The 432,927-nt window shown below is 46.6% G+C and overlaps 2 protein-coding genes across 2 annotated transcripts; one reads left to right on the top strand and one right to left on the bottom strand.

Annotated features, from left to right (window-relative positions):
- Nucleotides 1-61,125: 61,125 nt before the first annotated feature.
- On the bottom strand, nucleotides 61,126-330,879 carry TRAF2 (TNF receptor associated factor 2). The gene is given in 12 exon segments (XM_030206936.1): nucleotides 61,126-62,567; nucleotides 73,966-74,114; nucleotides 74,836-75,013; nucleotides 97,703-98,047; nucleotides 126,503-126,577; nucleotides 133,602-133,615; nucleotides 133,618-133,675; nucleotides 180,970-181,131; nucleotides 221,988-222,086; nucleotides 232,004-232,082; nucleotides 250,590-250,791; nucleotides 330,657-330,879. Coding segments are annotated over 12 exon segments (1,782 nt in total). The 5' UTR covers nucleotides 330,859-330,879; the 3' UTR covers nucleotides 61,126-62,348.
- Nucleotides 330,814-410,626, top strand: TMEM141 (transmembrane protein 141). Its single transcript, XM_030206937.1, has 5 exons — nucleotides 330,814-330,910; nucleotides 345,767-345,833; nucleotides 346,750-346,836; nucleotides 388,555-388,662; nucleotides 409,824-410,626. Exons 1-5 carry the CDS (start codon nucleotides 330,857-330,859, stop codon nucleotides 409,901-409,903), a joined length of 396 nt encoding a protein of 131 aa, XP_030062797.1. The 5' UTR covers nucleotides 330,814-330,856; the 3' UTR covers nucleotides 409,904-410,626.
- Nucleotides 410,627-432,927: the final 22,301 nt, after the last annotated feature.

Genomic DNA, 432,927 nt, shown 5'->3' on the forward strand with positions numbered 1-432,927 from the left:
AAGTAATTCTTCTCCAATTCAATATATCGGTAACATTCGCTGTGGTTGACCATACATTGCTACTTAAATGCCTGGACCAGATAGGAATAACAAGGACTGTGATCAAATGAATTCTTTTCAAATTTGAAGCTATTCTGTCAAGCAAAACAACCAACTTTCCAGCTACTGGTCTCAGGATCGCCCCTCTCACCTATCCGTTCAATCTCTTTTTGTCATCCCTTGCCTCAATACACCTGGATCTCTTTATGTCATTCCTTGCCTCAATACACCTGGATCTTAATGAACTACTACTATCCTACACGGATGACATCTTGCTTCTCTTACCAGTAACAGCATCAAACAAAGATACAACTCAGTCTGTAGCAAATGGCATGACTGCTATTAGCACCTGGGTTCTAACCAATAAAGTGAAATTGAATGCACCATTAAACAAGGTCCTGTGATTCCGAAATCAGGGAGTTGAGGTCCCATCATCAGTATCTTTGTCCAATGGTCAAAGCTTTACAGTTGAGTCTGAAAGCAGAGTACTAGGGGTCTTGCTTAATTCTTCACTCACCTTCTCTTCCCATATTAACCAGCTATGGAAGAAAACACTATTCAAAATGAAACATCTACATCTAGTCAGATCATTCTTCAACCAGTCCAAATGTTAGTCCTACCTCACTTGGATTACTGTAACACTATATTTCTTGGTATTGTGTCAATATTTATTTATGGCATTTATATCCCACATTATTCCCACCCACGGGCAGGCTCAATGTGGCGTACAATAGTCTATTAAATAACAATATTACAAAATACAGTAATTAGAGTCATAATAGGGAAAGAGGAACAGCCGTGGTTCAGAAGGATGAGGCACCAGGAGGGCTCATGGCATATGCTCTACAGAAAAAAAACTGCAAATCATACAGAATACAGCTGCTAGACTAATATACAGATTGAATAGATATATCTAATATAATAAAAGGCACCCTCAACGTTCTGAGGACAACGTTCTGAAGTCACTCAGACTCCCAGAATGGTTCGTAAGTTCGTGGTGGTGAAGCCACTGAACGACTTGCTGCCCCGCCCTCGCGTCATGACGTCGAGGGCGGAAAACCAACAGAAAAATGAAAGCAGGGACCGCATCAAGGAAGGGGGAGGAGTAGGGAAACACACGGAGCGTGTTTCCCTACTCCTCCCCCTGCCAAGGAAACGCTGGCTACCAACCGCGCCGCGCGCTCCTCAGGTAACCCCGCCCCGACCGTCCGAGCACCACTCTCCCTCCCTCCCAAGTTCAGCAACACGCGACGGCGACGTGGTGGGGGCGCTCCGCCCCAGATGTCAGCAGGTGGGGGGGTGCTCCGAGTCCTCTCCCAGCAACGCGCGACGGCGACGTGGTGGAGGCGCTCCGCCCCAGATGTCAGCGGGTGGGGGGTGCTGCGAGTCCGCTCCCGGCGCTGTCCTGCCTTTAAAACCCAATTTGAAGCGCTGGAGTAACAGGCAGCAGCGCCTCGCGTCTGCCCTTCTACTAAAAATCTCTTCGACGACGTCATTGGGCCTTCCCACATTGAGTCCCGCCCTCCTCTCAGGTAACTTCCAATTACCGCGAGGGCGGGTGGGACTCAATGTGGGAAAGCCCAATGACGTCGTGGAAGAGATTTTTAGTAGAAGGGCAGACGCGAGGCGCTGCTGCCTGTTACTCCAGTGCTTCAAATTGGGTTTTTTTTTTTTAAGGCAGTGAGGGTGGTGGGCCTGGGCGGCAGGAGAATGGAGCTGGTAGGTGGGGAGGGACTCAGATGGGAGAAGGGTGTGGGGCTCTCAGGTGGGGGGGAGGGGGTTCTCAAATGGGAAGGAGACTGAGGTGGGAGGGGTTCATGGATGGGAGAAGCAGAAGGGGGTGGGGAGGGGGTTCTTGGATAGTTGAAGGGGACGGGTGGGGAGGGGACTGGGGTTCTTGGATTGGAGAGACTGGGGAGGGGGTTCTCGGATGGGAGAAGGGGACGGATGGGGAGAGGACTGGGATTCTTGAATGGGAGAAGGGGACTGAGGTGGGGAGGGGGTTCTTGGATACTTGAAGAGGACGAGTGGGGAGGGGACTGGGGTTTTTGGATGGGAGAGACTGGGGAGGGGGTTCTTGAATGGGAGAAGGAGACTGAGGTGGGGAGGGGGTTCTTGGATGCTTGAAGGGGACGGGTGGGAAGGGCACTGGGGTTTTTGGATGGGAGAGACTGGGGAGGGGGTTCTCGGATTGGAGAAGGGGACGGGTGGGGAGGGGACTGGGGTTTTTGGATGGGAGAGACTGGGGAGGGGGTTCTTGAATGAGAGAAGGGGACTGAGGTGGGGAGGGGGTTCAAGGATGGGAGCGCTTCATGAAACCCCATACACACACACTCACTCTCTCATCTGGCAGCGCTTCCTGTACCCCCTGCCCCCCCCCCCCACACACACACACTCCCTCACTCTGTCATCTGCCATTGCTTCCTGAACCCCCCCCCCCCCCCCCCCCCCCCCACACACACACATACTCACTTACTTTCATCTGGCAGCGCATCCAGAATCCCCCACACCCCTCTTCTTCCAAGCTGAACCCCTCCAACACATCCCCCCCACCCCACACACACACTCTCTCTCTTCCTCTCCTCCAGCACACCAATTGCTTAGGTGCAGTGGCAGCAATCTCAGACACCAGAGAAAGAGGGGGGCCTGACACCATAGAGAGAGAGGGAGGGAGGGAGGTATCTCTGTCACACACACATACACTCTCTCTCTCACAGACAATGTGTTTCTGTCTCTCACTCTCATTCACTCTATGTCTCACATTGTATCACATTCACTCTCTATGTGTCACACAGTCACTTACATACTCGCTTGGTCTCATACACTCAGTCTCACAGACAATCTGTGCCTCACACACAATCTCATTCACGCACACACTATCTGTGTGAAACACACTCTCTCTCTCTCTCTATCACACTGTGTCTCCCATACGCAATTGCACACACTCTCATTCTCACACACACACTCTCTCACAGACACGCTCACACCCAGACTCACTCACTCTCTCACACACACACTCACACTCTCTCTATCACACACAGTCACTCTCACATACACTCTCCAAAACATACACATTATGAGGAAAACCTTGCTAGCGCCCGTTTCATATGTGTCAGAAACGGGCCTTTTTTACTAGTATACTAATGTTTCAACTCATCTTAAATTGCACTGGCTTCCCATAGCAGACAGGCTCAGGATCAAAGTTGCTTGTTTAGTTTTTCAAATCTTACAGGGTTTCACCTCTGAACTGCTGATGAAGACCACTTTGCTACATTTGGTCCAGTCTAACAGATTGAAAGAACCACTGATGCTAGTGTCACCGTTTCAAAAGACAATTCAAAATCAGAAGATTTTCAGCTCTCTATTCCCAGTACTTGGAGTTAAAATATGGAACTCTCTACCTATTGTCATCAGAACAGAAAACAGCTACCTTAGCTTCAGGAAGAGGCTAAAAACCTTTCTGTTCCCAAAGACTGCTTCATAATCAATCTATTGACTTCTACCTCCTAGTATCAATCGTTATCCTTTCCTATGATGTTTTTGGTCTCATGCGTTACACCAGTGGTCTCTAATTGGAGGAGGAGTGGAGGAGTAGCCTGGTGGTTAGTGCAGCAGACTCTGATCCTGGGGAACTGGGTTCAATTCCCACTGCAGCTCCCTGTGCCCCTGAGCAAGTCACTTAACCCTTCATTGTCCCAGGTACAAACAAGTACCTGTATATAATATGTAAACCACTTTGAATGTAGTTGGAAAAACCACAGAAATGCAGTATAAAGTCCCATTCCCTTTCTCATACCTCACACTAGCATTAGCTGCTTTTGTCTCACCTGGAATGTAAACTACATTGAACCCTGGAAATGGGATATTAGCGGTATATAAGATTTGATTTGATCTCATGAAATCAAAATGGATCATTTTGAAGTACATAATGTCAGGTTCATTATTAGAAGTCACCACCCAGGACATTGCCTACAGGTTAGAGCAATGGACTTTGAACCAGACAAGCCAGAGTTCAATTCCTGATTCCACCACAGACACTCTTTGAGAGCTTCTGAAAGTCATTTTATATCTTATTGCTCGATTACCCACTTATACTTTGAGCTCTTTGAGGCAGGGGCAAATTGTACCACAATACAGCGCTGTGTATATCCAATAGCACTATAAAAAATGTAAAGTATGAATCTTGGAATACTGACAGAACCTGTGCCTGTTGGGAGCAAATCTGTACCTGTAAATATTTACCTGCTGGGAAAATGTCTTAAAACTTGTGGGGGGGGGGGGGGGGGGAGGAGATTTGAGTTAAACCATTAAAGGCTAAATGTATTTAAAATTCTATTTTCATTTATTAAAGCCAGCTCTGGCACAGCTTAGCTGCAAAATCTTTCTATTCAGTGTTTGACCCCCCCCCCCCCCCCCCCCAACTTATTCTTTGGCTATTAAGTTAATTAAAAGAACAGGAGGGAAATGTTTCACTGAAAGACAAATTAGGTATATTTATCAGCAAGTCAGTAGTCTTTAGGAATAAATTAAGTGCTAAGTCCTTATAGTTCATATTGGGAAGCAAACAAAATAAATAGCATACAGTATACTATATGCAAGATCCAAAAGGCAGGCAGAGCTCAAGGCATGGAGTAAAGGTGGCTGGTTCAAATCCCACCGCTGCGCCTTATGATCTTGGGCAAGTCACTTAACCCCCCATTGCCTCAGGTACAGACTTAGATTGTGAGCCCTTCAGGGACATACGCAGTGCACCTCAGTGTTACTCGAGCTACTACTGAAAAGGTGTAAGCAAAATCTAAATAAAATAGCTAATGAAAGCTTTAAGGGACTTTACATTAGTTTAATTATCCATACTCACTTAGCATAAAGAAACAGAGAAATATAGAAAATGACAGATAAAGACCCTATAGCCTGTCAACCCTGCTTATCCATACCAAATGCTAACCTCTACTATCCTATCCCTGTTAAATATCCTTTTTGTTTGCCCCATGCTTTCTTGAAGTCATATAAAAAATCTTTAAATAACTCACTAAGATGCAGACAACAGTCCAGCAGTGAGGTGGGAGCTGTCCTGTGTTTAACAGTGAGCTCCACAAGTATGGTTTTCTTCCAATTGGTGAGAAGTTGTATGCACTCAGCACAAATAGTTCCTAGCTCTCAGGGATCAAATCTGATCTCTAGAGGCCACAGTAGCAGACTTGGAAGAAATGAGGCAGACACCTTCAGCAACAAGATAGAGAAGTCTGAAGTCCTACCTCCAATCAGTCAGCCTCTGTGCTGCCATACAGGAAGAAGGTCAACAGAATGGAGAGTATCACTATGTTGTAGCCAGGACCTGTCTCCAAGGGCATGTGCCCAGGAGGGAAAAGTTAGGACAACCATTGTAATTGGCGATTCAATCATTAGGCATGTAGGTGACTGTGGTGGTGGAGATTGCTTGGTTACTATCTGATCCATCTCCTCCTCAGGAGAGGCAGAAATCTCCACCAGAGGTGCTCTCTTTCACCAGTTTTGTGAGGGATATGGCAGCAGCCATCCCGTTTAAGTTGGAGATGGAGTCCTCCTAAACACCCCAGCCCGTCAGGTTTTCAGGATATCCACAATGAATATTCATGAGAGAGATCTTATTGCCTTCTTCCACTTCATGCAAACCTATCTCATGAATGTTCATTGTGAATGTCCTGAGGACCTGACTTGCTGGGGTGCCTTCAGGATCAGGTTTGGGAACCACAGAGTCAAAGAAAAGTTCAGGATGCTTTCCCTGGGTAACCTTCTTCCTCTAATTCAGGAAAATGACTGGCTATGCTCTCTAGACTTGAAGGATGCCTATACCCACATTTTGATACTTCCAAGTCACAAGAAGTATCTCAGATTTCGAGTGGGGAACCGCCACTAACAGTATCGCATTCTGCCTTTTGGCCTGACATCTGCACCCAGAGTTTTCACTAAGTGACTGGCAGTAGTCACAGCATCCATGGAAGCTGGGAGTGTATGTGTTTTCCTACCTAGACAACTGGCTGGTCAAGAGCACATCTCAGGAAGGAGCCAAGGAGTAAATGTAGATGACTATTCAGGTGTTGGAGCTACTGGGGTTGGTCATTGATTACCCTGTTCCACCTACACCCAGTTCATCAATTGGAGTACATAGGAGCCCTGCTAGATAGTGCAGGCTCTGGCCTTCCTTCCTCAAGTGAGAGTGGATACCTTAGTAACGCTTGCCTCACAGGTCTGCAGCAGCCAGTAGGTTTCAGCTCAGCAAATGTTGAGACTGATGGGGCCACATGGCCTCCACGTGCATGTCACTTCCGTGACACGACTCCACTTGAGAGCAGCCCAGTGGACCTTAGCTTCCCCCTGGTCTCAAGCAACAGAGAACCTAACAGATGTCATTCGCATACCACCAGAACTGACCCACGTTCTTCTCTGGTGGACAATTCACTCCAATTTAACTCTGGGACTTCCATTCTAAATTCCACCACCTCGGAAGTTGTTGACAATGGATGCATGCAACCTGGGTTGGGGAGCTCATATAGATGGGCTTCACGCAAGGCTGGTGGTCTGCTCAAGAGGTTATGTTCCACATCAATCTCCTCAAGCTCTGGGCTATTTGGAACGCTAGAAAGGCTTTCAGAGATCAGTTCCAGAACCAAATTCTCATTCAAACAGACAACCAGGTTGCGATGTTCTATGTCAACAAGCAGAGGGGTATGGGATCGTACCCCTTGTGTCAGGAAGTGGTGAGCATGTTGCAGTAAACCCTACTTCACGGGACGGGCCTCCATGCCACTTACCTACCCGGTAAGAACAACTACCTAACAGACAGATTGAGCAAGATACTGCAACCACACAAGTGATCTCTAAACATGGGTATAGCCCAGAAGATCTTCTGAGAGTGGGGCACCACCTTGGCGGATTTTTTCACCACTCATCTCAACAACAAAGTTCCTCATTTCTGCTCCAGGCTCAGGTCACACAGCAGACTAGCATTGGATACCTTTATCCTACATTGGAGCGGGGGGAGGGCCTTCTGTATGCATATTCTCCCATACCTCTCATAGAGAAGACTTTGCTGAAACTCAGGCAAGATCAGGGCACCATGATTCTGATCACTCTTTACTGGCCGCAGCATATCTGGCTCCCTCTTCTGGAGTTGTCCTCTGAAGATCCATGGAGATTGGACTGTTTTCCGACCCTTATACAGATCGAGGGTTCCCTTTTCCATCCCAATCTCCAATCCCTGGCCCTCATGGCTTGGATGTTGAGAGTGTAGAACTCAAACCTCTGCCCAACAGTGCCACCCGTACCTTGCTGGCTTCCAGAAAAGATTCCACGAAGGTGCTACTCTTTTAAATGGAAAAGATTTGCCGTCTGGTGTGAGAGCAAGGCCTTAGATCCCTTCTCTTGCCCTACACAAAAACTGCTTGAGTACCTCCTACACCTCTCTGAGTCTGGTTTGAAAACCAACTCTGTATGGGTTCATCTCAATGCAATTGGCGCTTATCACCATGTAGGAGGCGAGTCCATTGCTGTTCAGCCTTTTGTTGTTCGCTTCATGAGAGGTTTGTTGCTGACAAAGCTCCCCACCAAACCTCCCACTGTGTCATAGGATCTCAACATAGTCTTCACCCAGCTGATGAAAGCTTCTTTTGAGCTTCTGAATTCCTGCCATCTGAAGTTTATGACCTGGAAAGTTATGTTTCTGGTGGCGGACATTTCAGCTCGCAGAGTCAGTCATCTCCAGGCCCTAGTAGCTCATCCACCATATACTAAATTTTATCTCAACTGAGTGGTTCTTCACACACACCCTAAGTTCCTTCCTAAGGTAGTGTCAGAGTTCCAACTTAACCAGTCAATTGTTCTAACATTTTTCCCAAAACCTCATGCCCATCCTGGCAAAAGTGTACTGCATACTTTAAACTGCAAGTGAGCCTTAGCCTTCTATCTGGAATGGACTCAAGCTCACAAACAGTACTCCCAGATTTTCCTTTTTTTTACCCCCAACAAATTGGGTTGAACATCAGCAAACACACACTTTCAAACTGGATAGCAGATTTCATCGCCTTTGCTTATGCTCAGGTTGGGCTGACTTTTGAGGGTCATGTCATGGCTCATATTGTCAGAGCCATGGCTGCATCGGTAGCCCATTTGAGATCAGCCTCCATAGAGGAGATTTGCAAGGCTGCAATGTGGTCTTCAGTCCACACATTCACATCCCACTACTGTTTGGATCAGGACACCTGACATGACAGTTTGGACAGGCAGTTCTGCAGAAGTTGTTTGGTGTCCAGTATCCAGTTCCACCCTCCTAGGCCCTGTTTTATTCTGTTCCAGGCCTCACCTACACAGCTAGTACGTATATGAGCCTGGTAGCTAGGGATTCCCAAATGTGAGAATATGAAGGCCTACTTGTCCTCGGAGAAAGCAAAGATATTTACCTGTAAATGGTGTTCTCCGAGCACTGCAGGCCGATTATTTTCACATACCCTCCCACCTCCCCTAGGAGTTCTTTTTAGTTATAGGCTTTTCACTTTTTCACCTGCCTGGAGGTCCCACGCTCAAGCTTCAGGCAGAAAGGCACCAGAGCATACGTGGTTGGATACTGCTAGCACTGCATGCTGAGACTTGTAGTACTGGTTGATTTCTCTTTATATATTAAAAATAATAATAATAATAAAAGACAATGAAATCTACAGGTCCTTATGCAAAGGAGGAAAAGAACCGAAGTGGTGAACTGGATTAGGAACTGGTTGACGGACAGACGACAGAGGGTGGTGGTAAATGGAGTTCGCTCGGAGGAGGGAAAGGTGAGTAGTGGAGTGCCTCAGGGATCGGTGCTGGGCCCGATTCTGTTCAATATATTTGTGAGTGACGTTGCCGAAGGGTTAGAAGGTAAAGTTTGCCAATTTGCGGATGATACTAAGATTTGCAACAGAGTGGACTGCACCACCTCTATATCCTCCCTCCTCCCCCCTCTAGAAATTAAATTATCTCTCCTCTTCTTTAATGCCATCCCTAGCCGGGTTACCTCCCGTCCCTCCCGTCTCGCCTGACGTATGAAAAAGACCTTCGTGCGCCGTTTCATTTCCTCCCACCAATCCCCTGGAGATGAAAAAATACCCTGTAAAGGCAATTGATCTATCAGAAACTCCAAAAATTCCCTCTGTACCAGCCCCTCCCTTAGCCATTTTAAATTTAGTCTGCACATACCCCTTCCTGACCTGTGAATTCCCGCACCCCCTAACTTAATTAACACCAACTTGTGATCTGAAAAATCCACCTCCACCAGTCTAGGCCCCTGCCCACATGCCCCTCCCCGAACCAAAAACCTATCTATCCTACTTCTACAACTACCCCTGGAAAACGTAAAACCCTCCCTTCCTGCAAAATGTTCCAAAAACACGTCCACCAACCCTGCTCCCTTCATGATCCCTGCCAACCTCACCCCATCATGACCTACCCCCACTATCTTCTTTCCTCAGGATTGTATTAAAATCCCCTCCCCACACCAACTGACGGGACGTATACAGATATGGCCTGATTTTCCCGAACAACAGTGACCTCCCCCTCTTACTCTGGGGCCCATAGATATTAATAATTCTTAAAGCCACCCCGTGCAATAACACATCCACCACCAAACACCTCCCTACCCCTAACTCCACCACCCGTTGAATTACCACCTTATGTGTCTTGAACAAAATACCTACCCCCCCATACCTTTCCCCTGCCAGCCCCCAAACTGAAGGACCCCATCTCCATGCCTGTTTCACCCGCCTGACAGCATCCAATGTCTGCAATCTCGTCTCCTGAATCAAGAAACAATCTGCCTGTATAGCAGAGAGGCCATCGAAGGCCACACATCTCGCCCTCTGGGAGAAGACACTGGCCACATTAAGCGTGGCAAAGAAAAACAGCACTCCCGCCATCACCTCTATCTAGAGAAACGCCTCCCCTGCACAGACTTCTCCTTCCTTCTGCTCTAACCCGCCACCTAAATCCTGTACCTTACCATCCCCCACATCTTCCTCCTCCGCCCAGTCCCTCACTCCAAATTCAAAAATCCCCTCTTTCCTTCCCCCCTCCCCCCTTACTTTCTTCCTCCCCTTCTTCTTCTCCTCACCTACAACCCCTCCTCCCCCTGAGGCACAACCATCTCCCCGCTCCCCCTCCTCCCCACCCTCCTCCCCCTCTCTCTCGTCCTCCGACCCCCTTATCTACTGCTTGAAAAACACTATTTCTTCCAGATTTCCTCTTCCCCCCTTCCTATACCCCCTTCCCCCCTCCACACTCTCAACTTCCATATCCCCCCCTCTTCCAAGCAACCCTCCTCCATCCTAACCTTTCCCCGCTTCTTCCTACCCCTCACCTTTCCCCCTCCCTCCCTCCTGCCTGCTTCCTTCCCCCTCCTGCCATCCTCTATTATCTCCTCCTCCCTTCCTTCTACTTCCAAACCCCTAAATTTATTCCCAACCTCTATCCCTTGCTCTAACCCCCTCCCAGCAGCTACCCGCATCCCCACCCCCCTCCCCTTTCCTCCCTTTTGTTTCTTTGAGACCCGTAACCATCCTTCATCCTCACCCTCCTGCCTCTGAGCTCCCCCCGTTTCTCCCCCCCCCCCTGACTTGTCAACTCTTCCTCCACACCATCCGTACCCTGGACCCCCGTCCCTCCTCTCCCCTCCCCCCCTGCATTTGACTATCTCTTCCCGTGCCATCCTCTCCCCCATTATGAGAAGCCTGCGGACAATCTCTAAATGCGTGCCCCAGACCCCCACAAAGATTGCATCTATTGGAGGTACAATCCTCCGTGGAATGCTCCTTGGCCCCACATTTTGCACACTGCATTACTGGGCAGGACATGCTAAAGTGCCGAAAGGACCCACACTTAAAACACTGCCTCGGCTGTCCTTTATAGAAGCACAAAATTCTGTCCCTCCCTATGAACGCCGCTGAGGGAATGTGCTGTATCACCTGGCCCACTTGATTTAATTTAACCAAAGCCCCCCATCCACCCGCCCATACCCTACTGGGGTCCGGGAGTTTAGTCAATGGAGTTCTCAACTCTGCATACCTCTGTAACCAGAAAGCCATGTCTGCCCCTGAAATGGACTCGTTCCGCACCAACAGAGTCACCTGCACCAGGTCAGGTCTGCTGATCGGGACCACTTTATAATTTTTCCACTCCCCTCTCCCCCTTACCCCTTCATACCTCTCCCAGAAGACCTCCATTCCTCTCTGTGTCAAGAAACTGACATCGTACTCCGGGATGTTCACCGGATGTATGCATGCATAAAGGTCCTCTGGGATAAACCCTAGCCCCAAAACCAACCTCAATACTGTGTCCCTGGAAGGCATCCCCCCTCCCCCACCCATCTAACTTGTACCACATTCCGCCTCCTGGGTACTTGCCCACGACCTCTCCCCTCTTCCCCAAAACCTGCCCCTGCCCTACCACCCCATGGAAACCCTCCCCCCTCTCTTCTCCCCCCCACTACCTACTACAGCAGCAAAGGACTTAGCCCCCTGCCCCCACCGCCCTCTCCCACCTTTCCCTGAACTCAGTGCATCCTGCCCATCTCGTACCGTCCCCCCTCCGATTGCCCCCCTGCTATCCCTTCACTTGCCTCACCCTCCCCCCCTGCCGTGCCGTGCCCCCTCCCCCTTGATCCCCACCTCCCTTTTCCCCAACAGACAAATGTATCAATTCAGAAAATTCCCCTTCACCCCCCTCCCCCCTCTTATCAATACACATATTTATCACATCAGATATGCCCCCCTCCTTCAAACATTCTCTATCCATAGCAACCCTCCCCCCCCAAGTCCAAACTCAATCCCTCTATAGAGCTGTCCTTATCCTGCAGCAATACCCCACAGTTCAAAACCCCACAGGCCTGGGCTGGTATTTAGTTCTGTCTGCAGAGCATCTTCTGATCCCTGCTGGCTGTCTGTATGCTGTCCTCTCCACACAGGCAGGTCTTGCAGGAGACTGGTAGTTGGTTTCACCTCAGGCTTTCCCCCTTCTCCCTCCTGATTGGATGGGAACTCCTGTCCATCCAACCCTCTGGGGCGTAGCTTCTCAGAACCTGGCTGCACAGCAAGCTGAACTCCTGAATGAGAAAAATCGGTTGCTGCAATCAGAGAGTCAACTGGCTGCACCTGAGCCAGCCTTCCAGAGTACTGCAGTCCTCCTGCCATCTCTGCACAAGCTGTATCCACCCCTTTAACATGTAAACTGCTTTCCTCCTCACTGGATGTTTCTACTAACACCTGCTTGGAAAGCAGACTGCCTCCCAAGTCTCCTTTCTCAGTTTCTACAATGTGCAACAGTTTAGGAATCTTTCTTGTTTCAGATTCTTGTCCTTTAGGTGGTATTGAGGCAGCCTGGGCAAAGAAATCATATTAATTTGGTGTTTAACTTTTCAGTCCTGTAAAGTGGAGGAATGCCATCTGGGTTTAATTTGCTCAGAAGTCTAGCTTTTGCTAGACTAGAGGTTAGAAAGGTCAGAGAGAAATTAAACTTTCTTTGTCCCTTTTTGAGTGATGGATTGTTCATAGGTATTATTTACCACATCTGGAGACCATTATAAGCAAGGCATACTGGACAGTTTCGCAGGCAGATTAAAGGATTAGATTGAATGCTGGTTAGAAGAAGATAGTTTAGATATAGATAATTCTAGATGAGTTAGATTTTGTCTTATAAGGAATTCTGATTTCTGCTTATTTTAGAATATGTTTTATTCTGTGTAATTAATAAGTTCTATTTCTATGTAGAATATCTTTTCAATTCAGTGTTACATCAGTGTCTGACTTTTCAAGTGAGATTGTCTGCAGTTTAAGAGGTCATCATCTGGTTTGAATTATCCACAGTCCTAGCTAGTTCTGTGTAGGAAGCTAGGTGAAAGAGGTCAGGAAAAGTCTTCTCCTTGATTAATTATAGCTAAATGAAGGACTGGTATCCTGAAAGTAATAACAAATCATGTATGTGTGCCATTAAGCAAGATTGGCCCCTTGACCCCTTAATGAATGCCAGAACCCAGTTAGTATGAAGTTGATTGGGAATCTGATTATGAGAAATAATAAAATACAAGCGATAGGTGCCACATTGTCTAGTTTGAGAGGCCCCAGGTCATAGGTCAGTTTAGGAAATATCTCAAACCTATGTAACTGATATTTTGGAGTAAATGTATAGAGATAATTAGTTCAAGACAGGGTAATCAATCTATTCTTTACCATCTGGTGAGAAAGGGGGGCTAGAGAGGTGTAGGACCCTATATAACTGGGAGCAGAAGCAGCTTACATTAGAAGAAGAGAAGGAGCTGAGACGAGAGAGGACAGACAGGAGACGCAGGATCCAGAGAGCTGAGAAAGAGAAGAAGAGACCTAGTGCTGATGTCATACTTTGTTTGCTGGCAAATAAAGAAGACTTCTCTCTCATTCTGGTGTGTGGTGTTTGACTCCTGAAGTACCACAGATTCTGCTAACAATAGTGGTAATTCCTGCAACAGTATCACAGGTTCTGAAAAGACACCAGAACCAAGTCCAACCACCTCCTGTCTGGAGCCTTCTTCCACAGTGAGTACATCTGGCTGGCTTGCCAAAACCTTCATAAAAGTTAAAGTAGCTTGATTATCAGACCCTGACAAGTCCTCTGTTACAGGCTGACGTTTAAACATACAAGCTGAGCCAGACTCTGCCTTTTCTCCTGCTTTCATAGACACTGTAGCCTCTTTCTGGCACACTTCTCTCTCTGGACACAAATGTTCAGAAGCAGAGGCCATTCTTTCCTGATTCAAATAAAGCTCCCTCAAGGGATTATCACTGCCCTTTTTTAAGGAGCCCAACAGCTTCTCTTTCTGCTGTAGCTGTTTTATCAGTCGGACTTCCTCCTTCTTGTAAGCCTTCCTGTGTTCAGCTGGGGCTAACTTGCTCAAAGCCTTAGCCATTTTTTGCTTCTTCCCCAGCTCTGCACACTCCTTTTCCAGGGCCTTGATTTTCCTGACCCTCTCTACCACGCCTTTAGCCGTGTCTTCTGGATCACAGCTTTCTAACTGGACCTCCTCTTCTTCCTCCTCCTCTGACCAGCCATCCTCGCTCTCTACCTGATCAGGAACAGGCAGAGGCTCCTGGGTCACCTCCATTCCCTCCTCTCCAACCATCCCCTTAGAGAGTTCTTCAGGGGTCTTTACCAACTTCCTCCCCTCTCCACATTCTTCACGCTCACCTTCCATGAACAGCTGAGTCGTGGAGGGGGTAACGATCCGGCTTCCACCCCTGGACTTCTGGACTTCTGCACTCTGCGGTCCACAGGACTCCTCTCCCTCCTCTCTGGGGCTAATCCAGAAAGAGAGCTACTCCTCCGGGCCTTCTGGTCCCTGGCTCCAGTAGGCCCCATGGCCTGGGACCTTGCTGAGGACTTCTCCCCAGGGACCCTCCTCATTGCTGGGGAAGGAGCTAGGCCCCGCTCCCCTCCCTCCTGGTACTGGCAGAGCCTCCGGCAGCACTTCCTCCTCTGTCAAGGACTAGCCAACAACTGAGCTGGAATGCCCTCCCGCAGGAGGTGGTGGAGATGAAAACGGTAACGGAATTCAAACATGCGTGGGATATGCATAAAGGAATCCTGTGCAGTAGGAATGGATCCTCAGAAGCTTAACCAAAATTGGGTGGCAGAGCAGGTGGGGGAAGAGAGGTTGGTGGTTGGGAGGCGAGGATAGTGGAGGGAAGACTTATACGGTCTGTGCCAGAGCCGGTGATGGGAGGCGGGACTGGTGGTTGGGAGGCAGGAAATACCGCTGGGCAGACTTGTACGGTCTGTGCCCTGAATAAGGCAGGTACAAATCAAGGTAAGGTATACACATATGAGTTTATCTTGTTGGGCAGACTGGATGGACCATGCAGGTCTTTTTCTGCCCTCATCTACTATGTTACTATGTAACTTGCCTGCTTCAGGTGACAGTGGAAGACTTCATATGTTATATAAATATTGTAGTGCTAGAGAGAATCTGTCTATTTTGGTATAGGTGGAAAGAGTGGGAGGGACGTTCTGGAAGTCAAATTTAGGCTTTAAGGAATAAAATTGGAAATCTAGAATATCCAGGATAGCTTTATCAGAAATGCTCCCCATCCATGTGCAAGACCCAAGAGGCAGGCAGCTCAAGGCTTTGAAGAAATGATGGTGCAGGTACTACACACAAATTTGATAGGAACTGGGGAACAAAAGATATTCCAAAAGGATGGGCTTGAAGCCTAGAAACAGGATTGGAGAGTTAGAATATATAATATTGAATGAACATGTAGATTCAGGCATCTCAGAGACTGGGTGAGAGGAGAATAACCAATGTAACCGATACCAGTTACCCTTCACCCATGTAAAAAAGTGCCCTCTAAACTTAATAACTGGATGTACCACCTTTAGCATCAATAATTGCAAGCAAATGCTTCCTGTAATTTGATATGTCTTCCACATCACTGTTGAGGAATCTTAGCCTATTCTGTGCAAAAGTATTTTAATTCAGACATTTGTAGGTTTTCCAGATCCTGAGGCAGCAAAGCATGGAAATGGACCTTGTGGACCTGGGAAAACCCCCAAGTCTCCCACTCCCAAGAACCCTATACATTCACCCTTGTGGAGAATTACCAATATTATATACTATACCAAAAGTACACTCCAATGGCACAAAATTAAGTTCTCTCTTCTTTATTCAGCACAAGAAACAGCAAGCCAGTGTAAAAGCAATTTCTCCGAGGACAAGCAGGCTGCTTGTTCTCACTGATGGGTGACGTCAACAGCAGCCCCTCCAATCAGAAAACTTCACTAGCAAAGGCCTTTGCTAGTCCTCGCGCGCCGATGCGCACCGCGCATGCGCGGCCGTCTTCCCGCCCGAACCGGCTCGTGTTCGTCAGTCTTCTTTTGTCCGCGCTCGGGACGGTCGTGTTTGCACCGTTTCGCGCCCCTCAAGTTGACCCTCGCGCGTCTTCGTGTTTTTGCTGGAGAAAAAAAAAAAGAATTGGAAGATGACCTTTACGGTCTTTTCCCCTTTCCCCATGTTTCCAGTTTTTGCCCCGCTAAGTTTTCTTTCGTTTTCAGGGTAGGCCTTTTTGAGGCATCGGTTCGGGTTTTTCTCTCCCTATTTTTGGTGCCTTTACCGCCATTACGAGTTTTGATTTCGCCGGCGTGATTTTTCCGCCCATGTCATCGAAGTCTTCCAGCGGCTTCAAGAAGTGCACCCAGTGTGCCCGGGTAATCTCGCTCACAGGCACGCGTCGTGTCTTCAGTGTCTGGGGGCTGGGCACCGCCCGCAGGCCTGTAGTCTTTGCGCCTTTTTACAAAAAAGGACTCAGGTAGCGAGATTGGCCCAGTGGAACGTGTTGTTCTCGGGCTCTTCATCGGCAACAGCACCGAGTGCATCGACGTCGACAGCTTCAAGACCTTCGACCGAGTGCATCGACTACATCGACTGCATCGAGGCATCGACCCTCTGCATCGTCGGTACCGAGACATCGAAAGGCTGCGTCGGCGTCGGTGGTACCGGGACCTCCACTAGTGCTGATGTCGTCGGACGGTGGTGCTTCGACTGGAGTGCAGGTGAGGGCTGTCCATTCCCCTGCTGGTGGCGGTGAGCCTTCGGGTGGGTCTCCCCCTACCCTGAGGGCTCCTGTGGTACAGCCCCCCCGAGATCGGCCTCGGCCCCGAGGAAGCGACGGCTGGATTCTACGTCCTCGTCGGTACCAGGAAGTTCCGGTGACATGCTTCGTTTGAAAAAGTCAAAGAAGCATCGACACCGGTCTCCTTCCCGCATCAGTACCGAGAGCTCTGGGTCGCCGAGGGAGTCGGCACCGGCACCGGGAGGACCGCTCACCCTCTGTTCAGGAGGTGTCGATGCGCTCCGCCTTGGACAGCCTGGAACAGCCTCCACGCCCGGAACAGACTCTGACTTCGACGCCTGCATCGGCTTCCATGTCTTTCTCCACAGCCGCTCTGCACGAGAGTCTCCGGGCCGTTCTCCCAGAGATCCTGGGAGAGCTGTTGCGCCCTTCCCCTCTGGTACCGGGGGTGCTTGCGCCACTGGTACCGTCGAGTGAGGCGCCGGCTGGCCCTTTGCCCGGGGTGAGGTCTCCGACATCGGTGCCACTTGCGGTACCGACTGCGGTCACCTCCCAGGAAGGCTCCCCGACGACGTCGGCGGAGGGAGCTTCGCCGGTGCGGGCGAGGGAGTCTACCTCTCGACGCTCCCACCGTGGCCGTGTTTCCATGGAGTCGAGTCGGGCACGGCTTCAGACACAGGTTCATGAACTTGTGTCTGATACCGATGGTGAGGCCTTTTGGGAGGAGGAGGAGGACATCAGATATTTCTCTGATGAGGAGTCTGATGGCCTTCCTTCCGATTCCACTCCCTCCCCTGAAAGGCAGCTTTCTCCTCCCGAGAGTCTGTCTTTTGCGGCCTTTGTCCGGGAGATGTCTACGGCCATCCCCTTCCCGGTGGTTGTGGAGGACGAGCCCAGGGCTGAAATGTTTGAGCTCCTGGACTATCCTTCTCCACCTAAGGAAGCGTCCACAGTACCCATGCATCATGTCCTAAAAAAGACATTGCTGGCGAACTGGACCAAGCCTCTAACTAATCCCCACATTCCCAAGAAGATCGAGTCCCAGTACCGGATCCATGGGGACCCAGAGCTGATGCGCACTCAGTTGCCTCACGACTCTGGTGTGGTGGATCTGGCCCTAAAGAAGGCTAAGAGTTCTAGGGAGCATGCTTCGGTGCCCCCGGGCAAGGACTCTAGAACCTTAGACTCCTTTGGAAGGCCTACCATTCTTCTATGCTCGTGGCCAAAATCCAGTCTTACCAGCTCTACACGAGCATACATATGCGGAACAATGTGCGGCAGTTGGCGGGCTTGGTGGACAAGCTCCCTCCTGAGCAAGCCAAGCCATTTCAGGAGGTGGTCAGGCAGCTGAAGGCGTGCAGAAAATTCCTGGCCAGAGGGGTATATGATACCTTTGATGTCACGTCCAGGGCCGCTGCTCAAGGTGTGGTGATGTGCAGACTCTCATGGCTGCGTGCCTCCGACCTGGAGAATAGGATCCAGCAGCGGATTGTGGACTCCCCTTGCCGAGCGGACAATATTTTTGGAGAAAAAGTCGAACAGGTGGTAAGCGTAGGTACAATCCTCCTTCTCGACAGCCTGTGGCCCAGGCTAAGCCCCAGCACGCTCGCTCTCGTCAGCAGCGTGCGCCTCAGCAAGGCCCCTCGGCTCCCCAGCAAAAGCAAGGGGCGAGCTTTTGACTGGCTCCAGCAGAGCATAGCCGACATCAACGTGTCAGTGCCAGTGCCGGTCAATCTGCCGGTCGGGGGGAGGTTGAAAGTTTTTCACCAAAGGTGGCCTCTCATAACCTCCGACCGTTGGGTTCTCAAATACTCCGGCAAGGATACACCCTCAATTTGGCCTCCAAACCTCCAAATTGCCCACTGGGAGCTCAATCCTACAGCTTCCAGCACAAGCAGGTACTTGCAGAGGAACTCTCCGCCCTTCTCAGCGCCAATGCGGTCGAGCCCGTGCCATCCGGGCAAGAAGGGCTGGGATTCTATTCCAGGTACTTCCTTGTGGAAAAGAAAACAGGGGGGATGCATCCCATCCTAGACCTAAGGGCCCTGAACAAATATCTGGTCAAGGAAAAGTTCAGGATGCTTTCCCTGGGCACCCTTCTTCCCATGATTCAGGAAAACGACTGGCTATGCTCTCTGGACTTGAAAGACGTCTACACGCACATCCCGATACTGCCAGCTCACAGGCAGTATCTGCGATTTCAGCTGGGCACACGTCACTTCCAGTACTGTGTGCTACCCTTTGGGCTTGCCTCTGCGCCCAGAGTGTTCACGAAGTGCTTGGCTGTAGTAGCAGCGGCGCTTCGCAGGCTGGGAGTGCACGTGTTCCCCTATCTCGACGATTGGCTGGTGAAGAACACATCCAAGGCTGGAGCTCTACAGTCCATGCAGATGACTATTCGCCTCCTGGAGCTACTGGGGTTTGTGATAAATTATCCAAAGTCCCATCTTCTCCCAGTATAGAGACTCGAATTCATAGGAGCTCTGCTGGATTCTCGGACGGCTCGTGCCTATCTCCCGGAGACGAGAGCCAACAACTTGTTATCCCTCGTCTCGTGGGTGCGAGCGTCCCAGCAGATCACAGCTCGGCAGATGTTGAGATTGCTGGGCCACATGGCCTCCACAGTTCATGTGACTCCCATGGCCCGCCTTCACATGCGATCTGCTCAATGGACCCTAGCTTCCCAGTGGTTCCAAGCTGCTGGGGATCTAGAAGACGTGATCCACCTGTCCACGAGTTTTCTCAAATCCCTGTATTGGTGGACGATTTGGTCCAATTTGACTCTGGGACGCCCCTTCCAAATTCCTCAGCCACAAAAAGTGCTGACTACGGATGCGTCTCTCCTGGGGTGGGGAGCTCATGTCGATGGGCTTCACACCCAGGGAAGCTGGTCCCTCCAGGAACGCGATCTGCAGATCAATCTCCTGGAGTTACGAGCGGTCTGGAACGCTCTGAAGGCTTTCAGAGATCAGCTGTCCCACCAAATTATCCAAATTCAGACGGACAACCAGGTTGCCATGTATTACATCAACAAGCAGGGGGGCACCGGATCTCGCCCCCTGTGTCAGGAAGCCGTCAGCATGTGGCTCTGGGCTCGCCGTCACGGCATGGTACTCCAAGCCACATATCTGGCAGGCGTAAACAACAGTCTGGCCGACCGACTGAGCAGGATTATGCAACCTCACGAGTGGTCGCTCAACTCCCGAGTAGTGCGCCAGATTTTCTAGGTGTGGGGCACCCCCTTGGTAGATCTCTTTGCATCTCGAGCCAACCACGTCCCTCAGTTCTGTCCCAGACTTCAGGCCCCCGGCAGACTGGCATCGGATGCCTTCCTCCTGGACTGGGGGGAAGGTCTGCTGTATGCTTATCCTCCCATACCTCTGGTGGGGAAGACTTTGTTGAAACTCAAGCAAGACCGAGGTACCATGATTCTGATTGCTCCGTTTTGGCCGCGTCAGATCTGGTTCCCTCTTCTTCTGGAGTTGTCCTCCGAAGAACCGTGGAGATTGGAGTGTTTTCCGACCCTCATCACACAGGACGAAGGGGCGCTTCTGCATCCCAACCTCCAGTCTCTGGCTCTCACGGCCTGTATGTTGAGAGCGTAGACTTTGCCTCTTTGGGTCTGTCAGAGGGTGTCTCCCGCATCTTGCTTGCTTCCAGGAAAGATTCCACTAAGAGGAGTTACTTCTTTCTATGGAGGAGGTTTGCCGTCTGGTGTGACAGCAAGGCCCTAGATCCTTGCTCTTGTCCTACACAGACCCTGCTTGAATACCTTCTGCACTTGTCTGAGTCTGGTCTCAAGACCAACTCTGTAAGAGTTCACCTTAGTGCAATCAGTGCATACCACTACCGTGTGGAAGGTAAGCCGATCTCGGGACAGCCTTTAGTTGTTCGCTTCATGAGAGGTTTGCTTTTGTCAAAGCCCCCCGTCAAACCTCCTACAGTGTCATGGGATCTCAATGTCGTTCTCACCCAGCTGATGAAACCTCCTTTTGAGCCACTGAACTCCTGCCATCTGAAGTACTTGACCTGGAAGGTCATTTTCTTGGTGGCAGTTACTTCAGCTCGTAGAGTCAGTGAGCTTCAGGCCCTGGTAGCCCAGGCCCCTTACACCAAATTTCATCATAACAGAGTAGTCCTCCGCACTCACCCTAAGTTCTTGCCAAAGGTTGTGTCAGAGTTCCATCTGAACCAGTCAATTGTCTTGCCAACATTCTTTCCCCGTCCTCATTCCTGCCCTGCTGAACGTCAGCTGCACACATTGGACTGCAAAAGAGCATTGGCTTTCTGTCTGGAGCGGACACAGCCCAACAGACAGGGGAGTGGCTGTGGGGAAACGCACCATATCCAATTGGCTAGCAGATTGCATTTCCTTCACTTATGCCCAGGCTGGGCTGGCTCTTGAGGGTCAAGTCACGGCTCATAATGTCAGAGCCATGGCTGCGTCAGTGGCCCACTTGAAGTCAGCCACTATTGAAGAGATCTGCAAAGCTGCGACGTGGTCATCTGTCCACACATTCACATCTCATTACTGCCTGCAGCAGGATACCCGACGCGACAGTCGGTTCAGGCAGTCAGTGCTTCAGAATCTGTTCGGGGTTTAGAATCCAACTCCACCCCCCTAGGCCCATGTTTTATTCTGTTCCAGGCTACACTCTCTGTTAGTTGGATAAGTTTTAGGTCAATCTCAGTTATGTCCTCACCGTTGCGAGGCCCAATTGACCATGTTTGTTGTTTTGAGTGAGCCTGGGGGCTAGGGATACCCCATCAGTGAGAACAAGCAGCCTGCTTGTCCTCGGAGAAAGCGAATGCTACATACCTGTAGAAGGTATTCTCCGAGGACAGCAGGCTGATTGTTCTCACAAACCCGCCCGCCTCCCCTTTGGAGTTGTGTCTTCCCTTGTCTTTGTCTTGCTACATATGGGACTGATGAACACGACCCGGTTCGGGCGGGAAGACGGCCGCGCATGCGTGGTGCGCATCGGCGCCCGAGGACTAGCAAAGGCCTTTGCTAGTAAAGTGTTCCGATTGGAGGGGCTGCCGTGGACGTCACCCATCAGTGAGAACAATCAGCCTGCTGTCCTCGGAGAATACCTTCTACAGGTATGTAGCATTCGCTTTATGTACTAGACTTCTACAAATCTAAATTTTGTAATCACCTTTTTAGCAATATGTAAGCCACATTGAACCTGTCATACAGTGGGAAAATGTGAGATACAAATGCAATCAATCAATCAATAAATAATGAGGCATCAAGAATTGAGAAAGCAACTATGTTTCACAGAGAGTTAACAATAGGGAATAAATCTAGCCTCTGGAATCAGTCCAGGTCCCAAGGATCTAGCAAGGCCCGTCAGACAAAATGCTGCATTTATACCTTCACTATGACCCTAATATGATGCATTTATATTGTCTCAAGGTTTAAAGCCACATCATTATAGACAAAAATATAGAGTAACTGGAACCATATTTCTAGGCCATCTTTCATGTACTCAGAAGCGTTTAGATCAGTTTTCAGGTACGTCACTTCTCCCAAGGCGCTTACAGTGAAGTGGGTACCTAGGCTTCCTCTTCAGTGCCTTTGCATTCTACATTCTTTTGTCTCATGTGTTGCTCAATTTTTCCAAAGAGCTGAACACTAAAAGAAAACATGCCCATCTCTTAATCAGTTGTTTCTTGCTCATTTGCAATTCATTGCATGTCTTCTTTTCACGTCGACTCATTCAGTGGAAGTAAGCTCTCTTGCAGTGAGGGTCCCTGGCACCCCTAAATGCAGGGCCTGTCTTAGGCAGGAGCAACCGTTGCAGCCGCACAGGGCCTCGCTCTCAGGGGCCCCGCACTGCCGACTAGAGACCTGGCTCAGCTGCACAGAAATAGGGCAGATCCAGCACCGGATCTGATCCCTTGCCTCCCTGTAAGTCTGGTGCCCCCCCCCCCCAAAAAAAAACACCTGCCATGTGGGAGTTCCCAGCTGCCGGCTTGCGCTTTGCTTCCCCTCCACGGCTTTCCTGCCTTCGATATGACATTACCGCAACATCACTGGGAATCCCAGCATTGATTGGTGGGGTCAATGAACAAGGCGGCAGGAAGGCTAGAATAAAGAAACGCCGCAGAGGAGAGCTCACAGAAGGCAAAAGAACATGGGGGCAGAAAAAAAGTAGTTGCAGAAGAGAGCTGGAACTAAACCAGCAGCTTCTTTGCTGTGCCGGCAGTGTTAATGGGAACAGGCTGTCTGGACCGTCGCCGATCTGGTCCTTCCCTCTGCAGCATTCCTCCTGCACTTAAACAGGAAGTTGCATAAAGGGAAAGGGAAATGGGACTTGATATACCACCTTTCTATGGTATTTTGTAACTACATTCAAAGCGGTTTACATATATACAGGTACTTCCATATCATCATGCTGATCAATCCATAGACTGGTGGGTTGTGTCCATCTACCAGCAGGTGGAGATAGAGAGCAAAGCTTTTGCCTCCCTATATGTGGTCATGTGCTGCCGGAAACTCCTCAGTATGTTCTCTATCTCAGCAGGTGGTGGTCACACACAGCAGCAGCTCTGGCTAGGTCTCCAAGCCTAATTTTTAGGTTTTGTTGAGTACCTGGGGTTGAGGGCTCTTCTTGAGCAAGTGCAAACCTGGTGGTGCCAGGTCCCTCCTTTTCTCCCCCCTCCCGCTGGCTCCGTTAAAAAAAAAAATAATAAAAAATTTTTGGACGTCCTTAAAGGCGTTTATTTCGACGTTTATTTAAACGTTTATTGCAGCTACTCACTGGGACACCAGGTCGTTACAGCTCGGAGCGAGAAGCAGGTAATTTTTACCTTTTTATAGCGGGCAGGGGGTTCCCCGATCTCCACGTGGCCTATGGCGTCGGAGGGCGAGGGCGCGAAGAATCGCTCCCCGGACCGCGTGTGCGCTTCTAGCGGGGATGCGGGGGTCTTAAAGTCTGATTCGCCCTTGTTGGGTGTCAGTTCGGAGGCCGGTCAGTGTCCCGGGTCTTCCTCCGGTGCGGCGGTTTTTCCCGCCATAAACGCCCATCCCCCGCTGCTCGCCTCTGCCATCTTGGCTGGCCACTCTGCTTGGACGGCTGCTTCTTGGGCCGCCCTTGAGCTGGGAGAAGTTAATGCCATGGCCGCTCTTGATTTGGGCGACGGCATAAAAGCGGCTAGAGTTAAGCGCCGTTCTTCCCGTGCGGCTCCTTCGCGAAGTGTCGCGCCGGACGCCATCTTGGATGCACAGCATGTTTCTCCCCCGCTCTTGCGAGCGCCGGTTGAGGGTGCGTCTAGGGCTGTGGCCCAGGCTGCTGAAGTGCACAGTCTGGGGGGTTTCTCCCCCGAGTTTATTTTGCTGCTGCATCAGGCCTTCCTTATGCAAAACGCTGCCCCTTCTCCCTTGTCCGATAAAGGGGTTGAGGCCCCTGGAAGTAAACGCCCTTGGGTGGATTCCCAGGCCTTAGAGGACTCTGTTTCCTCTGATGTAGATGAGGGCAGCGTATCTGAGTTCTCCCAACGGTCCTTAGGGGATTCCTTGGAGGAGACGGATTCCCGCTCGGATGGAGTGGATGACCCCTCTGCAGCGCGGATCTTTCGCTCAGAGGATTTGCCCAACCTGTTAGTGCAGGCCATGAGCATTTTGAAGATTTCCTCTCCGGAGGACGTCTCTCCCTCAGCCCCTGTTGGCTCCGCCATTATGCTGGGGACGAAGCGCCCGCCTAGAACCTTCCATGTGCATGATGCCATGCACACCTTAATTTCGGCTCAATGGGATGTCCCGGAAGCGAGCCTCAAAGTGGCTAGGGCTATGTCCCGCCTCTATCCTTTGCCTGAAAGTGAATGGGAGGCCCTTCTTTGGCCTACCGTGGATTCTTTAATCACTGTGGTGACTAAGAAAACGGTGTTGCCGGTGGAAGGTGGCACAGCCCTAAAGGACGCCCAAGACAGAAGATTGGAGGCGGCCTTAAGGTCGTCCTTCGAGGCGGCTGCCTTAAGTTTGCAGGCCTCAGTTTGCGGCTCCTATGTGGCCAGGGCGTGCCTGACGATTGTGCAGCGGGCTTCCCCCTCGGATCCTTCCTTGAGGGCTGATTGGCCGGCCCTGGAATCGGGCTTGGCTTATTTGGCAGACTTACTGTATGATGTCTTGAGAGCCTCGGCTAAAGGTATGGCTCAGACAGTCTCTGCGCGGCGGTGGCTTTGGCTGAAACATTGGTCTGCGGACCACGCCTCTAAGTCCCGCCTGGCTAAGTTGCCTTTTAAAGGCAAGCTGCTCTTTGGGGTCGAGCTGGACAAAATTGTGACCGATCTCGGCACGTCTAAGGGCAAGAGGTTACTAGAGGTCAGGGCTCGGGCCAGTGCTCACCCCGGTATCTCCAGAGGACGGTTTCAGGAAGCCCGTCGGTACCGCCCGGGCAAGTCGGGCTCCTCTGCCCCCTCTTCCTTCAAGAGGAATTTCTCCCCCAAGCAGCATTCCTTTCGCAGAGACCGCCGTCCCGGAGGTGCGCCCTCCGGTCCTCCCCCAGGGTCTCGTACCCAATGACAGGGTCCTGGTCCATGGCCCAGTGCAGATTGGAGGACGCCTGTCCTCGTTTCTGGGCGAGTGGACCAGGGTAACTTCAGACGCTTGGGTGCTGGAAGTCATCAGAGACGGCTACAAGCTAGAGTTCTGCCGACCCTTAAGAGACGGGTTTGTACTCTCTCCCTGCAAGTCTCCGGTCAAAGCTGTGGCAGTGCAGCAGACCTTGGACAATCTGATCCGCCTGGGTGCGGTCGTTCCGGTGCCAGAAAACCAGCTTGGCAAGGGACGTTACTCCATTTACTTTGTGGTACCAAAGAAAGGAGGTTCTGTACGGCCTATCCTCGACCTCAAAGGGGTCAATCGGGCCTTGAAAGTTCGGCACTTTCGCATGGAGACTCTCCGCTCTGTTATAGCGGCAGTGAAGGCAGGGGAGTTCCTGGCATCCTTGGACATCAAGGAAGCGTACTTGCATATTCCCATCTGGCCTCCTCATCAACGCTTTCTGCGTTTTGCAGTCCTGGGCCGACACTTCCAGTTCAGAGCCCTCCCTTTCGGGTTGGCTACTGCTCCGCGGACCTTCTCCAAAGTAATGGTGGTCATCGCGGCCTTCCTGCGAAAGGAAGGAATACAAGTCCATCCTTATCTGGACGACTGGTTGATCCGAGCCCCCTCTTATGCAGAGTGCGGCAAAGCTGTGGACCGGGTGATTGCTCTTTTGAGCTCCCTGGGGTGGATCATCAACTGGGAGAAAAGCCAGCTGCGCCCGACTCAGTCCCTGGAGTATCTGGGAGTTCGATTCGACACCCAAGTGGGCAGAGTGTTCCTGCCGGACAATCGGATTGTCAAACTTCAGGCTCAGGTGGACCAGTTCCTAGTAGCCTCTCCTCTTCGGACTTGGGACTATGTGCAGCTGTTGGACTCTATGACGGCCACGATGGAAGTAGTGCCCTGGGCCAGGGCTCATATGAGACCACTACAACACTCTCTGCTGCGGCGCTGGACTCCGGTGTCGGAGGATTATGCTGTGCGCCTTCCCTTGGACCCAGCAGTGCGCAAGGCGCTGAGCTGGTGGCTGAAGACAGACAAGTTGTCTGCAGGGATGCCTCTTGTGACCCCGGAGTGGATTGTCGTCACGACGGACGCCTCTTTGACGGGCTGGGGAGCCCACTGCTTGGGAAGGACAGCGCAGGGGCTCTGGTCTCCTGCAGAGGCAAAGTGGTCTATCAACCTCCTGGAACTCAGAGCCATTCGGTTGGCGCTTTTGGAGTTCCTCCCGGTACTGGCGTTGAAGCCAGTACGGGTCCTGTCGGACAATGCCACGGCTGTGGCCTATGTCAACCGCCAGGGAGGTACCAAGAGCGCCCCTCTAGCCAAGGAAGCCATGAATCTATGCCAGTGGGCGGAAGCGAACCTGGAACAGCTGTCAGCGGCCCACATTGCCGGAGTCATGAATGTCAAGGCGGACTTTCTCAGTCGCCATACCTTGGATCCCGGAGAGTGGCAGTTATCGGCTCAGGCGTTCTTGGACATCACGAAGCGCTGGGGCCAGCCGAGCCTAGATCTGATGGCGTCATCGGCCAATTGCCAAGTGCCGCGCTTTTTCAGCAGAGGACGGGACCCTCGATCCCTGGAAGTAGATGCTCTTCTCCAACAGTGGCCGACACAGGAGCTTCTCTATGTGTTCCCGCCCTGGCCCATGTTGGGCAGGGTACTAGACCGGGTGGCAAAGCATCCGGGCCGAATAATCCTGGTGGGTCCGGACTGGCCCAGACGTACCTGGTATGCGGACTTGATAAGGCTATCAGTGGACGACCCTCTGCAGCTGCCAGTGGAGCAGGGCCTGTTGCATCAGGGTCCAGTGGTGATGGAGGATCCCTCCCCCTTTGGTCTTACGGCCTGGCTATTGAGCAGCAGCGTCTGAGGAAGAAGGGCTTCTCAGACAAGCTCATCGCCACTATGCTGAGAGCGAGGAAGCGCTCTACTTCTACTGCTTACGCCAGGGTTTGGCGTACCTTTGCAGCGTGGTGTGAAGCGGGCTCACTTTCTCCCTTCACTGTCCAATTTCTTCAGTGCTGGCGTTCCTGCAAGAAGGTCTGGAGAAGGGCCTGTCGCTCAGTTCCCTTAAAGTCCAGGTGGCGGCTTTGGCTTGCTTCAGGGGCCGCCTGAAGGGGGCTTCCCTGGCTTCGCAGCCAGATGTGGTACGTTTTCTCAAGGGAGTTAATCACCTGCGCCCTCCTCTGCACTCAGTGGTGCCTGCGTGGAATCTCAACCTGGTGCTAAGAGCCTTGCAGAAGCCGCCTTTTGAACCCTTGTCGAGGGCATCTCTGAAAGACCTGACGTTGAAAGCAGTCTTTTTGGTGGCTATCACTTCAGCCAGAAGAGTTTCCGAGCTCCAGGCACTCTCATATCGAGAGCCTTTTCTGCAGTTCACGGAGGCAGGAGTGTCTATTCGCACAGTGCCTTCCTTCCTGCCCAAGATGTTTCTCGCTTCCATGTGAATCAGCAGCTCTGTCTCCCTTCCTTTCGTAGGGAGGACTACCCAGAGGAATACTCTGCTCTCAAATATCTGGATGTGAGACGAGTCATCATCAGATACTTGGAAGTGACCAATGATTTCCAGAAATCGGATCATCTGTTTGTCCTGTTTGCAGGTCCTCGTAAGGGTCTGCAGGCTGCTAAGCCTACAGTGGCAAGATGGGTCAAGGAAGCCATTGCAGCGGCTTATGTGACCGCGGGGAAGGTGCCGCCTATTCAGCTAAAGGCTCACTCCACTAGAGCTCAGGCGACCTCGATGGCGGAGGCTGGGTCCATCTCCTTGGAAGAGATATGCAAGGCGGCAACTTGGGCATCGGCCCATACCTTCTCCAAGCATTACCGCTTGACTGTGGCTGCTCGGGCGGAGGCCCGGTTTGGAGCTTCAGTGTTGCGGTCAGGGATTTCAATGTCCCGCCCTGGGTGAGTACTGCTTCGGTACATCCCACCAGTCTATGGATTGATCAGCATGATGATATGGAAGGTAAAATTATGTATCATACCTGATAATTTTCTTTCCATTAATCATAGCTGATCAATCCATAGCCCCTCCCAGATATCTGTACTGTTTATATTCTGGTTGCATTTCAGGTTCAAGTTTAGTCTTCAGTTCCTGTTCAGGAGGACTTCGTGTTCAAGTTTTTTCAATTGGATTCTTCAAGAGTTGAGACGAGTTTGTGTTACAGTGAGCTGCTGCATTCCTCTCCCCTCCGTTTTACGGGGCTGGATTGAGACATAAATTCTGCCGGCGCTCCCTCCCGCTTCGTGCGGCTGTAGGGCAGCTTTGTACCCCTCCCGCTTCGGCGATGTTAGGGTCAGTCAGCTCCTCCCGCGGTTGCGGTTGCAGGATAAGCCAGATCCCCCCGCATTGGCGGGGTTGTGTCCCTCCCCCGCTCCGCGGGGATGAGCTGGACGGATTCCCCTCCCCCACTTGTGTGGGGATGAGCTGGGTTAATTCCCCTCCCCCGTTTCGGCGGTGGTGAGCTGGGCAGAGTGTCCCTTTGTGGGTGTAATTCTCTAAGTGCTGAGTCCTGCGGATGGAGCTTTGATATCGACATACTGAGGAGTTTCCGGCAGCACATGACCACATATAGGGAGGCAAAAGCTTTGCTCTCTATCTCCACCTGCTGGTAGATGGACACAACCCACCAGTCTATGGATTGATCAGCTATGATTAATGGAAAGAAAATTATCAGGTATGATACATAATTTTACCTTATTTTGTACCTGGGGCAATGGAGGGTTAAGTGACTTGCCCACAGTCACAAGGAGCTGCAGTGGGAATCAAACCCAGTTCCCCAGGATCAAAGTCCGCTGCACTAACGACTAGGCTACTCCTCTCTAACCAGTCCTTCCTTCTGTAGGCAGGACACTACAGAAGGAAGGACTGGTTAGCCCAGATCTGTTCCCTTTACTTCTGCTGGCACCACCAAAGAAATCAGGCTTTGGGGGGGGGGGGAGAGGTGCTGTGCTGGATCCATAGCTGGAGATGAAAGGAAACAGAGGGGAAACGAGGGAACACAGAGCTGCTGGGCTGTAAGGGGGAAGGGAAGATACAAGACAATAAGTGCTAGACCATAGGGGTGGAAGGGAAGGGAGGGTGGATAAGTAAATGCATCATAAGGGAGAAGGGTGGGGATTGCAGACAGGGATTTGATGGACCCCAAATTTGGGGTGGATGGGGAGAGAGGGAATTGTTGGATCATGGGGTGGAGGGGATAGGGAAAGCTGGGCCATAAGGGTGAAGGGGAAGGAAATGCTGGACTAGGGGTGGGCAGGGGAGAGAGAAGAATCGCTGGACATGGATGGAGAGCAGTGGAGAGAGGAGAAATGCTGGACATGGATGGAGGGAGGAGGGAAGGCAGAGGAAGCAGATACACATGGATGGAGGAGTAGGGATAGAGAAAAATGGAAGTGGAGTTAAGGGAGCAGATAGCAGCAGAATCAGAGACTGGGACCAACATGATCAGAAAAACAAAGTCACAAGACAACAAAGGTAGAAAAAAATCATTTTATTTTCATTTTAGTGTTTGGAATATGTCCAATTAGAGAATTTGCATCTGCTGTCTTATTTTGCAATGTATAGCAATGTTCTGTTTTTCTGGTATTGTGCTGCACGCAGAATCTGTATGCTAATCTGGTTTGTATCATTTTGGGTATACTGGAGCTGTAACAGCTTACAGAAATTATTTATAATGAAAAAAAAATTTTCTTCTCCTGTACTGGTGTAATATTTTCAATGATTACTGTTTATATGCACCATGGCTGGTAAACAGGTGTGGCTAAATGTGCCAACATTGTCCAGTTCAGCACACGTTCATACAAAGTTAATTATGTTCAGTGGAAAATAAATCTGTTGGCTCAGGCTGCTTGCTATCTGAATATTCAACCACTGTTTCATTATTGCTACCAAGTATTACATATTAAGGGGATTTGTTTTAATTCATTTATCTAGTCCTTACGTGCACATGGTTTTGCTTTTTAAACCCAAAGGTTTCCTAGTATAGCATTTTTCATATTTGAATTAGTTTTTGTATACAAGTTTTGCTTGATTTGGTTTTATTTGAAATAAAAGAAAATGTTTAAAACATATCTTGTCAACAAGGGGCGGAGCCAGTGAACTGGTCTGCACAGTGCCCCGCAGTTGCTAAGACCGGCCCTTCCTAAATGCATCTTTCCTCCCATTGTGGGTGCATTATAAATAAAAGCAAGAGAAGAATTTGCACCAGAGGAACCCCAAAGAAGACACTAGTTTGCAAGTTTTGCTTTCAAGTGCTGCCTTATTTACACAAGTTTGCATGCAGAGTCAGCCAGTAGCCAGCAAAAAAAAAAAAACACTAGTACGTATGTGAAAAATCACCTTGCTCTGTTACTTCAATATCACTTATTCTGCACTTTGGAATTGTGGTGAACAAACTATGCAAATGTCACTTATGTATTTGATACATTTTTAATAACAGATAGCATAAACATAACGTATAATTCACAACTATACATTGATTTCACAGTGCAGAAACATAGGTTGGGTCTATATTGATTTGGATGCCATGCTACAGATACTCTAAGCCAGTGATGGCGAACCTTTCAGAGACCGAGTGCCCAAACAGCAACCCAAAATCTAATTATTTATCACAAAGTGCCATTCCCCCTCCCCTGTCCCACCTCCACCTCACTCCGAGTTCCAGGCCCCCTCCCTCCCTCTGAGTTCCAGGGTCCCCCCCCCCCCAGTTCCACAGGATCCCCCCCTCCCTCTGAGTTCCACAATCGTCGTTCCTCCCTTCCTTCGAGTTCCAGGCCCCCTCCTAATTTTAAAAGTCATCTCTTGACTTACCTCGTCGGGGACGGGTTACGGCGGCTGGCAGCAGCGTTAAAATGCATGCAGGCTCGGCCCTTCTCTCTCTCTCTCTGAGCTCTGGTCCCAAGGGAGGGAGAGGGGAGGGGGGACCCTGGAACTGGGAGGCGACGGCGCGTGTGCCAACAGAGAGGGCTCTGTGTGCCCTCTCTGGCACGCGTGCCATAGGTTCGCCATCACTGCTCTAAGCAGTGTACATATTCCCTGTTCAACCAGTAGCAAAATGGCAAAAGCTGACAGCACATTTTGGGTGAACTTGAGTCTTTCAGGACAAGAGTCCAGTTCCTCATAGCAACGTGGCAACAGGGCGCAGAGCCCCTGGTGGCAATGTGGGAGCATGACAAGTGAGGAGAAAAATTATAGGGCAAAGGCTCTCATATCATAAAATTGTGCGGATGGTTGCTTAACCTTTCAAACAGCAGAGTGAACACTAATTTATGCACACATAAAACAAAACTTTGTAGGATTTATCTGTAGAATCTGCTGCTGGAAGATGTGGTGAAGATGATTAATAAACTGGGAGTTCAATGAGGTCCAGATTTAGGCAGAGCACCTGCTTCTAGAGCCAGTTTCTCATACGCACTAGAGTACTGCCTTTACTGCCATGCCTCAATCTGAATCGGCACAGAGATCTTGTTCAATAACCCAGTCCCTCAAGCAGCAAATCTGCTTCAAAGATTCAGCGTGGAGGCCTGTGAGCCCTCACTCCTATCAGAATGTGGGCTTGCAGGACTCCATGCTGAATCTTTGAAGCGATTTGCTGTTGTCTTGGGTCATAGAGGAGTATTAGGTCAAACTAACTCCAATTATCTTTTGCCCAGGGAACGTACCGCAGCACATGTGCTTACTTCATAATACAGCACACTTGAATAGTCTTGGGTTTTTCTAGTTGTCATGAAAGCCACTTTGTGATTCTATGGGAAGTCATAAGGGATTTACACCCAAGCTGAAAGACCCTCATCAGCTATTCTTAGAACATTTGAAGCTTTTAACTACAGTAAGACACACAGATTCACGTGTCTCTTTATTAAATCTATATGCACATAGGTTAAGAGAGGATGCCAGGAAAGGGCAGGACTGGGGGGGGGGGGGGGGTAGCAGAGTTTCTCTTCTACCCCTCCTCCAAATACCTATGGGTGCTTACAAAGGAAATTTGGCCATAGGGTCAGAGGTTTAGACAAATTTGTGGGGGGAAATCCATTAAAAAAAATAGGTAGTTGGACCTGGGAATGCCATCTACTACTTAAAATGAGCTATACTTGTAACTTGGACTGGCTCCTGTCAGAGAGATGAAATGCTGGTCTCCATGGACTTTGTTCTCACTAAGCATGGCTTTTCTTATATTCAAACAAACCCATCTTCCTTCCCACAACTGCAGTCTATTCATTTCAGCCCATAAATAAGAGAAGATAGGAAAAAGTAATTTAGTGCGATTTAAAAAAAAAAAATTAAAATGACCATAAGGGGCATAATCGAACAGGGCGCCCAAGTTTTCCTGGGGCTGTCCTCACAGGACAACCCCGCGAAGGGGCGGGGAAACCCGTATTATCGAAACAAGATGGGCGGCCATTTTCATTTCGATAATACGGTCGGGGACGCCCAAATCTCCACATTTAGGTGAACCTTAGAGATGGTCATTCCTAGAGAAGGTCATCCCCGATTTTCAGCGATAATGGAAACTGAGGACGCCCATCTCAGAAACGACCAAATCCAAGCCATTTGGTCTTGGGAGGAGCCAACATTCGTAGTGCACTGGTCCCCCTCATATGCCAGGACACCAACTGGGCAACCTAGGTGCATAGCTCCCTTACCTTGGGTGCTGAGCCCCACAACTGTACACCACTACCATAGCCCTAAGGGGTGAAGGGGGGCACCTACATGTGGGTACAGTGGGTTTCTGGTGGGTTTTGAAGGGCTCACATTTACCACCACAAGTGTAACAGGTAGGGGGAGATGGGCCTGGGTCCACCTGCCTGAAGTGCACTGCACCCACTAAAACTGCTCTAGAGATCTGCATACTGCTATCCTGGAGCTGGGTATAACATTTGAGGCTGGCAAAAAAATTTTTTAAGGTTTTTTTTTCTTTAGGGTGCGAGGGAGTTGGTGACCACTGGGGGAGTAAGGGGAGGTTATCCCTGATTCCCTCCGGTGGTCATCTGGTCAGTTCAGGCACCTTTTTGAGGCTTGGATGCAAGAAAAAAAATGGACGAAGTAAAGTAGGCCATGTGCTCATCAGGGACGCCCTTCTTTTTTCCATTATCAGCCGAGGACGCCCATGTTAGGCACGCCCCAGTCCCACCTTCACTACGCTTCCGACATGCCCCCGCAAACTTTGGTTGTCCCCGTGACGGAAAGCAGTTGAGGGCACCCAAAACTGGCTTTTGATTATGCCGATTTGGGCGCCCCTGAGAGAAGGACGCCCATCTCCAGATTTGTGTCGGAAGATGGGTGCCCTTTTTTCGAAAATAAGCCTGCATGTGTCTAAAAAGATTAAAAAAAAAAAATTCAACTGACCTTCTCACACTTGCTTTTGGGCTAATGATTATTTGATGGGTGGCTTTTTGGTCTGGGTTTGTGTGAACATCTTTCCTCCCTTCTGCCAGTTGTCTTGTTCCATTTCTTCCATGAGCATGGATACATTCTCTTTCATTATCACAGGTGTGTAAAAAAGTTGAACTTTCATACCAGGTTGTAGTTATACTGGTAATACCTAATCACTTCTTATATATAATTGCAATGTATCACAATTGTACTATGGAGTTTATAATTAAAAATCCTAACATAGCATTATTTTACCACAACTATAATGTATATTAATACACCAGGAACTCATGAGCTAAACAGAATGGAGGTTACATAAGATGAGGTACACACGTGAAGCAGCTCTTTAAAAAAATTGGAAATGAGCTCTGATGAGCTACTAGGTATATTTTAATTATTAGTAAGATAAGTGCAAACCATTTGCAGCAGCCTCAACACTCACCTTTCTCCCCCTGTGCCTTCACTCCCACTGCTGCCTTCAACTTATATGGGGAGAAGGAAGGGAGACACTGGGATCACTGTGTTGGACAAGGCACCACGTGCCTTCTCGAGTATGGCTCACACAAAGCCAGTTCCTTGTTAGGGCATTTATGTGCACTCTGCTACTTACAGAGAAACATTACTTCCCAGCATAGGAGCTGACTCTGTGTGGGTGCTTGAGCACCCCCAATATAGAGAATATTCATTGAATGTGTCTAGGGAGGGGTTATTTCCACTGGGCTTAGCACCCCCAATAATTTTGAAACGTTGGCTCCTATGCTTCCCAGTATGCATATATATATATATTTTAACTATATGCATGACATACAGTAATGACATATACACACAAACCAGGACTTGTAGCCACCAACTCAAAGAGAGTGCTTGAAACAGTTCACACCAGTATAATATAATAGAAATTTTTTATGTATGTAGAGTACCCTTTACCACTATTACTGCAGTCAATAATGCTGCTACAAGGTGGCATAGCACTTCTTTCATCGGGTAATTCTAACAAATTTTTTGGGAGGAGCAACATATGCTCATTTTTTCATGCTTCCCAATCACCTCAGTGCTATAAAATCGCTTACCACTTTTAAAAATGTATATACTAGGTGAAAACTGTGCACTTATCTTAACAAATTCTTGCCTCCCTACATAATACAAATGGCAAGGGCATTCAATAATATAGACAACAAAAGATGTAGTGCACATACTTCCACTGGATATAACAATCAAAGTAGAGAAGATGGCATACATCAACCTTGTGGCACTTGCCAATTCTGCAGTCAAACCTACAGTATGACACAGTGGACTCATCAAAAAACGTCACGAACATTTAAATTGAGATATAACACTATGTGCACTACATCTTTTGTAGTCTATATTATTGAATGCCCTTGCCATTTGTATTATGTAGGGCGTACTACAAGGCACATGAAGGTGAGGTTAACAGAACATAAAAGCAGATTATCTACAAAAACTAGGACAGCTCCTATGGTTGCCCATTGTGAGCAATTTAAACATACATTTGCAGATTTACGTTGGTTCATCATTGATCATGTCCCTGTTTGGATGAAAAGCATGGATCGGGCTACTGCATTAGCAAGACGTGAGCTGTGGTGGATCTTTACTTTACAGACAGTGAACCCTCAGGGGCTCAATGAAAATGTGGAATGGAACACTATAATTTGACCTGGAGTGGTCTGCAGAGATGTTTGCAGCTCGATCTTCTGTCTTTAAGTAGTTTGTATAAAGCTAGTTGTGATTATGACGTCATTTCCGACCTTGCATGGATGCGGATGCCTTATAAGCCACAGGAGATAAGCAGGCTTTAGGTCTTGCTTTGTCTTGTTGATTGCTTGATAGAAAAAAGAATGAGGAAGAAAAGAATTATGCAGCCTTAACCCTTGTCCCTGAGGAAAGTGATTGAAACCCGGCGGAGTCGGGCGGTTCCAGGGGAAGGTAATTGATGAATGTTTCAGCAAGGCAAGATAGTTCTGCCAGGGAGGCAAGAATTTGTTAAGATAAGTGCACAGTTTTCACCTAGTATATACATTTTTAAAAGTGGTAAGCGATTTTATAGCACTGAGGTGATTGGGAAGCATGAAAAAATGAGCATATGTTGCTCCTCCCAAAAAATTTGTTAGAGTTACCCGATGAAAGAAGTGCTATGCCACCTTGTAGCAGCATTATTGACTGCAGTAATAGTGGTAAATATCTGAGGGTACTCTACATACATAAAAAATTTCTATTATATTATACTGGTGTGAACTGTTTCAAGCACTCTCTTTGAGTTGGTGGCTACAAGTCCTGGTTTGTGTGTATATATCATTGAATGTCGCCAGAGACACTGATATTGTGGATTCGTTTTCTGTTGGTTGACATACAGTAATAACATGACAATGATGAGATTTTGTTGAAATTCTCTAGAATTAGTTTAGCATCAACAGCTGCACAGGGTTTTTTTTTTTAGGGTAGCCAGACATGCCTCTTCTTAAAGCTGCATCTTAACCAAAACCTCAACAAATCTTTACTGCCTTAGGCCTATTCCATTTTTATCCTAGATGCTTGCTGTGTCAACTACACTTTCTTCCTTAGACAATACTGCACATAGACATGGATTCCAAATGAGGGGAAAAAAACCCCAGATGGTGAAGCTTGAGAGATTTTTTTTTTTCTCCGATGGGCTCCTGGTTGGTTGTCCTCTCCGAAACTGAATAGGTACTTGCAGAAAATAGGATCAGCTGGACTTTCATAAACTGGCCCCTAAATTTTAAAGAAAGTGCTCTAAAGTACTGCAGTTACCACACAGTACTTGCAAAAATTATGTGTGGTAATTCTTGGGGGCATGCCTAGCATCTGCCCTGCAATTACCACCCTGTACAGACATTATTGCATGGTATATTCAGAGCCAATGGTGCGGGTGCAACCAAGAGGCTGGTGCAGCTAAAAAATTAACCTGTGACCCCTCTCTTCCTCCTTAGGGGTAGAGAAGTTAGTTTTAGCTTCAATGGTGGCAGCAATTGAATTACTGATAGTGCAGATCAGAGCTTCCAAAACTGTGGGTCAGGACACCAAATAGAATCATTGGACTGGATTTATTGATTTGATATACCGCTACATACTACCGTGTATAAGTGGTTTACAAGAAAATAGTAAATATACATTGTACAATGTGTAAGTCATACAAAAACTACATAATTAAAAAATTTTTAAAGTCAACTGAAATAGTGCTGAAACAGTACATCTTTCAAAACTTTTCAAAAACCATAATATGAAGGTCAGAAAAACACTGCAACTATGAATTCCATAAAGATGGCCCACTATAAGAAAATGCTCACTTCCAAGCTGACGTCAGTCTGACAATATCCAAACCAGACAGTTTGAGAAGTCCTTGACTCCTTTCTGAGAAGAACACAGTTCATGTGAAGGGAAATACTTTTTGGACAAGTATTTAGGACTTCCCACCTTCATGACCTAGATCAGTTCTCCATAGGCACATCATTATTCTGCAGCTCCGGGGGTCAAACAATTTTATTTGGCCACAATCATGGCATCACAGCCAGAAAAAAAAAGATTAGGAAGCATTAGTGTATACTCGCTTGGTAGTTACATACATCTGCTTTTATTTGTAATGCTGACAATACATGATAACTTACGATGTGATAACTGCATGGTACTTTCTACACTCTAACCCCTAACCAATTCTTAATCTCTTCTATGGTAAGCACTCAGTGCATAATTAGTGCATGCTAAGTGTCATGTCCATCTAGTAAATGTTCCCATGCATTAATTTACATGGTAGCTGCTCCTTTAGACTTGAAATACTGGCAGTACTACTACTACTACTACTACTTAACATTTCTAAAGCGCTACTAGGGTTACGCAGCGCTGTACAATTTAACATAAAAATACAGTTCCTGCTCAAAGAGCTTATAATCTAAAGGACAAATGTACAGTCAGTCAAGAAGGGGCATTTACACACACCTCCCTTTAGCCCTACCCATCAATTTCTACTCCTTGTGTCAGCATTGGACACATTTTCAGGATTTGTTCAAGATGGAACATAGGTACTACAGGCACGATAATAAACTAGTGAAAGCAGGGAATCTAAAAAAAAAAAAAGTCTGCTTAATTAACACACACCTGATCTCACCTGTAAAGGCAAGCCTGAAATCACAAATTGCTATGCAATAGCAGCCTTAAAATATTCCCTGCTGATCATAGCAAATCAAGGTCAGCCTTAAAGAAGGGTCTAGCTAGTCATCTCCAGACCTCAACTTCAAAATGAGCCATTAAGAGATTCTATGGGCTATCTGGAACACAAAAGCCCAGCTTATTGCACAGCAAAACATGATGGCATTTGGGCTAGGATGCACCTTAATGGCCCTTAATGTATATACCATGTTAAACATACTCCAAGTATAGGTTTGTCATAAGTCGACTTAACAAAAGTTGAATTAATTAGTTTAATTTAAATCTTTTATATTCCGTTCAGCCAGTTTGGAGCGGATTACAAAAAAGAAATATCAATGTACATACAATGCAATATAAAACCAATAAATCAGTACCATCATAGCACATGCTGTTTATAATCAGAAAAGTCTAAAAAATGAAGTAGTAAAGGCTAGGAGGACCTGGCCAAATATATTTTAAACAACCAAGTCTTTGTGGTTTGCATATGCTTAATCATGCACACACAGCACCCAGCATAAAGGTGTTCACTAGCTTCTATCAGCCTCAGAAAACAAATGTATTGAAAGCATGTCACATCTCCTTCACTGATGTACTATTTCACAGTGATGTGAAATAAAGATGTGCATTTGGCTCATTAGTGTGCCTGGAATTCTGGTAATAGTAAATTAAAACATGCATGAAACAACAAACAAAATATGGAAATATGGGAATAAATGACTAATTGAAAAGTGAAAATTTTTTCACAGTCTGCATCACTAGGACATTTACTTCCAATTTTTTTTTCTGGGGGAGGGGGGCTGTCTATACCAGAATTTGAAAGCTCTCTGTTCAGCAGCCTCTGCAATGAATGTCTACTGGGCTGATGGAGGCACTTGCTCCTGTTGCAATCCCTCACGAGCCAAGAATGGCATTAAGAGTCCCTGGACAGTGTACCTTTCAAGGCATGTACTACATAAAACAAAGCACCCCTCATCCAGAACACTTCAACACACTAAATATTTTCACTTATATGCAGTAAATCCAAATCAAATATATAAAGCCATTGTTATCTTTGCTACATTATGATTTCTACAGATGTCAGGAGAAAAAAGGGCACACCTTTACTTACCCTCATATGTAGAATGTTATTTATTTATTGATTTAAAATATTTATAAACCACTTACCCACAGTACTAAACATAATGCAAAGCAATATACACCGCATCATATATATACCAACCCCCCACCACCACTAAAAAAATGGTCCTCTTTAAAGAACAGATCTCAGTCCCTTACCATAAAAGAGAGATTCCCATGTAGGCTCTGCTAGTCTAACACTCAGGCCCTGGCTCCTTTTCTTTCAGCTGGTAGTTTCTTTTAAAACTGTGTTCAATTCTGTGCTGGTAAAAAGCAAGGCGCAGTGCCCCGCGGGTGCACAGAGCCGACTGTAACATGGCGCCGTGCCCCGACGGGCATGCGCACGCCGCCTAGGGGCACCCCACTGGCAGTGGGTGGAGAGACAAGAAGGGTTTAAAAGCCCCTGGAGGGAGCCCGGACGACCTCTTCAGGTGTCCGGGCAACAGACTGCAAGACAGCAAAAGCAAATCACAAGGACATACCTGTTGCCGCGAGGCAGCCCTCGGCGGAACGCAGCAGCCCCGACCTAGGCGGGCGCTCTCCAGTGTTCACTCTTTGGACGCCCCTAGTCGTGCTTCTCTCCAGGTTCCGGCACCGGTGTAGCGGCGGTGCGGCGCGGTTAGTGTCGCCCTTTGCGGCAAAAGCAGCGTGTTGAGCAGTGGAGCGGAGGCGATGTTCAAACAGGCCGTGGGGGCTCCCTCGTAAGTAAAAAACCCCCTTTTATATATTTTCTCAGAGCTGTCGGCCTTCTCTGCCAAAGGGGGGTTCACCCGTTAGGGGCTGCGCGGTCAGTGAATCGGAGGGGGGGATTGTTAACTTAAAAAAAAAAACCCCACATATGATTAAATTAATTAAATAATAATTGAGAGGCCCTCCGTGGCTGCGAGGGTCGCCATGTGCCTACATGTCTCCCAATGCCTTCCCCCTCATACTGCCTCAAAAAAAAAAAAAAAAAAAAAAAAGAGAGAGAGAGAAAAGGTCTTTCTTTCCTCGGCAGACACAGGCAAGGAAATCCCTGGCAGCGGCCATATTTGGAGGGCAGTAGAGGAGTGAGGGTGGTACAGCAAGGTATGGCAAGCTATGAAATAGATCTCCTGGTGGTAAATTAGGGGGTAACGGCACCTACTTTACTATATCATCTTTGTGGAATTCAATTTCCGAAGTTACCTCTGCTGATATAAAAGAGATGAACAAAGATTTCAGGACAGCCATATGTGTAAGATCACACAGGCGGCAGCCATCTTGGTGGGTCAGGAGGCAGACATATTGACTAGAACGTATATTACAGGCTCAACACGAGGGGCGGCCATCTTGAAAGGTGCACATAGTATTGTACACCACTGGCAGGGGATTAGGGGAGAGCGGCGGCCATCTTGCAGAGGGCAGGAAGCAGTTTGCAGGCGCAATACTGGATGGCAGTCATATTGGTAAGAAATAAAGAACTCGCATTCACGCTAAGGAATTAGCTAGTCAAGAGAAAGGTGACGACCATCTTTATTCTATTGATTATTTGATTTATTCTATTAATTAGTTGGAGGAGTGGCCTAGTGGTTAGGGTGGTGGACTTAGGTCCTGGGGAACTGAGGAACTGAGTTCGATTTCCACTTCAGGCACAGGCAGCTCCTTGTGACTCTGGGCAAGTCACTTAACCCTCCATTGCCCCTCCCTTGCGCTGCATATGCCTTGTAGCGCTATAGAAATGCTAAATAGTAGTAGTAGTAGTAAGCCGCATTGAGCCTGCCATGAGTGGGAAAGCGCGGGGTACAAATGTAACAAAAAAAAAAAAAAAAAAGAATTTGTATCCCACATTTTTCCAACGGCTTGCTGGCTCCCCCCATCCCCAAAAAGAAAAGAGTAGATTGCGCAGAACAATAAGTCTGCGCAGAACAATCATATAAAATACAACATCTCAAAAAAAAGGGGGGGGGTTGTTTATAAGTGGTCTTTAAATTGTTTTAAGTTATGATGAGATACTAACTGGCTATCTTTTAAGTCTATTTAGATTCCTTGTATGTCAACACTGTTACCCTCCCCTCCCTCGCGCAGAATGGAAGCGGCAGCACAGACAGACGTTGCGGAGGAGAGCCCCACCCAGGAAATCGGAGCGTAAGAGGGACACAGCACACCACACGTGCAGGAAGAGGAGACAACAGAATATGAGGACGACTTGATCGGCGCAGCAGGGAAGAAGCGACCGGCAAGCAGTGCGGACAAAGAAAAAGGCCAAAGAAAACAATCCAACAAGAAAGCAGCTGGACAAGCCACCCCAGCAGCAGCAGCCACAAGCTCGCTTAAGAAGGGAAACAAGAAGGCGGCCACGGGACGTCGAGGCAGCGGCGCAATACACGCACAGACAGGAAAGGGTGCCACTGGGCCAGCGAGCGGCGCAGCCCACATTTCGGAAAGCCTCCAGTTACAACCAAGGCCGAGCGCACCGGGAGGCTGGCCGCACCCACCAACATGCACGAGATGGACACCACTGCATTCAACATTGCAGGGTGCTGTAACTCAGGCGACAGACAGTCTGGGGCCAGTGGCGGGACAGGGCCAGCATTCAGTCACGCCCTTGTGGCCTTATGGCATGGGCTGGGGCTACCCTCAGCATCCTACATACTAAGGGGCATGGCCAGGATTTGGTCCCCCCCCCTTGCCAAGCATGGCAAACGCCATGTGCTGCACAGCACCCAACACCCACAATGGCCTCGGGCACCCCAGACCCTAGTTACAGGTGCCCTAAACTAACCCCCATGCGGGAACCTGCTCACATTGACAGGGCACCACTGCTGGAACCCGCGGGTACGTTCAGCAAAATGCACAGACACGAGAATGTAAATGACAATATGATTGTAGGGGAGAGAAAGGACAGGATAGAAGAGAGCAGTGCTGCGAACGGGGGAGAGCAGGGCCCACACACTGAGAGAGAGGGCGGCAGCGGGGGACAAAACACGCTAGCTAAAGAGGTAGGGTCCACAAAAGACAAAAAGGGAAAAAGAAAAAGAAAAGGAAAGAAGAGCAGGCGGACAGCGAGAGCAGTTCTGATTCATCGTCCTCATCTACCACCTCCTCATTGGATGAGGACGATGAAACACAGAACGCTGAAGGTGCGGTAGCAGGTGCCAGGGATGACCGTCCCCCGCCACTGGCGGCCCTACCGCGCATATGGAGGCTAGTTCCCAAATCCACCAGAAAAAGAATAAGAAATATTTTGACATATTTAAAGTGCTTGAAGGGAGGAAAAGGGATAAGAAAAGGAGTAAAGACACAAAAGAAAATACACACACACGGGATAAAGGTGTACCAAGATCAATAGTCAACTGGCTATGGGCCTTCCTCAGGGTGACAGATGCAGCCGGTCATGCCGATCCCACCCAATATAGCCCAATGCTGGCATACGCCCGCAGCATAGTGCAGGCGTACAAGGATTACGAGGGACACAGATGGTTGAAATATGACGAGGAATACAGGGACAGGATGGATGAGAACGCCGCATTAGGGTGGGGGTGGAAGGATGTCGACCTGTGGTTACACACCATGACAAATAGAGGGGCAGTAGCCAGCACCCAAGGCAGGTCCTTTCGGCCCGGGGCGTTACATGGCGCTGGGAGAGCGTCAGGGGCACAAGACGGGACTTGGCGATTCAACCGTGCCGCATGTACCTTGCCGAGCTGCAAATTCAAACATGCTTGTGCCACGTGCGCAGCCCCGCATCCCACCAGCAAGTGCGTTAAGAAAGCCCCCGACAGAACAACCGCCCAACCATAACAGAGTTATAGCACCTTCCCCGATCAACCTGCCCGCTATGCGGCCGTGGTTGGCGCATTACCCGCGAAGGAAGGATGCAGTCATAATTGAAGAAGGTGTTGCACAAGGTTTTAGAATTCCGTATTATGGCACGCAGCTAGGAAGAGCAGTTAGAAACTCGCCCTCAGTGATGCGACTACGCCTAGAAGCTAGGGCGTGCATCACTAAGGAAGTGAGCTTAGGGAGAGTAGCGGGCCCTTTCCATTATCAGCCTTTTGAAAAGTTCATGGTGTCACCGTTAGCAATCATCCCCAAGAAGGAACCCGGGAAATACAGGCTCATACATAATCTATCCTATCCAGCCGGCGACTCTGTGAATGATTTTCTCCCTCCCGAGGCAAGCTCAGTGCAATACGCCACTTTTGACATGGAAGTTCAGTTACTGAGGAGAGCAGGACAAGAATCCCTCATGGCCAAAGCAGACATCGAGTCCGCATTTCGACTCCTGCCTGTGCACCACGACAACTTCCCCATATTGGGTTTCAAGTTTGAAGGGCAATACTTCTACGATAAGTGCATGCCCATGGGTTGTTCATTGTCCTGCTCCATATTCGAGTGTTTCAGCACATTTCTGCACTGGGTAGTAGAAAAAGCCTCGGGAAGCAAGAATATCATACACTACTTAGACGATTTCCTGTTTGTTGGTCCAGCAGCCAGTCATGCTTGCCAGTCCACACTTACCCATTTCCGCGCGGTAGCAGAGTCCTTCGGTATCCCTTTAGCAAAAGAGAAAACGTGGGGCCCATGTACGCGACTGCAATTCTTAGGCATTGAGCTGGATTACCGCGACATGGTCTCTCGACTCCCCCTCGAAAAAACTGACAAACTGAAAACGCTAGTAGCAGAGGCCTTGAGTAGAGAGAAGGTCACACTGCGGGAAATGCAGTCACTGGTGGGCAACCTCAATTTTGCATGCAGAGTTATCGTCATGGGTCGGACGTTCCTGCGCATGTTATCCAGCTCAATGTCCGGGGTGCGGAAACCTTCCCATCATATCAGGATGACGAGGGACATGAAGGACGACCTCAGGGTGTGGGACATGTTTTTGAGCCACTTCAATGGCAGAGTAGTATGGTTAGATGCACCGATATCCAACGCAGACTTGCAGTTCTATACCGACGCAGCAGGCGGTATCGGTTTTGGAATTTACTTCCACGGAGAATGGTGCACAGACGCATGGCTGCCTAGTTGGAAAGAACTGAACATCACAAGAAATATCACATTCCTAGAACTTTTCCCAATAGTAGTAGCAGTGGCAATTTGGAGAGAAAGACTTAGCAACAGGAGAGTAGTATTTTGGTCAGACAACAGAGCAGTAGTAGACATAATAAATAGCACACTGCGCAATGCCCCCTGGTAGTAAACTTGGCACGCGAGCTAGTAAAGCTGTGTCTATTCAACAATATATTGCTGCGCGCAAAGCATGTCCCTGACACATGCAACCCAATTGCTGATGCTCTTTCTCGTTCAAAGTGGGAAGTCTTCCGGAAATTGGCATCACAAGCTGTGGCGGAATCAGAGCCTGTACCCGGTTACCTATGGAGGTTCGGAGCCCCGAGGCTTGGCGACTGCTGAAAGTCTCTAGCGCCGCGAACATGGACGACTTACACAGCCGGTTACCAGAGAGTCTGCTCCTTCCTGTATACTCAAGGATGGCACGAAGGCCCGGTGCCAGACAGAGCAATTGCGGATTACATCATACATGCGAAACGAGACGGAGGGACCCACGGCTCAGTATCCAGACATCTGACCGCATTCTCATTCTTTACGAAGATAGCGGGATGGGGCAACCCAAAAAATAGGTTCATAGTCAGAAAGTTATTAGAAGGCTGGCGACGGGAACGCGGAGTCAGACCGGATAGGAGGCTACCAATCACGCATGACTTGTTGCTGGAAATTTGGCACGCTCTAGAGAGCGTATGCAAATCTAAATACAAGACCCGACTTTTCCGGGCAGCATTTACGCTGGCCTTCTTTGGGGCACTGAAGGTATGCGAGTTGGTAGCCCATCCAAGAAAAACACGGCAAGTGCCGGTCTTAAGCTCAGCGAGGTCACGATATCGGGCAATACGCTGAAGCTCTTAATCCGCAGATCTAAAACTGACCAACTTGGCAAGGGGCAGACAATCATCCTAGCACAGGTAGAATCGCTCTAGACTTGCCCCTTAGCAAACATCAGAGATTACATAGCGCTGAGGCCTCCAGGCAGCGAGGCTCTTTTGGTGCACCTAGATAAATCCCCTCTGACCCTCTTCCAATTCTATGCAGTGTTACGCAAATGCTTGTCGAAAGGACGCAACGCGGGAAACTTTGGAACGCATTCCTTTAGGATAGGAGCCGCCACTAGCGCAGCAGCCCTAGGTTTTCCACCACCATCCATTAAAAAGTTGGGTAGATGGAAGTCAGAGGCTTACAAGGGATACATCAGGGAACAATCCCATGGGCATCAGGGCTCCCTTTCAACTACGTAATATTCACACTATTCTATGTTGCAGGGTCACAAACGGTGTGGATTGTCGGCCACTCATTCATTAAGTGGGCCGCGCGCAGAGCTGCGGTAAGACCCGGAGGTTACCATTTAGGCCTGGCTACAAGAGGAGTGAGAATACATTGGATAGGAGTTGGAGAGATGAAATGGCCCCAGCTGATCCCATTACTCCGGCGCAAAGCAGATACCTTGTATTTTTTCACGGAGAGGGTGGTGGATGCTTGGAATGCCCTCCCGCGGGAGGTGGTGGAGATGAAAACGGTAATGGAATTCAAACATGCGTGGGATAAACATAAAGGAATCCTGTGCAGAAGGAAGGGATCCTCAGGAGCTTAGCCTAGAATGGGTGGCAGAGCTGGTGGTTGGGAGGCGGGGCTAGTGCTGGGCAGATTTATACGGTCTGTGCTAGGGCTGGTGGTTGGGAGGCGGGACTAGTGCTGGGCAGACTTATACAGTCTGTGCCGGGGCTGGTGGTTGGGCGGCGGGGATAGTGCTGGGCAGACTTATACGGTCTGTGCCAGAGCCGGTGGTGGGAGGCTGGGATAGTGCTGGGCAGACTTATAGGGTCTGTGCCAGAGCTGGTGGTTGGGACGCGGGGATAGGGCTGGCCAGACTTATACGGTCTGTGCACTGAAGAGAACAGTACAAATAAAAAAGTAGCACATATGAATTTATCTTCTTGGGCAGACTGGATGGACCGTGCAGGTCTTTTTCTGCCGTCATCTACTATGTTTACCTTGGCCGCGCTTGTAGCCATAGTCTTATACCTAGGTGGGAACGACATCGGAACCCTTTCCTGCATCAAAGTAGTACAGACAGCGAAGCGCAAACTCTCAAAAATTTCTCACCTTTTTCCCCCGCCCTGACGTAGTCTGGTCCGACATACTCCCTAGATGGAGGCACAGAAACTGTCAATTATGGGGTAGGCCCAGAAAGAAAGTGAACAGGCAAATCGCAACTTGGGTTATGTGCAGGGGCGGATGGCAGATTACACACAATTGGGCAGATGACGTGTGCGAAGGATTCTTCTGGAAGGATGGCACGCACCTCTCCGCCATTGGAAATGACCTATTTAACAATGATTTGCAGAATGTGATAGAGAATGTAATTTTGGCACAACAGGCTGCAGCTATTGGTGGGGGTGGGCCGGGGAAAGCCTTGCTACCCCGGCCTGGTGGCGGGGTACCCAAGCCTGATGGTATAAGCTAGGCAGCTGGTGTAGCTGCGCTTACGGTAGAGCGCCCTTGCTGTGCGGCGGGAAGCTCTGTTACGATTGGTCAGTCTTGCTAAGGACTGCAGACTGGGTTTGGATGATGAGCCAGAGGCTAGATCGGCTTGCGTATACCCAGGGTTTAAGATGTTTGTATCTAAAATAAAGCTGCGGCCGAGTTGTGCCTCGTAAAGAAAATACTGTGTGTGGTGTTTTTATTGGGTCATTGTTGTAATATCAGTAACCCTTAGGCCTGAGGGGTCTCGGTTGCCTATGTTAAAAGCAAGGCGCAGTGCCCTGCGGGTGCACGGAGCCGACTGTAATATGGCGCCATGCCCCGACGGGCATGTGCGCTGGGACCAGCGGGGAGCGAGTGAGATGCGGTGGCCAGGCGCCCGCCGCCTATAGGCACCCCGCTGTCAGTGGGTGGAGAGACAAGAGGGGTTTAAAAGCCCCTGGAAGGAGCCCGGACGACCTCTTCAGGTGTCCGGGCAACAGACTGCACCCAGCCCCCCCCCCCCTCCCCAGTATTAGTATGAGTTGGACCTGCATATATCTTGTCGCAGCTTTGGCAGGGTACCCAAGTCTGATGGTATAAGCTAGGCAGCTGGTGTAGCTGCGCTTACGGTAAAGCACCCTTGCTGTGCGGCAGGGAGATCTGTTACGATTGGTCAGTCTTGCTAAGGACGGCGGACTGGGTTTGGATAATGAGCCAGAGGCTGATTAGCTTGGGTATACCCAGGGTTTAAGATGTTTGTATCTAAAATAAAGCTGCGGCCGAGTTGTGCCACGTAAAGAAAATACTATGTGTGGTGTTTTTATTGGGTGATTGTTGTAATATCAGTAAACCTTAGGCCCGAGGGGTCTCTGTTGCCTATGTTATTGTTTTTCGTTGTGCTGGAGTTGTTTTGAAGGAGCTGTTTTCTACCAGTGAAGTAATCCCATTAACTTGCAGTAGCAGATAGTGTCTAGCAGGGGAGGAGGGGCGAATTTGGGAACAGCTGAGTAGTTCCTTTAGAAAAGGGGCGGGAATAACAACTTCACTTACTTTGAAATTGCTGGGGATCTTCAGGGCTGGTTTGGGTGGCTAAGGGTGCCTGTGTTTTAAAACGTTTCTTTCTCTTTAAAGCTTTTTCTTATAACTGTCTGCCTCTATATCTCAACTAAATCAAACATAAAAAACAAACAAAGAAAAAAAAAACGCTATTCTTTCACTGCTGAGGGTATTTCCTCTCTAAGTCCTCTCTTTTATCTACTCTATACTGGCTAGTTTTAATTTGGGGGCTGGTAGTTTCTTTTAAAACTGTGTTCAATTCTGTGCTGGTAAATTGTTTTTCTTTGTGCTGGAGTTGTTTTAAAGGAGCTGTGTTTTCCACCCAGTGAAGTAATCCCATTAACTTGCAGTAGCAGATAGGGTCTGACAGGCAGTGTAGCATCTAATTTAGTCTATATGCAAATGCTAGGAGTCTAAGAAATAAGATGGGAGAGTTGGAATATATTGCACTAAATGAAAAATTGGACATAATAGGCATTACTGAGACCTGGTGGAAGGAGGATAACCAGTGGGACACTGTCATAACGGGGTACAAAGTATATCGTAGTGATAGGCTGAACCGGACTGGTGGAGGGATAGCACTGTATATTAATGAGAGCCTTGACTCAGATAGATTACAAATTCAGCAGGACACAAATCACACCTTTGAATCATTGTGGGTTGAAATTCCATGTATAAAAGGGAAAAGGCCTGTGATAGGAGTGTACTACTGTCCGCCTCGCCAGGATGAGCAGGTAGATGCAGAAATGATAAAAGAAATCAGAGACGCAAACAAAATGGGCAATGCGATAATGGGCGACTTCAATTACCCAAATATAGACTGGGTAAATGTAACATCGGGACACGCTAGAGAGGTACAATTCCTTGATGAAATCAAAGACAGCTTTATGGAGCAGCTGGTGCAGGAGCCGACGAGAGAAGGAAAAATTCTAGACTAGGTCCTTAATGGAGCGCATGATCTAGTGAGGGACGTTATGGTACTGGGGCCGCTTGATAACAGTGATCATAATACGATCAGTTTTGATATCAACCTTGAAGTAACTATACATAGGAAGTCAAATACGTTAGCATTTAACTTTAAAAAAGGAGACTATGATAGAATGAGAAGAACGGTTAAAAAAAAAAAAACTTAGAGGGGCAACTGAGAGGGTAAAAACTGTACAACAGGCGTGGATGCTGTTCAAAAGTACCATCCTAGAGGCCGAGGTCAAACATATTCTGCGAATTACAAAAGAAAGACGGAAGTCCAAAAGACAGCCACAGCCTGGTTGAAAAGTGAGGTGAAGGAAGCTATTAGGGCTAAAAGAAACGCCTTCAGAAAATGGAAGAAGGAACCGTCTGAAAATAACAAGAAGCAACATAAGGAGTGTCAAAGCAAATGTAAGGCGCAGATAAAGAAGGCCAAGATGGATTAATAAAAAAAGATAGCATTAGGGGCAAAAAACATAGTAAAAAAATTTTTTCGGTATATTAAAAGCAGGAATCCGGCAAGAGAATCAGTTGGGCCCCTGGACGTCCGAGGGGTAAGAGGGGCGATCAAGGATGACAAAGACGTAGCGGAGAGATTGAATGAACTCTTTGCTTCGGTCTTCACAGTGGAAGATTTGGGTGGGATACCGGTGTCGGAAATGGTATTTCAAGCAGACAAGTCAGAGAAACTTACTGAATTCACAGTAAACCTGGAGGACGTAAAGAGGCAGTTCTACAAACTGAAGAGTAGCAAATCTCCTGGACCAGATGGTATACATCCTAGAGTACTGACAGACGAGTGGAGGAGTGGCCTAGTGGTTAGGGTGGTGGACTTTGGTCCTGGGGAACTGAGGAACTGAGTTCAATTCCCACTTCAGGCACAGGCAGCTCCTTGTGACTCTGGGCAAGTCACTTAACCCTCCATTGCCCCATGTAAGCCGCATTGAGCCTGCCATGAGTGGGAAAGCGCGGGGTACAAATATAAAAAAATAAATAAATAAATAACTGAAAAATGAGCTTGCGGCGCTTCTGTTAGTGATATACAATTTATCCTTAAAATTGGGTGTGGTACCAGAAGATTGGAGGGTGGCCAATGTAATGCCGATTTTTAAAAAAGGTTTCAGGGGAGATCCTACTACTACTACTACTACTACTATTTAGCATTTCTATAGCGCTACAAGGCATACGCAGCGCTGCACAAACATAGAAGAAAGACAGTCCCTGCTCAAAGAGCTTACAATCTAATAGACAAAAAATAAATAAAGTAAGCAAATCAAATCAATTAATGTGAACGGGAAGGAAGAGAGGAGGGTAGGTGGAGGCGAGTGGTTACAAGTGGTTACGAGTCAAAAGCAATGTTAAAGAGGTGGGCTTTCAGTCTAGATTTAAAGGTGGCCAAGGATGGGGCAAGACGTAGGGGCTCAGGAAGTTTATTCCAGGCGTAGGGTGCAGCGAGACAGAAGGCGCGAAGTCTGGAGTTGGCAGTAGTGGAGAAGGGAACAGATAAGAAGGATTTATCCATGGAGCGGAGTGCACGGGAAGGGGTGTAGGGAAGGACGAGTGTGGAGAGATACTGGGGAGCAGCAGAGTGAATACATTTATAGGTTAGTAGAAGAAGTTTGAACAGGATGCGAAAACGGATAGGGAGCCAGTGAAGGGTCTTGAGGAGAGGGGTAGTATGAGTAAAGCGACCCTGGCGGAAGATGAGACGGGCAGCAGAGTTTTGAACCGACTGGAGAGGGGAGAGGTGACTAAGTGGGAGGCCAGCAAGAAGTAGATTGCAGTAGTCTAAACGAGAGGTGACAAGGGTGTGGATGAGGGTTTTGGTAGAGTGCTCGGAAAGAAAGGGGCGGATTTTACGGATGTTGTAAAGAAAGAAACGACAGGTCTTGGCGGTCTGCTGGATATGAGCAGAGAAGGAGAGAGAAGAGTCAAAGATGACCCCAAGGTTTCGAGCTGAGGAGACAGGGAGAATGAGAGAGCCATCAACAGAAATAGAAAACGGGGGGAGCGGGGAGGTGGGTTTGGGGGGGAAATGATAGACCGGTGAGTCTGACGGCGATGCCGGGCAAAATGGTACAGTCTATTATAAAGAACAAAATTACAGAGCATATTCAAAAGCATGGATTAATGAGACAAAAGTCAACATGAATTTAGTAAAGGGAAACCATGTCCCACCAATCTATTACATTTCTTTGAAGGGGTAAACAAACATGTGGATAAAGGTGAGCCGGTTGATATTGTGTATCTGGATTTTCAGAAGGCGTTTGACAAGTACCTCATGAAAGACTTTAGAGGAAATTGGAGAGTCATGGGATAGGAGGTAGTGTTCTACTGTGGATTAAAAACTGGTTAAAAGATAGAAAACAGATAGGGTTAAATGGTCAGTATTCTCAATGGAGAAGGGTAGCTAGTGGGGTTCCCCAGGGGTCTGTGTTGGGACAGCTGCTTTTTAACATATTCATAAATGACCTAGAGATGGGAGTAACTAGTGAGGTAATTAAATTTCCTGATGACAGAAAGTTATTCAAAGTCGTTAACTCGCGAGAGGATTGTGAAAAATTACATAAGGACCTTACGGGACTGGGCAGCTAAATGGCAGATGACGTTTAATGTGAACAAATGCAAGGTGATGCATGTGGGAAAAAAGAACCCGAATTATAGCTACGTCATACAAGGTTCCACGTTAGGAGTTACGGACCAAGAAAGGGATCTGGGTGTCATCGTTGATAATACACTGACACCTTCTGCTCAGTGTGCTGCTGCAACTAGGAAAGCGAATAGAATGTTGGGTATTATTAGGAAAGGTATGGAGAACAGATATGAGGATGTTATAATGCCATTGTATCGCTCCATGGTGCGACCGCACCTTGAGTAGTGTGTTCAATTCTGGTCGCCGCATCTCAAGAAAGATATAGTAGAACTGGAAAAAGTGCAGCGCAGGGCGACAAAAATGATAGCGGGGATGGGTTGACTTCCCTGTGAAGAAAGACTAAGGAGGCTAGGGCTTTTCAGCTTGAAGAGACGGCTGAGGGGAGACATGATAGAGGTATATAAAATAATGAGTGGAGTTGAACAGGTGGATGTGAAGTGTCTGTTCACGTTTTCCAAAAATACTAGGACTAGGGGGCATGCGATGAAAACTACAGTGTAGTAAATTTAAAACAAATAGGAGAAAATATTTCTTCACCCAACGCATAAACAAACTCTGGAATTCGTTTCCGGAGAACGTAGTGAAGGTGGTTAGCTTGGCAGATTTTAAAAAGGGGTTGGACGGTTTCCTAAAGGACAAATCCATAGACCGCTACTAAATGGACTTGGGAAAAATCCACAATTTCAGGAATAACTTGTATAAAATGTTTGTACTTTTGGGTAGCTTGCCAGGTGCCCTTGACCTGGATTGGCCGCTGTCGGGGATGGGATGTTGGGCTCGATGGACCTTTGGTCTTTTCCCAGTATGGCATTATTTATGTACACATTTAAAATTTCCGGCATTTGTTTTTTTAATGTGTACTGGAAAAAAAACTAATTAGAAGAGAGACTTTCTTCCATCCCTACAATTCCCCCCTAAGGAAAATATATCAGTGCTAAAAGTAGTACTGAGGTTCCACAATTAAACATTTCTGTAGTGCTATACAATGAATGTTGTGCTGTACAGGTACCCATAAGAAACATTCTTGTTGCTTCTTCTTCACACATACAATTCCAAGCATTATTAATTGATATCACCTCTTATCTTTAACAGTTCTTCAGGGCTGGAGTCTGCAAATCACATACAGAAGCAAATGATGGGGAGGGGGATGCAAAGTCAGCAGCATCGCATCCTGTTAAAGTTAAGCATACAATCTTGATAATGAGTGCTGTCTTAGTAAAACAACCAGATAAGTTTATGCTGCTGAACTTTGTTTCTTTAGTAACATTTAGATTTCACATTTTTTTCTCTCCTACCTCCATGGACCATAGTTGCTTCTTGTCTTGTCAGGTCTAACCCCTCCCTAGTTGCTCCTCCAAGGCTTGGGCCAGTGCCAGCATCAGTTCAGCACCATACCTTATCTTATTGCAGTGAAGCATATGAACTAACAAATCAATGCCTGCTGGTTTTGTGGTCTTTCCAGTTTACTCAAAGCTTCTTTAAATGCTTGAAGCAAACCCAAACTCTTCAAATTAAATCTGGGAAAAGCACTTAAGATAGGCTAGGGTACACTTAGTTTTTAGGTATCTCAGATTTTGAAAAATACCCAGCAAACACAGGAACCCAGCTTTTCTCATTTTACATAACATAAGGAATCTCAGTTTATGTTAAGATACAAATATTTCCTTGGGCGAATTGAATATATGAGAAGAGACTTTCCTTCTCTCTTCACCTTAGGACATATTCTTTTGATTTAAATGTCAAATGTGCTGCTGAGCTATACACCTGAGGTGGCCGAGGTATGCATGCTTTGAAGGCACTCATTATAAAACATGCTGCGATCTTGTTCAAAAGAAGAGGTGTCATATAAAACAAAAACTTATTCTTGTAAGGTGCAATGTCATAGCATTCTGAATCTGCTTAAAGACATTAAAATATCTTTCCAGTGGTACAGGTTTACATACACAAATCTCTAGGCAGGCCTCTATGTAATTTATCATTGTTTGGTTCAATGTGCCTTGAGCTGTGCAACCTAACCTTAAAATATTTATGTTTTCCTTTGACCCTACAACTTTCTTATCTCTTTCCAACTCCACCAAACTGTTGATTTTAAAGAGCTGTTCATTAGGTCTGAGAAATGAATCAACAGAGCAATATCACACAGGCAACAATCCAAGAGCCTGCCTAATAGTCTTACTATGCCTTCTAGAGGGTGATCCATTATCCTTGAAACCTCACTCCATTCCTTGTACAAGAAGGTTTCACACTTGCTTACACTAACCTCCTACAAGCTTTAGACTTCAAGCTCAAGACTCTACCACAGAGCCATAGCAGACAGTTTTCAGTCAACCAACTTTAACCTGGTTGCTCATTTATTTCCATCTGTTACTTCATCTAAACACCATCTGAGAGAAAAAAAAAAAGACCACATCCACTGATGACCTTTAGATTTTTCCCTCAAAGTAGCATTACGACTGTTGAACAGAAGGCCCACATCAACACACTAAAACAGCCTATCTTGGAGGGCACCCCCTTCCTAAACTTTCTAGAGAAAGTTCACAGAATCCTTCTATTCCTCTACATGTTGCTTAGACGTCTCACACAAGAGAGGCCTTAAAAAATAAATCTTTACAAAAGGATGTGAGAACAATTAAGAGAAGCCCTTTTAAAGATTTTTTGCACACAAGAAGAACAGGGCTGTGCTTTCTCCTCCGCGGATCATTCCACAGCACACATAATGAAAAGAGAAAAAAATATCTACTGTGACCACTTGGCTCCTAGGGTAGAGATGATCCACTCATCTCTATGATCTATAAGTCTTTTGATCACAGAAGCTCAAAGGAGTCCAAGATGTGCACAGCACATTCCAGTCTGACAAAGAACAGTCAAAGCAGCATAGCGCTCACACGCGGCACTATAGCAGTATCATGCCTGTCCTCCAGGCCAATGGGAATGCTGTACTGGGTAATAAAGGTGATGTGTTTAGACACTAGAGCTGCTCTGAGCACTGAGGATCCTGCTGAAGTTATTACATAAGATTTTAAAGCTGGCAGAAAAAGCTCCCTAGGTAGATAAGACAGAGGAAGGCAAGTTGCACAAAGGCCAATCTAAAATTTACCAGTGACCACCACATGTAAATTTTATAAAGCGAATGCTACATACCTGTAGAAGGTATTCTCCGAGGACAGCAGGCTGATTGTTCTCACTGATGGGTGACGTCCACGGCAGCCCCTCCAATCGGAATCTTCACTAGCAAAGGCCTTTGCTAGCCCTTGCGCGCCGATGCGCACCGCGCATGCGCGGCCGTCTTCCCGCCCGAAACCGGCTCGTGCCGGCCAGTCTCATATGTAGCAAGACAAAGATAAGGGAAGACACAACTCCAAAGGGGAGGCGGGCGGGTTTGTGAGAACAATCAGCCTGCTGTCCTCGAAGAATACCTTCTACAGGTATGTAGCATTCGCTTTCTCCGAGGACAAGCAGGCTGCTTGTTCTCACTGATGGGGTATCCCTAGCCCCCAGGCTCACTCAAAACAACAACCATGGTCAATTGGGCCTCGCAACGGCGAGGACATAACTGAGATTGACCTAAAAAATTTACCAACTAACTGAGAGTGCAGCCTGGAACAGAACAAACAGGGCCCTCGGGGGGTGGAGTTGGATCCTAAAGCCCAAACAGGTTCTGAAGAACTGACTGCCCGAACCGACTGTCGCGTCGAGTATCCTGCTGCAGGCAGTAATGAGATGTGAATGTGTGGACAGATGACCACGTCGCAGCTTTGCAAATTTCTTCAATAGAGGCTGACTTCAAGTGGGCTACCGACGCTGCCATGGCTCTAACATTATGAGCCGTGACATGACCCTCAAGAGTCAGCCCAGCCTGGGCGTAAGTGAAGGAAATGCAATCTGCTAGCCAATTGGATATGGTGCGTTTCCCCACAGCCACTCCCCTCCTATTGGGATCAAAAGAAACAAACAATTGGGCGGACTGTCTGTTGGGCTGTGTCCGCTCCAGGTAGAAGGCCAATGCTCTCTTGCAGTCCAATGTGTGCAGCTGACGTTCAGCAGGGCAGGAATGAGGACGGGGAAAGAATGTTGGCAAGACAATTGACTGGTTCAGATGGAACTCCGACACAACCTTTGGCAAGAACTTAGGGTGAGTGCGGAGGACTACTTTGTTATGATGAAATTTGGTGTAAGGGGCCTGGGCTACCAGGGCCTGAAGCTCACTGACTCTACGAGCTGAAGTAACTGCCACCAAGAAAATGACCTTCCAGGTCAAGTACTTCAGATGGCAGGAATTCAGTGGCTCAAAAGGAGGTTTCATCAGCTGGGTGAGAACGACATTGAGATCCCATTACACTGTAGGAGGCTTGACAGGGGGCTTTGACAAAAGCAAACCTCTCATGAAGCGAACAACTAAAGGCTGTCCTGAGATCGGCTTACCTTCCACACGGTAATGGTATGCACTGATTGCACTAAGGTGAACCCTTACAGAGTTGGTCTTGAGACCAGACTCAGACAAGTGCAGAAGGTATTCAAGCAGGGTCTGTGTAGGACAAGAGCGAGGATCTAGGGCCTTGCTGTCACACCAGACGGCAAACCTCCGCCATAGAAAGAAGTAACTCCTCTTAGTGGAATCTTTTCTGGAAGCAAGCAAGATACGGGAGACACCCTCTGACAGACCCAAAGAGGCAAAGTCTACGCTCTCAACATCCAGGCTGTGAGAGCCAGGGACCGGAGGTTGGGATGCAGAAGCGCCCCTTCGTCCTGTGTGATGAGGGTCGGAAAACACTCCAATCTCCACGGTTCTTCGGAGGACAACTCCAGAAGAAGAGGGAACCAGATCTGACGCGGCCAAAAAGGAGCAATCAGAATCATGGTGCCTCGGTCTTGCTTGAGTTTCAACAAAGTCTTCCCCACCAGAGGTATGGGAGGATAAGCATACAGCAGACCCTCCCCCCAATCCAGGAGGAAGGCATCCGATGCCAGTCTGCCATGGGCCTGAAGCCTGGAACAGAACTGAGGGACTTTGTGGTTGGCTCGAGATGCGAAGAGGTCTACCAAGGGGGTGCCCCACACCTGGAAGATCTGTTGCACTACACGGGAATTGAGCGACCACTCGTGAGGTTGCATAATCCTGCTCAACCTGTCGGCCAGACTGTTGTTTACGCCTGCCAGATATGTGGCTTGGAGCACCATGCCGTGACGGCGAGCCCAGAGCCACATGCTGACGGCTTCCTGACACAGGGGGCGAGATCCGGTGCCCCCCTGCTTGTTGACGTAGTACATGGCAACCTGGTTGTCTGTCTGAATTTGGATAATTTGGTGGGACAGCCGATCTCTGAAAGCCTTCAGAGCGTTCCAGATCGCTCGTAACTCCAGAAGATTGATCTGTAGATCGCGTTCCTGGAGGGACCAGCTTCCTTGGGTGTGAAGCCCATCGACATAAGCTCCCCATCCCAGGAGAGACGCATCCGTGGTCAGCACTTTTTGTGGCTGAGGAATTTGGAAAGCACGTCCCAGAGTCAGATTGGACCAAATCGTCCACCAATACAGGGATTCGAGAAAACTCGTGGACAGGTGGATCACGTCTTCTAGATCCCCAGCAGCCTGAAACCACTGGGAAGCTAGGGTCCATTGGGCAGATCTCATGTGAAGGCGGGCCATGGGAGTCACATGAACTGTGGAGGCCATGTGGCCCAGCAATCTCAACATCTGCCGAGCTGTGATCTGCTGGGACGCTCGCACCCGCGAGACGAGGGACAACAAGTTGTTGGCTCTCGCCTCTGGGAGATAGGCGCGAGCCGTCCGAGAATCCAGCAGAGCTCCTATGAATTCGAGTCTCTGCGCCGGGAGAAGATGGGACTTTGGGTAATTTATCACAAACCCCAGTAGCTCCAGGAGGCGAATAGTCATCTGCATGGACTGCAGGGCTCCTGCCTCGGACGTGTTCTTCACCAGCCAATCGTCGAGATATGGGAACACGTGCACCCCCAGCCTGCGAAGTGCTGCTGCTACTACAGCCAAGCACTTTGTGAACACCCTGGGCGCAGAGGCGAGCCCAAAGGGTAGCACACAGTACTGGAAGTGACGTGTGCCCAGCTGAAATCGCAGATACTGTGAGCTGGCAGTATCGGGATGTGTGTGTAGGCATCCTTCAAGTCCAGAGAGCATAGCCAATCGTTTTCCTGAATCATGGGTAGAAGGGTGCCCAGGGAAAGCATCCTGAACTTTTCTTTGACCAGATATTTGTTCAGGGCCCTTAGGTCTAGGATGGGACGCATCCCCCCTGTTTTCTTTTCCACAAGGAAGTACCTGGAATAGAATCCCAGCCCTTCTTGCCCGGATGGCACGGGCTCGACCGCATTGGCGCTGAGAAGGGCGGAGAGTTCCTCTGCAAGTACCTGCTTGTGCTGGAAGCTGTAAGACTGAGCTCCCGGTGGACAATTTGGAGGTTTCGAGGTCAAATTGAGGGTGTATCCTTGCCGGACTATTTGGAGAACCCACTGATCGGAGGTTATGAGAGGCCACCTTTGGTGAAAAGCTTTCAACCTCCCTCCGACTGGCAGGTCGCCCAGCACTGACACTTGGATGTCGGCTATGCTCTGCTGGAGCCAGTCAAAAGCTCGTCCCTTGCTTTTGCTGGGGAGCCGAGGGGCCTTGCTGAGGCGCACGCTGCTGATGAGAGCGAGCGCGCTGGGGCTTAGCCTGGGCCGCAGGCTGTCGAGAAGGAGGATTGTACCTACGCTTGCCAGAAGAGTAGGGAACAGTCTTCCTTCCCCCAAAAAATCTTCTACCTGTAGAGGTAGAGGCTGAAGGCTGCCGGCGGGAGAACTTGTCGAATGCGGTGTCCCGCTGGTGGAGCTGCTCTACCACCTGTTCGACTTTCTCTCCAAAAATGTTATCCGCACGGCAAGGCGAGTCCGCAATCCGCTGCTGGATTCTATTCTCCAGGTCGGAGGCACGCAGCCATGAGAGCCTGTGCATCACCACACCTTGAGCAGCGGCCCTGGACGCAACATCAAAGGTGTCATACACCCCTCTGGCCAGGAATTTTCTGCACGCCTTCAGCTGCCTGACCACCTCCTGAAATGGCTTGGCTTGCTCAGGGGGGAGCGCATCAACCAAGCCCGCCAACTGCCGCACATTGTTCCGCATGTGTATGCTCGTGTAGAGCTGGTAAGACTGAATTTTGGCCACGAGCATAGAAGAATGGTAGGCCTTCCTCCCAAAGGAGTCTAAGGTTCTAGAGTCCTTGCCCGGGGGCGCCGAAGCATGCTCCCTAGAACTCTTAGCCTTCTTTAGGGCCAGATCCACAACTCCAGAATCATGAGGCAACTGAGTGCGCATCAGATCTGGGTCCCCATGGATCCGGTACTGGGACTCGATCTTCTTGGGGATGTGGGGATTAGTTAAAGGCTTGGTCCAGTTCGCAAGCAATGTCTTTTTTAGGACATGGTGCAAGGGAACAGTGGACGCTTCCTTAGGTGGAGAAGGATAGTCCAGGAGCTCAAACATTTCAGCCCTGGGCTCGTCCTCCACAACCACCGGGAAGGGGGTGGCCGTAGACATCTCCCGGACAAAGGAAGCAAAAGACAGACTCTCAGGAGGAGAAAGCTGTCTTTCAGGAGAGGGAGTGGGATCGGAAGGAAGACCCTCAGACTCCTCGTCAGAGAAATATCTGGGGTCCTCTTCCTCTTCCCACGAGGCCTCACCCTCGGTGTCAGACACAAGTTCACGGACCTGTGTCTGCAACCGTGCCCGACTCGACTCCGTGGAGCCACGTCCACGATGGGGGCGTCGAGAGGTAGACTCCCTCGCCCGCATCGGCGAAGCTCCCTCCGCCGACGTAGTCGGGGAGCCTTCCTGGGAGGCGACGGCAGCCGGCACCGCACGCGGCACCGACGCCGGAGACCTCACCTCGGGCGATGGGCCAGCCGGCGCCACGCTCGACGGTACCGGTGGCGCAAGCACCGCCGGTACCGGAGGGGTAGGGCGCAGCAGCTCTCCCAGAATCTCTGGGAGAACGGCCCGGAGGCTCTCGTTCAGAGCGGCTGCAGAGAAAGGCATGGAGGTCGATGCAGGCGTCGACGTCAGAACCTGTTCCGGGCGTGGAGGCTGTTCCGGGCTGTCCAGAGTGGAGCGCATCGACACCTCCTGAACAGAGGGTGAGCGGTCCTCTCGGCGCCGATGCCTGCTGGGTGCCGACTCCTTCGGCGACCCAGAGCTCTCGATACCGACATGGGAAGGGGACCGGTGACGATGCTTCTTCGACTTCTTGGGACGAAGCATGTCACCGGAGCTTCCCGGTACCGACGAGGAGGACGTAGAATCCAGCCGTCGCTTCCTCGGGGCCGAGACCGAAGAAGGTCGGTCTCGGGGGGGCTGTACCGCAGGAGCCCTCAGGGTAGGGGGAGACCCACCCGAAGGCTCACCGCCACCAGCAGGGGAATGGACAGCCCTCACCTGCACTCCAGACGAAGCACCACCGTCCGACGACATCAGCAGACGAGGTCCCGGTACCACCGACGTCGATGCAGCTGTCCGATGTCTCGGCGCCGATGCAGAGGGCCGATGCCTCGATGCACTCGATGCACTGGCCGCCGAGGTTGAAGGTCTGGACGCTGAAGACGTCGATGCACTCGATACCCCCGGTGCCAATGCCGACGAAGAGCCCGAGAACAAAATGTTCCACTGGGCTAACCTCGCTACCTGAGTCCAGCTTTGCAAAAGGGAACACAGACTACAGGCCTGAGGGCGGTGCCCAGCCCCCAGACACTGAAGACACGACGCGTGCCTGTCAGTGAGCGAGATTACCCGGGTGCACTGGGTGCACTTCTTGAAGCCGCTGGAAGGCTTCGATGTCATGGGCAGAAAAATCACGCCGGCGAAATCGAAAGACGAAATGGCGAAATTTGGCACAGAAAAAAGGGGAAATTTCGACCGGGGCCTAAGTGAGGTCTACCCCGACGACGAAAGAAAACTTAACGGGGCGAAAAAACTCGAAGTAGAGGAAGGAAAACCAAAAGTGGTTAATCCAAATAATTTCTGGAATTTCTCACAGAAAGTAGTCGAAAACGACGCGCGAGGTCGACTTTTCGGGGCACGAACGGTAAAACACAACCGTACCGAGCGCGGAGAAAAGAAGACTGGCCGGCACAAGCCGGTTTCGGGCGGGAAGACGGCCGCGCATGCGCGGTGCGCATCGGCGCGCGAGGGCTAGCAAAGGCCTTTGCTAGTGAAGATTCCGATTGGAGGGGCTGCCGTGGACGTCACCCATCAGTGAGAACAAGCAGCCTGCTTGTCCTCGGAGAATGGCTTTTTAGCCACTAAGAAAAACTTTGAAGTGCCACTTTCTCCATGAAAATGTATATACACATACAGGTCTGTATGACTTCTCTATATACCCTAGACTGTATACAGAATAAAAATCAGTGAAAGGTCAAATGGGGTAAGAAAGTAGTGAATACTAGCAGTAAAAAAATGGCTTGGATATGTACCAAGACAAACCTCTAACAATTTTCTGCATGGGGACGTGAATAGTAGTCCAGGACCACCAATATTAATGACTGGATGACATTACAATTCACTGATTGAACAAGGCTTGCAAAAGATGGGGGAAATGGTTATTACATCCAGAGTGCCGTAATGGCTGTGGGACCAACCGATATGCCAGTTGTGCACATCTTTATAAATATATATTTTTTAAGTTTTCATTCAATAAAAAAATGCAAATATCTGATCTTGCCACCATAAGAATACTACAATTCTTTCCCCTAATTTCAACAGTCTCATATAATTCCACTCCTGATTTTCTATGTTAAACTCAGAATCTAAATATAATTCCATAATATGAAATGTACTGCTTCTATCAGTACAGTATTCAACTGGTGTGCAGAATGGACAGAGAATACAATCAGTTAATAAACATATGAAAATACAGGAATCTATAAAACAAATTCAAAACCACTGATAGCGACAGTTTCTAATTTTAAATTAAATATGCAGATATCCAGGTCTTAGCCTTCTCGTTTTAAACACATTATCTATATTAAACACATTATCTATAATAATTAAGTGAAGAGTTTCAAGTAAACACCAAGGAAAAACTCTTTTTTATGTGTATCTGTAGAGTACTGCACATACCTCAAGGGCAGCAAAACAACTTTTTGGTTGGAGGGGTCATACAAACCAATTTCTGGCCTTGCCTCCAAGCTCTCTAATTGGTACAATTGATTAGTAGGACCATGGCCTCAGTGACCCACCACATTCCTCTACCTATAATATACCTAGAAGAACAACAGTAGCAGCTTCTGGACTTTTTCAATAAAAATGTAGAAGGAAAAAAAATATCCTCCTAGAACTTACAGTGCTGTATGTGCAACAGTAGGAGGCAAAGTCCTCTTTCAAGTGACCAGAAATCATTCAAGCAAGCATAACTTGGTCTTTAAGACCTCATGTAGTCTTAAAGAGGTTAACAGGATTCATTTCTTCACTCCACATTCAACTGCCTGAATATATCACTTTCATCTACTAAAGATCAATCCTGCCACTCTGAACCTCTCTCTGGGAAGCATGAAGTATACATCTTTCTTTACATCAGGAGGGATATGCACCAGCTGTAGAGCATTCAACTCTGATGACTACAGAGGTGTCATAAGTACTTCAATGATTAAAATTTAAAGTATAGTTGCAACAGAATACAGAGAAGCAAGAACCAACAGAATGCAAAAGCGACCATTTGATGCAACCCTATTTTCAGTATTCAAGTTCTATTTCTATTAAGCCTTTCATTCAAAGGGAATTGTTTTACCAGTTCTAATGTCTTTGCTGTGCATTTTCAGTGGGTTCTGCTTACTGTTCTTGTAGCTGGTCTAGTTTTCTGTTCTACCCTCAATGAGAGTCATGTCCTTCTGCAGAAAACTGTATTCAGTGCTGTCATGGGGAGTAATAAACTGGCAGTGGATCAGTGAGGAAGATAAGGGTGCATGATAATATCATTGTTCCGCTTCAATTGAAATATCTTTTTTTGTTTAATCTTGGAATCCACATCTGTTGGTTATCTGACCAGCAGTTATGACAAACCCATAAAATTGTGGTCACTCTGTTTTGCTCAAGGAAGCTGAAACACTTCAGTTCAGTGACCAGTCCTGCAACCTTTCCCAAGCTGAACATAATGCCAGGGTGAGTAACTTCTCTTCCTGCTCTCTTATTCCACCTACCAGGAACACAGGTTATCTTTCTGATACTTTTTCAGCTAGTGTGATGCAGTTTAAACATCTCTGATTCATCAAAATAGGGGATGGGAAAGACGGGAGTGAAGTTTTTAGGTTACAGGCCTGTTAGATCAACAATTGCTTTGATAAAGATGGTATCGTCACGTACGTAAGAATTCTTAGACTCTAGCTTAGTAATTGGGCAAAAAAGTGGACAACCACTGGCAATATTCATATCGGTCATCGGCCGCTGGAAAGAGGAAGATGTGACATCCGGTCTGAAGGCATCGATTATGTGTTCTCGGTTGTTTTGATCCAGCAACATTAAAGTCACCTGTGAGGGAAGATGGAAACAAAGGGAAATGAAATGAGGCCTGGAAAACAAGCACATAAATCTGGGATCCAAGGACTTTGATCTGTTGACAAAAATTATAGCCTCAAGGTTATGTTTGTACTAAAAAGAAAAAAAAAAAAAAAAAAAGAAAAGGCAAGAGCACATACATTGAGTAGCACTACTTGGTTTCTACAAAAAGTTCCATTTGGCTCTGCATGGAAATTTTTCATTAGTACTGTTTCTTGATGCCAAAAATGCTTTGCCCAAGTCAAGTGGACCTGATGACTTTTGAGAAGGGATGGTTTGGGGTCTGTATGTAGATTCTAGAGATTAGATCTATGTGACTGAGTAATTTTCTCCCCCTTTTCCTTCATAAAGTATTAGGTTAATCCTCTTTCTCCATGATTATTTATACTTATAAATCCATTTGCAAACAGACTAAAATAGTCTTAATTCAGTAGGTACGACTAAAAAAAAACAACAAAAAAAACAAACCCCCATTATTTACAGATCACATTAATGCTTCCAGATACCTTTATAACCCTCTCTGTCTAGTAGATCTTACAACTCTGGGGGAACTGTATACAAAAAGTATATAAATTCTTCACAGAATTTCTAAAATACCACAATATAATTCAATTTCAGTAAATTGAAAATGCAATACAGAAAAATTATGACTCAAAGATGCAAAATTTGGAATAATTTTGTACATAATTTTACAGGAGTACCCTCTTCCCCCACTCTCTTGGTCTGAAATCAAACCCTTTCACCCTTGCTCTGTTCATCCCCTCACCCAGCTGCATTCCTAGGGTGACTGACACCCGGGGCGGATCGCCGATGCGCCCCCCCCCCCGGGTGCAGCACCCCCCACCCCCCGGCGAAAGGCCACCCCCCCCAGGTGCATTTTTACCTGCTTGGGGGGGGGGGGGGGGTGCCGCGCGCCTGTCTGCTTCGCTCGTTTCATGCTCCCTCTGCCCCGGAACAGGAAGTAACCTGTTCCGGGGCAGAGCGAGCACAGAACGAGCGGAGCAGACAGGCGTGCGGCACCCCCCCCCCCCAGCGGCGTGCACCCGGGGCAGACCGCACCCACCGCGCCCCCCCCCCCCCCTAGGAACGCCACTGCCCTCACCCAAACCTCCCTGCTCTCCATTATATCCTCCCAAGGACCAACCCCATCTATAATCTACATAGAACAAAGGAAACTATCCCCTCAGGCCCTTCCCTTTCTGCACACTCTCACACCCAGGCCCAACCCCTTTCACTCTCTCTGTCCCCACTGCTCTACTCACACTTGATCCAATTTGCTCTTGCACCCCCACCTCCTCCAATTTGTTTAAAAAAATGTTATATCCCACTTAACACTAATCCCACTGGGCTCAACCTCCTCCCCCCCTCTTTTCTATCTCTCAACCTTCTCAAGGCCTGTCAACCTTGCTTTCCCTGTACCACACAAGGTCTGACCCTGTCAATGCTAATGCAAACATTGCCTGTTTCTGGGCCATACAGGTAACTTCTTTTTGACTGCAGCCAAATTTTGTACAAAATGCTAAAATGCTGCACAGAACTATGTACAATTCTGTACTGCACAGAATTTACCCATGGCTAACTTTCTGTAAGGCTGCAGGGCATGGATTCTCAACACAGGATACATCTAGCCAGTCAGGTTTTCAGGATATCCACAATAAATATGCATGATATAGGTTTGCATAGACTAGAGGCAATGCATGAAAATTTATCTCATGCATATGGGTATCCTGAAAACCTGACTGGCTAGGTGTGTCCCGAGGACTGGGATAAAAACCTCTTGCCATGTGGCCCATAGGTATAAAATAGGACGCATAGTGTTAAGTATTTACTAATATATAACAAAAGAGAGGGAACAAAGTACAAATTAAAGTCCAAACAAAAAAAACAGCACCACGGGCCTTTAAAAATGGAACACAGTTCTTTAATGAATGAGCCTTGACAAAAAGACCCGACACGGGCCGTGTTTCGGTGACTAGCACCTGCGTCAGGGGTCACAGTGATGACGTGGAAAACTTGGGGAATAACTCGAATATATTCCTCTACAATATATTATTCCTTACACAGTGATGACGTGGAAAACTTGGGGAATAACTCGAATATATTCCTCTACAATATATTATTCCTTACCCCACGTCTCATGTAGTAAAAGCTACAAAGCACCAAGGCACTTTCACTTTCTGTATCAAAATGGATGATACAGAAAGTGAAAGTGCCTTGGTGCTTTGTAGCTTTTACTACATGAGACGTGGGGTAAGGAATAATATATTGTAGAGGAATATATTCGAGTTATTCCCCAAGTTTTCCACGTCATCACTGTGTAAGGAATAATATATTGTAGAGGAATATATTCGAGTTATTCCCCAAGTTTTCCACGTCATCACTGTGACCCCTGACGCAGGTGCTAGTCACCGAAACACGGCCCGTGTCGGGTCTTTTTGTCAAGGCTCATTCATTAAAGAACTGTGTTCCATTTTTAAAGGCCCGTGGTGCTGTTTTTTTTGTTAAGTATTTACTAATACCCATTAGTGCACACTAAGCTTTAGTAAAAGGGCCCCTTACTGCTTTATTTTAGTATTTTTTAGTGCTATCACCTTTATGTAAACAAGAAAAGAAAAGAAGGACAGACAATGAGCTTCCACAAATAAACCAGGAGAGGATTCCGAAGTTATAGGTTGAAAACAAAGTCTATTGTAGAAGCACTTCACATAATGCACAAAAGACCCGACACGGGACTGTGTTTCGGCGGAATGACCACCTGTCCCAGGGATCGTAAAATCTACATGTAAAAAAAGAATAAAAGACTAAAAATAAAAGCATATATAAAAGATCATACATAAATATGATAAAAGTATATATAAAAAGATCTAAACAGAGCATAAAGACATACTACAGTATGTAAAAAATCATGAATCTATTGTGAAATTTACACATTAAACAAACACATAAATACAACATAAGAACAGCTATACTGGGTCAGACCAATGGTCCATGTAGCCCGGTATCCTGTTTCCAACAGTGGCAAATCCAGATCACAAAAACAGGGAAGACAGGACATGATAGTGAGGTTGCAATAGAGACCATAGCAGATCAAGTGTCTAAATAAAAAGCAGGCAGATTTTCAAGACTGCAAATTATCACTTTTTTTTTTTAATTCTCTTTTATTGTCAAGCATTGTATACATGTATACAGAAAACAACAATACTCACATCTATTGTATTTTTATAATAACATATATCCTTTCCCCCCATTTGAAGTTCCTCCTCATTTCCCGCCCCAGCTGAATAACAAAACAACCAGAAATTCAGATATGGTGACTCAATAAAACCCAATCATTATGCCAACCAAAAGCTGTCTTGCAGATATGTCCAGCCATTTCATATAAGGAGCCCATATCTTAGAAAACTGCACATTATGTTCGTGCTTTTTAGCTTTGAGCTTAGCCATAAGACAACAATAGACCACCTTATTGAAGAACTTGATTAACTGACGGTACTGTAGCTTGCTTCCAATATTTTGCGATCACTATCCGGGCTGCTGTGTAGATATGAGATAAAAGATAGTGAAGATCCTTCTTTATGCCCAGTTGCTGAATGTTCAGGAGACAAGCATCTAGCACGAGGCTCGGAAGTCCCGGAAAACATTTCAACAATTGAGAATGAAGATCAATCCAAAAAGTTTGAATAATAGAACATGACCACCAGATGTGCCAAAAAGTACCAGTTTCCCCACACTGGCGCCAGCATGCTGCCGATCCAGACCTATATTCTAGACAGTTTATATGGTGTAAAATACCATTGGTATAACATCTTATAGCCATTTTCCACCAGAGGGGTTGCAACAGAAAGTCTCAACAAGTATCATATTTAGACGATAACATCAATTTCCATTTATTCTGATTAAGTATAAGCTTAGATCTGTGGAGTTGAGCTTGATATATCCTAGAAATTCCTTCCCTGCCCGTGCCACAGCACAATGCACATTCCAGTTCAGTTTCTGCTAGCATTATATCTGATTTAGTTCTATGGTGTATGAAATCTTTGATTTGCACATAATGAAAATTATCTCTAACAGACCATATTCATCTTTCAGTACTTCAAAAGTAATACATTCTCCTTCCTCCCAGATCTGACCTAATTCCTGAAGAGATGATGCTGCCCACCTGTGGTATGTAGGGTCAGTCATATCTAGGGAAAAACCCAATGCATACATGATAGGGGTTGTTAAGTGATATCTCCGATCTACAAACATGTGTGATCTACATTTCACCCAAGCTTCTAACACCACCACCCCTCTGCCCTCTTATCCGGGGCAAGAGCCCTCGCAGAGCTGGCAAGGGGAGCCAAGGAACTGCCCAGAGGGGGATATCTTCTGCCATATGTTGATCAATGTATGACCAAGGTTTAAAAAAATCCCTTCTGCCATATAGCCACTGTTTGAAATAATGCTACTTTATATTACAGTACAAAATTTGGAACCCCCATACCACCATCCTTTCTGGCCTGGTAAAGAGTATTCCTGTTTACCCTTGGAGGTCTCTTACGCCAGATAAACACAAAGACTTTTCTGTTAAGTGACTTAAAGAATGAGTGTGGTATGTTAATTGGTACAGCCATAAATAAGTATAGCAATTTAGGCAGTAGTGTCAACTTCACTGCCGCTATCCTCCCCAACCAGGACAAGTGGAGACCTCCCCAACTCCAAGAATAGCTCCTGCAATTTAGGGGGGAAGTTCTCTCGAATATATCACTATGAAGTATCATCTTTATACTGATGACTCCCAGATCTACCTCTCCACACCAGAAATTTCATCAGGAATCCAGGCCAAAATATCAGCCTGCCTATCTGATATTGCTGCCTGGATGTCTGAAACTAAACTTGACCAAGACTGAGCTTCTTATCTTTCCCCCCCAAAACCAACTTCTCCTCTTCCCTCATTCTCTATCTCTGTGGATAACACTCTCAACTTCCCTGTCTCATCAGCTCATAACCTTGGGGTCATCTTCGATTTCTCTCTCCTTCGCTGCACATATTCAACACACACTGCTAAAACTTGTTGTTTCTTTCTCTACAATATCACCAAAAATTGTCCTTTCATTTCTGAGCACACTACCAGAACCCTTATCTATCCACATTCTTATCACCTCTCACTTAAGACTAAATTGCAACTTGCTTCTCACAGTCTCTCACTAAGCAATCTCTCTCCACTTCAATCTGTTCAAAATTTTGCTGCACGACTTAATATTCTGCCAGTGTCGCTATGCTCATATTAGCTCTCTCCTCAAGTCAATTCATTGGCTCCCTATCCGTTTCTGCATACAGTTCAAACTCCTCTTATTGACTTACAAGTGCATTCACTCTGCAGCTCCTCAGTACATCTCCATTTTTATCTCTCCTTACACTCCTCCCCGGGAACACCGTTCACTGGTAAATCTCTCTTATCTGAACCCTTCTCCTCCACTGCAGATTCCGTTCCTTTTATCTTGATGCATCATATGCCTGGCATAGACTGCCTGAACTGGTACATCAAGATCCATCTCTGGCAGTCTTCAAATCTAGGCTAAAAGCTCAACTTTTTGATGCTACTTTTAACTCCTAACCCTTACTCACTTGTTCAGTACCTATGTTTTATCATTCCCACCTTAGTAATTCCCTTATTTGTCTGACCTAATTAGATTGTAAGCTCTGTCAAGCAGGAACTGTCACTTCATGTTCAAGTGTACAGCTCTGCATATGTCTAGTAGCACTATAGAAATGATAAGTAGTAGTAGTAGTAGTGAAGAGCCTTAAGAACCACTTGAAGACTCCATTGAGGTCAAATATTGCACAGAGGGGGGGATTACAGATGAGTAACTCCCTTGAGGAATCATACTATATCAGGGTGAGCAACCAATGAGGTGTTCTGTATCTTGCCTCTATGACACGTCAAAGCTGCCAACTGAACCTTGAGCGAATTGAGAGCCATGACCTTTTTGAATCTCTCCTTAAGGAAGGATAAAATTTGAGACAAAGAAGCATGAAATGGAGAAATGCCATTCTGTGCAGACCAGCTCTCAAAAGTTCTCCACACTCTAGCATAAGAAGTGGTGGACCGCTTTCGGGCTTGCAGCAAGGAAGTAATTATCATCCATATAACCCTTCTTCCTCAATTGCGCCCTCTCAAGAGCCAGGCAATTAAGACCATAGTGGGAGGGATCCTCCTTAAGTACTGGACCTTGGTGCAATAAGCTCGTCTGTGGAGGAAGAGTCAACCAAGGAGTGATCTGAAGATGGATGAGGTCTGCATACCAAAGATGTCTGGGTCAGTCCGGAGCTACAAGAACGACCTTCCCGGGACAATACAAAATCTTGTGCAACGTCCTTCCCATGAGAGGCCAAGGAGGAAACATGTAAAGGAGGCTGTCTGATGGCCAAGACTGTACCACTGCATCCATTCCTAGGAAGTCTTTTCTCCCTGAAGTGGCTGTAGAATCTATGTACTTATGCATAGAGTCTGCATAAGGTACACAACCAGAAGGCCCAGAGACACTCTGCTGAAGAAATCCGCTTGTGACTTCAGTGAACCCGTTATGTGAGATGATGAAATCAGAATGTTCAATTCCGCCCACTGAAAAAGAAGACGTGTCTCCTGAGCTATTGATACACTCTTTGTTCTTGTCTGTTGATTTAACACATGGCTGTGACATTGTCCGAGAGCACGCACGCCAGCCTCCCACGAAGAAGAGGCATAAAGGCTAGTAGAGCTTTCCGGACAGCTCAAAGTTCCAACCTGTTGATGGACCAGGAAGCCTCCACTCTCGACCAGTGGACCTGTGCAGAGTGGTGGAGATAATGGGCTCCCCATCCGAAGAACCTAGAAGTGGAGGTGAGAAAACACCAACTGGGAGTCTGTAAGTGCAATCCCGCCCGAGTGTGTGCAGGGAGTAGCCACCAAGTCAGACTGTCTGGCTTGAGGCATCCACGGCAACAGCTGGTCATAAGTGCCCGAGACCAGAGTCTACCGGCTCAACAGGGATGACTGTGTGTGTGTGTGGGGAGGGGGGGGGGCTGCATGTGGAACTTCGCCCAAGGCAGAACATCCAAAGTTGCTGCTACACAACCGAGATCCTGAGCATAAGACCACTCCCGCACTCAGGAAAGAGACAGAAGCCTGAGAATTTGCTGTTTGAGCTTCAGCTGATGATGCTTAGGCAGGATCTGGGTGGGGGTGAGATGTCTCTTGCTATAATTCACCACTCAACCCAGCGCAGAGAGACTGGTCTGTCTGCGTACTGCGAAGGCTCTCTTGGTAAGAATGCACCCGAATTAGCCAATCATCCAGGTAAGGATGTATCTGGATCCCTTGACGGTGAAGAAAGGCTGCCGCCACCACCAATATAATTTTTGCGAATGTGCGAGGTGCAGTAGCGAGGCTAAAAGGCATGGCCTTGAATTGAAAATGTTCACACAGGATTGCAAACCGGAGAAATTTCCTATGAGGATGCCAAATTGGGATATGAAAATAAGCCTTCTTGAGGTCCATGAGGGGAAAAACTTGCCTGGCTGGACCAAGGCTATGACAGAACAAAGAATCTCCATGCAGAATTGCAGCACCCTGAAAGATCTGTTCACTCGTCTGAGATCCAGAACCGGGCGAAAAGAGTCTTCTTTCTTTGGAACAGCAAAATAGATGGAATATTGAACCGTGCCCCAAACGGGCTGAATGGCCCCCAGCCGCCTTAAAGAGGCTAAGGTACTTAAGCACTGCCTGACTCTTTGCAGAGCTGCCGCAAGGGGACAGCATGAAAAGATCTGCAAGTGGCTTTGAAAATTCTAGCTTGTAGTCATGGAGAATTGGTCTGCAGTAATTGTGGTCCACAGTAATGGTGGTCCACTCCTTGTTAAAGCGGGAAACACGCCCACCTATGTCTACATACAAGGAATGAACCTCGACCCTATCATTGCAGGCTGTGAAGAGGGAGAGGTTCTTGAAGAAGTGGAAAAGGGCTTCTTGCCTCCTCGAAAGGAAGACCGAGTCTAAGGAAAGCGAGGTTTTTAATGGAAGCACTAGCCTTCCCTGGTCTATACCGCTGCACTTCTCAAAAACGAGAACTGCCCGTAGATGAGGCTTAGGCTTGTCCTCAGGTAGCCGCTGGACCTTGGAATCTCCCAGATCTTTAACAATCTTCTCCAAATCTGCACCAAAGAGTAGTTTCTCCTGAAAGGGCAACTTTGCAAGACGAGACCTGGATGCCACATCATCGGCCCAATGCCTCAACAATAGCCAGCATGCCGCTGAAATGGCCAAGGTCATAGGTGATGCTCAGAGAATATCATAAAGAGAGTCTGACAAATAGGACAACCCCATCTCTAGGGTAGGGAGAAAGTCTGAGGCAAGTCCAACGTGGACAATTGTTGAATCCACGATAAAAAAGCCCTGGCTCCAAAAGAAGAAGAAATTGATGCCTGAGAATTAAACACAGCTAGTTGAAAGTCAAGCTTCAAGGAAGGCTCAAGCTTCCAGTCAAGCATATCCTTTAATGCAGTGTCACCTTTGACAGGGATAGTGGTACGTTTAGTAACTGCCATAATAACCTTTTCCCACCACTTAAAAGGTAACAACTCTTAGTGGAATGTTTTCTGATTCTGGAGACACCCTCAGGCAGTTGAAAGGATGCAAATTATATGCTCTCAACATCCAGGCCGTGAGGGCCAGAGACTGGAGGCTGGGATACAGAACCAACCCTTCATTCTGCATGATGAAGGTCAGAAAATAGTCCAACCTCCATGGTTCTTTGGAGGACAACTCCAGAAGAAGAGAGTTTCAGCAAAGTCTTCCCTACCAGAGGAGCAGTAGGATATGCATATAAAGACCCTCCCCCCATGTGACCTGAGCCTGAAGCAGACGTGAGGGACCTTGTTGAGATGAATGACAAAAAGATCCACCAAAGGAGTGCCCCACTCTCAGATGATCTTGTGGACAATGGCCTTGTTGAGACACCACTCGTGTGGCTGCATCACGCTGCTCAGTCTGTTCACCAGGCTGTTGTCTTTGCCTGCCAGGTATGTGCCTCTGAGCACCATCCCATGTCTGTAGCCCACTGCCACATCCTAACTTTCCTGACAAAAGGGATAGGATCCTGTACCCCCCTGCCTGTTGACATAATACATGGCAACCTGACTGTCTGTCTGGATTACCACAATTTGGTTCAGTAGCCGATCTCTGAAAGCCTTTAGAGCGTTCCAGATTGCCTGAAGCTCCAAGAGGTTGCTTTGCAGTGTGATCTCCTGGATGGACAAATCCCGTGTGCGAAGTCCATCTATATGGGCTCCCCACCATAGGGTGGATACATCCATGGTCAATACCTTTTGAGGAGGAGGAATTTGAAATGGTATTCCCATGATTAAATTGGATTTAATTGTCTAGGAGAGCAGAGTCCCATACGTCTCCCATGGCCTGCTACCACTAGGAAGCTAGGGTCCACTGCGAGCCTCTCAAATGGAGGCGTGCCATGGAAGTGACAACATGCATTGTGGAGGCCATGTGGCCAAGTAACCTCAACATCTGCCAAGCTGTGATCTGCTGGCTACTGTGAACCTGAGTGGCGATTGCTATGAGTGCATACACCCTCCTCCGAGGAAGGTAGGCTCGACCTTGCACCCTGTCTAGCAGGGCTCCAATGTACTCCAACTGGTGGATGGGGTGCAGATGGGACTTTGGGTAGTTGATGTAGGGAATACAGGGTTCTGTTTATCCTCTGAGAAATACTTTTTCACAGAGAGGGTGGTAGATACCTGGAATGCTATGCCATGAGATGACAGAATTCAAAAATGCGTGGGGTAAATACAAAGGATCTCTATATGAAAAGAGAATAGTATCAAAACAAATTTAGTGGTGTTCAGACAGCAACTCCAGTAATTGGGAAATAAGGCCACAGCAGGGAAGACTTTTACGGTCTGTACCTCAATTATGGCTTGAAAGATCAGGATGGCCTGGAGTGGGCATCAACTGCAACTCCAGCAGTTGGGGAATAAGATCTGTGCCAGGCAGACCTCTACAGTCTGTGTCATGAAAACGGCAAGGACAGATCAAGATTAAGTATGCATATGTTATCTTATCATATGCTATGAGTTTATTTTGTTGAGCAGACTGGATGGACCATACAGATCTTTATCTGCCATCATCTACTATGTTACAGGTGACCAATGACCTGCTCCTTTGGTGCGCACCCCGCAAGGGTGTAGTTCTGACCTCCAAGATTAGTGCTATGAGTAACAGTAGGCTGCTTTAAAACTCAGGAGGTCTACAACGGTGCGTTAGCATTTTTAGTGCGCACTAAACGCTAGAGACACTCATATATTCTTATGGGTGTCTAGTGTTTAGCGTGCGCTAAAAACGCTAGTTTGCCTTTGTAAAAGACTCCTTCATTTCTTCCATTTTACACACATGCTCTGTAATCCACTTCCAACTAGCAATGTATCATTTCAACATCTTGCAAAAGAAATATTTCTTTTCCTGTGTTATGTTATGTTTGCAGACTAAAGATACAAAATAATAAATTGAAACTCTTTTCTAAAAATAAATCGCAACTATGGCAATGAAATACCTTACTTTCTACAATATTTCCTGATGGAGGTAAGGTAAACTGATGGAGCTTAGAACATGAATTTTTTGATGACGCATGTCATGGAATTAACTGTGAATGTCATCCCAGACTAGTCCTCCCCAATAAAACAGAATCTGAAACTTTCAAAGCTAAAGAGTGCTGCCCTGGATCTACAGAATAACCATGGAGGAGAGAGGGAATGATGTGAGGGGAGCAGCAAAAATTCTGTCACATATATAGATTTTCAGTATAAACAACTCTCTGCAAAAGGAAAAAAAAAAAACCAGAAACACCCAATACAATCTTCCTAATATAATCCTCCAAACACACTCAAATGCACATTTTCTTTCCAAGATGCACTTAAAGGCTGGGGTAGGACTTGCTGTATAAGATGCTTACCCTCAATCAGGTCTGGATTAAGCCATAGGCAACTGCCCAGGGTGCCAAATTGTGAAGTGCTGAATACCTGTGCTAAACATGAGCCTTATTCTGCCTACTTTAGGGGCATGATCTCTGATCCATGATGAACGCCTCCTTCCCATGACTCTCTCATCCTGCCTGTGGGAACCAGCACCTTAAAACTGGTTTGACGATAGGGCCAGATTTATGTTAGAAATATTTAAAAAATAAGACTCATAATTTTCAATGGATGTCACAATTATTTGTTCCCGCTCTGCTCCCAGCTACCAGGTTATAGATTATGACTGACTGCCATTGTCAACCCTAACTTATCAATTCCCAAAGATGACCATTATAACATTAAGTGGAAATGGCTATGCCAGGCTTACCTTTTGGTTAAAGGGCCATCGCAAAAGAGCATCATTTGGTCCTTTTATCACCACAAAGAAGAGCGAGAGGTGTGTTCCACGGCCAGTGCCATCCCCATTCAAGTAGATTCGGAGACGTAGCTTGTAACCATACTTGCTTGTGTAAAAGGCTAAAGAAGTGATGTAAAATTTGTAGAGTGAATGACTATAGCAAGACATCAAAAAGGAACTCCTGGACAGATTTGTTTCAAATTACTTGAACTACAACTTTTATCAATAATTGAAAGCAGTCAATCAAACTAAAATAATAGTTTAATAATCAAATATGTTCCCAATGTTATCCATCAAAATGTAAAAAAAAATAAATACAATGAAAACACTACAAATGCATAAATTATCCAAATCCTAAGCAATATAAATTGTAAAAAGACAACAGCTATCATCCTATGCCTACATGCAACTCAACATAAATACATAATGCAAAATAAGATCCCAGATCAACCAGTACTAAGTCAGTATTCCTCCCCCCTCCCCGAGGGTCATTCCTGTACTTATTTCCCCATTTTCTAAGGCACCATCAGCTAACAGTCTGTGTAATAATTCAGCATGCAAAGCTCCTTATAAATTATGTTCCAAAGCTAAAGAGCCAGACAGAGCTCTTCTACACATGGAAACTAATCCACCTTTTAGTATTTTTTTAAAGGAATATTTCACAAAGAAAAGTACAATAGCACATGGCTTTCTTTTTGGATTTACACCCCAGGAGTCACTTTAACTTCATCAACACTCCAAAAACCTGATTTTGAATTCTATGTAGAGCTGCTCAGTGGCATGTAACTGGTGTTGTAATGACTGTAGGTGGTGATAGAGCTCTGTAAATAGGATCCTAACCTGGGGAGAACATGGCAGCACAACGGCCAGCGATGGCATCTTGACGTTTTCTAGCAAAGTCTGCAATCTTCCAGATGAAAATTCCATCATAACTGGCAGCTTCTGCCTCACTAACTTTCTGTTCCACTTCAGCAATAGCCTGATCTTTCAAACCAATAGTCCTCTCCAACTGACGTACCTGGTAAAGGGTAAAAACAACTGTAATGTTGGGAGAGGTATAGTGAGGGAGGGGTAAAGGCCCTTTTCTAGGCTTGGTTGCACGTTCTTGGTTTTACATTCCACACTCTCCAGAGTTTCAAACAATCAGCACTCAATGCCTTAGGCTACCAGAATCTATTTTTCTATAGAGGCCACATCAGAGTAGGAGCAACACATTCCTGTTTTTAAAACTTTAAAAATATTGTATTTCTTAAATATTTAGTTCCAGAATTCCACAAATGTCTTTCAAAACCTCTGTTAAAAATCTCTTGTGTTTCAGCGAGAACAGCTGTAGCCTAATAGTCCTGAATCCAGTCACTCCAGGACTTGGCATATGCATGCGAGGATGATGCACAGGCAAAAAAACAGAAGATGCCATATGACGATTCACTGAAACAAACATCTTCGATTTTTATGCTTGCCCTTGCCATAACATCCCTCTCTGAAGCCAGGCATTGCTCTGATTCTCCATTGTCTTTGCCTCTATGATATGCTTCTGACAGTAATACAGTGAACTGAGTTCAATTCCCACTGCAGCTCCTTGTGACTCTGGGCAAGTCACTTACTACATAGTAACATAGTAAATGACAGCAGAAAAAGACCTGCACGGTCTATCCAGTCTGCCCAACAAGATAAACTCATATGTGCTACTTTTTGTGTATACCTTACCTTGATTTGTATCTGTCATTTTCAGGGCACAGACCGTATAAGTCTGCCCATCACTATCCCCGCCTCCCAACCACCAGCCCCCGCCTTCCACCACCGGCTCTGTCACCCAATCTTGGCTAGGCTTTGAAAGATTGATCGGATTCTATACCTGAATTCCCCTGATCAGAATTTGCAGTTCTCAATGAATTATGATTGGAATCAGATCCTCTTTCTCAATATGACTGTAAAGAAATTAAGTCACTACTACTACTACTACTACTTAACATTTCTAAAGCGCTACTAGGGTTACGCAGCGCTGTACAATTTAATATAAAAAGGACAGTTCCTGCTCAAAGAGCTTACAATCTAAAGGACAAATGTACAGTCAGTCAAGTAGGGGCAGTCAAATTGGGGCAGTCTAGATTTCCTGAAAGGTATAAAGGTTAGGTGCCGTAAGCAACATTGAAGAGGTGGTCTTTGAGCAAGGATTTGAAGATGGGTAGGGAGGGGGCTTGGCGTAAGGGCTCAGGAAGTTTATTTCAAGCATAGGGTGAGGCGAGGCAGAATGGGCGGAGCCTGGAGTTGGGGGGGTGGAGAAGGGTACTGAGAGGAGGGATTTGTCCTGTGAGCGGAGGTTTCGGGCGGGAACATAAGAGGAGATGAGGGTAGAGAGGTAATGAGGGGCTGCAGACTGAGTGCATTTGTAGGTGAGAAGGAGAAGCTTGAACTGTATGCGGTATCTGATCAGAAGCCAGTGAAGTGACCTGAGGAGAGGGGTGATATGAGTATATCGGTTCAAGCGGAATATAAGACGTGCAGCAGAGTTCTGAACGGATTGAAGGGGGGATAGATGGTTAAGTGGGAGGCCAGTGAGGAGTAGGTTGCAGTAGTCAAGGCGAGAGGTAATGAGAGCGTGGATGAGAGTTCGGGTGGTGTGCTCAGAGAGGAAAGGGCCAATTTTGCTGATGTTAAAGAGGAAGAAGCGACAGGTCTTGGCTGTCTGCTGGATATGCACAGAGAAGGAGAGGGAGGAGTCGAAGATGACTCCGAGGTTGTGGGCGGATGAGACGGGGAGGATGAGGGTGTTATCAACTGAGATCGAGAGAGGAGGAATAGGAGAAGTGGGTTTTGGTGGAAAGACGATAAGCTTGGTCTTGGCCATGTTCAGTTTCAGGTGGCAGTTGGACATTCATGCAGCAATGTCGGATAAGCAGGCTGATACCTTTGCCTGGGTCTCCGCGGTGATGTCTGGTGTGGAGAGATACAGCTGGGTGTCATCAGCATAAAGATGATACTGGAAACCATGAGATGAGATCAGTGAGCCCAGGGAAAAGGTGTAGATTGAAAAAAGAAGGGGTCCAAGGACAGATCCCTGGGGAACTCCAACAGAGAGTGAGATGGGGGTGGAGGAAGATCAATGAGAGTGTACTCTGAAGGTGCGGTGGGAGAGATAGGAGGAGAACCAGGAGAGGACAGAGCCCTGGAACCCAAATGAGGACAGTGTGGCAAGAAGTAAATCATGATTGACAGTGTCAAAAGCGGCGGATAGATCGAGGAGGATGAGGATGGAGTAGTGTCCGCTGGATTTGGCAAGGAACAGGTCATTACAGACTTTAGAGAGTGCTGTTTCTGTCGAGTGTAGAGGGCGAAAACCAGATTGAAGTGGATCGAGGATGGCCTGAGAGGAAGGAAAATCAAGGCAGCAGCTGTGAACGGCACGCTCAAGTATTTTGGAGAGGAAGGGTAGGAGAGAGATGGGGCGGTAGTTGGAGGGACAGGTAGGGTCGAGTGATGGTTTTTTGAGGAGAGGTGTGACGACGACGTGCTTGAAGGTGTCAGGGACAGTTGCAGTGGAGAGAGAGAGGTTGAGGATATGACAGATGGAGGGGGTGACAGTATGAGAGATGGTGTTAAGTAAGTTGGTGGGGATGGGATCAGAGGAACAAGTGGTGCATTTTGAGGAGGAAAGAAGGCGGGCGGTTTCCTCCTCGGTGATATCAGGGAAGGAGGAAAAAGAAGCCTGGGTTGGTTGGTTGAGGGAGAGGGTTGAAGGGTGAAGAGGAGGAGGTGGCTTGGTAGTGAACTCAAGGTTGATCTTTTGCACCTTGTCGTGGAAGTAGTCAGCCAGTGATTGAGGAGAGAGTGAGGGGGGTGGGAGCCTAGAGCACTTTGAGGAGGGAGTTAAGGGTGGCAAAGAGATGACGAGGGTTGGAGCTGAGAGAATTGGTCAATTGGGAGTAGTAGTCCTGTTTGGCAAGGAATAGGGAGGACTGGAAGGAGGATAGCATGAATTTGTAATGAAGGAAATCTGAATGGGTGCGAGATTTCCTACAGAGGCGTTCAGTAGATCGGGCGCAGGAGCGAAGGTAACGGATGCAAGGGGTCAACCAGGGCTGGGGATTAGTACGCCTTGTGGGACGGGAGATGGATGGTGCGAGGGTGTTCAGAGCAGAGGAGAGTGGCATTGTGAGCGGAGACAGCCTTGTCGACAGACTCGGAGGACATGATGGAGGGGAGGTGATTAGAAATACTAGAGGATAAGGTGGGAGGGTCAATAGCCTGGAGATTCCTGGAAGTAGTGGTTAATGTTGGGCGGGGCTGAGGGGGGGGTGAAGAAGTGTGAAGGTGATCAGGTGATGATCAGAGAGAGGAAGAGCTGAGGCGTGGAAATTGGAGGGTGAGCCGGAAGAGGAGAGGACGAGGGCGAAACAATGTCCATTTTGGTGAGTAGGGGTGGTGGAACACAGCTGGAAGTTGAAGGAGGATGTTAGAGTGAGGAACTGAGAAGCGTGAGAGTCGGATGGGTCATCAGCATGTACGTTAAAGTCTCTGAGAATGAGGGACAGAGATGAGGGATCAAGAAAAACAGAAAGCCAGGCATCGAAGTCAGTGAGGAAGGAAGAGAGGGATTTATCAGGGGGGCGGTAAATGACTGCAACTCTGAGTGGCAACGGGTAGAATAGACGGATAGAGTGGGCTTCAAAGGATGAGAAGCAGTGAGATTGCGGTAGGAGGAGGGGTTGGAAACTACAGGAGGGTGAGAGTAGTAACCCAACGCCTCCACTGCGGCCAACTGGGCGGGGAGTGTGGGAGAAAAGATAACCTCCATGGCAAAGTGCCGCGACTGAGGCAGAGTCGTTGGGGGTGAGCCAGGTTTCAGTTAGGGCGAGAAGTTGAAGGGAACGGGAGATGAAGAGATCATGGGTGAAGGAAAGTTTATTGCATACCGAGCGGGCATTCCACAGGGCACACGAGAAGGGGAGGGAAGAGGGGGGAGGAGGGGAATAGAGATGAGATTGGAGACATTCCGGAATCGTTTGCAGGGCTGGGATGAGAATAGGTGTGGGGGACCTGGATTGGGATTGATGTCTTCCACGGATAGCAGGAGAAGGAGCAAGAGAGTGCGGAGGAGGGTAGGGGAGGTAGGGCGACGAAGGCGGGATGCGCTTAGGAGGAATGGGGATGGTTAATGGCAGGAAGGAAGTGTTGAAGGTTGAGAGCGAGGAAGAAGGAGGGGGACAGGAGAGATGGTGAGGGACGGGGGTGGGTAGGGTATTGCAGTAGTGAGCAGGACGGGAGAGAACATGGACGTGCAGTGAGTTCCTGCGGTAGACAGCGGTGGGGGGAGGGGGAAAAGATTCGGAAGGGACAGGGCAAGGAAGAGAATGTGTATAGGGGCCATAAGTAGTGACTGAGGTGTTTACTGGTACATGTGTAGACAGTGAGGTGTTAAGCAACAGATAGAGCAAGAAGGCTGGAACAACAGGCAACAACTTGGAAGAGATGGGCTGGCGGGTAAGCAGGCAGGCAGGTAAGTTGATGGGCTGGGGGGCAGGCAGGTTGATAGGCTGGGAGGCAGGTAAGTTGAAGGGCTGGCAGGTAGGTAATTGTGCAGGCTTGAAGGCAGGCAGGTAGTTGTGCAGGCTTGAGGGCAGTCTGGCAGGTAGTTGATGTGCTGACAGGCAGGCAGGTTGATAGGCTGGGAGGCAGGCAGGGAGGTAGGCTGGGTCTGCAGCGATGTGACTGGAACAAGCTGGAACAGAACAGACGGATTGGTTGATGGGCTAGCAGGCAGCAGGCGGGTTGGATGATGGGCTAGCTAGCAGGCAGGCAGGCAGGCAGGGGCTGAAGCGATGTGACTAGAACAAGCTGGAACAGAACAGACGGATTGGACCAAGCCGGAACAGGCGGAATGGAACAAGCTGGAACAGAACAGACGGAGCAGCAGCAGGAACAAGCTGGGACAGATAAGAGCAGAGCAGCAGGAGGGAACTGCTGGAGAAAGCTGTAGCAGATGGCCCAGAACAAGCTGGGACAGATGAGAGCAGAGCAGCAGGAGGGAACTGCTGGAGAAAGCTGTAGCAAATGGCCCAGAACAAGCTGGATCTGGCGGACTTGAGCAAGCTGGAGTAGATGGACTGATACAAGCTGGAGCAGAGGAGAGCTAAGCAGCAGGACTGGAACAAGCTGGAACAATCTGGAGCAGATGAGGGCGGAGCAGACGGACTGGGACAAGCTGGAACAGACGGACCGGAAGAAACTGGAACAGACGGACCGGAAGAAGCCGGAACAGACGGGCTGGAACAAGCTGGAGCAGACGGACTGGAACAAGCTGGGACAGACGGGTTGGACAGGCTGGGACAGACGGGTTGGACAGGCTGGATCAGGCAGACTGGAACAAGCTGGAGGTGACGGACTGGAACAAGCTGGAGCAGACGGACTGGAACAAGCTGGAGCAGAGGAACAAGCTAGAGCAGCTGGACCGGAACAGGCTAGAGCAGAGGAGAGCCGAGCAGCAGGACTGGAAAGCCGGAACAAGCTGGACCAGGCGCACCGGAACAAGCCTGGCCACGTCGGTACAGGGCCGCCAGTGGAATCCCTCATCGGGCACGGGCAGAGGTCGGCCGGCAGTGGAATCTCCCGGATGGCTTCAGGCAGACATGGGCCAGCGGTGGAGTCACTCGTCTGGCTCCACTGCCCCTGGTACAAAATAAGTACCTGAATATATGTAAACCGCTCTGAATGTAGTTGCAAAAAGGCGGTATATCAAGTCCCATTTCCCTTTCCCTAAACAGACTGCAAAAAAGGAGTGAAGGAAAATGTCTGCCTGCCATCTTGACCTACACCTACACCATATTGCTGGATTAAAAGCACACTCAAAAGCTAAAAGCAGGTGGTATTCTTTAGTCCTGTAAGATGACTCAAATAGTGAACAGCTTTCAGGTACAGCAAACCTAAAAAAAATGGAAGTGGGAGAAGAGAGTCTACTCTACTTTCATAGAAGGAGGAAGTTACTTGTATATAACAGACTGAAATGATGATATACTAATGAAGGTTATAGAGGTGAAACATATCTGCAGAGGAACACTTAAATAAGGGGGATCATGCTAGAAAGCGCTAAAAAGGATTGGTACAAGATGGATACTAATATTTCAGGGCTCCTAGGTTAGTGAGGATTGTACCTTTGGAGAAAAGAACACAGCCTGCACCTTTAAAGCCTTGCAAAGCATTTCAAATTGCAGTGCAGTTCCCCTTCCAAAAAACAAACAAACACAAACAAAAAAAATGTAACATTTTATCGGCTTAAAAGTAATACATTTCTTGACTAGCTCTGGAACGCACACTCCCTTCTTCAGATTTTAATATGGAAAGGTGTTATCAACTCCTGAAATCTAGTAAAAATATTTTAAAGACTAGACCAGTTGTTCAGTGGTAATGCTGTGTACTTCCATGCGGAAGGTCCCTAGTTTAACTCTCAGCTGGTTCTTCCATTCCTTTGGTCAGTTGGGGCTTGGAATGTTGCATCAGTAGTCACAGCCTCAGGGAGGTAGGATGGAAAAGACAGCACAGCAATCATGATCTTGAGGGTGGCACGTGGTAGCTGGACACGAGGCCTGGGATTGCAGGATATTATATGAAGCCTTTGGACAAGGCCCTCAGCCCAGGACCATCAATGCAAGGACTACTTGGCATGGTGAGGGAGGAAAACAGTCGGGGCCCGATAGTTGTGTTGGCCCCAACTGAAAATCAACCAGGCTCTGCCTAATTTTTTTTTGCCTCCACAATCCACCTCCCGCCCCCTGATGCAGCCTCCCCTCTGCCTTCTCCCAGCCAGTGACAATCATAAACCCCCTCCCACTGGCCCACCATGGATACCAGGCAGTACCTAGGGGGCCTCCCTAGACCAGAGGGGAGGGGAGGGGAGGTTGGGGGTCTGTGACCATGGCTGGAGGGAGAGGGAATCATTGAGGCTAAAAAAATCATGCAGGTCCTGGTCAATATTCATTGTCAGGACCCAGATAGCTAGCCTGGTCTATTTAGGACAAATTTTCAGCTGTCTTATCTTGGTCAGGTTAGCTATGAAGGTTCAGGTACTGAATATTGCGTAACTGTCAGCTCTTCCCCAATGCTGACCCCTGTACAGCCAAATTTTTTTATGGGAGGTCAGAGCCACTTTCAGTGGCACTGCCCAGTTAAGTGCCACTGAATATCGGCAGTTGGGCAGTCCCATGCCATTTAAGAGGGCTGGAGCCTATCCTTCCTGCTTAAATCACTCTGAGAAGTTTCATTAAGCTTTCTCTATTTCATTCCATTTTGTTGTGAAAAAATTTTTTAAAAACTGCAAAAAAGGTGAAATTTCATTTATTTCCATTTTCAAATTGAAGCAGTAGCCATCCTCAGCTCCACACCAACCCTTTCTTCAAAAACACCCATCAATATTTTAAAAAACAGTCCAGTTCAGGTCCTTCTAGTACATCTCAACTGTGGGCAAAAAGGGACAGGAATGATACCCAATTGCTCATTCCCTTCAAAACATTGCTGGGGAGAGTCAGTAGAGGCAGCGGCGTAGCGAGGGCGGCTGCCACCCAGGGCAGTTCGCCGCTGTGCATCTCCCCTCTCGGCGCATCAACCCCCCCCCCCCCCCCCCCTCAGCGCATCACCCAAGCCTCCCCCCCAAGTGCATTCTTGCCTGCCGTATGCACGTCGCTGGGGGGGGGGGTGTCGGTTCCACTGGTTCCCTGCTCCCTCTGCCACGGAACAGGAAGTAACCTGTTCCGGGGCAAAGGGAGCAGGGAACCAGCGAAGCCGACACCCCCCCCCAGCAGCGTGCACTCAGGGCAGACCGCCCCCACTGCCCCGCCCTTGCTACGCCACTGAGTAGAGGAGTCAAGTCAAGGAGTGTTGGTTTTTTTAAACTTTAGTGGTTGTGGTAAGGGCATGGAGGCAGTGGAGCTGGAATAGACTAATTAAAAAAAAAAAAAAAAAAAAGGAAAATAAAACAAACATTTATGGGCCCTTTTAGTAAGCTGCAGTAAAAGGGGGCCTGAGCTAGCATCAGCGTGTGATTTTGATGCACGCTGAGACCCCCTTTTACTGCAGCAGGTTAAAGGCTGTCTTTTCTTCTCGAAAAAAAAAATGGCTGTGCGATAAGTGATCCACTATCATGTGGCCATTTCGGGGTGGGGTGGGGCGAGGAAACCCTGACCGCCACCCACTGAGGTGGCAGTAAGGGCTCCCGAGCCAACTCAGTAGTAACCAAGCAGCACCGCCCTAACCACCAGCGCGAATAGAAAATATTTTTGTAGCGACAGAAATGGCATGTGCTGGGGGTAGGAACTATCACTGAGCTCCTGCGGTAGTCCAGCAGTAGTTCCGGATTGACATGCAGCAAGCCCGTTGCTGCATGCCAACCCTTTAGTAAAAGGGCCCCTTAGAGCATACCCCTACTATCAGCTACACATGCTTCCCTGAATCTCTGGAAGCAAAAGCTTATTAGCAAGAGAGAATCTGATTGGTTCAAACCCCATGAGTGTAGGATGTCATGCATGATGCAATAACCAATATGGACCAATTGATGTGTGTAAGATAAAATTAGTCCTTACCTGACTCAGATAGATTACAAATTCAGCAGGACACAAATCACACCTTTGAATCATTGTGGGTTGAAATTCCATGTATAAAAGGGAAAAAAACGGTGATAGGAGTGTACTACCGTCCGCCTCGCCAGGATGAGCAGGTAGACACAGAAATGATAAAAGAAATCAGAGACGCGAACAAAATGGGCTATGTGATAATAATGGGTGACTTCAATTATCCAAATATAGACTGGGTAAATGTAACATCGGGACACGCTACAGAGATACAATTCCTTGATGAAATCAAGGACAGCTTTATGGAGCAACTGGTGCAGGAGCCGACGAGAGAAGGAAAAATTCTAGACTTGGTCCTTAGTGGAGCGCATGATCTGGTGAGGGACGTTATGGTACTGGGGCCGCTTGATAACAGTGACCATAATATGATCAGTTTTGATATCGACCTTGAAGTAACTATACACAGAAAGTCAAATACGTTAGCGTTTAACTTTAAAAAAGGAGACTATGATAAAATGAGAAGAACGGTAAAAAAAAAAACTTAGGGGGGCAACTGAGAGAGTAAAAACTGTACAACAGGCGTGGACGCTGTTCAAAAATACCATCCTGGAGGCCCAGGCCATACATATTCCACGAATTAGAAAAGAAAGACGGAACTCCAAAAGACAGCCGGCCTAGTTGAAAAGTGAGGTGAAGGAAGCTATTAGGGCTAAAAGAAACGCCTTCAGAAAATGGAAGAAGGAACCGTCTGAAAATAACAAGAAGCAGCATAAGGAGTGTCAAAGCAAATGCAAGGCGCAGATAAATAAGGCCAAGAGGGATTACGAAAAAAAGATAGCATTAGAGGCAAAAAAACATAGTAAAAATATTTTCGGTATATTAAAAGCAGAAAGCCGGCAAAAGGATCGGTTGGGCCGCTGGATGACCGAGGGGTAAAAGGGGCGATCAAGGAAGACAAAGACGTAGCGGAGAGACTGAATGAATTCTTTGCTTCGGTCTTCACCGAGGAAGATTTGGGTGGGATACCGGTGTTGGAAATGGTATTTCAAGCGGACGAGTCGGAGAAACTTTCTGACTTCACGGTAAACCTGGAGGACGTAATGGGGCAGTTCGGCAAACTGAAGAGTAGCAATTCTCCTGGACCGGATGGTATTCATCCTAGAGTACTGATAGAACTGAAAAATGAGCTTGCGGAGCTACTGCTAGTGATATGCAACTTATCCTTAAAATCGAGCGTGGTACCGGAAGATTGGAGGGTGGCCAATGTAACGCCCATTTTTAAAAAAGGCTCCAGGGGAGATCCGGGAAATTATAGACCGGTGAGTCTGAAGTCGGTGCCGGGGAAAATGGTAGAGGCTATTATTAAAAACAAAATTACAGAGCACATCCGAGGACATGGATTACTGAGACAGAGTCAGCATGGCTTTTGTGTGGGGAAATCTTGCCTGACCAATTTACTTCAATTCTTTGAAGGAGTAAACAAACATGTGGACAAAGGGGAGCCGGTTGATATTGTGTATCTGGATTTTCAAAAGGCGTTTGACAAGGTACCTCATGAAAGGCTACAGAGGAAATTGGAGGGTCATGGGATAGGAGGAAATATCCTATTGTGGATTAAAAACTGGTTGAAGGATAGGAAACAGAGAGTGGGGTTAAATGGGCAGTATTCACAATGGAGAAGGGTAGTTAGTGGGGTTCCTCAGGGGTCTGTGCTAGGACCGCTGCTTTTTAATATATTTATAAATGATTTAGAGATGGGAGTAACTAGCGAGGTAATTAAATTTGCTGATGACACAAAGTTATTCAAAGTCGTTAACTCGCGAAAGGATTGTGAAAAGTTACAGAAGGACCTTACGAGACTGGGCGGCTAAATGGCAGATGACGTTTAATGTGAGCAAGTGCAAGGTGATGCATGTGGGAAAAAAGAACCCGAATTATAGCTACGTCATGCAAGGTTCCACGTTAGGAGTTATGGACCAAGAAAGGGATCTGGGTGTCGTCGTCGATAACACACTGAAACCTTCAGCTCAGTGTGCTGCTGCGGCTAGGAAAGCAAATAGAATGTTGGGTATTATTAGGAAAGGTATGGAAAACAGGTGTGAGGATGTTATAATGCCGTTGTATCGCTCCATGGTGCGACCACACCTTGAGTATTGTGTTCAATTCTGGTCGCCGCATCTCAAGAAAGATATAGTAGAATTGGAAAAGGTGCAGCGAAGGGCGACTAAAATGATAGAGGAGATGGGACGACTTCCCTGTGAAGAAAGACTAAGGAGACTAGGGCTATTCAGCTTGGAGAAGAGACGGCTGAGGGGAGACATGATAGAGGTATATAAAATAATGAGTGGAGTGGAACAGGTGGATGTGAAGCGTCTGTTCACGCTTTCCAAAAATACTAGGACTAGGGGGCATGCGATGAAACTACAGTGTAGTAAATTTAAAACAAATCGGAGAAAATTTTTCTTCACCCGTGTAATTAAACTCTGGAATTCATTGCCGGAAAATGTGGTGAAGGCGGTTAGCTTAGCAGAGTTTAAAAAGGGGTTGGACGGTTTCCTAAAGGACAAGTCCATAAACCGCTACTAAACGGACTTGGAAAAATCCCAAATCCCAGGAATAACATGTATAGAATGTTTGTACGTTTGGGAAGCTTGCCAGGTGCCCTTGGCCTGGATTGGCCGCTGTCATGGACAAGATGCTGGGCTCGATGGACCCTTGGTCTTTTCCCAGTATGGCATTACTTATGTACTTATGTACTGATAATTTTCTTTCCATTAGTCCCAGCAGATCAATCCAGAGACTTGCGGATTGTGTCCCTCTACCAGCAGGTGGAGATAGAGAAAACTACATAGGTTTGGTATTTGTGGTCACGTGCAGCTGCCAGAACCTCAGTATTGTCGATACCAAAGCAGTGGAACAAACAGACATTATATAAAGAATTCCTCTCCTGTCTAAATAAATGCCAACAAGGTGCCTCTACCGCACATGCGGGAGGACATAGCATAAGGATGTTATGAGCACTAATGCTTCTTTCTTTTTTTTTTTAAGAAATAAAAGAAGTGGAAGAACGAACATGAAAACAAAAACACTGAAAGAACAACGTAGCAAAAACACGGAAAACTGGAACAGGGAGGGCCTCTGGATTGATCTGCTGGGACTAATGGAAAGAAAATTATCAGGTAAGGACTAATTTTACCTTCCATAGCGTCCTGCAGATCAATCCAGAGACATGCGGGATGTACCAAAGCAGTCTCAAGTGGGGTGGGAAAGCGTCACCCCTGCGGCTAAAATCGAAGCCCCGAAAGGCTCTTCCTGACGCGCAAAAACATCAACTCTGTAATGCTTGGTGAAAGTATGTGCGGACGACCAAGTGGCTGACCTACAAATTTCTTCAAAATGAAACGCAACGAAACTCCGCAAAGAAAGTTGCCTGTGGTCTTGTGGAATGAGCTCTAAGGAGAGCCAGAGGGGTCTTCCCCATAGCTACGTACGCCGACGAGATCGCATCTTTAAGCCACCGGACTACTGTGACTTTAGAAGCCATTTCACCCTTCTTCCTGCCTACAAAAAGAACAAAGATGATCCGAGCGACGGAAATCATTAGTTACATCCAGGTACTTAATTAGCACTAGTCTAACACTGAGACATTTCAGTGCTCGAAATTCAGAAGGATAATCTTCTCAGTGAAAAGATGGAAGAAACAGTTTGATTCAAGTGAAACCTCGATACTAGCTTAGGAAGAAAAGATGGAACTGTCCTAATGGAAACCCCAGCTTCTGTGAAATGAAGGAAGGAGTCTCTACAAGAAAGGGCTTGGTGTTCTTGGTAGCCTAGCTGAAGCAATGGCTACCAAGAACACTGCTTTCAGAGTGAGATCTTTCAAAGACACTGAAGATAACGGCTCAAATGGAGGACGTTGCTTAGCGCGTAACACGATATTCAGGTTCCAATTCGGCACCACAGGCAGAACAGGAGGGCGAAGATTATTGACACTGGGAAGTAAACGGACTATATCAAAATGAGCACTCAAAGAAGTTCCTTGCAACCGGTCCCGGAAGCAAGCCAAAGCAGCCACCTGAACCTTCAGCGTAGCTAGGGACAAAGATCTGTCCATACCATCTTGTAAGAAGGATAAGATGGAAGACACCGATGCAGAATATGGTGAAAGACCTGCCGAAGAGCACCAAGACTCAAAGGTACGCCAAACTCTAACATATGCTGTAGAAGTGGATTGTTTTCTAGCTTGCAACATAGTTGTAATCACGCTGTCTGGGAACCCTCTTCACCACAGGCGTGCCCTCTCAAGAGCCAAGCCGTAAGACCAAAGGGGAAGGGATCCTCCATGAGAATAGGATCTGTCGTATCAGGCCTTGATGCCCCGTTAGCCTCAGAGGTCGATCGACTAGTACATGAATCAAGTCCACGTACCACAACTGCGTATGTCCAGTAGCACTATAGAAATACTAAGTAGTAGTAGTACCATGGATGCCTGGGCCAATCCGGGGCTACTAGAATCACCCGACCTCGGTGACAAGCAATGAGGCCCACCACCCGTCCGACCATCGGCCACAATGGAAAAATGTAAAGGAGACTCGAGGGTCACGGCTGAAGAAGTGCATCGATCCCTTCGGACCCGTACTCCTTTCCTCTGCTGGAAAAAGCAGGGAACTTTGGCATTGCTCCTGGTTGCCATCAAGTCGAGTACTGGAACCCGCCATCAAGTCGTGATCTGCTCAAACGCTGGAGTACAGAGTTCCCAGTCCCCTGGATCTAACCAGTGACGGCTGAGGAAGTCTGCCTAAACATTCAATGATCCTGCAATGTGGGCCACCGAGAGGGGGGGGAAGATGGAATTCTGCCCAACTGCAAAGCTGAGCCACTTCTTTCACTAAGGGAGTGCCCCTGGTGCCCCCCTGTCTGTTGACATATGCAACTGCAGTCACGTTGTCGCATTAAATCCGAACAGGATGGCCCTGGATCCAAGGGAGAAAGGCCCATAACGCCAACCAAATTGCACGCAGCTCCAGTCGATTGATGGGCCAAGCTGCCTCCATCTGAGTCCAGGTGCCGTCAGATACCCTTCCCAAGCAATGAGCTCCCCGGCCGGACAGAGAGGTATCCGTGGTCACTACCACCCACGACAGAGGGCCTAAGGGCAGACCCTTGTCCAGACTGGTGGATTCCAACCACCATATCATTGCGATCCTCGCGGACGGAATCCACGGTAGACGAATGAGATAATCCTCTGAGAGAGGTGACCAATGACTGAGAAGAGACAGTTGGAGAGGACGCATGTGGCTCCTGGCCAATGGTACCATGTCTACTGTGGCCGCCATAGAGTCCCAAACTTGGACCTGAGGCGCCTTCAGGGAGAGAATTCTCCACAACCGAAATTGGAGGCGGAGCTTGCAATTCTGTGGAAGGGAAACTGTGCCCTCCTTCGTGTCAAATATCACTCCCAAATACTCTAGAGATTGAGAGGGAGTCCTGTGACATTTGGGAAAATTGAGGACCCAACCTAGCAACTGTAGACAGGACCTGCCCACCAGGGGATGTACTATCCTCTCGCACCGAGGATATGTCTCCAAGTGCTGCCCGGGAGGGAAAGGTTAGGACAGCTGTTGTAGTTGGTGATTCGATCATTAGGCATATAGATAGCTGGGTGGCTGGTGAACATGAGGATCGCCTGGTGACTTGCCTGCCTGGTGCGAAGGTGGCGGACCTGACGCGTCACCTAGATAGGATTCTAGATAGTGCTGGGGAGGAGTCCGCTGTCTTGGTACATGTGGGTACCAATGACATAGGAAAATGTGGGAGAGAGGTTCTGGAAGCCAAATTTAGGCTCTTAGGTAGAAGGCTCAAATCCAGATCCTCTAGGGTAGCATTTTCTGAAATGCTACCTGTTCCACGCGCAGGGCCCAAGAGACAGGCAGAGCTCCGGAGTCTCAATGCATGGATGAGACAATGGTGCAGGGAGGAGGTTTTTAGATTTGTTAGGAACTGGGCAACATTCTGGGGAAGGGGGAGCCTATTCCGAAAGGATGGGCTCCACCTTAACCAGGGTGGGACCAGGCTGCTGGCGTTGGCATTTAAAAAGGAGATAGAGCAGCTTTTAAACTAGAAATGGGGGGAAGGCCGACAGTCGCTCAAAAGCGCATGGTTCGGGATAAGGTATCTTGCAAAGATACCTCACAAGCAGGGAATATAGGGTTTCTGGATAGTGAGGTTGCACAACAGACCGTGGTAGGCCAGGTGCCATTAAATACAACTAAAGATCAGACAAAAGATGGCAAATCACTAGTGTCCAGTACTAAGCATCATGCAAACAGGAACAACAAACATACTCTGAAATGTCTATATGTAAATGCTAGGAGTCTAAGAAATAAGATGGGAGAGTTGGAATATATTGCACTAAATGAAAAATTGGATATGAAAGGCATTGCTGAGACCTGGTGGAAGAAGGATAACCAGTGGGACACTTTCATACCGGGGTACAAAGTATATTGTAGTGATAGGGTGGACCGGACTGGTGGAGGAGTAGCATTGTATATTAACAAGAGCCTTGACTCAGATACATTACAAATTCAGCAGGACACAAATCACACCTTTGAATCATTATGGGTTGAAATTCCATGTATAAAAGGGAAAAGGACGGTGATAGGAGTGTACTACCGTCCGCCTCGCCAGGATGAGCAGGTAGACGCAGAAATGATAAAAGAAATCAGAGACGCAAACAAAATGGGCAATGTGATAATAATGGGTGACTTCAATTATCCAAATATAGACTGGGTAAATGTAACATCGGGACACGCTAGAGAGGTACAATTCCTTGATGAAATCAAGGACAGCTTTATGGAGCAACTGGTGCAGGAGCCAACGAGAGAAGGAAAAATTCTAGACTTGGTCCTTAGTGGAGTGCATGATCTGGTGAGGGACGTTATGGTACTGGGGCCGCTTGATAACAGTGATCATAATATGATCAGTTTTAATATCAACCTTGAAGTAACTATATACAGGAAGTCAAATATGTTAGTGTTTAACTTTAAAAAAGGAGACTATGATAAAATGAGAAGAACAGTGGGGGAAAAAAAAACTTAGGGGGCCAACTGAGAGGGTAAAAACTGTACAACAGGCATGGACACGTTCAAAAATACCATCCTGGAGGCCCAGGCCAAACATATTCCACTAATTAGAAAAGAAAGACGGAACTCCAAAAGACAGCCGGCCTGGTTGAAAACTGAGGCAAAGGAAGCTATTAGGGCTAAAAGAAATGCCTTCAGAAAATGGAAGAAGGAACCGTCTGAAAATAACAAGCAGCAGCATAAGGAGTGTCAAAGCAAATGCAAGGCGCAGATAAATAAGACCAAGAGGGATTACGAAAAAAAGATAGCATTAGAGGCAAAAAAACATAGTATATTAAAAGCAGGAAGCCGGCAAAAGAATCGGTTGGACCGCTGGATGACCGAGGGGTAAAAGAGGCGATCAAGGAAGACAAAGACGTAGCGAAGAGATTGAATGAATTCTTTGCTTCGGTCTTCACCGAGGAAGATTTGGGTGGGATACCAGTGTCGGAAATGGTATTTCAAGCGGACGAGTCGGAGAAACTTACTGACTTCACGGTAAACCTGGAGGACGTAATGGGTCAGTTCAGCAAACTGAAGAGTAGCAATTCTCCTGGACTGGATGGGATTCATCTTAGAGTACTGATAGAACTGAAAAATGAGCTTGCGGAGCTACTGCTAGTGATATGCAATTTATCCTTAGAATAGAGCGTGGTACCGGAAGATTGGAGGGTGGCCAATGTAACGCCCATTTTTTATAAAGATTCCAGGGGAGATCCGAGAAATTATAGACCGGTAAGTCTGACGTTGGTGCCGGGGAAAATGGTAGAGGCTATTATTAAAAACAAAATTACAGAGCACATCCAAGGACATGGATTGCTGAGACCGAGTCAGCACGGCTTTTGTGTGGGGAAATCTTGCCTGACCAATTTACTTCAATTCTTTGAAGGAGTAAACAAACACGTGGACAAAGGGGAGCCGGTTGATATTGTGTATCTGAATTTTCAAAAGGCGTTTGACAAGGTACCTCATGAAAGGCTACAGAGGAAATTGGAGGGTCATGGGACAGGAGGAAAAGTCCTATTGTGGATTAAAAACTGGTTGAAGGATAGGAAACAGAGAGTGGGGTTAAATGGGCAGTATTCACAATGGAGAAGGGTAGTTAGTGGGGTTCCTCAGGGGTCTGTGCTAGGACTGCTGCTTTTTAATATATTTATAAATGATTTAGAGATGGGAGTAACTAGCGAGGTAATTAAATTTGCTGATGACACAAAGTTATTCAAAGTCGTTAACTCGCGACAGGATTGTGAAAAGTTACAGAAGGACCTTACGAGACTGGGAGACTGGGCGGCTAGATGGCAGATGATGTTTAATGTGAGCAAGTGCAAGGTGATGCATGTGGGAAAAAAGAACCTGAATTATAGCTACATCATGCAAGGTTCCACCTTAGGCGTTAAGGACCAAAAAAGGGATCTGGGTGTCGTCGATAATACACTGAAACCTTCTGCTCAGTGTGCTGCTGCGGCTCGGAAAGCGAATAGAATGTTGGGTATTATTAGGAAAGGTATGGAGAACAGATGTGAGGATGTTATAATGCCATTGTATCGCTCCATGGTGCGACCGCACCTTGAGTATTGTGTTCAATTTTGGTCGCCGCATCTCAAGAAAGATATAGTGGAACTGGAAAAGATGCAGCGAAGGGTGACTAAAATGATAGAGGGATGGGACGACTTCCCTATGAAGAAAGACTAAGGAGGCTAGGGCTTTTCAGCTTGGAGAAGAGACGGCTGAGGGGAGACATGATAGAGGTATATAAAATAATGAGTGGAGTGGAACAGGTGGATGTGAAGCGTCTGTTCACGCTTTCCAAAAATACTAGGTCTAGGGGGCATGCGATGAAACTACAGTGTAGTAAATTTAAAACAAATGGAGAAAATTTTTCTTCACCGAACGCGTAATTAAACTCTGGAATTTGTTGCTGGAGAACATGGTGAAGACGGTTAGCTTGGCAGAGTTTAAAAAGGGGTTAGATGGTTTCCTAAAGGACAAGTCCATAAACTGCTACTAAATGGACTTGGGAAAAATCAACAATTCCAGGAACAATATGTATAGAATGTTTGTACGTTTGGGAAGCTTGCCAGGTGCCCTTGGCCTGGATTGGCCGCTGTCGTGGACACGATGCTGGGCACGATGGACCTTTGGTCTTTTCCCAGTGTGGCATTACTTATGTACTTATGAGATCACTTTTTCTGTGGCATGTACACTGTCCATGTACGAGGGAGCACGAATCAACCAGTCATCCAAATAAGCAAGGACCTGAATACCCTCCTTCCGCAGAAATGCGGCGACCACCACCATGACTTTGGAAAAAGTTCTTGGAGAAGTGGCTAGGACGAAGGGCATGGCCTGAAACTAATAGTGCTGACTGAGCACTGCAAAACGACAAAAGCGCTGATGAGGAGGCCAGATCACAATGTGCAGATAAGGCCTCTTTGAGATCCAACCATGTCAAGAACTCTACTGGCTGGACTGCTGCGATGACAGAGCGTAACGTTTCCATTCACAAATGATGAACATACAAGGCCTTGTTTAGGAATTTGAGGTCTAGGACAGGATGAAAAGTTCCACCTTTTTTGGGAACCTCAAAATAGATGGAATAACGACCTAAACCGCATTCTGCTGTCTCTACTGGACAAACTGCCCCCAGACAGAGCCGGGTCTCCTGAACCACTAGATGTTTGGTTGGATTTTTGCATGGGGACTCTAAAAAGAAATCTTGTAGAGACCGGGCAAATTCCAACTTATAACCGTCCCGAATGACTTCCAAGACCCATTCGTCTGACGTTACCCTGGTCCATTCCTCCAGAAAAAGAGACAGCCGTCCCACAATAACAGGCGGAGAATGGACCAGGGCCCCATCATTGGGCGGCCCTAGAGGCTGATTGTGGACAGAAGATCGTGTGTTACAACGGTCCCCCTGAAAGGGTTGTGATTTGTGCTGAAAGCGGCACAGTTCAGTCGATACCTGTTAGCTTCCCTAAACCGGGTACGAAATGCCACAGTCCGACCTCCAGACCGGGCTCTATCTTCAGGTAAGGCGCTGGCCCTTATTATCACCAAGGTCTTTCACTAATTTTTCTAATTCCTCCCCGAATAACAATCTGCCCTTGAAGGGCAGTTTCACTAGACGAGATTTCAAGGCGACATCAGCCACCCAGTGACGTAGCCAAAGCCAGCGGTGAGCAGTAACCGCTAAAGAAAGCTCTTTCGATGATGATTGAAGAAGGTCATAAAGGAGATCCGATAGAAAAGCCAGACCAGATTCAAGGGCTGGTAAGGAATTCAGAAGTTCCTCGGGAGAAGACGCCTTCTGCACCCAAGAGAGCCAAGCATGGGCAGCGTAAGAACCACAAACAGACGCTTGAAGGCATAAAGCCGCCACCTCAAAGGACATCTTTAGAGAAGACTCCAACTTTCTATCCTGTGGGTCCTTAAGGGCTGTACCCCCTTCAACGGGAAAGGTGGTCTTTTTTGTGACCACTGTAATTAAAAAGTCTTCCGTAGGGAGACGTAAGGACACTAACTTGTCAGACAGCAGCTGGTAGAGTCTCACCATAGCATTGGCTACCCTAAGGCCCGAATCTGGAGAATCCCATTGGGCCGAAATGAGGATTTTCATGGCGTCATATCTATGAAAGGTATTAGGAGGACGCTTCGTTCCCGACATAATAGAGGGAGTCACTGAAGGCTCCTCTGTCGAATCAGGCAACAAAATATTCAATATTTCAAGAGAGCGAATAAGCAGCTCTGGAAGTTCTTTTGAATAGTCTAGCCACCACCTCCGAACCACCAGAGGCTGCATCCAAATCCTGGAAAAATTCTAAGTGCTGTCTCTTGGGTACATTAGATGGAGGTGGGGAACGAGACCTTTGAGAAAAGAGTGGGCTGTAGAACCCTGCATATATATTTCGTATATATGCTTTATTTCAATTTCACTTGACCTCTTCACGGGAATCTAGGATAAAGAACCGATAGGTCCCCTAGTGGGGGAGGGCATATAAAGACCAGCTTAGCCCTACATGTTTTCAATGCCCCTCCCCCAGCAATAAAGAGGGCGGGCTGAGAGGGTTCTGTAAACCTAAAGCTGGCGGGGGTGCTGCCAGCTAATCATAAGAAAAAAACGTGGCCGCCAAAGCATGCGTCCCTGCAGCACCCGCTTTTTCTGCCGAAAGAGAATCAAGCGGCGCTGCTGCCTCAAGAACAGGCTGCTCCACTGACTTGAGCTGCGCTGCCTGCGCGGGTTCCCGCACACAAAAATCGCATGCTGACACTGCTTGCCGGTTCCCACACTGGGAGCAGCGTTTAACTGACTTAGATGGGTTTGACGTGAGGCTTGCTCGAACCAAACAAGAGTGCCACCGAACACAAGAAAGGGGGAGAATAAAAACAACGCCGCAAAAAGCCTTTTTTAAAAAGTAAGAGAAAACACTGCCTCTTACCTCCAGAGCTGACGGTACGGAAGGCGCAAGCACCCCCAACACCAAAGCAGACTGGCACAGCAACCCTTCCAGAAGCTCTGGAAGCAGGGCCCTGATGCGCTCGTCGAGAGCCGCCATTGGACAAGGCTGCGGGGTCGGTAAAGGAGCTGGTGGCAGAATCTGTCAAGGCTTGGGAGCAGGTACCGACTGGGCTGCTAGACCGACGCATTGGCCCCTCCTGAATAGAGAGAGAGTGATCCTCTCAGCGCCAACACTTCTCGGGTGCCGAATTCGACGTCCCGGAGCTCCCGGCACCATGTGTCGAATGGGAACGATGACAGTGCTTCTTAGCCTTCGTTCGACCCCTGTCATCGAGACTCCTCGGTACCGATGAGGAAGACGTGGAATCCTCACGTCTCCTCGGGGCCGGGTCCGACAAAGGTCGGTCCCAGGGGGCCTGCATAACTGGAGGCCTCGAGACAAGTGGAGACCCACTCAATGCCTCACTGCTCCCAGCACGAGTAGGTTGTTCCGCAGCAATTACCTTCAATCCCGCTGTTGATGCGTCCCTCAATGTCTATGACGCCGACCTCGGTACCGATGTCGAAGGACCGGACTGAGTCCCAAAAAGCTTCTCTTGTTGGGCTTGGAAGGAAAAACAGCTTCAGCGAAATTAGATGACGCAAACGTGCCAAAAAAGTAAAAGGCACAAAAGGGGAAAAGGTCGGCTGCGTCGAAAAGAAAGAAAACTTAGAAAGTGGAAAAACTAAGAAAAAATACCGGATTTTAGCTTTTTTTGTTTTAAAAAAAGAACGAATAACGATAAAAGAAAGAAATATCAAAAGAATCGTCAAGACTCTCTTCCTGGGCCAGCAAAGTGAACAGGGAAAAACCTGTTCACCTCACCGCGGACAAGAAAAAACTGAGCGGGAACGCTCACGTGACGGGGGGGGGGGGGGGGGGGGAGTCGTGCGCGCAGTTGGTGCACCAGAAGGCTCTGGCAAAACGTTTTTTTAATTTTGCTGTGAAAAAAGTTGCCATTTCCTGGGCCGCTGTGGATGCCGACCTACATGTGAGAACAAGCAGCCTGCTTGTCCTCAGAGAATGTGTGACACCTGCTGGCCAGAATTAGGGATGCATGCATACTGAGTTCTAAGGGAATTGCAGTCTGTGGCCCTTAGACAAGGATAGTCACTAAAAAGGTGGTTTATAAATCACAAGCAAAACAAAGGCTCATGACACCACAACCCAATAAAGGGGTAAGTCTATAAGGTAGACACTAACATTTACACGCCGACTGTGTACATAATTGATTAGAATAGCAGCATATAGGTGCATACATGTGGGTCCACATATCACCAGCAGGTAAGCCCCCCCCCCCACACTATCTTTTATAGAATATGCCCCTTTATATAGGTGTACTAATATAGAATTACCCCCATAACAGTCTAGTTTTCACAGATCTGGCAGCCCAAAAAGAGGAGGAAACTAATAGGCCAAATTACAAATTGTAATATATATATTTTACGACTGACACAAGGAAAATGTTATTGAATGAATAGCCTAATGGTTAAAGCAATGGGCTGACAACCAGGGGAAGCCCTGGTTCAAATCCTACTGGCTGCTCGTTCTAATCTTTGGAGAGTCACTTAACCTTCCGTAGCCTCGGGTAAAAGATTCTATGAGCTAGCTCTAAATAATTAGGCTACTAAATGTCTGTTTGAAGTTTCATACACTATGACTAAAATTGAAAAATTATGTCTTCCCTGATAATTTTCTTTCCTTTAGTAGCAGCAGATGAATCCAGATACTTGTGGGTTATGACCATCTACCAGCAGGTGGACATAAAGAGCGCTGAACTGCACTGTCTTATAGGATAGAATGCTTCTTGGTCAGTAAGTATTTCTCATAACAAAGCAGAAGGAAACAGAATTATCAAATTTCTCCTTCCCCACAGGGTACCTTGATAAACCAAAAACTGTCAAGATGAAATTCAAGCACAACAGTTCACCTAAAACATAAAAATGCATATACCCCGCCCAAGAGAAAGAACCGAGAGAAACCCCAAAAACTAGGGTGGGGCTCTGGCTTCATTTGCTGGCGACTAAAGGAAAGAAAATTTTCAGGGAAGAATTTTTTTTTCTTTTTTAATGCAGCATGGTATCTACATTGAGGAAGGAGAATGAAGGGCAGGAGAGGGCAAAAGGGTGGGGGAGGGACCTGGGGTGACCAGGTGTACCCTCTAAAGGTGGAACTGTTCATCCACACACCCCAAAGCTCAACTGAACTAACAGACCCAGAACAGGAGCTGCCACAGATGAGACAAGGAGCTTCTGAGAGACCATCCATCCGCCTGCTGGAGATACAGAATACTGACTGACCAGAAAGCATTCCATCCTATAAGGCAGTGCATTCAGCGCTCTATCTCCACCTGCCGGTAGATGGTCATTACCCACAAGTATCTGGTTTCATCTGCTGCTGACACTAAGGAAGTTTTCTTTAATATCACTTGGTTTTTCCCTTAGGCTCCTATAGCTTACACAACGTACAGTGAGGAAAAAAAATGCACAGAGCTTTACATATGAAGATACTAAAAAATTCCACCACAGACCTTCATACTGAGAGACTCAATTTTTTCCTGGTCAAGCCGATGTTGCCGATTGTATGCCTCAATCATTATCGATATTCTTTCCACTTCACGATTCAGTACACAAACAATGTTCTCAAAAGTCACCGTCTTCTGGTCAAGAGCCTCGATTTTCTTTAAGAACTCTGTGAACTTGGAGAGGTCAGGTATGGTGGGCACAGAGTTGTTGGCTGGGATGTGCACCAAGGAGTAGCTCAGCTGACGCTCAAGTTCTGCATTCTCTTTCATATACCAAATGAAGTCCAGCAGCTTCCCGAGGTGTTCACTCACATATTTTGTTTCGTGCTCCAGTGATTTCTCATTTTCAACCTGTGTGAAAAAATAATTATAGTTCCTGCTTTTCCATTCTTCAGGCCTTGTTTGACTTCACTCCCCAACCCTGCATTAGTCTTTTTCAGTTCATTTAAGAGGGTGCCAGGTTTTATCAAACCTTATACCACCATATCATTGATTCTTTCGTAAGGATTTACTAGTTTCCCTAACGTAACAAGTGAGTGATCAGACAAATTATGTCCCTTTTCTACTTCTAATTGGGAAGAATCTAGTGATTACAGGGCTGGACTCAAGTTCATCTACAATTCTAAAACACTGTGTGTTTGTATACAATCTTCTTTAGCAGTCCAAACCACGGCTTCGAGGCCTATTATTACTGGTGTGACTATGGAAAACAGTCAAGTTCAAAATGAGAAGCACACGTGACCTCTTCTATGTGATAGTGAAAGAAGCAGGATGACCCTGAAAACACAATCACAACATATACTGTACAGCTGGAGTTCCCCTTTTCCTGCAATAGCCATATGCTGATGTTTGTGCAGTAGTGTTGAAACCTACATTGCTTTTCAGCAGACCCAGAAGTTACAATGCAATGGAGAAACCTGCCTCCAGCACTTCCTTGTAGCACTGAAAATCTGCTCAACACTTCCTTATTCTCAGGTTTGGTTTAGTTTTTTTGGTTCTAGTTTCTTCTGGATTTTCCCCCAAAGTATGTTATTTAATTTCAACGTTTTTATTAATAACAGTACAAAGGAATCATATCCACATGGTAAAGAAACAAAGATTCAAATAGAAAAAAGTATTCATTATGGACAATGTGATACATACCGCTATCAAACTTTTATCTTTTATCCCCACCCCCTCCTTCTAATATTGTTCGCTTGTTAAACACATTTCCTATGGTAACGTCCCAACTATAATTTTCTTGCTGAGTAATCTGCAGGTCTTACTCATTCTCTATGGCCGAACATTTTCCCCTGCATACTGAATATGCTTAAACTACATACATATTTATTCAACCAAGTGAAAGAAACAATTCACTCATGTTAATAGTGCTGATATTGAACTTCAACTACCCCCTCCCCTCTTCTCGATAAAACCCAATTGCTCCTCCCCCCTCCCAAAACGTTCCCTCCCACCGCCCTACCAGTTAGTTAAATACAAACCGTTGTTATTGAAGGCCAAAAAAATATTCTTATTCCGGGGGCACAAGATCTTCGTGTTCCCAAAACTGTGCTTTCAGATAATTACTGCTCTTTGTTCCCCACTCCCCCCCCCCCCACACACACATTCTCCTCTCTTTCTCATACTCCTATCCCAACCCAGCCCAGGGAAATGACAAACTATCTCCTAGTAGGAAAAATACCCCCACTCATCATTCTCCCAATGCATTTAGGACCAGACTCCTACCGTGCAGTGATAGTGTATCCAGATATACCCCCCAAATCTTTAAAAATTGGGTTTTGCGCTTAAAGGACCCCCTTACCTCCCAAGACAGCAATAAATGAACCAAGTTATGCCAATGCCAAAAATCAGGCGGTTGCGCCGAGGTCCATTCCAGCAAAATGCATTTCCTCGCCAACAAGTACAATTTGCGAAAAAGCAAAATACCTTCCACCGTGGACCCCCTAAAGGACCCAGGGCAGTCTAACACCAGTTGAACTGGAGTACCATCAATGGTGCAGGGAAAAAGGAAGGAAAGATATTCCGTAACCTTACGACAAAAACAGCATATCACTACACATTCCCAAAAAGCATGGAAGAACGTATTGGAATGTATCTGACATTTAGGGCAACGGAGCAACTGCACTCCGCCCGCTTTGTACAATTCAACTTGAGTAAAGTAAGCACTATGTAATACCCAAAATGCGCATCTGCCGATATAGTATCAAAAAGGTTTTTAGGACTGGATCCAATGTGCCTCTGTTCAAAGCGTCCACATTGAGGGACTGTACATAATGTTTTAATTGACAATATGCAAAAGTATCACCCCAATAGCCCCTCAGAAGATCCAAAGGCTTCAGGGCTCCATTCGCATCTGTAGCAAATAATCAAGTCCCAACTCTCCCCACCTGGTAAAATCTGAATTATCTAGACCCGGTTGAAAAGCAGGATTCCCCTTAATAGACAACAGATCAGTAATTCGTAGATCCCCTCCTAGGCCCTTCACCAATACCCGCCATGCTTCTCGTAAAGGGCTCAATAACACACTATATCTCAAATGTTTAGGGATCAACGAGCCATCCACCTGCAAAAACGAGAGCAAATTGAATGGGGCATATCTCAAAAGACAAACAATATTATACTGCCTCAAGTTGGGAAGACCCATCCCCCCGATCCCAGTTCCCTAACAAACAGTGCCCCGTCACTTTTGCTTTCTTGTTAGCCCAAAGAATGTTATTTAATCCAGTGGTTCCCAAACTACCTGGAACCACCACAGCTAGTCAGGTTTTCAGGGTATCCACAATGAATAAGAACGAGAGAAATTTGCAAGCTCTGCCATCACTGCACGCAAATCTATCTCATTAATATTCATTGTGGATAACCTGAAAACCTGACTGGCTGGGGTGACTCCAGGACCAGGTTTCGGAACTACTGATTTACTTTATTATCTATGCATTGTGCCAAAGTGTCGGCACAAGTGGGCACATTCAAATAGAACCTTTTTAATACAAATCTATGGGGTCCTTTTACTAAACCATGTTAAGTATTTAATGCGGGAATTCACATGCACTGTTAGAACACAGCTGTGCAAAAAGTTAATGCACTGCCATCTGACAACTATGTTGGCTGGGAGGAATAGAGAGCAGTAAGGGAGGGGGGTTCTTTCGAGGTGTGATGGGGGGACACTGAAGAACCACAGCGTACCTCAAAACTGTTCCTTGTGGACTAATTGGGTTGTTGGGGGGGGGGGGGGGGGAGGGAATTTAGGGTGGAAGGGGGGGTTATATGGATAGGCACTTTTGTTATAGGGGGGTACCTCTGTTATCATGTAATTTTGTATTTTCTTGGTTTATTAATAAAAATGTATAGAAACAAACAAAAGTTAATGCAGTGCTTTGACACCGGGGGGGGGGGGGGGGGGGGGGGGAGAGAGGGGTTAAACAGATTGCCTAGGTTGAGAGGGCAAGAAGGCACCTATTTCTAGCCCATTTTATAAGAAACATAGGTGCCTATGTGTCTTTATAAAATACTTCTGGAGCTGGTATAAATGTGTGTGCAATATAAAGTACACCAAGAGATAAGGAGAGAAAAAAACGTAACCAAAAACTCCTCATACACTCTTCATAGAACACACAATCAGGTATCAACCACACGACTACAGAATGACATGAATCACAAAGGCAAAAAAAGACAAGGGGAGGAAAAAGCCTCAGAACCTCACCACCACCTCAGAATGGCAATGAGGATTTTAAGGGTAATGATCTCATAGGCATAAAAAAACCTCCCCAAGTCAATAAAAAAATATTCTGTGCAATGCAGACTCAGCCTGGAACAATATATCAAAATGTGTCATCAAAATTAACTTATCTGAACAATTAACTTGTAATGACCCACCAACAGCACATGAAGCGAAAGCATGTAAACAGGGCCGTGCTAACCCGGTAAGCGGGGTAAGCACCGCAGGAGGGCGCCTGTCTTCAAGGGCGCCGCGCCGTCCAGTTGTTAGAGTTGTATTTAAAAAAAAACACTTGAACAGTGTAGCGTCATGTGAATTAAGCTGTACATGCATAGCACTGAGTAAGGAAGAAAATGCATGAATTGTGCCTTACAGTTAATATACAATACATTTACCTTTACTGCAGCAATACAGATCACTTAATTTCACCTCAATGTACAGATGTTACACAGATGCACTTAACCCTTTAGTGTCCAATGTTCCCGTAATAAGCCATATGGGAACAGATTGATGAGAACATTGGACACTAAAATCAATAAATGTTGAGGAAAAAAATTACCGCACATGGTAACTTAACTGCATAAAAGGTACATCTAGTTTACGGTTGACTGCTTCTAATAATATCTTTCCACTTCACTGACTACTCCTTGGTCAGTCTGGCCAAGACAATAGGAGTTACAAGTCAGAAGTCCTGTATCTGACAGCATACCAACTTTTGTAAAATGGGAAAGTACCTTGAGAAGGTGCTGGCAGGGTGCGAGGGTAACCATAACATGGATAAACAGGTGGCCAATCTGAAAGAAGCTACAGAAAGCGCAACAAATGTTTATGCTAATATATATATATATATATATATATATATATATATATATATATATATATATATAGATAGATAGATAGATAGATAGAGAGAGAGAGAGAGAGAGAGAGAGAGAGAGAGAGAAATGGTTTTCAAGATGTGACTAAAATGATAAAGCATCTATCATCATTTAAAATAATAAACAAAAGTGCTTGCCTTAATCAAAGGCATACGAGTAATGCAAGTTATAGAGAGTGTTACTTTCGGGTCTTGCATAGAGTCTATTTCACTCAGGTACAGATGGTTCAAGCGGGGGACTGCCCTCTGCACTGTGTCCCAAATGTAAACTATCAGATAATACGTATTATCATGCCTTTTGGAGTTGCGATAAAATCCAACGTTTTTGGAAGCAAATCATCAGATACCTCTCATGTATAATTTGACGCCCACTGGTGCGTACCCCCTCTATATTGTAATTGGATAGCCCTGGTCCAAGAGTGGGAAGGGTAGCGATGACCACGATGCTGCCTCAGAAGGCCTTTTTACTAGCGTGAAAATGTATCTTACAATCCTGGATGTCAGAGGGGTCGCCAGCATACTGGCACTGGCGCAATCAACTTCATCAACTGATGGTATGGAAAGCACGGGAGACGAGGTCATACAGAAGAAAGGCGTGCTTTTTTGAAGCTCTGGGACCCATATTTGTCATCCTTGTCCTCTAGGGGAAGGAGCTTGGTGCTAAATGAGCTATGATTGGATGGGAATTCGTGTAATTTGCTGAGATATAGGAGGAACCTACTTATCACTCTTTATGCTGGGAGGGGAATAGGGAGGGAGGGAGGGTAATATTTAATGGTGTTTCATTCACTTATTGGTCTTGTGGAGTTATAAGAATTCAGGCCTCACAAGGAATGATTGAGCAATGGGGAATGTAGGGGTACAACAGGAGTTAGTTGGGGGGCAGGGGGAGGGGATTTGCTGTTAGATTTAACACCTGATTTGAGTTGAATATAAGACATGTCTTTGTTCAGTATGTACTAACAACGAGTTTATCGGTGGAACTTGATGGCAATGATAATATGCTAAATCATCAATAAAAATTGTTGAAACTAAAATAATAAACAAATCTCAGAAACACTACAGGAAGGATATGGACTGGCTAGAGACTGTTCAGAAAATAGCTACCAAAATAATACAGGGTTTGCACCAATGTAAGAAAGTTCTTCATCATTACCTAAGGCCAATCAAATTACTGGTTGAAGGGACTAGATGCAGGAAAGGGGAAGAGGGAGGGAAGCAACGTACTAGGGAAGGAGGAAAAACAGGAGACATGCTAGAGAAGGGGGCAGGGTTGCTGGGGTCATGGCAAGGTTGCCAATCTTCTATACTTCTGGGAACCCTGTCCTTTGCTTACTCCCCCCTCCTATACCACTCCTAGCTTTTCAGATCACCAAAAGGTGACTCCTACTCAGTGAACTCTCCAAGAGCCTTCTCAGTGATTTGAAATATTCAATGTGATTCTTTTCAAAACTTTGGGGATTATATGGTGAATCAGGGGCTGCACAGGGGGGAAGTGATGTATACTATTTGGACTGGGGTACTGTGACAGAGTTCAGAAGAGTAGAAAGAAGTGAACATGCAGTATAAAGGACAGGGGTTTTAGAAGGGAAGGAAGAAAATGGTAATAGGGGGAGGTGAAAAGCAATGGGAAGATAAGATGGAAGAACAGAACCCAAAGCCAAGGAGATGAGTGACCATGAAGGAACAGGTAGATGAAGGCTGGGAGGGATTCAGTGCAAGAGGGTAGCTGTGATAGATCATGGTTGACTGGAATAGAAAGCTAAGCATGAGACTGGAAAGCTGATAAACAGATTAATGAAAAGAGGGGGAAGAGGAGTGGAATCTAGCTAAGGACAAAAGCAGAAAGACAGAAGTAAAGAAGAGAAAAAGTGGAGGAGACTGAAAAAAAAAAAGACAGAAGACTAGCAAGTAGAAAGTAAGAAAAGAGATGGAATCCAAAATGATTAAAAAAAATAAAAATGTCAAGATGAAAAAGGAAAGGAAAGAAAATCATTTATTACCAGTTTATTTATTGGTACTTATATCCCACATTATCTGGAATTAAAACCAGTTCAATGTGGTTAACAAATTAACCAGAGAGAGTACAATGATAGTATAACGGATACACAGAGACGATAAGAATAAGATACATCAACAGAGAAATTGAAACTGGATTACAACTGTATTCTCTATGACAAAAATTTATTGAATAGAATGGTTTTCAAAAATTTACAGAAAGTTAAGTAATTACTGATCAGTCTAACTTTTCTCAGGATGGAATTCCACCATTTAGTGCTCACTTCAGAAAAAAATCTTTAGCCAATGTGGATTTGTATTTCATGTTTTTAAAGCAGGGAAAGTGTAACAAGAGATAGTTGTTAATGATAGCACTGTGTCAGCTCTGGGAATGTGCAGATATTTGTTGGGGATATACAAATATATTTATTAATGGGGGGGGGGGGGGTGGGGGATGGGGTTGCTTGCCCATCAAAATGTTAATCTTGACCTTGGGGTGTGGAGAAAAGCCCTTGTCTTAAAGCAAGATATTCATCTGATAAAGACACTAAATTTTCTCAGTGTATTCTGAGAGCAGATAGAGGCTGGATACAGATGTGCAAAAGCAGCAATTAAAATAGCTTGGATGTATGTTATCACTAAACTAATAAGAAGGTCTGAAGTTAAAATATCCTTGACTTAAACAACCTTGCATCCGATGGATGGAACTACAGACTAAATGGTTGAAAGCTAAGTGACCTTTGATTAACTGAATGCTTAAGTAACGGTATCTGCACAGTATTTGAAGATACAGATTTTTTTTCTTTTTTAACAATTTTGGAATTATATGAGCATAATATAAGAAAAATAAAAAAGTCAATTTTTTTGCAGGTGGTTTTTTGGCCGATGATGAGGTAATGGCTCTAGAAGTACTTTAGCAATTAGGTGTATAATCACTGTGTACTGTGAGCCTTTTGAGGTCTTTTCCTCCTTGCTAATTTTTAAATGGTGACAGAGTTTATTGTTACCGGTTGTAAGAGCTAATAATACTAGTTTAAAAACAATCAGATTTATGCAATGACGTCATCAGATGTAGGTGTACGTAACCGGGAATCTATGATTTACAGAAGCCTGGAAAATAGAAGATATTAAGAAAAATAACTTTTAAAAATTGCTAGGTCTGTATCATTAGCTTTCCTCTTCCTATTCTTTGTAAAGCAAATGGGGAGTGATGAAATTCAGGAGTTCACTATTCTTTCTAAACATAATTAAAGCCATTCTGGCATCTTACTGGAACGTTACAAAAATTTGATAACTAAATACTTCACAAGCATGTCTCTGGGGACAAAACGTCTCTTGTCATAATCAAGGTTTGCTTTCAAATGGATTAAGAATAGGGAGTACAGTACCTTGCTCTAAAAGTGCAAATCTACTTAAGTGATGCACTTCATCCCATCAGATTAAATTAATCCAACCAGAGCAACTGTCAAAAATATGATTAACACATTAAATAACTTGCGTGGAGATCACGTGATGCATGGCTAGAGTGTGGCGGTCGTCGTGCAGAGCTACCTCCTTACCAAAGCTACTGAAGCAGCAATACGCGACCGGAAAATATCCCTATTTAACACCTGAGTGCAGGAGCGATACAGTGCCACCTTCTGGCTTCGCGGAAAGCGAGTGAAAGCGGCGAATGGCGGCAAAATCGTGGAAAAAGGAAGGGACGCAAAGCCGGGTGCCTGAGCATAAGATGGCGGACGCAGGCAGCGGGAGTCCTCCGACGGTGAGCTCCGCGTGGGCTGCAGAAGTGGCGGCAGAGGTTTCTTCAATGCTGGAGGTTTCCGTAGACTTGAAATTGCAAAAGATCACGGAACAACTTCAAGGGATAGACGACAAGCTGGGAGGCATCCAGACAGAGTTTGTCCAGTACAAGCAGCGGCTGTCGGACGTCAAGGACGCAGAACGAAGGCAGGAGAACTCGGACAAGGCCCTAAAACAGAAGGTGGAGCGCCTGTAAGCTAAACTGGAAGACCTGGAAAACAGAGCGCGGAGGAGCAATATACGGATGATAGGTCTTCCGGAAACGATCAAAGAGGCTGACCTGAGATCTTTCTTAGAATCCTGGCTACCCAAAGTGCTCCAACTAACACTGGCAACGGGCTCGCTGTGGGTGGTGCCCACAGGCTGGGGCCCGTGAGAAAAGATGATCCGCGACCCAGAGTAGTGATATTCAAAGTGTTAAACTTTGCTCACAAGCAGGAGATTTTTAAAGCGCTCAGGAAGTTGGAGCAGCTGAAATACGAGAACTCAGTGGTGCGCTGCTTTCAAGACTTTTCCACGGCGGTGTTCCAGCAGCAGAAAGCATATCGGGATGTGTGCCAACTTCTGTTCCGGAGAAAGATTCAATTTGCCCTGCTATACCCTGCAAAGCTGAAGATCTGGTACAAGGGGTCCCAGCAGTTCTTCAACATGGCAGCGGACGCGCTGAAGTTTGTACATCAACATATAGTAACATAGTAGATGACGGCAGAAAAAGACCTGCACGGTCCATCTAGTCTGCCCAAGATAAACTCATTTGTGTATACCTTACCTTGATTTGTACCTGTCTTTTCCAGGGCACAGACCGTATAAGTCTGTCCAGCAGTATTTCCCGCCTCCCAACCACCAGTCCCGCCTCCCATCACCGGCTCTGGCACAGACCCCGTATAAGTCTGCCTTCCCCTATCCTAACCTCTCAACCACCAACCCCTCTTCCCCCCACCACCCAATTTCAGCTAAGCTCCTGTCACCCAGTCAAAGAATTCAATGAGATTCGTTTGGCACAATTTCCCTTTGGTTAAACCATGTTGTCTCGGATCTTGCAACTTATTGGCTTCCAGGAAATTCACTATCCTTTCCTTCAGCATTGCTTCCATTACTTTTCCAATAACCGAAGTGAGGCTTACCGGCCTGTAGTTTCCAGCTTCTTCCCTATCACCACTTTTGTGAAGAGGGACCCCCCTCCGCCGTTCTCCAATCCCTCGGAACCTCTCCCGTCTCCAAGGATTAATTAAACAAATCTTTAAGAGGACTCGCCAGAACCTCTCTGAGCTCCCTCAGTATTCTGGGGTGGATCCCGTCCGGCCCCATGGCTTTGTCCACCTTTAGCTTTCCAAGTTGTTCATACACACTCTCTTCCGTGAACGGTGCTCTATCCACTTCATTCTCAGGTGTACTTTTGCCAGTCCCTCTCGGTCCTTCCCCAGGATTTTCTTCAGTGAAAACAGAACAAAAGTATCTATTTAGCAAATTGGCTTCTTCTTCATCATTTTCTACATAGCGTTTTGCTGTATCTTTTAGTCTCACAATCCCCTTTTTAGTCTTTCTCCTTTCACTAATATACCTGAAGAAGTTTTTGTCTCCCCTCCGTACATTTCTAGCCATTTGTTCTTCCGCTTGCGCCTTCGCCAGACGTACCTCTCTCTTGGCTTCTTTCAGTTTCATCCGGTATTCCTCCCCGTGTTCCTCTACTTGAGATTTTTTGTATTTCTGGAATGCTAACTCTTTAGCCTTTATTTTCTCAGCCACTTGCTTTGAAAACCATATCGGTTTCCTTTTTCTCTTGCTTTTATTTACTCTCCTTACATAAAGGTCTGTGGCCCTGTTTATTACTTCTTTCAGCTTGGACCACTGTCCTTCCACGTGTTGTGCGTTCTCGCAGCCCATCAGCTCCTTCCTCAGGTATTCCCCCATTTTGTTAAAGTCAGTTCGCTTGAAGTCCAGGACTTTGAGTTTAGAGTGGCCGCTAACCACATGAGCCGTTATATCAAAACAAACCGTTTGATGGTCACTGCTTCCCAGGTGCGCAGCCACTCGGACATTTGACACACTATCCCCATTCGTGAGCACCAGATCCAGCGTCGCTCCCTCCCTTGTGGGTTCCGTCACCATTTGTCTGAGCAGAGCACTTTGGAAAGCATCCACAATCTCTCTACTTCTTTCCGATTTCGCAGAAGGAACCTTCCAATCTACATCCGGCAGATTAAAATCTCCCAACAACAGCACCTCTCTTTTCTTCCCCAACTTTTGAATATCAGCGATCAGATCTTTATCCAGTTCCTCCAATTGTGTCGGGGGTCTGTAGACAACACCCACGTGGACCAAGGTTCAATCCTCTTTTTAAGGTGATCCATATTGCTTCTTCCTTTCCCCACTTCCCTGTCATTTCAGTTGCTGTGATATCATTTCTCACATACAGAGCTACTCCTCCACCCTCTCTATCCTTCCTAATCACCGCGGAGGGATTGTCCAGATCCTGAGTCACTTCTGCACCAGACTCTGGCTCCTCAGACCATGAAGGCCTGCCAGAGTCCTCCGAATCCTCGCAGCCCGACCACGGTGCAGCACTCTCTGAAGGGGAAAGAGCCCTTCTGCGCCGTAGCTAGAATGTTGCTAGGCTGTATAGAGAGAGGTGTGACCAGCAGAAGAAAGGAAGTGTTGATGCCCCTGTATAAGTCACTGGTGAGGCCCCACCTGGAGTATTGTGTTCAGTTTTGGAGACCGTATCTTGCTAAGGATGTAAAAAAAATTGAAGAGGTGCAAAGAAAAGCTACAAGAATGGTATGGGATTTGCATTACAAGACGTATGAGGAGAGACTTGCTGACCTGAGCATGTATACCCTGGAGGAAAGGAGAAACAGGGGTGATATGATACAAACGTTCAAATATTTGAAAGGTATTAATCCGCAAATGAACCTTTTCCGGAGATACGAAGGCGGTAGAACGAGAGGACATGAAATGAGATTGAAGGGGGGCAGACTCAAGAAAAATGTCAGGAAGTATTTCTTCACGGAGAGAGTGGTGGATGCTTGGAATGCCCTCCCGCGGGAGGTGGTGGAGAGGAAAACGGTAACGGAATTCAAACGTACGTGGGATAAACATAAAGGAATCCTGTTCAGAAGAAAAGGATCCTCAGGAGCTTAACCGAGATTGGATAGCAGAGCCTGTAGTGGGAGGCGGGGATAGTGCGGGGCAGACTTATACGGTCTGTGCCAGAGCCAGTGGTGGGAGGCGGGACTGGAGGTTGGGAGGCAGGGATAGCGCTGGGCAGACTTATACGGTCTGTGCCAGAGCCAGTGGTGGGAGGCGGGGATAGTGCTGGGCAGACTTATACGGTCTGTGCCAGAGCCGGTGGTTGGGAGGCGGGGCTAGTGCTGGGCAGACTTATACGGTCTGTGCCCGGAAGAGCACAGGTACAAATCAAAGTAGAGTATACACAAAAGTAGCACACATGAGTTGTCTTGTTGGGCAGACTGGATGGACCGTGCAGGTCTTTTTCTGACGTCATCTACTATGTTACAATGTTACTATGTAAAAAGATTATAGCCTGGTATGTTTACATCCCATTCATGGGAACCATTGAGCCATGTCTCTGTGACTGCAACTATGTCCAAGTCAGTCTCCAACATCAGGGCTTGAAGGTCATGAATTTTATTGCTTAGACTGTGAGCATTTGTGGTCATTGCTTTCCAACTACATTTCCTAGTATGTGTTTTGGGTTTAGTGATTTGTGAGTGTCTTTTCTCTTTGGGTACCTTCTCATCTTTTTGTTCCCTCTTCCTTGCTTTTTCTTTTTCTTCTGCTTCAATTTTAGTTTCAGGAACATCACAGTGCTGTAGTGGAGCAAAAGAATTTTGTAGTGGCAACACTTGTGCGGGCGGATGCTTCTGTGTCACATGACGAATTCGGCCTGAGCCTACTGTGAACCATCTGTTCCTTTGTGGTTTTATTCTCTGAGGCAGTGGTGAGAAGTTATGATTCTGCACAGTCCTATAAGTTGCTTTAATTGCATCTAATTCTTGCATTACTTTATAGAGCTCTTGTTTTAAAGTAGATAGCTGAAGACAGATAGGACAAGCTTTAAGTTTCCAGATGATTGGCCTTGAAACTAAAGCAGCACAATTATTGCAGAGAATAAAAGTCATCCTGATTGGTTGAAATGGGTATGAACAGGCATACTATGTTGGAGTATCAGCCTGCAAGACTGCCTGTGTATGACTGAGGAGTAAAGTTACTGATGTTTGGTTTGTCTATAAATGAGTGGACAACCCTGGGGAGGGTGGGTGGGATTATAAGTCCCAATATGTCAGCTAAGTGCTGCTATCAAGGGAATTCTCTAGCTGAATGGACCAAAATGGTAGTGTCTGATCAAGGACTTTACAATTTATTTTACTTTTAAAACTGCCCTAGATATTAATAACTTTTCTTTTAAATAAATCTAGATATTGCCAATAATTATAGCAGTTTCAGCTATGTAAAAATGCCCCTCCCCTCTATCAGTGCTTGGCAGGAACAGAAAGAAAGAAAGACAGAAAGAGAGGTTTCCCAGTGCTAATTAAATTGATTAAGCAACAAGCCTTAAAAATTTAAGACAATATCAGGTAGGTATCTCACCTAAAGCCAGTCAGTTTGAGAAGTATGGGATTTAGGGGTCAGAATAAACCTGTCCTTTTTGCAGGAGCTTGGTTCAGTCCCAGCACCTGGAAGTTAGAAGTAAAAGTGGTATGTCCTTTAGTTTGAGCCCAACCCTGCTTGCCCCCAGCTGTGGAGACGTGGAGGCTGAGGGACCAGCATGAAAGGCCTTGCCCTGATGCCAAGGATCTTTGGTGTAGAACCGTGGCAGATCTGGATGGTGTTTGTACCTGGTGGAGGCTGGGACACAGCGTGTATGTGAGCGCACTACATGGATCTCTTCTGTACTGTGTGGTCTATTATGCTGCTACTTGCATTTGGTTTTTGGGTTTGGTTTTCGGGTTGGGACTTGGGGGACAGGATGTTTTCTTGTGTTCAGTTCAGTGGGGCTTTTTCAGCTAGTAGATGGTTTGTGAATTTGTGATGGGGGAGGAATCATGGATAGTAGGGTGAGGGGCTTTGTGAATGTTTGCATAGGTTGGATGCTGTGCTGGGTGCATGACTAATGGGCGTAAGTACCTGGACTATGTATTGGTAAGGGGGGAGCTCGCGTGGTCTGGCTTTCTAGGATATATGTTCAGAAGAATCCGCAGCCAAGCAGAGAACTCGAACTCTCCACGGGAAAACACAAGTGTAAGTGAGAGTGGGATGTTTGACCACGGAAATTCAAATCCTGGAGACAAGAATCTTAAAAAGCGTGTTTACTGATGAAAAGACTCGACACAACTGTTGTGTTTCGGCCATCAGGCCCTGTATCAGGAGTCTATCAAAACATACATATGCAAATAAAGAAAAATTAAGTAAAAACATAAACCATATATGATAAAAAAAACCACAGTAAAGCAACAACATATGATAAAAAAACAAAATCAAAGATAAAATATGGGAATAACATTTGCTAAACATCAAAAAATGTGTTCGCATATACAATGTTCTCATAATGTGCTAAATATTGCAAGAACAATGCGTGCAATAAAATACACATAAATAATGAATAGAATAGGGACTAGAGGTACAAAGCATATGAATGAAATATTATATTGGAAGGATATACTATGATGTGTGTAGTTACGGGCGGTAAGCTTATAATGAAAAGTAAGCTTATAATGAAAACTGAGAATTTTTTCATAATTACATATTCGCATGTACAATATTCCCATGGAATGCTAATGTTGCATAAAACATCTGTGCAGTAAAATCTATATAAACACATGAATAAATGAAAAAGGGACTAAGCATACAGGACATGTGAATACAATTGTGTATTAAGAGGATATCCTATAATATATAGTGTGCTAACATTTTTTGAAGACATATATTTACATAAATATATATTCTCATTTATGTAAATATATTTATGTCTTCAAAATATGTTAGCACACATACGGGCTCATTTTCAAAGCACTTAGCCTCCCAAAGTTCCATAGAAACCTATGGAACTTAGCCTCCCAAAGTGCTTTGAAAATATGCCTCTATATATTATAGGATATCCTCTTAATACACAATTTTATTCACATGTCCTGTATGCCTAATCCCTTTTTCATTTATTCATGTGTTTATATAGATTTTACTACACAGATGTTTTATGCAACATTAGCATTCCATGGGAATATTGTACATGCGAATATGTAATTATGAAAAAATTCTCAGTTTTCATTATAAGCTTACTTTTCATTATAAGCTTACCGCCCGTAACTACACACATCATAGTATATCCTTCCAATATAATATTTCATTCATATGCTTTGTACGTCTAGTCCCTATTCTATTCATTATTTATGTGTATTTTATTGCACGTATTGTTCTTGCAATATTTAGCACTTTATGAGAACACTAGTAAAAAAAGGCCCGTTTCCGAAAACAATGAAACGGGCGCTAGCATGTGGCTTTTTTTGTATGTGTGTGTGTATGTGTCACAGAGTTATTTTGTGTGTGTGTGTGTGCGCGGTGTGTGTGCAGGTTGTTGATGTGTGTCTTTTTTTGTTTTGTTTTTTGCTTGGGGGTTGGGGGATTTGCTGTGCTGTGCTGGCAAAGTGGGTTGGATTGGTGTGTGGCTTTGAGGGTGTGTTTCTGTTGTATTGTGTGTGTGTGGTTTTGTCTGTCAAGGAGGTTTGTGGAGGGGGGTCTTTCTGTTGGTGAAATGTAAATGTGGTTGTAGGGGGGTCAGCCTTTGCTGAGTGTTGTTTTTTTTTGTGTGTTGTGCTGAGGCAGCAGTGTTGTTTTAGATGGGCGGAAGGTAGAAGAGCACGTTCTTTGTCGGTATTTTTTGGCCATTTCAGGGCTGCTGTAGGGGAATGCTGGAAGAGAAATGTGCTGTTGGAAGCAGCGCCATCTTTTTCCATTGGGCTTGGGTTCTGGGCATCCTGGAGGTGGGTGACGGCTTGCCTGAGGACGGGGATGGTTGTTTTAAGTTGGCGGAAGGGAGAAGAGCACGGTCTCGGGCCGTCGGAGGGTGATCCGGTATGTTTGGTTCATTTCAGGCCGGCTGCAGGGGAATGCTGGAACATTTATGCGCTGCAGGAATCAGCGCCGTCTTTTTCCGGGTGCTCGGGGAATCCCCGAGGTGGGAGACAGCTTGCCTGAGGCTGGGGATGGTTGGGCACATCCTTGTCCGCTTCGGCAAAAGGGGAAGAGGAAGGGGGTGGGGAGTTACCTGCAGCCGCCTGAGAAACCATGTATTCTTTTTTTGTTTTGTATTATTAGTTTGCATTTCTGTTGAAGAAAGAGTGGATGCCTTTCAAATGATGGAGGTGGTGCGTCGGTGTGCGGTTGTTTTGTTAGTTTAGCAGCCAGTCTCCAGCGATTCCTAGGCAGGGAAGGAGTACTCCTCCCCCTTCCTTGGTCGCTGTTTGCTGCTGGCTGGGTCGCGGGTAATCCTTCCAGCTGGGCCGCAGCTTGTCCTGTTCGCCCACGTCCCAGATGGTGACGGGCACGTTGTTTTCCGGCTCCTCCGACTCCATGTCAAGCAATCCCAAATATAGTCTGTGCTATAGGCCCTCTGGCACTCTTCAGTACTGGCATTAGGCATTTAAAAATTTCTCTCCCTCCCCCCCCCCCGGTCTATTTTTGCACATACCCACAGCAGGAATATTCTTCTCTCGTTCCAGCGGTGGTTCTGTGCTCTCCGTGCTGCACAAATAATGAGCCATTCTTCTGGGGAATGCTCCTCCCTTATTATCACGTAGTTTCCTCTGATTGGTCCGTCTTACGTTGCGCCTAGTGTTGCCTGGGAACGGTGTTGTGATGGTCCTTTGTGTTTCAGAATGTTTAGGGCGTTTTTTCTGATTGGTCCGTCATGCGAGGGCGGGGCAGAGAGACATGGTCAGTGTTGTGGCTTCACCACCATGAATCCATGAACCCTTCAGGGAGTGACTGAGTGACTTCAGAACGTTGTCTTCAGAACGTTGAGGGTGAGTTTTATTATAGTAGATTGTATATGTGAACACATTTTTTGATGTTTAGCAAATGATGTTATTCCCATATTTTATCTTTTGATTTTGTTTTTTATCATATGTTATTGCTTTACTGTGGTTTTTTATCATATATGGTTAATGTTTTTACTTAATTTTTCTTTATTTGCATATGTATGTTTTTATAGACTCCTGATGCAGGCCTGATGGCCGAAACACAACAGTTGTGTCGAGTCTTTTCATCAATAAACAAGCTTTTTAAGATTCTTGTCTCCAGGATTTGAATTTCCATGGTCAAACATCCCACTCTCACTTACACTGGCTTTCTAGGAGCCATGAGGGGCCATGAAGGGGATGGGTGGGTAGTCGGGGGGAGGGGATGAGGAGATGTCCGGGCATAATGGAGTGGAGCAATTTTTGGTGTGGGGGGGGGCAGGGGCTGGGGGGGCCTCCTCTCTTGTTTTCCAGGGAGATCAGCACTTTTAGGAGAATGAGTACTGGGTCCATGGGATCACTTAAAATAATTTCGTGGAATGTGGGGGGGGGGGGGGGGGGGTGGTTCCTCTCCCATTAAGCGCACTAAGGTGTTCGGCAGAGGGTTGATGTGGCTCTTCTTCAGGAGACGCATCTGTCATTGAGAGAGCACGCTAAATTTAAAAGGGGCTGGGTGGGTTCCTTAGTGGAGGCCCCGGCGGTAGGCCGGAAGGCAGAGGTGCTGATTCTCTTTAGGAAGGGCATCCCGCTTCGGCTCAAATCGGTCCGGGCTGATCCAGAGGGTAGGTGGGTTTTGGCTGAGGTGGAGATGGCTGGGCACTATCTTGTGTTATGCAATGTATATGCCCCCAATGTCTTTAATGGTACTTTTTTTCAGGCCCTGATCAAGACACTGTGTCCGCACGTGGAAGGGGATCGTTCTACTCCAGGTGGCCAAAGTTTGGGGGGTTGCTGCAGGGCATTATCATCTTTGTGTAAAGCTCTGGCGCTGGTAGATGTGTGGAGGGTGTTACATCCGTCTGAGAGGGACTTTACCCATCTTTCAAGGGTGCATGGCTCTCAGTCCCGCATTGATTATCTATTTGTTTCTCATTTCTTACTCCCTCAGGTGCAGCACGCGGAGATAGGTCCATATGCGGTGTCGGACCATGCCCCGGGTTTGGCTGATGTTGAGGAACAGGTCGGGGGGCTCGGGCAGTCAGACATGGAGATACCCCTTGGAGTTGGTGAGGGACTCGAGATTTCACAAGCATTTGTTGGATAGATGGGAAGACTATGTATATCATAATGGGGCCCACGCAGATCAGCCCGCTCTTTTTTTGGGAAACGGCAAAGGCCGTACTTTGCGGAGATATTATTTCTTACTCTGCGAGGACTAGGAAGATGAGGGATAGGGAAATTGTTCGTTTGGGAGATTTGGTCCAGAGGTTGTGGAGAGTTTATGGTCGCTCACCTACTTCTATACATAGGGCGGCCCTATTGGAAGCGCAGAAAGAGCTGAATGAATTATTACGTCAAAGAGCGGTTAAGACTCAGCTATACTATAAATATCGTTTGTGTCAGCATGGTAACAAAGTGGGGCGTTTGCTGGCTAGAATGCTCCATAAGAAAGGAGGGGGTAATCGGGTTATGCAGCTAAAGGCCGAGGATAGGAGGATGTTGAAGGTGGATAGGGACATTGCTGATACTTTTGGTCGGTTCTATGAAGCGTTGCATGCTTCGGACCAAGATGATGTGCTGGATAGCTCTATGTATTTGCAGTTGCCCCGCCTTTCTGATCGACAACGGAAACGTTTGAATGCGCCATTTATTGAAGGGGAGCTGTGTTGGCTCTCCAGCACTGTGCTACTCACAAGGCGCCTGGACCTGATGGATATAGAATAGAATCCTATAAGCAGTTTTTCGATCAAGTCAAGGGGCCATTATTATCTTTGTTCACCTTGATGGTGGCTACACAGATACTCCCTGGTACATATCAAGAGGCCCAAATTGTGGTGATACCTAAGGAGGGGAAAAGGGTGGTGGAGCCCGCATCTTATAGACCCATCTCTCTTATTAACGTAGATGCGAAGCTCTACGCCAAAGTTTTAGCTAATAGGTTAGCAGTAGTCCTCCCGTCCTTGGTTGAGGTGTCCCAGCTGGGTTTTGTGAAGGGGAGGACAGCAATGAAAAATGTTCGATCTAACTTGACCTCTTTGGAGGTGGTGGCCCAGGGACGCCTGTCTTCGCTCTTAGTTAGCTTTGACGCGGAGAAGGCATCTGACCGGGTGAGTTGGTCATATATGTTTATGGTTTTACGATACTATGGTTTTGAGGGGTTCTTTTTTGAAGCTATTAAGGCCTTGTATTCGGAGCCGCAGGCGTATGTATGGGTGAATGGAGAACGTTCAGGGTCTTTCCGGATTCATAGCGTAATGAGACAGGGGTGTCCCGTCCCCCCTTTTGTTTGTTTTATCTTTAGACCCTCTTATCTGTGAAATCATACAACATCCAGAGATCAGAGGAGTTCCGGTGGGGGGTTCGGAGCTCCTTCTCTCTGCTTTTGCTGATGACCTATTGGTACATCTCACGGAGCCTCGCTCCTCCCTGTCAGCTCTTTTGGAACTCTTTAGAGAATTTGGAGATTTTGCGGGGTTTCGTCTTAATTACGCTAAATCCTTGGCACTACCTTCTGTGAAAGGCGTACAGCAGGATTGGGGGGGGGGGGGGAGGATTTTCCTATTCACTGGGCGCAGGGATCTTTTAAATATCTGGGTCTGCATTTATCGATGAATGTCTCTGAGTTATATCATCTGAATGTCTCTAGATTGTTGAGGGCCAGAGCGGAGAGACTGCGTGCTTCGCAGTCTTTACCGCTGTCGCTTTCTAGGCGAATCCAGTTGTTCAGGATTGTGGAATTCCCTCGATGGTTATACCTATTACAAATGTTGCCCATTTATTTAAGCGCTGGAGATCTGAAGCAGCTGCGGAGGGTGATTAGATATTTTTGTTGGGGAGGTAGAAAGACAAAGCTCCCGCTGAATATACTGTAGGGGACATGGAGAGAGGGTTGCCTTGGTTTACCAGACCTGTGGCGCTATAACTGGGCTTGCCTTTTGCGTCACCTTGGCGATTGGTTCTTGGCGCGGGAGGATTATATGTGGAGAAGATTGGAAAGTCAGTATTACGCACCCTGTCACTTTTATTTCCTCCTACAGGCTCCTAGTAGGTCACTTCCAGCTGAGTTACATAACAGTATACTACTGACCCCTATGCGGAGTCTCTGGAGAGACATGACACGGCTGTTTGGCCTGAGCCGGTGTGTTTCAGATCTTCTTCCTATCCAGGGTAACTTGCTGTTCCGGCCGGGTTTGGAGAATGTGGTCTTCCGGATTTGGGCGCGACAAGGTATAACTAGGTTGGAACATGTGCTGAGCCGGCAAGTTCCATGTTGAATCTGGGGGCACTGGGGCTCAGCTATGACACGGGAGGTGCTTTTGTCTATGCCCAGTTAAAACATTATGTTGATTCCCTAGACATGGAGGCCCTGGGTTCTGGACACTGTCGCATCTTGCGGCAGTTCTTTCAATTGGTGCAGGGTGAGCGTCTTTCTATCTCCGGGTTGTATAGGGTGTTGGGGCAGTATCTAGCGCCTAAAGATCGAGAGCATATTCAACAGCGGTGGGCAGGAGATTTGAAAAGGCCGCATACAGCATTAGACTTCAACGTTTTGGTAGCTACAATACCAGGTATGACGGGTAATGCAGGCCTTCGAGAGTGTCAGTACCGTGTCTTGCATCGGGCCTATCTCACGCCTGCCAGATACGTGGCTTGGAGAAACATGCCGTGGGCACGAGCCCATAGCCACATCTGGACGGCTTCCCGACACAGGGGGCGAGATCTGGTGCCCCCCTGCTTGTTGACGTAGTACATGGCAACCTGATTGTCTGTCTGAATTTGAATAATTTGATTGGACAGCTGATCTCTGAAAGCCTTTAGAGCATTCCAGATCACTCACAACTCCAGGAGATTGATCTGAAGACCTGATTCCTGGAGGGACCAAGCTCCTTGAGTGTGAAGCCCGTCTACATGGGCTTCCCACCCCAGGAGAGATGCATCCGTTGTCAGCATTTTTTGCGGCTGAGGAATTTGGAAGGGACGTCCCAAAGTCAAATTGGATCGAATTGTCCACCACTGAAGGGAATGGCGAAAGTCGGTGGGTAGCTGGATTGCATCCTCTAGATCCCCTGCGGCCTGAAATCACTGTGAAGCTAGGGTCCATTGAGCTGATCGCATGTGAAGACGGGCCATGGGAGTCACATGGACTGTGGAAGCCATGTGGCCTAGGAATCTAAACATCTGCCGAGTTGTGATCTGCTGAGACGCTCTGGCCAAGGAAACAAGAGCCAGAAGGTTGTCCCCCCCTCGCCTCTGGAAGACAGGCGTGAGCCATCTGTGAATCCAGCAGAGCTCCTATGAATTCTAGTTTCTGAACTGGAACAAGATGGGACTTTGAGTAATTTATGACAAACCCCAGTAGCTCCAGGAGTTGAATAGTCATCTGCATCGACTGTAGAGCTCCTGCCTCTGAAGTGTTCTTCACCAGCCAATCATCGAGATAAGGGAACACATGCACTCCCAGTCTGCGTAGCGACGCTGCAACTACCACCAGGCATTTGGTAAACACCCTGGGCGCAGATGCGAGACCAAAGGGCAGCACACAATACTGAAAGTGCTGCATTCCCAGATGGAATTGAAGATACTGCCTGTGAGCTGGCAGTATCGGAATGTGTGTATAAGCATCCTTTAAGTCCAGAGAGCATAGCCAGTCGTTTTTCTGAATCATGGGAAGAAGGGTGCCCAGGGAAAGCATCCTGAACTTCTCTCGGACCAGGTATTTGTTCAGGCCCCTTAGGTCTAGGATGGGACGCATCCCCCCTGTTTTCTTTTGCACAAGGAAATACCTGGAATAGAATCCCAGCCCTTCTTGCCCTGGTGGAACGGGCTCGACCGCACTGGCGCTGAGAAGGGCGGAGAGTTCCTCTGCAAGTACCTGCCTGTGCTGGAAGCTGAAGGACTGAGCTCCCGGTGGGCAATTTGGAGGTGTGGAAATCAAATTGAGGGGGTATCCTAGCCGGACTATTTGAAGAACCCACCGATCGGAGGTTATGAGAGGCCACCCCTTTGGTGAAAAAATTTTAACCTCCCTCCGACCGGCAGATCGTCCGGCACACTTTGATAGCGGGTATGCTCAACTGGAGCCAGTCAAAAGCCCGTCCCTTGCTTTTGCTGGGGAGCTGCAGGGGCCCGTCTGGGCGCACGCTGTTGATGAGAACGAGTGCGCTGGGGTTGAGCCTTAGAAGGCTGTTGAGAAGGTGGATTGTATCTACGCTTATTGTAAGCATAGGGAGCATTCCACCTTCCCCTGAAAAAACGTCTACCTGATGAGGTAGATGCTGAAGGCGCCCGGTGGGAGAGATTGTCGAGGGTAATTTCCCTATGGTTGAGCTGTTCAACCACTTGCTCGACTTTCTCGCCAAAAATATTATCCCCCCGGGCAAGGAACATCCGCTAGCCGCTGCTGGACTCTACTGTCCATGTCAGAGGCACGCAGCCATGAGAGTCTGCACATCACTATACCTTGAGCAGTGGCTCTGGACACAACATCAAAAGAATCGTAAGCACCCCTGGACAAGAATTTACGACACGCCTTCAGCTGCCTGACCACCTCCTGAAAAGGCCTGGCGTGCTCTAGAGGGAGCTTGTCCACCAAGTCCACCAGTTGCTTGACATTGTTCCGCATGTGGATGCTCGTGTAGAGCTGGTACGACTGAATCTTGGACACGATTCCCGACCAGGGGGCGCCGAGGCAAAATCTCTAGAACGTTTGGCTCTCTTGAGAGCAGAATCCATAACCATGGAGTCATGAGGTAACTGCGACTTCATCAATTCAGGCTCTCCATGGATTCGATACTGGGATTCAACCTTCTTGGGGATGGTGGGATTAGAGAGTGGTTTCATCCAGTTCTTCAGCAATGTCTGCTTAAGGACATTATGCAGAGGAACAGTGGACGACTCCTTAGGTGGTGAAGGATAGTCAAGGACCTCGAATATCTCGGCCCTGGGCTCATCCTCAGATACCACAGGGAAGGGAATAGCCACAGACATTTCCCGAAAAAGGAAGAGAAAGAAAGATTCTCCGGGGGAGAAAGCTTTCTTTCAGGCGAAGGAGTGGGATCAGAAGGAAGACCACAAGACTCCTCAGAAGAGAAATATCTAGGATCCTCCTCTTCTCCTCACGAAGCATCCTCCTCGGTGTCGGACAAGAGTTTGCGAACTGCAGTCCGAAACCGGGCCCATCTCGACTCCGAGAAACCACGTCCTCGATGACGACGTTGAGAAGTCGATTCCCATGCCGGCGGTGATGAAGCTCCCTCCAGCGATGTCGACAGGGAGTTGACCTGGGTGGCAGCCGAGGCCACGGCGTCGGGGACCTCACCACAGGCAAAGAGCCAGCTGCCGCTTCCATCAAGGGTATCGAGGGCGCAAGCACCCCCGGTACCGGAACAGACTGACTCAGCAGGCCCTCCAGAAGACCTGGAAGAATGGCTCAGAGGCGCTCGTCCAGAGTGTCTGCCGGGAAAGGCTGTGGGGCCGGTGTAGGAGCCGGAGGCAGAACCTGTGCAGAGCAGGGAGGCGGTACTGGACTGTCGAAGACCGACGCACCGACACCTTTTGGATGGAGGGTGAGCGGTCCTCCCGGCGTCGACGCTTCTCGGGTGCCGAACCCCACGATGCGCCGTAGCTCCCGGTACCGTGTGTGGAAGGAGATCGATGCCGATGCTTCTTAGCCTTCGCTTGATGCACGGCATCGGTACTCCTCGGTACCGATGAGGACGTGGAATCCACACGCCTCCTCGGGGTCAGGTCCGAAAGTGGTCGGTCCCGATGGGCCTGCACTGCAGGAGCCTTCGAGACAGGTGGAGACCCACTCGATGACTCACTGCTCCCAGCGTGTGGTGGTCTCCGGACAGGTATTACCTGCTCTCCCGATATCGATGCCATCTCTGGTGCCAATGTCGACGCCAAAGTGCCGGGCAAAGCTCCAAACAGACGTTCCCGCTGAGCTTTTCTTGACGCCTGTGCCCACTTTTTAAGGCTAAGACAAAACTTACACGCGTCTGGGTGATGGTCGGGCCCAAGGCATTGGATACACCACTAATGGGGATAGGTACCTGAGATTGCCCGGCTGCACCGACTGCACTTCTTGAAGCCACTGGGAATCCTCGATATCATGGACGGTAAAATAGCGGCGGCGAGGTCTAAATTCTCGATGGTGCCAAGAAAAAAGGGCACAAAAGGGAGAAACGCGAACGCGCAGCCCAAAAGGGGCCACGACGGCAGCGTAAGGAAACTTAAAGAAGGCCCAACTAAAAAAAACTTAGGGGAACTTTTTTTTTTTAATAATAGCTCAACAGAGCACAGAAGAAAAAAGAAAACGAAGAAAAAAGTGCAATAACTCGCGAAAAACCGAAGGCTCTTTCTCAGGGGCACAGAGAGAGAGACGGAAAAAAACAACCGCTCCCTACCACGGAAAGAGAAAAAGCTGACGGGACTCTCGCGCAACGGGCGGGAAGCGGATGGCCGCGCCCATGAGAAGGCTCTAGCAAACCTTTATTGCTAGGAAGATTTTCCGATCATCAGGGGCTGCCGTGGACGTCACCCATCAGTGAGAACAAGCAGCCTGCTTGTCCTCGGAGAATCTCCTGTTTGTCATGCATGTTTGGCTTGACTATATTGTACAACACAAAAAAAAGTGGAAAAGAAACCAACTTCAAGAGATCAGTCCAAACACCAGGGTAAGATGCTCCGAAATCAAACTTTATTTGGACCCTACACGGTTCGTGTTTCGGCTTTTAAAAAAGCCTTCATCAGGGGTCAATCTGTGAGTGCACAATTGTATGCATATTGACAGTGGAGCACATGAACTGATGTCTCTCAGCCAGATCACAGCAGCTAGAAGTGTTCAGTAAAGGTGTATGCTGGGGCTTCAGTTTTTCCTTCCCAGCATACACACCTTTACTGAACCTTTATTGTAACCACTATGGAACAGGGACCATCATATGTAGGGTATACACAAAAAGTAGCACATATGAGTTTATCTTGTTGGGCAGACTGGATGGACCATGCAGGTCTTTTTCTGCTGTCATCTACTATGTTACTAAGTTATATGTGTCTGAAACAGCACTATATACACTTAGCAGCACTTTAGAAATAAGAATAGTAGATAAATTGTGATAAGTATTAACACCCCCTCCCTACCCAAGCTAGTAACAAATAGATAGAGGCCAACTGAAACTGCTTTTTTCAGTTTTGGCCAAAATCAAAATTGTATGAAAGTTTTCAGCCAAAGTCAAAACTGACACCTCAAGTTTGGCTGGCTGAATGTGAACCAGTGAGGGCCGCTGGGAATTGTCAGAATTTCCAGTCCGCATCCCTCTACTAAATCCACAGTATCCAAGCCAGAATATAATAATTTATAATGAAAGACTGTAGTTTACCTCCAAGCAAAATAACCTCCACACATGGACTGCAGCTAATAAAAACTGAAACTAAAAACCATTGTGCTTTTACAATGGCTCACTTTGCACCATACTCTGCATGACAGCTTAAGTCGTAACTCCACATTGAGGCTAATTCCTAAGTAGCTTATTATCCCAAATTTGCAGACTTAAATTCCTGCTAAAATTTTGTATCAAAAGCATTTATTTGGAGCACTATTTACCACATAAACTATTGTGCAAGATCATAACTGCATGATCTGCAATTGTCCAAAAAAATTTACAAAAAGTACTACTACTACTATTTAGCATTTCTATAGCGCTACAAGGCATACGCAGGGTGCCCCCCTCCTCCCCAGGATTATATTACAATTCCTGGTCTTCTATAGAGGGCAGGAGCAATGCCCCTGTTGCAGCAGCCATTTTGAGAGCAGAGCAAGAATGGGCAGGAGAACTGTGGACTATCCCTGCCCCAGGTACACTCCTAGAAACTGATATTTGGTTGGCCTCTAGTCATAAATATATTTCAGTTGGTTCAATAAAAATGTATTTGCTGGCCTTACAAAATGGAAACACTTAAGTGTTTCACAGCCCTTGCTTCTTTATAAGTAATAAATTAGAGGAACATTCATTACTAGTAAAGAGCCCCACTACTATGGTACATTGCTTCTCTAGAGTTCCTATTAGAAAGTTGCATGGGGAAAGAAATCTAACGTCGCCTGTCCCCGTGAGGAATCTAACCTGTCCCCGCCTCAAGTAATCTCTAGCTTCCGGCCCACCCTGCCCTTGCCATGCGCAGTCACCTTGACCCCCTCCCAAGAAAGTCATATTCTATAAGCAATAAAAATATTAGTAAAAGTAACAAATCGTTTTCTTCCGTACTCTGCTAAATACAAACTTAAATAAGATACACAGATACACATGTATCCATGAGCAGTTATGTCCCCCTCTCCATCCCCTTCCATCCTATGTGCTGTATTTCCTCTTTTCCCTTCCCCACTCCTCCATCCCTCTTACCAATTTTTTCCTCTTTCCTGCACCAATACTCCCTCCACCCTTTTTATCAGATAAAACAGGAGATGGGGTGAGCCTATGTAGCCCATTATATGGGCTGAAGCCAGTAGGCGGAGATTGTCACTACACTGGTTCACCAAAAGCAATAGCAAACGCTATTGAAAACAATAGCACAAAGATTATTAGAAATAAGGGACTTTTTTTTTTACATTTATATCACACATTATCCCAAGCAAACTCAGATTCAATGTAGCTTACGTTTGAAAATACAGTAAGACAGAATAATAGAATTCAGTTATATCATGGAGGCAAGAAGATGGATATGCTAGTCTCAACTTTGTTAGAGACTAGCATATAAATCCAACTGGGCATTTGAAAAAAAAAAGCAAGTGCATTTCTATAATATACCACTGCAATCAACAAAAGGAGCAAGTTCCCACATGCCATCTTTTTCTTTTGATGTAGGCACAGGGAAAAATAAAAAAGATTTTAAATGCTCCCAGGTTTCAACCTAATTCATGTTTAATGTGGGATATCGTAAATAGGCAAATAAATAGATAGAAACTCTGAATGTTTGTTGAGCACCTGATTCTCATTAACATGATGTCTGTTTTAGTGGCCCTTTACCAGGAGAAAAAAAATCTCTGCACGAATATAAGAGTGCTAGGTTGTCCATTTAACCAGCCCCTCCAAATGACACACTGATTACAATTTATAACAAAAAAGTACTCTATCTATGAAAAGTTATTCCATTATTACACTTCCTCTGCGTACAAGGCAGCATGTTTGAAAATATAAGCGAGATTAAAGGAAAATGCTACCAACAAAGAACGACAATGTGGACTCAACAGCTCATAAGTTTGCTTGCTTTGTTTTGCCTGTATAGCGATGATGGCTGCAACGAGGAAGAGGACACAGATACTAGCCTTGCCCCTTTTTCTTTTTTTTTTTTTAAACAGTTCTTTCCCTCCCACATATGACTCCAGACCTCCCCTCCAGCCCTGGGTGCCCTCCCAGTACACACCTCAAGCCATCCTGGTGGTCTAGTGGCTTCTTCGGGGCAGGAAAGATCCTCAGTCTTTCCTGCCTGCTGCTGCTGACCATCTTTCTGCCGCACTGCTTCTTTAAAATGGCTGCCGAGATTTCCAGCGGAAGTCTTGGAAGTCATTTTAAAAGAGCGGTGACAGCGAGAGGATCAGTGGCAGCGGGCAGGAAAGAGGGGGGATCTTTCCTGCCCCAAAGAATCCACTAGATCACCAGGGTGGCTTGAGGTATATGCCGACAAGGCATCCTGCAGCTCGGGGGAGAGGAAGCAAAGCTCGTATTGTAATGCAATTCTGTGTGAACCCCGCAAGACCTGGGTCCATCCCTGCAGGATCACCACAGTACCCCCCCCCCCCCCCCCACACACAGGCCTGGAGGGGATCTTGCCATCCCTGCTCCCGTGCAGCTCTCTAGTTTCTACTACTATACTGCAGTCATGCTGTGCATTCTGTCTTGAAATACTGAAAAGTACAGCAAAACAGGTGCTTCACAGCAAATCGACATGATGCAATAACGGGAATGAGGAAATTAATTCACTCTCTATCCTTTTCAGCTGCCATTTTTCATATACAGCTCTTTCAGCACAGGTGTAAATATGTACACGTGCCTGTCACAGCTGGTTGCATGTTTAAGGAGTAATTTTGCAGGGGAAAGTATGTTTACTTTCACTTGGTAAATCAACATTTTTTTAAACATATAATGGTTATATCCATGTGGCTGGTTCTCGGGCTCTTTGGGGCCGATATTCAGACTGTGGGTGGCAGCCTGGCTAACTACTATGGTCAGTGGTAAGACCGGATATTCAATGCCGGGCTGTTTCCAGTGACCGGTATTAAATATCCAGTTTATTTTTGCCCGGTTTAACTTTATCCGGTCAAATCAATATTCAGCACTGGCCAGTTAAGTTTAAATCAGCCAAAGATAGGCCTGTTATTTTGGAGGTCCAATTGGGCTGCCAAACTTAGCCAGCGAAGTGAATATTAGTGGGTACATGGTTATAACACAGAATATAACTGATTATCCACTAAACACTGACCACAAATAATCAGTGGGAGATAACGGGCTATCTCGTGCTGAATATTCGTGGATAGCCAGTTAAGCGCTATTTAACCAGCCAGGAGCCGTTCCTGGTCAGTTAAATAGTGTTTAATCATTGGGGGGGGAGGGAGAGACTTAACTTTCAACTTAGGAATATTTGAAGTTTCCATATATTTTATTGTAGTCAGTCCTTTATGATTTGATAGGGTGCCATATTTGGAAAAGCAAATGGAAACAAAGCCATAAGCAAAGTCATCTCAAGCTGATACAGTACTTGGAGACTCAGGCCCTTTTAGGTGGTACGACAGGCAAGGAGATTAGTGGGTTTGCCTATGCACTTCTACTGTACTTAACATCAGTGGTGTTCCTAGGGTGGCTGACACCCAGGGGTGGATCGCCGATGCGCCCCCCCCCCCCCGGCGAAAGGACGGACACCTCCCCCCGGCGAAAGGACACCCCCCCGGGTGCATTTTTACCTGCTGGGGGGGGGGGGGGGGGGTGCCGCGCGCCTGTCGGCTTCGCTCGTTCCCTGCTCCCTCTGCCCCGGAACAGGAAGTAACCTGTTCTGGGGCAGAGGGAGCAGGGAACGAGCAGAGCTGACAGGCGCATGGCACCCCCCCAGCGGCGTGCACCCGGGCCGGACCGACCCCATCGCCCCCTCCCCCCCCTTGGTACGCCACTGCTTAACATGACATTACAAGAGAGGATACTACTGAAAGCAGCAGGCATCTTTAGACACATCCTTACCATTTCTGTGCAACCTATTATATGGAATTTGCAAGGTGCTTTACATTTGCCACAAGACTTTACATGATCCTGAAACTGAAGAAAAAAAAATTACACATTATTTATACATAAACGGGTAATGTAACTTTAATTCCTACTCAATATCCAAAACACAAGAGCTAGGTGGTTTATAAAATCACCCTCTCTCTATGATGGCCTCTTATAGACTAATTTACCGAGGTAGAAGCTTTGAAGACGCTACTTTATCAGATGCAAGTAATACAGTTCATCTTTGAGTATGTTTACCCACCTCCTAGAGCAGATGTGGGATGGGGAGAAAGATACACGAGCACAAAGGTGACACTGATGCAGAACAGAGTGTGGAAAGAAAGTGATAGCAGCACAATTACGCTGCCAGCAGTTTTATATCATAGTTATAAGTATGTGCTGGACCAGATTAGTAAGAAAAACTTACTTTAATTCATCTGATGATACACACCTTACCAACAAGCCCAAGGTGAGTTACAGCTTAAATGGCAAATACGTGAAACTGCCTAACACAGCCACATAGAACTTTGATATTATAGGTGTTTCCCCTCTAATTTTAAAAGCCTATTTTTTTAAAAAAAATTTTGACACTCGGTGCAAACTGTACACCCACCTCATGAAATTTCCACATGATCTGTTGATAGGAACTGATCTTACTTAGCATAAAGCTGAGCATATGCTGTAAGTGGGAATACAGTTATCTTAAAGCTTGAAACACTTACTCATGCAAGCATTCTCCCCATATTATCTATTAGGATTTATTTATCACCACCTTTTTGAAGAAATTCACCTGGAAGTGTACAACAATTATAAACAATTATCTAGTATTTGATTTATCAAAGTAGGAATGTGCAACTGTAAACAAAAGAATTCACCACTTTCTTATTTTTTTTTCAGTTTTCCCTTTTAGACCATTCCTGTTCAGTTAAAATTAACTTCCTGTGTGGTGGTGTCTCCTGACAAAACAGAAAGGTTGAGCATCATCTCGTTGCCTTTTCATACTGTGAAGATTGAGAGAGACTGCTCGCGCAGAACATATTCAACAATACTAGAAGCAGAGTTTGAGCTTCATAATGCTTGTCAATAACATGAAAAGGCCAATTTTTAAATATGAATATTGTACAAATCCCCACTAAAACCCCTTAAGCAAGAGCTACAGGCAACAAGACTTCTGCCATAACAACCATTTTACAGCATAAATCCAAAGGTAAAATTATGTATCATACCTGATAATTTTCTTTCCATTAATCATAGCTGATCAATCCATAGACTAGTGGGTTGTGTCCATCTACCAGCAGGTGGAGATAGAGAGCAATCCTTTTGCCTCCCTATATGTGGTCATGTGCTGCCGGAAACTCCTCAGTATGTCGATATCAAAGCTCCATCCCCAGGACTCAGCACTTAGAGAATTACACCCACAAAGGGACACTCTGCCCAGCTCACCACCGCCGAAACGGGGGAGGGGAATCAACCAGCTCATCCCCACACAAGTCGGGGAGGGGAATCCGTCCAGCTCATCCCCGCGGAGCGGGGGAGGGACACCACACCCACCGATGCAGGGGGATCTGGCTAATCCTGCGACCGCAACCGCGGGAGGAGCTGGCTGACCCTAACACCGCCGAAGCGGGAGGGATATAATGCTACCCTACTGCCGCACGAAGCGGGAGGGAGAGCCGGCAGAATTTAGGTTTCAATCCAGCCCCGTAAAACGGAGGGGAGAGGAATGCAGCAGCTCACTGTAACACAAAATCGTCTCAACTCCAGAAGAATTCAATCGAAAAAACTTGAACACGAAGATCCTCCTGAACAGGAACTGAAGACTAAACTTGAACCTGAAATGCAACCAGAATATAAACAGTACAGATATCTGGGAGGGGCTATGGATTGATCAGCTATGATTAATGGAAAGAAAATTATCAGGTATGATACATAATTTTACCTTCCATATCATCATGCTGATCAATCCATAGACTAGTGGGTTGTACCGAAGCAGTACTCACCCAGGGCGGGACATAGAAATCCCTGACCGCAACACTGAAGCTCCAAACTGGGCCTCCGCCCGAGCAGTCACAGTCAAGCGGTAATGACGAGAGAAGGTATGAGCCGATGCCCAAGTTGCCGCCTTACAAATCTCTTCCAAGGAGACGGACACGGCCTCTGCCATCGAGGCCGCCTGTGCCCTAGTGGAGTGAGCCTTCAGCTGGATAGGCGGCATCTTCCCCGCGGCCACATAAGCAGCTGCAATGGATTCCTTGACCCATCGTGCCACTGTAGGCTTGGATGCCTGCAAACCCTTACGAGGACCTGCGAACAGCACAAACAGATGATCCGACTTCTGGAAATCATTGGTCACTTCCAAGTATCTGATGATGACTAGTCTCACATCTAGATATTTGAGAGCAGAGTACTCCTCTGGATAGTCCTCCCTACGAAAGGAGGGTAGGCAGAGCTGCTGATTCACATGGAAATGAGAAACAATCTTGGGCAGGAAGGAAGGCACCGTGCGAATAGACACTCCTGCCTCAGTGAACTGCAGGAAGGGTTCCCGACATGATAGCGCCTGGAGCTCAGAAACTCGTCTGGCTGAAGTGATAGCCACTAAAAAGACTGCTTTCAACGTCAGGTCTTTCAGAGATGCCCTCGACAAGGGTTCAAAAGGTGGCTTCTGCAATGCTCTTAGCACTAGGTTGAGATTCCACGCAGGCACCACCGAGTGCAGAGGAGGGCGTAGGTGATTAACTCCCTTGAGAAAGCGCACCACATCTGGCTGCGAGGCCAGGGAAGCACCCTTCAGGCGACCCCTGAAGCAAGCCAGAGCCGCTACCTGGACTTTAAGGGAACTGAGCGACAGGCCTTTCTCCAGACCTACTTGCAGGAACGCCAACACTGAAGAAATTGGAGCAGTTAAGGGAGAAAGAGAGCCTGCCTCACACCACGATGCAAAGGTACGCCAAACCCTGGCGTAAGCAGTAGAAGTAGAGCGCTTCCTCGCTCTCAGCATAGTGGCGATGACCTTGTCTGAGAAGCCCTTCTTCCTCAGACGCTGCCGCTCAATAGCCAGGCCGTAAGACCCAAGGGGGAGAGATCCTCCATCACCACGGGACCCTGGTGCAACAGGCCCCGCACTGCTGGCAGCCGCAGAGGGCCGTCCACCGAGAGCCTGATCAAGTCCGCATACCAAGGACGTCTGGGCCAATCCGGACCCACCAGGATTATCCGACCCGGATGCTTTGCCACCCGGTCTAGCACCCTGCCCAACATGGGCCAGGGTGGGAACACATAGAGAAGCTCCTGTGTCGGCCACTGTTGGAGAAGAGCATCTTCTCCCAGAGAGCGAGGGTCCCGTCCTCTGCTGAAAAAGCGCGGCACTTGGCAATTGGCCGATGAAGCCATCAGATCTAAGCTCGGCTGGCCCCAGCACTTCGTGATGTCCAAGAACGCCTGAGCCGATAGCTGCCACTCTCCGGGATCCAAGGTATGGCGACTGAGAAAGTCCGCCTTGACATTCATGACTCCCGCAATGTGGGCCGCCGACAGCTGTTCCAGGTTCGCTTCCGCCCACTGGCATAGATTCATGGCCTCCTTGGCTATAGGGGCGCTCTTGGTACCTCCCTGGCGATTGACATAGGCCACAGCCGTGGCATTGTCCGACAGGACCCGTACTGGCTTCACCGCCAGTACCAGGAGAAACTCCAAAAGCGCCAACCGAATGGCTCTGAGTTCCAGGAGGTTGATAGACCACTTTGCCTCTGCAGGAGACCAGAGCCCCTGCGTTGTCCTTCCCAAGCAGTGGGCTCCCCAGCCCGTCAAAGAGGCGTCCGTCGTGACGACAACCCATTCCGGGGTCAAAAGAGGCATTCCTGCAGACAGCTTGTCTGTCCTCAGCCACCAGCTCAGCGCCTTGCGCACCGCTGGATCCAAGGGAAGGCGCACAGCGTAATCTTCCGACACTGGAGTCCATCGCTGCAGCAGAGAGAGCTGTAGAGGTCTCATATGGGCCCTGGCTCAGGGCACTACTTCCATCGTGGCCGTCATAGAGCCCAACAGCTGCACATAGTCCCAAGCCCAAAGAGGAGAGACTACTAGGAACTGGTCTACCTGAGCCTGAAGCTTGACAATCCGATTGTCTGGCAGGAACACTCTGCCCACTTGGGTGTCGAAACGAACTCCCAGATACTCCAGGAACTGAGTCGGGCGCAGCTGGCTTTTCTCCCAGTTGATGATCCACCCCAGAGAGCTCAAAAGAGCAATCACCCGGTCTACAGCTCTGCCGCACTCTGCATAAGAGGGGGCTCGGATCAACCAGTCGTCCAGATAAGGATGGACTTGTACTCCTTCCTTTCGTAGGAAGGCCACGATGACCACCATTACTTTGGAGAAGGTCCGCGGAGCAGTAGCCAACCCAAACGGGAGGGCTCTGAACTGGAAGTGTCGGCCCAGGACTGCAAAAAGCAGAAAGCGTTGATGAGGAGGCCAGATGGGAATATGCAAGTAAGCTTCCTTGATGTCCAAGGATGCCAGGAACTCCCCTGTTTTCACTGCCGCTATAACAGAGCGGAGAGTCTCCATTCGGAAATGTCGAACTTTCAAGGCCCGATTGACCCCTTTGAGGTCGAGGATAGGCCGCAAAGAACCTCCTTTTTTGGTACCACAAAGTAAATGGAGTAACGTCCCTTGCCAAGCTGATCTTCTGGCACCGGAACGACCGCACCCAGGCGGATCAGATTGTCCAAAGTCTGCTGCACTGCCACAGCTTTGACTGGAGACTTGCAGGGAGAGTGCACAAACCCGTCTCTTAAGGGTCGGCAGAACTCTAGCTTGTAGCCGTCTCTGATGACTTCCAGCACCAAAGCGTCTGAAGTTACCTGGTCCACTCGCCCAGAAACGAGGATAGACGTCCTCCAATCTGCTCTGGGCCATGGACCAGGGCCCCGTCATTGGGTACGAGACCCTAGGGGAGGACCGGAGGACGCACTTCCGGGACGGCAGTCTCCGCGAAAGGAATGCTGCTTGGGGGAGAAGTTCCTCTTGAAGGAAGAGGGGGCAGAGGAGCCCGACTTGCCCGGGCGGTACCGACGGGCTTCCTGAAACCGTCCTTTGGAGGAACCGGGGCGGGCACCACTGGCCCGAGCCCCTGACCTCCAGTAACCTCTTGCCCTTGGACGTGCCGAGATCGGTCACAATCTTGTCCAGCTCGACCCCAAAGAGCAGCTTGCCTTTAAAAGGCAACTTAGCCAGGCGAGACTTATAGGCATGGTCAGCAGACCAATGCTTCAGCCAAAGCCAGCGCCGAGCAGAGACTGTCTGAGCCATACCTTTAGCTGAGGCTCTCAAGACATCATACAGCAAGTCTGCCAAGTAGGCCAAGCCCGATTCCAGGGCTGGCAAATCAGCCCTCAAGGAAGGATCCGAGGGGGAAGCCCGCTGCACAATCGTCAGGCACGCCCTGGCCACATAGGAGCCGCAAACTGAGGCCTGCAAACTTAAAGCAGCCGCCTCAAAGGACGACTTTAAAGCCGCCTCCAATTTTCTGTCTTGGGCGTCCTTTAGGGCCGTGCCACCTTCCACCGCACGCCGTTTTCTTAGTCACGCAGTGATTAAGGAATCGACGGTAGGCCAAAAAAAGGCCTCCCGTTCGCCTTCCGGCAGAGGACAGAGGCGGGACATGCCCTAGCCACTTTAAGGCTCGCTTCTGGGAAATCCCATTGAGCCGAAATCAAGGTGTGCATGGCTTCATGCACGTGGAAGGTTCTAGGCGGGCGCTTCATCCCCAGCATAATGGCAGAGACAGCAGAGGGTGAGGGAGAGACGTCCTCCGGAGAGGAAATCTTCAAAATGCTCATGGCCTGCACTAACAGGTTGGGCAAATCCTCTGAGCGAAAGATCCGCGCTGCAGAGGGGTCCATCCGCTCCATCCGAGCGGGAATCCGTCTCCTCCAAGGAATCCCCAAAGGACCGTTGGGAGAACTCAGATACGCTGCCCTCATCTACATCAGAGGAGACACAGTCTCCTGGAAATCCACCCGAGGGCGTTTGCTTCTGGAGGCCTCAACCCCTTTATCAGACAGGGGAGCAGGGGCAGCGTTTTGCATAAGAAAAGCCCGATGCAGCAGCAAAATGAACTCAGGGGAGAAACCCCCCAGACTGTGCACTTCTGCAGCCTGGGCCACGGCCCTAGACACACCCTCAACCGGTGCTCGCAAGAGCGGGGGAGAAACATGCTACGCATCCAAAATGGCGTCCGGCGCGAAACTCCGAGAAGGAGCCACGCGGGCAGAACGGCGCTTAACTTTGGCCGCTTTCTTGCCGTCGCCCGAATCAAAGGCGACCATAGCATTAACGTCTCCCACCTCGCGGGCGGCCCAAGAAGAAGCCGTCCGAGCAGAGTGGCCGGCAAAAATGGAGGGGGCGAGCAGCGTGGGATGGGCGCTTATGGCGGGAAAAACCGCCCGCACCAGAGGAAGAACCAGGACACTGACCGGACTCCAACTGACGCCCAAAAAGGCAATTCAGACTTTGAAACCCCTGCATCCCCGCTAGACGCGCACACGCTGTCCGGGGAGCGATTCTTCGCGCCCTCCGACGCCATAAGCCACGTGGAGATCGATCGGGGAATCCCCTGCCCGCTACAAAAGGTAAAAATTACCTGCTCCTCGCTCCGAGCTGTAATGAACTGGTGTCCCAGTGAGCAGCTGCAATAAACGCTGATATAAACGTTGAAATAAACGCCCTTAAAGGACGTCCCAAATTTTTTTTTTTTTTTTTAACGGAGCCAGCGGGAGGGGGGAGAAAAGGAGGGACCTGGCACCACCAGGTTTGCACTTGCTCAAGAAGAGCCCTCAACCCCAGGTACTCAACAAAACCTAAGAATTAGGCCTGGAGACCTAGCCAGAGCTGCTGCTGTGTGTGACCACCACCTGCTGAGATAGAGAACATACTGAGGAGTTTCCGGCAGCACATGACCACATATAGGGAGGCAAAAGGATTGCTCTCTATCTCCACCTGCTGGTAGATGGACACAACCCACTAGTCTATGGATTGATCAGCATGATGATATGGAATTCTCCATTACCTTCTCTCTTGGATTCTTTTCCTTCCACAGCCTTCACAAGTGAGTGGAAACTTGGGGCAGATCTCGTCATGGGCCTGTACAAGAGGGGACAAGAAATCAGAGGTGTCCGATGAGATTATTTCCAGCAACAGGTCATCCAGTATATGAGGCCTTCTTAGGAACAATGAACAAAATTATTTATTTATATACATTATAATTATTTTTAGCATTTATACCCCGCTCTTTCCCACTCAATAGCACGTTCAGTGCGCGCTTACAATGTATGGGTACAGAGGTATAGCAAAGATTACATAGTTGTATAGAGTAGAAAAGAGGAAGAGATGTTGTTATATGAGTGTTCACAGAAGTAGAAATATGGTAAAAGGAATGGAGGGCTAAGGAACGACTGAGATGGGGAATGGGAGAACTGGAGATGGAGATTTGACAGGTAGTTGAAAAGAGGAAGAGAAGGGTGAGTAACGGTGAAATTTGAGCTGACAGGGCAGAAATAAAAGATATAGATCAAAAGCTCGGTTTGGAAGCTTGGATGTTATTGTTAACCTTGGATTGGTATGTACTGGATCGTGGAGCAGCACCTGCTACCTGGTATTTGGGATAATCCATGAGCTACCAAGTTTAGGAACTTAATACAGATGAAAATAGGAGACATATTTAGGCAACTAAGAAGCCTACATTTTCAGCTAAAAGGTTGCCTACATTTAGGAGATTTAAATTATGCTCCTAAATTTAGACCTGCCAATCATTTGGCCTAGTTGTAAGAGCCTAATGTTGGCACCTAATCCTGAAAATCAGTGCTAAGCTATTTTTCTCTGCTCTAAACTGCCTATTGCTTTTTAGGCTCCTAAAGTTAGGGGCAAGAAACATAATGTTAGGAACGCAACCAAGTACATTTTCAAAGAGGACAATTTAGGAGCCTAACCAGCCAATATTCACTGCTATTTAACTGGCTTGTTAAATAGCACTTAACCTGGTATCCGCAAATATTCAGTGGGGGACAGCCAGTTACCTCCCACTGAATATTCGCTAACAGTGTTAAATAGCCAGCTAGCCGCGAATATTAGGCATCACTGCCTAAGTTTGGCAGTCAAATCAAACCACCCAAACAGCAGGCCTATCTTTGGCTGTAATAAACTTACCCCGGCCAGCACTGAATATTACATAGCCGGTCAAGTTTAAGCCAGCCACAAAAATCCCAGATATTCAATGCCGATCACCGGAAAAAACCTGGCACTGAATATCTGGATTTAGCACTGGCTGTCAGCTGAATATCAGCCAGTAACACTGACCTTTAGGGAGGGAGCAATTCTATAACTGAGTGCAGGAGCCTATCTGTAAAGGAATGTAGGCACCTACTTTCCTTTATAGAGCACTAGTGTAACAGCAAAATATGTGCCTACAACAGCCATAGAATTAGAATGTGCACACCTATGTGCCTCAGATGCATGTTGTAACCTATAGTACTCTATGAGGCATATTTCAAGCACTTAGCCTTCCAAAGTTCCATAGGTTTCTATGGAACTTTGGAAGGCTAAGTGCTTTGAAAATATGCCTCTATGTGTTGCACGTGCGAGTCCCATCCAGACTCTGCCATGAGTATGCCTAATACACATGCTATGTAAGACAGCTGCATATTTACAAAACAGCATTTAGATGAAATTTTGGCATATATGTGTCTATATGACATTGTTTAATCACATACAGGCATAATCAGCACATAACTGCTGGTGCTTGCAGAATTGCGCGATATATATTCTCTTGACAAGACTAAGCTCCATCGAACAGAACTGATCTGTTCTGTAAATCCGTAATTCTTAATACGTATATATAGGTACATACAATCAATATACACATATAGGTAGAGGGGATGACTTAACAAGCAGAGATGAATTAAGACTGAGTGGTTCTGCAGTGCTTTTTATTCACTATGACCTTTTCAGTCCTATTAGTTGGGTTACACTGTATTTATATTGGTCCTTTTGGAAACAAGTGTAACAAGCATAATTTTATTTAAAAAAATTAATTATATGCTACCAAGCAGTGGCGTTCCTAGCGGCGCTGACACCCGGGGCGGATCGCTGATGCGTCCTGCCCCCCGGGTGCAGCGCCCCCAACCCCTGTGCAGCACGACCCCCACCCCAGCTAATGAACACCCCCCACCACGGCGAAAGAACCCCCTCACCCCCGGGTGCACGCCACTGGGGGGGTGCCGGAGCGCCAAGCCAGCGTCGTTCGTTCCATGCTCCCTCTGCCCTGGAACAGGTTACTTCTGTTCCAGGGCAGTAGGGAGCATGGAAACGAACGACGCTGACTGGTGCGCAGCATCCCCAGCGGCATGCACCCGGGGCGGACCGCCCCCATCGCCCCCCCCCCCCCCCACTGGTACGCCACTGCTTACCAAGCATTGGCAGTTAAAAAGCAACAAGACAATATAAAACACAGAGCTTTTTTCCTACTCTATAGGGCAAACATTAGAGGGGGGTGCAAGGTGACAATCCATGGCGCCATACTTATAGTAACCATGCCCTTGTCACCAGCCATATATAAAAAGGCAGCACTGCAAATAATATACCAGTCCTTAAAGTACCTTACTGTAACCACAGAAAGGAGGTATAACAAATCCCATTCCACAAGTACAATGCATCTCTTTTCGGTAAAACAGCACAGAATTTTCTACACAGAAACTACATATCAGCAGAATATCTTACCTCAGTCACATATACACAGAAAATGAATATTACACGGATATATGACAGAAGTAAAATCACAAGAGTGTCACTTGCTGCTGTGACCTGGCAAGGAACCAGCTGAGACTGAATTAATGGAACTGCAAGGATTAATAATAATTAATTAATAACTGGAAGGATGCCCAGACAAACTTAATGGACTTCGTATCAACCACTTGTACATCTAGCTCAAATGTACTTGTCTTAGGAGATATTAACCTCCACCTAGAAGACCCAAACACAAACGGTGTACAAGAATGTAAGGAATTCTTCCAGCTATGGGACTTCAAATGGCCACACTCGAGACGCTACCCACATAAAAGGTCACACACTTGACTTACTCGCACATAAATTTGCAACAGACCGAACCTCATAATAACAGAACATAAATGGTCAGACAAACCATGGTACAATCACTTCAAACTAAATCTGACCCCTACAACGGCTGAAGAAGGGACATCACCAAACAGAAGAAAAAACATCACACAATATAAGAGGTCATGGTGGATGCAAAAACATTTGGCAATCGATATACGACAACAACTGTTCAACTCTAACTGATTCTATATACACCTCGCGCAATGGGAAAAGAGATGCATTTCCGTCTATATGAAATAGCCCCTATATGAACAAAAACCTCATACAAAACCAATAAAACACCTGGTTCAATGACGATTTGAAAAAACTAAAAACATTATCTAGACGACTTGAAAGAGCGTGGAGGAAAATATGAAACGCACAAAAATTACTAACACATGGAAAGAATCCCAAAGAAAATACAAAAATGAGATAAAAACATCCAACGAACTACTATAAGCACAAGTAGGAACAGACTACAAGGACATGAAGAAATTATACAAACTACTGGACAAACTACTAGACACCAAACCAGTTACCACATCAAATACCGACATTCCACCAGCAGAGAACTGCCAAATACTTTAAGACAAAGTTCCAACCTACGCAAACCATGTCTCATGAATACACTAACCTTGATACCTTCCTTGATGAACTAGACCCACACTCTGGAGAATACCCAGCACATTGGACCTGGTCAAACCTCACCCAGATTACAGATGAAATAGTTGCACAGGCAACCAGTAAGCTCTCATCCGCTCATTGTCAACTGGACGCATATCCCAACTATTTAATGAAATCACCACCTGACTCATTCATTGCAGATCTCACATCCTATCTAAACTACATGTTCCAACAAGGCTTATTCCCCAAGGACAAAGACATTACTGAAAGACACCAGGAAGAAAACAAATGATATCACCAGCTACCGTCCTGTGGCATCCATCCTATTGACAACCAAATTGATGGAAAGCATCGTAGCCAAACAACTCACAGAGTATATTGACAAATTCTCAATACTTCATGAACCACAATCCAGTTTCAGACCCCTCCATGGTATAGAAACTGTACTAGTAACTCTCCTTGCCAAATTCAAACAAGAAATTGCACTAGGTAAAAACATACTCCTACTCCAATATGACATGTCAAGTGCATTCGATATGGTAGACCACAATATACTACTAAGAATACTCGACAAGATAGGAATCAGAGGGAATATACTCAAATGGATCAAGGGGTTCCTAACCACAAGGTCATATCAAGTGAAGTCAAACTTGAACATTTCTCCACCCTGGGAAACCGACTGCTGAGTACCATAGGGATCACCTCTCTCACCCATCCTTTTCAACCTAATGATGACGCCCTTAGCAAGTCTCTTTTCAATCAAGGCCTTAACCCTTTTCTGTATGCGGATGATGTCACAATATACATACCTTTCAAATTGAACCCTTTAGAAATCACCAATGTAATAAAAAAACAGCTTAAGCATAATGGATACCTGGGCAACAGCATTCAAACTAAAACTCAACAAAGAAAAAAACAACTGCCTCATTCTTTCATCCCAACATTTCACAAATCAACCCACAGCCATACACATCCCGGAACATACTCTTCCAATCTCAGACAACCTGAAAATCCTCGGCATTAATATCGACAGCAACCTAACTCTAGAGAACCATGCCACTGCCATTACAAAGAAAATGTTCCACACAATGTGGAAACACAAACGGATAAAACATTTCTTCCTGAGGGAAACTTTTCACAACATGATTCAAACAATGGTACTAACACGTCGATTATTGCAATGGAATAAATGTGGGTTGAAAAGAACAAATCATAAGGAAACTACAGACTGCTCAGAATACGACAGCCAGGCTTATCTATGGAAAAACTAGATCTGAAAGCACAAAACCCCTCTGGGAAAAACTACATTGGCTACCAATCAAAGAATGTATTGCTTTCAAGATTTGTACCTTTGTTCATAAAATAATACATGGTCTAGCACCGAGCTATGACTGAGCTAATCGACTTACCAATTAGAAACACAACTGAATCAGTCAGAACGTACTTAACCCTTCACTTCCCAAGTTGTAAGGGCATGAAGTATAAATCAACATACGCGTCACGTTTTTCCTACATAAGCACACAGCTCTGGAATAAGTGGTTAAGTGGAAGGAGACAGAGGGTGGTGGTAAATGGAGCTTGCTCTGAGGAAAGGGCTGTTATCAGTGATTTACCACAGGGTTTGGTCCTTGGGCTGGCTCTCTTTAACATTTTCATGAGTGATATTGCGGAAGGACTGCCGCCTAAGGTTTGTCTCTTTGCGGATGATACCAAACTCTAATAGGGTGGACACCCCAGAGGGTGTGGATGGTATGAAGAAAGATCTAGTGAAGCTTGAAGAATGGTCCAATAATTGGCAACTAAGATTTAATGCTAAGAAATGCAGGGTCATGCACTTGGGTACAAGAATCCAAGTGAAAGGTACAGTATAGGGGGTGAAGTGCTTCTGTATATAAAAGAAGAGCAGGACTTGGGGGCGATTGTGCCTGATGACCTTAAGGTGGCCAAACAGGTAGAAAAGGAGACAGTCAAAGCCAGAAAGATGCTTGAGTGCATAAGGATATAAACAGGAGGAAGGCGGTCCAGAGGATGGCTACAAAATTAGTACGCAGTCTCTGTCATAAAACATACAGGGACAGGCTTAGAAACATCAACATGTAACGCTGGAAGAGAGATGAGAGAGAGGGGATATGATAGAGACCGTTTAAATACCTCAGTGGCGTCAATATACAGGAGGTGAGCCTTTTTCAAATGAAGGAAAACTCTGGAATGAGGGGGAATACGATGAAGTTAAGAGGAAACAGACTTAGGAGGAATCTAAGAAAATACATTTTCACCGAAAGCGTGGTGGATGCATGGAATGGCCTCCCGGTGGAGGTCGTGGAGACGAGGACTGTGTCAGAATTCAAGAAAGCGTGGGACAGGCATGTGGGATCCCTTAGGAAAGGAAGAGTTAGTAGTTACTGAGGATGGGTAGACTGGATGGGCCTTTTTGCCCTTATCTGCCATCATGTTCTATGTTTCTAAAAAGATTGATAAACCCTGGCCTACAGCACCCCCTTCAAGATCCTTACTATTATCCATGAGGTCTTCTTTCATGCTGGCTTACCAGTACCATTATTTCCTCTCCAGTATGCTGATTCCATATACCCCACAAAAAATGTTTCGTTCTTTCCATTTGAATCTTTTGACAGTCTGCCAGATCTGCTTGGATAGCACTAGACACTCTTGTTTTAGCACAATTTCTCTTACTCTCTTGAATAACCTCTCACTAGATCAGCGATTTTTAACCGCTGTGCAATGGCACATGGTTAGCAGGTGTGCCACAGGACAGCATTTAGCATCTCTCCCCTGCCCCTGGCTCAGGATTTAGCATCATACCTCCTGCCCCAGCTCAGGATTTAGCATTTCTCCTTCCGCCCCCAGCTCCTCACCTGCCCGCTGGGTCCTCTCCAAAGGCTGCAACAGGACACAGCTGAAAAAGAACTGAAAGCTACTTCTCTGCCCATGTCCCACCCACAGGAAGTTGCATCAGAACGATGGGATGCGGAAGAGGAAAGGCCCTGCCAGCCTGAGAGGTAGTTTTTAGGATAGTCTCGGCCACGACCCATTGCAGCGTTTGGAGGACCTGGCGGGAAGGTGAGGACTGGGGAGGGGAGAGAAGCTTCTGTAATAAAGTGAAGCACATTTTATATCTGCATTAAAATTATCCACTATTACTCTCCTCATTATAACTGTTGCCTACATTTATAATTATGAAGAACAGCAGCAGCAATTGTAGAAAGCTGCTCTCAAGCATGTTATTTCCACCACGTGCGGCTTTCCCCTCTGAGCTCCTACACTTCTGAAATTAAAAACATCTGTGGATCATTAAGTCCTGACAGAAGATGCATAGCATCCAAGGAAAATTAATCTTCTCACATCTGATGATCTGCCGTTATAGTTTATAGTTTTATACAATATGTAATGTTGGTTTCAGACCTTTTTAATCTAAGTTACATAAATGATTTTAAATGTTTGTACCTATGCTGCTACATATTAAGAGGCTCATTTTCAAAACAAAACAAAAAATAAGTCCAAAAAAGTTGCAAACTGGCAGGACGTTTTTCTCTTAAAATGCCTAAGTTACGATTTTCGACACCCTGATTTTAGACATTTTGCTCCAGAGTTTGTCCAAATTTCAAGGGAGCATGTTTTGGGTGCAACATGGGTGGCACCAAAAGATACACATTTTTCTGCAATAACGGAATATAAAGACATCTAGGGCCAAAATTAAGATGTTTTTGGCTAGACCTGTTTCAATCATGACTAATTGACCAAAAGATGCCCAAAATGATCACTGGAGGGATGAAGTCATAAACCCCCTTAGTGGTCAATGACCCCCCTCCCAGCTCCCTAAGATGTGACGGTGACAGCACATACCAGGCTCTATGACAGCTTCAGATACAATGGCCATTCCTATTACAGCAGGTCTCAGGAGTAGCCAAGTGGTCACTGTAGTGGACTGTAGAGACCCAGGCCCATATCCCACTCTAACTGGTACACTTCTGGTGGAACGTGTGAGCCCTCCAAACACACTAAATACCTACTGTACCTACATATAGGTGACACCTGCAGGCATAAGAGTACTGTAGTGGTGTACAGCTGGATACAGCAGGGTTTTGGAGGGCTCACCATACAATATAAGGGTGTAATGGCGAGATGTGTACCTGGGACTTTTTATGTAAATTCCACTGTAGTGCCCCCTAGGGTGACCAACTGCTCTGCTGGGATGTCTGTGTGGCCAGTCTACTAAGAATGCTGCTGCCCCCCCCCCTCCCCCAAAAAAAAAAAAAATCCCAATGGCTTGTTTTTGTGTGTTTTTCCCTCACTGAACATAAAAATGTCAAGCAAATGGCCATTTTTAAAACAAAAAGTTGGACTTTTTTTGGTTTGAAAATGACCATGTTTGCTACTAGAGTTTTGGACCATTTCCTTACCCCTACATTTGGATAGACATTGAGAAAGAGGTCTGTAATCTCTTTTCTAATTGAACAGCGTGCTGATTGTCTGACAGGTTTCTTTAACCTAATAATCCCTTCCTCATAGTATATTCCAGCTGTATAATCTCACCTTCCTATTCCACCTAATAAATCTGGTGATTTTCTACAGCATTCTGTGATATAGGTGCCACTCTAAGTCATTTCTGAGGCATTCTCTTCACAGTCAACCAAAATGTAAAATCTCTTTCCTGATTCAATAATCATTCTGTACAGATCTTCCACCTGTTTTTCATTCTTGGCTGTTATTTTGATAGCCACTTTTTATGTTCCCTAAATACCTCCATTATTGGGGTTTAACACTCAACATCACATAACAATTACATGGGCCATGGTGGATTTTAGCATCTCTGACATTTAGAAGAGAAGGGTTAGATTGGTGTGAAGTAAATAAATAGGTAGACTACACAGAGAAATCAACAAATTTGGAGGCCTTTGGTTACCTGAACCTATCTGACACAGGGAGATTAAGCAACTTGCTGAAAATAATACTAGTAATGGGAAAGGAAATGACATCACTGCACTGTATGGCTGCTTAGCTTCTTCGCTCCTGCCTCTATCACACAAAAATCGGCACTATCCTTATCAATCTGTGATCTTCACCCCACAAATTTGGTGTAATTCGTTTTGCTTTGGTTGCTGGACAATGAGTAAGGCCTCTTTCTCAATGAAAAAAAAGACTGTGAGCACTCCATGGGGAACTCAGCTGTTGCTAAGGCCTCAGGATACATGTTGCCGGTTCCTCTGTCTCGTTCGGACTCAGATTTGGCACTTTCTTTAGCAGACACTAGATCGCACCCCGCAAAGAGGGGAACTTCTAAGAAACTGCACTAATGCCTGTCCGGGATCCAACCAAAAATTAAAGCATTGAAGGAGAAGATCTTAGAGCATATGGCAACACTTAGCTCCGACCTCCGTGAATTGGGAGGTCGTGTTAAGGACATGGAATGAAAACTTGATAAACACTGAGTTAATTGCTTTAAAATGCCTCAAGCGCCCCAGGCCCTGGTCAAGCAGCATGAGGATCTCTTAAATAAAAATCGACAACCTAGAAAATTGAGGATACAGAAAGAATTTGCGTTTCCATGGAGCCCCCGAGGGGGGGGGGGGGGTAACAGAGGATGTTATGGTGATAGTGCGAACCATTTGCTCTAAATTGATGGGACCTGATGGAACCGAACGAGCTCATCATTCCTTGGGGCAGCGGCAAGATAACCAGCCTCAAGACATTATAGTCCGCTTTGCTAAATTTACAGACAAGGTGCGCCTTTATCAACAAGTCAGGCAGACTCCCCAGTTGGATTAAGATTCAGGATCTTTCCCAGTTTACGCTAACACAACATAGACTTATGAAACCTGCACTTGATATCCTACTTAAGGAGAAGATATATCGTACTGCTGGGGATTCTCGTTTGCACTTTGTTTTGCGTTACAGGGTAAGTTTCATCGGGTGCATTCATTGGCAGCTATCTGGAAATTGCTGCATGCAGCAGGTCTCTCGGCTACAGCTGCACCTCCCAGCATGGTGGCTCCTGCCACTAGGGAAAACTCCAGGGATGGCAAAGGGTCTCTGCTAAACCTAAGAAGACGTCTGCTGCATCAACTGTGAATGCTCTTCTGTGACTGTTTCAGCTTCTGGCAGGAGGAGCTCAGGCTCATGGGAATTTAATTACTGTACTCCTCTGAAGTGAGAAATCCTAGTGAAGAGCTGACTATAAGACTAGCTGTTGGTTTTTGGTTGAGTGGCAACTGATTGTTTGTCCTGTGTGGTGTGTTTGGTTGGTGGTGTGGATGGTGATCAAGTGACCTATTTGACTGTCTGATTGGACCTTGAGTGTATGTGTGGTATTTGTGTGTGTGTGGGGGGGGGGGGGGGGGGACGAGTGGTGCTGGGTTTGCTCGGTGTGGTGAATTAGGTCCTCTTTCCCAGAGGCATAGCCAGGTTTTGACATCAGGGGGAGCAAACTTTTGTAAAATAGGCGCCAGTGCAAGACTGAAAGACCGGGAGAGAGGGAAGGGTTAAAATCCTCATAGACATATGTGTGATCAGTGACTAAGGCTAAGGTGGAGTGAGGTGGGTCTAGAGTGGGGTTGGGGCAGGGCTAGATAAAATCCTTAGGGTGAGGGCAGCACCTATGTCAGCAGAAAAGGAACAGTGAGGGTACTTTTGAACACAGCAGTGAAAAACCCCTTCACTGTGTCTCTGGCGCAAATGCACCAGTCATTTTCCCCTAGTATCTCTATTACTGATGGTATTATGTACACTGAATACACTCCAGGGAATTATGTGCTGAAAATATCCATATACTGTACCACAATAATTCTAATTATTAAACAGAATAGAATTTGCAGTATTCTGGAAATATATGCAGGTATTTTTAACACTTGGATCCCAGTCAGTCCTAGCTCTCCAGTCCAGCATCTTCCTGTTGGCCATGTGAACACTGATGTTCAGCAGCACTGTAACAGAAATCCTGTGGTAACTAGTAACCATAAGATGATTTGGCTATCACATTTTTGGTAAGCTGCCAAATGGCCACCAAGTTTACTGTAGAGGTACTGTAGAGTTACAGAACAATGGATCAGAAATTAGAAATATAAAGACAAAAACTGAACTGGGAAACCCAAGAAGTCAAACTAGGTATGTACTAGACAAAAAAATACAAAGACATCCATGATACACATTTCCCAAAGCTAACGTATTCCACCAAATAAATTCAAATAAAACACTTTCTTTCTACCTTTGTTGACTGAGTACTTTCTTTTTCCAAGCATACTGGTTCCAGTTTCTTCTTTTCTGTTTTCCTGTCTTCTGCTCTCTTTCCAGTGAGTACAGTCCATTTGTCCTTTCTCTTCGTTACTCTTATCTTTTCCTATTCCCTCACTATATCTCTGATATATTTCCTCTCTCTCTATTTTCTGTCTTTCCCCACGTTTCACCTTCTCACTCTTCAGTCCTCCAATTATGGGAAAATTAGGTTCTTACCTTGGTAATTTTCTTTCCTTTAGTGAAAGCAGATGAATCCATTACGAGTGGGTTGTGTCCATCAACCAGCAGGGGGAGATAGAGAGCACTGAAAAACCATAGTGCCTCTTGGCCAGCTAGCTCCATCTGCCTCTTCAGTATTTGAAGCTTCCAAAGCAGTGTTACACCACACAGTATAATAACATGAACTTTCCTCACAGCGGATGAATGCCCCAAAACTGGAGCTATAAGTCAAAGGCGGGAATGGACTCATCCTCCTGGAGGGAATAAACTCATCCTCCTGTAACTGAACAGAAATCCTGAAGACTGTTTTCCAACTTCTCCCAATGAGGGACCATATCTACAGGAAAAACTGAACAGAAAAGTAACATAAATCACATAATGAACCACTGAGGGAGGGCTCATGGATTCATCTGCTATGACTAAAGGAAAGAAAATTACCAAGGTAAGAACCTAATTTTCCCTTCCTTATCATCAAGCAGATGAATCCATTACGAGTGGGATGTATCAAAGCAATCCCTAGATAGAGTAGGAACAAGCCACACCACGCGCCAGCACTTGTGCTCCAAAATGCGCATCTCTTCTGGCAGCCACATCCAGCCTGTAATGTCGGGCAAACGAGAGCTTAGAAGCCCAAGTAGCTGCACTACATATCTCTTGAAGAGAGAGTGCTCCAGTTTCAGCCCAAGAAGAGGAAATCGCTCTTGTGGAATGTGCCTTAAAGGCTTCAGGTGGAGGCTAGCCAGATAGCAAATTTGCTGAAAAGATAGCTTCTTTGAGCCAACGGGCTATAGTGGCCTTAGACGCTGGAGACCCTCTGCGCAGACCTGACAAAAGAACAAAAAGATGGACAGAGGTCCTGAAGGCATTTGACATGCGCAGATATTGCACCAGAGCCCTTCGCACATCCAGAAGTTGCAACTGCCCATAGGCTTCTGGAAACTCCTCTTTAGAAAAGGAGGGCAGGAAAATAGGCTGGTTTAGGTGAAACGCTGAAACCACCTTAGGCATGAAGGAAGGCACCGTACATACCATTACTCCGGACTCTGAGAATTGCAGAAATGGGTCTCGACAGGACAGCGCCTGGAGCTCAGATACGCGTCACGGCCACCAAAAAGACCATCTTTAAGGTCACATCCTTCTCCGAAGCTCGCCTAAGCGGCTCGAAGGGCGAACACTGAAGGGCCTTTAAAACTAACCCCAGGTTCCAGGCCGGACACGGAGCCCGCACGGGAGGACGGAGCCGAAGCACCCCTCTAAGAAACCATGTCACATCCGGGCACGCAGCCAGAGAGAGGCCAGCGACCTTCCCTCGAAAACATGCTAAGGCTGCCACTTGAACACGCAGGGAATTATAGGCCAAGCCTTTTTGTAAACCATCCTACAAAAAGTCAAGTATCGCTTTAGAAGCACACCAAGCCTCAAATTAGCGCCAAATCCTGGCATAAGCCACGGAAGTGAAACGCTTGCGGGCCTGTAGGAGAGTGAAAATGACTTTACTGGAATATCCCTTGTCTCTCAATTGCATCCTCTCAATAGCCATGCCGTAAGACCAAAGCAGCAGGCTTCCTCCATGGTCACCGGGCCCTGTGACAACAGGTTCGGTACCAGAGGTAACGGCAGGGGATCCTCTACCAGCATCCGCCGGAGGTCCACATACCACAGCCTCCTGAGCCAATCCGGGGCAATGAGAACCACCTCTCCTTGGTGGAGCCGAATCCGCAGGAGTACTTGCCCTATCAAGGGCCATGGAGGGAACACATACAGGAGGCCCTGAGGCCAGGGTTGAGCCAAGGCATCCAACCCTGCCGAGCGAGGATCTCTCCGTCTGCTGTAGAAGCAAGGGACTTTTGTGCTTGACGCCATAGGATCCATTACGGGCTTTCCCCATTTGGCACATATCTGCAGGAATACTTCGTCTGCAAGTTCCCACTCCGCTGGGTCGATCTGATTCCTGCTTAGATAATCGGCTTGCACGTTGCTCTGACCTACAATATGAGCTGCTGACAGAAACTGCAGATGAAGCTCGGCCCAGTGGCAAATCTGTGCGGCCTGCGCTGCTAGTGCTATGCACTGAGTGCTTCCTTGGTGATTTATGTAGGCCACTGCTGTCGTGTTGTCCGACAGAACTCTACAGCCAATCCTTCCAGGGTCAATTGAAAGGCCAGAAGCACCTGGAAAATCGCTTTCAACTCCAAGCGATTGATGGACCACTCCGACTCCTCGGGTGTCCAAATACCCTGGGCATGCCTTCCCCGGCAATGTGCACCCCAGCCCTTCAGGCTGGCATCTGTTACCACCAGGCACCAATCAGGGAGCGCTAGCGGCATTCCTCACCGTAGCATGCTGTCTGAGAGCCACCACTCCATACTGAGCCGGGCCGCAGGGAGCCACGTGAGTCTGCATTGATAATCCTGAGATATTGGAGACCATCGTTGACGCAGGGAACATTGCAGAGGTCTCAGGTGTGCTCTCGCCCATGGCACCACTTCCAAAGTGGCCGTCATCGACCCCAACAGCTGGACAATGTCCCAAGCTCGCGGGCGAGGCATCCTCAGGAGCAGACAGACCTGGTTCTGAAGCTTGCACTGCCTTTGCTCGGGTAGGAAGACCATCCCCGAGGCTGTGTCAAACCGGACCGCCAAATATTCTAGAGATTGAGATGGGGTCAGGTGACTTTTGGCTATATTGACGACCCAGTCCAGAGATTGCAGTACTGAGACCACTCTGGCTGTAACCTGATGACTCTCTTCTGCAGAGTCTGCTCTGATGAGCCAGTCGTCTAGGTACGGGTGAACCCGGATACCCTCTCGCCTGAGAAAAGCAGCTACTAACACCATTACCTTGGAAAAGGTTCGGGGAGCTGTGGCGAGGCCAAAAGGCAAGGCCCGAAACTGGAAATGTTTTCCCATCACCGCAAAACGTAGAAACCTCTGGTGCGGGGGCCAAATTGGTATGTGCAAGTAAGCTTCTTTCAGGTCCAGAGACGTGAAAAACTCTCCTGGCTGCACCGCCGCTATGACGGAGCGCAGGGTTTCCATGTGAAAATGCCGCACGTTCAGAGTCTTGTTGACTTCTTTTAAGTCTAGGATAGGCCGAAAAGACCCTCCTTTTCGCGGCACCACAAAATAAATGGAGTAATGGCCAGAGACGCATTCGGCGGGAGGCACGGGGGAAATCGCCCCAATGTGAATCAAGCCTTGCAAGGTCTCCTCTACCGCCGCCCGTTTGGCAGCAGAACCGCATCGAGACTCCACAAACACGTCTCTTATCGGGGCATTGAATTCTATTCTGTAGCCTTCTCTGATCAGGTCCAAGACCCACTGATCTGAGGTAATCTTGGCCCACTCCTCGAGAAAGAGGGAAAGTTGTCCTCTTATCACTGGAATCGAGGAGGGGGCCGGCGCACCATCATTGAGAGGGTCGCCCTTGAACTCCAGGTCTTCAGCCTGCTGCTGCGGAACGTTTGTCCGAGCGAAAGGAGTTCCTCTGCTGAAAACGGGCACGCGAAGTGAACCCAGCAGAACGTCCCTGGCGGTACCTTCTAGCTTCACGGAAGCGAGGTCTGTAAGAGAAGGGAACCGCCTGACCCTTGGAAGAAGGCCACGGCCTATCCTCAGGTAAGCGCTGGGGTTTGGCATCCCCCAGGCCTTTCACAATTTTCTCCAACTCCTCACCAAACAGGAGAAGGCCTTGAAAGGGCAACCACCAACCTTTGCTTAGAGGCCTTGTCAGCTGCCCAATGCCGTAGCCACAGAAGACTGCGAGCTGCCACCGCTATAGCCATCTGTTTAGCCAAAGCTCTGACCAGATCATAAAGGGCGTCAGCCAAAAATGACAAGGCTGACTCCATCCGCGGTGCCACCTCCGTAAGGGGCTCCGCTCCATCTCCGGGCTGTTCCACTGCTTGTTGTAACCAAGCGAGGCAGGCTCGGGCAGCTTAGCAGCTGCATGCAGACGCCCGTAAGGATAGGCCTGACATTTCAAAGGACCATTTCATGGCTGCCTCCAAGCGACGGTCCTGCAGGTCCTTCAGGGCAATTCCTCCTTCCACTGGGAGGGTAGTTTTCTTTGTCACAGCCGTGACTAGGGCATCCACTTTAGGCACTGCTAGGCGCGCCAAATGCTCCTCACTTAGAGGGTATAATTGCCCCATAGCCCTGCCAACTTTCAAAGGCCCCTCGGGGTCAGCCCATTGAGCCGTGATAAGATCTTGGATGGAGTCATGCAAAGGAAAGGCTCGAGCAGGCTTCTTAGTACTTGCCATCCTCGGATTACCGGAGGAGATCTCAGTACTCCCAGGGTCTTCTATACAGAGGACCTGCAAGGCATCAGTAATAAGCGCTGGCAGCTCATCACGGTGGAAAATCCTCACCGCAGAAGGATCATCTGGATCCGGTAGCAATCCTGCACCATCTTCTGGCTCTCCAGACCATGAAAGCCTGCCAGACCCCTCAGAGTCCTCACATCCTGACTACCGGGGGGGGGGGGGGGGGGGGAGGGGAGAAGGGAGTGTGCCACTCTTTGAAGGGAAATCCACCCTTCTGTGCTAGTCTTGCGGCCATTCGTCAGGGGAAAACGCGCCTGACGGTAATCCAAGGCCAGACTCCACTGGAGGGGATCCAGAAAGCAGGGCCGCGGAAGAGCTCTTTTTAACATGTATGCATTATGTAGCAATAAACAAATTCAGGGGAAAATGGCTCACCCTGGCCTCCCGGTTCCAGTTCGGGGGAAACAGCTCTTTTATTAGCCTCTACACGAGGCGCCCCTCCAGGCTCAAACCCCTCCGCCTCAGCGGGGGTCACGCCATGCTGTTCCAAAATGGCGCCCGCTGCCAGCTCCAGAGAGCGAGAAGGAACATCGCTCGCCATGCTTGGGCCGGCTCTACTGTCTGAAAAGCACGCCTTACAGAGCCCCGCTGCAGATTTGCGCTTGCCACAAACAGAACAACGCTTTACTTTCTTAGCAGCCATCGCCGAAAGCGGCAGAAATTCAAAATGGCGGATTCGCGCCAAAATCGTCCCGAACGAGGGCCCTCCCTGGAGGAGATACAAAATGCTCTTATCTCTCCAGACCGAGTCTCAGAGCTCCGCTGCACAATCAGAAGAAAACCTCTTTTCTGGGATCGCAGCGCCAAAGCGCGACGCAACTTTTTTTTTTTTTTTTTTTAACGCGGTGAGGAAAGTTTGAGGCAACAGCGAAAGGCAAATTTCCAACTCCGGAGGATCAGTAGCGTGGGAAAGGCAGGGAAAGGGCGAACCTATGTGCCTGCATCCACAGCGTGGGCAAAGACAGGGACAGGGCTTGCCTATTGTCTACTTCCACATCGGGGGCCGGGTAAGGCAGGGAAAGGGCTAACCTATTGCCTTTAAAGTGGGCACCATCAGCCACAACATCTCTGCTACAACTGGCAAAAGCACAGGAGCCACCCCAGGCAGATTTTCTGAAGGAGCTTGAACAAGCTGCAACCACCCTGCTGGGGAGACAGAGAATACTGAAGAAGCCGATGGAGCTAGCTGGCCAAGAGGCACTATGGTTTTTCAGTGCTCTCTATCTCCCCCTGCTGGTTGATGGACACAACCCACTCGTAATGGATTCATCTGCTTGATGACAAGGAAATTTCACTTCCCAGTACGTATTAACTTTTTATCTCCTCCTGTCACCCCTACATCTCCTGAGTCACTCCATCCCTGGCCTCCTATATCCTTCTCTTTCACCCACTCCCCTTTAGTACAATTCTATTCCCTTCTCTTTCACCCACTCCCCATTAGTACAATTCTTCCCTCTATATTTACTATCCTCTTCTCCTTGAGATCCCTCATGATCTCTCCCACATGGTTCCACCATGCCGTTATCTCCCCCCTCCCTCTCTCTTCTTACACCCTTGTACCGCAGCATCTCCCTGTCCCTCCCCTCTCTTCCACCACTATGGTCCATCATTTCCCTGTCCCCTATAGTCCAGTAACTCCCTCTACACCTATGGTCAAGCAACTTCCCATCCTCTCTCTCTCCATCCACTTTTATGGTCCAGCAACTCCCCTTCTCATTTCTCTCCTCTCTTTCCCATTATGGTCCATGAACTCCCTTGTCCCCTCTTCTGTTTCCTCCACCCCTATACTGCAGCAACTCCATGTCCTCTCTTTTCCCCACTTATGGTCCAGCAGCTCCCTGCCCCCCTTCCTTTCCCACCCCTCAAAGTGAAGCTTCAGGATTCAGCACGGCAGCAGCTCAGGAAACCTAGCCTGGTGCCAGGAGAAGTGGCTACACATATCCCAGTGCCATGTGCCTTTCCAGGTTGTGTAAGCGGCATAAAAAAAATTCTGGTCGGCTCTCAGTCTCTCTCTGGGTTTGAGCTGCAGCACTGCAGGCATGGAAGGAACAGAAGTTGAAACTTGGAACAGAAGTTGAAACTTGGAATATTCTGGTGAGCACATGTAAGACTTGTCTCTGATTCACTAGCACTGTATGCTGAGAGGTCGCCACATGCACACGCCAGTAGGTCAGGTGACATCTGATGCGTGCACCTGTGTCAGAGCTCAGGTCTGCACATCAGCCCGGGAGCATAGAGAATTTATAGTAACATAGTAAGTGGCAGCAAATAAAAACCTGAATGGTCCAGTCTGCCCAATAGTTACGCTCATTATCAATTCATAATTAAATCAACAATGAACATGATATTATATACAGTGCAATCCGCTTAAGTGCAAGGGCCTGGGACCAAAGAAATACATGCAGTTAACCAGAGCGTGCACTTAACCGTTGTGACCCAAAGAAGCTTGACATCTGATAAACATATGTACAGTACTGTTTATTATACTTACAGTATACAGTCTCCGTTAACTGACGTTAGTCTCCGTTAACTGACATTAGGCTTACTTGAAGTAATCAGTTATAGTCCTCTGTACACTATTGGGTCTGTGAGTTCCATAGACTACATTTGCCAGACGGTAAAAACTGTCATAGCACTGACATCCAGTGGCCTCCAGATAGGCCCGCACGGTGTTGAGACTCTCCGGCGCTCTTGCAAAAGTGACAGCAGGTTGTTGAATTTCGTCTACAAACCTATCGGACCGACCGTTCACTTGTCTATTAGATTGTAAGCTCTTTGAGCAAAGACTGTCTCTCTTTGTTAAATTGTACAGCGCTGCGTAACCCTAGTAGCGCTCTAGAAATGTTAAGTAGTAGTAGTCAGCATGTGACTCGCTGCTCATTTCATCATCTGTTTCATCATTAGCCATTGCCAGTGTGTAGGCGCATATCTCGACATCAGTGCTGTCTTCAGCTGTTTGTAGATCGTAATCAACAGCTACGTAGCGATGAAACTCCTCTTCAGTAACACCGTCTGGGATGTCAATAACCTGTTCATCTGACGCATTTGCAACAGTTGCATCTGTTTCGTCCCTCTCCACATCCTTAACAAAGCTTGCCTGCTTGTAGCAGTTCACAATGGTTGCCTATGTAACATGATTCCAGGCTTCTTTCTGCATATGTAGGGAATCCAACAGTGATAAATTACGAGCCAGTTCAACAGCACATTTATCCTTGCCAGTCTGGTCATCCATAACGCTCATCAGATGACGTAGCACAAGAGCCCGATAATGTTGTTTGAAATTGGCTATTATGCCCTGATCCATTGGTTGGATCAGAGAGATAGTGTTTGGTGGCAGGAAGACCACCTTGACGTTAGACAGCCTGACATCATCATTGTGTGCAGCACAAGTATCACAAAGCAACAAAATCTGACGCTTTTGTGCCCGCATTCTAGTGTCTAACTTCTGTAGCCACGGCTTCCAAATTTCCCCAGTCATCCATGAATTTGCATTAGCCTCGTATGACACAGGAAGTCGCTTAACTTTCTTGAAGCAACGGGGCTGTTTGCTCTTTCCAATGACAAGTGGTTCCAACGTCTCACTCCCATCCATATTGCAGCAAAGGAGGATCGTCAGTCGGTCCTTCAACGTTTTACTTCCTGTAGTTTCAGCTTGTTTGAATGCAAGTGTTTCATCAGGAATTGCTCGCCAGTACAGACCGTTTTCGTCACCATTGAAAATGTTACGAGGTGCAAACTCATTCAAGATGGTAGGAAGAACTGAAACAACCCAATTTTCAGCATCAAAGTCATCAGCGTCTTGTTTTTTTACCATGCTGTTTCTTGAATTTTATGTTGTTCCTCTCCTTCCATCTTTCCAACCATCCAACAGTGGCTTTGAATTCAGTTAGTCCAAGACTTTCAGCTAGCTGATTAGCTTTCTCCATAAGCAGTGGACCACTGACAGGAAACTGTCTGCTTCTGACTTGAGAAAACCACCGAAGAGCATCTTCTACATCCTCAGCTTTTCCCGCCCGTTTTCGTTTACTGTGTGGATTTGTGTTGTTTTGCCAGTCTTCCAGAAGCTGGTCTTTCTGTTTCAAGATATGTGAAATTTGACTGGGATTGACACCATATTCTTTAGCAATAGATGCTTGACTTTGTTTGTTTTCTAATTTTTTAAGAACTTCTATTCGTTCAGCCAGTGTTAAAGTCTTACAGTTGCGCAATGACGACGACAACTCCAGTGTACACTCTAACAACTTTCTTTCGCTTATTCTGCCTGTGGCAGTTAACCAATGAGATTTCAAATTTATCGTCCCTTTGTCACGTGCCAATCGGCTTTCATATTCCGTGCGTGCTCTTATGCGGAGTCTTTCCTGCAGAGGAGCGGTCTTAAACCATGCATATAAGCGAATCTTGCACTTATCAGTAGTGCGCTAAATCAAAGTTTGTCCCCATAGAAATTGATGGCGCCAAAACCGGGACCGAAGTACGGCATGCAGTTAAACAGAGCATGCGCTTATCCGACGTGCACTTAAATGGAGTGCACTGTACTTGATTATGGTCTTTCTTTGGCGTTTCTGGGACATAGACCATAGAAGTCTGCCTGGCACTATTCTTATGTTCCAACTGCTGGAGTTGTCGTCGAAGCCCACTCCAGCCTATTTGTTTTCTCATTTGTGGGGAAAGACCATAAAGGTCTGTCCAGCACTGTCCTCATGTTCCAGTCACTAAAGTTGCTAAGCCCTTTCCAACCCATCCTAAACCAGATCACCATATATGAGAAACAGACCATACAAGTCTGCCCGGTATTGGCCCTAGTTCATCACAGCTGGAGTCACCATTTAAGCATCACTTGACATATCCACATGCATGCAGACATTTAAGATTAGGTTGTTTTTTTTTTTTAATAACTTCCATCTTCTAATTAGAGATCTTCTGTGTTCATCCACATCTGTGCTGTTAAAGCAAGGAGGAGGAGGAGGAGACAGCACTCAAAGAACTTGGTACTTGGTAAGAGGCTGGCGCAAGTGCAGCATACACTTCAACAGGAACCCCGCAGAAACAGCTTCCGTCCCTACGGGAACCCCACAGAAACAGCTTCCGTCCCTACGGGAACCCCGCAGAAACAGCTTCCTTCCCTATGGGAACCCCGCAGAAACAGCTTTTGTCCCTACGGGAACCCTGCAGAAACAGCTTCCGTCCCCACAAATTATGCGGGATTCCAGCAAACCCCATTCCCATGCAAGTCTCTAGTTTGAGTGACCCATGGCATATCTCTCATCCTCAGGTCATGACTAAACCTATTTTTCCCTATTCATATCTCCTACACTCGACTACATTCTCTTGGATACTCGATTGGCAGAAGGGGTTCCGATCTCAGGTATTGGTAACCTTACTTTGCTGGACCATGTCCCTGTTTGCGTCTCCCTTCCTTTTCTGAGGGGAGAGCACAAAGACCAGCGCTGGACTTTAAACATTCTGCAAGATGACAAGATTGTGGGGGCTTTTTAGACCTCAACCTCCATTCAGGGCCATCCTTGGGTATCGTGTGGGATGCATAAAAGCAGTTTCCTGGGGCTACTTCCTTCAACAGGGAGTAGGCCATCTCGCATTCAGAGGGCTCAACTTACTCAATGTTTAGATACCATTTCTCATTTGGAATCTCGTCGTAAGGTTACTGGCTCGGTTTCCACACTACGTGAACTGCAGGAGGCTAAATTGCAACTGGATGATATTTACTCGGACCAGTTGCAGTTTATGCAATTGTGACAAAAATTGATTCACTACAAACACATCAAGAGAACAGGTCAATTGGTCAGGGCAACGAGTCTTACCCCTGACAGAGCTACAGCAAGAGACGCCTCCAGAGATGCCCGGAGTTCAAACTAGACCTGCTGTAGTGACCCTGGAAACATTGTGGGATGCTATTCAGGGCTTACATATTATCCTGAAACAGACTTCAAAAGCAACACAAGGAGAACTGGTGGAGTATAAACTGAATCAAGAAACTTTCTCGGTCAGACTTGGAAATCATGACACTAAGCTGGAGGCTCTGGATACTGAGGTACAAACTTAAAAAAAAGTTTCCTCATCTGTCTCCAAAGAAAAAATTATTCAGATTAGAAAAATTGAGTATTTAGAAAACCAAATGCGGAAAAATAACTTAAGAATTTTGAATTTTCCTAAGAGTCCTTTATTGCCACCATTGGAGATGTTTAAAAAATATTTGAAAGACATTTTGCTTATCCCGATGGAGAATATGCCATCAATAACTAGAATACAATATATCGCAGGAATTCGGGGAGAGAGACCTGTTTCACAAATGAACTTAACTGAATTTCTTCAAGACTCTCTAGAGTTAATCACAGAGAGAACCACCATGCTAGTGACATTTGCATTCGAGTTAGATCGAAATAATATCTTTAAATTATATTTCCTCCATATTAATGAAGAATTCTTAGGTTCAAAGATTCAAATTTTTCCGGACTTATCCAGGGATACCCAGAAAAGGAGGAAAGCTTTTTTTGCAGCTTAAAACTAGATTGCTTAACATAGGAGGAACTTTATTACTTAAATATCCCTGTCGATGTGTAGTAGCCTTTAATTCACCAAATTATATTTTCTTTGAACCTGAGAAACTTTTAGAGTTTGTCTCTAGTAAGGAAATAGTGAGTTAGACCCTGAATATTATGCTATGTATCGGCTGTACTCAAAGAAGTTGCCTTCTACCTTTGTTTACCTTAATTTTTCGTAGTATATGATTGCTTAGATCTTGGATAATAGTATTTGTGGTCTTTAAAAAAATTGTATTATTTTTCTTGTAATGCATTAATTACAACAAATTGTATTTTCTAAATTTCCGAATTTATGTGTATACATGAATGTGAAATAAAAATTAATTAAAAAAAAAGAGAGCAGGTCGATCTCTGGCTTTAAAGCTTCACAAGCTACAGGCAGACTGTACTATCTTTCACTTGAAGAAAGGCAGCAGTATTTCATTAACCAAATCTTCTCAGATATAGCAACATTTTCAAGATTTCTATACTCTCAGGATACCTCTATTCATCCTGCTGCCATTGACACCTAATGAGTAGACCACCCTATTACTCTGAAAGAGGTTCAGAAGACTATCAAAGAGCTTCCTACGGGTAAATCCCCAGGCCTGGATGGCCTTCCAAACAACTTTTTATAAAAGTTTTGCTGATTTAGCTCCTCTTTTGTCTGAACTCCTTAATGAGGCTGCCTTATCTCCGTTCATTATGGAGGCCTGGATTGTGGTTATACCGAAACCGGACAAGGACTGTACTGAGTGTGCTTCTTATCGATCTATTTCTTTCCTGAACATGGATGTTAAGGTAAAATTATATATAATCATACCTGATAATTTTCTTTCCATTAATCATAGCTGATCAATCCATAGACTGGTGGGTTGTGTCCATCTACCAGCAGGTGGAGATAGAGAGCAAACTTTTGCCTCCCTATATGTGGTCATGTGCTGCCGGAAACTCCTCAGTATGTCGATATCAAAGCTCCATCCGCAGGACTCAGCACTTAGAGAATTACACCCACGAAGGGACACTCTGCCCAGCTCACCACCGCCGAAACGGGGAGGGGAATAAACCAGCTCATCCCCACACAAGTGGGGGAGGGGGAATCCGTCCAGCTCATCCCCGCGGAGCGGGGGAGGGACACCACACCCGCCGATGCGGGGGGATCTGGCTTATCCTGCAACCGCAACCACGGGAGGAGCTGACTGACCCTAACACCGCCGAAGCGGGAGGGGTACAAAGCTGCCCTACCAGCCGCACGAAGCGGGAGGGGTACAAAGCTGCCCTACAGCCGCACGAAGCGGGAGGGAGTGCCGGCAGAATTTTAAGTCTCAATCCAGCCCCGTAAAACGAGGGGAGAGGAATGCAGCAGCTCACCTGTAACACAAAGTCGTCTTAACTCTTGAAGAATCCAAGTGAAAAAAACTTGAACACGAAGTCTTTCTGAAGTAACTGAAGACTAAACTTGAACCTGAATGCAACCAGAATATAAACAGTACAGATATCTGGGAGGGGCTATGGATTGATCAGCTATGATTAATGGAAAGAAAATTATCAGGTATGATTATACATAATTTTACCTTCCATATCATCAAGCTGATCAATCCATAGACTGGTGGGATGTACCGAAGCAGTACTCACCCAGGGCGGGACATTGAAATCCCTGACCTCAACACTGAAGCTCCAAACCGGGCCTCCGCCCGTGCAGCCACAGTCAAACGGTAATGCTTGGAGAATGTATGAACCGAAGCCCAAGTTGCCGCCTTGCATATCTCTTCCAAGGAGACGGATCCGGCCTCTGCCATCGAGGCCGCCTGAGCTCTCGTGGAGTGAGCCTTCAGCTGGATAGGCGGCACCTTCCCCGCGGCCACATAAGCCGCTGCAATGGCTTCCTTGACCCATCTTGCCACTGTAGGCTTAGCAGCCTGCAGACCCTTACGAGGACCTGCAAACAGGACAAACAGATGATCCGATTTTCGGAAATCATTGGTCACTTCCAAGTATCTGATGATGACTCGTCTCACATCCAGATATTTAAGAGCAGAGTACTCCTCTGGGTAGTCCTCCCTACGAAAGGAAGGGAGACAGAGCTCCTGATTCACATGGAAGCGAGAAACAATCTTGGGCAGAAAGGAAGGCACTGTGCGAATAGTCACTCCTGCCTCAGTGAAGTGCAGAAAAGGCTCTCGACATGAGAGCGCCTGGAGCTCGGAAACTCTTCTGGCTGAAGTGATAGCCACCAAAAAGACTGCTTTCAACGTCAGGTCTTTCAGAGATGCCCTCGACAAGGGTTCAAAAGGCGGCTTCTCTGCAATGCTCTTAGCACCAGGTTGAGATTCCACGCAGGCACCACTGAGTGCAGAGGAGGGCGCAGGTGATTAACTCCCTTGAGAAAGCGCACCACATCTGGCTGTGAAGCCAGGGAAGCACCCTTCAGGCGGCCCCTGAAGCAAGCCAGAGCCGCTACCTGGACTTTAAGGGAACTGAGCGACAGGCCTTTCTCCGACCTTCTTGCAGGAACGCCAACACTGAAGAAATTGGAGCAGTGAAGGGAGAAAGAGAGCCTGCTTCACACCACGCTGCAAAGATACGCCAAACCCTGGCGTAAGCAGTAGAAGTATAGCGCTTCCTCGCTCTCAGCCATAGTGGCGATGACCTTGTCTGAGAAGCCCTTCTTCTCAGATGCTGCCGCTCAATAGCCAGGCCGTAAGACCAAAGGGGGAGGGATCCTCCATCACCACGGGACCCTGATGTAACAGGCCCTGCTCCACTGGCAGCCGCAGAGAGATCGTCGACTTGAGAGCCTGATCAGTCCGCATACCAGGGACGCCTGGGCCAATCCGGACCCACCAGGATTACCCTGCCGGATGCTGTTGCCACCCGGTCTAGCACCCTGCCCAACATGGGCCAGGCGGGAACACATAGAGAAGCTCTTGTGTCGGCCACTGTTGGAGAAGAGCATCTACTCCCAGGGATCGAGGGTCCCGTCCTCTGCTGAAAAAGCGCGGCACTTGGCAATTGGCCGATGACGCCATCAGATCTAGGCTCGGCTGGCCCCAGCGCTTCGTGAAGTCCAGAACGCCTGAGCAGATAGCTGCCACTCTCCAGGCTCCAAGGTATGGCGACTGAGAAAGTCCGCCTTGACATTCATGACTCCGGCAATGTGGGCCGCTGAAAGCTGCTCCAGGTTCGCTTCCGCCCACTGGCAAAGATTCATAGCCTCCTTGGCTAGAGGGGCGCTCTTGGTACCTCCCTGGCGGTTGGACATAGGCCACAGCCGTGGCATTGTCCGACAGGACCCCGTACAGGCTTCAACACCAGTACCGGGATGAACTCCAAAAGCGCCACCGAATGGCTCTGAGTTCCAGGAGGTTGATAGACCACTTTGCCTCTGCAGGAGACCAGAGCCCCTGCGCTGTCCTTCCCAAGCAGTGGGCTCCCCAGCCCGACAACGAGGCGTCCGTCGTGACGACAATCCACTCTGGGGTCACCAGAGGCATTCCCGCAGACAACTTCTCTGTCTGCATCCACCAGGCTCAGCGCCTTGCGCACTGCTGGGTCCAAGGGAGGCGCACAGCATAATCCTCCGACATCGGAGTCCAGCGCTGCAGCAAAGAGTGTTTGAAGTGGTCTCATATGAGCCCTGGCCCAGGGCACAACTTCCATCGTGGCCGTCATAGAGCCCAACAGCTGCACATAGTCCCAAGCCCGAAGGGGAGAGGCTACTAGGAACTGGTCCACCTGAGCCTGAAGTTTGACAATCCGATTGTCTGGCAGGAACACTCTGCCCACTTGGGTGTCGAATCGAACTCCCAGGTACTCCAGGGAACTGAGTCGGGCGCAGCTGGCTCTTCTCTCCCAGTTGATGATCCATCCCAGGGAGCTCAAAGAGCAACTACCCCGGTCCACAGCTTTGCCGCACTCTGCATAAGAGGGGGCTCGGATCAACCAGTCGTCCAGATAAGGATGGACTTGTACCCCTTCCTTTCGTTAGGAAGGCCCGCGATGACCACCATTACTTTTGGAAAAGGTCCGCGGAGCAGTAGCCAACCCGAAAGGGAGGGCTCTGAACTGGAAGTGTGTCGTTCCAGGACTGCAAAACGCAGAACGCGTTGATGAGGAGGCCAGATGGGAATATGCAGGTACGCTCCTTGATGTCCAAGTGCTGCCAGGAACTCTCCTGCCTTCACTGCCGCTATAACAGAGCGGAGAGTCTCCATGCGAAAGTGCCGCACTTTCAAGGCCCGATTGACCCCTTTGAGGTCGAGGATAGGCCGGACAGAACCTCCTTTCTTTGGTACCACAAAGTAAATGGAGTAACGTCCCTTGCCAAGCTGACTTTCTGGCACCGGAACGACCGCGCCCAGGCGGATCAGATTGTCCAAGTCTGCTGCACTGCCACAGCTTGACCGGAGACTTGCAGGGAGAGAGTACAAACCCGTCTTTTAGGGTCGGCAGAACTCTAGTTTGTAGCCGTCTCTGATGACTTCCAGCACCCACGCGTCTGAAGTTATTGTGGTCCACTCGCCCAGAAACGAGGACAGCCGTCCTCCAATCTGCCACTGGGGCGTGACCAAGACCCCGTCATTGGGTACGAGACCCTGGGGGAGGACCGGAGGGAGCACCTCCGGGACGGCGGTCTCTGCGAAAGGAATGCTGCTTGGGGAGAAATTCCTCTTGAAGGAAGAGGGGGCAGAGGAAACCCGACTTGCCCGGGCGGTACCGACGGGCTTCCTGCAACCGTCCTCTGGATGTACCGGGAAGAGTACTAGCCCGAGCCCTGACCTCTGGTAATTTCTTGCCCTTAGACGATTTTGTCCAGCTCGACCCCAAAGAGCAAGCTTGCCTTTAAAAGGCAACCTAGCCAGGCGGGATTTAGAGGCGTGGTCAGCAGACCAATGTTTCAGCCAAAAGCCACCGCCGCGCAGAGATTGTCTGAGCCATGCCTTTCGCTGAGGCCCTCAAGACATCATACAGCAAGTCTGCCAATAGGCTAAGCCCGATTCCAGGGCCGGCCAATCAGCCCTCAAGGAATGATCCGAGGGGGAAGCCCGCTGCACCAGTAGTCAGGCACGCCCTTGCCACATAGGAGCCGCAAACTGAGGCCTGCAAACTTAAAGCAGCCGCCTCAAGAGGCGACCTTAAGGCCGCCTCCAATCTTCTGTCTTGGGCGTCCTTTAGGGCCGTGCCACCTTCCACCAGCAACGCCGTTTTCTTAGTCACCGCAGTGATTAAAGAATCCACGGTAGGCCACAGATAGGCCTCACGTTCACTCACAGCCAAAGGATAGAGGCGGGACATAGCCCTAGCCACTTTAAGGCTCGCTTCTGGGACATCCCATTGAGCCGAAATGAAGGTGTGCATGGCATCATGCACGTGGAAGGTTCTAGGCGGGCGCTTCGTCCCCAGCATAATGGCAGAGCCAACAGGGGCTGAGGGAGAGACGTCCTCCGGAGAGGAAATCTTCACAGTGTCCATGGCCTGTAACAACAGGTTGGGCAAATCCTCTGGGCTAAAAAGCCGCGCTGCAGAGGGGGTCATCCGCTCCATCCGAGCGGGGATCCGTCTCCTCCAAGGAATCCGCAAAGGACCGTTGGGAGACCTCAGACACGCTGCCCTCATCTACATCGGAGGAGAACAAATTCCTCCAAGGCCTGGAATCAACCCGAGGGCATTTCCTCTGGGACCTCAACCTCTTTACCAGACGAGGGAGCAGGGCAGCGTTGTGCATGAGGAAGGCCTGATGCAGCAGCAAAACAAACTCGGGGGAGAAACCCCCAGACTGTGCACTTCCGCAGCCTGGGCAACAGCCCTAGAGCACCCTCAACCGGCGCTCGCAATAGCGGGGGAGAGACATGCTGCGCATCCAAAATGGCGTCGGCACGAAACTCCGCGAAGGAGCCGCGCGGGAAGAACGGCTCTAACTTTAGCCGCTTCTGTGCCGTCGCCCAAATTAAGGGCGGTCATGGCATTAATGTCTCCAACCTCAAGGGCGGCCCAAGAAGAAGCCGTCCGAGCCGCGTGGTCCGGCCAAGATGGCGGAGGCGAGGAGCGGGGGATGGGCGTTTATGGCGGGAAAAAACCGCCACGCCGGAGGAAGGACCGGGACATTCATCGGTCACGAAACTGTCACCAACAAGGGCGAATCAGGCTTAAGACCCCCGCATCCCCTCTAGAAGCGCTCAAGCGACCCGGGGAGCGACCCTTTGCGCCCCTCACCCTCCGACGCCATATGCCCACGAGGAGAAGAATCGGGGAACCCCCTGCTCGCTATAAAAAGGTAAAAATTACCTGCTGTCCGCTCCGAGTTGTAACGACCTGGTGTCCCCAGTGAGTAGCTGCAATAGACGCTTAAATAAACGTCGAAATAAACGCCTTTAAGGACGTTCAAAATTTTTTTTTTTTTTTTTTAACGGAGCCAGCGGGAGGGGGGAGAAAAGGAGGGACCTGGCACCCACCAGGTTTGCACTTGCTCAAAAGAGGCCCTCAACCCCAGGCACTCAACAAAACCTAAAAATTAGGCTTGGAGCCTAGCCAGAGCTGCTGCTGTGTGTGACCACCACCTGCTGAGATAGAGAACATACTGGGAGTTTCCCGGCAGCACATGACCACATATAGGGAGCAAAAGTTTGCTCTCTATCTCCACCTGCTGGTAGATGGACACAACCCACCAGTCTATGGATTGATCAGCTTGATGATATGGAAACTCCTCGCAAAGGTGTTGGCTAATCATCTAGCGACTGTATTACCCTCTGTAGTCCACCCTGACCAAGTGGGCTTTGTGGCCCATTGTCAGGCTATCGATATGTTCGCAGAATGGTTAACCTGCTCTATTTTGCTAAATGTGATTGGATTCCAATGTGCCTTCTCGGACTGGATGCCGAGAGGCATTCAATTGCATCCATTGGCCCTTTATGTATAGGGAGATGGATCGATTTGGTCTGGGACCCTACTTTTGTAGGTGGATTCAGGCTTTTTATTCATCGCCAAAGGCTTGTGTTCGTATCATCGGTGGGAACTCGGCTTTGTCCCTTCTCTATGGCCATGCCATTGCAGTCTCAGTTTGCTTGAACCCCGATATTTAGGGTGTCTGTATAGCGGGTCGGCAGTACAAACTTGTACTTTTTGCAGATGATGTTCTTTTTTCCTTCTCTTGACCCCTTGTTTCTTTCCTAATCTCATGCATGCCATTGCCTGTTACTTGGAAGTTTCTGGGTTTAAGATCAATATGACTAAATCCGAGGTACTAAACGTTACTTTGCCTAGGGCACTTCTGGATTCCTTGATAGCTTCGTTTCCTTTCCATTGGGTTTCTTGTGGCACCCAGTATCTGTGAGTCCTACTGACCCTTTCTTACGTTGATTTGTTTTCTGCCAATTACTCCGCCTTGGTTAGAGGCCTTTGTCGAGATCTGTAATATTGGGATGATATGAACTTGTCACGGTTCATACATATTGCTACAATTAAAATGTATGTTTTGCCCCACCTGTTATACTTATTTCAGGTTTTAGCCGTTCGCTTATCTCAGGGATTTCTTTCTAATCTACAAGATCGGTTCATCCATTTCATCTGGTCTAACAAACGGCCATGGTTACCTCGATCTTTTCTGTATCGGGATAGGCGGAGGGGTGAATTGAGAGTTCCAAACATATTCTGGTACTACAGGGTGGCCCAGGCGCAGGTGACAGAATGGTATCAAGCGCTCCCTCATAAGCTGTGGGTTCATTTAAAACAGGCATCAGTGGGTATATGCACTTTGGGTTCTTTTATGTTTCAACAATTTTTATTGATGATTCCACAACACATAGACAGCTAGCTCAAATTTTGTACGTTAACTCGAAAACCACATCCTCTAAGTCTGAGCTAAGCAATAAACTCATCATCAACATGTTACCTTTTATCCCCCCTCCTTTCCCCACCCATCCCCTTATACTCCCCCCCCCCCCCCCTCTTCTGGTATTCACATGCCCAATACTGAACCCACGAACCACACAAAGCATAATCCATTCATATAATGAACCTATTATTGACACAGATCCCCCCTCACTACTGGCTCCACCATATACCTAATCCAATCTACAACAGGTTGGTCCCACTAGATCCATACTCTTCACTTTGGGTTCTTTAATGTGGCTTTCTTGTAAGCACTGGTGACTGTGATTTCTACTACACTCTACTACTGGGATAGCCTTTTCGCATCTCCAGATCAGGTTCTGTTTAATCTCACTCCCATAGCATACAACCCTTTGTTTCTGCCAGGTCTCACTCCAGGGCCTTTCTTGTGGTGGGCTTTGTCTATAATATTTAGCTATAAGCTATAAAGTTTTACTTCAGGTATACTGCATTATTTCCCATCCCCCATCTCTCTTTTCCTATCACCCACATGAAAGAATTTCTGGCTGGTCACATGCTCTGATGTGGTCTCATGTTGCTAAGGCAACTGGCAACTCAGATACCTGGTATATCTTGTTACAAAAGTAATTTACTGGGGGATCCAAGATGGCGCTGGACTGAGATTGTTACTCCAGACGTGCTCCCGCGACTTACCTGAGTTTGAGCTGAGAAAGGTAGCCGGATTCCCTTTGCTATGGGGAAACGGCGTGGTAAAGTGAGGGAGGCTCCTGTTACCCCTGCTGGCGCCGTCCTATCGAGGCAGATGACCCTGGAAAGTTGCAGTGTATTGCTGGGACCCCAGGCGACATCTTCTCCTGCTACCCGACCAGTTTTTAATAACTCGGCCAGCAGTGTAGAAGGATATTGGGTAACATGATAATAATAAAACATGATAGTAGTTTAACAAGCAAATATTGTAAGGCAATTCTGGATATATGTATAGGAGTTCATATTTGTTGATCTTTGTGGTATGCTTTGTTAAAGAGATGGGTCTTCAGTAGTTTGCAGAAGTTAGTTAGTTCATAGATCGTTTTTAAGTTGCGCGGCAGCGCGTTCCAGAATTGTGTGCTCAGGTAAGAAAAGGTTGACGCATGCATTAGTTTGTATTTTAGACCTTTACAGTTGGGGGAAGTGAAGATTAAGGAATGTGCGGGATGATTTTTGGCATTCCTGGGTGGTAAGTCTATCAGGTCTGACATGTAGGCTGGGGCATCTCCGTGAATGATTTTGTGAACTAGGGTGCATGTTTTCAACGTGATGCGTTCTTTGAGTGGGAGCCAGTGTAGCTTTTCACGCAGGGGTTTAGCACTTTCATATTCTGTTTTACCGAATATGAGTCTTGCTGCAGTGTTCTGAGCTGTCTGAACACCTAACATTCTATTTGCTTTCTTAGCTGCAGCAGCACACTGAGCAGAAGGTTTCAATGTATCATCAACGACGACACCTAGATCCCTTTCTGGGTCGGTGACTCATAACGTGGAACCTTGCTTGATGTAGCTGAAATTCGGGTTCCTCTTTCCCACATGCATCACTTTGCACTTGCTCACATTAAACGTAATCTGCCATTTAGACGTCCAGTTTCGTAAGGTCATCTTGTAATTTTTCACAATCCTCCCATGATTTTACTACTTTGAATAACTTTGTGTCATCATCAAATTTAATTACCTCACTAGTAACCCCCATCTCTAGGTCATTTATAAATTATGTTAAAAAGCAGCGGTCCCAGCACAGAGCCCTGGGGAACCCCACTAACTACCCTTCTCCATTGAGAATACTGACCATTTAACCCTACTCTCTGTTTTCTATCTTTTAAGCAGTTTTTAATCCACAATAGGATACTACCTCCTATCCCATGACTCTTCAATTTCCTCTGGAGTCTTTCATGAGGTACTTTGTTAAATGCCTTTTGAAAATCCAGATACATAAATATCAACTGGCTGACCTTTATCCACATGTTTGTTCACCCCTTCAAAAGAAATGTAATAGATTGGTGAGGCAAGATTTCCCTTCAGTAAATCCATGTTGGCTTTGTCTCATTAATCCATGCTTTTGAATATGCTCTGTAATTTTGTTCTTATAATAGTCTCTACCATTTTGCCCGGCTCCGACGTAAGACTCACCGGTCTATAACTTCCCGGATCTCCCCTCTTATACCTTGCACCGCTTAAACTGGCAACGTGAGCTGGGGCTGGGGTTGGCTGAGGATGAGTGAAGCAGCTTGGAAAAGGCACTGTTGAAGGTTTCTGTGCCTTTTAAGAAAAATGTTGTCAAAGTTCTGTTCCACTGGTATCTCACACCTGCCTGTTTACAACACATTTTTCCGGGTACTTCTGCCTTGTGTCAGAGGAGATGTGGTGAAATTGGAACTATGGGTCATATTTCGTGGCCCTGTGTGAAGGCCCAGGCTTTGTGGAGGGTGATATAGCATAGGTTACAGAACTGGTTGGACCACCCAATTCCTTGGTCTCCTGAGTTTTTCTTGTTTCCCAAGAAAGTATCTGGACTTAAACAGCCTCTAGCCCTCTTTGTACGTCATGCAACATAAGTACATAAGTAATGCCACACTGGGAAAAGACCAAGGGTCCATCGAGCCCAGCATCCTGTCCACGACAGCGACCAATCCAAGCCAAGGGCACCTGGCAAGCTTCCCAAACGTACAAACATTCTATACATGTTATTCCCGGAATTGTGGATTTTTCCCAAGTCCATTTAGTAGCGGTTTATGGACTTGTCCTTTAGGAAACCGTCTAACCCATTTTTAAACTCTGCTAAGCTAACCGCCTTCACCACGTTCTCCGGCAACGAATTCCAGAGTTTAATTACGCATTGGGTGAAGAAATGTTTTCTCCGATTTGTTTTAAATTTACTACACTGTAGTTTCATCGCATGCCCCCTAGTCCTAGTATTTTTGGAAAGCGTGAACAGACGCTTCACATCCACCTGTTCCACTCCACTCATTATTTTATAAACCTCTATCATGTCTCCCCTCAGCCGTCTCTTCTCCAAGCTGAAAAGCCCTAGCCTCCTTAGTCTTTCTTCATAGGGAAGTCGTCCCATCCCCGCTATCATTTTAGTCGCCCTTCGCTGCACCTTTTCCAATTCCACTATATCTTTCTTGAGATGCGGCGACCAGAATTGAACACAGTACTCAAAGTGCGGTCGCACCATGGAGCAATATAACGGCATTATAACATCCTCACACTTGTTTTCCATACCTTTCCTAATAATACCCAACATTCTATTCGCTTTCCGAGCCGCAGCAGCACACTGAGCAGAAGGTTTCAGTGTATTATCGATGACGACACCCAGATCCCTTTCTTGGTCCGTAACTCCTAACGTGGAACCTTGCATGACGTAGCTATAATTCGGGTTCTTTTTTCCCACATGCATCACCTTGCAATTGCTCACATTAAACGTCATCTGCCATTTAGCGCCTAGTCTCCCAGTCTCGTAAGGTCCTTCTGTAATTCTTCACAATCCTGTCGCGAGTTAACGACTTTGAATAACTTTTGTGTCCTCAGCAAATTTAATTACCTCGCTAGTTACTCCATCTCTAAAAATCATTTATAAATATATTAAAAGCAGCGGTCCTAGCACAGACCCCTGAGGAACCCCACTAACTTACCCTTCTCCATTGTGAATACTGCCCATTTAACCCCACTCTCTGTTTCCTATCCTTCAACAACATGGCCTCATACTGGAAGCAACAGAATGTCTCAACTTTGGTGAAATGCATCAATAAGCTCTGGTATATCTGTGACGGAGCATTTGCTGGCTACTCATAGACGTTCCTTGCATAGGTGAGAAGCTGATTGGGAACCCTTTCTCAGACACTGTTCAGCTTGATTGTTGTTATCAGTTACATGTGGAGAATTCTTTCCTGGACAACTATTGGAAGGGGTTGGGGTGGGGGATTGGGGGGGAGTTTTCCTCTTTAACGAATTTGTATAAAGTTTTAAAGTACCCATTTCATGTACAACTGTCGTCGAGGGTGGATGTGGATCTTTAAACTGATTTCATTATATTTGTAATTATCTGGTGCTACTTGGATCTAGGATTTTTATGTTGTTTTTTATAGTGTTGTGCCTACGTCTGCTTTTCTGGTTTTGCTTAAAAATAAATAAATAAATAAATAAACAACACTAGTGGTTTTCCTCACTGACATGGTTGAGTGATATATGTCCTTACCCAGACTGCTACCATATGGTAAACACATGGTTCTGAATCACATATATATAGTATGATAATAGTTCCTACATATCAAAACACAACACATTAAAAATAACATACAGCCACCATTCATACTTCATTCATTCTCATACTTCTCAAAATTCAAAGATTAAAATACAACATTTGAAATAGAATGATCATCAGTAAATAAACCACATATATCATTGAGTCCTTCTGTGAGGTTCTTCAGTCAGTTCGGGATATTACCCACCCTTCAGCCACCAATCTTCAATTGTTTAATCCTTCACGCAAAGGTTCAGAACCTAACAGACTTAACAGACTCAGCCCAATGGTCTTTCTTTTCCATTTTTCATCTCGTTTCAAAAATCCACATCAAATAGCACATCTGAATTATGCCAAAGTTTTACATGATTTAATACTTTTTGCTTTAGCTCTTCTCAGCTCGACACAACCACTTGAGCTGCACAATTAGCGTCTCAATCATGTGTTTCGCCACTCACTTGGCGTCATCAGGAGCTGTTATACTGTGTGAAAGATATGCACAAAGCACCACTACTATCAATATTATTCTCATAAACCCCTCCAAGAATATATTATATTATCCAAGCAACTTACCACAAGCAAATATCAATCTATAGCAAGCCATTACTGGGGATCACAGAGTCAGACCAAATACTTCATTATGTCCTCTCAGTCAGATATCGCTACAACAGCAATGGGCCCCAATATATATAGGGCACCCATTAACCAATCAAAAGGGCTGAAGGAAGTGAAGCATATGATTACACAATTATCTTACTAAGTCCCATTCAATCTCTTGATTGAGATCTACAGGTTCTAATGTATTGTATAAGAAGCAGGTTAAAGAAGCGAATGATCGCATCACTTGCATTTTGCCATATTCGAAACAAACTATGCAATTACGTAATATACTTGTTAAACATTGGGGTATTTTGGGTATCCATTCCATTTTTAAGGAGCCCCCTCAAATATCATATAGAAGAGCCAGAAATCTTGGAGAGCTTCTATCTGGGAATAGGAATGGTACGTCTGGGGGACCTTGCATTGGTGGGCATTTGAGATGTGAAAAGCGTAATTACTGTAAATACAGCATGTGTACTCTGTGTCATTTTTGGAAATGGTAGGCGTCACTTCCTGAGATGTCGTACAGATTGTAGTTCGAGTAAAGTAATATCAAACATATAAACGGCAAGTGACCGTACTCACTGCAAATGCGCAGTAAGACTTCCCTCTCTGTCCCGCCCCCGCGTCAATACGTGATGACGGGGGGGGCGGGACAGAGAGGGAAAACTGCGTCGCCAACGTTGCTACCGCTCCCCCCCCCCACTCGGAGTCGCCGCGCCACCCCTCCACCCGGCCTGGGCCCTCTCTTCCCTTCTGAACTTACAGATCCATTCGCCGAACGCACCAACGCACATCAGCTGAGCTGCAGTGAGCCCTTCCTTCTTTGCCTGTGGCCCCGCCCTCCTGTGACGTAACGTCAGCGAGGGCGGGACACACACAGGCAGAGAAGAAAGGGGCAGCTCAGCTGATGTGCGTTGCTGCATTCGGCGAATGGATCTGTAAGTTCAGAAGTGAAGAGAGGGCCCGGACCAGGTGGAGGGGTGGCGGCGGCGACAACTTCGAGGGGGGGGGGAGCGGTGGCGACTTCGCGGGGGGGAGGGGAGCGGTGGTGACCGCGGGGGGAGGAAAACCTCTATACCAGCCCGTTTTTACGGGCTCAACGGCTAGTATGGTATAAATTGCCCTTGTGGTAGGTGGTACATAGGGTACACCATTAGAAAGATCAAGGTGCAAGTGGGTGAACACTTAAGTAAGGTAAAATTATGTATCATACCTGATAATTTTCTTTCCATTAATCATAGCTGATCAATCCATAGACTGGTGGGTTGTGTCCATCTACCAGCAGGTGGAGATAGAGAGCAAAGCTTTTGCCTCCCTATATGTGGTCATGTGCTGCCGGAAACTCCTTAGTATATCGATATCAAAGCTCCATCCGCAGGACTCAGCACTTAGAGAATTACACCCACAAAGGGACACTCTGCCCAGCTCACCACCGCCGAAACGGGGGAGGGGAATTAACCCAGCTCATCCCCACACAAGTGGGGGGGAGGGGAATCCGTCCAGCTCATCCCCGCGGAGCGGGGGAGGGACACCACCCGCCGATGCGGGGGGATCTGGCTTATCCTGCAACCGCAACCGCGGGAGGAGCTGACTGACCCTAACACCGCCGAAGCGGGAGGGGTACAAAGCTGCCCTACAGCCGCACAAAGCGGGAGGGAGCGCCGGCAGAATTTATGTCTCAATCCAGCCCCGTAAAACGGAGGGGAGAGGAATGCAGCAGCTCACTGTAACACAAACCGTCTCAACTCTTGAAGAATCCAATTGAAAAAACTTGAACACGAAGTCCTCCTGAACAGGAACTGAAGACTAAACTTGAAGCTGAAATGCAACCAGAATATAAACAGTACAGATATCTGGGAGGGGCTATGGATTGATCAGCTATGATTAATGGAAGAAAATTATCAGGTATGATACATAATTTTACCTTCCATATCATCATGCTGATCAATCCATAGACTGGTGGGATGTACCGAAGCAGTAATCACCCAGGGCGGGACATAGAAATCCCTGACCGCAACACTAAAGCTCCAAACCGGGCCTCCGCCCGAGCCGCCACAGTCAAGCGGTAATGCCTGGAGAAGGTATGGGCCGATGCCCAAGTTTCCGCCTTGCATATCTCTTCCAAGGAGACGGACCCGGCCTCTGCCATCGAGGCCGCCTGAGCTCTAGTGGAGTGAGCCTTCAGCTGAATAGGCGGGCACCTTCCCCGCGGCCACATAAGCCGCTGCAATGGCTTCCTCGACCCATCTTGCCAATGTAGGCTTAGCAGCCTGCAGACCCTTACAAGGACCTGCAAACAGGACAAACAGATGATCCGATTTTCGGAAATCATTGGTCACTTCCAAGTATCTGATGATGACTCATCTCACATCCAGATATTTGAGAGCAGAGTATTCCTCTGGGTAGTCCTCCCTACGAAAGGAAGGGAGACAGAGCTGCTGATTCACATGGAAGCGAGAAACAATCTTGAGCAGGAAGGAAGGCACTGTGCGAATAGTCACTCCTGCCTCAGTGAACTGCAGAAAAGGCTCTCGACATGAGAGTGCCTGGAGCTCGGAAACTCTTCTGGCTGAAGTGATAGCCACCAAACAGACTGCTTTCAACGTCAGGTCTTTCAGAGATGCCCTCGACAAGGGTTCAAAAGGCGGCTTCTGCAAGGCTCTTAGCACCAGGTTGAGATTCCACGCAGGCACCAATGAGTGCAGAGGAGGGCGCAGGTGATTAACTCCCTTGAGAAAACGCACCACATCTGGCTGCGAAGCCAGGGAAGCACCCTTCATGCGGCCCCTGAAGCAAGCCAGAGCCGCTACCTGGACTTTAAGGGAACTGAGCGACAGGCCTTTCTCCAGACCTTCTTGCAGGACACCAGAACTGAAGAAATTGGAGCAGTGAAGGGAGAAGTGAGCCTGCTTCACACCACGCTGCAAAGGTACGCCAAACCCTGGCGTAAGCAGTAGAGTAGAGCGCTTCCTCGCTCTCAGCATAGTGGCGATGACCTTGTCTGAGAAGCCCCTCTTCCTCAGACACTGCCGCTCAATAGCCAGGCCGTAAGACCAAAGGGGGAGGGATCCTCCATCACCACGAGACCCTGATGCAACAGGCCCTGCTCCACTGGCAGCCGCAGAGGGTCGTCCACTGATAGCCTTATCAAGTCCGCGTACCAAGGACGTCTGGGCCAGTCGGGACCCACCAGGATTATTCGGCCCGGATGCTTTGCCACCCGGTCTAGTACCCTGCCCAACATGGGCCAGGGCGGGAACACATAGAGAAGCACCTGTGTCGGCCACTGTTGGAGAAGAGCATCTACTCTCAGAGATCGAGGGTCCCGTCCTCTGCTGAAAAAGCGCGGCACTTGGCAATTGGCCGATGACGCCATCAGATCTAGGCTCGGCTGGCCCCAGCGCTTCGTGATGTCCAAGAACGCCTGAGCCGATAACTGCCACTCTCCGGGATCCAAGGTATAGCGACTGAGAAAGTCCGCCTTGACATTCATGACTCCGGCAATGTGGGCCGCTGACAGCTGTTCCAGGTTCGCTTCCGCCCACTGGCATAGATTCATGGCTTCCTTGGCTAGAGGGGCGCTCTTGGTACCTCCCTGGCGGTTGACATAGGCCACAGCCGTGGCATTGTCCGACAGTACCCGTACTGGCTTCAACGCCAGTACCGGGAGGAACTTCAAAAGCGCCAACCGAATGGCTCTGAGTTCCAGGAGGTTGATAGACCACTTTGCCTCTGCAGGAGACCAGAGCCCCTGCGCTGTCCTTCCCAAGCAGTGGGCTCCTCAGCCCGTCAAAGAGGCGTCCGTCGTGACGACAATCCACTCCGGGGTCACAAGAGGCATCCCTGCAGACAACTTGTCTGTCTTCAGCCACCAGCTCAGCGCCTTGCGCACTGCTGGGTCCAAGGGAAAGCGCACAGCATAATCCTCCGACACTGGAGTCCAGCGCTGCAGCAGAGAGTGTTGTAGTGGTCTCATATGAGCCCTGGCCCAGGGCACTACTTCCATCGTGGCCGTCATAGAGCCCAACAGCTGCACATAGTCCCAAGCCGAAGCGGAGAGGCTACGAGGAACTGGTCCACCTGAGCCTGAAGCTTGACAATCCGATTGTCCGGCAGGAACACTCTGCCCACTTGGGTGTCGAATCGAACTCCCAGATACTCCAGGGACTGAGTCGGGCACAGCTGGCTTTTCTCCCAGTTGATGATCCACCCCAGGGAGCTCAAAAGAGCAATCACCCGGTCCACAGCTTTGCCGCACTCTGCATAAGAGGGGGCTCGGATCAACTAGTCGTCCAGATAAGGATGGACTTGTACTCCTTCCTTTCGCAGGAAGGCCGCGATGACCACCATTTACTTTGGCGAAGGTCCGCGGAGCAGTAGCCACCCGCAAGGGAGGGCTCTGACACTGGAAGTGTCGGCCCAGGACTGCAAACGCAGAAAGCGTTGATGAGGAGGCCAGAGGGAATATGCAAGTACGCTTCCTGATGTCCAAGGATGCCAGGAACTCCCCTGCCCTTCACTGCGCTATAACCGAGTGGAGAGTCTCCATGCGAAAGTGCCGAACTACTTCAAGGCCCGATTGACCCCTTTGAGGTCGAGGATAGGCCGTACAGAACCTCTTTCTTTGGGACCACAAAGTAAATGGGTAGTAACGTCCCCCTTGCAAGCTGATTTTCTGGCACCGGAACCGACCGCACCCCAGGGGATCAGATTGTCCAAGGTCTGCTGCACTGCCACAGCTTTGACGGAGACTTGCAGGCGAGACAGTACAAACCCGTCTCTTAAGGGTCGGCAGAACTCTAGCTTGTAGCCGTTTCTGATGACTTCCAGCACCCAAGTGTCTCAAGTTACCCTGGTCCACTCGCCCAGAAACGAGGACAGGCGTCCTCCAATCTGCACTGGGCCATGGGACCAGGACCCCGTCATTGGGTACGAGACCCTGGGGGAGGACCGGAGGGCGCACCTCCGGGACGGCGGTCTCTGCGAAAGGAATGCTGCTTGGGGGAGAAATTCCTCTTGAAGGAAGAGGGGGCAGAGGAGCCCAACTTGCCCGGGCGGTACCCGACGGGCTTCCTGAAACCGTCTCTGGAGATACCGGGGCGAGCACTGGCCCGAGCCCTGACCTCTGGTAACCTCTTGCCCTTAGACGTGCCGAGATCGGTCACAATTTTGTCCAGCTCGACCCCAAAGAGCAGCTTGCCTTTAAAAGGCAACTTAGCCAGGCGGGACTTAGAGGCGTGGTCAGCAGACCAATGTTTCAGCCAAAGCCACCGCCGCGCAGAGGACTGTCTGAGCCATACCTTTAGCCGGCTCTCAAGACATCATACAGTAAGTCTGCCAAATAAGCCAAGCCCGATTCTAGGGCCGGCCAGTCAGCCCTCAAGGAAGGATCCGAGGGGGAAGCCCGCTGCACAATCGTCAGGCACGCCCTGGCCACATAGGAGCCGCAAACTGAGGCCTGCAAACTTAGGCAGCCGCCTCGAAGGACGACCTTAAATCCGCCTCCAATCTTCTGTCTTGGGCGTCCTTTAGGGCCGTGCCACCTTCCACCGGCAACGCCGTTTTCTTAGTCACCGCAGTGATTAAAGAATCCACGGTAGGCCAAAGAAGGCCTCCCGTTCACTTTCAGGCAAAGGATAGAGGCGGGACATAGCCCTAGCCACTTGAGGCTCGCTTCCGGGACATCCCATTGAGCCGAAATTAAGGTGTGCATGGCATCATGCACGTGGAAGGTTCTAGGCGGGCGCTTCGTCCCCAGCATAATGGCGGAGCCAACAGGGGCTGAGGGAGAGACGTCTTCCGGAGAGGAAATCATCAAAATGCTCATGGCCTGCACTAACAGGTTGGGCAAATCCTCTGAGCGAAAGATCCGCGCTGCAGAGGGGTCATCCGCTCCATCCGAGCGGGAATCCGTCTCCTCCAAGGAATCCCCAAAGGACCGTTGGGAGAACTCAGATACGCTGCCCTCATCTACATCAGAGGAAACAGAGTCCTCTAAGGCCTGGGAATCCACCCGAGGGCGTTTACTTCCGGGGGCCTCAACCCCTTTATCAGACAAGGGAGAAGGGGCAGCGTTTTGCATAAGGAAGGCCTGATGCAGCAGCAAAATAAACTCGGGGGAGAAACCCCCCAGACTGTGCACTTCAGCAGCCTGGGCCACAGCCCTAGACACACCCTCAACCGGGTGCTCGCAAGAGCGGGGGAGAAAACATGCTGTGCATCCAAGATGGCGTCCGGCGCGACACTCCGCGAAGGAGCCGCGTGGGAAGAACGGCGCTTAACTTTAGCCGCTTTTTTGCCGTTGCCCAAATCAAGGGCGGCCATGGCATTAACTTCTCCCAGCTCAAGGGCGGCCCAAGAAGAAGCCGTCCGAGCAGAGTGGCCGGCCAAGATGGCGGAGGCGAGCAGCGGGGATGGGCGTTTATGGCGGGAAAAACTGCCACACCGGAGGAAGACCCGGGACACTGACCGGCCTCCAAACTGACACCCAACAAGGGCTAATCAGACTTTAAGACCCCCGCTAGAAGCGCACACGCTGTCCGGGGAGCGATTTTTCGCGCCCTCGCCCTCCGACGCCATAGGCTACATGGAGATCGATCGGGGAACCCCCTGCCCGCTATAAAAAGGTAAAATTACCTGCTTCTCGCTCCGAGCTGTAACGACCTGGTGTCCCGTGAGTAGCTGCAATAATGTTTAAATAAACGTCGAAATAAACGCCCTTAAGGACATTCAAAATTTTTTTTTTTTTACAGAGCCAGCGGGTGTGACCACCACCTGCTGAGATAGAGAACATACTGAGGAGTTTCCGGCAGCACATGACCACATATAGGGAGGCAAAAGCTTTGCTCTCTATCTCCACCTGCTGGTAGATGGACACAACCCACCAGTCTATGGATTGATCAGCATGATGATATGGAATATTAGATTACAAAAACTGGAGGCTCCCCTTGTAACCCACTGGATAGAAGTCGCACATGATTTGGCAGAATTTAGATTTATTGTTCTGTATCAATTTCATAACAATCATGGGGGTAATATACCTCAGAAATTACATAGATTAGAACAAAAATATATTTTCTGATACATTAGAACCTGTAGGTCTCAATCGAGAGATTGAATGGGACTTAGTAAGATAATTGTGTAATCATATGCGTCACTTCCTTCAGCCCTTTTGATTGGTTAATGGGTGCTCTATATATAATGGGGCCCATTGCTGTTGCAGCGATATCTGAGAGGACATAATGAAGTATTTGGTCTGACTCTGTGATCCCCAGTAATGGCTTGCTATAGATTGATATTTGCTTGTGGTAAGTTGCTTGGATAATATATTCTTGGAGGGGTTATGAGGATAATATTGATAGTAGTGGTGTTTTGTGCATATCTTTCACACAGTATAACAGCTCCTGATGACGCCAAGTGAGTGGCGAAACACATGATTGAGACGCCAATTGTGCGGGACAAGTGGTTGTGTCGAGCTGAGAAGAGCTAAAACAAAAAGCAAAAAGTATTAAATCATGTAAAACTTTGGCATAATTCAGATGTGCTATTTGATGTGGATTTTTGAAACAAGATGAAAAACAGTAAAGAAAGACCATCGGGCTGAGTCTGTTAATCCTGTTAAGTCTGTTAGGTTCTGAACCTTTGCATGAAGGATTAAACAATTGAAGATTGGTGGCTGAAGGGTGTGTAATATCCCAAACAGACTGAAGAACCTCACAGAAGGACTCAATGATATATGTGGTTTATTTACTGATGGTCATTTCTATTTCAAATGTTGTATTTTAATCTTTGAATTTTGAGAAGTATGAGAATGAATGAAGTATGAATGGTGGCTGTATGTTATTTTTAATGTGTTGTGTTTTGATATGTAAGGAACTATTATTATATTATATATATGTGATTTTGCTAATAAAGAGTATTTTGTATATTGTATTGATATATATACTTTCCTGTTTTGTTTCTAATTAAGATTAGGAGGAAGTTGAGACTAAATTGATTCCTATTTAGACAAATTTGATTTGTTAAAACACATGGTTCTGCCCATGTCTGTGTTTCTCTCTTCCTGTTAAGCTAATAGCATTCATTTTACAGGGACAACTTTACAAATATCATAGTACTGGATTCTCCCGTTGGGCTAGCCTGATAACCCAGATCAATATGATGCCCTACAATGCAGTTAAATTTCTGAAACCTAGTTCCTACTTCGCAGAATAACTAGAAACAGCAGAATTAGCCCTCACAGCCCCTTGTAAGTTGTGACAGAGGTGTCAAGAAGCAAATTACACAAACCTGGTTGGCTCTGAAACAGGTCAGTGACCCTTTTAGTCGCAGGCAGTGTCTACGTTTCAAAGATGAGGATAAAGCAGAATATCATAAAAGGAAAAATGAAGGTAAGCAGAATATCATAAAAGAACAAAAGTCCTCTTGGAGGCCAAGCATAACAGTTGGGGAAGAGGTCATAGACCAAGAGCTCTGTGGCTGTGGACAGAGCAAGAAAAGGGCATACTACATGATTTAGGAATACTAGAAGGAAAAAAAGCAAGAGAAACAGGAGGTATAGCTTATGGAAAAAAAATCATTGTTTCCATTAACGAAATACCAACATTCCTTAAATAACTATGTGGCCCTTTTACTAAAGCTTAGCATGTGCACATGGAATTAGCACATGTTAAACGCTAAGAAGTCCATTTTATACCTACGGGATTCTTAACATTTACTACTACTACTAATCATTTCTATAGCGCTACTAGACATACGCAGCGCTGTACACATTATATACAGGTACTAGGGGGCTCACAATCTAAGGGGTTTTTTTGTACCTGGAGCAATGGAGTGTTTAGTGACTTGCCCAAGGTCACAAGGAGCTGCAGTGGGAATCAAACCCAGGTTGCCAGGATCAAAGCCCGTTGCACTAACCATTACGCTACTCCTCCACTCCAGATTCTATGTGTGTGCCCAACTAAAACTGGTTGAATCAATTAGTGCCATTGAGAGCTGATTGGCAACAAATGGCACCAAGGGGGGAGGAAAACCTCTATACCAGCCCGTTTTTACGGGCTCAACGGCTAATATGGTATAAATTGCCCTTGTGGTAGGTGGTACATAGGGTACACCATTAGAAAGATCAAGGTGCGAGTGGGTGAACACTTAAGTAAGGTAAAATTATGTATCATACCTGATAATTTTCTTTCCATTAATCATAGCTGATCAATCCATAGACTGGTGGGTTGTGTCCATCTACCAGCAGGTGGAGATAGAGAGCAAAGCTTTTGCCTCCCTATATGTGGTCATGTGCTGCCGGAAACTCCTCAGTATGTCGATATCAAAGCTCCATCCGCAGGACTCAGCACTTAGAGAATTACACCCACAAAGGGACACTCTGCCCAGCTCACCACCGCCGAAACGGGGGAGGGGAATTAACCCAGCTCATCCCCACACAAGTGGGGGAAGGGAATCCGTCCAGCTCATCCCCGCGGAGCAGGGGAGGGACACCACACCGCCGATGCGGGGGGATCTGGCTTATCCTGCAACCGCAACCGCGGGAGGAGCTGACTGACCCTAACACCGCCGAAGCGGGAGGGGTACAAAGCTGCCCTACAGCCGCACGAAGCGGGAGGGAGCGCCGGCAGAATTTAAGTCTCAATCCAGCCCCGTAAAACGGAGGGGAGAGGAATGCAGCAGCTCACTGTAACACAAACTCGTCTCAACTCTTGAAGATTCCAATTGAAAAAAACTTGAACACGAAGTCCTCCTGAACAGGAACTGAAGACTAAACTTGAACCTGAAATGCAACCAGAATATAAACAGTACAGATATCTGGGAGGGGCTATGGATTGATCAGCTATGATTAATGGAAAGAAAATTATCAGGTATGATACATAATTTTACCTTCCATATCCATCATGCTGATCAATCCATAGACTGGTAGGATGTACCGAAGCAGTACTCACCCGGGGCGGGACATTGAAATCCCTGACCGCAACACTGAAGCTCCAAACCGGGCCTCCGCCCGAGCAGCCACAGTCAAGCGGTAATGTCTGGAGAAGGTATGGGCCGATGCCCAAGTTGCCGCCTTGCAAATCTTTTCCAAGGAGACGGACCCGGCCTCTGCCATCGAGGCCGCCTGAGCTCTAGTGGAGTGAGCCTTCAGCTGGATAGGCGGTACCTTCCCCGCGGCCACATAAGCCGCTGCAATGGATTCCTTGACCCATCTTGCCACTGTAGGCTTAGCAGCCTGCAGACCCTTACGAGGACCTGCAAACAGGACAAACAGATGATCCGACTTCCGGAAATCATTGGTCACTTCCAAGTATCTGATGATGACTCGTCTCACATCTAGATATTTGAGAGCAGAGTATTCCTCTGGGTAGTCCTCCCTACGAAAGGAAGGGAGACAGAGCTGCTGATTCACATGGAAGCGAGAAACAATCTTGGGCAGGAAGGAAGGCACTGTGCGAATAGACACTCCTGCCTCAGTGACCTGCAGAAAGGGCTCTCGACATGAGAGTGCCTGGAGCTCGGAAACTCTTCTGGCTGAAGTGATAGCCACCAAAAAGACTGCTTTCAACGTCAGGTCTTTCAGAGATGCCCTCGACAAGGGTTCAAAAGGTGGCTTCTGCAAGGCTCTTAGCACCAGGTTGAGATTCCACGCAGGCACCACTGAGCGCAGAGGAGGGCGCAGGTGATTAACTCTCTTGAGAAAACGTACCACATCTGGCTGCGAAGCCAGGGAAGCACCCTTCAGGCGGCCCCTGAAGCAAGCCAGAGCCGCTACCTGGACTTTAAGGGAACTGAGCGACAGGCCTTTCTCCAGACATTCTTGCAGGAACGCCAACACTGACAAGATTGGAGCAGTGAAGGGAGAAAGTGAGCCTGCTTCACACCACGCTGCAAAGGTACGCCAAACCCTGGCGTAAGCAGTAGAAGTAGAGCGCTTCCTCGCTCTCAGCATAGTGGCGATGACCTTGTCTGAGAAGCCCTTCTTCCTCAGACGCTGCCGCTCAATAGCCAGGCCGTAAGACCAAAGGGGGAGGGATCCTCCATCACCACGGGACCCTGATGCAACAGGCCCTGCTCCACTGGCAGTCGCAGAGGGTCGTCCACTGAGAGCCTGATCAAGTCCGCATACCAGGGATGTCTGGGCCAGTCCGGACCCACCAGGATTATCCGGCCCGGATGCTTTGCCACCCGGTCTAGCACCCTGCCCAACATGGGCCAGGGCGGGAACACATAGAGAAGCTCCTGTGTCGGCCACTGTTGGAGAAGAGCATCTACTCCCAGAGATCGAGGGTCCCGTCCTCTGCTGAAAAAGCGCGGCACGTTGAAATAAACGCCCTTAAGGACGTCCAAAATTTTTTTTTTTTTTTCCAACGGAGCCAGCGGGAGGGGGGAGAAAAGGAGGGACCTGGCGCCACCAGGTTTGCACTTGCTCAAGAAGAGCCCTCAACCCCAGGTACTCAACAAAACCTAAAAATTAGGCTTGAAGACCTAGCCAGAGCTGCTGCTGTGTGTGACCACCACCTGCTGAGATAGAGAACATACTGGGGAGTTTCCGGCAGCACATGACCACATATAGGGAGGCAAAAGCTTTGCTCTCTATCTCCACCTGCTGGTAGATGGACACAACCCACCAGTCTATGGATTGATCAGCATGATGATATGGAATTTAGATTTGTGTACACATAATTTTACGCACTATTCTATAACAATTTGTGCCCAAATTCCATGGTGTGCAACTCAAAAGTGGATGTACCCATGAGACGTACATGGGCGATCAGGGGCATTCCTAAAATTTGTGTGCAATGTTATAGTATACTGGAGATATGCACCCGTTTCAGCAGGTATAAGTCCTGGTGCCCAAATTTGTGCGCTAAAATTGGCACTCAATGCTATGGACACATCTTTCTGTACCCATTATAAAATAGCGCTGACTTTCCAGTGATGATTTTTGAGCGTCATATATTGAATCTGGGCCTTAGCGCATGGCTAATTCCATTAATGCATGCTAAGCTTTAGTAAAAGGGCTCCAAGTCACTATATATACAAAACAATTTAAGAAAAATCAATCACATTTCCCTTCCAAAAGAAATTACTGCTTACAATTATGAAAGCTGTTGTGCTTACTTACAACTATTACTATGTGCCATGTATAATCAGCAGCATCTCCTGACATCTAAGATTTTTAAGAAGCTGGGACATTAAATAGTTGTGACCCATCAGGACAAAAAAAAAAAAAAAGTAAAAGCTAAAATTTGATAAAAAAAATAAGAGACAAATTTGCATTAGACAGAAGGATTGAAAAGGCAGGTCAATATTCTGATAAGATCAGAAAGTATGCTCCTTACAAAACTGAACTCCATGCAAATGTGATAACATCAATTTTAGTAAATTTGACACAGTCACAGCCACATGCCACTCAATTCCTAGTATAATAGTGGTTGGGTGAATGACTTTTGATAACTTTGACCCGTGCAGGCTGGAGATGGCAATATAGAGGAGAATCCAAAGGGGGCAGGAGCAGTTAATGTTACTGCCAAATGAATGATGGCGAGGAGGAATGGTGGCCTGGGATGAGAATGAGTGTATGTACCTTGCTCAATGCACCGTACCTTTATTTCAGGAAAGTAAAAGGCCCCTTTGCAGTACTTGCAGTTCAGCTTTCTCTCTGGACACTCCCGCTCGTTATGGCGTTCCATATCATTCAGTTTGATCATACTTTTACAAGACGGACACTGTGTCAGCATGAATGGGCATCTCCCCTCATGGGTGCCCTGTAACAAATACAACAGCATCAAGTCACTATGTTAAAGATTTTAACCAGGTACATTGTGTGTGGGGGGGTGGGGGGAGAGAGGAGATGCAGTGCTAAAAGGGATAATGTGCTTACATGCCACTCATACTTAGATAAGCTGTTAGTTGACTGGCCCATCCATATTTCCCTGCCAGGAGCTATTTTTGCTTTAGCTCCAATTACAGGGGCTTTGTTTCTTGTAGATCAGGGGTTGTTAAACCAGTCCTTGGGACACACCTATCCAGTCAGATTTTCATGATATCCGCAATGAATATGCATAAGTTTGCATGCACTACCTCCTTTCTGTGCAAATTCATCTACTCTAGGGTTCTCAACCCAGTCCTCGAGACACATCCAAAATCCAAATAGCAAATGTAACCAGTGGGTTTTTAGTGAGTTTTGGAGGGCTCACAGTTTCCACCACAAGTGTAACAGGTAGGGGGAGGTATGGGCCTGGGTCCACTTGTCTACAGTGCACTGCACCCACCACTAGACTATTCCAGGGATCTGCTGCTCTAATGGACCTGGCTATAACAGCTGAGGCTGTCATAGAGGCTGGTGAGTACTATTTTTATTCACATTTTTCAGGGGTGGGAATGGGGTCAGTGAACACTGGGGGAGTAAGGGGGGGTCATCATCGAATCCCTCCCAGTGGTCATCTGGTTATTTACAGTATCTTTTGTGTCTTATTCATTTGAAATAATGTAATTTAATAATAATACTAAGTCAATCCCTAAAACATTGGTAGAACATTTTTTATTAGATTTTGTTGAAAGGGGTTTCACTTTATGCAAGGAGATTTTAAAAAAATTTTCAAAAAAAAAAAAAAAAAAAAAAAAAGAGTGTGAACCTTTGAAGGACAAGCTATGATGTATAGAGCTGTACATGTGAGCCGCATTTAGCAGTATGACTCACTGAAAACTAGCTCGGGCTGCAGGAGCAGCCTATACTGAGTCCTTCTGTTCTGCACTTTAAATAAAACTCTAGGCAGATGTATGCCACAGAAAGTTCTCTGTGGACCTCCAGTTTCTCCCCTCGACTTAGTAGTATTGTTAAATTCGTGTCCCTCCCTGAAGAGATTCGTTTGAGATTTCATTTGAAAAGCAGGTCTAGAACAAAACATTGAAGTTTTCGCCCTACATATTTTGGTTTTGTTCCATTATGGCTGTAAAACATCCGTGTTAGGCACGCCCTAAACACCCCCTTGTGATTTGAAAGCAGTAGACGAATTGCAAAGATAAACGTCTGCAAAATAGGTTTCAAAAGTACTGATCTGGATGTTTTAAGAAGAAATTCGTCCAAATGCTGCTTTATGACACTTTTTGGACATTTTTCTCTTTTGAAAAATTAGCCACCTGGTCAGTCAAATTGTAAGGATGCCCACAATGAACACGCATATTCATTGTGGGTATCCTCAAAGTCTGCCCAAGAAGGTGGCCAGAGCCACATCCACCACTCTATGCAAGCCCCAGTTACCCATGTTTAAATGCTGGTTGTCCAGCCTCCACCATGCCAACCATACAGGCAGCCAATCCTGATGTAGTCTTGGTTATAACCACATATCATCCCCAAGTATTGCTGACAGTATGCAACTTACCAGTCAAGATGTCTTCCCCTCCCCCCTGAGCTGCATGGAATCCTCACTCACAGCACATGACAATAAAATGATCTACAACACTGGAATTGCCGAAACTTCACCTGTCTTTTGCCATTTGTGGGACACAGACTATAGAAGTCTATCCAGATTTGGCCTCAGTTCCCACTAATCTTGACCAAGAAAACACCTCAACAGCCATGTTGTGTTTTCATCCTCTTTCTATTTAGGCATCCCCTGTGTCTATCCCACATATTTTTGAATTCGCTCACTGTTTTTGACTCTACTACCTCTTCTGGAAGGGCATGCCAGGCATGTACTACCCTCTCTGTGAAAAAGTATTTCCTGATGTTACTCCTAAGTCTACCTCCCTTCAACCCCAATTCATGTCCTCTAGTTCTACCACCCCTACCACGGCTCCTCGGAAACAGCTGAGAAATGAAGGAGAAGTGCAGAGTATCTTGCAGGCACTACCAAGGTTGGAAGCTTCTCAATTGACATCACCCACAGGTCCTGAGTGGAAGTATAAGATCTCTGCCCTACCGCAGAGGTGTGTGACTGTGAGCATGTGCCTGAAGAACCTCCCCTTTTGGAGCATCTTCAGAGCACTGAGGAGCAAGGAACAGGGGAGTTTGTCCGAATCTCTGAATGGGGAAGCAGAAAAGTGGAAGAGGAGCACTTAAGAAGGTGGAAACTGTACAGGTAAGAGGTCCGATGGACCTTTATGTTACTAATATCGCTCCTCTACCTAGACCACCTAATGTTGAATCTCTCTCTGATGCCTCTCATCTCACAGTCGAACCCCTCTATCCCAGCCGGCTTATTTACCCTCCCACCAGTGATGGTGGAGCATGTGCCCTTGATACAGGATCTCCTGTAACTGGGCCTTCTCTTATATCTTCTAGTTTGTCAACAATTATTACCTGTCCAACTCCAGGGCAATTATCTGCAGACTTGTTTTTATCACATACTTCCTCAATAACCTCTGAGCTTTCTTTAAAGGATACTGAATGTGTGTTAACTCGGATGGAAAAAATACTGCAGGAGAACTTGTCATTATCTAAATTAGCAGTAGAAGCTTCATCTAAGTTGGTTGAGCACGAGAACTGTTTATCAACTATTGAGCAGTTTTGACTACGGTGACTAAGGACAATCTTCTGATACACTTACAGATGGAGACCATTCAGAATTCTCAGCATGCACATAATTTGAGATTGCTTAACTTTCCAGTCACATATTATCTATCAGCATTGGAACTCTTTAAAATTTATTTGCATGATGTTTTGCAGTTATCTAATTTTGATTCAGTGCAGGTAGTTAGTATTTATTATTTACCTCTACCAAATAAATGAAGGAGGAAGAAGCAACAACAACAGATGTGATTAATTCCCTGGACAGTTTGGACTTGTCTAAGTTTTTGAAATCCTCACAGGACACCATAGATAAGCTGGCGACATTGTTAGCTGTTTTACAGTCTGAGGAGTTAAAGTTACAAATTCTTAAAGCTTATTTTCCTAAGAAGTTGTTTCTTTTTTGTGGTCAAGCAATTCAATTTATTCCTGACATCTCCAGGCCTACTCAACTTTGCAAGAAGGCTTTCTTAAGGCTGAGACCTAAGGATTTAGCCATAGAAGCCTCTTTCTTCCTAAAATGTCCTTGTACATGCCTGGTAGACTTCGAGAACAATCATTATTTTTTCCTTGATCCTCTTCAACTGGAGACTTTTTTGGTGAATAAACAGATTCTTAGAGATCAAAGTTAAGGCTGAAGTATAGATCTATTAGATATAGAGTTCTAGATTTTTGAACTGGTCTGCAAGATTACTCTATTATTTATTATTAGTAATTAGTTTTCCTTGTCCCCCTTTATGAGATCCTGTTTTTCTTGATGTGGACTAGAAGAGTTGGTTTGTTTTATTTTTGCCTTTGGGAAATTGCTTTTCTTTTTCTGTATTATGGTAATACAAATTTAAAATTTTAAAAAATCCCCTAATACAGAAAGAGTAATTAATTGCGAAACACCAGCCAATGTCAGATGGATTTTGTTTTCATAACACTACAAGTGAAAACTATTTTGAATGTCGAATACACATTGTCTATGTTTCTGCAGGGACTTTACCCTCATTTTCTTTCAAATACATAAATATCAATGAATAAAAATAATAATTTTGGAATAAGAAAGGTTTTCAGCCAATGACAGAAAATTAAACACCAACAGTGCTATGATTTATACTGAGGCTTTTTCCCTCCTGATGAATATTTCATAAATATTTCTTTATTGAGAAGAGTGAAATTGAATGAAAAAAAAGAATATACAATTTTTATAGACTTGTATATACATTTATACTGGAGAGCGGATATTTGCTTTGTGTTGAAATAATGTGCGTTAACAGCATTATTATTATATACCATTAGTAAATGGTTCCCTTGATAAATTCAGCCATAGGTGTCTTGTTCACACATGTATACATTTTCAAAGCTGACATGCAAACACACTAGCATAAGGGAGAAAGTAAAGAGGTGAAAGGAAAAAGGAGAATAAAAATATAGACATAAAGAACATCAACAAAATTTATCCTGGCTCCTCTCTCCCACCTCAATCAACTCTGAAAAGGAGGCCAATTGTCCAAGCTCTTTAACCTCTAAAGAAGCTTCAATAAGCTGCTCTCCAACATACCAACACTACCTGTACTCCCTCCGACTGGTTCCGCCAAAGGACAACAGATGCAGACTTTCACCTAAACCATAAAAAGCCATGCAGTCCCAAGTAAAAAGACTCAAAATAAAATAAAAATTAAAAAAGTCAGAAACTGAAGTAGGATTTGAACCTTGAGCCCCTGATTCTGAGCCCACAGCTCTAGCCATCTGCTGGTCCTTTTATAAGAAGGATGTTCCAAAGCTGTCACACAGACGCCCATGTCCCTTGTTTTCTGTGTTCATAATTCCGATGTTTCAGTTTGTAAAACAGATGTTCATGCAAATGTTTCCACTACATGGATGTCCATCTCATGTGTATTTTAGAACAGGCTGTATCCTGTTCTAAAACAATGGAGAGATGGATGTCCATTTGTGATGTGCTGAACTTGGAAGTCTATATTCTGAGCTGGATGTCCTTTCTAAAATGCCACTCAGATACTTTCTCTGTCCCTAAAGGGCTCAAAATCTATGCTTTGTACCTGGGGCAACGGAGGGTTGAGTGACTTGTCCACAGTAACAAATGGTTCCTGGAATAACAATTTGTATTTCTTGCTGTACTTATGCTTTTGCCAGTTGTTTTTTTCCTCGTTTCCTAATTTAATTCTTGAAGAGTTTCTTCTCTTCCTTCACAACTTCTGTTGTTCCTTTCCCTTTCAGTACTGGTGGATTCTCACTCATTCCTTCTTGTGCTGAACCTCTGTGAGTTGATTTTAATATTCATGTCTCTTCAACGAATCAAACTCTAGATCTCACAACTAGGCAGCTGAAGGAAAAAAAAAGTTTTCAGCTGGTTAAGAAGATTGTATAATTGCCAGAAACAGATACGGCTAGCTGAAATGCACGCACATGATTCTTGGCATCTTGCTGCTTGACTACTGGCACAACAAAACTACTTGAGAAATCTGCAACAAACAAATCTACAATGGAAGAAAAGATAAGAATCACGCCTCTGCTGGTTTGGCCACGTCTGCAGAAAAGGAAGCCATTGTAAATACCAAGATGGTTACTCGAACCATGTTGATCACCTGGATGGAAAGTTGTACAAAGTGCTCCAAGAAAGACCTGGCACAGGCAAATACAGTCTGAAGCAAAATGGCTCCACTTCTGCATGGATGATTTTACTGCACTGAACAGACCCGAATGCACTGGAAGAGACTCACTACAGATGCCCTATGGGACTGCTCTACCAACTAAGAGCCCCTACTGGGGCTACAATCTTGCCAATACTCTGTCTGAATGCTGCCTTAAGTTTGAACATGGGTAAACTGCTTTGGTTAAATGGGTCTAAACATTACACCCAGTGCATAGATAATCTATGATGCCTGATTTAGCTGGTGTATACTTTTGTTATTTCAAAAGTTAACTAGTGTGATCATTTCTATTCAAACTACCACAAAAGTCCTAAAATTAGTAGTTATTTCAGAATAGCACTTAAATTATAGAAGGCAGCATAGGTACCACATTACCTCAGTGCTCAAAAGTCTTCATTGGCTGGCTGTTTCTCATGCTCACTTTAAAGCCTTAGGGCCCGATATTCAAAGTGATTTAAGTGAGCAGATGAGGTTCCTGACCACTTAAATTGTGTTTAGTGGGCTACCCGCAAATATTCAGCAACACTTAATCAGACAATGCTGCTGAATCTTGGCACTAACCAGCCATCTTGAAACCAAGCAGGAGAGGGGCATTAAGAGGGTGGAGTTGGGGAGGAGCCGGCAGTTTTGGGGGGAAGGAGGAGGCAATATTCAGTGCTGGTGCCCACATAGCTAAGTGAGTGGATAGGACAGGTTTTTATGCAGTCCTAACTATGCCCACTTAGCTATGTGAGTGCCAGCACTGAATATCTGCAGGTACCCACATAACTTCTGCTCCAGGGCAGTACTCAGTCCCCTCCCAGGCATATCTAAACAGGTCTGGTGGTCAAGTAGTCATTAGGGGCAGGAAGAAACCCCATTTGTTCTTGATTGAAACCCCTTGTGGCTCTTGACTGTAAGTGGCCACTGAGACCTCTAGTGATAGTCTCATGGTACTACCACTAGAGGCTGGCCTTGACAATCACTAGACCACCAGGCCTGTTAAGGTAGGCCTTGGGGGGGGGGGGGGGGGAGCAGTGCCGGGAGAGGGGAAATGTGGACTCTTTATGCTCTTTATCTCAAATAGTAGCTACAGTGGGAGGAGTGGCCTAGTGGTTAGGGTGGTGGACTTTGGTCCTGGGGAACTGAGGAACTGAGTTGGATTCCCACTTCAGGCACAGGCAGCTCCTTGTGACTCTGGGCAAGTCACTTAACCCTCCATTGCCCCATGTAAGCCGCATTGAGCCTGCCATGAGTGGGAAAGCGCGGGGTACAAATGTAACAATAATAATAATAATAATAATAATATCAGCCAGGACCCAAATAAGCAAAGGTGGCATATTCTTGGCTAGGCATGCCTCGATATTCAGTGCCCATGACTAGACATGGTTCAGCACTGAATACTGGGGCTTAATTCTGTTGAACACCACTGGCTGGATATTGACCCGTTAACTTTTATTTTTTTTTTAAGGACATCAACAGCAAAGACCCCAAAATCTTCATGGATGCGTTGGAGATTACATTCCTTTACAATATATTTTAACCCAAATATAAAGGGTGCATAATAGTTCGGTTTCCTCCAGAAGCAGCTGAGCAGTGGGCACTCTCTTCTACACCCACTCTCTATACTACCTTTATAGAGAATTTGTGTGCAACATAAGGTTACTTGCTTTTAAAAGCCTGGCTAATAAACTCTTACAAATGTATAGATTTTTCTGGCCATGTCTGATAATCTCTGACCCTAGTATCTGTATGATTTTTAAGATAAAAGATCATAGCAAACATGGATAGCCTGAAGTAGTCAGTAATAAATGGCTTTCTATATTTGTTTAAAATACTTATATTCCCCTAACTTAACAGGGTATTCTTAATATATTGGTTTCCACTGTATTTCAATAACCTATACTCATTGAAACCACTACAAAATTAACAAATATTTTTAATTTTTCTTTAAATATAGTGAATAGTGCTCAGACTTGAATGCTCAACATAGGACTAGGAGACATCTCCTCTAGTTAGCACTGCAAATCACCATCATTGCACTGGAATCCACCATCCTACCAATGTCCTTATTCCACTTTTTGTCACAAAGAGTTCACTCTATTGTTCAAATATCAAAATCAACTTATCTTGTAGGTACAGTTTTCTCCACTACGTGCAAGTTCACTATAAACAGTGGTCTCCACTCCTGGAATGGGCTATTTTGCAGCAGTCAATTAATAATCTGTGAAAGTGCATATAATCCCATAGTGTTTATTAAGCCATATTTCGTTCTCTACATGCTGGCATGCTTTGCCGTACTCTGCATCTTCAGGAGAATGTTATATACAAATAAAACCCCCCAAAGATTTTTTCATTCTGTGTCACTAAAGATGAAAACATATCAAACCTTTGTCCTTATCCTTATACATTTTATATCTAATATTTCAACGGCTAACCTGCAATGGAGACTGCTGCTCTCTCTTCCCCAAACTCCGGCAAGACACCAGCGCATATGCATCTCAGCTTCCCGCTTTTAAAGGCAATTCAAACACCCATCAGAAGCAACCATTCAACTTCCTTATTCAAGCCTCCTGGGGCTACCATCTGCCATTTGAAAACGAATTGTTGTTCCTTCCGTAATACTGTTGAAACATTGCCCCCCTCCTTATTCAAGTTCACTTGAATTAACACCACAAACAATAAATCCTGTTCTTTATGAGAATACTGTTCCCAATGAGCAAGAAGTGGAGCAATTCGCTGCTTTATCTTACACTTAATGTGCCCTATACACCACCTTTTCCACGGGCATAATATGACATAAATCACTTGAGATGAATTACAGTCAGTATTAAATCTCAATTCAAATCTTTGTCCTGTTACCGGATCCTGCACATAAGATGTCACCCATGCATATTTGCAATACACACATTTTTCACATTTCTTATGTCCACCACTGCCAGCCCCCACTGGTTTTGATCCCTTCCTATTTAAACATTCACCCAAATTTCTTGCCCTAGTGTAAGGGGGGAAATGGGACTTGATATACCGCTTTTCTGTGGTTTTTGCAACTACATTCAAAGCGGTTTACATAGTATATTCAGGTACTTATTTTTGTACCGGGGCAATGGAGGGTTAAGTGACTTGCCCAGAGTCACAAGGAGCTGCAGTGGGAATTGAACTCAGTTCCCCAGGATCAAAGTCCACTGCACTAACCACTAGGCTACTCCTCCACTCAAATTGGGGGTATGTTATCAAACCATGCAATTACATCAAATGCTAATGTTCAAAACAATTTTTTAAAATTTGCGTCGCTTGTATTGAATATGATAATACACAAACTATCCTGTTACTCTGAGCCCTATGATCTTTAGGTGGCTCGAAAAGCCACTGCCTGTGGGTGTTAGCTGCCCATTTATAAGCTTTCCATATTATTTTTATTGGATAACCCCTCTGTCAAAACCTGTCACTTATATCCTGCACCCATAATTCAAAATTCTTAGCGTGGCACAACTTCTTTAATCTCAAAAACTGACCCATAGGAATGCCATCTCTTTGGGCTCGTGAATAAAAACTTCCATAATGTAAAACTGTGTTCTTACTGGTGGGTTTCTGAAAAAAGGAAGTCTGGGAAAACCCCTCCACTATCTTAATGTCTATATCCAAATAATTTACATGACCCCACCCCCCCCCCCCAATATGACTATTGTGAAGACTCTGAAAGGAGTCCAGTTCCAGTCATGTTGAGACTGGGACGGGGAAGAGGTTTTCCTTTGAAATGGGAAAATTAGGTTCTTACCTTGGTAATTTTCTTTCCTTTAGTCACAGCAGATGAATCCATTATGAATGGGTTGTGTCCACCTACCAGCAGGGGGAGATAGAGAACACTGAAAACCATAGTGCCCCTAGGACGGCTAGCTCCAACTGCCTCTCAGTATTTTGAAGCTTCCAAAGCAGTGTTAAACTGCAAAGCAGCATAACATGAACTTTCCTCACAGCGAACGAATGCCCCAGCACAGGAGCAATAACACAACGGAAGGACGAACTCAACCTCCAGTAGTGGAACAGAAATCCTGAAGACTGTTTTCCAACTTCTCCCAATGAGGGAACACGTCTGAAGGAAAAACAGAACACAAAACAGAGTCAGTCAGGAAGGGATCATGGATTCATCTGCTGTGACTAAAGGAAAGAAAATTACCAAGGTAAGAACCTAATTTTCCCTTCCTTGTCATCAGCAGCAGATGAATCCATTTCGAATGGGATGCATCAAAGCAATCCCTAGATAGGGCGGGAACATTCAGATAGCAGATATGCAGAAAAAAATGGCTTCCTTAAGCCAACGGGCTATAGTGGCTTTAGACACTGGAGACCCTCTGCGAGGACCTGACAACAATACAAAAAGGTGATCAGAGGTCCTGAAAGCATTTGACATCTGCAGATACTGCAACAGAGCCCGACGCACATCCAGGAGGTGCAAGTGCCCAAAAGATTCTGGAAACTCCTCCATTCTTGTGGAATGGTCCTTAAAGGCTTCAGGTGGAGGCCATTCAGATAGCAGATATGCAGAAAAAATGGCTTCCTTAAGCCAACGGGCTATAGTGGCTTTAGACACTGGAGACCCTCTGCGAGGACCTGACAACAATACAGAAAAGGGTCTCGACAGGCCAGCCTCTGGAGCTCAGATACCCGTCTTGCCGATGCAATGGCCACCAAAAGGACCGTCTTTAGAGTCACATCCTTCTCCGAAGCTCGCTTCAGCGGCTCGAAGGGCGAACACTGAGGAGCCTTTAATACTAGCCCCAGGTTCCAGGCCGGGCAAGGGGCCCGCACAGGAGGACGGAGCCCAAGCACCCCTCTTAGAAACCGTGCAATGTCCGGATGTGAAGCCAAAGAGAGGCCAGCAACCTTCCCCCGAAAGCATGATAATGCTGCCACTTGAACATGCAGGGAATTATAGGCAAAGTCTTTTTGTAAACCATCCTGCAGAAAGTCAAGTATCGGCGAGACAGAAGCCCGCATGGGTGTGATCGCTTAAGAAGCACACCAAGCCTCAAACTGGCGCCAGATCCAAGCATAGGCAACGGAAGTGGAACGCTTGCGGGCCTGCAAGAGGGTGAAGATGACCTTGTTAGAATAGACCTTGTCTCTCAATTGCGCCCTCTCAACAGCCATGCTGTAAGACCAAAGCGGCAAGGATCCTCCATGGTCACCGGACCCTGCGTCAACAGGTTCAGAACCAGAGGCAAAGGAAGGGGAGCCTCCACCAGCACCCGCCGGAGGTCCACATACCACGGCCGCCTGGGCCAATCCGGGGCAATGAGGATCACCACTCCTTGATGTAGCCGAATTCGCGGGAGCCGCCGCCCTATTAAGGGCCAAGGAGGGAACACATACAGAAGGCCCTGAGGCCAGGGTTGAGCCAAGGCATCCAACCCTGCCGAACGAGGATCTCTCCGTCTGCTGTAGGAGCACAGGACTTTGGCATTTGTGCTTGACGCCATAAGATCCATTACGGGCTTTCCCTATTTGGCAAAGATCTGAAGGAACACTTCGTCTGCCAGTTCCCACTCCGCTGGGTCGATTTGATGCCTGCTTAGAAAATCGGCTTGCACGTTGCTCTGACCTGCTATGTGAGCTGCTGACAGAAGCTGCACATGTAGCTCAGTCCAGTGGCAAATTACAGCCGACTCCGCGGCCCGTGTTCTGCACTGAGTGCTGCCTTGTCGATTTATGTAGGCCACTGCTGTCGTGTTGTCCGACAGAACTCTGACAGCCAGTCCCTCCAGGGTTTTGTGAAAGGCCAGAAGGGCCTGAAATATCGCTCTCAGTTCTAAGCGATTGATGGACCAACCCGTTTCCTCGGGTGTCCATAGACCCTGGGCATAGCTTCCCTGGCAATGTGCTCCCCAGCCCTTCAGGCTGGCATCCGTTACCACCAGGCACCAATCGGGAAGCGCTAGCGGCATTCCTCGCCGCAGCATGCTGTCTGAGAGCCACCACTCCATACTGAGTCTGGCCGCAGGGAGCCAAGAGTCTGCGTTGATAATCCTGGGACATCGAAGACCATCGTTGAAGCAGGGCAATCTGCAGAGGTCTCGTATGCACTCTCGCCCATGGCACCACTTCTAAGGTGGCCGTCATCGACCCCAACAGCTGGACAATGCCCCAAGCTCACGGGCGAGGCATCCTCAGGAGCAGACGGACCTAATTCTGAAGCTTGCACCGCCTTTGGTCGGGTAGATAAACAAACCTCGAGGCCGTGTCGAACCAGACCCCCAAATATTCTAGAGATTGAGAGGGGGTCAGGTGACATTTGGGCATATTGACGACCCAGCCCAGAGATTGCAGTATTGAGACCACTCTGGCTGTGACATGATGACTCTCTTTTGTCGAGTCTGCTCTGATGAGCCAGCTGTCTAGGTACGGGTGAACCCCAATACCCTCTCATCTGAGAAAGGCAGCTACTACCACCATTACCTTTGAAAAGGTTGGGGGAGCTGTGGCGAGGCCAAAAGGCAAGGCCCGAAACTGGAAATGTCTTCCCAACACCACAAAACGGAGGAACCGTTGGTGCGGGGGCCAAATAGGTATATGCAAGTAAGCTTCTTTTAGGCCCAGAGACGTGAGGAACTCTCTTGGCTGAACCGCCGCAATGACAGAACACAGGGTTTCCATGTAAAAATGCCGCACTCTCAGAGACTTGTTGATTTCCTTCAAGTCGAGAATGGGCCGAAAAGACCCGCCTTTTCGCAGCACCACAAAGTAAAAGGAGTAACGACCGCAGCCGTGTTCGGCGGGAGGCACAGGGATCACCACCCCAAGGTGCAACAAGACTTGTAGGGTCTCCTCTACCGCCGCTCGTTTGACGGCAGTACCGCATCAGGACTCCAAAAACGTCTCTCACCGGGGCATTGAATTCCAATCAGTCATGCAAAGGAAAGGCTCGAGCAGGCTTCTTAGTACTCGTCATCCTCGGATTGCCAGAGGAGGATCATCCATAGAGAGGGCCTGTAAGGCATCAGATATAAGCGCTGGCAGCTCATCGCGGTAGAAAATCCGAACCGCAGTGGGATCATCCAGATCCAGTGGCAAACCGGCACCTTTTTCTGGCTCCTCAGACCACGAAGGTCTGCCAGATCCCTCAGAATCCCCACAGCCCGACCACTGGGGGGGGGGGGGGGGGGGGGGGGGGGGATGGAGGTGCGCCACTCTCCGACGGGGAATTTACCCGTCTATGTTTAGCGTGCATCCAACGCTCAGGGGAATCCACTTCTGACATCTGCGCCGGGCCATCATCAGTCAGCGGGAGACCAGGTAGCAACGCAGTGCTAGACACCTGCGGTAGAGCTCTTTTCAGCATGAAGGCTTTATGTAAAATAAGCACAAACTCAGGGGAGAAAAACTCAGCCTGACCTCCCGACTCCGAATTAGGAGCTACGGGGAACGGAGCTCCTCTGGTAGCCTCGGCCCGAGGCACCCCTCTGCTCACAGACTCCTCCGCAACCGCGGGGGTCGAGCCATGCGGCGCTTCCAAGATGGCGCCCGCTGCCAGCCCCATTGAGCGGGAAGACTCATCGCTCACCATGCTTGTACTGGCTCTACCGTCTATACAGCACGTTTTACAGAGCCCCGCTGCTGATCTGCGCTTGCCACAACAGGAACAGCGCTTAACTCCCTCAGCAGCCATCGCCAAAAAACGGCGTAATAAAATACAAAATGGCAGCTTCGCGCCAAAATCACCCCGATTGGAATGGCATCTGCGGGCCCTCCGCGGAGGAGCTGAGTACCGCTCTTACCTCAAAGGACCGAGTCCCGGTCACGCTGCACGTCAATAAAAGCCTCAGAATATCAGTGCATAAAAAGCGCTTTTTTTTTTTTACGCTGTGAGGAAAGTTGGAGGCAAACAGCTACAGAGGTACTCCGGAGGCAGTAGAGGGTGGGAAAGGCAGGGACAGGGCGAACCTATATGCCTACATCCACAAGGGGGAAGTGGGAAAGGCAGGGAAAGGGCAAACCTATGTGCTTTTAAAGTGGGCACTATCAGCCACAACACCCCAGCTCAACTGGCCAAGCACAGGAGCCTCCCCAGGCAGAAATTTTCAAGGAGCTGAATAAGCTGCGTCCTACCCTGCTGGGAGATAGAGAAATACTGAGAGACAGATGGAGCTAGCTGTCCTAGAGGCACTATGTTTTCAGTGTTCTCTATCTCTCTCTGCTGGTGAGTGGACACAACCCATTCGTGATGGATTCATCTGCTACTGCTGACATGGTAGTAATGATTCTTCTTCACTAATCCCTTCTAGACAAAAGGTTCGCCCTCTAGTGGTCAAAGCCCCAGTGAAAACACTAGTTAGGGAGAGAAACTACCAGTCCCAGAAACCACTGGGGCATCAGCAGGACTCTCAGGAACTAGAGGGAGGGGTGAATGATTGGGAAATGAGTTCTGATCCAGGGAATGAGCAGCAGCTGGGGGAACACAGGGTGGAGGAGGAGATAGAATGGGATGTAGAGGAAGAAGGAGAAGAGAACGAGGAGGAGTGCATGGAGGTTGGAGGGCTTGCTCAAACTTCCTCAGGAAAGGTAAAGGCTCTGGTGGCGGGAGTGTGGCCCAAGCTGTGTATACTTGGAGAGGAGAAAATAATCAGGGGTGGGGGGGGGGGAAGCCACTGGTGGAAGAAGCTAACCCATTAACTATCTAAGGGTAGAAGATAGTGCTGATGAGGGGAGGCTACAATTGGGAGCAAGACAAAGATTTGATGTTTGTGATATTCTGAGTTAAGATTGGACTGTGTTAATAAGCTGAATGTGGAAACACTGAACTGACTACTCTTGCATTGTTGATGAGGAAACTGCTTGAAGATTAAGACTGTATTAAAAAGTGCTGAGAAAATAAAGACCTGTGGTTTTCAAGAACTATAAGACTGCTGAAGATTTTGTGTGTCCCGGTCGTGAGCTGATCCTCGGCTTAGGTGAGCTGGGGAACGGTTAAACCAGGACAAGCAGTGCAGCGAGGAGGTGGTTTGGAACCCATACCGGGGAAACAGTCAGCCAAGCTAAGCAGGATTAGCTCTGGCCACCACGTGGAAGGGAGACCCAGCTCACACTATCAAACATTATATTGGCATTGCAGGTATTCAAATAAGTTAGAAATGATTGCAATACCTATTTCTCACCTGCCCATATCAAAATGACATCATCTATAAATCAATTCCATAGTAATATATGGGAATTAAATTCTGAAGGATATACATAATAGTGGGAGTAACTAGTGAGGTAATTAAATTTGCTGACAACACAAAGTTATTCAAAGTTGTTAAATCGCAAGAAGATTGTGAAAAATTACAAGAGGACCTTACGAGACTGGGAGACCAAATGGTAGATGATGTTTAATGTGAGCAAGTGAAAAGTGATGCACATGGGAACGAGGAACCGGAATTATAGCTACGTCATGCAAGGTTCCACGTTAGGAGCCACCGACCAAGAAAGGGATCTAGGTGTCGTCGTTGATGATACGTTGAAACCCTCTGCTCAGTGTGCTGCTGCGGCTAAGAAAGCAAATAGAATGTTAGGTATTATTAGGAAAGGAATGGAAAACAAAAATGAGGATGTTATAATGTCTTTGTATACTACAATGCTTCCTGTATTTTATTTCAGCTGGTACAGTTTATTTTTGCTTGTCAGTGTTCTAAGAATTTGTTTATGTACAGGCTGCTGTCCAGCCCCATAGATAATTTTTACAGCTCTAGTGACACAGTTAAAACGCTCTAACTTATATTACTGACCTGATTAGATTTCAGTTAGTGAAACAATTTTTTAGAGAGTTGCTTAGTATAACGGCAGTGATCTGGTTAGGCCTGATTGCCTATGTGCAGTTTGTATGTGTAATTCCTCTGACATCATTACAGTAGCAGTTGAGTGTAGAGAAGTTTTCTCCGATTCATTTTAAATTTACTACTTTGTAGCTTCATCGCATGCCCCCTAGTCCTAGTATTTTTGAAAAGAGTAAACAAACGATTCACGTCTACCTGTTCCACTCCACTCATTATTTTATAGACCTCTATTATATCTCCCCTCAGCCGTCTTTTCTCTAAGCTGAAGAACCCTAGCTGCTTTAGCCTTTCCTCATAGGGAAGTTGTCCCATCCCCTTTATCATTTTCGGCGCCCTTCTCTGTACCTTTTCTAATTCCACTATATCTTTTTTGAGATGTGGCGAGCACAAGTGAACACAATATTCGAGGTGCGGTCACACCATGGACTGATACAAAGGTATTAACACATCCTCATTTCTGTTTTCCATTCCTTTCCTAATAATACCTAACATTCTGTTTGCTTTCTTAGCCGCCGCAGCACACTGAGCAGAGGGTTTCAACGTATCATCAAAGACAAAGCCTAGATCCCTTTCTTGGTCTGTGACTCCTAACGTGGAACCTTGCATTACGTAGCTATAATTCGGGTTCCTCTTTCCCATGTGCATCACTTTGCACTTGCTCACATTAAACATCATCTACCATTTGGTCTCCCAGTCTCGTAAGGTCCTCTTGTAATTTTTCACAATCTTCTTGCGATTTAACAACGTTGAATAACTTTGTGTTGTCAGCAAATTTAATTACCTCACTAGTTTCTCTCATCTATAGATCATTTAAAAATATGTTAAAAAGCAGCGATTCCAGCACAGACCCCTGGGAAACCCCACTATCTGCCCTTCATTGAGAATACTGACCATTTAACCCTACTCTCTGTTTTCTATTTTTTAACCAGTTTTTAATCCACAGTAGGACACTACCTCCTATCCCATGACTCTCCAATTTCTTCTGGAGTCTTTCATGAGGTGGTTTGTCAAACGCCCTTTGAAAATCAAGATGCACAGCATCAACTGGCTCACCTTTATCCACATGTTTGTTCACCCCTCTGTGTTAAATTCATCTTTGTGCACCTCTTTGCGCAGCTGTACTTCCTTCACTCAGCCACCAGTCTTTCATCTATTTGCAGTGCTGCCAGTTTTTCAATAATGCCCCCTTTGAGGTCCTGGAAGAAACCCCACGTTTCCGCTCTCATCTCCAGCTCCTCCACTCTGCCCTGCTGAACTGCACTTGTTGCTGATCGGGGCTCCCTGCTGTGCACACGGCCAGACTCGGTGCTGTCATGTATATGGCATCTGCAACTGCTGCCCTCACCTCCTTGCTAACGGACCCGTCGTCTTCGTAGCAAAATCCTTTAAATCCATCACATTTCGTTTATTGGTCATGATTGTTGGGCTACTCCAAAAAGACTTCCACCACTTGGTGAGGAATAGTGCATCAAACTACCTAAGGTAAACTGACTTGTTTGCTGAGGCTTCTGAGCCCTCTTGAGATTAGTCGGCCATATCGGGTGGTGATGTTACTTCCTCACTAGGACCAAGATGGTTTGATTATTAAATTAACATATTAGTACTCTGTGATTCTGTAGGTTATGCTACTTGAGTGACTACTGGAGAGAGGGATTAGGGGAGTTAGTTTGGGCTGCATGAGGCTCTATTTTGTTGGAGACAACTCATAAGGAAGAGGGTTATATTGGAAGATTGGAGTAGTCGTCACACTTTTGTGGGGAGGGATTGGGATGAGCATATTAGAGTATGGGCTTAATTTTTATAACAGGACGACCCAGTCTATGTGGGTTGAAATCCATATGAACTATGCCTGCTTTATAAAGACAATTAATAAAAAAAATATACACAATGACAAAAAATAAGGCGAAGAAATGAATGCTTCATACACATCAGTATTCAGCAACTTTCTTATATAGAAGTAATTTCATAAAGGCTTTTTTTATGTGTATATACAAGCATACACGATAAAATGCTGCTTATTCCCCACATATAAAAATGTACATGCTTTTACGTGACTGGTGTATGCAAGGTCAGGGGAGTTATTTGGGCACAGCATGCCTGAAAACAGCAGTTGATAGAAGTTTAGCCAAATACTGATTGGTTAACATCCTATGAATCAATAGGATCCTGGCAACAAAAGGCAACTTCATATTGATCATCCTTAACTTGTTAATTGCAAAAATGACTGGCTCCTTTCACAAAATGTGTTAAAAACAAACAAGCCCTCATGTTGGAATGCTTGGAATGCCCTCCCGTGGGAGGTGGTGGAAATGAAAACGGTAACTGAATTCAAACATGCGTGGGATAAACATAAAGGAATCCTGTTCAGAAGAAATGGATCCTCAGGAGCTTAGCCGAGATTGGGTGGCAGAGCCTGTGGTGGGAGGCAGGGCTGGTGGTTGGGAGGCGGGGATAGTGCTGGGCAGACTTATACGGTCTGTGCCAGAGCCGGTGGTTGGGAGGCGGGGCTGGTGGTTGGAAGGCGGGGATAGTGTTGGGCAGACTTATACAGTCTGTGCCCTGAAGAGGACAGGTACAAATCAAAGTAGGGTATTCACAAAAAGTAGCACATACGAGTTTATCTTGTTGGGCAGACTGGATGGACCGTGCAGGTCTTTTTCTGCCATCATCTACTATGTTACTATGTACTATGTATCGGTCCATGGTGCGACCGCACCTCGAATATTGTGTTCAATTCTGGTCGCCGTATCTCAAAAAAGATATAGTGGAATTAGAAAAGGTACAGAGAAGGGTGACAAAAATGATAAAGGTAATGGGACGACTTCCCTATGAGAAAAGGCTAAAGCGGCTAGGGCTCTTCAGCTTGGAGAAAAGGCGGCTAAGGTGAGATATGATAGAGGTCTATAAAATAATGAGTGGAGTTGAACGGGTAGATGTGAAGCGTCTGTTTACGCTTTCCAAAAATACTAGGACTAGGGGGCATGCGATGAAGCTACAATGTAGTAAATTTAAAACGAATCGGAGAAAATATTTCTTCACTCAACGTGTAATTAAACTCTGGAATTCGTTGCCAGAGAATGTGGGAAAGGCGGTTAGCTTAGCGGAGTTTAAAAAAGGTTTGGACGGCTTCCTAAAGGAAAAGTCCACAGACTGTTATTGAATGGACTTGGGGAAAATTCACTATTTCTGGGATAAGCAGTATAAAATGTTTTGTACTTTTTTGGGATCTTGCCAGGTATTTGTGACCTGGATTGGCCACTGTTGGGAACAAGATGCTGGGCTTGATGGACCTTTGGGCTTTCCCAATATGGGAATACTTATGTACTTAAGTGTTCAAAATCCACCATATACAGGCATTCTATGGTAGGGGCAACCGTGGCTCCCATTGTTACCCCATGAGTTTGTAAGAAGGTATCCTCAAACTGAAAATAATTTTGAAATATAACTACTCTAGCTAATTGTCTGAGCAACTGTAATTTATCCCCTGAAATATCCATCTGGTGTAAATGATCACTAAACAGCTTAAAGGCCCTATCTTGAGAAATCTTTGTATATAACAATACTACATCCAATGTAACTAATGTAACTGTAAAAGTTACTTAATTTAATTATTGCAAAATTGTAATTAAATGTGCTCAAACAAAATAAAACATGGAAAAGAAAATAAGATGATACCTTTTTTATTGGACATAACTTAATACATTTCTTGATTAGCTTTCGAAGGTTGCCCTTCTTCGTCAGATCGGAAATAAGCAAATGTGCTAGCTGACAGTGTATATAAGTGAAAACATTCAAGCATTACTACGACAGTCTGACAGGGTGGGAGGATGGGGGTGGGTAGGAGGTATGCATGGGAACATCAAAGTGGTGCATACCTCCTACCCACCCCCATCCTCCCACCCTGTCAGACTGTCATAGTAATGCTTGAATGTTTTCACTTATGTCCTCTAAGGACATGAACAATATTTACTGTACCTGAACTCAGCTCATCTTGAGCTATTACTGAAAAAAAAAAAAAAAAGGTAAGAGCTAAATTCAAAATCCTCCCAACATGCCACCCACTCAAGACCCATTCTAGACCTGTGTCTTGAGAACATGGTACCCCAAGGTTATAGTATTTTTCTTTTACATTGTATTATTGTACCACACTTAGAACAGTACTACTGAAAATAAATGTATTTAAATGATATGCTACTAATGAAGATTCCTTCATAACTAAATCACTAGCAGAATCAGCAAGAGCCAAGTTTAAAAAACTGAAGTAAAAATGAAAAATAAACTGTTGGGAAATGATGCTGCTGCAAAGCAGTCTCAGATTTTACAACCACTACCTTACTGCCCCTCCCCATAAATAATGCTCCCCCTACAAACTGGTAAGGTTTTGAATTTCACTTTCTCCCATGCGCTGCAAAGTTGTTGATCTCTGTTTCTTTCTTTTTTTTGTAAAGCTTTTTATTATGCATAAATAAAATTGGTTTACAACAGCAACTCTGTCCTTTGGGTACTTTCCTGGTTTGTTTGCCTGCAAAGTTTAGGGACTTTCCAGACAATCATGTGGTATGCATGAGTGTTTTGTTACACTCCAACAATTAAAACTGGCAACTGTGCAGATTAACTCATCTGGCATCACAAAAGGGTGTTTTTATGAACTTCAAAAAGCACAGTGGACACACTGAAGTAGATGTCAAAGTTATGTCTCTTATTCTGCATTATCACTACACAGGTAACTGGTTTGGCCTACTGGTTTAGAGACAGCTTTGCACAACCATGCAGGCAGGGGCAACAGCAGCAGTCACACAAGGCCTCTTGCTCACAGGGGTCCCGCTGCAGCGGCGGCCTCGGCATGTCCCTCTCTCTCCTTCTCCCCACCTCAAATTCACCTCTCTCCCTCTCAGATCCTCTGAAGTTGCTTCATCCCCAGTGCCAGCTGCAATTAAGGCACACTAATGTGGCCGGCGTTGTGGCCTTCCCTCTGCCAGTACTGCCCGTGCAGAAGCATGAAGTTACCTCACGGAAGGCAGGACCGGTAAAGGGAAGGCCCCAAGGCTGGCCACACAGTAATGTGCCTTAACTGCAGTCGGTGCCGGGGATGAAGCAACTTGGATCAGGGTGTGAGGGAGAGACGCTGGATTTGAGGTGGGAAGAAGGGAATAATATGTTGGACTCTTTTGGGGGAGGAGAGAAGGGAGGAAAAGGGAGATGAATATATGCTGTGCTATGGGGTGGAGATGGGGACTGCAAGATGGAAATGTGCTAAATCCGGGGGGGGGGGGGGGGGGGGGGGGGGACTAGAAAGAGATGGATGTGCTAGGCCGGTGAGGGGGGCAGAGGGAGGTGGAGATGTACGGGGGGGGGGGGGGGGGGGGCGGGGTTTTTAGGAAGAGGTTGATGGATATGTTCTGGACCTGCCGGCAAGGGGAGCACAAGAGAGAGAGAGAGACCAGACTGGGGGAGGGAAGAGACAAAACGGATCAGGGGTGAGGTGGGGAGTGGAACAGAAGAGAGACACTGGACCCACAGATGGAAAGGAGGCGTTATGCCAGAAAATGAGGGGTGCAAGGGAAAGAAAGGGAGAAATGCTGGGCCTGTGGGGTATGGTAGAAAGGGAAGAGAGAGGGGATGGACATGGCACAAACAAGAACTGCTGGGCATGGAGTAAGAATAGAGACAGGGACACAGGGCAATGCAAAAGGGATGGATAAGGACGCTAAGAGGGCAGATGCTGAACAAGGACACAGAGAAGAGATGCTGGATAGGACAGATAGGGATGCAGAGAGAAGATGGATGACAGAGAGAGAGAATAAATGTCAAATGGACAGGAAATCCAAGAAAAGCAGAAGAGACATGGACCAAAACGAATGGAAAAATAAAAAGCTCAGTCTACAAAGGTAGAAAAAGTATTCTGAATTTATCAGTTGAAACATATCAGTTTTGGGAAATATGCATCTCTGATATCTTGCATTTCCATTTCTGTTTCTCTAGCATTGTTGTATATGCAGAGTCTGACTCCTTGAGCTTTCTAGTTCAGATGTTTGCCTTCGTATCTCTTACTGGTCTGTGATTCTGTGTTTCATATTCATTGATGGTCTGTCTGTGTTTTGCATGTGAGCAAGGTGCATTATTCTGCTAGCATGTGGTTTCTGTGTAGAGATCTTTAGCAGTCTCATTTGTTCTGTTTTCTCACTAATGTACTGGGGTTTTAGGGTCAGGTGTAATATTTACAGTGCTGCCTTTTCACAGATAAGATCGTTTCTCTTTGCGTCCTGAGAGTTAGTGCTGTTATGGTTCAACAAGGGTCTGAGTGTGTTATTGCATGAATTTGAGATTAGTGTTTTGCAATGGATGGATTGTGTGTTGGCCTTACTGAGGTGACTTCAAAACTTTAATTTTAGTTTGTCATAACATCTAACAAGGTTTGTGAAATAATCATCAAATGTACTTGGCATGTTTCAATTTTTCTTCTGAGATGGCGACCCTAGTGTGTAGATTTGGTTGTAGAGGGGCAGAGTGAGAGAAGGGTACAACAGTAGGTGTGACAAGGGACTTGCAGTGGGGCATGAATCGGGCAAGGAAGGGGCATAAAGCAGGGCAGTGTCAAGCTTTTCTCTGTCACAAAGTTGGCATCCCTACCTGCTGAGGTTTCCCTAGATACTCTTTGGCTTGCTACAGCTGATATAGGGAACATTTTGCTACCTGGGGGTAGCAAACTATCAAAACGTCCCAAAAAGAGCATGAAACATGCAGTTTGCTAACAAAATGGCTAACCCAGACTGTGGGGCGCTATGAAAAAAATCTTACAATTTAAACAAACAAGGCCTCGTTTGTTTAAAGTGTGAGGTTTTTCATAGCTCCCCACAGTTTGAGTTGGCCATCTTGTTAGCAAACTGCATGTTTAATGCTCTTTTTGGAATTGTTTTTGGGAACCTGTACAAGTGATACCTTTCTTGGCTTCCAGGGGCATCTCCGGTGTTACATCTCCGTATTGGTGGGTTATACCTGGATCTTTTCTTAGTTAATTAATATTTTTCCTTTTTTTCCTTTATTCGCTTCTATGTTATGAGAATTGGAACTCTAAATTGTAGTGGATTTGAACTGAATAATTTCTGGTTATTTTTATTGCTTAATACTAGGTTTCCTATGATAGCATTGTGCTTATTTGAATTAGTTTTTCTGCACAAGTTTTACTTGATTTGTCTTTATTTGAAATTTTACAAACACATATTGTCAACAAGGGACAGGGCCCCACCAAACTGGTCTGCACAGAGTCCCACAATTGCTAAGACCGACCCTGCATTCAGGAGCCCTGCGTTCAATTCTGGGATGGCAGGGATTGATCATGCTTAATGTAATAGTCGCAGATCCCTGGGAAGGAAAAAAGGAAACTCAGCCAATACATAACAGTGACACCTATGGTTGTCACCTGGGTTACAGGTTTCAAAAGAGCTATGGCCTATAGCTCCTATTAAGTGTTGTTATTATGACAACTGGGTTACTGACCAACAAGACATAAGGATGGGAGAAGTTGCTATAAAATGACCCCGAAGGACAGTCTTAAAGCCATCCCATAAGGTACCCGGTGACACCTCCCCACTATCAATTAAAAGTATATAATCCTTAATTTGGCACTCAAGCTGAGAGACATGTGTCATATCAGATAAAGCATCATCCAAATGCCACTGTGGAGAGGCTAATGGGGTCCCCAGAGAGCGCAGCGCTAAAAAGACCGGGGCATAGTCAGACCAGTTACGCGACTCAATTCAATGGGCTGAAACTAACAGGAGAAGCAAAGCTTCTCCTAGCCAAAAACTGATAAGGGAGTAAGAATTGTTCACAGAGGAGGAATAGGTGTAATCCCGTAAAGTAGGATTAAAATGACGCCACAGATCTAATAATTGCCATTGAGTGACAAAGGCCTGTAGTCACATCCTATCTCGATGGGCATAGTGGACAGCTACAGCAGAGTTATCAAGCTGGGGATTTAGGGTGATATTAAAGTCACCCCCCTCCAAAAGGGTACCCTATGATGTATAAGGGTTTCATCCAAACGACTGAGAAACTCCTCATGATCTACATTAGGACCATATACATTAACTAGAGTATATTTCTGGCTCCTCAAGGAGGAGGTTATTAATAAAAACCGGCCCACTTTATCTCAAACAACCTTAGAGATCTCCCATGGTCTAGAGTCATTAAAAGCTATCATAACCCGCCAGGTTTTAGTATTATCACAATTAGAGGCAAAATATAAATGCAGATATTTACGAAGATGACAGACACGTTCATGAACAGCTTTAAAATGTGTCTCCTGGACAAGGGCAATGTCTACCTTCAAGCGAATTAACTCTTGAAAGAGTACCTGTCGTTATATAGGGGTGTTTAATCCACTGGCATTAAGGAGCACTAATGATAACACTGACATTTATGCAAAGATTAAAATATTTAGGCTTTCCATCGACCCAGCAAACCTCCCCATCCCAGTTGCCCATAACACCACAGTTACCCTCCAGTTCCCTTAAACAATCTCTCACAACCATTACACAAAACCCCCAAAAACCTCCCGCCCTCTCCCCCTCCCTCTCACCCACCCTCCCCAACCACCCCATACAAATCCAAGACACCCCATCCATATAAGAAGAGGTGCCAGACAAAGGAAATGTGACCCTACTTGAACCCACAACAGATTGCATAGCAAACATTCATTAATAGCATGTATCAAACCACAACATATCAACAAATTGCGAAATTATGAAACAATAAAATGAAGATACATACCTGTAGCAGGTATTCTCCGAGGACAGCAGGCTGATTGTTCTCACTGATGGGTGACGTCCACGGCAGCCACTGATGATCGGAAAATCTTCCTAGCAACAAAAGTTTGCTAGAGCCTTCAAGCGCGCACGGGCGCGTGCACCGCACATGCACAGCCATCCGCTTCCCACCCATCACACGAGAGTCCCATCAGTTTGATAACAAAGCAAAGAGGAAAAGACAACTCCAAAGGGGAGGCGGGCGGGTATGTGAGAACAATCAGCCTGCTGTCCTCGGAGAATGCCTGCTACAGGTGTGTATCTTCATTTTCTCCGAGGACAAGCAGGCTGCTTGTTCTCACTGATGGGGTATCCCTAGCCCCCAGGCTCACTCAAAACAACAAAGAAAGGTCAATTGGGCCTCGCAACGGCGAGGACATAACAAGGATTGACCTATGAAGAAAATATCTAACTGAGAGTGCAGCCTGGAACAGAACAAAAATAGGCCAAGGGGGGTGGAGTTGGAGTTGGATTCTAGACCCCGAACAGATTCTGCAGCACCGACTGCCCAAATTAACTGTCACGTCGGCTATCCTGCTGAAGGCAGTAGTGAGATGTGAATATGTGGACTGAAGACCACGTCGCAGCCTTGCAAATCTCTTCTATAGTGGCTGACTTCAAGTGGGCCACTGAGGCTGCCATGGCTCTATGAGCCGTGACATGACCCTCAAGAGTCAGCCCAGCTTGGGCGTAAGTGAAGGAAATGCAATCTGCTAGCCAATTTGAAATGGTGCGTTTCCAGACAGCAACTCCCCTTCTGTTGGGGTCAAAAGAAACAAACATTTGGGCGGACTGTCTAAAGGGGCTTGTCCGCTCCACATAGAAGGCCAATGCTCTCTTGCAGTCCAATGTATGCAACTGACGTTCAGCAGGGCAGGTATGAGGATGGAGAAAAAATGTTGGCAAGACAATTGACTGGTTCAGATGGAACTCCGACACCACCTTCAGCAGGAACTTAGGGTGAGTGCGGAGGACTACTCTGTTATGATGAAATTTAGTATAGGGACCATGGGCTACCAAGGCTTGCAGCTCACTGACTCTACGAGCTGAAGTAACAGCCACCAAGAAAATGACCTTCTTGCTCAAATAATTCAGCTGACAGGAATTCAGTGGCTCAAAAGGAGGCTTCATCAGCTGGGTGAGAACGACGTTGAGATCCCATGACACTGGTGGAGGTTTGACAGGGGGTTTTGACAAAAGCAAACCTCTCATGAAGCGAACAACTAAAGGCTGTCCAGAGATAGGCTTACCCTCTTCACGTTGATAAGCACTAATTGCACTAAGATGAACTTTTATGGAGTTAGTCTTGAGACCAGACTCTGATAAATGTAGAAGGTATTCAAGCAGGGTCTGTGTAGGACAAGAGCGAGGATCTAGGGCCTTGCTGTCACACCAGACGGCAAACCTCCTCCATTTGAAAGAGTAACTCTTCTTAGTAGAATCTTTCCTGGAAGCAAGCAAGACTCGGGAGACACCCTCAGAAAGACCCAAGGAAGCGAACTCTACGCCCTCAACATCCAGGCCGTTAGAGCCAGAGACTGGAGGTTGGGATGCAGAAGCGCCCCCTCGTTCTGAATAATTAGGGTTGGAAAACACTCCAATCTCCACGGTTCTTCGGAGGACAACTCCAGAAGAAGAGGGAACCAGATCTGACACGGCCAAAAAGGAGCTATCAGAATCATGGTTCCACAGTCTTGCTTGAGTTTCAACAAAGTCTTCTCCATCAGAGGTATGGGAGGATATGCATACAGGAGACCCTTCTCCCAATGAAGGAGTAAAGCATCCGACGCTAGTCTATCGTAGGCCTGAAGTCTGGAACAGAATTGAGGGAACTTGTGATTGGTCTAAGTGGCAAAAAGATCCACCGAGGGAGTGCCCCACGCTTGGAAGATCTTGCGTACCATGCACGAGTTGACCAACCACTTGTGAGGTTGCATTATCCTGCTCAACCTGTTGGCCAGACTGTTGTTTACGCCTGCCAGATACGTAGCATGGAGAAACATGCCGTGGGCACGAGCCCATAGCCACATCTGGACGGTTTCCCGACACAGGGGGCAAGATCCGGTGCCCCCCTGCTTGTTGACGTAGTACATGGCAACCTGATTGTCTGTCTGAATTTGAATAATTTGATTGGACAGCCAATCTCTGAAAGCCTTTAGAGCGTTCAAGATCACTCACAACTCCGGGAGATTGATCTGAAGAACTCATTTCTAGAGGGACCAAGCTCCTTGAGTGTGAAGCCCATCTACATGGGCTTCCCACCCCAGGAGAGATGCGTCCGTTGTCAGCACTTTTTGCGGCTGAGGAATTTGGAAGGGACGTCCCAAAGTCAAATTGGATTGAATTGTCCACCACTGAAGGGAATGGCGAAAGTCGGTGGGTAGCTGAATTGCATCCTCTAGATCCTCTGCGGCCTGAAACCACTGGGAAGCTAGGGTCCATTGAACTGATCGCATGTGAAGACGGGCCATGGGAGTCACATGGACTGTGGAGGCCATATGGCCTAGGAATCTCAACATCTGCCGAGCTGTGATCTGCTGAGTCGCTCTGGCCAAGGAAACAAGAGCCAGAAGGTTGTCCCCCCTCGCATCTGGAAGATAGGTGTGAGCCGACTGTGAATCCAGCAGAGCTCCTATGAATTCTAGTTTCTGAACTGGAACAAGATGGGACTTTGGGTAATTTATGACAAACCCCAGTAGCTCCAGGAGTTGAATAGTCATCTGCATCGACTGTAGAGCTCCTGCCTCTGAAGTGTTCTTCACCAGCCAATCATCGAGATAAGGGAACACATGCACTCCCAGTCTGCGTAGCGATGCTGCAACTACCACCAGGCATTTGGTAAACACCCTGGGCGCAGACGCGAGACCAAAGGGCAGCACACAATACTGAAAGTGCTGCATTCCCAGACGGAATTGAAGATACTGCCTGTGAGCTGGCAGTATCGGGATGTGTGTATAAGCATCCTTTAAGTCCAGAGAGCATAGCCAGTCGTTTTTCTGAATCATGGGAAGAAGGGTGCCCAGGGAAAGCATCCTGAACTTCTCTCGGACCAGGTATTTGTTCAGGCCCCTTAGGTCTAGGATGGGACGCATCCCCTCTGTTTTCTTTTGCACAAGGAAGTACCTGGAATAGAATCCCAGCCCTTCTTGCCCTAGTGGAACGGGCTCAACCGCACTGGCGCTGAGAAGGGCGGAGAGTTCCTCTGCAAGTACCTGCCTGTGCTGGAAGCTGAAGGACTGAGCTCCCGGTGGGCAATTTGGAGGTGTGGAAATCAAATTACGGGAGTATCCTAGCCGGACTATTTGAAGAACCCACCGATCGGAGGTTATGAAAGGCCCCCTTTGCTGAAAAAATTTTAACCTCCCTCAGACCGACACATCGTCCGGCACAGACACTTTGATAGCGGCTATGCTCAACTGGAGCCAGTCAAAAGCCCGTCCCTTGCTTTTGCTGGGGAGCTGCAGGGGCCTGTCTGGGCGCACGCTAATGACAAGAACGAGCGCACTGGGGTTGAGCCTGAGAAGGCTGTCGAGAAGATGGATTGTATCTACGCTTATTGTAAGCATAGGCAGCATTCCGCCTTCCCCTGAAAAAACGTCTACCTGATAAGGTAGATGCTGAAGGCGCCCAGTGGGAGAGATTGTCGAGGGCGGTTTCCCGCTGGTTGAGCTGTTCAACCACTTGCTCGACTTTCTCGCCAAAAATATTATCCCCCCCCCCCACAAGGAACATCCGCTAGCTGCTGCTGGACTCTATTGTCCAGGTCAGAGGCACGCAGCCATGAGAGTCTGCGCATCACTATACCTTGAGCAGCAGCTCTGGATGCAACAACAAAAGAATCTTAAGCACCCCTGGACAGGAATTTATGACACGCCTTCAGCTGCCTGACCACCTCCTGAAAAGGCCTGGCGTGCTCCGGAGGGAGCTTGTCCACCAAGTTCACCAGTTGCTGAGAGAAGAGGACATTTCTCTGGTAAGTGAACGCTACTTTGCTTTGTGCTTTGGGAACTTAAAGATTGGGGTTTAAAGGAGGAATTGTAGGTTAGTGTTAGGCAAAATTAAAAAGCAAATTTCAACAGCTAACAGAAAACAGCTAATCTCCATAGTCTTTTCCACTTAGTTTTAAAAGCTTTGTACCACAGCATTAACAGATAGAATCTAACAGCCACTGCGATTAAACTACAGTGTAGTAAATTTAAAACAAATCGGAGAAAATTTTTCTTCACCCAACGTGTAATTAAACTCTGGAATTCATTGCCGGAAAATGTGGTGAAGGCGGTTAGCTTAGCAGAGTTTAAAAAGGGGTTGGACGGTTTCCTAAAGGACAAGTCCATAAACCGCTACTAAACGGACTTGGAAAAATCCAAAATTCCAGGAATAACATGTATAGAATATTTGTACGTTTGGGAAGCTTGCCAGGTGCCCTTGGCCTGGATTGGCCGCTGTCGCAGACAAGATGCTGGGCTCGATGGACCCTTGGGTCTTTTCCCAGTATGGCATTACTTATGTACTTATGACATTGTTCCGCATGTGGATGCTCGTGTAGAGCTGGTACGACTGAATCTTGGGCACGAGCATGGAGGACTGATAGGCCTTCTGTCGCGTTCTCGAGGACCTTGGCATACTGTCAGGCTTCTTCCCCGGGAGCACTGGGTTCGTGAGTCCTTGGGCCACAACCGTGGAACGGCAGTGGCAGGCAAGATCACCTTCATGGTAGAGACAAGACAAGACTGGACCGGAACCCTGGACTGGAGTTCTACACAGGAAAACACGGGACTGGAACGCACCGGACGGGTGTGCACTGGAGTGTAGCCCGCTGGACTGGAACACACTGGAGTGGACCCACTGGACTGGAACATACAGGAGTGAAGCCCGCTGGACTGGAACACACTGGAGCGGAATTCACTGGACTGGAACCCACGGGACCGGAACCCGCTGGACAGGTACACACTGGACCTAGGCTTCACCTACGCTTAGCCACCTTTCCCCGAGGGTTGAGCCCTCAGGTTCGGGCAGCCAGCAGGGCTTACAGGAAAAACCGGAACTGGAACTTGCAAGCAGGAACAGCAGGAATCCGGATACAGAAGTGCCCCCCAGGCACCTAGGCGAAAGCAAGGCAGACAGGCAGGGAATGTCCGGGTTCCGGCAGAAGGCAGGTTCAAAGCAATGGTCAGGTCAAGGAGCAAGACTATGGCTGGAGCTTCAGTATCAAGGCGTACTGGCAGCAGACTGAACAAGGGCTGAAGCTCCAGAAGCAAAAGAAAACACACACGGGAAAACCAGCAGGCTAAACACAAGAAGACTAGGAAACTGAACACAAGCTAACAAGCAAAGCTGTGCCCAAGCTAACAAGTCATACACTAGGAACATACACTCAGCAAACCCAGGAGATCTGGTAAAGCTGTACACAGGCTAACAAGCAAAGCTGTGCCCAAGCTAACAAGTCATACACTAGGAACATACACTCAGCAAACCCAGGAGATCTGGTAAAGCTGTACACAGGCTAACAAGCAAAGCTGTGCCCAAGCTACCAAGTCATACACTAGGAACATACACTCAGCAAACACAGGAGATCAAGCAAAGCTGTACACAGGCTAACAAGCAAAGCTGTGCCCAAGCTAACAAGTCATACACCAGGAACATACACTCAGCAAACACAGGAGATCTGGTAAAGCTGTACACAGGCTAACAAGCAAAGCTGTGCCCAAGCTAACAAGTCATACACTAGGAACATACACTCAGCAAACAATGTAGCAGAGCACAGAGCACTCTACATACCAGGGCCCTTAGACCTTCCTCCCAAAAGAGTCCATAGGTCTAGATTCCTGACCCGGGGGCGCCTAGGCAAAATCTCTAGAACTTTTGGCTCTCCTGAGAGCAGAATCCACAACCATAGAGTCGTGAGGTAACTGAGACTTCATCAACTCAGGCTCTCCATGGATTCAATACTGGGACTCAACCTTCTTGGGGATGGTGGGATTAGAGAGTGGTTTCATCCAGTTCTTCAGCAATGTCTGCTTAAGGACATTATGCAGAGGAACGGTTGACGACTCCTTAGGTAGTGAAGGATAGTCAAGGACCTCAAACATCTCAGCCCTTGGCTCATCCTCAGATGTCACAGGGAAGGGAATAGCCACAGACATTTCCCACACAAAGAAGGAGAAAGAAAGACTCTCCGGGGGAGAAAGTTTTCTTTCAGGCGAAGGAGTGGGATCAGAAGGAAGATCACAAGACTCCTCAGAAGAGAAATATCTAGGATCCTCCTCTTCCCCCCACGAAGCATCCTCCTCGGTGTTGGACAAGAGTTCATGAACTGCAGTCCGAAACCAGGCCCGTCTCGACTCCGAGGAACCACGTCCTCGATGACGATGTCTAAGTCGACTCCCATGCCGGCGGCGATGAAGCTCCCTCCAGCGATGTTGACGGGGAGTCGACCTGGGTGGCAGCCGAGGCCAATGCCACAAGCGGCATCGATGTCGGGGACCTCACCACAGGCACAGAGCCAGCTGCTGCTTCCATCAAGGGTATCGAGGGCGCAAGCACCCCCAGTACCGAAACAGACTGATGCAGCAGGCCCTCCAGAAGACCTGGAAGAATGGCTCGGAGGCGCTCGTCCAGAGTGTCTGCCGGGAAAGGCTGTGGGGCCGGTGTAGGAGCCAGAGGCAGAACCCATGCAGAGCAGGGAGGCGTAACCGGACTGTCCGAAGACCGACACACCGACACCTCTTGGATGAAGGGTGAGTGGTCCTCCCGGCATTACCGCCAACTTCAGTACCGCTGTCAACGCCGAAGTGCCGGGCAAAGCTCCAAACAGACGTTCCCGCTGATCTTTTCTCGACGCCTGTGTCCGCTTTTTAATGCTAAGACACAACTTACACGCGTCTGGGCGATGGTCGGGCTCAAGGCACTGGATACACCAGGAATGGGGATCGGTACCTGAGATTGCCCGGCTGCACCGACCGCACTTCTTGAAGCAGCTGGGAACCCTCGATGTCATGGATGGAAAATTAGCAGCGGCAAGGTCAAAATTCTCAATGGTGCCAAAAAAAAAAAAAGGGCACAAAAGGGAGAAACACAAACACGCAGCCCAAAAGGGGCCGCGACGGCAGCGAAAGGAAACTTAAAGAAGGCCCAACTAAAAAACTTAGGGGAACTTCTTTTTTTTTTTTTTTAAATAAGAGCTCAACAGAGCACAGAAGAAAAAAGAAAAAGAAAAAAAAAAAAAGCACGAAAACTTGCGAAAAATCGAAGGCTCTTTCTCAGGAGCAGAGAGAGAGAGAAAAAAACAACCGCTCCCTACCGTGGAAAGAGAAAAAACTGACGGGACTCTCACGCGACGGGCGGGAAGCGGATGGCCGCGCGCAACACCTCTAGCAAACTTTTGTTGCTAGGAAGATTTTCCGATCATCAGGGGCTGCCGTGGACGTCACCCTTCAGTGAGAACAAGCAGCCTGCTTGTCCTCGGAGAAAGCTGTAGACCCCCCAGCACCCTATAATTGGCAGCCCCAGACAACATTCATATATGAGCCTGAATTTGAGGGTGTCGCCACTGAATCTCCCTCCGGGAAAACCTCACAGGCTTCTGAGAGAGATTTAATCTGATGCATACACCCCTCCTTGTTATAAAAAAAAAACCAAGTGCAAATGGATGCCTCCATCTATATTGAATGCCCATCTCACGAAACCTGATGGTAACCGGTTTCAAGTCGGCCCGGCGCTTCAAAGTAGCTGAGGCTAAATCCTGCTAGATCTCCACAGGATGAGAGTCCCATTTAAAGTCGTGAGCCTGCCGTGCTGCCTTAAGAACTCGTTCTTTCAGCTTAAAGTACTGGAAAAAAGCAGCAATGTCCTTAGCAATATTGTTCCGCACGTGCCCCAAAGCTATGTGATATCTTTTCAACAGAACAGCGTCAGGAACAATGAGCGACTCAGCCTCAGAGAGCAGCGAACTGACCACTCGCTGAGCCACCGACTCGCAATCCTGGTATGCTGGGGTTTCCGGGAGGCCGCAGAACCGCAAATTGTGTCACCGGCTCCGATTCTCCAAATGTTCCAATTTATCAGCCATTTGTTGATGTCCAAGGCGAACATCCGCTGTCTAGCTAATGACCCCATAATCTCTGCATGCTCCTCAATCTGGCCCTCAGCCTCCTCAATGCCCCAGATCTGAATCTCACCTCTCAGGTCGGCTCCCAGGGTAGCCAAATCGGAGCAAACCACCTTAAGACCTGACCAGATCTCTTGCAGCCAATCTCTCAGCTCAAGAAAAGCTCCTGCCTTAGGTCCCGGCTGTTCTTCATGCGATAAAAACAGATCTCCGGGAGACGAGTCCCCGAGCAGCACCAGCTCACGCGAGGCCTCCTGCTCCGGGCCCACCACGTGTTTTGCGCTTGCACCGCCTGTGAATGCATACTGGGAAAGATCCACTGCATCCGACCGAGACTGCATCGCCGCACCAGATCGCTGAGATAAGCTGCTTCTCTACCTTGTAAATCCAGGCAAGAATATATCACCGAGAGCTGGGGAATCACAAAAAAAACACTGTGGGTGAGCAAGAGCTCAGCGCTTATGCAGCAATGCTACCCAGTGACATCACTTCCTCCTCCCCAGCTCCTGTATTCTAATTCTCATCCTATTTATTTCTTTTTACTTATGCACGGCTGCAAAAATATGCATATTCTGAACAGAAACTAGAAAAAGTATACACTACAGAAGAATCACTTGTAGAAGTGAGTTGGTTGATAAAAACACCTAATAGAATCTGCCACTATATAGCAATGAAACGCATGAACCTTCAACTTCAACAGTACTCCTGACTCTTCCCCTCCCCCCCCCCCAAAAAAAAAAAAAAATCAATGGCACAATAATACCTGCACTAGTGGCAGAAGACTGGCCTGCTAGATAAATTACACAAGATTTAATCTTTACTCTGCCAGGGGCAGTGTGTTTTCTTGGACTATCATTTTATCACTTTGACTACCACTTGTCCAACACTAATGGGTTAATCTCAAAGTTCTTTTCTCTCTGAATGCGGCAAAAACAGTAGCAGACTATTCCAGAATGCCTGTGGATATGCATTGCTATAAAGAATGTTGGAACCTTTCTGAGTGACAAGTACAGCATGAACCAAAATTATGGTGACATAAGGGACAAAATCAAAAGTTTTGCCAGTGCTCATACAAACCGTGAAACCATAACAGAGATAGGTACTTACATGGTTACCTGCACTGCATAAAATAACAGAAAAGCTCTAGCTCATATCTGGATGTTGCTTACTTCAGGGGTGGACTGACCATTTGGCCAACCGGGCAGTGCCCAAGGGCCCAGAGGCTCTTTCCCCCTCCCACCACTGCCCCCTGAGCCTCAGTGGGCCCGCCCCAGTCCTACCTTGAAGGGTCATGGTGGTCAAGTGGCCTCTGTGGGGTCAGGGAAAGAACAACACTCTTTTCTGCAGGCTGCCACTATTCTGCCCAGTGCTGCTGTGTTTTAAAAGAAAGAGTGGGTTTCTTTCCTGCCCCCGAAAAAGCCACCAGGGCCCTTCAAGGTAGGACTTGGAAGGGCCCACTGAGGCTCAGGGATCTGTAGTGTGCGGGAGAGGGGCAACAGCTGCAGTGGGAGGGGGCAGTGGCAACGCAGCAATGGGGGTCCCAATGATCCTTACTGCCCGGGGGCCCAGATCACTGTCAGTCTGCCCCAGGTTTACTTTATATTTTATCTCTAAATTTAGCAATTTTTGTGGGTTTTCATATTTCAACACAAGCCCAGACAACAACATAAATAAATTCAGGTCACCCAATTCTAATCTATCAGTCTAAAAATATGCCTAGATAACGTATCTCATTGGCATCTCTCTAGATGGAAATTTTTGGGGTGGCAACAGGGGGGGCAAGCTAGGTATGTGGGGGGGGGGGGGGGGGGGAGTCAAACCAACATTTCTTTTTTTTTTTTTTTAATGTTTTTATTGAACTGAGAAACACACCATGCAAAGGACAACAATTAAGAGTCATTGGGCTTGTACAACTAACTTGCAGCATCTTTACTGAGAAAACAGAACTGTACTAAAACAGGTGCTTCTCACTTTTTAAATTTAACCCCTCAAAACCTCATAGAATCCCTCCCCCGCAATGCCACATTCCCTCCCCTTATCCCTTCCCCACCCCCCTTCCCTATCCCCCCCTCTCCTCCCTTCCCCCCTCCCAGCCCCAACCCTACCTTCTGAACTGGTACTTGCTCCACTTTGTGCTACATCCCGTTACTGCATTCCTATTGCCTATTATATAAATGCGTGTCGTGTGGGTATGATTTTGTATGCATTGCGTGACGGCTTCCTATTTAGCCAACTTTTTCCAGCTCCGCCATATACCTGAATAGAGAGTATCCCGTTTACTAAGAAGGGCCACCTCCCCCCCTCCCATTCAGCCATCTGTGCCATGCTAGCCTGCCATTTAGCCAGGGGAGGTGGGGATTTGTCAATCCAATGCTGCAATATGACTTTTTTTGCGAGCATCAGTGCCAGGGGAACAAATTTACAATGATGAGTGTCTAGTCCCTGATTAACAAGGTCAGCATCAGAGCCCAGCAGCAGTATGCTATACGACCACTCTATCTGAACCTGAAGAACCCCTTCCAACTTCCCGAGCACTCCCTTCCAGAAGTCCCGTAAAACCCAGCATTGTAAGAAATGATGTACTATGGTGCCTTTGCCCCTATGACTTTTATCACACTCGTTGGAGTCCCAAAGACCTAGCATCTTTCCTTTACATCTAGCCACATATGCCACATGCAATACCTTAAAATTGAATTTCATGGAGCCCCACATTAGGAGTAATCTTAAAAGCCAAGAGGAAGCACCTGGAGAGCTCCTTCTCTAAGATTTCCGCCCCTATGAGTGAGCTCCACTTTTTTGCAAGTTGGTCAAGGGATAGTAACGGGCGCCACGTCAGTTTTACTTTATACCAATAAGATAACCGATTATGTTCCGGTGATAACTGCATGAATATAGTATTCAATTTAGTAAAAGCCGGATACGTTGTGCCCATTCATTTCAAAGACTGCATGTAGTGCCCAACCTGTAAGTGGGAGAAGACCAGTTTCTGCAGCAAGTGCCATTTAGATTGACAAGTCGAAAAAGGAGGGAAACTACCTCCCCCTACTTCAGTTAATTGTCCCACATATCGACACCCGAATTGAGCCCAGATCTGGAATGGCGACCTCCCCTGCTCTGCTAAGAACCTGGGGTTATTCCGCATTTCCAAAAATGGGCCACCTTACCCCTCCACCATTGCCATGCTAATCTAAGGGGTCGCAGTAGCGGGGACAACTTGGTTATCGGTCCCATGTTGTATATTGCCAAAAAAAACGAGAGCAGCTCAGCCTCACTCTCCCAAACACCCACCGGGGAGAACACCCTCTTCTCCGTGTGTATTTCATGTATCCATCTTAATACTGCTGCCACATTATATAGTCTGAGGTCCGGTAGCTTTACTCCCCCCCTCACTCCTCTCCCTTATCAGCTTACTGTATCCTATGCGCGCCCTCCGGTTCCCCCATATAAAGGAGGAGATTACTCCGCGAAATGCTCTCTCGTCTACTCCCTTTACCCATAGGGGCATCATCTGAAGGGGATATAGGACCTTTGGGAAGATCATCATCTTCACTAGGGCCACTCTGACCAGAAAAGATATGGGGAATTTTCTTCATCTGCCACATAATACCCGAGCTGTTTCCAGCTGATCCCTGACATTTTTTTTATACATTATGGTGGAGTCCAAGTGCAGGCACACCCCCAAGTATTTTAAAGATCCCTTCGATCAGGCCAGCGGGAAATTCGGGAGCAACCACTTTCATGTGTTTGCTATAATGGAGGATTTTAGATCTCTTAATCAGCAAGTGTATGCCATCTACATTTAGCGTAGCCACTCTTAAACTAGTCATTCACCACTCCTTCTTTAGCATGAATAAGATGCATTTGCTCACCATTCCCCAAGGCGGCGTCCCAGCCATACCGCCTCCCTTGGGCAAATATTATTAGAGGTCTTCTGATCACTGACAGCTCCCACACATATCCCACACCTATCTGATTAGTGTAGCTTCTTTCCTGTACCAGTACGCCCCCGTCTACCCTACCCCTCCTACTTCCCTCCCACCCCCTTCTCCTCTCCTCCCCCCACCCACATACTCTCAGCCATCCCTCTTCCATGCATCCTCCCCCACTCCACCTCTCCCCTCCCCACACTCTATCTTAGATCCCCTCACCCCTCTAGTGTATACCCAGAACACATTGCCCCGCCCCCCTCCCCCCACTTCTCAGCACCGTTTCCATATTACTCCTCCACCGTAAAGCATTCCCCCAAACACTATAGTGAAACAACAAGTTATTATGTGTCCTGTAAATAACAAGCCCCAACATATGCAGCTATTGTACAAAGCATATATCCAGCTGCACACTTCTCTTCCTTATATCCTCGCAAGCAGCTCCTCTAGATCAGCTTGACCGGGTTCTCTCCCCATCTGGGGCACTTAACTCAGTTTTCCTTGTGGGACTGTGAAAGTTTAACGTTATGGAGTCATAGCGTCATAGAAACAAAGAAGGGCATTCCGCGGCCTTGCCACTCCCCTCCTCCAAGAGTGCCTCGACTGTTAGCTTTAAAACTCCTTACTCAAAATTAGTTCTCATTCAGGGCTAGATGCACTAATCAATCGTTAGAGCCCTTCCCTTACCGATTCCCTTAGCAAATCGGTAAGGAATGGGCATGCATCATGGAATAGGAATGCAAATGAGCTGCTCGTTGTAGTTCACTTGCATTCTCTATTCCATCGTTAAACAGTCGGCCAATCGGCCGGTGGAGCATGCACAGAGCAGCCAAGCGTTATGCTGGCTGCTCTGTGCATGCCAAGGACGTCCTTTATGGACGTCCTTCACTATAAAAAAAAACCCCCTCTAAAAAGACGTTCTTTTTACAAGCTACAAGCTAATGTACAGTTCAGAGCAAGAGAATAAAAACTAACCTGACGATACGGAGGAGCCTTCCAGCCCAGAAAATCAGGATGCGAGAGGACACAAATCAAAACTTTTTGGACGTCCCTCCCTCCAGGTCTCTCTCAGCCAGTCCCAGCACGTTTAGCTGATACTGGTAACAGCTAAACGCGCTGGAATTGGCTGAGAGAGACCTGGAGCTGATCAGTTATGCTATTACTTACTTGATCTGGAGTGCTGTATTTTGTTATGCTGTTTTGATAAATGTTTAATAAATACTTTATACAACTTAAAAAAGTGGAAATAAATCCAAGTGCTCGTCCATTTTTTTTTTTTTTTTTTAACAAAACTATTAGTGGGATATGAACCCGCCACCTCTGGATTACAAGACCGGTGTTCTAACCACTCAGCTACAACTCTACTTGCTTGGATGTCCCTCCCTTACTTCCAGGTCTCTCAGCTGAATGAAGCACAGCCAAAAAGGACGTTTTTATTATTGCGGGGGGGGGGGGGGGGGGGGGGGGGGGGGGGAGGCCGCCCAAAATGTACATTGATTTTTTAAAATAAAGCTTCACTTCAAAAAAACAAAAACAGGCTCCGACACTGCAGGCTCTTTTTTGGACATCATTCAACCCCGGAATAATAAAAACGTTCTTTTTGGCCGTGCTTCACTCTGCTGAGAGACCTGGAAGTAAGGGAGGGACAAAGGATGAGAAAGTAAGACTCTCAGGTGGAGACATCCTTACTTCAATCGATGGAGTAGGATCAGAGGGAAGCCCACAGGACTCTTCCTCTGAAAAATACCTGGGGTCTTCCTCTTCTCCCCATGAGCGCTCCTCTTCGGTATCGGACAGAAGCTCCCTAAGAGCAGCCCAAACCTGAGCCTGCCTCGACTTCGAGGATCGACAACCTTGTGGGGGATGTCGAGAAGTCGACCCCTGCCAGGACTCCAGTGAAGCTTCCTCCACCGATGTCGAGGGGGAGTCGACCTGGGTGGCAACCGGCTCTGAGGCCGGTGCAGGAGTCGGTGCCGGAATCTGAGGGGGCTCAAGAGCCGGTACCAGGCTGCCGGATGACCGACGCATCGGCACCTCCTGAATGGAGGGTGAGCGATCCTCCCGGCGCCGACGCTTCCCAGGTGCTGATTCCCTCAGCTCCCCGGAGCTCTCGGTACCATGCCTGGAAGGAGATCGATGGCGAAGCTTCTTCGCCTTCGCTCGACGCCTGTCATCGAGACTCCTCGGCGACGTGGAATCCTCACATCTCCTCGGGGCCGGGTCCGACAAAGGTCAGTCCCGGGGACCTGCATAGCAGTAGGCCTCGAGACGGGTGGAGACCTACTCGATGCCTCGCTGCTCACAGCTCGAAGCGGTCTTTCGACAGCATTACCTGTGCTCTCTGTGTCGCTGCTTCCCTCAATGTCGCCAACCTCGGTATTGATGTCGATGCCGACGGACCGGACCGATCAGAAAAAAGTCTCTCGTGCTGAGCTTCTCGAGCTACCTGTGTCCTTTTCTTCATTAACTTACACAGCTTACAGGCAGCTGGAAGATGATCGGGCCCAAGACACTGGAGGCACCACGCGTGGGGGTCGGTACCCAAGATCGTCCGGTTACAGCGAGTACAGCGTTTGAAGCCGCTGGGAGTCTTTGATGACATGGGCGGGAAAATAGAGTCCATGAAATCAAAAGGCTCGATTGTGCCAATTAAAAAGGCACAAAAAAGGGGAAAAAGATGCGGCCGAGCAGCCTAAAGGCAGCCACAACGAAAAAAAGAAAGGAAACTTGAAAAAATGAGGAAAAAACTAAAAAAAATAAGGGAAAGAACTATTTTTTAAATTTATTTTACTTGAGGAAGTTAAATAAAAGAAGAAAAAAAGGGCGCGATAAACGCGAAAAAAGCGGTCCCTTGAGCAAAACACAAGGGAGTAATGGCGAGCACAACTCTCTTGAGGCGCAGAAGAAAAAGAGCTGATCGCTGCACGTTCACGTCATGGGTGGAAAGCCGCCCGCACAACGGAACTTTCGGGAAAGTTCCAGAGCTTTGAAAGGTTTCTTCCATCTCCTGGGCCGTCGCGGATGACGACCCATATAGTAACATAGTAGATGACGGCAGAAAAAGACCTGCATGGTCCATCCAGTCTGCCCAGCAAGATAAACTCATATGTGCTACTTTTTGTGTATACCCTACGTGATACGTGTTTAAATGTGCTCAGTCCATACCCATTCCAACCATTATATCTTCCAAATTATTTGATAAATATATATATACTAAGAATATAGAGCCTGCTTGTCCTCGGAGAATAGCCCTAACCCACCTATGAAAAGACAGTGCTATAATATTACACTGGGCCCTAGAGCACCCATACACTGGAACAAGCTAGACTGTTAACAGATTCCTATTGAGGGAGCTATGAGTTCAAGCCAGTGATCTCTATCTCCACCTGCTGGTAGATGGACACAACCCACATGTCTCTGGATTCATCTGCTGCAGATGCGAAGGTATTTCCTTATTCTATCTCTTTCCTATTATTTGCTATGCCTTTCTTTTCTTCATATGTTATGAAAAGCAGTATATCAAGCCTCAAACCACAAACCAGAACTGGTGGCAGTAACTCTACATTGGTACCTGGTCTAAATAGCCCGACAAAAAAGCTCCAAACAAAAAAAGCTCCCAACATAATAGTCCCTGACATAACAGCCACTGTCAAAAAGGCCTGCCCACAATATAACCCTTGACAAGTTAGCCCTCCGACAAAAGAGCCCGATCAGGCTGCCCAGTATATGGGACTGCATTTTTTTCTTAATAATCTTACCTTGCCAAACAGGATAAGATTTGTAAGACTATGAAAATGATGACAATATTGTTTTGTTTTTTTTAATTAGCATGTTGATGGAAGAATAGTTTCTTTAAATAGCAGAACAGATCATGAATACCAGTTTGTAGCTATAGAATTTTATTTATATATGCTTTATGCAACTGAATGCTAGTAGGAGTCTTTATCAGTGAAGATTTCAGTTGTAGTTTATTATATATTTTGTGATGTGTTATTTTTTTATTAGTGGGCTGTTTTTGTTAAGGGGGCTGTTTTGTCAAGGGCTGTTTTGTGGGAGGGGCCATTTTGTCAAGAGCTATTTTGTTAGGGTGTGAAATGTCAAGGGTTATTTTGTTACAAGGCTGTTTAGTCAGGGCTAATATGACTGGGTGCCCTCTACATTATATCCAGACAGTAGCTCTACACTATACCCAGAGGAAACCTACTAAACTGCCTGGTAGACTTGCTAACTTTAGATCAGATCATTGCTAATTCTAACACTAACTGGAGTGCATTTCATCAAAAGGAGGTTCCATATAAGTGACGCTTATCACTGGCAGAGATCTGGAGTCATCACATAACAGACCTTGCTGGTTTGCGCCATAGCACATTTATGACAAGTTCCAAAAGAAGGTGTGGTTGCTCTCTTGCCAAGTAAAAGTTGAGGGAGAAGGTGGCTATTTAAGGAAACCTCCTTGGTTGTCATGAACAAAACAAACTATGGTAGCTCAGTTAGGGCCCTCTTCCCATCATGAATGGGAGATCCTGACTGATAAAGGATATGTAGGATCAGAGCTGGAGGCAGCAATCTCAAACCAATAAGTGGAGGAGTGGCCTAGTGGTTAGGGTGGTGGACTTTGGTCCTGGGGAACTGAGGAACTGAGTTCGATTCCCACTTCAGGCACAGGCAGCTCCTTGTGACTCTGGGCAAGTCACTTAAGCCTCCATTGCCCCATGTAAGCCGCATTGAGCCTGCCATGAGCGGGAAAGCACGGGGTACAAATGTAACAAAAAAAAAAAAACAACAACCCTAATTCTGCTCAGGACATGTGATGCTAAATGTCTTTACCTCAAAGTCTTTAATGGTGCCTTTCCATACACACCCATTATTTGGACAGACAGCTGGGAGACTTTCGACTTCTCGACGAGCAGCATTATCCGGAAAAGCCTCAAAGGGAAAAACAGCAATACATTTTTCAATGAAGATGACTGTAGCACCACCCTAACATAATAATACATCTACTTCTCTACTAAACAGCAGAATATTCCCCTGTCACAACCCCAATGGTTCTAAAGTCAGGTTCATCCTGAAAAATAAGAAAACCTATTCTTTTATATACAATATTTAATACCAGTCCTGATTCTTTCTCAAATGTCTTAGTAAACTAGTGGACACAATATCCATTTTAAAGATCAAATTAAAATCACATGTGCTAAGATATAGCACCAAATAGGGTCCTTTGTCTTTTCTTTTAATGGAAAAGGAGAGGGGTGCTCATCTGTTATTAAGATTTACTTTTAAATAGTTTCCCACTTTGGTTCCTCCTACCTCTGGCATAAAAGATTCCCCAGAAGTATGAAGCAGAAAACAGAATTGGCCCTGGTTTTATGGAAGGATTGGCACAGGGGATTAAGAGAGCTCTTCAAAAGGCCAAGTTTGATGGTTCAATGCTGCTCTATAAGATATTCAGGTTCAGTTCCAAAGATGGGCTTCTGCTCTTTGGACCAGCCAGGCTACAGACAGCGAGGTAGGTATCATTAATAACCCCCAAGGGAGAGAATCCCAGCTTTCATCTAAACATGACAATTACTGACTGCCTGAACAGTCTACTTCTGTCAGGTTCAGAGGAGACCATGATCCATCTCACAGGCAGAAGACTGCAGACACAATGGCTTAAGTTACTAAAATTGCAAGAGGATTGTGAAAAAATTGCAAGAGGATCTTAATAGAGAATGGGAGGTTGGGCATCCAAATAGATGACGACATTTAGATGTGAGCAAGTGCAAAGAGATTCATCTGGGAAACAGGAACCTAAACTATAACTATGTGTTGCAAAGTTCCACAATAGGAGTCACTATCCAGGAAAAGGATTTAGGTGTCATTGTTGATGATACGTTGAAACCCTCTGCTCAGAAAGCAAATAGAATGTTAGGAATTATTAGGAAAGGAATGGAAAACAAAAATAAGAATGTTATAATGCCTTTGTACCGCCCCATGGTGCAACCGCACCTCAAATACTATGTGCAATTCTGGCCACCGCATCTCAAAAAAGATATAGCAGAACTGGAAAAGGTACAGAAAAGGGTGATGAAAATGATAAAAGGGGATGGGACGACTTTCCAACGAGGAAAGGCTAAAGCGGCTAAGGCTCTTCAGCTTGAAGAAGAGACAGCCGAGAGGAGACATGATAGAAGTGGAGTGAAACAAGTAGGCTTGTTTACTCTTTCCAAAAATATTAGGGGGCACGCAATGAAGCTACTAAGTAGTAAATTTAAAACAAACCGGAGAAAAGCTAAGATACTTAACTGTAGAAGGTATTCTCCGAGGACAGCAGGCCATTCATTCTCACATGTGGGTGGTCTTAAAGACATATTAGCTTTTTAATGCCCCTTCCCATCCACCGTGAGAGCGCGGGACCAACACAATAATACTATAGCATGGAATCAACTCCAAGAGGAGGTGGGAGGGTATGTGAGAATGAATGGCTTGCTGTTCTTGGAGAATACCTGCATTCAACGAGGACAAGCAGGCCATACCTGCATTCTCCAAGGACAAGCAGGCCATATTCTCACATGTGAGAAATCCCTAGCTTGAGAAGAACCAGTAAACAAGTAGAACACTTTATTTATTGCATTTACAATAACATGCAACACCTGACACGGCACAGTGTTTCGGCACTGAGTGCCTGACTCAGGGGTCAAGAAATGTTAATGTTTTTGCAACGTTCCATGTGGAATTTTTTTCAGTTTTCCTCTTCTCTCCAGAAATCCCTAGCTACCAGGCTCACTGAAAACCACCACCACTAGTCAACTGGACCTAGCAATGGTGAGGGCAAAAAACTGATTAACCCAACTATATACAACTGTGCAGCCTGGAACAGAACAAAATGGGCCGGGGGGGTGGGGAGGTGGAGTTGGATTCTAGACCTCAAACAAATTCTGCAACACTGTCTGTCCAAACCGACTACTATGTCAGGCAGAAGCGTAGCGAGGGCAGCTGACAACCGGGGCGGTTCGCCGCTGCGCCCCCCCCCCCCCCCCGGAGCGCGCAACCCCCCCCTCCCGGAGCACAGTCTTATCAAGGGAGGCGGGCGGGAGGACCGTTCCGCCCTGAGTGCAGTCGCTGGGAGCTGCGTCGGCTCCGTTGGTTCCCCTGCTCTCTCTGCCCCGGAGCAGGAAGTAACTTGTTCCGGGGCAGAGACAGCAGTGAACAAGCGGAGACGACACCCCCCCCCCCTCCCAGCGGCGTGCACCCGGGGCGGACTGCCCCACCGCCCCCCCCCCCTTCCTATGCCACTGATGTTGGGTACCCTGCTCAAGGCAGTAGTAAGATGTGAATGAGTGAACTGAAAACCACATTGCAGCCTTGCATATTTTTTCAACAGAGGCCAACCTCAAGTGGGCTACTCACACCGCCATAGCTCTCATATTATGAGCCTTGACATGACCCTCAAGAGTCAGCCCAGCCTGGGCATGTGAAAAAAACGCAATCTGCCAGCCAATTAGAGGATTATGAATTTCTCGATGGTGACCCCTATCCTGTTGGGATCAAAAGAAACAAAAAGCTGGGTGGACTGTTTGTAAGCCCTAGTCCACTCCAAGTAAAAGGCCAATGTTTGCTTGCAGTTCAAGGTATGCAGTGCGTTTTCGCCAGGATGGGCATGAGGTTTAGGAAAGAACTTTGGCAGGATAAATCGACTGGTTCAGATGGGACTCAACACAACCTTAGGCAGGAACTCAGGATGAGTGTGGAGAACTACTCTGTTGTGATGAAGTTTAGTATAAGATAGATCCGCCACTAGAGCCGGAAGCTCACTGACCCTGCAAGCTGAAATAACAGCCAACAAGACCTTCCAAATCAGTACTTCAGATGACAGGAATCAAGTGGCTCAAAAGGAGTTTTGATCACCTGAGCGAGGAAGACATTGAGGACTCATGACACAGGTGAATGATTGACAGGGGGCTTTGTCAAAAGCAAACTCTCATAAAGCGAATAACTAGAGGCTGTCCACAGATGGATTTACCCTCAACATGGTGGTGATAACCACTAACCCTTACAGAGATATTCAAGCAGGGTCTGTGTAGGGCAAGAGCTGTGACCTGCTAGCTGCCTGGGACCTGAATGGCAAAAACGACGTGTGTCCGCCCACAGCAAAGGAAGGAAAAGCCCACGCCTGCTGTATGTCTAGCAGGGTTCCTTTAAGTTCCAACTGTTGAACGGGATGGAGATGGAACTTGGGGTAGTTTAAAATGAACCCAAGTCGCCCTAACATTTAAATAGTTCTCTGCATGAACTCCTGAGCACCTTCCTTCAACGTGCTCTTCATCAGCCAATCGTCCAGACAGGGGAATACATGGACTCCCAGTTTACGTAGCAACACTGCGACTACTGCAAAACACTTGGTCAAGACCATGGGAGCCGACGCAAGGCCAAAAGGCAAAACACAGTATTGACAGTGATGCATCACCAGCCGAAATCCAAGATACTTCCTGTGGCCTGGAATTCGGGATATAAGTATAAGCATCTTCTAAAGACCAGAGAGCATAGCCAATCGTTTTCCTGAATCATGGGGAGAAGGGTGCCCAGGGAAACCACTCAACTTTTCTTTGACCAGAAATTTGTTCAGCGCCCTTAGATCTAGGATGGGAAATATCCCCCCTGCTTTCCTGGGCACAAACAAAATACCTGGAATAGAATCCCTGCCCTTCCTCCCCTCTTTAGAATGGTGGAGAGTTCCTCTGCAAGTACCTCTTTGTGCTGGGAGCTGATATGAGATGATCTCAGTGGGCAATTTGGTGGTCTCTGCCGCCAATGCAAGTTGTAACCAAGACGAACATTGAAGAACCCACTGGTTGAAGGTTACAAGAGGACACCTTTCCTGGAAAAAAAGTCAGTCGTCCACCTCCACCCCAAAACAGGCAGGTTGTCCAGGACGGTCACTTTTACTGCAGCTATGCTCTGCTGGAGCCAGTCAAAAGCTCGCCCACCGCTTTGACTGGGCAGCCGGTTAAGCCTTGGGGGCACGCTGTTGACGAGAACAAGCATGCTGGGGCTAAACCTGCTGAGGCAGGCAAGAAGGAGTGTACTTACGTCACAGAATAGTAGAGACCCCTTTTCAACTTTTCCAAAAACATTCTGGAGGAGGAGGAAGGTGCAGAAGACATCCGGCAGGAGAGGGTATCAATGGTGTCAGTGTGTTTCTTGAGGTCAGCGACCTCTTCCACCTTGTCTCCAAAAAAGGTTATCACCCGGTACGTGGCATCTGCCAACCTCTGCTGGACCGCCGGGTCAAAGTCAGACACGCAGCCAAAAGGACTGTGCATTGCTATACTCTGGAAAGAGATCCTGGATGCAACATCAAAAGTGTCATAGGCAACACTGGCCAAAAACTTTCGACACACCTTCTGCTGCATGACCAACTGGCAAAGAGATTCGGCCTGCTCCAGTGGGACAGAATCCGCCAAATCAGACATACTGTGTACCAAGTTCCGCAAGTAGCCTAAGGAGCCTAAGAAATAAGATGGGAGAGTTACAATATATTGTACTAAATGAAAAACTAGATATAATATGCATCTCTGAGACCTGGTGGAAGGAGGATAACCAGTGGGACACTGTCATACCGGGGTACAAATTATAACACAGTGATAGGATGGATCGAATTGGTGAAGGGGTAGCATTGTATATTAAGGAGAGCCTTGAATCAAATAGATTGAAAATTCTGCAAGAAACAAAAGACTTCTTGGAATCCCTGTGGATTGAAATTCCATGTGTAAAGGGGAAAAGGATAGTGATAGGAGTGTATTACCGTCCGCCTTGCCAGGATGAACAGAAGAATGCAGAAATGTTAAAGGAAATTAGGGACGCAAAACAAACTGGGCAACGCAACAATAAATCGTGATTTCAATTACCCAGATATCGACTGGGTAAATGTAACATTGGGGCACGCTAGGGAGGTAAAATTCCATGATGAAATCAAGGACTGCTTTATGGAGCACCTGGTACAGGAGCCGAGAGAAGGAAAAATTCTAGACCTAGTCCTTAGGGGAGCACATGATCCGGTGCGGGAAATAATGGTGCTGGGGCTGCTTGATAACAGTGATCATAATATGATCAGATTTGATATTACCTTTGAAGTATACATAGGAAATCAAATACGTTAGCGTTTAACTTTAAAAAAGGATACTATGATAAAATGAGAAGAACGGTGGAAAAAAAAAAAAAAAACTTACAGAAGCAGCTGCGAGGGTCAAAAACTTACATCAGACGTGGATGCTGTTCAAAAACTCCATCCTGGAAGCCCAGGCCAAATATATTCTGCGTATTAAAAAAGGAGGACAGAAGACCAAACGACAGCTGGCATGGTTAAAAAGTGAGGTGAAGGAAGCTATTATAGCTAAAAGAAAATCCTTCAGAAAATGGAAGAAGGAACTGACTGAAAATAATAAGAAACAGCATAAGGAATGTCAAGTCAAAAGCAAAGCGCTGATAAGGAAGGCTAAGAGGGACTTCGAAAAAAAGATTGCGTTGGAGACAAACACACATAGTAAAAAAATTTTTAGGTATATTAAAAGCAGGAAGCCAGCAAAAGAATCGGTTGGACCGCTAGATGACCGAGGAGTAAAAGGCGAGACCAGGGAAGACAAAGCCGTAGCAGAGAGATTAAATGAATTCTTTGCTTCAGTCTTCACCGAGGAAGATCTGGGTGGGATACCGGTGCCAGAAATGGTATTCGAAGCTGACGAGTCGGAGAAACTTAATGAATTCTCTGTAAACCTGGAGGATGTAATGGGGCAGTTCTACAAATTGAAGAGTAGCAAATCTCCTGGACCGGATGGTATTCATCCCAGAGTACTGATAAAACTGAAAAATGAGCTTACGGAGCTATTGTTAGCAATATGTAATTTATCCTTAAAATCAAGCGTGGTACCGGAAGATTGGAGGGTGGCCAATGTAATATCGATTTTTAAAAAAGGTTCCAGAGGACATCTGGGAAATTACTGACTAGTGAGTCTGACGTTGGTACCGGGCAAAATGGTAGAGACTATTATTAAGAACAAAATTACAGAGCATATTCAAAAGCATGGATTAATGAGACAAAGTCAAAATGGATTTAGTGAAGGGAAATCTTGCCTCACCAATCTACTACATTTCTTTGAAGGGGTGAACAAACATGTGGATAAAGGTGAGCCGGTTGATATTGTGTATCTGGGTTTTCAGAAGGTGTTTGACAAAGTACCTCATGAAAGGCTCCAGAGGAAATTGGAGAGTCATGGGATAGGAGGTAGTGTTCTATTGTGGATTAAAAACTGGTTAAAAGATAGAAAACAGAGAGTAGGGTTAAATGGTCAGTATTCTCAATGGAGAAGGGTAGTTAGTGGGATTCCCCAGAGGTCTGTGCTGGGACCGCTGCTTTTTAACATATTTATAAATGACCTAGAGATGGGAGTAACTAGTGAGGTATTAAATTTGCTGATGACACAAAGTTATTCAAAGTTGTTAAATCGCAGGAGGATTGTGAAAAATGAAAAGAGGACCTTGGGAGACTGGGTGTCTAAATGGCAGATGATGTTTAATGTGAGCAAGTGCAAAGTGATGCATGTGGGAAAGAGGAACCCGAATTATAGCTATGTCAGGCAAGGTTCCACGTTAGGAGTCACCGACCAAGAAAGGGATCTAGGTGTAGTCGTTGATACGTTGAAACCTTCTGCTCAGTGTGCTGCTGCGACTAAGAAAGCAAATAGAATGTTAGGTATTATTAGGAAAGGGATGGAAAACAAAAATGAGGATGTTATAATGCCTTTGTATTGCTCCATGGTGCAACCGCACCTCGAATATTGTGTTCAATTCTGGTCGCCACATGTCAAAAAAGATATAGTGGAATTAGAAAAGGTACAGAGAAGGGCGACGAAAATGATAAAGGGAATGGGACGACTTCCCTATGAGGAAAGGCTAAAGCGGCTAGGGCTCTTCAGCTTGGAAAAAAGGCGGCTGAAGGGAGATATGATATAGGTCTATAAAATAACGAGTGGAGTTGAACAGGTAGATGTGAAGCGTCTGTTTACACTTTCCAAAAATACTAGGACTAGGGGGCATGCGATGAAGCTACAATATAGTAAATTTAAAACAAATTGAAGAAACTTTTTCTTCACTTAACGTGTAATTAAACTCTGGAATTTGTTGCCAGAGAATGTGGTAAAGGCGGTTAGCTTGGCAGAGTTTAAAAAAGGTTTGGATAGCTTCCTAAAGGAAAAGTCCATAGACCATTATTAAATGGACTTGGGGAAAATCCACTATTTCTGGGATAAGCAGTATAAAATGTTTTGTACTTTTTTGGGATCTTGCCAGGTATTTGTGACCTGGATTGGCCACTGTTGGAAACAGGATGCTGGGCTTGATGGACCTTTGGTCTTTCCCAGTATGGCAATACTTATGTACTAAGTATAGGCTCGTGTAGAGCTGGTAAGATTGAATATGAGAGATTAGCACAGAGGTCTGATGCATCTTCCACCCAAAAGAATCCAGGGTTCTAGCTTCTCTGTCTGGGGGCACCAAGCATAATCTCTAGAACTCCTGGCTCTCTTGAGCGCAGATTCCACCACCAAGGAGTGATGAGGCAACTGGAACCTATCAAACTAAGGAGAGCTCTGGATCCGGTACAACGTGTCCATCTTCTTAGAGAAGACAGGGATCAACAGAAAGGACTCCCATTTCTTCAACTTAACGTCCCGAAGGATCTTGTGGTGGGGTCATCACAGCCTCTCTAGGAGGGGAACCGTAGTCCAGGACCTCGAACATCTCAGCTCTGGGCTCATCTTCTGTCGCTAAATGAATTGAAATGGCAGCTGTCGTTTCCTTAACAAAAGATGGAAAAAAAAGGCTCTCGGAGGGAAATTTTCTTCTTTCCTCCGGAGGGAAGGGATCAGATGGGATACCATAGGACTTACCGTGGATCCTTATCAGACTCCCATGAGCATTCATCATAGGTGTCCACAAAGAACTCCTCATGGGAGGGCCAAGACCAAGCCTGATAGAGAGGACCATGCCCCTGAGATTGGCTTTGAGGTGTCAGCTCCACCCTGGACTCCGGTGAAGCTTCCTCCATCGATGTAGAGGGGGTGCCAGCACAGGTGGCTGTTGACACTGGAGCTGCATGTGGCACTGGCGGAGACCTCACCACAGTCATGCAGGGCAGCAGCAAGAGGAATGGCAGGTGCAACACCCCCAACACCATGCATTCTGTTGTAAAAGCTGACCCGGATGTACTCATCAAGAGATGCCATCGGGAATGGCTGGGGTGTCAGATCACAGGCTGCTGAACTGCCAGGGTCAAAATGTGTGCCGTGTCCTGGCTGCATGGAGAACTGCGCAGTGACACCTCTTGTATGGAGGGGGAAGTTGTCCTCCCAGTGCCATCGCTTCTCATGGATCAGCGTCTGGGGGAAATTGATGCCGATGCTTCTTGTCCTTCACCTGACACTGGTCATCGATGCTCCTCAGTGCAGAAGAGAATTACTGTCAATCCTCACTTCACCTCAGGGTTGAGTCCGATGCTGACCGGTCCCAGGGGCCCTGCACAGAAGTCGGTATAAGCAGATGGAAACCTGCTCGATGCATGCCCACTCCCAGTGTCCAAAACAGACCTAGCAGCCATGTGGATCGATGCACCTAATGCCGGTGCAACTCTCAACGTCGAGGATTCAGACCGAGCTCCAAAAGGTTTATCTTACTGAGCCTCTCTGGCCAGTTAGGTTCTTTTCTTCATATGAAGACATAGAACATACTGTAGCTGGAAGGAGTATGTTCAGGCCCCAAACACTGAAGACACTAGGAATGAGTATCTCTGCCAGAAATGGTCTTATTGCACTGGGTACGATGCTTAAAGCCACTGGGAACCTCAATGACATGGAAGGGAAAACAGCTGTGGCCAAATCAAACAGCTCGATAGTGTCCCAGGTCCCGACCAGAGCTCAAGCGTAAGAGGGCCTAAAGAGCATGAAAAAAATAAGGAAACTTAAAAGCGGGGACAAAATACCTAAAACAATAAGGAAAGATAAAAAAAGGGAACAAAAAAAGAAAACAAATAGGATAAGGCACAATTCATTAAAAAAAAAAAAAGTACTCACGCACCAGACGATGTGAAGAGCCGCGAACAATGCGTCCTCTCCTCACAGTGGATGAGAAGAGACTGCTGGTCTCGTGCTCTCGAGGCGGGCAGGGAAGCACTTGCGCCCAAGTGTGGTGGGGACTCTGTACGTGCTATTAAAGGCATATTCGCTTTTTAATGTTCCACACTGGGCCACATGGATGACATCACCCACATGTGAGTATGGCCTGCTTGTCCTCGGAGAAATATTTCTTCACTCAACATGTAATTAAACTCTGGAATTCATTGCTAGAGAATGTGGTAAAAGCAGTTCGCTTAGCAGGGTTTAAAGAAGGTCTGAATAATTTCCTAAAAGAAATTTCCATAAGCCACTATTAAGATGGACTTGAAAATATTCACTGCTTATATCTGGGATAAGCAGCATAAAATCTACTTTACTGTTTTTGGATCTTGCCAGGTACTTGTGACCTGATTGGCCACTGCTGGAATCAGGATACCAGGCTTGATGGACCTTCAATCTGTTCCAGTATGGCAACGCTTATGTTCTTATGAAGCATAATGGAAACTGCACAAAGCCTTGATAGTACCATGAGCCTCTGCCCACTTCCAATTAAGAGTGAAAGTCCAGAGAAGGAGGGAAGCCTGCAGGCCGAAACAATCATGGTTTATCCTCACACAAAACAAACTAGAAATTGAATTAGGACTAAAGATTTATCTCTACTTTAAGGTCAGGGCAACAAAGGATTTTATCTTTACTTACAGAGCTGTTTTCTAAAACTGAAATGCCTTCTTCATATATCTCTTCCTGCAGACACGCAGCACACTTCTGGGGTCCAGAGCTTGAGCGGAAGAAAAAAAAGAAAACAAATAAAAAAACAGAAGAGAGTAAGCCATGTTCTCTCAACATCATCCCAGCTCCTTCCTAAAACTGTCCTCCACAGCCAGAGCATCAAAATTAGAAATGGAGGTAGAGCTACCAAGTTATGTATAAAATACCCAACAAGTATGTTCACATTTCATTCATATAAAGCAACATTTAAATGTATTTGGTTAAACCAAACAGGATGTGTGATTTCCTTTTAAAAGTCTGCATGCCAAGAAACCATTATGTTGAATTGATTTCCTCAGATTATGTCAATGCAAGTTGACAGCTTCTTGAAAAAAAATGTGCAATGATTTTGCTAGTCTGTACAACTCTGGAGTCTGTCAGAGATGTAGGACTCTGAAGTCTGTTAAAAATTGATAAGCCTGCATGATCTCTGGGATTTATGGTCCCTGGAATTTATGGGAACCCTACAAACAGGCTTGGGAAAGGAGACTAGTGTAAACAGTAAGATGTTGCCAGACCTTGGAAATCAGATAAGCCCTGAGAAAGAGTATTGCAGAAGAAGGAACTATTGTCTGAAACAGGTATATAAACTATCCTCTCAGAAGAATATTTTGGGAGATGAAAACAGAATAACGTCCAGTTATGTTACTGTATAATTCTCTCCTGAGAAATGTATTTGTAATTGATAAGCAGAATAATAAAGAATTGCCTCTCTCATATGCTGGCCCTCATAGTCTTTTATCTCTCTCTAAATTGCGGGTGGTTGGTGAGTACTAATTTGGGAGGTGATACAAGCAGCCTTATTTTAATTAAAAACAATTTCTAAGTACATATGTCAAATCCTAATGCTCAGCTTGTAGCAAATAGGGACCAGCCCGGTGGCTAACACTACTAGTTTACAAGCTAAACAAGACAAATGAGTGCTTGGGCTAAAATTAAAGAAAGTCCAATTAGAACTTATGAAACAAAAGTAAATACACGAGATTTAATTTGAACTCTGGAACTCACTGTTGGAGCAAATGGTAAAAGCAGTTAATATAGCAGGTTTTAAAAACGTTTGGACCAATTCCTGGAGAAAAGTCCATAAGCCGATACTAAAATAGACCTGGGAAAAGCCACTGCTTATCACTAGGGTTAAGCAGAATGAAATCTTGCCATTTTTGAGACTCTGCTAGGTATTTGTGACTCAGACTGGCCACTGTTGGAAACAAGATACTGGGCTAGATGGACTCTTAGTCTGACCCAATAGGGCAACTCTTATGTTCTTATAAGGACCATGTTTATATAACAAGGTTTTCTCCCAGCTAAATACTTCACACTGCCATATGGAGACCATATATCCCCATACAATTTTTAAGAGCCATTTTCCACATGTAAAATATGCTTTACATGCAGAAAGGAGAAGGATAAAGAGGAGGCGGCATAGCAATAATTTACAAATCTCAATTCACAGTCACAACAACAGCAGAATCTATGCTCCCCCAACTTAAAATAGCCTCAGTCAGAATCAACCACCCCAAATTACGTGAACACCTAAACCTAATACTGTTTTACAGACCCCCGGGCAATTAGCAAGACTCACAAATGCACTTCATGAATTTCATATCGAATACTTGCATATCCACCCAGGACCTTGAAGGACATCAACCTACATCTGGAATATACCAACGCAAGCAATGTACTTGAATGCAAGGAATTCCTCCAACTATGGGAGCTTCACTGGCCAAACATGCAACCCACCCACAACAAAGGACATACATTAGACATTATCACCTACAAATTCTAATAAGAACCTAATCTCACACTTACAGATACAAAGTGGACAGCCACGCCATGGTCCGATCATTACAAAGCAAACATCTCCCTCCGATGGAGAACAAAAAAGACACAACATAAACAAGAGCAAAAAACCTATACTATGAGAGGCAAAATAGACCCACTAACATTCTGGCAACAATTCTATACTGATGAATAGACAACACCTATAGACTCGCCCTTATTTCTCCACGAATGGGACAACAGATGCAGAACAGTACTAGACAATATAGCACCATTACAAACCAGAACCTCACATAGAAAGAACTCAATACCATAGTTTAATGAAGAACTGAAAGAACTAAAAACACAGGTCAGAAGATTAGAACGAGCATGGACCAAGAAAAAAGATGAACATACACTCAAAAACTGGAAACAGCTACAAAGAAAATACAAATACACTATCAGACAAACTAAAAGAACGTACTACAAAACCAAAATAGGACCAAACTACAAGGACACACACAAACTCTTCTCACTCGTAAACAAACTCCTAAATACTACACCAGTTACCTCTAACAACATAGATACCCCATCCGCCAACAATCTTGCGAACTACTTCAATGAAAAAATTATAAAACTTCGACTCATGATACCTACCAACACTACTGAGTACACAAGCATCCTTGAATGTCTAGATCCAAAACCTGGGGAAAGCCCAGTAGATCGGTCATGGAATAACTTTGACACTATATCACCAGATGAAACCTCACATTGGCTCGGAAAATACGCCAAGTCACAATGCAAACTAGACATCTGCCCCACTAGCCTAATAAGATCCGCCCCCAAACAATTCAAAAAAGACCTTACGAATCATGTAAACCACAGGCTTCAAAATGGTCTCTTTCCCACGGAGAAAGGAAACATCTTACTTACTCCGCTGCCAAAAAATGCTAAAAAAAAAGCACAATGGACCTAATCAACTATCGCCCAGTAGCATCTATTCCGCTTATAACCAAACTCATGGAAGGCATTGTGACAAAACAACTCTCTGATTACCTAAATAAACATTCAATCCTGCACAAGTCTCAATCAGGATTTCGGTCAAATCACAGCACCGAAACAGTACTTGTATCTGCAATGAAAGTGCAAAACCCCTAAGAGAGAAACTTCACTGCTCCCACTCAAGGGTCGTGTTCAAGATTTGCACGATTGTACACAAAATCATTAATGCAGATGCCCCAAGCTACATGCTAAACCTTGTGGACCTGCCTCCCAGAAATGCCATAAGATCATCCCGCAAATTTCTTAATCTGCACTTCCCCAGCTGCAAAGGACTAAAATACAAGCTAATACACGCCACCACCTTCTCTTACATGAGCACGCAGCTGTGGAATGTAGTACCTACATCCCTGAAAGCTATTACCGAAACAAATAACTTCCGCAAATCTCTGAAAACACATCTCTTCCATAAGGCTTACAAAGAGAACCCATAGCTTTACAAAACTACCTTACCTCCCACCCTCACTAACACCTGCCATCTCTCTTCCCTTACTTAATCTTTGCACACCACTAAATATATCTGATATAATGGAATGATTATGTCATAACCATACTCTGTAAGCCACATTGAGCCTGCAAATAGGTGGGAAAATGTGGGATACAAATGCAATAAAATAAATAAAGTGCTTTATAAAAATTACTCCCAAGGTACAGAGAAATAAGAAAAGGGAGAAAGAAAAAAGGATATGCTTCAGCATGGTAGCATCCCCTCATGAATGGAGCCCTATGCAGTCACACAGATTTAATACTCCAAAACCTGGTCCTTCCTGGGGAGAAAGGAGTTGTCATCAATAGAGAAACCTAAAGTCAAGTGAGATAGGCACTTTAGCTGGATTCCAAAGGGAGATGCTGTCTGTGGCCTCTCTCATAGGGAGAAAATACCAAGACGTTAGTAATGAAGGCTCAAACTGCCATAGTCCAATGGAAGCTAATTCCAATTAATTCAAAAGCCTAAAAGGAGCAGGAAACTAAGTATCACACAAGAAATTCACCTAGAAATTGTAGAAATATGCTAGCCCTTGCTCTCAGTAAAATGCAGGCCAATGGCTCAGGCTAAAGATCTAGGCCTCTTAACATCAGAGATCACCTTTGACACAGTTACATTTCACTGTGGCAAGTGCTGAAATGAGGTAATTGAGAGCTGAAAGAGGGTGGGGGAAATCTACTCTGTAAACAATCCTGAGACTGGCACCTACAAGACGTCATGAGCAAGATTGTTGTGGTTATGTAGAGATAGTACTGGGTCAGCTGCACTCCGGGTGAGAACATCCAAAGGGGGGGGGGGGGGGGGGGCTAGAGGAAGGTTTATGAACATGTGAAGTCATTCTGATCAACTGATAAGGGCCAAAGAGGCCTGATGACAAAGCTGGGGTCCATTGGAATCAATGGCACCAAAATGCTATAAAAAAAACAGTCTGAAGGGTACCACGCACTAGAAGGCTCTAGACGGCAGAAGAGAGGGATCAGATTGCACCTGCTGTGTGATCCACAGATGGATGCCTGATTTGCCTGTACTACTGTTGGTGAGATTGTAATAAACTATCTTCTTATATCCCAGCGAGTCCTTCTGATTATGGAGTTTGTTAATTCCTATAGGAGAAAAAAATAACATGATTTTTTTTCATTATAAATAATTTCTGTAAGCTGTTACAGCTCCAGTATACCCAGTGCAAAATAAGACAGCAGATGTAAATTCTCAAATTGGACATATTCCAAACACTAAAATGAAAATAAAATGATTTTTTCTACCTTTGTTTTCTATCCATATTGGTCCCAGTCTCTGATTCTGCTGCTCTCTATCTGTTCTCTTAACTCCGTTTCCAGGGCTTCCTTTCCATTTATTTCTTTACTTTCCTCCTTTCTTCTTCATTTCTTGCCCTACATCCATAAGTAAAAGCTGGGTCCTCCTCCGTGGAATTGCCTATTTTCTTCATCCATGTGCAGTTTTTCTCCTCTCTTCCCTTTCCCTCATCTGCATCCACGTGCATCTTCTTCTTTTTTCTTTCCTCCCCTCCATCCATGTCCAGCACTTCTCCTTTCTGCTCCCCTCCATCCATGTCCAGCATTTCTCCTCTCTCTTCCCTCCCCTGTATCCATATAAAGCAATAATTCTCTCTCCCCTCTCCTCCAACCAGCATTTCTCCTCTCTCCCCACCAACTCCTCCATCCATGTCCAACAATTCTCCTCTATCTCCTGCTCTCCTCTCCATCCATTTCCAGCATTTTTCCTCTTTCCCCTTCCCTCCCCTCTCATCCATGTCCAGTGATTCTCCTCCCCCCTGCCCTCCCCTCCCATCCATGTCCAGTGATTCTCCTCCCCACTGCCCTCCCATCCCATCCATGTCCACCGATTCTCCTCTCTCCCCTGCCCTCCCCTGACCAGCAATTCTCTCTTCCCTGCCCTCCCCTCTCATCCATGCCCAGCGATTCTCCTCTCTCCCTGCCCATGTCCAGCAATTCTCTCTTCCCTGCCCTCCTCTCCCCTCCATGTCCAGCATGTCTCCTCTCTCCCCTGCCCTCCCCTCTCATCCATGCCCAGCGAGTCTCCTCTCGTCCCTGCCCATGTCCAGCAATTCTCTCTTCCCTGCCTTCCTCTCCCCTCCATGCCCAACTTGTCTCCTCTCCCCCCTGCCCTTGCCTCCATGTCCAGCAATTCTCTCTCCCCTGCCCTTCCCCCTCCATGTCCAGCATGTCTCCTCTCTCCCCTGCCCTCCCCTCATCCATGCCCAGCATGTCTCCTCTCCCCCCTGCCCTCCCCTCCATGTCCAGCAATTCTCTCTCCCCTCCCCTGCCCCCTCATCCAAGTCGCGGCTAACTGGCAGTGAAGGCAGCAGTGCTCACTAAGGCAGGCACACAGGCAGGTTCGTCTCCTCTCAGGTCGCTTCCCTCTCAGTGCGTCCTGCCCTCGAAGGAGGGAAGCGCTGAGAGGGAAGCAACGTGAGAGAAGGCAAACCTGCCTGCGTGCCTGCCTCAGTGAGCACTGCTGCCTTCACTTCCAGTTCGCCGCGACTTGGAGAGGGGAGGGCAGGGGAGAGAGGCGACATGCTGGACATGGAGGGCAAGGGAGGGGAGAGAGAACTGCTGGACATGGAGGGGAGGGCAGGGGAGAGAGGAGAATCGCGACTTCGGGTAATGAAAAGATTTTGGAGCAGGGGAGCAGTAACAGAAGGGAGTGGGCAAGTGAGGGACCTCAGGAAAAAGGTGCCGGTATGCCGTACCAGCGCATACCGGCACAAAAAAAAAAGCACTATATATATATATATATATATATATATATATATATATATATATATATACACACACATACATATATATATGTATATACACACACACACAGTGAACTCCATTTAAGTGCACGTCGGATAAGTGCATGCTCTGTTTAACTGCATGCCGTACTTCGGTCCCGTTTTTGGCACCATCAATTTCTCTGGAGACAAACTTTGGTTTAGCGCACCACTGATAAGTGCAAGATTCGCTTATATGCATGGTTCAAGACCGCTCCTCTGCAGGAAAGGCTCCGCATAAGTGCGCGCATGGAATATGGAAGCTGATTGGCGTGTGACAACCAATGAGATTTCAAATTTACTGCCTCTTTAACTGCTACAGACAGAATAAGCAAAAGAATGTTGTTAGGGCATACACTGGGGTCGTCATCACGGCGGAACTGTAAGACTAACACTGGCTGAACGAATAGAAGTTCTTAAAAAATTAGAAAACAAACAAAGTCAAGATTCTATTGCTAAAGAATATGGTGTCAATCCCAGTCAAATTTCACGTGTCTTGAAGCAGAAAGACCAGCTTCTGGAAGAATGGCAAAACAATACAAATCCACAACAGAAACGAAAACGGGCGGGAAAAGCTGAGGAGGTAGAAGATGCTCTTCTTGAGTCAGGAGCAGACAATTTACTGTCAGTGGTCCACTGCTTATGGAGAAAGCTAACCAGGTAGCAGAAAGTCTTGGACTGACTGAATTCAAAGCCACTGTTGGATGGTTGGAAAGATGGAAGGAGAGGAACAGCATAAAATTCAAGAAACAGCTAGGTGAGAAACAAGACGCTGATGACTTTGGTGCTGAAAATTGGGTTGTTTCAGTTCTTCCTACCATCTTGAACGAGTTTGCACCTCGTGACATTTTCAATGCTGACGAAAATGGTCTCTACTAGCGAGCGATTCCTGATGAACACTTGCATTCAAACATGCCGAAACTACTGGAGGTAGAACATCGAAGGACCGACTGACAATACCCCTTTGCTGCAATATGGGTGGGAGTGAGAAGTTGGAACCCCTCGTCACTAGAAAGAGCAAACAGCCCCGTTGCTTCAAGACAGTTAAGCGACTTCCTGTGTCATACAAGGCTAACACAAATTCATGGATGACTGGGGTAATTTGGAAGCAGTGGCTAAAGAAGTTAGACACTAGAATGCGGGCACAAAAGCGTCAGATTTTGCTGCTTTGTGATAACTGTGCTGCATACAGGGATGATGTCAGGCTGTCTAACGTCAAGGTGGTCTTCCTGCCACCAAACACTACCTCTCTGATCCAACCTATGGATCAGGGCATAATAGCCAATTTCAAACAACGTTATCGGGCTCTTGTGCTACGTTGTCTGATGAGCATTATTGATGACCACACTGGCAAGGATAAACGTGCTGTTGAACTGGCTCGTAATCTATCACTGTTGGATTCCCTAAATATGCAGAAAGAAGCCTGGAATCATGTTACACAGGCAACCATTGTGAACTGCTACAACCGGGCAAGCTTTGTTAAGGATGTGGAGAGGGACGAAACAGATGCAGCTGTTGCAAACGCATCAGATTAACAGGTTATTGGCATCCCAGACGGTGTTACTGAAGAGGAGTTCCATCGCTACGTAGCTGTCGATTACGATCTACAAACAGCTGAAGACAGCACTGAGGTCAAGATATGCGCCTACACGCAGGCAACAACGGCTGATGATGGAACAGATGAAGAAATGAGCAGGGAGGCACAAGCTGACAAAATTCAACAACCTCCTCCTGTCACTTTTGCAAGAGCACTGGAGAGTCTCAACACCGTGCGGGCCTATCTGGAGGCCACTGGATGTCAGTGCTATGACAGTTTTTACCGTCTGGCAGATGTAGTCTATGGAACTCACAGACCCAAGAGTGTACAGAGGACTATAACTGATTACTTCAAGTAAGCCTATGGTAAAATTATGTATCATACCTGATAATTTTCTTTCCATTAATCATAGCTGATCAATCCATAGACTGGTGGGTTGTGTCCATCTACCAGCAGGTGGAGATAGAGAGCAATCCTTTTGCCTCCCTATATGTGGTCATGTGCTGCCGGAAACTCCTCAGTATGTCGATATCCAAGCTCCATCCGCAGGACTCAGCACTTAGAGAATTACACCCACAAAGGGACACTCTGCCCAGCTCATCACCGCCGAAACGGGGGAGGGGAATTAACCCAGCTCATCCCCACACAAGTGGGGGAGGGGAATCCGTCCAGCTCATCCCCGCGGAGCGGGGGAGGGACACCACACCCGCCGATGCGGGGGGATCTGGCTTATCCTGCAACCGCGGGAGGAGCTGACTGACCCTAACACCGCCGAAGCGGGAGGGGTACAAAGCTGCCCTACAGCCGCACGAAGCGGGAGGGAGGGCCGGCAGAATTTAAGTCTCAATCCAGCCCCGTAAAACGGAGGGGAGAGGAATGCAGCAGCTCACTGTAACACAAACTCGTCTCAACTCTTGAAGATTCCAATTGAAAAAACTTGAACACGAAGTCCTCCTGAACAGGAACTGAAGACTAAACTTGAACCTGAAATGCAACCAGAATATAAACAGTACAGATATCTGGGAGGGGCTATGGATTGATCAGCTATGATTAATGGAAAGAAAATTATCAGGTATGATACATAATTTTACCTTCCATATCATCATGCTGATCAATCCATAGACTGGTGGGATGTACCGAAGCAGTACTCACCCAGGGCGGGACACTGAAATCCCTGACCGCAACATTGAAGCTCCAAACCGGGCCTCCGCCCGAGCACCCACAGTCAAGCGGTAATGTCTGGAGAAGGTATGGGCCGATGCCCAAGTTGCCGCCTTGCAAATCTTTTCCAAGGAGACGGACCCGGCCTCTGCCATCGAGGCCGCCTGAGCTCTAGTGGAGTGAGCCTTCAGCTGGATAGGCGGTACCTTCCCCGCGGCCACATAAGCCGCTGCAATGGATTCCTTGACCCATCTTGCCACTGTAGGCTTAGCAGCCTGCAGACCCTTACGAGGACCTGCAAACAGGACAAACAGATGATCCGACTTCCGGAAATCATTGGTCACTTCCAAGTATCTGATGATGACTCGTCTCACATCCAGATATTTGAGAGCAGAGTATTCCTCTGGGTAGTCCTCCCTATGAAAGGAAGGGAGACAGAGCTGCTGATTCACATGGAAGCGAGAAACAATCTTGGGCAGGAAGGAAGGCACTGTGCGAACAGACACTCCTGCCTCAGTGAACTGCAGAAAGGGCTCTCGACATGAGAGTGCCTGGAGCTCTTAGCACCAGGTTGAGATTCCACGCAGGCACCACTGAGCGCAGAGGAGGGCGCAGGTGATTAACTCCCTTGAGAAAACGTACCACATCTGGCTGCGAAGCCAGGGAAGCACCCTTCAGGCGGCCCCTGAAGCAAGCCAGAGCTGCTACCTGGACTTTAAGGGAACTGAGCGACAGGCCTTTCTCCAGACCTTCTTGCAGGAACGCCAACACTGAAGAAATTGGAGCAGTGAAGGGAGAAAGTGAGCCTGCTTCACACCACGCTGCAAAGGTACGCCAAACCCTGGTGTAAGCAGTAGAAGTAGAGCGCTTCCTCGCTCTCAGCATAGTGGCGATGACCTTGTCTGAGAAGCCCTTCTTCCTCAGATGCTGCCGCTCAATAGCCAGGCCGTAAGACCAAAGGGGGAGGGATCCTCCATCACCACGGGACCCTGATGCAACAGGCCCTGCTCCACTGGCAGCCGCAGAGGATCGTCCACTGAGAGCCTGATCAAGTCCGCATACCAGGGACGTCTGGGCCAGTCCGGACCCACCAGGATTATCAGGCCCGGATGCTTTGCCCTTAGACGTGCCGAGATCGGTCACAATTTTGTCCAGCTCGACCCCAAAGAGCAGCTTGCCTTTAAAAGGCAACTTAGCCAGGCAGGACTTAGATGCGTGGTCAGCAGACCAATGCTTCAGCCAAAGCCACCGCCGCGCAGAGACTGTCTGAGCCATACCTTTAGCCGAGGCTCGCAAGACATCATACAGTAAGTCTGCCAAATAAGCCAGGCCCGATTCCAGGGCTGGCCAGTCAGCCCTCAAGGAAGGATCCGAGGGGGAAGCCCGCTGCACAATCGTCAGGCACGCCCTGGCCACATAGGAGCCACAAACTGAGGCCTGCAAACTTAAAGCAGCCGCCTCGAAGGACGACCTTAAGGCCGCCTCCAATCTTCTGTCTTGGGTGTCCTTTAGGGCCGTGCCACCTTCCACCGGCAACGCCGTTTTCTTAGTCACCGCAGTGATTAAAGAATCCACGGTAGGCCAAAGAAAGGCCTCCCGTTCACTTTCAGGCAAAGGATAGAGCGGGACATAGCCCTAGCCACTTTGAGGCTCGCTTCCGGGACATCCCATTGAGCCGAAATCAATGTGTGCATGGCATCATGCACGTGGAAGGTTCTAGGCGGGTGCTTCGTCCCCAGCATAATGGCGGAGCCAACAGGGGCTGAGGGAGAGACGTCATCCGGAGAGGAAATCTTCAAAATGCTCATGGCCTGCATTAACAGGTTGGGCAAGTCCTCTGAGCGAAAGATCCGCGCTGCAGAGGGTTCATCCGCTCCATCCGAGCGGGAATCAGTCTCCTCCAAGGAATCCCCAAAGGACCGTTGGGAGAACTCAGATACGCTGCCCTCATCTACATCAGAGGAGACAGAGTCCTCTAAGGCCTGGAAATCCACCCGAGGGTGTTTACTTCCGGGGGCCTCAACCCCTTTATCGGACAAGGGAGCAGGGGCAGCGTTTTGCATAAGGAAGGCCTGATGCAGCAGCAAAATAAACTCGGGGGAGAAACCCCCCAGATTGTGCACTTCAGCAGCCTGGGCCACAGCCCTAGACGCACCCTCAACCGGCGCTCGCAAGAGCGGGGGAGAAACATGCTGCGCATCCAAGATGGCGTCCGGCGCGACACTCCACGAAGGAGCCACGCGGGAAGAACGGCGCTTAACTTTAGCCGCTTTTTTGCTGTCGCCCAAATCAAGGGCGGCCATGGCATTAACGTCTCCCACCTCAAGGGCGGCCCAAGAAGAAGCCGTCCGAGCAGAGTGGCCGGCCAAGATGGCGGAGGCGAGCAGTGGGGGATGGGCGTTTATGGCGGGAAAAACCGCCGCACCGGAGGAAGAACCGGGACACTGACCGGCCTCCAAACTGACACCCGACAAGGGCGAATCAGACTTTAAGACCCCCGCATCCCCACTAGAAGCGCACACGCGGTCCGGGGAGCGATTCTTTGCGTCCTCGCCCTCCAACACCATAGGCCACGTGGAGATTGATCGGGGAACCCCCTGCCCGCTACAAAAAGGTAAAAATTACCTGCTTCTCGCTCCGAGCTGTAACGAACCGGTGTCCCAGTGAGTAGCTGCAATAAACGTTTAAATAAACGTTGAAATAAACGCCCTTAAGGACGTCCAAAATTTTTTTTTTTTTTAATGGAGCCAGCGGGAGGGGGGAGAAAAGGAGGGACCTGGCGCCACCAGGTTTGCACTTGCTCAAGAAGAGCCCTCAACCCCAGGTACTCAACAAAACCTAAAAATTAGGCTTGGAGACCTAGCCAGAGCTGCTGCTGTGTGTGACCACCACCTGCTGAGATAGAGAACATACTGGGGAGTTTCCGGCAGCACATGACCACATATAGGGAGGCAAAAGGATTGCTCTCTATCTCCACCTGCTGATAGATGGACACAACCCACCAGTCTATGGATTGATCAGCATGATGATATGGAATGTTAGTTAACTGAGACTGTATACTGTACGTATAATAATAAACAGTACTGTACATACGTTTATCAGATGTCAAGCTTCTTTGGGTCACAACGGTTAAGTTCAAGCTCTGGTTAACTGCATGCATTTCTTTGATCCCAGACCCTTGCACTTAAGTGGATTGCACTATATATATATATATATATATATAGTGCAATCCACTTAAGTGCAATCCTTTTGCCTCCCTATATATATATATATAAAATCAGTTACCCAAAGAACAGTTAATGGGCCATGCACCTCAAACATTAATTTAAAAATCACACTTTAAATGGGAGTTTAGTCCATTGAATTCAGATTTCAAAAACTGATTTAATGCCATCTTTCTATTCCCTCCTATCTTCAGTGGTAGTAGTCAGTCAGCAGAACTACATTTCTGTTCTTTTATTATGACTTTAGATATTTAGTATAAGGGCCCTGTTTACAAAGGCACTGGCGTTCATTAGCACACGCTATGTAGGCGCCCATAGAAATATTGTGGGCACCTACACAGCGCATGCTAATGAACGGTAGCAAGCATGTTTCACACATACTGCCATCCTTCCCACCTGGACACCTAGTTAAGTAAACCACACTCTTCCTAATCATGTTTTAAGTGAAAGAAAATCTGTATCTCATCATTTAGCAAAAATGGTGCATCTTCAAGTCATCAACCATTGGTAAAATCAGTACTACAAAATACATAGCTTGGGATGTGTCTCTCCAATCTCTCTTTGAGTCCTATTTAAGTCTCCCACAAAAAACTGATATTTCTTATTTAAATTGCCCTCTTAATGCACCATTTTCCACATCTCCTCCAGAATGCAATTGTTTTGAGCCTGACCAAAAACTTTATATTATTGTTTGCTCATATTTTCTGAACAAAACGTATTTTGTTATAAGCTTCTCCCTCTCATCTGTGGCGGTGATTACACCTAACTCCCTATACCCATATCCATTCCACAGGAATAATAATACTGCTGTCCGTAGGGTCCCCTAGGTTTAATCTTTAAAGATCATCTCTGTCAGAAGATGAACAAGAGCTAAAGCTTTAACTCTGGACAAAAGGCTGTTGTCGTCAGTTGAGGAGAAAAGAAAACGCTCTCTCCCCAAAGAAAATAGCTCCTTCCACTTCCACCACCTTAATCCCCTGACAAAAAGATGTCTGAACTGCTGCTGCCTACCAACAGGAACATATCACATTAGCCCTGACCACCTCCAAAAAGGTTGGTACAGAAACTAGAGTCCCAAAGAAATAAAGAAGTAGGTTTGGATTTACTACACTTTTTAATTTTTTTTTTATACCCTGAATTAGGAACTCGAAAAAGCTTCATATGAGCTCCAGAAAAAAAACAGGCCCAAATAAACTGGCCTCTTGTCGCCCAGACCCAGTGAACAAGGAAAAGATGCAACTACCTGGGAGGGCCCTGTGCTGGTCTAGAGAGACTAAAGGAAAGCAAATTAACTAAGACCTAATTTCTCCTGCCATAGTGTCCCTCTAGACCGGCACAGATGTGAAGTACCAGAGCAGTGATCATCATGGGTGGGACCCTCAGAGCTCCATTATTTGCACACTGGCCCCAAACTGCACATCCTGACAAGCATACACATCCAGCCGATAAAAAAGAATGAAGCAAAGAACAAGCTGCCGCTCTACAAATTTCCACCGGAGAAACCAAGGAATGCACCACCCATGAAGCCGCCAACGCCCACATAGAATGAACCTTCAAAAAGGAGGGAATAGGCTGCTTCTTAAATCAAATCAGCTGAGGCCACCGCCTCCTTCACCAAATGCACAATAGTTGCCTTGGATGCAGCCTCAGCCTTTTGCGAACCCCCCAGCAAAACAAAAAGATGATCACAGCATCAAAATTCCCAAGTCACCTGCAAACAGTGGAGGACCCTGCATACATCCAAATGGTGAAAGAGCTTCTGCTCTTCTGAGCCAGCCCTATCACCCAAGATGGGCAAAGAAACCAGCTGATTCACATAAAACGGAGAAACCACCTTAGGAAAGAAGGAAGGAACCGCTCGGAGAACCACCGTGTCCTTAAAGAACTGGAGGAAGGGCTCCCTGCAGGACAGGGCCTGCAACTACGAAACGCGCCAACCAGAAGACAGAGCCACGAGAATCATTGTTTTTAAGGTCAAATCCTTTAGTGTACAACAAACCAAAGGCTCAAAAGGTGCCGTCACCAGGACGGACAACACAAGATTAGGGTCCCAAGACTGAATAGGTTGATGAACTGGCAGCCGAATAAGACAAATCCCCCTAAGGATGGGACCCCAGAGGCTGCCCCTGAACCAAGCTCCATAAATAGGCCACAGCTGCCAACTGCATCTTCAAAGAGGATAAAATGAGACCCTTATCCAGGCAGGCCTGCAAAAAATATATATATATCGAGAACCTGAGGCACTGAAGCGGCACAATAGAACGATCTCCACACTAGTCCTCAAAAATGCACCAAACGTAAGCCTACACAAGAGAAGACAACCTCGTCTTAGAGCTCAACATAGTGGCAATGACCAGACTGAAAAATCTTTCCTCAACAAACGCATTTTTTCACGAGCCAAGCCTTAAGCGAGAACCGAGCCGTATCGTCCATAAGCACAGGGTCCTGAAACAGTAGATCTACTACCAGCAGCAGCTGAAGTGGCTCCTCCACCAGAAGCCACATGAGATTTCCGTACCACAGTCCACACAGCCAGTCCAGATGACCAATACCACCAGACCGGCATGGCGTTGAATGATTCTGCCTATCAGAGGCCACGGAGGAAACACATAAAGAAGGCCGGCTCTGGGCCAAGGCTGAACCAACGCATCAGAACCCTCCGCTCGACCGTCCTTCTGTCGGCTGAAGAACCTGAGTATTGGAGGCGGACGCCATCAAATCCGTTACCGGAAGACCCCAGCATCGCACTAGAAGAGAGACCGCCTCCGGACTCAGCTTCCACTCTCCCAGGTCCAGGAGATTCCTGCCGAGAAAATCCGCCTGCCACGTGATCTGCGGAGAGGCCCGCCAGATAAGCTTCCACCCAGGTGAGGAGTTGAGATACTTCTACCACCACAAACCAGCTATCCATTCCTCCATGATGATTGATGTAGACAGCCGCCGAGGCGTTGCCGGACATCACCCACACCGCCTTGCCGTGGAGAAAGGGCTGGAACTAGTGAAGAGCCAACCTGATAGTTCTCAGTTGCAACACACTGATCAATGAATTCACCTTCAGAACTGACCACTCACCTTGAGCCACTCGACCCAAACAATGTGCTCCCCAGCCGGAGAGACTGGCAACCACTGTCTCCATGATCCACTGCGGGGAGTCCAGAATCATGCCCCGAGAGGTGACCAGCAGCCAGCCACCACCACAGACTGTATCTCACCAGCCCCCCCCCCCCCCCCCCCCCAGAGGGAGACGGTCCTCCAGAGAATGCGACTGCGGAGACCACGTGACATAAGCACCAACTGCAAGGGTCTCATGTGCGCCCTGGCCCACTGCACCACCTCCAACGAGGCAGCCATGGAGCCGAGCACCCGTAAGTACTCTTAGCCACTCGGGCTCTGGGAGACCAGAAGAGACCAGACCCGAGACTGCAGCTTCCGAATCCTGGCCTCCTGGAGAAAAACTTTACCTGCTCTGATATCAAAATGAACCCCCAAATACTCCAAGGTCTGAGATGGCTGAAGATGACTCTTGGCCAGAGTGACCACCCAGCACAAGGACTGTAGCACATGCACCACTTGGGCTGTAGCCCTGACATTCACCTTGTACAACTTCGTTCGAATGAGCCAATCGTCCAGATATAGATGCACCAAGAAGCCCTCCTTGCGCAGAGCAGCTGCCACCACCACCATCACCTTGGAGAATGTGCAAGGAGCCGTGGCCAAACCAAACTGATAATGCCTCCCCAAAACTGTGAAGCGAAGGAAACGCTGATGAGCTGGGCAAATAAGGATATGAAGGTACACCTCTGTCAGATCCAACGAAGAAAAACTCTCCGGGCTGCACGGCCAGAATAACCAAGTGCAAAGCTTCCATGCAAAAAGAGAGCACCTGAAGCATGAGATTCACTCCCTTCAGATCCAGAATAGGCCGGTAGGAGCCCTCCTTCTTTGGGACCACAAAATAGATAGAATAACGACCCCTGCCCCGTTCCATAGTCGGTATGGGAACCACCACCCTTAAGGCCACCAGCCGACGAAGAGTGTGCCAAACCGCCTGCACTTTCCAAGGGGCCCAACAAGGAGACACCAAAGCAGCATCTGCCAAGGGACAGACAAACTCCAGAGCACAGCTGTCGCAAACAACCTCAAGCACCAACTGATCAAACATAATCTGGGTCCACTCCTTGTAGAGGTCCCGTACCCTCACCCCCACAGGAACCAAGGACTGGACCCCTACACCTTCACTGGGCAGATCATCCCAAGACAGCAGCTGCCAAGGACCCATAATCCCGGCCTCCATGGCGGCACCGTCTGAAAGAAATGATTACGCTGAGAACCACTGCTTCTACCAGGCTTGCAGCAACGTGCATCTCTAAACCTAAATTTCTTGGATACACCTTTGCCAACCACACGAGGCCTATCCTCCGGAAGACGAGGAACCTAAGACTTCCTGACTCTTGACCAGCTTATCTAGATGATCTACAAATAACAAGGAACCACGTAAAGGAAATTAACGGAGCTTAGACATGGATTGCCACATTCACCGACCAGCCCCGGAGGCACCATGATCACAGGGTCACCACACGAAGAGCTATAGACTTATAAGACATGTGGAGCAGGTTGTACAGGGCATCCGACAAGAAAGAAGCACTCATCTCCTGATCCACCAAGGTCCGATCATCTGAGCCTCTGTCCAAAATATGCCCAGCCCAAGGAAACAAGCCTGCGCTACCAAACCACCATAAACAGCCGCTTGCATAGCCAAAAGCAGCCACATCAAAACTTTGCTTAAGCAGTGCTGCTGCCTTTCTCCACACTCCCAGCCTCAGACCGCTCAGGAGCCACGCAAAAGCCACAGTAACCTGCTGAATCCACCCCCCAAGCGCTGAAACGCTACAACGCTTGAGCCGCTGCGACATCACTCCCTGAGTTCATGGTAACCCCTCAGAGATACACACAAAAAGAACCATCAGGGCAGCTTGAAGCAGACTGTAAAAGGCAGAGAAAGGCAAGAATGACTTGAAAGCTACGAGTTTAACTAGGATACATCCCAGAGAGATGTGACCAAGGCAGACCCCACAGCACTCAAGCTGTCAGTCTGCCAACAGACAGAGCCAGACAGCCGAGGCTCATCAAACCAAGGCACCCTAAGAAAGGTCGGAGTGGGGGGAAAGGGGGATGGACCCCACCACCTAAGTTTGACACCCCGGGGTGAGAGAGGCCCCAAGAAGGTTTCAAGTGGGGGAAGGGGAGAAGGACCCGGTCACCTAGGTTTCGCACCCCTGGGGCGAGAGAGACCCCCGCGGGTCTCAGCCACTATCCAGCAGCAAAACAAGAGGCACTGCAAAAATCCTCTGACACGGGACTTTACTCTTTTCACCAAAAAACGGCTTCAGGGGAACTAACCCAAACAAAACCCCAGGGCCCACAACTAAAGGACTACACAGGCTTACCACTGCAACCATCTGCCAAGACTGAGAACAGACTGGCTTTCTGGGGACTGCACAGCCCACTTATAGACTTACCTGAAGTTCAGTTTGTTCTCAGTCTCCATCTGCTAGTAGGAGTGCATAAACATCTGTGCCGGTCTAGAGAGACACTATGGAAGAGGAGACTTTCATCCTGCTTTGTACTGACACTGGCCAGATTTTAAGAACCCTAGATATGAGAAATACTGCTGTGAACATGGCAAAATTACAAATTTTTTTTCTACTACATTCTATCCACATTTTAGTCAAATAATTCTCTTTCTCAGAGGAGAATCCACTAACCTCTCTCTCAGTCCACAGCTGACTCATACCAGATCTATACCAAGTAGCACAGTAATAATAGACATCTGGAAATCCCCAACCTCCTCTTTTTGTGAGATTTTTAGATCTATAAATTCCTTCTTTTCCTCTCTGTTACACAGGAAGCTCATGTTCCCTTCTCTCCTGCTGATACGGAACAATGTGCTCCTGTTGATGTCCTAAGTAGTGAAAACACCCTGGAAATTTTCATACATCGTTCTCATTGTGCATACCTCAGCATGAAATTAACATCATAACCTAGTTTAATGCTCAGACACCAGAAACAGCCATCAGGTGACAGCCTCTAATAAAACGGGTTCTAAACCTCTCACTCAAGTCCAGTTCTAAATTATATTTTAAAACTTAACACTAAAATATCTACTAAACAAGTTTTCTTGATAAATGGCCTCATCTCAAACCTGCTTACTAAATGCAATTGATATTTAGGGAAAGGCATGCAGGATGGAATACAGAGCACCAACCATTTACCAGAAACATATTATAGTCCAAAATACACAATTATCTTACTACATTAGAAAGTGAGTAAGCAGTAATATTTCATATCAGGAGGCTGAACATAATCAATCTGGTATAGTGCTGCTGTGCTTTGGGTCCTCTGGTAACAGTTAAAACAGTGGTTGTATAACTCCTTTTCTGTGGGTGCAGGAAGTCTAAACATTCTGAGGATGGGACTGACATGGAGATAATTACCTTATGATTGTCTTTAGGCAATATGAGCAATAGCGATGGCCACACTGAGCTTGAAATGGTCTCCTTAGTATATTCTTACAGTGGGAGCAAAGATATTTCCCTTCGAGTTTTGTCCCTAGGATCTCTTTTGGAAAGCCAGGCTGATTTGTCTCCAAAGACCCAGGCAGAGGCGAGATTGTTGCAGCCATGTGAACCAAGAACCCTGTAAAGAAAGAAGAGATAAGTTAAATCATTTCAGGCTATGGCTGCTTTACCACGGACCATATACAGATATAACCACACTAACCTAGTGCATCATGTCCAGGTCATGCTGCCTAAAGTCCTATAATGCACTGAATTCCAGAAACTGTACACTATTTTAGCAGCAGTTCTATTAATTCACTCACCACTGAAGTCAGGTCAGACTAACCTGCCTCTAAAACCAGCCTCCACATTGCCTTCCATGAAGAGGAACCATAAAGGCTTGATGATTAATGGTCAACAAATGCCCCTTCTGAAAAACTTGTTACCATTACGAACCAAAGTAGTTCAGAGTGTATACTTATACAATAGAGGAATTATGTTTTTCATCTCCTAATAAGATATTGAGTAATGAATAACATTTTTGCATTTTGTGGTGCTCACAACAGTGGCATCACTGTAAAGACATGTACCAATGACAGGGTCCATCAGAATGTTCAACCAGGTGATGACACCAGGGAAAATGGGGGGGAGGGGGAGACAATGTGAAGATAGTAAGGAGGAAATAATGTGGTATATTATTGCTTGGAATTTTGTCAAAAATCTAAATAACAATATAAACTATAGTTAGTACAGTGCTAAATGTTAATATAGCATAAAACAGAATAGGGATCCCAGAGACAGAAAAGGACGGCAAATATGTTTGAGCCAAAATGGTTGAAGTGGCAAATATCCAGACTCAGCAGATTAGCAGGAGCTAGATTCATTTCAGCAGGAAGCTGTCTTTTTCCAAAATTAAAGTGGTAACAGTTATGGTTTTGGCATATGAGGAAACACACAAAGTCCAAAACCAAACATCCACAGGCATGGGAGGCAACCATACCCCTCCCTCAAGTGTTCCTAATGATATGACCTTCCCCCTTTTATCAGATCCGAAACTTCACTTGTAGAATTTAAGTCTCAAATGAAGACCCATTTTTAAAAATTAGCTTTTGAACACAATATGTGATATGTGTTGATCAGAGAGGGATGTCTGCCTCTCACTGATGCAATCTGTGATGATTAATTTATTTTCTTGTTTTTATGTTCTCTTTAGTTATGAATGGTTTCTTTCCTGTTACCATATGGCATTCCTTTCTAATTAGTACTGGCGGTATATCAATCAAATGTTAAATAAAACAATACATGAGTAAAGACTAAAGTAAAAATAACTTCCTTTATTATCCCAACAGTTAACTAACCTAGAGACAGATAGCGAATGCTACATACCTGTAGAAGGTATTCTCCGAGGACAGCAGGCTGATTGTTCTCACTGATGGGTTGACGTCCTCGGCAGCCCCCTCCATCGGAAAGTTTACTAGCAAAGGCCTTTGCTAGTCCTCGCGCGCCCATGCGCACTGCGCAGCCGTCTTCCCGCCCGAAACCGGCTCGAGCCGGCCAGTCCAGTATGTAGCAAGACAATACAGTTCAAGGGAAGACTCAACTCCAAAGGGGAGGCGGGCGGGTTTGTGAGAACAATCAGCCTGCTGTCCTCGGAGAATACCTTCTACAGGTATGTAGCATTCGCTTTCTCCGAGGACAAGCAGGCTGCTTGTTCTCACTGATGGGGTATCCCTAGCCCCCAGGCTCACTCAAAACAACAACCATGGTCAATTGGGCCTCGCAACGGCGAGGACATAACAGAGATTGACCTAAAAAATTTACCAACTAACTGAGAGTGTAGCCTGGAACAGAACAAACAGGGCCCTCGGGGGGTGGAGTTGGATCCTAAAGCCCAAACAGGTTCTGAAGAACTGACTGCCCGAACCGACTGTCGCGTCGGGTATCCTGCTGCAGGCAGTAATGAGATGTGAATGTGTGGACAGATGACCACGTCGCAGCTTTGCAAATTTCTTCAATGGAGGCTGACTTCAAGTGGGCTACCGACGCAGCCATGGCTCTAACATTATGAGCCGTGACATGACCCTCAAGAGCCAGCCCCGCCTGGGCGTAAGTGAAGGAAATGCAATCTGCTAGCCAATTGGATATGGTGCGTTTTCCTACAGCCACTCCCCTCCTATTGGGATCAAAAGAAACAAACAATTGGGCGGACTGTCTGTGGGGCTGTGTCCGCTCCAGGTAGAAGGCCAATGCTCTCTTGCAGTCCAATGTGTGCAGCTGACGTTCAGCAGGGCAGGAATGAGGACGGGGAAAGAATGTTGGCAAATTGACTGGTTCAGATGGAACTCCGACACGACCTTTGGCAGGAACTTAGGGTGAGTGCGGAGGACTACTCTGTTATGATGAAATTTGGTATAAGGAGCCTGGGCTACCAGGGCCTGAAGCTCACTGACTCTACGAGCTGAAGTAACTGCCACCAAGAAAATGACCTTCCAGGTCAAGTACTTCAGATGGCAGGAATTCAGTGGCTCAAAAGGAGGTTTCATCAGCTGGGTGAGAACGACATTGAGATCCCATGACACTGTAGGAGGCTTGACAGGGGGCTTTGACAAAAGCAAACCTCTCATGAAGCGAACAACTAAAGGCTGTCCCGAGATCGGCTTACCTTCCACACGGTAATGGTATGCACTGATTGCACTAAGATGAACCCTTACAGAGTTAGTCTTGAGACCAGACTCAGACAAGTGCAGAAGGTATTCAAGCAGGGTCTGTGTAGGACAAGAGCGAGGATCTAGGGCCTTGCTGTCACACCAGACGGCAAACCTCCTCCAATGAAAGAAGTAACTTTTCTTAGTGGAGTCTTTCCTGGAAGCAAGCAAGATGCGGGAGACACCCTCTGACAGACCCAAAGAGGCAAAGTCTACGCCCTCAACATCCAGGCCGTGAGAGCCAGAGACTGGAGGTTGGGATGCAGAAGAGCCCCTTCGTCCTGCGTGATGAGGGTCGGAAAACACTCCAATCTCCACGGTTCTGCGGAGGATAACTCCAGAAGAAGAGGGAACCAGATCTGACGCGGCCAAAAAGGAGCAATCAGAATCATGGTGCCTCGGTCTTGCTTGAGTTTCAACAAAGTCTTCCCCACCAGAGGGATGGGAGGATAAGCATACAGCAGGCCCTCCCCCCAATCCAGGAGGAAGGCATCCGATGCCAGTCTGCCGTGGGCCTGAAGCCTGGAACAGAACTGAGGGACTTTGTGGTTTGCTCGAGATGCAAAGAGATCTACCAAGGGGGTGCCCCACTCCTGGAAGATCTGACGCACCACTCGGGAATTGAGCGACCACTCGTGAGGTTGCATAATCCTGCTCAACCTGTCGGCCAGACTGTTGTTTACGCCTGCCAGATATGTGGCTTGGAGCACCATGCCGTTCCGGCGAGCCCAGAGCCACATGCTGACGGCTTCCTGACACAGGGGGCGAGATCCGGTGCCCCCCTGCTTGTTGACGTAGTACATGGCAACCTGGTTGTCTGTCTGAATTTGGATAATTTGGTGGGACAGCCGATCTCCGAAAGCCTTCAGAGCGTTCCAGATCGCTCGCAACTCCAGAAGATTGATCTGTAGATCGCGTTCCTGGAGGGACCAGCTTCCTTGGGTGTGAAGCCCATCGACATGAGCTCCCCATCCCAGGAGGGACGCATCCGTGGTCAGCACCTTTTGTGGCTGAGGAATTTGGAAGGGACGTCCCAGAGTCAAATTGGAGCAAATCGTCCACCAATGTAGGGATTTGAGAAAACTCGTGGACAGGTGGATCACGTCCTCTAGACCCCCGGCGGCCTGATACCACTGGGAGGCTAGGGTCCATTGAGCAGATCTCATGTGAAGGCGGGCCATGGGAGTCACATGTACTGTGGAGGCCATGTGGCCCAGCAATCTCAACATCTGCCGAGCTGTGATCTGCTGGGACGCTCGCACCCGCGAGACGAGGGACAACAAGTTGTTGGCTCTCGTCTCTGGGAGGTAGGCGCGAGCCGTCCGAGAATCCAGCAGAGCTCCTATGAATTCGAGTCTCTGCACTGGGAGAAGGTGGGACTTTGGATAATTTATCACAAACCCCAGTAGCTCCAGTAGGCGAATAGTCATCTGCATGGACTGCAGGGCTCCTGCCTCGGATGTGTTCTTCACCAGCCAATCGTCGAGATATGGGAACACATGCACCCCCAGCCTGCGAAGCGCCGCTGCTACCACAGCCAGGCACTTGGTGAACACCCTGGGCGCAGAGGCGAGCCCAAAGGGTAGCACACAGTACTGGAAGTGGCGTGTGCCCAACTGAAATCGCAGATACTGTCTGTGAGCTGGCAGTATCGGGATGTGTGTGTAGGCATCCTTCAAGTCCAGAGAGCATAGCCAATCGTTTTGCTGAATCATGGGGAGAAGGGTGCCCAGGGAAAGCATCCTGAACTTTTCTTTTTCGATAAATTTGTTCAGGGCCCTTAGGTCTAGGATGGGACGCATCCCCCCTGTTTTCTTTTCCACAAGGAAGTACCTGGAATAGAATCCCAGCCCTTCTTGCCCGGATGGCACGGGCTCGACCGCATTGGCGCTGAGAAGGGCGGAGAGTTCCTCTGCAAGTACCTTCTTGTGCTGGAAGCTGTAAGACTGAGCTCCCGGTGGACAATTTGGAGGTTTTGAGGTCAAATTGAGGGTGTACCCCTGCCGGACTATTTGCAGAACCCACTGATCGGAGGTTATGAGAGGCCACCTTTGGTGAAAAACTTTCAACCTCCCTCCGACTGGCAGGTCGCCCGGCACGGACACTTGGATGTCGGCTATGCTCTGCTGGAGCCAGTCAAAAGCTCGCCCCTTGCTTTTGCTGGGGAGCCGCGGGGCCTTGCTGAGGCGCACGCTGCTGACGAGAGCGAGCGCGCTGGGGCTTAGCCTGGGCCGCAGGCTGTCGGGAAGGAGGATTGTACCTACGCTTGCCAGAAGTATAGGGAACAGTCTTCCTTCCCCCGAAAAATCGTCTACCTGTAGAGGTAGAAGCTGAAGGCTGCCGGCGGGCGAATTTGTCGAATGCGGTGTCCCGCTGGTGGAGAGACTACCACCTGTTCGACTTTTTCGCCAAAAATATTGTCCGCACGGCAAGGCGAGTCCGCAATCCGCTGCTGGATTCTATTCTCCAGGTCGGCGGCACGCAGCCATGAGAGCCTGCGCATCACCACACCTTGAGCAGCGGCCCTGGACGCAACATCAAAAGTGTCAAACTCCTCTGGCCAGGAATTTTCTGCACGCCTTCAGCTGCCTGACCACCTCCTGGAAAGGCTTGGCTTGCTCAGGGGGAAGAGCATCAACCAAGCCCGCCAACTGCCGCACATTGTTCCGCATGTGGATGCTCGTGTAGAGCTGGTAAGACTGGATCTTGGACACGAGCATAGAGGAATGGTAGGCCTTCCTCCCAAAGGAGTCTAAGGTTCTAGCGTCCTTGCCCGGGGGCGCCGAAGCATGTTCCCTAGAACTCTTAGCCTTCTTTAGGGCCAGATCCACAACTCCAGAGTCGTGAGGCAACTGGGTGCGCATCAGCTCTGGGTCCCCATGGATCCGGTACTGGGACTCGATCTTCTTGGGGATGTGGGGATTAGTTAAAGGTTTTGTCCAGTTCGCAAGCAATGTCTTCTTTAGGACATGGTGCAAGGGAACAGTGGACGCTTCCTTAGGTGGAGAAGGATAGTCCAGGAGCTCAAACATTTCAGCCCTGGGCTCGTCCTCCACAACCACCGGGAAGGGGATGGCCGTAGACATCTCCCGGACAAAGGAGGCAAAAGACAGACTCTCGGGCGGAGAAAGCTGTCTCTCAGGAGAGGGAGTGGGATCAGACGGAAGACCCTCAGACTCCTCGTCAGAGAAATATCTGGGATCTTCCTCTTCCTCCCACGAGGCCTCACCCTCGGTGTCAGACACAAGTTCACGGACCTGTGTCTGCAACCTCGCCCTGCTCGACTCGGTGGAACCCCGTCCACGGTGGGGGCGTCGAGAGGCAGACTCCCTCGCCCGCATCGGCGAAGCTCCCTCCGCCGATGTAGTCGGGGAGCCCTCCTGGGAGGTGGCCGCGGTCGGCACCGCACGCGGTACCGACGTCGGGGACCTCAACCTGGGCGATGGGCCAGCCGGCGCCGCGCTCGACGGTACCGGAGGCGCAAGCACCGCCGGTACCGGAAGGGTAGGGCGCAACAGCTCTCCCAGAATCTCTGGGAGAATGGCCCGGAGGCTCTCGTTCAGAGTGGCTGCAGAAAAAGGCTGAGAGGTCGATGCAGGCGTCGACGTCAGAACCTGTTCCGGGCGAGGAGGCTGTTCCGGGCTGTCCAGAGTGGAGCGCATCGACACCTCCTGAACAGAGGGTGAGCGGTCCTCTCGGTGCCGATGCCTACTGGGTGCCGAATCCCTCGGCGACCCAGAGCTCTCGGTGCCGACACGGGGAGGAGACCGGTGTCGATGCTTCTTCGACTTCTTCCGAAGCATGTCACCGGAACTCCCCGGCACCGACGAGGAGGACGTAGAATCCATCCGTCGCTTCCTCGGGGCCGAGACCGAAGAGGGTCGATCCCGGGGGGGCTGTACCGCAGGAGCCCTCAGGGTAGGAGGAGACCCACCCGAAGGCTCACCGCCACCAGCAGGGGAATGGACAGCCCTCACCTGCACTCCTGACGATGCACCTCCGTCCGACGACATCAGCAGACGAAGTCTCGGTACCACCGACGTCGATGCAGTCGCCCGATGCCTCGGCGCCGATGCAGAGGTCCGATGCCTCGATGCAGTCGATGGAGCGGCAGCCAAGGGAGATGGTCCGGACGCTGACGACGTCGATGCACTCGATGCCTCCGGTGCCGATGCCGACGAAGAGCCCGAGAACAAAACGTTCCACTGGGCTAATCTCGCTACCTGAGTCCGCCTTTGTAACAGGGAACACAGACTGCAGTTCTGAGGGCGGTGCTGGGCCCCTAGACACTGAAGACACGCAGAGTGCCTATCAGTGAGCGAGATTACCCGGGCGCACTGGGTGCACTTCTTGAAGCCGCTGGAAGGCTTCGATGTCATGGGCGGAAAAATCACGCCGGCGAAATCAAAAGCCGAAATGGCGAAAATTGAAGCACCAAATTTAGAGGGAGAAAAATCTCGACCGAGGCCAAACTAGGCCTACCCCGACAACGAAAGAAAACTTACGGGGCAAAACTTGAAAAATACGGGAAGGGCAGAAAACCCGACAGGGTCTTCCGGAACACTTCCGGAGCGCTTCCCAAACTTTTTTAGAAGAAAATACGAAAAAACACGTCGAAAAGGACGCGCGAGGTCGACTCTCTGGGGCACGAACGGCGTAACACGACCGTACCGAGCGCGGACGAAAGAAGACTGGCCGGCTCGAGCCGGTTTCGGGCGGGAAGACGGCTGCGCATGCGCAGTGCGCATGGGCGCGCGAGGACTAGCAAAGGCCTTTGCTAGTAAACTTTCCGATGGAGGGGGCTGCCGAGGACGTCAACCCATCAGTGAGAACAAGCAGCCTGCTTGTCCTCGGAGAAACATCAGTATATTATACAGCAATTATACACAAACACAGAGGACACCTCTCCAACTCAAAGGGCTGGAACTAAGATTATTGGTTCCTAAACAGAAGTCCTGCTGAAAAAACAGAAAAAAAATCTATGTGCAGACAACCATGAAAAACATCACAGCAGATGCAAAAAGTAACCTTGATCACCCAATGTTTTCTCACTCCAGCAGTTACAGCTACAGTTCTTCAATAAATAAAACCCACAGTTCCAGCTCAGTATTGTCATCTTGATTCAGAAAATGCATAGTTAGATTTTTCCTTGGTCTGTTGTGACTACCTGGAGCCTATTGAGGATTGCTGAGTGAGCTGAAACTGTGGGTTTTATTTATTGAAGAACTGTAGCTATGACTGCTAGAGTGTGAAGACATCCAATAGCCAAGGATACTTTTTGCATCTGTTGTGATGGTTTTCATGACTGTCTGCGCATAGACTTATTTTCTGATTTTCAGCAGGACTTTGTGTTTAGGAACAATTATCTTAGTTACAGCCCTTTGAGTTGGAGATGTATTCTCTGTGTTAGTGGATAATATATTACTGCATAATATATTGATGTTATCTGTCTCGCATATCAGTGTGCTGAGTGGGGGGGGGGGGGGGGGGAGGGAAGAGAAATTGGTAGTTGTGTGTGTATGTTTGTGCGCATCTGTGAATGCTTGCAATACATGTGCTTTCCTTGCATCTGACCAGGAGAAACATGATGAGCGGGGAAGGCAGTTTGAAAGGTGTTGCTCCCATGTAAATGTATTAGGGGTCACCTATCTTCCCCCCACCACATGCAGGAATTTCATTCACTTCTTCAGCAGAGCAACAGATTACAATCCAAAAAACACAAAATGCAGAAATATTTCCTATCTGAGGGCTCATATCAGATCACCTCCTCCCTTACTGAGGCTATAACTGGCCAATTAGCTGGATCCTATCTAGTCTATGCAGCTAGTTAAGTGGAAGCAAGCACAGCAGACTCACTCATGGGAGGAGGAAGGCTGCAGATAGAGATTTTAAATTCAGAAAAATCTCCATATATGTTATCTATCCTTCTACCTTCTGAATATAAATGTAAAATTCTGCTTATTTCTGAATAAACGGACAGTTGGCAATCCTAATTTCTGGAGTCCTGAGCACATCTTAATGTGCCCATATATTTAGGGGGCCCAGAGTATGTGCAAAATTTGCCCAATAGCTTAACCTGGCCCTGTCCATGACAATCGAAGTTACTTGGTAATGTACATAGCAACCAATAAGAAAACTTCACAATAGTATCATCAACAACGACACCTAGATCCCTTTCTTGGTCCGTGACTCCTAACGTGGAACCTTGCATGACATAGCTATAATTCGGGTTCCTCTTTCCCACATGCATCACTTTGCACTTGCTCACATTAAACATCATCTGCCATTTAGACGCCCAGTCTCCCAGTCTCGTAAGGTCCGCTTGTAATTTTTCACAATCCTCCCGCAATTTAACGACTTTGAATAACTTTGTGTCATCAGCAAATTTAATGACCTCACTAGTTACTCCCATCTCTAGGTCATTTATAAATATGTTAAAAAAGAGCGGTCCCAGCACAGAGCCCTGGGGAACCCCACTAACTACCCTTCTCCATTGAGAATACTGACCATTTAACCCTACTCTCTGTTTTCTATTTTTAATTAGATTACAGTAGTAAGTACATTGTACAAGGAAACCAGCCAATAGAATATAAGAGGAGACAGAGACATAGTATAAATGCATTGGGCCACTTTGTTTGGGGGGGGGGGGGTGTCATTCCTCAGGAACCCTAGTCCCATTTGGCCCATTCTTGAACTCTTTCTGGCTGATATTTGAAGTGAGTTAACTGGCCAGAAACAACTGCTGACCAGTTAACTTGCTTGGTTGTGGCTACACAGTCATCTCCGCTGAAACTGACCCCTTAGTGTAGGTCCTGATATTCACACCTAACCGCCCAGGTTTAGCACATAAAATAGAACCGCATAAATAGCTATCCTTTCTCTATGCTCTAACCCATGGCCAGTTTAATCTGAATATTAACTTAACTGATCGTGCGCTAGCCGGCATCCACAAGGCCCAGCATTGAATTTCCAGTTTTAGCACTGGCAGCAGACCAAAAAAAACGCTGTCATTTTGAAGTGGGTAGGCCCAGATGCAGGAAGGAAGAGGCGGTCCTCCTGCATCCAGCGTTGTTATGTGCAGGGGTCTGGGGGAGGGGGGATGGAGGATTAATTCTACTAGATCACCAGGGCTTAGTGGACTAGGGAGTCCGGTCTGGTCTGGGGTGATTTATTTTGGGGGGTGGGGTCCACCGGACCACCAGGGTTTTTTGGTTCCGGGGGAGGGTCTGGGTCTACTGGACCACCACTGGGTTTTATTTGTTCTTGGGGGCGGGGGGGGCGAGATCGGCTGGACCACCATGGGGTTTTTTTGTTCCAGGGTGGCGGGCGAGGAGGGGGTCTGGGTCCACTGGACCCCAGGGAAGAGCTTTTAAAGGTTGTTGTTTTTTTTTGGGGGGGGGGGAGGGATACATGGGGGGGGGGGGGGGTTCCCTTTGCTCTGCTGTGAATTTTATAGTGTTCAGTCTGTCATGAACACTAAAATTCAAGTCAGTCACTAGTCTAATAGAAGCTTATTCCTTAAAGTGCCAAGATGAGGATGAGGCAGATAGGGCACCATCATAGTCATGTGTTTTGCTGGCCATTCTGAACTATTAATGCACTACTGAGAGAAGTGCTGAGAAAATGGCACCACCAAAAAAGGTCTTTTGCCCCACTCACGAACACTCACTTTGGTTTTCTCCAAAACTTCACATCCTCAAATGCAAAGGACGGAAACTGGAAAGGAGATGGCAGAAATCTTGCCTGGATGAAGATAGACTAAACTGTAGGAACCACACAACAGTATTCCCAAACTTTAACAGCAACCAAAAAATAATATTTCTCTCAATGCATTGAGCAGGCTGTCAATTCAACCAAGCAGCTGTTCAGTATAGTAAACAGCCTACTGCAACCGCCACACTACATAGTAACATAGTAGATGACGGCAGAAAAAGACCTGCACGGTCCATCCAGTCTGCCCAACAAGATAACTCATATGTGCTACTTTTTGTGTATACCTTACCTTGATTTGTATCTGTCTTTTTCAGGGCACAGACCGTATAAGTCTGCCCAGCACTAGCCCCGCCTCCCAACCACCAGCCCCTTGATTTGTAGCTGTCTTTTCAGGGCACAGACCGTATAAGTCTGCCCAGCACTAATCCCGCCTCCCAACCACCAGCCCCGCCTCTGCCATCCAATCACCGCTAAGCTCCTGAGGATCCCTTCCTTCCAAACAGGATTCCTTTATGTTTATCCCACGCATGTTTGAATTCTGTTACCGTTTTCATCTCCACCCCCTCCCGCAGAGGGCATTCCAAGCATCCACCACTCCCTCCATGAAAAAATACTTCCTGACATTTTTCTTGAGTCTGCCCCCCTTCAATCTCATTTCATGTCCTCTAGTTCTACCGCCTTCCCATCTCCGGAAAAGGTTCGTTTGCGGATTAATACCTTTCAAATATTTGAATGTCTGTATCATATCACCCCTGTTTCTCCTTTCCTCCAGGGTATACATGTTCAGGTCAGCAAGTCTCTCCTCATACGTCTTGTAATGCAAACCCCATACCATTCTAGTAGCTTTTCTTTGCACCGCTTCAATTCTTTTTACATCCTTAGCAAGATACGGCCTCCAAAACTGAACACAATACTCCAGGTGGAGCCTCACCAACGACTTATACAGGGGCATTAAAACCTCTTTTCTTCTGCTGGTCCCACCTCTCTCTATACAGCCTAGCAACCTTCTAGTTACGGCCACCGCCTTGTCACACTATTTCGTCTCCTTCAGATCCTCAGATACTATCTCCCCAAGATCCCTCTCCCCGTCTGTACCTATCAGACTCTCACCACCTAACACATACGTCTCCCGTGGATTTCTACTCCCTAAGTGCATCACTTTGCATTTCTTTGCATTGAATTTTAATTGCCAAACCTTAGACCATTCGGGTGTCCACTCTGTTACAGATCTTAGTATCATCCGCAAATAGGCAAACTTTATCTTCTAACCCTCTAAAGTGCAAGCTGTTTTAAAGAGGCGCCAATAACCCTCCTGACAGAGACATATGGGACACTTAACCCAATAACAGAGAGAGCCACAACAAAGTCCTAACAGACTGTCGACCTGTTCCCTCAACCCCTGCTCATCAAAGATAGTGCAGCAGGCAAGTATGGGCCTCATAGAAGATGCTACAAAAACTGTGAACTCCTCCCTTTCTAATGGGCAACTACCAACAGCATTGAAAGGGGCAGTGGTAAGTTACCGGCCAGTATCCAACATCCCATGGAGTGGAGGAGTGGCCTAGTGGTTAGGGTGGTGGACTTTGGTCCTGGGGAACTGAGGAACTGAATTCGATTCCCACTTCAGGCACAGGCAGCTCCTTGTAACTCTGGGCAAGTCACTTAACCCTCCATTGCTCTATGTAAGCCGCATTGAGCCTGCCATGAGTGGGAAAGCGTGGGGTACAAATGTAACAAAAATAATACATTTCTAGGAAAACTTATAGAACAAACAGTCTGTGTTCAACTCAGTGACTGGCTAGAAGAGAGAAACTGGCAAGATCCAAGTCAATCTGGATTCAGACCCAGTTATGGAACAGAAACGGTCATTGTTTCCCTACTAGATGATCTTCATAGAAACCGAGACAGGGGATTTGCCTCGGTGTTGGTACTGCTAGATTTCTCAGCAGCTTTTGACACTGTGGATCATGATATCATGCTAGTACGACTGGCAGAAACAGGTATCAATGGAACAGTACTTGCGTGGTTCAGATCCTATCGATCAGGCAGGCAGGCAACAATCCCTAATGTTTGGCAGCACCTCATCGCCACCATGTGCACTAACCTGTGGGGTACCACAAGGATCGATACTGTCACCTGCTCTGTTCAATGTCTACCTCAAGCACTAGCTGAACTGATTAGGTCAATGGACACTCAGGTCTACATCTGCGCAGATGATGTGCAGCTACTCATATCCATTGAACCTGACTTACCTACAGCCCTGAATAAACCGATCACAGATCTAACATCAATTCAAGAATACCAACAATTCAAGAATGGGCTAAGCAAGCACAACAAACTTTGCCTGAACCCAAGTAAACCTTCTCTGGGTCCCTAACACAAGTGGACAAGTACCCGACATCAAAATCTCTTTTGGGAAGTACAAACTCCCCCTCAAGTCATAAGTCAGGAACCTTGGAATACAGTTTAGATTCAACACTTACTCCGATTCCCCAAATCCAAGCAACCTTCAAGAGCTGCTTCTAATATTTATGACAACTATGCTGCCTCTCTCCTTACATCGAGAAGACAAATCTTATCCCAGTTGTGCATGCCATAACATCAAGACTGGATTACTATAATAAACTCTACAACGGTCTGACTACAAAGGGTCTGCACCAGCTCCAATTGATTCAAAATGCTGAAGCAAGACTCATAGAAGGTTGCAGGAGACGTGACCACATCACACCATTTTTACAAAAGCTTCATTGGCTACCAGTAGAATACAGGGCTAAATTTAAAACTCTATGTCTGATTTTCAAGGCCCTTAAAAGAAATGGCCCAGAGTACTTGAAGAACAGGATGACCCTCTACACACTTCCAATGACACTAAGGTCCTCCCAAGGGGTATCCCTAACCACACCCTCTCCAAGAGACATTGCACAATGTGATACCCACAAGCGAGCCTTCTCCGGAGTAGATCCACACTCTGGAATGCAGTCCCTGAACGGCTCCGCCTAACACAAGACTATCTCTACTTCAGGAAGCAGGTGAAAGCTTGGCTCTTCAACCAGGTCTTTAATGGAAGAAGTAGCTAACTTCTTAGTCTCACACACACACAAGGAGTGACACAGGCTGCACATACTGCAGCAGGACGTTTATCCACTCCTACCCTAGGTGAGATAACATTTAATCATCTCTCTGACCTCATTTGCAACTTTCTTTAGTCACCTTATTTTCTAACTCCTCTTAATCTCTTACCTATCTATATGTTCTACCTTTGCTTATACCCTACATTGTCTATTAAAATGTTCTATTACATATTGTGTTGACATTGTAAGTAGTATAGTAGGCCAAATTTTGTATTATTTGAATGTTTTACTGCTGTAATTGTCTACTGCTTATGTTTGATTTATTCTTACTGTACACCGCCTTGAGTGAATTCTTTCAAAAAGGTGGTAAATAAATCCTAATAAATATATATATATATATATATATATATATATATATATATATATATATTGTGAGCACTCTGGAGGGCTGGTGCGAGGGAAAGGGGATAGTGGGTCTTTCAGCCGGCATCATCCCCGTTCATTCAGCCCAGCTAGGAGAACAGGGCGCCATCTAGGGATCAAACTGCCAGGGAAAGCTGTAATGCAGGAGAAAAACTACACTCCCCAGAAGCCAGTGCAGGGTCAGCTGAACTCCCAGGAGGGGGAGGGTGGAGTGACTGATTGGGAGATGAGGTCTGATCCTGGAGATGGGGAACAGCTGGTGGAGCTTGGGGAGGAGGAGATGGAGTGGAATAAAGAGGAGGTAGAAGGAGAAGGTAAGGAGGAGTGCATGGAGGTTGGAGGGCTTGCTCAAACTTCCTCAGGAAAGGTAAAGGCTCTGGTGGCGGGAGTGTGGCCCAAGCTGTGCATACTGGGAGAGGATAAAATAATCCAGTGGGGAAGCCACTGGTGGAAGAAACTAACCCATAAACTATCTAAGGGTAGAAGATAGTGCTGATGAGGGGAGGCTACAATTGGGAGCAAGACAAAGGTTTGCTGGGTGTGATATTCTGAGTTAAGATTGGACTGTGTTAATAAGCTGAATGTGGAAAAACTGAACTGACTCTTGCATTCTTGATGAAGAAACTGCTTGAAGATTAAAGCTGTATTAAAAGATGCTGAGAAAATAAAGACCTGTGGTTTTCAAGAACTATAAGACTGCTGGAGTTTTGTGTGTCCCAGTCGTGAGCTGATCCTGGCCGCAGGTCAGCTGGGCAGCAGTTAAACTAGGACAAGCAGTGCAGCAAGGCAGTGGTTGCAGCTCGTACCGGGGAAAAGCTAGCCAAGCTAAGCAGGGTCGACCCCGGCTCTCACCTGGAAGGGTGACCTGGTTAGAGAGTGGTGGCAGTGGTGGGATTGTCTGAACAACCCACCGGTGAAAGAAGCGTGCATTGCTCCGAGTTCCGGTAAGCATATACGGGACTCGGGTAACCAGGAGGAGGGGGATATAGAGGGCTGGAGCTGTGTAATACCGCACTTGGAAAGTGTTCTTTGTTGTTCCCTTTCTCTCAGGTACCGGTGGCTAAGGTGACATGGAGTCGAAGGAGCTGCTGTCTTTTATGGCCCACCAGTTCCAAAAGCAGCAGGAAATGGCTCAGAGACTTCTAGAGGATTCCTTGGCTGCTTCTCGAGCACAGATACAACCGGTGCTGGAGGTGGTGCAGGAATTGTTACGGGCAGTACCCCTACCGAGGAAAGAGAGCTACTCATTGGAGGCTACAGCCACTGGAGCTGTGCCTGGAAGCCTGGAGCCTGGGCGGGTTAATTGGCTGCCTTGGGGCAAATTAACAGAGCAGGACGACATTGAGGATTATCTGGGGACTTTTGAGCGGGTAGCATTGGCGGCCGCCTGGCCTCAAGAACAATGGACCATCAGACTGGCTCCCGCCCTGTGCGGGGAAGCCCTGGCAGCTTTTCGGAGCCTGTTGCCAGGGGACGTGGTGGATTATCAAAAGCTGAAAACGGCTATTTTGGACCGGTATGGGGTAAGCAGACAAACTTATCGCAGGCGCTTCCGGAGTTGGAGGTGGAGGGAGGGGGAGACTCCAAAGGCCTTGGCCCAGAAGCTGATGGACTTGGCTATCAAATGGTTAGAGCCTGATAAGAGGGCAGTGACTCAGTTAATGCAGGATCTGGTGCTGGAGCAGTTTTTAGAGGCTCTACCGGAGAGTTTCAGGGTTAATTTGATCAGGAAGGGATGTGAGACTCTGGAAGAAGCTATCAAAGGCTTTGAATACTTTCTGGAGTCACAATACTCCGAGGGGGGAGAGGGTGTCTGGCAGGGTGGTCGGGGTAAAATGTTCAAAGGATCTGGGTGGAGGGAGGAAGGTCCTAAGGAGGATGATAGAGTGTGCTACCGATGTGGGAAGTCGGGACATCTGAGGAGGGACTGTAGGGCCAAGTTGGGGCTCATATCTCAGGTAACCCCCTCTAAGGAACCCCAGTTTACGCATTGGGTTAAGATAGGAGGGGTCCCGGTGGAAGGACTTTTAGACTCAGGAGCGGACCAGACAATGTGCTCCCAGAAGTTGTGGGGGCAGATTGCTCGGAAAGGGGGTCAGCAGGGTAGGAAGAGAGACCGGTCCGTGGCTATTCAGTGCATACACGGGGCCTCCTCAAGGTATCCGGTCCGGCTAGTAGACATACAGGACCAGGAGGGCCTTCAGTGGGTGTGGGTGGCTGTACTTCCTAGGCTTCCTCAGGATCTCATTTTAGGACGGGATTGGGCTCCATTCACATACTGCCTTGGGGGTAAGCAAGCCTTGGTATCTACCCGAGCCCAGGAGAGGCAGGAGAAGAAGCAGGAACTGTCCCTGGCACAAGTATTTCCATTCCAGGGAGAGGTTATGGGGCGGCCGGGAAGACAAGGAAAGGCTCTCAGCAAAAGAAACGAGGTCAGGAGCAAAGGCGGCAGCATTGCCAAGAGCTCCATCATCAGGGGAGGTTCCCAGGGGATACGGAACAGGTGTTAGAGAGATTCCCTGATTTTTCCAAAGAGCAAAAAGATGACCAGACATTGCAATATGCATGGGAGCGGGTAGATCACGAGGGAGAAACCAGCTTCCCTCGGTTTGTTAGTGACAAGGGGTTGCTATATCGGCTGTCCTGTTTAGCAGGGGGGAAGGAACCTCAGACACAGTTAGTAGTACCGAGGGGGTTTAGGGACCTGGTGTTACGGGTATCTCATGATCATATCTTAGGGGGACACAAGGGGGCTCAGAATACTCTCCGGCAGGTATTAAACAGATTTTACTGGCCCGGGGTGTATAAAGAGGTGGAACAATTTTGCAGCTCCTGTAGTCAGTGTCAGAGGGTATCAGAGCAAATACCGAACAGAGTGCCCCTACGACCCCTTCCCCGTATAGGGACTCCTATTACCAGTATGGCAATGGATATGATCGGGCCCATTGATAAGTCCCAGAGGGTATTCCTATATTCTAGTGATCATGGATATGGCCACAAGGTATCCCTGGGCCGTGCCGCTTCGTACCACCTCAGCTAAAGTTATTGCGGCCCAGCTAATTCGTATCTTTTGTGAGGTGGGGTTTCCTAGGGAAATGATTACTGACCGGGGGACCAATTTCATGTCACGAACCCTGGCCCAGGTGTGGGAGGCTTTGGGGATACAGCATATTCGGACCGCAGCTTACCATCCTCAGACTAATGGCCTGGTGGAGAGATTCAATAAAACCTTGAAAATGTTGTTGAGGAAAGGGTTAGGTTCCTCTCATGAGGAATGGGATCTATTGTTACCATTTGTTTTGTATGTGTGTAGGGAGAATGTTCAGGCCTCTCTGGGCGTATCACCATTTGAATTGATGTATGGGAGATCACCCCGGGGAGTGTTGGACGTGTTAAGGGAGCAGTGGGTTCCTCCGGAAGAGGAGGATCTGGATGTAGTGAACTATCTAGTGAAGCTGAAGGAACGGTTGCATAAATTGAGCCGCGGGGCTCAGCAACACTGGGAGAGGAGTCAGGATTACCAGAAAGCCTATTATGACCGGAAAGGGGTGGAGAGGGCATTGGAGGTGGGGGACAAAGTCTTGATCATGGTTTCAGACTCATCTCATAAGTTCGTGGGACGCTGGAGGGGTCCTGCGGTCATAGAAAAGAAGTAGTCACCTACTTAGTAAGGAATGAGCAGGGCCGGGAGCAGACCTACCATATAAATGTGCTTAAACCTTGGCAAGAGCAAAGGGGACTATTTGGTCAGGCTAGGGTGGAAGCTGAGGAAGAATTAGGAACACAGATCACGGAGATATTTAAGGCAGGAGAACCGCAGATTGCAACTACATTGCCAGGGAGTCAGCAGAAAGAGGTTCAGGCACTTGTGGAGGAGTTTCGGGATGTCCTGACTCCTTGCCCAGGGGAACCCACCTTATCATGCATGATATTATCTCGGAGCCGGGCCGGGTGGTCAGACAGAGACCTTACTGTCTCTCACCCCCAAAGAAACAAGAGGTGGTCCGACAGGTACAGGAGATGCTGGATTTTGGGGTCATTGAAGAATCTGTCAGTCCATGGTCGAGTCCTGTGGTGTTAGTGCCCAAGTCCGATGGTACGTGGCGGTTTTGCATCGACTTTAGGCAAGTTAATGCGCTCTCAGATTCCGATGCCTATCCGATGCCACGTATTGATGAGCTTTTGGATCGGTTGGGTACTGCTCGATATCTGTCCACCCTGGACTTGACAAAAGGGTATTGGCAGATCCCTCTGACTCAGGAGGCCAAGCCTAAGACAGCCTTCTCTACACCCATGGGGCTCTATCAATTTAAACGCATGCCTTTTGGTCTTAATTCAGCGGCAGCTTCCTGCCAGCGGTTGTTAGATCAGGTGTTAAGACCGCATCAGCAATATGTGGCGGCTTACCTGGACGGTGTTATCATTCAGAGTGAGGATTGGCCCTCGCATATTATAAGGGTGAGGGCGGTATTAGAGGCTTTCCGTCAAGCAGGTTTGACTTTGAACCCGCAAAAGTGTTGTTTTGGGCAGGAGAAGGTTAAATATTTGGGATACTGGGTGGGGAATGGTCAGATAACTCCACTCTGGGATAAGGTAGCGAGTATCCAGGACTTTCCATACCCCAAAAATAAGAAACAGTTGAGGAGCTTTTTGGGCCTAGTGGGGTACTATAGGAGGTTCATACCCCACTTTGCCTCCATTGCTTCACCCCTCACTAATAAACTTCAGAAGGGGTCCCCCAACAGTCTACGATGGGAGGAGGAAGGGCTGCGGGTGTTCAATGAATTGAGAGTGGCCCTGTGTCAGGAACCCCTGCTGAGAACCGTGGATTTTGATAAGCCCTTTGTACTGCAAGCTGATGTCTCGGGGGTAGGTTTGGGGGCCGTGTTGTCTCAGGTACACGAGGGAAAGGAACATCCCCTGATGTACCTGAGCCGGAAACTGCTCCCCCATGAGGTCAGGTACTCAACCATAGAGAGAGAATGTTTAGCGATAAAATGGGCAGTGCAGATGTGCCATTACTATTTAGATGGACGGAAATTTCCTCTGGTTACGGATCATGCGCCTTTGAGGTGGTTGGGCCAGATGAAAAATAGTAATGGTCGTCTCACAAGGTGGTATCTGGCTTTACAGCCCTATCAATTCAAGGTGGAGCATAGATCAGGCAAATTTCTGACAAACGCAGATGTTCTTTCGCGAATTGCCAGTGCAGGACAGGAGAAGACTGGCAATCGTTTGAGCAGGGGAGTGTGTGAGCATTCTGGAGGGCTGGTGCGAGGGAAAGGGAATAGTGGGTCTTTCAGCCGGCATCATCCCCGTTCATTCAGCCCAGCTAGGAGAACAGGGCGCCATCTAGGGATCAAACTGCCAGGGAAAGCTGTAATGCAGGAGAAAAACTACACTCCCCAGAAGCCAGTGCAGGGTCAGCTGAACTCCCAGGAGGGGGAGGGTGGAGTGACTGGGAGATGAGGTCTGATCCTGGAGATGGGGAACAGCTGGTGGAGCTTGGGGAGGAGGAGATGGAGTGGAATAAAGAGGAGGTAGAAGGAGAAGGTAAGGAGGAGTGCATGGAGGTTGGAGGGTTTGCTCAAACTTCCTCAGGAAAGGTAAAGGCTCTGGTGGCGGGAGTGTGGCCCAAGCTGTGCATACTGGGAGAGGATAAAATAATCCAGTGGGGAAGCCACTGGTGGAAGAAACTAACCCATAAACTATCTAAGGGTAGAAGATAGTGCTGATGAGGGGAGGCTACAATTGGGAGCAAGACAAAGGTTTGCTGGGTGTGATATTCTGAGTTAAGATTGGACTGTGTTAATAAGCTGAATGTGGAAAAACTGAACTGACTCTTGCATTCTTGATGAAGAAACTGCTTGAAGATTAAAGCTGTATTAAAAGATGCTGAGAAAATAAAGACCTGTGGTTTTCAAGAACTATAAGACTGCTGGAGTTTTGTGTGTCCCAGTCGTGAGCTGATCCTGGCCGCAGGTCAGCTGGGCAGCAGTTAAACTAGGACAAGCAGTGCAGCAAGGCAGTGGTTGCAGCTCGTACCGGGGAAAAGCTAGCCAAGCTAAGCAGGGTCGACCCCGGCTCTCACCTGGAAGGGTGACCTGGTTACAATATACATACACATATATACAAGAACAAGAGCAACACTACTTTCAAACTAATGACAAATTAGCTCTCAACACTATGTCAACTAAAATATTTATATAACAAATTAATAAGTGAGCAAGGTAATCAAGAAATTTTCATCTCAAAATCCAAATACTATATTGAAGGGGAAAAAGTAGCAAATTACATAAAACGAAAAAAACCTCTTAAAATCCAAATACCTTCATTAAAAAAACGCAAACAACATTATTACTTCAACCTCAAACATACTCAACTCTTTTCATGAATTCTATTCCACTCTCTATCAATCTGAAGTAAGTGGAGATATCTCAGAAATCAACACATTTTTATCAAACCTATCTCATCCTAAATGGTCCTTTTCTGATAAACGTCTCACAAAAAAAATTTGATCCTGATGATATTACAAAAGCTCTCAAAGATCTGTCTCCAAACAAAGCTCCGAGTCCAGATGGTATCCCTGTCGAACTCTATAAAGTCTATAAATTCCTCCTCAACCCGTTTCTCAGTATTCTATTTAATTCTCTATCACCAACTACAGCAGCAAAAAGTCGCTTCTCTGAAGCAATAATTACGGTTATTCCCAAACCAAATAAAGACTCACAATTAGTTCAAAACTACAAACCTATCTCCCTTTTAAATACAGATTATAAGATTTTTGCGAAAATTCTAACAGAATTAAAAAGATCATTGGAAAAATCATTTCCCCAAACCAAGTAGGATTTATGCCTGGCAGACTAATCACATAATTCTAGGCTGTTTTTCCATCTCTCAAACATTGCTAGATCTCTTAATCACCCTGCTATGGCTCTTGTATTGGATGCTGAAAAGGCATTTGACAGAGTAGTGGTCATATCTTTTTCATATAATGAAATGGTTTGGCGCCAACACAGAATTTATAGAAAAAAAACAAAAATTCTGTATACTAACACAATCGCATGAATTATAGCTAACCAACTCAACTCTCCAAGCATATTCATCTAAATTGAGGGACTCGACAGGGATGTCCTCTTTCTCCCTACCTTTTTAACATTGCCCTTGGACCCCTATTACTTTCAATTAGTTCTCATGAGAAAATAGCAGGTCTACAACTCATCAGTATACAAAATCTCAGCTTATGCTGATGACATTCTATTATATATCACTAAACCCAAGTCTTCTCTCCCTACTCTTTTTTCACTAATTGAATCCTACTCAAAACTCTCCGGATATAAATTAAATCAGTCCAAAATGGAAGTACTTCCTCTTAACATACATGCTACTTCAGACTCAATTCAACAATTCGGCTTAATCTGGTTCCCCTCTAAAATCAAGTATCTAGGTATCAATCTTAGTAGCACTTTAACTGATACTTTAAATATGAATAGTGAAAATACTCTAAAATGTATTAAAGCTTTAACATCAAGCTGGCATCCATTACATCTATCATGGTGGGGAACATTAGAAACAATCAAAATGATGATCTCCCCTAAAATAAATTCCCTGTCTTTTTCATACCGCATTTTATAAACCAATAGACAAACTTCTTTCCCTACGGAAATCTAAACCCCCTCGAATATCCATGTTAAAGCTTAAAGCTCCAAAAGATAAATTTGGTGTCATGTTTCCTGACTTTTATCTATATCACAAAGCATTTATAACTCAACAAGGTTGTCATTGGCTCTCATCCACAATTAAGTATTCTGACTATTCTCCTCTCTGGTTGCAAATGGAATCATTTCTCCTATACCTACACACCTTCTCTTAACCACCAAAATACCCTATCACTTAAAAACAACCCAATTATAGTTAATACTAAATCATGCCTTCACGATCTAGATTGCATTTTAGACATTCCTACAAATAAAATCACTTATATCTCAAACTGGTTTAATCCCAATATACAAAATAATACTTGCTACTTGCCATCATCCAACAATATATGGACCTTAAAAGACATCTTAGTCCTTATGCAATTGACCCTCTTATCATTTTCTCAATTACACTCAACATTTTCATTAGACACAACACAATATCTATGGTTGCAGTTTATGCACGGTTTAAAGAAATCTAAAATATTATAGAATTTAAGCTTAGAAAAACCCTCAATATTCCAATTAACCAGCTTCCTTCTTGACAAAGGGCACATAGCTTCATCTATTTACAAACTAATGATCTCACATAAATATATTTCTGTCTCTATAGTATCATTATGGGAATCTGACACTAATACAGCCATTCCTGATTCCATTAATATTTATTTGTTCTTCTCTTCTCAAACCCTTAGCAGCAGCCAACTTCACTAAATCTATGTTGTTTCTCTATCATAGAACAATGTGGATTCCTAGGAAGTTATATACTGCTGGTTTAACCTCCTTTATGTTGGCACTGCCATTCTCAAATTGGTACTCTTATTCATATGATTTATGAATGCCCATTAATTCACCTCTTCTGGTCTAATATTTGGGACATTATAATAAAGTTTTTCAATTTAATCACTCAATAAATAGCTCCATAGTGGTTTTTCAAATCTTGTTCTCCTCTTCTTCCTCTTAATGACAACCAAAAAACACTCTTCGATATACTAATAACTATCACCCAACAACAAATCCTAACTGGAAAAATTACAAACTTTTAAATGAGCATTTCTGGTGGCAATCAGTTTTATTATACCACAAATATGAATTAGCAGCAGCCACCTTAAATAGTTCTCTTTATAAAAAAAAAAAAAACACTTAATCTGGGAACCTCTCACTGAATATATTAAGTCTTTTGTTCCAAATAAATAACATGGTTGCTATTATTTTTAGAAACAAGAAGTAGAGATGACTTTTATAACATTAACAACAAATATTTCTCTGTTTTGTTTTTTTATTACATGCCTCTGAATGTACTTGAATTTTATTCACACACTGTTTTGTGTGCTTATTCTTGCATTGTTATAACTTTTAAACTTCAATAAAATTTCATGGAAAAAAAATAAATGTATCTAATGCATATTCAGTATAGCTATCCTGAAAATCTCAAATGATAACAGCACAGCTTTTTGGGAACCATTGACTTCAGATTCCAGTTAAAAGTCTTACAATGAAATCACAAGTCTTTAGAACACATTACAGAGGAAAGTCCCCAGTCTGGGCTTTTTCTATCCATTCCTGAATTAGTTCTTCTCATTTCTACTTTCAGTTTCAAAACAGCTCTTTGAAATATTTCTTTTATTTAAAATACTATACTCAAAATATACACAGTCTACTCAACTGAAATTCTTCAACTTCCAATAGAGAATATATGACATTTCTTTATGTAGGTCAACACCAATTTCATCCCTCACCTATCTTTACGTTTACATCTGTCAATCCTTACCCCCCCCACCCCCACCCCCACACACTCCTCTTCTTAAAAGGCCAATACTTTCTGATTAACACCAGGCCCTACCAAGTTTTACAATAATCCCCACAGCAGCCTCACTAATTTTGATGGCTATCATCCTATGTTCTTTCTCCTGGTCAGTGTATATCAGTTTCTCATTCTCCCCTTGGATCCTCAAGTAGTGCTGAGAGAGGAACTGCTAAGGAAAAGAAAACTGCACTGGGATTTCTTTTTTACCTCCATTTCAAAAAGAGAAGTGACCTAACTAATCTCTTTTGAAGTCTCACACTTCTGAGGGTTAGATTTCACAGAAAAGAGGATCCTGGCTTCTTTTAGTTTTCAGAAGCTGATAAGGTGAAATTGCTTAACAACTATTTCTGTTCTGTGTTCACAGCTGAAGGGCCAGGAGTAGAATCACAGAAGACAAACACAAATAGAAATGAAGGTGTAAGTAGACCTTGAACAATTTTCAGAAGACTGTGTTCATGAGAAGCTAGCTAAAAGGTGGACAAAACAATGGGGCCTGATGGCATACATCCGGAAGTTATTGAAGGAACTTAGGGAAGTTCTGGTGACTCCCTTGGCTAACCTTTTCAGCGCTTCTCTAGAGGCGGGAGTGATCCCAGAGAACTGAAGAAGGGTGGATGTAGTCCCTTCTCCACAAAAGCTTTTAAAAACAGAATAGTGATATTTCTGGAATCCCACAATGGATTGTAGAACCTGAGGCAGCAGGGTTTCACTACAGCAGGGACACACCAAGCCACTCAGGTTTTCAGGCTACCCACAATAAGTATGCAAGAGATAGATTTTCGTGTTATCGTGTATACTTATTGTGAATATCCTGAAAACCTGTCTGGCTCGGTGTGTTCAAAGGACTGGGTTGAGAACCCCTGCACTAGAGGCAGGCCGCGTCAGACAAATCTGATTAATTTCTTTGACCAAGTGACAGAGAGTTGGATAAAGAGAACATAAAATTAGTTCTTACCTGATCATTTTCTTTCCATTAGTCCCGACAGATCAATCCAAAGACTTGTGGGTTATGTCTCTCTACCATTGTATGTAGTCAGGTGCAGCCACCTAAACCTCAGTATTGTCGTGGCCTATCAAACCATGATCAGCATTATTCTCCTGTCTTCATAAAAATGAACGAAACCCTACAACTGCCATAGAGGGAGGAATAGCGATAGAGAGAACATCAGAGGTTTACTATATGTGGTCATGTGAAGTCACCTTAACTTCAGTATTCTCGATACCAAAGCAGTGGAAGACGAAAGAGGAAGTCCTCTCCTGACTGCATAAACCCATGTAAGCTCCTCAACCATTCCTGCGGGAGAGTAACAGAAGATTTCCTTTATGTTTTGATTTGTTTTGCCTTTTTCTTTTTGTAGCCAAAAATCAAATGAAGGAATCAGATGAAACTTAGGCAATTAGAAGAAAACACTCAACCCAGAACAACAAAGGGCTGGCCTCTGGATTGATCTGTTGGGACTAATGGAAAGAAAATGATCAGATTAAGAACTAATTTTACCTTCTATAGCGTCCCGCAGATCAATCCAGAGATTTGTGGGATGTACCAAAGCAGTCCTCAAGTGGGGCGGGGTACTACAACCTCAGCAGACGGGAGCAATGATCTACAGGCTGCGGTCACATACGCTGCCACGTCAAATCTGGAATGCCTAGCGCTGCCATGCCAAGCCTGCAAAACCTGGCAAGAGAAGGACAGCAGATCAAGTGGGCAATCTGCAAAAGCTATCCACAGCAGGACAGAGGACCCAGTGGCCAAACTGCAAAGGGCAGCCACGGAAGCTAGACGGGACACAGAAAAGGAAGTCAACTGCGCTCTCACCCACAATGGGAGAGGCTGTCCCATACAGAGGACAGCTGAAGAAATTGCCTCTCTCAACCAACGGCCACTGCGGCTCTTGAAGCCAGATCCCCTTTCTTGTGACCAGCCAGAGGACAACATAGGAAACAGAGAGTGGGGTTAAATGGGCAGTATTCACAATGGAGAAGGGTAGTTAGTGGGGTTCCTCAGGGGTCTGCTGCTTTTTAATATATTTATAAATGATTTAGAGATGGGAGTAACTAGCGAGGTAATTAAATCTGCTGATGACACCAAGTTATTCAAAGTCGTTAACTCGCGAAAGGATTGTGAAAAATTACAGAAGGACCTTACGAGACTGGGAGACTGGGCGGCTAAATGGCAGAAGACGTTTAATGTGAGCAAGTGCAAGGTGATGCATGTGGGAAAAAGAACCCGAATTATAGCTACGTCATGCAAGGTTCCACGTTAGGAGTTACGGACCAAGAAAGGGATCTGGGTGTCGTCGTCGATAATACACTGAAACCTTCTGCTCACTGTGCTGCTGCGGCTAGGAAAGCGAATAGAATGTTGGGTATTATTAGGAAAGGTATGGAAAACAGGTGTGAGGATGTTATATTGCCGTTGTATCGCTCCATGGTGCGACCGCACCTTGAGTATTGTGTTCAATTCTGTTCGCCGCATCTCAAGAAAGATATGGGAAAATTAGTTTCTTACCTTGGTAATTTTCTTTCCTTTAGTCACAGCAGATGAATCCATTAACTGATGGGTTGTATCCGCCTACCAGCAGGTGGAGACAGAGAACACTGAAAAACCATAGTGCCTCTTGGACGGCTAGCCCCTACTGCCTTCAGTATTTGAAATTTCCAAAGCAGAGTGAACCATAAAAGGTATAATAACATAAACTTTCCTCACAGCGAAAACTCGCCCCAGAACAGGAGCATCAAAGGAGGGATGATCTCAACCTCCTGTAGTAGAACATCATGAGAACTGTTTTCCAACTTCTCCCAATGAGATTTATATCTGCATGAAAGATCTGAACAAAAAACAAAATCAGACAGGGAGGGATCATGGATTCATCTGCTGTGACTAAAGGAAAGAAAATTACCAAGGTAAGAACCTAATTTTCCCTTCCTTGTCATCAGCAGCAGATGACTCCATTAACTGATGGGATGTACAAAAGCAATCCCTACTTAGGGTGGGAACAGGCCACACCACGAGCCAATATTTAAGCTCCAAAAACAGCGTCCTGCTTCGTTGCAACATCCAGCCTGTAATGCCAGGCAAAAGAGAGCTGAGAAGCCCAAGTAGCCGCACTATAGATCTCTTGAAGAGAGAGTGCACCTGTTTCAGCCCACGAGGAGGAAATGGCTCTCGTGGAATGCGCCTTAAACGCTTCAGGCAGAGACCGACCTGAAAGCAGATATGCAGCAAAAATGACTTCCTTGAGCCAATGGGCTATAGTGGCCTTAGACGCCGGGCCTCCACGCCGAGGACCTGACAACAAGACAAAAAGGTGATCAGAAGTCCTGAAGTCATTTGACATCTGTAGATACTGCAACAGCGCCCTGCGGACATCCAGAAGATGTAACTGCCCAAAGGAGTCCGGGAAGTCTTCCCTAGAAAAGGAAGGAAGGAAGAAAAATGGGCTGGTTCAGGTGAAACGCTGAAACCACCTTAGGCAGGAAGGAAGGCACTGTATGTACTGTTAACCCAGACTCCGAGAATTGCAGAAAAGGGTCCCAACAGGACAGCGCCTGCAGCTCAGACACGCGTCTAGCCGATATCATGGCCACCAAAAAGACTGTCTTGAGAGTCACATCCTTCTCCGAAGCTCGCTTAAGCGGCTCGAAGGGCGAACACTGAAGAGCGTTCAACACCAGCCCCAGGTTCCAGGCCGGACAGGGCAACCGGACAGGAGGACGGAGCCTAAGCACCCCCCTGAGAAATCGGGCAACGTCTGGATGAGCAGCAAGGGACAAGCCAGCGAATTTCCCTCGATAGCATGATAATGCTGCCACTTGCACCCGCAGGGAATTGCAAGCCAGGCCTTTTTGTAAACCCTCCTGCAAAAAGTCCAGCACTGTCGAGACTGTAGCAGGCGTGGGTGTGATCGCCTTTGAAACACCCCACGCCTCAAATATGCGCCAGATTCGAGTATAAGCTGCGGAGGTGGACTGCTTGCGGGCCTGCAAGAGAGTGGAGATGACCTTGTTAGAGTAGACCTTGTCTCTCAATTGCGCCCTCTCAATAGCCAGGCCATAAGACCAAATCGGCAGGGATCCTCCATAGACACCGGACCCTGAACCAACAGGTTCGGCACCAGGGGCAAATGCACCTGAGCATCCACCAACATCCGGCAGAGATCCGCATACCACGGACGCCTTGGCCAATCTGGAGCAATGAGAATCACCAGACCTCGATGCTGTTGAATCTGCAGTAGGACTCGGTCTATCAAGGGCCAAGGAGGGAACACGTACAGGAACACGTACAGGAGCTCCGAGGGCCAGGGTTGAGCCAGAGCATCCAACCCCGCCCGAGTGAGGATCTCTCCTTCTGCTGAAAAAGCGAGGTACCTTGGCGTTTGCACTTGAAGCCATTAGATCCATTCCGGGAGGCCCCCATTTGGCACAAACCTGAAGAAAACCTCTTCTGCCAGTTCTCATTCTGCCGGGTCAATTTGATGCCTGCTGAGAAAATCGGCTTGCACGTTGCTCTGACCTGCTATGTGAGCTGCCGACAGAAGCTGCAGGTGTAGCTCGGTCCAGTGGCAAATCTGGGCGGCCTCCACGGCCAGGGCCCTGCACTGAGTGCCTCCCTGACGATTTATATATGCCACCGCTGTGGTGTTGTCTGACGGAACCCGGACAGCAAGCTCCTTCAGAGTCTTTTGAAAGGCCATAAGAGCCTGGAATATCGCTCTCAGTTCTAAGCGATTGATGGCCCACCCCGCTTCTACGCGTGTCCACAGACCCTGAGCAAGGCTTCCCTGGCAATGCGCTCTCCAGCCTAGAAGGCTGGCATCTGTTATCACCAGGCACCAAAAAGGAAGCGCAAGAGGCATTCCTTGGCGCAGCATCCTGTCGGAGAGCCACCACTCCATACTGAGCCGGGCCGCAGGGAGCAACGTTAGTCTGCGTTGTTATTCCTGGGACATTGGAGACCATTGTTGAAGCAGGGCAAACTGCAGAGGCCTCATATGCGCTCTCGCCCAAGGCACCACCTCCAAGGTGGCCGTCATTGACCCCAGCAGCTGGACAAAGTCCCAAGCTCGTGGGCGAGGCATCCGCAGGAGCAGATGGACCTGATTCTGAAGCTTGCACCGCCTTTGGTCGGGGAGGAAGACAAACCCCGATGCCGTGTCGAACCGAACCCCCAAATACTCAAGAAACTGAGAAGGGGTCAGGTGACTTTTGGGTATATTGACCACCCAGCCTAGCGCCTGCAGGACCGCCACCACTCTGGCTGTGGCAAGACGACTCTCGATTGCCGAATCCGCTCTGATAAGCCAGTCATCGAGATAAGGGTGAACTCTGATACCCTCTCGCCTCAGGCAGGCAGCTACGACCACCATTACCTTGGAAAAGGTACGGGGAGCTGTGGCTAGGCCGAAAGGCAAGGCCTGAAACTGGAAATGCTTTCCCAACACCGCAAAGAGGAGGAACCGCTGGTGTGGAGGCCAGATAGGTACAGAGACGTGAGAAACTCTCCTGGCTAAACCGCCGCAATGATGGAGTGCAGGGTTTCCATGCGAAAATGTCATACTCTGAGAGCCTCGTAAGTCGAGAATCGGTCTGAAAGACCCACCTTTTTGGGGCACGACAAAATTAATGGAATAGCGGCCGCAGCAGCGTTCAGCGGGAGGCACCGGGATCATCGATCCGAGGTGCAGCAAGACTTGCAAGGTCTCCTCTACCGCCGCCCATTTTACAGCAGTGCCGCATCAGGACTCCACAAACACATCAATCACCGGGGCACCGAATTCTAGTCGGTAACCTTCTCTGATCAGGTCCAGGACCCACTGATCTGAGGTAATCTTGGTCCACTCCTCTAGAAAGAGGGAAAGACGCCCTCCTATTGCAGGCAAGGAGGAGTGGACCGGCATCCCATCATTGTGGAGGACGCCCCTGAACTCCTGGCCATGAACCGGCCCCTGCGGAACGTTTGTCCGAGCAAAAGGAGTTCCTCTGCTGAAAATGGGCACGTTGAGAAAACCCCTGGGCGATACCTGCGAGCTTCACGGAAGCGAGGTCTGGAAGAGAAGGGAAACACAGAACCCTTGGAAGAAGGCGAGGGTCGAGGTATGCGGCACTTCCAAAATGGCGCCCGCTGCCAGCTCCATTGAGCGGGAAGAAACATCGCTCGCCATGCTCATACTAGCGTGAGCGTCTAAGCAGCACGTTTTACACAGCCCCGCTGCTGATCTGCATTTACCACAACGGGAGAAGCTTAACTCCTTCAGCAGCATCGTCCGACAGGACGGGGATATAGCAATAAAATGGCGGCTTCGCGCCAAAACTTACCCCGATCGGAACAGCGTCCGCGGGACCTCCCCAGAGGAGCTGGGCACCACTCTCACCTCAGAGGACCGAGTCAACAAGCTCCGGTCAAGCTGTACAGAACCAGAATCACTGGAAAAAGCCTCAGAACAGCCACGCAGTAAAAGCGCGCTTTTTTTTTTTTTAATGTTGTGAGGAAAGTTGGAGGCAGGCAGCAACAGAGGGACTCCGGGAGGCGGGGGGAATGGGTAAGGCAGAGAAAGGTCGAACCTCTATATGCCTTTAAAGTGGGAACCACCAGCCACAACACCCCTGCTCAACTGGCAAAGCACAGGAGCCACACCAGGCAGTCTGAAATCCAGGAGCTGATCAAGCTACGTCCACACCTGCTGGGAGATAGAGAAATATTGAAGGCAGTTGGGGCTAGCCGTCTAAGAGGCACTATGGTTTTGCAGTGTTCTCTATCTCCACCTGCTGGTAGGCGGATACAACCCATCAGTTAATGGATTCATCTGCTGCTGATGACAAGGAAAGTAGAATTGGAAAAGGTGCAGCGAAGTGCGACTAAAATGATAGCGGGGATCGGACGACTTCCCTATGAAGAAAGACTAAGGAGGCTAGGAGGCATATTTTCAAAGCACTTAGCCTTCCAAAGTTCCATAGGTTTCTATGGAACTTTGGAAGGCTAAATGCTTTGAAAATATGCTTCTAGGGCTTTTCAGCTTGGAGAAGAGACGGCTGAGGGGAGACATGATAGAGGTATATAAAATAATGAGTGGAGTGCAACAGGTGGATGTGAAGCGTCTGTTCACGCTTTCCAAAAATACTAGGACTAGGGGGCATGCGATGAAACTACAGTGTAGTAAATTTAAAACAAATCGGAGAAAATGTTTCTTCACCCAACGCGTAATTAAACTCTGGAATTCGTTGCCGGAGAACCATAGGCGGTCGGTGGCCCAACTGTTTGGGGAGGCTAAAGGGGGCGAGGTTAGGGGTGAGCCAGGGGTGGAGCTTAAATCCATAATTGTCTGATAACACACAGAAAAAAAATAAATAAAAATAAAAGTCACAATACCTTTTATCAAATTTAGATATTAGCTAAGTATCATATGTCAAAGAATAAAGTGGTTGCTCAAAGCATATACTAACCACAATAGCTCTACTGCAAAACACTATGCACAACTTTGTGCAAAAACACTCTCAGAACCTTACTGTACCATCAATATTACACTGGACAGAACCTATTACACCAATATACCACCCATACGGAAAATGCAGACCGTCAACAATATGAAACAAGTGATCATAATATCACGATACATGTAGAGCCACAAAACACCCTAATTCATGTTTAATGTGGGATAAAATGCCATAAATAAGTAAATAAATATAAACTTTTAATGTTGAGCACCTAATTCTCAAAGTGGACATATTCCAAACACTATAATGAAAATAAAATGATCTTTTCTATCTTTGTTGTCTGGTGACTTTGTTTTTCTGATCATGCTGGCCCAGTATCTGATTCTGCTGCTATCTGTCCTCTTATCTCTGTTTCCAGGGCTTCCTTTCCATTTATTTCTTTACTTTCCGCCTTTCTTCTTCATTTCTTGCCCTACATCCGTAAATAAAAGCTGGGTCCTCCACAGACTTGACTGTCCAGTGCATCCAGCTTCTCTGCCTATTTTCTTCCTCCATGAGCAGTTTTTCTCTCTTTAAATCAAATATTACCACCATGGCTGAATATCAGCTCTCCCCCGCAGGTTCAGCAAGCTCTCTTTCCCCCTCCACTCCCCAGTCCACATCTAACACTTGTCTCCCCCTGCAGGGTCTTACATATTTTCTTCCTCCTGCCTGCCTGCCCTCCTTCCCTACCCCACCCAGGACTATCAGAGCAGCACTTTCAGCTCTCTTTCTCTCCCAAAGGTTCAAGCTGAACCTTTGTGAGAGAGCTGAAGGCCTCATCTCTCTCTCCCCCAAAGATTCAGCAAGCAAGCTCTATTCTGCCACCCCCTCCAGTCTCTCCCTCTAAGTCCCACTCTTTCCTTCTCTCCCTCCTGGTTCTAGTCTCTCCTTTAGTACCCCTCCCCCTCAGAAGTAGTCGGACACTTGCCTTAGTCTTTCTTCTGTGGCGTGCAGTGCTGCAGGTAGTGGTCTGCACTGTAGAGACCATAGCAGCCCTGCCTCGTGAACTTGGACTTTTCCCTGTGACAAGTCCCGCCTTCGCGGAACCAGGAAACGGATGGAGAACACGTCATTGGTGAAGGCAGAGTCCTTGTGGAAGGCCTGCTGTAATCGCTAGTGGAGACTACTACTGGCAGTAGCGTGAGTTGGGGGGGGGGGGGGGGCGTCTTTCACTGCACTCGCGAATGTGCAGAATGGAAGGTAGGTCCCGCAGGCTACAGCTGTGCTGCTTTACTTCCTGTGGGCTCGCCAAGTTGCCGCTCTTACTCTTTCTTTCTGTTGTTGTGCTGATGCTGCTGTGCTGCATGGTGCTCTGGATACCGTGGGGGGCAGCGGAGGCTTGTTGGGTTGGCTTTCGGCTGGGAGGCTTAGCCTCCCCAAGCCTCTTATACCGGGCGCCTATGCGGAGAACGTAGTGAAGGCGGTTAGCTTGGCAGAGTTTAAAAAGAGGTTAGACGGTTTCCTAAATGACAAGTCCATAAACCACTACTAAATGGACTTGGGAAATATCCACAATTCCAGGAATAACATGTATAGAATGTTTGTACGTTTAGGAAGCTAGTCAGGTGCCCTTGGCCTGGATTGGCCGCTGTCGTGGACAGGATCCTGGGCTGGATGGACCCTTGGTCTTTTCCCAGTGTGGCATTACTTATGAGGGTATGCCGGGAGGCATTTCTGCTCAGTAGGTCAGGAATCTGATGATCCTACCATAGTTTGGGTGCTTCATAAAGAGTCGCCACCTTCCTATATACCTAAGGCTCTCCAGGTTCTGAATATGTCTGCTTCTGATCCTGCCACCACTACATCTGCTAATCTTAAAATGGTGAGCACTAGAAGACCGCTACAGTCTTTAGCAGTGCCTAAGGCTATGTAGGAAGTCACTTCTGCTCAGTGGGTCATCCCACGCACTGCCCCACTATACAGAGGCGTAGCTAGGTGGGGTGCAAGGGGAGCAGCTGCTCTCCTAAAAGGATTTTGAATAAGATGGCACTTACGCGGAACAGCTCTTCAACTTCACACTGATGCCTATTCTACAAAAGGTCTGCTCCTCCTGACATCAAAACCGCTATGCCTACATCTGCCAATCTAAAAATGGTGAGCCTTCCTGTTGTCCTGAGCAAAGCAAGAAGCAAAGATGTGACCAATGAAACTCGCTGGTCACTTCAAAATAGTATGGTGAACATCCAAGAAGCGGGAAGAGAAAAAGGTGGAATGGGATGGAAGGCTGAAACCACCGTATGCAGAAAAGAAAGGACTGTGCGCCCGTCACCAGTAGAAATCCAGAGGATCTCAAACGGATGAAGTTGGGAGTTCTGAGAACCTGCCTGGACTGGATTGCTAAAGAAAACTAGGCTGTCCAGGACGATAGCCCTGGTGTCGTAAAGATAAGGCGAGCCTGGCCCGACCGAAAAGAACTTCTAGACATGTCCTCAGGAAGACGCTGAGTCTACAAGTCACCCAGGTCTTCAACCAACTTCATGAAGTCCTCAAACAATAGTTGCCCTGAAAAGTGAGCTAGCTGAACCAGCCATCGTTAGAAGCTGCATTCACCACCCAGCAGCGCAACCACATCAAAAAGGAAAATTAGGTTCTTACCTTGGTAATTTTCTTTCCTTTAGTCATAGCAGATGAATCCATTACGAGTGGGTTGTGTCCATCAACCAGCAGGGGGAGATAGAGAGCACTGAAAAACCATAGTGCGTCATGGAGAGCTAGCTCCATCTGTCTCTTCAGTATTTGAAGCTTCCAAAGCAGTGTTACACCGCAAAGCATAACAACATGAACTTTCCTCACAGCGGATGAACGCCCCAAAACTGGAGCTATAAGTCACAGGAGGGAATGAACTCATCCTCCTGTAACTGAACAGAAATCCTGAAGACTGTTTTCCAACTTCTCCCAATGAGGGAACATATCTACAGGAAAAACTGAACATAAAAGTAACATGAATCGCATAATGAACTACTGAGGGAGGGCTCATGGATTCATCTGCTATGACTAAAGGAAAGAAAATTACCAAGGTAAGAACCTAATTTTCCCTTCCTTGTCATTAAGCAGATGAATCCATTACGAGTGGAATGTATCAAAGCAATCCCTAGATAGGGTGGGAACAAGCCACACCACGCGCCAGCACTTGTGCTCCAAAATGTGCGTTCCTCCTGGCAGCCACATCCAGCCTGTAATGTTGGGCAAACGAGAGCTTAGACGCCCAAGTAGCTGCACTACATATCTCATGAAGAGAGAGTGCTCCAGTTTCAGCCCAAGAAGAGGAAATCGCTCTTGTGGAATGTGCCTTAAAGGCTTCAGGCGGAGGCCGGCCAGATAGCAGATATGCTGAAAAGATAGCTTCTTTGAGCCAACGGGCTATAGTGGCCTTAGATGCTGGAGACCCTCTGCGCGGACCTGACAAAAGAACAAAAAGGTGGTCAGAGGTCCTGAAGGCATTTGACATGCGCAGATATTGCAACAGAGCCCTTCGCACATCCAGAAGGTGCACCTGCCCATAGGCTTCTGAAAACTCATCTTTAGAAAAGGAGGGCAGGAAAATACGTTGGTTTAGGTGAAACGCTGAAACCACCTTAGGCATGAAAGAAGGCACCGTACGGACCAATACTCCGGACTCTGTGAACTGCAAAAATGGGTCTCGACAGGACAGCGCCTGGAGCTCAGATACCCATCTCGCCGATGTCACGGTCACCAAAAAGACCATCTTTAAGGTCACATTCTTCTCCGAAGCTCGCCTAAGCGGCTCGAAGAACAAACACTGAAGGGCCTTTAAAACTAACCCCAGGTTCCAGGCCGGACACGGAGCCCGCACGGGAGGACGGAGCCGAAGCACCCCTCTAAGAAACCGTGTCACATCCGGGCAAGCAGCCAGAAAGAGGCCAGAGACCTTCCCTCGAAAACATGCTAAGGCTGCCACTGGAACATACAGGGAATTATAGGCAAAGCCTTTTTGTAAACCATCCTGCAAAAAGTCAAGTATCGGTGAGACAGAAGCCTGCATGGGTGTGATCGCTTTAGAAGCACACCAAGCCTCAAATTGGCACCAAATCCTGGCATAAGCCACAGAAGTGGAACGCTTGCGGGCCTGTAAGAGAGTGGAAATGACTTTACTGGAATATCCCTTGTCTCTCAATTGCATCCTCTCAATAGCCATGCCGTAAGACCAAAGCGGCAGGTGTCCTAAATGGTCACCGGGCCCTGTGACAACAGGTTTGGTACCAGAGGTAACGGCAGGGGACCCTCTACCAGCATCTGCCGGAGGTCCGCATACCACAACCTCCTGGGCCAATCCGGGGCAATGAGAACCACCTCTCCTTGGTGGAGCCGAATCCGCAAGAGTACTCGCCCTATCAAGGGCCACTGAGGGAACACATATAGAAGGCCCTGAGGCCAGGGTTGAGCCAAGGCATCCAACCCTGCTGAACAAGGATCTCTCCGTCTGCTGTAGGAGCACGGGATTTTGGCATTTGTGCTTGACGTCATAAGATCCATTACGGGCTTTCCCCATTTGGCACATATCTGCAGGAATACGTCGTCTGCAAGTTCCCATTCCGCTGGGTCGATTTGATTCCTGCTCAGATAATCGGCTTGCATGTTGCTCTGACCTGCAATATGAGCTGCTGACAGAAACTGCAGATGAAGCTCGGCCAAGTGGCAAATCTGCGCAGCCTGCGCTGCTAGTGCTATGCACTGAGTGCCTCCTTGGTGATTAATGTAGGCCACTGACGTCGTGTTGTCCGACAGAACTCTGACAGCCAATCCTTCCAGGGTCAATTGAAAGGCCAGAAGCGCCTGGAAAATCGCTTTCAACTCCAAGCGACTGATGGACCACTCCGACTCCTCGGGTGTCCAAAGACCCTGGGCATGCCTTCCCCGGCAATGTGCACCCCAGCCCTTCAGGCTGGCATTTGTTACCACCAGGCACCAATCGGGGAGTGCAAGCGGCATTCCTCGCCGCAGAATGCTGTCTGAGAGCCACCACACCATACTGAGCCGGGCCGCAGGGAGCCACGCGAGTCTGCATTGATAATCCTGATATATTAGAGACCACCGTTGAAGCAGGGAGCACTGCAGAGGTCTCAGGTGCGCTCTCGCCCAAGGCACCACTTCCAAAGTGGCCGTCATCGACCCCAACAGCTGGACAATGTCCCAAGCTCGCGGGCAAGGCACCCTCAGAAGCAGACGGACCCGGTTCTGAAGCTTGCACCGCCTTTGCTCAGGTAGGAAGACCATCCCAGAGGCTGTGTCGAACCGGACCCCCAAATATTCTAAAGATTGAGAAGGGGTCAGGTGACTTTTGTGTATATTGCCGACCCAGCCCAGAGATTGCAGAACTAAGACAACTCTGGCTGTAACCTGATGACTCTCTTCTGCAGAGTCTGCTCTGATGAGCCAGTCGTCTAGGTACAGGGTGAACCTGGATACCCTCTCGCCTGAGAAAAGCAGCTACTACCACCATTACCTTGGAAAAGGTTCGAGGAGTAGTGGCGAGGCCAAAAGGAAAGGCCCGAAACTGGAGATATTTTCCCATCACTGCAAAACGCAGAAACCTCTGGTGCGGGGGCCAAATTGGTATGTGCAAGTAATCTTCTTTCAGGTCCAGAGATGTGAGAAACTCTCCTGGCTGTACCGCCGCTATGACAGAGCGCAGGGTTTCCATGTGAAAATGCCGCACGTTCAGAGACTTGTTGACTTGTTTTAAGTCTAGGATAGGCCGAAAACACCCTCCTTTTCGCGGCACCACGAAGTAAATGGAGTAACGGCCAGAGCCGCATCGGCACTCCACAAACACATCTCTTATCGGGGCACTGAATTCTACTCTGTAGCCTTCTCTGATCAGGTCCAAGACCCACTGATCTGACATAATCTTGGCCCACTCCTCGAGAAAGAGGGAAAGTCGTCCTCCTATCACCGGAATCGAGGAGGGGGCCGGCGCACCATCATTGAGAGGGTCGCCCTTGAACTCCAGGTCTTCAGCCTGCTGCTGCGGAACGTTTGTCCGAGCGAAAGGAGTTCCTCTGCTGAAAAAGGGCACGCGAAGTGAACCCAGCAGAACGCCCCTGGCGGTACCTTCTAGCTTCACGGAAGCGAGGTCTGTAAGAGGAGGGAACCGCCTGACCCTTGGAAGAAGGCCATGGCCTATCCTTGGGTAAGCGCTGGGGTTTGGCATCCCCCAGGCTTTTCACAATTTTCTCCAACTCCTCACCAAACAGGAGAAGGCCTTGAAAGGGCAACTTCACCAACCTTTGCTTAGAGGCCATGTCAGCTGCCCAATGCCGTAGCCAAAGAAGACGATGAGCCGCCACCGCTATAGCCATCTGTTTAGCCAAAGCTCTGACCAGATCATAAAGGGCGTCAGCCAAAAATGACAAGGCCGACTCCATCCGCGGTGCCACCTCCGTAAGGAGCTCCGCTCCATCTCCGGGCTGTTCCACTGTCTGTTGTAACCAAGCGAGGCAGGCTCGGGCAGCGCAGCAGCTGCATGCAGACGCCCGTAAGGATAGGCCTGAAATTTCAAAGAACCGTTTCATAGCTGCCTCCAGGCGACGGTCCTGCATGTCCTTCAGGGCAACTCCTCCTTCCACTGGGAGGGTAGTTTTCTTTGTCATAGCCGTGACTAGGGCATCCACTAGACACTGCTAGGCGCGCCAAATGCTCCTCACTTAGAGGGTATAATTACCCCATAGCCCTGGCGACTTTCAAAGGCCCCTCGGGATCAGCCCATTGAGCCGTGATAAGCTCTTGGATGGAGTCATGCAAAGGAAAGGCTTGAGCAGGCTTCTTAGTACTTGCCATCCTCGGATTACAGGAGGAGGTCTCAGTACTCCCAGAGTCTTCGATACAGAGGACCTGCAAGGCATTAGTAATACGCGCTGGCAGCTCATCGCGGTGGAAAATCCTCACCGCGGAAGGATCATCTGGATCCGGTGGCAATCCTGCACCTTCTTCTGGCTCTCCAGACCATGAAGGCCTGCCAGACCCCTCAGAGTCCTCACATCCCGACCACCGGGGGGAAAAAGGGGGTGCGCCACTCTCTGAAGGGGAATCCACCCTTGTGCACTTGTCTTGCGGCCATCTGTCAGGGGAAAACGCGCCTAACGGTAATCCAAGGCCAGACTCCACTGGAGGGGATACAGAAAGCAGGGCTGCAGAGGACCCCTGCAAAAGAGCTCTTTTTAACACGTATGCATTATGCAGCAATAAAACAAATTCAGGGGAAAATGGCTCACCCTGGCTTCCCGGTTCCAGTTCGGGGGAAACAGCTCTTTTATTAGCCTCTACACGAGGCGCCCCTCCAGGCTCAAACCCCTCCGCCTCAGCGGGGGTCACGCCATGCTGTTCCAAAATGGCGCCCGCTGCCAGCTCCACGGAGCGGGAAGAAACATCGCTCGTCATGCTCGGGCCTGCTCTACCGTCTGAAAAGCACGCCTTACAGAGCCCTGCTGCAGATTTGCGCTTGCCACAAACGGAACAGCGCTTTACTTTCTCAGCAGCCATCGCCGAAAGCGGTGGAAATTCAAAACGGCGGATTCGCGCCAAAATAGTCCCGAACGCGGGCCCTCCCGGAGGAGCTACAAAATGCTCTTACCTCACCAGACCGAGTCTCCGAGCTCCGGTCACACTGCACAATCAGAAGAAAACCTCTTTTCTGGGATCGCAGCACCAAAGCGCGACGAAACTTTTTTTTTTTTTTTTTTTTTTTTTTTAACGCTGTGAGGATAGTTTGAGGCAACAGTGAAAGAGGCAAATTTCCAACTCCGGAGGATCAGTAGCGTGGGAAAGCCAGGAAAAGGGCAAACCTATGTGCCTGCATCCACAGCGTGGGCAAAGACAGGGACAGGGCTTGCCTATTTGTCTACTTCCACATCGGGGGCCGGGTAAGGCAGGGAAAGGGCTAACCTATTTGCCTTTAAAGTGGGCACCATCAGCCACAACACCCCTGCTACAACTGGCAAAAGCACAGGCGCCACCCCAGGCAGATTTTCTGAAGGAGCTTGAACAAGCTGCAACCACCCTGCTGGGGAGATAGAGAATACTGAAGAGGCAGATGGAGCTAGCTGGCCATGAGGCACTATGGTTTTTCAGTGCTCTCTATCTCCCCCTGCTGGTTGATGGACACAACCCACTCGTAATGGATTCATCTGCTTGGTAACAAGAAATGACAAACTGTGACCGCCAAAAACGTCTATTTGACACCTGAAACAAATCATAGAAGAAAATTGGCAATTAAGCCGGGCTCGACTCTATATCTGGCAAGTGAGGAGGCGGTTGACTGTCTGCCTCTGGAAGGGATCCAAAATATGTTGCCGACAGCTACGGCACACCCTAGCAGCCTACAAGCTGCACATAGCCACCTCCAGGGAGAGAGAACTGAAATATCAGCAGAAAGCTGTGTTGAAATCACCCATTGAGACTAAGCTGGTTTGAAGGAAGCCAAAGAGATGGGGACCAAAGCAGAGAAGGAACCCCTGAAATGGTCTGATATGGACTCAGGCCCATGGGGAGAATGTCCAAGAAAGAGAACCTTGTGCCCATAATTTGAACCTATTCCCATATCCTGGACCTGGTAGGGAAAGTAAAACCTGTTGGCAACTGTTGCTGAGGAGCAAAAGAAAGTAAGGACTTCCCAAGCCTATATGGAACAGCACTCCCCAATAAGCCAAGATTTGTGAGGGAAACAACTGACTCTTCGTGACACTAATTACCAATCCTAAGGACTGAAGACGAGTAGGTATCTTGGAGGAAGTTTGCAGTCTCTTGAAAGAGTGCAAACTTCCTCCAAGATACCTACAAATCCATCCTCACGAAGGAAAGCTGACCTTGCAAAAATGTATTCGGCAACGCGGAAAGGCTGAATGACATGGTCATAAATCAATAAGATCTGTCTGCAGCAAGGAGCACTGGGAATATGAAAGTAAGTTTCCTTGAGGTCCAGGGAGGCTAGAAACTCTCCCCACCAGACAGAACTATTACACACTGCAAGGTTCCCATTGTGAAAAGTTGAACCGTAAACACCCTAGACTCTTATGATGTCCAAACTCAGCTGGAAGGAAGCTCCCTGGTTAGAACTACAAAGCAAAAGGAACAACTTCCCAATTGCAACTGGAGATTGTGCCTAAAAGAAGAAACATTGGCAAGGTGGCAAGAACTGCTTGACAGTGTTTGAGCTTGCATGTAGACTCCAAGAAAAATCTGTAGTGAAGTCCAGATTGTAAATGTGCGATAGAACAACTAAGACACATTTGAGATGAGGTAATCTTGGCACACTCCTCCTGAAACCAGTACAGGAGTCCTGCCTGAGGAGTGAACTGAGACTCCATCATTGGAAGATGCAGCAGGCATAGGTAGACCTGGAGTTGAAACAGAGCTCATTCTACCAGCAGCCATGTGGCTTGTTGTAGTGGAAGTGGAAACCCTGAAAGTGGTTTTCTTGGTCCCACAAAACCTACGACAAAACCAAGTGGATTAAAAATCATCCTTAAATTCGTCCCCTGGCAATCTCCGAGACGTGGAAGTCCCTCAGGCCTTTACTCAACTGCCCCAGATCTTCTCCAGTCCCAAGATTAATTCCAAAACGCAGGTTGCCAAATGTGGCTTGGAAGCCACATCAATGGTCTGATGCCTAACCAGCGCTAACTTCTTGCAGATAGGGACAAGAATTGGCTGGTGTGACTGTACACCATAACTGCCGCGCATTGGAGCTAACAAGTGCGGATGAGAACCAGAGACAAATGGCGTAGTAGAATATGGCAGTTGCACCATTGCGCACTACAGATAGCAAGCTGCAGTGGGTATTGAAGCAGCACCCTTAGAGCTCTGTGCTTACTCTCAGCTGATTGCAACAACCATTAAGCTACCTCTATACTGAAGTAGCTCCTGGACCACTCCTCATGAAATTTAGGTACCCCATACCATGAAAAGATGCCAAAAATACCATAGAAGCAATTAAGAGGTACCAGGGTAGCTGAGGCTAGTATGCAAAGGTGTGGCCAGTATCAGTGTGCAAAGAGAAAGAGAAGGGCAATCTCTGATAACTGTTCCAGTCATGCAAGAACTGCTTGGCCAGGCAAGCAGTAAGAGAGAATGAAATAAAATATGCCCCACTGGAAACCTAGCTGAGCCCACAGTTTCTAATGTGGAGGAGTAGCCTAGTGGTTAGTGCAGTGGACTTTGACCCTGGGGGACTGAGTTCAATTCCCACTGCAGCTCCTTGTGACTCTAGGCAAGTCACTTAATCCTCCATTGCCCCTGGTACAAAATAAGTACCAGAATATATGTAAACCGCTTTGAATGTAGTTGCAAAACCCTCAGAAAGGCGGTATATCAAGTCCCATTTCCCTAACAGGAAGGATAAAACCAGCCTTGAACCTGTAACCTTCAGGCTGAAAGGATGTAAACAGTACACACAGAGCAAATGCCACCAGGGCAGCACAGAGGGTGCAGGATTACCATGGAAATCGAGAGAAACCTGAGAGGCCTGCACTAGCCTCAAAATGTAACATTTCTCACAGAAACATGGAACAGCCCTAAGCCTGACTAACTAAACAAACTGTACTGCCATGCTCTGAGAAAGGGGAAGAGGGAAAGAGTGAAAAACCTAGAGTAGGATCCCTAATCCTGATCCCTTTCCCACTTCCATTAATGATGTACACACACCCTAAACCTCCTCAAGGAGGATCCAGAAAGCACAGGCATCTCTACCAGAAGACTTTCAGATAGTAAGTACTTTCCAAGCTGCAGCTTAAGGCTCTCGCTGCCACAGAACAGCTGCAGGGGACTAATGGGTCTCCAACCTCGCCCCTGGAACAATGCGGGAGACTCAAAGCTGTGGGAGACCCGAGGACTCGCACTGGAGTCTGCAAACCGCCCCAGGCCTCTTTCCTCAGAAGCCCTTAAATACAAAATATGAAGAAACTGGATCCACCCCAGTTCCCCAGTCACATTTCTGAAAAGCCTACACATAAAACTGCCTGACTAGCAAGCAAATCAAGCCCCCGGGGAGTGCCGGGGCTTCAGTATTGCCATGTGGAGTGGCAAGAAAGATGGTGCCCTCAAGCGTGCATGCTCACCCAAGAAAACAACTGCCCTGCGCCCACCAAAATGAGACGGGAGGGAAGAAGCACACTGCTCCACGGAGTTGGGCTGTACAGTGGATCTCCAGCATGGAAAACTGCAGCAGCCCAGTGGCTCCCACACTGGGAGCTGCTTTTGCTCTGCCCCACCAGCACAGATAGGATAATGACTACTCAACCCCTCGGGAATCGCTGTCACATGCCAAGTCGGTCCTCACACCATTCAGCCGGTATTCCAACCGGAATGAGCTTGCTGTGCTGGACAAATCAAACAGATACATATTTTTTTTTTTTAAGCAGTGCTCAAACAGCAATTTTTAACATTTTTTTTTTTTTTTTAAAAGTCAGGAGAGTACGCCAGAGCAAAAGAAACCTCAGATTCCTTTTAAAGTCAGGAGAGTGAGAACCACAAACCCCAGTCAGGCAGCAAGGAGGGGTCTGGCACCATCAGGTATGCACCCAAGTCCCAGGACCGGGACACCTCAGACCCCAGAAGCTCAACTAGACCCAGGGGACCAGGCCAGGAGCCAATCAATCCAGAGCTGCACAGATAGGACCATCCACCTGCTAGATAGAGAGAATACTGAAGTTAAGGTGAATGGACTGCACATGACCATATATAGTAAACCTTAGACGTTCTCTCTATCTCCACCTGCTGGTAGACGGACATAACCCACAAGTCTCTGGATTAATCTGTGGGACGCTATGGAATATAAATTTTAACAAAAAAAAAAAAAAAATCAGTCAGATAGCCAGGGCTAAAACCATAAAGGATTTTAAAGACAAAAAGCAGAACTTTAAACTCAATTTTGCTCTTACAGGGAGCCAGTGTATCAAATATGGGACCACATGATCAAATCTACCACTTACTACTAATTTTGTTGCAGCACCTGTATATAATGTGTACAGCGCTGCGTAACTACAGGCCGATAAGCCTCACTTCGGTTATTGGAAAAGTAATGGAAGCGATGCTGAAAGAAAGGATAGTGAATTTCCTGGAAGCCAATAAGTTGCAAGATCCGAGACAACACGATTTTACCAAAGGGAAATCGTGCCAAGCGAATCTCATTGAATTCTTTGGGTGACAGGAGAAATGAATCAGGGACGAGCTATAGACGTAATCTATTTAGATTTCAGCAAAGCTTTTGACACGGTTCCCCACAGGAGGCTTTTAAATAAAGTGGATGGGCTGAAGATAGGACCCGAAGTAGTGAACTGGATTAGGAACTGGTTGACAGACAGACGCCAGAAGGTGGTGGTGAACGGAATTCGCTCGGAGGGAAAGGTGAGTAGTGGAGTGCCTCAAGGATCAGTGCTGGGGCCGATTCTGTTCAATATATGTGAGAGTGGAATTGCCGAAGGGTTAGAAGGTAAAGTTTGCCTATTTGCGGATGATACTAAGATCTGTAACAGAGTGGACACCCCGGAGGGAGTGGAAAACATGAAAAAGGATCTGAGGAAGCTAGAAGAATGGTCTAAGGTTTGGCAATTAAAATTCAATGCGAAGAAATGCAAAGTGATGCACTTAGGGAATAGAAATCCACGGGAGACATATGTGTTAGGCGGGGACAGTCTGATAGGTACGGACGGGGAGAGGGGTGATAGTATCTGAGGATTTGAAGGCGACGAAACAGTGTGGCAAGGCGGTAGCCGTAGCTAAGAGGTTGTTAGGCTATATAGAGAGAGGTGTGACCAGCAGAAGAAAGGGGGTGTTGATGCCCCTGTGTAAGTCGTTGGTGAGGCCCCACCTGGAGTATTGTGTTCAGTTTTGGAGGCCGTATCTTGCTAAGGATGTAAAAAGAATTGAAGCGGTGCAAAGAAAAGCTATGAGAATGGTATGGGATTTGCGTTACAAGACGTATGAGGAGGGACTTGCTGACCTGAACATGTATACTCTGGAGGAAAGGAGAAACAGGGGTGATATGATACAGACATTCAAATATTTGAAAGGTATTAATCCCCAAACGAACCTTTTCTGCAGAGGCGAAGGCGGTAGAACGAGAGGACATGAAATGAGATTGAAGGGGGGCAGACTCAAGAAAAATGTCAGGAAGTATTTTTTCACAGAGAGTAGTGGATGCTTGGAATGCCCTCCCGCGGGAGGTAGTGGAGATGAAAATGGTAACGGAATTCAAGCATGCGTGGGATAAACATAAAGGAATCCTGTTCAGAAGGAATGGATCCTCAGGAGCTTAGCCGAGATTGGGTGGCAAGAGCCTGTAGTGGGAGGCCGGGATAGTGCTGGGCAGACTTATACGGTCTGTGCCAGAGCCGGTGGTGGGAGGCGGGGCAGACTTATACGGTCTGTGCCCTGAAAAAAACAGGTACAAATCAAGCTAAGGTATACACAAAATGTGGCACATATGAGTTATCTTGTTGGGCAGACTGGATGGACCATGCAGGTCTTTTTCTGCCGTCATCTACTATGTATGTCTAGTAACACTATAGAAATGATTAGTAGTAGTAGTAGCAGCAGCATTCTGAACTGCTTGCAGTCTACAAATGTGCTTTTGTGAAAGACCCATAAAAACCACATTACAATAAACCAATGTGGTGAGTACTAGAGATTGCACAATCCATTTAAACTGATATTCCTCAAAGTACCACTTTAATCTTCTCAACAATTTCAGCTTAAGCATTTCTGAACCACAGAGGTAATATGCAAATCCATAGATAATCAGGAATGACACCTAACAATTTAATATCCGATTTCAACAAAACTTCCACCTCTGCTAATTTTGGATTTATTTGAACTATTGTCATCAAGTATTTCCCCACCCATAAAAATTTGTTTTAGCACGATTGATCTTAAGATGATTCATAGACATACAAACATAGAGTGGAAAGCATTATTCATAATCTACTATAATAAAAAGCACCTCCAACATTCCAAAGCTGACTCCATGGTACTGTGGCAGTGTAGGGTTCGTAAGTCTGTAGTTCAGCGTTTGATTGGCTCTCACTGTCCCCGCCCTCACGTCAAGGGAACAGAACGCTGCATAGTTGCAAAGCAAACAAACGCAACATCACAGGAACGAAGTATCAATCAGCTGTCTGAAAAAAATGCCCAACCCACCTGCTAGGTCCGTCACTGCAAGACAACAGAAACACATGGTGGCAGGAAGCGCGTGACACCGGTGACAGCAGCCTGACTTTCAAAAGGTTACCCCGCCCTCTCTCAACTGCCAGGTACAGAGATTACAGGACGAAAGTGGAGCGGCAGCACAGGCGTAAGGCAGTGAAAGGGACGGTCAAGGAAAAAAAAACATAGCAAATCTGTCTCACATAGACAAGTTGAGAAAACAAAGGTTGGTGGAGGGAAACAAGGAGGAGGACAGCATAAAGCACACACACACATTCACACACACAAAGCAAGCAGCAGCAACAGCTGATTGTTACCCTTCCGGCATCCCTCCCTCCCTGTGTCCCGCACTCGCATAATTTACCTCACTGTGCGCAAAACCCCTGCCAGCACCCCCCCCCCCCCCCCCCCCCCACACACACACATTCAAGCAGTGGCAAGCAACAGCTGATCGTTTCCCTTCCGGCATCCCTCCCTCCCTGTGTCCTGCACTCGCATAATTTCCCTCACAGTGCACAAAACCCCTGCCAGCACCCCCCCCCCCCCCACACACACACACACATTCACACACACAAACCAAGCAGCAGCGCCTTAACATCTCTCTCTCTATCACTACAAAAACAATAACCACAATTGAAGCCCCCTGCAACTCCCTCCCAATTCACAAACCAGACAGTCCCCCAAACTCCCCCCCCCCCCCCACAAACAAAACTAAAACCAAAAAACACACCACACTAATAACAAGGAACAGTTGAAAGGGAGGAAGAGGGAGGAGGAGGCTCACAGAAACGCATCTCCCAAAGCTAAGAGGGGAAAAAACATCAGAGACTTCAACCCTACAAGCCCCACCCACCCGCCAAGCCCTCCAAGTTCACTCCCTCCCAACTCACCAGACACGCCCCCTCCCCTCTAACATTGTTCATCACACACACGCAGATACTCGCCTCCAAACTCCAACTTCGCCCCACCCTCTCTCATTTTCACACACACGCGATCTCCCTCAGTGACACACATGATCTCTCTCTGTGACACACACACACGCTGCCAACCTTCACGCCCCCACATCTGGCAATATACGACACACACTGCGGCCACAGATAGACACTGACTCTCTCTCTCTCTCTGTAACACAACAACAAAGCTGACCCCCCCCCCCTCCAAGCCCCCCCTCCACCCTCTCCCAGATCACCACCCCTGCCCCTCCACCCTCACAATTCACACATACTCACACATAATCACTGAATTATATGTTTCATATGTGTTGCTCATGTCACAGAAAGTCCATTTAACACTTTGTTTTAATTAGATCCGGTACTGTAAAGTACAGAGCTTGCGGGAGCAAAGTTGAGGGCACAGAAAGGGCACATCTGTATTCACAGACAGAACGGAGCTTGGAGGAGGAAAGAGGAGTGGACGGAAAGGGAGGCTAACATTGAATCTCTAACAATCATATATAGTGAGGTATGAACATCAGTTGAGGCAAGTGCACAGAACTGAAGGGAAGACAAACATTTAATCACTTTGTCACTCGGTCACACACACACACTCAATCCCTCTGTGTATCTCTCTCTTACACTGTCTGTAAAACACACTAGTCTCTCACATACTCTGTCTATCTCGGAGGGGAGACAAACATTAAATCTCTGACTCAATCATACACAGACACACTGACTCTCTGTTTCTCTCTATCACTCTCTGTCACACATACTCTCCATCCTAACGGCTCAAACATACTGTCTCTCTTACTCATATACACACACACACTCTCAGTCTCTCTCTGTCTCTCCGAGATACTCACCATCTATTTCACACATACTCACTCTATGACTCACACTCACAATTCACACATACTCACTGAATGATATGCTTCATACAGTGGTGGAAATAAGTATTTGATCCCTTGCTGATTTTGTAAGTTTGCCCACTGACAAAGACATGAGCAGCCCATAATTGAAGGGTAGGTTATTGGTAACAGTGAGAGATAGCACATCACAAATTAAATCCGGAAAATCACATTGTGGAAAGTATATGAATTTATTTGCATTCTGCAGAGGGAAATAAGTATTTGATCCCCCACCAACCAGTAAGAGATCTGGCCCCTACAGACCAGGTAGATGCTCCAAATCAACTCGTTACCTGCATGACAGACAGCTGTCGGCAATGGTCACCTGTATGAAAGACACCTGTCCACAGACTCAGTGAATCAGTCAGACTCTAACCTCTACAAAATGGCCAAGAGCAAGGAGCTGTCTAAGGATGTCAGGGACAAGATCATACACCTGCACAAGGCTGGAATGGGCTACAAAACCATCAGTAAGACGCTGGGCGAGAAGGAGACAACTGTTGGTGCCATAGTAAGAAAATGGAAGAAGTACAAAATGACTGTCAATCGACAAAGATCTGGGGCTCCACGCAAAATCTCACCTCGTGGGGTATCCTTGATCATGAGGAAGGTTAGAAATCAGCCTACAACTACAAGGGGGGAACTTGTCAATGATCTCAAGGCAGCTGGGACCACTGTCACCACGAAAACCATTGGTAACACATTACGACATAACGGATTGCAATCCTGCAGTGCCCGCAAGGTCCCCCTGCTCCGGAAGGCACATGTGACGGCCCGTCTGAAGTTTGCCAGTGAACACCTGGATGATGCCGAGAGTGATTGGGAGAAGGTGCTGTGGTCAGATGAGACAAAAATTGAGCTCTTTGGCATGAACTCAACTCGCCGTGTTTGGAGGAAGAGAAATGCTGCCTATGACCCAAAGAACACCGTCCCCACTGTCAAGCATGGAGGTGGAAATGTTATGTTTTGGGGGTGTTTCTCTGCTAAGGGCACAGGACTACTTCACCGCATCAATGGGAGAATGGATGGGGCCATGTACCGTACAATTCTGAGTGACAACCTCCTTCCCTCCGCCAGGGCCTTAAAAATGGGTCGTGGCTGGGTCTTCCAGCACGACAATGACCCAAAACATACAGCCAAGGCAACAAAGGAGTGGCTCAGGAAGAAGCACATTAGGGTCATGGAGTGGCCTAGCCAGTCACCAGACCTTAATCCCATTGAAAACTTATGGAGGGAGCTGAAGCTGCGAGTTGCCAAGCGACAGCCCAGAACTCTTAATGATTTAGAGATGATCTGCAAAGAGGAGTGGACCAAAATTCCTCCTGACATGTGTGCAAACCTCATCATCAACTACAGAAGACGTCTGACCGCTGTGCTTGCCAACAAGGGTTTTGCCACCAAGTATTAGGTCTTGTTTGCCAGAGGGATTAAATACTTATTTCCCTCTGCAGAATGCAAATAAATTCATATACTTTCCACAATGTGATTTTCCGGATTTAATTTGTGATGTGCTATCTCTCACTGTTACCAATAACCTACCCTTCAATTATGGGCTGCTCATGTCTTTGTCAGTGGGCAAACTTACAAAATCAGCAAGGGATCAAATACTTATTTCCACCACTGTATGTGTTGCTCATGTCACAGAAAGTCCATTTAACACTTTGTTTTATTTAGATCCGCTACTGTAAAGTACAGACAGAACGGAGAAAGGAAGTGGAGTGGACGGAAAGGGAGACTAACATTGAATCTCTACCAAATCAATCATATACAGGTAGGTACTCAAACATACTGTCTCTCTTACTCATATACACACACACACACTCTCTCTCTATCTCTGTTACACGCACACTGTCTCACTCTGTGTCTCAGACATACTCATTAACTGAAACTCTCATAAATACTGTGTCTTAACGATTTCATAAATTACACAATTGTCAATAGCTTAGACATTTGATACTGCACGTTTCTTCCCTTCAAGAAATACAGACACAAAGATAAGAAGCAGGGTGTCAGAAAACACAAAAGGAAAAAGAAAGGGAAAATTAGGTTCTTACCTTGGTAATTTTCTTTCCTTTAGTCACAGCAGATGAATCCATTACGAATGGGTTGTGTCCACCTACTAGCAGGGGGAGATAGAGAACACTGAAAACCATAGTGCCTCCTGGACGGCTAGCTCCATCTGCCTCTCAGTATTTGAAGCTTCCAAAGCAGTGTTAAACCGCAAAGTAGCCTTACATGAACTTTCCTCACAGCGCACGAACGCCCCAGGACAGGAGCAATAACACAAAGGAGGGACGAACTCAACCTCCTGTAGTAGAACAGAAATCCTGAAGACTGTTTTCCAACTTCTCCCAATGAGGGAACATGTCTGCAGGAAAAACTGAACACAAAACAGAGTCAATCAGGGAAGGATCATGGATTCATCTGCTGTGACTAAAGGAAAGAAAATTACCAAGGTAAGAACCTAATTTTCCCTTCCTTGTCATCAGCAGCAGATGAATCCATTACGAATGGGATGTATCAGAGCAATCCCTAGATAGGGCGGGAACAAACCACACCACGCGCCAGCACTTGTGCTCCAAAAAGTGCGTCCCTCCTGGCAGCCACATCCAGCCTGTAATGACGGGAAAAAGAAAGCTTAGAAGCCCAAGTAGCTGCACTACATATCTCTTGAAGAGAGAGTGCTCCTGTCTCAGCCCAAGAGGAGGAAATCGCTCTTGTGGAATGTGCCTTAAAGGCGTCAGGCGGAGGCCGGCCAGATAACAGATTTGCAAAAAAAATGGCTTCCTTCAGCCAACGGGCTATAGTGGCTTTAGACGCTGGAGACCCTCTGCGAGGACCTGACAACAATACAAAAAGGTCCTGAAAGCATTAGACATCTGCAGATACTGCAACAGAGCCCTGCGCACATCCAGAAGGTGCAACTGACCAAAAGATTCCGGAAACTCCTCCCTAGTAAAGGAGGGCAGATAAATAGGCTGGTTTAGGTGAAACGCTGAAACCACCTTAGGCAGGAAGGAAGGCACAGTACGTACTGTAACTCCGGACTCTGAGAACTGCAGAAATGGGTCTCGACAGGGCAGCGTCTGGAGCTCAGACACCAGTCTCGCCGATGCAATGGCCACCAAAAAGACTGTCTTTAGAGTCACATCCTTCTCCGAAGCTCGCCTCAGCGGCTCGAAGGGCAAACACTGAAGGGCCTTTAATACTAGCCCCAGGTTCCAAGCCGGACAAGGGGCCCGCACGGGAGGACGGAGCCGAAGCACCCCTCTAAGAAACCGTGCAATGTCTGGATGCGCAGCTACGGAGAGGCCAGTGACCTTCCCTCGAAAGCATGCCAATGCTGCCACTTGTACCCGCAGAAAATTATAGGCCAAGCCTTTTTGTACACCATCCTGCAAAAAGTCAAGAATCGGTGAGAAAGAAGCCCGCATGGGTGTGATTGCCTTTGGAACACACCAGGCCTCAAACTGGCGCCAAATCCGGGCATACACAACGGAAGTGGACCGCTTGCAGGCCTGCAAGAGAGTGGAGATGACCTTGTTAGAATAGCCCTTGTCTCTCAATTGCGCCCTCTCAATAGCCATGCCATAAGACCAAAGCGCAGGGATCCTCCATGGTTACCGGGCCCTGCGTCAACAGGTTCGGTACCAGAGGCAAAGGAAGAGAAGCCTCCACCAGCATCCGCCGGAGGTCCGCATACCACGGCCGCCTGGGCCAATCCGGGGCAATGAGAATCACCACTCCCTGGTGCAGCCGAATTCGCAGGAGTACTCGCCCTATCAAGGGCCGAGGCGGGAACACATATAGGAGGCCCAGAGGCCAGGGTTGAGCCAAGGCATCCAAACCCCACCGAGCGAGGATCTCTCCGTCTGCTGTAAACGCACGGGACTTTGGCATTTGTGCTTGACGCCATCAGATCCGCTATGGGCGTTCCCCATTTGGCACAGAGTTGAAGGAACACTTCGTCTGCCAATTCCCACTCCGCTGGGTCGATGTGGTGTCTGATTAGATAATCGGCTTGCACGTTGCTCTGACCTGCAATATGAGTTGCTGACAGGAACTGTAGATGCAGCTCGGCCCAGAGGCAAATCTAAGCGGCCTACGCGGCCATGCGTTCCGCCTTGACGATTTATGTAGGCCACTGCCGTCATATTGCCCGACATCACTCTTGACAGCCAATCCCTCCAAGGTCGATTGAAAGGCCAGCATCGCCTGGAAAATTGCTTTTAACTCCAAGCGATTGATGGACCACTTCGATTCTTCAAGTGTCCACAGACCCTGGGCATGCCTCTCCTGGCAATGAGCTCCCCCGACCTTCAGGCTGTCATCGGTTACCACCAGGCACCAGTTGGGGAGCGCTAACGGCATTCCTCGCCACAGCTTGCTGTCTGAGAGCCACCAGTCCATGCTGAGTCGGGCCATAGGGAGCCAACTGAGTCTGCACTGATAATCCTGGGAAATGGAAGACCAACGTTGTAGCAGGGAACACTGCAGCAGTCTCATGGCACCACTTCTAGGGTGGCTGTCATTGACCCCAACAGCTGGTCAATGTCCCAAGCTCACGGGCGAGGCATCCTCAGGAGCAGTCGGACCTGGGTCTGAAGCTTGCACCTCCTTTGCTCGGGTAAAAAAAAAAACCCCGAGGCCGTGTCAAACTGAACCCCCAAATACTCTACAGATTGAGAGGGGGTCAGGTGACTTTTGTGTATATTGACGACCCAGCCCAGAGATTGCAGTACTGAGACCACTCTGGCTGTTACATGACGACTCTCTTCTGCAGAGTCCGCTCTGATGAGCCAGTCGTCGAGGTATGGGTGAACCCGGATACCCTCTCGCCTGAGAAAGGCAGCTACTACCACCATTACCTTGAAAAAGGTTTGGAAAGCTGTGGCGAGGCCAAAAGGTAAGGCCCGAAACTGAAAGTGTTTTCCCAACACTGAAAACCGGAGAAACCGTTGGTGCGGGGGGCCAAATAGGAATATGCAAGTAAGCTTCTTTCAGGTCCAGAGACATGAGAAACTCTCCTGGCTGAACCGCCGCAATGACGGAGCGCAGGGTTTCCATGTGGAAATGCCGTACTTTGAGTGACTCGTTGACTTTCTTCAAGTCGAGAATGGGCCGAAAAGACCCGCCTTTTTGCAACACCACAAAATAAATGGAGTAACAGCCGCAGCCGTGTTCGGCAGGAGGCACGGGGATCACACCTCCCAGATGCAGCAAGCCTTGCAAGGTCTCCTCTACCACTGCCCGTTTGACGGCAGCGCCGCATCGGGACTCCAAAAACATGTCTCTCACCGGGGCAGTAAATTCCAATCTGTAGCCATCTCTGATCAGGTCCAAAACTCACTGATCTGAGGTAATCTTGTCCCACTCCTCGAGAAAGAGGGAAAGACGTCCTCCAACTGCAGGAATCGAGGAGTGGACCGGCGCACCATTATTGAGAGGGTCATCCATGAACTCCAGGCCTTGAACCGGCCGCTGCGGAGCATTTGACCGAGTGAAAGGAGTTCCTCTGCTGAAAACGGGCACGCGAAGTAAACCCAACAGAACGCCCTGGGCGGTACCTTCTAGCTTCACGGAAGCGAGGTCTGGAAGAGGAGGGAACCGCCTGACCCTTGGAAGAAGGCCGCGGCCTATCCTCGAGTAAGCGCTGGGGTTTAGCATCCCCCAGGCACTTGACAATTTTCTCCAACTCCTCACCAAATAGGAGAAGGCCCTGGAAGGGCAACTTCACCACCCTTTGCTTAGAGGCCATGTCAGCCGCCCAATGCCGTAGCCATAGAAGGCGGCAAGCGGCCACCGCCACAGACATCTGTTTAGCCGAGGCTCTGACCAGATCATAAAGAGGCATATTTTCAAAGCAGTTAGCCTTCCAAAGTTCCATACGTTTCTATGGAACTTTGGAAAGCTAAGTGCTTTGAAAATGAGCCCCAAAGGGCGTCAGCCAAAAATGACAAGGCCGACTCTATCCGCGGTGCCACCTCCACAAGGGGCTCCGCTCCATCCCCGGGCTGTTCCACTGCCTGTTGCAACCAAGCGAGGCAGGCTCGAGAAGCATAACAACTGCACACAGACGCCCGTAAGGCTAGGCCTGAAATTTCAAAGGACCGTTTCATTGCTGATTCCAGCCGTCGGTCCTGCATGTCCTTCAGGGCAACCCCTCCCTCTACTGGGAGGGTAGTCTTCTTCATCACAGCCATGACTAGGGCATCTACTTTAGGCACGACCAAGCGTGCCAAGTGCTCCTCACTAAGAGGGTATAAGTGCCCCATTGCCCTGGCAAGTTTCAAAGGCCCCTCGGGGTCAGCCCAATGAGCCGAAATAAGCTCTTGGATGGAGTCATGCAAAGGAAAGGCTCGAGCAGGCTTCTTAGTACTTGCCATCCTCGGATTACCAGAGGAGGCCTCGCCAAGAGCAGGATCTTCAATAGAGAGGCCCTGCAAGGTGTCAGAAATACGCGCTGGCAGCTCCTCGCGGTGGCAAATCCTAACCGCAGTGGGATCATCTGGATCCAGTGGCAATCTGGCACCTTCCTCTTGCTCCTCAGACCACGAAGGCCTGCCAGACCGTTCAGAATCCCCACAGCCCGACCACGGGGGGGGGGGGGGGGGGGGGGGAGAGGGAGGTGCGCCACTCTCTGAAGGGGAATTTACCCTTCTACGCTTGTCCTGCGGCCAACTGTCTGGGGAAAAAACACCTGATGGCAATCCCGGGCCAGCCTCCACTGGAGGGGAACCAGGTGGTAGCAATGCAGAGTCATACACCTGCGGCAGAGCCCTCTTTAACATGAACGCTTTATGTAAAAGCAACACAAACTCAGGGGAGAAAGGCTCACCCTGGTCTCCCGGTTCCAATCTGGGGCAAGCAGCTCCTCTGGTAGCATCCATCCGAGACTCCCCTCCAGCCTCAGACCCCCCCCCCCCCCCACGGGGGTCGGACCATGCGGCATATCCAAAATGGCGCCCGCTGCCAGCTCCACCGAGCGGGAAGAGACATCGCTCGCCATCCTCGTGCTGGCCCTAACGTCTGAAGAGCACAATTCACAGAGCCCCGCTGCTGATCTGCGCTTGCCACAACATGAACAGCGCTGAACAGCCTCCGCAGCCATCGTCAAAAACGGCGGAAAATTTCAAAATGGCGGATTCGCGCCAAAAACGCCCCGAACGCGGGCCCTCCCTGGAGGAGCTACAAGATGCTCTTACCTCAACAGACCGAGCCCCAGAGCTCCGGTCACACTGCAGTCAGAATATAGCCTCAGAATCGCAGCGCGTTTTGTTTTTTTTTTTAATGCTGTGAGGAAAGTTAGAGGCAACAGCTACAGAGGCACTCCGGAGGTTCAGAAGAGTGGGAAAGGCAGGGAAAGGACGAACCAATGTGCCTGCATCCACATAGAAGAGAGTGGGAAAGGCAGAGACAGGGCAAACCTATATGCCTGCATCCACATAGGGGGAAGGGTAAGGCAGGGAAAAGGCTAACCTATGTGCCTTTAAAGTGAAGCTGCAATAGCCATAACACCCCTACTACAACTGGCAAAAGCACAGGAGCCACCCCAGGCAGATTCAATAAGCTGCGTCCAACCCTGCCGGGAGATAGAGAATACTGACAGGCAGATGGAGCTAGCCGTCCAGAGGGCACTATGGTTTTCAGTGTTCTCTATCTCCCCCTGCTGGTAGGTGGACACAACCCATTTGTAATGGATTCATTTGCTGCTGATAAGGAAAGACGCGTCACAGCTGAACATACTCACACTGTGATCCACAGTATGGAGATCAACCGGCCTCACACACTGTACTCCCAGGTAACATACATAGAGGCATATTTTAAAAGCACTTAACCTTCCAAAGTTCCATAGGTTTCTATGGAACTTTGGAAGGCTAAGTGCTTTGAAAATATGCCTCACAGTAACATAGTAGATGACGGCAGAAAAAGACCTGCACGGTCCATCCAGTCTGCCCAACAAGATAACTCATATGTGCTACTTTTTGTGTATACCTTACCTTGATTTGTATCTGTCTTTTTCAGGGCACAGACCGTATAAGTCTGCCCAGCACTAGCCCCGCCTCCCAACCACTAGCCCCTTGATTTGTAGCTGTCTTTTTCAGGGCACAGACCATATAAGTCTGCCCAGCACTAACCCCGCCTCCCAACCACCAGCCCCACCTCTGCCATCCAATCTCCGCTAAGCTCCTGAGGATCCCTTCCTTCCTTCCGTTACCGTTTTCATCTCCACCACCTCCCGCGGGAGGGCATTCCAAGCATCCACCACTCTCTCCGTGAAAAAATACTTCCTGACATTTTTCTTGAGTCTGCCCCCCTTCAATCTCATTTCATGTCCTCTAGTTCTACCGCCTTCCCATCTCCGGATAAGGTTCGTTTGTGGATTAATACCTTTCAAATATTTGAATGTCTGTATCATATCACCCCTGTTTCTCCTTTCCTCCAGGGTATACATGTTCAGGACAGCAAGTCTCTCCTCATACGTCTTGTAATGCAAACCCCATACCATTCTAGTAGCTTTTCTTTGCACCGCTTCAATTCTTTTTACATCCTTAGCAAGATACGGCCTCCAAAACTGAACACAATACTCCAGGTGGAGCCTCACCAACGACTTACACAGGGGCATTAAAACCTCTTTTCTTCTGCTGGTCCCACCTCTCTCTATACAGCTTGCAACCTTCTAGTTACGACCACCGCCTTGTCACACTGTTTCGTCGCCTTCAGATCCTCAGATACTATCACCCCAAGATCCCTCTCCCCGTCTGTACCTATCAGACTCTCACCGCCTAACACATACGTCTCCCGTGGATTTCTACTCCCTAAGTGCATCACTTTGCATTTCTTCGCATTGAATTTTAATTGCCAAACCTTAGACCATTCTGCTAGCTTCCTGAGATCCTTTTTCATGTTTTCCACTCGGGTGTCCACTCTGTTACAGATCTTACTATCATCCGCAAATAGGCAAACTTTATCTTCTAACCCTCTAAAGTGCAAGCTGTTTTAAAGAGGCACCAATAAAGCTAATGCAAGCTTCCAAATGGGAAGAGCAGCTGCAGACGTTAATCATTATCACCCTTAATCGAAATGAGGACACCCCAAAACACAGAGCAGCTGGGGCAGCCCATAGTTCTCAACCTATAATAAAAAAATAAGCCAGCCATCTTTCGTTTCAATAATACGGTCGGGGCCGGCCAATTCTCAGTATTTTGGCCGGCTTTAGAGATGGCCGGCATTCATTTCTGCCCATGATGGAAACTAGTGCCGGCGATCTCAAACCCAGCCAAATGCAAGGCATTTGGTCATGGGAGGAGCCAGCATTTGTAGTGCACTGGTCCCCCTGACATGCCAGGACACCAACCGGGCACCCTAGGGAGCACTTCTACAAATTAAAAATAAAAATAGCTCCCAGGTGCATAGCTCCCTTACCTTGTGTGCTGAGCCCACCAAATCCCACTCCCCACAACTCTACACTATTACCATAGCCCTTATGGGTGAAGGGGGGCACCTACATGTGGGTACAGGGGGTTTTGGAGGGCTCCCATTTACCACCAAAAGTGTAACAGGTAGGTGGGGGATGGGCCTGGGTCCACCTGTCTGAAGTGCACGGCACCCACTAAAAACAGCTCCAGGGACCTGCATACTGCTGTCATGGAGCTGGGTATGACATTTCAGGCTGGCGAAAAAATGTTTTTTTTAATTTTTATGGAGCAGAATGATATAAAGTGGAGGGAACCGAAGGGGAGATAAACACTGATATACATGGATACATTGAGCAGAACAAGACGAAACAAACAAACACTGTCTCTCTCACTCTCTTTCTCACTCACTCACACACACACACACACACACACACACACACACATCCAGGCAGCAATGTCGGATAAGCAAGCCGATACTTTGGCATGGGTTTCGGCAGTGATGTCTGGTGTGGAAAGATAAAGCTGGGTGTCATCAGCATAAATATGAGATCAGGGAGCCCTGGGAAGAGGTGTAGATTGAAAAAGGAAGGGGTCCAAGGACAAATCCCTGAGAAACTCCAACAGAGAGCAGGATGGGGGTGGAGGAAGAACCATGAGAGTGTACTCTGAAGGTACGGTGGCAGAGATAACAGGAGAACCAGGAGAGGACAGAGCCCTGGAACCCAAATGAGGACAGTGTGGCAAAAAGTAAATTGTGATTGACAGTGTCAAAAGCGGCGGATAGGTCGAGGAGGATGAGGATGGAGTAGTGACCTTTGGATTTGGCAAGGAACAGGTCATTGCAGACTTTAGATAGTGCCGTTTCTGTCGAGTGTAGGGGGCAAAAGCCGGATTGAAGCGGATCGAGGATGGCATGAGAGAAGAGAGGCGTGCGTTCAAGTATCTTGGAGAGGAAGGGTAGGAGGGAAATTGGGCGGTAGTTGGAGGGACAGGTAGGGTCAAGTGATGGTTTTTTGAGGAGTGGTGTGACTACAGCATGCTTGAAGGTGTCAGGGACAGTTGTAGTGGGGAGAGAAAGGTTGAGGATATGACAGATGGGGGGTTGACGGTAGGAGAGATAGTGTAAAGTAAGTTGGTGGGGATGGGGTCAGAGGAACAGGTGGTGCATTTCAAGGAGGAAATAAGATGGGCGGTTTCCTCTTCGGTGATATCAGGAAAAGAAGATGAGGAGGCCTGGGTTGGTTGGTTGAGGGAGTGGGTTATAGGGTGAAGAGGAGGAGATGGTTTGGTGGTGAATTCGAGGTTGATCTTCTGCACCTTGTCGCGGAAGTAGTCAGCCAGTGATTGAGTGAGGGGGGGTGGGAGAGGAGGGCACTTTGAGGAGGGAGTTAAGGGTGGCGAAGAGACGACGAGGGTTAGAGCTGAGGGAATTAGTCAATTGGGTGTAATAGTCCTGTTTGGCGAGGAATAGGGAGGACTGGAAGGAGGATAGCATGAATTTGTAATGGATTAAATCAGTATGGGTGCGAGATTTCCTCCAGAGGCGTTCAGCCGATCGGGCGCAGGAGCGAAGGTATCGGGTGTAAGGGGTCAGCCAGGGCTGGGGATTAGTACACCTTGTGGGACGGGAGATAGATGGTGCAAGGGTGTCCAGAGCAGAGGAGAGAGTGGCATTGTAAGTGGAGACAGCCTTGTCGACAGACTCGGAGGACATGATGGAAGGGAGGAGATTAGAGATACTAGAGGATAAGGTGGGAGGGTCGACAGCCTGGAGATTCATGGAAGTAGTGGTTAGTGTTGGGCGGGACTGCGGGGGAGGGTGATGAAGTGTGAAGGTGGTCAGGTGATGGTCAGAGAGAGGAAGAGCTGAGGCGCAGAAATTGGAGGGTGAGCAGGTAGAGGAGAGGCCGAGGTCAAGACAGTGGCCAGATTGGTAAGTAGGGGTGGTGGAGCTCAGTTGGAGGTTGAAGGAGGAGGTTAGAGTGAGGAACTGAGAAGCGTATGAGTCGGATGGGTTATCAGTATGTATGTTAAAGTCTCCAAGAATGAGGGATGGGGATGAGGGCTCAAGAAAAACAGAGAGCCATGCATCGAAGTAGGTAAGGAAGGAAGATAGGGACTTATCAGGGGGGCGGTAAATGACTGCAACTCTGAATGGCAGCGGGTAGAATAGAAGGATGGAATGAACTTCAAAGGATGAGAAGCAGTTAGACTGCGGTAGGAGGAGAGGTTGAAAACTGCAGAAGGGCGAAAGTAGTAACCCGACGCCGCCACCGTGGCCTACTGGGCGGGGAGAATGGGAGAAAAAATAGCCTCCATGGCATAGGGCTGCGACTGAGGCAGAGTCATCAGGAGTGAGCCAGGTTTCAGTTAGGACGAGGAGTTGGAGAGAACGGGAGATGAAGAGGTCATGGGTAAAGGAGAGTTTGTTGCAGACAGATCGGGCATTCCATAGGGCGCACGAGAAGGGGAGGGAAGAGGGGGAGAGGAGGGGAATGGAAATGAGGTTGGAGACATTCCGGAGTGGTCTGCATAGATAGGATGAGGATTGGTGTGGGGGACCTGGATTGGGATTGATGTCCCCTGCGGATAGTAGGAGAAGGAGTAAGAGAATACGAAGAAGGGTTGGGGAGGTAGGGTGACGAAGGCTCTCCCTACCTGTCCCCCAACCCTTTAAGATTCTAAGGGGCCCTTTAGGCATGCACAGTTATGTTTAATAATAATATGGCATAAATGTTTGTGCCTAAATTTAGGTGCATTGTTTACTTACACTAATATTCTATAATGATTTGGCATGCACTTAAACCCCTTAAAAGCTCACCCTACCTGTCTCCATCCCTTTAAGATTCTAAGGGGCCCTTTCACTAAAGCTTAGCAGGTGCTAAATGCCAAAAAGCCCAAAGTATAAAATAGGCTTCCATTTGGAAGTAATGGAAGCCATGCTGAAGGAAAGGATAGTGAATTTCCTAGAAGCCAATAAGTTGCAAGATCCGAGACAACATGGTTTCACCAAAGGGAAATCGTGCCAAACGAATCTCATTGAATTCTTTGACTGGGTGACAGGAGAATTAAATCAAGGACGTGCTATGGACGTCATCTACTTAGATTTCAGCAAGGCTTTTGACACGGTTCCCCACACGAGGCTCTTGAATAAACTAGAAGGGCTGAAGATAGGACCCGAAGTGGTGAACTGGATTAGGAACTGGTTGACGGGCAGACGCCAGAGGGTGGTAGTAAATGGAGTTCGCTCGGAGGAGGGAAAGGTGAGTAGTGGAGTGCCTCAGGGATCGGTGCTGGGGCCCATTCTGTTCAATATATTTGTGAGTGACATTGCCGAAGGATTACAAGGTAAAGTTTGCCTTTTTGCGGATGACACCAAGATTTGCAACAGAGTGGACACCCCGGAGGGAGTGGAAAACATGAAAAAAGATCTGAAGAAGCTGGAAAAATGGTCTAACGTTTGGCAATTAAAATTCAATGCGAAGAAATGCAAAGTGATGCACTTAGGGAGTAGAAATCCAAGGGAGGCATATGTGTTAGGTGGGGAGAGCCTGATAGACACGGACGGGGAGAGGGATCTTGGGGTGATAGTATCTGAGGACCTGAAGGCGATGAAACAGTGCGACAAGGCGGTGGCCGTAGCGAGAAGGTTGCTAGGCTGTATAGAGAGAGGTGTGACCAGCAGAAGAAAGGAGGTTTTAATGCCCCTGTATAAGACGTTGGTGAGGCCCCACCTGGAGTATTGTGTTCAGTTTTGGAGGCCGTACCTTGCGAAGGATGTTAAAAAAAATGGAAGCGGTGCAAAGAAAAGCTACGAGGATGGTATGGGAGTTGCGTTCCAAGACGTATGAAGAGAGACTTGCTGACCTGAACATGTATACTCTGGAGGAAAGGAGGAACAGGGGTGATATGATACAGACGTTCAAATATTTGAAAGGTATTAATCTGCAAACGAATCTTTTCCGGAGATGGGAAGGCGGTAGAACGAGAGGACATGAAATGAGATTGAAGGGGGGCAGACTCAGGAAAGATGTCAGGAAGTATTTCTTCACAGAGAGGGTGATGAACGCTTGGAATGCCCTCCCGCGGGAGGTGGTGGAGATGAAAACGGTAACGGAATTCAAACATGCGTGGGATAAGGCATAAAGGAATCCTGTGCAGAAGGAATGGATCCACAGAAGCTTAGCTGAAATTGGGTGGCGGGGGGAAGAGGGGTTGGTGGTTGAGAGGCTAGGATAGGGGAGGGCAGACTTATACGGGGTCTGTGCCAGAGCCGGTGATGGGAGGCGGGACTGGTGGTTGGGAGGCGGGAAATACTGCTGGACAGACTTATACGGTCTGTGCCCTGAAAAAGACAGGTACAAATCAAGGTAAGGTATACACATATGAGTTTATCGTGGGCAGACTAGATGGACCGTGCAGGTCTTTTTCTGCCGTCATCTACTATGTTACTATGAGGCTTATTTTCAAAGCACTTAGCCTCCCAAAGTTCCATAGAAACCTATGGAACTTAGCCTCCCAAAGTGCTTTGAAAATATGCCTCTATGTTTTCTACTATGCATCTGGTGAATGTTAAGCTTTCAAGCGAGAAGCAGCTATCCATGCTCCTGCCTTTAAGCAGGAAAGGAGGTGGAACTGTCTGCTTAGTGCTGATGAAACCCCAAAGAAAAACGTATAAAACTTAATGTCACTGCAATGTCCTACTTTGTCTTAAACTAAAGCGGATCTCCAAGTTGCATTCCTGTTACTAAAGGCATTTACAAATCATGGATATCAAATTAACAGAACAATGCAAAAAAGTGTTTGTTTTTTTACCCCCACGGTTCTTTAAAGAATAATAAACCCAGGAAAATAATTATCAGCGATGAAATACGTGCCTAGTAACTCTACGTATACTCTTGTCCTGGGTAGGTCAGTCGATCAAACACCACCAGTTTCTTTACCATCTTTTCTTGAACAAAAAAAAGTCATTACTACAATGATCCCAAGTCACACGCATTCGGCAGCCCTCACACGCCGAGCACCCCTCATCACACGCATTCGCGGATTGGGGGACCAGTCTCCCCTCCCCGTGGCCTCCATCTGTCTTCCGATCAAACTCATACCTGAGGTCGCCCACCAACAATCCCACAGCTTTTCGTCTCCAGTGCCTCGTCTCCTATGCTATGACACTCACAACTTCTCGCTTCCTCTAACATATCCTGCCTTGCTGGAAACAGGAAATTTCGTCAGAGTCAAGGAGGTTTAATAGGCAGGAGTGAAAGTGAGCCTATCTAGTCCACAGTAAGCAAGGAAGCCAATTTGGTTAATCTCCGTTTCCACTCCCCCACGCAGCCGTCATTGCTATACACTCAAAACAAAGCAAGCAAACCTATGAGCTGCTGCATCCACGTTGTCGTTCTTCATTGTTGGTCCACAACAACTCTAAAGCTGTTTCAGTTGGACAGACAGTGCCTTAAAAGGTGGAGGAGAAAATAAATAACAATTGAATATCACTAAAACAGCTTCAAATATTATTGCAGCTGGTAGAAACAGCAATTATAAACCCTGTAGTTTGTGCTCATTTTTCTTCACTGTTCTGTACAATACAGATGGCCAGATTTCTGTGAGGATACCCTGTTTCCTGACAGGTTCATCTTAACTGTTGTTGTAATCTGCCTTCGGAAGCCTGGTGTTATAAAGATGATGGAACATTGAAATTAAATGGAAGTAGAATTAAACTCTCCTTTCATTGGGGCACATGGAATCACATCTTCATCTGTTTTCTAAAAGTTTACCTTTTAGATATACAAATGGATTATTCTGTTTTGAACACGTTACAGGGCAAGTGGTTTTATAAGTCAAAATAAAAATAAATATTTTATTTCATGCAGATCTCTTTTGTTCAAACATAAATGGGCTATAAGCCCCTACTGCAGCCCACTGGTTTTCATATCATTTTTCTTGTGATGACTTATACTGTGCCAAAAATGAAAACTCTTCTCTCTATCTGGTCGATAATAAAAGGAGCTCATTGTGAACACTATCCACCCTACAAGGTTGTTTTGTGGCTGTACATGAGTACTTGTGATATTCAATAAATAAGTGTATGTTTGTGTACTTAGTCATGCATCCTAAGTTTATATAAGGGCCCTTTTACTAAGCCGTGTAGGTGTCTATGCACACCAAATGTGCGTCAATTTGAAGTTACCGCCCGGCTACCACGTGGCCCTTGCGGTAATTTAATTTTTTTAAGTACATCCGCTATGCGCACCGGAAAATAATTTTTATTTTCTGGCGCGCAGCAGAAACCAGGTGATAATCGTCATTCCATGCACGTAGATGATTACTGCATGGTTAACGCGTGAGACCTTACCACTAAGTCAATGGCTGGTGGTAGGATCTCAAACCCAAAATGTACGCATGCCAATTTTTATTTTGCCACATGTCCATTTTTGACAAAAAATTTAAAAAGGCTTTTTTACAGGCTCACTGAAAAATGGATCTGTGCACCCAAAACACGCGCCTACAATAGCGCAGCCCATTTTTTTGTGCACCTTAGTAAAATGGCCCCACAATCCTTTCAAGAAATCCAGTTAATCGTTTAACTTATTAGTGGAACATAACCACAGAGATGGTATGGTTGCATTTTCAATATGGTAATACTAGGGTCCAGCTAAGAAACAGGTTATTTTGAGTTAGTCTTCAGTGGACCAAACTTGCTTTCCTTGTGCCATCACCATCCAGCTGGATAGGCAGTGTCTTAAAAGGTGGAGGATAGCTTTTTGCAACGGTCTTCTCGACCCAAGATGGCCACCAAAGCAAATTGAATGTGAGGAGCTCCTGTTTGCTTGCTAAATATTATGCCAAAAAGACGAGGTAGGGCGGTTGCCCGCGCTTTACAACCACCTCCCCCAATATCTTCAGGTCCAATGAACCGGTTTGTGAGCACTCCAGAACAGACTCAGACGATCGAAGGCGGACCCTTAAGGCCCCGATGCATTGCAGGGATTATCAGTGTCCTCGGGGCATGATATCACTCTGAGCCCCGATCCACGAACTCCACCCCTGCAACTGCAACTGGCTAGTTCTCCTATCATGGGCTCAATGGAAACTGCACCAAAGAGTGGTATACCCTCGATGGAAGGCACATTACAATCTGGGGAGGACTCCGAGAGACAATTTAGGTCACTCGAGGCAAATAATGTTAGCGGATTACTTGTGGGGCAAAGAATGGAGCATACGAAGGTTCCAGAACAAGCAAGTATTTTTTCATTAACTGGGTTGCAGAAGCCGGTAGAAGTAACTCTAGATTCCCTATGGGATTTGATTTCTCAATTTATGTTATCTGTGAATCAGAAGACTAACTCCATGTCTCAAAAAGTTGTTGAAATTGAACAAAAGGTAGTAAAATCAGAATTAGAGATAATACTTTTGAATGAGAAAAGAGAACTTCTAGAAAAAACATTATGGATATGGCAAATATACAGGCAACAATGCTGAAAGATATTTCTAACTTAAGAAGGAAGACTGAAACATATGATAATTTTATGAGAAACAATAATTTGAGATTTTTAAACTTTCCAAGGATTAAATTGGTGAAACCACAGACATGTTAAAGAGATATCTAAGTGAAATATTGGAAATTCCAGAAGCAAACCTACCACCTTTTAGCCAGGTGTATTATGTTCCACAGAAGGCATCATCCCAAACAGGAGACAAAAAGAGTCTTTGAATTTGACTGCTCTTCTGGAGACCTCCGAAACTGAACAAGCAGAAGCAGCCACTTTAGTGGCTACTTTAACACTGATTCCTGACAAGCAATGGCTTTTACGATTATTCTTTAAGCACCGGGATAAACTATTCCTGGGCCAAAGAATAAGTCTATTTCCTGATGTTTCGAAAGAGACCCAGAAAAGATGTAAACAATTTTTGTTATTTAAACCAGCTATCTTGCAACTTGGTGGGGTATTTTATTTGAGGTTCCCATGTAAGTGTATTATTCGGTTGAACTCAATCAAATATGTTTTCATGGACCCTTCACAATTATCATCTTTTATTGCTTGGAGAAGAACTGGAGTTTAATTTATTGTTTATCTCTGTCCATATCTGTGCTTGACTAACTTTAATGATTTCTTTTTTTTTCCTTAAAATTTCTGCTATTAACATCTTGGATCAAACAAATAGTGGACTTGAGTGTTGGAAACTAAATTTATTACCTTTATTATAATTATTCTTCATTATGGTAAAATTATTGTAATGTTTACCACACTGCTTAATCAAGAGTATATCTTGAAATGTTTGTATAAACTTATAATTGAAAATAATTTAAAAAAAGGTGGAGGATAAAGGATTTTTAAAAAAACATTTATATCACACATTATCCCAAGCAAAGTCGGGTTCAATGTGGCTTACATCTGAAAATACAGCGAGACCGAATAATAGAATTCAGTTAGATCATGGGAGAAAATAGATGGATATGTCTGAAACATTTAACAAAGTTGAGATTAGCATATATACCCAACTGGTCATTTAAAAGTCTGTCTTTTAATGATGCCACATGTTCAGAAATCATAGCCATAAGTATAGACTACTACTACTACTACTTAGCATTTCTATAGCGCTGCCAGGGTTACGCAGCGCTGTTGTGCATACACCAGAACAGACAGCCATACACACGTTGCAGAAGTAAACAAAAACTTCTACAGAGTACATCCAAAACTTAAATTATTTTCTCATTTCCATCTTTCAAAATTCCAGACAGCAGATGTTCAGATCAGAAGGACCCAAAGCAGTCCAAAACAAGTAAAGTCAGAAAAAACACAGTTAGTAGTTAGTGCAGTGGACATTGATCCTGGGGAACTGGGTTCGATTCCCACTGCAGCTCCTTGTGTCTCTGGGCAAGTCACTTAACCCTCCATTACCCCAGGTACAAATAAGTACCTGTATACATTATGTCAAGAACTTTGAATGTAGTTACAGAAAGGCAGTATATCAAGTCCCATTTCCCTTTCCCTTTATAACTAATTGTTCCACCACCTTTAGGATTCACCTTTGGGTTTAAAAAGCAAAACCATGTGCAAGAAAGGACTGGATAAATTAATTAAAACAAAGTTTACAGCAAATGCCCTTAATATGTAATATTTTGTAGCAATAATTAAACAGTGATGGAATATTACTACTACTACTTAACACTTCTAAAGCGCTACTAGGGTTACGCAGCACTGTACAGTTTAACAAAGAAGGACAGTCCCTGCTCAAAGGAGCTTACAATCTAATGGACAAAATGTGCAGACAATCAAATTGGGGTAGTCTAGATTTCCTGAATAGAGGTAGAATGGTTAGGTACCGAAGGCGACATTGAAGAGGTGGGCTTTGAGCAAGGATTTGAAGACAGGCAGGGAGGGTGCTTGGCGTATGGGCTCAGGAAGTTTATTCCAAGCATAGGGAGAGGCGAGGCAGAAAGGGCGGAGCCTGGAATTGGCGGTGGTGGAGAAGGGTACAGAGAGGAGGGATTTGTCCTGTGAGCGGAGGTTACGGGTAGGAGTGTAAGGGGAGATAAGGGTAGAGAGGTAAGGAGGGGCTGCAGATTGAGTGCATTTGTAGGTTAGTAGGAGAAGCTTGAACTGAATGCAGTACCTGATCGGAAGCCAGTGAAGTGACTTGAGGAGAGGGGTGATGTGAGCATATCGGTCTAGGCGGAAGATAAGACATGCAGCAGAGTTCTGAACGGATTGAAGGGGGAAAGATGGCTAAGTGGGAGGCCAGTGAGGAGTAGGTTGCAGTAGTCAAGGCGAGAGGTGATGAGAGAGTGGACGAGAGTTTGGGTGGTGTGCTCAGAGAGGAAAGGGCAAATTTTACTGATGTTATAGAGAAAGAAGCGACAGGGCTATCTGCTGGATATGCGCAGAGGAGAGGGAGGAGTCGAAGATGACTCCGAGGTTGCGGGCAGATGAGATGGGGAGGATGAGGGTGCCATCGACTGAGATAGAGAGTGGAGGGAGAGGAGAAGTGGGTTTAGGTGGAAAGACAATAAGCTCTGTCTTGGTCATGTTCAGTTTCAGGTGGCGGTTGGACATCCAAGCAGCAATGTAGGACAAGCAGGCCGATACTTTGGCCTGGGTTTCTGCAGTGATGTCTGGTGTGGAGAGATAAAGCTGGGTGTCGTCAGCATAGAGATGATATTGGAAACCATGAGATGAGATCAGCGAGCCCAGGGAAGAGGTGTAGATTGAAAAAAGAAGGGGTCCAAGGACAGATCCCTGAGGAACTCCAACAGAGAGTGGAATGGGGGTGGAGGAAGATCCATGAGAATGTACTCTGAAGGTACGGTGGGAGAGATAAGAGGAGAACCAGGAGAGGACAGAGCCCTGGAACCCAAATGAGGACAGTGCGGCAAGAAGTAAATTATGATTGACGGTGTCAAATGCGGCGGATAGGTCGAGGAGGATGAGGATGGAGTAGTGACCTTTGGATTTGGCAATGAACAGGTCATTACAAACTTTAGTGAGTGCCGTTTCTGTTGAGTGTAGAGGGTGAAAACCGGATTGAAGCGGGTCGAGGATGGCATGAGAGGAGAGAAAATCAAGGCAGCGGCTGTGAACGGCGCGTTCAAGTATCTTGGAGAGGAAGGGTAGGAGGGAGATGGGGCAGTAGTTGGAGGGACAGGTAGGGTTTAATGATGGTTTTTTGAGGAGTGGTGTGACTACAGCATACTTGAAGGTGTCAGGGACAGTTGCAGTGGAGAGAGAGAGGTTGAGGATATGACAGATGGAGGGGGTGACAGTAGGAGAGATGGCGTTAAGTAAGTTGGTGGGGATGGGGTCAGAGGAACAGGTGGTGCATTTCGAGGAGGAAAGAAGGTGGGCGGTTTCCTCTTCAGTGATATTAGGAAAAGAGGAGAAGGACGCCTGGGTTGGTTGGTTGAGGGAGTGGGTTAAAGGGTGAGGAGGAGGAGGTAGTTTGGTAGTGAATTCAAGGTTGATCTTCTGTACCTTGTCGCGGAAGTAGTCAGCCAGTGATTGAGGAGAGAGTGAGGGGGGGGAGAGGAGATCACTTTGAGGAGGGAGTTAAGGGTGGCGAAGAGACGACGAGGGTTGGAGTTGAGGGAATTAGTCAATTGGGTGTAATAGTCCTGTTTTGCAAAGAATAGGGAGGACTGGAAGGAGAATAGCATGAATTTGTAATGAATGAAGAAAGTATGGGTGCGAGATTTCCTCCAGAGGCGTTCAGCAGAACGGGCGCAGGAACGAAGGTATTGGATGCAAGGGGTCAGCCAGGGCTGGGGATTAGTACGCCTTGGGGACGAGAGATGGATGGAGCAAGGGTGTCCAGAGCAGAGGAGAGAGTGGCATTGTAAGCGGAGACAGCCTTGTCGACAGAGTCGGAGGACATGATGGAGGGGAGGAGATTTTTTATTTGTAGCATTTATACCCCGCTCTTTCCCACTCAATAGCAGGTTCAGTGCGGCTTACAACGTATGGGTACAGAGGTACAGCAAAGATTACATAGTTGTATAGAGTAGAAAAGAGGAAGAGGTGTTATTATATGTTATTATATGACAGTGGCGTCGTGAGGGCAGCTGACACCCGGGGTGGGAGGCCGCTGCGCACACCCCCCCCCCCTCCCCGGTGCAGCGCGACGCACCCTCCCCCCTCCGTAGCGCAACCCCCCCCCCCCCCCCCGCGAGAACATACCTGGCTGGAAGGCGGTGAGGGGCGGGCAGGAGGGCCAAACCGGCGAGTGCAAGCCGCTGGGGGTGTCGGCGCCTCGCTGGTTCCTTACTCTCTCTGCCCCGGAACCAGCGAGGCGCCGACACCCCCCAGCGGCGTGCACCCGGGGCGGACCGCTCCACCGCCCCCCCCTTCTTACGCCACTGTTATATGATAGTGTTCACAGAGGGTAGAAATATGGTAAAAGGAATGGAGGGCTAAGGAAGGACTGAGATAGGGAATGGGAGAGCTGGAGTTGGAGATTTGACAGGTAGCTGAAAAGAGGAAGAGAAGGGTGAGTAATGGTGACATTTGAGCTGACAGGCAGAAAATAAAAGATATAGATCAAAAGCTCGGTTTGGAAGCTTGGATGTTATTGTTAACTTGGATTGGTATGTACTGGATCGTGGAGCAGCACCTGCTACCTGGTATTTGGGATAATCCATGAGCTACCAAGTTTAGGAACTTAATACAGATGAAAATAGGAGACATATTTAGGCAACTAAACTTAGAAGCCTACATTTTCAGCTAAAAAGGTGCCCTACATTTAGGAGATTAAAATTATGCTCCTAAATTTAGACCTTCCAATCATTTGGCCTAGTTGTAAGAGCCTAATTTAGGCACCTAATCCTGAAAATCAGTGCTATGCTATTTTTCTCTGCTCTAAAACTGCCTATTGCTAGAGATACTAGAGGATAAGGTGGGAGGGTCAACAGCCTGGAGATTCCTGAAAGTAGTGGTTAGTGTAGGGCGGGACTGAGGGGGAGGGTGATGAAGTGTGAAGGTGATCAGGTGATGATCTGAAAGAGGAAGAACTGAGGAGCAGTAGTTGGAGGGTGAGTAGGTAGAGGAGAGGACGAGGTCAAGACAATGGCCAGTTTGGTGAGTAGGGGTGGTGGAGCTCAGCTGGAGGTTGAAGGAGGATGTCAGAGTGAGGAACTGAGAAGCATAGGAGTCGGATGGGTCATCAGCAGGTATGTTAAAGTCTCCAAGTATGAGGGATGGAGATGAGGGTTCAAGAAAAACGGAGAGCCATGCATCGAAGTCAGTAAGGAAGGAGGGGAGGGACTTATCAGGGGGGGCGGTAAATGACTGCAACTCTGAGTGGCAGTTGACAGCTTCCCATATGTAGATATAAATATCATGAAATCATAACTGAATATCACTAAAACAGCTTAAAAAATTATTCTAGCTGATAGAAACAGCACAAATAAAGGTTGTATTTTGTGCTCATTTTTCTATCCTGTTCTATACAATACAGTAATACATGGCCAAATTTCAGTGAGGATATCCTGTTTACTTATGGGTTCATCTTAACTGTTGTAATCTGCCTTGGGAAGCCTAATGTTTAAAGACTGGAAGTAAAATTAAACTCTCCTTTCATTGGGGTACATGGAATCACATCTTCATCTCATCTCTTTTGTACAAATGGATTATTCTGTTTTGAGCAAGTTTCAGGGACAAGTGGTTTTCATAAGTAAAAATAATAAAAATAAAGATTTTCTTTCACGCAGATCTCTCATTTGTTTAAACATAATTAAATGGGCAATAAGTCCCTAATTGTCTTGTCTCTTGTGATGGTGAGCCCTTAGGTCCCCTAAGGCCAAAAGACCTCAGCGGACAGCCGTGCAACCCCGAATCTTCACCCGCGGCGGCCGCCGTTCACCAAGGGTTGAGCCCTCACCTGCAGGCGGCCAGCAGGACTGCTGGAACCGCGGGGTTGACGGTTGGCCTGGCCGGCAGTTAGCAAACACAGTCTATGGATGGTGGCTAGCAAGGGCGGCTAGTCCTCCGTGGGTAGCAATCACAGTCTCAGTATAGTGGCTAGCAAAGGCGGCTAGTCCTCCGTGGGTAGCAATCACAGTCTCAGTCTAGTGACTAGCAAGGGCGGCTAGTCTTCCGTGGATAGCAATCACAGTCTCAGTCTAGTGACTAGCAAGGGCGGCTAGTCTTCCGTGGACAGCAATCACAGTCTCAGTTTAGTGACTAGCAAGGGCGGCGAGTCTTCCGTGGATAGCAATCACAGTCTCAGTCTAGTGACTAGCAAGGGCGGCTAGTCTTCCGTGGATAGCAATCACAGTCTCAGTCTAGTGACTAGCAAGGGCGGCTAGTCCTCCGTCACGAACTCCCTGGACTTGCTTCGGGAACAAAAACCGGAAGCAATCAGGTCCTCTGGTCTTCAAGTTTAAATAGCGCGCCGTCCCGCCCCCCCCCCCCCCCCCGGGAAGGGAACCAACCAACCCGGCCCTGGAAGGCAGTGGAGCCTCCAGATTGGCCGGCCCACCCTCCAGGCGGAGTTATCGTCCCGGTGCGCCAATCCGGCGCGAGGTAGGAGGGGCTCCTGCATCGGTCCGCCTCGGCCACGAGAAGCGTCGGCGCCGGCGCCGCCATCTTGGCCGGCGTGAAGCTCCATTCCCCGAGGCCGGCGTTCGCTCCAGCGGGTCGCTGGCCTCGGCCCGACCTGCGGCAGCGCCGGCTCCTCCGGAGGCCCTCCACCGCAGTCCCGGACGCCGCGAAGACCGCCGGCGATCGCTCCCCACCGCGGGAGCGCAGGTATGGACGCGGGACGGGACAGTATCCTCCCCGGATGCCCCCTCTCCCCCGGGGCTGGGTTTGGAAGGAAACCGGGCGTGGAAGGCTCTGACCAGATCTGGCGCATGTATGTTCGCCGCGGGTTCCCAGGAGTTGTCTTCGGGACCAAAATGCTTCCAGGACAATAAATAATATAGCCTTCCCCGCCGCTGCTTTGAATCTAGAACGTCCTCCACCTCATACTCCGGATCAGGATCTGCTTCTAGAGCTTCGGCCTCTTGCCGTTGGGGATGCCATCGGGACCCTCGAAAACTTTTCAACAGGGAAATATGGAAGGCGTTATGCACCCGTAGTGTACTCGGTAACCGCAACCGGTACGTCACTGCTCCAATCCGTGATTGGATTGCAAACAGTCCAATGTACCGAGGTCCCAACCTCCGGGAGGGCACCCGGAGTCTTAAGTATCTTGTGCTTAACCAGACCTTCTGCCCCGACTGTAATACTGGAGCGGGTCGCTGGTGGCGATCTGCGAAAACCTTGTATTTGGCAGCGGTCTTCTGCAACTGTTCTCGGGCCATCTCCCAGACCCTTTGCAGATCTGCCAGAGTTTGGGCAACCATGGGGGTCGGAGATTTAGACGGGAATGGTGCTGGAAGCCGAGGGTGTTGTCCATACACCAAGAAAAATGGAGAGTCTCCCGATGCCGAGTGGTCACTGTGGTTATATGCAAACTCGGCCCATGGAAGTAAGGAGGCCCAGTTATCTTGCCGCTTGTTGACAAATGCTCGCAAAAACCCCTTCAATGTTTGATTAATCCTCTCGACCATGCCATTGGTTTGGGGATGGTAGGCTGATGAGAAGTGGGTTTCCACCCCCAATGCCGTACACAAGGCTCTCCAGAAGCGTGAGGTGAATTGGGGTCCTCGGTCGCTGATGATCCGAGTGGGCAGTCCATGAAGCCGAAAAATGTGTTGAATGAAGTGCTGGGCTAAGGAGGCTGCCGATGGTAGCCCTGGCAATGGAATGAAGTGGGCCATCCTGGAGAAACGATCAGCCACGACCCAAATCACTGTGTGTCCCTGGGATCTGGGAAGGTCGGTGATGAAATCCATTGACAACTCCTTCCAGGGCGCTGTCGGCACCGACAGGGGTTGCAAGTCCCCCACGGGGTGTCCAATAACCGGTTTGGTCCGGGCGCAGACAGGGCAGGTTGTGACGAACTGGAGAATGTCTCGTCTCATTTGAGGCCACCGATACTGTCTTGCAATTAAACGGAGGGTCTTTTGGTATCCGAAGTGACCGGCCCATATAGACGAATGTCCCCATTGCATTACTTTCCTCCGATCGGTGGGTGGAACCAATTCCCTCAACGAAGCAACCCCCCCTGCTGCCGCACGGAGACAGGCCGGATCCAACATGGGATGAATTTCCTTGGTCTCCTCCGGAACCTCAAATGCTCTGGAGAGGGAGTCCGCAGGGGTATTCTGAGCCGCCGCCCTGAACACCAGTTGAAAGTGAAATCTGGCAAAAAATAGCGACCACCGGGCCTGTCGGGGATTCAGCCGTTGGGCCTCTTGAAGGTACAAAAGATTCTTGTGGTCCGTGATCACCGTAAACCGGTGCTCGGCTCCCTCCAGCAGGTGTCTCCACTCTTGCAAGGCTAATTTTAACGCCAAGAGTTCTCTGTCCCCCACCGTATAGTTGCGTTCCGCTGGAGAGAATTTCCGGGAGAAGAAGGAGCAGGGTTGGCGCCGACCCTTAGGGTTGACCTGAGAGAGGACCGCCCCTGCCCCTAAGGCGGATGCGTCCACTTCCACAATAAATGGTTTCTCAGGGTCCGGAGCCAACAAGATGGAGGATGAGTCGAAAGCCTCTTTTACCTGACGAAATGCAGCTTGCGCATCCGGTTGCCAGTCCCGGACATTCGCATGTTTTTTCGTGAGGGCCGTCAGCGGCGCTGTCAATTGCGAATACCGAGGGATAAACTGTCGGTAGTAGTTCGCAAACCCTAGGAATCGTTGTAGCGCTTTCAATCCCAGCGGTTGCGGCCACTCCCGGATGACGCGGAGTTTGTCAGGGTCCATTCGCAACCCCCCGGGTAACAGAATGTGTCCCAAAAAGGGCAGGGACCGTTGGTGAAAAGCGCATTTACTGAGTTTGGCATACAACCGGAATTGCCATAGACGCTGCAGCACGGCCCGCACATGACTCACGTGCTCAGCTGGGTTCCTGGAGAAAATTAAGATGTCATCCAGGTACACGATGACCGTGGAAGTTAACAGATCCTCGAGTACGAAGTTGATGAACCGCTGGAATACTGCAGGGGCATTGCATAAGCCAAACGGCATTACGCGGTACTCAAAATGTCCCTCGTGTGTGTTAAATGCGGTCTTCCATTCGTCCCCCTGCCGGATGCGGACCAAGTTGTAAGCCCCCCGCAAATCCAACTTGGTAAAGATCTGGGCTCCCTGCAGCCTATCAAAGAGTTCTGGAATGAGCGGTAGGGGAAATCGATCCTTCACCGTGATGGCATTTAACCCTCGATAGTCAATGCAAGGCCTCAGGGAGCCATCCTTTTTGGTCACAAAAAAGAACCCGGCCCCGGCAGGGGACGTAGAGGGACGGATAAACCCTTTCTGAAGGTTCTCCCGGATATACCCCTGCATCACCTTGGATTCCTCTCGGGACAAGGTATACAGCCGGCCCCGAGGTGGCGTGGTATCCGCCATTAACCTAATGGCACAATCGAAAGGTCGATGAGGCGGTAGGACCTCCGCCTCCACTGGACTGAACACATCTGCAAAGTCCTGATAGTCCTTCGGTAGGGTGGCCAACTCCGCTCGGACCCTCTCGGGCGCCGTAGCTAAGGCGGGGCAACTGACGTCCCGACCCTTCAAACAGGTCTCCAGACAGGCGTTACCCCAAGCCCGGATCTTCCCCCCGGTCCAGTCAATAACGGGACTGTGGCGCCGTAGCCACGGCAAGCCGAGAACCACCGGATGAATGGTCCGGGACAGTACCAGGAACTGAACCTGCTCCCGATGATCCTCCCCCACTTGAAGTTCCAAAAACGGGGTGATCTCCGCGACCGGCTGCGGTAATGTGGTTCCTTGAATGGTTGTCACTTGCAGCGCCGGTCAACGAGGTAGCATAGGCCAACCCATCTGTTGTACCAATTCGTGGCAAATAAAGTTGCCCCCCGATCCGGAGTCCACCAGAGCCTGGGTCCGGATTAGGGTCTCATGCCAGCGTAGAATTACTGGCAGTGTTACCAGAGAATCCGGCAGGGGAGCGGAGTGCCCCAAGACCCCTCCCCTCAAGGCGCCTTGGGGGAAGCGTTTCCCACCCGCGCGGGGCAGGAACGGACAAAATGCCCAGCCTTTCCACAATATAGGCACAGCCCGTCCCACAAGCGCTTCTTCCTGTCCGAAGGGGCTAATCGTTGACGGCCGATCATCATCGGCTCCTCCCCCTCTTCCTTAGAGTCCCGGGTCCCACGGCGGGGGGACGGGCCCTTGCCTGCCCGGGACGTTCCCCTCGTCCACTTTTGCCGTTCCACCCGGGCTCTAGCTCTCTCCTGGAACCGAGTATCCACTCGAATGCAAAGCGAAATCAGGGCGTCCAATTGTCCCGGGACCTCCCGTCCTGCTAGTTCGTCCTTGATCCGCTCTTGCAATCCCTCCAGGAAGATTGCCACCAGAGATTCCTGGTTCCAACGCAACTCAGTGGCGAGGGTCCGGAAACGAATGGCATAATCCGCCACCGTCCCCTCGCCCTGCTGTATCCGCAGCAGTTCCGAAGCCACGGAAGATGGTCTGCCAGGGAGGTCGAACACCATGCGAAAACAGCGCTGAAATTCGGCATAATCGTCCAAGACGGGATCCTGTTGTTCATGTAGCGGGGACACCCATGCCAGGGCCTTCCCCTCGCACAATCCGATTATGTATCCTACCTTACTTTGGTCGGATGAAAATGCCTCCGGTTGCATCTGGAAGGCCAGGTTGCACTGATTGAGGAACCCCCGGCAACCTCCGGGGGCTCCATCATATCATGCGGGCTCAGGGAACTGAGGTCCCGTGCGGAACCCTCCCGAACGGGGAGCCGCTGCGGCCTGGTTCTGTACCTGAAGTGTCGAAAGTTGAGAGCATACGTTCTGGAGCGCCCCTGACAGGGCGTTCAGCTGCTCCTGCTGCTGCTGAAGTACCTTAGCCAGGTCCCGTAGATCAGGCTGCGTTGGCGAGCTCATGGCTTCCGGTTCCTGTCTTGTCTCTTGTGATGGTGAGCCCTTAGGTCCCCTAAGGCCAAAAGACCTCAGCGGACAGCCGTGCAACCCCGAATCTTCACCCGCGGCGGCCGCCGTTCACCAAGGGTTGAGCCCTCACCTGCAGGCGGCCAGCAGGACTGCTGGAACCGCGGGGTTGACGGTTGGCCTGGCCGGCAGTTAGCAAACACAGTCTATGGATGGTGGCTAGCAAGGGCGGCTAGTCCTCCGTGGGTAGCAATCACAGTCTCAGTCTAGTGACTAGCAAGGGCGGCTAGTCTTCCGTGGATAGCAATCACAGTCTCAGTCTAGTGACTAGCAAGGGCGGCTAGTCCTCCGTGGATAGCAATCACAGTCTCAGTCTACTGACTAGCAAGGGCGGCTAGTCTTCCGTGGATAGCAATCACAGTCTCAGTCTAGTGACTAGCAAGGGCGGCGAGTCTTCCGTGGATAGCAATCACAGTCTCAGTCTAGTGACTAGCAAGGGCGGCGAGTCTTCCGTGGATAGCAATCACAGTCTCAGTCTAGTGACTAGCAAGGGCGGCTAGTCTTCCGTGGATAGTAATCACAGTCTCAGTCTAGTGACTAGCAAGGGCGGCTAGTCCTCCGTCACGAACTCCCTGGACTTGCTTCGGGAACAAAAACCGGAAGCAATCAGGTCCTCTGGTCTTCAAGTTTAAATAGCACGCCGTCCTGCCCCCCCCCCCCCCCCCGGGAAGGGAACCAACCAACCCGGCCCTGGAAGGCAGTGGAGCCTCCGGATTGGCCGGCCCACCCTCCAGGCGGAGTTATCCTCCCGGTGCGCCAATCCGGCGCGAGGTAGGAGGGGCTCCTGCATCGGTCCGCCTCGGCCACGAGAAGCGTCGGCGCCAGCGCCGCCATCTTGGCCGGCGTGAAGCTCCATTCCCCGAGGCCGGCGTTCGCTCCAGCGGGTCGCCGGCCTCGGCCCGACCTGCGGCAGCGCCGGCTCCTCCGGAGGCCCTCCCCTGCAGTCCCGGACGCCGCGAAGACCGCCGGCGATCGCTCCCCACCGCGGGAGCGCAGGTATGGACGCGGGACGGGACACTAATGCAGTCCATTGGTTTTCTTATATTTTGTCCTTGTGATGATTATACTGTGCCAAAGCTGGAAATACAGTGAGACAGAATAATAGAATTCAGTAACATCCAAACGTATTAATTAACATTATAATTGTGTTCACATTTGGGTAATAACTGAGAAAATGGTATTGGAAAATAACTTGAAGAAGAAATAAATATATATCACAGAACTGAAAAATGTTGGTACATTTAGACTGACTCTGTACTTCTGCATGAAGGTAGCTATGCCCTCATTATTGAATATCTCTTTTACAACTTAGACTCATGCCGATAAGGTTGCTATACAGAAAAACTATTATAAAGAAGGAATGAAATCAGAAAGTAATCATTAAAAGGAGTTTAATTCTCCCTATACCTTTACAGCTTATATCAGAAATGATTCCCTTCAAACATATTAATTAATTATTGGTTATCTCTGCCTCTTTAGAAGCAATTAAATGCTTTAAATTTTATCTCCCCAATTAATCTGGTGCACTTTATGACAGTGACGTAGCCAAGGGTGGCTGTGGGGCCAACATGCAGTGTGTATTAGTTGCTGTTCGCTGACAGTAAAAATCTGCTATTTAAAAGGTATGCGGGGGAGGGGGATGTTTGCGAGATCATATGGCATGCAGGCGAGAGAGGGAGAGACCAAATCACTTGTGGAACAGAGCGGAGTTCTGCCCACCCATCTTGGGCACAGGCCTGCCCAAAATTGGGTGTCTGGCTACGCCCCTGCTTTATGACATGCCTATTTGGAACAATCCTTTATTTACTGTTGATAACAAACCATTTGATTGGCTTCTACGGCATAAAGGACACAGACTTTGCCTTCTTTCTCAACTTATCTCCAATGGTGAATTTAAACCCTTTGTCCAATTGCAGCAGGAATTCAATTACCCAGCATGGGAAGAAGATACTGGTGAACATTTGTCAAACAATGGTCTCTCTTCTGGTTAAATAGTCCAAACCCCTTCATCTCCTCTTCTATCTTTATATTTCTTACAACACAGAAATCATTGGACGCATAATAAATTCTTTAAAAGTAAATTATCTCCCAATGATTTATGCTGCTGTTGCTCCAATCAGAAGGGTACACTTACACATATATTGTTTGAATGCAATAATGTCTATACATTTTGGCTAGATATTTGGCCTAAAATATTAGATATCTTGCAACTAACTCATTACCTATATCATTTAAGCATATAGTTTGGAAATCTATTGCCCTTTCAAGCTCTCTTTCTGATGAAGATTTATTTATTTATTTATTTATTTATTGCATTTGTATCCCACATTTTCCCACCTTTTTGCGGGCTCAGTGTGGCTTACAATACATTATGAATCATGGAAATACAATTTGTTACAACTTGGTTATGGATTACATTGTGATGAGTTGTTTGAGTCAAAGTTAAAGTATCGATAAGGAGTATAATCATGGAAAAAGCACTGAAACATTGGAAGGAAACAAGGGAGACAAAGAGGGGCAATATATAATAACAGGAACACACTTGGTATACATTTTCTGAGTAAAGGTATGAGTGTGGTATGATTTCGGGGGATGAGAATACAGGAGTGGCTGTATTGATGCATGACTGAACAATGAGTGTGGGCTTTATGTGTTTTAGTTCTTTCCGTAAATTTTCTCAAAAAGATAGGTCTTCAATAATTTGCGGAAGGTGGTTTGTTCGTAGATCGCTTTCAGGTTGCGTGGTAGTGTGTTCCAGAACTGCGTGCTCATGTAAGAAAAGGTTGACGCGTGCAGCGCCTTGTATTTCAAGCCCTTGCAATTAGGGAAGTGGAGGTTGAGGAAAGTTCGTGATGATCTTTTAACGTTTCTGGGTGGTAAGTCTATTAAATCAGACATGTAAGCTGGGGCTTCGCCGTGAATGATTTTGTGGACTAATGTGCATACTTTAAAAGTGATGCGTTCCTTGAGTGGGAGCCAGTGTAGCTTCTCTCGTAAGGGTTTTGCACTTTCATATTTTGGTTTTCCGAAGATAAGTCTGGCTGCTGTATTCTGGGCTGTTTGAAGTTTCCTCAGTATATGCTCTTTGCAACCTGCATATAGTGAGTTGCAGTAGTCCAGATGGCTGAGTACGAGGGATTGCACTAGGCTGCGAAAGACGGATCTTGGGAAGAATGGTCTTATTCTTTTCAGTTTCCACATGCTGTAGAACATCTTTTTGGTAGTGTTGTTTGCATGAGTTTCGAGTGTTAGGTGGCGGTCGATAGTGACTCCAAGGATTTTTAATGTTTCTGAGATTGGAAGGTTTAGTTTAGGTGTGTTTATAGCGGTGAATTCATTCGTGTTGTACTGGGAAGTGAGTATCAGGCATTTTTTCTGCATTTAGTTTCAAACGAAATGCATCTGCCCATGTGTTCATGATGTGTAGACTTTGGTTGATTTCATTGAAGATTTCTTTAATGTCTTGCTTGAAAGGGATGTATATTGTTACATCGTCGGCGTATATATATGGGTTGAGGTTGTGGTTTGATAGGAGTTTTGTCAAAGGGGTCATCATTAGGTTGAAAATGGTTGGTGAGAGGGGTGATCCTTGTGGTACTCCACATTCAGGTGTCCATGCAGCAGACGTTGTTGAGTTCGATGTGACTTGACATGACCGCTGGGTTAGGAACCCCTTGAACCAGTTTAGGACATTTCCTCCAATGCCAAAATATTCGAGTATGTGTAATAGGATTTCATGATCAACCATGTCGAAGGCACTTGACATATCAAATTGTAGGAGGAGTATATTGTTGCTGGTTGCAATCATTTGTTTAAATTTAGTCATGAGAGTAATTAATACTGTCTCTGTGCTGTGATTCGATCGGAATCCTGATTGGGCATCATGCAGTATTGAGTGTTTGTTTAGATAGTTTGTGAGTTGTTTAGTTACCATTCCTTCGGTAGTTTTGGTTATTAGTGGTATGGATGCTACTGGTCTGTAATTGGTTATTTCGCTTGCGCTTTTCTTTGTATCTTTGGGTATTGGGGTGAGTAAAATTTTTCCTTTTTCTTTAGGGAAAGGTCCGTTTTGTAGCATGAAGTTTACGTGATTCGTTAAGTCTACTTTGAATTGTTGAGGAGCTGATTGCATGAGGTTGTTTGGGCATATGTCTAGTTTGCAGTGGATGCTTCTTTATTTTATTTTTAAATTTCCATTGCTCTCAAATTGATCATTCAACATTCGAAGGATAATTCCAGTTTATCTATTTTCATGTGGTGGAATAGTTTTATTATTTAAGAAATATGAGGATATTTAATTCAAATTTCTTCCTGCTACATATAAACTAAATGCAAGTGGGGTAAATTAGATCAATATTTATCTGTTTCTTTATCCATTAATGAATCTTTGTAATTGATTCTAAAAAACATTCTGCTCATTTTGTCATGTTATGTTCTAAGCACATCTATGCTGTTTCATTGATGTTTACAATTTGGCTTACCCTTATTACACTGGTTTTGTTCAAAAATTCAATAAAAATTGTTTTAAAAGAATATCTCTCTTTTAAATAGTAGTGATAAACAATATTAAGTGCAGTTTTATAATATACCACTGCATTCCACAAAACAAAAGGAGCGAGTTCCCCAAAACCATCTTTCTCTTTTGATCTAGGCACAGGGAAAAAAAAAGATTTTAAATGCTCCCAGGTTTCAACCTAACTAATGTTTAATGTGGGATATAAATGCCATAAATAAATAGAAACTCTGAATGTTTGTTGAATGATTCTCATAACATGATGTCTGTTTAAGTGGCCCTTTACCAGGAGAGAAAAAAAACCTCGGCACGAATATAACACATGCAAGGGTGTCCCTATTACCAGCCCCTCCAAATGACACACAGATTACAATTTATAACACATTACTACTTTACCTATGAAAAGTTATTCCGTTATTATACTTTCTCTGTGTACATCCGTATGCTGCACAAGCTGGCATATTTGAAAACATAAGTGACATTAAATAAAAATGCTACCAACAATAAGAACGACACCGTGGATGCAGCAGTTTGTTTTGAGTGTACTCAGAACGAAGGATTCGCGGGAAACGGGAAACAGACTAACGTAAGTGGCTTCAACTTTTTAACGTCACGCCGGCACTGTTATCAAACAAGCTGTTCTAATTCTAACCTCTTTGGCTAGGCCTGTAACCTGTGGGTCCGGACTCCGGATCAGAGCAGGGCAGGAAGAAGCCACAGTCTTGGACTGGGTTAGGAAGTAAGGCACGATCAGGGCTCAGACCGGCTGGGTCCCGAGAGCTCCCAGCTCGTACTACAGGACGGATTTTCGGACAGTAAAGCGGTTGCCTGAAAGGCTGAAATCCCGGAAACATGGTGAACTTGGGACTTTCCAAAGTAGACGAGACAGTCGCTGCCAAGCACCCGGTGTGTATCTGCCTCCTTCTACATCCGCCCACAGAACCCTCCGTCTTCTATGGTGTGCCTTTGCCCTCCACCCTTCTTGTCTTTACAGCTTCTGTTTACATCTGCTTCTCCCTTGTGCCCTTCATTTAATTCCATAACCCCCTCCTTAAGTCACTTCACTGGCTCCCTCCCTATCCGTTTCCGTATTCAATTCAAACATAGTAACATAGTAGATGATGGCAGAAAAAGACTTGCACGGTCCATCCAGTCTGCCCAACAAGATAAACTCATATGTGCTACTTCTTGTGTATACCTTACCTTGATTTGTATCTGCCATTTTCAGGACACAGACCGTAGAATCCTTGCCCAGAACTAGCCCCATTTTCAAGACACAGACCACACAAACTTCTCTTATTGACCTATAAGTGCATTCACCCAGTACCTCTCCACTCTGGTCTCTCCTTACACTCCGTTCTGTAGATAAATCTCTCTTATCTGTCCCCTTCTCTTCTACTGGTAATTCAAGACTCCGTTCCTTTTATCTTGCTGCACCTCAAGCCTGGAATAGACTTCCCGAGCCTGTACGTCTAGCCCCGTCTTTGGCCGTTTTCAAGTCCAAACTCAAAGCCCACCTCTTTACCACTGCTTTTGACTCCTAACTCACTTGCCCTGGCCTTTTATCCTCACCTCTTTATTCCCTTACCCTTAATTGTTCTGTCTGTTTACCTGTCTTGTCTAGATTGTAAGCTCTTTGAGCAGGGACTGTCTTTTTTGTGTATGGTGTACAGCGCTGCGTATGCCTTGTAGCGCTATAGAAATGATAAGTAGTAGTAGTGTATGTACCAATGAATCTGCTCTCCTCCACTTCTCTATCCACAACAACCCTAGTTTGTGCGTAGCTCCCTCTCTTCTCCATTCACAGTCCACCACCACCTGTGTGAATGCACTCCTCTCAACTCATCCACACCAATTGTGTGCATTCGTCTTCCAACTCTTTCCCCTTGTCATTGCCCCGGTTATGTAGCTGTGTCCTTCTTCCACTGCACAAGCCCACTGTGCATTGGTCTTCCTCCTCCCTCTATAACCGCTGTGTGCATCTGTTCCTCTTTCCTCCACACCAACTCTCCTCTCCCTTTGGTAGTTCCTTTGTGCTTTGCTCTCCCCTCTTTGCCTTCCATAATCTGTGTGCATCAGCCCCTCACAGCCACTGCTTTTACCCATTCCCAGCCCTTCCTTGCTCCCCTTTGTGCTTCTGCCTGGCCGTCACCCTCCCCCCCTTCTTCCCTTGTGCATCTGCCCTTCACCACGCTCTGCTTCATAGACTCTGAGTACATCTGCCCTTCATGGCCCCTCTGTGCATTTGCACAGTGTGCAGAGTGATTAGCCACTTGCTGGATGTTCAGCAACAGACTAAAACATTTTGTCCCTAGGTTGTTAAATCTTAGGTTGTCACACTGAGGCTTATAACACACAAATGTACATCTGCAGGTATAAATGTGTGCCTGTAGCTTATGTGTGTATAAATGTATTTTATAAAATATGTATGTACATGGCAGCAACTCTACCCTATTTCCCAGTGTACAACAGACTTTACGGATGGAAAATGCTTTATAAAATTTGCTCAAAGGTAGGATGTGAGAGAGGGCAGGAGTGACTTGAGATAATTTCTGCCTGGGATGAACCACCAGGGACATGGCAGTAGATTCAGGGGAGCCAGACTGAGGGTCTCTGTGGGAGTGGGGTCTTTGGGAGGGGTTTGTTTGTTTATTTATTAATGTATTTATACCCCACATTATCCCCACAGACATGCAGGCTCAATGTGGCTTACATAAACCGGAGAGAGAGAACTCCGGGTGATATCAGATACAAATGAGAATAGTAGAGTAGAAGGGCAAGAGAGAAAAGATACTTTACATATAATAGTACAAAAGAATAGGACTAAACAGGATCCACATATGCCAGCTGGCAGAGGCGATAGTCCTATATTGTTCCCGGAGAAAATGCTTTGGTAAACAGATGAGTTTTTAGTGCCTTGCGAAAGGTAAGGTAGTCTCTCTGACTGGTGATGTGTCTAGGGAGTGCATTTCATAGTTGCACACTGATGAAGGGAAAGCTTGACGCCTGAATAGATCCGTGCTTACAGCCTTTCCAGCTGGGATAGTGCAAGGTGAGATATAATCTTGAGGACGGGTCAGCATTTCTGGCTGGCAAGTCAATCATATTCAGCATGTAACTGGGGACATCCCCGTTGATGATTTTGTGAACCATGGTGCAAACCTTGAATTCAATGCGCTCCTTGATCGGAAGCCAGTGAAGTTTAGCAAGAAGAGGCATCGCGCTATCGAACTGGGCTTTATTGAAGACAAGTCTCGTTGCCGTATTTTGGACAGTCTGTAGTTTTTTCAAGACAAAGCCCTTACACCCTTCTAATGTACAATTACAGTAGTCCGTGTGACAAAGCACCAATGATTGTACCATATTTCTAAAGAGTGGTCTCGGGAAGAGATGGCGTACTCGCTTGAGCTTCCACAACATGATCATCTTCTTGGCTTGCGCCTTTGCTTGACTTTCAAATGTTAAAAAACGGTCAAATATTACTCCCCAAATTTTCAGACTGTCAGAGATAGGAAGGGTTAGACTATTGACCACAATAGAAGTGGGAGCGATGAACTTGCGCTGGGAAGTCAAAACAAGGCAGTGTGTTTTGTCTGCATTAAGTTTTAGCTTGAAAGCGTTTGCCCAAGAGTCAATTATTTGCAGGACGTTTTCGATAGACTTAATAATCTCTGATACTGTAGAATAGAATGGAATATATACTACAACATCGTCGGCATAGATAAACGGATTTAGTCCCAAATGAGCTAATGTGTTGGCCAATGGGGTCATCATAAGGTTGAAAAGGATTGGCAACAGGGGAGAACCTTGAGGCACACCACAGTCTGCACTCCATGCCGTTGATAAGTGCGAATTCACTTTGACCTGGTATGTTCAAAGCATGAGAACCCCTCAGCCACTTGAGTATGTTGCCTCCTACTCCCAATTCGTCTAGCAGTCTTAAAAGAATATGGTGATTGACCATGTCAAATGCACTCGACATATCAAATTGGAGGAGCAGTATGTTCTTGCCGGTAGCATGTTCCTGCCTGAGCTTTGTAAGTAGAGTGAGCAGTGCTGTGTCCTGCACGGAAGCCTGACTGAGAAGGTGCAAGCAGATTGATGACCACACTTTCCATTATCTTGACTAAAAGGGGAATGGATTCTACCGGCCTATAATTAGTCACATCGGCAACCTTTTTCTTGCAGTCTTTCGGTATGGGTGTTAAAACAATGCTTCCATAATCCTCTGGAAATAAACCACACTGAAGCATATGATTGAGATAGGATGTTAGGTGATCGAGAAAGCAGGATGGGTCCAGAATCTGTCCGCCGGAAATTCATCCGCAGTGGGCTCAAAAACAGCTAGGAAATCTTCAAAAGCAGAGGTGGCAGATGGTAGCGACAAACGGAGTTTAGTAATTTTGTCTTTAAAGTACTGTGCAAGCTGAGCAGCAGACGGGTGGTCAATGGTCGAAGAGACAACCGAATGTGTGTTGTTAACTTTATTTAAGAGTTGATATAATACCTTCGAGTCATAATTATCTTTTCCCACTTTGACATAATAGTATCTTCACCTGGCTTTTGTAAACATCTGTTCAATTTTTTCTCATCTTTTTTTCTTTAAGTATAGTGGCAATGATTGAAATGTGTATAGCCATTTTAGTATCCTATATAATAAAACTCACCCTCAACGTTCTGAGGACACTGACGTCAGTGTCACTTCCTGCGGGTACTTCCTTCGGGTTTGAAGGATTCGTGGTGGTGAAGCCACCGAAATCACTGTATCTGGGCCCCGCTCTCGCATCAAACGCGATGACGTCGAGGGCGGAGCAATGGCGACAAAGATTGAGGGCAGAGCAATGGCGTCAGTGGATGAAGGTGGCGTGTGTTGATGAGATGCGAAGCAATGGCGGTCAGTGGCTTCACAACGCCGAAGGGGTGGGTGGGTGGGGGGGTTCGGGAGGAAAACCTTGCTAGTGCCCGTTTCATTTTCTCCAGAAACGGGCATGTTTTACTAGTGAGTATCATATTGCATAGTGTTATACGTCCAATCAGCGATAAGGGACTTTCCCTTCATGCTTTTAATTTATTACAAGTGTTCTCTAGCAATTTAGTTATATTTCGAGTATATAGCTGAGTCAGTTCTTTAGGCAAGATAACTCCCAGATATCGAACACTCTCCTCCGCCCAGGTCAGAGGGAACTGTCCCTTCCATGTTTCTTCTCTCCTTTCTGTACCTCCATTGCTTGTGACTTTTGCATGTTTAGCATGAACCCTGATAACCCACCAAATTCTGTCAGCAATTTTAACACCCCTGCTAATGAGCCCTCGGGATCCTGGGTGATTACTACTAGGTCGTCTGCAAATGCTAACGTTAACTGTCTCCCTCCCCATTGTCACTCCAGTGACTCCATCAGTTTGTTTGATACCTCGTAAAAGGGGTTCAACCGCTATCGCAAATAGAAGCGGAGACAGAGGGCAACCCTGCCTCGTGCCTCGCCCTATCTTAAATGGGTCCGTTCTCACCCCATTAATCAATATCGAGGCTGCTGGGTTGTTGTATATACTTAAAATGGCTTCATAGTACCACCCTTGAAATCCCATAAATTTCAGCGTATTAAAAAGGTAGTCCCAGCCCACTGTGTCAAACGCTTTTTCCGCGTCCAAGCTATACAGTACTGCAGGGGCCTTGGTGATCTGACAATGAGCTATCGCTCTAATAGGAGGCGACATATGTTCCCCACTGACTGACGTCCCTGTATAAACCCTGTTTACTCCTTTCCTATTAGTCTTGGCAATATGGGGGATAGTCGGTTAGCCAAGATCTTCGCCACCATCTTAACATCTACATTTATTAGCGAGATAGGACGGTAAGAGTTTGCCTGCTCTGGTGGTTTCCCGGGTTTGGTATCAAAGAAATCAGAGCTAAGAGTACAACGGAAATCCTCCCTCCCATACTACTTGATCATAGAATGCTATCAAAGGTTTCAGGATGGTATGGGGGAGCATTTTATAAAATTCCTCAGTTAATCCATCGGGTCCTGGTGCTAAGTAGGGGCCTAATCTTTGAATGATATCTTGTAATTCCTTTCCCTCTAAGAGCCGGATCAGATCTTGTTGTTCCTGGTCCGTCAGTTGGGGCATCCCTACTTTTGTAAGGTAAGCTTGCAATTCTTGGGACTCTATTGGTTTCCGGGAGTCAGATAGATTAGCAAAAAACTTGGCAAATATCTGTGCAATCTCTTCACTTTTATTTTGTATAGCTCCCCTGTCATCCCTCACCGCTGTTATCACTCTACGTGGCTCCCAAGATCTAACCAAGCGCATCAGTAATGGTCCTGAGTGGTTACCAAAGCGCTACAACTTATATTTATTGCAGTGCAGGGAGCACATTGCACGTTCATGTAGCAACGAATTAAGTGTGGTTTGTATCGTTTCTAGATTCTCCCTGTTCCTTACCGTAGGATTATGAATGTACCGGTTCTTTGCTTTCCTTAACTGAGATTCCAAGTTCAGTATAGCTGTCAATTTTTTTTTATGCCTTCGACTCATGTATGCAATGATCTCCCCCCTCATCAACGCTTTCGCTGCTGACCAATGCAGGATTGGTTGCGCTCTGTGTGTGTCGTCATGTTGTTGGTATTCCTCCCATTTCCCCCCCAAGTAAGGCCTAAAATCTGTATTATGGCACACGTAGGCCGGGAACCTCCACCCCGCACAATTTTGATAAAACTCTGGCGCCTCCAGATCCATCTACATCATGGAGTGATCCAAGACCTCTTCTGGACCACGCATGCCTCCGTCACCCAGGGAAAGGCTCTGGCATCAATCAAAATATAATCCAGGCGGGACGATGTTCCATGTGCTTGCGAAGTGTGAGTGAAATCACGCTCCCCTGGGTGTAGCGTTTGCCATGCATCCACCAAATTCAGTGACCTCATAAGAGATGGCAACACTCGGGCCCTAACCCTCTATGTGCAACTCTTGGCGCAGTGCAATCTAGCACAGGGTCTGATACTAAGTTGAAATCCCCCATTAGTATTAGTTTTAGTGATCTATAAGGCTGGCACTTTTGTATAATCGTCTGGTAAAAGGTAGCATCATAATTATTCGGCCCATATATATTAACCAACAGGTACTCTCTATTTTGCAACCACAAATGCACTATAACATAATGTCCCTGTGTGTCTCCCGATACCCACTCTGCCCTTGCTGCTAAACCTTTTTAAATTAATATTGCTACCCCCCCCCCCCCCCCTTCCATTCTGATGAGGAGGCCGAGAACACCTCTCCCACCCACATCCTCTTCAACTTCCGGTGTTCCGCCTCTGTTAGTCGGGTCTCCTGTAAGCAGGCAATATCGATTTTATGTTTTTTAAGTCCTGTCAGAATCTTAGTTCGTTTCACTGGAGTGACAGTGCCCCCCACATTCCATGTACCCAACTGTATAGTTTTACCTATCATTTGTACACTTTACTTTGTTCTGCGCTACCAACTTTCCCCATCTCGCCCTCCAGGTGCCCAGCTCCACCCTGGGGCCAACAACTAACAATCTCCAGGCTCCAATCTGCATTCCTAATTTTTTTTCCACTCTTTCCCCATTCCTACCAATTAATCCCTGTTCCCTAGTTTCCCATCGAGGCACCCTCCCACCCCATTTCCTCCCTTTACAGTCCCCATCCCCACCCCTCATCTACCCTTGTTCTTCTCTCGAGTATGAGAAGAAGAATTAGGATCCCAGATGTGTAGGGTCCCCCCCCCCCCCCCCCCCGATCACTAGCTCTGATCCATTTTACATATGTTGAAATTGTAATTCACATACTCATCTATATTAAGTAACAGATTAACAGATTATTAGCTCCCCAAAACTCAGTAACATAGGAACTCCTTGCATGACCCTCATGCAGCTACTTATCTGTGCCTCTCAGGTCTGTATTTTGCGGTCTCTTATGAAAGCTTGCGCTGCCACTGCTGATCCAAAAGTATGCCAGGCGCCTTCATGTAATATCTTTAAGGTGGCCGGGTAGACTAGGGCGAATCTCTTCTGCGGTGTTACTAAACTTTGGCAGATCGTATTAAATGTCCGTCTCTTCTCTTGCAATGCCTTAGAATAGTCCTGGAAAATTTTCACCGGGGTTCCCTCGTACACCAGCTGTTCTCTCTTCATTCTGGCGCCTCGAAGTATCTCCACTTTGTGGATAAAATTGTGGACTTTGAGGATAACTTGCCTTGGGCGGTGTGAATGTTTGCCTTTACGGCCCACTCTGTGGACTCTTTCCAAGCATAGCGGCTCAATACTGTCCGACAAGGTGAATTTCGCCTTCAGCCATTTCTCTAGCAAGCTTTGCAGCGACGCATCCAGGACAGTATGCCTTGTAGCGCTATAGAAATGCTAAATAGTAGTAGTAGTAGTAGTCTCCGGCAATCCGACTATCCGTAAGTTGTCTCTTCGTGAGCGGTTTTCCAGCTCATCAATTTGCTGCGCTTGCGTTTTTATTGTTGTTTGTAGCTCTTGTAGTTGGGCCGCCATGCTGCCTTCCCCATCTTCAATCGCAGACATTCTAGCCTCGAGCTCTCCAGTGCGTTTCTTAGTATCTTCGAGATAGCCTTCTAACGTGGTCATCTGCTCTGATAGCTGGTTAAATTGCGGTTCGATCGCTGCTTTCACCGCCATTGTAAGTTGTTCCAGTTGCACTTTTGAGAAGCTAGTCGGGGGCGGGGACGATACCGGGCTCACTGCCATCTTAGGTTCGCTGGCTCCGCACACTTTTTCCAGTTCTTTTCCCCCCTGCTTTTCCGGGCATAGCCGCTCCAGACCTTGTAACAAAGGGTTCCATACAGCTTTATAGCAATTGATGGGGCTTTTTGTTGCTTCTTGTCCTATTCGCCATCTTTTTTCGGTTGAGAGGAAGGGCGGGGGCCTGAGAGGAACAGCAGCAACCGTCTGCTCTCCTCAGCACATCACGTGGTCCTCTAAGGTGTGCCCTTTAATATGCGTAAATTGTGCTGTAGTACACTGGAGATCCCAGAGCTGTAGGAATTCCTTACAATCTTGAGCTGTACTGGAGTCATTGTCCTCAAGGTGAAGATTGATATCCCCTAATGAGATGTAATTGATTGGGGGGGGCATGATTAACGTGGATTGATAGATAGCCCCAGCCTTGTGGCCCAATGCTCGTGCAATGATAGAATGATGCTGCTTACAAGGTTGCTCACAAGCAGCATTACCCAGATTCCTATGGTACTGAACACTGCCAGTTGCGGACTCCCTGGGTAAATTAAGGTCAGTAAAAACCCAACTGTTATCACACCTTTATAACCCCCCCCCCCCCATATGGCAAAAGGCTAATAAAATTATCATCATATGATACCTAAAGGTACACAGTGATCTCTGCCCAAACCATAAATATCTACAGGTTTTCCCAACCTCAGCAGCTATTAAGGTTCTGTTAAAATTTTCTGCTGTTGCAGATGTATAAATCATACATAAAGAGGGTAATTCTTTGAAGTGGGTGCAGAATATATGAATGTAAATGTTCTGAATGCTGGCATATATGCACCTATATGTGCATGTAACATGTGAAAAAGACAAAATCAGGAAGCAGGTAAAAGCCTGTCTCTACTCCCAAGCCTTTAATACATAGAGGCATATTTTCAAAGCACTTTGGGAGGCTAAGTTCCATAGGTTTCTATGGAACTTTGGGAGGCTAAGTGCTTTGAAAATGAGCTTGAATGTGTGACTGACTATACACTCATTCTGCATCTGGACTAGCTTGCTACACACACTGTAACTTAAATCAGTTCCTTATAGCTTGTTTAACTGTACAAAGAACTTGCCTTTTAGGTTAGCCAGCCATCTATTTATCCCAACTGACTCTGTACCACCCATCTTGTCCCCATCTACTGTATATATCTGCACTTGGCCCCTCAGCTAAATGGTAAGCTGTATTGTAGAAAAGCATTAGCATCTAATCTATGTTATTTAAATGTTCTGAGTGCTTATTAGACGTTTGAGTAGTATTTTGCTGACATCGCACTATATCTCTGTTTGAATTTCAGTGCTGTTAAATGTGTATATTTTTGATCCTGTTTCACGGTAGTCCTATTATTAGGTTTTAATTTGCTGTTTTCAACTTTACCTCATTTATTCCCCCCCCCCCCCCCCCCCCCCCCCCCCCCCCCCCCCCCGTTTACAAGGTTGCATGGCATTGCCGACACATTCCATTCAAAATGAATGGGCTGTGTTGGTAGTACTGCACTGCTTTGTAAACGGGCCTTATTGTTTTTATATTTGGTCATTTTTACTATTATGCTGTTAACAAAATTGTAAGTTTTATGTTAAACTGTACATGCTGTACACTGCCTTGGGTGAATCTCTACGCAAAGGCAGTTAATAATAAATTCCAATAAATAAAATAAATGAAATCCCAAAATGCACATGCACATTCCACCACTAAGAATAACCTCCTCTTTTGTTGTGCCCAACCCTTTTGCAGATGTATGAGGGTTATTTTATAATCTGAGAAGCCTGCCCAGCCAGTTTCCTCTGATAGATACTGAAATGAACAGCTATGCCTGCACAGGGGGCAAGATCAGGGAAGGAAGGAACAGCCCACAGCCCTGGACAGGAGCTTGGCTCATTATATGGTCTGAAGCCAGTAGGCGGAGCTTGACGCCATATTGAGTCACCCAAAATAATAGCAAATTCTTATTAGAAATAATGGACTTAGGGTTGCCAACTAGATCCAGATTCACCCGACAGGGTTGATCCAGTCCTGGGCTTACCCCAATGCATGCAGGGACTTGTAGCCTTGCTTTTCTTAGGGAATCCAATGGGGAAAACAGAACCACAAGTTCCTGCATGCAGTGGAGTAAGCCCAGGAGTAGATCAACCCAGGTGGGCAAATCTGGATCTAGTTGGCAACCCTAAATGGACTGCCTATGCATGGTCCTTCAGTAAAACGTCTAAAGCTGTTCCAGTTGGATAGGCAGTGCCTTAAAAGGTGAAGGATAAAGGATTTCTTTTGACTTTATTTATTTATTTGAAAGTTTCCCATATGTAGATACATATCATGAAATAGAACTGAAAATCACTAAATCCCATTTTACAATGCTGCGCTAGTGGCTGCTGGTGCGGTAATGCTGACGTAGCCTAGTCAAACCACAAAGTCATGTTATGGTCACATTTTCAGTATGGTAATACTAGAGCTTAGCTAAGGAACAGGTTATTTTGAGTTAGTCTTCACTGGACCAAACTGCTTTCCTTGTGCCATCACCATCCAGTTGGATAGGCAATGTCTTAAAAGGTGGAGGATAAAGCTTTGTTTTTTAATGTTTATATCCCACATCATCCCAAGCAAAGTCGGGTTCAATGTGGCAAGTCTGTCCTTTAATGATACCGCATGTTCAGAAATCATAGCCGTAAGTATAGACAATTCAATCATTATCACATGCACACACCAGAACAGGCATCCATAAAACTTCTACAGAGTACATCCCAAACTTAATTTTTATTTCCTCATTTCCATCTTCCAAAATTCTAGACAGCAGATGCGCACAGATCAGTAGGACCCAAAGCAGTCCAAACAAGTAAGTCATAACACAGTTTATACCTAATTGTTCAACCACCCTTAGGTTAAGTCTTTGGGTTTAAAAAACAATACCATATGCATGTAAGGTCTGGATAAATTAATTAAAACCATCAAAGTTCTAAGCAAATGCCCAAAATATGTAATACTTGGTAGCAATAATGTAACATTGATGGAATATTCACATAGTAGGCAGTTAACAGATTTATTTTCCACTGAACATAATTAAATTTGTATGAACTTTACAGCTGATATTGTGCTGCGTGCTATTTTGTATTTTGGTGGTGTATTGTTAGTCTGCATAATAAAATCACATTTGCAAATATTTTTCTGCCACAGTTTAATTAACAAAAGCACATGATTTCCTACTGGATCACATTTATACATGTGACCTGACAAAACAGAGAAGATGGTTCTGTTTGAGAAGCTTTTTAATACAGACTGCACTATTTCAAAACAAGAAACCTGAGAAAGGGAAGCTGCTGGGCTAGCTGGATTTGAAACATAGCATCTAAAAAAATTTTCACACATAATACAAATTTCAAAAACATCTGTTGAGGGAAAGATAAGGCTATCTTTACTTTTCTATGTTATCAATGAACACAGTTCGCTGCCACTATCATCACTCAAAGCATTTATGCAGGGCTCACAATGTAGAGATATTTTCACGTTAAAAACAACAAATCCAGCAACATATACAACTAGTAAAAAAGGCCTGTTTCTGATAGAAATGAAACAGGCGCTAGCAAGGTTTTCCTCGCAGTTGTAGCTTGGCCTCCTGCCTCCCACCCTGTCATGTGAATTCCAGGCCCCCCTCCCTGTCCTCGGAGTTCCATGCTCCCCTCTCGGAGTTCCAGCTCTCCCTCCCTCGGTCTCTGTTGTCTGAGTTGCAGGCCCCTGTCTATGTCCTCCAAGTTCCAGGCCCCCCTGCTTCCCTCTCCTCCGAGTTCAAGGCCCACCCCTCCCTCGCTCTTCTTTACACGCCCGCGCCTTCCTCCCTCCCTCTCTCTCTCTCTCTCTTTCTTTCTCTCTCTGTGTCAGTCACAGGCCGACCTGCGTTGGCTGCTCCCTCCCCCCCCCCCCCGGGAGTTCCCTGCACCCCTGTCTTTGGAGTTCCAGGCCCCTTCCCCTCCGAGTTCCATGCCCCCTACCTCCCTCCCTCTCTCTCTGTGCCCTCCAAGTGGAAGCAGGATGTGTGCGGCTGCCCCTCCCCTTCATAAGTGCCAGCTGTTGTTTAAAACTTCTTACCTCGTGGTCCGCCGGCAACAGTGAAGTCCAGCAGGCATGGCACAGCGCTTCAGACTGCCTTCGCTTCTGTTTCAGCTCTGCCTCCGGTCCCGTCCTCATTTCCTGTTTGCAGAAGGGCGGGACCAGAGGCAGAGCTGAAACAGAAGCGAAGGCAGTCTGAAGCGCCGTGCCATGCCTGCTTGACTTCACTGTTGCCGGCGGACCACAAGGTAAGAAGTTTTAAATAACAGCTGGCACTTACGAAGGGGAGGGGCAGCCCTTCCACTCGGAGGGCACAGAGAGAGAGGGCGGGAGGCGTGGGGCGGTGGAACTCGGACAGGAGTGGAAGGAGGGAGGTAGGGGGGCATGGATCTCGGAGGGGAGGGGGCTGGAACTCGGGGGGGGGGATTGTGTACTGACCTCTGGTGGCTGGTGCTGGCTTCCCTTCCCTCTCACTTCCCATTGGTCTGCCCTGTGACGTCATCCCCAGAGCAGACCAATGGGAAGTGTGTTATGAACCCAGGCATCCAGCTGGAGGTGCAAATTATTATATAGGAAGGATTATATAGGATATTATATAGGATTTTTAGACCTGTCTTGGGATGTAAGTGTTATCATAGTCTGGTATTGAGTACACTTTCATTAGGATTAATGAGACTGTGGGGGTCTTTTACTAAAGCTTAGCTCAAGTTATCTGCAGCAGGGCCCATAGGAATAAAATGGGCCCTGCTGCAGATAACTCAAGCTATACTTCAGTAAAAGACCCCCTATGTCTACTGATAGCATTGTTAAGGACTGATCCTGAGGGTGTTACTTAATTGCTTGGTACATTTAAAATGGGAACAGTTTCCAGAGACAGGCAATTACTTTGGAGAATATCTTGCTAATTATTATGCACAAGCCTTTTTCTATAAGCTGCAATGAACTTCCTAGCTGATGGGTTGTTGTTACAGCCCCCGAGATGCCAAATTTTTACCAAACAGTAAGTCCAAATAATCTTGGCTTACTTTAAAAGCACACAGGAATCTCATTTGATATTCAGGTTTACTAATCAGGAAAGCATAGAGCATCAGCTGTCAATGCAAACTATAAGCCCCTGAAAAGTCTGGTATTACACTTTCATTAGGACTAATGAGACTGTCTACTACTAGAATTGTTAAGGACTGATGCTGAGGATGTTACTTAATTGTTTGATACATTTAAAATGGGAAGTTTCCAGAGACAGGCAATTACCTTGGAGAATATCTTGCAGATCATTATGCACAAGCCTTTTTCTATAAGCTGCAGTGAACTTCCTAGCTGATGGGTTGTTGTTACAGCTCCTGAGATGCCAACTTTTGCCAAAAATTAAGTCCAAATGATCGTTAAAAGCACACAGGAATCTCATGTTTTATTCAGGTGTACCAATCAGGAAGGCATAGAGCATCAGCAAACTGTCAATGCAAACTATAAGCCCCTGAAATCCAGTTTTATGAACTGAGTGTAACATAGACTTGCTGTGTCTGGACTCCTTCAAAGATGTTCCTCTGTGTACATCTGTTTGCTGCACAAGCTGGCATGCTTAAAAATATAACTGAGATAAAATAAAAATGCTAACAACAATAAACAACAACGTGGATGTATTAGCTGATTGATTGTTTTGGGTGTACCAAGATGGCAGCTGCACAGGTGATACAGCTTCAGCCTTATGTCAGGCCATCTCCTGTCAAATCCAGCCTCCTAGGGGCTTAGACTAGCAGGGGCCTGAGATCTCTGCCCCCCTCCATCTCTATAATCCCACTCTGCATATGCTCCCTCCCCTCCTTAAACTGTGTGGTTCCCCCTCCACAGCCCCAATGTACATGTGCTCCCACCCCTTCACAGTCCAAATATCTGTGCCCCTATCCCCCTCAATCGCCTACCTAGGGTGGGTGCAGCAGGGGATTGCCTGAGCTAATCATTTTTTTTTATATCATGGATATATACAGAATCAAGCAAATAACATATTTTTGCAGAAAAAAAAACTGCTCAATAAGAAAACTAAATCATAGGATGCTTAGTCCAGGTAATTAAAAGAAAAAGATAAGAGCCCTCACACTTGACAACTTAAGTGTTCAAAGAAATGTGCATGTTCTGGTTGCCATATTTATTACACATTTATAGGAAAAATGCAGCTGAAAATCTAGCACCAGTAAAGATCACCTACCTGGAAGTTTCTTACTTCTCTCCTGTGTCCAATGTGAAACATGATTTTTCAGGAAACTGCTTCAGGGGACTGAAGGGAAAATGGGTCTGGAATTAATTTGAAGAATGCTAAAATGTATATTTCTTACTTGAAACATTCGTTTCTAAACTCTATTTAACTTTTTAAAACTTAGGCATCCTGATTTCTCTCTACATGATCTGCGGATCTCTCGCTCTTTTCTGGGCGAACTTGAAGTGTGGGACATAAAAGATTGTGATTTGACAGGTTTCAAGTTGATTGGGGCCATGGAGATCTATTTAAGTCAGAATTTATAATGCATAAAGATAGCTAGCTCTGACCCTGGTTCTTGCTGCTTGGTGTGCAGGCCATACCGTACTGGGAATGCAAGAATGTGCACACAGAGGAAGTGGTTGTAGGGGGAGGGTTACAGTCTGTCATTGCACTGTTCAGGCAAGCCAGAAAGAAACAAAACTAAAATGGAATTGAGGAAGAACCCAGGTAGCACAGCACCGTAATAACTCAGTAGAAATCAGTTTTGACTGAGCTGAAAGTCCAAAAGAACCAGAGGAGATTGCCAAACCATAAACACCCCCAGAGGGAAGCTCTCTTTGGCAGGATACAGGTATCACAGCGAGTGTTAGCAGTAAGTTAGAGAGGCAGAGATCATACTCCACATACCCTAGCTTAAGCATGAGGTGTATTACTGTTATGGTGTGTGCAAAATGAACCCATTTGGAGACATTGTCTCTCTGTAAGAGCCTGATTTGTGCTGTGTTCCAGGGGCTGTCAGAGTATGCTGCCTGCCAGTCGCACGCCTTCATGAAAGGAACAGGTGCCTTCATCACAGGTCTGTCCTAATGGAGCCCAGGAGGATGCTGTGCTATTTGATACGCAGGGTGCAAGATGCATTTTACAGTGTGTACCAGTGTAATATTTATATGATTTGCTAAATAGTTACTATATAAGGTGATATACAATGTGCAGTACAATTCACTAGGTTTGTGGCTGTGATAGGACATATTAGATTAAACATGGGTCTCATAAGAGCCAAAAAGAGGAAGGTGGCAGTGCTAGGAAGAGCTGACCAGCAGAAGTGGTGAAAGTAAGATAAAGGGTAAAGGGATTTTGAATTTAGTTCACGCCTTTCTCAGTATATGATCATTTATATATTGATACATCCAAAGTAGTAGAAATGTCTCTTTTCCGCCACCATTCTCTGTTCTTTCTCCCTTCCCCTCCCTCTCCAGAGCTGCCACCATCCTCTCTCCCTTTCCAACCACTGCCATCTGTCATTTTCTCTCCTAGCCCAAGTGTAGTTGTAGTCACTTCTCTGCACCCAGGCTGCCACCAGTAACCCCAGTACTCTTTGAGCGGCAAATAGTTTTTATCTGGTTCTCGCATTTCCGCAACTTTATGTAAATGCTCAGTATTGGGGAGGGGGGATTTACATGCCCCTTCAAAACTCCATACTATTGCTTAATCTTCTGTGAAATTGGATCTTGCTTCTGAAGGAACCTGCCCTGTTAAAACTTTCCTCATGCATGTTCTCTGCCTAACATTTGCCTTAACTGTAAGATATATATACTTGCCCTATAGCTTTTGGTCTGTTCTGTAAATCTTTATTACTCTTTTTGTTTCCATGAAGTTGTTAAACGTTTGAAAATTCATAAATAAAAATTGAAAAAAAATGACTCTGCCAATGAAAGACCTGCTACTTTGTTTACACTTTCATGTTTGCTGATGGGGTATTTGTCTCTTGCCAGGGTCTGGGGCAGCCTTTGTCCTGCAGAAGTTGCTGCTGCATCGGAGGCTGGCACTCTCTATGCAGTGGAACGTACTGCTCTCTATAGGTTGGTACCATATCATCTTTGCATGCTCTGTTATGCATAGTGCAGACAAGCAGCAGAAAGAGAACTGTCATGGAAAGCTCCAGAATCTTAAGAATGCAATGGGGAAGAGGGTGCTCCTATTTAATGGCTCTCCTAGGCACTGCTGAGGGATAGAGCTAATGTGAAAAGGAATCAAAGTAGTTTCTGAAACTAAAAAGACACTGGAAGGGCAGCAGAGGTGTTGAATTAATTTGTTCTGCATTCTAAGTCTCCTCACTGCTCAGCATGCCACATAACCTTCCTAGGCTCACTCTTAGATAATAAGCTCTTACCCTACTGATCTCCAGTTGATTATTGTAATTCTCTGAATTAAAGACGTCCTTCATCCTGCTTCAAAAGACTCCAGATGATACAAAACACGTCTATTAAGCTCCTTCTTGGATAGAAGAAATTTGACCAGGTCAGCTCCCTCCTTCTGCCTGAGCATTGGCTTCCAGTATCTTACCAGATTCTTATTCAAGATTTTGACTACTTCCCACCAGGCCCATATGTCAGTCTCCCTCTATTTCCCTCTAGCCTACTAATTCCATACTCACTACTTAGGCCTCTTTGTTCCTTCCAGCATGATCTCTGATCATACCCTCCCTTCATGAAATTAGATTGGACAGTACAAGGCCCTCCTGCTGCAGTGAGTTGGTCCCGACTCTGTTGAACAACTTTCACTTAGATAGTAGGATGGAGTCCTCTTTTAAGAAGTTTAAGGCCTCCCTTAAGACTTATTAGAGTCCTGCCTGCTTAACCCCATTCAGCGGGCTGTCCCCATATATTCAGTGGCATTTAACCATACTGTGCTGCTAAATAATCTCCTCTGATCACTGCAGCACAGTGCAGTTAGGGCCAGGACGGTCTGTAGGTGGCATCAGGGAAGAACATAGTAAATGACAGCAGATAAAGACCTGTACGGTTCATCCAGTCTGCCCAACAAGATAAACTCATTTTACATGGTATGTGATACTTAATAAAATCTGCCCCCCCAGCGTTTCATAGTAGATCTCACCTCCTACCTGAAACACATGCTTCAACATGGATCCTTTCCCACGGATAAAGGAAATATCCTACTAACACCAATTCCCAAAGACCAGAAGAAAAACCTAAATGATATATCTAATTATCATCCAGTGGCATCCATCCCATTGGTAGTCAAGCTGATGGAAAGCCTGGTAACTAAACAACCAACTACTTGAACAGCTTCTCAGTATTGCACACATTCCAATCTGGCTTCCGTGCCAATCACAGCACCGAAACAGTTCTTGTAACACTCATGACCAAATTTAAATAAATTATTGCAAATGGTAACAATGTTCTTCTTTTACAATTCGACATGTCCAGCGCGTTCGACATGGTTGACCATGGTATATTATTAAACATTCTTGAATATTTTGGAATTGGAGGTAATGTACTGAATTGGTTTCATAGTTTCCTAACGGCAAGAACATATTGGGTAATATCTGAATCAATCATATCATCGCCATGGAGACCTGAATGTGGTGTGCCACAAGGATCTCCGCTTTCCCCAATCCTCTTTAATTTAATGATGTTACCACTAGCCAGATCTTTATCCAACCTAAACCTTAACCCTTATATTTATGCTGACGATGTGACGATATATATCTCATATAAAAATGACTTGTCTGAAATTGTAGATAAAATTAATCTCAGCTTCCAAGTTATGAATCATGGGCGGATGCATTCCAACTGGAACTCAATGCAGAAAAAACACAATGCCTTATATTATCATTGCAGTATAATAAAATCAACTATACCAATATAAATATACTAAATCACACACTTCCTGTTGCGGACAACCTGAAACCCTTAGGTGTAACAATCGATCATAACCTTAGTCTAGATAACCACGTGAAAAATGTTATAAAGAAAATGTTTTATGCAATGTGGAGGCTTAGAAGAATAAAACCTTTCTTCCCAAGAGAAGAGAGAGATTCCGCAAACTAGTGCAATCACTGGTATTGAGCCATTTGGATTACTGCAATTCCTTATATGCGGGATGCAAAGCTCAAACCATTAAGAAACTCCAGACTGCCCAGAACACCGCAGCCAGACTGATATTCGGAAAGGCGAAATACTATAGTGCTAAACCCCTTAGAGAAAAATTACACTGGCTTCCACTAAAGGATCGAGTTACATTCAAAATATGCACCTTAGTTCATAAAATTATTTATGGAGATGCCCCATCTTACATGTCAGACCTTATAGATCTACCAGAGAGAAACAACAAAAGTTCATCACGTACTTTCTTAAACATCCATTATCCCAATTGCAGAGGACTTAAATACAAATCAATACATTCATCTAGCTTTTCATACATCTGTACACAACGATGGAATGAATTACCAACCACTATAAGAAAAATATGCGACTTGATGACCTTCCGGAAACTACTGAAGACTTGTTCAAAAAAGCGTACAAAATGGATCCCTGATAACGAACTGACTCCTAAACTACACCAGACACAATTTTATAGTGGAACTTTTATTTTGCCTATTTTATTTACACCCTAATTACTGATAATCTAACCCTGTCCTGATATTATTATGTTGTTATCCATTTATCCTAATTACAGTTATACCTTGTCCTGATATCATTATATTATGTTGTTATCCACTTACCCACTTCTTAATCAACATAATTTTCGTATGAACCTTAATAGCAATAATTCTGAAATTCTTCTCCGTTAATCTGATTGCCATAATATTCCTATGCACCTTATCTGATTCTCTATTCCGTCAATGTGATTGTAGTTGTATTATATTGTAAGCCACATTGAGCCTGCAAATAGGTGGGAAAATGTGGGATATAAATGCAACAAAATAAATAAATAAAATATACCCGAGTTTGATTTGTCCTTGCCTTTCTCAGGGCACAGACCGTAGAAGTCTGCCCAGTACTGTTCTTGTACTAAGTTCTGAAGCTAACATCGAAGCCCCTTAAAATTTACACTCCAGTCCATCCCTATCTATTAAGTCACGATCAGGGCGTAGACCGTAGAAGTCTACCCAGCTCCTGTTTTGTTTCCAATTACTGGCGTCGCCACCCAATCTCCGCTAAGATTCCACGGAACCATTCCTTTTAAACAGGATTCCTTTGTGTTTATCCCACGCATGTTTGAATTCCATTGCCGTTTTCATCACCACCTCCCGCGGGAGGGCATTCCACATATCCATCACCCTCTCCGTGAAAAAATACTTCCTGACATTAGTCCTGAGTCTGCCCCCCTTCAACCTCAATTCATGTCCTCTAGTTCTACCACCTTCCCGTCTACGGAAAAGGTTCGTTTGCGGATTAATACCTTTCAAATATTTGAACGTCTGTATCACATCACCCCTGTTTCTTCTTTCCTCCAAGGTATACATGTTCAGGTCAGCAAGCCTCTCATACGGTTTGCAACGCAAATCCCATACCATTTTCGTAGCTTTTCTTTGCACCGCTTCCAGTCTTTTTATATCTTTAGCAAGATATGGCCTCCAACACTGAACACAATACTCCAAGTGGGGCCTCAACAACAACTTGTAGAGGGGCATCAACACCTCCTTTCTTCTGCTGGTTATGCCCCTCTCTACGCAGCCTAGCATCCTTCTGGCCACGGCTGTGGCCTTGTCGCATTGTTCACCTTCAGATCCTCTGACACTAACACCCCAAGGTCTCTCTCCTGAGTCGAGCTTACTAATCTCTCCCCTCCTATCCGGTATCTCTCTTTTAGGTTTCCGCACCCCAAGTGCATCACTCTACACGTCTTGATATTAAATTTTAACTTCCAAACCCTTGACTATTCTTCTAATGTTCAGAGATCCCTTCTCATCGTTTCTACTCCCTCCAGGGTATCCATTCTATTGGCTATTTTTGTGTCATCTGCAAAAAGGCACACCTTTCCTTTCAACCCTTCAGCAATATCTCCCACAAATATATTAAACAGAATAGGCCCCAGCACCAACCCTGAGGAACTCCACTGCTCACCTTCCTTTCCTCCGAGCGGATTCCATTTACCACCACCCTCTGCCACCTGTCGGTCAACCAGTTTCTTATCCACCACTTTCGGTCCTAAGTTCAACCCTTTCAGTTTAATCACAAGTCTTCTGTGGGGGACTGTATCAAAGGCTTTGCTGAAGTCCAAGTAGATTAAATCTAGCACACGTCCCTCATCCAGTTCTTTGTTCACCAAGTCAAAAAAGTCAATAAGATTTGTTTGGCAGGATTTTCCTTTGGTAAAGCCATGTTGTCTCGAGTCCTGTAACCCGTCGGCTTCTAGAAAGTTAACTATCCTTTCTTTCAGCAGCAACTCCTTTATTTTCCCTACCACTGACATGAGACTTACCGGTCTGTAGTTTCCCACTTCTTCCCTGTCTCCATTTTTGTGAAGAGGGACCACATCCGCTCGTCTCCAATCTCGCGTAACCTCTCCCGTCTTTAAAGATCTATTAAATAAATCTTTAAGAGGTCCCGCCAGGTATGCTGTACCGGCGCGTACCGGCACAAAAAAGCACTGCATCCCAGGATACTGAAGGAGCTCATTCAGTATCCTGGGATGCAGTGCTTTTTTTGTGCCGGTACGCGCCGGTACAGCATTCCGGCACCTTTTTTTCCTAGGCTCACTTACCTGTCCTTAGCTCCCCAGCCCTGCTTTCCGTTCTTGCCACCCGCAACGCCCCTTTTAAGCCCCTGTTGAGTTCCAGCGCCCCAGCCCCACCTGCCCCCCCTTAGCTTCCCGACAGCCCCCCCCCCCCCCACGACATGTTTAAATCTTTTATTTTTTTTAATGTGAAGTCGCAGCGCCGGCGTTAGTGAGAGGACCAGGCTCACCGCTTCCTGCCTTCCCTTCTTTCCCTCTATGTCCCGCCCTCGCGGAAACAAGAAACTACATCACAAGAAGACGGGACACTGAGAGGGAACGAAGGGAAGGCAGGAGGAGGCGAGCCTGGTCCTCTCACTAACGCCGGCGCTACGACTTCACGTAAAAAAAAATAATAAAAGATTTAAATGCTTTGCAGGGGGTGGGGTTGTCAAGAAGCTAAGGGCAGGCAGGTGGGGTAGGGTGCTGGAACTCGATGGGGGCTTAAAAGGGGGGGCAGGTGGAGGCCTGGGGCGAGTTACTGGACATGGAGGGGAGGATAGGGGGCAAAGAAGAATCGCTGGACATGGAGGGGAGGGCAGGGTAGAGATGAGAAATCGCTGGACATAGATGGGAGGGGAGGGCAGAGGAGAATCAATGGACAGGGAGGGGAGGGCAGTGGAGAATCGCTGGACATGGATGGAGGGGAGGGCAGGGGAGAGGAGAAATTGCTGGACATAGATGGGATGAGAGGGGAGGGCAGAGGAGAATCACTGGACATGGAGGGCAGGGGAGAGAGGAGAATCGCTGGACACAGATGGGAGGGCAGAGGAGAATCTGGACATGGATGGGAAGAGAGGGCAAGGGAGAGAGCAGAGTTTCTGGACATGGATGGATGGAGGGAAGGGCAGGAGAAATGCTGGACATGGATGGAGTGGAGGGAAGACAGGAAGGAGATGCACATGGATGGAGGGGAGCGAGGAGAAATGCTGGACATGGATGGAGTGGAGGGCAGGGAAGAGAGGAGAAATATTGCAGGGAAGGAAAGAGATGCACAAGGTTGGAGGGGAAGGGAGAGAGGAGAAATACTGGACATGGATGGAGGGGAGGGAAGACAGACGACGTAGATGCACATGGATGGAGTGGAGGGGAAGAGAAGAAATACTGGACATGGATGGAGGGGAGGGAAGACAGAGGAGGAGATGCACATGGATTTAGGAGAGAGAGGAGAAATTTTGAACATGGATGGAGGGGAGGATAGAGAGTTGAAATGCTGGACATGGATGGAGGGGGAGGGAAGAGAGAAGAAGTGAGATGAACATGGATGGAGGGGAGGAGAGAGGAGAAATGCTGGACATGGATGGAGGGGGAGAGGAAAAATGCTGGATATGATGGAGAGAGGAAGGAGATGCATACTGACAAGGTGAGGGAAAGGGAAAAGAGGAGAAAATCTGCAAAAGCTGGGTCCACTATACCTCCTTCAGTCAAGTCCGCAGAGGACTCAGCTTTTACCTATGGATGTAGGGCAAGAAATGAAGGAGGAAAGTAAAGAAATACATGGAAAGGAAGCCCTGGAAACGGAGTTAAGGGATCAGATAAAGAGCTTCAGAATCAGAGACTGGGACCAACATGTTCAGAAAAATAGTCACCAGACAACAAAGGTAGAAAAAATCATTTTATTTTCATTTTAGTGTTTGGAAGATGTCCAATTTGAGAATTTACATCTGCTGTTTTATTTTGCACTGGGTATACTAGAGCTGTGACACCTTATAGAAATTATTTATAATGAAAAAAAATCACAAGTTATTTTTTGCTCCTATACTGGTATAGTATTTTTAATGATACTGCTTATATGTGCCACGGCTGATATAAGGGGTGTGGCTACCATAGGGGGCGGAGCCATAGATGGTGACCCCCCACCCATAATGAGTACCGGTACCTTTTTTCCTACAAAAAAAGCACTGCTGGGATGTATCTCAACCAGCCCCATATCTTTGTCCACCTTCAGATTCTCCAGCTGTTTATAAACTCTTATGTAAACGGCGCAGTATCCACTCCATTCCCAGACATTCCCTCAGCCAACCGCAGTCCTTCTCCAGGATTTTCCTCCGTGAACACTGAAGAGAAATAATTGTTTAGCAAGTTTGCTTTATCGTCATCACTCTCCACATAGCCATTCTCATTATCTTTCAGTCTCGCAATTCCATTCCTATCTCTTATTTTATTTTTGTTACATTTGTACCCCGCACTTTCCCACTCATGGCAGGCTCAATGCGGCTTACATGGAGCAATGGAGGGTTAAGTGACTTGCCCAGAGTCACAAGGAGCTGCCTGTGCCGGGAATCGAACTCACTTCCTCAGTTCCCCAGGACCAAAGTCCACCACCCTAACCACTAGGCCACTCCTCCACTTTCTCCAATATATCTGAAAAAAGTCTTGGCACCTCTCTTTACATCTTTAGCCATTTTTTCTTCCGCTCGTGCTTTCGCTAGCCATATTTCCATCTTCGCTTCTTTGAGTTTAATCCGATAATCTTTTCTGTGATCCTCTCATTGCGTTCTTTTGTATTTCTTGAACAAAGCCTCTTTTGCTCTTATTTTTTCAGCTACTTGTTTGGAGAACCATATAGGCTTCCTGCTTCTCTTGTTTTTGTTGACTTTCCTCACAAAAAGGTCAGTTGCCATATTTATAGCAGCCTTCAGCTTGGACCACTGTTTTTCCACTTCTCCTACGCCTTCCCATGCCAACAGCTCCTGCTTCAGTTATGCCCCCATTTTATCAAAATCAGTACGTCTGAAATAAAGTACTTTGAGTTTTGTGCGTCCGCCTTCGCCCTTATATCAAACCATACGGTGCGATGATCACTATTACAAAGGTGGGCACCCACCCGGATATCGGAAACACTACCTCCATTAGTGAGCACTAGATCCAGCATCAACCCCTCGTGGGTTCCGTCACCATTTGTCTGAACAAGGCATTTTGACAGGCATTCACAATCTCCCTACTTCTTTCCGATTCCGCAGACGGGACGTTCCAGTCCACGTCAGACAAATTGAAATCTCCCAACAATAGCACCTCCCCTTTCATACCAATCTTTAGAATATCTTCTATCAGATCTTTGTCTAGCTTCGTTTGCGCAGGAGGTCTGTAGATAAACTCCCATGTGGATACTGATTCCATCTTCTCTTTCCAGGACGATCCATAAAGCTTCTTCTTTTCCCCAGGTTGCCCGCATTTCAGCCGCTCTGATATTGTCTCTCACATACAGAGCCACTCCTCCACCTCTTCGGCCTTCTCTATCCTTCCTAAAAAGATTATAGCTCATTATGGTCACATCCCATTCATGAGAATCGTTGAACCATGTCTCCTTAATAGCAACAATATCCAAGTTTTCTTCAAACATCAGGGCTTGCAAGTCTTGAACCTTTTTACTTAGACTACGAGCATTTGTGCACATAGCTTTCCATGTGCTTAGTGAGTTTGGGTGGTTTTTTATATTTACATGACCTTTCCCTCTGCCATCATGTTTATTCTGGGGGTGACTTTCTGAAATCCCCTGTTTCCTTTTGTCTCCCCCGCCCTCTAGTTTAAATGTCTAGAAACATACTGTCTGAATTTCTCCCCAAGGATCCTTTTTCCCATCACAGAAAGATGTAGCCCATCATTACAGTACAGCCTGTTATTTTTCCATGTATTACCCCATTCTCCTATGTATCTAAAACTTTCTTCTTTACACCAAGACTCAAGCCACTTATTGAATTCCTCTGTTTTGCGTAGTCTTTCCTCTCCCCTCCCCAACGTAGGAATTACTTCAGAAAAAGCCACTGTCCAAACCAAAGATTTCAGTCCCTCCCCAAGCTTCTGGGAACGCTCTCTGTGCTGTAAACTTGCTATTGTTGGCCAGGTCATTTGTCCCCAGGTGAATTACAACATCAACGTTTGAAGCCTCGCTCTCTTCTCGGATCACTTTCAGTATTTGGTCTGTACATCTTGTAGCTGAAGATCCTGGAAGACATTTCACTACGTTGGAACCCTTGAACTGTGTTCCTAAGTTAATGCCTCTGATAATGGAGTCTCCGAGTAGTAATAATTTTCTGCTTTTCACAATTCTGTCATTAGTTGTGGGATGTTTCTGGGGTTGTGCTATTTTAATTGCCTCTGGTTCTACCACAGTACTTATTTTTTCGCCATCATAATGATGCAGTGCTGCAAAAGAATTTGACATGGGCAAAGCTTGGAAGGGCGAGTGTTTCTGTGTCACAAAATTGATTCCTTCTACACCACTCAGGATTTCTAGCAGTTATATGGACACCATCCATATTCAGCGCTGGTGCCCACAAAGGGCAGTCCTATCTTTGCCCACTTAGCTATGAGGATGCTAACACTGAATATCGGCTGGCACTCGCATAAGTTCTGGAATGGTGGTTAACCTGGATATTCAATGATAGTGCCCAGACAATGGTGTTAAATATCCAGATTAGAATCAGTCTGAGATGGTCAGACTGAATATTGGGCGAAGTATTTTTATCTGGCATTCTCCTTAGGGTGGTCACTGACCCTTTTAAACCTTGAATACTACTACCTTTTCTACTCTCCTGTTCGTTAGCTGCTGTGACAGGGCCACTATTCTATTCTATTTGTTTTTCTCTTTCCCCCCCTAACCTATATATTGTTTACAATTTTGATGCTGTGAATTAACCCCCAATGTTTGGCCTTCTATCCGCTGCCCCTTTTCCAGTACCTTTTTTTTTTTCTGGTATCTCCACACGCACAAACCCCCTGCCTACATTTTTGCTGTAGGTTTATTGTAACCCACTTAGATATTTAATGATTTGAGGTATATCAAAATAAACATGAACTATTAACTGTTCTGTGGCTCTCAGTTTTCTGTTTCATATTGGCTTCAGTTATGTTATTGTATTAGCTACATGCTGAAGAATCACGGTATGTTACATGCTTTTATTGTGAAGCTGCTATGTTGATGTATTTTGATAGGTTTTGTAAATGATAAATAAACTATTAAATAACTGTTCAGATTTAGATGGTCCTGGGTCCACTTCCCAGAGGCATGGGTATAGCAAAATAATACACAGAGGCAGGCATTTGTATTGTAAAGGATGGTTTACCTAAAATGAAAACTTGTTACAAATGTATAGCACTTGCCCAAGATTGTTACAGAGCAACAGCTATGGGGGTGTAAGATTCAGGCCAAGAACGAATCTGATGGAAGGTATCCGTCAGGGTGTCTGTATGCAGGTATATGTATGTCTCTTTCACTGAGCCCCTTTATTTTTATACATGAAGGAATTGGAAGTCTTTTCATCATACACCTGATTCTCAGCCTTTGTTTTGTATAGAGTTTTTTTTGATATGAGGATATCTTTTTTTTTTTTTTTTTTTTTTTTTTTTTTTGCAAGTAGGTTTGATTTCCTTCAAGACAGAGTCTGCCTGTTGGTATGGTCTTTGTTATTCAGAACTGTGCTGTTGTAACATGTAAATGATAAGCCACTAATTTGGAGACATCAAAATTCTACACTGACATCATCTTAAGGGTGAGATCAGAAGCCTTCGCCTGCCTAATGGGCAGATGATCAAAAGCCCTGCGCTGTTCCAAACAGTGCACTAAAAATAGCATTGCAACAGTGCGCGGGGTTTTACCACCCTTATGATTAGAGATAAGTGCGCAGATTTACGCACACTATTATCTCTGATCATAGCGTAAAAGTGTGGGAGGACTTGCTGAGGCACAATCCTCCCGCACTTGTTTGACAGGTCTAAGCTGTCAAAAGCCCAGACCTGTCAAACATAGGGACTGGAGGTCCACGGAACCACAAGACCCCAAGTACCCCCCACCCCGAGCCAAGCGGCACGGGGGCTGGAGTTCTGACCTGTAGTCCCCCCTGATACAAGTTTGGGGGACTGGAGATCCGGTAGGTCTCCAGCCCCCCCCCCCCCCTAGCATCCCCTTGAATAGATCCCTGGTGGCCTAGTGGGCCGCGAGTCAACCCCCTTGACACAGGTTCGGGCGGGCTGGAGATCCAGTGGGTCTCTAGCCCCCCTAACCTCCCCTAGCAACCCCTCACATGCAGCCCTGGTGGCCTGGGCCACGAGTCAATCCCTCCTCCGATCTGGTGGTCTAGCGGCCCTTCCCCACCCCCCTACCTTCGTTGGAGGAGGAAGGTGGCCTCCCTCGTCCATCGGTGTGCCTCGAAAATGGCAGCGCCCAGCCCTGCCCAGTGCATCCTGGGATGCGCTGGACAGGGCCTCACACCATATAAGGGAGAAACTGGTGTGAAGCCCTGCCCAGTGCATCCCAGGAGGCACTGGGCAGGGCTGGGTGCCACCATTTTCGAGGCAGCTCTAATGGAAGAGGAGGGAGGCCACCTCCCTCCTCCAATGAAGGTAGGGGGGTAGGGAAGGGCCACCGGATATCCAGCCCCCCCTGAACCTGTGTCAGGGGGGGGAGGACTGGAGGTCCACCAGACCTCCAGCCCCAGTGTCGCTGGGGAGGGGTCGGGTTCCTGCTCCTTTGGCGGGGGCTGCTGCATTGGAGGGATTGGGGAGCATGCTAGCATGCAAATGCATGCTGGACAAGGCTCACTATTCCTCCCCAGTGGTCTGTAATCCCTAACGCCAGCTTCAAGCTGGTGTAGGGTTTGTTGTGGACAGTGCACTAATGTTTGGTGCGCTGCTCGCCGATCATTGGGGAGGAATAGGTTTATCATGCATTTGCATTCTGCTTTTTATTATTTGTTACATTTGTACCCCGCGCTTTCCCACTCATGGCAGGCTCAATGCGGCTTACATGGGGTAGTGCTAAGAGCCCTGTTTTGCCATGGGAGATACTAATGTCACTCTTGGCTGGAATGTGCATCAAGCACCCCTTTCCCCTGTGTTGGTGTTCAGCACCGAAAATCAGCTGCAGTGGTCCATATCACAAGTAGTCATGGTTACTGGAGAAGAGAGCTCTCGGAGTGTGGGTTTGCCCTAGTTATCCTTGCAGAAAGAGAGAACTCCGATTCAAGGGATGGGATTTTTCAGCTAGTTCACCAAACTCTGGAGGTTTAAGAGAGAGTTTTCCTTGCCCCTAAGCTCTGTCAAATGAAGTTAATTTGGAGTCTTTGAAGACCCTTACACCCTTGGTAAGACCTCAAAATATCTCCTTCGATTTGGTGTGAGATGCTCTAAGAACATAAGCACCGCCATACTGGGAAAAGACCAAGGGTCCATCAAGCCCAGCATCCTGTCTTCGACAGCAGCCAATCCAGGCTTCAAGAACCCAGCAAAACCCATTAAAATTTTTTTTTAATTTTTATTTATTTCAATTTCTGTTTATTGTGAGTCAGATAATCAATTACAACCAAGTAAGTGTAAAATAAAGCATTATACAGAATTTGAACTCGTTGTAACAACTATTGCAACTTATGTTGGAAACATTTGAGTCTTTCATATATCTACCAACTCTGCCAAATGCAAAGATATTGCTCACATTTTCTCCCTCCCTACCTCCCCCCTCCCTCCTTCCCTTGATAGTGAGATACTTATTAGCAAACATATACATTAATTTCTCACAGGGCTTCACATGTTCATAAGGTGACTTTTCCCGGCTGGCGTGAGCGTTTGCCAAAAGGGTGTCCAAATACGAAAGAAGGCAAACTCTGAAAACCTGGAGTCAGACTTAGCCTCTCTCCACTCAAACCTCATATAGTCAATCATTTTACTGCGCCATTGTTGGATGGTAGGACTTTTGGAGGAAATCCATTCTTTCAATATAACTGCTTTCGCTATTGTAGTTGCTCTGCGTACAAATCCTTTATATCCTGCTGGTATGGGGGTGGCCAGTAATGGTTTTCCAAACAATCAATAAAAGGGGAGTGCGTTTCCATGGTGTGTGCCACAGTGTCGAAGTATACTTTAATAAATTAGTCCAGAAGGCTGTTATCTTGGGACAGGACTACAACATATGGCCCAGAGTAGCGCCCTGGGCCAGACACTTAGGGCATGCTCCGTCCGGGGACACTCCTGCATGGAATGCCCTTTGAGGTGACATATGTATCCTCATTATAAACTTATAATCCATCTCTTGATACGACACCAATTTTGAGGAACTCTGGATACTGCGAACAAAGTCCTGGAGAGTTGGCCTTGACACTGACAGCTCCTCACTCCAAGACGCTGCCAGTGCCATATAGTTGGGTTCCTGTACTGAGTCTCTAATATGTCTGTGATGCATCCGCATTGGCACTTTTGTTTGTGATTGCAAAGAAAAGGCGGAGGACAGCTCCTCCTGCACATCTTCTGTTAGTGTTGTCCATGGGATGCTATGGACGTAGTGTCTCAGTTGGTAATAATGGAAACGATCCGAGGGTAGTAGTCTGAATTGATTTTGTAACTCCTCAAATGACCGCATCTGACCCTCTTCTGTTAGTACATGGACTAAATAGATTAGCCCGTTCCTCCGCCATCTGGCAAAAGCAGGATAGATATTCCCTGGGGGGAAGCCAGGATTACCACAAATAGCCATAAATGGAGTCGTTCTTGCTGAGAACTGATGGTGACGACAGATCCACCTCCAGGTTGCTTTTGCTGTGGGGAGGATATATGAGTCTGTTAATATGGGTGGTAATGGACCTCCTCCCACATGGAGCAGGCAACTAAAATGAGTATCCCGGGTGAGAGTCGTCTCCATTTGAGTAGCCGAGAATACCGATGTTGACCGAAACCAGTCTGAAATATTTTTTTAATTTTTAATAATGTTCAATGGACTTTTCCCTCAGGAATCTGTCCAAACCCCCTTTAAACTCCGTAAGGCCAGCTGCTGTCACTACATTTTCCGGCAACGAGTTCCAGAGTCCAACTACATGCTGAGTAAAGAAAAACTTTCTCCTGTCTGTTTTAAATCTTCCATATTCTAGCTTTATCTTGTGTCCCCTGGTTCTATTGTTGTTTGAAAGTGTAAACAAACGCTTCACATCTGTCTGCTCTACTCCCATTATCTTGTAGACTTCTATCGTATCACCCCTCAGCCGCCTTTTCTCCAAGCTGAAGAGCCCTAACCTTCTTAGTCTTTCCTCATAAGGAAGTCATTCCATCCCTTTTATCATTTTCGTCGCCCTTCTCTGCACCTTCTCCAATTCCTTTAGATGTGGCAACCAGAATTGGACACAATATTTGAGGTGCGGTCGCACCATGGAGCGATACAACAGCATTATAACATCCTTGTGTTTGTTTCCCATCCCTTTCCTAATAATACCCAACATTCTGTGCACTTTCTTAGCCGCTGCAGCACACTGAGCAGAAGTTTTTAACGTCTTATCCACGATGACTCCCAGATCCATTTCTAGTTCTGTGACTACTAACTTGGAACCTTGCATGACATAGCTGTAATTCGGGTTCCTCTTACCCACATGCATCACTTTGCACTTGTCAACATTGAACTTCATCTGCTACTTGGACGCCCAATCCCCCAGTCTTGCGAGGTCCTGTAATCTTTCACACTCCACCTGCGACTTGACGACCGTGAATAATTTTGTGTCATCTGTGAATTTAATTACCTCACTAGTTACTCCCATCTCTAGGTCATCTCTATAAATAAAACGCACCTCCAACGTTCTAATGAAGCCTCAGCCGGAAACTTGAGGTGGCATAGACATTCGGTTTGCCCATGAGTGTCTGCCCCACCCTCGCGTCACAACGTGATGATGTCGAGGGCGGAGCACTGACACTCGAGGGGCGAAACGGACAAGGCATAGGCGCGGAGGTGGAGCAACAAAAACAAAACCAGCGTCCCGAAAAACCCCCAAAATAAACGGTATCAACGTTTCACGGACAAAGCCAGCCACAACGTGCGAGGTAAGGAGGGAGGCAGCAGCCTCTCGAGTGCTGAAACACACAAGGCACAGGCGCGGAGGCGGACCAACAAACATAAACAGAGCGTCTCGACACAAAAAACCGTTGCAAAATAAATAAGACAGGGTAACAGCGATTCACGGAGCGAACCTGGAACAACGTGCGAGGGAAGGAGGCAGGCAGGCAGACAGCCTAAACGTCGTAGAGTGGGAGGGAGGGAGACAGGTAGCCAGCATGCCAGCCAGCCTGAACGTGGGAGCCAGGGAGCCAGCATGAACGATGGTGGGACGGGAGCCTGCCTGACCGTGGCAGTGGGAGGGAGGGAGGGAGGGACGGTGGGAACGAACCTGAACGTGGGTGGCAGGAAGGAAGGAAGGGGGGGCTCGACCATCACAGCTGGAGGTAGGGGAGCCAACCACCCTGAAGCTGTGAGGGGGGACACACTCTGTCTTTCTCACACACACACTCTCATTCTCAGACACACAGTCACACACACTCGCACATTCACTATGTCTCTCGCTCTCTCACACAGTCACTCTCACACACACTCTCTCAAACATACACACTCAGAGGCACACCTTGCTAGCGCCCGTTTCATTTGTGTCAGAAACGGGCCTTTTTTACTAGTTTATATATAGGTTAAAAAAGCAGTGGTCCCAGCACAGACCCCTGCGGTACCCCACTAACTACTCTTCTCCATTGAGAATACTGACCATTCAAACCTACTCTCTGCTTCCTATCTTTCAACCAGTTCCTAATCCATAGTAATACCCTACCTCTGATCCCATGACTCTCCAGTTTCCTCTGGAGTCTTTCATGAGGCACTTTGTCATTAGCATGTTGCTATTACCTCTTTGATTAAGGTGGTGATAACTTCTAGCTCTAATGCTACAAATATTGATGGTACTATTAAGTATATGAAAATCAAAAAAATCTATATAACACTCCTGCTATACTATCTGTAGGTGAATGCACAACTATGATATATACTATTATAGATTAAATAATTTATAAAGTAGCCTCAATGGCCCAGGGAACCATATTGTTAGGACTCCACTGAAATGGCCAACATCATGGGCTCCTCCTCCTTTCCGAAAAAACCACTACCACCAAAAAAAACTCCCTGTCATGGGGAGAAAAAGGTTTAGTGGATAAAAAACGGAAAGAGGGGTATTATATTAAAGTATCAGTGTAATAAGGAAGGGAGAAAGAACTGCCTTTTTTGGGAATAACCATAATGACTATGTATGAGATATTTCATACATATATATTATGGTTATTCCCAAAAAATCCAGCTCTTTCTCCCTTCCTTCCTTCTTCCTTACCCAGCACTCCTTCTTCCTCTCTAGTAGTATTTCCCCACCCCCTTTCCCATACCATGCCAGTGTAGACATTAGCAATGCATAAGCTCTATATGTAGATTCTTCAAGAGGTAGTGTGTCATGATTTAGGCTCTCTACCCTTTCTGATGTTTTTGTGCCATCTCAGTAAGGCCAACACACAATCTCTCCAGTGCAAAACACTATACACAAGCTTTTGCAAAAACTCACTCATAACCTTACCAAACCATAACAGAACTAATTCCAAGGACACGACGAGCTACAACCTTATGCGTGGAAAGGCAGCACTGTAATTACACCGGGCTCTAAAACACCAGTACACTTCCTAATGGAAAAAAAACCCCAAAAAGGCCTGCAAATACTACACACTAGCAGAATCCTGAACCTTGATTGCACATCAAAAACACATGACAACAGATATGACACAAGGAACTAGAAATAAAAAAAATATGAAGGCAAAATACTGAACTGGAAAGTTACCTCAAGAAGTTAGACTCGGCATGCACCAATACTAGAAAAATTGAAACTTACATGCAAAATATCACAGATGCAAATTTCCAAAAGCTGACATTCCAATTAATACATTCAGAATAAAATACTTTTTTCTACCTTTGTTGTCTGAGCATTTGTTTTTTTTCTATTTGCTTTGGTCCCAGTGTCTTCTGTTTTATGCAGTGTCTTCTTTCCATTTGACCAGGGACTGTCCTTCTTGTTAAACTGTACAGCGCTGCGTAACCCTAGTAGCGCTTTAGAAATGTTAAGCAGTAGTAGTAGTATATTCCAGATCATCATGCTGATCAATCCATAGACTGGTGGAGTTGTGTCCATCTACCAGCAGGTGGAGATAGAGAGCAATCCTTTTGCCTCCCTATATGTGATCATGTGCTGCCGGAAACTCCTCAGTATGTTCTCTATCTCAGCAGGTGGTGGTCACACACAGCAGCAGCTCTGGCTAGGTCTCCAAGCCTAATCTTTAGGTTTTATTGAGTACCTGGGGTTGAGGGCTGTTCTTGAGCAAGTGCAAACCTGGTGGTGCCAGGTCCCTCCTTTTCTCCCCCCTCCCGCTGGCTCCGTTTAAAAAAAAAAAAAATTTTGGACGTCCTTTAAGGGCGTTTATTTCAACGTTTATTACAGCTGCTCACTGGGACACCAGTTCGTTACAGCTCGGAGCGAGAAGCAGGTAATTTTACCTTTTTATAGCGGGCAGGGGGTTCCCCGTTCGGTCTCCACGTGGCTTATGGCGTCGGAGGGCGAGGGCTCGAAGATTCGCTCCCCGGACCGCGTGTGTGCGTCTAGTGGGGATGCGGGGGTTTCAAAGCCTGAATCGCCTTTGTTGAGCATCAGTATGGAGACCGGTCAGTGTCCCGGTTCTTCCTCCGTTGCGGCGGTTTTTCCCGCCATAAGCGCCCATCCCCCGCTGCTCGCCCACTCCATGTTGGCCGGCCACTCTGCTCGGACGGCTTCTTCTTGGGCTGCCCTCGAGCTGGGAGACGTTAATACTATGGTCGCCCTTGATTCGGGCGACGGTAAGAAAGCGGCCAAAGTTAAGCGCCGTTCTTCCCGCGCGGCTCCTTCTTGGAGTTTCACGCCGGACGCCATTTTGGATGCGCAGCACGTTTCTCCCCCGCTCTTGCGAGCACCGGTTGAGGGTGCGGCTAGGGCCGTGGCCCAAGCTGCAGAAGTGCACAGTTCGGGGGGATTCTCCCCTGAGTTCATTTTGCTGCTGCATCAGGCTTTTCTTATGCAAAACGCTGCCCCTGCCCCCCTGTCTGATAAAGAGGTTGAGGCCTCCGGAAGCAAACGCCCTCGGGTGGATTTCCAGGCCCTAGAGGACTCTGTTTCCTCTGATGTAGATGAGGGCAGCGTATCTGAGTTCTCCCAACGGTCCTTTGGGGATTCCTTGGAGGAGACGGATTCTCGCTCGGATGGAGCGGATGACCCCTCTGCAGCGCGGATCTTTCGCTCAGAGGATTTGCCCACCTGTTAGTGCAGGCCATGAGCATTTTGAAGATTTCCTCTCCGGAGGACGTCTCTCCCTCAGCCTCTGTTGGCTCCGCCATTATGCTGGGGATGAAGCGCCCGCCTAGAACCTTCCACGTGCATGAGGCAATGCGCACCTTGATTGCAGCTCAATGGGATGTCCCAGAAGTGAGCCTGAAAGTGGCTAGGGCTATGTCCCGCCTCTATCCTCTGCCTGAAGGTGAATGGGAGGCCTTCCTTTGGCCTACCGTGGATTCTTTAATCACTGCGGTGACTAAGAAAACGGTGTTGCCGGTGGAAGGTGGCACGGCCCTAAAGGACGCCCAAGACAGAAGATTGGAGGCGGCCTTAAGGTCGTCCTTCGAGGCGGCTGCTTTAAGTTTGCAGGCCTCAGTTTGCGGCTCCTATGTGGCCAGGGCGTGCCTGACGATTCTGCAGCGGGCTTCCCCCTCGGATCCTTCCTTGAGGGCTGATTGGCCGGCCTTGGAATCGGGCTTGGCTTATTTGGCAGACTTGCTGTATGATGTCTTGAGAGCCTCAGCTAAAGGTATGGCTCAGACAGTCTCTGCGCGGCGTTGGCTTTGGCTGAAGCATTGGTCTGTGGACCACGCCTCTAAGTCTCACCTGGCTAAGTTGCCTTTTAAAGGCAAGCTGCTCTTTGGGGTCGAGCTGGACAAAATTGTGACCGATCTCGGCACGTCTAAGGGCAAGAGGTTACCAGAGGTCGGGGCTCGGGCCAGTGGTGCTCGCCCCGGTTTCTCCAAAGGATGGTTTCAGGAAGCCCGTCGGTATCGCCCGGGCAAGTCGAGCTCCTCTGCCCCCTCTTCTTTCAAGAGGAACTTCTCCCCCAAGCAGCATTCATTTCTCAGAGACCGCCGTCCCGGAGGTGCATCCTCCGGTCCTCCCCCAGGGTCTCGTACCCAATGACGGGGCCCTGGTCCATGGCCCAGTGCAGATTGGAGGACGCCTGTCCTCGTTTCTGGGCAAGTGGACCAGGGTAACTTCAGACGCTTGGGTGCTGGAAGTCATCAGAGACGGCTACAAGCTAGAGTGCTGCCGACCCTTAAGAGACGGGTTTGTGCACTCTCCCTGCAAGTCTCCAGTCAAAGCTGTGGCAGTGCAACAGACTTTGGACAATCTGATCCGCCTGGGTGCGGTCGTTCCGGTGCCAGAAGATCAGCTTGGCAAGGGACGTTACTCCATTTACTTTGTGGTACCAAAGAAAGGAGGTTCTTTGCGGCCTATCCTCGACCTCAAAGGGGTCAATCGGGCCTTGAAAGTTCGGCACTTCCGAATGGAGACTCTCCGCTCTGTTATAGCGGCAGTGAAGGCAGGGGAGTTCCTGGCATCCTTGGACATCAAGGAAGCTTACTTGCATATTCCCATCTGGTCTCCTCAACAACGCTTTCTGCGTTTTGCAGTCCTGGGCCGACACTTCCAGTTCAGAGCCCTCCCGTTCGGGTTGGCTACTGCTCCGCGGACCTTCTCCAAAGTAATGGTGGTCATCGCGGCCTTCCTACGAAAGGAAGGAGTACAAGTGCATCCTTATCTGGACGATTGGTTGATCCGAGCCCCCTCTTATGCAGAGTGCGGAAGAGCTGTAGACCGGGTGATTGCTCTTTTGAGCTCCCTGGGGTGGATCATCAACTGGGAGAAAAGCCAGCTGCACCCGACTCAGTCCCTGGAATATCTGGGAGTTCGTTTCGACACCCAGGTGGGCAGTGTTCCTGCCGGACAATCGGATTGTCAAACTTCAGGCTCAGGTGGACCAGTTCCTAGTAGCCTCTCCTCTTCGGGCTTGGGACTATGTGCAGCTGTTGGGCTCTATGATGGCCACGATGGAAGTAGTGCCCTGGGCCAGGGCTCATATGAGACCACTACAACTCTCTCTGCTGCAGCGCTGGACTCCAGTGTCGGAGGATTACGCTGTGCGCCTTTCCTTGGACCTAGCGGTGCGCAAGGCGCTGAGCTGGTGGCTGAGGACAGACAAGTTGTCAGCAGGGATGCCTCTTTTGACCCCGGAGTGGGTTGTCGTCACGACGGACGCCTCTTTGATGGGCTGTGGTCCCCTGCAGAGGCAAAGTGGTCTATCAACCTCCTGGAACTCAGAGCCATTCGGTTGGCGCTTTTGGAGTTTCTCCCGGTACTGGCGTTGAAGCCAGTACGGGTCCTGTCGGACAATGCCACGGCTGTGGCTTATGTCAATCGCCAGGGAGGTACCAAGAGCGCCCCTCTAGCCAAGAAGGCCATGAATCTATGCCAGTAGGCGGAAGCGAACCGGGAATAGCTGTAGGCGGCCCACATTGCCGGAGTCATGAATGTCAAGGCGGACTTTCTCAGTCGCCATACCTTGGATCCCGGAGAGTGGCAGTTATCGGCTTAGGCGTTCTTGGACATCACGAAGCGCTGGGGCTAGCCGAGCCTAGATCTGATGGCGTCATCGGCCAATTGCCAAGTGCCGCACTTTTTCAGCAGAGGACGGGACCCTCGATCTCTGGGAGTAGATGCTCTTCTCCAACAGTGGCCGACACAGGAGCTTCTCTATGTGTTCCCGCCCTGGCCCATGTTGGGCAGGGTGCTAGACCGGGTGGCAAAGCATCCGGGCCGGGTAATCCTGGTGGGTCCGGACTGGCCCAGACGTCCCTGGTATGCGGACGTGATCAGGCTCTCGGTGGACGGCCCTCTGCGGCTGACAGCGGAGCAGGGCCTGTTGCATCAGGGTCCCGTGGTGATGGAGGATCCCTCCCCCTTTGGTCTTACGGCCTGGCTATTGAGCGGCAGCATCTGAGGAAGAAGGGCTTCTCAGACAAGGTCATCGCCTCTATGCTGAGAGCGAGGAAGCGCTCTACTTCTACTGCTTACGCCAGGGTTTGGCGTACCTTTGCAATGTGGTGTGATGCAGGCTCACTTTCTCCCTTCACTGCTCCAATTTCTTCAGTGTTGGCGTTCCTGCAAGAAGGTCTGGAGAAAGGCCTGTCGCTCAGTTCCCTTAAAGTCCAGGTAGCGGCTCTGGCTTGCTTCAGGGGCCGCCTGAAGGGTGCTTCCCTGGCTTCGCAGCCAGATGTGGTGCGCTTTCTCAAGGGAGTTAATCACCTGCGCCCTCCGCTGCACTCAGTGGTACCTGCGTGGAATCTCAATCTGGTGCTAAGAGCCTTGCAGAAGCCGCCTTTTGAACCCTTGTCGAGGGCATCTCTGAAAGACCTGACGTTGAAAGCAGTCTTTTTGGTGGCTATCACTTCAGCCAGAAGAGTTTCCGAGCTCCAGGCGCTATCTTGTCGAGAGCCCTTTCTGCAGTTCACTGAGGCAGGAGTGTCTATTCGCACAGTGCCTTCCTTCCTGCCCAAGATTGTTTCTCGCTTCCATGTGACTCAGCAGCTCTGTCTACCCTCCTTTCGTAGGGAGGACTATCCAGAGGAGTACTCTGCTCTCAAATATCTAGATGTGAGACGAGTCATCATCAGATACTTGGAAGTGACCAATGATTTCCGGAAGTCGGATCATCTGTTTGTCCTGTTTGCAGGTCCTTGTAAGGGTCTGCAGGCTGCTAAGACTACAGTGGCAAGATGGGTCAAGGAAGCCATTGCAGCGGCTTATGTGGCCACGGGGAAGGTGCCGCCTATCCGGCTGAAGGCTCACTCCACTAGAGCTCAGGCGGCCTCGATGGCAGAGGCCGGGTCCATCTCCTTGGAAGAGATTTGTAAGGCGGCAACTTGGGCATCGGCTCATACCTTCTCCAGGCATTACCGCTTGACTGTGGCTGCTCGGGCGGAGGCCCGGTTTGGAGCTTCAGTGTTGCGGTCAGGGATTTCTATGTCCCGCCCTGGGTGAGTACTGCTTCGGTACATCCCACCAGTCTATGGATTGATCAGCATGATGATATGGAAGGTAAAATTATGTATCATACCTGATAATTTTCTTTCCATTAATCATAGCTGATCAATCCATAGCCCCTCCCAGATATCTGTACTGTTTTTATTCTGGTTGCATTTCAGGTTCAAATTTAGTCTTCAGTTCCTGTTCAGGAGGACTTCGTGTTCAAGTTTTTTCAATTGGATTCTTCAGGAGTTGAGACGATTTTGTGTTACAGTGAGCTGCTGCATTCCTCTCCCCTCCGTTTTTCGGGGCTGGATTGAGATCTAAATTCTGTTGGCGCTCCCTCCCGCTTCGTGCAGCTGTAGGGCAGCTTTGTACCCCTCCCGCTTCGGCGGTGTTAGGGTCAGTCAGCTCCTCCCGCGGTTGCGGTTGCAGGATAAGCCAGATCCCTCCGCATCGGCGGGGTGGTGTCCCTCCCCCGCTCCACGGGGATGAGCTGGACGGATTCCCCTCCCCCACTTGTGTGGGGATGAGCTGGGTTAATTCCCCTCCCCCGTTTCGGCGGTGGTGAGCTGGGCAGAGTGTCCCTTTGTGGGTGTAATTCTCTAAGTGCTGAGTCCTGCGGATGGAGCTTTGATATCGACATACTAAGGAGTTTCCGGCAGCACATGACCACATATAGGGAGGCAAAAGGATTACTCTCTACCTCCACCTGCTGGTAGATGGACACAACCCCACCAGTCTATGGATTGATCAGCTATGATTAATGGAAAGAAAATTATCCAGGTATGATACATAATTTTTACCTTTTTTCTTTCACCATGTCCACCATCCTCCTATGTCCTTATGCGTCCTGTCTACCATCTGTAGCCTATTGTTCCTCGAGTTTCAGCATCTGCCCTCAAAGTGTTCCGATGCAGCCCTTAAATTCAGCAGTTTCCCCTCCATCCATATCTAGCATTTCTCCTCTCTCCCCTTCCCTCCATCCATCCATGTGCATCTACTTCATCTGTCTTCCCTCCCCTCCATCCATGTCCAGCATTTCTCCTCTCTCCCTTCCCCTCCATCCTTGTGCATCTCCTTCCTTTGTCTTTCCTTCCCTCCATCCTTGTCCAACATTTCTCCTCTCTTAACTGCCCTCCACTCCATCCATGTTCAGCATTTCTCCTCTCTTCCCTCCCATCCATCCATGTGCATCTCCTTCCTGACTTCCCTCCCCTCCATCCATCCATGTTCAGCAACTCTCCATTCTCCCCTGCCCTCTCCTCCATCCACCCATATCCAGTAAATTTACTCTCCCCTGCCCCCTCCATTCATCCATCCATCCATGTCCAGCAATTCTCCTCTCTCCCCTGCCCTCTACTCCATCCACCCATATCCAACAAAATTCCTCACTCCCCTGCCCCAATTCATCCATCCATGTCCAGCAATTCTCCTCTCTCCCCTGCCCTCTCCTCCATTTTTTATTTTTTTATTTATTTATTTACGTCAATTTATATACCGTATCTTATTGCTACTGCAAGACAGAACGGTTTACAATTTATAAAAAGAAGCAATACAATAAGTACAAATTGGACAAACATTAGAACTCCAATCATTACAGGAAAGCACAGCAAACCCACAAACTAGCTCCATCCACCCATATCCAGCAAAATTCTTCTCTCCCCTGCCCCTATTCATCCATCCATGCCCAGTAACTTTCCATTCTCCCCTGCTCCTCCATCCACCCATATCCAGCAAAATTCCTCTCTCCCCTGCCCTCATTCATCCATCCATGTCCAGCAATTCTCCTCTCTCCCCCTGCCCTCCTCTCCTCGTCCAGCGATCTCTTCTCTCCCCCTGCCCTCCTCTCCTCTCCATGTCCACCAATCTCTTCTCTTCCCCTGCTCTCCCCTCCTCTCCTTGTCCAGCGATCTCTTCTCTCCCCTGCCCTCCTCTCCATGTCCAGTGATCTCTTCTCTCCCCCTGCCCTCCCCTCCTCTCTATGTTCAGCGATCTCTTCTCTCCCCCTGCCCTCCCCTCCTCTCCATGTCCAGCGATCTCCTCTCCCCTTGCCCTACCCTCCCATCCATGTCCAGCGATTTTCCCTGCCCTCCGTCAGCTCCCCGACAGCCCTCCTCCGTTCCTTTCCCCCATCCCGGTGCATTTAAGCTTTTTATTTTCAGTGGCAGCGATGGCAGTAAAGAAGCACTGCGGGCTCGCCTCCAGCTTCTCCCTTCCCACACACAGTGTCCCGCCTTCTGCGATGATGCATTTCCTGTTTCCGCGAGGGCGGGACACTGTGTGAGGGAAGGGAGAAGCTGGAGGCGAGCCCGCAGTGCTTTCTTCTTTACTGCCGTCGCCGCCACTAAAAATAAAAGGTTAAACGCGCCGTGGGGGGAAAGGAACGGAGAGGAGGGCTGACGGTCGTGGAGTTGAGGGCGGGACGGAGGGAGAGCTGCCTTCAGCGCTGCGCTGGCCCTGCGTTTGGGGGGGGCAATGCCCCCCTCGCCCCCCCAAACTACGCCCATGGTGTCACGTAATCCTCCATTGCCCCAGGTACAAATAAGTACCTGTATATACTATGTAAACCGCTTTGAATGTAGTAGAAAAAAAAAAAAAAAGGGAGGTGATATATCAAGTCCCATTTCCCTTTCCCCTATGACATGAACATTCACTGCTCCCATCTGCTCAGTTTCTTGTGCCACTTTGGCATCTGCTAGGAACTGTGGGATAGATGCTTGTCAATATGTTCTCTTGGCACTGGTAGTGAGAGACATAGCTGTCCAAGGATGCATAGAGCTGAAATTAAGTGCCCTATCTGTGAATTTTCAGCAGTACCATAGATATAGTACCACTGAAAATTCTTATCGTCCATATGGTAGCAGAGCAGAATGAGGGCATTCCATCCAGCAAAAGGGCTGTCTTAAGTAAAACCACTTAGCTCTAGTTAGAGTGCCTGAATATCAGAACTATATGTATTATAAGGTGGTGGTGGAAGTGGCTATAAATCACATGTACTGGCACTTGCAACTCCCACTACATAGTAAGAAGGGGATGGTGTTTACTCACGCGTAGTGATAACAAATTATATATCACTTGTGACTAATGGGGGGGGAAAGCCTCAAGGTGCCTGGATGAAAAACGATCACACAAGCAACAGTCGATCCCGTTGACCAATCACTCGGTATTAAGAGGATCCACTTCTCATCATGGGCAAAAAAACAACCCAAAGTCTCAAATGAAACACCCAGGAGAAATGGTACTGAAAAACCTCTTCATTAATCCTTTATATTCCTGGTGTAGGTTGCTGCTATGTGTCGACCAACTCTTCATATATATAAATCAAAAAGAAGATAAATGGTGAGCTACTTAGCTTTATGACGGTCTTTAGTATACACAGTTGCCACAGCTTCCTTGTCCCCAACCGACAATGGCCAGCGTTTCACTGTGCTCATTACAAGCTCTATCTGCATCAGGGTCCGTGTGGGGAACAGCTGTGGAAAAATAAGTAATTCGAACTGTACTTGTCAAGTCCATCCCGGCTGTACTCACAACCAATCACACTTCTTATATTGAACAATGGCGCCTCCTGCTTGGTTAACCGGCAACATTGAATGTTTGAACTCAGCTGCTTTTAAACCCTCCCTGCTTCTGACGTCGGACGCCTTAAGATGTCAGTCACAAAAAGTGACTCCATTCTATCCGTGAATTTAACCCATTGGGTTCCATGGTATTAAGATAGAAAATCGCTGGGTATGGGTGGCTGGAGGGGGGGAGCAGGGGAGAGAAGAAAATCGATGGGTATGGGTGGCTGGAGGGGGGAGCAGGGGAGAGAAGAGAATTGCTGGGTATGGGTAGCTGGAGGGGGGCAGGGGAGAGAAGAGAATCGCTGGGTATGGATGGATGGAGGGAGGCAGAGGAGAGGAGAGTTGCTGGGTATGGATGGACGGAGGGAGGCAAGGGAGAGGAGAGTTGCTGGATATCGATGGAGGAAGGGCAGGGAAGAGGAGAGTTGCTGGACATGGGTGGATGGAGGGGAAGGCAGGGGGAGAGGAGGGTTATTGGACATGGGTGGATGGAGGGGAGGGCAGGGGAGAGGAAGGTTGCTGGACATGGGTGGAGGAGAGGGAAGGGAGAGAGAAGAAATGCTGGACATGGAAGGAGATGAGATGAGGGAAAAGGAAGAAGAGAAAAACTGCACATGGATGAAGAAAATAGGCAGAAGCTGGATCCACTGGACAGTCAAGTCTGTGGAGGACCCAGCTTTTACTTACGGATGTAGGGCAAGAAATGAAGAAGAGAGGTGGAAAGTAAAGAAATAAATGGAAAGCAAGCCCTGGAAATGGAGTTAAGAGGACAGATAGCAGCAGAATCGGATACTGGCCAGCATGATCAGAAAAACAAAGTCACCAGACAACAAAGGTAGAAAAAATAATTTTATTTTCATTGTACTGTTTGGAATATGTCCACTTTGAGAATCAGGTGCTCAACATTAAAAGTTTATATTTATTTACTTATGTATGGCATTTTATCCCACATTAAACATGAATTAGATTGGAACCTGGGATCATTTAAATTTTTTTCCTGGAGTAATGCATTGCCCCCCCCCCCCCCGGCTCTTTCCCCGGCTATAGCTAGCTCTGCAAATTGGGGGGGGGGGGCATAAAGGTTGACGAGGGGCACAGAGGTGGACCGGGGAGACAGTCTGTTGTTAAACATTTACCAGAACACCACTGGTCACAAGTGATATATAATTTGTCATCACTACATGTGAGTACACACCATCCCCTTTTTACTATGCAGTGGGAGTTGTGAATGCCAGTACATGTGATTTATCACAACTATATGTACAGCTCAGCGGCCATTTATTTGTTCAGCATTGCTGACTTATACTTGTGTAGCCCTGTTTTAGAAAGGACGTACAAGTAGAAGTCAGAAATGAGACACCCAGATCAGGACATCTCAAGTTTTACTCATATTTCAGAGCAGAATTTGCCAACATAGTGCCTGTTCTGAAATACATAAGAAATATTTATGTGCTGGGTTTGTGTGGATTGATAACCAGAATTGCCACATAAATCTGTATTTGCCAGCACATACACATTTATCTTTGTTATTTTAGATACACGTGTATGTTCTTCACACTGTCAGAGGCCAGTATCCCTTTTGCAGTTTGGCTTTTGGGGGGAATAAAAACCACTGGGGGATTAATGAAGCAACCTCCCCTTGTCCCTCCAGTAGAGTGCTGCTCAATCAGAGCAGTTTGCCAAAACCTAAACATGCTTGGTAACAGATTGACGTTAAGATTTACATCTGCTAGGACATTGACATTTTGGATTAACATGTATCTTCTAGGCATGCTCTAGTACTGTCCAAAGCATGCTTAGACCACACCCCCTTGCCATTTGCACACACTCGTGTTTTTGATGTGCATATCCCAACTTTGAAAAATGGAAACCTAGATGTTTATGCAAAATAAATATCTTAAGTTCTGGTTTATTCATGTTTCAAACGTGAATAGGCCTTCTAAAATGATTGCCATAGAACTCTGAATATATATGAATGATTTTGAGGAAGTGACTCACCAACACAGATGGCCGCTTGAGCCTGCAGTTCTTCAACCCCTCAACCCAATCGCTAAATTATTACAGCTATCCTGGGATTTTAGAATACTTTGAGAGTATTGGACTTCCCTTCTGAATTCACTGTGCTGATCTATATGACTTCCGCAATGAGGGGGTTTGATCTTACCAAATTTTCCTACTTGGCAGGTTCACCCATGATGGTCAGCTATATAGGATTCGTTCTCTGGGAGGAGGTAATGAAGCTTTGTCCACCACAGTGGCGTAGCCAGACCTGACATTTTGGGTGGGCCCAGAGCTAATATGGGTGGGCACTAGGTGTAAGTAGTGTTTCTTGAGATACTCTTTAATAATGCCTTAGAGTGCACTTGATGATGGATTTCTAAGTAAACAGTCTGTGCAACAGCTCTCCTGCATTAACACAAACCACATACCTGGTTCATAGAGCACCAACATTTTTAAATATAGTGATTTTATCCCATATCTTAAACTTGACCAAATATGACTGCTATAAGGCAAACATGTCAATGGCACATATCCTTCAAACTTTGCTTTGTAAGAAATGCAAATGCCTGATTAAGTGGTATTCATAAAACAGGTAAATTCTGAAACTGACATTCCCATTTAAAAAGCCAGAGAAGTCAGACTCATATAGATCCCCACACAAACAACATGCACACAGAATCTTTTACATCGGTCAAATGCAGAACACAGACCACCCCTTACCAACTGCAGAATAAAAGACAAAAAATTAGAAATCACAGAGATGCCAAGAACACAGACCACCCCTTACAAATTGCAGAATAAAACACAAATAATTAGAAATCATAGAGATGGCAAATTACCCAGTTCCAGGCTTGAGATTTTGTGCAGTCCTGATTTAAACTTTATAACCCAAATTAGCCTGGGATTTGCAGTGCCTGATTCTGCCCATGGAAATCAGTGCTGCAAGTCCCATAACAATGGGGTGGTCAGAAATGCAGGACTGTCCCAAAATCTCCAGCCTGGAACTGTAGCCCAGCATCAACCCTGCCCTTCCCCCTCCCCCATAGTTTGGCATTAGCCGCAGGAGAAAAGGCAGCAACAGTAATCAAAGCAGTGGCATACCTAGGGTAGTTGACACCAAGGCTGGTCATTTTTTAACACCCCTCTCCAAAATCCAGTACTAGGCATACCAAGAATACAAAACACTCAGGACCTATAGTGCAATTCTACCATATCATAAGCAGTCATTTCTACAAGTCACACAAGGAAAAGGAAAGCATCTTAAACACTACAGTGAGCACTAGAACATCAGTTCACCTATTGTAAAACGAAACCAGACAGAATAGTACAGATCGTCGATCCTGCACAGTCAATGCCAACTGAAAGCCATGTCTTTTTCACAAACACAGATACACCCTAATCCACTATAGAATACGTAATCATAAACTTTCTATTTAGACAAAAATTAAACTGAACCTCCAAGATGCCAGACTCTGCGTACAATGCAACGCCACAAAAACAGAAAATGTCCCCTAGTACTGTGCAAAATATAAAGACAGCAGATGTAAATTTGAAAAAAACTAACAAATACCAATCACCACTTTACAAATTAACAAATAGAAATAAAACAAATATAGAAAATAAAATAATACCATTTTATTGGACTAATACATTTAGCTTTCAGAGGCCAAAACCTCCGCCCTCGGGTCAATACAGTATAGTGCTGTTACAGTATCCTATCCTGAGCTGAGGAAGGGGGTTTTGTTCTCCGAATGTTAGTCAAAATGTATTAAAATTAGTCCAATAAAAAGATTACCTTATTTACATGTTCTATTTATAAACAATTATTAACACACCTACAATACTACTTTATCCTAAAGCAAAAAACATGAAAATATATATATTTTATTTACAGTTTGTTGTCTCTGGTTTCTGCTTTCCTCATCTTCTTTTCACTGTCTTCCTTCCATCCAGCATCTGTCTTCGCTCTCTCTCTGCCATCCAGTGTCTGCCCTCTCTGCCATCCCTTCCATCCACTGTCTGCTCTTTCTCTCTGCCCCTTCAATCCACCATTTGCCCTCCCTCTCCCATCCATCCAGGGTCTGCCCTCCCTCTTGCTGCCCCTTCTTTTCGGCCCCCAGTTCCAGCCCCATTATCCCACCTGCCCCTAGTTCCTGCCCCAGCCAACATCTCCCACCTGCCCCTCCTTTTCAGCCCCCAGTTTCAGCCCACTATCCCACCAGTCCCCAGTTTCAGCCCCAGCTCTTTTCTCCCACCAGTCCCGATTTTCAGCCCCTGCCCCTTTTCAGCCCCCAGTTCCAGTATTAGCCCCCTTATCCCACCTACCCTCCTTTTCAGCCCCCAGTTCACTTCATCCATATGGCTTGCATTAGGGCTCCCCTTTTCAGCCCCAGACCCATTCTCCCACCTGCCCCAGGCATGGCCCCATTCTCCCTCCTGCCCCCTTCTCCCATCTGAGCCCACCCCACCCAGACCCAGTCCCCTTCTCCCATCTGAGCCCCCCTCCCTGACCCAGTCCCCAGCTGCCTACCAGCTCCGTCGACGGACAGACGACCCTCTTCTTCCCCTGCCACCCGGCACCTGACCCAGCCTTTTAAAAAAAAAGTTGGTGAAGCGCCTTGCGTCTGCTCTGCTCTGCTGTCAAGCAAGCAAATCGCCTCATCGCGTTGGCCGTTCCTTCACTGTGTCCCGCCCTCGCGGAAATAGGAAGTTACATGAGAGGGCAGGACACAGTGAAGGAGCGGCCGACATGATGAGGCGATTTGCTTGCTTTGCAGTAGAGCAGACGCGAGGCGCTTCACCGACTTTTTTTTTTAAGGCTGGGTCAAGTGCCGGGTGGCAGGGGAAGAAGAGGGCCGTCTGTCGGCGGAGCTGGTAGGCAGATGGGGACTGCGGCGCCAGTGGAGCACCCCCCCCACCTGCTGACACCCGGGGCAGGGCAGACAGCCCCGCCCTTGGTACGAGGATGTTGGCTGGGCGGGCCTGGAGGGAAAGTGGCTGGAAAGTGCCCCTGGACTCCACCAAATGCCTCGAATCAGGTGGCAGAAGTGGTTCCTTGTCCTACACAAGAAATCTAAGACAGACCTAGATGGCAGCGGGTCCCCAATAGTAAGAGCTGCCATCTAAAATGCCAAGTCTCAGCAACGGGCCTTCTGGGGGCCCCACCATGCTGACTTGATTTTCTTCCAGCAAGGGAAGGCTTTATCCTGGAATGATCCTGTGGAACAGCGGGATCTTTGGAAGGGACTTCTCTTCTGCATGTTTTGATGTGGTGTTTGGGGGGGGGGAGGGGAGTGGTATCCTCACTTTTTCTCTCACTATTTTTGATATACCTGGAGGGAGTGGTATTGTGGGTGAGTGGAATATGGAGCTGGAAGGGGGGGAGGTTTCAGGGGAGAACGGGTGGAGGGGCTTAAAGAGTGGTGGGGGTTGGGAGGGGAAGAGGGGTCTGGGGTGGGGTTTGTGTTTAGCAGCCATTTTTTTGGTAGAGTGTATTTGGGACAGCACTGGTGGGGTTTAGAATGGGGAGTTATCTACCATCTGTGCTTATTTATTTATTTATTTGTTGCATTTATACCCTGCTCTTTCCCGCTCGGTAGCAGGCTCAGTGCGGCTTACATAGTATGGAATTACTATGGTGAATGGGTGATCTTAATGTTGTCTCTCTGAATGTTAAAGGGTTAAATTCCTCATTTAAGAGGCAATATCTTTTCAAGGAATTAACTATGACCTCTGCATCTATATGTTGTTTTGCAAGAGACGCATCTATTAAAGCATCACCGTGCCCAATATGTAATAAACAATATCCATTTCAGTTTTTTGCTTCTCACCCAACTTCTAAAAAACAAGGGGTAGTTTTTGTAAATTTCTCATTCCCTTCGTCTGACCATTAAAACAATGTTTATCTGATCCTAATGGCTGTTTTTTTGGCTCTCCAAATTGAACTTCAGGAGGTCCTATATAATCTGGTCACCATCTATGCCTCAAATGATACCTGGAGAGCGTTTTACTTAGATTTCAAGCAGTCCCTTCTCCAGTGGCCTGAGGGATTGTGGATTTTGGGGGTTGATTTTAATGTGACTTTTGCACCCTACATTGGATTCCACAGCGCAGTTGGTGTATACGTTGGTGGATAGGAAAGCCTTACAGGATTTGCTATCTAATATGGGATTAGTGGATGCTTGGAGATACTTTCATGGCACAAGTAAACAATTTTTTTTTATTCGGCTTCTCATGCCTCCTGTATAAGATTATGTTTTGGAGGAAGTGACGTCAGCGCTGGTGAATGGCCGCTTAATACTGGAGCTCCGCAGGAGTCCGAATATATGAGCTCAAACCCCTGAGATAAACAGCTGATTTCACTGAAGTGCAGTAAGAACGCGACGCTGGTTGAGATGGCAGCTCGGAAAAAGCTGTCAAAGTATAAATATATCTCGGAGAAACCAGGAGCGGGGCAGAGTGGGGCCCAGGAAGCATTGACGCGTGGAGCGAAAATGGCGCCTGAGGAATCGGATATGGACCCCGATACTGCAGAAGCGGGCGAAATGGCGGTAAATGTAAGAGACATCTCCTGTTGGTTCAAGGAGACGAAATCAGAGCTTATCACGACCAGAAAGAGCATTCAGACGGCAGTGGCGGAGCTACACACGGAGGTGAAGGAGATCGGAGGGAGAGTGGCTGAGGGAGGAGAAGGTGGAGGCGATGGGAGAGGAGGTTGGAAAACTTCAAACAGGCCTTGCAACGGAACAGCAACTGCGGGCAGACCTGGAGCGAGCGATTGAGGACCTAGAAAACAGAACATGGAGGTGTAATCTACGGATTAAAGGTGTACCGGAAGAGGAGCTATTTAAAGAAGGAACTCATCACCTTCATTTTGCAGAGTGGAAGTGATACAACTGAAGAATGTGGCTCTGTGAATATAAAAATTGAAAGGGCGCATAGGAGCCTTGGCCCTCAGAGAGGGAATACACCTAGAGACATCATTGTGTGTTATCATGAATTTGCAGTGAAAGAAATGATCTGGAAGAAAGCAAGGGCTCTAGGTGAGATCACATGGAAGAACTGTAAGCCACAGGTCTATCAAGATCTGGCAAAGCTGACTCTCCAAAGGAGAAGGGACTTTAAGGAGGTGACTTCCTATCTGCAGAAGGAGGGGTTGAGATAAAGATGGTTGTACCCCTTCGGTCTACAGGTCTCCGTAGGCGATAAAACAAGGAGACTACAAAAACCGGAAGGCTCCTGGAAAATCCTAGCAGAGATGGGATGTACCAACCTGCCTGCTAACCCGAGAGCATCACCGAGACCCAGACAGGAGGGCTTCAGTAAGAGTGCTTCAAGCTGGACGACAGTCGACAGAGCTACAAGAAGGTCTCCGCAACAAGACAGTGTGACCCTGATCGGATTTTGGGACAGATACCTGAAGCTATTGGAGGAAGAAATTGAGCTGAGAAGTCTCAGCAGGTTACTGAATGGTTCTGAGTTAAGTTTGAAATGTGGTTATAAGGTTGTGGATTTTATAAGAAGTGGGGGGGAAGGGGAATTACAGAAGACAATGCTATGAAGGGGATATGAAAGTTACAAAGAGGGCCTCCGGCGAAGACACACTTCTTCAGAGTAAGAACTGGCTGGAGGGAATACGGGCCAGTTGATGGTGGGCGGGGGGTTGGATGGAATTCGGGTGGGATCTTGGAATGTTAATGGATTAAACAGCCCAAGGAAGAGAAATTTTTCAGGAATTGAGAAGGATGAAATGGAATGTTGTAATGTATATCCTTTCTCATGGATCGTTCATTTAAAGTAGTTCAGCAGCAATCTTGTTCTACATCATACAACCTATTATGTGGAGTTCCTCAGGGCTCGGTTTTATCTCCACTACTGTTTAACCTATACATCAGTCCCCTGGCGCTCCTCATTCAAACAATGGGTATCAGTTTTTATTCATATGCAGATAATTTTCTGCTTATTCATTATGTTAGACCATCAAACATAGATCTTACACCAATTCAAATATGCCTGGATAAAGTGGCAGACTGGTTGACAACATATCAGTTGGTACTGAACCCGGATAAGACTATAACATCTTGGATAGTAGGGCAAGGCACATATCCCTCTGTGGTACCTATGCTATTTGGTCAGAATATTCCAACAGTTAAGTCCTTTAGATATCTCGGGGTCATTATTGATTCCGCATTGACTTTTGAGGAACAAGTATCCGATGTAGTGAAAAAATCTTTTTTTCATCTGAGGCAGCTTCGGTCAGTTAGAAATTCAGTAAGTAAAGGACTCTCTCAAAACACTGACATCTGCGTATATTACTTCACGTTTAGACTACTGTAACATTGTATATGCTGGGATTACTCAAGCCAACTTAAAGCGATTACAAAGAATTCAAAATACAGCAGCACGTATGATCTGCAGGGCCCGGAGGGATGACAGAGTAACACCTTTACTGCATCGTCTGCATTGGCTCCCGGTTGAAGCAAGAGTAAAGTTTAAGGCTCTTGTTCTGACTCACAAAGCCTTTTACACATTAAATCCTAGTTACTTGTCGAATTTAACAATTCCCTACACCGCTATGCGAACTCTTAGATCCCTAACAGATAACAGGTTAGTTATTCCCCCTCTTGCTAAGGCTAGATGGGAATCTACACGGAGATCAGCTTTTTTCTATTTGTCACCCTCCCTTTGGAATGGCCTTCCAAAGGAGATCAGATTAGAGAAATCCTATCTCCATTTCCGAAAACTTTTGAAAACCTTCTTCTTTATAAGCTATGTAGAACAGAACTTAGCATAATGAGATGAGGTCAAAAAGAAAAAGGAAAAAAAGGGGTAGCCTAACTGTATATTAGATTTTTAATTTGTACTGATTTTATTATGTAGTTTATTCTGGTTTGCTGTGCTTTCCTGTCATGAATGGAATTCCTATGTTTGTTTATTTGTATACACTAGTTGTTTTTATACATATGTAAACCGTTCTGTTTTGCAGTTGCAATAAGATACGGTATATAAATTAACATAAATAAATAAAATGTTGCAAGAGACACATATTAGACAACAGGATATATCGTTAATATTGAATAAGGGTTTGGGGGAGGGTTTCCCTGTGGCGGATCCGAAAGGTGGAAAAAGGGGAGGGGGCTTAATTATTTATGTCAGAGATGGTCTGCAATTTGTAAAAGAAGCGCTATACAAAGATGGGGCAGGGAGGTGCATGGCACTGAAAGGGAGGATCTGCAATATACCCATCACATTTGTGAATGGATATGCCCCAAACTTAGGGCAAGGGGGATACTTTGAGTCTATAAGGGAAGATTTAACGGCCTTTGTGGGAAAGAGGGTGGTTATGGGAAGCGACTTTAACTTTACAGTGGAAGGGATTGATCATTCTAAGGAACGCACGGAGGGGGGCACCCGGAACAGGGGGCAGCTCCTTAAGCTGATGACAGACCTTGATCTGATAGATGTGTGGAGACTACAGCATCCTGGGCAAAAAACTTTCACACACTATTCATATGCACAGCAGTCATACACAAGGATTGACGCAATTTGGTGTAGCCGTGCCTTTTGGGGGGAAATTCACAATTCAGAAATTGAAAATATACACACCTCAGACTATGTCCCTATTTGGATAACATTGAGGGGAATGGGTACAAAGGCTAAGGGAACAGCCTGGCGCCTTAATGAATCACTTTTGGAGGGAGAGCAGGAGTGCCAAGGGCTGCAGGCGGTTATAAAGGAATATTTAGAATTTAATGATAAAGGAGAAGTCACAGAGGGGACCCTTTGGGATGCCTTGAAAGTGGTTGTACGGGGTCACCTTATTAGTAGGGGGGGCCCAGATTAAAAGAGAGAGGATGGCCCATAAGTTAGTAGTACGTCAGAACCTGGCCCGCTATGAGGTGGAGCATCAAAGGGGGGGGGGAGACCCTGCTAGTTTTGCTGAATTGTTGAAGTGGAGAACTGAACTGCAGAAAATACAAATGGCAAAGATGGAATACCATAGGAGTTTCACGCAACAACGTTTTTTTGAATTTAGTAATCGGGCGAGTAGCATGTTATCAAGGAGCCTACGCCAGAGATGTATAAAGAATACAATTACTAAACTTAAGAGTACGGGAGATAGAATGATTCACCAGGATGCAGAGATTAAAGAACAATTTGTGCGCTACTATAAAGAATTATATGCTAAGGGTGTTCGGACTCCTAAGGAAGAGATAAGGGAATATCTACAAGAACTTGGTATGCAGAGGGTCACGGAACAGCAAAGGGTGGAGCTGGAGGCTTCCATCACATTACAAGAAGTAATACACGTAATTAAGGGATTAAAGGGGGGGGAAAGCACTGGGGTTGGATGGTTTCACAGCTAAATTTTATAAACTGTTTAGCCAAGAGCTGGGACCACTATTGGTGAGGATTGGGAATGCATGCTTTGTGGAGGGGGGGTCTCCCCACCAGTATGTACGAAGCAGGGATATTGGTGTTGTTAAAACCAGGGAGAGACCCGACGACTTGCGGATCTTACCGACCGATATCCCTGCTGAATACAGATGTTAAGATATTAGCTAAGATCATGGCTAACCGATTGAAGAAGATCTTGCCCCATTTAATACATGAAGACCAATTGGGGTTCATAGAGCATAGACAAGTAGCAGATAACATCAGATGAACATTAAATCTAATCTGGGGAGCCCAAAGGAGGGGTGACTCTTTGACGATACTAACAGTAGACACAGAAAAGGCTTTCAACAGGGTGGAGTGGGACTATCTGTGGGAGGTCATGGGGGAAATGGGGTTTGGGAGAGCGTTTGTAGGATGGGTGAAAGGACTGTATAACTTGCCGGTGGCAAGGATTAAGGTGAATGGGAGTTGGTCTGAGCAATTGAGCATCCAAAGGGGGACAAGACAGGGATGCCCACTATCGCCCTTATTATTTGCCATCTCAATCGAACCACTAGCGCAAAGAATCAGCTCCCTAGCTGAAATCAAAGGGGCCATGATGGGAGGACGAGAACATAAAATGGCATTATTTGCCGATGATATTTTTTCTATGTTGCGTCCCCACTCAGGACGCTACCCGTAATTATCAAAGAACTTAGGGGGTTTGGGGAACTATCGGGGTTTAAAATATAGACAAATCAGAATTAATGGGGGTTACGGCCAAGGAGCTGGAGATTCAGCAAATGGGGGAAGGATTTTCTTTTAGGATGGCCTCTAAAAAATTTCATTACTTGGGGATTTGGATTCCATTAGAATTAGAGAATTTATATTTATTGAATTATGTGCCATTACTTAAAGCAATATGTGGGACATGAATAGATGGAAGAAAGGTTGGCTGTCATGGTGGGGTAGGATTGCTACTATTAAAATGAACATACTGCCCAGACTGCTGCTGTTATTCCAGACTCTGCCCATACCGGTCCCCAAAAGAGAGATACGTAAAATACAGTTGGAGCTGGGAGGGTTCGTATGGGAGGGTCGTCCAGCGTGATTGTCTCGAAAGATTATGTGGAGTGCGGTGGAACAAGGGGGAAGAGGCATGCCTAACGTGCTCTGGTATTATTGGGCGGCACAACTAAAACAGATTAGGGAATGGAGCAAGGTGGACTTATCCCCAGTGACAAGATGAACAGATTTTTGTACAAGAGGGAAAATTAGATGGGCTATTGTGGGCCTCAATCCCTGTGGACAGTTACAGGAGCTTGACATTAAATCCCTTTGTATTATATCTATTAGAGCTTTGGGGAAGCCTGAAAGGGAAACTAAGGAAATCACAGAAGAGATCAACATATGCCTGGATCACCCAAGAGCCTGGGTTCCCAGCGGGTTGAGAGGGTAAGGTCTTCAAGGTTTGGGCACAGAAAGGGTTGATCCGGTTTCGGGAAGTAATGGGAGAGGGGGGGGACTCAAAAAATTTGAAGAGCTTCAGACAGAATATGATTTACCAGAGGCGGACCAATTTGCTTATCTTCAGATTAAGCACTATATAATAAAAGAGAAGTGGATAAAAGAAAATCCCTTGGAAGGGGAGAAATTTGAGAACCTATGGGGGATGATAGATGTTGGAGGGAAAGGGATCTCTAGGTTGTATCGGCATTTTAGAGGGGGGGGGGGGAGATTTGGTTAAGCTGCCCTTCATGTTAGCATGGGAATGAGTTTTAGGAACAGAACTCAGCATCCCTGATTGGAAGAGAGTGTGTGTGGAGGTTAAAAAGGCATCTGTATGCGTGCTAATAAAGGAGAATGCCTATATGATTCTAAGCCGATGGTACTATACCCCAGACAGGTTAAAAGTAATGTATCTGGAAGCTTCGGACATATGCTGGAGGTGTGGAAAGGCAACGGGCACATACTACCGTATATGGTGGGAATGCACACTAATGCAGGGATTCTGGGGAGAAGTGACATGCTTACTCACCAAGGCATTGGGAGTATTGTTCCCCTGTGATCCCAAGTGGTGTTTACTAAGCTGGGGCAATAGGAAGGGGAAGAGATGGCAATGTAGAATTAAACGGATGGGGCTTTCGGCGGCAAAAACTATCATAGCTTTGAACTGGAAACAGAAAGAGGGTCCCACCATACACAATTGGATAATGAAACTAAGAGTGGTATCATCAATGGAAAAGCTGACAGATCGCCGCTGGGGAAAGTATAATCCATCAGCAGATGAATGGTCTCATTTGAATATTATCCTTAATCACTGAACTTGAGCAGGGGCTGGGAATGTTAGGAAGGAGCGGGTGGGGACAAGGGGAAAGGGGGGACAGGGAGGGGATGGGGAAAGGAGGTGGGGAGGGGGGTTATATAAATGAAAAACTATGGATGAGGGAGAGGATTGTTAAATGTTTATACATATGTTATTAAACTTAATGGAAGGGAACTCAATGTTTTGTATTTATGTTGGTTGTGCTGAATCATCAATAAAAAAATATTGATAATTAAAAAAAAATTATGTTTTTTCTTGTTTTCTTCCTAACGTTGAGATGGTGGAGATCGATAGTATAATGTGGTCTGACCATGCTTTGATCTGGATTCAATATAAGGGTCCATGTCCAGACCAGAAGCTCTGCTTCTGGAGTCTTAATGAGACATTATTAGTTGAAGAATGTGTAGTGCAAGACCTTAATAAAAAGATACCCTTGTTTCTTACTGAGAACTGCACCTCAGAGGTAGCTCTGGGTACACTGTGGGATAACCTTTTTTAGGGGGCGCTTTATAACGTGGGCCAGTAAGCTGAAGTAGGAAAGAGAGTGCCAAGACAGACGTTCGATGCCATTTATCCCAATTAGAACAACATTGTGCTCAGAATCCAACTCCTGCCATGATGCATCAGATACATGATCTACGACAGGCTTTGAAAGCTTTGGGCTGGTGACGTTGTGTTCAATATGAATAGGGCATGGCAGATGTACTTTGAGGAGGGCAATAAGGCCTGTACATTTCTGTCCTCTCAACTGAAGCAGCAGCAGACACAATCACATAGGCCTCCCCGAGTGCAATGCAGTAGCCCTTACTTGTCATTCTGCTGCTCAGCGGGATTTCTTAGATCAAGACATTCAGGTTAAGGAGGTGAATTCTGTTATTAAATCCTTGAAACCAGGTAAATCTTCAGGGTTAGTTCACAGCAAACTTTTATAAGACTTTTCGTGGTCTTGTGGCACCATTGCTGGCCCAGGTCTTTAATAGGGTTATTGGAGGTGATATCTTGCCTGCATCAATGATGGAGGCGGGCATTTCTATTTTGCCTAAACCTGGAAAGAACACTAAACAATTCTGCTCCTATAGGCCGATTTCTCTCCTCAATCTGGATGTCAAACTGCTGGTCAGTGTTCTTGTGAAACGTTTAAATGTCCATACATCAGATCTTATTCATGAAGATCAATGTGGATTTATTCCCCAGCATACAATGGGAGATAATGTTCGGCAGGCTACTCAGCTTAACTGGTATGCTCGACGTCCGGGGTTCCCATTCCGAGAAGGCGTTTGACCACGTGGAGTGGTCTTTTATGAAGGCAGTATTGGATGTAATGGGCTTTGGTTCTCGTTTTACAACTTGGATCACTGAATTATATGCTTCCCCTACTGCTCGAATTAGGGTGAATGGCAGTTACTCTGAAGTATTTTCTTTGGGGAGGGGCACTCATCAGGGATACTGCCTGCCTCCATTATTGTTTGCATTAACAGTGGAGCCCTTAGTTGTTGTACAAAATTTCTGGTTTTTGTGGATGATATTTTGCTGTCTATGACAAATCCTGAGTCATCTTTACCTCTCATAATTCAGACTCTGAATGCGTATGGTATCTTGTTGGGTTTTAAAATGAATGCAGCCAAATCTGAGATTCTAAATATTACCCTGGATGCCGGTAGAGTGTACTAACTGAAAGCATCCCACCTTTTGGGTGGGCTAAAAATTACAACCATTATTTGGGAATTAATATTTGCTCAGGTTGCTCCAACCTATGCATCCAGTTTCTCCTACATAAGCACGCAACTGTGGAATGCACTACCAAAACCCTTGAAAATGACGTACGACCACCTAAACTTCCGGAAATCACTAAAAACCAGTCTGTTTAAAAAAGCATACCCTACCGATCCAACTTAAATACCTGATCTCTGCAACACAACAAAACTAAAGTACGTATGAACATAACTCAACTCTATCGTTGCACAATTCCTTAATATGCAGTGCTACATGAACTTTATCTTACCACTACATCACATTGTATTTGTTCACACCGGAGTCTGCAAACGCCTCTCCGGTATTATGTAAGCCACATTGAGCCTGCAAATAGGTGGGAAAATGTGGGATACAAATGTAACAAATAAATATAAGGCGGTAGTCCAGGAGCTTTCTCTGGCTCTGGATCAGTGGCATGATCTGACCCATACTTGGTTAAATGATGCTGTTACCTAAGTTTTTGTATTTGTGCCAGACCCTCCCAGTGCCCATTCCTAAACAGGTTCTTGGTAATCTACAGTGTAAACTTTTTCAATATATCTAGAAGAGAAGGCCTCCCCAGGTGTCCAAGTGGGTTTCATCGCAGAGACATAGTGAGAGTGGACTTGGGGTCCTGGACTTACACCATTATTATTGGGCTGTACAACTTAGATCTTTGGCATGGGGATTGGCTTCTCTTATGTCTTGGGTATGGTTGGAGGGGCTTTATTAGAGAATGCCTCTTGTTTGCAACTTTTCTGGACTGCCCTGGCACTCTCCGGGCTGTGGAGAATTCAGAATCGTTTATACTGAATTCCATGGCTGTCTGGGTCCACTGGTATCGCATATTGCTCTAGGGTAAATGGATACCACGTTGTGCCCCACTCTCTGTTGTGGCCCCCCTTATTGAGGATTGGCCTAAACGTGTTTTAGTCTTGGGGTCAGAGGAGTTGACTCATCTTGAAGGTCAGATGTGTCAGGAGAGTAGTTTTTTTGTACTCCTTTTTGGAGCTGCAACAAACTTATCATCTAGATAGTAAAGATTTGTTTATGTATATGCAATTTAGACATTTGCTCTCTAGTGAGGCCTACAGGGGAATTTTTCGAGACCAGTCTACTGCTTTTCAAGATTTTTTAGCTAAGGGCATATAGCATCCTAAGATTATTTCCTCTGTGAGTTTTTGTGTCTTGGCCCAGTCCTCAGGGCAAGCCTTGCTATATAAGACAATGGGAGATTGATCTTGGCCAAATTCTCTCCCCACAGAAGTGGTGGGGAGCTTATCAAGCTATGTTCTGTATTTCTATTTTGGCTAATTTGCTGGAAAATGGGGTGAAATCACTGTTTAGATAGTATAGAGCATCTCATGTTTTATTCCTACACATCAGGGGTTTGTTGGAGAGGGTGTGGGGGGGATGGGTTCTTATTTCCATATTTGGTGGAAGTGTCCTCTCATTGAAACTTTTTGGCTTAGTTGGGCGGGGAGTTTTCTACAATGTTTTCTGTTCCTTTATCAGCAGATCCTGCTTTATTTTTGCTGCATTTTTGCTGGCTCTCTTCCCCAGGAAGTGGTGAAGGTGCTCCTCCCTTGTATAGCTGTTCTCCGCAGGGAGGTGGCTAAATGCTGGAGATCTGCAGTACTACCGAAGGAACGCAGCTTCAGAGCACTTTGTGGGATGCTTATTATTTCAGTAAGCTGATAGCGCAGAGGCAAGGACGCCTCGCTGCTTTCCAGAGGCATTGGGCACCTTTTCTCACCTGGTATCAGACGGTATCAGTATAACCTGGAGTCCTTGGACTCTGGTGCGCAATGGACTGGACTTGATCCTTGTTAGCCAAACTCAATTAGATACTGTGCTACTTACATTTGGTACTTTTTTGCATATTGTTTATGTTGCGGGCTGCTTTTGAGGGGGGGATGGGGTTAGGACGTTCAAAATATGGTTAGGTTTAAATGCCATGGCTGGTGTTTTTAAAAAATGCTGAATATTATAATCTTGCAGAATGTTTATAGATGATGCTGTGCATGCCTTTTTTTTTTTTTACTGATATTATTAATTTTGTTTTGTTCTTGTGCTTTGTGGAGGCTTTCTACCCAGGCTTACTCGGTGTTCACTCTGGGATATTTTCAGTTACAGGTTCCATTGCTAGCTACACAGTAACCAGAAGAGAGACACAGAGATGTTCTAACCTCTGGATATATCTGGAAACTGGCAGAACCCCAGAGCAGCTAGTGACAGGTGAGCTGGGCAGAATATTACAAAGATCATAGAGATGATAACCCACAGTGGTGCATCAGGAGCAAAATGGTAGAGAAAAAAAAAGAAGCATTATGATTGATCAACATGTGATCATAGAAACCTTCACCAAATGGTTCTGAACCATTAAGCTTTGTGCTTGATTAAACTGCACATCACAAGGCTTTAATATACGAGCCACAACTCATGAAGCAGATTTTACTGCACGGGTGGATGTGGATCTGACAGATTGGCCAAAGAACTGGTGTTTGTACTAAGATAGCTGTTGATGGCATCAAGACCTCTTGGTCTACCAGCTTGATATTCACTCTGAGTCTTCAAAGGCTGGCCATAGATCAGGTTTTCAGGATATCCCTAATGAATATGTGTTATCTACTGAGTATACTCTATTTTCTACTTACAATATATATCACCTATTTAAGTAAGTGTTACACATTTCTTTGATTACAAAAATACTTTTATTAAATATCTCAAATACAAAAATCTCCTTTCTTCAATATCAACCATGCACTCTCCACATTCATACCAATCTAACAATAATACAGTCTTCTAACAATCCTTCTGTTACTGGAATGTCACTACCGCAAAACTTTGATTATTTATCATTTTTCTTTGTAAAGCACTTTTTTACTTGATGTAGTTCTTCAATCCCCCCAAAAATGATCTTTAATGCCATAGTTCTTATTTTATACAGCACTGTTTATCTAAGTGAAACTCTTAAATGTATAACAATTCTGCTGTTCCGAAGTTCACTATATTCAACAGTTCAAAGTGTCCAGACAAGAGTCATGTGAATTCCTACTTCCGAGGGCAACCTTGTACACTTTAAAATAATTCCCTCCGTCTTGTTTTCTTAGGCAAAAAAACTGTTGCCTCAATATGTCTTATCTTTGTCTTGCTCTAGATGTTCTTGTGCTATTCCTTCAGTAATGGTTTCATTTTTCAAGCAGCCACACACTCCTGTGTTAAACCCGACACAGTCACTGCATTTCGCTAAGCATCGTCAGGGGTTCAACTATAAAGCACAGATTAATATTGTGAAGGACATATACAAATTTAAATTGAAATCCTAACCTTCACTTTCCCTAAAAATTTTTCATACCTGTAGTCATGCAAAACTATTTTCTAAAACCGCATAACCAGAGCGGACCTCCTTTGGTGCCGAGAGAAACGGCACCTTACACTTCCAAACGCCGGTGCAAGCGCTTTAAACACCTCTTCTCCTATTTAACCCTGATAGGATATGTCACATGTTATATCCCTAACCATTCTATTATTCCATTTATTTAACCTCACAGAGACACTGTTCTCCATTCATAGATCATTCTTCATTCTCTATTGAACATGTTTTGTAAAATGTTACTGCCTTTACTAACATCAAATAGAACTAAAACCACAAATTTCAAATCAATTAATTCATGTTGAACATGTCAGGATTGCAGGAGGTCAAAATTATTGCTGGACATACTTATATTAATATGAAATCAGTTTGACAATATTAAACCACCTTCTGACCTCTGATAAACTCTCCCCCCTCCCCTTCAGGAACCATTGAGGATGAAATGGACCAAATGGTGCTCAGAGAGGCCTGATAGCCCTTTGGTTTCTAAATTACTCCTGATTAACATACCTTTTGTTCCATCTGGGAGCAGGGCTTCAGAGCAATCAAAGCCAGACATAGAGGCTCCATCACTAGGGATTTCAAACAGGACAACCTGTGAAAGTTGTCACCTTTCCTGACTTCAGAAAGTATCTGGAGTTCTGTAAAGGAAATAACTGGGAAAGAGAGAAGTTTTTGATCTCTCTCTGCTCCTGTTCCCTCTCAGTTCTTATTAGGTATAAAGCAGAGCTCATGAGGGCACTACGGCTCTCTCTCTCTGTCTTTCTTTGTGCAGCAGAGCACAGAGCTCTGTTTGGGGTCTACTGTCTCTCTCTCTGTCCAGAGCACTGCTCTCTGCCCGGGAGGGGGGCACTTCTTGCTCTGTCTCTCGGCCGCAGAGCACAGGCCTTTGTTTCTTCTTTTTCTTTCTCTGCACACCTCCATCTTTAGCCACCAGAGCACCTGGCTCTGCTCCCCCCATTCTCAGACAGCCCTATTCCAAGGTTTCTTTCTTCCACTGAACAAACACCCTATCCTTTCTTTCTCCCTCTAAACACACACCCAGAGACAGCTTGTACCCTTTTTCCTGTACCAAGGGCTGTGAGCCTATACCTATATGCAAACATAATATACTATATATATATCCAAACCTGTGTGGACTGTGTATTCTTTGGGAACCCACTGCCTCTGCGAAGTGGACCCCGGGACCACCCTAGACAACGATTGCTGACATCTTGGGGGCTCGTCTCGGTTTCACAAAAGAGGATCTCCAGCTGGGTAAGTAAGAAATTGTTTTGCTTTCTGCATGTTTGCATATGTAATTCTAGGCTTGTTAAGGGGATTGAAAGTTGAAGTAATTTCATGCTGTGTTTGGGGCTGCTCAGAAAAGACTGATAGATCTTCCAACTTTATTGGAAGGGGTACCAAGTTAAAGAGTCCCACATTTTTAAACACTACATATCTGTCTTTGGTAATCACTTAAATTCCTGTCACTTTGAACTATTTCTCTATCCAGCCAGTCTCTGTCTTGGTGAAAAGTCAGCTCTGCCTGACAGGAACCGACAGTTGGCATATCTAATTTAACACCTGCCTTGTTTAATCTATATTCATTCTAAACTGTCTCTCCAGCCCCTCTACTCTATAAAGAGTGCCTTTCCAAATCCAAGAGCTACACAGAGCTAGTTCCATATATGTATATCTATAAAAGAAACTAGCCAGGCCCCGGTACCAATTAAAGTATTTTTCAGTAGCCTCAACCATGGATGCTTTTGATCTTAACTAAAAGTTATGGTAGAGACTTATTGTAACAAAAAGGGAGGGCCATTTGAAGGGGAATTCCCAGAGGATTCCTGGTATGACATTCAAAAACAAATGGTACACCATTCCCAAGAGTTCAAAAAGAAAACTAATAAACGGAAATGCCTTTTTATACAAGGCCTATGTAGGGGACTAATTACTTTGAAACAGCAAAATGCAGACCTGACCACTCAGTGCACTCAGTTAACCAGGGACCTTGAGAACGCACAGGCGTGCATCTCAATGCAACGGGCACAGGTTGTGCAAGCAACAAATTCCTTCTTACATGTAAATGAACAATTGGACGAGGCTAAAACAGAATTAAAACATTTAAAAAGTAAATGTGCCTCAAAGGACCAGATTAACTCTGTGCACTGGCAGACCCCAAGTATTTCTCCCTCAGCACCTCCCGCCTATGAAACACCCTACAAGCCAGGTTTTCAATTCATAGAACCACAAAAGCACACAGAAGTACACTAACCCAGTGGAGCTTCCATTTTCTGTAATTTGATGCTACTTAGATGTTGTGCTAAATGATGTTTAATTTTTTTAATGGTACTATATAGCATAAAGAAATTCACTAATCTGCTAAGAGCAATAAGAGATGAGAAACTAAAAAAACAATTTGCTCTTAAATAGGTTATAAGGCTTATCTGTGCTGTATATAAAGATATATTATTATTGTTTTAAATAAAAGGCCAAGGGTACCAACTCAGTGGACACACCTGTATAGGCTTCAATCATGGGCCAGCCACCACCTCCGAAAAACCTACAGAGTGGAATAACTGAACCAGTCTGTAGTAAAAAAAAAAAAAAAAAAAAACGGGGTAGGGCTAATGTAGGTTTACTTAACAACGGGCACAGATAATATCTAATAAACCTAATGAATGTAGTGTCATATAATGGAAGAATGAAAAAGTACAATTCAAATGGGGGAAAAACAGGATAATAAAATACCATATAGCCAAAAAGGTTACTTAGCTTCCAATCCAGAAGGGAAAAGAAAACCTCAACAGAGAGGCGCCTCAGTGGGTTCCTTAGCAAAAAATGGTATAATATAAGTATAGTCCTTTCAAGATCCACACGAATTATTTCTTTAAGTCACTCTCTCGACAGTTATAGAATTCTCACTGTTTTGTTACTTCTTCAGGAGAGGATATGCAAAAATAGCGAACATCTTCCGCATGGTAGAAGCTGTCAAGTCCTACCACAGATAAAGTAGTGTTCCCCTGAGGACACCGATATGGCGAAACATGCCAGCATGTAGGGAACCTGTAACAACACATGCTTGGAACGATGGACTTTAATCCCGTTTTTAGGGAGTAGTATGCACTACGGTTAAGCTTTTAAAAGTCACTACACGAATGGGGATCCCCACAGGATGTCTGATCCATTAGTGAACCCCTGAATGAGCTAAGTAGAACCATCTTTTATGGAATTTTAGAACATTGCTAACATAACGACTAGCTCTGAAGATATTGCGGTAGGCAGGCAGGAGTGCTATGATGGCTTAAGTAAGGGGTGTTAGCAGTAACATATTGCAAGACGATCCTGTGACCCCTCCTACTGAGACTATCAGCATAAAAATAAATAAAAATAATTTGTATTGCACAACATACACTAGTTTGTTTATGTTTTAAAAAAGGATTGAGTGGTTTCTGTGTATGATAATTAGAATTACATTTTAACTGCCAGACCCTCGACCATTCTTCTTTTTTTTTTTTAATTCTTTTTATTAACGTCAGTACGAGACAACACATTCTCTATCCAAACATAACTTAATACAGAGCTTTCCTTTACATTACAATGGGAGTGACAACATACTTTAACATTATTATAGACAAGAGTCTTCCCCCTCTTTGAAAACCGTGTGATTCTCCCACCAACGGTGGTTCTTCATTTATTTAACAAGTACCCCCCTCTCAGTCATATCAGCGAAATTCGTCTCATCCACTCATATGTCCCCCTCATTCATTCACTCTCTCACACCCTGTCCAGAGATCCCCTCACTCCCTCCCTTCGGTCCTCCCCAATCCCCCTCCCTTTCAGTCGTCTAGAGATGTTGAAGTATGGCACACCAGTACACTTGTCACCTCTAGAAATTTGGTCCACAAGGCCCCATATTACTTAACAAGAGTGTTCGTGGCTCAAGCTGATGCTTTACTTTCATGCTGAGCTAATTCCGTTACCTTGGCCACCCAACATGAGTATGGTGGCGGTTCCTCATTCACCCAGAACTGTAATATAACTTTTTTGACTGCCAGTACCCCCATATATAAGAATCGTCTCTGTGGGTGTGTCAGTCCCTGCTCAATCAGATCCTTTTGATCTCCCAGCAATAACGCTGAGTAAGTCCACTCCACTTTTTTGTGTACCACCTGGTTCATAGTATCAAATGCTTGATTCCACAAAGTTAATTTCGGGCATTCTAGGAAGGAGTGCACCAGTGTGCCAATGCCCACCTGGCATTTCTGACATATATCGGAATCCGTGAGAGGAAATCCACCAACAAGCGGAGAACTCAAATGCCCCACGGTAAAAACAATAGTGTAAAAAAAGTGGGAGAGCGACCAAGGATACCAGAAACTGGAGGATGTTCGTTAATAAACAATTTTATTGATAATTTGAAGACTCGACACAACGTCGTGTTTCGGCCATCAGGCCTGCATCAGGAGTCTATAAAAACATACATTTATATATAATAAAATAGAAAAGACAGAATATAGTGCACATAAATAAGTTAAAACAATGAATTTACAAATTATATAAACTTATAAACTTTAAAAATATATGTGTAACAATTCGGTCAAGGAGTTTAAAAATACACAAAAAATGAACTAGTAACAAAAATGTACTATATGTAAAATGGTGATGCAATAATGTATTCTGAAAGCAAAAACACTGTACATATGTTATATAAATAAAAACATATATGCACACATAGATTTGAGCAATAAAAATGAAAGAATGTAAAACGCACATATGTATTGATTGGGGGAAACGATAACCATTTAAAACTACAAATTGTAAAAAGGCAGAAGAAATGGTTAAAGACCTTAATGTCATGACGTGAAAACTTGGGTACCATAATATATACAGCGTCGACGTGACATGCATATTAAAACTGTTGGTCAATGATACAATGTGTGTTGATCAATTAGGAAACATTGGCACATTTTAGAAGGATTAGAATGTTTTCAGAATAAGCAATTAGTCATTTCTTACTCCAGAAATAAGAATTTGAAAGAACATCTTGTGCCTTCTATGTTACCGGATGTCACTACAGTTTCACCACCACTTGGATTCCAAAAATGTGGGCATTGCAGTATTTGTATTCACTGCATCGAAACCATCAATTTTGTTCATCCAAAAACCAAGAAATCATTCAAATTAAACCATACCTCAGATTGCACCACTTCATCTGTAATCTATATTATTATTTGCCCCTGTCCCATGTTATATGTTGGTAAAACCCTTAGAGCAGTAAAGACCCGCATTATTGAACATAGGAGTTGCATTAAACGGAAGATTGAATCCGCTCCCCTTGTCGAACATTGGTATTCAGCAAATCATTCAATTTCAGATCTAAAATTTTTTGTCTTCAAAACCATGATCAAGAAATGGAGAGGAGGTGACCTGGATAGACAACTGTTACAGGAAGAACAGAAACTTATTTTTGACCTCAATACCTTGACACCTGATGGACTAAACAATGAGATTGACTACCGGCCATTCTTATGAACAATTTCTTCAATACAGTCAATATCTAATGCATGCCCAGACAATCAGCATCGTGCTCTATTAGCATTTTCCGCCTTTTTTATGGCGCCCTTTTCTCATTTTTCAATTTTTTATTTCATCATTATCATCTACAAACAATTATTTTTTGATATTCCACCCCTTTTTTTATAACTCATATTTATTTCTTTCACGTTATAGATAAGATGATTGCAGTGTTTACCTTCATTTATGTTATTGTCCCATTTTGGCTTTTTATTTTCTGCACCTTTGTATCACAATTGCTTGTTAGTTCCAGGAGTGTTCATATTTCATAACTTTTATTTTTTCATTTTATTATTCATTTTTTCGGCAACTTCACCCCCCCTTTTTTTTTTATAAAAAAAAGATAATTTAAATTTATCATTTTTATTGACACTTCATTTTATTTTAGGGATTTAGCGTAGCTTTTTTGTGCTTTGCATTGTTAATTTTTAATTTTCTTCATTTTTTATTATTATTTATTCTTTATTTTCCGCTCACGTTGTTTGTTGTCAAATTTTATCCAGTCTCCGTTTCCCAGATAGCAACCACCGTCATCTTTTTAATCCAGATAGGGTTGGTTTCGTTTCTTTAGGACTGGTGCACCGTCATCCATTTATTTTTCATTTATTTTTTATTTATTTTTTATTTATTTTGGTATTATTTCAGCACCATCGCAAACTTTTTATATCATCATTTTGTTTTTGTTTTTAATAAGGTTTCGCCATTTGCCCCCTTTTTTTGGTTAGTTTTCTTGTATCACAAGTTCGTTTTTCCTGTGCATGTCATTTCCGTTTTAGCGCTGTTTTGTTTACTACATTTCATCCAGTCTTTATTTCCCAGATAGCAACCACCGTCATCTTTTTAATTTAGATAGTGTTGGTTTTATTTTTCTAGGACTGGTGCATCGTCATCCACTTATTTTTTTATTCATTTTGGTATTATTTCAGCACTATCGCAAACTTTTTATATCATCATTTTGTTTTTGTTTTTAATATGTTTTCGCCATTCGGCACCCTTTTTTTATTGGTTTGTTTTCCTGTACCACAAGTTTGTTTTTCCTGTGCACGTCATTTCCGTTTTAGCGCTGTTTTTTTACTACAGACTTTCTTTAGCATAGCACATCAGTTTTTCATCCATATTTTTTAGTTTCACCGTGAATGCATTATTATTATTTTTTCACGCAATTTGTATTATTTTTCCCAGTATCATCGGCATTTCCTTGAGTACGTCATTTCCGGTTTAGCACTATTCGCTCCCGTGCACTTTGGCGGTTTTTGTTTTTGGCGCCTTTTCTTGTTTATAGTGCGGTTTTTTTCAAGGCTTATTTTTTCAACAGCATCACAAGCAATGCGTGCGGTGCTTCTGACGGTACTTTCTTTAAAACAGTCTTTCTAAAGGTCAGTATCGCGAGTAACTTTTACATTTCAGCTTTTTCCATGATTTATTCCTCTGGTTTTTTGGTTGTGTGTAAGCTTTCATCCTTTCATTTTTTATTTTTGTTCATGCATTACTATGCCATTATGTGTGTAGCTCTGAGTGGCTTAAGCCCAACCACTGCCCCTGTTTCATTACATCTCTATTTGTGTTTGAATTCCCTGGTTTTCATTTTCAGTTTTTCTTTCCTTTTCATTTTTTGGCATCATCCCCGTTTTTTTGAGCACACTTTGCTGTGGATACATTTTTAATTGCCTATTTTCAACAGACTACTACGTTACGCCTGAAGGATCATCTTCAACGTTATTCTGCAACACTTTGCCCTAGAGGTCAGTGTTCCTCACTACATCTTACAACCTTTATAACATTCTACCAGGTGTCATTCACCTTATTTCATGCTTCATATCTCCTGACAGACTGCTGTGAGATCTCCAAAGGTTTATCATCATCATTGCTCCGCAGCACTGTGCAAAGCAGGTTAGTGTCATCTTTAAACACAACATTGGAGTTTTTTTTATCATTAACTTTTTTTATTTGCATTTTTTATTTTTGCTTTCATTGTCTGACATTACCTTCATGTTGGACATCTAAATTTGCCATTTTTTCTATATAATCTCATTTGTTAGTTTCGCATCACGCTGAATAGTAATACTTTTTCTATTCATGGTTTCCACATATTTTTGGTTTATTTGCTGTCTTTTCATGTACACTGGTGACATTAGATTACATATGTCAACACACTATGAGGCATATTTTCAAAGCACTTTGGGAGGCTAAGTTCCATAGGTTTCTATGGAACTTTGGGAGGCTAAGTGCTTTGAAAATATGCCTCATTGTATCATTGACCAACAGTTTTAATATGCATGTCACTTTGACGCTGTATATATTATGGTACCCAAGTTTTCATGTCATGACATTAAGGTCTTTAACCATTTCTTCTGCCTTTTTACAATTTGTAGTTTTAAATGGTTATCGTTTCCCCCAATCAATACATATGTGCATTTTACATTCTTTCGTTTTTATTGCTCAAATCTACGTGTGCATATATGTTTTTATTTATATAACATATGTACGGTGTTTTTGCTTTCAGAATACATTATTGCATCACCATTTTACATATAGTACATTTTTGTTACTAGTTCATTTTTTGTGTATTTTTAAACTCCTTGACCGAATTGTTACACATATATTTTTAAAGTTTATAAGTTTATATAATTTGTAAATTCATTGTTTTAACTTATTTATGTGCACTATATTCTGTCTTTTCTATTTTATTATATATAAATGTATGTTTTTATAGACTCCTGATGCAGGCCTGACGGCCAAAACACAACGTTGTGTCGAGTCTTCAAATTATCAATAAAATTGTTTATTAACAAACATCCTCCAGTTTCTGGTATCCTTGGTCGCTCTCCCACTTTTTTTACACTATATATCGGAATCCCACATTTTCATTAGTTTCCCCTTCTTTCTTGTAATAAACACTCTATGCAGCAATTTATATTGGGTTTCCTGCCAGTCTACAGATTTGACCATGTCATACAGTGTCTTATAAAATGACCAATATTGATGTTTTGTGTATTCAGTGCCCAGCTCCGCATTCCATCCCTCCATATCACGCAAGGTGTCCACCTCTGAGAGGGCCATTTTCAGTAATTTGTACCAATTGGATAGTCTATTTGCCCCCTGTGGCATGCTGTGCATCAGTCCGTCTAAACTCCCATACTTCCATGTATCCCCGTATGTCCCCATCATTTGGAACCAGTAATGTGGCACTTGCATATAATGTAACATATGTGTTATGGGGATCTGCCATTTTTCCCTTACCTGGGTAAAGGACATAAAAGTGTCCTGTCCTGGCATAATCAGGTTACCAATACTGCCACACCCTTTGCTTTCCCACTGCTGAAAGACTGATGGGCCCATCCCTGCTTGGAACCCCGGTAAGCCAACCATCCGTAAAAAGGGTGATACAAATGGACATCTGGAACAAAAGATAAGACATATTGAGGTGACAGTTTTTTTGCCTAAGAAAATGTGACGGAGGAAGAAGTGTACAAGGTTGCCCTCGGAAGTAGGAATTCACATTGGACAAATTTTTCTCTGGGATTGAAAAATTACATCAAGTAAAGCAGTGCTTTATAAAGAAAAATGATAAATAATCAAAGTTTTGCGGTAGTGAAATTCCAGTAACACAAGGATTGTTAGAAGATTGTATTATTGTTAGATTGGTATGAATGTGGAGAGTGCATGGTTGATATTGAAGAAAGGAGATTTTTTTTATTTGAGAAACAAGGAAATTGGACATTTTGCCATAAGGATAATACAAATTGGACACTATAACTTTGGAGTAACCCCACAGACTGTGAAAATCTTATGAGACTGTGCCCCTGTTAGGACAACTTGGATGTTCTGAGCTAAGTAAAGTTTTCTTCGTGTTAGAATTAGAATTCATGTATCAGGAAGGATGGAAGTTTAAGCAATCCTAGGAATATTATAAGAGTCCTTGCTTGATTCTGAGTTTTCTTTACTTGCAGGAAGGCTTTTCTTTTTGAATGAAGATTTTAGTCTAGTGAGGAATGGTTAATTAGTGTCTGGGTGATTTATATTCACAGTGAGATTTAGTGTTGTGGGTATTTGGATCTGTATTGTGTTAAATATTGTTACCCTCCCTTCCGTTTTTTATGTTTAAACGGTTTTTATTGAAACTTCAGCATATCACAACTGTTCAATATTCCACTGTGTTATTCTTCAAACATATCATGCTGTATATGAACAACTCTATACAATTTAGCATCCTTGGAATTTTACATTTCTCCCCTAACCCCACAATTGGCCCCCCACCCCAGACTTATCCATCTACAGGCTAACAACATAATTCAAGTCATTGTCCAAGTATGTTGACATTTCTCCCCATTCTCCTCAGCTTAACTTTATACAGAATTTAATACCTCTCCCTTACCAAATCCTGAACCTCCCCTCCTCCCCCTACCCATTCCCACCCCCCCTCCCAGTGCAGCGCTCAAAGAGCCCGTCTCAGCTACCGATTCCAAGGAAGCTTGTTCAGAATTTGACTTCGCGCCCTTGGCGAGATTATGTCTAAATACACCCCCCAAACTGCTAGAAACCTCTGCTGCCTACCCGGTGACAGACCTGCACCTCTGGCCTCCCAGGTCATTAATTCATGCAGTTTATTCCTCCAGTGCCAGAAGGAGGGAGGGTGATCTTTCGTCCAACAGAGGAATATACATTTCTTCCCTAAAACACAAGCCTTCCCCAGGAATATTTTTTCTCCTCTTGTGCCCACTCACCACTGGCTAGGTGCACTAAACAACGCCTTCTCATAAGTTAGCCGAAATGGTCTGCCTATAACCTCCTGTAAGAACTGAGATATTGCTGACCAGTATAGAGAGACCCTTCTACATTGCCACAAACCATGATAAAGTGTAGCTCCTGCCCGGCTGCATTTCAGACAACCTTGTGAAGTCACCACCCCCATATGGTAGGCCTGTCGTTGCGAAATGTAGGCCCTGTGCACCGACCGGAAGTGACATTCCTGCAACTCAGCATTATGTACCATCTTAGGACCACTTTGAAGGGCCGTTAACAACAATCTAACTGATACGGTCTGCCTACGTCTGTACTCCACCGATCTGCAAGCTTCTGTAGATCCCGGACTTGATCCCGTCTACCTAATTCTCTGTGAAACCATGATGTCGACGCCTGACCTGCAGCGTCCCCTTCCAACAATTCGCGCAATTGCTCACCGAAGCCAGGCAACAAGCTTCCACCTGGTAGCGACCTCACATAGTGAGCCAGTTGAGCATACGCCAGCATACTCGACGGGTTCCTCCCACAAAGTTCTGCAAAGGCCGGATAGCCCAAAAGAGAGCCATCCGGTTGAAGTACGCTTTCTAGAATAGTCACCCCTTTTACTTTTAATTGTTGGAACACCCTATTGTCCTGTCCTGGGGAAAAATTCAAATTCCCTTGCAGGGGCAGCCACACACTACTCGTAGGATTCTGTCGCCATAACGGAAGTAATGTTCTCCACAATTGCCACATCGGCCTAAGCAATAAACTCCTCCTGACTTGCTCTGGTAGTTGTCCTCTAGTAGCGTGTAGTAATGAGGCCACATGCCATGGACCAAAGTAACTCCTTTCCAAGTCCATATCTGTGTAATTACTGGTGCCCAACATCCAATCTCGCAAATGACGAAGCAGACATGCTTGGTTATACTTCCTGAGATCAGGAAATCCCAACCCTCTGGACCCAGTGCTACCTACCAAGAATTTCCACTTCATTTTCGACTTTCGTCCCCCCAACAAAACTTTGCTACTATCCGGTGAAATGCCGCCAAATCTCTGCAAGTGAGCCAGAGAGGCAATATTTGAAATACATAAAGCCACCGGGGAAAAATTATCATTTTAATCAGATGTATTCTACCCAAGAACAACACCGGTAGAGCCGACCAATTCGCCAATTGTTCCTTCATCTCCTGTAGTAACTTAGAAATATTAATCTTATATAATATTGAAGTATCCATTGCTAACTGGATGCCTAGATATCTAAAGTGCCCTAATGCCCATCTCAGAGGGAATCCACTCCCTCCCCCCCCCCCCCCCCCACCAACTTCTTAGGGTATCCGACCTTGCTAACGCCTCTGATTTCATGAGGTTTAGTCGAAAGCCGGAAAAATCTCCAAATTCTACTAAGCTTTCCATGAGATTAGGCAATGATGTCTTAGGGTCCATTATAAGCATTAGTAAGTCGTCCGCAAATGCCGCCGATTTAAAGACATGTTTCCCTATGTTAACCCCTTTTATACCCTGGTTAGATTGTATCTCCCGCAGCAAAGGGTCTAAGGTTAAAACAAAAAGCAGTGGCAATAGTGGGCACCCCTGTCTGGTACCCCTTTTGATCTGAAATCTATCCGATATTACTCCATTTGCCCACACCTGTGCCTTCGGATCTGCATATAAGGCTCGTATCGCTTTCAAAAATCCCCCTCCTATTCCATACGCCCTCAACACCTCATACATAAATCCCCAGTCTACCCGATCAAATGCTTTTTCAGCGTCAAAGCTGATCAACAATGCCGGGATCTGTTCCCTTCTAACCGTTTCCAGGGCTGCTAATATCCGCCTCATGTTCTTCGCTATTACTCGCCCACAAGTGAACCCCACCTGCGGTTCTGCTACCAGAGAGGGAAGAACTGTAGAGAGCCTATTCGCCATGTTCTTAGCCAGAAGCTTCACCTCCGTGTTAAGCAACGAAATTGGGCGATAGGATTCCGGCCTATCCGCTGGCTTACCCGGCTTTTGGATAAGTATGACTTGAGCTTCATTAAGATGTTGGGACAGCTGTTCCTGCTGGATCATACTGTTGAAGACCTCCCTTCCGTTTTTTTAACACAGACTTTTCTCCCACTTCTTTATAATTTTTGAAATATTTTGGGAGTTTTTCTCTGTGTTTGTTTTCGGAAGGTGGTGGGAGCCTGTGATGGTAATGTTTACAGTGGAGCATAAACATCAGGCTCCCTGTTACACTGAGGCTATTTTTAAAAAATTTGATATATTTCATCTTTCAGATCTGAATCCCCATTGTGACACTATATTTGAGTGATGTGTTTGATAGTTTCTTTGTTATAAAAGTATTTTTGCAATCAAAGAAATGTGTAACACTTACTTAAATAAGGTAATGAATATGTGTGAGAGATTTGCATACAATGGGGACAGTGGGCATGCAGATCTGTCTCATACATATTCATCAGGAGTATCCTGAAATCCTAGCTCATTGGTGGCCTTTGAGGACTGAGAGTTAAGACCAAGGGTCTATCCTGTTGCCTCAGACCTTCTTTGGTCTCCAACCATCTTTTGTCTTGCCCTTTGCATTTGTCTCAAGCTGATTCTTCAATGGTAAATGCTGCCTTATTCTACATATCCTCCTTTTTCCCATCATTTCTCTAAGTTTCTCCCACATCTAAGTGTTGGGTTTCTGTTACTAGCTCTACACCATTTTGCACAAACCAATAAAGAAGCTGGTGCTATAAAATCACAAAGAGGCATATTTTCAAAGCACTTAGCCTCCCAAAGTTCCATAGAAACCTATGGAACTTAGCCTCCCAAAGTGCTTTGAAAATATGCCTCAAAGACTGAAAAATGGAACTGCAGCAAACTATTTGCATGTCGATACTGTGGAGCAGTTTCTTCACAAACTGAACAGTGAATTTGTGCTTTAGCAAATATTCTGATTTGAAGGAGCTATAGCAACATTTTTGATAAAATGATTAATGTGATTTGTCAAGAAGTAATCCCTAATGCAGCATCTTTAGGTGAAAAGTGGCCATGTTGGGCTTTCTGCATGAATCATTTATTTTCAATAAACAATATGTTTTTATTGGTGATCCTTTGGTGCTGTTCCTTTTTTTAGTTCATCGCCATTTTGGTAACTTTTCTCTGTATTGGTACTATCAGTGGTGTAGCAAGGGCGGGGCGGTGGGGGCGGTCCGCCCCGGGTGTCAGCGGGTGGGGGGATGCTCCGCTCCCGCTGCTGCCTGCCTCCCACCCTACCTTAAAAAAAATTTGTGAAGCGTCGTTGCAGGCAGCGCCTTGCGTCTGCCCTGCTTGTAAAAGAAGTAAATCTCTTCTCCTCCTCGTCGTCGGGTCTCACTGTGTCCCGCCCTCCTCTGAGGTAACTTCCTATTTCCACGAGGGTGGGACACAGTGAAGCCCGACGAGGAGGAGGAGAAGAGATTTACTTCTTTTACAAGCAGGGCAGATGCGAGGCACTGCCTGCAACAACGCTTCACAATTTTTTTAAGGTAGGGTGGTGGCAGGAGAGTCGGGTCGGGGTGGGGAGGGGTTCTCAGATGGGAGAGGGGTGTTGTGGGGGTTCTCAGATGGGGAGGGGAGGGGGTTCTCAGATGGGAGAAGGACTGGAGTGGGGAGGGGGTTCTCAGATGGGAGAACGGGACTAGGGTGAGGTGGGGAGGGGTGTTGTGGGTGTTCTCAGATGGGGAGGGGAGGGGGTTCTCAGATGGAGAGGGAAAGGGGTTTTCAGATGGGAGTAGGGGACTGGGGTGGAGAGGGGGTTCTCAGATGGGAGGACTGGAGTGGGGAGGGGGTTCTCAGATGGGACAACGGGGGTGGGGTGGGGAGCGGTGTTGTGGGGGTTCTCAGATGGGGAGGGGAAGGGGTTCTCAGATGGGAGAGGGGGATGGGGGCTGTCAAATGGGAGAAGGGGGCTGGAACTGGTGTCTGAGAAGGGATCATGAGGGAAAATGGGGCATACCTGGGTCAGGTGGGAGAATGGGTCGGGCTGAAAAGGGGGGCCCTAATGCAAGGCATGTGGATGAAGGGGGCTGGAACTGGTGGCTGAAAAGGAGGGTAGATGGGATAAGGGGGCTAGTACTGGGACTGGGGGCTGAAAAGGGGCAGGGGCTGAAACTGTGGGGACTGGGGGCTGAAAAGGAGACAGGGAGAAGTGGCTGGGGCTGAAGCTCGGGACTGGTGAGAGAAAAGGGCTTGGGTTGAAACTGGGGGCTGAAAAGGGGACAGGGAGAAGTGGCTGTGGGCTGAAGCTCGGGACTGGAGGGAGAAAAGGGCTGGGGCTGAAACTGGGGACTGGTGGGATAGTGGGGCTGGAACTGGGGGCTGAAAAAAGGGGCAGAGAGAGGGGACAGATCCTGGATGGAAGGGGGAGTGAGAGGGAAGGCAGACCCTGGATGGATGGGAGAGGAAGGACAAATGGTGGATTGAAGGGGCAGAGAGAAAGGGCAGACAGTGGATGGAAGGGATAGAAACGGCAAACAGTGAATGGAAGGGGGAGAGAGAGAGAGGGCAGACAGGGGCAGATGGTGGATGGAAGGGGCAGAGATAGAGGGCAGATGTAGATGGAAGGGGCTGGGAGAGAGGGCAGATGTAGATGGAAGGGCAGACAGTGAATGGAAGGGGGCGGAGAGAGGGCAGACGGGCAGATGGTGGATGGAAGGAGCAGAGATAGAGTGCAGATGTGGATGGAAGGGGCAGGGAGAGAGGGCAGACATTGGATGGAGGAGACAGCAGAGAGGGCAGACATTGGATGGAGGGGGCAGACACTGGATAGCAGAGACAGAATGAAGACAGATGCTGGATGGAAGGAAGACAGTGAAAAGAAGATGAGGAAAGCAGAAACCAGACAACAAACTGTAAATAACATATATATTTTTATTTTTTTTGCTTTAGGATAAAGTAGTATTGTAGCTGTGTTAATAAATGTTTATAATAGAACATGTAAACAAGGTAATTTTTTATTGGACTAATTTTAATACATTTTGGCTAACTTCCATAGAACAAAACCCCCTTCCTCAGGTCAGGATAGGATACTGTAACAGTACTATACTGTATTGACCTGAGGAAGGATGTTTTGGCCTCTGAAAGCTAAATGTATTAGTCCAATAAAATTGTATTATTTTATTTTCTATATTTTTTTTATTTCTATTTGTTAATTTGTAAAGTGGTGATTGGTACTTGTTAGTTTTTTTAAATTTACATCTGCTGTCTTTATATTTTGCACAATACTAGGGGACATTTTCTGTTTCTGTGGTGTTGCATCTTGAGGGTTAAGTTTAATTTTTGTCTAAATAGAAAGTTTATGATTACGTATTCTATAGTGGATTAGGGTGTATCTGTGTTTGTGAAAAAGACATGGCTTTCAGTTGGCATTGACTGTGCAGGATCGCCGATCTGTACTATTCTGTCTGGTTTCATTTTACAATAGGTGAATTGATGTTCTAGTGCTCAATGTAGTGTTTAAGATGCTTTCCTTTTCCTTGTGTGATTCGTAGAAATGACTGCTTATGGTATGGTAGAATTTCTCTATAGGTCCTGAGTGTTTTGAATTCTCGGCAAGCCTAGTACTAGATTTTGGAGGGGGGTGTTAAAAAATGACCAGCCCCGGGTGTCAACTACCCTAGCTACGCCACTGGGTACTATTTTTTTTGATGTTCTTATAAAGATGTGGCTTCCAGAACTGAACACAGTACACACTTTTTAATTTTAATTGTTAAACACAACTGAGCAGACTCCAACCTTTGATACTGCAGCAATCTGTGTTTCCAAGTGTAGAGTAGTGAAGCCATTAGAGCAGCCAGCACACAGAGACAAAGATAGAGCTAACTCAGGAACACAGCATACTGAAGCACAGAGAGGTTAAACCCACACAGGTGCAGTATACTGAGGCAATCAGCGCCATGCTGGAAGAGGCTAGCACTCAGACAGAAACAGAGCCAACTCAGAAGTAGACAGAAACCAGCACAGACACTGATTCCCAGAAATAGGGTAAGTCTGAGGGTGGTCACGACCACAGACGTAACATTTGATTAAGCCCCTCCATATGTTATCAAATTCTCAGAACCTAACAGACGGATCCGTGTTCAGACACTTGCCCTTGCAGTCTTATGCCCCTCTTCAAATTCCTCAAACTTAACCTGAAATCCTAAGAAGCTAGACACTGCATGCAGCACAATACCAGGAAAACAGAAAGAAATACGTTTCCTCCTATAGAGTGCAAAATAAGACAATAGATGTAAATTCTCAAATTGGACATATTCCAAACACTAAAATGAAAATAAAATGATTTTTTCTATCTTTGTTGTCTGGTGACTCTGTTTTTCTGATCATGCTGCTCTCTATCTGTTCTGTTAACTCCATTTCCAGGGCTTCCTGTCCATTTACTTCTTTACTTTCCTCCTTTCTTCTTCATTTCTTGCCCTACATCCATAAGTAAAAAAGCTGGGTCCTCCGCGGACTTGACTGGAGGAAGTATAGAGTGGATCCAGCTTTTGCCAATTTTCTCCATCCATGTGCAGTTTTTATGCTTTCTTCCATTTCCCTCATCTCCGTCCATGTGCATCTCCTTCCTCTTTCCTTCCCGCCATCAACGTCCAGCATTTCTCCTCCCCTCTATCCATGTTCATCTCACTTCCTGTCTCTTCCCTCCCGTCTGTTCATGTCCAGCAATTCTTCTATCTCCCCTCCCCTCCATTCATGTGCATCTCCTCTCTCTTCTCTTCCCTCCCCTCCATCCATGTCCAGCATTTCTCTTCTCTTCTTTCCATCCATGTCCAGCAATTCTCCTCTCTCCTCTGCTCATGTCTAGCTATTCTCCCCTCCATCCATCCATGTCCAACAATTCTCCTCGCTCCCCTGCCCTCCCCTCCATCCATCCAGCAATTCTTTCTCCCCTCCCCTGCCCTCCCCTCCATCCGTCCAGAAATTCTCTCTCCCTTGCTGTCCTCTCCATCTATGTCCAGCAGTTCTCTCTCCCCTGCCCTCCCTTCCATCCATCCATCCATGTCCAGGAATTCTCCTCTCTCTCCTGCTCTGCTCTCCGTCCATGTCCATCAATTCTTTGTCCCCTGCCTCCCTCCATCCATGTCCAGCAATTTTCTCTCTTCTGCTCTCCTCTCAATCCATGTCCAGCAATTTTCCTCTGCCCCCTGCCCTCCCCTCTCATCCACGTCCAGAGATTCTCTTCTCCCCCCTGCCCTTCCTCCTTCTTCCGCTGTCTGTCTGCTTGAGAGTCCAGGCCCCCAGCAGTAATCAGCCAGTACAAGACCCAGCACCAGCACTGAGGAGCCTTTGCGCCCAATGCCATGTGCTCGGGAAGGCCCTGTTAGTTCTATTCTTTCTGACATGTATGATCAGAGGGTTGGTACCAACAGGGTCTCCATGAGCAGATAGGTTCGAAGGCTGAGTGCGCTGGTGCCAGGCCTTGTACTGAGTGATCGGGGGCCCGGACTTTCAAGCAGGCAGCGAGAGGAAAAGGGGACAGTAAGAGGAAATGGGAGGTAAAAAAGGTGCTGGTACACTGTACCGGCGTGAACCGGCACAAAAAAAGCCTAGGATTTACTGGTCTACAGCATTGGAGAACCTTCTTGATTTACTGGTGTGATGTTTTCTGGTCCATTTTATATCAGTACTATTAAAGAGTCCTATATCAAGAGAGAATAACTGTACAAAATATTTATGCATCAAGATTCATTCTTCTTTTCCAAGAGGGAAAAGACCTCAGTGGCTCTTATATCTCATATAAGGAGAATATGGAAGAACCTCACAAGGTTACCACCATCATTGGACATAAAACCCTCTTTAACTCTTTTTCATATTTCACAGTGTGATAAAACTCGTACTATAGACACCTGCTTTTACAATGTTAGTTAAATATCACCATTATTTTCACCAATTTCAAGCAATCTATATGTGCTGTAACACTTTTATAGGTTGTTTGAAATTGGTGAAAGATAAGTATTTCAGATAGGCAGCTCTTTAATAGTATTGGTAGTATACATCATCTATTAAGACAGTAGTATATCCGTTTTATATCAGACCATGGAAACTTAATAGAACAAATAGCAAATATTGTTAGAAACTGAAAGTATCTTAAATTTATACATTTCTACTGTCATGTGAAGAGCAATTTTATAAACTAGGTGCTAACATTTATGCATTTGTAATGGACTATATTCAGTAAATGGTGCTCAAAATTGGGCACAGAAAAGTGGTATGAATGCTGACGCCCAAGTTAGGCATGTTGAGGCTGTATTCTATAACTATATGCGCAACTTTTCAGAATACCTCTGACCTGCCCATGGCCATACCCCTTTTGACTTACACATCAGTAGAGTTAGGCACCATGCGTTATAGAATAGCGTACAGCCATAAGAGTGTGCAAATTTGAATGAGTGCCAGTTAACTTTAATAATTGGTTGTTATAACCCAATTATTGATAGTTAAGGGCTTGTTACTCAATTAAATTGTGCACATATCTTGTGCCTGTGCCCAAATGTGGGTGCACAAATTTGAGTGCCATATATAGAATGCAGGAGTATTATATGGTTATATGCTAGTATTCCATCTAAGCACTATTCTGTAAATACCTGTCTATCTTGCATAGCGCATATCTGCAAGGGCAGAAAAGACATTGGTGATGCTGCTTTTAACTCCTAACCATTACTCACTTGTTCAGTACCCTTATTTTATCATCCCCACCTTAGTAATTCCCTTATCTCTTATTTGTCCGGTTTGTCTGTCCTAATCAGATTGTAAGCTCTGTCGATCAGGGACTGTCTCTTCATGTTCAAGTGTACAGTTTTTGCATGTCTAGTAGTGCTATAGAAATGATAAGTAGTAGTAGTGGGCGGAGATAGATTGCGCTCCCACTTATGCACATATCTTATAGCCATAACTCTATGGACGCTTAAGTGCTCTTACCTAGATGTTAGGCACGCTAGTACCAAGTTATGCTAGTATTCAGTAATGGAACCTACACACGTTTTTTTAAAAATATAGAATAGGGTCTTATTGTGTGGTCTCAGGACACCTAAATAGAAGCCCACATTTATAGAATTACCCCTATAAAGAATAATTTTTTGACAGGGTACCTGAAATCTCCTCCACAGTGTTAACACCTGCTTCAGGGCAGACATAACTGTGTACGTGTTTGTGCTTGTAGTTTATAAATTACTTGCTTAAGTGTTGATCCCACTCCATTTTCTTCCCCTGGGAACACCTACATGTATATTGCATAAAAATGAGAGCTATGGGGGCAATTCTATAACATTGTTGCTAACTGTCAAATTTATGCCTTAGCATTATTCTGTAAATATGTACCTAACTTACATAGTGTATATTTGCAAGGAAGTGTTCACATGGGTGGAACTCCCACTTACACACAGAATATATAGAATATTGTAAGTTAGACATGTATCGATGACATTTAGATGTCAGCAGTTACACTAGCTCTATAGCTGGCGTAAGTAATCACTCTAACACATATATTCCCAGTTAGGCATCTCCTTTCCTTTGTAGGCTACACACCTAAATATAGGCGCTGTTTTATAGAATTGTACTTTGTTTCCTGAATGCCTGCTTTTATTTTGAATATACTTCAGAGACTTTTATAAGCACCTGCTTGCGTGTTAAAATCTTCTCTACATTCTCTTGTAACTTATATAATTACCTCCATAATAAACATCTATAATTATAACATGGAATTACTCTGTTGCAGAGAACATACTGAGTCCAGGACCAAAGGAGACTGCAGAGTCAAGTATGAGGGAGACAAAGTATGGTGATTCCATGGAATGAAGAGAACCTCAAGGCATTGAGTGTCAACATAGAAGGGTGTGTTCAATATCAACAGGGGCTCTTCTGTTATCATTAGGAATTCAGTGATTGGGTGTTTGATGTCAGTTCATCTGCCCCTTCCCATGCCAACATAAAGCAGAAAGATTACTTCAGCTACCAAGGAGCAGGGTTTTGAAGCCAGTATATCAGCAAAGTACTTGTACTTCTTGGTAAAGAAGGGGCTGAAGACACTTACTAGAACTGTCCTTATTAAGCTGAGCCTATAGGGTTTTTTTCTGCTTGTTGGATTGGTTCAGGCTATATTTCTGCATGTGTTAGCGATGACTCACTTTGCTGCATATAAGGGCTTCTCTTAGAAGGGACATTACAGTTCATTTGTATGCCATGGTGTGTGCTCGAGGTTCTTCCTCACCCCTGCAATTCTATGACTATGAGGACATCAGAGTGAAACAAGCCACTTTATTTTTGGTTTGCTTTATTTTCCACACATTCAAACAAATGCTGATTGTGGCTTAAGGTTTTGTAATGAGTTGTATCATTTGTTTTCAAAATTAGGAGCTATATTTTTAAATATCTGGCTAATTAGCAACACACTGAATGGGAATCAGGCGCATTCTCCTCTGGAGAATTTTGTTTATTTAAAAACCTAACAACTTAAATCTTCATTTTGACTTCTTATGGGTATATGTTTAAAGGTGATATGTTGATGAAATTATTATAATAAAAAAGTACAAATCAAAATCTCTGTTTTCTTTTGTATGTATTTTTTGAGAACTGGAGCCAGACATGGTCTCTCCAGAGATGTGGCCTATCTTTACTTAAAGCCACAAAAAAATTGAATTATAAAAAAAAGCTTAATACCTAAAAAATAATATATGTAAAAAATTACCATCTCCCGATAATCCAGAGAATAGGAGACAAATCTCTCAAAGCATGTCCATATAATGTATGTAACCCCGTTAAGGTTAAATTAAGGGGTCTGTTTACTATGGCGCACAAACAGATTTAGCACATATAAGACACCGGTAGGAATATGATGGGCATCCTATCATTTAGCGCGTTCTAGGCGCACTAACAGATTTAGCACATGCTAAATGATAAGATGACGATAGGAATATAATGGGTGTCTTACCATTTAGTGCGTGCTATATCTATTAGTGCTTCTTAGTAAAAGGACTCCTAAATGATTAGACTATGTATTATCTTTACCCAAACATCTCCATCTCAGACAAAAAGACCCCCCAAAATGTTTAAGAAATCCATATAAAAAGTCTGTAAAAACTAGAGAAAGTAAGATAGTAGCCTTATAAATTCAATTATTTTAAATATAAAATTAGAGTACCTTAGATAATTTTTCAGGTATATCCATGAGTAGAAGACTTGTATGTATGTATTTATTTAGTTAAATGTATATTTATTGAACTAAAGAAAGACAGTCTTGGAAACAGTACTATACAAGAAACAACTCATAAGTCATTTGAGTCCAATACAAAAACATTATGTTAATTTTTATTATAACAAACATACCCCCTTCTTCCCCCCCCACCCCGAGCTCATCAGTCCTCAAGATGCAAGAGGGGTCTTTGCTCTTATGACCCCCCCCCATTGCTCACTATTTTCTCCTATCCCACCCTATACCCTCCCCAACAACCCTCTTCTCTTCACCTCCCTTCCCCCCCAACCTGTAGAAATCTGATGGTGGTTAGAGAGGAAATAGCCAAAAATCACACTTTTTAAAAGGTCCAAATCACTGAACACTCTACTTCGTGCTCTTGCAGAAAGACTCTGAATATATTTCTCCCAATTTAACCAAAAAAGGTTTTCTCCACTTGAAAATCAAACGAGTATCCTTCACCTCCAACAGCATAAGAGTATGAAAAGCATTCATTCCTCCAATGTCAGTGGGATGGGAATTCACTTTGAGTCCAATGTTGCATATAAGGCTTTTTGTACCCACTATATCAGCTTTATAGTTTATTAAAAACTTGATATACTGCCATTACAAAGTTAGGTGATCATAGCAGTTTACAATACTGTAATAAATATCAACATAAATTTTGAAAAGAACTCCATTTCTCAAATAGGACAGAAATCATTCATATACAGAGAAGAAGAAGAATACATAGGTATACATAAACACAATAGTGCTGATGATCTTGAATCCTTGAAAACAGGCAAACAAGACAGGTCAGCGAGATTCTGCTAACAGCTGTTCTACCTCCATTTGTATGGAAGCAAGATGTCTATTTAAGTATATATGTTAAGCATTGCTTATAGCAGTTTCAGTTCCTTTAAAATAGGATAGGACTACAAATCTCTGTCATTCTGTAGTTCTCTGTAATAGGCTGTTCCTGAGCACATGTGTCTTATGGGACTCTCCCCATTGGTTAACCTGGTCCTTTAGGTAGACCCCCCCCCCTCCCAACCTCATCCTAGAACATAAGAGCAGCCATGCTTGGTCAGACCAATGGTCCATCTAGCCCAGTATCCTGTTTTCCAAACAGTGGCCAAGCCAGGTCACAAGTACCTGGCAGAAACCCAAATCGTGGCAACACTCCATACTACAAATCCCAGGGCAAGAAGTTGCTTCCCATGTCTGTCTCAATAACAGACTATAGACTTTTCCTCAAGGAATTTGTCCAAACCTTTTTTTAAACCTAGATACGCTAACCGCTGTTACCACCTCCTCTGGCAAAGAGTTCCAGAGCTTAACTATTCGTTGTGAAAAAATATTTCCTCCTATTTACATAAGTACATAAGTATCGCCATACTGGGAAAAGACCAAGGGTCCATCAAGCCCAGCATCCTGTCTCTGACAGCAGCCAATCCAGGCTTCAAGAACCCGGCAACCCCCCCCCCCCCCCCCCAAAAAAAAAAATAAAAAAAAAATTAATAATGTTCAATGGACTTTTCCCTCAGGAATCTGTCCAAACCCCTTTTAAATTCCGTAAGGCCAGCTGCTGTCACTACATTCTCCGGCAACGAGTTCCAGAGTCTAACTACACGCTGAGTAAAGAAAAACTTTCTCCTATTTGTTTTAAATCTACCATATTCTAGCTTCATCTTGTGTCCCCTGGTTTTGTTGTTATTTGAAAGTGTAAACAAACGCTTCACATCCACTCATTATCTTGTAGACTTCTATCATATCACCCTTCAGCCGCCTTTTCTCCAAGCTGAAGAGCCCTAACCTTCTCAGCCTTTCCTCATAGGGAAGTTGTTCCATTCCCTTTATCATTTTCGTCGCCCTCCTCTGCACCTTTTCTAATTCCTTTATATCTTTTTTGAGATGCGGTGACCAGAATTGGACACAATACTCGAGATGCGGTCGCACCATGGAGCGATACAACTGCATTATAACATCCTTGTGTTTGTTTTCCATCCCTTTCCTAATAATACTCAACATTCTGTGCGATTTCTTAGCCGCCGCAGCACACTGAGCAGAAGTTTTTTTTTAAACAGTTTTACAATAATTTCAAGAATACATCTTGGTTAGAAAAGATTATTAACAAAGAAAAAAGATTAATAATATAATCTTATATGATTTCCATCTTATATTTAGATAACATAACAAAAAGGAAAAATGTAACTAAACTAATCAAAGTAAATAGGTTTACAATATAAGGTGAAAAATCTGTATCAAACTTCCATTATGATATTCATCTATAGTCCACTATTTAGGAGGCATATCAATATATCTGAGGAATTATATCAAGGAAAATAAAGGCTGAGAGGAAGTTACAGGAGTCTAAATATTTCATGGAGTTGATGTAATAATTTGTCCTGAGTGTACTGGAGGTAGCAAGGCTATTTTAGAGTAAAAAAAAAAACATTAAATTGCTTAGGGTCAAAAAAACACATATTTTACAGAATTTAATTTTACAACACATTTACACTGAGCAGAAGTTTTTAATGTCTTATCCACGATGACTCCCAGATCCCTTTCTAGGTCCATAACTCCTAACGTGGAACCTTGCATGACGTAGCTGTAATTCGGGTTCCTCTTACCCACATGCATCACTTTGTACTTGTCAACATTGAACTTCATCTGCCACTTGCACGCCTAATCCCCCAGTCTTGCGAGGTCCTCCTGTAATCTTTCACACTCCTTCTGCGACTTGACGACCCTGAATAATTTTGTGTCATCTGCGAATTTTATTACCTCACTAGTTACTCCCATCTCTAGGTCATTTATAAATTTGTTAAAAAGCAGCGGTCCCAACACAGACCCCTGCGGGACCCCACTAACTATCCTTCTCCACTGAGAATACTGACCATTCAACCCTACTTGTTAGGGAAATTAATGGGTTAATCATTTTTACATATACAGTTTTTAGACAAGAAGCACTGTAGTTTGTCTTAGACATGCTTTTGGCTAGCTATAAAACATGTTATTCTAGCTTAGATACAGCTGAATGTAAATAAAGTACAAGAATGTGTTAATTGTATGTGTCATGAAGTTCATCCAAAAGTAGTTAAAGAATAATGACCCAGGTGCAGAATGAGGTAAGACATGGAGAAAGTAATTGGAAGCTAGACCATATAAGGGAATAGATAATTGGACAAGCAGGATAATGAATTAGTTTCTAGGAACTGATCTAATGGTGTAAGAAAGATATATACGAACAGAAGGATTTTGTGAAGTTCAGACAACTTCCTATATGCATGCTGAATTTGTCTCTCTTGCAAGAAATAAAAGCTTAGAGCCTGACTTGGTCTTGTGCTATTTGTGAGTATAAATGGTTAAATTTCCATGACATTTTGGTCCTTCGAAGCCGGAGCCAATAGCCTTTTTTTCCCCTTATGTCACATTCAGAATTGCTGAGTACAACGGATTTTTTTTTATGTTAATCAATGTCCCCCGGGCACTTCCCGTAAAACAGGGGCCAGGTTACTGACATTTGGAAAAAAGGTGACGGCCTTCTTTCGTTTTTAGCCACGAATCACATGGGACCAACTCAGGTAATGTTTGTCTGCTTTTGTCTTTTAAATTAGTGAATGAGATTTAGAGTGAGGACCCTTTTTCAACCTGGGGTTGCTATAGTATAAGAAAAAGTTCACGGTCTGGGACCCACTTGTAAAAAGTGCGGACTTTTTTTTGTCTGGGACTGCTATAGAAGAGGTCCGTGGTTTGGAACCCACTCAGGTCATAGTCATTGTGAGAAGACTACAGATAATAACAAACCTCCGTGCAGCACGTTAACATAGAAAGTTGGTAGGAATTTGGAATTCCTGGACTGACAGTTTAATAACCATGGGAAAATTTATGTGTTGCTGTGTTTGTCTGTGTTGTTTAACGAGATCTCAGAAGCAAGGGACTCTTTACGGAGACTCTAAGTTTATGCATAAACTTAATCCAGATAGATACTGTGTTATATTAAGGTGCAAAGAAAACAACAACAACAAAAGAAGTATTTTATTTTATTTATTTATTTATTTATTACTAGTAAAAAAGGCCCGTTTCTGACACAAATGAAATGGGCGCTAGCAAGGTTTTCCTCGGAGTGTGTATGTTTGGGAGAGTGTATGTGAGAGTGACTGTGTGAGAGAGAGAGAGTGAAAGTGTGAGTGTGTGTGAGAGAGAGAGAGAGAGAGTGTCTGTCAGAGTGTGTGTGTGTAAGAATGAGAGTGTGTGCAAGTGCGTATGTGAGACACAGTGTGAGAGTGTGTGTGTGCGAGAGAGTGTGTGTGAGACACAGATTCTCTGTGAGAGTGAGTGTATGAGACCAAGCGAGTGTGTGAGTGACTGTGTGACACATAGAGAGTGAATGTGATACAGTGTGAGACAGAGAGAGTGAGAGTCAGAAAGACAATTTATGTGAGAGAGAGAGAGTGTGTGTGTGACAGAGATACCTCCCTTCCTCTCTCTCTCTGGTGTCAGCCCCCCCCCTCGCTCTCTGTTGTCTGAGATTCCCGCCACTGCACCCAAGCAATTGGTGTGCTGGAGGAGGGGGAGAGAGAGAGAGTGTGTGTGTTGGGGGGGTGGGGGGATGTGTTGGGGGGGTTCAGCTTGGAAGAAGAGGGGTGCGGGGGGGTTCAGGAAGCGCTACCAGATGTGAGTGAGAGAGTGAGTGTGTGTGTGTGTGTGTGGGGGGGGGGGGGTTCAGGAAGCGATGCCAGATGAGAGAGAGTGAGTGTGTGTATGTGTGTGTGTGTGTGTGGGGGGGGGGGGGGTTCAGGAAGTGCTGCCAGTTGAGAGAGAGAGTGAGTGAGTGTGTGTGTGTATGGGGTTTCAGCAAGTGCTGCCAGATGAGAGAGAGGGTGTGTGTGTTGTGTGAGTATGTTGGGGGGGTTCAGCTTGGAAGAAGAGGGGTGTGGGGGTTCTGGAAGTGCTGCCAGATGAGTGAGTGTGTGTGTGGGGGGGGGGGCGGTTTATTAAGCATTGCCAGAGTGTGTGTGTTTGGGGCATGGGTTCAGGAAGCACTGGCAGAAGAGTGAGAGTGTGTGTGTGTGTGGGGGGGGGGGGAGGGTTCAGGAAGCGGGGCCAAATGAGAGTGAGTAAGTGTGTGAGGGGGGGTTCAGGAACGGCTGCCAGATTAGTGAGTGAGTGTGTGTGTGTGGGGGGGGGGGGGGGCAGGGGTTTCAGGAAGCGCTGCCAGATGAGAGAGAGTGAGTGTCTGTGTGTGTGTGTACGGGGTTTCAGGAAGCGCTGGCAGATGAGAGAGTGTGTGTGTGTGTTGGAGGGGTGTGTAGGGGTGTGTGTGTGTTGGGGGTTTCAGCTTGGAAGAAGAGGGGTATGTGGTGCTGCCAGATGAGTGAGTGAGTGTGTGTGTGTGGGGGGGGGGCATTTTATCAATCGTTTCCACATGAGAGTGTGTGTGTGGGGGGGGGGGGGGGTTCAGGAAGCGCTGCCAGATGAGAGAGAGTTTGTGTGTGGGGGGGGGGTTCAGGGAGCGCTGCCATATGAGAGACTGAGTGTGTGTGTGGTGGGGGGGGGGGTTGCCAGATGAGTGAGTAAGTGTGTGTGTGTGGGGGGGGGCAGGGATTTCAGGAAGCGCTGCCAGATGAGAGAGTGTGTGTGTGTTGGGGGGGCGTTGAGGAAGTGTGGCCAAATGAGAGTGAGTGTGTGTGTTTGTGTGTGTGGGGGGGGTTCAGTAACCACTGCCAGATGAGTGAGTGTGGGGGGGGGGCAGGGGTTTCAGGAAGCGCTGGCAGATGTGAGAGTGTGTGTGTGTTGGGGGGGGGGCGTTGAGGAAGTGTGGCCAAATGAGAGTGAGTGAGTAAGTGTGGGGGGGGGGGGGGGTTCAGGAAGCGCTGCCAGATGAGAGTGAGTATGTGTGTGTATGTGTGTTGTATAGTTCAATTTTGTGTGTGTGGGGGGGGGGGGATCCTGCTTTGAAGAAGAAGGAAGGAAGCGCCTCCTCAGCGTGATGCCCCCCCCGCCGCCATCCCACCCACCGCAATGCACCCGCCCGCCACCGTCGCCATCGCACCCACCATCGCGTAGTTTTGCTGATGGGTGACCCAAATCCTGCCAGCAGAAGTCCTGTGTTGTCTGCTGAGTCTCACTCCAGCGATCTTCGGCGTTGCTAGCCTGTGCAGGGCGGGGTTCTGTGCGTCTGACGTCCTGCATGTGCAGGACGTCAGACGCACAGAAGCCCTGCCTTCACAGGCTAGATCACGCCGTAGTCAGCAGACAGGACTTGTGCTGGCAGGGTTTCGGGTCCCCCGCCGGCAAAGCAACGCGATGGTGGGTGGCTTAGGAGGGGTGTTTTGAGGGGGGGTGTTTCACCTCCTGCATTCTGTGGGCGGGGCTTCTTTTGAACTGCAGCTTTGGGGTATGCGGTGCCGGGGGGGTGGGTTTTGGACCTGCAGCATTCTGTGGGCGGGGCATCTTCTCCGGAGCTTTGGTGGGTGGCTTGGGGGGGGGGGGTTGGACCTCGAACACTGGTGTCCGGAGTCATTTGGACTCCGGAGCTTTGGAGGTGTTTTCCCTCCAGATTTTTTCCACGGGTGGGTCGGGAGGTTGGTAGGCTGCGTTTCCTAGGCAGGGGGAGGAGTAGGGAAACACGCAGAGCCTGTTTGGTTGCGATCCCTTCCTTTAGTTTACTGTTCTGAAGACAACGTTCTGACGTTTGACGCGTGGGCGGGGCACGGGTCAGTGGAGTGGCTTCACCACCAAGAATCCACGAACCGTTCAAGGTGTCTGAGTGACTTCAGAACGTTGTTTTCAGAACATTGAGGGTGAGTTTTATTATAGTAGATTTATTTATGGTTTGCTTATATCCCACATGTTCCTACACATGCAGGCACAATGTGGCTTACAAAAAGTTTGCTGACTCTTTTCAATGTAATGTTTTACTGTGCAGTTTGGTTGACAAAACATGATCTATTCTGTTTCAAGGGAAAGTTTTTCCTGATTTCAAATGTTAACCTGCCTCTTGCAGCCTCTTAAAATTACTTACCTTGAAATTTTACTATGTATTTAAATAAATGGGAAAAGAAGTTTGGATTTGATGGAAAACTAATTGCTGAATCATGTAAGAGTTACTACAACAGATAGGGAATTATGAGATCATGAATCCTGAGAAGGCAGGGAATATTTCTGTCCTGTTTTAAAAACCAGGACTTACCCTTGATTAATTGTTTTATCACTGGATGCAAACCCTGTCTTTCCCTTAAAAGGAATAGGGTATTTCCTTGGCGTATGGATTCCCTTCTCTTTTGATCTGAAATAAAATGTTTACTAACTATCTGCCTCAGTGGCGTAGCTAGGGTAGTTGACACCCGGGGCTGGTCATTTTTTAACACCCCCCTCCAAAATCTAGTACTAGGCTTGCCAAGAATACAAAACACTCAGGACCTATAGAGAAATTCTACCATACCATAAGCAGTCATTTCTACGAATCACACAAGGAAAAGGAAAGCATCTTAAACACTACATTGAGCACTAGAACATCAATTCACCTATTGTAAAATGAAACCAGACAGAATAGTACAGATCGGCGATCCTGCACAGTCAATGCCAACTGAAAGCCATGTCTTTTTCACAAACACAGATACACCCTAATCCACTATAGAATACGTAATCATAAACTTTCTATTTAGACAAAAATTAAACTTAACCCCCAAGATGCAACACCACAGAAACAGAAAATGTCCCCTAGTATTGTGCAAAATATAAAGACAGCAGATGTAAATTTAAAAAAACTAACAAGTACCAATCACCACTTTACAAATTAACAAATAGAAATAAAAAAAATATAGAAAATAAAATAATACAATTTTATTGGACTAATACATTTAGCTTTCAGAGGCCAAAACATCCTTCCTCAGGTCAATACAGTATAGTACTGTTACAGTATCCTATCCTGACCTGAGGAAGGGGGTTTTGTTCTATGGAAGTTAGCCAAAATGTATTAAAATTAGTCCAATAAAAAATTACCTTGTTTACATGTTCTATTATAAACATTTATTAACACAGCTACAATACTACTTTATCCTAAAGCAAAAAAAAATAAAATATATATGTTATTTACAGTTTGTTGTCTGGTTTCTGCTTTCCTCATCTTCTTTTCACTGTCTTCCTTCCATCCAGCATCTGTCTTCATTCTGTCTCTGCTATCCAGTGTCTGCCCCCTCCATCCAATGTCTGCCCTCTCTGCTGTCTCCTCCATCCAATGTCTGCCCTCTCTCCCTGCCCCTGCCATCCACATCTGCCCTCTATCTCTGCTCCTTCCATCCACCATCTGCCCGTCTGCCCTCTCTCCGCCCCCTTCCATTCACTGTCTGCCCTTTCTATCCCTTCTATCCACTGTCTGCCCTGTCTCTCTGCCCCTTCAATCCACCATTTGCCCTCCCTCTCCCATCCATCCAGGGTCTGCCCTTCCTCTCGCTCCCCCTTCCATCCAGGATCTGTCCCCTCTCTCTGCCCCTTTTTTTCAGCCCCCAGTTCCAGCCCCATTATCCCACCAGTCCCCAGTTTCAGCCCCAGCCCTATTCTCCCACCAGTCCCGAGCTTCAGCCCCCCAGCCACTTCTCCCTGTCCCCTTTTCAGCCCCCAGTTTCAACCCCAGCCCTTTTCTCCCACCAGTCCTGAGCTTCAGCCCCCAGCCACTTCTCCCTGTCCCCTTTTCAGCCCCGTTTCAACCCCAGCCCCAAGCTTCAGCCCCAGCCACTTCTCCTTGTCTCCTTTTCAGCCCCCAGTCCCAGTACTAGCCCCCTTATCCCACCTACCCTCCTTTTCAGCCCCCAGTTCCACACCCCTTCATCCACATGCCTTGTATTAGGGCCCCCCTTTTCAGCCCCAGACCCATTCTCCCACCTGACCCACACATGCCCAATTTTCCCACCAGCCCAGGCATGGCCCCTTCTCAGACCCCAGTTCCAGCCCCCTTCTCCCATCTGAGAACCCCCTCCACTCCCCACCCCACCCCAGTCCCCTTCTCCCATCCGAGAACCCCCACCCCCTTCTCCCATCTGAGAACCCCCTCCCTCCCCTCCCCAGTTCCCTTCTCCCCCACCCCAGTCCCCTTCTCCCATCCGAGAACCCCACTCCCATCTGAGAAACCCCATCCCACCCCTTCTCCCATCGGAACCCCCCCCCCCCCTGATCTGACCCAACCACCAACTCCGTGAAGAGACCGCCCTCTTCTGCCACCACCCTGCTTTAAAAAAAATTGTGAAACGGAGTCGCAGGCAGGCAGCGCCTCGCGTCTGCCTTGCTTGTAAAACAAGTAAATCTCCTCGTCGGCGTCGGGCCTTCCCTCATTGGGTCCCGCCCTCCTCTGAGGTAACTTCCTATTTCCGCGAGGGAGGGACCCAATGAGGGAAGGCCCGATGCCAACGAGGAGATTTACTTGTTTTACAAGCAGGGCAGACGCGAGGTGCTGCCTGCCTGCGACTCCGTTTCACAAATTTTTTTTGAAGGCAGGGTGGGAGGGAGCAGCAGGAGCGGAGCACCCCCCCCCCACCTGCTGACACCCAGGGCAGACCGCCCCCACCACCCCACCCTTGCTACGCCACTGATCTGCCTCTCTCTGTGTTATTAAATCCCTTTCATATCCTGTGCTTGTAATTTAACTCCTGTCCAGCTCAGCACATTCAGACCGAGAGGCCAACCACAGGGGATTTGCATTTCTAAGAATTCCCCCTACCCCCTCCCTTTCTCATCTCTCCATTTCTGAGCTCTGTCAATTTAGCTCATTCACTTTCACCACTCACTGCCCGTACCCCTGCATCCCCTCCCTTCTGGGGAACAGTTTAACTTTAAAGCGGCAGTTCTCATTACAGTACCGGTGAAATATATCTGACACAAGCAAGCCAAAATATTAGAGGGCACCGAAGGCGAGGTAGAGAAATAGATAAACAAATTAGAAGGGAACCAGGATGTTGTTATGTGTGCGGGAAGAAGGGACTGGGCATGGTAATGCAGAAATAGGAAGAAAGAATTGAGAGCATGACTAGAAAGGGAGTACAAGGGAGAGGTTGACTTGGAGGAAATAGGAAAGATGAGATGGAAAGAGGATGTTGAAGTACTGCAGGTAGGAAGAGTTTATAATTGCCCTGAGAAGCCCATGATTGCCCCAATAAAATAATTAAAGAAAAGTCTGAGCTCTTCCTGTAGCTGGACTGGGGAGATAATTGATAGCCCAGAGAAAGGAATTCTTCAGAGCTGATAGAATCACTGCCATACGTGTGCTGAGAATGGGTGTAAGTCCAGAGAGCACACTTAGTGTTAAGTCTGGAATTTTGAAGACTGCCATTGTAAGTGTTGTTTCTTTAATTTTGATGTTTATGGGGAAATATAAGTTTTGAATATATATACTGCTCTAGCTTGTGTTTTAAATGCTAGTCAGTTTCTGTAGTTTGTGTAGGTATTGTTCTTCCCTTAACGGCTCTGGATATTAAATTGTGCAAATGACATGGCTAGGCTGGTGGAATCTTGAGAAATATATTCTTTTAAGTTAGTTCAGTGTACCATCAAGATTCTTATCTACTGCAGAGATACCGAATCTCAATGGCAAATTTAAATGGTACTATTTTTATTGTATATTCTTTGGTTTGTTTGTTTTTTCTCTGGAATACCTATGTCATGTGTCTCCTATTATCTGTGTTGTGGCCATATTAGGAACTGTCTGTATATTTAATGTACATGAGTCTACAGAATTTCATTGTTTGGGATTCTTGGATCTGTTTGTTAAAGAACTTTGCAAAAATAATGAGTTTTTCTTGTGTGTAACTGTTTTGCATTGTATTCATGCTCAGAATAGATTTGAGGGAGTAAGATGGAGTAAGGTTAATCATCTAGAAATAATTAATTGAACGGCACTAGTCCTTCTTTCAAGATAAAAGACCCATTTTGTGTGAAAAATGCATTTGTTAACTGAAGTTACTATTTTTTGTATACTCTGAAGGAACCTGTTTTTTACTGTCCTGCAACAAAGGCAGTCACCTAGAAAGGGGCACCTTTGTTTCATCCTCTGTCTTCCCTCTATTGAATAATATTGTCTCCTTACCTCCTTTATCAATTGTGATTTAAACCCAAATGGAGATATCAAAATTGGAACTTGATATTTGGAGATACATTAGCTGTTTTTTGCTTGCCATCTCTATCCTGACCTTTGTTATGATGTTTCAGGGCCCGAATTGTGATAGCAAAAAAGGATATAATTTATATTTAATACAATATCCAACTTCCAAATTTACTTAGGAAAAATTACAGAGGACTAAGTTTTGTACATCTCACTGTTATTAGCTTGGGTTCAAGGCTTATCCTTGATGGTATAAATTCTCTGTATTATGTTTTATGGTTAAATAACTTTTCCTTTCACTGTGAAATTTACTTTAACACAATGTACTGTTTTGTCTGCATGGTGTAAGAGAGTCACACAATTCCTATTAGGTGACATGTTCCAAGGTTCAATATCCACTATTCAAAGACTCACTTCTCTAAATACACCCATGTAGACAGCCAAATATCGTTGGTATTGTTTTATTTTGAATCCTGCTTTATGTTAGTGTTAACATTTTGTTTCTAATATGCAAGAACATCATATGGAATGAAAAAGGGAAGAAATGTAATGGAAATTAAATCATTCTATATGTATATTGGGATTGCTTACTTGGTTATAAAATTTGCATTCTTCCTGTATAATGTACTGGACTTTACTGCTGAATATATATTCTTCTGCTGATGTTTATCATTTCTGTAGCGCTGCTGGGCATACGCAGCGCTGTACACTGACATAAAGAAAGACAGTCTCTGCTCAACAGAGCTTACAATCTAAGTTGCTGAGATAGGAAAAGGTCACAAAATAGGCCATGCTTGTTAGCTAGGAAATAGGCTGCAATTATCTCAGGGCTGTAGAATGTTTTAACTACGAGAATATAGGGCCCTGTCCAAGTAGCAATTAGAGAGAAAAGCATAGAAATATTCATTTACTTTTGTCTCATTATGTGTAACATCTGGTGATGGTAAGATAACAGTATTCTTATTTAAGTTTGTATTTTAATCATTGTGACCAGACTGTCTTTGAATTTTTCAAGACATTCTCCCTGTACAGGTTCATAATGGGGTTCTAATAAATATCTTTTTGTTTTGAACCCAGAGTCCTGCTAGTATCTTTGGTAAGGGAAAGTTCCCATAACATCCACTACAATTGCATAACAGTATTTTGTGTTATTACTGTGCCTTTCTAGGCAATGGCCTAGTCTGCTTTAAATTGTTTACTCTTTCACTACATAAGAGATACATTGTCAGATTTCTTGAGACCATTATCTGAGTATAAATTTTCAAAATTTGTTATACCTGTGACACATGTTTGTCTATAAATGACATGTCTAATGATTTTTAAGCTTGTTTCTCACAGACCTGACTACCCAGAAAACCACAATGGTAATGATTTTAAATTTATGCTTTGAATTGAATTAAGAACCCTTGCGAAGAAGTTGGAAATTATTTCCAAATCAGTTTGGAAAATTTATGTAGGTACTTACAGAAATGTTTAAATATATAAGAAAGTCTAATTGTAATGAGAGCTAAGAGCATTGACTTTATTTTGAATTAACTATCACTGAATCTGTGTAAAGCATAAAATCTGAGCACAGAATTGAGCACACATTAAGTGAATAGTTATTCTTTATGACCTGAGGTCTACAAAAAGGCCCTCTTTGCCTGCTCTGTTTAAGTGATTTATTGTTGGAATCATTTTTTTTTAGATTTGTCAAACTATCCTTTTGCCTTAGTTGACACCTTTCAGTACAGGCAGGACACCACACCATTTGAACCCTGACTGTGTGACCACTGCCAGCACTAGTCTTCGCTGCAATTGTGTTAGGACTGATGCTCCACAATTCCAGAACCAAGCCTGATCATTGCAGTCTCCTCTGTCTTCAGAACTGTCTGCCTATTACTGCAATGAACTTTTTTTAGTAACATCCTGGACTGCTCTCTAGTTGTGACCAATTCCAGTGGCGCACCAAGGTGGGGGCGGTCCGCCCTGGGTGCACGCTGCTGGGGAGGTGCCGCGCACCGGTCAGCTTCCTTCGTTTCCATGCTCCCTCTGCCCCGGAACAGGAAGTAACCTTTTGCCGGGGGGTTGAACTGCACCGGAGGGGGAGGGGCGCTGTGTCAGCCCCCCTAGGAACGCCACTGACCAATTCTGAATTTTTTCTGTTTTGCTAAGTATTTTAGTTTTCTCTTTATTGCTCTTCTTTTGTTATGGTGTTTCATATATTGTCTCATGTTGCGCAAGCCATGATACTGAGACAGGAGAGAGAGAGAAGTTATAATGATTTTTTTTCCTGCTTACTAGCTGTCAACTCATATGTGGATTCCTTTATTCAGTTAGCACCATCTGCTTTAACACTACTGAAGCCATTGATTGTTTCATGTATGATATTGTTTCTGTTCACATAATAAGCTATGTGCTGTTTTATTTTTAAATGGTACTGGTCTGTCTATAGACAAGACATACAGGAAAATGTTTTGTTTCTAATTTTCTGAATATGCTGGACGCGGCCTTCCTTTCTAGGAAGATAGCTATTTGTAAATGTATAGTCCATACTAGATGTATAGATCCCATTTCTTTAGAACATGCCTTTGTAGACAAAACAGCCAAAGAAGCTGTACTATTTGCTCCTTTATGTGACATTCTTTTCCAGATAGATAAAGAAGCAACCTTGATGCAGCAGGCATCCCCAGGAAAAGACAAACAAGCTTGGATAGATAAATGAGTCACCCTTGTAGATGACATCTACCTATCTACTAAACATAAATATAGTAGTGAGCCATGGGCCAAGCCATGCCTCAACAGGAGGGGGGGTATGGTAACTATAGTAACAAGAATATTCAAAGCATACAGGTTTTCACAATACTGTAAAAACAAAAATGTTGTTTTCACACTACTGTAAACTTTTCTGCATGCTCTGTGCTAATCACAATTTTCAGGGAAGACCCAGACCTCAAATGGGCACCTTCCCTCACCCACAGTACCCATTTTAGTACTTATGCATGGATTTTATTGAATTGAATAAATGTGAAAACAAGAAATATTGCTTAATAATCATTGATAATTGGATAGGCCAATTATCTGGAGACTTAAGGCTCGTCCTGTCTGTCATCAGCTTCCAGGTTTAAAACAGGAGCTCAGTAAGGTAAAACAGGAATTAGATGCACTTAAAGCAGCTTCTAAGACTACACAAAACCATACAGCACAGAATCAAGCCAAATTCACACCACTGCCTCCAAGGATAAAACCAATTAGGAATAGATTATTCACAGTAGGCTCAGGCAGACTTCGATATGTGACACAGAGGCATCCGCCCTCACAAGTGTTGCCCCTACAGAATTCTTTTGTTCCATTACAGCATGGTGATGATCCTGAGAATAGAACTGAGGCAGAAGAGAAAGAAATGAAGTTGGAACAAAAGGATATGAAGGCACCCAGAGAGAAAAGACAACCCCAAATCACAAATGTTGAAGCACATACCAGGAAATGTACATGGAAAGCGATGGCCACAAATACTCGCAGTCTAAGCAATAAAGTTCATGACCTTCAAGCCCTGATGTTAGAGGCAGACTTAGACCTTGTTGCAATCACAGAGACGAGGCTAAATGGTTCCCATGAATGGGATGCAAACATTCCAGGCTATAATCTATTTAGGAAGGATAGAGAGAATCGTAAAGGTGGAGGAGTAGCTCTATATGTGAGAAATGATATCACAGCGACCGACATGACAGGGACCTGGGGTAAGGAAGAAGCGATATGGATCACCTTAAAAAGAGAGGATAGAACCTCTGTACACGTGGGTGTTGGCTACAGACCTCCAAAACAATTGGAGGAGTTAGATAAAGACCTGATCGCAGATATTCAAAAGTTGGGAAACAAGAGAGAGGTGCTGTTGCTGGGAGATTTCAATCTGCCGGATGTAGATTGGAAGGTTCCGTCTGCGGAATCGGAAAGAAGTAGAGAGGTCCTGGATGCTTTCCAAAGCGGTTTGCTCAGACAAATGGTGACGGAACCCACGAGGGAGGGAGCGACGCTGGATCTGGTGCTCACGAACGGGGATAGCATGTCAAATATTTGAGTGGGTGCCCACCTGGGCTGCAGTGACCATCAAACGGTTTGGTTTGATATTACAGCTAAAGTGGAGAGCGGCCACTCAAAACTCAAAGTCCTGGATTTCAAGCGTGCTGACATTAGTAAAATGGGGGAATACCTGAGGAAGGAGATGATGGGCTGGGAGGAAATACGAGAAGTGGAAGGACAGTGGTCCAGGCTGAAGGAAGCTATAAATAGGGCCACGAACCTTTATGTAAGGAAAGTAAATAAAACCAAGAGAAAAAGGAAACCGATATGGTTCTCCAAGCAAGTGGCTGAGAAAATGGCTAAAGAGTTGGTGTTCCAGAAATACAAAAAAACTCAAGAAAAGGAACACGAGGAGGAATACCGGATGAAAATGAAAGAAGCCAAGAGAGAGATACATCTGGCAAAAGCGCAAGCGGAAGAACAAATGGCTAGAAATGTAAGAAGGGGTGACAAAAATTTCTTCAGGTATATTAGTGAAAGAAGAATGACTAAAAAGGGAATTGTGAGACTAAAAGATACTGCGAACCGCTATGTGGATAATGATGAAGAAAAAGTAAATTTGCTAAATAGATACTTTTGTCCTGTTTTCACAGAAGAAAATCCTGGAGAAGGACCGCGATGGAGTGCAAAAAGTACAAATGAGATTGAAGTGGATACAGCACCGTTCACGGAAGAGAGTGTGCATGAACAGCTTGAAAAGCTAAAGGTGGACAAAGCCATGGGACCGGATGGGATCCACCCTAGGATCCATACATTGCAGAAAACCCAATTTTGTAAACTCCATCGTTTCTCTGTTAGGGAAACAATTGGCCATTGATCTGAGGAACCATTGTGCCTACCAGTCGGCAGGACTGGTGGAAAGACAATGGAATCTTCAAAAGCAAATTGAAAAAGATAATGGCAGAAACTGGATATACTGCCTTCCCTTAGCCACCTTGTATATGCATATAACACCGGCAGGGAAGACAGGATAGACTCCTTTTGAAATTTTGTTTGAAAGTCAGTCTGTGATCCCTCAGTTTGCCTCATTGGAGAAATGTCATGAGGAGGCTGAGGAATCACTGGTGACACATATGAAGAAAATGTTAACTAACAAAGAAGTTTCTCTGTCTAATGTGATTCCAGATCAGTTTAAAGATCCTGAACATACTGAACTTGGAAATGTTCAAGCAGGAGACTGGGTCCTAATCAAGGTCATCAAGAGAAAAAAAATTGGGCTTCACCCCGCTGGGAAAGTCCATACCAAGTGCTCCTGAGTACCCCCACAGCTGTAAAATAGCTGAACTAAGTAGCTGGGTACACCTATCACACTGCAAGAAGGTAGCAGAACCCGGAGCTGAGATTAGGCAACCAGACCAATGTCACGGTTGTGACTGTATCCTGTTGTTCCAGTCTGTCTACTTGTCTACCAGCTCAGTCCAGTAAGTCCTGCAGGCCACCCGCACCTAGGGGCTCAACCTCTGGGGAACGGTGGTCAGAGCAGGTGAAGGAGGGGGTTTCCAGTTCTGCTTATTTCAGCCTGTTCATCTACAGCTTCAGTTCCAGTCCGGTTGCTCTTATCCTGCTTGTACAACAAACTTCTTGCAAGGGTAAGCCTGGATGCAAAAGGGGGTGCTTCAATAGGAACCCTCACTTTAAACCCAGTGAGCAATTGATTGAGACTACAGTTTGGAGTCCCCTTGGACAACTGGAAAAGAGGAAAGCAACAAAATCTAAAGCCACTCCCAGACTCATACTGCAATCATCGGGTCAATGGGAAAACAGAACCATAAATATCATCTCAACTGGTTCTAGAATTGGGACCAAGGAAGAGCTGATGTCTGGTGGATGTGTGGGGATCTCCTTCTTAGACCCCATCTCCCGCAAGTATGGCATGGGGAGTACACCCGAGATGCCATGAGAGGAATCGCTGAGCAACTTGATGCCACTTCAATGATGGCATGGCAGAATCGACTGGCACTGGATAGGATCCTGACGGGGAAGGGCGGAATCTGCCAGATGTTCGGAGAGTTTTGTTGTATATTTATCCCAAATAATACAGCTCCCGATGGAAGTATCACCAAGGCATTGGCCAGACTGACAGCCTTGTCAAAGGAACTGGTGGAAAATTCTGGCTTAACGACCCATTCACTAAATGAATGGAAGATTGATTTGGAAGTTGGAGCGGCCTGATTACTTCAACATTGACCTCTGTTGCTGTGGACATGTTAGTAACATGTGGATGTTGCTGCATTCTTTGTATTTGTGGCCTACTCCAAAGACTAATTGATGCAACCCTGACTAAGACTATGTACCAGCATGAAGAGCCCGATGATGAGGACGATGGACAAGCCTCTCTTAAGGACTAAATACATAAGTACATAAGTACATAAGTAATGCCATACTGGGAAAAGACCAAGGGTCCATCGAGCCCAGCATCCTGTCCACGACAGCGGCCAATCCAGGCCAAGGGCACCTGGCAAGCTTCCCAAACGTACAAACATTCTATACATGTTATTCCTGGAATTTTGGATTTTTCCAAGTCCGTTTAGTAGCGGTTTATGGACTTGTCCTTTAGGAAACCGTCCAACCCCTTTTTAAACTCTGCTAAGCTAACCGCCTTCACCACTTTCTCCGGCAACAAATTCCAGAGTTTAATTACACGTTGGGTGAAGAAAAAGTTTCTCCGATTTGTTTTAAATTTACTACACTGTAGTTTCATCGCATGCCCCCTAGTCCTAGTATTTTTGGAAAGCGTGAACAGACGCTTCACATCCACCTGTTCCACTCCACTCATTATTTTATATACCTCTATCATGTCTCCCCTCAGCCGTCTCTTCTCCAAGCTGTATAGCCTTAGCCTCCTTAGTCTCCTTAGTCTTTCTTCATAGGGGAAGTCGTCCCATCCCCGCTATCATTTTAGTCGCCCTTCGCTGCACCTTTTCCAATTCTACTATATCTTTCTTGAGATGCGGCGACCAGAATTAAACACAATACTCAAGGTGCGGTCGCACCATGGAGCGATACAACGGCATTATAACATCCTCACACCTGTTTTCCATACCTTTCCTAATAATACCCAACATTCTATTCACTTTCTTAGCCGCAGCAGCACACTGAGCAGAAGGTTTCAGTGTGTTATCGACGACGACACCCAGATCCCTTTCTTGGTCCGTAACTCCTAACGTGGAACCTTGCATGACGTAGCTATAATTCGGGTTCTTTTTTCCCACATGCATCACCTTGCACTTGCTCACATTAAACATCATCTGCTATTTAGCCGCCCAGTCTCCCAGTCTCGTAAGGTCCTCTTGTAATTTTTCACAATCCTGTCGCGATTTAACGACTTTGAATAACTTTGTGTCATCAGCAAATTTAATTACCTCGCTAGTTACTCCCATCTCTAAATCATTTATAAATATATTAAAAAGCAGCGGTCCAATCACGTGGGGGCATGAGCTGAACGGCAGCACGTTGCTGGGGCTCTGAGATCCATGCCCGATAATTGAATAAATAGAGCTTCCCTGGACAGTACTCTGCCTAGCGAATCGATTGTTGTATGGACAGATACTTGAGGAAGACGGAAGGGGCGATGGCACAGCGATCTTCCAAGAAAGAAAAGACAGAAAAGGCAAAAACAAACAGCCCCGGCCAAAACAATATGGCGGAGGATGATGCGTTGCAGCCAGGAGGATTCTCCGAGGTGCAGCTCGCGCAAATAACTACAGCCGTGGCAAAAGCCTGGGACCCGAAATGGGCAGAAATGGAGAAGAAACTAGAGAGCCTAACCACGCGGTTGGACGGAGTAGGAACGCGCGTGGCGGCCCTAGAAGATGATGGCCGCGGGTACGGCCCAGATATTGCGACCCTTACAAAACAATTAAAACAAAGCCATGAGAAACTGGAAGAGCTACAAAATCGCTCTTGCAGGAACAATATCCGAGTAGTCGGTTTACCAGAGACTATTCCAGAACGTAATCTGACCTGCTGGCTCGAGAATTGGCTTGCAAAAGAGCTCGCGCTCTCAGACACCATAGGCCCCCTCGTAATAGAGCGGGCCCATAGAGTTGGTCGCAGGGCAGAAACGCAGACACGACCAAGAATAGTAATGGCAAGAATCTTTAATTTCCGCCATAAAAATGAAATCTTACAAGGCTTCCGATTGCGCAGAGGATCTTTGATGCATGATGGAAACAAAATCCTAATATTTCAAGACTTTTCAGCAGAGGTGCAACAACAACGACGTAAATTCCATCCGATATGCTCTGCCTTGGCACAGAAAAGCATAAAATTTACCCTAAAGTTTCCAGCAACCTTGAGAATTTTAATCAAAGATCAATGGAAATCATTTCAAACAGTACCTGCAGCTACAGCGGCAATAAAGGAGGCCGGTTTGATGGAAGCTACCTGAAAGTCGATCATTAAATCCAGGGAAGCAGTGAAAAGCACTAATGTCGGGTAAGCGGAAGGGCATGGACTCACGTCCTAAGGTGATCTCCACATCCATCTTCGAGGTTTAGAGGATGGAAATTGGGTGTTTATGGTTATGGGGAAGGGATAGTTTGGGGAAAGGGTTAGTGGAGGGGGGGGCACGATTAGGATACTATACACCTTGGCATAAGAGATTTGGAAGGAAGAAGTGGAAAGGCATCACGCGTTTGATACAAGCTACTGTAAATACTCAACATGACGGTTAGAATTGTAACATGGAATATAGGGGGAGTAAGCTCCCCAATTAAGAGGGCAAAAATCCTAACAGCTTTACGGAGACATAAAACAGACATTGCCTGCTTACAGGAAACACACCTAAATGATCTAGAGCACAGTAAACTGCAGAAGATGTGGGTGGGGGAGGTATTCTCGGCACCAGCACAAGGGAAGAAAGGAGGGGTGGCCATACTGTTCCGTAAGGGGTTAATATACAAAGCGACACAGGTAGATACTGGGAAGGACGGGAGATATATCATCATTAAGGTATGGATGCCGGGAATGGAGATAAGGCTAGTGGTCCTCTATGGACCGAATAACTATGACCCAGCCTTTCTTTTTGAAATTTGAGAGGCAAATGTGTTACCAAAGGGAGAGAGAAATTGGTAATAGTGGGAGACTTCAATTTAGTGGTGGACCCTCAAATAGATTGCTCAAATAGCACCTCCACACATTACATTGGACAAAGAGCAAAGGCTATGACATCTTTTCTTAGAGACCTTGAACTAATGGACATTTGGAGAGCCCTCCACCCTACAGAGCGAGAATACACACATCGGTCTGGAGCGCATGGCACGCAATCCCGGCTAGATTATATATTGGTGGAGCGGACAATGTTCGCACACGTGGTGACAGCGGACATCGGCCCTGAGGAAATCTCGGACCATGCCTTTGTGTGGGTAGACCTAGAAATGCAAATAGATCGAGAAGGGCATAGGGGCTGGAGATTCCCAGCCTACTTGTATACAGACCCAAAATTTGCAAAATACCTAGCGGCCAAGTGGGAGGATTATGCAAAAAATAATGCGAAACATGTGCACACTCAGCCTGCCTTGTTCTGGACGGCTTCTAAAGCAGTCCTGAGAGGGGACATAATTGCTTATTGTAGTAAACGCAACAAAAACAGGGTTGCAGGCATTTTACTATTAGAGAAAAGACTTAAGAGAGCCCAGAGAGCACATGCGCAATGGCCGTCACCAGCCACACTAGACGCCCTCAAATCCATACAAATTACACTAAATTCCCTGTTGCACGAGAAGGAAAGCAGATCAACCCTGTATTATAAGTATAGATTACATAAATTCGGGAATAAAACAGGAAGGTTACTAGCTAGAGTAATACGGTCGCAGGGAGGCCCCAGGGCAGTGACCACCTTACAGGACACAGCAGGAAACCTAATACGAGATCATGAGGAAATTGGCCACCTATTCACAGAGTATTTCACTACACTATATAAGAAACAGCAGACACCCCAAAGGGCAGAAATGGTAAAATATCTAGATGAGGCTCAGCTTCCAAGACTGACAGACCACCAATTAGGACTTTTAAATGCCCCACTGACAATAAAGGAGCTACAGAAGGCAGTAAAGGCGCTGAAACTCCGATCAGCCCCAGGCCCAGATGGACTTTCCGGAGAGTATTACAAACTGCTCCCTCCCAAAGCAATAGTACACCTCTTAAGTTACTATGATGAAGTGCTTAATGACGGCTGTTTCCCAGCCTTTGCTAACACAGCTTTAGTGTCGCTAATTCCTAAAATGGGGAAACCGACAGAACAGCCGGGGTCATATAGGCCCATATCTCTACTAAACGTAGAAGTAAAGCTCCTAGCAAAAATCTTGGCAGATCGCCTAGCACTGTGTTTGCCTAACATTATTGGACCCGAGCAGGTGGGATTTATAAAAAAACGAAGAGCAGTCCACAATGTACGGAAATTGCTACTGGCGATGGCAATATGTAAAGAGAGGGGGGTGCCAGCTTGGGTGGTTAGCCTGGATGTGGAAAAGGCTTTTGACCAAGTGAGTTGGG

The sequence above is a fragment of the Microcaecilia unicolor genome, chromosome 6, assembly GCF_901765095.1.
Source record: "Microcaecilia unicolor chromosome 6, aMicUni1.1, whole genome shotgun sequence".
Classification (NCBI taxonomy): Eukaryota; Metazoa; Chordata; class Amphibia; order Gymnophiona; family Siphonopidae; genus Microcaecilia; species Microcaecilia unicolor.

What these genes read in the sequence shown, in the direction of transcription:
- TMEM141 (XM_030206937.1), top strand. Translation starts at nt 330,857, where the DNA reads ATGGTGAACTTGGGACTTTCCAAAGTAGACGAGACAGTCGCTGCCAAG. An exon ending in CAGTCGCTGCCAAGCACCCG is followed by an intron (nt 330,911 to 345,766) that starts GTGTGTATCTGC and finishes GCTGTGTTCCAG; the next exon opens with GGGCTGTCAGAGTATGCTGC. An exon ending in CCCAGAGCAGCTAGTGACAG is followed by an intron (nt 388,663 to 409,823) that starts GTGAGCTGGGCA and finishes ACTCTGTTGCAG; the next exon opens with AGAACATACTGAGTCCAGGA.